The sequence below is a fragment of the Papio anubis genome, chromosome 19 (genome assembly GCF_008728515.1).
Source record: "Papio anubis isolate 15944 chromosome 19, Panubis1.0, whole genome shotgun sequence".
Taxonomy (NCBI): domain Eukaryota; kingdom Metazoa; phylum Chordata; class Mammalia; order Primates; family Cercopithecidae; genus Papio; species Papio anubis.
The window spans coordinates 12,680,668-13,108,587 of NC_044994.1; the positions used below are offsets into that span (position 1 = coordinate 12,680,668).

Below are 427,920 nucleotides of genomic sequence, written 5' to 3' on the forward strand. Positions count from 1 at the left end.
TGCCTTGTGGGAGCAGTAGCCTTCAAGGGGAACCCAAGAAACCAGCAGACTCAGACCTGGTGATGCCAACACAGGGTCAACTTCGCAAGGGCACAGAGCAAGACAGAGAAGTGAGAGCACGGGCAGACATAAACAGAGCACCCAGCACAGCCTCACTCTGCTTTGGTCTGGCACGCATCTGACGGTTCCGTGATGGTCACTAACGCTTTTTAGATGGAGGGACCGTAGTTCATCCTTCTGCACTGTGCAACTGATGACTGCTCAGATACATACACAATTTTGAGGACTATATATAACTGTTGGCTTTTTTTTTTCACCCAAGATCCTAATTAATTACTATAAAGAGGCAATTGGGTGAAGTGCACAAATGGCACAGAAGAAGTTTTAGAGCCAGGGGTGGTGGTGTGTGCCTGTAATGTCATCCCAGCTATTCAAGGAGGCTGAGGTGGGAGGATCACTTAACAGGAGGAGTGGAGACCAGCCTGGGCAATATAGCAAGACCCCAATCTCTTGAAAATTTTTTAAAAGACTGGGCACAGTAGTTCACTCCTATAATCCCAGCACTTTGGGATGCCAATGTGGGAGGATCACTGGAGCCCAGGAGTTTGAGACCAGCCTGGACACCAGGGTGAGACCCCGTCTCTACAAAAAATTTTTAAAAAATTAGCTGGGTGGTGGCATGCACCTGTAGTACCAGCTAATCAGGAGGCTAAGGTGGGAGGATCACTCCAACCCAGGAGATCAAGACTGCAGTGAGTTGTGATTGCACCACTACACTCCAGCCTGGGCAACAGAGCTAGACCTTGTGTAAAAAAAATTTTTAAATAAAATAGGCTGGGCGTGGTGGCTCATGCCTGTAATCCCAGCACTTTGGGAGGCCACAGTGGGTGGATCATTTGAGGTCAGGAGATCGAGTCCTGCCTGGTCAACATGGTGAAACTGCGTCTCTACTAAAAATACAAAAATTAGCTGGATATAGGTGGTGCAAGCCTGTAAGCCCAGCTAGTAGGGAGGCTGAGGCAGGAGAAGTGCTTGAATCCAGGAGGCAGAGGTTGCAGTGAGCTGAGATCATGTCACTGCACTCTGGCCTGGGTGACAGAGCTAGACTCTGTCTCAAAATAAATAAATAAATAAATAAATAAATAAATAAATAAAATATAGACAGGTATAGCGGTGCATGCCTGTAGTCCCAGATCCTCGTGGGACTGAGGTGGGAGGATCACTTGAACCCAGGAATTTGAGACTTCAGTGAGCTATGAACATGCCACTGAACTCCAGCCTGGCAATGGAGAGGGACGTGACTCTAAAGAAAAGAAAAGAAAGGAAAGGAAAGGAAAGGAAAGGAAAGGAAAGGAAAGGAAAGGAAAGGAAAGGAAAGGAAAGGAAAGGAAAAGAAGTCTTAGGAAGCCTACTAAAATTATTACAGATATTCTATGAACACTGCAAAGTAGTGAGCACTGAGGGTGATCTGGCCTTGCCCTGTGGCAAGGGGGAAGGCTAAAGAGAGATGCCCAAGAACATTCCTGCTCTAAACACTCTGGGAGAATCATATCTCACATTTATTTTTGTTTGTGTGTATGTGTTTGTTGTTTTATGTTTTATTATATAATCCTCTTTTGCTTTTATTCTCCAAGTCTTTGATAAAATCTCTTTCATTTGAGAAGACTCTAATAGCCTTTTGACTACATCAGAAGAAGCCGGTGGTTGATCTGGGGCGAGCCCTCGGTGAGAAAGCCACGCTTAATTCCTGGGACGCTGACTGATGTTTTGGCTTCTCCTGACCAGGGGTGAGGACAAGGAAGATGGGGTGGGAATGAGGGGTTGGAGGATGGCCAGAGTCTCAGAGCTGTGGGTCCTGGTACTTTGCAAAGAAATGTCATGAAGAAAGCATTCTGATTTGAGGGGAAGCTGGACTTCCATGTTGTGGATGATGGGCTGGTCCTAAGAGGGAGGTGGCCAGTAGGTTCCCTCAGAGAAAGGTTGGTGACAAGGAAAATTGTTTCCTGCCCTGTGCTGTTTTTCCCCTAGAGTCGGTGGTGGGGAGTTAGGAGTCAGGCTGTGCACACCCTGGGGACAGGGGATTGAGGGACTGTGGCTGTCCTTCTTCCTGCTGTGGGTCTGCACGGTGGTGGTAGCATCGTTCCAAGAGAGGACCCGGACCTAGGAGCATGAGGAAGCAATTCCCAGCCAAGGTGCTAGATACCATCTGGGGAAGGGGGTTCTTCCTGCCACCCACAGGGGAGGACTTGAATATTCTTATTTGGTATATTCTTTTTTTTTTTTTTTTTGAGACGGAGTCTCGCTGTGTCCCCCTGGCTGGAGTGCAGTGGCCGGATCTCAGCTCACTGCAAGCTCCGCCTCCCGGGTTCACGCCATTCTCCTGCCTCAGCCTCCGAGTAGCTGGGACTACAGGCGCCCGCCACCTCGTCCGGCTAGTTTTTTGTATTTTTAGTAGAGACGGGGTTTCACCGTGTTAGCCAGGATGGTCTCGATCTCCGGACCTCGTGATCCACCCGTCTCGGCCTCCCAAAGTGCTGGGATTACAGGCTTGAGCCACCGCGCCCGGCTGGTATATTCTTAAATATTCTTCCAGAATGATCTTGGAGGGCAGAAAAACTAAGGAACATTTGGGTAACGTGTAAATTCATTAAAACATAGAATAAAAAAGAAAAGAAAAAACTGCTATACTGGGGCCGGGTGTGGTGGCTCACGCCTGCAATCCCAGCACTTTGGGATACTGAGCGGGGTGGATTGCTTGAGGCTGGCATTCAGGCAACATGGCAAAATCCCATCTCTACAAAAAATACAAAAATTATCTGGGCGTGGTGGCGTGTGCTTGTAGTCCCAGCTACTCAGAGGCTGAGTCGGGAGGATGGCTTGAGCCTGGTAGGTGGAGGTTGTAGGGAACCAAGATCGTACCACTGCACTCTAGCCTGGGTGACAGCACAAGACCCTTTCTCAAAAATAAAATAAACAACAAAAACCCACTATACTGGAATTACTCTAAAGCAGATGATACAAAATACCATGCATGTTTTCCTGGTATGTATCCTTTATCATTTTCTTTTTTCTGCTTTTTTGAGACAGGGTCTCATTCTGTCACCTAGGATTTCCCACCTTAACTTCCTAAGTAGCTGGGACTACAGGCATGGGCCACCACACCTGGCTAATTTTTGTATTTTTTATAGACAGGGGGTTATACCATATTGCCCAGGCTGGTCTCAAACTCCTGGGCTCAAGCGATCCACCCACCTAGGCATCCCAAAGTGCTGGGATTACAGCGTGAGCCACCGCGCCCTGCCTCATTTTCATTCTTGACACTTTCCATGACTGTATAGAATGTTCTTTCTTCAAATTAAAAGTAATTTAAAAACTATTTGAGGAATGCCATGATACAATAATGTTTAATAGTAATAGCACATTGTAGAATAGGAGCCCAAACAACTAAAAAACCAGAATTTTTAGAACAGCAATATCTTTTAAAATGTCAAATCAAAACAAACACCATTTTAAGTTTACTTAAATATTTAAAACGATTGTACTGAGAACCATTGTCCGTATGTCTTTATTATTGTTGAAAGGAGTTAGCCAGCTTGCTTTAGGCGGAAAGCAAGGGAAGGGTCGCCAGAGAACCTCCAACCCATGTTTTGTGCAGATAAGGGAGCGTGCACAGGCGGCTTGCCTAAACATGTCCCTAGCGGATGAAGGGCCCACATATGCACTGGGGGAGTGCGGTGGAGCCACCAGGAATTCATGCCTTATATGAACAGGGAACTCAGCCCCATCAGCTTTTATATAGAAGCCCTTGTATTCAATTACGAAGGGGCAACCGGCAACCTGCTTTCAGGACCCCACTCTTTCCCGAGAGCTTTCCTTTTTGCTTAATAAATTCTACGCCACTCATTCTCTGATGTCCGGGTACCTATTTCTTCCTGGGCATAAGACAAGAACACAGACCCAACTGAGCTAAGGAGCAAAAAATCCTGCATCACTGTTGTCAAGTTTTACTTTAGATTTTAAGTTCATAGTTTATGTTAAATTATTGTTTTCATTTGGAAAGGATATTCTTTGGTTATTAATAAAACATGTGTATGTATATATAGAAATATATGTATGAAACAAAATAAACTCTTTTTTGTTAGTAGTAGTACTTGCTGGCTGCACATTGCATTGAGGGTTACTTTTTCCTACTTTTGCCACTCTTCATCCCACATAACTGATCACTAAATCCTATCCATTCCATTCCATTCATTCATACAAAAAGTATTCATTGTATATGAATGTTCATAGCAACTTTGTTCATAATAGCCCAAAACTGGAAACTTGGAAACCACCCAAATGTCCTTTAATGGGTTGAATGGGATGAATAAATTCTAGTACATCCAAGCCAAGGAATATTACTCAGTAATTAGAAGGAGTGAAATATTGATACACACAACTTAGATGAACTTCAAAGAAATTATGAAGGAATAAAAGCTCTTGGGAGTGGTGGCTCATGCCTGTACTCCCAGCATTTTGGGAGGCCAAGGCAGTTGGATCACTTGAGCCCAAGGGTTCTAGACTAGCCTGGGCAACATGGTGAAACCCTATCATTACAAAAATATAAAAAATTAGCTAGGCGAGGTGGCGCGTGTCTGTAGTCCCAGCTACTCAGGAGGCTGGGATGGGAGAATCACCTGAGCCCAGGAGGTGGAGGCTGCAATGAGCCAAGATCACGACACTGCACTCTAGCCTGGGTGCAGAGTGAGATCCTGTCTTGCTCTGTCACCAGTCTCAAAAAATACATACTGCACGTACCCATCTATAAAACATTTGTGAAACAGAATAATTATAGAGATGAACAAATTAGTTGTTCCCAGGGATTAATGATGGAGGGATGGGTGTGGCTATAAGGAGGTAACACCAGAAAGTCTTCTGCTAATGGCTTGAATATCTTGATTGTGGTAGCAAAGCTTCACATGTGATAAAATTACACAGAGCTCTATGCACACACACACACACACACACACACGAGTGCATCTAATAACTGGTGAAATCTGAATAAGCTCTATGGATTGTAGCAATGTCATTTGATTGTTTTTGATATTTTAATATAGTTGTATAAGATGTTAATGGTGGAGGAGGCTGGGTAAAAGGTGCATTGTTCTTTCCTATGCATTTCTTTACAACCTCCTGTGAATCTATAATTATTTCAAAAAAATTTTTTTAAGTATTTAGGAATTGTCTACATTGTGCTGTGCATTTTCTTCCTTTATATTTTTCCCCTCTTTTACCTCCCTACTGCTGCCCTGTTTTAGGCCCTTCCCACCTCTCTCTGACTTGTCTATTCTGTTTCAAATGTATCTTCCACGCTCCTATCAGATGGATCTTTTAAACTAATGCTTTTTTTTTTTTTTTTTTTTTTTTTTTTTGAGACAGAGTCTCGCTCTGTCACCCAGGCTGGAGTGCAGTGGCGCGATCTCGGCTCGCTGCAAGCTCCACCTCCCGGGTTCACGCCATTCTCCTGCCTCAGCCTCCCGAGTAGCTGGGACTACAGGCACCTGCTCCCACGCTTGGCTAATTTTTTGTATTTTCAGTAGAGACGGGGTTTCACCGTGTTAGTCAGGATGGTCTCGATCTCCTGACCTCATGATCCATCCGTCTCGGCCTCCCAAAGTGCTGGGATTACAGGCCTGAGGCACCGCGCCCCACCCTAAACTAATGCTTCTTAAACTCTACCATACAAATGGGCCACCTGGGATCTTGTTAAAGTGCAAGTTCTGATTCGGTTTGTCTCGGGGACTTGGGATTCTGCATTTCTAACAAGTTCCCAGCTGATGCCAGTGTGGCTGGTCCTGGATCATACTTTGAGTAGCAAGGATGTTAAGTAATTTTCTTTCATGGGATACCCATATTTAAATCCATCTAGTTGATTCTCATTGTTCACAGAATAAAGTTCAGTCAGAACATGTACCTCTTTGCTCAAAAGTCTCTAATGACACCCCAGTGACACTCAGAATAAAATCCAAATGCTTTACAATGACCTATAAGGTCCTGCAAGACCTTCCCACCCTGAAACTCTCTGACCCCAGCTCCTATCACTCTCTCCTTTTCCACTCCACCTCTAGCTTCACTGGCCTTATTGATGTCAGGATCATGTCCCAGGTACAGTCTTGCCATGGGGCTTTGCACTGGTGATCCCTCTGTCCGGAATGCTCTTCCTCCAGAAATCCACATTCTTAACTCCCTAAATTCCCTCAACTCTGTGCACAAATTTCCTTCTCAATGTGGCCTTTCCAATGAGGCCTATTCCCCTTTTTAATGGCAACCTACTACCCTCCCAACTCATTCCTGACCTTCCTTGCTCTCTCTACTTTTTCTTTTACCAAACACTTAGCACTTTCTAACATGCTTTGTAATTTATTTATATGTTGTATCTAGTGCTTATGTTTTTATTTTATTTTATTTTTTTGAGATTGAGTCTTACTCTTTTACCCGACTAGAGTGCAGTGGAGCGATCTTGGCTCACTGCAACCTCCCCTTCCTGGGTTCAAGCGATTCTCCTGCCTCAGCCTCCTGAGTAGCTGGGACTACAGGTGCCCACTACCGCACCCAGTTAATTTTTGTATTTTTAGTAGAGACAGGGTTTCACCATGTTGGCCAGGCTGGTTTCAAACTCCTGACCTCAGGTGATCTGCCCACCTCGGCCTTCCAAAGTGTTAGGATTACAGGCATGAGCCACCGAGCCTGGCCTTCTATTGCTTATTGTTCACGTTTTCCTAAGGATAGGAATCTTTGTTTTGTTGTTTAGTGAATCTCAAGTGGCTAGATGGTGTCTGGTACATGATGGGTGGGTGTGAATAATGATCAAAACTGCTTACCATACATACATGAGACAGATGGACCCTGGCCTGTCTCTCCACACTATCTCCCACTGCTTTCTCCCATATACTTTGTGTTCCAGATGTCCTAAACACTAACATTTGCATGAATGTACAATAGTTTATTTTCCCTCCTTGCTGTATATTGCCCCTTCTAGGTCTTTCTCCCATTTGTTTCTTATCCTTCAGTGTTCAACTCAAGATATATTTACTTATCTGTTATATGGGCACTCTTGATGGCGTGAAAATGCGCCATTTATTGCCCCATTCTACTTATGTATACCTCTATTATTACACTTCTCTTCCTCTATTTCAATAATTTGTTTTCCTATTGAATCAGGGTCTGCACAGGAAACAGAAGGCATACTCAGAGGAAATTATAAAAATAGTTTTATGAAGAAACTATTCTCAGAAGTGAGCATTTAAGGGAGTCTGTTATTGGATACAGGAACCCAGTGAGTGCGGGATCCTTGGAGGAGGGAACTGCAATTGCAGAGGAACCGCCAGAGCTGCCACACCAAAATGATCCCTCCCATTGGCTGAACTCAATCAGAAGCCACAGAGCAATGAACCACAGTGATCCAGCCCCCCTCCCTGGAGGCAGGGAGAGGGGAAGAAAAAGGTGGAGAATAGATCTGGAGGAGAGGGGGAGAACAGAGACCAACCAGCCCACACTAAATCTCTGTACTAAATGAAAGGTTCCTGAGGGCAGGACCAATTCTCTTTCATCCCTGTAGCCCCACACATAGCACAAGGTTTAACCTAGAGTAAGTATTCAGTAAGTCCTTGTGAAAGCAAACTACAATGTCAGAGCATGTATTGCATTTAACTTAGTATTTTAAGGAAGGGAGGCTGGAAGGCAAGCAAGTTGTTCATTACCTCTTAAAAATTTTTTTTTTCTTTCATAGAGATGAGGTCTCGCTTTGTTGCCCAAGCTGGTCTTGAGCGCCTGGCCTCAAGTGATCCTCCCACCTCAGCCTCCCAAAGTACTGGGATTCCACGCATGAACCACCATGCCTGACCCTGTCTGTTACCTATTTTGGCCAATTTTAATTTATGTTCACACAAGATTTTTTAATACTTTTCTAGGTATATCTAATTTATGTATTCATTTATTTATGTATTTATTTATTTTTTATTATTTTTATTTTTATTTTTATTTATTTATTTATTTTTTTTTGAGACGGAGTCTCGCTCTGTCGCCCAGGCTGGAGTGCAGTGGCCGGATCTCAGCTCACTGCAAGCTCCGCCTCCCGGGTTCACGCCATTCTCCGGCCTCAGCCTCCCGAGTAGCTGGGACTATAGGCGCCCGCCACCTCACCCGGCTAGTTTTTTGTATTTCTTAATAGAGACGGGGTTTCACCGTGTTAGCCAGGATGGTCTCGATCTCCTGACCTCGTGATCCGCCCGTCTCGGCCTCCCAAAGTGCTGGGATTACAGGCTTGAGCCACCGCGCCCGGCCCTATTATTTTTATTTTTTGAGATGGAGTCTCACTCTGACACCCAGGCTGTAGTGCAATGGCACGATCTCATCTCACTGCAACCTCCATCTCCTGGGTTCAAGAGATTCTCCTGCTCAGCCTTCTGAGTAACTGGGATTACACGCATGCGCCACCACATCCAGCTAATTTTTTTTGTTTTTGTTTTTGTTTTGAGATGGCATCTCACTCTGTTGCCAGGCTAGAGTGCAGTGGGGTGATCTGGGCTCACAGCAACCTCTGACTCCCTGGTTCAAGCGGTTCTCCTGCCTCAGCCTCCCGAGTACCTGGGATTACAGGCACACGCCACCACGCCCAACTAATTTTTGTATTTTTAGTAGAGACAGGGCTTCACTGTGTTGGCCACGCTGGTCTCGAACTCCTGATCTCAGGTGATCCACCTGCCTCGGCCTCCCAAAGTGCTGGGATTATAGGCGTGAGTCACCGTGCCCGGCCATTGTATCTAAGTTAGATGACAACAGCACAACAAGGACAGAATTCCCTGGAAAGGTTCATTTTGATCATCCTATTTTGCTGAGTTCAGGCTAATATCTCCAGAAGTGACACAAACCTGGAAACAGAAATATCCATGTGGGGCTGTCAGCACAAGACACAAAGCATGAGAACCACAAAATATTTCAACCAGTGATGCTCGTCCATCAGTTGAACAATATCACCTCCAGAAAATGGCACACAGTAGGCAATTAATAAAAGCTTCTTGGCCGGGCGCGGTGGCTCAAGCCTGTAATCCCAGCACTTTGGGAGGCCGAGACGGGCGGATCACGAGGTCAGGAGATCGAGACCATCCTGGCTAACCCGGTGAAACCCCGTCTCTACTAAAAATACCAAAAACATTACCCGGGTGTAGTGGCGGGCGCCTATAGTCCCAGCTATTCCGGAGGCTGAGGGGAGAGTGGTGTGAACCTGGGAGGCAGAACTTGCAGTGAGCCGAGATCCGGCCACTGCACTCCAGCCTGGGTGACAGAGTGAGACTCCGTCTCAAAAAAAAATAAATAAATAAGTCCTAAGACAAACTTCACTGCCGGTATTCTAGTAACCCCAAACCTTATAAAACTACTTAATCTATTAATTCCTCAGGTGTACAATCAAAACATACTCTAGCATATTTCTAGATATAATAAGCCTCTCTTGCCACTAATTTCCTCAGGTTTCTGAGTATTTCCAAACACCTTGCCAGCCTTCTCTGGAAACTGCCAATCCCTTGTTCTAATATTCTGCAAGAGAAATACGCAGACGCAACTACTGCACCACTGACCATTTCACATCTCTGCATATGCTAAGCGAGAAAATGGTTGAGAACAATAGAAGACTTTTTGCAGTAAGTCCTTATCCTCAAACTTTTGGCTGAACTGTAGAAACCTGATATGCAATAAATGTCCTGGTCTTGACCCAGATAAACTCCTTTACAGTGAGAAATATCATACAGAGACTGATTTATGTGTTCTTTATGTCTGTCCAGGAAATATTTAGCCAGTATTTATAATGTATGAGAGATTTTAGGCGAAAAAAAGGCAAATGGATTGTTCGAATCCTGGTAGGAAAGGCTAATGCTACTGAAGCAAATAAAAAATAAAATCCAACTGCTGAGTTCAGTCACAACATGCAAGTGATCATCCATCTAACAACAGTTTGCTTTTAGGAAGAATAGATAAACCAGTCACCAAAACTATCATCAGCCTATGTGATGTGCTATTAAAGGAAATAATTCAGCTCATACTTCGGGTTTAAATTATTATTAATTTTTTCTTTTCTTTTCATGAGATGGAGTCTGACTCTGTCGCCCGGGCTGGAGTGCAGTGGCGCCATCTCGGCTCACTGCAAGCTCCGCCTCCTGGGTTCACGCCATTTTCCTGCCTCAGCCTCCCGAGTAGCTGGGACTAGGAGCAGCCGGGACTACGAGTAGCTGGGACTACAGGTGCCTGCCAACACGCCTGGCTAATTTTTTGTATTTTTAGTAGAGACGGGTTTTGTTAGCCAGGATGGTCTCGATCTCCTGACCTCGTGATCCACCCGCCTCGGCCTCCCAAAGTGCTGGGATTACAGGCGTGAGCCACCCCGCCCGGCCAATTATTATTAATTTTTATCTTTATGACAGTCATTGACATTTTGGGTAATAAAAATAAATCTGGTGATAAATGATTAAAATAAGCAGTCTTAATCATTTGAAAATCAACTATTTCTAAAGTTTAAAAAATTACCTAAACATTTAAAATCACCATCACCTGAAAAAGTTAATAATAATAATGAAAGCTATCTTTATTAAGCATCTTCTACTGTCCCAGGCACCATATTAGAAGTTTTACATAGAGCCTCATTTAATCCTTTCAACCTGATGAGTATTACCAATCCTATTTCATAGATAAACAAGATAAGGATCAGAGAAGGTAAGTAATTTGCTCACTATCACAAACTGTTAAGGTAGACAACTAGCATTCTATCTAACCCAGGTCTCTGTTCTTTCCACAACATCACATAATTACCTTAAAAACAACAACAACAACAACAACAAAAATCACTTAAAGACATGTAAAAATACTATTCTGGTAACTATATTACTTTGCTTCTACGTAATTTCATTTTATTTTGAGAATTAAGAAGGCAGTTAAATAAGAAACCTTACATGGCATTATAAAATCTACCATAATCATACCTTTGATGTATTGTAGAGGTATTTGTTTCTTTAGTGCTTGTTGAATGGTACTAGCTAATAATTGTACTCATTTCTCTAATTTGCTCACATATTTCAATCTCTGAAAAAGTTGCCAAAAGCTGTTAACAGAGAACAATGGACATATTTTTAAAGTTTAGTAAATCAGAACAACATGGGCACATGCTAAAGATTAATTTGGAATCATTTACATATATACTTTCTTAAAAAAAAAAAGAGGAGGTACTTTTTATAAGTGCAGAAAAAGAAATGCAACCTATTTCTTGCAAGGGCATATGAGTGGATCTCCTATTCTCACACATGGCTTTGTTTTCAAATTCTTGAAAGCGCAGAAATTCTTTTAATTTAAAGGTGAGCCCATGGAAAATCTGGACCAGCTGTAGAAAACCATCCAAGAACTCAGTGCCACAGCCACTTTTTTTGGTTGTGACACCAACCCCCGGGTGATCTGACCCTCTGCTCACCAGTGTTCTAAATTATCCAAGAGAGGTACTTCTGTTTCCACTGCTGCAAGCGAGACGCCTCCATGGAATTCATTGTCTCATTCGCTGATACTGCCTAGAGGATGTTAGAGAGGAACTCAGGCAGCCTTTAGACTCAAGAGAGAGACTCGAAGCTGTCTAAAGAAGGAAGACTCACAAAGGGTCTAAATTCAGTGCACTGGAGAGGAAGAGTTGGGAAACAGCCACATCTCCCCGTGCTATTTGAGGAACCTGGAAAAACAGATCATCGTGACTTTCTTCAAGGTCATGCAAAGTTTAAGTGATTTTTACTGTCCCACATTCCAGCATGTCCTCTTCTATGGATTCATTTCCTATGGTAGTTCATCATTCTCTATTTATGGCATTTTTATTAGGTAACAGTATCTCATCTTTTCCCGATAATTGTGCTGCCGCATATTTTTAGAAACTTTCCCACCCGCCATTGTCAGGGACTGAGGGGTTGCATGAATGTTGAGTTTGAAAATTCTGTTCTTGCATCAGACAGGTAAAAGTGGCCTTATTAGTATTTCTGTTTTCAATGTCTGGAAAAAAGTCCCAGGGAGAGAAAAACAAGATAAAGCATCATGTTGTCCACTGGTAAAATCTGTACATGGAAAGTAGGCTAAGCTAGAGTAATCGGTTTAAGGTAGCAGTAAATAGTGTCTACAGCTCTTTACTTCGTTAACCTCAGTTAACCAGGACCTGGCAGAATGGGGATTGAAATCAGGGGGCTCATCCACAGTTTCCTCAAATACTGATTTTATCAGGTTGGGCTGATAATTCCATAAACTGCCTGAGCATTGATCCTTGAATGTGATCGTTTTCAAAGTGATTCTTTTTCTGCTCGGGTTTATTTATTTATTTATTTTGAGACAGAATCTCACTGTGTTGTCCAGGCTGGGGTGCAGTGGCGCAATCTCGGCTCACTGCAACCTCTGCCTCCCGGGTTCAAGCGATTCTCCTGTCTCAGCCTCCCAAGTAGCTGGGATTACAAGCATGTACCACCACAATCGGCTTATTTTTGTATTTCACAATGCTGGCCAGGCTGGCCTCCAACTCCTAACCTCAAGTGATCGGACCGCCTCAGCCTCCCAAAGTGTTGAGATTACCGGCGTGAGCCACCACACCCGGCTCCGCTTAGATTTTGCCAGTGGTTTTGCAGGGATGGTGTGTCTCCCCGCCTCTACCTCCTCCCTCTCCTGGCTGTTTTGAAAAAGAGAAGAAATGGATTGGAACAGCCCAGGAGATTGCCTGAGTTTTGCTGGCAGCCTCTGAAGGAGCCCACAGTATTTCTACCTTCCCCGGCAAGAACAGGGAGTGGCTTTGTTCTGCCCGCGCCGGAAGGGCCGGGCATCTGTGGAGCCCGGCCTTGGACTTGGGAGCGGCTTTCTCTGGCTCTCGGGAGAAATGGGCAAGAGAGGCGAGGAGAGAAGTTTGTGTCCTGAAGGATGTTGTTTCTCACCTGTCATTCATGAGACGCGCTCGAGTGCTGCCCCCTGGAGGCGTCTGTGCCACCGGCTGGAAGTCAGAGCCTGGGGCACAGGTGTCGGCAACCTCCAGGGTGGAAGCCAACCCCGCGGCCCGGGCCTGCAGGTGACACCGGTGGGCGGGGCCTGCAGAGGACCTGCGAGTCTGGGCCTGAAGCGAGCAGAGGCCTCTCGGCTCCCGCTGAACGGCTATGGTTGTCAGGAAGGAATGTGGGCTCACCGTGGAAAGAACATTCGGTTTTTCAAAAGAAGCCAGAAATATGGATGCTTATGTGAAATTCCTGATTTTTCAAACTTGGCAACCTAACTCAGTTTAAAAAAAAAAAAAAAAGAAAAGAAAAGAAAACACGCAAAAAAAACCCCACCAAAAAACAGCATTGCTATGGCAGGACCACGAGTCATAGGTACAATGCCTTGTACACATTAGAAAGAGAACATCGCTCTGGGCAGATAAAGCAGGAGAGGAAAAAAAGTAGTGGGTGCTTATGTGCCAAGTCAAAGGTGCCTATAAGCAGTTGCTCCCCTGCCCGACTGCTGGGCTTAATGCGAGGATCATGGCTGGATGTCAGCCTCCTTGTGGGGACACTGACACAGCTGCAGCAGCCCTGAGACAGCCACCTAGCAGGCCTGCCCATGCCAGATTCTGTCCTTGGGCCCCAGGTTCACAAATTCTGGATGCTGGAACAGGTAACCAGAGGGCAGGAAAGCCAGCGCAACTTGCAAGTCTGCCCTTGTTAAAGGGTCATACAATTGTAAAGTTTCACACTCCCCATATCCCAAACATCCTCTCCATATTCCTGGATGGTGAATGTTGGCTCTGTAGGCATGTTTACTCTAGGCAATATTTTTCTGAGGTTATTGTACTCTATGTGTGAGAAAGATGCATTTATGTATCCACTTTACCTTTTGGGAGTATGTTTCACCCGTTGTTAATTTTAACATCTTCCCTTGATTGACCTACTTGTGTTGGACCTCTTTAAATTATTTCTAATTCTGAAAACATCCTGACAAGGTAATATAATTCCCCTTATTTTACAGATAAAGACACTGAGGCTTGAAGAAGTAATTTTTCCCCAGACCAGCTAGGAAATGACTGTGCAGAGCTTCAAACCCAGGTCTGTCTTCCTAGGAGGCTGATGACTTTGTTACTTCTACCTGAGATGGCAAAGTCTATGTCTTTTCTCCCTGATGTCACCTAATGAAGATCTATGCTGTCTGAGCACTTAATGCCTAAGAATCTTCCATTTGGTGCCTTCTCCTTTCCTCTTTTTATGTCTTTATAAATGTAACAACAGTTCTTTTATATGGCAAAGGATGAATCTTTGTGGCACATAATTTTAAAAATAATAACATACCAGATGCACACATCCAAATGAGTGTGGGTTTCCTTGATGATTAGAGACTTATTCCAGTGATGCTGTTGCCAGTCACCATCTTTCTTGTGCTTTTTTAAAAAGAAGTACCTTCAAAGCCAGTTTACAAACCATTCAAAGAAAGTAGCCTCCTCATTTAGGTGGCATTTACTGTTTTAAACCACAAATGAAAACAGCCAGCTTCCCCAGCCGCTCTTTTCATCAGATTTGACTACAAACAACTTCAGGCTAATTCAAAAAATGAAGCCCAGTCTCCATGGAGAAAGGTTTGCCTCTGGAGAACGTTCAGAGGAATGTACTGGAAGCTTTTTTTGGTTGTCACCAAAATCGTAGTTCCAAAAATGTTCTGAGCCCAGCAGCACCATTGGTTATGTATGTGACCTTTGAAGGGGACACATTTATTGAACTGGGCAATTATCCCCTTAATTTACAGATAAATAAGGGTAAAATCATTTTTGAATCATTCCTAACAAGTTGGTTAAACTAAATGAAGAGTTAGGGTGGTGGATAGTATATTGGCTTTCAGCCTGGATTATGGAGCCAGAATGGGTTCCGATCTTTCCTTTACCGCTTACTAGGTATGTAACATCGCACAAATTACTTAATCTCTCCATGCCTTAGTTCCCTGTCTTGTAAAATAAAGATAATAACGGAATATGTAGACGCTCCTAGACAGTGCGTGGTACAGAATAAGTGCTATTTTAAGTGCTAATGTTAAAATCATATATGTCACTTTATAATACCATCCTGAATTATAGATATATTAGGCAAGATTCATAACGAAGCAGACACATTTCCTATAAGTAGCCATCATCAACTAGAGTAATAACATGTTCTTATGTAGGAAAAAGTAATTTTGTGTGGTCGCTAACATCAAAATGAAATCTGCAACTCTCTATCAAAACACATCCCATTTCATTTTACGTCGTAGAGACTCATATTGAAGTGGAGTTGCCTGGTATGACATTACAATGTCAATAGCCTGAAATATCTGTGGCATTTTGGTAAAATATTCATCTAACCCATACCTCCATACCCTTAATGTCAGAACACAATCCTTAGGCAGGGCAGTCCATCTTTGGGCAGGTTTGGTTGTTGAAAAGTCTTCCTGAGACTAAGCTGAAGTATCTCTCCCTTATCATTCTCTCATAAAAACCCCTTGGAGCCCCAAAGAAAAAGTCCTGTTTCTTTGGAGGTCAGATGTCTCCAACTATTTTCTTTTCAGGAGAAACAGCCTTAGTTCCTTTAAACCATTTCTCTTTGGACATGGTTTTGTATCCTTTCACCCTATTTATCTTGCTGGTCTCAACAGACTTTGATTTCCCCAATTTCTCTGCAGATGTACTATCCAGAGGTGAGCATGGGCCTCCAGATTATAGACATGGGTGTCCCTCCTCATTCAGTGAATTACACTTTCATGAATGTAGCCAAGGAGCACATTCATTTTTATTTTATTTTAATTTTTATTTTGACAGCAGACTGCACACTTACAAAGGTGCCAAAAGAAAAGAACCAGTAGCCAAGAATCCTATATCGAGTGAAAATGTCCTCCAGGAACAAAGAGGAGAATAAAGACATTCACAGAGGAAAGAAAGCTAAGAGAATTTGTCACTAGGAGATCTACCCCAATAGGATGGCTAGGAAGTTCTCTAAACAAAAAGAAAATGATAGAAGAAGGACCTATGGGGCATAAAGAGGGAAGAAACAACATGGTAAATAAAAATTTGGGTCAATACAGTAGGAGCTTTCCTTTTCTTGAGTTTTTGGAATTATTTGATAGCTAAAGCAAAAATAACACTCATCTGGTTTAAAATGTATGTACAAGAAATACCTAAGACAACTATATTATAAATGAGGTAAAGGAATGTAAAGAGAGGAACATTTCTATACTTTACTTGAACTGGTAAAATAATGATACCAATATACTATGATAAGTTATGAATAAATAATGAAATACTTAAAGTAACCCCTAAAAAAGCTATGCAAAGAGACACTAAAAAACACTATAAGTAAATCAAAATGGAATGACTCACAGTGTTCATTAGCCAATATGAAGCAGAAAAAAAGAAAACAGAGAAATTAAAAATTGAGATAACATAGAGAAAGCAAAAACATAACAGATTCAAGCTCTTACATATCAACATTTACATTAAATGCTTCTACACCAGTAGAAGACAAAGATTGAGTGGATTAAAAATATTAAGCCGGGCACAGTGGCTCACACCTGTAATGCCAGCACTTTGGGAGGCCGAGGTGGGTGGATCGCTTGAGGTCAGGAGTTCAAGACCAGCCTGGTCATCATGGTTAAACCCCGTTTCTACTAAAAATACAAAAATTAGCTGGGCATGGTGGCGTGCGCCTGTAATCCCAGCTACTGGGGAGGCTGCAGCACAAGAATCGCTTGAACCTGGGAGGCAGAGGTTGTAGTGAGCTAAGATAGTACCATTGCACTCCAGCCTGGGTGTCAGAGTGAAACTCCATCTCAAAAAAAAAAAAAATTATACATATGTATGTGTGTGTATATATATATGTATACACATGACCTACTACATGCTGTCTACAAGAAACTCACTTCAAATATAACAATACAAGTAAGTTGAAAGTAAAAGAATACAAAAAGATGTATCGTGTAAACATTAATCAAAAGAAAGCAGAGTTGCCTATTTATATTGAGAAAACAAAGACTTCAGAGCAACTACAATGACCAGGGACAGAAAAAGACATTATATAATGTAAAAGGGTCAATCCACCAGGAAGTTATAGTAATCCTAAATGTGTATGCACCAAACAACAGAATTGTAAAATATGTGAAGAAAAAACTAATACAACTGAAAGGAGAACTTGACAAATCCACAATTCAAATTGCAGAGTTCAATACCTCTCTCTCTGAATAACTGACAGACTAAGTAGACTTAACTCAGTAGGGCTATTGGAAAACTCAACAACATCATCAACCAACAGTATCTAATCATCACTTACAGAACACTCCAAACCTTCCACCAAACAGCAGATACACTTTCTTTTCAAATGCCACATATATGTGTGTGTGTGTGTGTGTGTATGTGTGTGTGTGTGTGTATATATATGTGTGTGTGTATATATATATGCCAAGATAAACTGTATCCAGATCCATTAAACAAAGCTCAATAAATTTGAAAGAACTGAAACTGTACAGAGCACGCACTCTGACTATGATGGAATCAATGCAGAAAGATAACAGGAAAATGTAAATACTTGGAAACTAAACAACACAATTCTAAATAACAAGTTAAAGAAGAGGCATAGAAGGAAATTTTAAAAATACATTGAACTGAGTAAAGATTTAAAAACAATATTTGTCGACATAGTTCAAATAGTATGCAGCACTAAGAAGTAAATTTAGAATACTAAATGCATACATCAAAAAAGAAGAAAAGTCCAAAATGAATAATGTAAGATTTCACATCGAATATATAGAAAAAGAAAAGCAAAACAAACCCACAACCAACAGAACGAGAGAAATAACAAACAGCAGAAATCAATGAAGCTGAAAACAGAAAAGCAGAAAATCCACGAAACAAAGAGCTGATTCTTTGAGGAGAAAAAGTCAACAAAATTGACAAACCTCTAGAAAGACTTACCAGAGAGAGAGAGAGAACAGAGTGAGATAGTTATTAATATTAGGAATTAAACCAGGACCATCACCATATAACATGTGAACATAAAAAAATAACAAGGGAATATTAGCAACAATACTACACAAATAAATTTTATACCTCAGATGAAATGGACCATATAAACTCATAAACCACAAACTATTGCAACTCACCCAATATAAAATAGATAACTTGAATAGCTTATACCTATTAAGCAAACTGATTGTATAATTTAAAACTCCCCAAAAAGAAATCTTCAGCCAGGTGTGGTGGCTCACGCCTGTAATCCCAGCACTTTGGGAGGCCAAGATGGGTGGATCACCTGAGGTCAGAAGTTCGAGACCAGCCTGGCCAATATGGTGAAACCCCATCTCTACTAAAAACACAAAAAATTAGCCGGGCGTAGTGGCAGGTGCCTGTAATCCCAACTCCTCCAGAGGCTGAGTGAGGCAGGGGAATCACTTGAATGTGGGAGGCAGAGGTTGTAGTGAGCAGAGGTCACACCACTGTACTCCAGCCTGGGGGACAAGAGGGAAACTCCAGCTCAAAAAAAAAAAAAAAAAAAGATAAAAAAAAAAAAAAAAACCCCAAATCTTCAAGCCCATACAGCTTCACTGAAGAATTCTAACGAAACTTTAAAGAAGAATTAACTCCAATAATTCTTCCATAAAATAAAAGAAGAGGGGCTGAGGTAGATGAATTGCTTGAGGTCCTCTGGGCAACAGAGTGAGACCCCTCTCTACAAAGGAAAAATTTAAAAATTGGCCAGATGTGGTAGCCTGCCCCTGTACTGGGAAGGCTGAGGCAGGAGGATCACTTGAACCCAGGAGTTTGAGGCTGCAGTGAGCCATGATTGTACCACTGTACTCCAGCCTGGGCAACAAAAAGACTGTCTCAGAAAAAATAAATAAATAAATAAGAAGAGGGCACACTTCCCAGTTCATTTTATGATGATAATATTACCTTAATACCAAATTAGCCAGGTGTAGTGGTGCGCACCTGTAATCCCAGCTACTGGGGAGCCTGAGGCAGGAGAATCACTTGAACCCGGGAGGTAGAGGTTGCAGTGAGCCAAGAGCGCACCACTGCCCTCCAGCCAGGGCGACAGAGCGAGACTCCATCTCAAAAAAAAAAAAAAATTACCTTAATATCAAAACCAGACAAAGACATTGCAGCGGGAAATGAAACCTACCAGCCCAGATCCCTCATGAACATAGATGCAAAAATTCTTAACAAAATATCAGCAAATAGAATTCAGCAATATGTAAAAAAAGGAAATTACACATCATGACCAAACGGGGTTTATTCCAGGAATGCAGGCTGGTTCAATAATAGAAATCAATCAATGTAACCCACTACAGTAACTAAAGAAGAAAATCACATAATCATATCAATCCATGCAAAAAAATTTGACAAAATTTATGATATAAACTCTCAGAAAAATTGGAATAAAGGGTAAATTCCTCAACTGGATAAAGATTAAAACACCTATAGCTAACATTATGCTCAGCAGCGAAAGACTGAATATCTTCCCCCCAAGATCAGCAACAAAGAAAGAATGCTCACTTTTACCACTCTTATTTTAATATAGTGCTGGAAGTTCTAGCCAGTGCAATAAGGCAAGAAAAGGGAATAAGAAATACAGACTAGAAAAAGAAACAAAACTGTCCTTATGTGCACATGACATGATTATGTATATAGAATATTCTAAGGGATGTATTTTAAAAACTCCTAGAACTAAGAAGTGAATTCAGTAACATAATAGGAAAAAAGATACACAGGCAAACATCAATTATATTTCTATAAATGCAGTGTACAGTTGCTATATGCAATTGCTAATTGAAAATAATATAGGTTTGGGTTCAACATATAAAGAGCTTGGAAGTCATCACTTCTGTCTTCAAAACAAGAATTAAGTTGGACAAATTGAAAATCAACAACTCTTCTTAGATTCATTAGAGAACTGAGGCTGTGGAACAAACTCCAGCGGACACTTTGTGTGTAGGCCCTCATACTTGCCTGAGTTTTACCTTCAGGAATCCCACCAGACTCTCAGGGTGAAGATCAAGAGAAATTCCCTTATGCTTCCAACAGGGAGAGAGGAAAAGTAGCAATTTTGAAATACCTCCAGAGCCCTCTGTTCTCCTTAACAAAGCCAGACCGCAGGGAAACTATTTTACCACAGCTTGATAGACTGTGGTTTTACCAAAGCCTACCAACCTGGGATAATGGATACTTCCAACTGCAGGCCACTCTAACATGGGGAAGGGGAAAGGGAAAGGGGAATACTTAGGCTTATTAAAAGATTGAGACCTGATCACAGGACTGCTGAATACTTACTCCCATCCTCCCACCTTACCACCACATCAGCAGGGCTCCTGTATAATAAGAGGGGTTACAGGTAAAGAACCTCAAGCCTCACACCATATTCACGGAGACTCTACAGAAACCCAAACATAACAGGAGAGACAAAAACAAGAGCACCAGAGGAAATTTTAGCCTCTGACACCAAAGCTATGTTAAACAGTAAATACAACCTAACTCCAAGCCAGATAAACATAAAACCTCATATTAAAGGTCTGTTTACCTCAATTACTTTTATCTGATATATCATGTCTGGTTTTCAACAAAAAAAGATAAGGGACATCCTAAAAGGAAAAAACAGAGTCTGAGGAGACGAACCAAACATAGAAACAGACTCAGATATGACCGAGATTTTGGAATTATCAGGTTAGAATTGAAAATAGCTATAATTAATATGCTGAAGGCTCTAATGGAAAAAGTAGACAATATGAGAGAACAAATGTGTATATAAGCAGAGAGATGGAAACTCTAGGAAAGAATCAAAAGAAAATGCTAGAAATAAAACCCACTGTAACAGAAATGAAGAATTGCTGGGTATGATAGAATGGTGCATTTGTGCCACCTACTTGGAAGGCTAAGCTGAGAGGATCACTTGAGCCCAGGGGTTCTAGGCTAGCCTGAGCAGCATAGTGAGAACTGGTTTTGAAAGAAAGAAAGGAAGAAAGGAAGAAAGGAAGAAAGAAAGAAGGAAAGAGAGAAAGAAAGAAAGAGAGGAAGGGAGGAAGGGGGAGAGAGAGAGAGAGAGAGAGAGAGAGAGAGAGAGAAAGAAAGAAAGAAAGAAAGAAAGAAAGAAAGAAAGAAAGAAAGAAAGAAAGAAAGAAAGAAAGAAAGAAAGAAAGAAAGAAAGGAAGGGAGAAAGAGGGAGGAAGGGAATGGGAGGGGAGGGGAGGGAGAAAGCCTTTGAAGGGCTTATTTATAGACTGAACAGAGTCAGAGGAAGAATCAGTGAGCTTGAATATCAATAGAAACTTCCAAAACTGAAACACAAAGAGAAGAAATAATGAAAAACAACAGAAAATGCAAGACTTGTGGGACAATTACAAAAGGTCTGACATATGTGTGAGGGGAATACCAGAGGGAGAAGGAAAAAAGAAAGGAGCACAAACAGTGGGCAAAGGACACAAGCAGACTTCATCCAAAGAAGACATACAAATGGCCAATGGGCATATGGAAAAATGCTTGACATCACTAATCATCAGAGAAATGCAAATCAAAACCACAATGAGATATCATCTTACCCCTGTTAGAAAGGCCATTGTTAAAAAGACAAAAATAACAGATGCTGGTGAGGATGCAGAAAAAAAAGGGAACTCATATACTGTTGATGGGAATGTAAATTAATACAGCCATGATGGAAGAGTATGGAGGTTTCTTAAAAAACTAAAAATACATCTACCACATGATCCAGCAATCCTACTACTGGGTATTTATCCAAAGGAAAAGAAATCAGTATATTAAAGAGATACCTGCACCCCCATGTTTATTGCAGCACTATTCACAATAGCCAAGATATGGATCAACCTCAGTGTTCATCAATGCACACATGGATAAAGAAAATGTGGTCTATATAAACAGCGGAACACTATTTGGCCATAAAAAGAAAAAACAATGAAATCTTGTTATTTGCAGTGACCTGGATGGAACAAAAGGTCATTATCTTAAATGAAATAATCCAGACAGAGCAAAACAAATACCACATGTTCTCACTCATGTGTGGGAGTTAAAAATGCGGATCTCATGGAGGTAGAGAGTAGAATGAGAGATACCCAAGGCTGGGAAAGGTGTGTGGGTAGAGGGGATGAAGAGAGGTTGCTTAATGGGTACAAACACCCAGTTAGATAGAAGGAATAAATCCTAGTGTTTGAGAGCAGAGCAGGGTGACTAGTTAACAACAAGGCATTGTATAATTCAAAATTATTATAACAGAGGACTTGAAAAGCTCCCAACACATACAAACGACACATACTCAAGGTAATAGCCCAAACACCTTGACTCGATCGTTACACATTCTGTGCAGGTAATGAAGTATCACATGTACCCCAAAAGTATGTAAAATATCATGTATCAATTAAAAAGTTGGTGCAAGTTAAAAAAATACAAAGGAACAGAAGAAATATTTGAAGTAATAATGACTCAGAATTTTTCCAAATCAATGACAAGATACCATACCACAGACCTAGGAAGCTCAGACTACATCAGACAGGATAAATAGCCCCAAATCTACACATAATTATATCATATTCAAACTGTAGGAAATCAAAAACAAAGAGAAATTCTTGAAAGAAGCCAGAGGTATGAAACCACCTTACCTGCGCAGAAACAAGAATAAGAATTACGTCATTCTCTTCAGAAACCACATAAGAAGAAAGTGGAGTGAAATATTTAAAGTATTAAAAGAAAAATACACTAACCTATAATTCTTCCCGGGAAATTATCCTTCAAAAGTTAAGAAGGTTCGAGACCATTCTGGCCAGCGTGGTAAAACCTCGTCTCTACTAAAAAATACAAAAATTAGCTGGGCATGGTAGCAGGTGCCTGTAGTCCCAGCTACTCGGGAGACTGAGGGAGGAGAATTGCTTGAACCTGGGAGGCGGAGGTTGCAGTGATTCGAGATCGTGCCACTACACTCCAGCCTGGGTAACAGAGTGAGACTCTGTCTCAAAAAAAAAAAAAACAAACAAACAGTGGAACTAACCAGTGATTGCCCTTGACTGAAGACGTCCACCTTGCTCGAAGTCATCCTCTCTTCCTGGGGACTGCTCATGCCCAGTGACTGACAGTCAATGAGAAGTTTTAAAGGCCCAAATTCCTCATCCCAATTTGGAATGCCTTGGGACCAGCCAATCTCTCTCTCTCTCTCTCTTTTTTTTTTTTTTTTTGAAAGAGTCTTGCTCTGTCAACCAGGCTGGAGTACAGTGGCATGATTTTGGCTCACTGCAACCTCTGATCACCAGGTTCAAGCCATTGTCCTGCCTCAGCCTCCCACGTAGCTGGGATTACAGGAGGGCACCACTACGCCCTGCTAATTTTTGTAATTTGAGTAGAAACAGGGTTTTGCGATGTTGCCCGGGCTGGTCTCCAACTCCTGATCTCAAGTGATCCACCTGCCTTGGCCTCCCACAGTGCTGGGATTACTGGCGTGAGCGACTGCACCTGGCCAGTTCTTCACAATCTTTATAGCCGTGTTTCCTCATCTGCAAATAGTTGTCTGCAGATTTCCATTGAATTTTTTTGTGTTCTACTTTTGTAAAGACTAAGAGACATGGCTGGCCCAGCCAATGTATGATTAACTTATCTTAAAATTTAAATGCCAGTTTAGGCGTGTTCCAGTAGACCCTCCTCCCCTTGTCCCCATATTCTCTAGAGTATGAGCCTATTGAGAGGCAGGAGAATGCACTCTTCAGTGAATTGAGAGGTTCTTCCCTGGCAGTGAGTGGGATTCAGAAATATTCTGGAGCCCCCTTTCCTTGTTTGGAATGGACCATGCCCTCAGGCCACCCCTGTAAGGCCTGAGGTGTGTGGCCAGCCCGACCGCTGGGCTTCAGCCTGGGTTCCTGGTTTTCTCTTCTATCATCTGCTGGGCCAGTAGCCAAGACTGAGCCCAGTCCAGTTGGCTGAGACTCTGCTTCTCCTAGTTTCTGCCAACTTTCTTTGTTTCTGGTATTTCTACTTTTAATTCATACGTTGATCCTTGGGCCAAGACTCTGGTCAACAGGATACCAGGAACTCATGCTTCCCAGAATACCCTCTCCTCCCCCCGCCCTCAGATCAGGCCCTTCATACTGATGTTGGCCCAAGTTGTACCTGTTCCCATCCTGACTGCACCTGAGTCCACACTAAGACCTTGAACCTGAACCATTAGCATCTTGCAGCCTGGGTGAGTTCCCCTGCCCTGTGCCAGGCACCTCAGCAAAATCCTCACAGTGAATACTACCATACCCATCACTTCAGCTAGTACTGCCGCTTTGACAAATTAGTCCCCGTTAATGAGAATTAAGTCCAGGGTAGTTTGTTCCCCTGATTAGATCCACACCCTCTGAAGGGTAAAATTGCTGGCAAAGCAAGTGAAATGTTCCCAGAATTTGAGCATTTATCTTAATGGGGCTTTGTATGAGGATTTAATTTAGGTTTAGTTGTGACCAAAATATCCTGCCTTTTTGTTTTGTTGCCTATTATTAAAACACTAGTCAAAGCCTCCATCTCAGCAGATCTATTTATTTTCCCACAATTACATTTAAAAAATTTTCTTTAACTTCAGATTTGTAGATATTCAAAACGATAGATATCTTACTCCAAAGCAAGAAAGAATTTATAACAGAAAACAAGCAGTATTAACACATAAACAAGCCACAGTGGAACAGTTTACTGGGATTTGTAAAATAGAGCACTACTTAAACGCCAGACACTCTAACATCAACTATATGTCAGAGGGGCTAAAAGTCAAGTACCAAGAACCAAGATGTTCTAAGGATTGGCGGGGAGAAAGTGTCTTATAATCAAGCAGTAATGAGATGACTAAGGTTTTAATAGTCTGATATCTAAGATATTTGTTGATATTTCCAAGGACTGTAAGTAGCTTAAAATGTTATATAAAGGTATTCCCTACAATTTCCTAAACTAAGATCCTACATTTGTAGATATTTACTCAAAATCATTTGTTAGCATAACCTCTTAAGCAAATTATACTTTGCTTGGGCCAGTATTAGATTTTATTTTTATTCTGTAGCCCAGGTATACATACTAGCCCTAGATAAACGCACGGTGGACAATTTACACACAAACGAAGAATCGGTGGACAATTTACACACAAACGAAGAATCATTTGCACGTATGAAGCCAGTGAATAGTCTACATTGCACAACGTACTACCACCCAAGCAAGCCTATTCTTTATAAGATTATCTGTCCTGAGCTCAGTAAGTTTGCAAGTGGCCACTCTGTTTTCCTTCAAACCAGTATTCAGCTAAGTGGACAGGCTAGGCAAATCTACTGGCAGATTCCATCTCATTATGCTGGAACAATGACTGGAATTTAAGGAATGATATATGAAGCAAGATAATTTAAGACCACCAAAGAAGTGACAAAGGGAATCACATTTTTGTGTGTCCCAGAAGTTGTCCTGCCTCCAGCTCAGCGAATGTCTCTGCAAGTTTAGCACAGGGCAAATGGAGGGCGCACTCAAACTTCAGGGCCCTTTGTTTAACCTTAAGTGCTCCAGGTAGGCTCTTGAGAATTAAAAACCAAAACTCACATTACAAGCATCTTTCAAATTCTATAATTGAACTAGAGATATGGAAATAGATCTAGACAAATTATGGGGGTGAGGGGGTGAAGAAGGGACAGGCAACCGCCGTCCTCTAAGGTTTCACAAAATGGAAGCGGGGAACCCAGAGAGTCACTTTAGCTTCTGAACCGACTTCAGTAAAGGTTGGTCTTCTTCATGATCCGAAGGAACTCCTCCTCATTCACTTCGCCGTCCCCGTCCCGATCAGCTTCGTCGATCATCTCCTGCAGCTCCTCATCGGTGAGGTTTTCCCCCAGCTCGTTGGCCACGCGCTTCAGGTTTTTGAACGAGATCTTCCCGGTCTCATCGTCATCAAAGAGCCTGAAGGCCTTCAGGATTTCTTCTTTGGTGTCCTTCTCGGACATCTTCTGAGTCATCACGGCCAGGAAGTCATTGAAGCTGATCTTCCCCGTGCCTTCCTTGTCCACCTCGGAGATCATCTTCTTCATCTCTTCCTTCCTGGGTTCGAAGCCCAGAGCTCTCATGGCCACCTTCAGCTCCTTCACGTCGATGGTCCCGCTTCCGTCCGCGTCAAAGAGGTCAAACGCTTCCCGAACTTCTTGCTTCTGATCTTCAGTGAGCTCGGGCTTAGGCGCCACCTTTCTCTTTTGGCTGGTGGGGGCGGCGCTGGGCTTCTTGAAGCTGGAAGCCATTCTCCCGCCTCGGCTGTGATCCCAACGGCGCCGCCCCGCGCTCGCGCTCGGGCGCCCCCAGCTGGCGCGGCGCGGGGCCACCCGTAGTTCACCGCCAACCCCTAAGTCCGTTGGGGGTTGGAGCGGGCCTGAGGAGACTCTTCCTACGCCCCCACATCGGCGAGATCCTGTTCACGCGAGAATCCGCAGTTCCCTCGGTATTACCCAGTTTCCACGAGTTGGCGCCTGAGCTGGAAAACAGCTTGTAGCCGCCGTGGTCTTCCGTAATTGACTGGAGCTGGCAGTTCTTTCCAAGATATTTGCTAGCATCCATAAGACCCCAGTTTTATAGTTTTATAGGTTTATTTAGAGCCTCTGTCTCTCTCTCTCTTTTGACAGGAGTGCACTGGTGCCACTCGGCTTACTGCAGCCTCCACCTTCCAGGATCAAGTGATCCTCCCACCTCAGCCTCCATAGTAGCTGAGACTACAGGGCATGCCACCACACCCTGCTAAATTAAAAAAATCTTTTTTTTTGTAGAGACAAAATCTCACTATGTTGCCCAGGCCAGTCTGAAACTCCTGGGCTCAAGGGATCTTCCTGCCCCAGCCTTCCAAAGTGCTGGAATTATAAGCATGAGCCACCAAGCCTGGCCTCTCCTTTTGATATTAATTTAAAAACCCTCTTGTTCTGGCTGCAACACACAATGGGGTGATAGAGCCTAAGGATAAATTTAGGATAATCAAGATTGAGTGTGATCACTTGACATTCAATGTGGGGAAGGAGAAGGAAGAGAGAATATTAAAAGTCACACCATGTGTTCAACTTGACATAAATGGGAAACAGAGAAAATGGAAAAATTTATGTATAAAATTTGTAGAAGTTTGTCTCCTGACATTACACTCAACAATAATAAAATGTTTCTGGAATGTTCTCAAATATGAAATGTAATATCCAAATGTATGATTTACTTTCAGTGTTTCCATTTTACATACTCAGTATAATTACACTTGAATAATGGTCATAATTTCATTCACAAGGCTTTTGATTTGGAGGGAGGAAATTTGAAATACTACATTCTGGTATTCTAGGTTTGTTTTTTTTTTTTCTCTAACCCCCTAGCAGCATATTACTCTCCTTGCTCATCATCCAATCAGAGCTGTGCTGAAACCCACGCTCTGGTAGCCTTCCTTTGGCAGTGGGCACGGGAGATGATGCAGGACATGTTGGGACTCAAAATTGCCTCCTGGGAATAAAGGGGTCCTCCTACAAACCAAAGAGCAAGAGAAAAATGGAAAAGAAAGAAAAAAATTACCAAATAAGCCCACCAAGGAATTACCTGTAGAATTACTTTGTATTTCTTTAAATGGTTACAGAAAAGAAAGCTGACTTATTTTTTAGCATTCTTTCCCCCAGCAAATCTCAATCTATTAATACCTTTTGTAACCTATGAAGGTTACAAAAGATGGCATTTTGAAGAGTTTGTGTTAAAAAGTTTTAATGGCCGGGCGCAGTGGGTCACACCTGTAATTCCAGTAATTTGGGAGGCCAAGGCGGGCAGATCACCTGAGGTCAGGAGTTCAAGACCAGCCTGGCCAACATGGTGAAACCCCGTCTCTACAAAAAAATACGAAAATTAGCCGAAAGTTGTGGCACACAACTGTAATCCCAGCTGCTTGGGAGTATGAGGCACAGGAATCACTTGAACCCAGGAGGCGGAGGTTGCAGTTAGCAGATATCGTGCCACTGCACTCCAGCCTAGGCAACAGAGTGAGATTCTGTCCCAAAACAACAAAACAAAACAGTGCTTGATACACAGTAAGTAGGTGAATAAATATTCGTTGAATGAATGCATGACAATGTTGGTCCTAAAATACCTTCTGAATACAACAAGTGAAAACCCCAAAAGATTAAATGATGCCAGGAGTGTTTTACAAACTGTTTTTTAAAATTAGTGGTCAGGAATTTTTTACACGGCACATTTAATTAGCCATATATCACTACCTGCCCCAGCTCGATATGTGACTTAGTTGACAGAGAGCCTGGACACAGGGTTTCTTCTAAAGGCCAAGGAAACTTACATAGGACCTCCCCTCTCCTGCCTTCCAGTGCTTGTTGTGGACAGTGTCAACTCAAGGCCCACTTTGGCAGGCAGATGCTACAGCCGCTGTTCTTCCAACACCGCAAATCCTTGTGACCTGCTTTCTTCCATGACAGAAGCCTGGGATCTTATCCCAAGTCCTTGCCTTATTATCTCTGTGACCTTGGAAAGTCATTTAAACCACCCAGAGTCATCAAAACACCTGCAAAGTAGGCATCATCATAAAGCTTCCTACTGCATTTTCAGTGGGAGAATGGACACGAAAGCTCCAGGAACAGCGCCCCAGTGGGGCCATACAGATCTGGGTAATTGTTAGTTGAATACGAATTTTTCCCAGACATTGTACATTTCCTTTGGCACCCATCCCTCTGCCCAAACTCAAGCCAAGCTATGATGTGTTGGGAAAAACTGAAGTATAGAAGCTGCCTTATATAGAGCCACATTTGGGCCAAGCTGAACTCAAAGCACAACGGTTGTCATGGTTTCCAGATGTGTGCAATCAACAGTTACAACAAAGGGCCACCAAGAGCTTCCTTCATAGAAACAGTGCCCATAGTCAGAGTCAACTCTTGGTGGGGAGTTACATTTTATGTTCAGAGTCCAAACTCTGACTTAAGAAGGGAAGGGAAACACATTTAATGTGTGCCTAGCTTTGGGCTTGCTTCTTGTAGTTGTCGTCTTATTTGATCCTTGCCATCACTTTCCATTTTGCAGATGAAAAAAATGAGGACCAGGAGAGGCCTGTAACACATATCTGATGGTACATGGCCAATAAATGGTGGCTCTGGGATTTAAATCCTGGCCTGTTGAAGCTTTGTTCACTACATCATGCTGCCTTCTCCACACGTTGATTCTATATTACCAAAATAAAGAATCACTGCGAAGACAAGATACTGATTTTGTTAGAGTAGGTAGGTAGTCAGGCATGAGTAGGGCAGAGAAGGGCTCCCCTCCCAGCCGGCCAGAAATGTCAGGTGACGATCAGGGGATGGTTTGGCAGTTCTCACACTGCCGCTCTAAAATGATCATTGATCATGGCCACAACAGGGAGAGGCAGTTTCCCAACAGATGAATACACTTGAAATTGGTAGTCGGCAGCTTCCAATTAAGATCTCAGGAACTGGGCCAGTGGGCTTGAGCATGCGCATTAAGAGACAAAATGGCAGAGTATGACCTTCTAGCGGCGTTCCACTGGAAAAGGGAAGAAAGCCTTCGGTGAGCACGCATACAACTTCTTAAACACACTGCACATGCTCACCTCCCAATCACAAGCAGGGCACTATGCACGTGGGAGGTTCACCCTAAGGGAAGAATGAGGGAAAGGGGCACAAAATGCCGGAAGTAGGCCAGCATATAAAATCCTAGGTTCAAGATCAAACGGGGCACTTGACCTCCAAGGTGTCCACTTGGCTCTCTTCCAGGTGTACTTGTGAAGCGGCCTTGTTGTCTGGGATGACACCCAAGGTTCTCGGTCTCACAGCCTTGGAGGTAAAGGATGCGGAAACACACAAAGGGTGGGGTTTAGAGCAGAATTTTAGTAGGTGAAAGAAAGAGAATAGCTCTCTGCCCCAGAGAGGGGTCCCGAAAAAATGAGTTGCCTATCCGTGGTTAAATGCAGGGGGTGTTATAGATGAGCTAGTGGGGAGGCGGTGTCGGATCTACATAGGGCGTGAAAAACTGGTTAGGACCGTGTGTGCCATTGGCATAGGGCACGAATCTCTGGCAGCCCCCACCCCAAGCTTTTATTATACAGGTGAGTAGCTACTCCATGTTGCTTATTTTTCTTTTTTCTTTTTTTTTTTTTTGAGAAGGAGTCTCACTCTGTCACCCAGGTTGGAGTGCAGTGGTGAGATCTTGGCTCACTGCAACCTCCGCCTCCCAGGTTCAAGCGATTCTCCTGCTTCAGCCCCCTAAGTAGCTGGGATTACAGGCAGGTGCCACCACACACGGCTAATTTTTGTGTTTTTAGTGGAGACGGGGTTTCACCTTGTTGGTCAGGCTGGTTTCGAACTCCTGACCTTGTGATCCACCTGCCTTGCCCTCCCAAAGTGCTGGGATTACAGGCGTGAGCCGCCGCGCCCGGCCACTTATTTCTTTCTTACTGTGCATGTGCTAAAAACAGAGGGGAGGTGGAGCCCCCGTGGTGGACATTCCTGGCCCCAGGCACCTCTTTCTAACTGTGCAGCTGCTGGCATCCCCTCGTGCAAGTTTCCAGCTTCCTTCTCTGTGTTTGCAGCCCGATCTCCCAGGCTGCTCTTTGTTGGAAAAGAAGTGATTTCTTGGGCTGTTCTTTGTTAGAAGCCATTCTGCCGAGGACTCTTTTGCCCTCATTATCTGCTTAAAATAATTTCTGTCTCCTGTATCACTTGCCTTATGTTCCTGCTCTCAGGCGTACATAAACTTCCACCCCTGCTCTGAAACTTGCCTCAGTCTCTTTTTCTGCCTATGACCCTGAGTTGAATTCTTTCTTCTGAGGACGTAAGAATAGAGGTTGCTGCAGACCTATACAGATTCTCTGACGATAACTTGGATATTCGCTACCAGTGATACATTTTGGTGCCATGTGACTCGGATACCTTCTGCCGATAACAATTTTCTTCCCTACACATAACAATAATTAAGCATCTTGCCTAGAAGGATTGAACAGGAATTTGTAGGATCTAAGACAGGCTCCCATTCTGGGGCAAGTCACTGAACCTGCAATATGCTTAGTATTTACATCTGTTCTTCTTCCATTCCACTTCACCCCATTCCCTGCTTTCAACTCTGTGTATAAGCTGGGGAAAGCAATCTGGGCAAAATGCCTTTGCTTGGCATTAGTGAACGTCTGTACAAGGCATGTGAAAATCAGCTTTATTACTTTAAAAGTAATTTTTAAGTTCTAGTGAGACTGACATAAAGTAAACAAGACATACTAGAAAATCAGTGGAGATGAGTGGGTTTCTGTTTGGTTTTGGGTTTTTGGGGGGCCTTCAATTTGTTTGTTGTACCACAATGTCCTAAGTATTATGCAAAATTGGTGGTTGATTCTCTGAGAAGGGGAGAGGAGATGGTTATTTAAGTCCGGTCATGGAGACTTAACAGCTGGAAGTGGGGAGAAAAGAAGCACTGGAATTGCACAACAGGGTCTGGAGTCAGTTGAGACCAAGAGAAAGGACCTACCAGCTTGCTTATGCTGATTATTTGGTTTTCCATTTGACTTGCATGGCATGAAAAAGGTGAGGCTCAGGAGCCTTTTAAACTTTAAGTTGCACTCAGCAAATTCAGCAAATTCCAGGTGCCACCCAAGGCAGAAAACATGCATAATACAGCTTCTTTACTGCTGCTTATTTACTTTCCAACCAATGCAGAACAGACAAAATGTGAATGCTGGATGCTGCTCCTACAAACCAGGATAACTGTGCTGGGGCTGTGGAGGGGGACCCCAAAACCAACACTAACAGAGCTGAATTATTTATTCTTAAATACATGGAGCCAGTTACAAGAAATGGACTCAGCAGCAAAAGGTTTTACAATCCCAGTGGTCTCCGAATGGGAATTTGAAGTCAGGTCCAGTGACTCAACCCAAGTCTTTTTGGCAAGTCCAGGAACATATTTAAGTGTCCAGCCAAGGGCTACATGATTCCTTATTCCATGAACCCCAGAAATAAGAAAATATTCCTCTCAGATACAAAAGCAGACTTTTCTAAAAAGATCTGCCAGAATTTCACACGGTTTCTCACACTTTCACCCAAATATTCCTAATCGCAAAAGAGAGTTGAAAGCTATCCCCTGAGATACAAGGAAACATTTGGAAGAAACCTGCAAAAAGCATCAAATGTCTTTATAATCCTGTGTTTTAGCTTTTTAAAAAGTGAATGTTGCTTTCTGTTTCATAGTGCATTTGCTGGTTCTATGATAGTTTTAAATGACTGACCATTCCAAAAAAGTACACATTGCTTATTTTATGACTTTAAATGGTCTCCAAGGACATGACCAGGGGTTACAGAACCTTATATGTTTTAGCAAACACGGATGTGGGATTTAATGTGGGGCTTGAGGTGAATAAAATAAAGATCTACAATGTTTCTCACCCCTACCCAACCCCTAGCTGCTCACTTATACCCCATTTGGGTTTGGGAGTCAAAGAAGGGAAAGGATGGAAAAGTGTGAGGAGGAAGGGAAGGAAGAATGAAAGTCTAGAGCATTTTGAACTTGTTAGGTAGAGTAAAATTAAATGCATCCAGTGAAAAATGACTGCCCTCTCCCCTTCCTTCCCGGAGCCCAGATCAGCCCCAATTAAGCATGACTTTGATGGAAACAGGCTGAGAAAAGACAAGATCTATGTTGACATAAACTCCAAGCAGAACCTCATGGGGTTTGCAATTCTGCAGTTGTCCCACCCTGTAAGTGGTCTTCAGAGTGCCCACCAGGTGCAGGCATCCAACAGAAAATGCAGAACCAGGAGGCCCAGGAGTGGCTTCATTGGATTTTTAAATCTCATTTAAATCTCAGTCTATGAGCGATTGGTTTACTCTTTGATCCACCTTTTATTCTCCAAGGGCCCTGGAACGTCAGGATCTAAAGCTGTTTCTGAGGCTGTTAACTGAGAATTTTTCGTTCACCAGAGGTTGAAAGGTCAGAAGCCCACAGTGGTGTTAGGTAACACAGAATGAGCCAAGTGGGCTGCCTGGGAAGGGTGGATTTAGGGATTAACAGTGACCTGGAGAGTTTGTGCCCTTTTTAAAGACACTGACATTCAAATTAAAAGAAAAAAGAAAAAAAGAAAACTGCGCAGGTCCAAGAAAACAGGTGAAGCAGAACTTGGCCTATAGGGTGCACATTATCCACCCAGCCCTTGCAGAGGCCACCTCTTCCGCCGAGGTTCAAGCAGTAAGGACACTTCTCAGAGAAAAGGACAGAGACAGAGGGAAGATGGAATTCTAGCCTAAAGTCCATCTGTGCCTAGTTCCTTTAGCATAACTATCTTTACTAAAGGTTAGGCCATACTACAGGACCAGCCCACAGGGGAAAGTCAACTAATGAAGATGTAGCAATTAACCTGTTTGATTTTTCTCCCCAAACCAGCTTGGAAGGAGAGAAGCCCACTCTGCCTGCCATGTCCCTGTGTCCTTTCCACGGGAACCTCCTTGGGCCTAGCAGTCCTCTAGGATTGGCAGCGAGGCTGATCTAGGTCCAGTCTTAGAGGCCATCCATGAGGTCCAGTACATGGCACAGTGAGGGAACAGAACAGCTGGGGGTTAGGACTCTCTCCCATGCACTCCACAACAGTCTTGTTTCCAGAAGTCTGCTCCGAGCTCAGAGGGAATTGGAGAAGCCAAATGAAAGTGATGAGATGGGAGAGGAAACTTATGCCTTTTGTGAAGAAAAGACTTGCATTTTAAAAAATTCTGAAAAGTGGATTTTAGATAAAAATCAGTTCTCTGACTGAAATATATGTTTAAAAACAAGCTTCTGAACTAAATTAGAGTTCTACTGCATTTCAAAGTCCAGGAGTTGTGTCAGCAAACAAAACATCAAAGGAAAGCAATAGGTCATTTCAGTCTCCTCTGAAGCAGCAACTAGAAATCCCTTTCTCAACAAGTAATCATATTACAGCCCCCTCCTGCTAAGCTCTAAGTAGGAAAGGGGGGGTGCAATTAGGCAAGACGATGATGTCTCCCTCATCCTTTTGAGTTGGCAACTGACCACGCCCAGGGAGATTTTTTCATTTAGATGCTGCTTAAACATCTTTTGAAGCTCAGTGGGTTCCCCACCCCGAACTGAGGCCCTCTTAGTTTTCTTCATGTTCTGCATTTGCTCCTTTGCGTCTATAAAGTCTTTCCCAAATTCCTTTGGTTTCTGGATCATTCTTATCTGAAATCCATGTTCTTTTCCTTTTTTTCACGTGGCACTGGTCAGGGCTTCTTTTGCCTTGAATGCTGCACAGGGGACAAAGCTTAGAATGGAAACTGGGTTATTTAGTTGTACTAGTGTTTTCAATTACACCTCATGCAAAGTGTTTGCCTGCCAGGGTGATCTCAGACCCCATTGCATTACTATTGAGTCCATAGTTAATCTTAAAGCTCCCACAGCCTGTAAGAACAGATTTCATACAGGCACATTGAAAAAGAATATTTTACAGATAACATATGAGAATGAGGCAAGTGGGGGAAAGAAGAGGCAAACTCACTCTCAAATATAAACTCACATCAAACTCATCTACCAAGCTGGACTAAAAAGGGGGGATACATATCTCACAACAGAAGTGTCTTCGTGAACTCAAAATCATGAGTATTTAGTGAATCCTAAGAAAGTGGTAGACATTCTTAGTCTCTCTTTCTGCTTTAAAGCTGTGAGCATCTTTTAAAAATATTTATATGTTTATATATTTTTAGAGACAGGGTCTCACTCTGTCACCCAGGCTAGAGTTCGGTGACACAGTCAGGGCTCACTGCAGCCTTGACCTCCTGGACTCAAATGATCCTCCCCCTTCAGCCTCCTGAGTAGCTGGGACTATAGGCACATGCCATCATGCCCAGCTAATCATTTTTACTTTTATTTTTATTTTGAGACAAAGTTTTGCTCTTGTTGCCCAGGCTGGAGTGCAATGGCATGATCATGGCTCACTGCAACCTCTGCCTCCGGGGTTCAAGTGGTTCTCCTGCCTCAGCCTCCGGAGTAGCTGGGATTACAGGCGCGCACCACCATGGCTGGCTAATTTGTGTATTTTTAGTAGAGACGGGGTTTCACCATGCTCATCAGGCTGGTCTTGAACTCCCGACCTCAACCGATTTGCCCTCAACCTCCCAAAGTGCTGGGATTACAGGCGTGGGCTACCTCGCCTGGCCTCAGATAGTTATTTAAAAAAAAATATTTATAGAGATGAGGTTTTGCTCCATTGCCCAGGCTGGTCTCAAACTCCTGGCCTCTAGTGACCCTCTCACCTCAGCCTCCCAAAGTGCTGAGATTTCAGACCTGAGCCACTGTACCTGGCTTAGACTGTAAACATCTTAATTTCCCAACACAGCCAAATTTTAGAGACTAAAACATAAGCTATATGTGTTATGCTTAGGTACTCTTTAAGATAAAGAGGTACCTTAGAATTCCTGATTCATTAAGGATGAATTATAATACACACAAAATAAATACATTTAAATTTAGCATGAGGGCACTCCAGAAATTTATCAGACTAGGACTAATGTCTAGATAAATGGGATAAAATTAAGAATGTGTTCGGAAATTGTATCCCAGGTCTTAGGAAAAAGCAGCTCCCAGAGAGATGTCTGTCCTCTGATTCTCATCATTCCACTTCTGCCAGAGCCTGTTAATACTGCACTGAGGACAAGGCAGGAATGTTGCAGCTGTAGAGTCCGTTTGAATCTGAAACGGGTTGTCCACATTACGTAGGTGGCATGTAAATGTGTAGGTAGTGGCCATATGACCACGTGTACAGGGCAGCAGTGTGGTGGGGGGCTTGAGTGTGGACCCGTAAGCCTTTGAACATCAGCCTCCTCCTTCTACTAGTTACTTGGCCACGGGCAAGCTGAACTTCAAATTCCTATACCACAAACAGAAGAATAATTAGCTCATAGGGTTGTAGTAGTGATTAAATGAGATTATCCATGTAAAGTGCTTTAATACTGCGCATGGCCCACAGTAAGTAAATGTAGTACTTTATGGTTTATAAAGCACTTCTATATACACATACACTCATTTAATATCTCCAAAAGCCTGTGAGGTAGGTTGTATTAATCCCATTTTATCAAGGAAGTGCCTGAGGTCAGACAGTCTCAGCTGTTTTCCCATTCACACAGAGAACAACACTGGTCTTCTGATCTTTTTATTTATTTATTTTTGAGACAGAATCTTCCTCTGTTTCCCAGGCTGGAGTGCAGTGGCACAATCATGGCTCACTGCAGCCTCGATCTCCTGGGCTCAAGTGATCCTCCCACTTAAGCCTTCCAAGTAGCTGGGACTATAGGTGTGCACTGTCACGCCCAGCCGACTTTATTTTTTGTAGAGATGGGGGTCTCACTATGTTGCCCAAGCTGGTCTCAACTCTTGGGCTCAAGTGATCCTCCTGCCTCAGCCTCCCAAAGTGCTGGGATGACAGGGTGAGCCACCGCACATGGCCGAGTCTTTTGATCCTGACATTGTGCTCTTCCTTTATGGCCCTCCGTTTAAGCACCAGGCGAGCAAGCTATTTATTTTAGGTGTTCTAGTGTCCAAGAGAATATCAGAGCTAAAACTTTCTTCAATCAGATTTAGCTCAATGAGTAAAGCAGAGACTTGAGTCAGACATGCCTGGGTTCAAATCCCAGCTCTGCCAGTTTCGAGTTGGGCCACTTTGGTCAAGTTATCCCTCACTCCCTGTACCTACTTCCTCCTTCATAATGTGGCACCGATTTTTCCTCAAGTCAGTATGTGCACTTTGAAGGAAAGCAGTTAACACAGTCCCTTTATATATCCTATTCAAGGCTCTGTCATATTTAGTCACTTACTAGCTAAAAGTTTATTCAGTGAGGGGTATATTTAGTGTGCTAAAGCTATATCAATTCTTAATAACTGGTATGATACAATGACATAAAATAATCATATTTGTAAAAAAAAATCATCATTACATTGCTTCAGCTTAAAATATAGTGTGCTAAGTCTAGAACGTGTATATTTTATTTTATTTATTTACTCATTTATTTTTTGGGGACGGAGTTTCACTTTTGTTGCCCAGGCTGGAGTGCAGTGGCACCATCTCAGCTCACTGCAACCTCCACCACCCAGGTTCAAGCAATTCTCCTGCCTCAGCCTCCTGAGTAGCTGGGATTACAGGTGCCCACCACTACGCCTGGCTAACTTTTGTATTTTTAGTAGAGACAGGGTTTCGCCATGTTGGCCAGGCTGGTCTTGAACTCATGACCTCAAGTGATCTGCCCGCCTTGGCCTCCCAAAATGCTGGGATTACAGGCATGAGAAACTGTGCCTGGCCTAAGAATGTGTGTATTTTATAAAGTAGTTGGAGGGGTTGTGTTTGGATGGCAACACCATCCAGCGAATTCAATAATTCAGTGCCAGTTGTCACAATTGTTCTTTGGTGTCGCGGACTGAGCCAAAGAGAGGTGAAATTTTCAATGTGCTCATCATACGGACCATGGCTTTGCTGCTTAGTTACACCTAAACTTTTTATTCGCTGGTCTAAACAAGTCTCTCCAGTTTGATGTTTGTAGCTCATGATTATCAGATGCACTTTTTATTAGTTTACACAATAAGGGTCACTTAAATGAAATAGATTTATTTCTCTCTTGTACAGCTCAAGTTCACATGGCTACTTAGATATTTCCAGGGTGCCAAGATCCTTCAGTATTATCGCCCCAGGCCTCCCAGGTGGTTTGCCCTTGTCTACATGGTCTGAGCTGGCTTACTACCACAGGCATCTTACCCAGCACGAAGGGAAACTACTTAAAGACGACTTCAAATCCTCTCAGCCCCACCTAACTACTCCTGTGATGATCAGATCTGTGCAGACTTTGCCAGTTTGCACAATTGCAACCTGTTAGTACCTCACTTTGGCCCGTGCCCCAAGCCTCTCAATTTCCATTCTGGGGCTTCTAGACATCACAGCAGTGTAGACTTAACACCTTGATCAATGGCAGACTAGCATCAGTGGATATTTCCCCCTTGTGTCTTCCCGTCAGAAGGTCCTGTGGGACTGAGCACCAGTCACCCATAAGAGTGTCCAACTTAGTACCTCTTTCTTGCATTGACCTCCGCTCTTTCTTGCCACCCTCTCTATCCCTCAGCCTTGCTCCCTGAGATCACTTCCCAAATAAACCTGCAGTTGAGTTTTAGGTTTAGATTCTAGTCTCAGGGGGACCTTGGCCAAGACAGGGGAGTGCACAAGCCTTTTATGTACCAAAAGTTGTCTTCATCCTTTCTGCTCACATTCCACCGGACACATGAAGCTGCAATGGGGGCTGAGCGATGGATTTTTTATTCTGGAAAGACTTGCTCTCAGTTTAAAAGTTCATTACTGTGGATGAAGTCTCTGTGCATGCTTCATAAAATTTGAATTTGCACAACTAAATGCATCATGGATAGGCTAGAGGTTATGACCACTGAACTAAGAGACCTGAGTTTTCATCCACACACTTCCACCCATTTTCCAGGTGAACTTAGGCAAGTTGCTAAGTCTTCTGAGCTGGTACTTCCTCATTTGTAATTGGTGATCATCATAACTTCTTTCTCTGAGTGACTGCGAGAAAAATTACATTGCACATGGGAAAATGCTTTGAAAGTTTTAAAATATGATGTATTAGGTTGGTGCAAAAGTAATTGCGGTTTTCTGCCATTACTTTTAATTTCTTTTGCACCAACTTAGTAAATATAGGTTAGATCTAGTATGAAAACAATAAACCAGTTGTAGAACATTTGATCCCATTGTGTTACTGTATTACTGGTTACACCTACAGAGCACGATCCAGTTTATCCATAGGTGGATGAGATTGCGCAACTCACCATCCCGAGAAGCAACCATCAAGCACCAGGTAAGCATTTTCCAACTTAAAAGATTTCATTGTGTGGGTCTCTGGCACATCATCTCTCATCATTTCATCATTGTTTTCCAAAAGGTTATCCACCTCTGGAATTTATCCTTTTAAAAATAATCATAAAGAGAAGAAAGGGAGAAAAAAGTTGCCCATGGTACTCATTATGTGAGCCCAAGGGACGAAACAGCATTCTCTCTCCCCATTAATAACCTAAACTTTCAAACATGTAGCCATGGTTAAGGATTCCTTCTGGACTATTTTAAGGAGCAAATTTATTAGTTCTATAGCATCTCGTAATCCTGAGGTATTTAGGAAAACTACATTCTTTGGATTCTGAAACCCTGGCTGTTTCCCCAAGCTACTTCAAACAATGCAGCTTTTGCTGACGGGGCATTCCATGGGCCAGCAGTGTTGTTGAATTGTAAGTAAATAATCTTGAAACAAATCCATGGTTGACACACTGTCATATTATGCTTACTGCTCCAGAGGAGGGATTTATTCTGAAGATATTGAAAAATTCCATTGCTGTTTGGGGGAAGCGACAATTGGGATCACCCATAAATTAGAGTAATTGCCCTCTGTTCTGTACCATAGATATGATCCAAAACATTGCGCATGTACTGTATCATATGTGAAATAGAACAGTGCTGGATAAAAATGTACAATATTACTAAATAAAAACAGATACCATGGATATGACAGAAGTTTAAATCGCCAAGTTTGGCTACAGCTAGCTTTGTTCTTCTTGAGCATGGGAGCTCAAAACTAGAGGAGAAAAATGAACCAGTCCAACCACATCCTCCTTTTTAGCATAGGTTTCTTGATGTAATTTTAAAAATGATTAATATTTAATTTTTTTTTTTGAGATGGAATCTCCCTCTCTTACACAGGCTGGAATGCAGTCGTGCAATCTCGGCTCACTGCAACCTCTGCCTCCCAGGTTCAAGCTATTCTCTTGCCTCAGCCTCTTGAGTAGCTAGGATTACAGGCATGTACCACCATACCTGGCTGATTTTTTGTGTTTTTTGTAGAGATGGCATTTCACCATGTTGGCCAGTTTGGTCTTGAACTCCTGACCTCAAGTAAGGAGTTCAGCCTCCCAAAGTGAACTCCTCAGCCTCCGTGCCTCAGCCTCCCAAAGTGCTGGGATTACAGGCATGAACCACCGTGCCCAACCTAATGTTTAATGAACCAGATCTCTTTTTCCCTGTAAGAAGGGGACTGGTATTACAGCTTTCTAAAACTCAGTACCTTCTCTCTTCTCTCCTTTTCCCTCCACCCTGGCTCACTTAGGGGTTGATGTGACTTTGCCTCTGGTGGAGGTTGGTGAAAGCGGTCATTTAATATGAAGGAGGAACCAATACACAGGGGAGGAGGGCATCAACTGCAGTCCTTTATTTCAGCAAAACTTGTCTAGGCTAACTTCATCTAAATCACAGCAACACATAATTATGGAAAATCGAAAAGAACAAAAACCAGGATCAAACTGCAACATCCCGTTGCAAACATAATCGCCTTCCTCTGATACTTTCTACAATCATTGAAATAGCAAACATATGCTTTTTGAGACCATTTTTCTCTGTATAATGGTGGCCACAGAGATAGGTGATTGTGATTGGAAGAGAACATTTTCCTTCATTTTCTGGCTCTAATGAGTACCTCCTAACATAGAGCTGAAAACTCATCTTCAGATTCCTCTACAAGAGGCTCCAATATTTAGCAGAGGAACAGTTCAGCAGGGTGGAAAGAGCCAGCCATGTTGCAAATACTTATAGCCCCGAGGACGATGCTGTGTAGCAGAGGACAAACAGCTCTGCTCGGCCTGCGGAGTCAGGGAGACGCCTCCCTGGAGGAGGAGGACACACTTGAGCCCATTCTGGTAAAATGACTATGAACTGCCCAAGAGAACAAGGGGTAGGGAGGAGCAGAAGGCTTTTATGCAGAGGGAAGAGCGCATAGAAAGCAGTAGAAACCAGAAGGGGAGCACGTTCAGAACTGCAGGGGTCTACTTGGTTAGGCATAGGAGGTGAGCCTGTGAACTTGGAGGGTGGAAGTTGGGGGTGGCCTGAGTCCTGTGAAGGGCTGATGGGTACTCAGGTATGGTGGGAATTGGGTTGGCAGCTGCAAGCCATGGAAGTCCAGAGTCAGAGGCTTCAAAGGGCAGTCAGAGTCTCAGAGTCTTGGAGTCGGTCTTAGAAGGGGAGAGTCTGGTGATGGGGCTTCCTCTGTCATAGACCACCCAAGTCAGGTGGCTGATAGCCAGTGTGGCACTACAGGATGGCCACAGCGTCCTGTTTGTGGGCTTCCTCTGGCCAGCCCAAGGGCTCAGGGCCACAGCACTGCTCTGAAGCTTTGCAGCAGCAGCAGCAGCAGCAGTGGGATGGACTCATACATAGCTCTAGAGCTGTCCATGCTGGCCTTCCAGATCCCACCTCCTCCCCCGCCTCCCATGCCAGCCTGGCTGGGTCTTTCGTGTTCTCATGCTTGCACATTTTATGTGTTCTGGCCAACTAGACTCTTTCCTGCATGTAAAAAGCTGGCGAGTCCCCCTTCATTTTGTTCCCCTTTCTTTTTTAATCTCCTCTGTTTTATGCTTTATAGCAGGGAATGCTTAGCATTCAGATAATCCATAAATATCTTCACTTGTTCCAGTTATCTTCTGGTGAGGGTTCTCAACCCTTGTCCCCTCTTACCCCTCCTCCTCACACATACACAATAGGAGGGAGAAGAGTACAAATGAACCCAGCTTCAGCAGTGACCAACTCGCGGTTGATACGTTGCATCATTATCTACCCCTGTCAGATTATTTGGAAGCAATTCCCAGATATTTCATCTCCAAGTATTTCAGTGTATGAGAACATGAAATGATTGAGTCACATGCCAATTTGAAGTCTTTCCCATGGTCATACATGAAAGTATCATTTTTCTGTTCATGTCATCAAGGTGTTTTGTTCTCAGCAATTTATTGGAAGATCCTTGCCACTTTAGAAATGCATTCTAGGCCAGACACAGTGGCTCACACCTGTAATCCCAGCACTTTGGGAGGCTGAAGTGGGTGGATCACTTGAGGTCAGGAGTTGGAGACCAGCCTGGCCAACATCTCTACTAAAAACTCCATCTCTACTAGAAATACAAAAATTAGCTGATGTGGTGGCACATGCCAGTAATCTCAGCTACTTGGAAGGCTGAGGCAGAAGAATCGCTTGAACCCGGGAGGCAGAGGCTGCAGTGAGCCAAGATCGTGCCACTATACTCCAGCCTGGGCAATAGAGTGAGACTCTGTTTTTTAAAAAATGCATTCTATGTGCAGAATGTGTATATAATCAATACTCTCAGAACTAAAAATATTTGAATAATATTTGAACAAACACCTATATAACTATGATTGAGCTCAAAGGAGAGAGAGTGAGAGAGAGAATATTACCAGTATCTTTGAAGTCCATGTTTGCCTCCTCCCTCTCCCCACTCCAGTTACCCTCTATTCTGAAATTTGGGCTAAGCATTTCCCTCATACGTGTGTGCACGCGCACGCAAGCACATTTATAAGTTTGGCGCTCTAAACCATATATTGTTCAGTTTTCCTGTTTGTGAGCTTTGTATATAAATAGAATTACACTGAAATCGCCTTCTGTGACTCTTTTCCACTTCAACATCATGTTTTCAAGCTTCATCCACATTGAGGCATATCTAGCTGTGGGTTATAGTATTCCATGATATGAATCCACTGCCGCTTATTTCTCCATTCAATCATTGATTGGCATTTAGGTTGTTTTTAGTATTTCCCCCCAACCTCCCAAATCCTCCTAAGAATATTATTTTACTTGTCTTCCGGACATATGTACAAGAATTTTCCCAAGAGTGGGACTGCTGTGTATACTCAGTCTTTATATGAGTGTATACTCATCTTTACTAGGCGATGCAAAATTGTTTTCTCAAGTAATGTGTAATTTTACACTCACATTAGCTGTATATAACAGTTCCCACCAATACTTGGTCTTATCTGACTTTCAAATTTTCACTCTTTGGTAGATTTAATATATTTTTCTTAAATAATGAGAGTAAACATCTTTCCATATGTTTACAGGCCATTCATGTTTCTCTTCTATGGATGTCTGTGTTTTTGCATTTTTCTATTTTTATCTTTTTCTTGATGATTCATGGCAATCCTTTACATATTTTGGATATTAAAACCTTAGTGCACCGAATGTCTGCAGAAAAGGCTGCCAACAATTCCTCTCATCCCTGCAGGTGTGCGCCACCTGCCACCTTTCATCATGAGGTGGGGTTATCGCACCTCCTCTTGGATTGGAGGTGGCCCTGTGTGTTGCTTTGATCAATAGAATATGGCAATGATGCTGCGTTAGCTCCAGGCCAAAGCCTTAGAGGCCTTATGGTTTCCATTTCACCATCTTGGAAGTTAGCGGCTGTGTGAAAAGCTTCAGCTATCCTGATGGAGAGAGAGGCCATGCAGAGAGACTCTCCACAGGATGAGACATGGTATACAGAGAAAGAGAGGCCCAGGCAGCCACTACTCATTCAACCACCTCAGCTGATGCTCTATCCATACAGATGAAACTGTCTTGGAAGCCTCAGCTAAGCTGCCAGCTGAATGCACCTGTGATCTCCACTAATGCCCCAGGAAAGAGAAGAACTGCTCATTGAGCTCAGCCCAAATTCCTGATTCAGAGACTCACAGGTAATAAAATAGTTATTGTTTCCAGCTAGAAAATTTGTAGTTATACAACAATACAGAATAGAAACAATTCATCAAATGTGCTCTAAAAATCTTGTTTCAAGGCATACCTTTTTTGCTGTCTTTATAATACAGAAGGCCGCCCTTATCCACTGTTTCACTTTCTGAGATTTGTTACCTGTGGTCAATCGAGGCCCAAAAATATTTCAGTATTTTGAGAAAGAAAGAGAGCTAGAGACCACATTCATATAACTTTTATTACAGTATAATTGTTATATTATTCTTGTTAATCTCTTACTGTGCCTCATTTATAAATTAAACTTTATTACAAGTTTGTAAGTATAGGAACAACTGTACATACTATATATAGGATTGGGGACTATCTGTGGTTTCAGACATCTACTGGGGGTCTTGGAGTGTCTCCCCAAGAGATAAGAGGGGACCACTATATCTTGACTATCACAAATTGTAACATATACAAGCGGTCCCCAACCTTTTTGGCACCAGGGATCGGTTTTGTGGAAGACAATTTTTTCCATTGACAGGCGGGGTGAGGTGGGGGGTGGTTTTGGCATGATTTAAGCACATTACATTTATTCCACACTTTTATTTGTATTATTATTACTTACTCGCCATAATGTAGAATCAGTGGGAACCCTGAGCTTATTTTCCTGCAACTAGACAGCCCCATCTGGGAGTGAAGGGAGACAGTGACAGATCATCAGGCATTAGATTCTCATAAGGTGCATGCAACCTAGATCCCTCGCATGCACGGTTCACATGGGGTTTGAGCTCCTATGAGAATCAAATGTCCGGGCTGATCTGACAGGAGGCAGAGTTCAGGTGGTCAAGCTCACTCGCCCACCACTCACCTCCTGATGTGCAGCTGGGTTCCTGACAGGCCACGGACAGGTACCGGTTTGTGGCCTGGGGGTTGGGAACCCCTGATTTATACTGTAGTTGAATTCTTCAATATTTTATAGTTAGTGATTTTTATATCTTATTTGAGAAATCTCTCCCTACTTTAAGGTACTGCATACTAAAAGTTTAAAAGTTTTGCCTTTCACGTTGAAGCTCCTTAATCTGTCTTGAATTGATAAATTCCTTAATTTACCTTGAATAGTGTAAGGTAGGGACACATTTTCATCTTTTTAAATATGGATCATTGCTTCAGCACCACAGATTGAACGGTCTCATCAGTTTTCCATGTATGCTGGGTCTGTGGCTGCTCCATTGATTCGGTTTGTCTGTCCCTACACGATGACTGCATCATTTAAATTAATACAGTAGCTATAGAATAATAAGTCTTGATACCTGGTAAGCACATCCTTCTCTTTTATTTTGCATGTCTTTGCTGTATTATTGACTTTTTGGTCTTCCTTATAAATTTTAGAATCATCTTGTCAAATTTCATGATAGACCCTTTTTGAGATTTTGATTGGATTTACATTGAATCCATAAATCACTGGGGTAGGGGCATTTGTGACTTTAATTATTGAGTCTTTATCTATAAACATGTCATCTTTCCAGTCTTAAAAAAGTTTTGGCTGGGTGTGGTGGCTCATATAATCCCAGCACTTTGGGAGGCCAAGGTGGGTGAATGACCTGAGGTCAGGAATTCGAGACCAGCCTGGCCAACATGGTGAAATCCCATCTCTACTAAAAATACAAAAATTAGCCGGGCGTGGTCGCTGGCGCCTGTAATCCCAGCTACTCAGGAGGCTGAGGCAGGAGAATCGCTTGAACCCGGAGACAAAGGTTGCAGTGAGCCAAGACCACGCCATTGCACTCCAGCCTGGGTGACAAGAGAGAAACTCTGTCTCAAAAAAAAAAAAAAAGTTTTCTTTAATGCCTTCTTTAAAAAGTTTTATAATTTTTACATATAAGTCTCGTACATCTTTTGTTGGACTTACTCCTAGGTATTTTATATTTTTATTGCTAGTATTAAATTATTAATAAAATGTTGTTATTAATTCAATATTCTAATTGACAGTAGCTGGTGAAGAGAAAGGCAATTAACCTGGTATATTGATTTAGTATTTGGAATTTTTACTAATCTTATTTTAATTCTAATAATGTGTAAGCTTCTTTGGGTCTTCCATGTGAACAAGTCTATCATCACTGAATGGTAGCTTCGTTTTACCCTTTCCAACCCTATTAATTTTCCAAAAACTTTAATGTGCTGGCTGGGACCAGTTTTAGCATTAAGGTTAAGCTGGTGTCATAATATGAATTAGGGATTTATAATTTGAAAATATTGTAAAGCTTGAAGTTATTTAACCCTTAGATGTCTGGTAATATTTAACAACAAAACAATGGGTCTCATATTTTCTTTAAGGAAAGATTTTGAATTATTTCAATTTCTTTTATGAATTCTATTTCTTTAATTTTTTTTTTTGATTCAGTTTCTTTAATGCATATGAACCATTATGATTTTCTGTTTCTTCTTGTATCAGTTTTTGTAATGTATAGTTTTCTAGGAAATTACATATTTCATTTATGATTTTGAAATTTATTGGCATAAAGTTGTATATAATATTTACTATTGTACATTTCTGCTATAATTACAGTTATGTCTTCTTTTCTATTTCTAATATAATTTATGGATACCTTATCTTGTTTTCTTGATCAGTCTTGCCAGAGATTTGACAATTTTATTAGTTTTTTGAGATAACCAATTTCTGGCTTTGTTGGTCTTCTTTATTAAAGCTTTTTCCCCCATTAATTTCTGATCTCTTTATTATTTTCCTCCTTTTGCTTTCTTTTTTATCCCCATTACTCTTTTTAACTTCTTAAGCAGCATGTTTAGTTCACAGAATTTCAGCCTTTATTCTTTACCACTATGAGCATTTATGGCTAGCAAATTTTCAAGTATTTGAATATGTAATAGTTAATAATAAGTATTAATATCTAATAATCTAAAACACTTATTAATATTAAACAACCTTTGTTCTCACTTTACTGAGACATTAAATACTTCTTCATATTTTAAAATCTTGGTTTAACAGTTTAACCCTCAAAGGGTTTGGTTCTCAGTTCAGTTTATTTCTATATACTTGATTTTAATGGCTATGATAACAGAAAAAGATACCTCACAAAAAAATACATACATACAAAACTGAAAGATGTGAGTTGTTGGGTACAGTTACAAATAATTGTGTGTGTGTGTATGTGTGTGTATATATATATACACATATATATATACTTTTTTTTTTTTTTTTTTTAGTGCCAAGCACCAACTATACAAAGGATTTTGCTAAAATTTGGTTAGAAAATTTTCACCTAGGGCCCGGGCGCGGTGGCTCATGCCTGTAATCCCAGCACCTTGGGAAGCTGAAGCGGGCGGATCACAAGGTCAGGAGATGGAGACCATCCTGGCTAACACGGTGAAACCCCGTCTCTGCTAAGAACACACAAAAAAATTAGCCGAGCGAGGTGGCGGGCGCCTGTAGTCCCAGCTACTCGGGAGGCTCAGGCAGGAGAATGGCGTGAACCTGGGAGGCGGAGCTTGCAGTGAGCTGAGATCGCGCCACTGCACTCCAGCCTGGGCGACAGACTCCGCCTCAAAAAAAAAAAAAGAAAAAGAAAAAAGAAAAAAAGAAAATTTTCAGATTCCCTCATCGGAGGATGCTGCTGTTTTATGTTTTTGACAAATGGTTCAAAGTACGCTGACATTCTCCATTTTGAAGAGTTGAAAAATAATCTTTTTTCAAGTCTAAGTAGGCAGATACAAGTGTTTTAATAGGTGAGGCACATCTTTCAGGCAAGAAAGTTACATAATAATGAAAAGATTTCTTAACATACTCTGCAGGGATCATCTAGTCTCCAGTTTCTTATCTTTGACATAAGTCGTTTTACTGAGTTTCAGTTTAGCTGATACCTCGTAGTGCCTGATGGGTATTTTATTCCATTTACTCTTAGTGAAAATTTTTTATGTCAAAGATTTAGACAATGGATCATTTGAACACATTTATTGTTATTTATTATTATTGTATATTTGAAATACACAGGCAGGAGGGAAAATTGATAACCTGAACATCTACTATCCCTTTATTTTTGACCCAGGTGGCATTAGCGTTCACTCACATCCCTAGGTAACTGAGTTTTTTATCGTGACCTCAATGTGCGGGACACACAGTACATAGTAGGTGCTCAATAGGTACTATTTGAATGAATGAATGAACAAATGAACGACCTAATTGTTTTGACTTCCATAAATGGTGATCTGACATGTGGGACCACTTCTTATTTATCTTTGTATCCCAAGTGTCTAGTATAATGTTTGTACATAGTAGGTATTAAATGTTTTTGGAAAAAAAGACTATAGGGGAGAAGAAAAGGAGAAAAGAGGAGAGGGAAGAATTCTGTGTGTTCTTATCTAGCTGTCTAAGTTAAAAAGAATACTTAGTGGGTTTCACTTTGACCTTATTTAAAGCCCTTTCAGTGCTCGTTTTGAACAAGAGCAGTCAGAAAAGATTCCAGAGATAGTAACTACCTCTCCATATGTGAAAATGTTTTCCCAAGGGATAGAGGAAATAGAGAATTCTATTTTCGTAAATTCTCAAGGCTACTTCTAATTGCCTATGGATTGGAAACAAATCCTTTGTCTTTGATTTTTGTTTTGTTTTGTTTTGTTTTGTTTTTCGACTGAGTCTCGCTGTTGTCGGCCTGGGCTGGAGTGCAATGGTGCGATCTCAGCTCACTGCAACCTCCGCCCTCCGGGTTCCAGCAATTCTCCTGCCTCAGCCTCCCGAGTAGCTGAGATTACAGGCACCCGCCACCATGCCCAGCTAATTTTTGCATTTTTAGTAGAAACAGGGTTTCACCATGTTGGCCAGGCTGGTCTCAAACTCCTGACCTCAGGTGATCCACCTGCCTCGGCCTCCCAAAGTGCCGGGATTACAGGCGTGAGCCACCGTGCCCTCCAGATGTTATTCTTTAACCATCTTTTAAAAGATAAAAAGCCATCAGAGGTCTGTGGCTGAATTGCATTCCTCCTACCTGAACCCCAGAAGTCTGTGGTGGGTTAGGATATAATAATACTTTAATTTACTCAGAGGTGAAAGTGAATAAAGCATAGCAAATATATGGCTGTTAATATTGCATGCTGCATTTTTAAAAATTTTTTAGAATTATTTTTTAAATGTTTATGGGTACATGGTGTATATATTTATGGGGTATGTGAGATGTTTTGATACAGGCGTGCAGTGTGAAACAAGCACATCGTGGAGAATGGGGCATCCATCCCCTCACGCATTTATCCTTTGAGTTACAAGCAATCCAGTGACATTCTTTAAGTTATTTAAAAATATACAATTAAGACTGCGCTGCATGTTTATATGTGGGATACACATCCTCATGCTGATACTTTGCCTCATGCCAGGTTGTTTAATCAATGGCTTTGACAGAGTTACACAGTTACCTGCAGTGAGACTCCAGTAATACTTTTAGAAACCAACCCACCATGAGCTCTTGCTGTGAAGGTATTTAAATAATTAAAAACATTCCTTTATCAAAGGAGTCTCCTTCTGACAGTGGAATCCATAACTTTTGCAGTTTTTCAAAACATTTAGATCAAAGAGATGGTTGTGTTTTGTGCAGCACCATCAATTTTTTTTTTAATGAGACCAAACTTTGTTCAAAACTTCATGGGTTCAGAATCTTAATAATTTTAGATTTGGGTACCCAGCTTCGCATGAGGATATGTAAAGTCTTCTTCCAAGAGAAATGAATGCTATATCTGTGCTACATAAGGAGATGTTCTTATTTATTTCTTTGGATCTTGACAGGCTGTTTTTGTTTACACAGGAAGTTGCAGCAGTTGGTTTCAGGCTGAAATCTCTGAAAATCAGTGAGGAGGGAAACAGAAGGGCCTGAATGCGCGTGTGCATGTGCGTGCACACACACACACACACACACACACACGATCATCAGGTCTTACTCATTGTAGAGGAAACACAAACAACCTCGAGAAAGGCCCTGAGATTTAAGATGGGACACATCTGGAGGGGAAGGTCAAGAGAGGACATGACGCCCAAGTTGGGGAAATATCAGTCTCTGAGCATCATTTTATTATTTAAAAGTTTTTTTAGTGACAGCCCTCTACAACAGCAATAGCTTCTGAGATTCAAGCTATTGAAATTCACCTAGACAGGTCCAGATGGTCCGAAGCGCTTTCAGAAGGAAAGGGCCTGCTGTGGGGTTTAGAGACGCTACTGATGAGATTAACATGTCTCCAGAGATATGAGAAGGAGCAGGCATCATCTTGTTAACGTCTTGTGGCTGGATTGTCACTCATGGTGAGAACTGGATGACATGGAGAATAAGGAGTGTTGTCACGGTAACAGAAAAGAGGAGGTCACCAGGGAACCCGGAGAAGGAAGCCTCTGTCCAGCACACCAAGGAACTCCAATTTGAGTGGTAAATTGTTCCTGCCCAGAGCAAAATATCCAACTGGACGAAGATCTCAACTCTTTGCATTCTAATCTTCCATTCTCCAACCAAAACTTATAAGGAAAGGCATGTCCTGGCCAGTGGGCCAAGTATTCCCCTCTCCACTGCAAGCACATCAGCGCGTAAGTCAATTTTCTCAAGTTTGGGCATTCCCCCAACTCCAGTACCTCTGAGTGAACTGATCAGAGCACATTTTGAACCCAAAGATATAACCTGAGGCCCAGCTTCTAGGCCTCAGTGACTCTATGACCTCAGCTGTTCATAAGGCCCCAGCTGACCCGAAGGGATGCTGGGTCTGACTCCTGTCACTTTGAATGCCCGGGGAGGGACTAAGGGCCCATAGTATAAAGCCCCCTAGGTTGCTTCAGTTAGCAATCAGTTGTCCACTTTGTGTGTTTGCTGACCTTGCATTTCAGCTTTCGGCCTTGGGACCATAGACGCCCCACCTTCGTTAGTCTGAATTCCTGCTCACCTTTATGGGGCACTGTACTGTCTGTGAAGTTTTTCACATTCATGATCTCATTTGACCAAAATAACAAGCTTGAGCAGTAGGTAGTATTACTGTCCCCATTTCACGGATGAGAAAAATGAGGCTCAGAGAAGCAAGGTGACTTATGCATGATCACTTACTTGTACCCAGACATTCTGGGTTGATTTCTATATGACATATTAGTCATATCCTTAAATCACTGATACACAAACAATTTTTAGCCTCATATTGCTGTGAAAATGTTTCCGTATTCCAAACATAGGTATATTTATTCATCTATGAATTGTAAAATCGATGACAATGTTAGTGTATTGAGTGCATTATAGAAGATACAATAAAACATGTTTTAAACAGATAAGAATGAAATAAATGATGTTTTAAAGATAACTCTATTAATTAAAAAATTATTTTTGCTTTTGCTTCAATTATAAGTAATGTTAATTTTTAGGGATGTGATAGTTAAAATGTCAGTGTTTATGAAAATCTTGGTTTAACACTTTGTGATGTAATGATTTTCAAGTTTTGTCCTCAATTTATTTTGATTTTTTTAACTTTTTTTTTTTTTTTTTTTTTTTGAGACAGAGTCTCACTCTGTCACCCAGGCTGGAGTGCAGGGGCACAATTTCATCTCACTGCAACCTCTGCCTCCCAGGTTCAAGCGATTCTCCTGCCTCAGCCTCCTGAGTAGCTGGGATTATAGCTGCCACCACGCTCTGCTAATTTTTGTATTTTTAGTAGAGATGTGGTTTCACCATATTGGCCAGGCTGGTCTCGAACTCCTGACCTCAAGTGACCTGCCTGCCTTGGCCTCCCAAACTGCTAGGTTTACATGCAAGAGTCACCACGCCCAGCCTAAAAATAATCTTTTTATTTTGGAATAATTTTAGATTTATAAAAAGTTATAGGCTGGGCACAGTGGCTCATGCCACTGGCCTGCCAGAGTGCTGTAATCCCAGCACTCTGGCAGGCCGAAGTAGGAGGATCACTTGAGTCTAAGAGTTCAAGACCAGCCTGGGCAACATGTCCAGACTCTGTCTCTACCAAAAAAAAAAAAAAAATTGCCAGGCATGGTGGCACATGCCTGTAGTCCCAACTATGTGGAAGGCTAAGGTGGGAGGATGGCTTCAGCCCAGGAGGTTGAGGCTGCAATGAGCCATGTTCATGCCACTGCACCCTAGCCTGGGTAACAGAGCAAGATCCTGTCTTAAAAAAACAAAGAACTTGCCGGGCGCGGTGGCTCAAGCCTGTAATCCTAGCACTTTGGGAGGCCGAGACGGGCGGATCACGAGGTCAGGAGATCGAGACCATCCTGGCTAACACGGTGAAACCCCGTCTCTACTAAAAAGTACAAAAAACTAGCCGGGCGAGGTGGCGAGCGCCTGTAGTCCCAGCTACTCAGGAGGCTGAGCCAGGAGAATGGCGTAAACCCGGGAGGCGGAGCTTGCAGTGAGCAGAGATCCGGCCACTGCACTCCAGCCTGGGTGACAGAGCGAGACTCCGTCTCAAAAAAAAAAAAAAAAAAAAAAAAAAAAAACAAAGAACTTGTAAAGATAGTACAGACTTGTGTATATACCACTCCCCTCGTTTCTCCATTGTTAACACCTTACATGGTACATTTGTCAAAACTTAAGAAACTGGCATTGCTGCATTATTTTCAGCTAAACTCCATACTTATTTGGATTTCATCACTTTGTCATTAATGTCCTCTTTCTGTTCCAGGAACCTACCAAGGGTCCTCAATTGCATTTAGCTGTCATCTCTCCTCAGTCTGCTCTGGTCTGTAAGTTTCTCAGTCTTTCCTTGTTATTTATGACTTTGGCAGTCTTGAGAAATATTAACCAAATATCCTGTAAAATGCCCTTCAATCTGTGTTTGTCTGATTTTTTCTCATGATTATGGTTATTTTTAATAATTTTTAAAGAACATTTAAAGAATTTCTATTTAAAGAATAGCACAGAGGTCAAGTGCCCCTCCCACTATGTCATATCGGGGGTACGTGATAGCCATATGCTGTCATAGAGGATGTTAGCTGTCACTTGGTTAAGATATTATTTGTCAGGCTTCTTCACTGAGGAGCTGCTGTTTTCCCCTTTTGCTACCCTATTGTTTGGAAGCAAGTCACTATGTGCAGCCCACTTTCATGGCAGGGGACAGGGAGTTGAGAATTAAGTTCTACCCCCTAGAAAAGGAGTATCTACATACATTGTTCGGAATTCTGTAAAGGTTTGTCTCTCCCTTTTTAAAATTTATTTATCCAATCATTGACTCATGAATATTTATTTTATAATTTGGGTTATAATCCTATACTACATTATTTATTTTTTTGCTCAAAAATTACTAGCTTTGGCCATTGTAAATTCTTTTATTTTTAAAATTTATTTATTTATTTGTTTATTTGCATTCATGAGATCCCTTCCCCTTGAATCTGAGTTGAGATTTTGTTTTTCTATAGGTTTTTGGGGAACAGGTGGTCTTTGGTTACATGAGTAAGTTCTTTAGTGGTGATTTGTGAGATTTTGGTGGACCCGTCAACTGAGCAGCATACACTGCACCCAATTTGTAGTCTTTTATCCCTCACTCATTTCCCACCCTTTCTCTCTGAATACACCTGCGTCCCTGGCCATTGTGAATTCTTTCAGATTGGCTCCTGTGTCCCTTTGACTTGCTACCATCCTTTTGTGGTTTTGGGGGACAGTTTCATGCTTTCAGGTATTACAAGATGCTCCTGGTTCATCTTATATTTTCTTTGCCCCAATCCTGGAATCAGCCATTTCTTCTAGGAGTCCTGGTTTCTTTAGTAAGAGAATGGTATTTAGAGACCAAGATCTAAGCACTGGGTATGTTTATTGCTATTAGGGTGTCATTGCTTCTAGCCTCATTCAGTGGACAGGATTAAGATAGGCATGTAATACTAACTTATGTATTCACATAACACTTGGTTTTTAATGGACTACATAGAAAAAGATTTCTTACAATGATAAATAGACACAAATAGAAGAATTGCATGATTGGCTAAACTTTCTGAAACATCATACTTACTTTTTAATTGGATCTAGCAGTTATGCAAAGCTTTTTTGTTCAAATTCAGCTATTCCCTAATGTTAGTCAGTTGGATCTTGCAAATTAATGAAAAAGTGTTGCATTTTTGTATTGTGGATTCAAAACCATTGAAATTTTTTAAAATAGAAGATTTTTTAAAGCTAGAAATTATCTTCCCAAGTTTTTAAAATATGCAGATATTAGAGACTTTATAGATGTCACACACTATTTTTGACAACAAAACTCTACGATTGTGGAAATATTTCCATTCATCCAGTTTCATACTGTATAGTATTAATTCCATTCAGATAATATTTACTTTCTCACTCATTGTGAACATATCACCTTTATTGGAAAGTGACAGAGTAGGAGTGTTTATTGTTATATGTTTATTTATTTTTTATTATCATAAAATATACATCACATAAAAATTACTGTTTTAATCATTTTTTAGTGTACAGTTAGGTGGCATTAATTGTATTCACGTTGTACAGCCACCACCATCAGCCATCTTCAGAATGTTTTCATCTTGTAAACCTGAAAACCTATAGTTAAAAAATAACTTCATGTTCCTCTCTCCCCACAGACCATGGTAACCACTATTCCACTTTCTGTTTCTATGAAGTTGACTACTCTAGGTACCTAATATAAGAAATAGAATATTAATATAATCAGAAATCTTTATTTTTTCTTCTTATATACCAATGGACCCCTGCTCTAAACAGCACAGGAAGTAGTGAGGGTTGGGGAGTCGGGGGCCTGAATCCTATCTTTTGTTTGCATGTCCTGCTCTCTCCACCCTTGACAGTTGTCTCTAACCACTCTGGGTGACAGAGTGAGTCCAGGCCCCTCTCTCCTGAGTGCTCTGCTGTCCCCCTGGTTGGCTGTGCCACTGACTCCCATTAATCACTGAAGTTAACCCCTTAATATTTCAAGCCCTCAGCCCAAGACACCTGGCTGAGAGTTCATCCATTTTCTTTATTTTCTCATAAGCAAATACAGCAGAAGGCTCCGAGGTCCTGGGGCACCTCTGTCAGGACTTAGAGTAAAAATTTGCTCAGTGAAATTGCTCTGGCCAGGAGCAGTGACTCACACCTGTAATGCCAGCACTTTGGGAGGCCAAGTGGGGTAGATTGCTTGAGACCAGGAGTTCAAGACCTGCCTGGGTAACATGGCCAAACCCCATTTTAAAATAATAATCATAATAAATTTTTAAAAAGAGAAAACAGTTGCTCCTGGGCTCAGGACCCCCTGTCATGTTGAGAAACATTCAAAAATTGCTAAAAGTTCTTGAGATTAATTGATGTAGATAGAAAAGTTCCTGCAGAGACCTAGATATCAGGACTTTGGCTGTCTATACATGTGACAAAATAATTACCAGCCATTCTCACTGCTTTCTTATGAAGCTCATTAGCCATAACATATATAGAAAACTGCATGGTCTGTGTGTGCAGCTATGTATATGTGTTCAACTAGGAGTTAGAATTGGAACAGACTTGGAATTATTCTGTTGTCATCCGTCTAGACCTTCTTTTACTTCATTCGAAAAGACAACCATAGTTAGATAGTTTAGTGCAAGTACATTTATTTAAACTGTCAGGCAACCCATTTATTCATGCTGGAGTTTCTTCAAGCACTCCTGGTGTTTTTTGTTTTGTTTTGTTTTGTTTTGTGATAGGGTCTGCCAGGACACGGATCAGCACCCATTTCCCCCCAGATCAACACTGACACTATTCTGGCTGAAAAAGATTTTTTTTTTATTTCAACTTACTCATTTGGCAGAAACACCATGCTTCCATGCCAATCAAAATAGAAAAGAGAGAAGGGGGCATATGAAAAGAAAGGAAGAACTGTTTTCTAATTAACCTAGATATACACATTAGCACTTCATTTTTTACCCCTGTAACGGCATTGTGCCCCACAAATGGATATATGGGGCTGCAACTGAAAAATGTAAACCTTTTGATATCATGAAAAAAACTGTTGAAGTGAAAGAAAGTATAAAAGAAGTTGGGATCTTCATCACTGCTCTGTCCTACAAATGTGCTCCAGTGGATTAAAGACTACATTGATGCACACAAATCTTTCTTATCAAGAACTTTTCTCAATAATAAAGCCGAATTTCCAAAACTGTTATTACCTATGTGCAAATGGTTTCCCCATGGTTTTTTCCAACAAAAGTAACCTCCAGCAATGCAAGGAATATGTCACAAGTATGGACCTGCCTGCTGTTCACACATTCAGCACTGGGCCCATGTCCATGATGCACATAAACAAAGAGCTAGGAGATGGCCAAGGCAGGACAGGTGGTTTCAGGCTGGGGAGGAGGGAGTGTGCAAGATGGGGCTTGAAAAAAGGATGGTGAAGGGAGGGCATTCAAGGCTGAAGAAATGATGCCTGTAATCCGAGTGCTTTGGGAGACCAAGGGAGGAGGATCACTTGAGCCCAGGAGTTCAAGAGCAACCTGGGCAACATAGCGACATCCCATCTCTACAAAAAATTTTTTTACATGGCCATGCATAGGGCCAGACACAGTGGCTCACTCCTATAATCCCAACACTTTTAGAGGCCGAGGCAGGTGGATCACTTGAGGTCAGGAGTTCCAGACCAGCCTGGCCAACATGGTGAAACCTCCTCTCTACTAAAAATACAAAAATTAGCCAGGCATGGTGGCTAATGCCTGTAATCCCAGCTACTTGGGAGGCTGAGGCAGGAGAATTGCTTAAACCCGGAGGTGGAGGTTGCAGTGAGCCGAGATCATACCACTGCACTCTAGCCTGGGCGACAGAGTGAGACTCCGTCTCAAAAAAATAAAAAGAAAGAAAGAAAAGAAAAGAAATCCACCATTCTTGGCCAAAGATTGTCATGTGACCCTATTTGAGGTAGTAGGAAGCAAGGGAAGGTTTACTGGAGTCTTCAGAGAGAGCTTCTGGAAAACTCGGCTGGTATCAGCGAAATGGGAAAGCCAGGAGGAAACAGAATTGGATGAGAAAAGGTCATTTTCGATATGATGACTTTTATTCTTCCTTTCGGTAAGTGTTGGGTGTCTATCATATGCTGGACACCATGTTCCTGCTCTCGGGGACACACAGACCAGTGGGGGAGACTGACATGTAAAGAGATAATAGCAATACAACAAGCAAGGAAAATGGACTGTGTTGTGTGCACAGGGTACTGTGAAAGGACCCATAAGTGACAGGGTCAGGGAAAGCTTCTGCATCAGTTACCCCCTAAGAGGAACCCCAAAGTGGGGTGAGGTGGGAAGGGAAGAATGGGAATTGCAGGCACATGGGACTGCCCGAGCCGATGCATATGGCACCCCCCACCAGAGCCACATAAGGAGCTGAGATGTTGAGGAGAGACTCTTACCCAAGCCTTCATCTGCAGGCACAAAGTGGAACGGGGTGAGTGGTCACCCTTGGCAATGTGACCAACATAAGTGTGTGTGCTAATACCGCTGACCCTTGAACAAGATAGGCTTGAACTGTGGAGGTCCACCTATATGTGGATTTTCTTCTGCCACTGCCACTCCTGAGACACCAAGACCAACTCCTTGTCCTCCTCCCCTTCCTCCTCAACCTACTCAATATGAAGATGACGAGAATGAGGACCTTTATGAGGGTCCACTTCCACTTAATGAATAGTAAGTGTATTCTCTCTTCCTTATGATTTTCTTAATCACATTTTCTTTTCTCTAGCTTACTTTATTGTACAAATACAGCATGTAATACATATACAAAATATGTGTTAATAGACTTTATGTTATTGGTAAGGCTTCCATCAACTGTAGGCTATGAGTACTTAAGTTTTGGGGAGTCAGAAGGTATACTCAAATTTTTTCCTGTGCCGGGGGTCGGCGCCCCAATACCTGAGTTGTTCAAGAGTCAACTGTAATTATCACCTCCCAAATCACATGCATCTCCTCTCAGGGAGAGGGAGGTGTAGGTGGAAGAATAGACATAGCTACTCTTTGTTGAGTTCCTACTACGTTTCAAGAACTGTCTTAGTGGCTGGGCACAGTGGCTCACGCCTGTAGTTCCAGCACTTCGGGAGGCTAAGGTGGGCAGATTGCTTGAAGTCAGGAGTTCGAGACCAGCCTGGGGAACATGGCAAAACCTCATCTCTACAAAAAATATAAAAATTAGCCAGGCATGGTGATGTGCACCTGTGGTCCCAGCTACGCGTGAGGCTGAGGCAGAAGGATTGCTTGAGCTCAGGAGGCCAAGGCTGCAGTGAGCCATGATTGGATCACTGCACTCCAACCTGAGTGACAGAGCAAAACTCTGTCTCAAAAAAAAAAAAAAAAAAAGAAAAAGAACTGTTAGATGTTGTCTCAATAATTATAACAATTCTCATGCTAAAGAAGATACATTTGAAATTCTGATAGGTTCTATGATTTTCCTAAGGGCATACAGCTAGCAAGTGGTAGGGCAGGGATTTTCAGATCATTCCGGCTCCAAAGCTCAAGTCTACACTTCATTTTGCTTATGTTGAATCAGCTTGAAACTTCAGTTTGAATGTAACCACTTGGTATTAATTAGAAAGAAGGAGAAATTGGCAAGTGCTATTTTAAATGCTTTGAACCACTCTCTGGAGAGCACATTAAATACCCAAAAGCGAAGCAAAAATGTATATTAAAAAGATCACAGTCATTCAAAAGGCAATTGTTTGCCATAAGTTCCAAAAAGAATAAAAGGGGGGGAGCTCAATTTCCCCAGTTTTTCATGCCAAGTGCTCAGGTTCCAAGTTTCCCTCACGGCTCTTTCTTCACCTCTTCTCCTAACACGTTCCCCGTCACAGCTTCACTCCATAAGATGTAAGTGGTATTTATAGGAAATGCTGATCACTGCCAACAAGAGAATACTCACATTAAACACAATTTAGAACAACCTTCTCTCCAGTTGTTTGTAATAACCTCTTGGAAGTTTGAAATTAAAATCTGTATCCCATCCAGCCTTTCTCCCCGCCTCTTCTATTACACTAAGCCAAGAGCTTGCCCTGAACATCCTTCAACTCCCTGGCCCACCACCCTGATGTGCTCTGTAGCTAATTATCTCAATCCCTAAATATTAGTCCTTTCTCTCGTCTCCTCTGGTTTCCTGGACATGATTCATCCTCCCTGGGTATTTCATTATTTATGTCAGTGAACAAACTCTTTGTCCCTTGAACACGCTCTTTCCCCTTTCCTTACCTTATCTTCTCTTAATATCTTTTCAACAAAATATGTGTAGAATTTCTCTTCCTTCACAGGAAAAGACCCCAATGTTGAGATAATCCAACCTTCTAATTCAAGAGACAAGGTCATTAAAATCCAGAGAGATTATGCAACTTATCTAAACTCACATAGCTAGAAAGAAACTAAGTCAAATCAAGAAAGAAGGACCCTTAGGTTCTAGCTCAATACTTGTTTCAAGACCCTGCACTACCACCGATTCACACCCACCCCAGCCACTTGGCAATTTGGTGTCAGATTGTGTCTGCCCAAGGCTGGGGTTATGTCCCATTTCATTTCTCAAGTGACATGTACCATAGTGGCACAGGTGCAGTTGTCCTAGTGGCTTGTCTTGTGGCCCAAATGCTGCATATGTACTCATTATTCTGCAATAAGGTTCTTTTTTTTTTTTTTTGAGACGGAGTCTCGCTCTGCCGCCCAGGCTGGAGTGCAGTGGCCCGACCTCAGCTCACTGCAAGCTCCGCCTCCCGGGTTTACGCCATTCTCCTGCCTCAGCCTCCCGAGTAGCTGGGACTACAGGCGCCCGCCACCTCGCCCGGCTAGTTTTTTGTATTTTTTAGTAGAGACGGGGTTTCACCGTGTTAGCCAGGATGGTCTCGATCTCCTGACCTCGTGATCCGCCCGTCTCGGCCTCCCAAAGTGCTGGGATTACAGGCTTGAGCCACCGCGCCCGGCCTGCAATAAGGTTCTTAAAAGAGGTATCTTCCAAAAGCCTTCCCTCCAAGGCCATTTGCTGGTGTGTGCTCTCCCTCCTCTAAGGAAGTTTTAAGGGGACAAGGCGAGAATCGTAAGTCAAAGTATGTGAGGCTGGGTGGGCTGGGTGGGGCTTCTCAGAGGCAGGGCCCAGAATTGCTAAGCTTTGCAATTGTGCTACAGAGAATCTGGGAGGGGTGTGACAAAGCCGTTTTGCTTTATTCCTATTGCCTTAAGGTTCTTTGGGACTATTGCTGTTCTAATGAACACAGCAAACTACCCAGAAAAAGCAGCCATCAAAGCCAGAGTTTTCACTGTGGCATGTGGGTCTACACAACAGCAGCCCTCGTGCCCCTTTGGGTCATTCATGTCTTGACATTTGCCAGTGTGGATATAATCATTCGTTGTTCTTGTAAAGCCCGAAATGTTTGTAAGTACCAGGACACAGAGGGTGAGCTTCTGGACATGAGAGGAAAAGCCCCGGCACCTGAATTTGGTGGGACAGGACAATGTTGGACCCGCTACCCAGGGCTGGCTTTGTGGGCATGCAACTTGTGCTTGTTGTGATGCTCCGCTAGTGTTATCTTGAAGTTTTTTTAATTTTTATTTAATTTTTAATTTAATTTTATTTTTATTTGAGACAGGGTCTCACTCCATCTTTTTTCTTTTCTTTTTTTCTTTTGAGATGGAGTCTCGCTCTGTCTCCCAGGCTGCAGTGCAGTGGCACAATCTCTGCTCACTGCAACCTCCGCCTCCTGGGTTCAAGCAATTCTCTTGCCTTAGGCTCCCTAGTAGCTGGGATTACAGGCTCCTGCCACCATTCCCGGCTAATTTTTGTATTTTTGGTACAGATTTTGCCATGTTGGCCAGGCTTGTCTCGAACTCCTGACCTCAAGTGATCCACCCACATTAGCCTCCCAAAGTGCTGGGATTACAGACGTGAGCCTCCGTGCCCAGTCAATTCTTAATTTTTGAAATGGTTCTCCCATCTCATTTTCCAACAAGGCCCACAAATCATGTAGCCAGTATCCTTGCCTTGCCTCATTAACTCCCACATAGAGTTCCTTCTCTAAGCTAGGCTGAAAGAGCTATGATCTTTTCATTGCTGTTTTCCATCTGTGCCTAGAAAATTGTATATTGATTATCACTGGACCCAAACTTTTTTCTCCCTTACCAATGCCCAACTTTATGATTTCTCAGAACTTAATTACAAACATCAATCTACATGGAGAACTTGAATTTTATTTCTTAGCTTTCCTAGCTCTAAGAGTCTATCATTCCAATTTTCTTCTGGCTTGGATGCTAATTAATTCTGTAACTAGGGTTTTTTTTGTTTTTTTTTTTTTTGAGACAGAGTCTTGCTTTATCACCCAGGCTGGAGTGCAGTGGCATGATCTCTGCTCACTGCAATCTCCGCCTCCCAGACAATTCTCCTGCCTCAGCCTCCCGAGTAGCTGGGATTACAGGCACGTGCCACCACGCCTGCCTAATTTTTGTATTCTTGGTAGGGACAGAGTTTCACTATGTCAGCCAGGCTGGTCTCAAACTCTTGACCTTGTGATCCACCCGCCTCGGCCTCCCAAAGTGCTGGGATTACAGGTGTGAGCCACTGCGCTCAGGCCTGTAACTAGGTTATTTATAGCAACTTCTCAAAATTACTTTTAGAAAGCTGAAAAGACAAGCTTTTTTCACTATAAATGAAAATTAAAATGTTTATGAGGTTGTTCCTAAGGAAGATGTTTACAACTTTTTTCTAAAACATGAATAAAACATCAGGGATTCTCAACCTGGGCAACAAAGTGAGACCCCATCTCTACAAAAACTAAAAATGAAAATAAAAATTAGCTGGGAGTGGTGGCACATGCCTGTAGTCCTAGCTACACAGGAGGCTGAGGTGGGAGGATTGCTTGAGCTTGGGAGGTCGAGGCTGCAATGAACCATGAAGGCACCACTGCACTCCAGCCTTGGAAACAGAGTGAGACTCTGTCTTTTAAAATAACAAAAAAACAGGCCAGGTATGGTGGCTCACGTCTGTAATCCCAGCACTTTGGGAGGCTGAGGCGGATGGATCACCTGAGGTCGGGAGTTGGAGACCAGCCTGGCCAACATGGCAAAACCCCATCTCTACTAAAAATTCAAAAATTAGCCAGGCTTGGTGGTGGGCACCTGTAATCCCAGCTACTCGGGATGCTGAGGCAGGAGAATCACTTGAACCTGGGAGGCAGAGGTTGCAGTGAGCCGAGATTGTGCCATTGCACTCCAGCCTGGGCAACAAGAGTGAAACTTCGTCTCAAATAAAAGAAAAAAAAAAACCAGGGAGTAACTTAAATTTCAGTTGGCCAATTATAAAATTTATCTTCTAATTATTTGCTTTTGGGCAATCTTTATGGATAAAAGAAAGTTATTAGGAATACTAAAGCTATTGGGACTAGTAATAGATAATATGCCTGGTGTATACATTAACAATCATTTAATGTTAATATTGTTAAGATTTTTATTAGTTATCTTTAAGTCTTTAGTAACAAGGAAATGAGTAGCCGATAACTAATCTCTTGACTCAACAGACCCAAAACAAATAAAATGTAAAATAAACAAGCCAACACAAGAGACGAAACGCTCTTGTATAATTCCCAGTAAGTCTCAATTTCAGGCTCTTCTAAAGCAGGAAAAAGTTGAGTTTCTTCCCTCTCACATAACCCTGTATTCTTTTCTCAGTTTTGAAAAGTAAGTGGCTTTAATCATTCACTTTAAGTTAAATGTGCTCATCCCTTCAGTAAATGGTTATCTTGGACTCCAAGGAACAGATTGCTGAAGCAGGTGCCAGGTGAGCAGAGAGGGGACCAGCTTCATCCTTGCCTTCAGGCTGCTCATTCTCCAGGCGGGAAGACTGAAACATACGCTAGCACCTCATCCACCAGATTGTGAGCTTTAACTGAGATATAAGTGCCTTTTTTTTTTTTTTTTTTGGACAAGGTCTGGCTTTGTTAACTAGCCTGGAGTGCAGTGGCATGATTACAACTCAGTGCAGCCTCAACCTCCCAAACTCAAACAATCCTCCCACTTCAGCCTCCTAAGTAGCTGGGACTACAGGCGTGTGCCACCATGCCCAGTTTGACTCTGTCTTAAGCCATCTTTGTCTAGCACATGACTAGCACAGTGGACATAACTCAGTGTGCAATAAACATTTCATAACTAACTAATTAAATAAATGCACGCTTATGAGTGGGGTACTAATCAGCTTCTCTTTTTCTCATAAACACTAGCTCCCTTTAGACAGCACAAATCAAAATATTGAACAAAGAGCTTTCAGGGATAAAGATGTTTTGGAGGAAACCATACAGGTCTATATGTCAGGCTACATCAATGTGATCTTCTATACTCCAATTTTTTCATATTGTCTTCAAATAGGAAAGGAGTCATAACAAATGATTCAGATGTTACTGAGGTTTTCAGTTAGTAACATAAAAAATCTGAGACAACCTTAATTCAACAACTCAGGACTGGCTACAGACAATACAGGGCATACGTACAGTGGAATTCTATGCACCTACTACACATCCCATTATGGAAATAGATTTGTTGGTATGGAAACATTTATGGTATGTATACACTAAGTGGAAAAAAACGCATGTTACAACCTAGGCCTCCTAACGGCTTTGAGTATCATTTGAATGTTATTACAATTGTGGATCTCAAGGAACCATGGACTCTGACAGATATTTCGTGTCTTTGTTGATGTTCCTGCCCTAGACTGCAACTGCTCGCTCTATCCTGAGTTTCAGGATGAGATTAATGATAAAACAGATGAAATACTTAGGCCCTAAAGACAGAGTACTAAATTTAAGAGAAGACCTTGGGTGAATGTATCCAGATTGGCCATGATGCTTCCAGGCTGAGCCAGGAAGCACCATCTGAGCAAATGGACTCTTCCAGAATCATTTTATAGCATTGACTTCACACTTAGGAGTTTATTGCTTGAACCAGATCATTTCTGTTGCCATGCATAAATTTGTGTGTGCACCTTTGACCCTAAAATACAAGTGTGAACATGCAATGGAAGACAGCAGTTGGCCCAAGACTCCAGAGTTCAAGGCCTCCTTCTACCACTTAATAGACAGGTGGCCCAATGGAAGACACTCACTTTCTTAGCCTTATTGTTTTTATAAATAATAATAGGATTCATACATAGCCAGCTGGCCAGATGCCTAGGCTGAGTCCCATATGGGAAAGTGTGCTTCTACAGTGCAGATTTTATACATGTCTAAGATGTTACTGTTATCAGATGGTGGTGGAGAATGTCTGGGTGCTGGGAGCCCCAGTTTTAATTCCTACTTTAGTTGTGTAACAACTGGAGACAATCACAAAAGCTCCTCAGGCCTGTTGACTCAATGGTCAGACGCAGAGATTTGCGTAGGGACTTGCTAGATATACTTCTGATATGAAAATTCTATTATATTGGAAAATAATCTCCAGTGTTTCACTCTTGTTTTTAGTTTTCTCTTATAATAAAAGATTGAGTGTTGGATTTGGCTTTATGGAACTATATGTGAGCGTGCTTATGCAGAGGAGTTACTGGGGAGAGGGAGAGAGAAGAAGGGGAAATGGTCAAGAGGAAGGGGAGAGGAAATTGGAAAGCGGAAGAGGGATAAGATGTTACAACAGGCGTTGTAGATTGGGAAAACAGACCACCCGGAACTGAAGGCCCCTGATTATGCTCTGAGGAAACAGGAACCCAGGGACAGGGCAGATATCAATGCTTTGACAAAGCCTGCTCTGGTCGTGACTGACTCATCAGATTCACCTCCCTCTGTCCCCAGCCCCACCACATGCTGCTTCTGCTGTGCCAAGTGTTCCTGATTTGGGTGTGGTCTTCTGCTTTCTCAACTTGCTTCTCTGAGAAAAATAAGTTACCTAATTTAAGCATGATGACTTTGATAAGTGAAGAATTCCTTGGGAGTAATTACAGACAAATCCACATTGAACTATGGACAATTTTCTATCAAAATGGATTTCTTTCTACTGTTCTCAATTAAAATTCTGACTTCTGGGACTCGGCTTCAAAGGTTGTATTTTTCTCCTTGTGGTTGCCAGAGACATTGTGTTACAATGACCATCTGAACACCAGAAGACCTGATTGCATCTAGCTCAGTCCTCCAGGCAAGACAGTAGGACATCAGAGATTGCATTATTTGGTCAAAGGAGGTCAGATAATTCAGGCAAGGCTAAAAATTTGACTTCTTAGCATTTTATTATTATTATTATTTTAATGGAGACAGAGTCTCGCTGTGTCACCCAAGCTAGAGTGCAGTGGTGCAGTCATCGCTCACAGCAACCTCAACCTCCTGGGGTCAAGTGATCCTCCCCCCTCATCCTCCTAAGTAGCTGGGACTACAGGTGTGCACCACCATGCCTGGCTAGTTTTTGTATTTTTCTTTTTGTAGAGTCAGGGTTTGCCATGTTGCCCATGCTGGTCGCAAAACCCTGGGGTCAAGCAATTCCCTTGCCTCGGCCTTCCAAAGTGCTGGGATTACAGGCGTGAGCCACTGCACCTGGCCTTATTAGCACTTCTTTTTGGTCTGAATCATTCTGGACAGTTAACTTAGTTCTCTGTTTCATCTTCTAAGACACATGTTCTGAGAAGGGAAATAAAGTGCCAAAATTAAATTTACAAAACGTATCACTCTAGGGAGGTCCTTTCTATTTTTAGAAGGGAGAAAGCTGGAGATCCTGGAGGAATAGCTCCCAGGATTAAGTGCTGGGGAGGACCTTACTTCTCAAGGGAGAATTTGGAAGTCCAGAGAGGTTGGGGGACTTGCCTGCAGCCTTCGGTTTGCTGAAGGCCAAGCCAGCAAGCAGCATAACTCCTAGTATATTCTTTTTATCTTAATCTTTTTTTTTTACTGTGAGAGACACATAAAATGTATTATCTTACTTTGTTTTTTTTGTTTTTTTTTTTTTTGAGACAGAGTCTTGCTCTGTCACCAGGATGGAGTGCAGTGGTGTGAATTTTTTTTTTTTTTTTTTTTCCAGACAATGTCTTGCTGTGTCACCCAGACTAAAGTGCAGTGGCACAATCATAGCTCACTGCAGCCTCAAACCTTTGGACTCAAGCAGTTCTCCTGCCTCAGCCTCCCGAGTAGCTGGAGCTACTGGCAAGCAGCACTACATTCAGCTTCAACCTTTTTAAAGTGTACTGTTCAGTGGTGTTAAATACACTCATGATGTGCAGCCGTCACCACAATCCATCGCCACAGCTCTTCATCTGTAAAACTGCAACTCTGTGCCCATTAAACACTAACTCCACATTCTCTCCCCTCCCCCCAGTCCCTGGCAACCATTCCACTTCCTGTCTCTATGAGTTTGGTGACTCTAGGTACCTTCTATAAATGGAACCATACAGTATTTGTCTTTCTGTGACTGGCTTTATTACTTAGAATAATGTTCTCCGAGTTCACCCATGTTGTAAAATATCTCAGAATTTTCTTCCTTTTTAAGGCTGAATAACATTCCCGGGTATGTATAGATCATGTTTTGCTTATCCATTCGTCAGATGAACACCTGAGTTGCTTTGGTGTTTTAGCTATGGTAGTAGCTCATTCTTTTTTCCTACTACATGGCAAAGCCTGTTGGGTTAAAAAGAATTTTGAGCCTGAAAACATAACACGTCACAGGTAGTGCTATGGAAAGACATCACCAAGTCAACCTGACTGCATCTAAACAAGCCTTTGTACTGAAGTCTGAAGAAATTAGCACGGAAAGAGATCATCTAAAAGATACCCATTTCAAGAGAACGCAACCTCTGAGAACAGATTATTACCCTACAAAAGGACGTCTTTTGAAGAAGCTCCAAAATTGAGTGGTAAGGCCAGGCATAGTGGCTCATGCCTGTAATCCCAGCACTTTAGGAGGCTGAGGCAGGCGGATCATCTGAGGTCAGAAGTTCGCGACCGGCCTGGCCAACATGGTGAAACCTCATCTCTACTAAAAATACAAAAATTAGCCAGGCATGGTGGTGTGCTCCTGTAGTCCCAGCTACTCAGGAGACTGGAGCAGAAGAATCGCTTTAACCTAGGAGGTGGAGGTTGCAGAGATTGCCCCACTGCACGCCAGTCCGGGTGACAGAGTGAGACTCTGTCTCAAAAAAAAATTTTTTTTTGAGTGGTAAAAAGTGTGAACTCCAATGGGATTTGAGTTCTGATCCTCTGTCATCCCATCAAATCCCTCAAGTCTCAGTGTCTACATCTCTAAAATGAGGGGAATAATAATATCTACCTCATTGGGCCCAAGACTAAATGACATTAAATACATGTAGAGTGTTTTGCTTAGTGCCTGGCACATTACACATGCTTAATAGACATTCGCTATTACTATAATTCTGGTTATTAATTTATAGGATAACCAAATTTCTTCATTGCATACATTTTTTTTTCTTTTTTCTTTTTTCTTGTTGCCCAGGCTGGAGTGCAATGGCACAATCTCAGCTCACTGCAACCTCCGCTTCCTGGGTTCCAGCAATTCTCCTGCCTCAGCCTCCCGAGTAGCTGGGATTACAGGCGTGCACCACCATGCCTGGCTAATTTTGCGTTTTTAGCAGAGATGGGGTTTAACCGTGTTGGTCAGGCTGGTCTTGAACTCCCGACCTCGGATGATCCACCCACCCTGGCCTCCTAAAGTGCTGGGATTACAGGCGTGAGCCACCATGCCCGGCCCTGCACAAATATTTTTTGAGCTTCTCTGTGCCAGGCACTGAAGATAAAACAGTGTGTATGATACAATGTTTGACTTTGAAAATAAAAACAGATTATTATAAGGCAGTGAAAGGGCTAAATTGGAGCCCCAAGGAGGGGTACTTGGCTTGGTTTTGTCAGGTCTGAGGATATCGTTTCTGGAGAAGAGCACGTCCAAGTAAGCAGCAGGTAGCAAGGGTTAAAGGGGATGAGAAAGGAGTGGGTGAGGGGAGCCCACAGTGGAGAATGCCAGGAAGGGGTCAGGGCTGAAGAGTGACAAGTAAATGGGGAAGGCAGTGGGCTGGAGGCAGGTCCTGAGTCCCATCTGTTTCCTCAATGGTGCTTTCCATATGCATTTTGAAAAATTAGTTTCAATAACTTCTGCTTAAGAGTTGTAGTAAATATGTAGATTAAAGGCAGTTGCCAGGCTAAAATGTGTCCTGGAAGTAATATGTTCCAATATACAGATTGACAAAGTGGTTCAAGAGCAAGAATCAAATTGTCATTTGATTCAACTGAAAAAAACCAAAGTTATTAATACAACAAGAAAAAATATTCACAAGGAAAGAAGGAAGAAAGATGGAGAGAAAGAGAAACAGAGAAAGGGAGGAAAGAAGGAATGAAGAAAGGATGGATGAGGAGGAGGAAGGGGGAGGGAGGAAGGGGGAGGGAGGAAGGGGGAGGGAGGAAGGAGGGAGGGAGGAAAAAAGGAAAGAAGGGAGGAAGAAAAGGAAGGCTGTTCCTTGGAAGTGAGAGTTTGTCACAGAAACTTTTCCTTTTCTGTGTTGTTTTGAACTTTGTGTGTGTGTGTGTGTGTTTAAGATTTAGTTTTATTTTATTTTTTATTTTTATTTTTCTTAGAGACAGGGTCTCTGTCTCCCAGGCTGGAGTGCAGTGGCATAATCATAGCTCACTGCAGCCTCAAACTCCCGGCTCAAGTGATCCTCTTGCCTCGGCCTTCTGAGTGGCTGGGACTACAGGTGCAAGCCAGCATGTCTAAGTTTTAGTTCATTTTGGTTTTGTAATGAACTTTTTAATAATTGGTACTCAGGCCTGGCGCGGTGGCTCACGCCTGTAATCCCAGCACTTTGGGAGGCTGAGGTGGGCGGATCACGAGGTCAGGAGATCAAGACCATCCTGGCTAACACGGTGAAACCCCGTCTCTACTGAAAATACAAAAAACAGGCCGGGCGCGGTGGCTCAAGCCTGTAATCCCAGCACTTTGGGAGGCCGAGACGGGCGGATCACGAGGTCAGGAGATCGAGACCATCCTGGCTAACCCCGTGAAACCCCGTCTCTACTAAAAAAATACAAAAAACTAGCCGGGCGAGGTGGCGGGCGCCTGTAGTCCCAGCTACTCGGGAGGCTGAGGCAGGAGAATGGCGTAAACCCGGGAGGCGGAGCTTGCAGTGAGCTGAGATCCGGCCACTGCACTCCAGCCTGGGCGACAGAGCGAGACTCCGTCTCAAAAAAAAAAAAAAAAAAAAAATACAAAAAACATTAGCCAGGCATGGTGGCGGGCGCCTGTAGTCCCAGCCACTCGGGAGGCTGAGGCAGGAGAATGGCGCGAACCCGGGAGGTGGAGCTTGCAGTGAGCCGAGATCATGCCGCTGCACTCCAGCCTGGGAGACAGAGCAAGACTTGCCTCAAAATAATAATAATAATAATCAGTACTCAAATTCCTACTAATGCTATAATTGTGAAAATGAGACTAATTTCATAGCCATTGATTCTCATGAGCTATCTTTCAAGCCCTTGAGGATTCTGGTGTAAAACAAACAGAATTAACAAAACTCCACCTGAGGGACTGACTTCAGATGTCTATCTTTGTTTTTCAGAGTCACTAAGGCAAAGTTCTGAAGCCTGGTGACCTTTCAGGTATGCTCAAATGATTTCAATCTTGCATTCATCAAGTGTACCTCACTAGAGGTGAGCTAGACATTTTTATTACTAATGGCTTTCTTCCACAGTGTCAACATTTTGATTTGAATGTCCGTAAAATTTAAAGATGTTAAAATTATGTAGAGTTCAAATGATTCTCCAAACTTGAGAATTTCCAGATGGCAAGGGGGAAGGATTCTGCATAGGGTTGGAACACAAAGTGAACTTACGTCTCACGTGTAGCACGTTGTCGCCTCTGTGGAGACCTGGACTCCCCTGGAAACTGTCTCCCTCCTTCCCCAACTTCTCAGGACTGCTTACAAATCTCCCTCACAGCATGAATGACCCTATGACTATCTGCTAACTTTCCAATCTCTGCCACTGAACAGTCACATCCCCCAGCGGCTTCTGAGCTACCTTCAGCGTCTAGAACACTGTCTGGCACCAAATGGATCATCAAGGAAAATGTGATCGTTTGTCAAATGACTGAGTGACTCCAGACAACGAGCGACGATTATCTGAGTAAACTCACTCCATTATGTGATTTGTCTAGCAGTCTGTCTTATCTCTAACTTAATCTGAGACCAATGAATAAAACGATGACATCATCTGAAGCTCCGCTTAGACATACCTTTGATCTGATAACCAAGATTTTCTCCTGTTGAACCATAGCCATCTTTCCCCTTTCTCCAGTGAAAATCGTTGCACCAAAACTTCTTCGATCCAAAAAGTCAGCATCAGAATTTCTAGTCTGGTATTAAAGGATTTTGTATAATATGAGTCATGTTTCTGTCTCTGTGGATTATGGTGACTCCAGCTGTGAAGACTGATACCACCATAGCTGCTCCAACTTTGACATTTTAGCAGGGAGGCTGGGTATGTGTCAGTGCCGGAATCATGAAGGTGGCAGAGGGATAGGACATCAGAGCACGGAATTTACCTGACAGTGTGAGGGTGTGATGAAATTTGGTTTGCATCTCTAAGCAGATTGGTGCAGAAGCAATTAAGAGCTGTTGTTCGGGAGAACAGTAGGTCATAAAACCGAGCAGGTCCAGCTTCTCAGCACCAAAAGAGATCACAGATTCCATTCACACACATATTCCCTCTGCAGCGTCCCCAGCTGGTGCCTGTGGTGATTGACCGTCAGCAAGAGTACAGACGCTAAGGCCTAAGACTAGCCTTGAAAGGGTAGATGCTCACCAGAAACCCCGGCCTCCAGATGGAGCCCTTGATTTTTTCTTTTCTTTTCTTTTCTTTTTTTTTTTTTGAGATGGAGTCTCGCTCTGTGGCCCAGGCTGGAGTGCAGTGGGGCGATCTCAGCTCACTGCAACCTCCGCCTCCCAAGTTCAAGAGATTCTCCTGCCTCAGCCTCCCGAGTAGCTGGGACTACAGGCGCATGCCACCACACCAGGCTAATTTTTTGTATTTTTTAGTAGAGATGGGGCTTCACCGTGTTAGCCAGGCTGCTCTCATCTCCTGACCTCGTGATCTGCCTGCCTTGGCCTCCCAAAGTGCTGAGATTACAGGCGTGAGACACCGCACTTGGCCAGAGCCCTTGATTTTGAAGCAAACTCCTGTCCCAACGGGAAGCTTCATAAAATTCTGCCTAGAGTAGAAACTGAATTTAGGGCTCAATCTGTCCTGGGCCTTCAGGAATCAGGAACGTGGTAATTAAGCAGCATTGCTGTCTGGGGTAAATACCCGAGATTCGTTGTCTCATGGCCATGGAAAACTAGGATGCGGACGCACAGAGTGAGGTTCAGAGCAGAAGTTTAATAGACGAAAGAAAGAGAAGAGCTCTCTGAACAGAGAGGGGTAGCGGAGAAAATGCGTTGCCACTGATGCAATGAAATGCAGAAGGTTTTATAAATGAACTTGAGGAGCCGGTGTCTGATTTACATAGGGCACAAAAGATTGGTTGGACTAGGTGTGCCATTTGCATAGCGCATGAAGAAGCTGGCCGTCCCACCCTAATCTCTTTTATTATGCAGATGAGTTCTCTACCTGGTTGTCGCCATGTTACCTGGTTCTTTACTATACACGTGGTGACAAAGAAAAGGGAAGATGGAGCCTCCATGTTGAATATACCTGGCCCTCGGGTAGCCCTTTTCTATTGGCACAGCTGCTGGCATTTTACCCATGCAAGCTTCGAGCTTGCGTATCTATGTCCGCAGCTCGATTTTTCAGGCTGTTCTTTGTTAGAAAATAAATGATCCAGCAGCTGCTTTTTTTTTTTTTAAAAGGGAAATTACACAGAGGGCTCTGTTGCCCTTACTATCTGCCTAAATAATTTCTTTCTAGCTCCTGTATCAGTAACCCCTGTCTAAGAAGTAAGGGAGGGTCGCAAAGAACAAACTCATCGGTCTAGATATTCATGGCGCTCATAGCCCTCAAGAGGCCAACACTATCAATAGTCATAACTAATTTGGGACTGCAGATTATTAGAGAGTGCACTGTCAGACAAGAATAGAAGGCGTTAGTGGAGAGATCGTTGAATAAGTCAATAGCATAGACATAGGCAGTTGAACCGATCACAAAGATGAGGCCCTTTAAAAAACATCTGAAAGACTGATTTTTGAAAACAGCTGACATTTATTGAGAGATCACTGTGTTTTAAGTACCTTCCATAAATCATTTATTTCATTTAATCATCACAACAGTTCTATAAGGGATGTATTATTGCCCTGATTCTTTGATGAATATGAAATCCAGAGAGGTTAAGCAAATTGTTCAGTGTCACTCAGCTAAACAAATGGCATAACAGGAAATCAAATTCAGTGTGCGTGACTGCAAAGCCTATTCTCTGCACCCCTGCACCAGAGGATCCACAGCTAGGGTCTCCAGCTGAGCATCCACAGTGTGATGGAATAACATGTCAATAGACTTATTCAAATAACAACTTGGTTGACAGCAGAATAGTGAGGTACTTGTACTTTAATCACTTCGAATGTGCCACCCCCAAATCTATATTCAGCAGTGTTCAGCAAACAAAAAATTGAGAACCACCTCTATATGCTATGAACAGCGAGAAAAAATCCGGTTACTATCATGGAAGATCCAGAAACTGCATAAAGAGTTGCCAAAGGGAATTTCAATTAAATGAATATCTGTTCTTTAAAGAGGTCAGGAAATAAGATTAAGAATATCTACACATTCTTGAGATAGTCCTTGCTTGGTATGTTTTCTTAAGAACCAGCGTAATTTTACTTTATCAGGAAGATTATGGCTCTGTTGAAATACTGTTAAAGTGGCAGAATAAATGTTTCAAATTTTTTTTAGCAACGGTAAGTTTACTAATGTATAAAAACATGACTCAGGAAAGGAAGGAGGAGAAATGACTGTTTTTATGCCCTAAAAAATTCAGAAAAATTTTCAAATTTACAAATATTTCAATGAGAAAACCATTTTCTTCTCTCTCTCTCTCTCTCACACACACACACACACACACAGGTACACACACACAAGATCTTTGAAAATTCTCACTTTTAAAATACGAGTTACAGTTGGGAATAATGTACATTTAATTGGTGAAACTTACATGACTCTCCTTTTTTTTTTAATTGGTGAAACTTACATGACTCTCCTTTTTTTTTTTTTTTTTTTTTGAGACAAGGTCTCACTCTGTGGCCCAGGCTGGAGTGCAGTGCTCTGATCGTAACTCACTGCAGCAGCCTAAGTAGCCTACAGTGTAAGCCACTGTGCCTGACTTCTCTATTAAGCTTGTAGTTTTGTAGCTAATATGGTTTAGATTTGTGTCCCCACCCAAATCTCATGTCGAATTGTAATCCCCAGTGCTGGAGGAGGGGCCTGGTTGGAGGTGATTGGCTCACGGGGGCGGATTTTCCCCTTGTTGTTCTCGTGATAGTGAGTGAGTTCTCCCGAGATGTGGTAGTTTGAAAGTGTGTAGCACCTCCCTCCTTGCTCTCTCTCCTTCCTTCTCTGGCCATGTAAGACACACCTGCTTCCCTCTCGCATTTTGTCATGATTGTAAGTTTCCTGAGGCCTCCCCAGTCATGCTTCCTATATAGCTTCCAGAACTGTGCATCAATTAAACCTCTTTTCTTTATAAATTGCCCAGTCTCAGGTAGTCCTTTATAGTGATGCGAGAACAGACTAATGCAGTGACTATCATAGAACTAAAATTGTATTTAAGGCTCAAGATAAAAGCAACCAGAATTTAAATTTTATGATTAGAAAAAACTCTGTGCATATATATGAAGATCAATAAAATACTTCTAACGAGCACTACAATATTCAATATTACTCTTTTGAAAGAAAATGAATATTCACCATGAAGAATCAAATGAGATCTCAACTATCTTTGAGAATAACAGAGAGAAAAGGGTCAAAACAATTCATTCTGGCAATACACACCAGCCAATCCCAGTTCTCACTTTCTCCTCATTTTCCCTGCCCTGCAAAGAAACTAGAGCACAGCTGTCCATAGACATGCTGTACCTACTTCCTACAAACCCCACAGTGAGTCTCTGCAACTCAGAAAGCACGGGCAGGGTTAAAAGCAAACCATCAGAGGTCAGATAGCCATGAGTCTGAATCCTGGTTCTGACCCTGATCACCTGTGGTGCTTGGAGCAAGTTACTTAACTTCTCAGAGCTTGAGTTTACTCATCTGTAAAATGCAGACAACCATAGTAACAATCCTGTTCACAAGGCAGTCAGTGGAGTATTAGCTCACAGAACATAATCAGTCAACGTTAGCTAGCTATCCTTACTACTCCCAAAGGGTGAGAGCCTGGAAAGGTGTGTGTTTGATACATTTTTTTTTAAATTTTCCCAAGTACCCAGAGAAGGGCCTCAGCCACAGAAGGGGCTAAGTAAAGGCTTACTGAATAAGTGCTGGCTGCCTTCTACAGCTTGCTGGTGGTAACCACAGACACAGTTTAGGTTGGATCTGAGCATGGGAAAAAAAGGGGTTTGCTTAAGGCTGGTTTGTCCTCCCTGACCTCTATTATAAGTGGGTTGGGGTTTGCTTTCCCTGGAAGATGCCTCATTTTCTTTCCATGGACTCACTTTGTAGTTGTTCACACTACTCTGACTCACAACTCATAAATCACAGACTCTACACACTGGGACACTGGTTGTTTTTTGTTTTGTTTTATTTTGTTTTGTTTGAAGAAATAGGGTCTTGCTCTGTTACCCAGGCAGAAGTGCAGTGGTGCAATCACAGCTGAGTGCAGTGGTGTGATCACAGAGCACTGCAGCCTTGAACTCGTGGGCTCAAGTGATCCTCCTACCTCAGCCTCCCAAAGTTCTAGGATTACATATGTGAGCCACTGCACCCAGCCCTGGGTCTTATGTGTCTTTGGGGCCAACCTCTTACTAGCTTCAATGACCGAGAAACAATTAACTGTGAAGCTCCCTCTCCCTCTTTAAAAAAAAAAAAAGTCTCTTGCTATAAATCTACCAAACATAGCTGGATAGATGCCCTCAAAATTCAAAGAGCTTGCTCACATACACAGACCTGTAAAAAAGAAAGCCAAATTCCAAAAATAATCTGCACAAACTGATTTTTATTTCCACTTTTTCTTTCCTTGAGCTCCAGTTTCACATTGCTGCCCTTCTTAGAAGCTACTTCTTACTGGTCATTACAGAAATTATATGTCTGGTAAAATCATTACACATTTCATTTAGAAAGTGAGATGGAAAATACTTCCTTCTGAGGTGGTACAAGTTCCATTTAGGGCCAAACATTGAGAGGCCCGCCTTGCTTCTCATAAAATCTAATCCTCTTTTTTCCTTAGATGACTTTTCCTCATCCTTTGGGATTTCATGTCAATGCCACTTCCTCCTGGAAGCCTTTTCTAATATATAAAAACTGCCAAGAGCGCTATGCATCGCCTTAGTCTCTTTACATGCATTATCTTATTTAATCCTGAAACTAACCTGAGGGGTAAGTTACTATCATTATCTCTATTTCATAGTTGAAGAGGCAGAGTACAGGGAAGGAAAGTAAGTTGGCAGAACTGGCATTCACACACAGGTGATATGACTTCAGAGCTCTTACTCCTAACTGCTACACTATCCTACTTTCCGAAGTACTACTTGCTCTCAAAGCACTCTTGTTTCTTCTATCATAGTACTTGTAGTAAACGTCAGTGGGGTTCTAGCCCACCCCCCGTCTCCTGCCCCTTTCCAAACACCTTTCTATTTCAATCTGGTTACACAGTGTCCATCCCTGGCCACAAGGGTGAAACACGTGATGTAGGCTAAGCCAATCAACGTATTTCCTCCCATTGTGCACAGTGATTGGTTGGGGTAGGGATATGCCCTAGGCTGACCCAATCAGAATTCATCTTGAGACTTTGGTCAGGATGCAGGGAATGGGATGCAGATTCCTCGCTGTATGTGAATCACATAGCTTTAGGAGTTGCTTGCAGCCATCTTGGGAAGAGAACTGTGATGACAAAAGAGCTTATCATGGAACCAGAGCTGAAAAATAAAGAGAAAAAAGTGCTTGGTCTTGTCACATGCTTTGAGCTGCCTGGAACAAATCTTCCTGAAGCCAGCCTACATCTGAACTTCACAGGTATATGTAAATTTCCTTTGTTGTTAACTTAGTTGGAGTTGGGTGTTCTGTTTCTTGCACTCAGAAGCTTCTTATCAGCATTTACACATGATATTTTTCTTGTTTTTTTTTTTTTTTTTTTAAGACAGAGAGTCTCACTCTGTTGCCCAGGCTGGAGTACAGTGGCACAATCTCAGCTCACTGCAACCTCCCCCTTCTGGGTTCAAGCCATTCTTCTGCCTCAGCCTCCCGAGTAGCTGGGATTACAGGTGCCTACCACCACACCCGGCTAATTTTTTGTATTTTAGTAGAGATGGAGTTTTACCATGTTGCCCAGGCTGGTCTCAAACTTCTGACCTCAAGTGATCCGCCTACCTCGGCTTCCAAAAGTGCTAGGATTACAGGCGTGAGTCACCGCACCAGCCTTTTCTTGGTTATTTAATTGCTTTTTTTCCCCCTGTCAACAGTTGTGCTCCCAGTGCTTGGTACCTGGTAAGGGTTGCGTGAATATATGTCAAATGAGTGAAATGAATGAATGGCAGATTTTCTTGGGCAGTGAGTGACCTGAACCACACATTCAGTTTGCTTAGATTTCATGTCATTTACAGGTGCTTGAAATCTCCAACTGGAACCTGAAAACTCTGGGGTAGCCAAACTAGGCAAAGAGATTGAAAGGAATTTTCCGATTTTAAAACTATTTCAATTGTTCTACATTAGCTAAGGTCTCCATTGAATGGATTTTTAAATCCTTAAAACAACAATACCACAAAATCCAAACAACTGCAAATTATCAAGACTCCCATTGGAATAAAACTATAATCAAATACTTTAAACAAAAATATAAATACTATATTAAAATGTCTGAAGTAATTACGTACAATATAAGCTTGCAGTAACATACCTTTTACCCGATGGTCTTCGTTTGTGTTTTATCTTTAGCTGAAAACAACAACAACAAAGAAAAACTCCCAAACCAGGATAAACTAGAAACGTTTATTAAAGCAACCATCAATTTTACTGCCATCATATTTTGAGGCCTGAAACATCAAAGATTTACTGAAGTTACCTATAAATAATTTTTACATGAGTTACAGTTAAACTATACATTCAAAGCGTAACAATGGCAGGAGGAGTCTGGAAGAATTCTTACAGATCATCTAGTCTAACTCCTTAATTTACCAAAGAGAAGACAGAAGACCTAGTGGAGGCCAGGCATGGTGGATCACCTCTGTAATCCCAGTATTTTGGGAGGCTGAGGTGGGTGGATCACTTGAGGTCAGAAGTTCGAGACCAACCTGGGCAACATGGTGAAACCCTGTCTCTAGAAAGAAAATGAAAAACAAACAAACAAACAAACAAAATTGCCAGACATGGTGGTGAGTGCCTGTAGTCCAAGCTACCGAGAAGCCTGAGGTACAAGGATTACCTGAGCCTGGGAGGTTGAGGCTGCAGTGAGGTACTCCAGCCTGGGCAACAGAGCAAGACCTTGTCTCTAAATAAATAAATAATTAACAAAACAAAACAAAAAAGCAAATGAAGGATGAACAATTGGAGGCAATTCATGGAAATTATTTTCTGAGTAGGTGGTTTTTGAGTCTTGAACATTTGCCAGATGAGCCATGGGCAGGGCAGGAATGGGGACTAAAGCCAGAAACAGGTTGACAGAGCTTGGCAATTGTCAACAGATTTGTTTTGTTAAAGCCAAGGGCAAAATAGCCAGAGCTGAAGCTGAGAGAGAATCAGGCCACAACCGTGCCTGTCCTTCCCTCTATGCTGCACTAAGGGCGTTGGACTTTTTCTGTAGCTGAGAAGTTTCAGGCTGTGGAGTCATAGAATAAGATGTCCATGAACTTACTTCACAGGTGCGTGGAGGGGAGTTGGTTGTCAGATGGGATGCAGATACATATGGAAGGTGAGAGGAAAGAATAAATGAGGATTCTGACTTCAGCAAATGAGAAGAGGATGGGAATATTAACCAGAATACGGAATCCAGAAAGCAGTGGTTTTATGGGAAAGACATGATTAGAATTTTAGTTTTGTTTTGAGTATATGAAATTCAAGTGTTTGGTGAACCTGCAAGTCGAAATTCCAGGGGAATTCTGGTCAGAATAGCATTGTGAGTTCATGAGTTCATGCAGTGCACCCCCCTTTTCTGCCTGAAACTCACAACATGATGGGGAAAATATATTCAGAAAAACTGAAAAGACATTTTCATCTCAGAAGCAAGGTGCCTCACACCTGTAATCCCAGCACTTTGGGAGGCTGAGGTGGGCGGATCACGAGGTCAGGAGGTTGAGACCATCCTGGCTAACATGGTGAAACCCTGTCTCTACTAAAAATACACCTGCCTGGTGGCAGGTGCCTGTATTCCCAGCTACTCAGGAGACTGAGTCAGGAGAATGGTGTGAACCCGGGAGGTAGAGCTTGCAGTGAGCCGAGATCATGCCACTGCACTCCAGCCTGGGCGAGAGTGAGACGCGGTCTCAAAAAAAAAAAAAAAGCAAGGTGAACAGAGCATTGGGCTACATAAAGAAGAAAAAGACAAGCAAGACTGAAGCTGTGGCCTGCTGGGCCCAGGTGTGGAACTAGGTAGACATGGTGTTGGTGTCCTGTGGGATGATGAGGACTAAAAGAACCCGAGGCAAGGCAGAAACTAAGTGAGCCAGGCTGACCCTTACTCCTGCATCAGTGGAAACTGACAAAAGCTTCAAGCTTCAACCACCTGCCACACGGGTCTCCACCTATGTGATCTTCATACCTAGAGAGAGGGAAAGATGCAAACACAGCTCACACCCAGTACCTGGGCCAACACATACTCTGACTGGAGGACTCTTCCCTCTATAACCAGGGATAGGACGTGAAGCATCCACGGAAGACTTAGCTCTGGACACAAGGCCCAGGAGGCCTGCAGGAAGGTTTCTGAACTGTACTAACAGGCAGTGATAAGCACAGAGAAGAAGAGGAAACAAACAAAAACTCTCACATTCAAAATAAACCTGTGAACCAAATATCTCAAAACATGAAGAAAACTAAATAAAGTATGAGGCATTAGTTGGCTACGGCCACAACAACACTGTGTAACAAAATTCAGAAGCGTCCACTGTTTTAACTGTTTACTCCCAGGAACATGGGCTGCTGGCAGGCTGTCACTTTGCTGGGTTTGGCTGGACTCCAGGCTCTAGCAGCCAGCCTCTGGGCTGCAGGCCCCAGGCCCCAGGCCGGCTTCCATTCTGACCCATGTGTATCTGTCTCATCCCTCTGGGACCAAATGCTACTAGGCCATGTGATCTGCTTCACATTTCTCATTCGGGGGCCCAGGCTCGGGGGACAGCAGTTGTTCATATTCCTCTCATGACAGATCATCAGAGAAGGGAGAACCCAACAGCAAGGCATATTCCACGTCGCTCCAAATATGCCCGTGAGACAGAAGAACACCAAGCTGTTTCCTCCTCTCTACTCTCACACAGTCACTCCACGCTTTTGACACCAGATATGTGGGGGATTTTCCAAAACATAGTATGGGGATTCAGATGGTAGACACGTAAAAGAAGCGAAGAGGGGTCTGCTTGCCCAGTGCAGTAAAACCAGATATTCACACCGAGGTTGTGCAGCGGTGGAAGGAAAGGCATTTATTTGCAGGGATCTAAGCATGGAGGACCAAGCAGCTAATGCTCAAATCCTGACATTCCTGATGGCTCAGAGGTCAGGGTTTTTAAAGGCAGGGGTAAATTTCAGGAAAACAGTAATTACAGACAAAATCATACATCAGTACATGAAGGCTACACATTGGTTTTGGCTTGAAAGGGCAGGATATCTTGAGGTGGGGCCTTAAGGTCAGAGATTCAAAGTGAGGAGACATTTTATGTAAAAATTTAGGGTCAGCAGAAAAGAATGTTAGCTCTTTCTAATGGGTGTGACTATCTCTAAGCCTCTCAGGAAAAATTTAGAACAAAGAACGGTGGTTAGAGTTCAGTCCTCAGTTTTCCCTTATCTGAGGTCTCTGTGCCAACAGATCCATTTGGGGGGGGGTGGTCTGGGTTTCTGTAAACAGCTCAGGGACATATGTTAAGATAAAATGTTATCTTTAGTTTCCATAGGGGAACCAACCATATCCTGACTCCAACTTCCTTGGCTATTGTTTTAGGCTACTATTACCTTCTTGCTTATCAAGTTGTTTACTTCTCAAGGCTAGCTAGGTGCCTGGAATTTCCCTTCAAGGAACTCAAGATTTGCCTTTATTTCCAGGCTTGGGGGCCAAAATCCCCTAAAAACGGGGATCCCTGCTCCATCTCATATACTCCAAAACAAAAACAAATATCTACCGATCCCTGCTCCATCTCATATACTCCAAAACAAAAACAAATATCTACCGCAATCCTTTGCTCCATCAACAAAAAAGTAAGAAAATTTACTCATCCGTATAAGTTAGCGTTCATCTAAGACAAAACCCTAGAGCAACACAGCAAAACCAAAGAAATAAGGAAGAAAATAATAAAGATCAGAGCAGAAATAGAGAAACAAAACAAAATAAAAATACTATAGAGGTGAGCAGGGCTGAAGGTGTTTCTTTGAAATGGCAAACCTCTAGCAGATGAGGTCAAATAATATAAGAAGTAAGAAATATAAATACAGACACAGATGAGGTTTTTAAAAAAATCGTTAAGTGGGTACGGTGAACTTCACGACAGTAAATTTGAAAAACTGGATGAAGGGGCATGGTTTTGAAATATCTAGTTAGCAATTGGATATTTGTGTCTGGAGCTCGGAAAAGTCCAGATGGGAAACAAAGGTGACCAGAAACGGACAGTTATTCATTCAGGTCTAGGAGGCAGAAGTGATGGCAGGGTACATGGGAGTGTCATTATTTTGAAAGTAGGCAGATAACGAAAAGCCAGAAATGAAAACCCAAAATAAATAATCACAGAGTTCGTGGAGAAATCAGAGAAACGCGATGACCCCTAACAGAGGAAGGGGAGAGAAGAAGTTGAGTGGTCCACAGAGAGACATTAAATAGAGCAAGGAAGGAGTGCAAAGTGCCTGCGGGACTGGGCGTTGCTACGGCCACGCATGTCCTTCGGTAGAGCAGGGTCAGCGCCACCGTGTGGCAGCAAACGCATGGCCGAGGTCTGAGGTGGGGTCAGGAGGTCTGGAAGTGCACGCTGCCAGTGTAGACTACTACAGGAGCTAGGCGCTGACGAACAGGAAAGAGGGTAGGCAGTAAGAGAAGAATCTCCAGGGAAAGAGAGGGGGACAATAATAGATGGCGAAGGCGTGTGAGCAGGGAGAGGCGGGGGTTGAGCAGAGAGCTGGAGGGGAGCCTTGAATGGCAGACAATTGCTTCTTCCTATGAAAATAAGGGGAACTGGTGAGGCCAGGAGCTGAGAGAGACCTTTGCAGAGAGAGTGGAGTAGAGGCACAGTGCAGGAACTTGCAGGGATTCCTGCTAGATAACTTCTGTTTTCTTCTTCGTGTGTGTGTGTGTGTGTGTGTGTGTGTGTGTGTGTGTGTGTGTGAGATGGAGTCTCGCGCTGTCTCCCAGTCTGGAGTGTAGTGGCGCGATCCTGGCTCACTGCAACCTCCGCCTCCTGAGTTCAAGCGATTCTCCTGCCTCAGCCTCCCGAGTTCAAGCGATTCTCCTGCCTCAGCCTCCCGAGTAGCTGGGATTACAGGCGCCCGTCACCACGCCCGGCTAATTTTTGTATTTTTAGTAGAGACGGGGTTTCACCATGTTGGCCAGGCTGTTCTCAAACTCCTGACCTCAGGTGATCCGCCGACCTCATCCTCCCAGAGTTCTGGGATTACAGGCGTGAGTCACCGCGCCCAGCAGATAACTTCTGCTTTCGCAGGGGAAGAAATGAGATCATTTGTGGAGAGTATGAGGGTGGGAGTCGAGCAGGGCCCTCCATAATTCTGGAACACACTCTGGGCTGCCCATTTCCCCTGCAACCACTCCTAGACCAGGATTATTGAAGTACTGTTAGACCCCAGCTGACTCTGGAGGCTGCAGAGCTGGCTATGATCTGTGCTGGACTAAAACCTGGTTTCTGACTTCTGGGTACATTCCTTACAGCTCCTTAAAATCTAGGAATCTGAAGTTTTAGAAATATTTCATTAGCAGAGTCGGGCACGGTGGCTCATGCCTATAATCCCAGCACTTTGGGAGGCAGAGGCGGGCGGATCGCTTGAGCCCAGGAGTTCGAGACCAACCTGGCCTGCATGGTGAAACCCGGTCTCTACTAAAAATACAAAAATTAGCCGGGTGTGGTGGCAGGAGCCTGTAATCCCAGCTACTTGGGGGGCTGAGGCAAGAGAATCACTTGAACCGGGGAGGCAAAAGTTGCAATGAGCAGAAATCACACCACTGCGCTCCAGCCTGGGCAACAGAGTGAGACTCTGTCTCGAAAAACAAAACAACAACAACAACAACAACAAATTCATTAGCCACACTTTCTCCATGAGAGATATTAAGTAGAATGTACGAATGATCTTTCAGCTATCCGTATTTTCCTGTTCCTGCAATTTATAAATCATAAGTTTAATTATAAAATTTACATTCATTCTTTTCAGTCTCAAGTTTTTCATTCTTCTGAATAGTGTATAAAAATGCAATTATTAGAAAATTACATTCAATTTAAAATGGACTTGTTCCGGACACAATAGTAATCTTAATGGAGCCTTATTCTTGGCTACTATGGCTTTAGAAAAGGTGTGGGAACCCATCTGGGCTGCAGCTTCCATTATATGGAATACTAAATATAGTCATCATCCTTTGCTATCCAGAGTGGATTGGTTCCAGGACACCACCTTATCATGGATACCAAAATCCATGATGCTCAAGTCTGTTATATAAAATGGTTTAGTAAAGTATCCTCCTGTATGCTTCATTTATATTTATTTATTTATTTTTATTTGAGACAGGGTCTCGTTCTGTTACCCTGGCTGGAGTGCAGTGGCGCAATGTTGGCTCACTGCAACGTCCACCTTCTGGGCTCAAGCAATCCTGCTACCTCAGCCTCATGAGTAATTGGACTACAGGTGCACACTGTATACTTTAAATCATCTCTAGATCACTTATAATTCCTTATACAATGTAAATGCTATATAAATAGTTGTTATACTGCCTTGTTTCGAGAACAATGACGAACAAAAAAGTCTGTACAAATTTAGTACATTCAAAACCTCTTTTAAAAAAAATTTTTGATCTGTGATTGGTTGAATCTATGAATGTGGAACCCATGGATATGGAGGTCAACTATATTTTTATTGTATGTGATTGCAAAACAACAACTTTTAAAGTTTATAAAGCAGGCCAGGGGTGGTGGCTCATGCCTGTAATCCCAGCACTTTGGGAGGCTGAGGCAGGCAGATCACGAGGTCAGGAGTTCGAGACCAGCCTGACCAACATGGTGAAACCCTGTCTCTACTAAAAACACAAAAATTAGCCGGGCATGGTGGTGCACGCCTGTAATCTCAGCTACTCAGGAGGCTGAGGCAGGAGAATCACTTGAACATAGGAGGCGGAGATTGCAGTGAGCCTAGATCACACCACTGCACTCCAGTCTGGGTGACAGAGCAAGACTCTGTCTTAAAAAGCAAATAAACTTAATAGATGATGTGAAAATTCACTATGGCATAGGAACAATCAGCAATGAACACCTTTGAAATTTAGCAAAAAGTCTACAAAACAAAAGATCATATTTAATAAATCATCTGCACTTCTAGTGCGCTTTATTTTTAATCTTTTAGAATATTGATATTCTTATGTGCTAAGAAAGCACACTCAAGATAAAGAAAAATTTAAACTCAAAGTATGTTGTATTGTCTCAATGAAAGATACAAATAACTAAAATGGAAAGAAGTATTGTCCCTTGACCTTGAATAAAAAATGTAGTGTAAGTTATTTATAGTCAAAAACTCTGGTGAAAACTGCTAGTTATTTACAAGAAATAAGGAGTAAAGTAAAATTCTGCCAGTCTTCAAAGACCATAATGTCAACAGATACTACCACATAGGAATGAAACCATACTGTGAAACCTCACCAATCTTGATATACTTATTTGGAATTTGTGACAATTTTGACAAAAGTTTAGCAAAAGTTTACCTTTTCACTGTTATTAATCAAATTATAGAATAAACAATATTCATAAAGTTAATGTTTAAATTACTTTAGAGTACAAATTATGTTCAAATATCTTGAGCATACCATACTTAGTAACAATTTACAAGTGAATTATAAATATTTTAATCTATCCCTTAAATTAGTTCTCTTTAGGACATGTACTATTTTTGTACTTGTTTGTTCTTAAAAATAAAACTGTTTCTTTAAAGATATCACATCATATAGAGTTTAATTTTACTAGGCTCTTCCCTACCTAACCAAACTGTTATTTCATATAAAAAAAAACTGGACAAAATTATTTTGCTTTTGTTCAGTTGTTCTCCCGTTTTACTTTAAAAAAACAAAATAGAAAAAGGGCCAGTCAAGGTGGCTTATGTCTGTAAGCCCAGCACTTTGGGAGACTGAGGAGGGAGGACCATTTGAGGCCAAGAGTTCAAGACCAGGGCAACAAAGTGAGACTCCTTCTCTACCAAAAAAGAAATTTTGAATTAGCTAGGCATGGTGGCAAATGCCTGTAGTCCTAACTACTGTAGAGGCTTAGGCAGGAGGATCCCTCGAACCCAGGAGTCTGAGGCTGCAGCGAGCTGTGATAGAATCACTGTACTCCAGCCTGGGTGATAGAGCAAGGCCCTGTGTCAAAAAATAAAACTAAAAAGTAAATTTTAAAAAATTAAAAATAGGCCGGAAGCAGTGGCTCATGCCTATAATCCCAGCACTCCTCCCAGGGAGGCTGAGGCAGGCAGATCACATGAGGTCTACCAAAAATATAAAAATTAGCTGGGCATGGTGGCAGGCGCCTGTAATTCTGGCTACTCGGGAGGCTGAGGCAGGAGAATTGCCTGAACCCGGGAGGCAGAGATTGCAGTGAGCCAAGATTGTGCCACTGCACTCTAGCCTGGGCAACAATAGTGAAACAAACAAAAAATTGAAAGTAGAAAAAAATAATAAATTATGAGAAAAATAGGTGCAATTAAGGCCAGGCACGTTGGCTCTTGCCTGTAATCCCAACACTTTGGGAGGCCAAGGCAGACAGATCACCTGTAGTCAGGAGTTTGAGACCACTCTGACCAACATAGAGAAACTCTGTCTCTACTAAAAATATGAAAGTAGCCAGGGATGGTGGTGCATGCCTGTAATCCCAGCTACTTGGGAGGCTGAGGCTGAAGAATCTCTTGAACCTGGGAGGCGGAGGTTGCAGTGAGCCGAGATCATGCCAGTGCACTCCAGTCTGGGCAACAAGAGCGAAACGCCACCTCGAAAAAAAAAAAAAAAGAAAAAAAGGTGCAATTTATTGAGCTTGTATTAAGTTAAAGGCAATGTGTGAGGCATTTTAAAATGTTATCTCTAATTCCCCATCCCAGTTATTGCAAAATAGATATTATTGTCCTCATTTCTCAGATGAGGAAATTGATACTTAAAGAAGTAATTGCCCTGAGGTCCCAAGTATTTTCTGAATGTGATAAATAAGATGATCCATATCAAGTGTCTAAAGCATAGAAAGCATTCAATAAATGTCTACTGTTATTACTATTAAAAAGAGGCTCTGGGCCAAGCACAGTGGCTCATGCCTGTAATCCCGGCACTTTGAGAGGCCAAGTTGGATAGATTACCTTACGTCAGGAGTTTGAGAATAGCTGGCCAATATGGTGAAGCCCCGTCTCTACTAATAATACAAAAATTAGCCTGGCATGGTGGCACACACCTGTAGTCCCAGCTACTCGGGAGGCTGAGGCAGGAGAATCGCTTGAATCCGGGAGGTGGGGGTTGCAGTGAGCCAAGATCGGGACATTGTACTCCAGCCTGGGTGACAAGAACAAAACTCTGTCTCCATAATAATAATAATAATAATAAAGCTCTTGTTAAAGGTAGGTGAGAATTCAAGGACATAAAAAATAGCTCCTCTGTCTTTTGGGTCTGTTTCAGTTGCATTTGAATATTCATTCATTTAACATTTACCGAAAGTTTCCTATGATCTGGGAATATCAGTACGAATATATGAACAAAGATGTACTACCTTTTAGCTAGTCCAATATTTTAAAAAGTGATCAGCCAAGTATCTCTCTCTCTCTCAAATATTTCTAAATTTCCAACTTTCAGGTTTTCTGTTTCTATTCTGTACTTAAATAGTGTTTATATGTTTTTCCTATTAGAAGTTTTGAGCTGTGAAAGACCTCGGAAATTAGCCCCCAAATCTTTCATTTTACAGGTGATAATTGTTAAGCCTAGAGCCGTGAGTGGCCTGTGCTCCGTGGGACAGGGAGCTAAGAGCAGAACAGTGCCCACCGTTGGATGCTACTGACCACCAGACGGTGGCCTTTATACACATCAACTTGCTTCATCTCCACTAATGCGAATGAATGACAAAACCAGATGAAAGACGAAGCCAAAGTAAATGCCTTCTCATCTCTGTCACTGCAAAATACATATAGTAACAACAAAAACAAGCTCTGAAAACCTTGCTTGTAAAATGCTTGGTAAAACTGTTTCTTTAAAGATATTCCATCATTTGAACTTTAATTTTAGTAGGCTCTTCCCTACCCCACCAAATTGTTATTTCATATAAAATAATCGGACAAGGCCGGGCGCAGTGGCTCATGCGTGTAATCCCAGCACTTTGGGAGGCTGAGGCGGGCGGATCACCTGAGGTCGGGAGTTTGAGACCAGCCTGACCAACATGGAGAAACCCCATCTCTACTAAAAATACAAAATTAACTGGGCATCGTGACGCGTGCCTGTCACACCAGCTACTCGGGAGGCTGAGGCAGGAGAATCGCTTGAACCTGGCAGGTGGAAGTTTTGGAGAGCCGAGATCACTCTATTGCACTCCAGCCTGGGTAACGAGCGAAACTCCTTCTCAGATAAATAAATAAATAAATAATTGGACAAAATTATCTCACCTTTGTTCAATTGGCTTTCTGTTTTACCTTAAAAATAGAAATTATTTAATTAACTGTGATAAAAATAGCCGCATATTATTGAGCCTTTTTTGTATTGGTCAATAGCCTGAAATGTCCATATGTGATACAGCTAAAGCCTAATAGGAAAACAATTACTAACATTTCGGAGTTGGAACAGACCTACAGGTCATGTCTCCAGTATTTATACATCGTGATGAGGAAATTGTGGCCAGAGATTTTAAAAGACTTGTCCAAGTCTCCAAACTGAGACTTGGGGGCCATATTCCATTTTCTTTGGCTCATGGCTTTCCACTGAACTTCAAAAGAGGCTCCAGTACCAGTCCTAAGAATCATCAGTGGCCTTAGAATAGTCTGGAGGAATTACTTCAGGCTGTTCCTCTAAACTGGGACACAGCAAATGGAATAAAATACTGGCTCTCAGAACAAACAGAGAAAGCAGCTCTCAATCACAGCCCTCTTTCAAAAACCTTAAGTTTAAAAACTAAAGAAATAGATATATGAAGTAGCCAAAGAACCGTATGCTTTTAAAAACCTAAAAGCCATTTCTTTATTTCAAAAAATTTTTCACACAGTTTTCAAGCATAATCACATTTTAGAGGTTGTAGACATTGCATCTGGTACCCATCTCAACATTAGTCTCTTTACTGGATATGTGTGTGTGTGTGTATATGTATATATATAACATTTTAGTGAATGTGATTAACAGCACCATGGCTACTGTGCCACACAAGGTTTATTCTTTTTCAACTATGGAAGAGAATATCAAGTGACTTATTACCAAGCTGTAGAAGCCAATATCCTTTTCAAAAAACAAGATCATTCTCTTGCCATACTCAAAGACTTGATTTTCAGAGAATTGGTGGTTAAAAATTGTGACAGAACCTCTCAGTGAGTCACAGCAAAATCTCCTAAGGGAAGTCCCATACGTTTTGCTACTGTTGCCCAGGCTGGAGTGCAGTGGCGCAATCACAGCTCACTGAAGCCTTGGACCATGTGGGCTCAGCTGATCCTTCCTCTTCAGCCCCCTGTGTAGCTGGGACTACAGGCAGGCGCACACCACCACGCCCAGCTAATTTTTTCTATTTTTTTTGTAGAGATGGGGTTTCACTGTGTCGCTCAGGCTAGTCTCAAACTCTTGAGCTCAAGGGATCTGCCTGTCTTGGCCGGAAGTCCTGCGATTAGAGATGTGTGCCACTAAGCTTTGCCACATTTTGCTACTCTTGCTCTGCATTTTTAAGGCACTTCCCTCCATTGTTAATTCATTTCCCTGTATTCAATCTTTGATTGAATGTTAATTGTTAGAAGCTGTTGTTACGAAGATAAAGAAGACATGGTCCTTCTCTTAAGAAGCTCCTAGTCTATTGTGATGATTCTCCAAATTTAGTGAGCATGAAAATCATCTGAAGAGTGATATAAAACAGATCTGCACTTCATAAAATCACCCCAGGTCATTCTGATACAGGTGGTTCCCAGGCTCCATTTCTAAACCCACTGGTGTGGAGGGAGAGAAAGCATTTTCCTTGTTCATTGGAATTCTAACCATCCTTCAGGGCCAGTCCCAGTGGAACTTTCCATGTTGACTTAGTCATCATCCACTTTCTTTCCTTCTCTAGCACTTAATCTGTGTCTTTCTCAGAACACTGACCACCCCTTCCCCAGTTTCTGTCTGGTACTGTAGGTCCTTTCTAGAATGCCCTGTCTAAGCTACGTGTCTTCTGGATAGGGAATCTAGACTGTGTCTGATCTGACTTTGCATTCTCTGCAGCATGTGGCACAGTGCCCATATATAGTTATTATGTAAGTCATGCTTGTTGAATGAAGGGATCTGTTTTTTTGGTTTTGTTTTTTTTTAAATTATAAAAGGGGTTTAACTGACTCCCAGTTCCACATGGCTGGGAAGGCCTCAGGAAACTTACAATCATGGCAGAAAGCACCTCTTCACAGAGCGGCAAGAGTGAGATTGAGAGCCAGTAGGGGAAATGCCAGACGCTTACGAAACCATCAGATCTCATGAAAACTCACTATCATGAGAACAGCATGGGGGAAACTACCCCCCATGATTCAATTACCTCCCACAACACCTGGGGATTATGAGGATTAAAATTCAAGATGCGACTTGGGTGGGGATACAGCCAAACCATCTCAATCCATATATGGCTGAAATTTAAATCAGACAATAGTAAATATCTATGTTCAAAGTCCATCAATGCTTTGAGATTCTGAGCTATTTTCTGGTATGGAAAACAGATTTAGCATCTCCATCTCCATTGGATGTATGCTGCCTCCTGTGATAATCAAGGAATGCAATGGTTCTCCCAAGTCCACAGTACACATTTGCTGTAAAGTGCCTGCTGCAATTTTCTGGTCGTCTGCTCCAACCCTGCCTGAGCCAACACAAAGTGTCTCCTTGGTGATTGCTGGTTCTTCTCGTATTCTTTGATTTTGAACAATCGAAGGGATCTGTTTCTTTTTTTTTTTTTTTTTTTTTGAGACGGAGTCTTGCTCTATCGCCCAGGCTGGAGTGCAGTGGCCGGATCTCAGCTCACTGCAAGCTCTGCCTCCCGGGTTTACGCCATTCTCCTGCCTCAGCCTCCCAAGTAGCTGGGACTACAGGCGCCCGCCACCTCGCCCGGCTAGTTTTTTGTGTTTTTAGTAGAGACGGGGTTTCACCATGTTAGCCAGGATGGTCTCGATCTCCTGACCTTGTGATCCGCCCGTCTCGGCCTCCCAAAGTGCTGGGATTACAGGCTTGAGCCACTGCGCCCGGCGAAGGGATCTGTTTCTAAATGGAGAGTTGTATTTTTAAAGTGGATATGTGATATATAAAAGTGGACATGTGATATACATGTTTTGTGATCCTAAATGTCTCAAAATGGAGTCACTTATGACAAGTAACTCAACCCACAGTAAAACTGCCGACCCCTCAAAGTGATATGCATACATATGATGGACCGTGATGATAAGATAATACCTGCTGTGGCCAGGCACCACCCCACCAAGACTCAAGCTAGTGCTCAGGCTGGTCTCAAACTCTTGAGCTCAAGGGATCTGCCTGTCTTGGCCCGAAGTCCTGAGATTACAGATGTGATACAGATTCACAAGAAAGTAAAGCCAAAAGGTGGCTGAGCTAATGACCATGGACTCTCCTGAGGAGGGCCATAAAACAGCAAAGAAACTAACCGTGGCCAAGAAGCTTGAAGAAGCTCTGTCCATGAGCACTCTGAAGCCTCCTTTAGTCTGGCAGTGGAAGCTCTGCTGGGTCCTCCCAGCAGAGTATGGGGAGCAGCAGCAACTCTGCCCTCCCCCACACTTTCCCCCACAGGTCAGCGTTTTGAAGATTCACGTGGTTTCGTCCTCCTCTTTCTTATGTGTGTTTCTTATGTGTGTTTCCTATGTGTGTTACATATATTTGCATAGTAATTGGTGTATGAAAGCCTTGCAATAAACCTTTGAAAGCATTTAAATAGGCATTATTGAGTCATTGTGAAAACTCCTATGCCGTTTAAGTAAGCACAACTCGGCTGACTGGAACCTGACATGATAACATGGATACATGTAGTGATACAGTGCAGGAAATAGGATGTTTTAAGAGGCACAAGACAAGGCACAAAGCATCATGGATGGAGGCACTAAATAGCCTGGCTGACAGGGAGCAAAAGATGCTGCATAAGGAGGGAAGAGATAGGAGTGGGAAGGAGGTAGTGGTAACCACGAACATTGCTGGAATGTTCTGGCGGCCAGCTGGAGAGGAAGCCTAGAGAGTGTGAGAGATCAAGGTATTGCAGTGATCCCAGCAGGCAGCACAAATGGACTGTGACTCTCTCTCCTCCAGTATTCTGCCTTGCCTTGATCTCCCTGGACTTTCAGCTTCTCTTCCACCCAAGGTGGCCATCAGGCTCTGCCCAGGTTCCTTTTATCACAGGCTGGAAACTCTCTCAAGGCAGAAAGCTGGAGAAACTGCAGCGTTTGACTTGTTTGTTTCCCATCTCCCATCTGTCCCTCGTGGCTGCTGTGGCTGCTGTGTGTTGGAGTCCGGAGTGGAGAAGTGCCAAGGTGGGCGTGAGGAGGCCCTTTGGAAGGTTAGTGCAGCGGCGCAGATGGGCTATGATGGTCTCTACATGGGGGATGCAGTGGAGACGGAGAGACAGAGAAGTTGGAGATGTATTTCTAAGGTAGAAGCAGGGCTTGGTGAGGATGTAGAGTTGAGGGAGAGGAAGGAGTCAAGGGTGATTGGGCTTTTTCCATCAGTATAAAGGTGATTGATACTAGCATGGGGCTAGGGTGAGGGGTAGATGAGATCATGCTTCCTCCAGGTTCTGGAACTGTAGTCTGAATGCAGGGCCTGGCTGCTGCTTCTGGGAGTGGGGAAGATTGCCTATGACCGGAGGACCTGCAGGCCATCTTTGAGGAGTTCAAAGCATCTTTAGCTCCATGGCTCAATCCTTTCCAGTCACATTCTTCTCTTCTTTCCCTTCTTCTCTCCCTGATCTCCAGCTCAATTCTCAATTCCTCTCAGAGCTCTTGACTGGAGAAATCCTGATGATCTGCATGTGACCGTGACCTTCAGTGCTTGTATTCTCCAGCGTGGGGCTCAGAGGAGGCTCCACACTGGGGACCTGTGGGGCCTAGTTCACTCTATGCTGAAGGTGACAGGGTGGGGAGAGGAAGGCACTCACAAGGATTCCTTCTTTTTTTAGAGATGGGTTTCACTCTGTTGCCCAGGCTGGGGTGCAGTGGCATGATCCTAGCTCACTGCAACCTTGAACTCTTGGGCCTATGCAATCCTCCTGCCTCAGCCTGATGAGTAGCTGGGACTACAGATGCATGCCACCATGCCCAGCTAATGTTTAAATTTTTTGTAGAGACAGGGTCTCACTATGTTGCCCAGGCTGGTCTTGAATTCACAGCCTCAACTGACCCTCCTTCCTTGGCTTCCCAAAGCTCTGGGATGACAGGCATGAGCCACCACACCTGGCCCCAGGACTGTTCCTTAAAATTATCCTTGGAAAAGTTGCTAAGCCTGTTTTCTCATCAGTAGATCTATGAATCTGGCTCGTTATCACAGCTGACATCATAGGCTTAGGGGTTTCTTGTTTCTTTTTTACCTTATCATTCTTCTGTTTGAATTTTTTTATTGTAGTCAAATATATATGTATTTATCATCTTAGCTATTTTTAAGTGTATAGTTCAGTGGCTTTAAGTATATTCACATTGTTGTGCAACCATCACCACCATCCATCTCCAGAATTCTTTTCATCCTGCCAAATGGAATCTTAGTGCCTGTGAAACAACTCCCCATCTCCCCCGTCCCCGGAGACCACCATTCTACTTTCTGTCCTATGCATTTTACTCTTTTTTTTTTTTTTTTTTTTTTTTTTGAGATGGAATCTCACTCTGTCGCTGAGGCTGGAGTGCAGTGGCACAATCTCGGCTTACCGCAACCTTTGCCTCCTGGGTTCAAGCGATTATTCTGCCTCAGCCTCCCAAGTAGCTGGGACTACAGGCGCCTGCCATCATGCCTGGCTAATTTTCGTATTTTTAGTAGAGACAGGGGTTTCACTATGTTGCCCAGGCTGGTCTCAAACTCCTGACCTCGTGATTGACCCACTTTGGCCTCCTGAAGTGCTGATATTACAGGCGTGAGCCACTGCGCCTGGCTGCATTTTACTGTCTTTTATAAGTAGAATCATATTGGTCCTTTTGTGACTGGCTTATTTCACAAAGCATAATGCCTCAAGTTTTATCCGTGTTGTAGCATGTGTTAGAATTTCCTCCCTTTTAAAGACTGAATCATATTCCACTGTATGACTGTACCATATTTTGCTTATCCATTCATTCAACAGTGAACACTAGGCTGTTCCATGTTTTGGCTATTGTGAGGAATGTTGCTATGAGCCTGGATGTACATCTATTTGTTACCCTGCTTTCAATTCTTTTGGGTCCCAGAAATAGAATTCCTGGATTATATGGTAATTCTGTGTTTAATATTTGGAGAAACCACCATACTGTTTTCCATAGTGGCTGTACCATTTTATATTCCCACCAGCAATGCACAGAAGTTCTGAATTTTTCGCACCCTCGCCAACACTTATTTTCTGTTTTGTTTTGTTTTTTTAAATAGCCATCCTACCGGGTATGAAGTGGTAGCTCATTGCCGTTGATTCGAATTTCCCTGACGATTAGTGATTGAGTATCCTTCATGTATTTATTGGCCATTATATGTCTTCTGTGGAGAAATGTCTATGTAAGTCCTTGGTTCATTTTCAAATTGGGTTGTCTGTTTTGCTGTTGTTGCTGAGGTGCAGGAATTCTTTATATATCCTGGATATTAATCCCTTGTCAGATATATGGTTTGCAAATATTTTCTCCTGTTCTGTGGGTTGGCTTTCCACTCTGTTTATACTGTCCTTTGAGGCACAAAAGAAATACAATTTATCTATATTTTTTCTTATGCTGCCTGTACTTTTGGTGTCATATTCATAATTCGGGTTTTAAAAATGATTTTTTTTTTTTTTTCCCCGGCAGGGCATGGTGGCTCACGCCTATAATCCCAGGTCGTTGGGAGGCTGATGCCTGCGGATCGCTTGAGGTCAGGTTTGAGACCAGCCTGGCCACCATGGTGAAACCCCGTCTCTACTAAAATTACAAAAATTAGCTGGGCGTGGTGGCCCACACCTGTAGTCCCAACTACTTGGGAGGCTGAGGTGGGAGGATTGCTTGAATTCAGGAGGTGGAGGTTGTGGTGAGCCGAGATTGTGTTACTGCTCTTCAGCCTGGGTGACAGAGTGAGATCCTGTCTCAAAAAAAAAAAAAAAAAAAAAAAAAAAAAAAAAAAAAAAAGCCGGGCGCGGTGGCTCATGCCTGTAATCCCAGCACTTTGGGAGGCAGAGGTGGGCAGATCATGAGGTCAGGAGTTCGAGACCAGCCTGGCCAACATAGTGAAACCCCGTCTCTACTAAAAATACAAAAAAATTAGCTGGGCGTGGTGGCACGCGCCTGTAATCCCAGCTACTCGGGAGGCTGAGGCAGGAGAATCGCTTGAACCCGGGAGGTGGAAGTTGCAGTGAGCCAAGATCACACCATTGGTTAGTAAACTCCGGGCTGAGAATTCATATCCTGAGCTCCCTTCAGGGATCCCCATTTGCCCTGAAAACCAAGGCTGGTGCCTCAGTGAGATCTAAAACATGCTGCAGGACGGGGGGCCCTGTAGTTTCATCAACCCCAGACAGTGGGGAACGAAAAAGCATTGTGGTCTTTTTATTTGTTCGTCATGTTCAAGGTTCCTCCTTATGTTAAAAAATTTAAAAAGAAAGAAAGAAAGAAAAAAAGACAAAAAGAAAACTTCTGGAATGGAGAATTTATTTAATGTTTTAGAATGTATTCACTTTGGGGCACTACCTTTTACTAGAGCGAAGAATCCCGTACTTAGAGGGAACCAATGGATTGGTTACACCGTGTTACCAAGTCCTCAGGAGGGCAAACTGAAAAGCTGCAGCCACTGCCCAGCCGGTGGTCGATTGCTTTTGGGGGACTAGTGCGTCTGAGTAGTCATCTGTAATTTCAACATGTGGCAGAAAGTTTCTCGGCACCTCCGTCGCCCCAGCTCCACTCACCACCTAGTGTATGTTTTAAAGCAATAAAGCAATGAGTCTGCTTAGAGGGGGTTCTAAAGGGAAAGATAAACACGAGCTTTATTAAGTATACAGCCGGGCAATGTGACGGGCGACCACGAAAGAAACTCAGGGAGCCTCTCAGCAGCCCGGCCTCCTTTCGCAACAAAACTGGAGTCAACCTGATCATTTCAGGGGCGCTGGGTGGAAGGGTGGCTTTTCCAGCCAAGGCAGGATGTGCTGGCTTTTTCTCTGGAGGTGTTCAAGAGCGCAGAGAGAGTGTCTAATGGTGACTTCGGATTCTGGCGACTCGGGCTCTACCTGGGTGACAGCGAGAGCGTTCCCTGCTGCTCGGTCTCCTTCGGGCATCAACCAGCGCACGCACTTGGAAACTCTGAACCCAGAGGACATTCTGTAACTCTCCATGCCCCCCAGCCATTTGGGGAAGGGCCCACCTTACCCCGCCACCCCCATGGCACAGCAGCTCCCCATCCTCTTGCCCCACACTTGCTAGGTAGTTTGGAGTGTAGAAACGACCCCAGCAGCAGCGGCCCCTTAGGTGCACACCGAAGGTGAACGCTGGACCGCCCCGAGAAAGGCTTTGCTCCCGACTTCATCCTGATGCTGGTGCAATGGGAAAAAGAGAGAGCCCGGGCGAGCAGCGCCAGGGCGCGCAGAAGAGGGCAGGCGAGAAAGTGCCCAGCGAGGGCAGGCGCGGGCCGAGGGCGGGGCGGGCGCGGGAGGGCGCGAGGGGGGCGTGGGCGCGGCCGCCCGCTAGGCCTGGTCGGGCCAGGGGGAGGGGCGCTGGCGGGAGCGGCGCCTCCCGCCCTGGGAGAGCGGCGCGCGCGGCAGCCCCGCGGCAGCAGAGCGCCAAGCCGGGAGCGCGGGGAGCGCGGGCCGGCGGCGGCGAGGGAGGACTGGGGCGCAGACGGCCGGCGCGCGGCGCGGCTACCATGGGCGTGCAGTGAGCGGCCGCTCAGGACGACTTCCTTGGCTGCGCGGCGCTCGCGCGTAGCTCCCTGGCTGGCGGTGCGTCCCCTCGGTCACCATGAAAGGTAGGGCGGCGGCAGCCCCGCGGGGTTCCGGGCAGGGGGAACGGGCTTTGGGGCGCGCGGGAGGCGGTGGAGGTGCCTCCGGCGCGAACTTTCCCTTGGGCTGCTGGCCGGGGGAGTCGGGGCTGCCAGGGTGTCGGGTTCGTGCGCGGACATTGGGGGCGCACCCGGCTCCCGGGTCAGGCACGGCTGGAGACCTCGAGGTTGGGATTTTGAAGCGCGCAAGTATTCCCCTCCCCAACGCGTCTTTGCAAGTAGTTTGAAGCCCTTAGCCCAAGTCGTTGTTTACGGATTCCAGTTTCCAACTTTTTAATTGAAAAAACATGCCGAGGAGAGTGGAGGCATCGCTATCCCTCCCGGTCGGTTTTCCACTTCGCAGCGCTCCCTACGCTCGCCCCGTCCTCTCTCCTCCCGCCTCTTGCCGTTTCCCGGCCGGAGCAGTCCCCGCGCTGGCGGCCGGGTGTTTTCTCCGGGACTGGGGATGTTCTTCGTGCGCCCTCGCCACATCTGGCAATGATTAGGTGCCCGAGGAGTTCAGCTGGCTCGGGAAGTGCATTTGGCATCTTTCTTCATCAGATTCACCGACTGGAAAATAATTGCTCTCGGTTCCGCGTTCCTTCCACGTGCCCGCCTGTGGGGTGGGTGTGCCCACGTGTGTTCAGGGGTGATACACATCAGCCGGTTCGTCGCCCCCTGCGCGGTGTCCTCTGCAGGCCGGTTTCTGGAAGTGTCAGATGTTGTCGTACTTTAAAAAGAAGCGCAACGAGAAGGACTTTGCTGGGCAGACTTCTGTTTAGTGGAAACACGGAGATTTGTCAGCGGAATCCTGATTTATGTATGAGATAAATAACTGCAGCGGAGGCATCAAAGAGTCGTTCAGGAATGGGCCCGCGTGGTGTTTACACAAGGCTTCGTGTGAGAGTTCCTGGTTCTATGCTAGGATAACACAGCCCTGCGCCGTGCCGGGCTGGGTGCGAAATGCCATCTGACCGCGGTGACCGAGCTTCCAGCCGCCAGAGACCTGGCGATGTAATCGCTTTGACTTGCCAGGGTTGCTGTCCGAGGGAGGCGCCCGGGAAGCCCCAAGGCGCTTGGAAAGTAACTTTTGGCTCTGGAAAGTTTTTTTCTGAAGGGCAGCTCGCGGTGAACTATCCGGAGTGATGATACCCTACCAATTCACTCCTTTTCCAAAGGTGTGAGGTCTCCACGTTGGGAGACCTCGGGAAGGGAGGTGACTGACAGCCAGGTGAAAAGTGATCTGTCCCAGGCAAAAAGAAACAAAAAACACAACTTTCTGCCTAGAGAATTTCAAAATGCAGTGGCGTGTTTTCCTTCTGTCTCCATCTCAGTTTCTCTTCTCTCATTTACATTCTAGGAAATACACACATTCCTTAGCTAGCTCTAATTGAGGAGACTCCCTAGAGGAAAGAATGTCACATGGCTAAAAGTTATCTGGGGCTCAGTTATCATTTTAGCCAGTCAGTCTTCTCTTTGCTGGTCATTAAGGCCACTGGTTTTTAAAGCTTGGGAAGATAAGCCACCTACTCACTCCATTAGCTTCCACGTGGGTTCTTAAACCCTGAAAGTTTTGTTATGCTTTTTACTGGGTCAAGTACCGCTGTGGCACTTGAAATACTTTTCCACTTTATATCTGCACTGGAAAACATACCCAAAAGTCCTAAACACATTTTTGGGGAGATTTATGCTGCATTCTGGACCTACCCGCTGTGGTCAAGCACTGCCCAAAAGCCCCATACACTTTCTGCCCCAGTCAGGGAGGTTGGTGGAGGGATGGACTGGTGAATCCCTGGGTAGACTAATCATTTTGAAGGCCTCTTTTAAAAATGAAAATATTCCGGCGGGGCGCGGTGGCTCACACCTGTAATCCCAACACTTTGGGAGGCCAAGGTGGGCAGGTCACCCGAGGTCAGGAGTTTGAGAACAGCCTGGCCAACATTGTGAAATCCTGTCTCTACTAAAAATACAAAAAATTAGCTGCGCATGGTGGCGGGCACCTGTAATCCCAGCTACTTGAGAGGCTGAGGGAGGAGAATAACTTGAACCCAGGAGCTGGAGGTTGCAGTGAGCCGAGATCGAGCCATTGCACTCCAGCCTGGGTGACAAGAGCGAGACTCCGTCTCAAAGAAAAAAAAAAAAAAGAAAATATATTTCATGAGAGGTTTGCGTGCCAATTAAATTATTACCACGTGATCTGTATTTATTATGTTTGTCTGAGTGGTGAGGTGGGAACAGGAGGGGCAGTAATAATTTTTTAGTACCTACTAAGTGCCAGCCACTGTACTATACACACTACAAACATATTGCAATTAATCCTCTCAACAGCCCTGGGAGTAGATATTTCAGTCCTAACAGTATAGGTATGAAAACTGAGTCTAGAAGAAATAGGAACTGACAACCAGGAGGATAGGGTAGGCAACTAAAGACAAGACTTGTCAGTTACCCCGTGTGACTTGAAAGGCCCTAAGACACCAGATAGATAACCTCTGGTGAAGATGACTAGAAAAAAAAGTGAATCTGAGACAACTAACTGGCCAAGTAACCCGCAATTGGTGCTGTATCCAGGAAGAGGTGGAGCCACCCAGTTGGACCTGAGGCTTTGGAAGCCTAGACAAAAAGGAAAGCTGCTTTTACCAAGTGGAATTGTTTTGATCATTTGCCATAGGGAACCAACTAAAGGTTTTCCCCAGGTTCCTGATTACATCAAATAGTTATTAACTCACCATGCTTCAGAAAGCCAACATGATAGAAAACAATGACAAGCCTTGTAAATTCTTAGAATAAACGTGTTAATCTAAAACATTCTTGGCCAGGTGCAGTGGCTCATGCCTGTAATCCCAGCACTTTGGGAGGCTGAGGCGGGCAGATCACCATATAGTGAAACCAGCCTGGCTGACATATAGTGAAACCCCATCTCTACTAAAAAATACAAAAATTAGCTGGGCATGGTGGCGCATACTGTAGTCCCAGCTACTGGGGAAGCGGAGGCAGGAGAATCGCTTGAACCCGGGAGGTGGAGGTTGCGGTGAGCCAAGATCGCACCACTGCACTTCAGCCCAGGTGACAGAAGCAAGAATCTGTCTCTCAAACACACACACACACACACACACACACACACACACACACACAGAGACACACAGACACAAACACACAAAAAACACATTCTTTAGCCAAATTGAAAATCAGTGGACACCATAGAAGTTACAGAAGTTTATTTGCAAAAGCAAATATTCCTGTGCAAGTCAGATGCCTTTTTAGGGTACCAACGTGACTTTCTAATTCTGATGTTTAAACCTGTATATGGCCTTTGTAATGACGGGGCTCTTGGACTGTAATCCTGCGTGTGCCGTCAGTCACAGCGCCACCTATCTGTTGCATTCAGCAAACATCCATTTCCTCCATCCCGGGAGTCACAAGTACCAAAATAATGACATCATTATATATTACCCAGAAGAAAATTACTTTCCCCGTTGCTGCAGTACTTGAAGTCTTCCAAACTGGTTAAAACATGAAGTTTGTTTTAATTTATTTCCAATTTCATTTTCAATTAGCAGTACTACACCATAAATCTCATGGCTTTTTGGATACATATTCACATTCTTGACGAAGTAATCTGACTCCTCTAGAGTTAGGTGTGTCGTTACTAAATCACATTCTTGGTTCTTAAAGTTGGGGATATTGGTTAGTTTCAGTGCAGCAGCACTTGTTGCCTAAGAGACAGCCAAAACCAGCCACCACCACCCGGGGACACAGAGGTCCAAGCCAGTGCTATAATTTAACACAGAGAGGAGGCCGATGCCATGAAAACACAGTGTTCAGCTGCTTATTTTTTTACTTTTGTGCGTAAATATTTCTGAAATACTGTTTGGCAATAATATATTTAAAATGCACTAGTAAGCAGTATACTTCTCCCAGAGTTTTTTGGGACTCACAGTCTTTTTGCTTTTCCAGTGTCTCTCTAAGATTTCTTGTTCTTAACTGGGATAAGCAAACAAGCCTATAAAGGCAATTGCATTTAACATTGAAAGAGTCATATTTTCTAAAGGAAAATGGAAACAAAATGAGGCCTTTCTCCCTTCACTGATTGGTAATAGGGGCTGCCCTTCTCTGGGAGGCAAATTTACAATCTAATTATACTTTTGACTTTTCATTAGTTTGGGAATGCTTGACATTCTTAATCTGAGGTTTAATTATTGCTAAGTATAGATCTTCTCTGTGGTCTCCTATGCAATTTCCCAGGGTTGTTCCAGTGGCTGCAACCCTTTGCCATGTGGCTCATCCACTGAAAATGCGGTGAATGGAAAAAACTAGCCGATGATGGCTTTCATGCTGTGTCATAACAGAGCATCTCATTTTCATACTAGATGCTTATTCTCACTGTAATATTATTTCAAAACAACTCTTGCAACCATTGCCAAATATACTTAAATGGACCTGAAGTATTAGCTTTCAAATGGGAAAATGGACATTTAAATTTTGTGATAGAAAATACATTTTGCCGTGGGTAAAACCATCATGTGAGTGATCTCTCAGGGAGGCCAGCCTAACACACACTTCCCTTTAATAATAGCTGACATTTATTGAGCACCTGCCATGCCAGGCATTATCATTTCCTCCATTTGATGGTAGGAAAACTTGGGTTCCGAGAGGCTGTGTTACTTGTCTAAGGGTACCCAGCCAGTTGGTGGGGGGTGATCAGTATTCATGCTCAGACTGTCTGATTCCAGAATCACACGTGTAATCTCTAGCCCAGGCTCCCTCCTAGCTATACCCTAATAATGCATTCAAGCCCTACATCTTTGTGAAGTCCTACTGTGTGCTGTCACACTCCACTAGATACTGGGTGAGCAAGGTAGACAAGGCTCTATCATCTGGCCTCGTAACTGTAATGACCTAGCATCAGAGGTCTGAAGGATTGATGTGTTCTTCAGTCAGCCACTGGAGGAGACGCTCTAAACTGGAGCTCTTGCAAAGATAAAGCAGATTCCAGGATTGCTGCCCTGTGTAGCTTATCTTCTGGGAGGTTTTGCTTACCGCTGATTGAATGAGTGTGGGTGTCCCACTGTAGCCACCAACTCTGAAAATGGCCCCTACACTCGTCTTGCTAACAGGTTTGCATTGAGAAAATGAAATATTGTCAGAAGTGCCATTTTCATGAACAGACTGTAACCACCGGTGAGTGGTCAGTAAAAATAATAATACTACTAAGTATTTTAAACCAGGAACAGGAAAGTATAGACATTTTTCATAGAAAGTTCATTCTTTACTGCTGACAACAGAGTTTCTAACCACACCAACCATCTAAACCTTAAGGGAAGTAACTTCTCAGTCAAGCAGTGATTTGATTTCTTTTTCAGTGCATGACATTTGAAGAACCAAAACCAGTATCATACCTCAAAAAGGTCCTGCTGATTGCTTAAGGGCGTTTTGTAATTATACAGCAGTGAAAGCCAATATAAACATAAATTAGTAATCCCAAGTTAAGATTCCAAAGAGATTCTAGGAGCTCTCTTAACTTCTGAATTTATCAGGAATATTCTATCGATACTCTTAAAAATAGAACAGAAACTCATTTTTCAGCATGGGAGATTTAAAATGAAATACATGTATTGGACCTGGATATATTAAACATGACTCCTTTATGCTTCTTGAATGACGTGATATTTTACCTCAGTATCATGTGAGGTATTATTCACTAGCCTGTGATATTGGATGTTTTACATTTGGCGTGAAAAACTCACTTGTCTCTGGCTCTGTGGAAGAAGCCACATTTCTTTTGCCCCAGTTATTTTCTTATGACATAGAAATGTTAGGAAACTAGCTGATGTTTATAAAACAATTTATTATGCAAAGGCAAAACAGTCCCACTTTAAAGTAGATAATACATGCTTTAAAATATAACTGTCTCATAAAATACAATTATGTTTAGCGATCCCAGGCGTTGAACCCAGAAATGAACTGGTGAGGAGTGTGGACTCAGAAACCAGAGAGCCTGGTGACCTCAGGCAAGTCACTTCACCCCCACTGAGTCCCCAGTTTCTTTATCAATGTAATGAGGGACAACAATGGCATCTACCTGATAGAGTTGTTTTAAGGATTAAATAGTTGTTCAGAATGGTGGCTAGTATGTAATAAGAACTCAATTTGTTTTAGTAATTGCGATATTGTGTTATAACCTCCTGCTTCCTCCCAGCAATAAGTTAATTGCCAATTATGAGCCATCTACGTTAATTTAATCAGTGATGTAATTTAGACCATGAAGGCAAATGTTCAGTTCTGAAATGAAAGTAATTTTCAAATTGCAAATGTGTTAAAACAGACCTCAGGGATAGAAGGAGTGAGTTGTGCTCCACGTGGGGAAGTATTAGTATTGGTTGCATTCCAGCTGCCATCACTGCTATCATCATAACAAATGCAGGGACTATTCTCCAAGTGAAGTTTGTAATTGTAGTAATGAAACAGTTTTTCTATTTGTTATAGTAGTGGTATAAAATTGATAAATATATGGAAGTATATTTAGATTACCTAGGAGCACTATTTTTTTTTTAGTACTATTGCTCATGTGCCTACGGATGACATGATATTTTTAAAGATCTGTGTTTCAAATCCAGTGTCCAGTTTTATCCAGTAAGGATATGACATCAAGGAATCACAACATTAAACAAATCTGTCTCTAAAGTATTCGGACAGATGTATGTATATGTATGTTTTTAAACTATATGATGTCATGTCTATTTCATCAGTAGTATTAATTTTCCATTAAGCTGTCATGTTTTTGTTTTATTATTTATAATTGGGCCACCAAGTTCTAACAAGCTTTCATTTATTTTTTAAACAAATATTTAGTATGAACTTTCTGTGTGCAAGGCCCTCTAGAAATGCCAAATAAAATGAATAAAATATAGCTTCTGTGCTCATGGAGCTTGCAGTCTGGTGGGCAAGACAAGACTTATGTGTAAACAACTGGAATCCAAAGTAGGGAGTAGAACATGCCCTATTTGAGGTTCAGATAATCTGGCTGAAGACAGGGACATTTTCTTTTCTTTCTTTTTTTTTTTTTTAAGACGAAGTCTCGCTCTTGTCCCCCAGGCTGGAGTGCGATGGCGTGATCTCGGCTCAATGCAGCCTCCGCCTCCTGGGTTCAAGTGATTCTCCTGCCTCAGCCCCCCAAGTAGCTGGGATTACAGGCACCCACCACCACACCCGGTTAATTTTTGTATTTTTGGTAGAGATGGGATTTCACCATGTTGGCCAGGCTGGTCTAGAGCTCTTGACCTCAGGTGATCCTCCCAAAGTGCTGGGATTACAGGTGTGAGCCACCGCACCTGGCCAAGACAGGGACATTTTCATTTGCAGGAGAGATTTGAATTATAGTTCGTGTTTCAGATTACATTATATTTCATATTATATTAATAGAGTAAGCAACATTAGAGGAAAATGTCTTAAAAGAGAGGAGGGCTGATGACTCATGCTTATAATTTCAGCACTTTGGGAGGCCAAGTTGGGAGGGTTGCTTGAGGTCAGGAGTTTGAGACCAGCAAGGGCAACATAGTAAGATCCTGTCTCCACAGAAAAGTTAATAGGTGCGGTGGTGAGTGGCTGTAGTCCCAGCTACTTGGGAGACTGAGGTGGGAGGATCCCTTGAGCAGTGGCACAGTCTCGGCTCACTGCAATCTCTATCTCTTGGGTTCAAGTAATTCTCCTGCCTCAGTCTCCCGAGTAGCTGGGATTGATTACAGGTGCGTGCCACCGTGGCCAACTAATTTTTGTATGTTTTGTAGAGACAGGGTTTTGCTGTTGCTCAGGCTTGTCTCGAATTCCTAGCCTCAAGTGATGCATCTGCCTCGGCCTCCCAAAGTGCTGGGATCACAGGCATGAGCCACTGTGCCTGACCTGAAATCTCTTAAGTGTGACGTTTGAGTGTGGGAGGTGAGAGGAGACCAAATTCAGAGTCTTCTTGAACTGTGTCTATTAAACTTGAAATGTTGGTCCAACATTTGTAGATAATTATAGTATACTGCTTTGGCGTAATTGTTTAGATAATCTAAACAACGTTAATGGATTTCCAAACAAAAAACTGTGTCAGTGTTATTTTTAAAACAAAGACCTTTTTTTTTTTTTTGTCTCCAGAGAAATGGACAGCATTAGTTTTTCTTGCCCAATCACCCATGTACTTTAGGCCCTGCCAAGGCCCTTATTCAATTTAAGGCAGAGATTCAAGGCCTCATCCTGACTCTCTTATTAACATGATTAAAATGATTGGATGAGAATTTTCCTCATAGAAGAAAGGGAGGCGCATCGCCTCCCCCATAATCATCTATAAATGATAGATGCAGATGTCAAGGTTTTGGATGGTGTATTTACTTACTTCTAAGTTCTTGCAGTTGGTGGCTGTGGGGAAATCTGATTTAGCCCCCACTGCCAACTTAGGGGTAAAAGTAACAAAAACACCCTTTCTCAGTTTTGTTAGACTGTAAAGGAAGGAATAGGGTACCCATGCCTCTTTATTCTAAAAGCAAGTATCTGCTGTCTTTACAAGCATCAGCATTGCAAGTTGTGCCAGAAATTGGAGTCATTTTATGTCTATAATTTTGACTTTTGACTTGAAGAAACTATATAATTGAATCAAAAGTGATGCCGTTGTTGCAAAACATAAATTCAGTAAGCAACTGAGTAATCAAAATGAATCTCCTGTGACACTTTAAAATAATCTACAAGTATTTAAACTGCTACAGATTCCTTCATCCATTTGGGATAAAACAGTTGAATAGAAGGCCGATCTAATTCCCGGCGCCCACCCCCCACCCCCCGCAAAACATCCTGAACCTCAGATACTTTGTTACGCTGCACTGAGTTCATCCACCAGAAGAATACATAATAACTATGTTCCAGAAATGCCAAGACTGGAAAACGGAAACCACACAGGGAGCCGGATAAAGGTTTACATTTGTAAAGCTATAAAACCAGGGCAAATATTACCCATACTGCTCTTCGGGACACATCAAGATTAAAGAACACCTTTCTTCAGGTTTTACAGCCCAAAATACATTAAGATAAATTTTCTTCAATATCAACCAGGTACTTCAGTGCCAATTTGCTGAAGCCCAAATAGAACCCGCAGCACGTATTACTCTTTTTCTTATCAAGCTTTGCTGTTGGTCCTTACCCCAAATAGTCACCTCAGAATGGAGTTTTGTGTCTTTTGAAGCCAAATGATTAAAGTCCTAAGATATTTATTTTGGACCTTAAGACACAGTAGCTCTTACCACTGCCTCTGTCCTCTTGCTTCAAAGAAAACTCATATTTATTAAGCAGACGGTTTGTGTTGGATGTTTTCCATGTGTCCGTTCACATTTCCCTCCCCAAAATGTGGGAGATAGGAATCATTGGTTCCAGCTTATAGGAGACTGAGAGGCAGACGTGAGCTTATTGCTATTACAAGGTGGAGCCAGTCTTCAAACCCAGGTCTTTGAATTTCAAAGCCCACACATTACCATTAATTCTATCAGCCTCTGGTGTTAGGAAAGAAGTCTTCCAGGATATCACAGCAACAGAAGGCGGCATTCCAAATATTCAGCAACTCAGGCAACACGCTGTGGAAGCCACCGTTCCCATATGAAAGCAACTCCGTGGAGCACTGGCCAGTGGAGAGTGACTGTAGACTCAGGGGTCCTGATGGCATCAGTCATCTGGCCCCAGGGATACAGGGGCAAGGGCCTGCTACAGTGGGTAGTGGGGACAGTAGAAACACACAGGGACAGCTTGCAGAAACGCTCAGAGCAGAGGCCATTGTTCTTCAACCAGGTGGTTTGGAGGCACTTAAATATTTTAACAACCAATGATACCATACCATTTTGTTCTAAGAGTAATGACAAATGTACAAGAGCTGGGAATGGATCCTGTTTTAAGCAGGAGAGAGCAACCGATGGATACTCATCGGTTGACAGCACCACTGGACCAGCATGGAAGAGAAGTCTAACTTCAGCCTAGTCCGTGTCCGCGGGCCTTCAGGCTGGCTCCTAAAAATGTCTGCGTTTGGCTGCGTGTGGTGGTTCACACCTGTAATCCCAGCACTTTGGGAGGCCAAGGCCGGCCGATCACAAGGTCAGGAGATCAAGACCATTCTGACTAACACGGTGAAATCCCGTCTCTACTAAAAATACAAAAAATTAGCCAGGCGTGGTGGCGGGTGCCTGTAGTCCCAGCTACTCGGGAGACTGAAGCAGGAGAATGGCATGAACCTGGGAGGCGGAGCTTTCAGTGAGCCGAGATCGTGCCACTGCACTGCAGCCTGGGCGACAGAGCAAGACTCCATCTCAAAATAAATAAATAAATAAATAAATAAAATGTCTGCATTTGCTATGATGTTCGGTTTGGCATTTGTTGGAAACCTGCTTTGTGCTAGATATTGAAGGCTCCAACTTCAAACTGCATCTTCTGTGGCTTCAGGTTAAACTCTATACTCTGGCTTTTTGGGTGCATTTTCTGGTAATCTGATTATCAGTGCTGGTTAACTGTTGGACCTGAATACTTTTGTTTTTGTCTGTCTGACTTTTCCATTCATATGATCTTATTTTGCTTGTTTTACATTATTTCTTATCAAAGTTAGAGATGTACATAGTTTAAAGAGTCAGATAATGTTATAGGTTTCCTGAAATTCTGAAAAACAGCACTTTCCTGCCCAGGCCACCTTCATTTCATTTTCCATTCCCCAGAGGTAACCTCTTGATAACTTTTTTACCATTTTATTTTGGCATTTACCCCTCTGTCAGTTACCTGCTAATGCCTAAAAAAAGCATCCCGAAACCCTGTAGCTTAGAACAGCAGCTGGTTTTTTGCTCATGATTCTGCAACTCAGCCTGGACTGGACACGTGGCTTCCCTCAGGAACCTGGAGAATCACTGGGGGTTGCCGGAATGGCTGAGGGCTCCCTGGCTGGTCTCACGTTTTCCCTGCTCTCATCCAGCGATTTTCTCTCTCCAGGTGGCCTCTAGTCCAGCAGGGGAGGCGAACTTTTCACAGGGCCACTGGCTGCCAAGAGTATAAAGACAGAAGCCACAAGGCCTTTAAGGCCGGGTCCCTGGAGCCACCCACTCCCACTTCTGCCACATTCCATGGGACAGAGCAGGTCATGGGGCCTGCCCAGATTCCAGGGAAGGAAGTGGATTTGCACATGGAGGGCTGGAAGGAATTGCTGGTAGTCCTTTATGACGATGGTCTGCCAGGACCCTTGTATCTCTCCATGACATGCTTATGGTGCTCTTGCTTCTTTCTTTTTTTTTTTTGTCTTAGGCATTATATGCAGACTTCCTTTTATAGCAGAGGAGGGTTTTGTTCTCTTTCACCTTTTACCTTCCCCTAACAACCCTCGCAGCTATCTCCTGTTCCCGTCTACCTTTCTAATACAGTTACGGCGTAATCTCAGATCCACATTCAGTGTTGTTATTATTGTGACAATGTCAGTGCAATTCACAGCTGAGTCATATTTCTTGCATACCTTTTTGTTTCCCCCCACCAAGTTAACAATCCTCTTGCTATTTTAGTTCCTCATACGTACTTGATTGTTCATCTCCAGAGTCCCTTCCACTTTCCCAAATCTCTCCTCTGTGTGTTCTAACATATTAGGAATTCTTTCATTTCTGTCTTCTCAAAGAAATCTTTTCTGGAGCATTCTGACCAACTGAGGGTTAGAGTTAGGTTAGGATGTACACACACAGACACCCTCAGACATGCACACACACAGTCACATGCACACACACTGGGTTTGTTCCTTATTTTAGTGCAATGCATTCTCCAATAGCTTCCTGAGACTAGTGTGTGTGGGATGTACATTTTTGGGGATTCTGCTGGTCTGCAAAGGTCTTTATGTCACCCACTCATTGAATTGAGAGCTTTCTATATTGGAAATAATTTATCCTTAGAATTTCAAAAGCACTGCTGTATTTACTTTAGCTTCCAACTTTGCTGCTAAATGTGAAACTGTCCTTTTTTTCTTTGTAAAGTTCTTATAAACGATCCATTTTTTTTCTCTGTCTGGAATCTTTTAGGATTTTATTTTTGTCTTCAGTGTTCTGAAATGTTATGATGGAATGACTTGGAATGACTCTCTTTCCTTTCTTTGTTCTGGGCAGTGATGGGCCCATTCATCCTGGAAACTCATGTCCTTCAATGCTGGGAAATGTGGTTCACTTACTCCTCCAGTGCTTCCCTCCCTCTTTTCTTTTTCTGGGAGACACCTGTTGTGTGAATATTAGACCCTTTAAATTGATTTTCTTTTTTTTTCGAAACAGAGTCTTGCTCTGTCCCCTAGGCTGGAGTGCAGTGATGCAGTCTCAGCTCATTGCAACCTCAGCCTCCCAAGTAGCTGGTATTACAGGCACACACTGGCACGCCCAGCGAATTTTTGTATTTTTAGTAAAGACGGGGTTTCACCATGTTGGCCAGACTGGTCTCGAACTCCTGAACTCAGGTGATCCACCTGCCTTGGCCTCCCAAAGTGCTGGGATTATGGGCTGCAAAGTGATCCCAGTGAGCCACTGCACCCAGCCTCTAAATTGATTTTCTAATTTTTCCTTATTTTTACTTTTTTTTCTATTTGTATGCCTTTATTCTACTTTCTGTAATATTTTGACTCCATCTTCCACTCCTTACCATTGAGATTTATTTCTGTGATCATATTTTTAATTTCCAAGAGTTCTTTCTTTTTCTCTTTTTTGAGATGGAGCCACACACTGTCACCCAGTCTGGAGAACAGTGGTGTGATTTCGGATCACTGCAACTTCCGCCTCCCGGGTTCAAGTGATTCTCCTGCCTCAGCCTCCCTAGTAGTTGGGATTACAGGCATGTATCACCATGCCCGGCTAATTTTTGTATTTTTAGTAGATACGGGGTTTCACCATGTTGGCCAAGCTGGTCTCAAATTTCTGACCTCAAGTGATCCACCTGCCTCAGGCTCCCAAAGTGCTGAGATTACAGGTGTCAGCCACCGTGCCCGGCCCTTTTTCTCTGATGGTTGGTTTTTTATAGCATCCTGTTTTCCAGTTATATTATCTTCTCTTATCTCTGTAAGTGTATTAATGGTATTTGTTTTTTTTTTCCTAAGGTATTAATTTTCCTGCATAATGTAGATTTCCTCTCAATTGCTTTATCTGGTTTCTTTATTTTTGTCTTTGTCTTTTCATGTTAGAGGTTGTGTCAGTTGTCTGATGACCCTCAACTGTCTTATTTAAGGGGCAGAACATTACACAGGTCAATCGGAAACTTTTATACTGGTGGGTTTTGTGAACTGTGACCATCACTCTAAGTTTATCTGGTTGGGCTGTCCGCTGGGGACCTCCTGGAATTAGAACCATTAGTTTATTTTTTTCTTAGCTGGTCAAATTCCCCAGAGAAGAACCTTCTAATCTTTACCATGGAGGGTACTTTCTGGCTAAGTGGGAGAAGATGACCCAGGATCTGAGTGTTCAGTTGGTAAACTTTCACCTTTCCCCTGATTTCATTACAGTTCTCATCTCCTGTTCCTGGTGTGCACTAGACAAGAGAACTTTTGTTTTAAGGTTTCCAAGTAATAAACCTTGAATCTTCTGCTGTGGTTAAGGAGGGGCAGTCACCCAGCTCTTTGGGTGGGCAGCTCCAACTCCTCCTCTTTTTTTCACATACTATACAAATCATCCACTTAACGTGTACAATTCAATGTTTTTTTGTTATATTCACATATTTTTTATTCATCATTATAATCAATTTCAGAAGTTTCACCACCCTGAAAAGAAACCCCTAAACAGTCACTCCTCAGTTCCCCTCAAAACCACCAGCCCTAGGCAAACATTAATTTGCTTTCTGACTCTAGACTTTCCTAATGTAAACATTTCATATAAATTGAATCACACAATGTGTGTGTGTGTGTGTGTGTGTGTGTGTGTGTTCTGACTGGCCTCTTTTACTTAGCATAATGTTTTTAAGGTTTATCTACATTGTAGTATGCATCAGTGCTTCATTTTTTATTGCTGAATAATATTCCACTGTATAGACATACCACAGTTTATCCATTTATCAGTCAGTGAACATTTGGCTTGTCTCCCCCTTTTTTTGCTATTATGAATAATGCTGCTACAAACATTCATGTGCAGATTTTTATATGGACATATGTTTTTATTTCTCGTAGGTATAAACCTAGGATTAGAATTGCTGAATTGTATAGTAACTTTATGTTTAACTTTTTGAGGAATAGCCAGACTGTTTTCCATGGTGGCTGCACCATTTTACATTCCCACCAACAGCGTGTGAGGGTTCTGATTTCCCCACCAACACTTATTATCTATCTTTTTGGTTATAGCCAACTGCTTCTTAAACTTATGTTCCACCAGTCCTCCTATTTTAGCCTCACCTTTATTCCCAAATTCCTAAGCCTGTTCAGGATTCTGCAATATCAGTCATTGCTTCTTAGCTTTCCCAGCTGCTAGCACAGGCTTCAGTTTCAGGAGTGTGCGGGTCAGTCACCATCATGGTGTGGAACTCCTGAGCCCCACAGACCTGTGTCTTCCTCTTGGTCTGGCCACTCACAAGCTGTGAGACCTTGGGTCAAATTAATGTAATTTCTCTGAGCCTTGGTTTTCTCATCTGTAAAACAGAAACATAGTAGAATGTGGCCAGGTGTGGTGGCTCACACCTGTAATCCCAGCACTATGGGAGGCTGAGGCACGCAGATCACTTGAGGCCAGGAGTTTGAGGCCAGCCTGACCAACATGGCAAAACTCCATCCCTACTAAACATACAGAAATCAGGCAGGCATGGTGGAACAGGCCTGTAATCCCAACTACTCCGAGGCTGAGGTGGGAGGATTGCTTGAACCTGGGAGGCAGAGGGTACAGTGAGCTGAGATGGTGCCACTGCACTCTAGCCTAGATGACAGACCAAGATTCTGTCTCAAAAAAAAAAAAAAAGAAACATAGCAAAATGTGAAATAGCTGGCATACAGCAGATACTGACTAAATATATTAGTCTCTTCTCTTCCCCAAACATGGTGAGTATGCAAAAAGAGAAAGACTTTATCTTTTCCCTTTAGGAATTCATGAACTAGTGGGAAAGAGAGAGACATGTATAACTCTCATTTCCTTAATTTTGAACAACTACTGTTGAGTGCCTATCAGGCATCATAAATGTGTTAGTTGTTGAGGGTACAATGTGACGAGTTTCCTGTCTTCAAATGGCTTTCCATCTGGAGGAGTCAGAACCAGAACTGGAATATGAGGCAGACAGAGTTAAGTGCCATCACACTGATACAAGGGAGCGTACAAGAATGAGAGGTAAATTCTGACTGTAGTGCTAGTGCCCTACTTGGTCCACAGATTGACTGGAACATGTTAATATGGATGACTCTCAGCTCTAAGCCAACAGAACCAAACTTCACTTGGAGTCATGGTACTCTGAAATAGCAAGGCACAAAGAATAAACCAGCAGCCAAATTCTGTTCAACATTCTCTGTCACAAAATCTCTGGCCAGTGTGGCTCTGTGCCAGTTACCGAGGAAAGTAGAAAAAGAGATAAAAATCACATTTTAAAATAGGTGAGCAAAATATAACATAGCCTGTAGGGTTAAAATGAAAATGCAAAAGTTCAGCTGTGGGAGCCAAGAAAATATGAGCTTATAGAATAAATCTTAAACACTTTCTGTCATTAAATATGTTAAGGTTGCTTCTTCCTCACAGACAAACTGCTGTCGGAAACAGGGATCAAGTTATGACCACTGCAGGACTTAGAGGTCTTAAATCTTAACCAAGTCCTTATTCACATCAGAGTGTGGTGGTTGTGTGGCTATGACTGTCAGAGATAGAAATTGGAAAGTGTAAGTTGCTAAAGAGACTGACCTCAGAAGAATCTCCTTATCTGAGTACATCACCTTTGCAGGTCCTGATACTGTAAGGACAATCTGGGATACAACACATTGAGCTTGGATCTATATGGTGTGAGGAAAAGGTTTTGAGAATAGAATATAGCATTGCACATCGTATCAGGCTATTTGTCTTCATGAAAACCTGCCTGTCAGCCCTTGTGGGCCCTAGTATAGCCTTCTACCCTCTAGCACGTTTTAGTCATTGGGAACACTGACTACTCATTCTCTCTCCTGTGGCTATTGTTGCTTGATGTAAATCATCTCCACAACCACAAGACCCACCAGCTTTACCCTCTTCCTCTTCCTCAAGTTCCTAAACACCCAACTGTTCCATTAGCCTGAATCAGCTGTTTGCTAACTGACCAGCTGGGAACATCTGGGAGTGGGTCTGGGGGAACACCTAAGCGAGTGAACTGTGCACCAAGCTTTTTCTGCCCTGAATGCACCCAACTCTTAAGGGTAGCAAAAGAGGATTCTAAAGTCAACTTTTGAAAATACTGACTAAAACAAAGTTAACCATTTTTTTCTTCTCTTAGCACATCTCACAGTCTCTGATAGTTCCAAAACCATTATGAATTTCCAAGAAAGGGATATAATATGTAGTGTTTTCCAATCTCTATCCTCCCCCCTGCCAAAACCTCAAAAAACAAAAACATTGAGAGAGACCGATTTAAGGCACTTCTGTATAATTGCAGTCAGAAGTCATGTGTGGTAACTTACTTGTACCCCTCATGTCTCTTGTGATTTTCTCTCTAATTTTAGAGTTGGATGAGATAGAGACTGTTTTATTCTTTTAGTGGCTGTTGTAAGAATCCCTAATCCTTTTCGGATGAGGGCTGAGATGAGAAGCAGGGAACCCACCCTGTGCTTTATGATGGGTGGCCTGTGAGGCCTTTGTTTTCTTGAACTCCTTATGGGTTTGGACATGTTAATTTGGAGGTAGAAGCAGGACACAGCTAAATTGCTTTAATAACAAAAATATGTGAAATTTGAAGTTCCCAGGGAAATTTCAGGAAGGAGAGAGAAGTCAGTCAGACTAAATGCTGCGTGGGAAAAAGATTAGAGAGGGAAAAGAAAACAAACAAACAAACAAGGTAATGGTAGCCCTGCTGAAATGAAGCTTTTGGGGTAGAATAGACATGTCTAATGGGAAATTTTAAGCTGTTTGCTATCAGGGATGCAGCATGAACCTCCCCTCTTGTTTCCACTGTGACATCTTCAGTGATGTTTCTGTGGCCCACAGTGCCTGAGTGTGAGTGGATTTGCTGCAGAGGTGGCACAGTGGTGGAAAGGATAGAGCTGGCCAAGGGCACGGATGTCTGGGTACCACTGATGCTGATATTCGTGTCTCATCAACTCCGCTAGGCTGTAAGCATGTGTTTATTGAATGAATGAAAAAACAAACGAATGGATATCTAAGCATACGCAGCAGGTCAGAGTTTGTCTTTAACGGAGAACAGACGAGACTGCAGCCGTTAATACAACAGATTACCACATCAAGCATTAATATGACCGATTAGTAAGTAAAGCAGGAACAGAGTATGGGCTTGATGTGTATTTGTGGAGGTAACCAATCACTGAATCAGAGAAAAAGGTGCTGTTCTCTTGGTTGTAAGCAAGTTCTTCCATGCAGAAATAACTAAAGCTTAAATCCCTGCCATGCGAACACTACTTTGATTATAAATACGTGGCCTTCTAGATTCCAAACCAAGGTCTCTTCCCTTTCTTCGGAATAAGGAGACAGTGGTGAAATACAAAGATATCACACCTCTCTGTTTTCCGTTAGACATGAACACTGTCTCACATGTGATTATTATTATTATTATTTTTGAAACGGAGTCTCGCTCTGTTGCCCAGGCTGGAGTGTAGTGACACAATCTTCGCTCACTGCAAACTCCACCTCCTGGATTCAAGCGATTCTCCTGCCTCAGCCTCCCGAGTAGCTGGGATTACAGGTGCCCACCACCACACCCAACTAATGTTTTGTATTTTTAGTAGAGATGATGTTTTGCCGTGTTGGCCAGGCTGACCTCAAACTCCTGACCTCAGGTAATCTGCCTGCCTCAGCCTCCCAAAGTGCTGGGATTACAGGCATGAGCCACCATGCTCCAGCATCACGTGTGATTTTATAAATACGTTGTAACAAACAAGTATTCTGAGCTTCACCACATTGTGTTTGTAGATAGCATACATCTTGGGTTCTCCATAACATTTCAAGGTTCAGATATAACTAGATCATGTCTCTTTTGGGGATTGAAAAAGACTATCACAGAGGCTTCATTTCCCCTATATGCCTCTCTTTCTTGAAAGCCAAGATTGTGCAGGCACGGTGGCTCATGCCTGTAGTCCCAGCACTTTGGGAGGCCGAGTCAGGCGGATCACCTGAGGTCAGGAGTTCGAGACTGGCCTGCCCAACATGGTGAAACCCCATCTCTACTAAAAATACAAAGAATTAGCTGGGCATGGTAGCAGGCGCATGTAATCCCAGTTACTTGGGAGGCTGAGGCAGGATAATCGCTTGAACCCAGGAGGCAGAGGTTGCAGTGAGCCAAGATTGCACCACTGCACTCCAGCCTGGGCGACAAGAGAAAAATTCTGTCTCAAAAAGAAAATCAAGATAAGGGACCATGACTTACTCACCTCTGAAGCCACAGCCTGGCAGTCTCTGCCATGGTGAGTGCTAAGAACATGCCTTTGAGCTGAGCTGCCTGTGAGAGAAAGCTGTGTGCTGGGGCAGTAATGGACCCAGTCAGACAGGGTACCCTGGAAAGGCCTGGCTTTGGCAGCTCTTACTTGTCATCAGAAAGTATTGACTGGGCCCAGTGGCTCACGCCTGTAATCCCAGCACTTTGGGAGGCTGAGGTGGGTGGGTCACCTAAGGTCAGGAGTTTGAGACCAGCCTGACTAATATGGTGAAACCTTGTCTCTACTGAAATTACAAAAATTAGCCAGGTGTAGTGGCAGGCGCCTGTAATCCCAGCTCCTCCGGAGGCTGAGGCAGGAGAATCGCTTGAACCCAGGAGGCAGAGGTTGCAGTGAACCAAGATCGCGCCACTGCACTCCAGCCTGAGCGACAGAGCAAGAGTCCATCTCAAAAATAAAGAAAAAAGTGTTCCTCCTGGACAGTAGACACTGGGGCCTACTTGAGGGTGGAGGTGAGAGGAGGATAGGGATTGAAAAACTGCCTGTTGGGTACTATGCTCACTACCCGGGTGATGAAATAATCTGTCCACCAAACCCTGCAACACACAATTTACCCATGTAACAGACATGCACGTGTACCCCCTGAAGCTAAAATAAAATTTGGAAAGAAAAAAAAGTGTCCTTTAGTTGTGCAATTAATAGGAAATTGTGTCTGCACAGTGCTTGCCCCTCCTAGACCTTTACCTGGCAGAACTGTAAGTGAGCAGTTCTTTATAGATGCAATAAGGAATCTCGTGTCTACTTTAGGAATGAGATTTTAGGTCTTTTGGTAGAAAGGTTGGGTGATAAAACATCTCTCTCTCTCTCTCTCTCTCTTTTTTTTTGGAGATGGGGTTTCATTCTTGTTGCCCAGGCTGGAGTTCAATGGCATGATCTTGGCTCACTGCAACCTCAGCCTCCCAGGTTCAAGCGATTCTCCTACCTCAGCCTTTCAAGTAGCTGGGATTATAGGCATGTGCCATATCTGGCTAATTTTGTATTTTTAGGAGAGATGGGGTTTCACCATGTTGGCCAGGCTGGTCTCGAACTCCTGACCTCAGGTGATCCGCCCACCTCAGCCTCCCAAAGTCCTGGGATTACAAGAATGAGCCACTGCACCCGGCCGACATCTCTCTTCTTTCCATGGTGGGTCTACATTTAGGGATTTCCACAGTAAGGCTGCCTTTTGAAATGCATTTACTGCGAAACCATCAGCTGGTCCCAGTTACCCAATGGAAGGAGGGTGGGAAGGGTTTGGTTGTCATTGCAGGAGTTATGTTGGCTCCTGAGGGGCAGCAGTTAGTGAAGGAGATGACCCTGGAGCCCAGACATTTAAAAACAGGGGCTTTAGCATCAGTTGCCTAAAGATAACCCCTTGGGCGGTCGATTATTTCTGTGAGCAGAGAAGGTTTCTGTTCACAGGAAGCACGATGACAATAGTAAATTCATGCACACGTGTGAGGAAGATATCAGAGAGAAACATTGAATTAATGTAGCGTGACGGGGGTGGCCAGGTGGTCCGGAAAGGCATCTCGCAGGGTCACACTTTAGCTAAGACCTGATTTCGAAGGAGTCACATTAAGAACAGAGGAAGTGCATCCCAAGCGGCGGGAGCAGACAGTGCGGAGACCCCTGCTCTCTTTTCCACAAAGCCTGGTGTGATCCCGCGAGCAGAAGGAAAGCTGCCGCGACAAGCAGGGGCGATGAAGCAGGTTGAATCCTGCCCCACCCTCTGCTTCTGTGCCCCTTGCCAGGGTTAACATTGTGTCTCTTCTTGTCTCACAGACGACTTCGCAGAGGAGGAGGAGGTGCAATCCTTCGGTTACAAGCGGTTTGGTGAGTCCTAACAAAGCTGTGTTCCTTCTCAGTGGTCAGCCTGGGATGCAGCCACAGGCGCTCAGAGGCCATTGGCAGGCCACTGGCAGGCCCTTCATGCACATGGGTGTTTGCGGCTCTGAGGTCCAATTTTGGTTGGAAAGTGAGTGTCTGTGTCCTGGGGGAGGGTTTCTCACGGTTCTGAGGGGCCATGGGACAGGAGCTGCACCCAGGCGTGGGGAAGTGATGGGATGTTTATGGGTCTGCTGAATGTAAAAGAGACCGCCTGCTAGACAAAGTGTGGTGGGAAAGGCAAATCTGTGACAAGACAGGGCCAAAATACCTGGAATTTTTCGATTTTGATATTCAGAAAACATCTTTGCTCAGGCCTTACACTCCTAACCTGGTGTTCATGGATGAGTGAGAGCGAGGCTTCTTCCAGGAATCCGCCTGGACACAGGTGCTCTGTGGCTGGGGAATAGCCCCCAAAGGTGACAGCACCCTGAATCCTGAAACCTGAATGTTACCTTATGTGGCACAAACGACTTTGCAGGTGTGATTAAGTTAAAGAGCTTGAGATGGGGAGACGATCCTGGGTTACCTGGGTGGGCCCTGAAAGCCATCGCAAGGGTCCTTATAAGAGAGAGGCAGGGGGAGATGTGACTGCAGAAAGAAGGTGGTATGAGGATGGAAGCAGAGATTTTTGTTATGTGCTCTGGTCAAGGAATATAGGTGGTCGTTAGAAGCTAAAAATGCAAGGGCATTAATGGATTCTTCCTTCAGAGCCTTGGGAGGGAGAGCTGTGCTTCCTATATTTCTGTTTCAGCTGGCTGAAGGTGATTTTAGGCTTCTGGCCCCCAGAACTATAAGAGGAGAAATCTGTATTGTTTAGACCAACATGTTCATGGTAATCTGTTACAGCAGCCGCAGGAAACTCATACACGCCCTCTGCCTCCCAGGCTGCTGCACCGGGTGCTCTTCTCTGCTTTCACCTTGCTTCTCTTTGACCTTGAAATGCCAGTGGTCATTGCAGAGTTTCAAAGGCAGCTGCAGGGATTGGAGGATTATCCCAACAGCTTGTTTCTGTGCTTGGCCAGAGGAAATGGAGAAGAATAGAGGAGAAAAGAGTGTGTGTGATTGGGAGTGTGTGTGTATGTGTGTGTGTATGCGTGTGTGTGTGTGTGTGTGTGAGAGAGAGAGAGAGAGAGAGAGAGACAGAGAGTGAATGAATCTACTTCCTGTTGCTTAAAAAAAATCCTGGCTGGACTTTGATTAAAATGAACAACCCCCAGCTGCTCTGGCTCCCGCGTTGCTCCAGCATTTTTCCTTCTGGACACACACATCTGCATTACTTTCTGGGAAAACATACGACTTTAAAATAGGAATGCAGAGGCACCAAGCTCATCTCTCCTGCATTGGTTCCCAGCAGAGTGGCCGCATGCAGCCCCGTCGCGCCTCCTCTGTGCTCCTGTTCCTCATCTACACGATTCCATGTTTCTGCGATGGGACCTTGGCCCTGTGTTCTCCTTTCCCAGGGGGGCACTCACTGAAGGCAGCAGTAGGAGTGAAGATGAAACCAAGAATTATAAAGGAGAACAAAACAAACAAAAAAAACACAGAAAGACAGGAATCAAGAGGAAAACCAAACTTGTCAAAATAAATGTGGAGATGCCTACACATTTTGGAACTCAGTAGAAATATGAAGAACCAAGAGAGAAAGTCTCTTTAGCAAGGGTGACCTTGAGAAAATTTTTTTTATAAATTTATCAGCCATCTTACCAGTTAGATGGGTGGGGATTAGATGAAAAACACACAAAAAAGCACATTGCTGACAGGTTTTAATTTATGGTGCTTAAGTTATGCATGGGAGTTGCAACAGATGACTCACAGGAGGCATGATAACCACTTACAAATATTAGCACAAACAGAGGCTGGAAGAGAATGATGCCATGCGGTACAAATAGAAGAGAGGGACGAAATTAAAGTGGGAAACCTTGGAATAGTCTATGAAAGAGACATTCCTGATGCTGAGAATTCTGGGATTCAGCCTCTAGGCAAGGTGATGGATATCCAGCATAGGGCCAGAGTAGATCTTTGCAGATGAGTCTTTGAGATGTTTGTTTTATTTTATTTTATTGTTTTAGTTTTGAGACAGGGTCTTGCTCTGTCACTCAGGCTAGAGCGCAGTGGTGCAATCATAGCTCACTGTAACCTTGAATTCCTGGGCTCAAGCAATCCTCCTGCCTCAGCCTCTATGTGCCACTATGTCCAGTTAATTTTTAAATTTTTTGTAGAGACAGTGTCTTACTATCTTGCCCCAGCTGGTCTTGAACTCCTGGGCTTAAGCAGTCCTCCAGTCTGAGCCTCCAAAAATGCTGAGATTATAGGTGTGAGCCACTACACCCAACTGAAATGATTTAACTCTGCCTTTATTTTCACCAATAAGGGAGCTGAGGCCCAGATAGATTAAGTCCTTGCTGAAGCAGATTAGTTGGAGTTGGGGTTAGAAGATTCTGGATCTTCTAACTCTCAGGAGAATGTCGTTTTGGGGAAGGGCTCAGCAGTGAAGTGAAGTGGAGGTGACCTTTCAACTTGTGTGTTGTGGAGGGGACCCTGCAGCTCTGCAACCCTAAAGTCGACTGGACACCCAATCTGGTTCCACTGGGGAGGCCTCATCATGGTTATAGGGCTAGGACTCTGATTCTTTAGAAGGTAAATGGGTTTTCAATTCCTAAGAAGTGGCCAATTGAATCCAGCAGAACCCAAGAGCCCATTTCTTCAGGCATGTTTAAACTTTAACCATTAAAGGAAGATCAAGTCCCTTCCATGCAGCAGGTTGATAGTACGATGGTAGGTGGAAGGTGTCCAGAGACATGTCAACGCTCTAGGCCCTGCCCCTAATCACTCCTGTGTCTTGAAACCAGCTACTTAAACGCGGTGGGTCTCAGATGCTGCCTTTGCCCAACCAGCAGAGTGACACCTGCCAAGGTAGGTGAATCTACCTTACAGGGCTTTGGTGAGGTTAAGAGAGACGTCAGATGGACAAGTGCTTTGAAATTACAACACTATAATAACACAAGACTGTATTATCACTTTCCTGAGATTTGGGGCTATTTGCACTCTCTCAACATTTTGGTACAGCCAATGCATAATATCAAAGTGTGACAGACCTGAAAACTTATTCCTGAAGAAATGTAAAGGTGTGATTTTCTTCTAAAGACAGTAACATTGTAGCCTTTTATAGTTGCAAAAATAGACTGGATAACATAGAGGGTTCAGTTATTGTTTAATTTTAGGTATATGTTGCTTATGCAAGTATGATAAACACAACCCGAAATTAAGACTACAGATGAGCCAGAGGTCAGTTATTCACAGGGCAAAGGGTCATTGTTTTAGCAAATCACTACTGAGTGGGCCTGTTTCCAAAGTGAATTCATATACAGTTATTATTCAGAGGTGTTTGCTACATAAATTCAAGGCTGTTTACATAATAATATTGTGCTTTTTCAAATTTAGCATATTATTACAGTAAAGAGCAAAATGCACGATCTTCTCCAGTGATCTGGCATGGTATTCTATTTGGTGCAGTCATCCCTTGTTTACTCAGGGATTCATTATTGCATTTTAGTCTCAGCCAGGTCTTCTGTTTTTCTTCAGTCTTTCCATATACCAAGCTTGTTCAGCCCCATTCCCAAAGTTCTGGGCAGGTGTCTAAAGAGGAGATGGAGTTTGGTCTGATGGTTTTGCCACTTCTTTGTTCCTCTAACAAAAGCGTCAATGAGGGGAGACTTTGAAGGGTTAATTAAGTGAGCATTTTCAAGCTTTACTCAGGCTTTGAGGGTCAGCATTTCTTGGCCTCAGTATGCAGAGCTAATTGGGACGTAACTATAGTTACAATTTGGCAGAATTCCTTTTTTGGGACATGAGGTACCAGTATATTAATTTTTATTTTCCATAGATATGATATATACTACCACGAAAGTGACATTTTTCTACTTATTTCCCAGTTACTGTTTTCATTCAAAGCCTCACACATGGCTCTAGAATCCTTTATTATTATGCTTAGCAGAAAGGGAAAGAGAGGCAGCACCACCCCCATGGCCTGAGCCCTCCCTCTGGAACCTGCATTCTCCATTTCTGCGCTGGGGGGCGCTAGACTTACTTTGTTTGATTGGTCGCAATGGGTTCTCTTCTGTTATTTTTGGAATCTGATCGGGTATGATAATAGACGTCCAAAGTTAGGATGATGGAGGAGCAAGAGATACATGGTTCAGCCTGTGAAAATCACGGGTGGAGTTAAGGGTTTCCAGTGAGCAACTGTGGGCAGCTGGGAACATTTGTTGTTTGTATTTGGCAAACAAAACTTTGAGAGAATTGCTTCTTTGGGGCTCAGGGATAGGAATTATTAATAGCTATGAGAGAAAAAGATCTGAAAAATGGCAAACTGTGAAACAGTAACAAAAAGTAAAAGGAAGCATTTTCTATGGAGTAGAATTCAAGTTTTTTTGTGAAAACTAAGTGGGAGAGTTCTAAGGGGATTGCTGAAAAATTATTTAGGGGTTACAGTCCAAAACAGGGTATCAGATGCCTTTTCCTTTGCGATCAGTGTGTTCTTTGAAGCAAGTCCTTGAATAGTTTTGTTTATCCACAACTTCACAGGCCTCTCTATAGCTGTAGCTTCAAACAAGCCAGGCTTTAACTTTCCCCTTTCTTTCCTCGAAAAATAGTTGCAGATTAGCAAGTGTATTTTTAACAGTTTGGCCCACACGCTGCCGGGCATGTTGAAGCAGCCTGATAAATCTGTGTTGAAGAGAACTCAGCCCTGCCCCTCAGTGCCCCTGCCTCATGCCTTACCGTCACCTTCCCCTCCTTCTAAACCCAGCCTCCAAAGAGATAAACATATGGAACTTCAAATTCATGACTCTAGTTAAATTATTGAGCTGTTTCTTGCCAAGAGGTTTAGAGAAACTAATGTCTAAAAGCATAGAGGACTACTGAAGCTTCTGAAAAATCACAGCATGGATATGCTTAACCATATAGCCAGAAAGGAAGGTTCTTTCTGAGGCGCATGGTGAGTGTATACTTTTAACGCCAAGAGATTGAAAGAGTTTACCAAGAGGATGCCAAACTCTCTTTGGGAGGCCGCTCAAGATAAACATTTGGATGCCTCTACTTCTTGTTGCTGGGCTTGTAGGGAGCAGGCTGCCTGTCTCGCCTCTCCTGGGACTCTTCCCGGAAGCCTGGTTCATCTTCTAATTTGGAGAAGGTGTCGATTTGAAGCCATCTATCTCCGACAAGGAGGGCTCCAGGCATCCCTCTCACCACAGCCCTGCAGAAGGCTGACCCATTCCCTGATGGGAATGCCAGGAATTTCCATCATTTCCTTTGGGGAACGACTGAATAAGCCCAGTGAGAGGCTGTCCTTCCAGAGGCACCTTTTCCAAACATTCCTAAGTGAGGCACAGGACTGACACTGGGAGGAAGTTGAAGGGCAAGGGAACAGTGGAACTTGGTACCCCCGGTGGGGTGTCTTTGAAATGTCCAAAACCATTTGCATCAAGTTAAGGGGAGAGTTTCATTTATGTGGTTTTACAAATCCTAATGGAGTTGGTATTTCTGATTTTATTTATTTACTTTTTCAAGACAGAGTTTTGTTCTTTTTTGCCCAGGCTGGAGTGCAGTGGTGTGATCTCGGCCTCCCGGGTTCAAGTGATTCTCTTGCCTCAGCCTCCTGAGTAGCTGGGACTACAGGCGCCCACCACCACGCTGGGCTAACTTTTTATTATTTTTGGTAGAGACGGGGTTTTATCATGTTGGCCAGGCTGGTCTTGAACTCCTGACCTCAGGTGATCCACCGCCTTGGCCTCCCAAAGTGCAGGGATTATAGGCGTGAGACACCACGCCTGGCCTCCGATTTAATAAGAATTCAGTGTCAAAATGGCATGTGGGGAACTCAGTGCAAAAGAGATTCTCAGGCTGACTCAGCTGGAAGGGAAGTCACAGAGTAGCTCTTTATCTGGCCCCGTATCTTCTGCTTCCAGGCAGACAGGTGCGGCTCCTAAATGCCGAGAAAGGGAGTTCGTTGGCTGTCACTTTTTTTTATATAACCTGAGGAGATTTCATACACTTTATCACTATACATGATAACCACAGGCTCCCTTGGCAACACCATGCACCTACGTTTCCCTTCTGCCTGCCAAGAGGACTTCTCACTGGTTAGGTCAGACCCTCCTTGCCTTGTCTTTCCTGCCCATCAGTAAAAAAAAGGTTCAACACCACATTCCACGTGATTATGAGTTTTTTTTTTTTTTTTGAGACGGCGTCTCGCTCTGTCACCCAGGCTGGAGTGCAGTGGCTTATTCCCAGCTCGCTCTGCAAAGCCCGGCCCCGGGTTCACGCCATTCTCCTGCCCTGCCTTCCCGGTAGCTGGGACTACAGGCTCACCAGGCCCAGCTCTAATTTTGTTTTGTATTTTTTCAGTAGAGATGGGGCTGGGCCAGTGTTAGCCAGGATGGCCTCACATCTCCTGACTGCGGATCCCCCACCTCGGCCTTCCAAAGTGCTGAGATTACAGGCGTGAGCCACCGTGCCCGGCCGATTATGATCTTTTTTAAACCTTGTGAAGAGAAAGTCATGTGAAAGAAACCATTAAATGCTCCTTTGTGGATATCTATTATGTGCCCGGTGGTTTCCCACCCATTAGTTCATTGAATTCCCCCAGAAACCCTTTGAGGTGGGAATTATATGTGGTTTACAGGTGAGAGCCAAAGCTCCCAAGGTTGGTGGCATGGCCAATGTTGGAGTTAAGCCTGATTTCAGGCCTCAGTGTTCTTTCTGCTCTATTCGTGGCTCGGAAGCTCACAGACACGGCCATACTCAAGCATCCCAAAATTTTCATGGAAAAGCAAGTCACCATAAATGATCCTGGACTAAATCAGCAGCTGTTGATATGGTCGCATATTTCACAATTTCATAGTATGTGTCGTATTGAACACTTGAACCCTGATTTTTCCACCATTTAAAGTACAACTCCTCCTCCCCACTTTCCCTGGTTTTCATTCACTTATGAATCCTGGTAGGGCTGTGGGAAGGAGAAGGGTGGAATAATTTGTTTATCCAACAATTGGGTTGAAACTGAATGTGGTTTGTTTTTATTTTTGGAAAAGTTAAAGAAAAAAAATTTACTCAGCTCTGTTTTGGTTAAGACAGCATGAAGACATTTCGGTTGTTTCCAGTGTTTGTTGTTAAGGGGTAGAGTGGGAAAGAGTTTCCCTTTTGCTGGCAACTGCAAGCAACTAAGACAGATGGACTCTGAAACTTTCCTTAAAGATTTGAGTTGAGGCCAGGCGCGGTGGCTCATGCCTGTAATCCCAGCACTTTAGGAGGCCGAGGCGGGTGGATCACCTGAGGTCAGGAGTTCGAGATTAGCCAGACCAACATGGAGAAACCCTGTCTCTACTAAAAATACAAAATTAGCTGGGTATGGTGGCAGGCGCCTGTAATCCCAGCTACTCAGAGAGGCTGAGGCAGGAGAATCGCTTGAACCTGGGAGGCGGAGGTTGCAGTGAGCCGAGATCGCACCACTGCACTCCAGCCTGGGCGACAGAGCGAAACTCCATTTCAAAAAAAAAGAGAGATTTGAGCTGGAGATTTGACCTGTTCATTTGGAGGCCCCTTGGGAAGAGGAAAGCGGTCTCCCTGGGCCATGGATTTTGAGAAAAAACTACGGTCCTCTGCAAAGTTGTAAACTAGAGTGTCTCTTTTTCTCTCTCACTTTTTCCCTGGTGCCCTTTGTGTTCAGTCTATACTATGGGGTTGTGGGGAAGGTGGTGCCCAGGAAGCAAGGCTTTAGAGTTAGACAGTCCTGATTCGCATAATGGTTTTGTCTTTCACCAGCTAAGCCTCATTTTGCGTATCTGTGAAATGGGTATGACAAGTATATGGTGTGTATTCTTTGCAGGATATATCGATTATAAAACTGTAATATATATGGGAGCCAAATATACAGTAGGTCTGCACTAAATTGTGGCTATTATTAAACTGCTGACTGCTCCCACCCCTCCCACTCTGCTCTTTCCTCTCTCCCAGGCCCTGACATTCTATCTTTGGTGTTGCCCCAGGTCTCCCCTTGTGAAGCCCAGCAGTCCTCATTCTCTCTGATCCTTCTCACCTTATTCCCTCCCTCCATCAAAATCTCACTACCCTCCCTCCATCAAAATCTCACTACCCTCCCTCCTATGTTCTGTCCCCTGCAGCAGCCTAGTAATTTGTTCAGGGAATTCCAAAGCAGTCTATTTTCTTTTCTTCTGTTATTTTTCTTTCTTCTTCTTCTTTTTTTTTGAGACAGGGCCTCACTCTGTCACCCAGGCTGGAGTGCAGTGGTGCCATCACTGCAGCCTTGACTTCTGGGCTTAGGCCATCCTCTCACCTCAGCCTCCCAAGTAGCTGGGGCCACAAGCACAGGCTACCACTCTAGGCTGATTTTTTAAAAATTATTTTTTGTAGAGATGGGGTCTCATTATGTTGCCTAAGCTGGTCTCAAACTCCTGGCTTCAAATGACCATCGTGGCCCCAGCCTCCTAAAGTGCTGGGATTGCAAATGTGAGCTACCACGCCTGGCCAGGAGTCCATTTTCTTGCAGGACATTTTATTTTATTTTATTTTATTTTATTTATTTTTTGAGACGGAGTCTTGCTCTGTCACCCAGGCTGGAGTGCAGTGGCCAGATCTCGGCTCACTGCAAGCTCCGCCTCCCGGGTTCACGCCATTCTCCTCCCTCAGCCTCCCGAGTAGCTGGGACTACAGGCACCCGCCACCTCGCCCGGCTAGTTTTTTTTTTTTATAATTTTTAGTAGAGACGGGGTTTCACCGTGTTAGCCAGGATGGTCTCGATCTCCTGACCTCGTGATCCGCCCGTCTCGGCCTCCCAAAGTGCTGGGATTACAGGCTTGAGCCACCGCGCCCGGCCTGCAGGACATTTTAAAAAGTGTAAAGGGTTAGTGGCCATCAGTAAAGAATAATACTCTGAAGGAAGGTAGCATACTGAGGGGTTGGAGCAGCTGCCATGGAGAGTTGGCCTGTCATCGTGGCTAAGAGAATGTATGCTGGAGCCAGACTGCCTAGGTTCAGTTTCCAGCTTTGCCAGTTATGAGTGAGTAGCCTTGGGCGAATTAACCTCTCAGTGCCTGAGTGTCCTCCTCTAGAATATAGGGATAACTATATTGTCTGCCTGTAGGGTTCTTGTGAGAACTGAACAAGTTAATACTCAGAGTAATGCCTTGTGCCTGGAATACATACATAATCCATTTGAGATGGATGTAATGTATGTATTATAAAAAGTGGCACAAATGGTCACAAGGTGGCTACAGTGGGTACAGGCTTTGTTTCAGTGCCTTTTTTTTAAGAGGCAAAGCAACTTTCCTAGGGGCCTTCTGTCTACTTTCCCTGTCATCTCATTGACCAACATTGAGTCACAAGTCCTTTTCGAAATTAGTTATGTACAAAGGGAATGGGCGGTCTCTGGTTGGCTTGGACTAATTATTTGGGGAGGAATGGTTGGTGAGGAATTAAGCACTCTGGCCACTATTATTACTTGTAACAATAATATCTATAATACATAATGTAATATCATTATATTTCAAATGTAATACTGTTATACAATAATTATTAAAAAGCAATATAATTTATATGGTTATATAATCAGATACATTATTATTTATAATTTGTTTCACTTATAAAATTATCTTATTTTATATAAAATTTAAAAATTCAGTTTATTCATAAAATAATTACAAGTTTACTTCCTAATTGTAACCTTGCTATAAATGAAGCTACAAGGTGCTGTTCTAGTTTTTGACAGTTTATAAAAGGAGAAGACATCAAAAACAAGACATCAGCATAATAGAGAAGTGAATGAATGAACAAAAGTCATTTTGTTTTCTGGCTCAGTATTCTCTAGAGTCTTAAGCAGATTTTGAAGAAAAAAATTTTTTTTTTCAGAAGAGGAACTAAAAAAAAAGAGAAAAAAATGAGAAAGTTCCAAATCTTAGTGAATATAGCTCTTGCCACATGAAACATTGTGAAATTGGTCTCCTGCTCTGAGTCATCACTATAAACACTTTCTGCTTCTTCCGATATTTTATTTTTATTCTTTTTATAGGTTTTTGGGGGAATACTGACATTTGGCCCTGATTGACACATGCTCCTCTTTTTATACACTCTGGTAGTTGTATTTTTTTTAATAAGTGTGAATATTTCCATGCACAGATCAATTTCTTTCACATGTTGCAGAAGGTGGAGGAATTGAGACTTGTCAGGAAAACAAGAGAATCAAACTCAGAAGTCTGCAAAGGTTCTGGCAGAAATCCACACTGCATTCTTATTCCCAAGGACTGCAGATGCCCTATAATCTCTAATATTTGAAACAACCTTTCTAACATATCATTCTCATTCTGTGAAACAGGAAAATGTAAAAGTAAAATTAGTGCTGACATGTAAGATCTCAAACCTTCAACCTAAGATCAAGATTTCTACAGCAGTTTCAATATGTAAGAAATAACTATGTTCTTCCTCTTGTTAAAAGCATTTGGATGTTTAGTTAGTTATTTTAGAGACAAGGTCTTAATCCATCACTCAAGCTAGAATTCAGTGGCACGATCATAGCTCACTGCAGCCTTGAACTCCTGGACTCAGTTGATTCTCCCACCTCAGCCTCCTGAGTAGCTAGGAATACAGGCATATATCACCATGCCTAGTTAATTAAAAAAAGTTTTTGGCCGGGCGTGTTGGCTCACGCCTGTAATCCCAGCACTTTGGGAGGCCGAGGCAGGCGGATCACGAGGTCAGGAGATCGAGACCATAGTGAAACACCATCTCTACTAAAAATACAAAAAATTAACTGGGCAGTGGTGGCCGCCCGTCCCAGCTACTCGGGAGGCTGGGGCAGGAGAATGGCGTGAACCCAGGAGGCGGAACTTGCAGTGAGCTGAGATCGCACCACTGCACTCTAGCCTGGGCGACAGAGTGAGACTCTGTCTCAAAAAAAAAAAAAAAAAGATAAAAAATTCCTGGCCTTAAGTGATCCTCCTACCTTGGCCTTCCAAAGTGTTGGGATTCCTGGGGTAAGCCATTGCACCTGCCTGATAAAATATATCAAGATATAATGATTGTCCCACCTCATGTTTTACGTAGAAGTCTTATGATTGAATTGCTTTTGGAAATCATTGAGGGGAAATATAAATACTTATAATTCTGATACACATTCTCCAAATGCCTTCCATATGCCATGAACCGTGGTACAAAGATGGATAAAACAAAATTCCCACTTATCATTTCATTTGCCAGCATCAACACTTATTCATTCATCTTGTTTCAATTTCTTGGAAAACAAAAGTTATAAAAATAAATGTTTATGGAAGCAAAAATTTTCTCCTAAAGATGTCCATGCTGGCAGTGAGGCCTCATCAAAGGCTTCCCAAACACAGTCATACAGTATATATAGAATCAGAAGCTCCCATTTTGTGCTGAAAATGATAGGAAGTAGGGTGTCAGGGATCCGGATATAAATTCTGCAGGTGTGAGTAAAAAATGAGTAAAACAGTTGGGGGCGGGGGAGTCCATTAGCCCAGGGAAGAAGAGAGTGCAACATTAATGGAAATATGGGGACGAGATGCAGGCCTTCAGCAGTTCCCTTTTCTTGGGAGATGTATGCACCTTGTGAGACTTCTTGAGAAATAGAAGCAAGCAGGACTCTTGGGAAAGTGTCATTCTTAGTCCTGCATATGAAAGTGATGTGACGTTTACTACCTATCCATAATGTGTTGGGCACCATGGACAGTAAAGAAGGGAGACATGGCCTTTTGGCTCTGGGAATTTCACATGTAATAAAAAATAGGTTTTTCAAACAGCAGTGTATTTGCATAAGAGAAAAATATCAGCCAATTTACAAATTGCCTCCTCTCACCCGCAGAATTTCCACAGGCACAATACAGGGCACTACATGCCAAATGGACCGTGAGCCCTCTCTTGCTTCTGTCTGGGGGTGTTCTAGGTTCTGTACTGGCAAAGCTTCAATGGTTTCCAAATAAGGTTGGGAACTCCTCTTTGCCCCCACCTCTCTCTCTCTGTGCAAGTGAAGAAAACTTGTATGAAGTCTCTTTCCTTTGTCCCTCAGAAAAGGTTGGGGACGAGGTGTGAGAATCTGTTTGATATAAACCTGTAAAAGAAGTTTGGAAGGCAATATCCTTCCATGTGCTGAGCACGCCATTGGCCACAGCTGTTACTAAACTGCTGCCATGTGAAGCCACTCTGCTGATTAATAGCAGCTACGTTCATTTAAAGCACAGTTCACAAAGAGTGTAATAAAATGATGTGGTTCAGAAGCCTTTGCTATTTGGTCCACTCTTGATAGACTAAAATGTACCTCCGATAAACAGTGAAGTCCGTGAATAAGATATCAGAAGGCCCAAATGACCTTAGGTAAATTTGCACTGCCAGTCTTTAAATGTTCTTGTTATGGAACGAGGGATACAAGACTACCTATGTTTCAGGGACATTGTGAGGATGAACTAATGCAAGTGAAGTGCTTAGCACAATGCCTGGCCCTTAAAAGGTACTCCTTAAATGCTCATTAGTTACTAAGAGAGAAAGACAAAGATGGGGAATTAAAGTTTACCAAAAAAAAAAAAAAAAAATGAGTTTATGAGTTCAGTATTTCATTTGTGTCTCTCATATGTGTATGTGAATATACACTCTGTGTGTTTGGCTATTTAAAGAGTTCTGAATTGGAAGCATGGAGATCAGAATTATAGCCTTTCTTTTGCTACACACTAACTAGCTACGTGAATTTTGCAAAATGATATAAACTCTCTGGGTCTCAAATAAGCTCTTCTGCAAAATAAAAGGGTTAGGGCAGATGATTTCAGAGGTTTCTTTAGGCTATACAGTGTTATGGGTTTGTGTCTATATAATGTGATTCAAGGTTCAAGAATCTATTCTGCCACTGCATTTGATTTTTTTTTTTTTTTTTTTTTTTTTTTTTTTTTGAGACGGAGTCTCACTCTGTCGCTCAGGCTGGAGTGCAGTGGCGCCATCTTGGCTCACTGCAACCTCCGCCTCCCAGGTTTAAGCGATTCTCCTGCCTCAGCCTCCTGAGCAGCTGGGACTACAGGCACGCACCACCACACTCAGCTAATTTTTGTATTTTTAGTAGAGATGGGGTTTCACCATATTGGCCAAGCTGGTCTTGAACTCCTGACCTTGTGATCCACCTGTCTCAACCTCCCAAAGTGCTGGGATTACAGGTGTGAGCCACTGCACCTGGCCTGATTTTTAAAATATATTACTTTTTACTCTTCCTTATTCCAACATTTCAAAATAAATATTTTGTATCTTCATCATGGATCTATCTTCCCAGGTATCTGATGTAAAATTTAGTTGGCAAAAATTGTCAGATGGAAAACTTGCATTAGTTTTTTTCACAAATCTTAGTAATCTCAAAACTATTGGTTTTCCATTTGGCTATAAGTTATTTTCATATAACTGTATGAGTATTGAAGCATTTTCTAGGCGTGTTTTGAACGAACTCTGTTCCAGATCTCTAGATTCAAACATGGAAGATTCTTTTATTTCCAAGCTTCATAAAAGCAGTTAATGATTCAAATGCAGGTGTCTGTAAATTTAATAGAAAGCGTAATGTTTCCATTAACAATCTGAAGACAGTTGGCAGTTTCAATTCATTAATCTGTTTATATTTATCATATGAAATTTTTCTTGGTACTTATCATGCTAATGAAAAACATATTGGACAAAAAACATAAATCCACCAGTTACCAACAGAGGAAAATCACTTTAGCTGTGGCCCTTCTTAAGAAGATGGCCCATTGGGAGCTGTGACTCCCTCATCTTTTCTGGTTAGTTTTCAAGTATTAGAATCCATATACACAGAAAGGTATCCAGTGGTGCAAGTGTCTTGGGGCTTTTTTCCTTCCTCCAAGAGTGTAGTTCTGTAAAGTGGGAACACGTATATTTAACAAGCTTGTAAGTGAGTTGTTTTCCCAGCTGGGAAATCGTTAGGTCAGTTCTCTCCTTCTCTGTCTTTTTGGAAATAGTTAACCTCACTTTGAAAATTGAAGTCAGCATTAGAATGAAGGAAGAAAGGCGGGAAAGAGGGCAGGAAGGAAGGAAAGAAGGAATAGAAAGTGTATTAGGGTTTTTTTTTTTCTTATTTATAATTGCAAACACCTAGAAAGGGTGTATTTTGATCAATTGAAAGCCTTTTTCTTTTCCTTGCTGAGTACCTGGGTGGATATAGGTACACCCACAGCTGAGGAGAGCTGAATATTTTGGAGTTTCTGAAGTAGTAAAGGAGGGAAGGGATAGGAGAGGGGAGGAAAACAGGGCTGGACATGGCAGGAAGTTCTGCAGGCTTTGGGGTTGGGGATAAGGCCATCTTGTTCAGTTCTCAAGGGCCAGTGACTTAGGAAGAACGGAGTGAGCAGCTCCTTGCATACTTATAATTCCTTACTTTGTGAAAAAGTATATTTTTTTCTTGTTATATTGTAAGTTGAATGAGGACAGAGATGGTGTCTGTTTTGTTCACCATTGTACCTGGTACAATTCCTCAGCTCAACATATATTTGAGAAAGGAAGCGTAACAGGTTTGAGTGCTTAGAATGTGCTTTGCACTCAAGGTGCTTTCTTAAATTCTACCAGAGCTCATGATCTAATAAGCCTGTCCCTGAAAGTGCCTGTGTGTGGGCTAAAAACATTTTCTATAGTCAGATTATGGGGAGACACAGCCTAGACCCCAAATCAAGCAGTAAGTCACAGCACACAGGCTCAAATCCAGGAAAAGCAGAAAATAGAGCACGGATAGTCTGAGAAGACAAACTGGAGCTGTTGGCAGGGGGCGGAGGTCCGGAGAACTTCTAGTGTCAGAAAAGACTGAAGGAAGCAAGTAAGTGCTCTGAAGGTCCTGTAAGTCTCTAAGTAGGGTTGGTCTATGTAACTATTTTTAAAAAATTATTTATTTATTTATTGTTTTTTTTGAGACAAGGTCTCACTCTGTCGCCCAGGCCTTACTCTGTCGCCCAGGCTGGAGTGCAATGGCACGATCTCGGCTCACTGCAACTTCCGCCTCCCGGGTGCAAGTGATTCTCCTTCCTCAGCCTCCTTAGTAGCTGGAATTACAGGCATCTGCCACGGTGCCCAGCTAAGTTTTTTTATTTTTTATTTTTTTTGAGACATGGTCTCATTCTGTCCCCCAGGCCAGGGTACAATGGTGCAATCTGTACTCGCTGCAACCTCCAACTCCTGGGTTCAAGCAATTCTCCTGCCTCCCAAGTAGCTGGGTCTACAGGTGTGTGCCCCCACGCCCTGCTAATTTTTATATTTTTGGTAGAGACTGGGTTTTGCCATGTTGCCCAGGCTGGTCTCAAATTCCTGACCACAAGTGATCTACTTGCCTCAGCCGCCCAAAGTGCTGGGATTACAGTCGTGAGCCGTGAGCCACTGTGCCCGGCCATAGGTAACTGTTTACTCCTTTAGAAAGACTGGGAAGGTCCTTTTGCTTCAAAATAGTAACCTTGCTTGAATTTATTTTATTCTTTGCTTAAAATTAATTAAGATAATAGGCCTCTTTTGAAGTACAAATACACTAGGAAATTTTAGAAATGATGATGATTCTTAATAGTCACCCATACTTTAAGGTGGATTATTTAATCAGATTGCTTTCTTCCTGTAAAATCAAACTGAAATCAGTGAATTGTTTTTAAGAGATTTGTATTTCAGAGTGATGAAAGGTTCAAGGAACTTTGGATCTTAGCACTTGGGATTGGGAAAGAAAAATTTCAAGTGGTGGGGCAGAAACTCAGAAAGGAGAATGTGAAGCAAACTTTTCATAATTAACAGTTTTGGCTGGGTGCAGTGGCTCACGCCTGTAATCCCAACACTTTGGGAGGTCAGGGTGGGCGGATCACTTGAGGTCAGGAGTTTGAGACCAGCCTGGCCAACATGGTGAAACCCTGTCTCTACTAAAAATACAAAAATTAACCAGGCACAGTGGCGCATGCCTGTAATCCCAGCTACTCGGGAGGCTGAGGCAGGAGAATTGCTTGAACCCGGGAGGCAGAGGTTGCAGTGAGCTGAGATCTGCCACTGTACTCCAGCCTGGGTGAGAGTGAGACCCTGTTTCAAAAACAAAACAAAACAAAACAAAACAAAACCTAATTAACAATTTTGTTTAAGTCTGTTCCCATCTCCCCTTTCTTCCCAGAAAGCAGGTAAGAAAGGGTCAACCTTAAAAAAGCTTGAGGGAGAATGTGATCCCAGGAGAAACTTCCTGTAAGTGGAGGTCCCCAGTGTGACAGGGGCGTTTAGAACCTGAGCTTTGGAGAGCCCAAGAGTGTGCCAGTCCCCGGCCTCGGTGCTGAGCACACCCTGCTGGGACTCCTCAACGAAGTTCTGTGAACATCTAACTCTCAATAGGAATAAGAAATGAGTTCTTTTCGTTTGCCTGAGTCTTAGGCCTTACAATGAGAGTTTGTTGGATGAGATTGAATGGTATATGTTGCGTACCTGTTGTATGCTGGCCCTGATGCTGGACCCTGGGATTGAATTGCTAAGACATGGCACCAGTATTGATGGTACTCCCAGTCTAGCAGGGGAGAAAAAAGATCAGTGTATCTCTACTGTAGTTTGAGAAATGCTTGAAAGGAAATAGAGGATAGAGGAGCCACATTCTGAAGTTATTAATTCTGCAGAAAGTGGGGGGAACCCGTGATTCAGAGAAAGAGTAAAGAGGGATGACTGTTTAAGGGAGAGGCATTAAAATGAGAAAGTCCCCAGACAGTCAGTGGGAGAAAGAGCCTCAAGGCTGAGGAAACAAAATGAAGATACACCAGTAGCAATGAGGAGCATTAGTGCCTGTCCCATGGGGACATGGGGCCCCATTCAAAGGAGGGAAACACATATACATACACCCAGCTCTGGGGTCCATCGTCAAGTGATAGACTGTCGCGAGATGCTGTGTTTATTAGGGACCTCGTACACGATAGATGCTGAGGAGGCTGCAGAATAGTGACTCATGACTCCTGCTCTCAAGTTTGCTGTAGCCAAATTAAGAGGACAAAAGTGACTCACGTGGAACAATAGCAGATAATACAAGTCCAGTGTATCCCTGGAGGTTTGTGGTAAAGATGAGTCCAGACAAGAGGAAATTGGGAAGGAAAGGAGAAGTGTAGCAGCAGTGCGGGCCTCTGGTGAGCACACGCGGAGAGGAAGGGATTAGCTCAGGGTGTGGGTGGGGATGGAGAGAAAGAACTGAGAAAGGGAAACAGTCAAAAAATCTTCCTTCCTGGAGCTGGGGCTGGGGCCGGGGCTGGGGCTGGAGCTGTAGGGCATAGGGTGCAGGTGCAGGGAATGGGCCAGGCTAGTGAGCTAGAAAACGAGGCAAAAAAATTTCAACTTGAGTTGATTAAAATGCCTGGTCTCTGGCCGGGCGCGGTGGCTCAAGCCTGTAATCCCAGCACTTTGGGAGGCCGAGACGGGCGGATCACGAGGTCAGGAGATCGAGACCATCCTGGCTAACACAGTGAAACCCCGTCTCTACTGAAAATACAAAAACTTAGCCGGGCGAGGTGGCAGGCGCCTGTAGTCCCAGCTGCTCGGCAGGCTGAGGTAGGAGAATGGCGTGAACCCGGGAGGCGGAGCTTGCAGTGAGCTGAGATCCGGCCACTGCACTCCAGCCTGGGTGACAGAGCCAGACTCCGTCTCAAAAAAAAAAAAAAAAAAATGCCTGGTCTCTGACAGCCTTTTCACAGAGCAGTCTAATTTACTACATGGCTTTATATGAAAGAAGAGAAAGTGGAAATTGAGGGCTAGGGGAAGGGAGCTGTAGCTGTCACCGGTGAATAAGCTGGTGATGGATGTGTGGCAACAGGAATGAAGTGAGAGAGAAGAAAGATACGACAGACAAGACACTTTTATCTGTGACTCTGAGATGTCGCTGGCTCTGTGTAACTGATAGCATCTGTCCACTGAGATCCGAAGGTCAGGCGGGGAGAGAACAGAGCCGAGACCCCGCTGTGCAGTCTCAGCCAACTCCCAGCCCCCAAAGGAATCCCGGCACACTCATGTTTACGACACATGCTGCCACCTTTCATTGCATTGAGATGATGAAGCAACTAATTATTTTTCTCTCTCTGTGTGTGTGGTTTATTACTTTCTTGATTTTAATTGATCTAGATCTTCTGAATTAGTTGGTTCTGGCCAAATGCAACAATTTATAGTTGGGTACAGGTGCTAAGCACTTATGACTAAGCAACTATGGCTTCACCTGTGTGCCAGTATAATATTGGAGACATTTATGATTGGGGAGAAAATGAAACAATAAACCAAGGCTAAAACAAAACATTATAAAGGTAGTGTGAAATGAAATGAAAATCAATGACTACTTTGCCAAGGGTAAGTAAATCACTTTCTAGAGGAGCTGATACTGAAAGCCTTCACTGAGATTGGAAGCTCTTTCTGGGTACGAAGCCTGAGGAGGAGGGCAGTGGGAATGGCAGGAGCAAGTGGACCCTCTCGGTTTGAGCCTGGGCTTCTTCAGAACCTGCCACCCTCTCCCTGACTCCCCGCTTCTCCTGAGAGAACAGCTCTCAGAAAACCTCGTTCTTCCATTGTTGCTGAGGAAGGCTTGAATCTGAGCTATTACACTTTATGTTTCTTAATAAACTCCAGCTGGGGAGAAATTAAACTGGGACTACCCTACTTTGCCTTTTTCAAGTAAAAGAAATGTATAGGCTTCACTATTTCAACAATTGTCTGTCATGGTAGAATGCTTATAAATCCATATCCATGTGGTCACATGCTCAACCTCATGATAAAATGGCAAGCCTGACCAAATGCATGCGGTGTGGGGTGACCTCACAGGCCAAGTGGGAGTCCTTCTCCGTTATTTTTAATAACAACTTTATAGAGATATAATTTACATATCATAAAATTTACCCATTTAAGGTGTACCAGTTCAGTAGTTTTTTGTAAATCCAGAGGTGTGCAACTACCACCATCAATTTAGAACATTTTCATCCATCCAGAAAGAATCCTTGTATCCATTAGCAGTCACTTTTCATTTCCTTCCAACTCCCTCTCACCCTTCCATCCTCAGGCACCACTAAGCTACTTTCTGATTCTATGGATTTGCCTGTGCTGAACGTTTCATATCATTGGAATCACATCATATATTGTCTTTTGTGTCTGGCTTATGTCTTCAAGTTTCATCCGTGTTGTGGCATGTAGCAGTACTTCATTTTTAAAAAATCTGGAATAATATTCCATGACATGGACAGACCACATTTTATTTATCCATTTTTATCAGTTGGTAGGCATTTGGGTAGTTTCTACTTTGTGGCTGTTATGAATAATGCTGCTGTGAACTTTTGTGTGGGCTTGTGTTTTTAATTCTCTTAGGTGTATACCTAGGAGCGGAATTGCTGAGGTACATGGTAACTCTGTATTTAATCTTTGGAGGAACCACCTGAGTGTATCCCCAAGTGGCTCCACCACTTCATTATTAAGTATCCTCATTCCCTTCACCAAAAAAGGGGGAAAGACCAGCCTGAATTATTTTGCTGTAGTACAGGGATGATGTGTATTAACTAAAAAGAGAGAGAATTGGAATGACCTAAGAGTGGTTTTAGATATGATGTTATTCGTTTCCATCTCATTATCTGTACGTCTCAATACACTTTGGTTTGCTACCATGTAGCCTGGTTAACATTCTTATTTTTCCCCTTTCCCCAAGTTCCTGTTGTATGGCAGTGCTGTACCTGAGCTTGCTAGAATGGTAGTCACAGGCTGCATGTGGCTACTGAGTACTCGAAAATGTGGCTACTTGAACTTGAGATATGCAGCAAGTCTCAACTCCACCTTGAAGTTGGAAGACAGATGAAAGAAAAAAAAATCTCTTAGCCGGATGCAGTGGCTCACATCTGTAATCCTAGTACTTTAGTAGGCCAAGGCAGGAGAATTGCTCAAGGTCAGGAATTCAAGACCAGTGTGGGGAACATAGCGAAATCCCGTCTCAATTAAAAAATTTAAAAATTAGCTGGACATGGTGGTGTATGCCTGTGGTCCTATCTACTCAGGAGGCTGAGGCAGGAGGACGGCTTGAGCCCAGGAGTTTGAGGCTGCAGTGAGCTATGATCATGCCACTGCCATCCAGCCTGAGTGACAGAGCAATACCCAGTCTCTAAAAGATAAAAATTAAAATTTTTAAATTAAAAAAAAAAATCTTTCGTAATAATTTTGTGTTGATTACATGTTGAGATGATAGTGTTTGGTGTCTATTGGGTTAAATAAAATTTATTATTAAAAATCATTTCACCTGTTTCCTTTTACCTTTTAATATTGCTACTAGAAAAATTGAAATTACACATGTGGCTTGCATTATGTTTCTATTGGGCAATGCTGTTATAGATGATTTTCAAGGCATGTTTTTTGAAGTACTGGAAAAATAAAATTAATTAGTCTAAATATCCTTTGGGTAAACTCAGCCAATTATTAGCAATTTTTTTCATCACTGCAGAAAGACCAGGAATCCGTTTGTTCCTTGAGTGAGAAGGTGAGTCAAAGAGATGCCAGTCAGCTTTAAGCAGTGAGTCTTGCCTGACTGACCAACAAACCTTCATTCAAAATCAGCTCATCACACAAATAGAAACGTGACCGTGAAGACATTAAAACAAAGTCCTGTGATAATTGGATACAGTGCTTCTCTGACCCTCCCAGTGATATGTGCATCTAATAAGGGCTGGCCTGAGACAATGCCTATCTCTACTGTATAACCCAGGAGAGTGAGCGGTGGACACTGCAGACCCAAAAAGGAAAGAAGAGAGGATGCACATAGCAGACTGCTTGGGAGATGCTGGGGGAGGTTGGTGACTGGGTCATCCTTCAGCTAATGTGTGAATACTACTTAATTCTGGAGAATTGGCCCTGGGCTTCTCACGTGCCTTTTTGTTGCGGGTCAATGTTCAGGTTGTCAGGAAAGCTATATTGAAGGCATAACATACTTGGCAACTGTCTTTTGTAAAACACACATAATGTACTGGTGTTTTTAATCTCAAATATCTGGACATGAGGTTACTACTAGTGATTTCATGATTCAAAACAGAGAACAGACCTGTATTTTGGCAGCATCTCCAGGTAACATAATTTAGCTTGACTAAAGACCTTAAGACAGATAAATTCCTGCATTCTACTCCCTGGGGAAGAAAACCTCTTCCCTTGCCTGAGGCTTTCACTGATGTGTAAAATGAAACTTGGGTGGGGGTGGGGGATTCAAAAGGTGACACAAAGTCCATAAAACCTTAGGCGTATAGTAAATGAATCCCGGTCTGTCTTGTGGCACATCCCGAGTGACCATGGAAGAAGAAGAATAAAATTTAGGTACGAGCTGGCCAATATTTTATTCTTGGCTGACAGCAGGGGGACTCCACGTGTGTTTAAATGAAGTCTCTTGTCAAAAACGTTCTTACTGTTTTACTATGCTGCTTACTTGAGCTCACAGCCCAATCAAAATATCTGAGTCTATTTCTTTTTTTTCTCTTTTTTTCCTTTTTTTCTCTGATGAGTTCTTATGTGAAGAATTCGGCAAGCTAATCAGTCATCACTCATCACTTGGCCATTTTAAAGGAGAAGCCTCAGGGCGGTCCCCCTGGGATGTCCTGAGAGGTCATGATGGTTTACTGGAAAAGAAGATAATTAAGAGACAACAATCTGATTAGCTAATATGTGTGTTGAACACATGTATTTTGTTGGATTCCCAAACTGGTTTCAGGGTTATCCGTATGAGCAATCATCTCCTTTGAGACGGTACTAAGCATCCATTTCTCTCCTGTACTCTCATAGCTGAGAGGCATGGCAGAGGCAGGAAATTCTGTCTTGGCCCTGGCTCTGCTTCCACCATTGAAGCTTCTGGAAGGTGCAGAAGGGTTAGACACAGGCATTCCGGGGTGCATAGGGCACCTGCTGCACTAGATATGCAAAGAAAGCTGCGCTGGGGCCTCTTGATATGGACCTGGCTTTAGTAGAGTTTTAGAGTAGACAGAAATGGTTATAAATGCCCCTCATATCTCCTCTCAGGTTTTACATACCTCCCAGTGAAGAAAGCCGTCTGATTTACAATGTCACTTATAAATCTGTTCCTTACACGTGTCCCAGACATTGTGCATGCTAACTCTTCCAAGTGGTCATTCATTCAAAAGTAGACTTTTCTGATGGGCACTGCTTAACTCCAAAGAAGACACAGCAAATAACTTTCCAGACTTATGGCAGATTGACATTAACCGGACAGCAAGTTTTGTTGGCGTCTTTCAAATCTTAAGGAGGTTTTCTCTGTCTGAACCTAAGAGCCATCTGTCCTGAATCAATCCAGACCCCTCATTAGAGTCTGAGTGATCCAGCTGTAGCCACCAGTGTTTCAGATAGCAAGTAAAAGTTATCTGAGTGCCAGGTCTGGTGGCTCATGCGTGTAATCCCGGCTGCTCAAGAGGCCAAGGAGGGAGGATAGCTTGAGTCCAGGAGTTCGAGACCAGCCTGGACAACACAGGGAGACCTCGCCACCCTGGCCCTTGTCTCTACAAAAAATAAAAAATTAGCCTGGAATGGTGGAGCATGCCCATGGACCCAGCTACTTGAAAGGCTGAGGTGGGAGGATCACTTGAGCCTGGGAGGTCAAGGCTGCAACGAACCATGATCGTGCCACTGCACTCAGCCTGGGTGACAGAACAAGACCCTGTCTCAAAACAAACAAACAAACAAAAAGTTATCTGAATACCTCGTGTGCAAAATGAGAAGTTCATGAGTGCAGTGGTGGACCAGAAATGAAACTGGGGCAAATGTCTTCATGTGGGAGAGAGAAGTCTTGAGGAGTGATCATATGGAGACAGAGTCTGTGATCCTAAGGTCTGGCAGACGACAGTTTAGATGAAGAGGTCCAAAATAACGAGGGGCTTTTGAACAGGTGGTCTGTCCAGTAGTGGGAGAAGCTACCCCATCAGGGAGTCCTCAGCTCCTAGGTCTTGAGCTGCCACCGATTCACAGAAGCGAAGGCTGCCTTCAGAAAATGGGGCTGGACAACCAGGAACAGCAGTTTGCTGATGCCTGTGGCTACAGGAGAGGGCCAACCCGTATCGTTCAGGTGCACTTCTCTCCCCTCCTCAGCCCACCCCCGTGTGTTCTCAGTTGTCTGGGTAAGTCAGCAAGCTCAGCTGGGGAAAGGAGAGTTGCTCTGAATTACCAGAAATCTGTGTGTGTTCAAACACGGGATTAAATTCAGTAGCAGTTAAAATGATCCTTGCTTTCTTAACATGAGAAACAAAAATATGTCCTTAGTGAGATGCTCCAAGGGTAAGTTAGGAAATTAGTGCTAGAGTTTCTGGTCCTGATGAGGTCCTCTGTGAGCTTCTTAAAAATACTTATGGAAAACAGTAAAACAACTGCAAATGGACAAAATCAGATCACAAGTGAGCTGAATGTTTTTCTCTTTTTCCAACTTTTGGACTTGAGGTTTATCTAACATGAGAGTCCCCCTTTTGCCTGAACTTTTCTGACAGGGTATGGCCAGTCCGTTTGCCACAAAGAAAATGCAGTGCTTCTGGCAAACCACATCTTTGTGCAGTCGTAGACATGTTTATGTAACTCAGTCAGAAGAACTTACATACATTTCCAATTCTGCAAACTTACTGTAACTGTTGGAAAACTACCTGTGTCCTGCCAGTAAGATATGCCGTCTCCTCAATCGTAAGCACTGAACAGTCAAGGATCAGCTGTCGTTGGCAGTCACGTTGAAAAATGTGCCACGGAGGAGGTTTGTTTTCATTCTGCCCCGCTTGGTATAGAGGGCTGCGAAGAGCAGAAAGTCGGAAACAGCTGAGACATTTTGCAACTCTTGGGACCAGGAAGCCCTTCATGGAAGAGTCTAGTTAGCTTCATTTACACCTCATTTTAAGTATATAAACACCAGGCTTTGTGGGCATCCATTTCGCAGCTGCTAATCAAACTCCACCAAAAGACCGTTTACAGATTTTAACAGTTGTGTCCTCTTTTCGCAGAGATGGGGGAGCTCTAATCAACGTGATTTGGGCCCACTTTTGGGATGTGTGTGCTTTGCTTAAATACTGTACTTGCCTTCATCAGCTCCGGCATATGACACGGACATTCTTCAAGGCAGGGTTAAAAACATCTGCAGCCTAGAAATCAGCAGAGCTCCCCAGGGAGGGTGTTAAATCCAGAGTGTGCTGATCTGTTTCCTGTCTTTGTTATGATTTCTTCACTGTAACTGAATATCCTTCGGTGCTGCAGTGCCTGGGTACTCAGTGCAGCTGTGTCAGCAGGCCGAGGACTGTTAGCTTAGGGGGCTCCGTTCCCATTTACGCAGCTCGCGTCCATAATCCCAGTCAAGCCTATTCGTTCACAGGGTAAGCTGCGCCTTAACTGCAGATCTGCAGGCCTCCCTGTGCAGCCATGCTGTTACATGTAATCTAATTAAGATTAATTAAGAGGAAGAGCAGTTACCTAGCTGCACTGATCCTTGCCAAGAGAAAACCCGCGGGAATGTGAACAAACCACCATCCTAACAAAATGCCATGAAAATGCTGCAGAAAAGCAGTAAAATACTGTATTTAAGCCGAGAAATGGGAGGGCTGAGCACTTCACCAGGAGAGAGAGTACGGGCTTAGGGTCATCAGGTATATGGGCATGCCTGCCTAGCTCTTCCTTTCTGGGTAGAGCTCTGATCTTGCCAAACAGCCTTTGCTCCTCATGAACAATCTCTCCAGACTCAAAATAGCGAGCAGCCAAGGGGCTGCCACTGCTCACGGTCCACAGCGCCGTCAGCGGGCTGCTCTTTGTTGGAGAAGAAAATAGCCTTCTGGAAATCTTACAGGTTACATCGTTTATTCTCAAAACACAACATCAGCTGCCAGTGGGTTTCCAGTAAGCTGCAAGAGCATTTAACCCAAATGGGTTTGTGACCTTCCTAAGCGGAGGTGTGGGAAGGCTCTGGTGAAGTGTGGGGAACAGATCGTCGGTAACGCAGAAGTCATCCTGCTGTTCCGACACTGGAGGCAGAGCCCGGCCAGCTGAGTATTTCTCCAGAGGATGTTTCTGGGCAGCCTTTCCCTCCTTGTGTAAAGCGTCTCATCTGTGTGGGCCTGGTTTATGAGCGCAAGTTGCTCGCGGCACATGATTGGCCCTAACTCCCCGGTGCTTTCTGGCACTCTTCAACCAGCGAGGGGTTTGTGTTTTGTACAAAGGTTGTGGAACTAGAGACGGCAGAACGCCAAGAACTGTTTTCGGTCTTCATTGAGAAGTCAGACTGGGCAGAGCTACAATGGGCCTGTTGGGTTTTAATGCTGTCGTGCCTACCTCTGTGAGACAGGACGAAGGTGGAAGTCAAATGTTTTTCTCCATTCTTTGCCCAAGTTCAATTCAGAAAAGTAGTAAAATGCTCCATAGCAGGTACTGCAAGACCCTCTTAAACCAGCCAGCCTCCCGCCACGTGCTTTGTCCTACCACCTGAGGGCTGACATGTGGTCTGATTTCATACCCTGCCTGGGTTGTGCCTGATACACTTAAGTATTGTGTCAGTTAAAGTATGCTGTGCTGAGCACTATTTACAATAGCAAAGACTTGGAACCAACCCAAATGCCCATTAATGGGCAAAGAAAATGTGACACATATACACCATGGAATACTATGCAGCCATAAAAAAGAATGAGATCATGTCTTTGCAGGGACATGGATGGAGCTGGAATCCATCATTCTCAGCAAACTAACACAGGAACAGAAAACCAAACACTGCATGTTCTCACTTGTAAGTGGGAGTTGAACAATGAGAACACATGGACACAGGGAGGGGAACGTCACATACCGGGGCTTGTTGGGGGGTGCAGAGCAAGGGGAGGGAGAGCATTAGGACAAATACCTAATGCATGCAGGGCCTGAAACCTAGATGACGGGTTGATGGGTGCAGTAAACCACCATGGCACATGTATACCTGTGTAACAAACCTGCACATTCTGCATATGTATCCTGGAACTTAAAATACTGGCGAACACAGTGAAACCCTGTCTCTACTAAAAAATACAAAAAATTAGCCAGACGTATTGGCATGTGCCTGTGGTCCCGGCTACTCGGGAGGCTGAGGCAGGAGAATGGCACGAACCTGGGAGGCGGAGCTTGCAGTGAGCCGAGATTGTGCCAGTGCACTCCAGCCTGGGTGACAGAGTGAGACTCTGTCTCAAAAAAAAAAAAAAAAAAGTAAAACAAAACAAAAATAAAGTATGCTGTGCTGTGTTTACCACATTGTAACATCACAGTGCCTTTCATTTCTATTTATCTCCCAGTGTAACTTTCCACTTTTGCAGCCACGGAATGGGATACAGTGATCTTCAGCCTTGTTTCTCTCTGGCCTTCTTGAAGGATGCTCTGGGTTTGTGCTAATAAAGGTGGCCCTACTGGTGAGGGGATGGGAATGTTTGTGGCAGGAGTAAAATCAGAAGCATCTGTGATTATCAAGTATGATTTTGTCAACATGTGTCTTTCATCTCTTTGAAAATAAAACTCAAAATTCTGAGTATAGGAAGCCCTTTCTAGCCAGTCCAAATGGCTCAACATTTATTTGTTCAGCTATTTATTGAGTATCTGTCATAGGTCAGACTCTGTTTTAGGCTCTGGGAATAGTTGTAGAATGAGACAGAAAAGACCTGACCTCATGGCTGATGGGAAGACAGGTAACTAATCGAAAACCGTCATTCAAATAGTGATAAATGCTGTGGAGAGGATGAGGACTAGGGAGCAATAGAGAGGAGTGGCTATTTTATTTTATTTTTTGGGGACAGAGTCTCACTTTTATCTCCCAGGCTGGAGTGCAATGGTGTGATCTTGGCTCACTGCAACCTCCACCACCCGGGTTCAAGTGATTCTCCTGCCTCAGCCTCCCAAGTAGTGGGGATTACAAGTGCCTGCCACCACGCCCAGCTACTTTTTGTATTTTTAGTAGAGATGGGGTTTTGCCATGTTGGCCAGGCTGGTCTTGATCTCCTGACCTCAGGTGATTCACCTGCCTTAGCCTCCCAAAGAGCTGGGATTACAGGTGTGAGCCACCGCGCCTGGCTGATGAGTGTCTATGTTAGATGGGGTGGTTAGAAAAGGCCTCTGGGAGGAGGTCATGTGGGAGTGGGGACAAGAACAGAGTGAGGGAGGCTGTGATTTGGGAAGTGCATTGTAGCCTCATGGTGTGTGGTAAGCAAAAAGTCCCTTAGGTGGAAACAGCATGGAATGTTCTAGGAATAGAACTAAGCCAGATGTAGCTACAATAGAGTGGAGGGGAGATGGAGGAGATGACATCAAGAAATAGGAGGGCTAGAATATATTAAGACCAGGGGGCCCATGGGGAGGGCTTTGGAGTCTGTGGAAAGCCTTTGGAGGGCTCAACTAGAGAACAGACATGTTTCATAACGTAACCCACACTGACTGCTGAAGCGAGGAAGCAGGGAGATCTGTCGGAGGTTGTGCCTCCAGACTAAATGAGAGGTGATGGTGTCTTTGATTAGGACACTGGTCCTGGAGATGCTGAGAAGTGATAAGATTTGGGATGTATTTTAGAGGCAGAGCTGACCAGGCTTGCTGATGTGGCTATCAGGGAAAGAGTGAGATTAAGGGTGACTTTTAGATGCTTGAGCTAAGCATCTTGCTGAACAGGGGTACATTTATTGAAGGGAGGAGCAGATTTTGAATTTTGTCTTAATTATGTCAAGTTTGCAATGCTTATTGTACATTCAGTGGAGTATAATTGCATGAGTCTGGAGCTGAGTCGAGAAGTTGTGGCTGCACATAAAAATTAGGAGTCTTCAGCATAGAGCCCAGGGTCTGGATGAGACCACAGAAGAAGAGAGTATAGACAGGGAAGGTGAGGGCTGAGGACTGAGCCCTGGGGCATTATTTAAGTTGAGAAGAGGAGGGAGAACTTAGCATTTAGCACTGACAAATCTAAATCCTGTATGTCTAGTTCCTTCACTCCCAACTGCACAGCTGTGTGTTCTATCTCCATCTTTGTCTCTGCCTCTCTCTTTCTCTGCATGTGGGTACCAGAGGTGGGGGGAGGTGGTGGTCAGGGGAAACTGGCTGATAATTTTCCTCTTCCTCCTCCTTCCTCCTTCCTCCTCCTTCTCATTTTCCACTTTCTCTTCTTTCTTCCTTCTCCCTCCTCCTTTCTTTCTTAATTCTTAAATTCTAGAAATCCCCAACCTGGCCAGGAGTGCCTGTTATCCTTGTGTCTTCTAGCATGTTCCTGTCTTTAGTGATCTCCAAAACAAGCCAGTGACACTGATCATATGATGCTAATTTAGAATTCTTGCTTGCTAAATTCACTGACACATCTTAGGAGGGGAAGTTGGACTGGGGTGGAGAAAGAAGCAAAATAAACCACCAAACCCCAGAGACCTCTCTTTGTTGTTCAGAAGTTCTCCTGTGTATCAGAAGATGGACTTGGCAGTGTGTAATAAAAGATGACTCTGGTTTCCTGCTGGTTTTTAGGATGATGTCTTTTGGTTACATTCTTTCAACTTGTAAAATATTAACTTCCAATTCCCATGGGGGAGGACCCCTGAGTGGTGCTATTCAGTGGGACAGAATCACAGCATTCTTTCCCACCTCCTCAGCCGCCCTCTGCTCCACTTGGAAGCACCTGTGGCCAAAGCTCATAGGCACTTATGTGGCAGGAAGAACAGATGTGAAGTTCAGTGGAAAAGAAATACAACACAAATTGGCAGAACACAGTAACTTAAAAAATAAATCTGAAAGTCAGTCCTGGAGAGCCCATCTTTGGGTCCTGGTGTGATTGGAAAGATTTTGGTTTTGTTGGGGTAATAGCAGCTGATCTTTTGTCCTCCCACAGAATCCTGCCAGAGCCAACACTTAGAAGCACACAGCTAATGAGAAGATTTCTTCCAAGGTTCTTAACCAAATGCTCTTTGATGGTGGTGGTTGTGAGGAGGAGGAAGATGCTTCTGCTGAAGAGGGGGTTCCTAGAAGCAGCAACCAAAGCCCTTAAAAGAATCTACAGTGATCATTATATAGCCACCATTTAGTGAGAGCTTACCATATGCCAGGCACTGTGCTCTACTCCCCGTTTCATTTCAGTTAATTCTTACTATGGCTCTATAAGGAAAGTATCCCATTTTATCAATGAGAAAGCTGAGGCTTAAGGAGGTTGTATAAATTGCCCAAAGTTATAGGCCAGTAGTTGGTGGAAGTTTGAAACCACATTTGCTTTCAGAACCCAAGCTCTTAATCTAAATCGTATATTGAGCACAAGGTGCACAATTCAAGTTTTTTTCCAACACAGTGTATGTGAGTGATCATTGATGCCAGTGAAATTTGTTCTCTCAACAGTATCTATTCCGCTTAACACTAGATCACGGATAGTTGGGCATTTAAAGATATGTGATGCTATTCTTTTTCTCGAGCAAGTTACCATCTAGGTATGAGAAAAGGCTTCATCTTTAAAAAATAGAGAAGAGGTTAAGGCTGTATGTGATGAAGTGCCACAAAGGTCTCTGAAATGCCTTCCAGGCCTTCTCCCCATTGTTTTGGATATTATTAATAGCACTTGGCTCCTCTTTACTTATGTGAATTTGTGTGGGCAGCTTGATTTCCTCCTCCTGGAAATGGGCTTTTCTTTTTTACCACATGGCCAGGCTGCAAATTTTCCAAACTTTTATACTCTGCTTCCCTTTTAAATATAAGTTCCAATTTCAGGTCATTTCTTTTCTCTCTCTCTTTTTTTTTTTTTTTTTTTTTTTTGAGGCAGAGTCTCACTCTTTCATCCAGGCTGGAGTGCAGTGGTGTGATCTTGGCTCACTGCAACCTCCGCCTCCCAGGTTCTAGCAATTCTCCTGCCTCAGCCTCCTAAGTATCTGGGACTACAGGCATGCGCCACCGCACCTAATTTTTGTGTTTTTTAGTAGAGACGGGATTTCACCATATTGGCCAGGTTGGTCTCAAACTCCTGACCTCATGATCCACCCACCTCGGCTTCCCAAAGTGCTGGGATTGCAGGTGTGAGCCACCGCACCCAGCCTCGGGTCATTTCTTTGCTCATGCATATGAATATAGGTTGTTAGAAGCAGCCAGGCCACATCGTGAATGCTTTGCTGCTTTGAAGTTTCTTCCACCAGATACCCCAAATTTTCCAAACGTTTACACTCCACTTCCCTTTTAAATATAAGCTCTAATTTCAGATCATTTAGGTGGAAATGTCCAGCAGTCAGTAAGATGTGACTCTGAAGTCCACAGTAGGGGAAATGGTCAGAACATATGTGAGAGTGAAAACCATGAGATGGATGTGATCACTGACAGGGAGCAGGCAGAAGACAGGAACAGGAGTCAAGGACAGAGCCCTGGGGTGTGCCTACTTGAAAGAGGTGTATGGAGGTGTATGTTCATTCATATGCTCATGCATATGAACACAGGCTGTTAGAAACAACCAAGCCACATCTTGAATGCTTTGCTGCTTAGTAGTTTCTTCCACCAGGTACCCTAAATCATCACTCTTAAGTTCAAAGTTCTACAGATCCCTAAAGCAGGGGCACAGTGTGGCCAGACTCTTTGCTAAAGCGTGGCAAAAGTGGCCTTTACTCCAGTTCCCAATAAATTTCTCTTTTCCATCTGAGACCTCCTCAGCCTGGCCTACACTGTCCACATCACTATCAGCATTTTGGTCACAACGATTTAACAAGTCTATAGGAAGTTCCAAATTGTCCTTCATCTTGCTGTCTTCTTCTGAGCCCTCCACACTCCTCCAACCTCTGCCCATTACCCAGTTCCAAAGTCACGTTGATATTTTCAAGTATCTTTGTAGCAATGCTCTACTCCTCAGTACCAATTTTCTGTATTAGTTCTTGCACTACTATAAAGAAATACCTGAGACTAGGTAATTTATAAAGAAAAGAGGTTTAATTGGCTCACATGCTGCAGGCTGTACAGGAAGCATAGCAGCTTCTTCTAAGGAGGCCTCAGGAAACTTAAAATCGTGGTAAAAGGTGAAGGGGAAGCAGGCACATCTTACATGGCCAGAGCAGGAGGAAGGTGGGGGAGATGCCACACACTTGTAAACAACCAGATCTCAGACACAGTGATACAGTGTATCACTCGTGATGCAGTGCCAAGGGGGTCTGGTGCTAAACCATTCATGAGAACTCTGCCCTTGTGATCCAATCACTAAACACTGGGGATTACAAATCGACATGAGATTTGATGGAGACACAGATCCCGAACCATATCAATGACCCAGTGAAATAGGCTGAAAAGACATTTTCCGAGAGCTAGAAGGAGAACCAAAAGAGTGTGGTGTCATGGAAGCCAAGAGAGTTTTAACAAAGAAAGTCCTTGTGTTTTCATCAGTAATTTTGTTCTGTATCAGTGTTTTCCCTTTATGTAACATAAATGTCCACTAATGCAAGTGAAGGCAATCTATGCCTAATTTCTTCATTAAATGTTCTACTAATAAATGATTTACTGACAAAATGAAATTACGTAACTGAAAAGGTTTAAAAATGATAAGAAATATCCCAGTGGAAGCTATTTTTTAGTAATGTTATTACTGTCAGTAACAACATTATTTTCAAAATGTTATGTAATTTTTGAGAATACACTTAAAAAAAAAAAAAAAGACCATTTCCTGGCTAGAGCTACACCAGAGGTTTTGTTTTTGTTTTTGTTTTTTTTAAATTATACTTTAAGTTCTAGGGTACATGTGTACAACCTGCAGGTTTGTTACATCTGTATACATGTGCCATGTTGGTGTGCTGCACCCATTAACTTGTCATTTACATTAGGTGTATCTCCTAATGCTATCCCTCCCCCCTCCCCCCACCCCATGACAGGCCCTGGTGTGTGATGTTCCCCACCCTGTGTCCAAGTGTTCTCGTTGTTCAGTTCCCACTTACGAGTGAGAACGTGCGGGAGCTACGCCAGGGTTAGTATCAAGGTACTGCCAGCCGCTTTGCAGCAGAAACGGGAAGCTGGGTCTGAGCAGGAGAGCACAAGTGTTTTGATAAAGTGGCTCAGACATTTTCATCTTGAGATCTGTCTGTGTGCCACAGGTATTCCAAGAGTAACCTAGCATCCTGCTTTTCTTACAAGAATGTAGGTTGCATTAATTTGAGTCCTCTAAACAGCAGTCCCCAACCTTTTGGCACCAGAGACTGGTTTCATGTGGAAGACAGTTTTTCCATGGATGGTGGCAGGTGGGGGTTGATTTCATTAGGCATTAGAGTCTCATAAGGAGTGTGCAGCGTGAGTTCCTCACATGTGCAGTTCACAGTAGGACTTGTGCTCCTGTGATAATTCAATGCTGCCGCTGATCTGACAGGAGATGGAGCTCAGGCGATGATGCTTGCTTGCCTGCCTCTCACCTTCTTATGTGTGGCCCAGTTCCTAACAGGTTGTGTACAGGTCTGCGGCACACGGGTTAGGGACCACTGCTCTAGAAAGCAGAAGCCAAGACAGAAGTATGAGAGGTTTGGTGGTGGAAACACCTGTGGACAATACTGGGATGAGACTGCCCGAATAACCAGGTCGAGCCTTCACATGATGACACAGGTCCAACACCTTTTAAAAGAGAGGAGGTAAAAAGGAGAGTTGGATATGAAGAATATCAGACTGCAGCACAGCTCTGCGAAAGTCTCAGCCACGTACATGGGTGCCCGGGAGCAGAGATTACCTGTTAGAAGGACCCCATGAGGGGCAGAAGTGATCTGGCTCTCGTGTCCCTGTCATGCTCCATCATTGGCTGTGAGCAGACCCCGCCCGGACTTTGTGGCCTCGGCAGGAATCACGTGGCAGATTGAGAGGGGCAGTGCTGGAGGCTGTCAGCTGGCTAGGTGTCCCTTACTGCCGAATAGCTTACTGAGGGTGTACCTCCGTGGCCACCTAGTGAGTCCCTTTCTCTAAAAGCAGTTCAGTATGGGAGTCCCTGAGAGAGAGTTTGCTGCTGAAGCTTCATTACGGTGACCCGTAAAGCAACTGACGGCTTTGCAGAGTTTGTTTCCATTGTGTTGCAGTCCTCTTCAAAACAAGTTTTGGCACTTTCAATGCCAACTAGAGTGTAAACTATAGTTTAGAGTGACTAGTTTAGAGTGTAAACAACAGTAAGTGGAGCAGATTTCCTCTCAACTTAGCCTCAAAGATAACCTCTCACACTAGAGTTATTTTTTTACCTAATACTTTTTTTTTTCTGGTTACTGAAATCATACACACTTACTATAACAATCTATAGAAATGTGTAACTTAGAGAATTAAAGTCTTCTGTAACACTCTATCCCAAAATATAATCATTGTTTTGAAAAGGTATGTATTCTACCTTAAAGTCCACTGTTATTATTATATTTTACTGTAACATTCTAATTATAATATTTTTTTATAATTTTTAGGTTTCAGTATGATTTCAATGAAAGATGAATTCTAGCAAACAGTATTTATTCTCCTTTCCCCCTCTGGGTGTCATTTCTTTAGGAATAGAAAAATGACCTTGTTTTGTGTATCTAACCAACAATTCTTTTTAATATTTGTGAATATACCAAATGTACAATATTCCTTCAACTGAAATAATTTTTTAAAAGAAGCAGAATTTATCCTCCATGTGCTGTAACAAAAGATATTGCTTTATTTTCATGAGGTTTGGGTACAGTATAGTAAATTTAAAAATCTTTTGAACTCATTAAAATGGTCTTTGTACCTATATAATAGAAAAGGATCTGTTAAAAAAAATTCTTGGCACAAATTCCTTTTGATCATTTTCATTTACTTAATTGCTCTAATTTATGCTTATTTTTGTCCCCTGACAACCTAATTAACCTCACAGACTTCTCATTTTATTCAAAGTCCACCAGCAGTTGGTTCTTTTGAATACTACCCCTCCTTTGGACTCCACAGGAATTTGGACAATAATTGTGATGGGTTTGGCAGGGGCATGGGGGTTGGGCTGCTCATATGTTATGAAAAGCCTTAGTAGAGAAAAATTACATTTCAAGTTAATTTGTTTTTACATAACAGAGTCTGGGCCTAAGCTTTCCTTCACCACATACCCATTGAGGGTTTTAGGAAGTCAACATGTTTACACTGTATCTTAAGTCAAGGGCCCTGTTTTTATACCGGGTTTGCCAAACCAAGTTCTACTACAGTGGTGTTCTGCCAGCACAAAGATTACAGGATCAGACCTTAGTGAACGCTCGTTTGCCAGAGTCATGTTTTATCTATTCAATCCCAACCGCCCTGATTCATTTTGGAAAGTCTACTCTGTTTATCCCACGATGATGACAAAGTGGTTAAAAAAGAAGATTACTACAAAAAGTGATATTTTCAAGAGAGACACAAAGGCACTGATACAGACAGGCTTCAGAGAAAGACAAGCTTTGTGGCACCACTTGGGTATTTGAAAGCAGCACAATTATTGTTTGGCAGTCACAGGAGTACAACATTTTCCTATTGAACTTTTTGGATACATATTTTCACACACACTGTTCCCAAAAGTCAGATTCTCTCCTCCATCCCACCCCCCAACCCAAATTACAATTTACTTTGACTGCTGGCTGTTTTTGAAAAGAATTCTGAAAGTGATTGACCGTTACCAAAGATGAAGGTTGTAGTTTTTCTCCTGATATGATAATATTATTGATACATTCTTGCTATAGGGGATGAAAAGTGATCAATAGCTTTATGCTTAGTAAAATGAGAGAGGACAGAACTTGCAATTTAATGGTTTTACCTTTATGTTTGCTACATATTAGCAAAATATCCAAGCTCTGGAAACTGTGTTTCCTTGTAATATTGTCAAGTATATGTGGAGAGGTGAATTTCACAAAAGGAGAAACTGGGATTATCCTATCCCACTTTTTACAGTGGCTCATAAAGAGCAATGTACTAGATTCTCAGCACACGCAGGTTATGGATTGCTGTTTTTCCTGGAGTGCCTGTATGGTGGATCTGTTTCATTTGGTCTGGCATAGGAGTCAGATTCTATTTGCAAAGCCAGACTGGGTGGCCTCTGCTCAGCACGCCAGGCAAGAGCTGTGGGTTAATTTCCAGAAGTGGCAGGCTGCTCCCGTTTCCCTCCACCTCCTTGAGAAACAGAGGAAGTTCATGCTGCCCCAGGGGAAGTTGAAGGGATGTCCGATGGCCTCTGATTAAGTCACATCCTGCTCAAGAAGCCCGATCTCTTCCCATGTAGGAAGGTGCCACTGACACAGTATCTCTTAGATGGCATAATCATAGATGACCCTGAATTATGTATAGAAAAGGGGCTTTACTGGAAGATACTATTTTTGTTGGTTAACAAAGGGCTGTAAGCCAAGTAAAGCCTGAATGTATGTGTCATCTGCATAGTGTGAAGAGGCTTTCATAGGGAGAGATTCCAAATGTGACTATCTGACCTAAAGGCCATGTAATTCCCATGGTGAAGTCCCTCCCTCCAAGCACAGGAGCCAGAGGAGCCCTTAAACAGTCGTCCTCTTGGACGTGGAAAGATAAACAATATAAATAATCAAGAATAACTGTTCAGGTGGTACTGAGCACTCTAGGTAAACTGTCAGGAGTTGAACATAGAATTTTTTCTAAAGCCTATTGATGTGTTTGTGTGCCTCAGGACCTTTAAATTCTGAAGATAAATGGATAGAATGATTCAGGATGATTTAGAGAGAAGGCAGATGGAAAATGGGAATGAAATACATGCCTTTTTGTTTGTTTTTAGGGGTGCTCAGTCATAAACATGAAAGGCTGAGAAAACGCTGCATTGTGTAAGATCAACTGGACTTGTTTTAATAAGACAATAATTTGCAATTAGTAAACCATTTTATACAAATAGTGCTAAAACTTTGGAAGGTCCTCAATCTTCTGGGCTCAAGCAATCTTCCCACCTCAGCCTCCCAAGTAACTGGGACCACAGGTGTGTGCTACCATGCCTGGCTACTTAAAACAATTTTTTTTTTTTTTTTACAGAGATAGGGTCTTGCTCTGTTCCCCAGGCTGGTCTTGAACTCCTGGGCTCAAGTAATCCTCCTGCTTCGGCCTCCCAAAGTGCTGGGATTACAGACGTGAGACACTGCGCTTGGCCCAAAAATGGTTTTTATAGTAAAAATATAAATATCATAACAATCTGGCAGTTCCTCAGAATCGAATATAAAGTTTTCATATGACCCAGCAGTTTCACTCTTAGGGGGGTGTGTGTGTGTGTATGTATACATATATGTGCACACACACATATATACACCAAGGAGAAATTAACACATACCCACATAAACACTTGTACATGAATGTTCATAACAGCATTATTCATAACAGTGAAAAAGCGAAAGCAACCCAAATGTCTACCAACCGGTAAATTACAAATAAATAAAATGCAGAATATACATACAGTGGAGTATTACTCATAAAAAAGGCAGTATTGGTACATGCTGCAACATGTGTGAACCTTAAAACTCTTATGCTGAGTGAAAGAAGCCAGGCACAAAAGGCCACATATTATAATTCTATTTATGTGAAATGTTCAGAACAAGCAAATCTATAGGGACAAAAAGTAGATTAGGCTGAGTGCAGTGGCTCACGCCTGTAATCCCTACACTTTGGGAGGCTGAGGCAGGCAGATCACTTGAGCTCAGGAGTTTGAGACCAGCCTGGGCAACATGGTGAAACCCTGTCTCAACAAAAAATAAAAAATTAGCTGGGTGTGGTTGTGCACACCTGTAATCCCAGCTGCTCAGGAGGCTGAGGCAAAGGAATCGCTTGAGCCCAGGAGGCGAAGGGAGGCAGTGAGCCAAAATTGCACCACTGCAATCCAGCCTGGGTGACAGGAGTAAAACTCTGTCTCAAAAAAAAAAAAAAACAAAAAACTGTAGATTAATGGTTTTCTGGGGGCTGGCAGAGGTATGGGATTTATTTTTGGTGTGATGAAAATATTATAAAATTGGTTATAGTGTTGGATGCACAACTCTTTGAATATACTAAAAACCATAGAATTGTATACTTTAGATGGGCACATTGTATGTTGTGGGGATTATATCTCAATAAACTGTTGTGTTTAAAAACATAACAGATAACTGTCAGGTCTGCCTCATTGGAATTTCATAATTTGGCATAATTGGGGCTCAAACAAATGAGGTCTTGTGTTGCAAATATAGGCAACATCTGCAAGTTACCAGGAGCAACGTTGAGAAATGGTAGCTGTAACCTAGGAGGGATGGGTAATGATTTTTCCAGGATGCTCTGAAATCCGCACTAAATGGAATCTGCTGGTGCATACTTGGTGCCACATTGAAAGAACAGTTGCATGTTATTGCACTCTCTGGCACACATTTCAGTGAGTTCTCCGTATGAAAATTACTGCCCTGGTCAGATTTGATTACTTTATGATATGGTCACCCCAGAGTGCCAAATTTCATGCAGGGAAACCGTTTTCAACAGGAAGAAATGAACTGTGACTATCCTAAGAAGAGGGCGACAAGTCATATTTGACCTTCATTTAAAAATAATACGTAAGGAAAAATATCTTAATCAATAGAAATAGCTTAAGCTGACAAACATGAAACATAAAAAACCAAGCATATAGTACTTTCCTAGATCTGGAACAGCATTGCACACTCAGTCATGCATACCCTTCAAAACTGCAGTTACTATTGGCTTGAGACCCCGTAGGATGATTGGAGGCTATTGTTTCTGACAACTTAAATTTCTTGCCTTAAGGCAATATGGAGATATCACATGTTGATCCCATTTGTTTGCAGATATATCTTTTTTAAAATAAAAGTTGTTTTCACATTGGAGATCGTTTTCTTGTTTTCGAGCCTATATTTTAACCTATTTTAACCTTTTTTCTCCCTTCTCTACCTCACCCCCACCTCCAAAAAATTAAACTCTTGCTCCATAAACAAAGCTGAGAGTGTGAGGATAGGAAGCCACTTCTGAGGATATCATTTCAAAATTATATTAATGTCATGAAAACTGCTTCTTTTATTTTACACTGAAATGTGAATATGGGCTTATATTTTCTATTGGCGTGGTTATTCTCGGTACTGATGGTGTAGAATTTTTAGGTTGAACTTCAATTATGTATTGTTTTTACCTGCCACAACATTTTCACTGGATCAGCCCCCAGATATAAATTCTAGACTCTATCCCAGTGATCTCCAAAGTATGGTATAAACATAAAATAAACAAAAATAAACATTTGTTTATTTTCTATCTGAAAAAGAGTTAATTTATAATACTATTGAATGTATCCATCATCGTAGTGTATGTATATAATTTATAAATAAATATGTGCATACTGAAGGATGCCTGCTCATACTTGTTTCTGATGAGGTTGTTTCATGAAAAAGTTTGGAGATCCCTTGTGTTAGTCCATTCTTGCATTGCTATAAAGAAATACCCGAGGCTGGGTAATTTATAAATAAAAGAGGTTTAACTGGCTCCCAGTTGTACCTGCTGTACAAGAAGCATGAGACATCACTCAGCTTCTGGGGAGGCCTCGGGGAGCTTGGCTGAAGGTGAAGGGAGAGCAGGCACGTCACATGGTGAAAGCAGGAGCAAGAGAGGGAGTGGGGAAGAGACTCCACACACTTTTAAATGACCAGATCTCATGAGAACTCACTATCAACAAGACCAAGAAGAACACACTACCAAGAAGATCAATGACACCAAGTCATTCAGGGATCCACCCCCATGATCCAGACACCTCCTACCAGGCCCTACCTCCACTACTGGGAACTACGTTTCAACATGAGATTTGGTTGGGGACAAATATCCCAACTGTGTCCGCACTCTCGTTTATTCTTTGCTTTCTCCTTCCCGTGGTAACAGAACCCTTCTCTTTAGGCTCCAGCCACATGGTAGATTTCCTCTGATTCTCACTCCCCTTACCCTACACCATTAGACGGAGGGGATACAGGCACATATCTACAGCCAAGAGTACCTTAAAGTTCATGGCCAAACACACGTTCCCACGAAAACCTGAACAGACAGCCACACTTCCAGAGCCAACTATTTTTAACCACCATTTAAATAGAAGGCCCAAGAGGATGTTTAAACAAAAAGTTAAAGTGGTTTCACTTTACTAACCAAAAGACATGAAAGTGAGACACAGGATAATTGAGTTTCCTTCAGATTTGACCTTTGGTTTTTTTCAGCCATGAGAAAATGGATGTATCAATTTTTCCAGATTTGGAGATTTTGAACAATAATTTAACTCCAATCTGAAAATACCAAAAGTCAGCTAAATATTCCTCAAGTACAGTACATAGTGTGTTTTACATGCTGTGGAGAAATCAGAAAAGTATGTGTTTTTAAGAGCTTACAAAGCAATTGGAAAGAGAATATATACATACAGAATATGTATTTTTTGTATACTGTGTGATTCCATATTAACTAATATATGTATAGAAAACTAATGAAAAGTTAGGATTCTATATCAGACAGTCTTGACACATTAGTGAAAAGAGATGACTCCTGCTAGCAGGTGGCTGGACCAGATGAACACTGCAGCGACTTGCAGCTTTTATTTTATTTATTTATATTTATTTATTTATTTATTTTGAGATGCAGTCTCGCTCTGTCACCCAGGCTGGAGTGCAGTGGCGCGATCTCGGCTCACTGTGAGCTCCGCCTCCCTGGTTCACGCCATTCTCCCGCCTCAGCCTCCCAAGTAGCTGAGACTACAGGCGCCCGCCACCATGCCCAGCTAATTTTTTGTATTTTTAATAGAGACGGGGTTTCACCATGTTAGCAGGATGGTCTCGATCTCCTGACCTTGTGATCCGCCTGCCTTGGCCTCCCAAAGTGCTGGGATTACAGGCGTGAGCCACCACGCCTGGCCAACTTGCAACTTTTAGACAGATGCCTGTAGGATTGTGCAGAAGAGCTGGTAGAAAGGTTCTAGGAGTTTGGAGAAAGAAGGGGTCACCCCGGGCTGGAATGCTGAGAGTTTCACAGGCAAGGGAAACTTGAACTCACATAGGAGCAGCAGTATGTGTAGAGAGCAAAGGGCAGAAATACACAGAATTCAACAGCTGAACCTTCCTTACTGAGGGGGCTAAGGCCGAGCGTGGTGCTAAGCATCGGCATGGGTTTTCTCACTTGGGCCTCCCAGCGGCTCCGTCAGGCCAGGCTTTGTTGTTTACCCAAAGTCATGGCAGTCAAGTCCCAGAGGCAGCTCAGGAGAGAAATCAGGGCTGAGGAGAAAGATTCAGATGCCCTCTACATAGACATCACAATCAAACTTGAATTTATAATCCATCTCTGAAGGAAATATTGTGGGGATGGAAAATCGGAGAGCCACAGTAGCCTGCATTTCACACCTCTGTAACTTCTTTCCTCTCCGTGTCATTTTCTGACTCTTACTCCTCAAACATCCCCAGCATTAAGGAATACAACATCGGATACAGGCTCAGGAATCCCACCCATTACCCTTCTCAGTCCCTGGTGACAGTCATCAGAAGCTCTGTGTGTGTGTGTGGAGAGAGAGAGAGAATGAGAGAGAGAGAGACAGACAGGGTCTCACTCTGTCACCCAGGCTGGAGTGTAGCAGCATGATCACGGCTCACTGCAGCCTCAAACTCCCAGGCTGAGGTGATTTTCCCACCTCAGCCTCCCAAGTAGCTGGGATTGCAGGCACGTGCCACCACACCTGGCTAATTTTTTGTATTTTTTTGTAGAGATGGGGTTTTGCCATGTAGCCCAAGCTGGCCTCAAACTCCTGAGCTCAAGCAATCTGCCCGTTTTGGCCTCCCAAAGAGCTGGGATTACAGGCGTGAATCCACACCGTGCCTGGTCAGTTTCCTGTTGAATTGTGAACAGCTACAACTATATAAAGGAAAACATTGTTAGTATTTGTCCTAATGTAAATTTTTATTGGGGCATATTCACTGGTAAAAGGAAAATATGAGCATGAGGTAGAATAGACACCATTGTTGTACAAGCATACGGACAGTGCCCTCGTCTGATCCATCACCGTGAATGCCCCAATCTAGAGTCTGTACGCCGCACAGGTCAAGGCTGTGTCTGTGTTGCTCACCGTTATATATTCAGCATCGCGTAGGATCATGAACAGTTTCAAAGAACACTGAATGATTAAGAGTTTTCTCAAAGTGTTTCTCAAAGTGTGTTCCTAGAACATAGTTTCCAAAGATGATCCTTGTAAAAGTGTCCCTTGATCACATAAACTGCAGAGCGTAGTTTTCTGTGGAGATGTACAGTCTGCATAGCACTTTAAAACGAAGTTGCACTGTAGGGAGCCTATTTATATCTCAGTGTAACATGACATTTCCCCAAATCATCTGTTATTGTGAGTAGTTGAAACTTTCCAAAACTCAGGTATCCTATAGGTGTGATGCAGCTGACAAAATCTATTTATGTAACTCGAATGTTGGAAGAATCCAATGCATTAACATGTGTGAAAATGCTTTTAAGTATAACTCTATACAAATGTAAGGTGTTAGTACTATTTCCTAATTGCAATTGGCCCTCTGAATCAGTGGACGAGGAACGCATGGATACAGAGGACCGATAAGGGACTTGAGCATCTGTGGACTTTGGCATCCCACGGCGTCCTGGAATCCATCCTGCACAGATACTGAGGGATGTCTGTATTGTTGCTGTATGTGCTATTCTCCAAACTCCTGAATTTTTTCAGCTTTGTTGAGGTATATTCACAAATGAAACTGTACATATTTAAAGTATACAATGTGATGATTTATGTATGCAATGTGAAATGGTTACCATAATTGTGAACACATTCATCCCTTCACATAGTTACTGTGTATGTGTGTGTATATGTGTGTGTGTTGAGAACGTTTAAGACCTACTTCTTTAGCAAATTTCAAGTGTATACTATAGTATTATTAGCTACAGTCACCATGCTAGATATTATTAGATCCTCCGAACTTATTCATCTCATCACTGAAAGTTTGTACACTTTGACCAGCATCTCCCCATTCCCCATCCCATCTCGCAACCGCTGTTCTACTTTCTGTTTGTGTGAGGTTTTTTTTTTTTTTTTTTTTTTTAAAAGATTCCACATATGGCGATACCATACAATATTCGTCTTCTCTGTCTGGCTTACTTCACTTAGTGTAATGCCCTCCAGTTTCATCCATGTTGTCACAAATAGCAGGATTTCCTTCTTTCTTATGGCCGAATAATATTCCTCTGTGTGTATGTATGTGTGTGTGTGCATTCATACACACAACATTTCATTTACCCACGAATCTGTCAATGGACATTTAGATTGTTTCTGTATCTTGGCTATTGTGAATAATGCTGCAATGAACATGGGAGTGCAGATACCTCTTTAGGATACTGATTTCGTTTCCTTTAGATATATACCCAGAAATGAAATGGCTGGATCATATGGTAGTTCTACTTTTACTTTTTTTTGCAGTGCTTCATATTATTTTCCATAATGGCTCCACCAAATTGCATTTCCTCCAACAATGTATAAGGTTTTTCTTTTCTCCACATCCTTGACAACATTTATTATCTCCTGTCATTTTTATAACAGCCATTCTAACATGTGTGAGGTAACATTTCATTGTGGTTTTGCTTCCAAATAGATGAATTTTATGATATGTAAATTATATTTCAATAAAGATTATTTTAAAAATATGTTGGAAAAGTGCAAAAAAGAAAAAAAAGAATCCCTGCTCCTTTGAGGTTTAGAAAATTTGGATTGTTGTGTGTTAGTTAGGGTATAATTCCCTCTGTGTGTGTTCCAGGTTTCTCTCTCTTGCTGGCCTAAATACCTCTTTGCATTCATTTGTTCATTGGTTTATTCTTTCATTCATCTGACAAGTACTGAGCGCCAAAGATTGTATGCCATTTTGGTTGGTACAGGCACGTGGACAGTGACTCTGCATAAAGCAAAGACTATTTTAAGGAGTTCATGGTTTTGAGAAAAGGCAGACCTGGAAACAAATCACTGTAAAACAGTGAAGAATATACCATTGTGATAGTTTGAACAAGGAACAACGGGATGAAGTTGATTTCTCAGAGCAAGGAAACTTGCCTCATCTGCCTGGGAAGATCTTGCCTCACCTTCTACTTTTAGAGGAAGGCAGAGAGAGAAGTTTGAATGGGATCTTGAAAGTTTCCCAGGTAGATGAGGCATGTTAAAGGCAGCCACTTCCTCTCCAAAATCATTATTTCTGCTTCCTTTATTTATTATTCCTTCTTTGTAGTTGCCCCTTTAACTCCTCACCATCATGGCCTCATCCCCTAACTTTAGCTCTGGTCTTCTTTCTTCTGTAGCCTTTGAGCATTTGTAAATGTCCAGGGTAATTGGGACTTTCCAAAATGAGTTTTTTGTTTGTTTGTTTGAGACAAGGTCTTATTCTGTCGCCCAGGCTGGAGTGCAGTGGTGTGATCACAGCTCACTGCAGCCTTGACCTCAAGTGATCCTCCCTTCTCATCTTCCCAAGTAACTGGGACTACAGGCATGTGCCACTACACCCGGTTAACTTTTAAATTTTTTGTAGTGATGGGTCCCACTGTGTTGTCCAGTCTGGTCTCGAAGTCCTGGCCTCAAGTGATCTCCTGCGTTGGCCTCCCAAAGTACTGGGATTACAGGTGTGAACCACAGCACCCAGCTGGAATGAGGATTTTTGATCTTCCATTGTATCTCTAATATGTCTTCTTTTTTTATTAAGTGCAGCTAAACTTGACTTATAAATCTTTAAAGTATTGAAATTAAAATGACAAATGCTCACTTCAGGTTTTAATATGTTTGAAATTGAGAAATATTAAGAGTTGGCAGAAATATAGAGTATATTAAGATTTGGAATGAGTTTTAGCTCCACGATATGGTTCTACTTTATATTTGAGGCTAAGCTATCAACTTCGAAGATAAGGGAAAAAGTGAATTATTCTTCTCTCAGGCTGGGTTGTAATAGCATGAGGTTTATGCTGGCACTTTGACTTTACAACATCTGAAATCACTCATGTCTACTTTTTAAAATCCAATAGTATCTCTATGACCAAATTAATTCCTTTTTTACATTTTATTCAAAAATATGGCTTTTACATTACAACCTAGCACATATGTCATCTTACTCCTTTTATAATTTTTTATAGGTTAAACTCAAAATATATTCAGGAGTTCAGAGCTGAATTATAATTGACTATATACACGTAACATATGTATGTAGCCTATAAATTTCTAAAAAGTCTATTTCTTCACAACTGTGTGTGCTATGAGATGACAGGTCAAAGCTTTAAATCCTGTTTTCCCGAGTCTATTTTATTAGTTGTCAGAGAAATGGTAGGAATTTTTTTTACACAATTTTTAGCTCAGTTTGTTAAATGAACTAATAGATGCGAAAAAGCTTCGAAGAAAAGTGTCTGGCACCTGGGAGAGGCTCACTTAACGCAACCTACTGTCATTAATATTCCTTCTCCATAGACTTCATTTAACTCAAATATTGTCACGTGAAGTATCACCATCTGGGTTGACTCAAGCCACTTATCCAAATCAGAATAAAACTTTTTATCCCTGGAGTCATTTCCTGTCCTTTCTAATCGTACTTAGGAATATCCTAAAGAGACATAACTCAGCCAGCCATCAGCTGAGCAGATGACTGCAAGTTCATCATTCTGTGTGTGCACATACCCCACCAGCTCAGCCAACACCAACCGACATTAGAGCTATGATAGAAAGGAGACTATGGAAACAGACTTGAAAAAAAAATCCATTTTAAGTGGAGAGTCATGGGACAGGTCACAGTGGGCAGGGGAAAGAATTTTAGAGAAATGAAAATGCTGTGCACGTGGTCACCCTGAAGCTACTTTAACTTGGGTCATCTATGATCTCTTCCAGCTATGAACATGTGCCTGGTGGCCCAGTGGCCCAGATGTTCTTCCTTGGTCTTTATGTTGTATAGCCCATGAAATTAAAATAGGATTGGAGTTCTAGGCCTTCACAGTCCTATCATCAGTATTCAGTGGAGCTATTTTCTGAAAATGTAGGGTCCAAGAGAGGCCTTGGTTTGGGCCAAGACAGCCTACTGTCCCCTGTAATTTTTCCCCAGTGACTTCTGCTTCCATCTCTCCACTACCTCCTTCATACCAGTCTCCAATTTTATTCCGCTCAGAGAATGGCTTCTCACCTTAGAAGCTCCCCATGTAATTGTGTGTTATGAACTAGACATTTCTGAAAAACACAAGTATTGTGCTACTCATCGTTTTATGGCAAAATCAATTAATAAACAGATTTTTTTGAGCAAGTGTTAAGTATTTCAATATTGCTAACTCTACCAGCCATGTGAGGGATACAAAGAAAATATAAAACCTGGACCTTGGCCTCATGAAACTTGGCAGCTGGTTGTAGAGGAAAGGAGAACACACAGAAGACCATCGGAGAGCAGCCCCTAACCCTTCCACCACTGCCGGGGAAAGCCACGCACCCCCTTGTGATGTCTCCTTCTGCTTGTGACTTTTGGTTCAGGTGACTCCCAGATAGATTGGAAGTAAGGCCTGCAAATCTTAATTAAACACAGAGGAGATGTGTGTAATATCTAGATCAAATCTACCTTTATAGCATAGAAGTCCAAATCTAAATTCCAGAAAGCCACCCTCATTTTCCCCATTTTTCTCTTTTTTTTTTTTCTCTTTGAGATGGAGTCTCGCTGTTGTCGCCTGGGCTAGAGTGCAATGGCATGATCTCGGCTCACTGCAACCTCCGCCTCCCAGGTTCCAGTAATTCTCCTGCCTCAGCCTCCTGACCAGCTGGGATTACATGCACCCGTCACCACACCCGGCTAATTTTTGTATTTTTATTAGAGACAGGGTTTCACCATGTTGGCCAGACTGGCCTCAAATGCCAGAGCTCAAGTGATCCACCCACCTTGGCCTTCCAAAGTGTTGGGATTACAGGCGTGAGCCACTGCACCTGGCCCCGCTTTGCCCTTTATTGCTTGCAAAATAAAAAGACCTCTTTCTCTAGCTAGTTCCCTGGCAGAGCAGAGCCTATGTGAGCAGAATTTTAATCACTAACTAGAGCTCTTTCACTTGACCAAGAAGCAAGAAGCAAAGAGTTGATGGCTAACTGGAGGTTACTTGTTTTGTAGCAATAATGTGGCTGACATACTGTGCCCATTAGTCACGGATTCTGACTTAAATTCTCTCCAGAGACAACTTGCATACACATGGAAGATGAAAGGGGAAAGGTGAACAGTTATTAAGAATATCTGACTGCCAGAAATGCCATCCGAGTCTTTTGCCATCCAAATTTCTGTTTTGTGTTATCAGAAACAAGAGTGTAAAGTTCCAGGAAATTCTTCAGGCTGACCCATCAATATAATAGTTATTATCTTTCAACACTTTTTGCATTTTGAAAACAAATGAACTTCTTCAACTGATGTGTAGAAGGCTACTCAATATAATGTTAATATTAAGATTTGGAATATCCAAGATTTTTTAAAAGTAGGCAGAGTTCTGAATGCTTTGTCCACCTCTGGATAGTCAGAAAAAGCCAATGTATAAAAAGAGACTTCAAATGTGTATTAGCCAGATAGAGAGAGAGAGAGAGAGAGAGAGATTTGGATTTAACTTCTGATACGGTTTGGCTCTGTGTCCCCAGCCAGATCTCATCTTGAGTTATAATCCCCATAATCCCCACATGTCAAGGGTGGGTCCAGGTGGAGGTAATTGAGTCATGGGGGCGATTTCCCCATGCTATTCTCGTGATAATGAGTGCATCTCACGAGATCTGATGGTTTTAGAAGCCTCTGGCAAATATTTCCTCTGCTTGAACTCACTCCGTCCTGCCACCTGTGAAGAAGGTGTCTGCCTCTCCCTTGCCTTCTGCCATGATTGTAAGTTTCCTGAGGCCTCCCCAGCAATGTGGAACTGTGAGTCAATTAAACCTCTTTCCTTTGTAAATTTCCCAGTCTTGGATATTTCTTCATAGCAGTGTGATGGACTAATACAACTGCCTATCCTTCTTCAAATTGGAAGTTCAAGTCAGTTACATTTTTGTGAATATTAATAATGTGCAAGAGAGTGTGCTGGGAGCCAGAATCTTTAAGAACCTCAGAGTCCAGCTAGGGAAGTATAAATGAAAAGAATTAAAATATCAGAGTAGTTACTAAATAAACACCAGAAAGCTGCTAGTCAGAATCAGGAAAGTTGTTGCCGTAACAGGCAAGGCTGAGAGGATTCACATTCCAAGCTGAGCAAATGTTATGAACATGGCCTCGAGGTGGGGCACTTCTGGGAATGGCAAGTGGTTTGGTTCAATAGAAGGATATGTGGATAGAAACAGAGCAGGAAAAAGTGGTTTAGGCTAAACTGGGATGAGAGAACAGAGCAGGAAACAGAGCAGGAAAAAGTGGTTTAGGCTAAATTGGGGAGGGGGGGTGCGTTGGAGATAATGTTTTCATTAAAAGCTATTTAAAGGAGTCTGTAAGGAAAAAAAAAGAGCCACTGTGTGTTCAGCTGGGGAGAGTGAGCTTCAAATATGTGCTTTTGGGAAGATGATTTTGATGGCAGTATGACCAGAGAAGTGATTGGAGAGAGAAGGTATCTCAGGCAGGAATTTGAGTTTCATAGTGCATTGCATCACTCCAGGCAGGCGTTACTGGCAACCTGAGCTGATGAGGACAGTGACAAAGAACTGTCATAAGGAAGAGTGGCCAAGAGAGGTTTTGCAGAGGAAGAATGGGCCAGATGTGACTGCTCTTGCAATACAGTAATGGAAACAGGGACTCTGAGCCAGATCTAGTTCATAGCTGATTATGGAAGCAAACGTTAGTCCCAATGATAGAGAGTTGTCATGAAAATACTGTGTGCTGCATTTATCTTTCTGGATTGTTATCAGTCATTATTACTTTGTATTTTTGAAAATACCTGCAATTTTAAACATTGTGTATATTCTTTTGTTTCTAGCAATTTCAAATGATGCTTTGAACCACTTTTTAATTGTTGGCATATGCACTTACTGTATTTTATTTTAAGTATAAAGCATATATCCTAATAATTCTCCTTCCTTTTTCTCAGGCAATGAGAGTGACTTAATGGTTTGTGGATAATGTTTCAATAGTGTTACATTTTTAGGAATAGTAGCAATGACCTCATATAAGTGTAATGACTCACCTAGGGTATGAGTATGATTTTTATAGTAGACTTTGCAGGGTATTTGGCTCTTCTCTTTTCTTTCTCTTAATTATGTTTGGAAGATTATAAGCTGCTACAAGCAAGTCTCTTCTTAGCAGTTTTTTTTTTTTGAGACAGGGTCTCACTTTGTTGCCCAGGCTGGAGTGCAGTGGTGCATTCTTGGCTCACTGCAGCCTCAACCTACTGGGCTCATGTGATCCTCCTGCCTTAGCCCCCCAAGTAGCTGGGATTACAGGCACACACCACCACATGAGGCTAATTTCTGTACTTTTTGTAGAGACAGGGTTTTGCCATGTTGCCCAGGCTGGTCTCGAACTCCTGAGCTCAAGTGATCCACTCAGCTTGGTCTTCCAAATTGCTGGGATTACAGGTGTGAGCCACTGTGCTGGACCTCTTCTTAGCCTTTTAATAAGCAGGGCAGACTCGGGATACAGGATGTGATGATCAGCTCTGGCTTATGAAGCCTTTTTTGTCTTCTGTGAGAGACAACCCCTGGAGCTGATTGGCTTTTGGGCTGAGTGACAGCTTGACGTCAGGGCCTCCTGGGGAATGCAACATCTTCTAAGAAACTAATGGTCTAGTTGCCACAGGAGTCTCAGAGAAGAAACTGGCAGTAGTACTCAAATAGCCTTCAGACTATCTGAGGTTTCTTGGGACTTACCAGTCCTGCCTCACATGAAGCCCCAGGCATCCTTGGTTTGGGGGTAGAAAACTAAAGGGCAGCCTTTCTAAAGTACCAACTTTCCAAGCGCAAGGAAGTAGGTACTTTCCCCTAGGGTGGAGCGAAATCGATAGCAAGTGCGCAACCATTTTAATGATATGACTTGATCCTTTTTTCCCTCATAGGAAAAAAATGTAAGCTCAGACTGAAATAAGTGCTGCTGCTTATTTTCAGCCTCCAAGTGGTGTGGTTCAGCATGTTAACTTGTTTGAAGGACTACCATGGGGAAACAATCCACGAACATAGAGAAGTTAGGCAGAACTGAATGTTAAATATGGAAATGATCTCAAGAGAGTCAGTTCTGCTGTAATCCAATGTATTGCCTTCCTAACAATCATCACACTGTGCGAAATTATGCCATGAAAGCCACAGGCTTACAGGAAAGGTGGAGTAAGGGACACAGTATTCCAAAACTTCATCAATGACACATGTGAAAAAAGAGATAAGAACCTAATAAAACTGTCAGCACAGTTTTATGCATGTTAACTGGTTAAGAAATACATAAATACTAAAATAAATATGGTACTTTGCCTTGAAAGGTTTGCTTGGGGAGGTGGGCACCGGAAGGGTTGCAGCTTGTGAGATTTCGTGAAGAGGTGCAAGGAAGATTGTCCAAAATCAGATAGTTATAATATCAGATGTAGATGGGTGTGGCTCACAGCACATGGCGAACCGAGGGAGCTGGTAGATTATTGAGGTGTGTGCATGTGTATTTTGTGGATTAGTCCAGCTGGTAGAAGTTTTCTGCATTCACTTAGTGTTTTTCACAAAAGAAATCATGTACAAGCAAAAATGCAAAGTTCATGATGCACCGAAATTTTTCCCTAATGTATCAATTGGGTTGGAATGAATTTGGATTTTCCCCAAATAAGCAGTACAGCAGAACTGATTGCAGTCTTACCCCTTAGTTTTTATATAAAGAAATTGAGACCCAGTCGGACTAAATGAAGTTTTGTAGCCAGGTTAATGGCTGAGCTGAGTATGGATTCCTAGACATAAGTTTCTAGTGGGAGTGTCCATCATGCTCTGTTTCCTCTTTGCTGTATTTTATAAATTCGTGCTATTTGCTGATGATAATATTGTTTTCGTACTTAACTATCTTAATGTAGGTCTCAGAGCTAGCTCTTTAATGTAGATACCGGAACTTAATAACTGGAATCCAGTAAATGTTAGTGAATGAATGAATGAATGAAGGTAGTGAATGGACATAATCAAGTCCAGGTTCACTGTGAATCCAGTTCCAGACCTAAGAGTATAGATGAAAAGATGGAGAAGATGTGATGACATTCTTAAAGTTAAGGACAGCAGTGATCTTTCCATGTTCTATTCAAGCCTTCTTGGGTTGGTTTGGATTTTAGTAAAATGATTTAGAGTGTGGGGGGCTTTGTGACAGACCACGGGCAAGTTATTTAACCTCTCTAGATAATATGGGATCTACCTCTTTGGGTTTTTGTGAGAGTTAGGGGAGATATATATATCTTTGGGTTTTGTAAGAGTTAGGGGAGGTTATATATACCTTTGGGTTATATATATATATATAATCTTTATCTATCTATATATATATATATATAATCTGCCCTCTTACAAAACCCAAAGATATATATATCTTGTATATGTATTTTATATATATATGTATGTGTGTGTATGTTTGTGTGTGTGTGTGTATATATATATGTGTATGTGTATATATATATAAAATCTCCTTAGCACAGTGCCTGGCACATGGCAAGAGTTCAACAAGTGGCGACACTTATTATTACTACTGCTACTGCTACTACCACTGCTACTACTGCTGCTGCTTTCCCAACATACTGTGTGTTGAAGGGAACCAAGGACTAGTAAATGTGGGAGAAGGAGCCCTGGCACTTCTCCTAGGCACTGGACCAGTTTGCTTAACTGCTTACTGGACCTCTCCACCCAGCTGTGTAATAGGACTTCAAACTCAACATGTCACACTCATTACCTTGCTTCCAATGTGCTCCTCCTCATGCATTCCCACCACATTAATGCCATCCCTATTTACCCAGGCTAAACACCTCATCATCCTTGACTTGGCTGTCTTCTTCCACCTCCACAGTCCATAGGTTATTCATTCATTCAGGTCTGGTTTTATTGATAACCAGTTGGGTCTCAGGTATCTGCCAACTTGATTCAGGAAATAAACATGAATGAGCCATAATCCTTGTCCTGAAGAGTCTTTCAATATGAGGCAGAGATGTAAACTATGAAGACTCTGATCCAAACCCCACATCAGTAGGCCAATCATTATAAAATGTGTATAGGTTGGGCGTGGCAGCTCACACGTGAAATCCTAGTACTTTGGGAGGCCAGGGTGCAAGGATTGCTTGAGCCCAGGAGTTCAAGACCAGCCTGGGCAATGTAACAAGACCTCGTGTCTACCAAAAAAAAAAAAAGAAAAAGAAAAAAAAAAAAATTTAGCTGGGTGTGGTGGCACGTACCTGTAGTCCCAGCTACTTGGGAGGCTGAGGTGGGAGGATCACTTGAGCCCAGGAGGTCAAGGCTGCAGTGAGCCTTGATCATACCACGGCACTCCAGCCTGGGCAACAGAGCAAGACCCTGTCTCTAAGAAAAAAATAAAATAAATAAAATAAAATGTGTAGACCAGTGCAAGAGGCTGCAACCATAGTTCCTATGTGTTGCCACCCACTTAAATGCAAAGTGGACATTGATTTTACAAGTAAAATTGACAAGTATAATCATGGAGTCATTCTATATTTTTAAAATTTTGGCCCCATGGGTTAACAAAATATATTTGTTTAGGACATTAGTTTTATTACTATATTTATTTTGTGTCCTAAAAATGTTCTTTCGTATGACCATGGCTTTACATTAAATGGTTTCCCTCTTCATTGGGATATTCAGTATTTCAGGTAGATGTCTGTATGATGATTGTGGTGAAAGAAAAGTAGGTTGAAAATAAATTAAAATTGACTTTTCAGTTTAAAAAAAGTGACTACTTTTTAGATAGTAGGCTGGGTTTATAAATTTAGCTTAGCCTATTTATACTCAAATTCTTAGCAGTTTTGTCCTATACCAATAAATTCTTAGAGATTTTTATTCACTGGAAGTTTAAATTTACCATATAAGTGAAAAGAAAAGATTATTTTTCAAAATGTACTACTAATAATTAGGAAAGAACTCTGGAAAAATATAATTTTCCAAAATAGAGGTAATTAATATGCAAAGTTATCTAGATATGGAGCATGCAGTTCTCCAAAGGATTTATTTGTTCTTTCTTCTGCTTTTTTTTTGTTTGTTTATTTGAAACAGAATCTCTGTCTGTTGCCCAGGCTGGAGTACAGTGGCGTGATCTCAGCTCACCGCGACCTCTGTCTCCCGGGTTCAAGTGATTCTTGTGCCTCAGCCTCCCTAGTAGCTGGGATTACAGGTGCGCCACCAAGCCTGGCTAATTTTTGTATTCAGTAGGGATAGGGTTTCACCGTGATGGCCAGACTGGTCTCGAACTCCTGGCCTCAAGCTATCTGCCTGCCTCAGCTTCCCAAAGTGCTGGGATTACAGGCGTGAGCCACCATGCCCGGCTGGGTTTATTTATTCTTTCAACAAACATTTATTGAGCAAATTCCATAGGCCAGGCCCTGTCCTGGGAGCTGGTGATGCAGAAGTGAGCAGAACAGAATCCCTACCCTGAGCCAGCTTACATTCTATTTGGAGAGACGGAAGTTAACAATAGACCTGTGATGCCAGGCAGTAATTAAAATAAGGGCGATAAAGATTAGAAAGCAAAGGGGGTGCCAGTTTGGGTAGATAGGTGGATGAGGAATCGTAACTATCATAGGGCCGCATTTACGCTTACCTGGGTCTGGAATCAGCCATTCGTATCCGCATCGATCATCGTGCGGCTAGCTCTATGTTGTCTTTCTCTACAGGGCCTGTTCTTTGCTAGCTTGTGTGGGTAAAGAATTACATGAGGCTAGGTGCAGTGGCTCACACCTGTAATGCCAGAACTTTGGGAGGCTGACGGGGGTGGATCACTTGAGGTTAGGAGTTTGATAGCAGCCTGGCCAATATGGCAAAACCCTGTCTCTACTAAAAATACAAAAATTAGCCAGGCATGGTGGCAGGCACCTGTAATCCCAGTTACTCAGGAGGCTGAGGCAGGAGAATTGCTTGAACCCGGGAAGCAGAGGTTGCAGTGAGCCGAGATTGTACCATTGCACTCCAGCCTGGGCGACAGAGTGAGACACTGTGTTAAAAAAAAGAAAGAAAGAAAAAAAAGAATTACATGAAAAAAATAGCTTGTGTTATTTACAATCAAATCAGCCAACTGTAGAGATTGTCTAGCATTGTACACATTGTTCTGATAATAGTTTAAATGCTTTGAAATTTGCATCATTACCATGGGGGAGACAACATGTTCTTGTTAGAAAAACAAAAAACAAAAAAACACGAAAACACACACAGAGCAGATGATTAACTTACAGCATCTCAATATGAGCAAATTTTTAGTTTCAGGTTTTGTGACTTCATAATCTCTGGGGAATTTTCCTTCTTAATGTTTAGGAAAAAATCACTCCCTACTGCTTTTTAAAGAATTAAAAGTCTCACTTGTGTGTTAAGAACATGCACTTAGGCCTGTTAAAAAATTACGATTACCCCCAAAACGGTGGGCCTGTATGACCTTTTACATTTTCAAAGTAAAAAGCCTTCCATCTGGTTAAAAAATACCTTTTATAAAAGCCCCTTTACTGAGTTTGTGTTCCTTGGTAAATGCTACATTTGTTCCTTAGAAAATTTACTCTTGAACAAGTCTATTTTGACCTGATGTAATTTAATCCAAAGGGAGAAAAACATTAAATTAATGAAATGTTACTGAAAAGACATCATATTTATATATAATAGTTTGGTGTCTTAATTATTATTCTCCCATGTTATATTAACTTGTAATTTTTAATTTAATTTTCAAATAAAGATAGCTTTCAGTCACCTAATTAAATGCAATGAGGCTTCGTTTCAGAAATAATACCTTATTTAAAGTAATTCTTTTTTAATGAACTCCCAAAGACATGTGCCTAAACATAGCGACTGAATATAATTTCTAATTAATGACTTTTTTTAAGCCATAATAGCAGATGGTTGAGCCATCGATGGGGTGTGTTGTGGTCCATTTGTTTAGTCACCCAATGAGTTACTCGAAATAATCACTTAGCACTAGTTTTAACAAAAGGATCTGATTTTTCTGTTCTCATCTCACACCAAATGTAAATAAACTCTATAGGAACAAGGACTTTTCTGTTTTAATCACTGCCATATTCCCAGTGCCTAGAGCAAGGCAAGGCCTGTGGTAAACATTGAATTAATATTGGGTAGAAAAAGCTCTTCTTTTTTTTTGAGATAGAGTTTCGCTCTTTTTGCCCAGGCTGGAGTGCAATGACACGATCTCAGCTCACGCAACCTCTGCCTCTTGGGTTCAAGTGATTCTCCTGCCTCAGCCTGGCAAGTAGCTGGGATTATAGGCACACACTACCACGCCCGGCTAATTTTATATTTTTAGTAGAGACAGGGTTTCACCATGTTGTCCAGGCTGGTCTCCAGCTCCCGACCTCAGGTGATCCGCCTGCCTCATCCTCCCAAAGTGCTGGGATTACAGGCGCGAGCCACCGCGCCTGGCCAGGAAAAGCTCTTTAGGTAGGACCTCTGGGGACAAATAACAGAGTGTGTAGAATTGCATGTTTTCAAAAGATGATAAACACCAAAGGCAATGTTCTTTTCAAACATTGAAAGAGAAAAAGAATGCCCCCCAGACAGCCAGAGAAGAGAATATGGAATCTGGGGAGCACCCTGAGGTGGACTCAGGGTCTCCTTCATCCTGGGATAGTGCTGGGTGTGTGGTAGGCCTCAAATAAATGTAGTCAATATGTGCGCATTCGATTCAATTCAATGCACATTTGAGGACCAGTTATGAATTGTGCAAGTCACTAGAGAGGATACAAGAATGAAGAAGACAAGGTCTTTTTCCTCTAAGGATTAAAGCCTCAGATTTTTCAGTCCCAGTAACAGAGTTTTACTTTTCTTTCAAGAGGGCTGCATCCCTGAACCACTGTCCAGGGACTCCAATGAAGAAGCTCTAAAGAGCTAGGCCTGAGAAATCACCCAGGTCAGCTCTGTCCATCAAGCACAAGACAGAGAGCACACCTATCAACGTGGACTTGATGACCTCAAATTCTAAATGCTTCTTTACCCGTGTTAAAACGAGGATTTCTCTCCCCAAGACCCACATAGGATGCTCACCTGGCTTGCTGGGAGTCACCTTTGTTGGCATCGCTGGTGTAGCTGAATTTGGCTATGCTTTTGCTAAGCGTATTGTCCACTGACTCATCTTTACTATACAGATGAGAACGAGAAAGGTTAAGCGGCTTGCCTCAGATCATGCTGCCTGTCAGTAGCTGAGCCAGTCCCAGTGTGCAGGTCTTCCAACTCAGAGGCCAGTGCTTTTTCCATGACACCCTCTTCCCTCAAGTCACTCTGTGTGTAGGAGACAGAAAATATTGAGTACACCCAAATTGCCTGTCAGTGGAATGTAGTCAGCATTGGAAATGAGACTGTTTACAACTGCAGCCTGCCACGTACAACCATCCTGGAGGGACACATGTGTCTACCTTCTTCAGGGGTCTTGTAGCCCTAGAAAGTTATTTAGTTCCACATATTGCAGACCCTAAGGAAAAATAAATAGTGATGGCCTCAGACAGAAGGGAGAGAAAATGATCCCTTCCCTTCCTGACTGTGGGATCTTGAGCAAGTTATCGAATCCTTCCGAACCTCTCTCTTTTCATCTCTAAAATGGCTACAAGAGTGCTTGCCTTATGATTGTTGTAAGAATTAAATGCATGTAAAGCCCTTAGTAAGGGCTTATACTGAGTGCTTAATAAATGTTAGATGTTATTAAACAGTTATTATTATTATTATTATTATTATTTTTTTTTTTTTTTTTTTGAGACGGAGTCTCGCTCTGTCACCCAGGCTGGAGTGCAGTGGCCGGATCTCAGCTCACTGCAAGCTCCGCCTCCCGGGTTCACGCCATTCTCCTGCCTCAGCCTCCCGAGTAGCTGGGACTACAGGCGCCCGCCACCTCGGGAGGCTGAGTTTTTGTATTTTTGGTAGAGACGGGGTTTCACTGTGTTAGCCAGGATGGTCTCGATCTCCTGACCTCGTGATCCGCCCGTCTCGGCCTCCCAAAGTGCTGGGATTACAGGCTTGAGCCACCGCGCCCGGCCTAAACAGTTATTATTTTTAAAGATAAAATCATGACTCATACATACAGCAAATGAACATGTGTCAAAGATTTCTTTTTTTTTTTTTTTTTTTTTTTGAGACGGAGTCTGGCTCTGTCGCCTGGGCTGGAGTGCAGTGGCCGGATCTCAGCTCACTGCAAGCTCCGCCTCCCGGGTTTACGCCATTCTCCTGCCTCAGCCTCCCGAGTAGCTGGGACTACAGGCGCCCGCCACCTCGCCCGGCTAGTTTTTTGTATTTTTTAGTAGAGACGGGGTTTCACCGTGTTAGCCAGGATGGTCTCGATCTTCTGACCTCGTGATCCGCCCGTCTCGGCCTCCCAAAGTGCTAGGATTACAGGCTTGAGCCACCGCGCCCGGCCTAAAGATTTCTTTAACTGATTAATTAGTGAGGGAATCAATAAGGTGTTACAACCAATTCACAGGAGAATTCAAAGAGCAGGTCCATACAGAGGCGGTCAGGAATGCTGAAGTGAATTTACCTAGTAGATGCAAAACTGGCTTCTTCCATAGAAAGGGAGGGAAAGCAACTGTGCTTCCACTGCACAAAATTTGCTCATGTCTGAGTAAAAATCGCTTACATCGCTCTTCATTACCTACGACTTACACAGTAGTAAAATTGCTCACAGACCCCAAAACACACAGAGACCTCATAGAATCATATAACCCGGAAGGGTCTCTCCTTGGCAATGCCTAGTTTTCCATTGACAACATCCATTAATCATTCTGGTTCATTTCAACAATTTTCGCAATTATATCCTATACAGTGTATATTATTGCTCGTTCCTTAATTACATCCTAGGAATGTTTTGAGAGCCAATAAAATATGTGAAAAGTGCCATAGAAGCCCTGATGCATTTTACAAATAGTAGTGGTCATCTAAAACAGAGGAGTGAGGCTGACCTGTCTGAATCCGACCTCTGATACTTTCCATGTGATCTTGGATAAGTCACTTAACATCCTGTGCCTCTGTTTTCTTAGCTTAAGTAAGTATATTTAAGATTGACTGCACAGGGTTGCTGTGAGGATTAGATGAGGTGACATATGGGAAAATATTTGGGAAAATGAAAAACACTATACCAAGATGAGATGTGATTATATTATGGCTCTCAGCTTAGCTTGGGGTTCATTTTTCTTTAAGAAGAGGAGCCTGTGGAACAAGAGATGGGTGGTGAGTTCTTAAACTCACCAGGTCATTATTACTGCAAGTTGTAAATCACATGGAGATGTCTTTAACTCAGTAACAGTAATTTATGATATTACTGTTAGTCCAAAAGCACTGCTCCAATATTCACCCACAAGCCCTCATGGCTCCAGAGAGGTTAGTGGTGCCAGGAATGGTGATGTTGATGACCGTGGGGGCTGTGTGTCCTTAATTAAACCTGTAAGGACTGTATTTTATTCTCCCCCACCTCTTCCCTCGTGCTGTCATCCCAGAGTCTCTCCTGGTGATCATGTACAAAGAGACTCATTTTACCAGCCTGGGGGGACTCTCAGGAATTTGCAGAAATTGGGAAGGAAAAGCTCTGGCCCAGTACACTCCCCTCCTGGTCCAGTCTGCATTTTGTAATTGAGAAGGGATAGGAGGGTTTGGAGTGAGTCCAGGATGTGACACTGAAATCATGGAAAGGAGATGAAGAATGAGCCCTGGGTGGGAGGGGCAGTTGCCCAGCCTGGAAAAGAGGAAGGGTGGGGGGCGTGACCCCATGTGTAGGAAGATGCTTCCAGGAGGCTGGCTCGCCAACAAGGCTGGTGCAAGGGAAAGTAACTTCAACTGCAACTCACGGGTTCGCGTTATGGAGGCTGAAGAGCTTTCTGTGTACATTGGTGAATACCGTGGATGCTCTCAGAAGGTTGCACTAAGTTCTTCTCTGGAGATTTTGAAGAATAAGAACAGATCTCTCTCAATCTGAGAGGTTACAGATCATGCCTCCCTAGAGGCAATAGCCCGATTTGGATTTGAAGAAGGAAAAAAACCAAGTACAGGAAACCACACCTCGATTGTCCTGCCTTGTTTTATTGTAAGGGAAGGCCGGCCTGCTCGCCTCCTCTCCCCGGCACCCATGAGGTGACCCAGCACACCCCACTCAGCTGTGACATGGCATTCACTCCCCTGCCTCCTGGTTCTTGGCAGACTTACTGCCTCTCCTTAGACTGAGCTCTCCCAGGCAGGCCTTGGTTTCTGCCTCTGTGTCCCCAGATCCTGTTGCAGGCCTGACACAGAGTAGGTCCAACATACTTGTTGAACCAGTACATTGATGAGTGACTTATTGACCGGCTGAGGTCAGGTCAGCAGAAACCTGAGTGCCTGAGATGATAACGTCAGAAATTCTCTTGCAAAGCCAGTTTAGTAAGCCAACCTTTGGGCTTGAGCTCTGGTGAGCTGTTCACCAGAAAATAGTAAGGGAAGCCTACGTCTGAATTTCAGTGTTCATAGTAAGAGTATTTTCAGCTTTCTCAGAGACAGCATCTGTAAATAATCAGGCAGAAGCCTTTTATAAAACAACATAGGAAAAACCTCAAAGACTATTCTAAGGCTGCAACATTTAAACAAGATTTTTAACCCATGGGGACGCCAAGATCAACATGGAGCTTCCTGCACATAAAAGTCTGGAATTTCATGGCAATGTGGGGGCAAAAGCTATGATCGCATTTCCCCCTTTCTAAATTATATACTGCTTAGTGTTAATGTGAGCAGAGGGCTGGATGGCGACGGGCTCGCCGCTGACGTAAGTCCCACTGCGATCTTCATTCCTTCTGTAACGCAGGATCCACGGTGATGGAGGATGGGGGAGTCACCAGGCTGGCTGCACTGATGTAAGGCAAGAGGGTCACTTGTAGGTCATGCCAGGATTTAAGTCTTTGGTGTAATTTATAACAGGGCTTTCATTCCACATAGAAAAATGATCAGGGATGTTGGTTCTATAATTGTTTTCTCTCTCTAAAAGATGCTGTTCTGAAAACTCGGTTTAGTGGCAGCTATACATGCTCATCTGTAGCACCTCGCAAAGCCATTTTCTTTTCCCTACCGTTTGGAAGAAGGAGCGAGAGACTATCTTCTAGGATGAGAGAGACGAGAGAAATGGCATTAAAGCTTGACATCAGATGAACCCTTCAGCTCTCTCAACCTGCATCATTCTCTTCTGGGGAGGAGAGACTGGTCTCCAAGCACTTCTTACACCTCTTCTGAACCAGGAACCATATCAGCACATTCTGACTGAGCTAACCTCAATTGTGAAAGAGTGGGGAAAAAAAAAACCAGAATGCCCTAAAGTCGTTCTTACTATCAGACCAGCCCTGGGTGTGTGTGGTCAGTATGACAGGAAAGCTACTCAAAGTTCATTCTGCTTCCCTTAAAATCTCATTTACTGGTTTCTCAAGTTACCTGAAATTTCTACTAGAAAGAGTAATTTCTTAAGATTTTTCTGGGAAGGCATTTACTGATACTGGGAAGGCTAATATGTAAACAACTATCATCATGGCACCTGATAGTTTATGCAGTGTGAAGAAGAAAAAAATGATTCATAACCAAAAGGATTTTTGAGGTTATTTTGTTAAAAAGAAGGAGAAGAATTTTATTTAGAGAAAATAATACTTATTTTAATTTTAATCCTGTGTATTCTAGACTTGAGGGAAATGTCACATCTTCATTTTCGTATTCCTGGTTAACACGATGCCCTACACATGTTCTAGGCCAATGAATAATGGTTTTGTTTTGTTTTGAGATAGGATCTCACTCTTCACTCTCTTGTCCAGGCTGGAGTGCAGTGGCATGATCATGGCTCACTGCAGCCTTGACCTCCTGGGCTCAAGCAGTCCTCCCACCTCATCTTCCCAAGGAGCTAGGATTACAGGCATCAACACCACACCCAACTAAATTTTTTTTTTTTTTAGAGATGGGGTCTCACTATGTTGTCCAGGCCAGTCTTGAACCCTTGACCTCAAATGATCCTCCAACCTTGGAGTCCTGAAGTATTAGGATTACAGGCATAAGCCACTGTACCCAGCTCCAGTAAATATCATTTTGAACAAATGAGTGAGAAGCATATTTACAAGGTAAAAGCTTCTGGGGCTAGCTGGCTGTGGGTCCAGTTGTGTCTTATTTCTAAAAACTAAGAAATTTATATAAATGAAAAATCCGAGTAGGAATTTAAAGAGAGCATTAGTATAATTTTTAATAACTTGTACTTTTATCTCATGGGTTTCAGAATGTGCATGAGCAGATAACCGGACTCGCCCAATACTTGCGTATGTGTATGCTTAGAATGTGATGCCTAGACTCTGTGTGCATGTATACTTATATGTATATGTATTTTGTAAATAATCTACAATAATCTATAAAATATATTTATGAAATCTATAAAAATATAGATTATTAACAATAGTTACCTCTGGGGGGTAAAATTGGAAAAGGTAAAGGAAACTCTCATGTTTTTACCTTATATATTGCTCATTGTTTGAATTTTTCTTTTAATGAGGACGCATTTGTGTATCTTGAGTTCTTAACATATGGCCTGGCACTTAATAAACATTTATTCAATGTTTTACAAATAGGGGAATCAGTCAATTGGGTGGCACAAAAATTATACTCAAACATTTGATTTTGAGAGGTTTAGGAGAGGGTTGATGATAAAGAAATTGAACTGAGGGCTTAGGAAAGAGAGCATGGTCTGGATCTATTGCTGAAAGAGGCCATCAGAAATAAAAGAATAATTTGGGGTTGCCATTGCTAAACTGCATGTTTTCTACCCTTAAAGATGCTCCAAGTTAGATACCTATCTGGTATTGGCAAATTACATAGTCCTAATCATCGGTGTTCTTAAGGGTCTATGTCTTGACTGAACAAGGAACAAATCACCTGGCAAGGAGGCCGCTAACTAACCCTGATGACTCTTACCTTATAGGGCTGGACAGGCATGACAGTGTGAAAGGCCTTTGTACTTACAGCCATGTGGCTTGCTGGACCATCTGAAGGCCTGAGGAGACTGTCCTGGGAAGGGGACGGCAATCCAGTGACTCACCCAGCAGTAAATTGCCTGGGTTGACTGGATAGGCCTGTCCTGTAGATTGGTGTCCAAAGATTAATATGATGGGTGAGAAATTTAGCTCCTATCCAGCTGGTGTGACTGAAATGCATAAAACTCACTCTTGGCTTCTCGTCGAGGAACTAAGTTGGAGATATTTTAAAATGCTTGAATGGCAGTTTGGAATCTATTTGCAAACGCTGGCAGGAATGTCTAGATAAGACTACCATCAGTGGTCAATTCCTGGAAGCACTGAAGTATTTCAACTGAGGGAAGGAAGTGCCACTCAGCTTCAGTCTGGGTGGCAGAGTCCTTTCAAATGTGGCTTCAGCGCAGACTTTCTGTGCATTACTCATGCTGTGAAGTAGGTGATTTAAGCCACTGACTTTCTAAATTAAAGGCACAAAAAGGCAGACATGTAATTCTTTTAATTACACATTCATATTTCTCCTACATTCCTCTGAGTCGTTCATGTCTGCCTCCTGCCTCGTCAGCCTACCAGCAGAAAACAAGCCGCGGGGAGCGTGGAAGATCTGTAAAGGGATGAAAGACCCAACTCACTCGTTTGTACTGCAGCTTTTCTCAAAGAGAAGTAAAAGCACCGTGTCTGGAAACAGACAATGGGAGATCGGACTTCTACTGAACATAGGGATAGTGAAGTATTTCAAGATAGGAATGAGTCATACCTTGATACATTTTTTGCCATCTGTTCTCTATTAACATGAGCTATTAATAAAATATATTTGGTTTATATCACCAGGCAAAGAGATTGCATTCATCTTGTTTTTCTGTCAACGTATATGCTTATAACCTTCATAGAGAGTTTTCACAACTTAGCAATAGAGACAGGTTTTGTTTTCAGATGTGTAGCCCTGTACAAGTTAAAGCTGTGTGGCTTTGTTCACTGCCTTTATTAGGGTTTCCATGGGAAAGGCCAGGCAGGGCAGGGTAAACAGGTTAGGAACGGCTAGTTTGAATAATTTCTGGTAGGTGTAAACTATAGATGTGGTCCCTAGTTGCTTGGTACCTGGCCCTGGGAGGATTAGGACGGAGGAGCATTGCTTCCTGGGTTCTATGGGCCAGGTAGAGGAGGTATGGCTCTAGGCTGGTTAGTTTGCATATCAGAGGCATGCTCCTTTCTGGGCCCTTGGCTGTCTTTAAGAATTAGCTAGCCCGGGAGGGAGCAGTGGTCTCTCCCCAGCCTGAAAGGTGTTTTTTTTTTTTAAGGATGTTAAAACATCATCATAATATACAAAAGATAAGAAATATATACAAACAAATGAGTTTAACATTCGAATCTTTCTCAGTCACCTCTCTTGGAGTTGCAAAATCATTTGCCAAATATGTTCTCATTTACACAGTCTTTAAGTCACTGTCCAGTCAGGCATTTAACCTCTACCTTGAGGGAAAGATAATCCAGAACCCCCTTTGCTTTACCTAAAAAATTTGTGTGGCTTTTTGGAATTTTAGACTCTTTATGTTTCTGCTATATTTATACAGAAGACATTTAATCTACATATATTTTGTTGATTTATAAAACCCAATGAGGCTTTTTTCCTTTTTGGTGTCCTTGGAAATACTGAGGCATCACTGCAGTTTGCCGTGATTTGTCACTGCAGCTGGGCAGAGGAAGATCTTTCCTGTTCTAAGACTGGAGCAACGTTGGGGCTGAAATTTCATTTTAGTGATACACGTGTTAAATTGCCATTAAACATTTTATCATCTCATGTTTGGATGATTTTCCAGGTATCTATCGCATGAAACAAACCATTTTAAAACTGAGTGTTTTAAAGCAATTTATTATTATTATTATTATTATAGCTCTGATCCTGTGGGTCAGGAATTTAGACTGTACAGCAGACACAACTGTCCTCTGCGCCACAATCCAGGGTCTCAGCTGGCATGCCAGGCAGGGATGAGAGCTGGAATTGCTGGGGGCAGCCCGGCACTCTCTCCTCCTAGGCTCTCTCCGAGTAACCAGCTTGGGCTCCCTCCAGCATGGCAGCCTCAGGGCAGTCAAACAACTTGCAAGGGCTCTAAGAACAAACTTCCAAGAGTCAGAAAGTGGAAGCTGCCGGTCTCTTAAGGCTTAGCTTGGAAATTGGCACGACATTCTTTCTGCTGTATTCTGTTGGTTAAGTTTTCACAGAGATCCCCGCCACCAACTCACTGTGCAGGTTCAAGGGGAGAGGACATAGATAGCACCTCTTAATGGGGGGGAATAGCAAAGAATGTGTGGTCATTGTTAATCTCCCACAGATGACATATCAACAATCCCAGACATTCAGCACATCTACGAAAATTATTTTTATCTCGCTCTGCATCTGCTTAAGAAGGTAAATATTCAACTGCAGTTCATTTCAGAGTTCTTCCTGTATAAAGATTGTTGACAGCAAACATTTTGATGGAAACATTTTGACTTCAAACTCAGTGACTGTGTATCATTTAAAATATACACAAGGCTGGGCGCGATGGCTCTCACCTGTAAACCCAGCACTTTGGGAGGCCAAGGTGGGCAGATCACCTGAGGTCAGGAGTTTGAGACCAGCCTGACCAATATGGTGAAACCCCATCTCTACTAAAATTGCAAAAATTAGCCAGTTGTGGTGGCATGTGCCTGTAGTCCCAGCTACTCAGGAGGCTGAGGCAGGAGAATTGCTTGAACCCAGGAAGCATAGGTTGCAGTGAGACAAGATTATGCCACTGCACTCCAGCCTGGGCAACAAAGCAAGACTCCATCTCAAATATAAGAATAGAATAGAATAGAATAGAATAGAATAGAATAGAATAGAATAGGAGTATGATGCCTTATATTGATTGGATATTTTCCAGACAGTTTTAAGATATATTAGCCAATCCTTACATCAGCTCTTTTCATTTTGTGGATGAGGAACCTGAGGATCTAAACGGTTGAGTGACTTGTCCCAGATCCTGCGACTGGCGTGACTGACTACCAATGGGGGCAGAGGTGTTACAGGAAAGGGGTCCAGATCCAGACCCCAAGAGAGTTCTTGGATCTTGCACAAGAAAGAATTCAGGATGAGTCCTCAGTGCAAAGTGAAAGCAAGTTTATTAAGAAAGTAAAGGAATAAAAGAATGGCTACTCCCTAGATAGAGTAGCCCTGAGGGCTGCTGGTTGCCCATTTTTATGGTTATTTCTTGATAATATGCTCAACAAGGGGTGGATTATTCATGTCTCCCCTTTTTAGGCCATATAGGGTAACTTCCTGATGTTGCCATGGCATCTGTAAACTGTCATGGCGCTGGTGGGAGTGTCGCAGTCAGGACAACCAGAGGTCACTCTCGTCGCCATCTTGTTTTTGGTGGGTTTTGGCTGGCTCCTTCCCTGCAACCTGTTTTGCCACCTGTTTTATCAGCAAGGTCTTTATGACTTGTATTTTGTGCTGACCTCCTATCTCATCCTGTGATTTCGAACGCCTTAATCATCTGGGAATGCAGCCCAGTAGGTTTCAGCCTCGTTTTACCCAGCTCCTATTTAAGATGGAGTTGTTCTGGTTCACACGCCTCTGACAGAGGCAGACCCAGGGTTGAGTTAGTTTGTACTTTCACTGATAGTTTCCTTGAATTCCTTAATATAGGTAGAAGTAAGCTGAAGACCGTGGTAAGGACTTTCTAAAGAAATATCATCATTTGGGATATTTTATCTACTAGAATGAAGAAAAGATCCTTTATTTCAGGCAAATCTTGGTATTTATGTGGCTCTTAAACTTACAAAGTATCTCCATACCCATTATCTACTTTGCTTCATATGCCGATCCGATGAGAGAGGTATTAATAACACCATTTTCAAATAGAGAAGCAGAGGTACAGCGAGGTTAAGCAAATCACTTAAGGGTCACACAGCTAATCATAGAACTGGTGCCCAATCCCAGAACTTTGAACTCTGAATTCTGCCATTTCTCATTGTGTTCTTCACCCCTCCCTCACCCTGGTTTCTTGGGCCTTAGAACAGCATACACATGGCTTAGCTGTGCAGCGCAGGACCATCCTCCTCAGGGACAAAAATGGGAGGCCTCCAAGGACTGAATCGCCCGAAGTGGTTAGAGGAAGGCAGAAGTTTCAAGCCGCCAGCAGCAACATTAGAAGAAATGGGGAACTCTCTCTAATTGTGGACAGTTCCAATTTTGTCTGTCTCCAGGGAGAACGAATCCTGTTATGATTTCTCCTGATGCATGTGAAATCAGTTGCTACAGCAATGACCAGTGTTTCTTGGAACTTGCTGACAGCAACAGGCCTCAGAAATGAAATTTCTCTTCTGTGAATCATGTTTCTAACGCTGAGTCCACTATTTCAGCACCTCTACCATGTCCACTTCCTGTGATGATCTCTTCCTGCCCAGCAGGTAGGGCGAGATGAGTCTCTGCCCAGTCACTAGATAGACAGGTTGATGATGGCCTTGGGAACTGTGGCTTGGCAGTGGTCCTAAGGGGAAGGGAACTTGTCTGTGTTGGTCACCACTACAACCTTTAGAACAATGCCTGGCTCAAGTGCTAAAAAAAAAATACACACAGTCATGCACTGCATAATGATGTTTTGGTCAATGACAGACTGCGTACACAATGGTGGTCCTGTAAGATTATGATGGTGTTGCCTTATACAGGTGTATCATTGCTTATCTTTTATATCATACTTTTATTGTACCTTTTCTATGTTTAGATATACTCAGATACACAAATACTTAACATTGTGTTACAGTTGCCTACAGTATTCAGCACAGTAGCATGCTGTATAGGTTTGTAACCTAGGAGCAGTAGCCTAGCTGTGTAGTAGGCTATACATCTAGGTTTGTGTGAGTACACTCTGTGATGTTTGCATAATGATGAAATCACTTAGCGATGCATTTCTCAGAACGTGTCCCTATCATTAATTGATGAGTGTGTGTCTGTGTGCACATGTGTGTATATATGTAAAGTTAATGAATGATTGCTAATTACTGCAGTTCTTTAAACCTGCATACTTTCCCATACATCCATGCCCTTGCCCATGCTAGACCCTCTGCCTGGAATGCCCCTCCCTTCCTTCTTCCCTTTCTACCAACCCTCTGCCCCCAGCCCCCCAGCTGCCCCTACCTATTAGCTTGCCAAGTTTCATCTCATGCTCTCCAGAGTGTAGGGCAAGATAGGTCTTCTAACTTTAATTATTATATTATTTTTTAAAACTTTTAAGTACAGAGACCTGAAGGACCTTAATCTTCCATAGAGCTGGTGCCTTCCCCATGAACCCCAAAGAGAAGGACCTGAGCAGTGTTTGTGTCATGGCAGGTGGCCCAGCAGGACCGTGGAGGAGTCCCAAAGCCTTGTAATGTGAATGGAAACTTGGAGTTACCGCTTGCTCATAATGAAAGAGATTCCCTACAAGAGAGGAGGCACAGAAGCCATTTTCAGTGAGTCATGGAATTCCTCTAGGATGTAATAACAAGCCATTTAACCAAAATGTTGAGGGAGCAGTTAAAGAGACCCATAAGTCATAGAGAGCCTTGCATTGACTCCCGTTAGATCTCTCGTCAGCCTCTGCCCTGATTCATCCTGTTTTCCATCCTTCTCTCTGTATCAGATCATCTCATAATCCCCAGCTCTGTTGAGTGTTTCAGTCACCTCCAGCAGCCAGTGTGGGATCAGTTCTTCACTAGATTCCTGGCTGGTCTTTACTGTTTTCAGCTTGCTTTTTCTTTTTGATAAAACAATCCCCAAAATGAATTTTTTCTGGGGGTCAACACATGTAAAATGTCAGGTTTGCATTGTTATCTGTTAGATTTTTTGGTTTCTTTAATACGACAGGAACTGGAGAATCTAGACAAAGAGGTTTAAAAGTTGAGTCATCTCCCCACAAATATTTCACCCACATCTACTAGCATGATGATAACTCAGTTAAATGTTGTGAAAATCAATAGTCTGACCAGGAACTAGTACTATTGATTATCATTTCTCATTATTTTTCTCCAGTCCAAACTTATTTTAATCCTAACATATTCAACACCAGAGTATTGAGTAGTTGAAGAAAGGCAGATGTGAATTACAGTGTAATTAGGTTCATAAGTCACTATGACAGGCAATTGAATAAACCTCAGTGTTACTGCACGTTTTGCCAGAAAAGTTGTGAAGCTATTTATTGTTCCATTTCTCTTAGTTCCTGAAGAGCCACACCTTTTCTCTGGTGACACATACCTGCTTGCCCCAGTGCCTTGGAGGAACTTCCAAAGGTCTAAATGCAAAGCCTTTTAAATTTCATAGAAGTCATGAAGTCATGACTTCATGCATACAACCCAATGTATGTAGATGACAAGAGAGGCAGCTTTTACAAATGTAAGTCAATTTTGTAGCCATCTATTGTAGGGGATACAAATATTAGTCTATGACAGGTAAACACATAATTATAGTTCAGTCAGCCACAATAACAGCATCTTGTGCAAAAAGATGTGATAGTGCAGAGAAGCTCTTGAGGAGGGTGGTGAGGAGTTAGGCCTAACTTGCATCTGGAGACTGGAATTATATCTGGGATGGTGTGAGCTCTGTGAGGATTTAGGTACTACCTCATTCCTAGGCCTGGGAGAAGAGAATATCACAATGATACAAGGAAAAGGCAGCAGTAACCGAAGATAGAAAATCTAGGTAGGAGCTCTCGTTCTGCAGTTTGCTAGTTTCCTGACTTTGAGTTGTCTGTTCACTTCAGTGAGGGGTAGTTGCCTCATCTATAAAATGGAAATGGCATTAATTCCCACATCACACAGAACTGTTGCTGCAATCAAATGAAATAATGTTAGTAAACTGCAAAGCTTCCTGCAAATGTTTGCCATCGCCTTGGCTCTCCAATGTATGTAATGCTGGTGACGTAAATAATAGCTTCGTTCCATGTTTGCACGGATGCACTTTGAATGCAACCTTTGCAAATCAGGATCCTCTCTTGTCTTTGGGACAGTAGTTTTATTAGGTGCAGAGAAGCGTTTGAATATTCCAAGTGTAATATTAGGCAATAACTCCTACAGTCCTTCCTGGCTTTGCAGGTGATTGCACAGTTTTAAAAGGTGCTTGGAATCTCTTGGTGACCCTCACAAATATATCCCTGGACTTTAATCAGCAGTTCTAGAGAAGCGGCACCTGTTTGCTGTGGTCTGCAGGCTGGGTGTCTGAGAACAAGCCTGTTTGGGGATCGGAGGCCCAGTTCTATTCTTGGGCAAGTCACTTCATCTCTGGGCCGCCCTTTCCTAACTTCAGATTCAGAGGTCAAACACATTGATAATTAAGGGCTCTTCTATCCTTAAAGATCTGTGTTTGCATAAGAGTTCGGTTTTGTCTTTTGTTTGTTTTTTGAGACACAGTTTCGCTCTTGTTGCCTAGGCTGGAGTGCGATGGCAGGATCTCGGCTCACTGCAACCTCCGCCTCCCGGGTTCAAGCGGTTCTCCTGCCTCAGCCTCCCAAGTAGCTGGGATTACAGGCATGTGCCACCATGCCTGGCTAATTTTGTAGTTTTAGTAGAGACAGGGTTTCACCGTGTTAGTCAGGCTGATCTCAAACTCCTGACCTCAGGTACCTCAGTTGATCTACCTGCCTCGGCCTCCCAAAGTGCTGGGATTAGAGGTGTGAGCCACCGCACCCAACCCGAGTTTGGTTTTTGTTCATTTATTTTGTTGTGCTTTTGCTTACACTGTTTATCAATTTGCAAGTCACCCCTAGAGCATCCCATTTTAAAATTAAATTTTATTTTGGAAATCTTATAAATTCACATGCAGTTGTAAGAAATAATATAGAGAGTTCCTGTGTACCCCTTACCCAGTTCCTCCCAATGGTAACATCTTACAAAACTATGGTACAGTATCACAACCAGAATATTGATACTGACAAAGTCAAGATACAAAAAATGCCTGTTATCACAAAGATCCCACGTGTTTTCTTCCCCTTTCCTCCACCTACTCCTTAATCCCTGGCAACCACTAATATGTTCTCCATTTCTGTAGTTTTGTCATTTCAGAATGTTGTATCAATGGAATCGTACAGTATATAACCTTCCATGATTGGTGTTCCCCAACCCCACTGAGCATAATTGTCTAGAGATTCATTGCGACTGTTGCATGTATCAGTACTTCATTGCTTTTTATTGGTGAGTAGTATTCCATCAGGTTTTGTGTACTGTATCATAGTTTATTTAGCTATTCACCATCTAAGGACATCTGAATTATTTCCAGGTTGGGGACATTATGAATAATGCTGCTATAAACATTCATGAACAGATTCTTTTTTAAATTTTTTGTAGAGATGGGGTCTCATTATGTTGCCTAGGCTGGTCTTGAGCTCCTGGCCTCAAACAATTCTCCTGCCTTGGCCTCCCAAAGTGCTGGGATTGTAGCACTGTGCCTGACCAGTATGTACATATTTTTGTGTAAACGTAAATCATCCTTTCTCCAGAATAAGTGCCTAGAAGTGAAATTGATGAGTCATATAGCTATCGTATGTTCCATTGTTTAGGAAACTGCCAGACTATTTTCCAGAGTGGCTGTTCCATTTTACATTCTCACCAGCAGCGTATGAGTGATCTAGCTTTCCAATATCCTCTCCAGCATTTGTGGCCACCGTCAGCCATTCTGATAGATGTCTAGTGGTATATCATTATGGCTTTGATTTACATTACCCTAACGGCTAGTGATGTTGAATGTCTTTCTATGTGTTTATTTGGCATCTCCTGTCTTCTTCAGTCAAATGTTTCTTCATGTCTTCTGCCCATATTCAAATAAGATCATTTGTATTTTTGCCATTCAGTTAATTCCTTTGATTAGTGTTTGTGTGGTATACCTTCTGCTATCCTCTTACTTTCAACCTTCCTGTATGTTATATTTGAAATGAGTCTCTTGGAGACGATATATAATTGAGTCATATGTTTTTAATCCACTATGCTGTTCTCCATCTTTAAATTGTAATACTTTAAATGTAATTATTGATATGTTAGGGCTTAGGTCTGCTGTTTTATTTTCTGTCATTGTTACCTGTTTTTTATAGCTCTGTTTTCATTTTCTTGCTTGCCAGTGGGTTATCTGAACAATTTTTAGAATTTCGTTTTGACTTATCCATAGTGGTTTCCAGTGAGTCCCTTTGCATGACTTTTTCAGTGGTTGCTTTAGGTGCTGGATTATATATCTACATAACTTATCAAAGCCTACCTCTATTGTCATTTCACTGGTTCTAGTCAAGTGCGGAAACTTTGCTTCCCTTTATCCTTTCCATTTATGTTTGTCTTTAAATTTGCCTACATACATTAAGAACCAAACCAAACAGTTTTATAATTTTTGCCTTATCATCAAGCATAATTTAGAAAAGTCAAGAGGAAGAGAAAAGGCTATTGCATTTACCTGTATTTTTGCTTGCTTTGTTTTTCCTTCCTAATATTAAAGGTTTCATTTTCTTTTCTTTTCTTTCTTTTTTTTTTCCTATTTAGAGCACTTTCTCTAGCTAATATTTCAGATTAGGACTGTTGAAGACATCACTTCATTTTCCTTCCTCTGAGAATGTCTTCGTTTCCCCTTTCATTTCTGAAGAATATTTTTGCTGGATATGGGATTCTGGGTTATCAGTTCTTTTCTTTCAGCGCTTGAAAACTCTCTCTCCTCTTCCTTCTGGCTTCCGTATTTTCTGATGATAAACTCACCATCATTCAAATGGTCTTTCCACTATAAGTAAGGGTTTTTGTTTTGCTTTGTTTTTTAATCTTGCTGCTTTTAAAATGTTTTCTTTGTCCTTTGTTTTCAGAAGTTTAATTACGATGTGTCTTGATGTGTATTTTTTTGACTTTATCCTGTTTGGGGTTCACTCATCTTCTGATAGGTAGGTTTATTTCTCTTGCCAAATTTGGGAAGTTTACAGCCATTTTTTCTTCTAGTACTTTTCTATCTGCTCCTCCTTTCTCCTCTCCTTCTAGGACACTGATGACATAAATGTTAGATTTTTTGTTATAGTCCACAGATCCCTGAGGCTCTGTTATTTGCTTTTCAATCTATATTCTGTCTGTTATTCAGATTGGTCATTTTTACTATTCTGTCTTCCAGTTCACTGATTCTCTCCCCCATTTTCTCTGTTCTTTATTTTTGTTTTTTGTTTGTTTCTGGTTTTTGAGACAGGATCTCACTTTTTTGCCCAGGAACTACAGGTGCATGCCACTACGCCTGGCTAATTTTTTGTATTTTTTTTGTAGAGACGAGGTTTCACCATGTTTCCCAGGCATGTCTCAGACTTCTGGGTTCAAGCGATCCACCCATCTTGGTTTCCCAAAGTGCTGGATTTACAGGTGTGAGCCACTGTGGTCAGCCTGCTCTGTTCCAATGAGCTTTTTACTTTGGTTATTTTTTAGTTCTAAATTTCCATCTGGTTCTTCTTTAGGTCATCTATTTCTTCTCTGAGATAGTTTCTTTTCCAAGGCTTTTTTTCCTCTTTGTTTGAAGCATATGAATAATTGCTCATTGAAGTTATATATCATGGCTGCTTTATAATCTTTGTCAGGTAATCCTAAAATCTGTATCATCTCAGTGTTGGCATCAATTGATTGACATTTTTCATTGCATTTAAGGTCTTCCTGTCTCTTGATATGACAAGTGATTTCAGTTGAAACCAGGATATTTTAGTATTATGTTATGAGACTCTGAATCACATCAAAACCTTTTGTTTTAAGCTGGCTTCCTCTGGCAGGACTTCAGCAAGGGACGGGTAGGCATCACCTCATTACTGCTTAGGCGGATGCAGAAGTTCAGGTTTCTACTGGATCTCCATTGGTACCTGAGTGGTATCATCATTATTAGTGCTAATTATTAAGCATTACTGGTGGGAAGGGATAGAAATTCCAGCTCTCCATGTGGTTCTTTTGATAGCGCACTAGGGGTGGCCCCATTATGGGTAGGCAGTAGTAAACATCCAGTCACTCTACTAGGCATTCTCTTACTCCACCCCAGTGGGGGTGTTGGGTACCTCCGTACAGCCCAACAGGTGAGGATGGTCTAGGTTCCCCACCCAGGCTTTGCTGGCATGGGTGGAAGTGGGGCCACCATTTATTTTGTGGTGTTTGGCTGGTGTTGAGCATTTATTATTGAAAAGTTTTCTATCTTGCTAGGCTGCTTCATTCCTAAAGAGATGGGCTTCTTTCGGATTTTTTTTTTTTTTTTTTTTTTGTCTGTGCTCTTTGGCATTTCCAGGTTGTTGTCTTCTTCACTAGAAGTCTAGGATAGAAATAATTGCCTGGTGTGGTGGCTCATGCCTGCAATCCCAGCACTTTGGGAGGCCAAGGCGGGCAGATCACCTGAGGTCAGGAGTTCCAGACCAACCTGGCCAACATGGTGAAACGCTGTCTCTACTAAAAATACAAAAATTAGCCAGGCGTGGTGGCGCATGCCTGTAGTCCCAGCTACTCAGGTGGCTGAGGCAGGAGAATCACTTGAACCCAGGAGGTGGTGGTTGCAGTGAGCTGAGATCACGCCACTGCACTTCAGCCTGGGCGACAAGAGCTGGACTCCATCTCAAAAAAAAAAAAAAAAAAAAAAAAGAACAACAACTCAGCCATGTGTTGTTCTGTGAGTTCTGAGATCTCTAGCCAGGCTGCCTTTACTTCACCTTTCGGAGTCTTCTTATGTTTGTTTCCTATCTGATGTCGGGGTTTTAGTTACACTTGGCAGGAGAAGTGGGGAAAAGTGTGTCCACTTCATCTTCTACAAGCGGAAGTCCTGGAACTTTCATTTTTAGTTGACTTGGTTTTTCAAGCTCAATATTTTATGAACATGCTGCACCACTTAACAAAGCAGAAGGATACCAAACCACCTGCAGGAAACATTTGTTTCTACGGTTTGTGAAAGGAAAAGTGTCTACCATGTGCTTGGCACTTTATGCTTAATTTCACTTAATCCTCAGAAGAATGCTACAGGGAGGGTATTATTCACCCTGATTTACAGAGGTGAGAACTGAAGTTCAGAGAAATTAAGTAACTGGTTCCAGATCACACAGCTAGTAATTGGAAGATGTAGGTCTTGAAGCCAGTTTTGCCCACATTTTTCTCCCCGCCACATGCCTCAGTCAGCCCATTAGCGCAACGAGGACAGAAATGATCTTTTCTCCTCCTTGTGCTTATCTGTGCCTAGGAAATCCATGCAACTCCATGTCAGTTTTCAGGTAGGCGAAACACGCTCATATATGCATGGTTATAAGTGTCGGTATAACTGCCTAATAGCAAAGGAGCTCTATACTTACAGTGGGTAATTAATATCTATGGTATCAAATTAGTGAACGATTTCACAATGTTAACATGTTCTAGTATTATTGCTATATAACGTGCATTCATGATATAAGAGACTGATTTTCATGAGTGAATAAACACCTACAAAATCATAAATAAAACAACTCATTGGTACTCTTTATAGGAATGCTTGCTTTTTTGGGAAAGTAGACATTTTTATTTTTTGAGACAGAGTTTTGCTCTTGTCACCCAGGCTGGAGTGCAGTGATGTGATCTTGGCTCACTGCAACCTCTACTTCCTGGGTTCAAGCGATTCTCCTGCCTCAGCCTCCCAAGTGGCTGGGATTACAGGCGTGCGCCACCAAGTCCAGCTAATTTTTGTGTTATTAGTAGAGGCGAGGTTTCACCACAGTTTGGTCTCAAACTCCTGACCTCAGGTGATCCACCCGCCTCGGCCTCCCAAAGTGGTGGGATTATAGGTGTGAGCCACTGCGCCTGGCCTAGGAGACATTTATTTTACAGCCTAAACCATTTGCATGCAGAATATCCAGATAATTTTCTTTTAGTTGTGAAAACTCATTGGTTCTGTTTAAGAGGGATAAGCTCATAATAAGTGTGGTACATGGCCCGGTGCAGTGGCTCACACTTGTAATCCCAGCACTTTGGGAGGCTGAGGCGGGCAGATCACTTGAGGTCAGGAGTTTGAGACCAGCTTGACCAACATGGTGAAATCCTGTCTCTCCAAAAAAAATACAAAATTTAGCTAGGCGTGGTGGCATGTGCCTGTAATACCAGCTACTCAGGAGTCTGAGGCATGAGAATCACTTGAACCCTGGAGGTGGAAGTTGCAGTGAGCCAAGATCACACCACTGCCCTCCAGCCTGGTCAACAGAGCGAGACTGTCTCAAAAAAAAAAAAAATTAAAAATTAAAATAAAAAAAATAAGTGTGGTACACAATCATTTCTGAGTTAGGCAGTTCAATCCTATTTTAGTGTGAAATACATTATTATGGCTAAATTATTTCCTAAGGAGCTCTATCTGTACACATTAATGAATTTAGACCTATTTCCTCTGTCTGAAATTTGACTTAAAGAAATAATCTTAAATCTCTTTTCCTCTCATGCTTTTATTTTCCCTGTCTCTTTTTTTCTTTTTCTCAATATTTGGTAATACTTGAATTCCCTGAAGGATTTCAACTTTGAGACAATTATGAATAATTCAAGCTTAATCTTCCCTTCATTCCTTTCCAAGTTCAAAATCTGACTTTTTTTTTTCTGTTTATGAACCACAGGGATTTTTGTTGTAATGATTGAAAAGAAAGACCACTAAAGGAGATGCAGTATGTGATGTATTATTTATTGAAAACATAGATGGGATTACATGTATGATGAGAATGTTTCTGATTCTTAAATTTAAGAATCTGATTCCTGCTGAGTTAGGAAAAAGAGACTGACATTTGCAGGTATCAGGGGCCAGGTACTGTGCTGACCTTTTAATAATGTTTTCTCAGGTATCGTTGTACCTAGTTTCCCAATTAGGAACCTGGGGTTTAGGGTTAAATAACTTGTGATAAGGCTGGGATTGAACCTAAAGCCCATGGTCTTCCCAGGACACTGTCCCCACACCATGCTGAAAACCAAAGAAATTGACTTAACCTCTTGCATTCTAAACTGGAGTTATTAAAAATTCATTTCCTAAGTTAGTGCCAACTGGATTCCTTCTCTGCATGAGTCATATTCATCATTCATCCAGCCATTTATTATATTCCTTCTAGCCCAGAGTTTTGCAATTCTGACTATATATCAGGATCACCTGGGGAGCTTTTTAAAAATATAAATGTCAGGCCCCACTCCTCAGAGATTCTGATCATTGGCCTGGGGTGGGCTCCAAGCAGCTATTTTTAAAGTCCCTGAGTGATTCTGATGTACAGCCAGGATTGATACATTGCCGTCTCATTGCGTCCTCTCGTCTCTGACATCACTCCCTGTGGTGTCCATTTTATGTGTTGACTTGACTGGTTGTGGGGTACCCAGGCATTCGGTCATACATTATTGTGTGTCTGTGAGGATGTTTCTGGACAAGATTAACATTCGAATTGGTAGTGTGAGTAATGTTGGTTACCTTCCCTAATGCGGGTGGGCTTCATTCCGTCAGTTGACGACCTGAATAAAACAAAAAGGCTGATTCTTCTCTGAATAAAAGGGAACTGTTCCTGCCTGACTGCCTTCGAAGCTGGGACTTTCTTTCTTTTCTTTCTTTCTTTCTTTCTTTCTTTCTTTCTCTCTCTCTCTCTTTCTTTCTCTCTTTCTTTCTCTCTCTCTCTCTCTGCCTCCCTCCCCCCCCTTCCCTCCCTTCCTCTCTCTCTTTCTTTCTTTCCTTCTTTCTTTTTTCCTGCCTTCAGACTCAAATGGAAACATTGGCTCTTCATGGGTTTTGAGCCTTGGCTTTCAGACTGAAACTAGCCCCATCAACTCTCCTGGGCCTCCAGCTTGCCGACTGGAGATCTTGGTACTTACCAGACTTCGTAATTGCATGAGCCAATCCCTTGCAATAAATCCCTTTCTGTATATACACTACCTATTGGTTCTGTTCCTCTGGGAGATCACTGACTAATACACTTCCTTTTTAACTAAGACCTCTAGGCACCTTTGCTGTTTCTGAGGTTTTTCATACTTTATATCCATAGAGACGAAATCAAAGAAAGTTTCTTTAAAATGGGGTTTAGATGGACATCTCTCTGAGGTCCACCTCAACACTGACATAGGGCAGATGTGGCTCAGCCTCAGGAAGCTCAAATTCTTACCCCTATGTTTCCCTCAGCCAGCTGAGACTTTTCAACTGCGCCCATCTAGCAGAAGCAGCTGTGAGATCAAGGAACACATGACCCTTGCTAACAGGCCCCAGCCTTGCTAAGTGGTCCAGCTGCAGGAAGAGCAGCCTAGGGAGCGAAGCTGCCCACTACAAACTCACCTTGTCCAGTCATCACTCTCGGGGGCTGTGGTCAGTCCTCTCAGGGTGCTGACCAGATGTCAAAGCTGAGCTTAGGGCCTGGAGCCCAACACCAAGCAAGGAGATAATTACCCGAAGACACGAGAGAAAGACACACCAAAGTGGGGAGCAGACCAGTCCTGGAGAGCACTGAGGACCAGGCCAGTGCCTGACTCCAGTCCAGTCGTCACAGGAAAGGGGTCCCCATCCAGACCCTGAGAGAAGGTTCTTGGATCTCACACAAGAAAGAATTCAGAGTGAGTCCGTAGAGTAAAGTGAAAGCATGTTTATTAGGAAAGTAAAGGAATAAAATAATGGCTACTTTATAGACAGGGCAGCCCCGGGAGCTGCTGGTTGCCCATTTTTATGGTTATTTCTTGATGATATGCTAAACAAGGGGTGGATTATTCATGTCTCCCCTTTTTAGACCATATAGGGTGACTTCCTGATGTTGCCATGGCATCTGTAAACTGCTGGTGGGAGTGTAGCAGTGAGGATGACCAGAGGTCACTCTCATTGCCATCTGGTTTTGGTGGGATTTAGCTGGCTACTTTACTGCAACCTGTATTATCAGCAAGGTCTTTATGACCTATATCTTGTGCTGCCCTCTTATCTCATCCTGTGGCTTAGAATGCCTTAACCATCTGGGAATGCAGCCCAGTAGGTCTCAGCCTCATTTTACCCAGCCCTGTTCAAGAGGGAATTGCTCTGGTTCATATGCCTCTGACACAATGGGCAAGCAGATGAATGGCAGGCCAAGTGAAAGGGCCAGAAGCCCTACGGGTATGACCAGAAGAGAAAATGTTGGGATGGGGTGAGAGGTAGTTGGGAAGGTAAGTCAGAAGTCTCCACTGTTGCATACCTGAAACTCATTTGTGTTGACCACCAGCCATATGGCCATGAATGGATCAGCGTGATTGAAATACCTGTGTTGGGGCAGCTGATTTTTCATTCAGCGTATACAGCCCCACCCTGTTGGGGGAACCTGCCCCCAATATTTCAACATAGGTTCTTTCTATTTTCCATAAGTGTCAGCCGGCTGAGAAATAAAGAGACAGTACAAAGAGAGGAATTTTATAGCTGGGCCACCGGGGGTGACATCACATATCAGTAGGACCGTGATGCCCACCTGAGTCTCAGACCAAGTTTTTATTAAGAGTTTCAAAAGGGGAGGGGGTGTAAGAACTGGGAGTAGGTACAAAGATCACATGCTTCAAAGGGCAAAAAGCAGAACTACTAATAAGGGTCTAACAAAGATCACAGGGAACAGGACAAAGGGCAAAAGCAGAACTACTGATAAGGGTCCAACAAAGATCACAGGGCAAAGGGCAAAAGCAGAACTACTAATAAGGTAGTGGTGCACGTATTGTCTTGATAAACATCTTAAATAACAGAAAACAGAGTTCAGAAGCAGAGAACCAGTCTGATCACAAATTTACCAGGGCGGAGTTTCCCAACCCTAGTAAGCCTGAGGGTACTGCAGGAGACTAGGGCGTATCTCAGTCCTTATCTCGATGGCATCAGACAGACATTCCCAGAGTGGCTGTTTATAGACCTCCCTGCAGGGATGCATTCCTTTCCCAGGGTATTAATATTAATATTCCTCGCTAGGAAAAGAATTTAGTGCTATCTCTCCTACTTGCACGTCTGTTTATAGGCTCTCTGCAAGAAGAAAAACATGGCTCTTTTTGCCCGACCCCGCAGGCAGTCAGACCTTGTGGTTGTCTTCCCTTGTTCCCTAAAAATCGCTGTTATTCTGTTATTTTTCAAGGTGTACTGATTTCATATTGTTCGAACACACATGTTTTACAATCAATTTGTACAGTTAACACAATTATCACAGTGGTCTTGAGGTGACGTACATCCTCAGCTTACGAAGACGACAGGATTAAGAGATTAAAGACAGGCATAAGAAATTATAAAGGTATTATCTGGGAACTGATAAATGTCCATATTAAAATGAAATCTTCACAATTTATGTTCCTCTGCTGCGGCTCCAGCTGGTCCCTCCGTTGGGGGTCCCTGACTTCCCACAACACCACCCATCATCCCACTTTAAATTCATGTGTGACTCCATCCTGTCTTTTGAATATTTTGCTTTATTCAGTAACACAAATTCATGACTTGGTAAAAAAAAAAAAAAAAAAAAAAAAAAGCCTCGGCTTACAACATCATAAGCTGGTTCCCCATAAATTGCTGCCACACAGATAATACCTTTAAACATAGGAAAGAGCATTTTGGAATTCTGTGTTGTTCAAGTAAATTTTAGTTCATTTTAGTGTCTTGCAAATAGCAAGGAATGATACTTTTAGCATTTGCTTTTTTTTAAACCACATTTTCCCAAACTTTGAAAAACAATTGCTAATAAACAAACCAAGCCACAGGAATTATTTCAGTTCAAGAGAATAAACAGATTTTAAGAAATCAAAAGAAGTCACTGAAGTTCATCTAGCAATGCTTTCATTCCTATATTATACTCGCACATCAGCGGCGTGATGTGTGAAGATAACGGCATCAGAATTTCCGTTTCATGCTGAATTTTCTGATGGTTTTTGCTATCTTCATTTTACCTTAAAGAAGATAAATAAATAACCCAAACAAGATTACATTTGGGGAAAAAGGAAGATGCCCGGGGTTATATATTGGAGTTCTTCCAATACCAGAGCAGCAGAAGAAAGCCTCTTCTAATCCCTTGTTTGTGCCATAGGTATGAGAACAAATGGCAAGACATTCCTCTTACACGTTGACTTGCCTTCACTTGAATCCGAGGCTGCCCAGTGACCTGGCAAAATTGGCTATGGAGATACTGTAGACATTTTAGATTTGAAAAGATGACTTTTCTCTTACTTTTGCCTAATTAGGACCGTTTCCTCAACTCTGCACTTAGGTTACCTAATAGACCTACAGCTTTAATAACCAATTCCATTTATCTTATAGAAATTCCCAAAAGAAATGAGATGGATGTGTTTTCAGTTAAAGCTGTCTTTCAAAAAGGTAGACTCTACAGTCATGGGTCACTGAAAGGAAAACAAGTCACAAGCAAAACACACTTTACCTCACACACTCTTCTGTCGTGAATAACAGTGTGTAGTGTTAGTGTGAGCACACCCAGGCTGTCTGTATTCTGTGGGGTGAAGAGAAGCAAATGGGTGCTGCTGCCCTAGATTTTCCCACTCTAGGCATTAGAATCTTGTCTTTCCTAATCACCTACTGTTTACCCAGTTCATATATTTATAATGACACCTGCAAGGAGTTTTCTTTTTTTCCAAACCCAGAGACTTTGAAGACAACAAAAGGATAACTTGGGTGATTGAAAACACATCCAGTGGCGAGAACTCTGTACAATTTGTGTTCATGTGTATATGTAACAAACCATGAAGAAGATCATGTAGGTCCTGAAATATGTTGCCAGTCGTGTCTCACTGAGGACTCAGCCGTAGCCAGAGGCTAAGTCCTTTGTATCATGATCCCGTCCCACTTGAGCCAGTTTGCACTTTTTACTTCGGGATCCTTAATACACTGGCCATACATAGCTCTTAGTCTTTGGTTCTGAAGTCTAGTCCTTAAGAACTGAGTATTGAAAAGTCCTCTTGGTGGGATTAGCATTCTTCTGAGGCTAAGACTGTAGCCGGGAAGTTGAAAACCCCTTTTGAAGGGCAGAGTGACTTAACCCTTGAAGGAGAAATGGCTGTGGATGGCTTATTGTCAGGAACAGGGACACTGACTCTTCCTGAGAGACGCTTCAGACCCTTTCCCAAAGTGGTAACTCAGGCCATGGGCTTCTAATCACTTCATGCCCAATTTTATGTACTTCCTGCTTGCGTGCACACTCCTGCTGACCCACCAAGACTCACACACGTCTGAAAGCAAGGCACAGACTTTCCCGGCAGTAGCGATAACCCTCATTCAGCTACTGCAAAGACCTTTTGTTAGGTGAAGGTCAAACACTTCACAAGGGAAGACTTCTGGATCTTTAGATCTCTGCTAGATTTCCCAGGTGCAGCAGAGGAGCCAAGAGATGTTCCCCCCCTCCCCACACTCTGGTTAGCCTTTGTGTCGTCCAGTCAAAAGTACCCTCTTTCATACTGTTGTGTTGCCTTTTTAGTCTACCACCTTCTGCTAGGGCCGTGGTAGTGAGGCAGGAGAATAGGGTCTGGTGGCAGGAAACCTAAGTTGCCCAGGCAACTTCCTTTTCAACCTCTCCTTTTTCTGTGGGGCAGTTGCTACCTGGCAGTTGGAAAATGAAAGTGCCTCTGATTGGTCCCCTCCCACAAGCAGACTGGTCACGGGCCTACTCTTGAGCCAATCAGACTGGGTGTGAGCCAATAGAGTGAACCAATGGGAAACCTCTAGAGGTTATATAAACCCCAGAACATTCTGTAACCAGTGCTCCTGAGTCTCTTGCTTGGGCCAGGTCCCACCTTGTGGAGTATACTTTCATTTAACATAAATCTCTGCTTTGGCCGCTCTACTTGTATGTTTTGTCCAATTCTTTGTTCAAAACACCAAGAACCTGCACAACTACCCTCAACTGGTAACAATGCTGAGTAGAATAAAATTGTGGAATCACACAAATTAAACCCGGAAGGGGTTCTGAAGGTTAGTGGCTATTTCCACACCCTCATTTACAGGTGAATGTAAACCATGGGAGGGTCACAGATTAAGAACTTATTTATCGTGCCTTAAAGTATATCACTTTTTCTGCTGTCTTAAAGTGGAGGCCCTTGTTGGACCCACATGTTAACTCCTTCAGAAGCCCTGTGTCCCTTTCAGGCCCTCTCAGGTCCTCCAAGTTTCAGATCATCATGCAACATGGCCAGTGTGTTCAGCCTTTCTGTCCTTGAAGCCTGAAGAGAGAGGGCTTGAAGCCTGCTGTGAAGCCTCAATACATTGTACCCAATACCATGTCCCCAAGAACTATATTAAAGTAAATTTTTGATTATACTCCCTTTGAGGTATTGAAGTATCTCCAAGGGATGATAACTCAACTTTGTAAGCAAAAACATTGAGATGCCAGGAAGATGCATTGTGAGTCGAAGACCAGAACACTGACCCTCCACGTTACAGCTCAACACTTCTAGTCTGAGGCAGTCACTGAGAACTAAGGACAATTAGAAGGATCTTTTCTGATGATAATAATTATACTTTCATGAGCAACTAAGGAGCCTTGGCTGTAGCAGCCTTGCAATTGGCCTTTTGAAATCCTGGTCTGTTTCCCTTGGAATAAGGGTTGAATCCCTGTCAGGAAGCCAACGGTAACTGCATTGCTTTGAGTGGCAGTTACTGGAGATTTTACAGAGGAATTATTTAAAAGACCAGCCAGGATGAGTGGTAACAGATCTGAAGAACTATAATGCAAATAAACATATTTGACTTCACTCATGAATAACTGATTTATATTTCTAAATACTAAGAAGGTTGTACAAGCCTCTGAATGTAGGTAGTACCGAAAAGAACATAGGAGGCTTACTGGTGAGAACAGCCAGATTTTGATCAGAACACATTTGCATGGAAGACAAAGTCTACCTTCCACTCCACCATTGCCTTCTCATGCTGTAATGAGATTGGTATTTCCATGTGGATAAGTCACAAGGAAGAAAAAAGTTCCTTCTTTGATTTAGTCTTAGTTTCACTAGGGATGCGTCTTCACAAAATGAAGAAGGAAAATTTACTTTTCAGGAAGCTGGGCAATATGTTCCCAGATGCTGCTTTGCTCCACAGTTCACAGAAAGAAGGTTTAGGCTACTTCTTAAAACACACAGACACACAGACACACACACACAAATTTTTATTTCTTGAAACAGAACAACACACCCTCCAAAATAGTAAATGTTACCAGAACAATAATAAATAATGGCACACATGCGCATCTTTAAAACACAGCCAGTCACGTCTTCTGTTGCATAACTGACAGCCATGTGCTCAGGCATTTCTGCGATGATTGAAGACACATTCCGATGGTCATAAACATCCATCACAGATTCAAGTATGAGTCGCAGGATTCCAGAACCACAGCCTGCCAGTTGTTGGCCATCAGTGACATACCAAGTGTTACTGAGATCTCTGCACGACCTCTGGGTTTGCACAATATGGCTGAAATGCTATTCAGAAAGTACTAGGGGTGAAATTACCCTTCAGGAAGCCTAATAAAGAAGAAAGGAAACGTGCCATTTAGAGCTAAAATTGCTTTACTGAAGCACAGTCAAGTCATATATGAAATACAATGGCCTTTCCATGCTCAGTTCCCCTGCATGCCTTGGGCCCTCTTTTCCCTTAAGCTTTGTCATATGTTTAAGTGTACATTACTGGTCATTCCGAGAGCTTGAACTATGACAGCCTGAAAGGATCTACTTATCCTATAAACTGTTGAACACAATTGGCATGAGTTGGACCAAATTTTGCTCCATTTTTTTTAGAGCACACCCAGACTTCATCGTCCAGTATCCAGAGATTGATTATCCAGATTAGAATTTTTCAGGGCCCTTTCCATCTCTTAGATACCCTTGGCCACTGTCTTCTTGCAATCTCATTCCTCTCTAGTGATACCAGCAGACCTGCACTGGGGATACAAATGGAGGTGAAAGGGTTAACCATTTATACTAAGAGAAAGCTGGAAGTCCTTGCAAAAACTATGTTGTGGGATTTCTGTACACTCCCAATAAACAGAGCCTCTTCAGTCACTACCCCCCACCCCTCACCACCCTTTAACAAGCGTTGTCTGAGGATTGAGCCAAAAACTGGGGGCTGTTAGAGGCTGGGCTATTCCCAAGCAAACTGTGAAGCAGATGAAAATAAATTTGCCAAATGCGCCAGCATAGTCCTCACCACATATCTGCCTTCAGCCTCCTTCCTTTGGTGGTAGTCATGGAGACGGGGGAATGAGGGCATATTCCTTCCCAGAGCTCGGCATCCACCCCAAATTCCGCATCCCCGTTGAACTAACAACGGGTAACAGCACAAAGTAGGGTTCTTCCCCAAAGCGGCTGCATTTTAACTCAGATTCAAACTCAAGCAAACAACCTGCCAGGGAAAATTAGACAAAAGCTTCAGATGAGGGTAGAGACCATGTGTGCTCCATTCCCCAGCATATCCCCAGGGCCTGACACTTAGGAGGAGGTCAGTAAATATTTGCTAAATGAACATTAGTGAATGACACAGTAGGAAACAGCAGAGTGTGGCCTGCTCTTGGGGCTGGTTTGACAAGGAAGGATTCCAGCCAGGCAGGGAGTGGCCGGGCAGGGGCACAGAGCTTCGTGCTGCACAGTGATGAGACCCCCTTCCAAACAGCCTGGCCCTTGCTGCACACACAAGGTCTGTGGTGCTGGTGGTGCCCATTTCAGTCGTCTGAAGTAAGATCGACAGCATCTTATGCTTAGCCTGAGACCCACGTAGTAGAAAAATCTTCTCAACCTCAGACACCGCTGTGCATTTTTTGGATAGTGTTTCAAATTGGGGTTTTTTTTGTGTTGTTTTTGGTTGGTTTTGCTTTTTAAACAGTTCCTTGAGCTGCTGACAGAGTAGCCCAGTGTACATGGGTGGCCCCTAAATGCTTTGCACTATTTGGACCTACTCTGTTGTATTACATGGGTAACAAGATCAGAGGAATTTGGATGTGTTTAGGTTAGGATTTAGATCTGGATACTACATAGAGACCTGCTTTTAATTCCCTCTTTCCTTCTTGTATTATTTAAGTCCATGGACACTTAGAATCAGTATGTAAACATCTCCAAGAAGCACAAAAAGAAGCAGCATGTGGGACGTGAGGTCAAAGCTGTCAGCTCACGTTTCCCCTCCCCAGAAAAGCCTGGAGATTTTGGAGTTCTCAGTGCATGTCTTCAGTTGGCTTCAATGTCAGTTTGCTTCTTGTTCTTTATATAATTGTTGACTTCTTTGAAGTTCATTATGGACATCACTGAGCCAAATAGTCACACATTATAAGCAGACTCTTCTAATTCTTCCACGGTGTGAATTTGCTTTTCCCATCCATGAGATTTCCATGTGACTGACCCGGTGACAGTCAGTTGCCTGCATCAGGGACCGCCGAGTGTACAGAGCTGCTTCTTGCCTTCAGAGGGAGGCTCGGACCTGGAGAGGGGACTACATTCAAAAGAGCCGACTGTTTTCAAGCATTAGAGAAGCAGCCCCAGAAAATCCTTGCCTGGCAACATTGGAGAAATGCGCTGATCTTGTGTTTTTACCATAGAAGTGGTTGGAAAGGGGAATTTGCTGCTAGTTCCTTTCATCTTGATGGTGGTTGCTTTTCTTGGATAAAGTCACAAAATTCTTCTGAAATTAGAAATTGTGACCCTTGATATTCAAAAGGTATATAAGGGCTCTAATTTTTTCAAACCTACTATGGGGTGACAAAATCCATTTACTGAAGGTGTTAAGACTGCAGATATTATTTCTGCTGAATAAGAAACAGTGTGGACTAATGGGAAGAGACACAACATATTCTTCTCCTGTTTCTTGTAGCTTCGACGCTTTCTTGAAAGTGCCTGTGAGGCAAAGATGCATGAAGACATGTTCTGCTTTTTGCTGTTGTTTGTTTTTTTGTAACATAGAAAGTTAGGTCATAGACCTAGGCCATAGACCTGTGTAAGTATTTAAGACATTTGGACATATTTTGTATCTGTAACTTCCCTTCCCTTTTAAAAAAGTTCTCTAAACTAGAAATGATGTAGATATGGAATCAGCTGTGAAACTATCCTTCTCTGGCAGCTCCAAAATCCTTTACATTTTTTCCTGGCTGGGTGACACGGTTTTAACCCTAACTGAATGGGCCAATCTTTGGCCTTTTCTACAAGTTCTCAAATTCAAGGGCAGAGAGTCTAGTGGACCTGGATACTTGTACCTGGTTGAATGGATTTACCAGTGAGGTATTATCTAGCTTTAACCTTTACAAGATGGACACATGGCTTAAAAAGCCTCCTCTGAAGAAACCATGGGTTAAAGACAGACTAATGACACAGGCCCCCCCAAAAAACCAAACTGACAAAAACAGCAAAGGTAGCACTTCTGCTCCCCTTCCCGAAAACTCTTTGCCAAACACCATTGCAAGAAAGAAAGACCAATGATCTGATGTGCCAAGCAGCTGGCCAAAACAAAGACACAGAATACCCTTCAAAATTATAAAAATCTAACTAGGAAATAGGAATGAAAAATGTACATCTATAATTGTTATCATGTATCTTACATTCAAAGTATATTTTGCGCCTGGGACTATTAAGTAATGGCCAATGATAATGGCTTGTGTAGATAATTTATAAGGTCACAAATAATGGATGAAATAGAGCATGGCGGGGGGGTGGCGTATGTTCAAAATGCTTGGAACCTACTGCTTAGGGAGTGTCATTGACTAGGGTTGATGTTCAAAAGTAGGGGTAGTGGCCTCAGAGGACAAACCTGCCTGCAAACAAAGTCTGAATGGGTGATAGAAGCCACAGATAAGAGGGAAAGAACGTGGAGGACGTACTGTACAAATCAGAAGGACAGGAAATCTCCTTGTGTTTCTATAGATGCACAGAACTAGGGAAGGACCCAGGGAAAGTAGACACAGACTCAACAAAGCAACAAGGTCCATCCACGAGCTGGTTCCAGAGCTGACTGGGCATTCCAGGTCCCTTGACAGATGGTGGTGGGAGATGCATTCACGGAACCTGGGTGGTGTACATCAGCCAGGCCGGCCTCTCCAACCTACCCTCAGTGTGGTCCAACACTGAGAACACAGGCAAAGGTGGAGAGTAGGTTTTGACTTAGGCTTTTGGCCTCTTGCATTTAATCATCCAAGTGTGGCCTTTCCCAGTTAAGGCAAACAAACTTTAGAGTTCTCGTCACTGTTCAAGGTTTCTGGAAAGGAAAGGCCTATGAGCTCTTGCCAAGGCGGCTGCATTCAGTTGTCAGTTGTGCAGGTTTTGCTTTGCAGAAAGGCTTCCAGGAGGGCTGGTCCGTCTGGAGGGGACACCTTTTTCTAACTCACACAAAGACATCTATGTTGACTGGCCTTGGCCAGGGCCTTGCAATAAATTTTGGCAAAATAGAGCCAAAACCAGAAAAAGAGATCCAGTGGACAAAACCCTAAATTGGATGAATTTTCACTTTTCAACCCATAATATGGCTTCTGTAGGCCCTGCTGAAATCAGTACATGTTATTGGAGAAGCCACTGAGTAGGTTAGTAGGTTGTGTAAGTCCTGGTTAATAGATTCGGAGTTGTTAGAGAAGCCACTTGGAGTCAGATTGGATGGTGGAGAGGAACTGATGTGAAAAGGTCTTGCAATTACCGGGTCCTGAGACTGCCGGGATTTGGAGAAAGAAAAAGCACATCAGTTTTGTTTTGTGAACAAAACTTTTTGAGTGGTTGCACAAATGCTGTTTGTGTCCAGAAACTCAGGAGCCCTGTGCTTCTTACTCATTACCTGCTGCCACTCTTTCCCAAACACACCGGTGTTGGGATCCTCCCTTCCCCAACTGGCAAAGAAGGAACGGGTTCTTTGTGACTCAGGCTAGGAAGTGACAGGAGAGCTCACTGGAGGCTGAGGGGTGCCATCTCCACTTACAAAGCTGATAGCAAAGTAATCAAACCTAGCAGCACCAAGAGCCCAGGGCAGCTCCTTGGCAGCGCTCTCCGCCACATCGTGTGCTCTGGGTCGCACAGGGCCTGTAAATTGCACAGTAATGGCTGGGTTCGCGGCAGGAATAAACATGTGCTTTGAATTTTCCAAATGAGTCAGACGCACGCTGCGAGATAAATGCTGATAGCAAGCAGATGTGACATGTGCTTTTCAAGTGGACGGACAGGGGGGAATTGAGGATTGGCATCTTCCACACTCTTCGAGTCGACGGACTGACACCTAATGGGACCTGGTCTTTTAACAAGAAACACTGGGTGATGGGTGACATTTTCCCCACTTCTTTCTTTCCATAAGAGGAATCTACATTTTAAGTCTCAAATGTAAACGTGCTCTGGCTCCAATTTGTCGGCTGACTCTAATCGCCTCAGAACTTATATAAACTCTAGGTGAGTAATTTCCCCAAGTACAGTACCCTCTTGGAATGCATGTCCTGTGAACTCAGATTAAACTTTTAACCTCACATTTTTCTGGGAGGGATTATTATCCCTGTTTTTATCGTTTGAAAAGGCAATCAGAAATTCCAGAAGGTCCAGTGCTCGCAGGGGTTGAGCTGGTACACTCTCTCAAGAGCCCGTCCCCTGTGTTGAGTATGCCTGGCCCCCTAAAAATGGGATGAGAGGGTCTGTTGTGCCAGAACTAAAACTACGAGGCACCAACTCTCTCGCCTTCCTCATAACACTCCCAACTAAACTGTGCACTGTTTGGAGGGCCCTGCGCTCTCCCAGCTCAACTGCAAAAGCCCCTGAGTGTTTTTGCTGATGCACGCCATGTGCCAGTTGCCAAGCGACATACATAACACATTCATCAGCAGAGCGTGAGGTCTGAGTCCTAAATTTCTGCTGCATTCTTCCACACTTGGCTTTCATTCACCTTGTCTCCTTCTTCCAGCAACTGGATCAACAGATGTTAGACTTTCCCAGAGTGTTTGGCACAATCAGTCCAAGATGCCAAGCTTGAAGATATAACATCTCTTTGCAACCTCTAATTCCTGTCACTGTACTCATTAATCACTTGCACAAACCTTTAACCGAGTCCATTAGGACTTCAATACCAGGTGGTTTTTGTTTGTTTGTTTTTGTTTGTTTGTTTGTTTTAACTGAGTTGGCATCAACATGGAAACAAGTGGACTGGCGTATTCTCCCAGAAGCTTCTCATTATTTGTACTTAGTTTTTGTTTGATGACTACCAAGAGGCAGCTGGCATGGTGTCAGGGGAAGAACAGTAGGCTGGGAGTCAAGTGGCGGTTCTGCGACCAACTCATGGTGGAGCCTTGGGCAAGTCAGTATATTCGAAAGGGCCTCAGCTTTTTCTTTTGTAAAATGAAGATGTTGGACTCAGTGGTCCTCCTGTTGAAACAGTAATAATCCCATTAGTTTTACTGTGCAATTTCAAAGAAAAGCAGACACCAAAGCAAGGAGCAAAAATGGGAAAGCTTCAAGGTCAGAAGTTTCAGTTCACTGTATTGAACGTTGCTCTGCAGTATCTTTCAAATATGTTTTGATACAACATTCTGCTGTAAACACCTTGATGTCATTTTCATGTGCTGTTACATCACCCAATGGATATTTTTGGATTCTTAAACGAGAAACACACTGTTCTAGCACTAGAAGAACAAGGGAGGCTGTGATAGCATCATTCCCACGCCCAGCCCCCTCTGGGGTTGGAAAATGGATCGAGTAATTGGTTGCTAGTCTTAAATTTCCTCAGCGCTCATGTGTGTTTACACTCACCCTGACTCCAGTGCCAGGTTGCCTCCCACCCTCCTTTCTGGGCTCCTCTCCTCTGTCCTGTGGAACCACAAAACAGAATCAGGCACAATTTCTTTATTTCTGACTTCACTCGATTGCTATTCTGGTGTTGATCTCATCAATGGACAAGCTGCTGGAAGTCGACTGCGTATAAAATGCTATAAGGGAAATGTTGTAGGAAAAAAAGCATGTCATTATTCCTGTCTCCAAAAGAAACATTGAAGATTGGGGTCTTCGCTAAGCCAGATGCTACCACCTGCACCCTGGACCTCCAGCAACCACCGCCACAAAGCCTGTGTGAACACTGTGATGTGTTTTGTTATCAACCTTGAAAACAAACATCTTAAGGTTCCCTCATGTTGGTGCTGGAACAGGGGTGTTCAATTACTCACTAATTTTGTAGACATTTGTTGAACATCTATTAGGCATCTGGAACTGAGGATACAAAGATAAAATGTACATGGCATTGCCTGAAAGGAATTTATGACCTAGCAAAGGGCACAGATGTGTACACAGTCTGCTGGAATATATTATGATAAGTGCTACACTGGTGGTGTGGATGAAAGGCCGCAGGGGAACAGACTGGAGCTATGAGTTCTGCCAGGGTTTCACTTAGCTAAGAGACAGGCAAAGGGCATTCCAGGCAGAGGAATATGCATTGGGAGATGCAGAACAACAAGAAAGTGCATGGCAGATTCAAGGAATGTTGCGGGTCGGTGTGATGGCATCACAGATTCATGGTAGAGAGTGCCTTGTTTATATACAGTTAGTTTATGTACAGTTGTTAGAAATGGGAAGAAAATTTGACTCCAAGCTTCCTAGATACCAAAGCAAAAAGGGAAATATGAAATTTGCTGTGCCTACATGAAAAAAGCCAATTGCTCAAGAGAAACAGGCTTCTTCTGGAATTAAGAGCCAAGGGAAACTTCTCTATTGATTCTCTTCAAAGGCTCAGGATGGGATACGGTGGAAATATCTTCAACAATATCCCCACACTAGCAATTTTTATAGGATTGTTTCTTGTAATGTCCCTCAGTGCGAGCCAATGGCACCCCGCCAAAGTGTAATTCAGTAAAAGCAGCTCTACATGGGACCAGAACAATTCAGCCTAAGCCTGCTGTTTTTTGATGGTTTGGCTTGATGTGTGAATACAACTTAGGGTATCTAGAGGAATGGATGTTCTTCATATCTTTCAGGCAATCATCCATGAATATTATTTCTTACAACAGGGCTCTTAAAAAGCATTAGGTAGCAGGCAGTGAACTTGAGCTTCTATTCATTGGTGAAGACCTCAGGAACAAAGGAGTCTGAACATTGGGTTATGTAACAAAGAAAAGAATCTTTTCCAAAGATGTTTAATCATGGAAGAGAAGTAACCAGTCATTCTGGACTAAGCGCAGTCCAATGGCTCAGCTCAAACTGGCCTGCGTTAGGGCTAGGTTGTTAAGTAAAATTTCCTGCCCTGACAGCACATGTCTTGCTGTGAACTCTAGGCTGAAAGTGGGCCCATAAAACACCCTCACATTTTAGAAGTAAAACTGTGGGCTAAGCATCTTTTGAGATTTGACCCTTTTTCCTTAGTAGCTGAAGTGATTGTGTGATGCACAAACTTGGGTCCAGAAAGTTGGGGCAGGGATGTGGCATTTCACCAAATAGCATCTGAAATGGGGGTTAAAAGAGAGTGTAAGTTTTGCCAAATACCAAATCCTACATATTTATATAACAGGGTACAATTTATAAACTATATTCCCATCCAGTATCTAATTTAAATTGCGTAAAAACCTTGTACAGGACTCGTGTGATTATCGCATTATAAATGGGAAAATTAAGGCTTGATCAAGTTAGCATGGATGTTGGGTGACAAAACCAGAATTGTAACCCAGGTCTTTTGATTTTAGTGCAGTTATTTCTTACCTTTCAAGGTTCAGCCGAGTTATCCAAAGGAGTAGCAAATTGTAGGTCATGATAACCATGTCCAGCAGGTACCAAGCTACAGTAGCACATGTTGAAAAATTACAAACACTGTAGGTAGGGAAGGCTTCCTGCAGTTAACTTAGAAAAAAGCATCCATTTGATTGGCAAGAATGCTCCAAGGATGCTCTTTGTTCATGGAGAGACAGGCACAGTCTGGTTCCTGGATCCCATGAATGGCCCCAGGTATACACTGGCTGGAAACAGTCCAAAGATTTGTTCTTTCCACCCTTTATTTACCAAACATGCAAAGTATGGCACCACATGTGAATTGTGGATAAGGATATTCTCAGCAGAATGCAAGATTATTTTCACAATCATTGTAGAAACTTTACATAATCTTGCCTGTTGAGATTCAATAGCCAGATCTTCCCAAAAGTACTTATTCATTGTAAATACAAGGATAAACTTGAACTCTATGTTGTAATGATTGCCTTTCTGAGTGCTATAATTAAGTTTTTTAAACTATTGCCACCTCCTGCCAACGTTTTCATTAAACATCTAAAAAAGAACTTGGTGTGTGGTGGAGAATGAGTGGATAGAGACTGTTTTCTCTGATTCCCCCTGAAAATACCAAGATGGGAGATAAATTCAGACATTGATATCTCTGCTGCCACCGTGCACTAAATTATAAACTGGTGTCCCAAAAGACAGGATTCTCCTCCCAATCAACAAGAGCACTTATAACCAGAGAGCCAGAGGTGCTCAATATAGCACCAAAACAACAACAACAACAACAACCCCAATTTATGATCAGTACAGTAGGTACAGACCTCAGTACAGTAGGTGGACCTGGCACCACAACACACGTGTATTCGCTGAAGAACTGAGACACTTTGATCCAATTATTTGCCAAAGGTTTCCAAAAGCAATCCATCCCCAAATTGTGCAGGGTGAAGTGTTTCAGAATGTCCTTTCCTGTTCTCTTCTCTGGGCGCACACAGTACCACTCACCGCATTCCTGTTGGCACCTGCACACACTCCTAAAATAAGAGAAAGTGTAATCTCCTAAGTCTTTTTTGGCTCAAAGCATTGAGAGTTTACAGAGAGTGGATCTACAAGATGCGGGAAGCTACACACCAATAGCTCTCCTCATGTTAAGTCAACAGGAATAAGACCACCTGACAACCAAACCTGAGACTTTGGTTTGGAAAACCCATCATTTAGAAATGGCTTTGTAATAAAACCAGAAAATCAGTTTGTTTTTTTTTTTTTTTTTTTTTTTTTAAGTAAAAAAAAAAAGAGTGAACCGGTTCCTCATGGACACACAGCCACCCACAGCTGCTGCATGGTTACTTCCTGACAGACACGGGTTTGCTGCTATGGGAACTATGTCTGTCCCACAGGCAAGGAGTGTCCCTGTGCCCGTGTGCCCGCTGCTAAACAGTCACAAGGACATTAGGAAAACAGGGTCTTCTTAACTCTTGAGGATGACAGTGCATACACCAAAGAAACCAAAGGAGTCATTGCCTCTGCTATCATTTTTCTTCTTTCTTTTTTTTTTTCGGAGACAGAGTCTCACTTTGTGGCCCCGGCTGGAGTACAGTGGCACGATCTCAGCTCACTGCAACCTCCCCATCCCAGTTCAAGCAGTTCTCCTGCCTCAGCCTCCCAAGTAGCTGGGACTAGAGGCATGCACCAGCATGCCCGATTTCCTGTTTTTAGTAGAGATGGGATTTTACCGTGCTGGCCAGTCTGGTCTCAAACTCCCGACCTCAGGTGATCTGCCCACCTTGCCTCTCAAAGTGTTGGGATTACAGGCATGAGCCACCGCGCCTGACCTTCTGTTATCTTTTTAATCTTTTAACACAAAGAATTATTTGCTGAATGATCTTTAGCCCATTGAAATGGTTTAATGGAACATACAGCAACAACAGAAATCTAAGTCCCAGAGAGCAGTTTCTGCTTTGGAAGAGTGTAACTCAAGTTTGTCATCCTGCCTCTTTTTCAGAAATAGCTCGAGGGAAGAGAGGTATGGCCCATCTTTCTGCTTTTATAAGAAACCAACATTTGGGCAGCAGGATGGCCTCCCTTCCCAGGTTTTAGGAACACCTGAGGCCTGTTCTTGGGAAGTGCAGCTGTGATTGGTGGGGACCTAGCCCCCTGCTGGGCAAAGCACTTCTGGGTCCTGGGAACTGCCTCGGTTGAGATGGCACTGTGAAATAAGTCTTAGTGTGTTTGCTCAATGCTTTCTGTTTTATTTATTTATCCTTTAATATTAAAGAAAAAATTCCATCAGAATCTTATCTTTAGCCTTAGATTAGAACAAAAATTAGAACAAAAGTCACTCATCAGAAAGCTACAGATGTGGTCTGTAAATCCCTCGCTGGAAAGTGAATTTGCCTTTGTGGCCAGATCTGTGAGTGTGATTTGACCGCGAAAAAGATTCTCATGTTTGTTGGTTGGGCTCAGAGACTACTAGCAACTTTTCAGAAGTACTCTGCTGAGTGCTGCAGGCTTGAGTCTGTGGGTGGTACTGAGTAAGCCTGATTCTCTCAGGGAGTAGAGGAAGGAGAGGGATTATTGTGAATTAGTGGAGGAAGTTCAGGGATGACCTTATTTGTGAGTTTGTGGCTGGATTTAAGAAGTCCAAAAGGGGCTTGTTGTTACAATATCCTGGAGAGTTTTCATTTCAGTATATATAGTGCTATATCTCTTTTCTAAAAAAATTGCTGCACAGTGAGCTGGGCGCGGTAGCTCATGCATATAATCCCAGCACTTTGGGAGGCTAAGGTGGGTGGATCATGAGGTCAGGAGATAAAGACCATCCTGGCTAACACGGTGAAACCCCGTCTCTACTAAAAATACAAATAATTGGCTGGACGTGGTGGTGGGCGCCTGTAGTCCCAGCTACTTGGGAGGCTGAGGCAGGAGAATGGTGTGAACCCGGGAGGTGGAGCTTGCAGTGAGCTGAGATCATGCCACTGCACTCTAGCCTGGGTGACAGAGCAAGACTCCATCTCCAAAAAAAAAAAAAAAAAAAATTGCTGCACAGTATTATATATCATGGCCCTGTGTGTGTGTGTGTGTAATGGACATATATATTTATATATATCCCCTACTCTTCAAAAATTATTTTCTAATTCTGCCTGAAATAACTTCCTTTGCAAAATTACTTTAGCTGAAATGCTATCAATTATAAATCCAATTGTATCAATAAGCTCATCTTTTCCATTAATAATATGATTCACTGAATTGTGAGTAATGTAACTGGGCTGCTTTCCTTCCCACACCTGATGTAGACACGCCACAGGAGAGGGAGTGTTGTTACAGGAGGAAGTACTTGGAGAGAACTGGAGGAGGGCACCATGTGAGCACACTTGGACACAGGAAGAGAGGGTTCCAGAGAAGGAAGAGCAGGAGTCGGAGGCAGGAAGACCCCAAGAATCCACCTCTTCATTGCCAGGAATACCTTCAGTTGTTTCTCCAATCTCATCTCTGTTTAGTCCATTTCTGTGACATCCCAGCTCTGGGACCTGGGTGGCCACAGGTAGCTCATGAAATGACTTCAGCATTATTAAAACTGGGAGCATTACCTGAGCCCAGGAGGCCGAAGTTGCAGTGAGTAGAGTTCATGCCACACACTCCTGCCTGGGCAACAGAGCAAGACCCTGTCTCAAAAAACAAAACGAAACAAAAAAACCTGGAGTTTACAAACATCACTGATGTGTGGTTGGCATTTGGAGAGACCCATGCACATACAGAAACTTGACAAGTGAATCGTTTCATAAAGAGGCTGATGGACGATCAGGTTAGCTGCTACTTTAAAGCCAGTGAGCATGCGCAGTAACCATGGCGCCTCGTTAATTAAGACTAATGGCCCAAGGAGCCATTGCAGATGATCCAATTAGGCGGATTTAGTTAGAGATTATACAGATAACTCTGATTGAAACATCAATCTAGGCCTCTGTTTCAAATGAGGTGGTATTTGACTATAATAAAATAGTATACTAAGTAGCTGACTGTGTCTTGCAATTGTGGAAGCTGAGGGCTACTAACAGCCTTAAAAATTAATATTTAAGCTTGATTTTTTTTCAAGAACCAATTATGTAGATTGTTTATTACCAAGTTCTTTTTGTTCCTTACGCCTCCTGCTGTCTAGTTGGGGCTGTTTTACAGTTCATTAGCCCCTTGACTAGAAGGTAGAAATGAAAGAAGGTGCAACTTACATCTGTCTGCCTACTAGCCAATTCTGTAAACTATTTTGCGGGGAAGATACTGAAACTATTGGCCAAAACAGACCTTTGTGTTCCCTTCCCCATGCATTAAATTTTCCTAGATACCAAGTATGGGAGAGAGCTAGCAATTGGCTGAACTCACTATTTCTTGGTTGCATAAAACGTAATCAGTAGAATTTTACTTAATGTGGTCCCAGTTTTGTCATACATAAGGAAAAATATTCTGATAATCCCCACAAGCTAGTGAAGCATCTTAAAATTACACACTAGGTTATACAGTGATTAACACTCATCAAAATGTTTTTTGCCTAACTTTGATTCTTTCAACAAAGATCCCAAATTTTCCTAGAGCACGTATTTATTTTTAAGAGTTATGAAAATACACAGCTGTATATGGTGGTATCTGAATTCATGGTGCTGTGAGAGACTGAGCAATTCTCAAGTATTAAGTGAGAAATCATCACTGAAGAATTGCACTGTGGCACTGACGCCTTCAAACATGCCCACCATATTTTACTGGTGGAAATTTCATCATTAGGCTTAAATTAGAAGCCACTGATTCTCTGCCATTAAAAAAAAAATGGAGTTCTAGCCATTAAGTATGATTTTTTAAAAAATTGTTTTTGATGGGGAGATGAGAAAGAAGGAATGAAAGGGTAAAGAAAAGGAAAAAGGCTAGTAGAGGGTGCTGTCGTCTGCTAATTTTTTGCTTTTACTAAAGCACTTCTTCTGCTCACTGCCATATGATAAATTCCTCAGTGAATTAATTATTCAGGGTCTTGTCCTGATGCAAATGACACTTAAAAAAAAAAAGCAGAACATTCTTTATCCCTCTAGGAAAAAGAAATAACAAATAATTAAGGCCACAGCGCTCAGGGACCCAAGTTTATTGGCAATAAAAGGTAGCTGTGCTGACAACACTGCCAATTAATCTGCCAAAAGTGAGCATGTTGCTGTGTTAGAAAACAGGACTGGAGACATCCAGGGATCTATATAAAGCATAGACAACAGTCTTAGCGATCATGGGGCAGCAATGTGGGCACCCTACCTTCAGCAGATATGGTACCGGTCTGCATTCTTTCCGTAACAAAACTCCTCACCACGTGGAGAACCCCTCAGTCCCAAGTCAGCTGTACACCTGGCCTCTTCAGAAGCTGTGTGTGTCCAGAAGGTGCTGGTGGGAACAGAAAAAAAATTGGAAACTAAATTTTATTTTTTGAGACCTCTGGAAACTAGGTTGCTTAGACTTGAGAAAGTACTTGAGGAATATTTGAGGAAGTATAAGCAGCCTAGTTTCCATAGATGAGGAAACTGAGGCTTTCAGCTTCCAAATGCAGGTCTGCCTGCCTCCCATATCCATTCTTTTCTTGTAATACGTGTTTCCAGATGAAGCATCAAGAAATGTTTGTTCTAAACCTGGCTGCTATGAATGTATGGTGTGACCTTGAGCAAGTCACCTAACTTCTTTGAGCCTTGGGTTTGTATCTGAAAGGTGAGAGGTTAGAGACTCTGAGGTCTCCAGTGGCAGTGCTTCTCCAAGGTTAATAGACATAGGAATCACCTGGGGAATCTTGTTAAAATGCAGATTCTGATTCAGTAGCTCTCGGGACAGGCTTGAGGTTGTGCATCTAAGAATATTCCAGATAATGCTGATGCCACTAGTCCCCAGACAGTACTTTGAGTAGTAAGGTCTTGTAGCATTATCACTCTAGGGTTCCAAGATGGCAGCGACCACATTTTAGTCTTCCAGTCACCCCTGCATGCCCATGTATGGTTACAACATGCATTGTACAGTTGGTGCTCAACAATGTTCAGTACTTTGGATTTAGGTAGAAAAGCATAAGTAGTTCAAAGGAACATAATCTAAGGGAAATTTGTAGCTCTGGAAGCTCAATAATTCTGTAATTTCCTGAAGGCACCATCCCTCAAGGGTCAAACTGAAGCCTAGCCTCCTCCCCCACCCACAAAAGGTACCCTGGTAATCCTAACTTCTCCCACAGTGGGTTTAGCCACACCTACTCTATCCCTAGCTCACTCTGACTGACTTGATCTGAAATGAGATCAACCTTAAAGAACATCTGGTAAATGCCATTAGGAAGCACTCTACTCTCCCAAAGATTTTATTTTGTAGATTAAATCACATCTCCCCTAGATACATTCTGACATATAAAGTTTCTTCCTCCATTCTGACACCCCTCTTTGTTCTGGTAACCAATATCAGCATTTTGCTAATTTTCTGTGGTGTTTCCATCCTTTCTCCCATGTGCAGTAGTACTTTGCTGTTCTTAGAATGGTTGCAGAGGCCAGAAGCCAGATTTTCATTATCTTTATGGGGAAACATTCCATAAACTCAAGAGAAAAATATACCATGAATTGAAGAAACGGAAATAATTAGCCACTAAAATCTCTTTTCTTTCTGTCTTTAAAAAAATTCCCATTTTTGGCCAGGCACAGTGGCTCATGCCTGTAATCTCAGCACTTTGGGAGGCCAAGGTAGGTGGATCACGAGGTCAGGAGTTCGAGACCAGCCTAACCAACATGGTGAAACTCCATTTCTACTAAAAATACAAAAATTAGCCAGGTGTGGTGGTGCATGCCTGTAATCCCAGCTACTCAGGAGGCTGAGGCAGGAGAATTGCTTGAACCTAGGAGGTGGAAGTTGCGGTGAGCCGAGATCACACCATTGCACTCCAGCCTGGGCAACAGAGCAAGACTCCATCTCCAAAAAAAAAAAAAATCCCATTTTAAACCACTTGTTTAGAGTTGGGTCTAATTAGAGTACTTTAGAAATAAAGGCTATGTTGTGCCTATAAAGAAGTGGATGCTATTTTTTTAACCTGATCTTTGTTATAATGCCCAAAAGGACAACACTACGTATTTTCATATGACTGTCAAGGGACAGAGTAGGTTCCAACTATTTGACCTAGATAAACAGATTACCATTCACTTCATCTGAAAGTACAGGGATAATTAACTTGGACAACCATATAAACAGCAGGGGTCTCCTCCAGAGTGTCTGCCTTCTTAAATCAGCAGATATCCTTCTAGAGAGCTGCCACAGCAAGGCCATTTATTGTGATTGCCTTTTATTGCTATATTTTAAGTTGTTCTCATGAACTGTATGGTGCTGTGGAAAGAACTTCTAGGCATTTCAGGCTTCTTAGGCTTATTCCTATGTCCCAGCCCATTTGTGCTTATGCATTTGGTAAGGTTTATGATGGATTTGTTCTCCTGAGTTCAACAAAATGTTTTTATTCATTCTGCAAAGTTGCTAATTAGTCCATGACAAGCCATTGAGCCCCTAGAATCAAAGACACCTGGAATCACAGTTACACAGGACCTTAAAGGTCATGGAGTTCAATTCCCTGTGTCTTGTGCCGACCTCTTTCTACAGAATCTCTGACCAATGGGGTTTCACTCTAGCTTATGTGCACAGCATTCAGCAATAGGTTACACATTCTTTGAACTGTGCCTCCTACTCCCTGCTCAAAGAGTTCTCTTTTTAGGTTGAACTGAAATTCAATTCTCTCTAGTTCCCACCTTTAATAGCAATGCAGGGAAAACAAAATAACTTCCTCTTACACGTGGCAGTCCTTCATATATTTGCAGGTAACAACCACACTTCCCTGAGCCTCCTGTTCTTCATGTCCTTTTCCAGCTGTCTTTATGTCAAACATTAGACTTCTCTCTATCCTGGTCACACTCCAGCCTTCCTCAAGTTAGTGGCCCAGAATGGGTACCATCCTCCAGGTGTGAGTTGGACTAGCATTCGGAAGCAGTTGTTCTCAACTTTGGCTGCACGCTGTAATCCACCGGATGCATGCCTGGGACCCACAAGCAGAGACCCTGATTTAACAGACCTGGAATGTGGTCTAAGCATCAAGATTTATAAAAGCTTCTTGGGTATATTAATTGTAGCCAAGATTGAGAACCACTGATGTGGTTTGGCTGTGTCCGCACCCAAATCTCGTCTTGAATTGTAGCTCCCATAATTCCCACATGTTGTAGGAGGGACCCAGTGGGAGATAATTGGATCATGGGGGCGGTTTCCCCAATGCTGTTCTCGTGGTAGTGAGTTAAGTCTCATGAAATCTAATGGTTTTATAAGGGGAAACCGCTTTTTGCTTGGTTGTCATTCTCTCTTGCCTGCCACCATGTAAGATGTAACTTTGCTCCTCCTTCACCTTCTGCCATGATTGTGAGGTCTCCCCAGCCATGTGGAACTGTGGGTCAATTAAACCTCTTTCCTTGTTAAATTACCCAGTCTCAGGTATGTCTGTATTAGCAGCCTGAGAATAGACTAATACAACCACTGTGCTGGATTCTTTCTTTACTAATCAGAGGCATTGTTGGATGCCCAGGTAGAGTGTGGAGAAGGAGTGGGTAGAGGGGCAGTTAGGGGAGATGGGAAGTTACAGCCTATTGTTGAATGAATTGATCTCTCCATAAGCTAAAACTCGTAGTTGTTTCTTGGTTTTTAGATTTTATCTTGATTTTTCTTTTACATTAATACAAAACCAACATAAGTTCCACAGCTAGGGTAGCTACACTCATCTTTTATCATGTTTCTGGCAGGTATTATTGTATTTGTCCTCTGGAACTTTATGGTGAGACATACAGGGAGTTGGGCACATACATCTCCCTCCTGAGACCTCACTTCCTCCTCACCTCCATCTCATTGCATATTAACAGCACCACATCACTAACTCATACTAAATATGCTACTCACTCAAACTCCTAAGTCTTTCTTACTCATGCTACTGCTAAGCCGTTACTCTCGTCTTATGTTCTGGTAATTGCTTTTTTAATTAAAAAAAATTTACCTTTAATTCTGATAAAGGCCCAAGTGAGAGGATATGTGTTGGGTGTGCCACAAGAATGAACTTCCCGATCCTGGACTCCAGATTAGACAGACTTGCCCACGCAGTACAGGCAGTCCTGGAAAACCAGAGTCCCGTTGGGGGAATTGCCTTGTAAAATGGGCAGCATGGAGGTGCAGGCCAGAATGCATGTTCTTTGTCTGCAGTTGACACCCCCAAAAATATTGCATTTTTAAAGGATTCTGAATGATCACAACACACAAAAAAGAACTGATAAATGTCTGAGGTGATGCTCAATGCTATGATTTGATCATTACACGATGTATACATGTATAGAAACATCACATTGTGCCCATGCATATGTATAATTATTGTGTGTCACTTCAAACAAAATTTTTAAAATAACATTTGCTTGAATCAGCAAAAAGGAGAAAAGAAGCAGGCATTTACTATACACTGGCCCACTTTGTGCCACATATACTGTATTCACTGCAAATGCATAATTTCATTTAATCTATACAATGATTCTATAATGTGACTGTAATGATGTCCATACTACACATTAAGAAACTGGGGTTCAGAGGGGCTTAGTGCTAATAAGTGGAGTGTCAAGATAGAAACTTAAGCCTAAGGTAAGAAAGGACTTCATTCCTGTTGAATTTCATGATACTGGGTTTGCTCCAGAGTTCCAGCCTTTCAAAATCTTTTTGAATCCTGTTTTTTCAGGTCATGTATTTGCGAGGTTGGGAAAACCTACTCTGTTGTGATGAGATGCAGAACACTTAGAAGACACTCTTCTTGCCTATGAGTAAATTTGCTATATAAAGTAGTAAGACCACATATCTGTGAAGCTAATTATATTCTTGATTCTGGGCATGAAAAGCAGAAAGAAAAGGGGATTTTTTTTTTCCATCTGTATCTGATTTATACAGGTACTTCCTAACCTAACACAGGAAGGGTGAATTATTAGACAGATTTTGATAATTTAAAGACACATTTTGGCCTGGAAATCATGTTTTTCGTTGGTAATCAGATCATCTGGCCATCCGCAATGCCTGTTTGACCCACAGTATACCTGGTATGTGCTGGTAAAAATACTGTTCCAGCTCCATCGCGGGTGTGTTGCAGATTATGTAGCAGTGTAGGTCCTAGTGATGCTTCTGTCTCTTCCGTGGCAGCTGTAACTCTTTTTTTTAAGTCTCTAAGATATCACAGATCTGTTTACTTGTCTAACAGGCCCGAATAATAAGTTCTTGGCATTTGTAAATCCAGTCATTATTTTCCTGATGAGAGGTGAGCTTTTTCAAAAAAAATTCCTTCAGCAACTTGCTTTATTTTACTTGAAACTATGTATGTCATGAGGATGTATCTCCACGCTACTGCCTATGAATTTATTGTTTTATCTGCTGCACAGAATTTCAGACCATGATGCCCCGTGATTTATACAATGATTTCCCTTTGGATGGACATTAGAAGTTTCCATTTTTTCCTTCATGACAAGTAATGTTTTAGTGCATATTCTCATTCATGCACCTGTGTATTGTTGGAATATTTCAGTAGAAATTATTTCTATAAGTGAAATTGACATATCAAAGAATATATACACTTAAAATTTTGGTTGCCCTCCAAAAAGGTTATAACAACTTACTTTCCCACCAAAATGTGTGGCAAAAAGGGATTATCATTTTGTTTTAATTGGCATTTCATTTATTATTATGATTTTAATTAACACATAATACTTTTACTTATTGATGGGGTACAGTGAGATATTTTGATACATGTATGCAATGTATAATGATCAAATCATGGTAATTAGTATATTCATTACCTCAAATATTTATCATTTCTTTATATTGAGGTGAACAGAAACTACATCAAATTTCAGAACTGCAGAACCCTTGAGATTTCAATATCCCTCTTCTCTCCTGCCAGTTTCATGCCAGACATTGAAAACTGGGGTTTTAGAGCAGAAGTATGTCTCAATACAATTGACTCTTGCAGAAACTCCTTCCTACATAAATAGCCATTTCTGCACTTTTCTTCACCTGCCTTGCAGTGCAAGGAGTTCCTTCCAGTACTTACCTTGCTTTCTCTGAGCCTGGTTCTGTTTGCTTTGACATTTATAAAAGGCTCAACTTCTTCTCTCAGCACTTTTGACGTTCAGTGGCTCTTTGGGAAAGGGCTCATTAAAAATGGAATGAACATCTATGGAAATAATATATGGCTCTCCAGATAGAACTACTCATCAGGGGCCGGTTGCCTAGGGAACTGGAAGGGAACCATGTGGGAGGCTCCACACAAGACCCTGTACCTCTTTCTTTCTGCCCTCTCTCACTTTTATCTACTCTATGTTCTCATGCAGCCATGCGTACTCTGCCTGAGTTGAAAGCTGAGGACTGTGTGGATGAGGTCTCTAAGAACTTAAAGACATTCCCAAATTTCAAACTTGATTTCTGATACACAGCTCACTTCGTTCCATCACATCCATATTATATCACTGGGGCATGATCAGAAACTTCATGGCAGGGTCTCACCTGGAACCCACAACCCTAGAGATGCAGGAGAGGACATATTGCAAGTGTGCGTGCATGAGTGTATGTGTGTGTGTGTGTGTAATTAAATGTGCATCCGTGTGGAATTCAAATGAATGCTGCATTAATTATCGACACAAATTTGGGGTACTTCCTGGGTTAGGCACTGTTGATAAAAAGAAAAGATAACATTCTTGTCCCTATGACAATGACAGATGATTAGCACGATGGGATGGCATTCAAGTGCAGTAGGTGTTTAGAAGAGGGAACCCCGGAGAACTCACACTTTACAGAGGAGTGTGAGTTTTGAGATGGTTATAGAGGAAGAGTACAATTTAGCCAGGCAGGGGAAGGTGTACCAGGCAGAGGGAAAAGCATATTACACAAGGGAGGGAAGAGCCAGCATAATGTGCTCTGCAAGGGGCCAGTACTCTGAAGCTGCACTGAGGAATGCAGAAAGATGATGGTGAAGAGTGAGCTAGGGATTCCATCACGAAGGCCTCCTATGCCATGCTATGAATTTTGTTTTACACTCTAGGCAATGGGAAACTACTCAAAAATTTCAGGCTGTCGAAAAGACACTGCCGGACGTGTTGGGCACCAATGCTGAGGCATATGTGCTAAAAATAATGCAAATCAGAGGGAAGTAGGATTCTTTCTTCATCATTGGAAAAAAAAAAAAAATAAAGCTCTTACTTCGGCTTTGGGTAGAACTCTTTGCTTTCCTCCGGAAATACAGCTTCATCTTCTCCTTTGTGGTTTTTGTTCTGGTGCTTTCTTAATCTGGTCTTGCAAGCAAAGCTACCAGATGGCTCTTGTTCTGCGCACTGTCCCAGCCATGCTCACATGTCGGGTTGATGAATGAACTCCTCCCTTATTCATCTGACCTTTGCATCACCACCTTCCTGACTGGGCAACTCTGGCTTTCTTGACCAAATCATTATGCATGAATATTTGCAAGCCCCTTTGGGAGCAGACCACTTTACTCTAAATCACTTGTCAGAAGCACCGAGAGGCCACTACTTAGTGGAACATTAGAAACAGTCTTAATATTTTGGGCTTTGACTGGAATAAACTGTGATCACGCTGAAGTTAGGTCTTTCTCTTTGCTCTTTGTTCCTTTTATTTCTTCCTTTTTCCCTTTGTTGTCGTCCTCTATTTTCTTCACTTTTCCAAAACTTTTAGTTGCACAGACCTGCTTTGGAGTAAACGGACCTTTCTGCTTGTTAAAACTTTTCTCCAGGCTGGACGCAGTGGGTCACATTTGTAATCCTGGAATTTTGGGAGACTGAGATGGGAGGATCTCTTGAGTCTAGGAGTTTGAGACCAGCCTGGGTAATATAGTGAGACCCCATCTGTACAAAAAATAAAAAATAAATTAGCTGGGTATGGTGGCATGTGCCTGTGGTCCCAGCTACTTGGGAGGCTGAAGTGGGAGGACCACTTGAGCCTGGGAGGTCAAGGCTCCAGTGAGCTGTGGTCACTCCTCCATACTCCAACCTAGGGGACAGAGCAAGACCCTGTCTCAAAGAAAAAAAGCAAAAACAAAACCTTCTTCTTCTAATAAAAGGAGATAAAAAGATGGCACCATCCCTCCAGCCTTAGTCGACCAGAGTGAACCCTGCGTTGGGGAGGGCATGGTTGCCAGAAACCACCGGCGTGGCTCAATCTTCACCCAAGGCCATTCAAGGTTATGGCTGGCAGTTTGGGTGTGAAGTTCTTGAGGGTACTGGTGGAAAGAAAGAACTGGGAAGAAGAAAAACTGCTGAGGATGGCAGAGGAAAGCAGATACTTGGGGAAAAGAAGGAAGGAGATGTAAGAATGGAGGGGAGAACAATCTCGGAATAGAAAGGAAAAGGGGAAATAAATTGGGGAGGAGTACACCATGTCGAGAAGAAGGGTCTTGAAAGGACAAGACAAAACATGGTTCTCCTAGTAGACCCTTTGACACTAATGGAGACCTCATGGAGAGCACAATAGGCTATGGGTAAGGAGCTAGGTATCCACCTACAACTTGTAATAGTAATCGCCAAGAAATGGATTGCAAAGACCTCCTGATAAGGTCCTGGAGGGCAAGAATTGGGTGCTGTTTGCTTCATTCTTTCTCCCTCAGTGGCCACACCCTGCAGGCCTCTGTGTTGGCTGAAAAACCAGTGCCAATTGCATCGGACGTTTCAGTTCACCAAAACACACAAGAATGGAAGAATATTCTCCACGCCCTGGCCGCTGTTCCTTGCAGCTACTTTCCCTAAACGGTGGAGCAACTTAAAATAGCCATCCGTCTACTTTTATTTATGACAGTTTTTGTTTTTAATTCACAGCTTCTTCTGATGTGCCCTCAGCTCTGTGCAGCCTGGCCAGCGCTGTGCAGGGTGCCCTCCAGGAAGAGTGCCAGGCAGTTGAAAACTTCTGCCAACACTGGAAAATGTGTTGGCTGCCCGGGAGATTCCACCGACAAGTAACTGCAGTGGTAGTTTTTTAAATGTCTCTGCTGGGCCACAGGCAGGGCTGATACTCAGCTGGGCAGCAGCAGCGGGTATCCCTTCTCATTGATCAGTGGCAGAGCGTTTGTTAAATTTTTGGATTATCACCCGTGGATAGTGGGTTAGGGCTGAAGATGTGTACAATTCTATATTCTCTTTTTGGTTGAGTTGGTATTTGGGATGTGGGATGTTTCAACGTCCAGATGAAACCACAGCTCTCTCAGTGGGGAAGGAGTTCAAGCCCCAGCCTGCCCCGCCGCCCTATTTCCCCCAGCCCCGCCGCCCTATTTCCCCCAGCCCCACTCCTCACCAGGCTCCAGCCCAGGAGTGAGTGCTTCTAAGTGCCCAGCTGGTGGCGTCCTTTTGATCCAGGCCCTGTCTTTCTTGGGCTGCTCACCAGGTTTTGTCTCTTTGGATGGCAAATGCTCCAAGCTCAGGCTCTGAATAGACAAAGGATTAAAAGCTTTGGAAATCAAAAATAGGTCTTCAAAGCTGCCAGCAAAGGCCAAGGATTCCCTCCACCACAGCAGGGTCCAAAAATCCAGTCCAGCGCATTTCTCCCAAATGTTTTGGGAGGCCCCTTTCCTTGGAGCAACAAGGCCTGTGTTGTCTGTGGGTCTCAGACTTGGATGCTGAAGAATAAACATTGCTGGAAGGGGTAAGAAAAGTGGCTTCTATGCTGCCCAAGACACCGCAGATTGCAGGGGATATGCCAGTTACAGGCATATCCCAGCGCACACTGTTAGATCTAGCCAGGGAATGCAAGCTTGCTGGGGGTTCCAGTCCTGATTCATATGGGTTCTTTATGAGTTTCAGGCGGCAGCCTGACCAATGGGCATCAGACCCCTCGGGCTCACACGTGCCACGAGCATCATGCTGCTGGTTGCTCTTCTGCCATCTGGAAGCCATTAGCATTGAAATGGTTTCAGCCGCTTGCTGAGCACTGGGTTTTACAGGAGTCACAGCCCAGGGCAGCCCAGGTCCCAGGAGCCAAGAGCCTTCACTTCCTGTAGGATTTCCAGTTTAAAACCCACTGAAGCTCTGCCCTCCAGGGCACCACCAGGTCCCCCATCCCCTCTTCCCTTTCCTCCCCTTTTGGACCCCAAGAGCGATGACACGTGCAGGGGAACCCTGACATCTATTCTTTTTCTATTTCTTAACAACTTTGTAGGTTGAAAGGGAAGGGGGTGCAGAAAAGTCCTGTTTTAAAAAACGCTTCAGGCAAGAGATTGTACTTTATACATTATCTGCTGCATGCATTTTGTAAAATGCAGTATCTCAGGAGAGCCCTGAGGACTCAGACTCAAGCCTCTAACCATCTAATTTCATGATAATCATAGCTGCCTGTTACCTGCCTGACACTGTGCTCTAGTCTCTATTTGCCTTACTCTAATCCTTAGAATAATCCTGCAGAGAAAGACAAGAGTCTTGGAGAGTTAAGCAGCTAACAAAGGAAATGTAGGATTCTCATCAAGGACTTTGCCATTCCAAAGCTCTTTCTGCTCTACAAACTTGTGTCCCCATTTAGGCCTAAGCAGGGTGGGAGCCCCCCAAGGACAGAGAAGCAAAGGAAGAACAAACATCTGCAGTTCACACTAGATAGTCCAGTCATGGGTTTTTTAAGGAAGCAAAATGATCTTTTGAAAGGAAACTCATGCAGTCTGTCCACTTCTTGCCAACTCTGCTACAGTGCAACCTGCCAAAAACAGCCAAACCTTGTTTGAGGTATGAAAGCAGCTGTTATAATAAACTTCTCTGCTCTACCTCTTTTCCTGTTATGGTGGAATGGCTGTTTAAAGTAAATGTCTCCAATCCACGGATTTTCTGGGGTCATGAAAACATTGTTTAATTGGCAAAGTCTATTCGATTTTTTGGTGAAGTTAGGAAGTAAACAGAATGCCCCACGCCATGTCAGGTCCATGCAGTGTAAAGTCTGAAAGGAAACGGTCCCTGGGTTCTGGAGCCGTTATTCCCCACTTCCCACCCCCCAGGGTGGACCAGCCTTCTCAGGTTTTGAGCTTGTTCCAGAAAGAATGGATTTCTGCCTCTCTTCTATCCCAGGACTTCCAAAGCAGAGCAAGGGGAGATTAGTGCACAGAATGGAGTCGATCTGGGTTTGAATCCTCGCTCTGCCAGTCACTAATGTAGAACTTCAGGTAAATTACTCTGAGCCTCCATCTTGGAATCTGTAAGATGGATATGGTAATAACTACCCAATTACCTTCATCACAAAATTTAAAACAAAGTCAAAATTATAACATATATTGCCGTAGTTCTTAGTATAGGCCCTGTGCTGTTCAGGTGTTTTACAGGCATTAATTCATTTAATCTCTTCAACAACTTTGTGAGGCAGATACTGTTCTAACCATCTTCTAGCCTCTGGGGAGACGATGGGCAGTTTAACCAACAAAGATCTCTGCCTGCATGGAACTCACATTGTTGGGAAGGCCAAAAGATAAGTAAAATGGATAAGTAAATTAAATGGTGGCAAGTGCTGTGAAGAAAAATAAACAGAGCTAAGTGTGGTCGTGCGTGCCTGTAGGCCTACCTACTCAGGAGGCTGAGGTGGGAGGCTCGCTTGAGCCCAGGAGTTTGAGGCTGTGGTGAGCTATGAGTGCACCTAGGAATAGCCACTGCACTCCAGCCTGGGCAACATAATGAGACTCCATGTCTAAATAAATATCTAAAATAAAACAAGAAAGGGAGGTAGAGGCGAGGGGAAGGGGGATTGCATCTTTCAAAAGAATGGTCAGGGAAGGCCTCTCTGAGAAGATGATGTTTAAGTAAAAACCTGAAAAAAGGGAGAAAGCCATGAGGGTACCCGCAGGAGAGAGTCCTACGCAGAGGAAACAGCCCGTGCAAAGGCCTTGTGGTGGCAGGCCTGGTGTATTCGAGACCTGGTGACGAGGCCAGCATGGCTGGAGTAGAACGAGCAAGGTGGGCAGCTTTGGGGGACAGACAGCTTAGGGCCTCGTGAACCTCAGCTCTTTCTCTCAGTGAGAGGAGAGGCACCCGGAAGAGCTTGAGCAGAGGAGGGACATGACCCAGATGGAGCTGGGTGTGAGGAAAGACACTTCTGATTCGTGCACTGCAGCGGCTGCTCCTGCTGCTGGTTCCCACGAGAACAGTTGCCAACTTTTCCAGACTAAGTAGGACATTTCTTAATGGGACATCTGGGCCTCCACCGTCGACATTGTACTTGTTGATTTTAACAACAGATGAACTTTCCCCAACTTCCCACATATCTGCGTCCAGCCTCCTCCCTTCTTTTGGGTGGTTCTGTCCTTTGCCACTGCTCCGCACTGGATCGTCTTGACGATGCTACTTAACTGGCTACACAGACATCTGCGGTCTGAACTCACCATCCATAACGTGTTGCTGTGTTGAGTTAGTTATTGGGGCCAGCGACTCACAGATAAGTATTGCTTGGGCCGGGAAACCACAAGAATGAATGGGGAAGAAGGGTGAGGGAAATGTTTATAAACAGAATTGCCCCCTCAGTGGAGACTAGGAAGCCTATCAGTATAACAAGCTGCCTAAAAACTTGCTAGTCTATACAAATTCTGGTGGGAAAAATTAGGACATCCTTGTACTTCCTATGGGAGGCCAGGTATCACAAGTTCCGAGCCTTAGGACTACAGGTGGTTTCTAGAGCCCATGGATCTCCTGAAATCATGTCCAAACAAATGTCTGTGGGTGATTTTCAGGGGCGAGGTCATAGTTTCCATGTGGCTGGTTCTTTGAATGGTTTGAATGGCTTGATTGCAATTTCAGATCATACTTTCAACACTTGATATGCTGGTGTGTTACTGTATGTGCAAACATGAAAAAATGTATGTATTTCAAAACAGAGTTTAAAAGGCTATTTTAATTCCCTAATATTAAAAGTCCATAATATCTGTATTTGACAAATATGGTGTTAGCAATATAGAAAGATAAATTATGGTCTCTTAGAAATTAAGGGATGTGTTTTTGAGGACATCAAGGTGTACTGTGTCCCAAGCTCTGTTTGCCCCTTTTCTCAATGGCTTTAAATCACCAGGAATTCACTCTCTGTATTAGATCATTTATTCTCCTATGCCCCTCACTGTCTTTGAAACACCTCCAATTCTAGCAATGCTTTACAGACATGCACATGAGCCAAGTGGCTTAAAACAACACTCTAGGACTTAGGTGTTTGGAAGCCCCTTATCCCCTGGAGTCATTTGTGGAACAGGGCCTACGTGCAAGAGGAGGCCCAAGCTCAGAAATGAACAAAGAGCACGACTTAGCAGGGCGCTGTAGCAGCTTCACAGCAGTTCAGTGAACAGAATTACATGTTCCTCAAGTCCCATTGGCTCATATTGGCACCATTCGGTACTGGACACAGGGTGTGCCCCAAGTATACCTCTTAGTCGGTGCTCACCTGCAGATGTACCACGAAGCACACCAGGCCGAATTCTAGACGTGGGGGCTGCTGCTTCCCCCAGGCCCTGGGTTCTATCACAATATTTGATTCTACCCAGTTCAGATAATCTCTTAAGGGGATTCTTAGCTGGGACTTAACAGAAATCAACAACGAGATTTGTTGGGAATGACGGATCCCATGCCCTGGCATGTAAGCCATGCACAGTTTATGGTACATAATTATATACAATAAACTGTAAAGGACATACAGTGGGTTTTGATATCGGGTTCCAGTTCCTCCTCACTCAGGAACTAGTAAAAACCCTTCATCTGTGTGGCTAAGGAAATAGTTCTGGTCCTGCCCGAATCCATTTCCATGTGTCCGCACGGCCCTTTTCCCCCACTGAATAGTCTCACGGGAGAGGTCTGCTCCTCACATTAGGATCGAAAGCTTTGTGGGAGAAGCCGCAAGGTGTTCCCTTTCCAGCGATCACTGTGGAGGAAAAAAGGATAACCGTATGACTATCAGAGATGTGATCAAATAGGATGAGCTTACATTGGATAAGTAAATAAAATCAGCAGTAAGATTATGACACAGAAATCTGTGTATTTGTTCATCAATTGCATACAAATTTCCCATTTTTCATCAAGATGGAAATTGAATAAGAGGAAAACTAAGAGACTCTTACCACTGATGAGCGTGTGTTCCAGTTCACCACGGCCACCATCACAGTTTTGTCCTGGTCACAGGCAGCTGTTAGTCTGTGTTCCTGCCTAACTAGAATACACTCATCCCTCAGAGGGATTCATTGTCTCTTGCCACAGAGCTGTAGTCTCTGTTTCCTTTGAAGATGGGAGGAAGCTTTAACATATTTGGCCAGAAGCATTGTTCTGCTGGAATATGGAACTACACCTGGATCCCCTCTTCCTGAGTCATCATGACACTTCCTGTGTCACAGCGTTAAATGTCCCCTTGGCAGAATGTTCTGGGTACATCCTTGAATCACTAAATGCTCTATTTTGTGTGAATCGTATTATCCAGTGTCAGTAAACAACACTCTTTTGGCCGGGCGTGGTGGCTCATGTTGTAGTCAGAGTACTTTGGGAGGGTGAGGCAGGTGGATCGCTTGAGCTCAAGAGTTTGAGATCAACCTGGGCAGTATGGTGAAACCCTATTTCTACAAAAAAAAACCCACAAAAATTAGCTGGGCATGGTGGCACATGCATGTAGTCCCAGCTACTGAGGAGGCTAATGTGGGAGAATTGCTTGAGCCCAGGAGTTTGAGGCTGCAGTGAGCCAAGATCACGCCTCTGCACTCCAGCCTCAATGACAGAGCAAGACCCTGTCTCAAAAAACAAACAAACAAACAAACAAAAAACACTCTTTCAGTTACATCCTCCAAAATGATATGGGAAATTATTTTGCCCCTACTTCTGCACTAACTTCAAAGATTTGGATTGGCCGCTCCCAGCTTTGGCTCGGTGACTTCAGGACTCTGGTACTTGATTTAATAGAAATGAGACAGTACAATAAAAATTAATGGATCTGGTTTGGTCTTTTTGATCTGTTACCTATTTTGTGTTTTGAGAGCGGGATTGAGACTGGAAGAGAACTGTGGAATGCATTTACCAAAGAACGCTTTCACTGTCTAAACCTAGCGTCTCTGAGTAGGGAGAGGTGGGATGGGTGGGTGGGGTCACAGTGTTTGGTTCACAGAGTTGGTGCTGCACGAAGGCACCTGAGGGAAGAATGAGAGCAGAAGTCCAGCTGCACTCTGCAAACCAAGTGTGCAGATATAAAACCTTCGCAGGAATCACCACAGTGCCTATGTCGGAACTCACATACTTGATTGATTCTGCCCTGGATATCCAAGTAATGTGACTGCTGTGCCGCTGGCTGCTGTGCAGATGTTAGTTTCATGCCTCGGTGTGTTTCCCCTCACTCTCTTGAACCTGTTCTTTATTAGGAACAGAAAGAGTTTGTGTCCTCTCTAGGTCCCAGTGAGCAAAGCACAGATCCTTTGCCGCAGGCTCTCCCAGCTTGTCAGGACACAAGTTACCCACCGGCAGGGACATTCTTACAGTCAACTGTCACAGGCCTGTTATTGCTTATTTTCATTTTCCTGTTGCCGCAGCTCCCCTTTCTCTTGTTCTGTCCAGATAATCAGAAGATTTTCTTCTCTTTCTTTAAAAAAGCATTGTTTCTATCCCCTACTCTGTGATCCTTTCCATCTTACCCTAGGCCCATGCAGCAGAAACCTGTGAAAGAAGGGGTCCTCCCTGCACCCCAGGGCCCTCCTGGGGTCCTGGCTTTTCCAGCTCCACTTGGATAAACATTTCGTTTCCATGATTTGTGCCCAGTTGCGGTGTGTGTCTGGGAAGTGAGCAGGAGTAGAAACAGATGGATCTTCCACGAGCTCAAAGGCAAGAAGATTGACTTCTATGCAGTAGTCCTCCGGATAAAGTTTAGTAAACATATAATCACAGCATCATCTGGGGCTCTGTGTACCCTAATAAATTAGTGCTTCTAATTTTATAAGCACTGTCATTACCACAGTTGTACATGAGATTTTCCTTTGACTGTAGTATATGTTCTTTTGCTTTACTAGGTGTTGTTTATTAGGTGTTGTTTCCCCTAAGTCCTGTAGAAAGTGACAGATTGTTTCAGGGCAACCAGTAGGTTGTATTTACAGGTGGTTGGTTGTCTTGACCAGCTTTTCTGCAATAACACAACTGCTTTCCAGCAGGAAGGAACATTGCATAGTAGTGAGAGCTGTCCAGACTTCATTGTATTCTTCATTTAGGAACAAACATTTTCTGAATCACTGAATCCTTCTTTTTCAGTTCCTCTTCAGGGCTATGCATAATGGGAAGGTGATGAATGAGCCCTGTCTTTGTGCATGACAGAGATGCAAAAATGATATTCCTAGTCCATCAGCAGCAGGACCTCAGCTTCTAGTTGCTTTTCCAGAGTAGGGTTGAGAGGCCTGGCTGCCCCAAGCTGGAAGAGCTCTGGCCAAGCACCATTTAGAAGGAGTGTGCTTCCTGGGTCCGTCAAGCTGAGACCATCCCTAGGATCCCGTTGTGTGGTGAACCTCTCAAGACAAGTACCTCTTCTTAATTGGAAGGGTCTCTCTTACCACAGGATATTGTAGAGAATAATAAGCAATGAACTCACATTATGTTCTAAACCACATGCAATGTACTGGAAGTTAATGTAAATAAATAAATGCTGCAAATTAAAAATAAAATGTATGAGTGAATCCGTATTGGGTGATTCCGGTACTAATTCCAAATTCTACGTTCACTGGGGAGGTGGGGAACACCTCAGCGAAGTGCAGACTGGACAGTGTTGTTAAGTCCTCACCCAAAGCCGCTCTTCGTTAAGCCCGTTTAACCAGTTTACAACTGTAATTAGGAGCTGTTTGGCCATCGGGGAAATAAAATTCATTTATTTGGGCATGAAATACAATGAAGTGATTATACCATAAAAATTTCATACCATATGAAATTGTATGTGTATTTTCTGCGTCTCTGATCTCCATTATTCACTTGTTTCCAGAGCTGATGTGCTCCTGGTCACATTTTCTGATTCTCTGCTGTAAGAGCTGAAGTTCAAAAGGCCTTCTGCCTGCAGAATGGCTCAGCTGGCAGAATCTGATTTTTTCCATTTTGATTTCTAAGTCTGCTGCTGTTACAGTCATTTATGCATCTCATGAATGTAATGAAGTGTTGCTTTCCTCTGAACTCTTATTTTTTTTCTGCCTGGTAGGTGGGGTTTTAATCCCTGCATGATTTTGAGAGGTAAACAGAGTGTCTTCCAGATGGGGGTTGTTCTTCAAAGTCCTTTCCTCGGTGGTGATTCCTCCATCTGAATCCAAATGTGTCCTCCACAGCTGCCTGTCCTAGGTTGATCCACCAGGGCTCTACTTCTTGACTTTGCCATGCTAATGTCAGGTGGGTGACAGCTCAGGCCAGTCCCTCTGTACCTCATTTCCACGTGAGAAGGAAGTGCACGTTCAGGGTAGTTGGTCAGAGTTAAGTCAACCTGTATCCATGGTGTGAAATTAACAGACATGTGGGAATTGAACCTTAAACATGCTCAGTTTCACTAGGAACCTAAAATTATAATCACCCCACAGAGATTGTAAATTTGAAATTTACCTTGTTTCCATGGAAATTTTGAATTCAAAACATTTAATGTGTAAAATATCACTAGTAAGAGGGCATATAAGATCTGTATCACCTCTGGGGAAGGAAAGGAATGATGCTTCATGTCCAAACTTGGTGGTGCCAGTGATCCTGAGCTTCTCAAGTAATTACTCTATATGGACAGATAAGTTCTTTACTTGTTTAAATGCAATGGATCAGTTGCACTAGTTTGAGTGGTGTGCTGGCAAATGTTTAACAGCCAGCTCTCCAGATGGCAAAAGCCCTGATTGGGAGCTTTTTGCTGATTTCAATGGTGTAAATACTTCCAGCATGACCAATTTCATGCTACCAATATAAAGTCACTGAATATAGAGTTGTGAAGAGATAACAATAATTGGGGGTCATCAGTCAGTATAAACTGGCTCCAGTCACACCCATGATAAACCCATGGGAAATTGTGATTTTTGATTTTTGTTTTGTTTTGTTTTGTTTTTGACAGTCTCTGTCTGTCACCCAGGCTGGAGAGTAGTGGTGGGATTTCGGCTCACTGCAACCTCTGCCTCCCAGGATCAAGCAATTCTCCTGCCTCAGCCACCCAAGTAGCTGGGACTACAGGCATGTGCCACTATGCTCAGCTAATTTTTTGTATTTTTAGTAGAGATAAGGTTTCACCGTATTGGCCAGGCTGGTCTCAAACTCCTGACCTCAAGTGATCCACCCACCTTGGCCTCCCAAAGTGTTAGGATTACAGACATGAGCCACTGTGCCTGGTGGTTTTGAATTTTGCTTTAGAAATCCTTTTCTACAAACATCCCTACTGTCTGAAGAAGGTCACTTTATGTGTGTGCATACAAACGTGTTCCCATCTAGTCATTTCAGTTTTAAACAATTTTCTAAATTTAACTGTCATTTCTAAACTCCGTATAAAGGCATGGAAAATTAGATAAGCCTACATGTTCCCATTTATTTTATATTCCATAATTCATTGCATGCCTTCTGACTTTTTGTTTAATGTTTTTTTCATTTTTATTTCCAGTTTCATTGCTTTGACCTCCAAAACTATAGCTGTCTGCCCCATGAAAATATTTCTGTCCCCACCCTCCTTTGTCTAGTTTTGTTTTGTTTTGGTAGAGACAGTATCTCACTATGTTGCCCTGGCCAGTCTTGAACTCCTGGCCTCAGGGATCCTCTTGCCTCACCCTCCCAAAGTGCTGGGATTACAGGCATGAGCCATGACACCAGGCCTTTGTCTAGTTTTAATAACAAGTATGTGGCTAGTGACAGGGGTGGTCGTCATTCAACCTGGAGCCACACTCCCCCGCAGCCTTCGTGGGCCAATAGTCTATTAAAATAGGTCCCTCCCAGTTCCCTCCTTTTTTTTTTTTTTTTGTGCCAACTTTTCCTCAATTGGATCATTTCAAGTCGATTGACTCATTTCTCATTAAGTTCAAGACTGAGGCCACATTCAACGCGGAACAGAATGATTGCTTTAAAACACCGATGGTGAAATCTCTTGCTCTGTCTTGGCTTCCTTCCCTTAATTTTAAGTGTCTTCGACTATCATCTTCACTTGAAGAAAGTGAAAAACACATATTCTTGAGGAATGAGGAATGTCTGTCAGGCTGATTGATGTTTTCATTTACATTGAAGTCCACGTTTTTTCCCCATCAAAACACTAGTTTTGGTGGTTAAAAAGAATCGAACCGGTATGTGAGGGAAAGTGGATGTAGGCACGTCTTTGCCAGCACCTGCTCGGCAGCATAATTTTCACAGGCCCCAACACTGTGTCACTGACAAACAGCAAATACCTTGTCATTAACTGAGATTTGTCCTGTTCAGTGCTGTTCCCCCTCGTCATTATATTAGTCCTTCAGCTGCCCCCAAATGACACTTCGTAAAGCAGCCACACTCAAGGCAAGTGTTGGATTGCAGGTTTACAGTTCTCATCTTGGCCCTATCAGATGGAGTTTTGTAAGTGCCGAGACCCACAAGATGGAGAAACGCTGTAGGATCTTGGGACTCACTTTGGTCTGGGCAGGGGTCTGAAGGCATGTTTTGCATTCCTTTCATCAATAACCTCCATTCCACCCTCCACTGTTGAGGCCGCGGCTCCCTGTGGCATCAGCCTTGGATGTGTGGGAGGAAGGGGCTCTCATCAGTGTCAGTGTTTTGACTGTCAGACCCCTGAGCTGTGCCCCTCTCCCAGGACATCCATACCCCAGCCCACAGGACAGTGAGATCAGCAAATCACCTAGAAGGCTGGGGACAAAGTTGGGAGAGGAGATTGTGAAATCCCTTGCCACCTGCCAGCAGGTTCCAATTTGGGGACAGGGAGATTGCTCGTGGAAGCGAAGGCCTCTTCCCACTGCTGGGATCTGTACTCCAGTCATGTCTTTGTTAAGCCGCAGGATGTGCCGAGTACTAGCGGGTGCTGCTTTGCTTAGGGAAATGCAAACGCAACACCGCAGAGAAACAAAACCCTCATGCCTGTGCAAGGAGGTAGCTATGAAGATGATCATGGGGAGTGTGGATGTGTGCAGTATCAACCACACAGGTGCTTAGGGATTTAAGGCAAATTTGGAAAGGGTGCATTGAGGAAGAAATCTGTGAGTAAGCACAAAGGAAGTTAGTTGGTAGAGGGGAAGAGCATTTCAGGAAGGAGAAGGGCAAATCTCACAGCCCAGAGTGGAAACGAAATGAGCAGAGCCCTGTCAGAGACCACAGCCATGCAGGTGCCCGGGGTCCTTCCTACGCACGCTCAAACTCTTGCTCAAATGTTACTCTGCGGAGAGGGCTCCAGACACCATACTTAAAATTGACGTCTACGTCCCCCGCTACGTGCCCTTCGCCCAGTGCTTGCCTTGTTTTTACCATAGCATTCATCACCTTCTGTCATATGAAGACATCCTCCCATTGGAATACAAGTTCCAGAAGGGCAGAGATAGATTTTTGTCTGTTATGTTTACCATTATAACTACTGCCTGCTACTTACACCTTGAATAAATGAATAAACAGGATGTAGCAAGAACGGAATGTGGTGATGTGGGCAGAATTCTGGGGTTGAGGGAACTCCAGCTGGGAGGTAGAAAACCTGAGCCCTAAAGCCAGGCTGGCAGTGTATGAACGTGGGGCAGGAGGAGTAGGAGAGAGGAGTGGAGTTCCTTGGGTCTCAGTTTCTTCACAATGAGATAGATATTAGCCAAGGTGACAACCAGCGCCCCTCCTGGCCTCAAGATTCTGAGTGCCAACATGGTCAGAAGGTGCGGGAGCAGCTGGAGAATCACTGTGGATTCCTGAACCACGGGGTCAAAGAGGTATTGGTAAAGAAAAAAATATTATTTTTTGCCAGTGTATTCCAGATAATTTTTCTTTTAGAGGGAGGCTGAGAGGCTAGAGGTAAGTAGATTTTTTAATCACCATCTGATCAACGCTCCTTTCACCTTCTTCCTTGCCTCTGTCTAACCTTGCCCAGCTCGTGCAAGCTTGAGCCAAAAGCAGTTTTTTGGCTCTGTAGATGAAGGAGCCATTGAAGACCAGCTTTTGGGGTTCCCATTTCAAGCATACTAGAACTTCAAAAGAAAACCATGAGGCACCCAGTTTTTTGGTTTCAAGCTTAAGCTCATCAAGGCCCCTGCATATCCCATAGTTTGCTTTGAAATTTTAAAGGTACCTTCTTCCCCTGGCCCACCTCACTCCAAAAACTCCCTCCGCATTGGGGGATATTCCCCTGAGGGGCTAACATTGCCTTACCAGCCAAAACCCCAAGACACTCTTGACCTCTCCTAGAGAGAATGAGCATGTATTTAGGGCAGAATTAGCTTGCTGCTTAAGTGTGTCACCACAGAATAATAAAGGAAAAATTATAGCTGACAGAAGCATCAGGCCTGTAATAGTTAACCCACTGGAGACTACATTTTATTGCTCATTTCAAAGAAAGGCTTATCTATCAACATGTGAAGGGATGTTTCTGCACCCCTTTATTTTGACAGAATACTTCGTCAAGTCTAACTGGTCCATTTTCTAGAATATCTTGTTGGACATCCTTTATCTTGCTTTGTTTTGTTTTTCACTTCTGGAGATGAATAAACTTGGAGAAGCAACACGCAAAAGATTTAGGTTCAACTCCCAGCTCAGCTACTCAGTGGCTTGAGTACTCACCTTCTTTGAACTCCCCACTTTCCTAAAATCTATAAAATTACGGTCAGAATTCCTACTCTGCAGGGTTGTTAAGGACATCGTAAGTAACAAGGAGAGGGTTCCTGGCCCATATCAGGTCCTCAGTAATAGCCATCATCCTCAGCAGTTCCTCTTCACATTCACAGCAATAGCAAACTCTCACCCACTCAAGAAATGTCTCATGGCCTTCCTCAATTACCTGTCAGAGTCAGTGTCAGGCTCAACTCTACAGCAGACTGACGACCCAGGCTAGAGCTGCATTTTCATGAGTCCTTTTAATGAAAAGATTCAGCACTTAATCCCAGAAGGACATTGTCTGGTAGTGCCAGATAATGAAGTAGTCAGGCTGCTGAAATGTTGACAGTTCACTCTGTGCCCATAGCATAAAATGAATAGGAATAGAGCCAAGAGGAAGGGGCCAGCTAGGAGAGATGACTGCAAGAGATGTGATGGTTGAGCTCCCCAGTGAGCAAGGATTCCTCTCCTTGGAATTGAAAGCATTTGTGGACAGTTCATCTAATAAAAGATTTCTTATAAAAACCACAAAGAGAAAATAATGGCGTCCTTTTGAGCCACTATATATTCTGGCAGACACTGTATACTCTGAGTGGGACCCTTACATCTGGTTTTTGCCTACAACAATTCTTTTTTAGTAGGCAGGGTATAAATTATAAATTTTAAATAAATAATGCATAATCTTAAAGAAAAAACAATAAAACCAAACCAGAACTGACTGCCTTTTCTTTTTATACACATGAAAAAATTTCAGTGAAAACAAACTATACCCTTGGTAAATGCACAGAATTTGAATGTAAGTTCAGAATGAATGCCGAAGAGTTCATGCTGTCATAAAACTCTCTTCTAAGTAACTTTTCTGGTTTGAACACATCTTTATGAATACAGAGCTGCTGTGAGGCTTCACTTATTTTGCACAGAAAGTGATTTCATTTCCAATTCTTGTCCTGCTTCCGTTTTCATGGCTATCCACATCGTTAGGAAACTTGGCATAGTAAGGTGTCCAGGGCTGGGATTTGTATTTGGGGAACTAAATTACTCACTAATAAAAAAAATTTCTTTACTAACTAATTCCATATTTCATCATTTAGTAAGTAGCCTTTATTGTAAGGAAAAGCTAGTTATTTCAGTGGATAAAATGTTTTATGTATTTAACTTTTGTTCCAGTGATATTGCGTAACAACTAACCAGGTTGTTAACTCTTACTGTTTTGTTGCTTTTGAGGGCATTTTAATTATAGGAATTTATTTGAATCATCCGTTTTACTGTTAGAGCCAAATCATTCTTATGGGTTTATGGGAATCTATACCACCAGGCAGTAGATTAATAACTGTAAAAAAACCACATGAAAAGGTAACTGCAAATCTCAGATCAAAACTCGTGGTTTTCTGGATTTTGCAATTGACCCTTTTTAAAGCTTCTCTTTGGTAACATGATCTTTATGGCAACACCACTGAGCTATAAGACACTTGTGATCATGAAAAGAGCCCAGAAGTGCCCGCACACTCACCCACAATGCCAGCCTCCGCCTACCAAGGAAGGGGATGGATCTGCAATGTATCCATTTTAACACACAAGCCCACCTTCAGTGATACACATGGCAAAAAAATATGAGAGTGAAGGAGACTCTTTTTTTTTCCTACAAAAAGATCGGAAAAACAGACTGGATTGAGACTGGACCACAGCACTTGGGAGGGCTCTTTATGGAGAACCACAGCAGAAAGGAATTCTCTTTGCTGGTGAATTCTTCTGGCCCTTTGCACTGTCATTCCTGGAGTGTTTCAATTATTCCCCAACCAGCAAACGGCTCACTGATCCGCAGCCCCCATTCCCCCACTGCCAGCTTCCTACTTGAAATGTGTTGTTGGAACCAGGGCAGCCCAGGGGACTCTGAGTTTGGGCACTGGGGACCAAACTGTCAGCCTATTCTGAACTTCCATGGGATACTCAAGGAGTTAACCAGCGCGATTTTGGCTTCACTGGGCCCCCACACTTTTTTGTATAACAAAGACTCGGACACTGGAAAATACATTCAAAACATGAGCCAAGAGTGGAGTTCAGCAGGAGATAGTTCAAGAGGGAGAAGCAGCGGAAAGGCATGCACCCTTCAGGTCCTTGCTGCCTGTAGGCCACTGAATTTCAAATGTGCTCTTGGGGCCAGGTTCTTTGGGACGCTGGATCTCTTAATGCTGAGGGGCAGCACTGCTTCACTTCCTGAGCTGGAATCTCTCATCTGCAGCACTCTGTATACCAGTCCCCAGCCCTTCCTTCCCTGCCCACCCCCACCTCCCATGGGAACCAAGTCCCCAGGCTCTGGAAAGTAATGCTAAGAAAACAAACACTACAAAGGCTGGTAACAGGGGGATATCTCTCTTGAATGTTATTTTGTAACCATCTAGGTTCAAGGAGGAGGGGGTGCCCCAGCTACGGAGCCAGCAGGGTCCCTTTGTAGTAGGCATCCGTGTGTTTGGCCAGATGTCCTCCCAGCGGAGGGCAGAGAGGAAGATAAAACAGAACTCTTATTAAAAAGAAGTCAGGGGAGGGGCAAAACAAGACAGAGAAAGTGTGTCAAGTGGAAAGGGAGGCCAGGCAGTGCCATCTGATATTGATTAAATGCTGATAGAGTCAGCAGTGAGAAATACACACAGTGAGGAAGTGCCCCAGCTCTTCGGAATGTGAACCAGTGACAGCTGTCTGGGAGTGGATCTGCACGAATACCACATGCACAAGATGCCTGGCGGCCACAGGGCTAGCTCACAGGGAAGGATGGGAGGGAAAGATGAGTGTGCTGGAGTCAGGACATGTGGCTTCTGATCCTGCTTCCTCTCTCTGGGCCTCTCTTTTTCCCATCAATGACACAATGACGCTTGATCTGCACAACCTTCTAGCTCCCAGATTGTGTCATCTACCATAATCTCTGCTCTAACCAAATCCTCTGCGGCTCCACTAAGGTGGAAGCTAAGAAATCATCCTGAAGAGGCGTAAGAAGCTCACCCAGCATGGTCCAAAAATCCCAAAGGAATAACCGCCGCCCATCAGCCGTGGGAGTGCCACCCAGTCCTTCAGCGGGAGGTCAGGCCAGCACCCTGTGTCAGTCGCCCTTCTGTGCTTCACAGTTGCCACCAAAGCAAGTTCATGGTTTCTCAGCATGGAATGTGGCACGTCTGTGGGTCTACCTTTCTCTAAATTTCAAAAGTATTTTTACTCTTATTGGTTGTAAAGAGTCTTTTTTCATTTTATACCGTCAGATTACAGAGAGCTTACGCACTGGTGTGTATGTGTGGCGGGGTGGGGGGAGTGTGGGTGGGTGTGTGCATGCGCACATCCTTTAGTTAAGAGTGCCTTCTTGAAAGTTTGTTGCTTTGGTTTTTTCCTTTTTAGCAAATGTCATGAGGACAGTGGTATTTTAATATAAAGAGTGAGGCTAGATTCCAGTGGGAATGGAAGAGGAAGCTTCCACTGAGATGAAAAGATCTCACACTAGGGTGGTGGCAGGGGAAATGGAGAGGAAAGGATGGCTATAGAGAGGGACCATGGCCTAGTGGAGAGATCGTGGCATCTGGAGTCTGACACAGGTTGGAGTCCTGGTCAGTTCAGCTCTCACTACGATGCCCCCTTGCAGTCCTTTTATGGATTAGAGATGCTGTGTGTAAGGGACCTAGCTCAGAACCTGGCACACTGTAGGCAGTAACTGAACATCAGTAAACTGTAGATGATGATGATCATGTTGAAAAATAGCCCACTGGAGGATTAACAAGACCTGGTGACTGAACTGGAGAATAAGTACAAGAGAAGAAATGATGGTGTCTTTGAGTTTAACCACCTGAGGAATTGGGGTAGTAATAGTAGTTAAGTTGAGTACAATAAGAAAAGTTGAGTGGAAGTTGGAGATCTGGTTTGGCAGGGCTAGAAATGAAGTCAGTTTTAGACATAAGAGATAGTGCTGAGATACACAGGTGGCTATAAGGAAGTAAGGCAGAAAGGAAAGAGAGGGGGAAAATGGAAAAATTATAATAAAGAAGTTGAATTACTCTAGGTTTGTTTGATCAGTGAGTCTAATTTTACAGCTTCACCTTCAAGAGATTGGTTAACCAAAGGTCAATTCATCATGACCAGCTTCTAAACTAAACCCTTGCTCCTTGAAGTGTGGTCCTCAGACCAGTTGTCACCTAGACCTTACAGAAATGCAGAATCTTAGCTCCTCCCTCAGACCCACTGAATTGGAACCTGCATTTCAACAATGTGATGTGTAAGCACTTTAAAGTTTGAGAAACATTGTTCTGAAGTGTGGTCCCCAGACCACAGCATCATCAGCATCAGCATCACCTGGGAACTTCTTAGAAATCCAAATTCTTGGCCAGGCATGGTGGCTCATGCCTGTAATCCCAGCACTTTGGGAGGCCGAGGCAGCGAGGCAGGTGGATCACTTGAGGTCAGGAGTTTGTGACCAGCCTGGCCAACATGGTGAAACCCCGTTTCTACTAAAAATACAAAAAGTAGCCAGGCGTGGTGGCGGGCACCTGTAATCCCAGCTACTCGGGAGGCTGAGGCAGGAGAATCACTTGAACCCTGGAGGCAGAGGTTGCAGCGAGCCAAGATCGTGCCACTGCACTCCAGCAGAGCAAAACTCCATCTCAAAAAAAAAAAAAAAAAGGAAATCCACATTCTCAGTTCCCTTCTCAGACCTCCTGAATTAGAAACAATGTGTTTTAATGAGTGCTTCAAGTGACTCTGAGGCACCCCAAAGTTTGAGAAGCATGGCTCTAAGTCATGAAATTGACAGATACACCTCCTCCCTTTGTGTCTACAGCCAGAGAGATGTGCTGAACACCAGAGGGATTGGTTGAACCCTGAAAGCTAAATTTAAGTCATTGTTATATGCTGTTTCTCTCATCATTTTGCATTAAACACAGCTGAAGAGCTCTTTTCACTGAAGAAGGGCACTATGCGTAAAATTACAAACCAAAGGAGAGAAACTTCGACTGTGGCTTAATCCTCATGACTTACCCATCAAAAGTTATTGAGCACAGTTATAGGAGATCAGTCCTCTTTATGTGCTGTTGCTCCTGGGGGACGCTATTAGTAAGACACACATAGGGAAACAGGTCGGGGAAACAGGGAATCTCCTGATATTCCTTACAATGTGATTTTTACATTAAAACATCCACAGTCTTTGTCTTGTGTGTCTTTCTAATCTATCAGATGGAAATTCTCGTTTTAAAGGTTAGTTTCTGGAGTCACTTGCAGCAGTGATGCTGGTTTACCGCTCAGACAAGAATGTTTTTCCAAAACTTGAACTTTTAGCAGTAAAAATTTACCTCCTCTCATCAAAAGTGTCTGGTTTTTCTATTTGTTCTACAGTCATTATTCAAATCACTATGATAACATATATAAGTGTCAGTGTCTGTTTCTTGTATACATGTAATATGCAAACTTTGTTATATATTGGGCAGTTAATTATAAGATTACTTGTATTTTCTGCCATAGGTTATAATACATTACAACTGGTGGCATGCTGGTAAACTAGTTGTTTGCGGCCAGCGAATGGGGGTCATCCTAATTTGTAGTGTTTGCCAATTTCTATGGTGTAAATGGTCCCTGCAAGGAGGATTTCAAGCTACCAACAGTTTCACAACCAGCTCTCAAAATTCTTACAAATTTAACAATTGGCTCTTACAAGCCAGTAGAACCAACTTCAGCACGCCACTGCAACAAACATCAAGGGACCAATCAATAGGATTTTTTTGTTGTATTTGAATTGCTGTAGGTGTAATAATGTCTGAAATCAGTAAATTTGAATGTTTAAATATTTTGTCATATAGAGATTTTTACTGAACTTATCATTGTAATTATCATAATGGAATTTGATTTGAAACTACAGTCATGTGCCACATAGCATTTCAGTCAACAATGGACTGCATAGATGATGGCAGTCCCATAGGATTATAAAACTGTATTTTTATTGTACCTTTTCTATATTTAGATACACAAATACTTACCATTGTGTTAAAGTTGCCAAAAATAAAGTTGCCTGTCAGTAGAGTAACATGCTGTACAGGTTTGAGCCTGGGTGCAACAGGCCATACCATGTAGCCTAGGTGTGTAGTAGTCTATATCAGAGGTCCCCAACCCCCAGGGCCATGGACTGGTTACCTGTTAGGAACTGGGCTGCATAGCAGGAGGTGAGCAGCGGGCGAGTGAGTGAAGCATCATCTGTATTTACATCCATTTCCCATCACTTGCATGACCACCCGAGCTCCGCCTCCTGTCAGATCAGCGGCGGCATTAGATTCTCATAGAAGCGCGAATCGTGTTGTGAACTGTGCATGCGAGGGATCTAGGTTGTGCCCTCCTTATAAGAATCTGATGCCTGTGATCTGTCAGTGTCTCCCATTACACCCATACGGGACCATCTGTTGACAGGAAAACAAGCTCAGGGCTCCCACTGTTTCTACATTATGGTGAGTTGTATAATTTTTTCATTATATATTACAATGTAATAATAATAGAAATAAAGTACACAATAAATGGAATGCATTTGAATCATCCCGAAACCATCCCTACCCCTACTCTGGTCCATGGAAAAATTGGGGAAGAAGATGGGGACCGCTGGTCTATACCATCTAGGTTTGTGTAAGTACACTCTAGGACAGTGGTCCCCAACCTTTTCGGAACCAGGGACCAGTTTCATGGAAGATAATTTTTCCATGGATGGACAGGGGGCGGGAGATGGTTTCAGGATGAAATTGTTCCACCTCAGATCATCAGGCATTAGTCAGATTCTCATAAGGAGCACGCACCCTAGATCCCTCGCATGTGCAGTTCACAATAGGGTTTGCGCTCTTAAGAGAATCTAATGCTGCCGCAGATCTGACAGGAGGCAGAGCTCAGGTGGTCATGCTGGCTCACCTGCCACTCAACTCCTGCTGTGCAGCCAGTTCCTAATAGGCCACCAGACTGGTACCAGTCTATGGCCTGGGAATTAGGGACCCCTGCTCTAGGATGTTCACACAGTGATGAAATTGCCTAATGATGCCATTCTCAGACTGTATTCCCATTAAATGATGCATGACTGTATTCTATGAAACAAACTTATGTGCAATTATTTTAAAGTCATATTACATACAGCTATAACAATAGAATGGTAATATTAATAACAATAGAATGGTAATATTAAAGTACTTATGTTGCCCAAGCAGTGTGTTTACTGTCACAATAGTTCTCATAGCGTAGTAAGGCATATGTAAAAATTATTCTTAGTCCCAGTATTTGAACCAAAATGCAAAAAGATATATTTTTAAATGACATCTTTGCTTACTGTTATTAAAATTTGACTTCTCTTACAGGTATTCAGGAAGGAACACAATGTACCAAATGTAAAAATAACTGGGCGCTGAAGTTTTCTATCATATTATTATACATTTTGTGTGCCTTGCTAACAATCACAGTAGCCATTTTGGGATATAAAGGTAAGTATGCTTTCTTTTTTTTCTTCCAAATAACAAGTGTTCCTTCATTAAGTTAAGCATGAGAAAATTCATATTTGCAAGTATGAAGTATTTCATTCATACAACTCAGATGCAAAATAGCAACATGATAAACTTCATCTCTGTATCTTGAACTTACAGCTATGAGATCTGAAAGGGGAGACATAATAATTCCTTTTGACTCATTTCAGCAATAATCAGGGTCCTCTCTGACAGTTATAATGTTTTTTTTTCCCTTGTTGCTTTTTCCTACCTATTTCTAGCTACTCCTTCTTCCTCTATTTTTTTCATCTTATCTCTTGGAGGCTTTATGGAAACCCTGGTGTCAGCACACAGGAAAACTATATTGACAGAGAATAAGCAAAACACAAGATCTCCAGAGATACAACATGCTTCACCCAGGGATTGGCCAACTAATTCCCTTTTTTCTCTTCAGCACATTCACTGTGGTCACTGTTGTTTATATAGCTCTATAAAAATACTGCACTGTAGAAATTAAGCACAGAGGCAGCACTCCCACCTCAACCCACTTTATAGGATGTTGGACCTAAACATATCTGGTTTAGGGTAAGGGCAGGATTTTTGCCCGAATCCTCCAGACTTGTAGACACAGTAAGTTCCCCACGCACCTTTCAGAGACCATAGGTAGAAGGTGTCGTGATTCAGAATCGCAAAACTACATAAGCCCTTTTCTAGAAAACAGCCAGGCGAACCTTCCTGTCAAAAACACGAGAGGCAAACACGGCCCTGTGGTTTCAGAACAGAGGCTGACGTAGAGTCTGTGGATCATCAGGTCTTCCTTCTGCTCTGTGGCCCGCAGACTGACCTAGGAAAAGAAAGATTCCAAGTGAATTCCCTCCAACTGGTCATTCCTCCCACCTCTCTCCCAGCATGCAGCAGTTTCCTGAGAAAGCACAGTGTGTATTGGAATGAGATGGGTGTCAGGGCCAGACAGTCCAGGTTCAAGCCTTGATCCTACCATTTGTCATACAATTGTGAATGTTCAGTAAGTGCTTGCTAGTGTGCCAGGGGCCATGCTGAGTCTTCCACATGGCTCCATACCCAGGTATAAATCATACCCTCTTAGAGTTCCTGATTTCTTATCTGTAAGATGGCAATAATAATGCTACCTGTCAAAGTGATTGGGATGAGCAAAGATGATGTAATTGAAGTATCTGTCCTGTGCCTGGTCCCAGGAAATCATATCTGTGTCTCTGTTCCTTGCTTCTTCCTAACCACATTACACAGATCTAGCCATTAGAATGGCAAAACCTGTTAAAAATCCTCAGTATAGTCGAGGCTTTTAGTCCCATCTCTAAGGCCATATACGTGGAAAATAATGTGCATCATTGGGTGTGTTGACTGATTAGTCTGGGCAATGGAAATCTGGAAAATTACCAGGTCATTCTATCCATTTGTGATGAGTTAGACCGTGATCTAACCCGGAGCATCTTAAGTTTTTAGATGAAGCAGCAAACAGAGTAAGTGATTAAGGAAGGCTATTAAATCATGATTAGCCCTGGGCAGAGAGGTGGAGTGGGAACCTGGTGAGAGAAAGGAGGGTTTTCCATGTCCCAGGTAATCTGGACTATTTCTCTTCCTGTCGTTTAGATTATTTAGGTCATTACTCACTTCTCCATGACTTTTCCTAGTGAGCCAAGATAAAGGAGAAGCTTGAAATCAAACAGCCATTTAATAAGTACCTTTAAGTCTCAGTACTATGTAATCACATTTACTGCTAAAAGAGAGACGAGAGTGGTTTGGCAAATATATTAACATTTTGTAATTTTTACCTCTGCTAGGAGATAAAGTCTAGGACATTTATGCATTCAGAATTTTACAAAAAGAGTCAAAGAGGAGGCTTCCCCCCCACCTTTTTTTTCTGTTTGTTTGTTAAGGTACAGATATTTCCTCCCTTTTTATCCATGGAAAGCCCGTCCTGGCTCTGGCATGTTTAGCGTGTGCTGGTCCATTTGCCCACAGCACCTTTTCTCTGCTCTCCAGCTAAAGTGCCTCCCTCCTACCCTTCATGTCTCATGTAGACACATGGCAGCTCCCGAAAGCTGAATTAGGCCTCTTCCTGTTTGTTCCCATAGCACCCGGTATTTACTCTTAGCTCCTGTCACACTGTGTCATTAGAGTCAATGGACTTGAGTGTGTCACCACCCAAACTATAAGTTTCCATGAAGACAAGAGACTACCTTTTATTTATTGTATCTCCCACCAGCCCCTAGTCTCATGATATTTAACCAGTGCCTAGGAAAGTTCACTGGATGAATTAATGGGAGGATGGATGGATGGATGGATGGATGGATGGATGGATGGATGGATTGTGCATTAGGGCTGCCTTCCATGAAGGCAAACAATAGATGCTCAGGGACCTCTAGGCCAATCTGCAGGTAGGGGATAGCTGCCCTAAAAGCCCTCCCTGGAAACCTAATGTTTTGGAGATTGGCTTGGCCTGCTCTGTGGGGGCAGTCTCACCAAGATGAAGGAAGAAGAGATAATGGGGAGCAAGTACAAGGGGAGACGAGATGATGTCTTGCCCCTCTTTTCTTTCCTTCGGTGCCTCCCTCCTTCAGGCCTCTGCTGACAAAAAAATAAATAAATAAAATATACAACATGCACTTTTGCTTTCCAAACACAGCATTAATGAACTAAAATGTTGATATTTTCCAGATGTGCTTTCTCTTTACTCACACAGTGACTCCTCTTTCTTGCTGGTAAGATTCTAGTGACCCAATGTTGTAAGAGGCAGAAAGATAAGACCCAGTTCTCCCTTCACACATTCCCCCTTTGAAGTCTAGAGAAACTCTCTCTGTTAAAAAAGAAAGAAAGAAAGAAAAGAATATTCAATGAAAGGAAGCGCAATAAGGCATTCCTCTGGAGGAGAAATTGAAAGGAAAGGAGTAAAAACTTTCATTTATCAGAGTTGGCAAAGGCAACTTCACACTGTTTTGCTCAAAATTGTTCTTTACTTCTTTCATGTTACTTCCATAGCCACAAGTTAGAATACAATGAGCTTCCTTCAAGAGAATTTGCTGAAGAAGCCAGAGAATCACTTAGTCACCCAGACAGGGTCTGTGCAGTGTCGTGACTGTGAGGCACATCAGCCACTTTGCAGAAAACATGTTCTTGGACAGTTAAGCTTGGTACATCCTCTGCCCTGGGCTTTTTATCATTAGTCAACAGAGCTTCCATAGCAGGAGTCATCTCTTAAGTTCAACGGGTCGTGTTTCTTCCAGAATATTTCCTGAACAGGAAAATCCTACTCCATTATCCTTTCCAAGAGGCAGCCTTCTAAAAGTAATTAGGATAAAGAAAAAAGACAGAAATCTGAATCCTTCTCAATAAGGATCTCCTGTAATTCAACATTCCTAGTCATTGGTAGTCTACTTTGCTGCTAAGCTGGGTCAGTGTAGAAATGTACAATTGGATTACTATTTAGGCTTTCAAAGTACACATCAAATCACACTGGAGAGCGCTTTAGGATCCAGGATAACACCCTATAATCAGATTTTCTGTATTTCCGTAAGGAAACCTAAAATGGTGTTCAAGGTAGAAATGCCTTCATTAAATTCCAGGGGAGTGTAACTGATGTTACTGGGAAACCCCAGGTCCCGGAGAGAAGTATTTATCCCACAGTGCCATGATCAGTCTGGTACAAACACGTGTGGGCACCAGCTAGGAGCTCTGTGCTCTGTCCTCAGGGCCAAGAGCATGGCCCGTGTCTCTTGAATCCTCAGTATCTAGCACTATGCCACCTACATGGCAGATGCTTCGTAAATGTCTGGTGATGTTAACTGTAAAGAGAATATAAAGAGAAATAATTCTTCCCCTTAAGGGATTCTTTATTGGAGGAAACCAGATTTAGGAAAAAGAAATACCAAAAGAGAGGTGATATGGATTTATAGAAAGAGCATGGATTGTGGAGTTAAACCTTCCAGCCTGGTATCCCACATAGTCACTGACAAGCTGTGTGATTTTTAGCAAGTTACTGAACATCTCTGAGCCTCAGGGTCTTCATCTGCAAAACAGCAGTTGGAAGGATTAGCTGCAGTGATGGTGCAGTGCATCCGGCAGAGAGCAGGCACTTGATAGATAGAGGCTGTTATGATTATCATTCAAATAGAGATCGAGTTGGTGTGCAGTGGAATCAAGTTGTAGGTGTGGCTGAGTACAATGGGGTAGTGAGATGTGGAGTGGACCTTCAAGGAGAAGTGGAGTCAAGAGAAGGGAAGAAGAAGTTAGTGGCCCAGGCCAAGGGATGATACCGAAGTGCTTTTATAAAAAAGGTTTTATTGTCAGAGTGTCCTAGAGAATTATACTTTGGATACTTGAAGAGGGACAGATCTTCAGGTATAATACCTGAAACACCAATATTCTATAGAAAAATTCTACCTTAAGAAACAGTTCCCAATACAGGAGAGCACATAAGAAATCAGACTGATGGTCACCCTTCTGTGTGTCCTGCTCATTTTTCTCATATGAGAATGGTCTACAAACTGAGGTCTATGCCTGCAGGCTGGGAATTTCCAGGGTAATATAGGATGGCTCTGCGACTATATTCCTGATTGAGAATTGGTGCTAATAAATTCAGAATAAAAGCCAATAAAAGTGCTATGTGCTGTTACAGCAAGGGTAAGTTCTGGATCTCCACCAGCCTGGTATTTTTATGCAGTAGCAGGTTCCAGCATTGCAATCCTAACATTTCCAGCTTTATACCAGGTCCTATTTTTAAACAAAGACACACACCCCCCAACGCATGTAAGCTGTTTATTAGCACTTGTGGGCGGGGAAAATAGTTTCCTTGCTGCACAGAAGAAAAAGTCAACAGATTGTTTTGTTCTTTTTTTAACAAATGTATTTATCCCTTTTGTATTTATTCTACACAAACCTGAATTATCTGCCCGTGACAGTTCTCTGTTTTTCAAAACTAAAATGGAAGAAAAAGTAGAAAAGGTAGAAAATAACTGACTGTCGGCCGGGCGCAGTTGCTCCCCCCCCCTGTAATCCCAGCACTTTGGGAGGCCGAGACGGGTGGATCACGAGGTCAGGAGATCGAGACCATCCTGGCTAACACGGTGAAACCCCATCTCTACTAAAAAATACGAAAAAACTAGCCGGGCGAGGTGGCGGCGCCTGTAGTCCCAGCTACTCGGGAGGCTGAGGCAGGAGAATGGCGAGAACCCGGGAGGCGGAGCTTGTAGTGAGCCGAGATCCGGCCACTGCACCCCAGCCTGGGCGACAGAGCGAGACTCCGTCTCAAAAAAAAAAAAAAGAAAAAAGAAAATAACTGACTGTCAGCATATTTGGAGGTTTCTTTGGCTTCCAGGAAAGAAGGGCAGGACTTGAGATCCTGCATGTGGTTTGAGGACAGACCGAGGCATATGTTTTGATTTGAGGATCAAAACTGAAAGTAAACTTGTAAACATTCTGTATTTTAGTTCTTAAAAATTAGCTTTGCTAAAAACACATACGAAACATTTTATTCTTCAGAGTTTCCAGGGATTTAGGAGTATGTGTACCTATGAAACAACCCTAAGATTATTGTAACTGCACCTCTGTGTCTATGTAGTAATTTTAAAAATAATAATTATTCAACGAAATGTCCTACTCATTGCCAGTGCTCAGGCTTCCCTGGGTTGGTTGGGAAACACATGTGTTTGCATGCCCTGTAGCTCAGCAGGCAGATTGCTACGTATTTAAATAAATCCCTCATGCCTGTAATCCCAGCACTTTGGGAGGCCGAGGTGGGCGGATCGTCTGAGGTCAGGAGTTTGAGACCAGCCTGGCCAACATGGAGAAACCCCATCTCTACTAAAAATACAAAAATTAGCTGGGTGTGGTGGCGGGCGCCTGTAATCCCAGCTACTCAGGAGACTGAGGCAGGAGAATCACTTGAACCTGGGAGGCGGAAGTTGCAGTGAGCTAAGATCGTTCCATTGCACTTCAACATGGGCAACAAGAGTGAACTCCGTCTAAGAAAAAAATTAAATAAATAAATGGCATAATAAATATATATTCATTGACTACCTACTAGTGCCACACACTGAGCTAAGAGGGAGAGACGGAACTGAATGTAAATTTTCCTGCCCTAAAGGATATAACAGTAGATAAGTCATGACAGCACAGTGCAGTGAGTCCCATAATAGAGAAAGGACTGCTTGCCAGGGGAATTCTGCGAGGTGCACCTCAGGAAAGGGTTCCCACAGGACGTGACAAGCAGAGTCTTGAAGAGCAAATAGGACTTACCTCAGTAAAAAAAAAAAAAAAAACCGGGAAGAACATTCTAGGTAGAGAGAACACATGGAAAGGCTCGTGTGAGACAGCGTTCGTTGCAGTGCACACATTTCATTATGACCAGACGGTAGAAGCTTGAGGGAAAACATAGTGAGCTTCTCCAGGGACAATTCCAGGATCCAAGGAGCCAGTTCACTTTGGGTCACACAAACACATGGGAACTTACTACTTCTTCCTGAGAGGAGCCAGAAGAATCTCACACAGTCATGCGTGGGTAGAACATGTGATAAATACAATAAATTGCATCTGTTGGCTCATAATTGGTATATAAAGCATGTTCTCATTTTTTGAAGTCCGTTTTTTTTTTTTTTTTTGAAGACAGAGTCTCACTCTTGCTCAGGCTGGAGTGCAATGGCACGATCTTGGCTCACTGCAATCTCCGCCTCCCAGGTTCAAGCAATTCTCCTGCCTCAGCCTCCTAAGTAGCTGGGATTACAGGCGTGTACCACCGCAACCGGCTAATTTTTGTATTTTTAGTAGAGATGGGGTTTCACCATGTTGGCCAGGCTGGTCTTGAACTCGTGACCTCAAATGATCCACCCACGTTGGCCTCCCAAAGGGCTGGTATTATAGGTGTGAGCCACTGCACCCGGCCTGAAGTCTTTTTTTTTAAGCTATTGATACCAAGAAGGACAATCAGACTTGATCCCAAGCTGCTAGAAGCTGGATCTCACATAAGTCACTTTCGGAGAAATGTCCTCTTAACATTTTAGAAATGTGTACTTGAATTCATAACTGTAGAGAATTACTGCCTTCTGAAAATGAATAAGAACTGAAGTTTTATTTAGTGTGGCTCTATTAGTCCGTTTTCATGCTGCTGATAAAGACATACCCAAGACTGGGAAGAACAAGAAGTTTAATTGGAATTACAGTTCCACATGGCTAGGGAGGCCTCAGAATCACGGTGGCAGGCAAAAGGCACTTCTTACACGGCAGCGGCAAGAGACAATGAGAAAGATGAAAAAGTGGAAACCCTGGATAAAACCATCAGACCTTGTGAGACTTATTCACTACCACGAGAACAGTATGGAGGAAACTGCCCCCACGATTCAAATCGTCTCCCACTGGGTCCCTCCCGCAACACGTGGGAATTCTGGGAGATATAATTCAAGACGAGATTTGGGCAAAGACACAACCAAAGTGTATCATTCCACCCCTGGCCCTTGCCAAATCTCATGTCCTCACATTTCAAAACAAAACGTGCCTTCCCAACAGTCCCACAAAGTTTTAACTCATTTCAGCATTAATCCTGAAGTCCACAGTCCAAAATCCCATCTGAGACAAGGCAAGTCCCTTCCGTCTATGAGCCTGTAAAATTGAAAGCAAGCTAGTTACTTCCTAGATACAATGAGGATACAGGTATTGGGTAAATACAGGCTTTCCGAATGGGGGAAATTGGCCAAAACAAAGGGGTACAGGCCCCATGCAAGTTCAAAATCAGCAGGGCAGTCAAATTTTAAAGCTCCAAAATTATCTTCTTTGACTCCAGGTCTCACATCCCGGTCATGCTGATGCTAGAGGTGGATTCCCATGGTCTTGGGCATCTCCGCCCCTGTGGCTTTGGAGGGTACAACCTCTCTCCCTGCTGCTTTCATGGCTGGTGCTGAGCGTCTGTTGGTTTTCCAGGTGAACAGTGCAAACTGTCAGTAGATCTACCATTCTGGGGTCTGGAGAACGGTGGCCCTCTTCTCACAGCTCTACTAGGCAGTGCCCCAGTAGGGACTGTGCGGGGGCTCCAACCCCACATTTCCCTTCCACACTGCCCTAGCAGAGGTTCTCCATGCACACCCTGCCCCTGCAGCAAACTTCTGCCTGGGTATCCAGGAGTTTCCATACATCCTCAGAAATCTAGGCGGAGGTTCCCAAACCTCAATTATTGACTTATGTGCACTTGCAGGCTCAACACCACGTGAAAGCTACCAAGGCTTGAGGCTTGCACCCTCTGAAGCCACAGCCCCAGCTCTACATTGGCCCCTTTCAGCCACGGCTGGAGCATCTGGGACACAGGGCACCGAGTCCCTAGGCTGCACACAGCATGGGGACCCTGGGCCCGGCCCACAAAACCATTTTCTCCTTGGCCTCCAGGCCAGGGATGGGAGGGGCTGCCGTGAAGGCTCTGACTTGCCCTGAAGACATTTTCCCAGTTGTCTTGGGGATTAACATTTCAGGCAGCAAGAGAAAATAAGATGCGAAAGTGGAAACCCCTGATAAAACCATCAGATCTTGTGAGACTTATTCATTACCACGAGAACAGTATAGGGGAAACCACCCCCATTATTCAAATTATCTCCCACCAAGTCCCTCCCACAACACATGGGAATTAGGGGGGTATAATTTAAGATGAGATTTGGGTGAGGACACAGCCAAACCCTATCAATGGTTTTACTTTCCCTATCATATACAATCAAGAAAATGCTATCAAAAAATACTTCTTGGCAAATCATTGTTTGGAAACACCACTCAGGTATCTACTTGAGGATTGATAAACTACAGAATCAGTTGTCACTAACAAAAAGCAGATTTCCAGGGCGTTGTGGTGGAACTCATAACAGAAAGTGGCAGACACTCTTGACTTTGTGTCCTTTCTATGACGATTTTATGTATAGACTTGAGCTGGGTTTGCCAATGGAATCCTCTTCTTGGTAAATGAGTCCCACCTGCCAAGAATGTTAGGGAAGCTGATGAGTGACAACATTTTGTAAATTACCACAGTGTGCTGTGCCTTCGTCTGTGGAAATTAATATAGGAAATAACAGATTAGGGACTTCTAAAATGCATGAAAATTTTAAAATTAGTTCCAAATGATTTCTGAAACATCCAAGGCATTATAGAATCATAAGAATCGTTAAGAACATACAATTCTCAACTGAGTAAATTGTACCCCTGGGTTTTGTGACAAGTAAGTTATTTTTCCAAAAAGATGGCTTTTCTTTCCTATATTTGATTTCAGTTACACTTTTTTTGTTCAATCTGTTTCCTTTGTTCCATAATGAAATGATCTCTTGTTTTGAAACTGAAAAATAAAATATGAGCAGGTGTGTGTACTAATGCATCATTTTCCAAATCTTAGTTGTAGAGAAAATGGACAATGTCACAGGCGGCATGGAGACATCTCGCCAAACCTATGATGACAAGCTCACAGCAGTGGAAAGTGACCTGAAAAAATTAGGTAATCTGTGACAAGACTGAACCATTCAGTGAAATCCCCTGACTCTACACAAATGACCACAGCCTCTTAGAATGATGTTGCTATAAACTCCCCATGCACCCAGAAGGACATTCCATTTTTGTGTTGCATGTTGAGTCTTCCCTCATGATTTAATTCAAATGCTTAAATTTTAAAGTTAAGGGTCCATTTTGGAATTATGTCCTGCCGAAAATACTATTATGCGCCAAATAATATCTGAAGATCAATCCTGACTAAAAAAACCCACAAATACCCTTTATTAAAAACTGTCAGATAAATAGGAATTTACTGAGCATTTTTGAAATACTTTGAACTACATAGAAGAATTGTAGAAATTAAGTTATAAAGTAAAAGATCCTAGCATATTCTATTCCTTGATTTTTGCTTTCATTAAAAAAATTGGGAAATTTAAAAGGTTATTTTCTTCTTGACATCCTGCCCACTGCCCTAAAATCTAGTAAATTCCCCCTCCCTCTTTGAGAAAAATGTTCAGCCAAGTTTGTCATTCCTAGTTCTGGGCATCCTTTCTGATTCCCCAGGACCCGGTTTTAATAGATATGTACATTTTACTAATGCAGAGCTGTCTGCTTATACTGCCAATTTTGCATCTAAAATACAGTGCATACCAGTTAAGTGTGTTTGGGATCTTTGGCCTTGACTGAACACTTCTCCATACCACCAATGTAAGTCACAGATATTTCTTATTCCAGGTGACCAAACTGGGAAGAAAGCTATCAGCACCAACTCAGAACTCTCCACCTTCAGATCAGACATTCTAGATCTCCGTCAGCAACTTCGTGAGATTACAGAAAAAACCAGCAAGAACAAGGATACGCTGGAGAAGTTACAGGCGAGCGGGGATGCACTGGTGGACAGGCAGAGTCAACTGAAAGAAACTTTGGAGAATAATTCTTTCCTCATCACCACTGTGAACAAAACCCTCCAGGCGTATAATGGCTATGTCACGAATCTGCAGCAAGATACCAGCGTGCTCCAGGGCAACCTGCAGAGCCAAATGTATTCTCATAACGTGGTCATCATGAACCTCAACAACCTGAACCTGACCCAGGTACAGCAGAGGAACCTCATCACGAATCTGCAGCGGTCTGTGGATGACACAAGCCAGGCTATCCAGCGAATCAAGAACGACTTTCAAAATCTGCAGCAGGTTTTTCTTCAAGCCAAGAAGGACACGGATTGGCTGAAGGAGAAAGTGCAGAGCTTGCAGACGCTGGCTGCCAACAACTCTGCTTTGGCCAAAGCCAACAATGACACCCTGGAGGATATGAACAGCCAGCTCAACTCATTCACAGGTCAGATGGAGAACATCACCACTATCTCTCAAGCCAATGAGCAGAACCTGAAAGACCTGCAGGACTTACACAAGGATGCAGAGAATAGAACAGCCATCAAGTTCAACCAACTGGAGGAACGCTTCCAGCTCTTTGAGACAGATATTGTGAACATCATTAGCAATATCAGTTACACAGCCCACCACCTGCGGACGCTGACCAGCAATCTAAATGAAGTCAGGACCACTTGCACAGATACCCTAACCAAACACACGGATGATCTGACCTCCCTGAATAATACCCTGGCCAACATCCGTTTGGATTCTGTTTCTCTCAGGATGCAACAAGATTTGATGAGGTCGAGGTTAGACACTGAAGTAGCCAACTTATCAGTGATTATGGAAGAAATGAAGCTAGTAGACTCTAAGCATGGTCAGCTCATCAAGAATTTTACAATACTGCAAGGTAAGTCGAAATTCTGAATTTGTATTTGTATTAGTTGTCTATTGCTGCATAACAAGTTACTGTAAAACTTGGCAATTTAAAACAATAGATATTAATCATCTCATATGTTTCTGTGGTTTCTGTGGACCAGGAATTCAAGAGCAGCTTAGTTAGGTGGTCCTGACTCACTGTTGTTCATGAGGTTGTGTCAAGATCTCAGCCAGGGCTGCAGTCATCTGAAGGCTTAACTGTGGCTAGAGGGTCTGCTACTAAAGTGGCCTGTTCACATAGCTCTTGGCAGGAGGCCTCAGTTCCTTGCTGTGTGAAATTGCTTGTGTGTCCTCACAACATGGCAGCTGGCTGCTGCCAGAACAAGGAATTCAAGAGAGAGAACAAGAAGGAAGCTACCATGACATACTAGCCTCAGAAGCCACACACCATCACATCCACTGTATTCTGTTTCTTAGAAATAAGTCACTAAGTCCGGTCCACACTCAATGCAAGGGGAATTAAGTTCCACATCTTGAAAAGAAGTGTAACTAAGAATCTGTGAACAGTACTTAAAGGGGCTCCATTAATTATTTGTTGAGTGAAAGGTTGGTTAATTTGAATTTTCTTCGTCCTTGAGCCATTTCAATGCAACATAAATTGGGCTCCTCTGAAAGCAAGATCAAGTTTTTCGGGTCACAAAGCTACCATTAAGGGAGTTACATGTCATGAGTAGATGAATGGTTGGCCATCACAGTAACCATAAGGCCACAGAGGAGTTCTGGTAGGTGTGGTGGCTCATGCCTATAATCTTAACACTTTGGGAGGCTGAGGTGTGAGGATCGCTTGAGACCAGGAGTTTGAGACCAGCCTGGGCAACATAGCAGTATCCCATCTCCTAAATAAATAAATGAATGAATACACACATATAATCTGAATTTTACTGTTATCCAGATCATCCATGTAAATTAAAAGTCCTTGACTCAGATTAAGTCTACAGTTGAAGATTTGCAGCATCATATATTAACAGTATTTTCCAGTCACAAACTATTTTCACAGTTTTCACGTTGAAAGTACTATGTGGAAGATGCTGTGCTCAGCAGTCTGGGTAATACAGAGGAAAGCAAATGGTCCTCACCCTTAGGTAGTTTAACATAAAGAGAATTTCAGGGCATGAGAAGATGGACTGTAAGCAAACATTCAAGGGGAAGGGATTACACAAGGGCATGAGTCACTAGGGGCCACCTTGGGATATGTCCCCCACACTGGTCAAATGATCAAGGATAACAAGTGGTAGTTAATAAGTCCCTGTGAGGCTGAAAGTAGATCCAGATAGCAGATAGCAGAACTCTGTTCAATAGCTTTGTCAGTGACTAGCATGGATGACCTGCTGAAGCAATGCTTGTGTGACTTGAAACTGTATATGCCAGCCAGTGGCTGATATAATCATAATCTGCAATGATCTAGAGAGGCCAGAAGAGTATCAAGATGTCAATCAAATGAAGTAGATAGGAATACATGTAAAATCCTGCTCATAAATGGATGAGACAAAACAGATAAATGTTGATGGGAAGTCGTGGCTGGAAGGAAGTGTGCATGAAGCATGGGGATTTTAGTTGACTGGAAGCAGTTAAATGTGTCTTCCAGGGAAGGTAATGTGATCTTTGACTGTGTTAATAAGAAGGGAAGTAATATCTGACTCTGTTCAGTATGCCAAGACCACCTCTGGAACATAATGTTTACTTTGAGGAGCCCCTTTCAAAAGAGACATTCCCAGATCAGCATGCTCAGAAAAGCAGCACCAGAATGATAGCAGCTAGAAACCATGTGCTGTGAGGAAGGGTTGAGGACCTGGGAGCTTTCACCCCTAGGAGAGACTGCTCAGTGGAGAACAAGACAGCCATCTGTACTTATTTAAAGTTGCTCTGTCTCAGGAATGAACAGAGGCCGGCTGTCTGGTGCCAAACCCCATGCCGTTAACTCCCAGGATAGTCACCGAAAGTGTGTGCCCCTCCCCACTGTACCTGGTCACCCCAGAGGGAGCCTAGAAGGTCAGGGAGTTGGGATTTTATTCTAAGTGTGAGGGGGAGGTTTTAAGCAAGGTGTTGAGATGATAGAGAGCAGGGAGGGGTCAGTAAGAGCATGGACCAGCTGTTGGCCTAGAATGCTGGCAGTGGAGAAGGGAGAAGTGGGTACCCTCATTCAGGAGGAGAGTTGGAGATAGAATCAAGGGCTTCCCTTTCCTTGCCCTGACAACAGGGACCCCAGCTTTGGGAGGTCCCGGCCGGCCTTCCCCAGCCAAGCCTCTGCTGAGGTGAGGAGTCTATGGCCTCAAGGTGCTGTGAGTATTCAGAGCCCACACCAACTCCTGCTTGTCCATGTTTGTGCCCAGGACCCACCTGTGTGTCGTAGGGATTGGGGGTGATGTGGACAGAAATTGAACACACAGTAGGGGGTTGGTGTGAGTGTCTGGACGAGACTGGCGGGCAGGACCTGCTGATGGATTGGCTGTGGGGAGTGAGTGAAAGAGAGGAACAGGATGTTTCCTAAGTCTTTAGCATGAGCAATGAGGTGGATGGTGATCCAGACTGGGGAGCTGCAGAAAAGGAGAGGCCCATGTAGACATGTCAAGAGGAGGATGTCTATTATAATAGAATGAGGTTTCTGACTCATGGAAAAGCATATGTGATTAAAAAAAAAGTCTCAATTCTGAAACCAGGCTCCAGGGTGCTTCAGAGACACTATCACATTTATCCCTGGTCTTGTTGTTCACTGCACTTTCTGTGAGTTGATCTGAGAAGCTTCCCAGGCCAACCAAGCTGGTCCCTTTCTATTCACTCTCTTCCACTGCCTCCAGACCAGCAATACCCAGCAGGTATTCCAAGGGAACGAGAGACTGAGGGGAAGAACGAACTCCATTTCTGAATGCAAGTGTTTTCTTCCACACCTTTTCTCTCTAGCACCTTTCCCTTTCTGTACATGCAGATCTCATCCCTGAGGATGAGGGGTAGATGGATAAAGCAGGATGGATTAACATTGGCTTATGTGAGGCTGGCGTCTGCAAGATTCAAAATAGTCTGATGCTTTCCAGAAAATTCCTATTGACTCGCACTTAATGAACCCCAGTGCTCACTGTCCAGTTCAGCCACATAGACATTTGCCGCATTAAGAAGTGGGAGCTGAAGCTGACTGACTGTGCTGAAGGCAGATGATAGTGTAGAGATAGATGTTCACGTTATCTCTACATCCATCAGCCGAGAAGCCTTGTTAAGAAAACCTTATTTTTGGGGAGTTCACAACCAGCCTGACCAACATGGAGAAACCCCGTCTCTATTAAAAAGACAAAATTAGCCGGGTGTGGTAGCACATGCCTGTAATCCCAGCTACACAGGACCCTGAGGCAGCAGAATCGCTTGAACCCGGGAGGCAGAGGTTGTAGTGAGCTGAGATCGCACCATTGCACTCTATCCTGGGCAAAAAGAGCGAAACTCCATCTCAAAAAAAAAAAAAAAAGCCTTATTTTTTGATACAAATAATATAAAGATTTTTATTCTAATTATGTACATAGAGGACTTCTCACACATGCTTCTAGGTGCAAAGATCACTCCACCTCCTGGGCTGTTTCTCTGCAAACTAAGGAAAGGTCAGTTGCATCCTTCCCGTACAACCAGACATTTTCCCTCTCTGCTCTTTCGAGAGGCATCAGATTTAATGAGTGAGAACAAGAGCTCTGGAATCAGACAGGGCTGGATTCATGTAGCAAGCTCCTCATCCTCTCAGTGCCTCTGTGTGCTCATCTGTGTGTACCTTTTAGAGTTATGAGGACCCAAAGAAGTAATATAAAGAAAGTACTTAGTGCAGGGTCTAGAGTGGGGTCAGCATAACATCCAAATGTAAATAAGGTCACTTCCTTCAAAGCTTTCCCTTCTGCTGCACCTGTAGCCAGTACATCAGTGGAAAACAAAACAGCTTCATATGCACAAAGAGTAAAATCACACATGCAGGGTTAAGGATGATTTGAGTCTAAAAGTACTTACTGCTGGGTTTCTAGTGCCCAGCCCTAGAGATGAATCAGACCCCAGGGATGCTGACATCTAGCTAGCTTTCATTCATTTTCTCAGGCCACATTTCTGGGGTGTCTGTGCTATGCCAATCACGCTGCTAAGCCCTTGGATAAATTATCAGCTTTCATTGTTACAACTCTTTAAGGGGGGAGTTATTGACATTCCCCATTTGCAGGGGAGGGAACTGAGACTCAGAGAGCCTGGGTAACTTATCCAAGGCCAAACAGCTAGTAAATGGCAGACAGCGCCAAACTCAGGTCTGTCTAGTTGCAAACTCATGCTTCCACCATGAATAGATAACATGTTTGGAGAGGTGGAAATGACAGAGAGTTTATTGACAGCAGAGCAGTTGGTTAGAGTTTCAATAGGGATTGACATTTGAGCTGAACCTTGAAAGGTGCACATGAAGGCTGACGGGACAGGGGACAGCACAGTGTGGGTCAGGCAGGGGCCTCGGTTCCTCCCATTACCAACCACTCCCTTGTGCTGCACTTCCCCAAACAAGACGGCGTGGCTGGAGATCCCGGAGACAGTTGGCAAGAAACAGTGGTTAAATACACCCTCCTCTGTGGACAAGGCACTTCCAAGGCTTTCCAGAAGCCCAGTTGTATTTGTTTTTAATCTGTACATTCCATTTCACCTCAGTGAAGCACAATGATTTTTTCCTATGGTAGGCATTTAATAAATATTTGATTCATTTAAGTGCATTCAAAGTAGATTTTTAAATGAGAAGAAAAACATCGGATCGTATTGCTGTTTTTCCTCTACCTTGCCTATCTTCCAATCTTACCACCAGTGGGTCTTAACACTGAGTCTCTAAGATTTTGGATGGCAATAAGAATTAAAGCAGTTTCTCTTCCTTTTGTTAAGCACCAGCAGTTTTGTTGGAAAACACATTTGAAACTTCTCTTGTGTAGGAAACTGGACTGGGCACTTCTCAGGCCTATAGTTTGATTTGTCAGAGCACAAACAGCACAATGATTTAAAGTCTTCCATCCTCTTTGAACTGCTTGTTTAGAAAATACAGATTTTCAAGGCTCCCAAAACCGTGGGGCCTGGGGACGGTGGGGTAGAGGTGTCACTGACAGCACAGACGCCGGGCTGCTTGGAGCTCTGGTATTGGTCATATTCAGGCATCTCTGGAGCTTGTGACGGCTTTACCAGCCACATGGGCATCCTGGCATTTCAGAAACCTGAGCCAGTGAGCCACCCGTACTTGGCCTTGACATTGAGTTAAAATTTCACTCAGTTTGAAAGCAAACCTCAAATGTCCTTCCACGTAGGACATCACGTGTTTCCACGCAGCGTTGTGGTTTTCTCAACCCTGAATTCAAGCTGTTGCTGCACAAGCTCATAAATACTCTGTTCTTTCTTTCTTTCTTTCTTTTTTTTTTTTTTTTTTGCTTTCAGGCACTAAGGGCAGCTTCTATTTTATTTCACTATTTCATTTTATTTTCACCTTGACAGCTGCCCAATAAAAGATTCAAGTGAGACCTCAAAGCCTGAGATCATCCAGATGCTAATCAGCAGTGCCAGCATCCCGGGTCCTAGAGGAAAACAAGCCCTGGCATGAATAATCTACTTTTTATGAGGATCCAGTGTTGACTTTTTAAATGGCTTTAGCTCTTTTTCTCAATGATTTTTTTAAAAGAAAAAAAAAATCCAGGAAATTTCTAACCTGTCTTAATGAACCAAAGTAGATTATGTGAATCTCCTGATCTGTAAGACATATAAAATATGTTTTGACCTAACCCAGCATCTGAGGGCAGAGAGTGCCAGCTCCTTTGTGGCTTTTGGAAGGCTGGGGCAACTGTAGTGGATGACACCAATCACAGTGTGCTTGCCAGTTTAGCCACAGTCAGGAATATTAAGCCTTATCTGATTAAGAGAAAGACAGGTAACCTATTTAAGATGGATGTAGTACTTCAGATGGGGAAATTTGGGTTTTATACTAATCCAGCTGGGAAATCAATCACAAGTAGAACTGTAGATCTTCATTAACGGCAAAAATGTGCATTTCCCCCCAGTGTTTATTCCCTTCCTTCACAAGATCTGGAGATTAGCACCTGCTGGAATCTTGTGCTACCTGTGGGATCCACATTTGATGTTGTTCTTCACATAAGCCACAACTTACACATTGAGTGGGTGGGGAGATTCAACAGCCACTTCCAGTCCAGAGGAAAATAGCGGAACACCATAAACTACCCTACCCCAGAAAGAAATAGGATGAATGAAAAGCTTCACCCCAGGTGAGGGAGGCCTCAGATTCATGTCAGGAGAGGGAGGGAGCGTTGTATCTTTGGAACTCTGTCAGAAGCTAGAAGAAGGCGTTCTGAAGAAATACAGCTCCCCCCACCAGCAGACACGAGCCTGTGATCAGTTCCTCTTTCATGGTCACAGGTAAACTCGTTTCTTGTAACTTGCAAGGATAGCACTAGCCCCAGATGTAAGTGATGGAGAAACACAAATTATCAGCCAAAAAAAAAAAAAATTAAGAGAATAAAGCTAAAGATTATTTCTTAAAACACTTGAATTTCCCAATATGCCATCTTCATTATTTGGATTTCCTAAAGTTAAACACAGAACATAAGTAAAACAGAAATAGTTGAGAAAAAAGTTTAATTTTGCAGTTACTCCACATATACTAGAATTTTTTGTTTTGTTTTGGCCTAAATTGTCAGTATGTTTTCCCTAGAACTATCCATAATGCTACGTCCGTTGTGGGGGAACATACGTGGCACTTTCACCACTATTCATCTCTGAGATGCTATTTCCCAGCTACACAGAGGCTTTAAGTTACTTTTTTAAAGGAGATAGATCTGGCAGCAAAAAGTCTGCCTTCCCTATCTTTACTAAATGGGATAGGCTATGTAGGTGAGCCTGACCAGGTTAGGCAGAACAAAAGTCCAACTGTGGATGTGGAGACCCACTGGATTAATTCATGAGGGTCAGTAGCAAGGAAAGATGGATCTCCTTATGATTATTTCATAGTGGCAGCCACAGCCCACCTGATACAGAGATTATTATAAGATGCGGGGCACCAGGCAGGTCACCCTTCCCCAAAAACCTATCCCTTCTGATCTCACCTGGGGCACAAAATGTGAGCATTAGAGTGCTGGACTTTTTAACCATGATGTGCATGTATTTGATAAACACTTGCTTAATAGTGACTGTGGGCCAGACCCTACAAGGGGCTAGACGTGGAGAAGGGTCTTGAGTAGAACAAATAAGAACTATAAGATTAGAGAAGAGAAAACTTCCATCTGAAGTGGCCTGGGAGGATGCCAGGAATATTACCGAAGGACATGGGCAGAGGAAATTGTCAGAGAAGAGATGTGCAGAAAGTACAGGGGAGGATAGAATAAACACAGGCGAGACTAGGCAGGGAGGAGCCTTCATGCCAGACTGATCAGGTGGGGCCGCATATTCTTGAGCAAGTGAAGATCAGAGTAGGGCTTAAGGAAGACCAGAGGCAGAGTGGAATGAATGGAGAGGAATCACAGGTAGGAAGATCAATTAAGAAGTTACCGTGAACACCTTCCAAAAAAGACAGAGAGAGGTGGGAAGAAGAGAGCCTACACCAGGGTCATGACCAGGGTCAGGGCGAGGAAAAGAGGGTTGTGGCAATGTGGTGGGAGAAGGGATGATGGAAGGAGAACATGCACAGCAAAGAGACAAGAAGTTCAGCTGTGGACACGCAGGTTAGAGGTGCTGGCAGAACCAGAGAAAATGGACCCTTCAACTAGCAGGTGCATATAAAGGCCCAGAGCCCAGGGTTGCTGAAGACAAGTAGGAGTCAACAGGAGCTGTGGGCAGAGGTCAGTGACATGGGTCTAGGTAGAAGTGACTTCATCCCTAAGTCTTCTAAAGTCTCCCATTTATGGAGCAGATAACGCTAGAAAGAATGCATTGAGGCCAGTCCTTGCCATTAGCATAAACTCTCTTACCACTGGAAGAGGGTCCTGCTAATAAATCTGTGAGCGACATATGGGTAGCCTTCCATAAGCAAACTAAGTCCAGAGCCTAAGCTTCTGCTAAGAGAGAACACAGATGGATTGGCTTGACTGGGAGCCGTGGATGTTAGGGTACAGTAGACATCCATCAAGACCTAGGGTGGGGAAGGAGACAGGGAGATCCCCCTAGAGAGGTGGGAAGGATTGCTTCATGATTCTGTCCTCAGACCAATGGGAGAGGGAGGACAAGGAGCAGGAGGGATAAAGGAACTTAGGGTAGATCTGCCACCCATCCTCCATTGCTCCAGCACTTCTATCCTTCTAACTTTACAGGCTTTCTGCTTCTGTAGAAAAAGTAAGGCCAGGCATAGTGTCTCACACCTGTAATCCCAGCACTTTGAGAGTCCGATGGGGGAGGATCGCTTGAGGCCAGGAATTTGAGGTCAGCCTGGGCAACACAGTGAGACCCCCATCTCTACAAAAAAATTAAAAATTTTTTAAAAAGCAGGCAATGTGGTACAAGCCTGTAGTCTCAGCTACATGGGAGGAAGCTGAGGTTGGAGGATTGCTTCAGCCCAAGAGTGCAAAGTTGCAGTGAGCTATGATCATGCCACTGTGCTCCAGCCTGGGTGACAGAGTGAGACTGTCTCTAAAAAAATAGAGTGAGACTCTGTCACTAAAAAAAAGAGAGAGAATAAGTGTGGCCTTTTATTATTCATGCAGAATTGTGAGATTTCAGAAACTCTCAGATTCATTCGTTTCAACATCAGAAGACCTGAGTTCATGCCCCAGCTCCACTATTAGACTGTGATTGACCATGTCTTACTCTCCTTGGTATCTGTTCCTAGTAGCTAAGTATCCTCGAACAAATAGTTTGGCATCTCTGGCCCTACATGTCCTCGTCTGTGCAGTGAGAATTCCACATCACAGGCAAGATCAGGTGGCATAATGTATGTGAAAGTACCTTGAAAATTGTCTCACTATACAGTTCCTGGTAGGGGATTATTTGTGTGAAATTTCCTGTTACCTCGGAGAAATTAAAGAAAGAAAAACAATCCTGTGTTATGTGGGCCTGTTTATGGGATGATGGGGATAGCAGTATTTGCTTTTCTTCCCAATTTGATGGTCCACATAATTTTTTCTCTAGCCTACCTTCCTTATATATATTATTAGACTTACAAAGCAACCCAGAGAGTTTGGACACCTGTCCACAATGAGCAGCAAAGCCCCACCAGGCTTTCCCACAGAGACCTCCCGTCCCTCTGAGTTGGCCCACGGGTGAGTGAGGCTCAGCCCTAAGGACACCAGCATCCCCACAGCTTTGGTGGACAGCACAGGCATGCCAGCTGGGGTGCAACAGAGAGGAAGGTTATAGGGAACTTACAGGCTTGGTTATAGGGAGAGAATTAATACATCAATGCCTGTCAACACCTGATGGCATGTTTTGGTCTCCTTCAGTTCTTTATCCCACAATACCTTAACACGGTGCTTGTCATATAATAGGTCTTTAATAAATATTTATCAAATTAAGGAAAACAGGAAATAAGTAAGAGCAAATCCTGATCCTGGTCTGCACAACTTTCCTGCTGATGATAGCATAGGCCCAGGTGACTAAGAGAACCCAGTTTAATCGTGTGAGTCACTGTGAAGAATAAGCCCCTGGCTGTCAGTGTCACCATGAAGGACATCAGTGGGGCACTAAAAAGCTGTGCACCGTTACAATACATTCTCAAAGCTTGAAGAGGAAGGGTGAGCTTACTGAAGAACACACAGTACACTGGCTTGCTCAGGCTGCCGTACCAAAGTTCACAGACTGGGAGGCTTGAACAGCAGACATTTCTTTCCTTACGGTTCCAGAGGCCGCGAGTCCGAGATCAAAGCGTCAGCCGTGTTGTTTCCTCCGAGGCCTCCCTCCTTGGTTTGCAGGTGTCCGTCTTCTCCCTGTGTCCGTCTTCTCCCTGTGTCCTCAGGCGATCTTTCCTCTGTGGGTCTGTGACCTAATCCCCTCTTCTTTGAGGACACCAGTCCTATTGGGTTAGGGTCACCCATGTCACCTCGTTTTAACTCGATGACCTCTGTGAAGGCCGTGCCTCTAAGTAAGTCGCATCCTGAGGTGCTGGGGGTTAGGACTTCAACATAAGAATTTGGAGGAGGACATAATTTAGCCCGTAACAGTCAACAGTCGTATGATAAACAAATAATCTTTCCCTAATGTGTATATTTTGTATGCTAGGTTTTTTTAGTTTGGAGATTTTATAAGAAGAAAAATCATTCATAACTGTCATTCACAGTGGATTTCATGTTGACACTTTTTTTTTTTTTATGTTTTAGGTCCACCGGGCCCCAGGGGTCCAAAAGGTGACAGAGGATCCCAGGGACCCCCTGGTCCAACTGGCAACAAGGGACAGAAAGGAGAGAAGGGGGAGCCTGGACCGCCTGGCCCTGCGGGTGAGAGAGGCCCAGTTGGACCCGCAGGTCCCCCCGGAGAGCGTGGCGGCAAAGGATCTAAGGGCTCCCAGGGCCCCAAAGGTTCCCGTGGTTCCCCCGGGAAGCCCGGCCCTCAGGGCCCCAGTGGGGACCCAGGCCCCCCAGGCCCTCCAGGCAAAGAAGGACTCCCTGGCCCCCAGGGCCCTCCTGGCTTCCAGGGACTGCAGGGCACTGTGGGGGAGCCTGGGGTTCCTGGACCTCGGGGACTGCCAGGCTTGCCTGGGGTACCAGGCATGCCAGGCCCCAAGGGCCCCCCCGGCCCTCCCGGCCCATCAGGAGCAGTGGTGCCCCTGGCCCTGCAGAATGAACCAACCCCGGCACCAGAGGACAATGGTAAGTCCGAGTCCTCCCTCCAGCCAGGGGGACAGGGCAGTGCATGTGCTTGAGACTGAGCCAGCCCCTAGTGTGTGGCCCCACCCATGTTATTTGTTTTTGTTTTTGTTTGAGACAGGGTCTCACTCTGTCACCCAGGCTGGAGTGCCATGGCGTGATCTCGGCTCACTGCAACCTCCACCTCCCAGGTTCAAGCAATTCTCCTGCCTCAGCCTCCCAAGTAGCTGGGACTACAAGCGTGTGCCACCACGGCCAGCTAATTTTTGTATTTTTAGTAGAGAGGGGGTTTCGCCATGTTGGCCAGGCTGGTCTCAAACTCCTGGCCTCAAGCCATCCGCCTGCCTTAGTCTCCCAAAGTGCTGGGATTACAGGTGTGAGTCACCACGTCTTGTCCCCCGCTCCATATTATTTAACAGCAAAGGCATCTTAGGGGCTGGCACAGGAGCCCTGCTGCCAAAACAGGTCTCCACACCAGTCATGTGTTTCTCTGTAAACACCATCAGATTCTCTAGCACAAATTGTTTTATGTAGTATGTATGTATGTATGAATGGAACAGGGCGTCGCTCTGTCACCCAGGCCGGAATGACGGAGTGAAGTGATGCAAACATAGCTCACTGCAGCTTTGACCTGGGCTTAGGCGATCTTCCCACTCAGACTCCTGCATAGCTGGGACCACAGGGGTGTGCCACCACACCTGGCTAATTTTTTATTTTCATTTTTTGTAGAGACAGGGTCTTGTTATATTGCCCGGGCTGGTCTTGAACTCCTGGTCTCTGGCAACCCTCCTGCCTCAGTCTTGCAACGTGCTGGGATTCCAGGTGTGAGCCATGGCACCGGCTCTTGCACTTGTTTATTTATAGGGGGCAGCCCTCAGAAGACAAACACAAAGCAAAACATTTCCTTCAGGGAAGCCTGCGGCTGGCCACCCTGACCACTCTTGCCTCGTTTTACATCCTCACTCTGGGGATAGATGGGCCCCCTCAGTTAGCTCCATCAACATGCGGATGGAACCCTCAGCTATTGATGACTACAGTTAATTTCTTTTTGAGGTGTTAGATGTTATGGTGCCTTCTAGTCTTTTGATAATTAAACATTTGACAAAACTCAAATGTTTGGTTAGCAACCAAGCCTATTTTTCTCTCCTTCAACCCAACCCCTATTCTACTTGATTTTGGTTGGTGAGGCCTGGGTTATCTTTGTTGATCCATGAGCCCAGTTTTGGTGCTGGGTTCTCACATCCAACTGTTCATAGGTTCCATATGATTCCAGACTGACGCTGAACATCTGTGCCTGCCCTGCTTCTTGTTGTTGCTTCTGTTATTTCTGTCATTGTGAAGACGGATCCAGACACAGAAGAACAAAGACCCAGTCAAAGATCTTTTCCAGATCATGTGGTTTTGGCTTGTGCTCTGCAGTCCACTCTGGGCTCATGCTTGCTGCGAGCACGTCCGTGAACATCAGCTGTGGGCCTCGTGCAGGGACGCTCAGGCTGCTCCCAGCAGGACCACAGTTTTGGCCTCTGAAACACAACTGAAGAAAAGCAGAGTGCTTTCTGTGATTTTTTAATCAATGTTTTCCACTTTTGCATTCCTAGGCTGCCCGCCTCACTGGAAGAACTTCACAGACAAATGCTACTATTTTTCGATTGAGAAAGAAATTTTTGAGGAAGCAAAGCTTTTCTGTGAAGACAAGTCTTCCCATCTCGTTTTCATAAACACTAGGGAGGAACAGGTATGCCTGCCACATACTTGGTCGGGGAAACTATAATTTAAGGATAGTTTACATCTGGAAATTGCAGGCTAGTTGGGGATTTGGAGATATCACGAATTCCTAGTCACGTAAACATGGGAGGCAACATTACAGAGATTTGGATTTCATCCAGTGGCTAGAAGCATTCATGGCATTGGAATTGTATCTTCATGATTCTTCCTGGAAGTTATTACTTATCAAGCCTGGAGATGTGTGGCTCCTTCTGGTGGCTGTTGAAATAATTATAATGCAGAGAAGCTTGAGGGCTGCCACCAGGCACCTGTGGGGGCAGAGACAGAGGCATGAACACTGTAGGGATGGAGTGGGGTGCAAGGGACCACGCATGGCCCCAGAGGAGTCAGGAAGAGCAAAGAAGGCTGAGGAGGCAGGGCCCACACATGGTGATGCTAGTGTCCACTCATTAGACCCCTTCTGTATGCCAGGCACTGTGCGAGGCATCTTCTCCCTTAAACCTCACAACAACCCTGGAACGTAGGTATTATTATTGTCCTCATTTGACAGATAGGAAAACTGAGGCCCAGCAAGGGTTATGCAGACTGAGACCAAAACTGCGGCCCATCTAGCAACAATGCAGCGCTTTCTTTGATACCACACCATTCCAGCAGCCTCCTCCCTTTTCCCTAAGTTATCTCCAGCAGACACAATCCTGTAAACAGATGTTTCCTGTAGTAACTGACTGGAATGAGCACACGGCAGACAGTGACCAAGCACCTGGGCTTTAGAATACACAGACCGGGCCCAAGCCCAGCTCAGCTGCTTCTCATGCTTGTTCAAGGGGTGGTTATAAAAGCTTGAAGACACACTGCGTGCAACACACTGCACATGGGGCCCAGCCCAGAGGAAGTGCCCAATAATATCATGACTATTCCTATGATTAGGACATGGGAGAAAGGGGTGGGTGGTAGGAGGAGGTGGAACCAATGGACATTCACTGAGTTGTCTGCATGATTTAGAGGAAGAGCCTCACTTTAACATCAGTTGTAGACTTGTAAGAAGAAAAAGTCAAAGCCCCCCAAACAGTGCAAAACAGAGCAACTAGCAAGAAAAAAGCAGAAAGCAAAAGCAGGCTACACGTTCTAACAAATATCCTCTTTTAAATTGTCCTTTTTTCTAAATGTTAAATAAAAGCAGAAGGCCTGAGACATTGTTCTGAAAAATAGTCACGCACCATCCCTGGTTTGTTTTTCAGCAATGGATAAAAAAACAGATGGTAGGGAGAGCGAGCCACTGGATCGGCCTCACAGACGCAGAGCATGAAAATGAATGGAAGTGGCTGGATGGGACATCTCCAGACTACAAGTAAGTACTCAGAAGCTTCCAGATTGGTGGTCAGGCTCTCACTGTTCCATTGTCGCTTCTTGCCTGACTCCCAACAGTTTCTTCCTTAATGACCTCATGTCCTAGACGCTCCTCCCAAACTGGGGCTCCTGGTACTAGTTGCGTATTTCCCCTGGAGAAATCGTGGTTGACAGTTGATACGCTGTCAAATAAGGCTTTCCTTTCTTCTTTTCATGGAGTGAATTTTTTTTCATTTCTAAGGAAAAAATCATGAAGCTCATAAAACCACACAGCGTAATACTTCTGGTCGAGGCATTTTCTTTAAACGCTATGGGAAAGCATGATGAAGCCCAGGCAACCTCAAGCATGATCAGCGTTCGCCCCAGGCGTGTTTCCAAGAACTGGGGAGCTCCCTTCAGGATCACACTGTGGATGCCCCTGACAACCTAGTTGGGCTTCTAGGCAGAGTGTGATTAGAAACTACAGATGTGTAATTTTCCTGGCTCATGCTTGTAATCCCAGCACTTTGGGAGGCTGAGATGGGCAGATCACTTGAGGTCTGGAGTTCAAGACCAGTCTGGTCAACATGGCGAAACCTCGTCTTTACTAAAAAAAAAAATACAAAAATTAGCCAGATATGGTGGCGCATGCGTGTAATCCCAGCTATTCAGGAGGCTGAGGCAGAAGAATTGCTTAAATCCAGGAGGCGGAGGTTGTTGGGAGCCGAGATTGTGCCACCGCACTCCAGCCTGGGCCACAGAGCAAGACTCCATCTCAAAAAAGAAAAAAAAAAAAAAAAAGAAACTATAAATGTGTGATTTTCCTACACATAGGAAGTTAAAATACACCATAAACAAAGTTGCATTTGTGGGATAACCATCCCCTAGAGGTTTGAAGATTCCCTATAAGTCCCATGTGACCTAAGTTCTATGAAAGGAGCAACAAAGAACAGAATCACTTTGAGGTACCTTCTCAGCTAACCCAGAAGTCTCCAGGATCTCATCTTACCCCAGGGGATGTTAACCCCTTCCCTAATTCTAACAATGACTGTATTGCATCAGTTTGATTTTCACGTCTCCGTACTCTGACTTTGCCTCTAACAGGTGTGAAAATTGCAAGGAACTGTAACAAATGAAGCAGAATTTATTTAAAAAAAAAAAAAACCCCTCTGAGTAACCTTTAGTTTGCTGGAGACAGAGAGGCCAGACCCTGCAGAGGCTCCACCAGGCACAAGAGCATCACCGCATTGGAAGCACTTTCTGAGCACTGGGCAAAGGTCATGGTGTGGCCTCTGGGGCTGTCCCAGGAGAGGAGAAAACAAGGGTGTTTCAGGCCTAAGACAGTCTCATGGCCATGGAGGCCTAGGGTTGTATCAGCCGAGCAGCAAGGAGGAGGGTCAGAGGTGATGGAGAAGCCAGATCGAGTTTTTAAAATGTCCCTGTGTGCGTGTGCATGTGCATTTGGATAAAGAGGCTCTTTCGTACTTTCAAATTCTCCATATGAGTAAGATCAGAGGATAAAGGAGGAAATCAGAATAAGGCCATCTCTCTTTTATTTTTGTTTGTTTTTAAGAGACAAGGTCTCACTCTGTTGCCCAGGCTGAAGGGCAGTGGCACGATCATGGCTCACTGCAGCCTCTTATCTCCCCAGCTCAAGCGATCCTCCCACCTCAGACTCCCAAGTCCCTGGGACCACAGGTGCACATCACCACACCCGGCTAATGGTTTCAGCTTTTGTTTAGACGTGGTCCACTATGTTGCTCTGGTTGGTCTCAAACTCCTAGCCTCAAGTGATCCTCCTACCTTGGCCTCCCAAAGCACTGGGATCACAGGTATGAGCCACTGCAACTAGCCAGGCCATCTCTTTATAAAAAATAAACACGTGGCCAAATATTGATTTGAAACATTAGAAGATTTTAGGTCTGCTCTGAAGATTTAGACTTCCCTTAAGGGCAAGTGGATGTCTGCTGCAGGCCTGTCAGAGACCCGTCTGCTTCTCTGCGCCTGTCCTGGGGAGAGGAAGGGATGCCCCCTGGCATCCTCTGGCACTTGAGAATTTGCCTGATGAGCCAAGGAAAGTGCCCAACATATCAGGGACACACTTTAGGAGACCCAAAACGGTTGCAGGAATCACCATCTGAAACGGTAGCTGTAGAAGGTTGGAGCTGGGGATGGGAGACAGAGACTATTTTCTTAGAAAGACAAATTCTGCTTTTTTGACAGCCAAGAGTGCCAGGGCCTTTTTTTTTTTTTTTTTTTTTTTTTTTTTTTAAGAGAGTTGGGAGAAGCTGGAAACAAAATCATCTTCTCCACTTTTTTCACTGCCATAAATGCACAAAGGTCTGGGTTAGACTCACTAAGAAATTCAATCTTAAGCTTTTCCTCAAGAAAAAAACTGGATTGGCCCATATGGAATGGATTGGGCTGGAACATGACTGTCTGTGCCAGCTCTCCCAATGTGACATTTTTCTCCTCTTCCCTGGGGTCCAGCAAGAATGATATGATTTGGATGGAGCGCACCGGCTTGGTACCCAGGACCTGAGAAGAATGACGTCACCAGACACCTCACTGGGCACCCAGTCCCCAACCACAGCCGTTTTGGAGCCTCCCGAATCCTCAGCTCTGCACCCCAGCCACCACACAGGCTGTGCTTCTCGTTTTCCACCCAAAGGAATACATAGGCACATAAAAATCCCCAGGATCAAATTTTAAAAGCAAGAATAAGTTAGGCAGGCATGTTATGAGGTCTCAATAACCAAAGGCTAATTTAATTTGACATATAGTAATAAACATTGCACACACTAGAAAGCAAGCCAGTGCAGTCAAGGGAGGGAGTGCATGCTCCAGCGTCAGCAAGATCGGGGTTCTGGGCCTTGAACCAGCAACTCTCAAAACTGCAGGGCCTCATGCGAGTTCCTCAACCCCGCAGAATCTCCATGTCCCCATTTAGAAGATGAATTTTACAAAAGTACCTATGTCAGTATTGTGAAAATCAAATGTGATATCTGTATGTAAAGCCTTTAGTACAGGGCTTGGCACGTAGGAAGTGCTCGAGAAATAGTACCTCCTGGTATTGGTCTATTATTACTATTATCATCATAATTATTATCATATTAGTTAGCAGTTGCTGATAAATACTACATAGCACATATATATTTTACAGTATCCTGATTGGGATGTCCACACAGTGTCTTACTCAAGTCCCACAACAGGTTTGTGAAGAACACAAGAAAAACGTTCTCTGCATGGCCTGGGAATGGGGACTGGGCTTTAGGCTCTCAGGGGTCTCCCACGAGTATAAACTGCCCCAAATACGTCTCCTCCCAGTCAGACCCACTTTTTTTTTGGAGCTGGAGTCTTGCTCTGTCGCCAGGCTGGAGGGCAGTGGTGAGATCTCGGCTCACTGCAACCTCCGCCTCCTAGGTTCAAGTGATTCTCCTATCTCAGCCTCTCAGTAACTGGGATTACACGCACCCCCCACCATGCTCGGCTAACTTTTTTGTATTTTTAGTAGAGATGGGGTTTCACCATGTTGGTCAGGCTGGTCTTGAACTCCTGACCTCAGGTGATCCCCCCCCGCCTCAGCCTCCCAAAGCGCTGGGATTACAGGCGCGAGCCACCACACCCAGCCATCAGACTGACTTTTACTCGCCTCGTCTTTCCATCTGTGGCCTCTAAGCGTTGGCCCATCCACCTCCCTTACCCCTGCCACCAGCAGTGATTTCTGGAACAGATCATCGCAAGAGACTATTATGAACAATTATTCACCAAAAAATTGGATAACCTAGAAGAATGGATAAATTCCTAGAAACCTATAGCCTACCAAGACCGGATCCAGAAGAAATAGAAAGCACAGGCTGAGGTGGGAGTATCATTTGAGGCCAGGAGTTCAAGACCAGCCTGAGCAACAGAGCAAGACCCCCATCTCTTAAAGAAAAACAAGGAAAAAAAAGGAAGAAATAGCCTGGCCAGCCTAATAACAAATAAGGAGATTGAAGTAGCAATCAGAAACCTCCCAAAAAAAATAAGCCCAGGACCAGATGGCTTCACAGCCAAATTCTACCAAACATTCAAAAAGCATCAGTCCTTCTTAAACTCTTCCAAAAAATAGAAGTCGATGGGCCTGGCACCATTCCATCCCTTGCCCAGGCTAAGAAGAATTAAGTACCACTGCTTTCCCCTTACTCTTTTCTCCCAGCACACATACCATCCTTTTAAAACGGTTTGTGGGTTTCGTGGTTACTGTTAAAGAGAAAATAGACGAGGGGTAAAAGGCTCTATCCTCTGCGTCTCGGCCTCACCTCGTTTTTTCATGCTGAGACCTGGTTGTGAAAGAGAGTGCTGGAATGGACAGCAACAGTGACATGGAACAGAAGCCAGAGGCTTAGGGGACACACAGATTGAGCTCAGGCCTATTTCCTATGAAACACTCAAGCTGACTTGCTGAATCTTATGGCTCCTTCTGCACTGCAGCAGGACAGGACCAGCTGAGGGGAAAGGGTGGCGTGAGATGCCAGCTGCAATGGCCCAAGACAGTTCCAAGGATGGGTCCCCAGGGGCTTTGGATCCACACACCAATACAATTTCAAAAGAAAGATTGGCAGGTCTGACACAGATCAGCAGGATTTTATTTGCCGATTAAGGACAAGGCTTTGAAAAAGTACCAATCGGCAAATCTCAACATTAAAGAAAACAGTAAACCTGTAATTATTTCCAGGAAGAGACGGCTGGCCATCTTACATTCACACACACACACCACACCGTCCTTATTCTTCTCCTTTCACCAGGTCCTGTGAAAACTTCATTCTTGGTCAACACCCAGTCCGTGACTGGAGATTAGAGTCCATTGGCCCATAGTCTCATGATAACATTTGATTAATTACCTTGAAGCGTCTGCCATGAGCCAGCCTCTGTGCCGGGCTGCAGGATCTTTTCTGGAGTGTGGGGGCAGCAGTGTGAGTGAGCAGTCGTCATTGGGATCATGTTTTAAAAAGGCAGGTTTCCGGGGCCATGTCACAGTCAATAGAACATAGCAACCCTAACTGTGGATACAGCAAAGAACAGGCCTTCAAAGGAGATTTCAACATTCCCCTCTCAGTTACTGATGGACAAATTGATAGGGATATAATAGACACAATCAACTAACTTGACTTATTTGATATTTGTGGGACATTTCACCCAACATCTGCAAATACATATTCTTTTCAGGTGCGTGTGGTACATTCACCAAGATGAACTATATTCTGGGCCATAAAATAAGTCTCAATAAATTTAAAAGAACCAGAACTATAAGGCCAGGCACGGTGGCGCACGCCTGTAATTCCAGTACTTTGGGAAGCCGAGGCAGGTGGATCACCTGAGGCCAAGAGTTCCAGACCAGTGAGGCCAACATGGTGAAATCCCATCTCTACTAAAAGTACAAAACATTAGCCAGGTGTGGTGGCAGGTACGTGTAATCCCAGCTACTCAGGAGGCTGAGGCAGGAGAATTGCTTGAACCCGGAGGTAGAGGTTGCAGTGAGCTGAGATCACACCACTGCACTCCAGCCTGGGTGAGACAGCGAGACTCCATCTCAAAAAAAAAAAAAAAAAAAACAACTAGAACTATATAGAGTATGTTTTCTGACCAAAATAATTAAGTTAGACATAGATAGAAAAATATCTGTGAAATCCCAATTATTTTAAATCACACATTTCTTAATAACCCATGGGTCAAAGAAAAAAAAATCACAAAGGAAATCTGAAAATGTTTCAAAGAAGATGAAAACATATCAAAATATGTGGAGTGCAGCTAAAATAGTATTTAGAAAGGTATAGTTATAGCTTTAAAATACATATATTAGAAGCATTGTTTAAAGGTTGAAAATCAATTATCTAAGCTTCCACTTTACCAGGGTAGAGAAAGAAGAACAAATTAATCCCTAAGTAAGTCAAAGGAAGGAAATAATAAAGAGTGGAAAGCAGTGAAATAGAAAGACCAACAGTAGAAAGGATCTATAAAACAGGAACATGTCAAAGTTGATCTTTTCCTTTGGGAGGCCAAGGCAGGAGGATTGCTTGAGCCCAGGAGTTCGAGACCAGCCTGAGCAACATAGCAAGACCCCATCTCTACAAAAAACTTAAAAATTAGCTGGGTGTGCTGGTGTACATCTGTGGTCCCAGGTATTCAGGAGGCTGAGGTGAGAGGATCACTTGAGCTTGGAAGGTTGAGGCTGCAGTGAGCTGTGATCACACCTCTGCATTCTGGCCTTGGCTTTTTTTCTTTTTTCTTTCTTTTTTTTTTCCAAGACAGAACAAGACTCTGTCTCAAAAGAAAAAAAAAAAAAAAGGGCTGATCCTTTTACTCTTGGTGTAATGAATGTAGGTATAAGCATGTCACTGTGCAGACTGTCATTGTTAATGGAGGCTGCCTGCTATACCTGTGGGAGCCGAACACATATGGGACCTGGGTACTGCCCACCTGCTCAGCAGAATGCTAAGGGAGCTTTTTTGCCTACCCTGCTTGCAGTTGCCTACCTTGGATCACCAGAGATGTGACAGTCTTCCTGAGAATCTCCCAAACACACTAGAAGCTCTTCAGTTCCTCTGTCCACAGGACATCATTTGGTGGGAGTGTGCTATCACAATGACAAGTCACAGCTTTCATCTTCACATCACAAAGATAAAATGTGCTGCCTTTCTGTCTATGCAGACTGCTTCATATAATATCATACATTGTGCTTTTAGTTTTTTGTGTTTTATTTTTTATTTTTTAAGATGGTCTAGTTCTGTTGCCTAGGCTGGAGTGCGGTGGCACAATCATGGCTCACTGCAGCCTCAACCTCCCAGGCTCAAGTGATCCTCCTATTTTAGTCTCCTGAGTAGCTGGGACTTCTGGCATCAGCTGCCATACCTGGCTAATTTATTTTAAATGTTTTATAGAGATGGGGGTTTCTCACTGTGTTACCCAGGCTAGTCTTGAACTCCCGGCCTCAAGCGATCCTCCTGCCTCAGCCTCCTGAAGTGCTGGGATTACAGTGTGAGCCACTGCACTAGGCTGAATTAGAGGATGCTAAAGGTTCTCTTCCAGGCTCTTTCATTCTACGGTCCTATATTCTAAATCCTTTTTTTTTTTTTTTTTTTTTTTTTGAGATGGAGACTCGCTCTGTCGCCTAGGCTGGAGGGCAGTGGTGTGATCTTGGCTCACTACAACCTCCACCTCCTGGGTTCAAGCAATTCTCATGCCTCAGCCTCCCCAGTAGCTGGGACTCCAGGCGCCTGCCACCAGGCCTGGCTAATGTTTGTATTTTTTTAGTAGAGATGGGGTTTTGCCATGTTGGCCAGGCTGGTCTTGAACTCCTGACTTTAGGTGATCCACCCACCTCAGCCTCCCAAAGTGCTGGGATTACAGGTGTAAGCCACCGTGTCCAGCCTCTAAATCCTATTCTAAATATCTTATATTTAGATATATATACTTGATGTGTGTGTGTGTGTGTGTTTCCAGCTCACTAGAGCAGTCAGTCCAAGCATTTCCAAGATTCCTGGTGTACTCAGAGTATGATGTCCAAGTACATGTATGTGCTGCTACCACTCACTTCTGTGACATGTGTATGATAATGTAGAATTCGGGGCTTTGAGCCCCAGACTTCAGCCATTCATCTTGCCAGAATCTACCTGTGAATGAGGTTAAGGCACTGTTTAAGCTGACATTCTTCTCCAAAATATATACATTATGCTTATTTGACATGTTATGTGCTATTTTATTATAAACACGCAGACTGAGGGGTTTTCCCGCAAATCTCTCCATGTGATTTTAGCTTTGCTGAAGAGATGCTTTGAGACTCTGGGTGGTCAGTCCACAGAATAAATTGTCCCTGCAGCCTGCCTTCAGGCTACCCACTTTCCACCCATTCTGGCCTACTGCAGTCACCTCTGCTCATAGAACTGCATTCTGCTTTTAGTCCTAAGGAAAGCCTTGAGCACTGTATGTAAAGAATTCCAGTGACCTGGAAAATCAAATGGAGAAAGGTGATAAAGATTATCTCCTTTCTTATCACTCAGTTATTTCTCTGCCTGGTTGTTACATCCTTTTTATTTATTTAACTTAAAACGACTTAAAAGGAAACGCAAAGGGAAAATATTAAGCAGGACTTCTAAGCCCAAAGAAGTCGTAGTTATACAATTTCCCAATTAACTGAGAAATCAAGAATATCAAATATCCTATCATTATACATTCAGGAGTCATAGATCTCAAATTTTATAAACAAAAGTAGAATCAAACCCCCTCATATTACTGGCAGAAATGAATAAAATGTACATCCACAAGATCAAACTGCTCAGGCATTGCTGACATCTCCAGAAGAATCTCACAAGGTGCGGCCGGGCGCGGTGGCTCAAGCCTGTAATCCCAGCACTTTGGGAGGCCGAGACGGGCGGATCACGAGGTCAGGAGATCGAGACCATCCTGGCTGACACGGTGAAACCCCGTCTCTACTAAAAAAATACAAAAAAAAAACTAGCCGGGCGAGGTGGCGGGCGCCTGTAGTCCCAGCTACTCGGGAGGCTGAGGCAGGAGAATGGCATGAACCCGGGAGGCGGAGCTTGCAGTGAGCCAAGATCACGCCACTGCACTCCAGCCTGGGCGGCAGAGCGAGACTCTGTCTCAAAAAAAAAAAAAAAAAAAAAGAATCTCACAAGGTGGAAAGAGTTACACAAAAAAAGCAAATGTGAAAGTAAACTACTTTTCCTTCCAACTTCATCTCTATCTGGTGTCGGGCTGAGATTGTCACAGGCTGAAATGTTGAACTCATTGTGACTCGTCTGTTATGTAAGCTCTAAGAGTTGGGACTTTGTCTCTTCTCTGCACTGCTATGTTGCCATCACCCAGATGATACCTGGCTCATAGCAGGAGGGCTATGGATGCCTGGTGTGAGTGAGTGAGTGAGTGAGTGAGACTATTTTCTAACTCTCCCTTCTAAGTAGCATCCCATTTTTACTCTCACCAATCGATGGTTTCCTCTGAATTCTCTTTCATCACTAGGTTTATTTGATTGAGGCCACTCGATTAATATCTATATTTTTTTGAGATGGAGCCTCCCTCTGTCACCCAGGCTGGAGTGCAGTGGCATGATCTTGGCTCACTGCAAACCTCCACCTCCTGGATTCAAGCGATTCTCCTGCCTCAGCCTCCCAAGTAGCTGGGCCTACAGGTGCCCACCACCATGCCCAGCTGACTTTTGTATTTTTAGTAGAGATGCAGTTTCATCATGTTGGCCAGGCTGGTCTCGAACTCCTGACCTCAGGAGATCCACCTGCCTCAGCCTCCCAAAGTGCTGCGATTACAGGCATGAGCCACCACGCCCAGCCTTCATATTCATTTTTTTAAAATCCCAAAATGTGACACATTTGGTGTGGGGGAGTCAGTTCTACCCTGTCCCCATCCTTTGACCATGGACTTCAACCGTCCTTTCACGCTGCCCTCTGGTTTTGCGGGTCTTATTGTCCAGACATGCAGGGCCATACAGGCTGTCTTCTCGGGTGACCTGAGGACACTCTGTGGCCAGTGCGGTAATGAGTCATTGTTTATGGGAAGCACCCTCTGCTGCAGATGTTCTTCCAGACCCTCCACGTGAGGCTGGCTTGTCCTCTCAGGCAGCAGCTACAAGCTTCTGTGAATGAATCTGCTTCTTAGACAAGATTGAGCCTTCAAAGGGTAAGTCTGGAAGCACACCTGATTTATTCATGGAAACAGAATCAAGAACTGTTATCTGTGGCAAAGTGCTGTTCCCAGCCACAGCATCCAAGTTAAAAGCCCCATGTGAACTCATCCTAAAGAAACTTGTTTTTAAGAATCTCTCTCTCAAAAAAGGCAGTGAAATGTAGGAGTCATTTTCAGTAAGATTAAATTACTATTTATTTCTAAAGCGATCAACCTTCTACAACTCAGCCAGATAATCATAACCAGTTATTTGTAATTGTAGGTTCTTGTAAATGTATTTCAAAAGTCTTTCACTTTCTCTTCCTGGCTCTTGGACTTGTTCGAGGCAAGATATTGAAATGTACAAGGTCCCTCTGGGTTTTCACAAGACCGTGTGTGTGTGTGTGTGTGTGTGTGTGTGTGTGTGTGTGTGTGTATCATGTCCTCATAATGAATAGATATTCACACACATATATGCACTCATGCCCAGAAGTGAGCATTCCAGCACACATTAGAAAATCATTCATCTAACTGTCCCAAAGCAAGATCCACTCCCTCCGCATTGTGATGAACCAGCGTAGTGAGTTTGGTTCATGGTAGCAAAGATCACAGGCCTGCAGGGAGATGCTGCATTACACATTACTCTGCAAAACAGCTCCTCCTTACTCTGAATAAGAACACGTACTGCTTCTTAAACTGCATTTTCATTCCAGCATAAATGACATGCTTCAGTTTTGTTTTTTTATATTTCTCTGCTGCTCTTGAGTAAAGAAAAGCTGTGCATTACTGTGCAAATAACATTCAATTTCTGTTTTGCTAAAAGAAATTGGAAAGCTGGACAGCCGGATAACTGGGGTCATGGCCACGGGCCAGGAGAAGACTGTGCTGGCTTGATTTATGCTGGGCAGTGGAACGATTTCCAATGTGAAGACGTCAATAACTTCATTTGCGAAAAAGACAGAGAGACAGGTGAGCCGTAGATGGGATTTAAGAGGGAGCTGCCAGCTTATGTCCTATGAAAGGGTGAGGGGTGGTGAGTACAAGGGCCCTGAATGCAGGCTCTGCAATTAGGTTTCAGTCCTGGTTCTGCTATTTATTAACTGGGCAGGTGATTAACCTCAGGGGAATAGTAATAGCATCTTCTTCACAAGGTTGTTGTGAAGATTTAAATAATAAGTGTGCCTCACATGTAGGAAGTACTCAACGAATGCTAAACTAACTGACCCAGATAAGTATCTTATATTGTGAGTTAATTGTTCTTTAAGATATAGCACCAGCCGGGCACAGTGGCTCATGCCTGTAATCCCAGCACTTTGGGAGGCCGAGGCAGGCGGATCTCCTGAGGTGGGGAGTTTGAGACCAGCCTGACCAACATGGAGAAACCCCATCTCTACTAAAAATACAAAATTAGCCGGGCGTGGTGGCATGTGCCTGTAATCCCAGCTACTCAGGAGGCTGAGGCAGGAGAATTGCTTTAGCCCAAGAGGCAGAGGTTGCAGTGAGCCGAGATCACACCATTGCACTCCAGCCTGGGTAACAAGAGTGAAACTCTGTCTCAAAAAAAAAAAAAAAAAAAGAAAGAAAGAAAGAAGATATAGCACCAATATTAGTCCTTTTTCATAGACATTCATACACAGCTAATCCAGGTGGCCACACATTCAGTTCCACGAGTATCTACTGAGCATCTACTATAGGCCGGATCCTGTGATCCATAATAGAGAGAGATCGTCTGTGCTGCTTATAAGCTCATAAGCCAAAGCAGCTTGTGGAGATTTTCTTGACTTCAAAGGCTGTGTACCTACAGCTTCATTTAACACACGACCCTCTTTGGCATGCGGCATCTTCGTTTTCTTCACCAGAATGAGATTAAAAGTTTGTGATGGGGATGGGGGAAAGGGGGAATGAAGGCAAATGGGTATGGGGTTTCTTTTTGGGGTGATGGAAATGTTCTAAAATTAGACTAGATTGGTTCTAAATTGCATAACTTTGTGAATATACCAAAGACCACTGAATTATATACTTTAAATGGGTGAATTATACAATTTGTGAATTGTATTTCAATAAAGCTGTTCATTTAAAAAGTTGGCAGTAAACAAAAACCTCAAATATATTTTGGTCAAACTATTTTTGGAAGTAACTGGGGCATAAATTATCCATATTGCCATTCAGCAGACAATTATTGAGCACCTTTGATGTGTCAGGCATTGGTCCAAGTGCTAGGGACCTTAAGACACATAGGAACTCACAGCTGGGTCAGTTGAGGGGGAAAAACACAGATATCTAAACAAGAGATTATAATTGATGGTGACAAGTAACTCAGATTTGTCTTTTGTATGCTTTGTTTGGCCATTTGGGATTTGAGTAGGGACCAGGCTTCCCCAGAATAGGCTCTTTCAAAATGGAACTTAGCTTTTCATCTGAATAAGATCTTCTAGATGTTTCTTTGAAAATATAAGCATTGTTGAATGATGTATTTTAGACACTGTTCTATAAAAATACACGTTTCTTTTTTTTGAATTGCACTTTAACTTTATTATTTAAGAAAAACTAATGCCCATTCTTATTTCTCTCTTTTAGTACTGTCATCTGCATTATAATGGACTGTGATGGAATCACATGAGCAAATTTTCAGCTGTCAAAGGCAAAGGACACTCCTTTCTAATTGCATCACCTTCTCATCAGATTGAAAAAAAAAAAGCACTGAAAACCAATTACTGAAAAAAAATTGACAGCTAGTGTTTTACCATCCATCATTACCCAAAGACTTGGGAACTAAAATGTTCCCCAGGGTGATATGCTGAAATTCATTGTGCACATGGACTGAATCACATAGATTTTCCTCCGTCAGTAACCATGCAATTATTCAAATTATATCTTCCGAAGTATGGAACACTACAATCAGAAAAAGGCTATCATTGATTGTTGAGTTATAGGAAGAACTTAAGCATATACTGTGTAAACAGTACCATACGTTTCTAAAAATCCCAAGTGTAGGAAAAATATGCAGACATACAGATATATAGGCCAACTCTTAGTAATAATATGAAATATACTTAAAGAGCTTTTAAAACTTTGTATTTTTGTACAAAATATTTGCCTTTTACAATTTTTTTCCTTTTTTTTTTTTTTTTTGTCATTTTACCAACATAATACATGGAGCCAAAGAAAACAATAATGGTACTAATAAAAACTCCTAGGGTTTCCTGTCAGATTTAATTCTACCCAGTGGCAAAGAATTTTTTCAATTGTGGTTTTAAAAAAATAATTAAATATACATGTATATATATATATATTTTTTTAATGTTTCATTTCCTCAGAGGAGTCAATCACTTGGAATGTCTAGAAATATCCTTACAGATTTTGCCAGTGTCAATCAAGCCTGCATGCATGCACGACTCAGTGAAGTGGGCTGTGCCTTGAGCCCATCACCAGCCAACATTCTTGACATGTGCCTGATCAGACGCAGAAGAAGTGGGCAACTCAAGACATGCTTCCACTTCATTTTGGTGGAGTCAGGAGGTGTGGGGGATGGAGAGGCATCTGTTGGGAAGGGCACTGAATCTGGCCTATCTAGAAGGCCCTATTTCATGGCTGAGCTATGACTGTACTTGGTATTAGACCACTACCAGAGCCGACGTTAACTGTCAGGAATGTATGGCGTCACATCAGTCAAAGACAGAGATGCTAGAAAGATGGGAACCAGCTGCATATTACCTGGAAAGTTTGTTTTCTTAAGTCGTTTCCAAAAACATAACTCCAAGGCATATGCATGATGAAATGCAAGAACAAACTTTTGGCCACTTTGTGGAACTCTTAAAAGAACCTTTCCAGCCTGGTGCGGTAGCTCACACCTGTAATCCCAGGACTTTGGGAGGCCGAGGCAGGCGAATCACTTGAGGTCAGGAGTTCGAGACCAGCCTGACTTCATGGCATGTCTGGCCAACATGGCAAAACCCCGTCTCTACTAAAAATATGAAAATTAGCCAGGCATAGTGGCACATGCCTGTAATCCCAGCCACTTGGGAGGCTGAGGCAGGAGAATCACTTGACCCCAGGAGGCAGAGATTGCAGTGAGTCAAGATCGCGCCACTGCACTCCAGCCTGGGTGACAGAGCGAGAATCCATCTCCAAAAAAAAAAGAACCTTTCCTCTGAGCCCATCTTCCTTCCAGTCCTTGACTTTCCTTGACTTGCTGTTGGAAAGTCTAATATGAAAAGGGCTTAAACTAGGCATTAAATGTAACTGATGCTCAAAGGTAAGATTTCCATCCAACAGATTCCTTCTCCTCCTTCCCAAGGGTCTTCCCAGGTGGTGCTGCTACCTATCCCAAATAAAATGGTAAAAGAATAAAGACAGAGTTTGACTTTCCCACCTGTAAACACGTGGACTGTATTGCTTTGCCCACAATCCCCATTCCCCATTCATGCTGTTTTCACAGCCCAGTAATGGCCAACTGCTCAGCACCTGTGTGCCCTGCTGTCAGGCAGGTGGGACCCACGGTCATCTGGGCCTAAACTGCTGAAGCCTGCAACACAAGGCAGGCACCGCATTCCAGTACCTCTTCAGGCTCAACAGCCCTTAGAGACTACACTGAGTCCTCTTTTTCATGCTCTTCCTGTTTTTCAAGTATCAATTAAAATTTGTCTTCAGAAGAAACTTGAAAATAAGTATCTAATGCCATCATCAGGGTAGACTAGTGTTACCTTTCCCAGCTGAAGTTATTCCTCTCCCAGCCCTAATAATAACTTACCGAATGCGTGTTATTTATCAGGCACTGGTCGAAGTGCTTCAATCAGATTGTCTCGCCTGATCCTCCCAACAGCCCTGGGAAGTAGGTCTTACTACACTCCCCATTTCACAGGGACTGGGGCTTGGGGAGGTGATGTGGTTTCCTGAGTCAGTCCATCACTGAGTAGACAGGATTCACATGCAAGCTTTGAAAATGTTCTAATTTTCTTTAGAAGCAAGGGTCCTTCTTAATAGCACACTGAATAAAATCAGATGAATAATCACACATTATAAGATGCCTCCTGTATGTCTCTATATTTGGCTATTTACATACCAGGTTTGTTTTTTGTTTGTTTTTGTTTTTAAGACAGAGTCTCGCTCCGTCACCCAGGCTGGAGTGCAGTGGCGCGATCTCGGCTCACTGCAATCTCTACCTCCCAGGTTCAAGGGACTCTCCCACCTCAGCCTCTGGAGTAGCTGGGACTACAGGTGCGTGCCACCATGCCCAGCTAATTTTTGTATTTTTAGTAGAGACAGGGTTTCGCCATTTTGACCAGACTGGTCTCGAACTCCTGACCTCAGGTGATCCACCTGCCTCGGCCTCCCAAAGTGCTGGGATTACAGGCGTGAGTCACCGTGCCCAGCCTACACACCAGATTTCTATTCACCTACACAGAACTGATGCTCTTTTGGAGTGGAGAGTTTTAGTAAAATATGATGGGGTCTTCAGGCACCTGACTTGCTACTTACTATGAGAAGATAGAAAATGTTTCTTACTCTAAATGGCTTTTGAAAGAATGAATGCACAACAAGGCAAAAAATAAAAACTTTCTTTTCCTTTTCTACAATCCATGTTCAACAACTCGGTTAGGCCGGGCGCGGTGGCTCAAGCCTGTAATCCCAGCACTTTGGGAGGCCGAGACGGGCGGATCACAAGGTCAGGAGATCGAGACCATCCTGGCTAACCCAGTGAAACCCCGTCTCTACTAAAAAATACAAAAAACTAGCCGGGCGAGGTGGCGGGCGCCTGTAGTCCCAGCTACTTGGGAGGCTGAGGCAGGAGAAGCGTGAACCACGGGAGGCCGGGCTGCAGTGAGCTGAGATCCGGCCACTGCACTCCAGCCTGGGTGACTGCTTGAGACTCCGTCTCAAAAAACAAAAAAAAAAAACAAAAAAACAAAAAACCTTCCAGTCCTTCAATTTGTAACAGAGTTTAAGCTGAAACAGACAAAAAGTAGTATGCTTCTCCATTAAAAGTTTAAAAAGGGAAACAGACTTGGCTGCTTATGGAAATCAAGAAACAATACCAAGCGTAACACTTTGAATGACAAAACTGATCTCTTCTTGAGACAGTAAGCATGTTACCCGATTCATGACTCAAAGTCATATAATAGTTGACATATACCACTTTTCACATACATCATCTCTTCCAGTCTTCATGCACATCTATTGCTCCTTCTTGGGAAATGAGGAAACTGAGGCTCAGGTTGAAGACTTACCCATGGCTCACGTTTCTGTCACAGTCACTTTCCAAAAAGCAAATCTGATCAGGTTCCCCACTGAGGTCCCCAAATCTGAGTCCATCCTACCCCTAACCCTCGGCTTAAAATCTTCCAAACGATCCTGGTTGGCTGCAGGACATACCTGCAGGGGCCATAGGGCACTTGGTACCTGGTTCCCAGCTCCAAGTCTAGCCTTCCTTCCAGCTGGGAACCATCACCCATGCCCTGGTACTAGCACAGCCAGATTATGCACCTGGACCTTCCACTAGCCTCTTTCTCACCTCCATACTCCCCCTGGGTTTTCTTTCCCTGCCTTCTTTACCTGGAAAACACCTCCTTTAAGACTCAGCTCAAGCATCACTTCTCATCTGAATCCTTTCCCAACAAACCCCGCCTGGAGGTAGAGCTGCCTCCTGCACCAAGTGCTCTGGGTAATAAAAGACAAAACTCCTTCACTGCGTTAGATAATCTACAGGTTGGCTGAAAAGCCTAAAACTTACTGGATTAAGAGAGAGGCCAGCATGGTGGTTTATGCCTATAATCCCAGCACTTTGGGAGGCCAAGGCAGGAGGATGTCTCAGGCCCAAGAATTCAAGGCCAGCCTGGCCGTCATGGTGAAACCCCATCTCTACAAAAACTACAAAAATTAGCTGGGCGTGGTGGTGCTTGCCTGTAGTCCCACCTACTGGGGAGGCTGAGGTGGGAGAATCACTTGAGCCTGGGAGGTCAAGGCTGCAGTGAGCTGAGATTGTGCCACTGCACTCCAGTCTGGGTGACAGAGTGAGACCTTTTCAAAAAAAAAGTTAAAAGCCAGGCGTGGTGGCTCACATTGATAATCCCAGCACTTTGGGAAGCCGAGGCAGGTGGATCACCTGAAGCCAGGAGTTCGAGACCAGCCCGGCCAACATGGTGAAACCCTGTCTCTACTGAAAAAAAAAAAAAAAATTAGCTGGGCATGATGACAGGCACCTGTAATCCCAGCTCCTTGGAAGGCTGAGGAACAAAACTGCTTGAACCCAGGAGGCGGAGGTTGCAGTGAGCCAAGATCACACCACTGCACTCCAGCCTGGGTGACAAAGTGATACTCCATCTCAAAAATAAGAAAGAAAGGACGGACGGAAAGAAGGGAGGGAGGGAGGGACAGAGGGAGGAAGGGAGGGAGGGAAGGAGGGAAGGGAGGGAGGGAGGGAGGAAGGAAGGAAGGAAGGAAGGAAGAAAGGAAGGAAGGAAGGAAGGAAGGAGGAAGGAACTAAGCAGGAGAAGTGAAGGAATTCATGATGTTGCTAATAGTTGGGGTGTGTGTGTGTGTGAATGGAAGATTGAGTAAAAGAATCACATGGTAAACCAGACTCATTCTCTTCATTCTCTTTACCAAAATGTGGCCCTGAGTCAGGGAAACATTTTAGAACCTGTCCTGAATGGCAATGTGATGGCGCATCTCATTTCTTCATCATACTCAGCAGTTTTAGAAGTGCAAGCAAATTTTTCAGTCTTTCTAAGAATCTGTTTCTTTGTGCAATAACTTCATTTTTCTCAGAAGAATCCCTTAATGGCATGGCATCATATTTATTTTGTAAGTCACAAGGCAGATGTCGACAACATTTTATTCCACTCTTTCATCCTTCCTCTCCTACATACCGCTGTTCAAATAAGTATGTAGCATGCACAGGTTATACCAGATGAGCAGAAGGCCAGGGGGAAGCAGCCTTACGAAAACCAACTTTAATTTCTCAGAGGTTTTGAGTGGTTTTCACATTTTTTTCAGTGAATGAGTATATGAATAACCATCTCCAGCCAGCCCTGCCTTCATAGATGGGATTGTACTCCAGCCTCCTCCAAGGACTTATTAGCCTTGAGTTTGCAAAGCAAGGATCACTGTGCAACTTGGGGAAGGGGTCAGCTGCCAGGGCTTGGGCTCCTTCTGACAGTTCATCCAGACAGGTAATTAAATGGGCTTAACTAAGGGGTCTCCATTTAGTCCTCTGGGCCAGGGATGGAGAATTGTCCATTGGCTGGTCTTTTAACATTTTGTGCCAGAGTTTGCTATATTCTTTAATCATCACTCAGTGCCTGTACCCCACTAAATCATGCCTGGAAGCTGCAGGGAGTTGTAAGATTCTTAAAATCACTTCCTATGCCATGGAGCAAAGGAGCTGGATCAGGCATGACATAAATGAGTATGAAGTGCTGGCTCTGGAATAGCTATAACACCTACTGTGGTTAGGAACTTGACCTGTATTATCTCCAGCTCCTATCCAGGGAAACTGAAGATCAGGCTGGTTAAACAGTTTTCCCACAAGCTAGGATTTGAACCCATGGTCTCCTGGTTTCCTCTCTGTCATGTTGTCTTCTGTGTTTTAACGCTGATCTTATTGACTGCCTGGGCTTTGTGCATTGTATTCTGTTCTTCTTGGCCACAGGAAACAAATGAGCCACCAAGAACACCCTCTCTTTGTAAAAGAACCAAGGAGGTGTAGGAATCCTGATTTGTACACTTTAGATAAATGCACTAGACCAATCCCTTCCTTGTCAATGAGCAAAGAGTGATTTTGGCCTCCAACGCTATGGATGTCAAAGAGATCTAATTTGGAGAAAACACCCTGGATTCTAGAGTCACTGAGCCTCTCAGAGTCCTCTGCTTTAATTAGTGTTGAATGAATGGAGCATGGGCTTTGAAGCCAAACAGGCCCAGGTTTCAATCCTGCTTTCTTTCTCTTTCTTTCTTTCTTTCTTTCTTTCTTCCTTCCTTCCTTCCTTTCTTCCTTTCTTCCTTTCTTTTTCTTCTTTCTTTCTCTTTCTTTCTTTCTTCTTTCTTTCTCTTTCTTTTCTGGGAAAATGGAGAAGAGTTGGCCTTGGGAATGTGAAAGGAAATTACAGGTGGTCTGGGGTCTGTAGAGGGCCAAGAAGTTTGGAATTTCTATATTCCTGATTGGCTTCCCCAGGTGGAATACCCCTCATCCACACCTCCACCCAATGAAATCTGGCCCTCCTTACAAATTCTGCCTGAATGCTACATCCTCCATGAAGACACCAACCAGAACAACTTTTTAAACCCTCTCATGCATCCTTTGTTCCTCTCTGAAGGCACTGACCCTCTTGCGGGGATTTTTGAGTTCCCAGAGTATCTGTCTACCCCGTCCCTCACTAGGCAATAGACACCTCTTGAGGCCGTAGCTAGGTCTTTATTTTCTTAGTTTTTTCCCTTCTCATCCCACATCTGCAGAAAAGAACTATTTTACATTTTTATTGCCACCTGGCACAATGTCTTACACATGAAATGCACCCAATAAATAGGAATCAGATTGAATTAAGAAACAAACAGAATCCTAAACTGATCTATAGTTAATCTGATCTCAAGCTTGTCATATTTGTTTCTAGAAGAAATGAAACAAACAACCAAGGGTTTGTCACCACAGGAGAAGGTGACAGGCTATCTGTCCCAGCCAGGGATGCACCATTCTTGGCAGAGATGCTGTTTGAGAGTATGCGTGACATTGTCGTCATTGGTAGGACACACGGGTTCCAATCACATAACTGATGGCAGCCACTCTGCCCTCTCCCCATCCCTGTCTCAGCTCCTTACGTGGTTAGTATGAGACCATAAAGCTGTGTAAAACTCAGGAGAGCCTAGAGGTGGCATAAGTCACATCACTTGAGTGGACAGAGCTCTGTATGGCCATTTTCCTTGGAAACTTGGCTATCACAGGGCATTTAGGAGGCAGTTCCAGAAAGAAAAAAAAAATCTGTCATCCAAGACAAAGACAGCAGCTAGCCCTCCTGGGGTAAGATAACAAAGACTGCATGCCCAAAACCATTTACACAGCTGGGGAGGGTTTGCAAACTGATGCCACTTATTCAGAAAATAAGAGAGAAACCCCAGATATCCTTAGACCCTCTCCAGGGCCAGAGAGACCTTAGATATCTTTAGACTGTCTCCACGGCTGCAGACACCATTGCCTGGCTCCCCACGGAGCAGCTCAGGAGAATTAAAGTCTTATGGAGAAGCCTCACATCCCAGGTGGCTGCAGAGTGGTAGCCTAGTGCCCTGGTCTAAATGCTCATGTCCCCCCACAATTCATATGGGGAAATCCTGGCCCCTAGGGTGATGGTATTAGGAGATGGGACTTTTGGGAGGTGGTTAGGTATGGAGTGGAGCTCTTATGAATGGGATTAGCACCCTTACAAGAAAAGACATGAGCAGAGCTAACTTTCTCTCTCTCCCGTTGTTTCTCTCTCTCTTTCTCTCTCTGTGTCCTGTGAGGACACAGCAAGCATGTGCCATCTATGAACTAGGAAGCAGGCCCTCACCAGATACTAAATCTGCCAGCATCTTGATCTTCACTTCCCAGACTCCAGAAATGTGAGAAATAAATGTCTTGTTTACAGGCCACCCAGTTTATAGAATTTTGTTATAGCAGCACCCCGAATGGACTGACACCTAGCAATGGCTGAGGGAACGCCCTGGTCAGATGAATTTCAGGACAGTCTCACAGAACCATAAGCAAAAGGTGCCTGTGAGCCCCTCAAGGAACAGGAAAGTGACCGAGTACAAGCCACAATACCAAAGAAGCCAGGGCTAGAGACAAGAAGAGTGTGATCTTCACAAACATGAGAGGAAACCCAACAGGACCATGAGGGCCAGAAAAGACAGCTCTCAACAGAACTCAGCAAAGGCAGAGGCCGGTGTGCAGCTGAACCCCTGTCATCGCAGGATGATACACATGCCAACCCCCCAGAAACCTAGAACATCCTATGGGAGGGGAAAGGAGGGGGAGAAGGAAGATCTTGCATTAACTGAGTTTGAAACTGCAGGAACCATTTTTAAATCCAGAAGTGACTGAGTTGCTTTGAATTGACAAAATTAAATTTTCTGCTCCCTGTGGAAATTGGGATGTTAGGATTCAAGAAATTGACATATATGAGAAGCTGAATGTGCTAACTGTAAAATTAAACACATGTACTAAATACAAAATGGGTGTACTAATACCTATCTCACAGAATTCTTGCAAATTTCATTTCATTAATGTAGGAAAAGCACCTAGCACAGCATCTGGCTCCTAAAATGCAAGCTGCAGCCTTGATTCCCTTCCCTTCCTTGTCATTCTGTCTTTCAAGTCCCCAGTGCAGCTTAGGAAATAACAGCTTTTAGTCAGCCCAGACACCTAATAATATGGCCCAGTTGAGTGGCTTAGCAGTTTTATGGATAGACAAAAGAGCTGCTGCTCCTTAAAGAGTAGGTTAGCTCCACCCATAGGAAAGATGAGACCCTGAGAAGAGTGCAAGGAAGTAGCTGTGTTTTTTAAAGAGTTGGGGTGAGGAGTTTGAGACCAGCCTGGGCAACAAGGTGAGACTCCATTCCTACAAAAAATTAAACTTAAAAAAATTAGCCAGTTGTGGTGGTGCCCATCTATGGGCTCAGCTACATAGGAGGCTAAGGCATGAAGATTGCTTGAGCCCAGGAGGTTGAGGCTGCAATGAGCAGTGTTCTCACCACTGCACTCCAGCCAGGGTGACACAGCAAGATTTTGTCAAAAAAAATAAAATAAAGTTGGGCTCACCAGCAACTCCTTAATCCCACCCAGGAACTTTTTAGTCTGTGAATCAATACAGTGGCTAAATTATTAAATGTCCTCCCTAGCACTGTATTTGGAAGAAATCTCAAGAGAAAGGTTATTTCCTTCCATGCTCTTACTAGACCAGGGATCATCATCCTACAGTCCACTGGCCAAATACAGCTCACTGTCTGTTTTTGTAAATAAAGTTTTATTGGAACACAGCTGTGCTCATTGTGTACTGTCTATGGCTGCTTTTGAACTACAATGGCAGAGTTGAATCATTGCAACAGAAACCATAATGGCTTGCAAAGCTGAAAATATTCACTATCTGTCCCTTTGCAGAAAAAGTTTGCCAATACTTATAGTAGACATATAATTTATTCTTCTATAGTGCTTAGAAATTTTTTCACACAGCCGGGCATGGTGGCTTATGCTTGTAATCCCAGCACTTTGGGAGGCCAAGGTGGGTGGATCACCTGAGGTCAGGAGTTCAAGACCAGCCTGGCCAACATGGTGAAAGCCTGTCTCTGTCTCTACTAACAATGCAAAATTAGCTGGGTATACTGGCACGTGCCTGTAATCCCAGCTACTCGGGAGGCTGAGGCAGGGGAATTGCTTGAACCTGGGGGGCAGAGGTTGCAGTGAGCCGAGATCACACCACTGCACTCCAGCCTGAGTGAAAAGATTGAAACTCCGTCTCAAGGAAAAAAAAAGAAAGAAAGAGATTATTTCACACATATAATTTTATCTATTTAGGACCAAATACCTCTATGGATTAAGATATTTTATCAGTCATATTATTCTTATGTTGCTATTATGCTTCTACTTTACAAAATGAGGACCCTGGGGGCTCAGAGTGTTAATGGACTTGCTGCTGGGTAGCAGAGCCCTAAGCCTAGTCTTATTTCCATTCCACTATTTTCCCACTCTCCTTACAATATAATAATAATATAATTGGGAGTCATAATGTGACCTACCATTTCAGGGCACACAGGATGATCCTAATTAGCTTTAAAAGCAAAGTAGTACTTTCAAAACCACTCTTGTAAGAGGGCACCAACAATAGCACCACTGGTCAGAAATGTTCCCTTGGCTCAGCCTTAGAAGTTCCCACCCAGCCCAAGGCCACATCAAAGTTCCTGCCTATGGAAATGAGGTTAGTGGCAAGTCTTGAAGTCAGGTCATGTGGCATGTACCCTATGTCACAAAAGCAATATTTACATCATCCTAGAGGCAGAGGCATTTTATGAAAGTAGCACATCAAGTCATGATTGTCAAAAAGTTAAAAACATAATTTTTGTGCCAGGCATGGTGGCTTGCACCTGTAATCCCAGCTCTCAGGAGGTTGAGGCAGGAAGATGGCTTGAGGCCAAGAGTTCAAGACCAGCCTGAGCAATTAGTGAGACACCATTTCTAAAAATAATTTTTTTAAAAAACATATTTTCCTACAAATATACAATGGGTACATGTTATTAATGATGGAGCTAGCAGGATGGAAAAACTAGCTTAAAGTAATCAGGACATGGACATCCACGTCTTATGGAGTCAGGATATAGATAGTGAAAAAAGGTTTATAGGCATGAATGTTTGTAGCACCTTTATTCATAATGCCAAAAACTGGAAACAACAAATATGTTTTTCAGTAGATGAATGGATAAACTAACTGTGGTATACCTGTCAATGGAATGTAATTTGGCAACAAAAAGAAATGAGATATCAAGCCACAAAAAGCTAGGACATAACCTTAAATGCACATTGCTAACAGAAAGAAGCCAGTCTGAAAAGGCTACATACTGTATAATTCCAATTATGTAACATTCTGGAAAAGACAAGACTATGGAGACCGTAAGATGATCAGGACCAGGTATGGTGGCTCATGCCTATAATCCCAGCACTGTGGGAAGCTGAGGTGGGAGAATTGCCTATTTTAAAATACTGTTCAAATAAATGATTGAATACTTTATTAAGGGGAGGAGAAGAGACAACTCTCCCATGAAGAAGAATCCCAAATGATTTATGTAGCTACTCAATTCTCAAGGAAGGGGAGTCCAACTCCTCACTCCTTAGGTGTGGGCTGCAGATAACTGCCTTCCAAAGAGCACATCATGGAAAGGAAGAGGAAAACTGAGTCTGCAGTGGAGAGACCTGACAAACGCTACCTTAGCCTGGTGATGAAGGTCAAACTCAACCGTCATAAATCCTGTTGATAACATGTACCCTTGCTATAACGTAATGAAAATGGCAGTTTACCTGTTGGTCTTTTCCTCCAAACCCAGAAAATGGGTCTAATCATGAGGAAAACATCAGAGAAATTCCAATAGAGGGACATCCTACAAAATACCTAACCAGTACTCCACAAAACTGTCAAAGTCATTGAAAACAAAGAAGGTTGAGAAACTGCCACACCAACAAGAGCCTAAGGAGACTTGACAACTAAATGTAGTGTGGGATCCTGGATGGGCTCCTGACACAGAAAAAGATAGTAGGTCAAAACTAAGGGGCCAGGTGCGGTGGCTCACACCTGTAATCTCAGCACTTTGGGAAGCCGAGGTCGGTGGATCACCTGAGGTCGGGAGTTCGAGACCAGCCTGACCAACATGGAGAAACCCCCTTGCTACTAAAAATACAAAATTAGCTGGGCATGGTGGTGCATGCCTGTAATCCCAGCTACTCAGGAGGCTGAGGCAGGAGAATCGCTTGAACCTGGGAGGCAGAGGTTGCGGTGAGCCAAGACTGTGCCATTGCACCCCAGCCTGGGCAGCAAGAGCAAAACTCTGTCTCAAAACAAAACAAAACAAAAACAAAAACAAAAACAAAACAACAACAATTAAAAAAACTAAGGAAAACTTTGGTTAATAATGATGTATCAATATCGGTTCACTCATTATAACATGTATCATGCTAATGTAAGATATTCATAATAGGGAAGACCAAGTGCAGGGTATAAGGAAACCCTCAGTACTATCTTCTCAATTTTTCTGTACTTCTAAAACTGTTCTAGAAAAATAAAGTATATATTTTTTTAAAAACGATTGTTAGAATAAGACCACTAAATTAGATACAAAACTGTCCCACAGGGCAATGGAGTCATAACGTTTGGAATTATATTTTAGCCAAACAGAAGTTAACTGCCCCTCTGCCAGACAAAAAACATTTGCAGCTTACCAATTATCTTCACTAATGTCTAACTTTATAGTGTTTGAGCCACAATCGACATAGTCGTCAAAGTTACATTTCCCTGGAGGTTCAGATGGCCCTTGGATGGGCTTGGGGGTCAACACTGCAGGGTGACATTTGCATGCATCTATAGTCATCCTTTTACCTAATTTTTGGATAACTTTATCTAAACAAACATAACTCATCACCCTTGTGCTTCTTTCTTCACAGAAGCCATCACGACTAGCCAGACCCATGGTTCTTAACTGATAGGTTACATGTAGCACTGTGGCATCCCACAAACCCATTGCTAACATGCAGCCAAATTTTGATCACGGTATAAATTTCCTTTTTTGGTACAACTGGAATACTAGCTGTTGCAGACATGTTCAAAAGATGAAACACAGAGGTGAGAAGGCTGTGAAAAGGAATATAGAGCTATGTGCAGCTCTCTGTAATTATAGGAGCAAAATGTATTTTTTATTTTTATTTTTATAGATTTAAGGGGTATGACTGCAGTTTTGTTACATAGATGTATCATGTAGTGGTGACGTCTGGGCTTTTAGTGGACCCATCACCTGCATAGTGTACATTGTCCTCAGTAGGTACTGTTTTCAACCCCTAACCCCCTCCCACCTTTTGGAGTCTATTATTCCACTCTCTATGTCCATGCATACTAATTATTTAGCTCTCACTTATGAGTGAGAAGATGTGATATTTGACTTTATGCTTCTGAGTGATTTCACTTAGGATATCGGCCTCCAGCTCCATCCATGTTGCTGCAAAAGATGTAATTGTATTCTTTTTTATGGCTGAGCAGTATTGCATGGTGTATATGTGCCACACAAAATGTATATTTTTATGGGGCCAGTACCAAAGTTGAATTTTATACTTATTTAAGCATGTCATTGAAAGGTCAAGGCAGTGAAAAGCTCTTCTCAAACACCATCGGGTTGAAAAACTGCCAGGTGAATGAGGCAATAACTGTGGATGCTTGTATAGACACCAGGACAAGTGTTAAACCCTAATAGTGATGGCATGGTAATTACTGCTTACTCGTTTACTGTGGTTTTGGGTATTTCATTCTCTTCAGGATGCCACCAAAAATTTTAGCACTCGAGAATGGGCTGGAGACCTATGAGTTGAGAATCATTGAGCCAAATCATTAGTATGTCAAGACTAAGAGGAAGCAATATTATGGGAATTGAGTGAAAGCCTGATAGATTTTATGACCCTATCTGCAAGGTTTCTGCTTTCACGATCAGGAGCTAGGCAAAAACACTTCTGGGCCCATCCAGGCCATTTCAAGAAATAGCTCATAAGTTGAGAATTCATCTCCAGCCAACTGATCTCAGAAGAGAGAAATGAAGGGGTGGAGGGAAAGCAATTTTTCATCTCACTGAGCCTTAGACCACTGTCAACACTGTAATTACATTACACGCACTGGCTATTTTGGTCATTTATCGAAATAAGGTACATGGCATAATTTAAAAACTAAATTCAGTCAGTCACTTACAAAAATATCCAACTGGTTTGTGTGTGCAGCAATAAAGTATGCAAGTGACACTGCATTCAAATTGTAGCCATGTGTGACTTGGCTTTTTTATTTGAGAGAAAGAAAATGGTTAGGCCCTAAGGCTTGTATTTCTCTGTGTCGCTCTGACTTGCAGGAATAATGAATTCCCGCTGGTGACACAGTGTCTTGGGGAGGCAAGCAGAGAGGTGGTTTGGCGCACTTCCAAAGTTGTGTGTGAGCCTTCAACACAAGAACCCTGGTTCTGTGGGAGGGACACGCAGAGGACCTTGCTGAAGCAGGAGCTGGGAGTGCTATGCATTCACATGCAGACTCCCCTGAGATCCCCAAGCACTTCTCAAGCATGAATTAACTTGAGCACTTTCACTGCAGGACACTGCGCACAGTTACTCATTCACGTATTCATCGAGATTCATACAGTCAACACACGGCCCCTCCATTATGTTCCAGATGTTGTGCCAGGTGAGGGGGCCATTCTTGAGTTCCCTGGAAAGCAGATCCCAAGATAGATAAAGGCTTCACTTCCCTCCCTCAGCCCCGTTCTTGATTTCACTCACCATTGGCCAGCACTCTGGGGAGTCAAGGCTGCCTGATGGGCAGACCCAGAACTTCAGCACTGAGTCCTTGTCTGCCTTGGCCTCAAAGCTATTGCACTTGCCCATTTCCTGTTATCCCCTGAGCATGGAAGAACCAAGAGATGCCCCACTGAGTCCCCCGGGTTCCAGTCACACTCCATGATGTCAGAGCAGCCCTAGCTCCTCTTGGTAATTAGGGTCAATTTCACCTGTCAATGTAGTAATTCTTTTCTTTGCCAATTTGTTCACTGACATTGAATAGCCTCAAAGGACCCGGCAGTAGTCACAGCTTCAAGTTCAGTGACTGCCTGGTTTCCCTTGTGAGTACCAGAACCATGAATATGGCAGAACCTAAAGCCATAAGCTTGAGAAACAGTGATTGTAAAAGAATCCAAAGCTACTTCTACTCCCCAGCTCCTGTACCTGCGAGTTCTAGTTATCGGGAAGATAGTACTGTAGCCACTGTTTTCATGCATATATTACATACTGGGGAACAGCACCCTAATCCTATAGGCTATTGCCCCAAAGCTAGCACCCTACCTGAGCCTTCAAATAATCTTTCCACTCTTCTGTTAGACTAGCTACTTCCAGTTGATCCAACAGCTGATGAGAGCAGTGGATCTCAAGGCCATGTGCCATGAGTACTACAATCGGGTATTCTGTGAGCACCGGGATGGTGGTGCTAACAGAGACACGTGGGCAGCATAAGGACAAAGTGAATTTGGAATCAATCTGCTGCCAAGTGGCTGGTCTGGTCTCCTTAAGAAATGGTGTCATGGTGAGGGCTCAGCATTAGCTGTTCATATCTATGAAAGGAGACATCTTGTTCACCTTATTGTTGAGAGCTTCCTCTATAGTGGGAGCTCCCTGGTGGGCATTAATTTAATCTAAGGCACAAAGATACACATACTTTGTATCTGCAACCATAGGTCCATCCTCATGCCTCTCCCTTTTTTCTGTCATGGACCTTCCTGTCTGATTCCTTCTGGGCCCTGACCACTTAAGCAGCCAAGCCATTCATCCTTGCCCCAGAGTCCATGCCAATCTGTTCTCAGGCCATTTTTCCCTGTTTATAAAGTGAACCACCAAGTGTACTGCTTCTATTTCTGCCCATGTTCCTTAGGGCCACCCCGAGCGGGACTATATTGCAGCAGCAGTCCATTTTCAGCAAGCACCAAGACCCTGTGATCTTTCTTTATCACTCTGCTGGTAAGTGGTAGGTAGCTGTTAATTTTCCTGCCGTGGTAAGTTCAGGGCAGATATGTGATGTGAGACTCTTTGGCACTTAAGTTTGTGCATTTCCTTGGCAACTTACCCTGGGAGTAATGCGAGGCTGGGGAATGCGTAGTTTCTCCCATAAGCTCCTTGCCCAGTGGGTGGTCACTCCTACTCAGTGACTGGCCAGAACATGACACCCTCTATGGAGCAGATCAGAAAAAATGCCTGTAGTGCCAAATCCCACTCTGCCTAGTTTTCAGGTGCACACTTTAGGCTGTGGCTGTGATTGCCCATTTGGAAGCCACTGCTATAGAAGAATGAAAAGCCACAATTTGGATTGGGCCAATCCTGGCTCACAAATTGTGTTCCAGCCAGCTGAGAGACTGGCATCTCCTAGGAGAAGAGAAAAGTTAAGAAATCTGCAAGAGGCTTGCTTTGTGTTGATTTTTCCAGGGATTTAGAAGTTGCTGGATGCTTCAAAGTATTGAGTGACGAATTTCCCTTCCTTTTTTCTAAAATCTCACATGGTGAGCATTTGTTTCCTGAAAACCTGCCAAAACAATAATTTTTTTTCAGAGGTGGCATATTATTTTAAAATGTAAAATGAAGTCCTGATAGCAAATATTATCAATATGGGTACTTGAATCTGCATATAGCAACTTAAGAAGTATTGTCTTCTTTTGGTTTAGGGGCTTGGGGCAGAGAGACAGAAAGAGAGAAAGAGAACTTGCAGTGTTTCTGAAGTGCTTATATTTCTGAGATTCAGGCTTGCTTATTAGATGAGAGTAGTCAATCCAGGACAGTTGGCAACTCCAGGTAAAAATGAGCCTATGATTTGTTTTCAGTTGTGTTATTACACCTCTTAAGCCAAGGTTGCAGTGCCCTGGAGAAAGTAGAGAACTGGACACCACCCACATCTTCCTTTAGGGAGGCCTCCAGACAGCCTGGAGCAGGGTCATGCTGGAACTGACCATGCCGGGCCTCCCTGAGCTGTCCTGAATTGCAGCAGTACCCTCCAAACCAATGTTGACATAAGTCTACTCTGCACAGGCCTGTCTAAGTGCAGATGCAGGTTTGCTGCATGGGTGTTTGTCCATGTCATAAGAAGTTAGGCAGGAGGATGGTGATAAAACAGTATGGGAACCACTACCTGTTCTTGCCATTTAGTAAAGGTGTAGACCCTATATTCCAGAAAAGTGCTTATTGAAAGTAAGATATTTTGTCTCAAGAAGCAGATGTGCTTGTGTACACACAGACATACAGATGGGAACAACAGATACTGTGGACTCCAAAAAGGGAGATGGAGGGAGTGGGGAAGGACTTAAAATTCTGCTATTGGGTACTATGGTATGTTCACTAGCTGGGTGATGGGATCAACAGAAGCCAAAACCTCAGCATCATGCAATATACCCTTGTAACAAACCTGCACATGTGCTCCCTGAATCTAAAATAAAAATAAAAGATATGAAAATTAAAAAAAGAAGTAAATGTGCAATTAATCTAGAATTTTAAAATGTTTTCCAAAAATAATAACAAACCTTATTTTAAAAGAAACAGTGAAAATGCCTTGTGTATTATGAAATTTCTTTGATTAATAAGTCATGTTATTTATGAACTGTTGCAGGATCAACATTTCAACCTACTGTACAAATTGCCAATTGATCATTTGGGAAAGGAACCAAAGGAAGTCCTTTTCATCACACTAATGCAAAAAGACACACAAAGCATGACCCAGATATTAAAAAGGGGTCAGCACTTTTAGTGGATGCCATTCATGGTTGACCTATGGAGGCTGCCTTCTGCGAGCAGCCTTAAAAACAAAGAAAATGATAAAGGAAAGGTTGGGGAAAATACTGGCCAGGGTAAGACACAATGGTGAGATCAGGAGGATCTGAAAGGGGTCTGGCTTCAATAAAAAGACAGGATGTAAAAGGATCCCATTTTTCTAGCTTCTTCCCCACTCTCCTAAAAATTTGAATCCAAATAGACAGCATCCTTGATTGCAATGCATGTACCCTTTCCATCATGGTTCCATCAATTAGAAGAAGAATGCATTAATTAGGATAATACCAGTTGCTATAACAAACAGACCTTTGTAATAGTATATAAGGTTCAAAGACAAATATAAGTTTACTTCTTGCCTTAATTCAGTGTGAGGTAGATATTCCTAGTTGCTTGACGGCTCTCTTCCACATAGTGATTCAGGAACCCAGGTTCTGTCATTTCTCAGGGCTTTGTCATCTTCTGCATCAAGAATCTAGAATGCGAATGAGGATAAAGAGGGCACATGTGCCTCTTTAAAACCCTGGCTGAAAAGTGACATATAAAAAACTTCTACTGACAAACCATTGGCTAGAACTCATTGATGTGCCATGCCTACCTGCAAGAGTGCTAGAAATGTAGTCTAGCCACAGGCCCAAGTAAAAGAAGGAATGGATTTTTTGGTGAGCAGCTAGCCAGCTGCTCAGAAGCAGATGAATGCTTTATTCACGTCTGCATGAATACCTCCTGCTGCACGTTGCAGGGTTTGTGGTAAGTAAACATTAGTGAAATAAAGGAACACCTGAATGACTACTGAGATCATAGTAATAATAATAATAATAATAATAACACTTATTGGGAGCAGATCATATGCACCCTTCTAAGTCATTTTCACATATTGTCTTATTTAATCCTCAAAATTTTGTGTTATTTAAAAGTGAAGAAACATGCACAGAGAGATTAAGTAACTTACTGAAAATCATATCACTGGTAAGTGGCAAAGCTGGATTTTGAGTCCAGGTTTCTTATTCTTATCCACTATGTTTTGCTGCCTCCCAGAGTGTAACTTTTAATCACAACTTTTATTCATGCTCACAAGAAACCAGCTTTTAGAATGCTATAACCCAAAGTTGAGCATAATATAGTGTAGTGTTTCTCAGATTGGATTCATGGGTGGAGCCCATTGAGATCACTATGACAATTCTTAAGCTTTGGATTTCCATTGCAATGATAACCTTTAAAGCAAAACCATGGAAGGAATGAATCCCAGTGTGCAAATCTATATATGTAAATACATTACTTAATTTTCTATCATTAAACTTAATTTCTAATTTTGAGTCTACCATTCCACCAGGAGGACAGGCAACTTAACCTCAGGTCTCTTTCTTCTCCTCACCCCATATCTCCAGGGTTTTGTCACAATTTCATGGCCTTTCACAGAGCCCAACACCAAAGGACGTGGGGGATGTGGTGTGGGAGGAATGACATCTGTCTAAACAAGTGGCCACTGAGATGTGGCCCTCCAACCTCACCCTAGTGCCTCCCACTGACCAAATCTAAGCAGAAGCCAAAAGGCAAGAGGGCCCAATTTTGCAATTCATAAAGGTCAACCCTCAGGGGCACAGATAAGGGTGGAGATGGAGAGTAGATGTGGAGGCAGGAATGGAAGATAACCAGCACACTGAGGAAGGGTGTACTCTGAAATGCCTCTATCCTCTGGAAATTTAGGGAACACAAACCAAGAAGCTTGCAAGCAATAGTTGCTTTTCTTTCTTTCTTTTTTTTTTTTTTTAACTTTTATTTATTTATTTTTTGAGATGGAGTCTCCCTCTGTTGCCCAGGCTAGAGTTCAGTGTCGTGATCTCGGTTCACTGCAACCTCCACCTCTGGGCTTAAGCCATCCTCCTGCCTCAGCCCTGCCAAGTAGCTGGGACTTCAGCGGCATGCTACCATGCCTGGCTAATTTTTGTGTTTTTCTGTAGAGATGGGGTTTTGCCATGTTGCCGAAGCTGGTCTTGAACTCCTGGGCTCAAGCAATCTGTCTGCCTTGGCCTCCCAAAGTGCTGGATTACAGGCATGAGTCACCATGCCCAGTCCAGTTGCTGCTTTTCTGACCAATCAGATCTCTCCCATGAGGTCATCGGCATAGAACCCAAGCACCTGCTTGAATGGCTGGGGTAAGAAGAAAGGGAAGGGCTGTAGGAGAAAAACACAGAGAAAAATCAATCAATAATTAATTTCTCAGAACACTGTATCAGCAATGTTAACACATTGTTTAAGCCTCTGGATGACCATCTGACAATGTTACTGCCCCCGAGAGTCCAGGGTCTGCATTTGCATATAATAATGTACTAGAGCCAAATATTTCTTCATTCATCAACTCCTACAGTCAGGAAATATTTACTGAACACCTTCCATGCACCACACACTATTCTAGATAGTAAGAAAACTACAGTGAAAAAGGTAGACAAACGACCCACCCTCAAGGAGTAGACATTCCAATAACATAATTCTGTTTTTATTACCATGGGCTAATGAAACGAGACCAGAGGTGGTGTCAAAAGAAAAACTTCAGCCGAATTAAATTTAAAGGAGTTTCATTGAACAATGAATGATTCGCCAATCAGGCAGCCCCAGAATCACAACAGACTCAGACCAGGGGTGCCTCGTGGTCAGAAGAGATTTATAGACACAAAAAAGTAAAGTGACATACAGGAATCGGCAGTGAGGTACAGAAACAGCTGGATTGGTTACAGGTTGGCGTTTACCTTATTGAACACAGTTTGAACACTCAGCAGCATATGACTGGTTGAAGTACAGCCGCTGGGATTGGCTGAGACTCATCTGTTGTTACAGGCACATACTCCTAAATTAGGTTTTTAATCTTGTCTACTAATTTTGTTAGGTTGCAGTTTATCCACAAGGACTCAAATATAGAAGTATGGAGTCCTTCTCAGGCCATATTTAGTTTGCTTTAACAATGGATTTCATAATAAAATAATCATCTGAGTCAAGCAGAGGCTAAATTTTATCACTATGTGCTATAAAAATCTTGGATTTTTCACAGTAGTTCAAAGAGAAAATAATAATGTCAAAATGGAATCACCCCACAGCAGATAGAAATGCCAAGCTGTAGAGAACAGTTTTAAACTTTGAACATTAAAAGTAATGGCGAAAACCGCAATTACTTTTGCATCAATTTAATATATTGCAAGCCTCCATTTCATTTCAACAAAATGATATTCATTGCCCATTAGTAATGTTAGTTTGAATTTTATTGATGTTTTGTTCCCATTTAATTTGTATATGTACATTTAGTTCTGTGGTTTTATAAAGGCCATAGGCATGAGATGCTTACATCTAGTTTTATGCTTGTTAGGCACGGGTGATTTATAAACAGATTTGAACACAGAGTTAATTAGGTCTTGAAAGCCATTTGGAACCACTGAAGGATTTTCAGTTGGGGAATGGATTGATCAGGTTTATTTTCATTAGGGAAGACATTAAACTAAAATGCAGTGAGCTAAACACTGTGGGAAAGATATTTGAATCAAAATGCTTTTTTTTTTTTTGAGACAGAGTCTCGCTCTGTCACCCAGGTGGAATGCAGTGGCACGATCTCGGCTCACTGGAACCTCTGCCTCCCAGGTTCAAGAGACTCTCCTGCCTCAGCCTCCCGAGTAGCTGGGACTACAGGTGCGTGCCACTATGCCCGGCTAGTTTTTGTGTTTTTAGTAGAGTAGGGGTTTTGCCATGTTGGCCAGGCTGGTCTCGAACTCCTGACCTAGGGTGATCCATCCACCTTGGCCTCCCAAAGTGCTGGGTTTACAGGCATGAGCCATCGCACCCGGCCTCAAAATGCTATCTTAAACTCCCAGTGTATAATTTGTTGCCATCAATGCTGAAAATCTAGTGTAGGTCTGGTGCTAACTTCAAAACAGGAAACTATTCATTTCTTTCCACTTTTTCACCAAGTGGGTGGAATCTGGTGTTGGGTCAAAAAACAGTGTCGTGGAAAGTCTAACCAGAACCAAGTGGCAGATCTCTCTTCCAACCCTGAGGGCAAAGTGCTTCATTTTCCTCTTGGACGTATTAATAAAATAATACATGCTAAAGGTCACAAAATCTTGTGAAATGATCACAGTTTAGTAATTCCCCCTGATGCAGATCTGTACCACTTATTTTCTAAACAGCTGTTAGAAAAGAAACAGGTTGAAAGAAAAACATCACCAAAGTCCAGATGAGCCTTCCTGACATCTGCAGCAGAGAGATGCTGAGTGACTCGAAACTAATGAAAATAAGTATGGTATTCTAACACAACAGTGGCCGTGACAGTAACTTACTTAAAATTTCCATTGACTAAGATAGTTGAAGGTCAGTGTCAGAATCCGCTTCAGACAGTAATACATCTAAATACAAAAAGTTTGTGTGTGTCTCTGTTTTCCCACCATACTACTTTGAAGGAGATATTTCCATGCAAATACTGTCCTCGTGTGGTCGGAACCAGTTACTTCAAAGAAAATATTCCAGTGGAATTTAAAATAATTTGTGTTACTGTGGAAAGAGACAAAGTAAGTTAAATTATCATATTGTAATGGGATAAAAAAAAAGGGGGTTCATCTCCAAAATGATTTTTCCTTGGCAATCCCCAAAATTTTCTTTCTTTTGTGGCTTTCTCATTAAAATCAATTTTGCTGATTTCATTCCTGTAGAAAATTATGAAAGTATAAAACATAATCACTGCAACCAGTGAAAGAGACTTGTTCGTTCTTTCATTTTCACTGCTGGACACACTTATCAAATGAGTATTTTAAAATTTATTCATCGATTCATTGATTGACACTTGGCATTTCCAATTCTGTGGCATTGTCAATGATACTGCAATAAACATTTTTCTGTGTCTCTGTGTATACACAGTTGTACATGCGTAAGAAATCCTCTTGTGTTCAGACCTAGAAAATTCAGGGTGGAAGGGTATTACATCTTCAGCCCTTACTAGAATGTGAGATTCTTCCCCAAAATGGTTGTACCAAATTACATTTCCATCAGCTGGGTACACTCGCCCAACTTCCTCACTCACATTCATCATGTTTTTTAACTTGTGTCGATCTGCGAGATGAGAAAACGATGTTTCAGTGTTGTTTTATGCATTTCCCTGATTACTTGTGAGGGGTTAAGCAGTTTTTCATGTTTCCTCTTTATCAATTTCCTGTTTATGTCTTTTGCCATTTTCTTACCGATTTGTAAAAGTTTTAATATATTGTAGACACTAATTACTAGTTATATAAGCTGCAAATATCTTCTACCACTCTAAGTCTCATCTTTCACTTTTATTATGTCTTTTGATAGGCTAATGTTAATTTCAATGTAGCCAAAATCATCAGTCTTTTCCTTTTTGGTTGATGTTTTTTGTATTTTGTGAAATCTCTCCCTACTCAAGATAATTAAGATATATTCTAAACAATTTAGTTTTGCATTTCATACTTCGTCTTTAATCCACTTGGAATTTTTTTGTATGATACAAGGGATCCAATTTTATTTTATTTTATTTGTTTCGAGATGGAGTTTCACTCTTGTCAGCTGGGCTGGAGTGCAGTGGCGCAATCTTAGCTCTCTGCAACCTCTGCCTCCTGGGTTCAAGCGATTCTCCTGTCTCCGCCTCTGGAGTAGCTGGGATTATAGGTACCCGCCACCACGCCCAGCTAATTTTTGTATTTCTAGTAGAGATGGGGTTTCTCCATGTTGGCCAGGCTGGTCTCGAACTCCTGACCTCAGGTGATCCACCTGGCTCAGCCTCCCAAAGTACTGCGATTACAGGTGTGAGCCACTGCGCTGGGCCTGTTTTGTTATTAATGACACTACAGTCCTCGCCCTTATCCAATTGTAAGGAAATAATTTCTGAAACATTGAACAGGCCCATGGTAAAGAGTCAAGAGTTAAGACTTGAGAAAAATACAGGCTTTGGGATAACAGCTAGGCTCAAATCCCAAACTTAGCTTTCTCTAGCCACATGACCTAGGGCCAATGAGGCTGTATCCTCATTAATATGTAACTAAGTAAAAAATTGTTGTAAGGACTAGAAGTAATATAAGAAAAGTGCCAGGCCAGGCACAGTGGCTCATGCCTGTAATCCCAGCACTTTGGGAGGCCGAGGCAGGACCACTTGAGCCCAGGAGTTTAAGACCAGCCTAGGCAACACAGCAAAACCCTGTCTTACAAAAATTAAAAAATTAGCCGAGCATGGTGGCACACCCCTCTAGTCCCACTATGTGGGAAATGGAGGCAGGAGGATCATTTGAGCCCGGGATTTTGAGGATACAGTTAGCTATGATCAAACCACTACACTCCAGTCTGGATGACAGAATGAGACTCTGTCTCTTAAGAAAAAAATGTACTTGCCTCTGAGGTCTTAGTTGTGTTCCAGATGGTTAATAGTCATCTGTAATATGATAATACTATTACAACAATTACTATCAGATAAACACAGTATAGTTCTGAATTAAATCATTTTTATTTTGCCAATTTGTAAATTTAATGTATACAACCAAACCTGAATGATCTTGCTGATTCTTAAAAAGCCTGCAATGTTTCAGGTAGTCCTCATTGTTCACCATTCCCACTTAGGAGTAAGATTCTGCAGTTATCTTTTGCTTAGCTTCCTGTATTCTTATTGCATATGTTAACTCAAAAATCATAAGATCTATAGATTTAGAAAAGGAGAGAGTTTGTTTCTTATAAGGAGTTACAGCCTGCAAGGTGGCCATTCTGCCGGCTGGGAAGCATGCCTCCAGCCAAGACCAGATACAGACACTTCAGAGGAGGAGCTAGAGTAGGAACTTTATGCTGAACAGGTTGGCTAAACATACATATTCAACAAGTTAGAGGAGCGGCTATGAATATTCATGAAGGTGGTCTTGACACGTGCATATTAAACAAATATGCATGTTTAACAGACAACCCATGTTCACTTTGGGGTGGAGACTTAACATTTAAATGTATTACAATTAGGTCCTATATCGCAAAACATCTTTTCACGACAGAAAGGTACGTAAGCATGCAATCACTGTACACTGGCCAGAACTAGTCCATGGTCAGCGACCTTATCAGGAGAGTTACTGAAATCGATGAAAGCTGTATTTATGGCTGGTGGGACAGGGTTGTTAGTGTCTGGTGGTCGATGAGTTGCAAATTGTTTTAATATTGTGAGGCCAGTGCTTGTTCAGCTGCTAAAGAAAAAGAAAAACCTTGAAGCATAGTGAGAACATAGTTTATTTTATAAGTGTAGGGATGCATGACTTTTAACCCTTGCCTGGCATGGGCTTACGTCCTGTTTATACTTTGGTATCTTACTGCCATGGAGTCAGTTCCATCAGTCTTATCATCTCCGTGTTTTTAAATTAATTAATTTATTTTTGAGACACAGTTTGACTCTTGTCGCCCAGGCTGGAGAGCAATGGCACGATCTCCACTCACTGCAACCTCCGCCTCCCGGGTTCAAACGATTCTCCTGCCTCAGCCTCCGAAGTAGCTGGGATTACAGGTGCGTGCCACCACGCCCGGCTAATTTTTGTAATTTTTTAGTAGAGAAAGGGTTTCACCATGTTTGCCAGACCTCAGGTGATCCACCTGCTTCGGCCTCCCAAGTGCTGGGATTACTTACAGGTGTCAGCCACCGCTCCCGGCCTCTATTTTGTGTGGCCAGTCAGCTGTCTCCTCTAAATCACAAAAGGGGGAGGGTATAACCAGCTCCATCTGACCTCCCATCCCGTTATGTCTGGCCACTCGGTTGCTAAGATTTTTCTGGTGTCTCCTTGGCGAAAAGGGGGTCTGTTCAGTTGTTGGAGGGCTTAAGATTTTAAATTTACAGACTTCGAAGAAGGGAACAAGATACACGTGTAAGGGAATAAGAGGAAGTTACCCCGAGTCTGAGTCAGTGCTTCCTTCTCCACCGTGTAACTCCAAATTAAGAGTTACTGCCACTCGGCTTTTATTGGCCACGTCTCTCCTGGGAAGGGAGGCAAGGGACGAAATGGTGAGGGAGACATGGTTTTTGCTAGGGAAGCCTCGGCCCAGGACGCAGCGCCACCCGTTTTCCAATCAGCGCCGCGAACTGCATTCCTCCTAGGTCTCTTTCAGTAGAGACCTTTTAATAATAAATACTATTACTTTTCTTTACAATTCACACCTGCGGTCATTATTTCAGTCGAGCTTTTCAACAGCTCTGTGAGATAGGTATTATTTCTATTTCGGAGAAGAGAGAGCAGTGCCCTTGAGCCACAGGGCTCATACATCGGAGCCTATCACCACTCCGAATCTTAATCTCCCGGGATGACCGCAGACCGGCGGCCCAGGACCACTGCTCCAGCCGTTTCCCCAGGTAATCCACCTGCCTTGGGTTACCTTTTCGCGCGGCCCAGTTAGCCGCAACCAGCCGCCATTTACCCGCTTTCCCCAAACCAGGAAAACCACAGAAACGCAGGTGCGCGGCCAGTCTCTTCCACGCCTGGGAGCGCAGAGCTTACAGACCTAGGCCGCCCAAGTCCCCTCACCCCAAGGGCTACCCAAGAACCCCGACTAGGCTATTTGGCTGACTCAGGCGCCCAACGCCCACCCGAACTCAGTCTCCACGGAAATTCCCCACTACCAGCTCGCCCGCCCGGTGTTCACAGGCCGCTCTAGCCGGGCTCAGAGAGACGGCAGTCTCGTTGCTCCCGGCTTGACGTCATCGGCAAGCGCCGCAGCGCAGTGGCGGGCACGCGCAGCCGAGAAGATGTCTCCGACGCCGCCGCTCTTCAGTTTGCCCGAAGCGCGGACGCGGTTTACGGTGAGCTGTAGGCGGGAGGGTGCAGGCCTGACCCGGCGCTATGCTTTGCCCTCTTCTCCCTGAAATTACTCGAATTTTGCCCTGGGGTAAAGCGAGACAGAGGTGTGTCCGCCTCAGCGTCCGCTCCGGGCCCCGTCGTGGGTTGAGGGGTAGGGAAAGACGCGCTACCCGCCTCTTCTTTGCGGGCTGGGCTGTCAGCCTCCGCCCACCCGCCAGCGGGTCCCCGGACTCCGCGTGCTGGGGGCGTCGGCTCCCCGCTTGGAGTGCCCACCTGCAGACTACTTCTGGTCGGGTCTATCCCCTCAGCTCGTTTAGTGGGGCAGGTGTCTCGAGAAGGGGAAGGGGAGCTGCTGGAGGGGGAGGGTGGGAGTGGTTTCAGTCCAAAGACCTGGCTCCCGCCCCAGCCTTCCGAGCTGCCAAGTGCTTGTTCCCGCCGTCTCTTCACCACCCCTTAACCCACCGTGTCTCCTCCTAAGAGATCAATGAGGAGATCCTAAGCGGGAAAACGCAGATAGAGCACCTTGGGAAGGGTAACTAGATGCTATTTTATTCTTGCTCAATGTGGAAGGGTGGTTTTGAGCATTTGGTAAACCCTTGACAGCGCACTTTCTCATTTAACTATCGGAGTAACACTGTGAAGCAGGCTAAGTTGATTATTCCTGGTACATGAGATAGAAGCTGACATCCCCAAAAAACTTGTGACTTCACTCGTTTTTCTGACTTTAGACACTCTATTCTTTTTATGTTGCTCGTCACGGCAACGTAAGTATGAAGAACACTTTTAAGTTACCTGACTCTATTAGTCTCTAGCATTTGCACCAACATTTCAAGGCATTCAACTACTCAGGTATTCAGCTGTGGTTAGGTAGTTATAGGGATGCCAGGATGAAAATTCTGTGAAAGAAAAATTCATCCTTTGTAGTAAGTAGTTTTCTTGTTTATGTATGTGTGTATATATATGTATATACACACACACTTTTTTTAATGGGTTATGTTTTGTGTATGTCATCATAATCGTTTTCCTTGTGTGCATTTTGCTGCAATCTCTGGTGCTTTGAAAGCCTGCTAAGAGTAACTGTTAGGACTATCCAAGATCATATTAGCGGCTGGGCGCAGTGGCTCACGCCTGTAAATCCAGTACTTTGGGAGGCGGAGGCGGGCAGATCACCTGAGGTCAGGAGTTCAAGGTCAGCCTGGCCAACATGGCGAAACCCTGTCTCTACTAAAAGTACAAAAATTAGCCAGGCGTGGTGGTGGGCGCCTGTAATCCCATCTACTTGGGAGGCTGAGGCAGGAGAATCGCTTGAACCCAGACAGCGGAGGTTGCAGTGAGCCAAGATCATGCCAGTGCACAATACCTGGGCAACAGAGGGAGACTCCATCTCAAAAAAACAAACAAAAAAATTCGTACTAGCCCTGAAAAGGACCATTAAATTGGAGATCATCTAGTTCAGTGTTTCTCAAGCTTCTTGTGAAATGCAGATTCTGGCTCAGTAAGTCTGGAAGGGGGCCTGAGATTCTGCATTTCTACCAGCTTCCTAGATGATGCCGCTACAGCTGCTGCTGGTAGTAAAAATCTACAACAACCCTCTTATTTAACTGGTGATGAAAATGAAGCACAAAGAGATAAAGGGACAGGCCCCAAATTACTCAGCCTGTTAGTGGCAGAGCAAGGAATGGACACGTTTTGGATAAATGTAATTCCTGTGAGGTAATGACTTTCTAAGTGTATGTGAGTGTTCATAGAATGAATGCCTTTTGCAGTATTTTTGTCTAAGTTATGATTCCTTTAAGACAATCTGCAGATTGTCAGCATGATTTTATTGAGTGCTGCATATCGGGGACTGAACAAGATTCCTAGAGGAGGCAAGACTTGACCTGGGTGTGGAAGAATGGGTAGAATTTGGATGAGCAGGTAGGAAGAGCAACATGAATGTGTGAATACACTAGAATGAGTTTGATAGAAAATGATGAAAAATGACTAGATTTTAGTGCAAAGTATGTGTTAGGGAGTATTGGGAATTAAGGTTGGGTAAATTGAGTGGGATAACATTATCAAGGACCTTGAGGAAGCTATGAAGCTTCAAAACTAAAACGTGCAAATAAGGAGCCATTTAGAGATTTTTTTTTTTAACACAATACTGTCATGAATATGATATTTAAAGAGATAGTAGGAGGGAAAACCTAGAATGAAAAAGCCCAGCAAGGAAGCTCTTGCCAAATTTAAAGTGATGAGTATCCATATCATTAAGTAGCGTTGGAATAAGGATTACTGAGAGAATGACTGATAGGTAATTTTTCCCAGGTATAAGCTTTTTTTAGTTAGAAAGATACACTATCAATGAATGATATATTTTTCAGCAAATAAGAAGCAGAATCTTTACAAGTATTTGCCATTTTAATTTTTTTTAGAAGTCTACCAGAGAGGCCTTGAACAACAAAAACATCAAGCCATTGTTAAGTACCTTCAGCCAGGTACCTGGCAGGTAAGGCATTGATATCTATGAAAACTACTTGCCTGAATCTTTATACATACCCTGAGCTGTTTGAAAAATGAGGATGTCTTTTGTTTTTAATAGTGAAAATGAAAAAAAATGTACCCTTGACCAAGCTTTCAGAGGTGTTCTAGAAGAAGAAATTGTAAGTATGTTTTTCCATTGTTAAAATTTTGCTGACAAATTAATAAACGATGTTATTTAAAAATTGCTTTTTTTCTTAGAATGGATATTTAAACATCTTTTTTTAGAGTAAGCTTTCTGCTTTGTAAAAGTTGACTTGACAGTATACGAGTTCTGTAAGGATTTTGATAGCACAGGTACATTCTCAGGGTTTGGTTTAATAAATGACAAGAGCCCTGTCCAAGTGAGATAAGAAAAATTGACATGAGGTCTTAGGAAGAACTAGAGGTGAAGGTGGGCTCTCTCACTTTCCCATGTAAACAGTGACACATCCTGTAGTGGCATGAAAGGTCTAGTCCAAGAATATTTAGCTTAGGAGCTGGGATTCCATTCCCTCATTTTCCTCTGGCATCCTCCTCATCAGTAAACTTACGTAAATAAGGGCTCTCCAACTTCACTAGAGAAGTCTAACCATGAAAAATCTGAATTTATTTACCAATAATGGGGCACCTTATGAAAGGAAAAGTTTCAACAGTTTATTCTTGATCAAGCAAAGGTTGAGTCCCCAAAAGCTATATTCCCTTCTATTGGCCATAATACAGTGTCCCTTTCTCTCAGACAATTCTGATTCAAAAATGATTCTTTCCTTTTCTTCCATTGAAAGGCATTGGGCAAGTTATTTTCCTTTTCTGTGCTTCAGTTTCTTTTGAAAGGGGAAATACCGTTCTTTCAGTGTTATTGTATATGAAACAGCACTTAATGAACGCTCAGTAAATGCTGGTTATTATAATTTTATAAAACCTAAGCACTGCCTTCCTTCTATTAAAACCACCCCTCAGACACATGGGTGTATTAGTAGTTAATTCCCCTAGCCCTGCCTTTGCCCTGTGCTACTGGCTGAGTTATGGCGTCAGCACTTCTGTCCTTGATTAGCTTATAGCCTTCATCTTACTAATATAACCATTTTCCTGAGACCATTGGATTTTGAGTGAGTCACCTACCTGTTACTTGACATACTTCTACAACTACTGATTCTATATGTTACTGTTAAATTTTTGTAACTTCATATTAGAAAATATTTTCTATAAGAAATGTAGTATTCCGTATTTGTGATAGTCAATATAATATCAGAGTACATGTGTTTACTGTTACCTAGTTTAGTCTGAACTCTTGCCCCTAAATTAAATTGTTTCTCCTCTGTTGGTAGATAAATCATTCATCATGTGAAAACGTTTTAGCTATTATTTCTCTTGCTATTGGGGGAGTAACTGAAGGTAAGTATGGTTCTGTTTTGTTTTGTTGAAAGTAGTCTTGGACATGACATGCTTTATTTAAAACGTCTTCTCCCCATACTTCTCCACATCTGATTTTGTTTATTCTTCAAGTTCTACCTGACTCCCAGCTTTGCCAAGAAGTCCCAATTGAATTAGTTCACTCTTATTTCTCATCTCTATTATGCAGTGCACATTTTGGCACTTTCTTTGTTCTCCAGTTGTTTTGTTCATTCAGTAAATCTTTATTGAGCATCTACTATGTGCCTGGTACTGAGCTAGGACCTGGAGATTCAATGGTGAATAAAACATATTCCCCTGCTTATGTGGAGCTAATGGAAGAAACAGATGTATGCATGCCTTACTTTGGTGTAAGTACTATGGTCGAAGTGGGAATGAAGTGTAGTTAGAGGGAATAGAGCCAACATGTCTCTCTAAACTTCAGTCTAAAGGAATCAGGAGAGATTTTAGAAAAGAACATGAGAACTAGAATGTGAAGTATGAAGAATTTGTCAGACATACTAAGAAGGGAGTAGCTAGAGAATTGTGTAGAGCAGGAGGAGGAGAGGACAATGAGAATGATGAGGAAAGAAGCTGGTTAGGTCCATTTATAAAGGGCATTAGGTGCCATACTAAAGAGCAGCTGCAGATGAATGATTCCATTTGAAGTGACTGCTGGCAGGAAAACTGGGCAGGGGCCTGTTAAAATGGCTGTATGCGATAGCTTTAGAAGACTGGGTAAACAATGCACATAGTACACAGTGCCTAACACATAATGGGAGCTCATTAAATACTTGCAGAAAGAAGAAATAAAAAATTAATTTATTAGCATTCTTCTTTAACCATTTGGTTAAAATACTCATTTGATTAATTCAAATAATGTATATGAAAACTCCTTTTTAATCTGTAAAGCATTATTCACATTATGTGTTATTGTGATGCTTCTATTAAAAACTGGCACACACCTCCCAGTATAGGGGCAAACTATTTTGTGAACTTAAGTTCATAAATTCACGTTGTTAAACTTTTATACAAGCTGCCTAATCATTCATTCATTCATTAGGCATTGTTAGGTAAGTTCCACAATGTAATGTTCCTGTCTAGTTTCTGTCAATTTTCAGTGTGCCCTTAGTTCATTGATTAACTTTATACATTACTCTTGTACAGCTGGTGATGTTTTTAATGAAGAAGTTGTACAAAGTCTAGTCTATACTTGGAACTTTTGAGAAGGATAAGGACTTAAGAGCTTAAACTGTAAAGGCATAAATGCATTTTTATTTTAGGGAGAATTTTTCTTTTTGAGACAGATTATAATTGTTTGCTTATGTGACATGTTTTTAAATTATCCATAAATATATTTTGTTAAATTCAATTTGGCCGATATTTATTGAGCTTCTGTTTGGTGTGAGACACTACTGGTTAAAGCGTATGAAAATGCCTAACCTTAAAAAGCTCATAGTCTACATTCAAAGGTCACTGGTTAGGATGTGCCAAATGCTACAGTGTATTTATGTAGAGTGTGCTTCAAAAGCATAGATGAAGTAGCTTGCTTCAAGATACCAGAGTTATTTAGATGAGCAGACATTCACTCTGTGCTTAGAAAGATGGAGTTGAAATTTACCATGTGGTAAAGAGGAGGAAGAGTATTTACAGAGAAAACACATTGTAAACAAAACCATGGAAGGATGAACATGTCATGGTGTTTGGGAGCTGCGGAGTGGGAACTAGGGAGGGATGTCTGTGGCCCAGGTAAGGGTAGAGAGAGATTGGTGTGGAAGCTGGGACACAGGTTGTGAAAGCTCTTGGGGGAATCACACTGTAACCCAGTGGTTCCCAGACTTGCTGGCTCATCAGAACCACCAGTGAATCTATTTTTAGATGAGATTCCCAAACCTTGCTTAGTTCTACTGACTCAGAATTTTGGTAGTAGAATCTAGAAAAAGTTCTCTAATTATTAAATGTGAGTTAACTTATTCCAGGCTGTACTGCAGCTAAGGGCAGAGAGTATGCTTCTCAAATCTCTTGGATGTGCAGGGTATATAATATTGAATCTAAGTATTGTTCGGGACTTTCGAGGTCACCTAGTCCCGTCTCATCTCTGGCCTAGACCGCTTCCCTGCTGTAACATCCCTGATGGGTGGTCATTCAGCCTCTGCTGAATCATGCTCATTAGTGGAGCTCACTGTTTGAGTCCTGTTAGACAAGTGTGGTTATTGGTGTGTTCCCTTGTATTGAGTTGAAATCTGCTGTTTTATTCCACCACTGCTTTTCGGCAATATCCTTCACATCACGTTCCAGATATGATCTTACTAGTGCAGAGTACAGCTGGAAAGATTTCTTCCTTTTTCTAGATATAGTGTATTAATGCACTGTTTTGGACTTAGATCACCCTAGATATTTTTCCCCATATGCCATGCTAAGTAACTACTTTTCTTAAACACTTATGAGTGTTAGTAAGTACCCATTGCCTTAAAATAGAAGGAAGGATGAGTAGGGATATAAAAGTATTTCTGGGTAGTCTGAATAGACTAAATAGACCTTTTCTTAAGAAAATCTTAATTTTGTTCTTTAAACAGTAACTTTCTACTTTTCCATTCTTTCCCCTGAAACAATACTGTTATTTTAAATGTTAAATCATAGTTAATATCAAATCTTGTTATTTTTTGAAGATAATCTTTTCAAATCACAAAGACAATTTAGCAACACTACAAAACATTTGGAAATGAGAAAAAGGGAAAACAGTACTCATAATTCCTCTACTTTTAAAAACCATTCATCTGGTATAATGGTTTTAGTTTCTATAGTCTTTTAAGAATTTTTTTATTGTCATAATCGTATGTACATACAATTTTGAATCCTGCCTTTTTCACTTAGCATTATATCCTAAGCATTTTTCCAAGTTATTATAGTCGTTATAACCATCGTTTTTAATTGGCTGCATTATATTCTTTTGAATAGCTTAGTGGTGAAGAAAACAGACTGTGGAGCCAGACTGCCTGGGTTCGTATCCCAGCTCTACCACTTACTGGCTCTGTGATCTTGGGCAAGTTATTTAACCTCTCTGTGTCTCAGTTTTCCCATTCTATAAAATGCAAATAATGATATGCTCTACTTCATAGGGTTATAAGGATTAAATGTGTTAGTATATGTAAAGTACTTAGTGTGCCTGACATATAGTAAATGCTCTAGATCTTGTCAAGAATTATTGTCATCATTACTGAGTGCACATATCAAAAATTACTTAAATATGTCCTGTTTGGGGACTTGTAGGCTGCTTCCACTTCTTGTCCTTTTAAAACTTTGTTATGAGTAACAAAGTGTACCTTTTAAGATATTCTTCAGTATTATTTTTCATAGGCTGTTTTACTCTAATGTTTTTTTAAACTTTTAAACTGGCTTGTGCTCCACTTGAAGGTATTTGTACCGCATCTACACCTTTTGTATTGTTGGGAGATGTTTTGGATTGTCTTCCTTTGGATCAGTGTGACACAATATTCACTTTTGTGGAAAAAAATGTTGCTACTTGGAAATCAGTAAGTGCCTTAGTTTCTTTTCCTGCTAACTTTGTATTTCTGTAGATTCAGAGTTCTGAGGGTAGATTTAAAAAAAGAAATTATTTGTAGTATTGCTGATCGCCAACAAGTTTGTGCCTATGAAAAAATTATTTACTGCTGTCTTGGGAGAGCCAAGTAAAAACCATGTGTGGAGAAAAACTTGAAATACAAAATTTGATTTAATTTGAGTAATAAAAACTAACTTGAAAATTCACACTTTCACATGTTAAAAACAGTATCATGTTTTCTTATCTTATATCTGAAAATATTTTCATTTCATTGAAAATGTTATTTGCTTTAAAAAAGTGAAAGTGGCATAGTAGATTCTCAGTGCATGTTAGTGTTCTTTAATATTTTACTTCCTGCAACTTATTGAAGAATGTGTAACAAGTTCAGAAGAAGAGTGATAATTTCCATCTTAATTTCAGAATACATTCTATTCTGCTGGGAAAAATTACTTACTACGTATGTGCAATGGTAAGTAATTGAGTGATTAAATGATAGCTTTTTAAAATGTAAATATGCCCACAAAAACACATGGTTGAATTAAATACCAGTGATAACATTTTAAAAATAGATTAGGTATCTGTATTTTTAACTAACAATCTGATTTATTAGAACTCATTCACTTTAAGCTGTTTTTGTTCTGGGCATAAACTTAATGAAAGTCAGAAACATGTAGTAAAGTTTGTCTTTTTCATGTCATGTTGAACTTGTTCCTAATTTCTAGTACTTTTTTGTGGCAGTGGTTTCTGCCCCCATTTTAAGAACTACTGCTTTAGGAAAATACTCTTGACAAACTGGTTTAGAAACTTTTAGGTATGGTTGTAATAAACATAGAATTATCTTTTCTGTGTAACGTTCATTTTCATATATCGTTAGATCTCCTAAGAAGATTGTCTAAATCCCAGAATACAGTCTTCTGTGGACGGATTCAGCTCTTTTTGGCCAGGCTTTTCCCACTGTCTGAGAAATCAGGTAAGCTTTTATGCATTAAATGAGTTTTCTGCAGGAAAATCTTTTCCAGTTTTTAATAGATTAAAATCTGTCATGATAATGAGAAAAATGGTTCTAAAAAGTTGAAAGACATCATAGAAATTGTCACTTTATTTTCTTTTACTTATAAATAGTTATAGCAGTCCTAGTATATAATACAGGTAATCTTGAAACAAAGTCATGGATTCTTTTAAGTTCAAAGCTTATTAATCTTGAAACAAAGTCATGGATTCTTTTAAGTTCAAAGCTTATTAATGTACAATTGAATCACACTGAAACATGTAGATATAAACCGTCACATCCATATTTCATAATGTATGCCTATTTTTGTGTTTCCATTTTCTCTCTCAGTCACGACTACTTAGCTATATAGACTTCCTTTCATTTCTCTTTTTTAACAGATTTTTATTGTGAAATATAACGCTTATATAGAAAAGTACATAAAGCAAATAATAATGAAACAAATACTGTATAACCACTCTCTAGCTCCTGAAATGGGACATTGCTTATTCTCCAGAGCCTTCCCCCTCCCCAGTCGGTTCAGATATGCGAGATTTTAATATCTCATTGCTTCAGTTCTCTTTTTCTTAATGCTGGGCTAATATACCACCTATTTTATATGTTGTGAGGATTAAATGAATTAAAACACGTGAAGAGCTTACAGTAGTGCCTGAGTATGGTTAGTATACACATATGTCTTTCCTAGCTCTGGTCTCTGAGAGGGCCGCAGAAGTAGTGATACTCCAGTAGCAATGAGCACATCTTCTCAAATGTAGATCATGAGGTCAGGAGATCGAGACCATCCTGGCTAACCTGGTGAAACCCCGTCTCTACTAAAAAATACAAAAAACTAGCCGGGCGAGGTGGCGGGCGCCTGTAGTCCCAGCTACTTGGGAGGCTGAGGCAGGAGAATGGCGTAAACCCGGGAGGCGGAGCTTGCAGTGAGCTGAGATCCGGCCACTGCACTCCAGCCTGGGCAACAGAGCGAGACTCCGTCTCAGGAAAAAAAAAAAAAAAAAAAAATCACTATGGTAGCTATAGCCTCATGAAATGTATTTCTTAGATAACAGGACTTGAAAGTTGAAATAACCCTTTGATTCATTGGCTGCAAAATGGATGATGTATTAGCAGGCATGAAAACAACATTAATTTCCTTGTGCATCTCCACCAAAGCTCTTGGGTGACCAGGTGCATTGTGAATAAGCAATAACATTGTGAAAGGAGATCTTTTTTTTTTTCTGAGCAGTAAGTCTCAACAGTGGCCTTAAAATGTTCAGTAAACCATGCTATAAACAGATGTGCTGTCATCAGGGTTTGTCTTTTTATGGATGGAGCCCAAGGCAGAGTAGATTTAGCATAATTCTCAGGAGCCCCAGGATTTTCAGAATGGTAAATGAACATTGGCTTCAACTTAAAGTCACCAGCTGCGTTAGCCCTTAACAAGAGAGTCAGCCTGTTCCTTGAAGGCAGGCAGTGACTTCTCTCTAGCTATGAAAGTCCTAGACGGCATCTTCCAATATCAGAATGTTTCATCTGCATTGAAAAATCTGTTAAGTGTAGACGCCTTCATCAATGTTCTTAGCTAGATCTTCTGATAACTTACTGCAGCTTCTCCATTGGTAGTTGCTGCTTCACCTTGTACTGTTATGTTACAGAGAGGGCTTTTTTCTTTAAACCTCTTAAACCAACTTCTGCTAGCTTCATACTTTTCTTCTGTGGTGTCCTCACCTCTCAGCCTTCACAGAATTGAAGAGAGTTAAAGCTTTTCTCTGGCTAGTTTGCTTGTCTATCCAGACCACTTAGCCTTTCTCTGTATCAGCAGTAAGGCTGTTTTGCTTTCTTATCATTCATATGTTGACTGGAGTAGCACTTTTAACTTCCCTCAATAACTTTATCTTTGCATTCACAACTTGGCTGTTAAGCACAAGAGAAGTTTCAGCCTGTCTTGGCTTTTGATATGCTTTAATTACTAAGCTTAATCATTTCTAGGTTTTTATTTAAAGTGAGAGATGTGAGACTCTTCCCTTTACTTGACACTTAGAGTCCATTGTAGGGTTATTAGTTGGCCTAAATTCAATATTGTCTTGTCTCAGGGAATAAGGAGACCCAAGGAGAGAGAGAGAGTCATGGGAACGGTTGATCAGTGAAGCAGTCAGAACACACACAGCATTTATTGATTAAATTTGCTGTCTTACCAGCTTGGGCAACATGGCGAAAACCCATCTCTACTAAAAATACAAAAAAATTTAGCCAAGCCTGGTGGTGCTTGCCTGTAGTCCCAGCTACTCTGGAGGCTGAAGTGGGAGGATCATCTGAGCTTGGGAAGCTGAGCCTGCAGTGAGCCATGATCATGCCACTGCACTGCAGCCTGGGTGACAGGAGTGAGTCGCTGTCCAAAAAAGAAAAAAAAAGTTTACTGTCTTAGATGGGTGCAGTTTGTGGCAAAAAACAAATCTGTGGCAAAAAACAATGACAATGCTAACCTCAAAGATCACTGATCACAGATCCTCGTAACAGATATGATAATAATGAAAAAGTTTGAAATATTGTGAGAATTACCAAAATGTGACAGAGGAAGTGAGCATATGCTGTTGGAAAAATGGTGCTGATAGACTTGCATGGTACAGGGTTGCCATTCAATTTATTTAAAAAGCAAGAAACTATGAAGAGCAACAAAACAAGGTATGCCCATACTCCAAAGGTACTTTTAAGAAATGAAGTTTTGAAAGGATTTGAAAATCAAATGTGTTCATTTTGACTGCTCTTTAATTATGGATTTAGCATTTTGTAGTTTTGATTATGACACAAGTTACATTTGTACGTAAGTTTAGGTGTCACTGGACTTGCTTTGAATCTCCTTTGGTTTTTTTTTACTAGGTCTTAACTTACAGAGTCAGTTTAATCTGGAAAATGTCACTGTTTTCAATACCAATGAGCAGGAAAGCACCCTGGGTCAGAAGGTAAGGCTGATTCGAAACCTTCTCAGATAACGTATTTGCAGGTTTGTTATTAAGATAACTTATGTGGGGCCAGGCACAGTGGCTCACACTTGTAATCCCAGCACTTTGGGAGGCTGAGATGGGCAGATCACTTGAGCATAAGAGTTCAAGACCAGCCTGGGCAACATGGCAAATCCCCATTTCTACAAAAAAAGTACAATTAGCAGAGCATACCTGAGAGGCTGAGGTGAGAGAATCACCTGAGCCCAGGGAGGTCAAGCTGCAGTGAGCCTTGATCATGCCACTATACTCCAGCCTGGGTGACAGAGGGAGGCCCTGCCTCAAAAAAAAAAAAAAAAAAAAAAAAAAAATCATATAAACGAGCCTATAAGTCATCAAAAATTTAAAAACTTTTGACTTTATTTCCAACTTACAGAAATAATGTATGTAAAAAATTCAAGCAGTGTTTAAAATAGACTGTACAGTTATTCTGTAATCCAAGGTAGACCATGGTAGATTATGGCATAGCTTTCTATTAAAGTGGATTAACGAAGTAGCTGTACTTTCTGTTTTGATAGTGTTAATCATAAGGTAGATTATAGAATAGATGTACTTTCTGTTTTAAACGTTGGGTTATTTTTTGCAGAATATGTATTTTTTCTATAAATTTTTATTATTTCTATAACCACTCATAGCATTCTGTGTCTCACCATACCAGGACTTTTTGGGTATATGTACAAACATGTTGTTTTTCTCCAAAATGAGGTCATTCATACTATTCTGAAATTCACTTTCTTCCTTTAAGATTTAGATTTATCTTCATTTTTAAATGGCCCTTGGTAAATGGATATATCAGAGTGGATATATCACATTTCTCTGTCTGTGGGCATTTAGATTATGTCTGATAGTGAAAAAAAAAGTTAGTGTCCAGGTAGTATATAATATTGCATCAGTCTGCATCATCTACATCAATTATGCAGATGTCTTTTTAGGATAAATTCCAGTAAGTAAAATTACTGGGTTAAAATATATGCATATTTCATATTTCAATAGCTATTTCCTGGTTACTTCTCAAAGAGGTTATACCAATTTATACAGCCACCAGTGGCACATGGAGAATGCCTTCCCTTTTTCCCCACAGCCTCACCCCAACAGTGTGAATTATCTATTTTTTAAAAATATTGGCTTAATTGATGTATATATTTGAAAAATAAGTCTTCTTAGTTTTAATTACATTTTCTTGATCATTATTGGTGTTAAGGAACTTCTTATATGTTGATTGGGATTTATTTTTCTTCTGTGAGTTACCTATTAATGCTATTTGCTCATTTTATTGTTGAACTGTCTTAGTGCATTTCCAAAACATTTAGGCCTTTATTCCCAGAGGGAATCTATTGATTATGTTTAGAAATGCAAATTTGAAACTTTCTACTGTCTTCATGATTGTGTTATATCATTGTCATACTGCTCTTGAGTTCTTCTGTCCGTCAGGTAAAATTCTGATTGCCTTACAGATTAACTATAGGTCTAGATAGTTAGTGACTAGACTTCTGTAACTGGGGGTTGCCTAGGAATGTGTAGCTGACCTATTATTCTAGTATTTATCTCCTGTCTGATGACTGCTTCATGACAGGCTATACATTTTTTTTTCAATGTAGCACACTGAAGATAGAGAAGAAGGAATGGATGTAGAAGAAGGTGAAATGGGAGATGAGGAAGCTCCAACAACGTGGTGAGTTTTCAGAGCTTAAGCTTTTTGACTTACAGAGGTAATCTCTTAATTTATTGAGTATCCTCTCTGGGGTGAGGATATAGGCAAGGAGGAAAGAAATTATAAGAAATTTCTTTCATTTGTAATTTTCATGCATATTACTTAAAATAATAAATCCTAAATCACTAACCGGCTTTATCTGCTGCTTTCTATATTAAGTACAGACAGTTCATTGTTTATATAGCCTACCCTATGCATCATCCCAGCATTTGAAAAGCCAACCACAGGCAGCCGTGGGAGCTCCTCCCCTTAATCCCTTCTATTAAACTTGTGGACCCAGTGCCTGTGTGTATTGGGCCAACTTTTAATGAAATAGGCAGGTTAAGAAGCCTTTCCGCCTTCTCTCCCCTTGCTCTTAAAACTGTTTCTTATCTCCTCCTCTATAGCCCTGTGCTTTCTTTCCAGAAGCAATCCTCAGTGGCATAGATAGGTTCTAGAAACTGCAACATTAAGTGAAACGATGTATAATGAAACCAATTTTCCCATAGGCTAATAAACAAAAGTTAGGTTCCTATGGCCTATTTCTAGTCACAAAAACAATCACCAATCTCCTAGATAAAGATGAAAATGCTTCTGTTATTAAACATTGAATAAATGTGAGCTATACATGCATTTGAGAAAGATTAATAAAAACAAGTAAGATAATTATTTGCCTAGTTATTCCAGTTTAAGGTTGCGGGTGGCCAGAGCCTGTCACAGCAACTCAGAGCGCAGGGCGGGAACCAACCCTGTACAGGACGCCATCCTCTCATGGTGTGTATACCCACACACCCACACTCACTCATCCTGGAACCATTTAGACGTGCCAGTTATTTTCATGTACACCTCTTTGGAATGGAGGAGGGAATCTGACTACCTAGAGAAAACCCACAGAGACATAGGGAGAATATACAAACTTCACATAGACCATGGCCCCAGCCAGGAATCCATTTTTTTTCCCCTCATCAACGTTACAGTAAAACAATATTGAAGGAAACATCATTATTTGAAGACCTGCCATAATTTCTTCCTAGCACTGGCTTAGAAGCAATAAGCAAGAGAAAAGAGAAGGTATTAAGGGAAATTTCCCTTCACTGGCACTCTTCCAGGTGTCTGAGATGATGAGAGTCATTAGTTATAATTGAAAGAATTTCCATTATTGTTTAGAAGATCAAGATGGGATTCCTGTATCTGCCCTGTGTTTCTGGCATCCCAGATTCCAAATTCAAACACATCTCCAGAAGAAACATTAGAAGTGGTGTGGCTCCAAGCTTAACTCCAATACTTCCTAGTCATGTTTCAACATCTTTAAAATGTAGTAATGCCACCTACACTCTACAGTTAAGAGGATTAAATAAGATGATGATCAGAAATAGTCTATTAAGGCACTAATTGTTTATATGTAGTGGTAAGTGTAAAGCACTTAGAATATTGTCTATTCAGTGTCTAGTAGCTATTATTTGTTATCGTTATTTTTTTTTAGAGACATATTTATTCATTATGCATGGATGGAATAGGCTTTAGGGTCTGGCCTGAGCAACATCAGGGCTCTGGGGCAAGTAAGTAGGCTACAAGATAATGAGTCACCTGAAGTGTAAATGGCCCCAAAGACACCGACCAATGCAGTTTTGTCTAATTAGATTTTGACTAAGACTGTATAGACAGTTCATCCCTATTGGTTATGTTTGTAAATCCCTTAAATAAGACTTAACACTCAGCTGCCTCTCTCTGTCACAGTCACTAATGTTGAATAGAGGGAGAAAATATATGAGGAATTACTTTGTAAACAGCAGATGGTCTTAGGCACTGTAATTTACAAAGCGGAACACATTACCCATGTACCTACAATATGAAGTCCATTCAGATTTGGCTGAAATACACCAGTAAACATTTTGTTAAGAAATTTCAATGTGTAACATCCTATAAAATAGCTCAACATTTTAAAAACTGTATCAAATTTTCCAGAGTATTTTGGTTAAAATAGTTACAAGACATTCTATTTTACATAGTAACTGGGTCTCTGATTTGTTATTATTTGCAAATACAATAAATGGTTACATTTGCTTTGTATGGATAAACAGAAAATTCAGAAGTTTCTGTAGAGTGGTGAAGGTGGAAGGCAAATTGCAAGTGGGTTGAAGAGTGAATGGGAAGGTAATGAAGTGGTGACATGGAGTATAGACAACTCTTTGAAGAATTTTATTCAGCTGTGAAGGAAAAGAGCAAGGGACAGCATCTAGGAGAGGGGACTTTAAGTTTTAAAAAATATATTAATGTCTCAACTATAAAAACTGCCTAACAGTAATATTTAACACAACTTCAAAATTTATTCTGTGAGACGCCTCAGATACCCACCAAGCCAATTAAAGATAAAAGGGAAGAGATCAAAAGCCTTTACAGGTAGGAGATGGTAATTAGCAACTTGGAATAACATTGTTATTGGTATCAAGCATTAAATTAGATGTGAAGTTCTTATCAATTGAGACAAAAGGGACATATAATGGTTGCGTGATTCTCATTCTCTGTTAGAACTAGCCCCATTTTTAAGAGACAAACTTTCCTGGTACTACATTTCAAGAGGTATTATATTCAATCTTACATGTTGTAACTGAGTAACATTTTGTTAGTGTGTGTGTGTGCACAGGCACTTCAAAAACATTCTTTATCAAATGTGGAACTATACAAATATTGGTTCTTGTTCTTTCATGGATGTAAATAATTTATATAGTGCTGTTTCTTTTCTCTATTTAACGTTTTAGGTAATGTTCTTTTTGTGGCTTTTTGTTTTGTTTTGTTTTGTTTTTGGTTTGTTTGGTTTTTGAGACGGAGTCTCGCTCTGTCACCCAGGCTGGAGTGCAGTGCCGCAGTCTCAGCTCACTGCAAGCTCTACCTCCTGGGTTCAAGTGATTCTTCTGCCTCAGCCTCCTGAGAAGCTGGGATTACAGGCACGCACCACCACGCCTGGGTAGTTTTTGTATTTTTAGTAGAGATGGGGTTTCATCATATTGATCAGGCTGGTCTCAAACTCCTGACCTCGTGATCCGCCCACCTCAGCCTCCCAAAGTGCTGGGATTACAGGCATGAACCACCACGCCCAGGCTGTGGCTTTTTTTTAAAAACCCAATTCATAGAAAACCCAGAGGTATAATCTTACTGTTGTAAATCAGTTAAGCTGCTTTAATTATAGAGAGAGGTTAATGTGCAGATCATTGTTTTCCTACTTTCCCAGTTGTTACTAGGGAAAAGTTTAGGAAGAGTGAAAGTAAACCTGCCCATTAGATTCTTTCAGATACTGCTAATTCTTGATGAAAGCTTTGGCAAGAACTAGATTTAGATTTTGGTTAGTTAAAAGTTGTCAGTGTTCTTCACTGTTGATTTTCACGTGCCTCACATACTAGCCATTTATCAGATATTAGCTGTTTTAAAAATTAAAAGAATAGGCCGCACAGTGGCTCACGCCTGTAATCCTAGCACTTTGGGAGGCTGAGGTGGGCGGATCACGAAGTCAGGAGCTTGAGGCCATCCTGGCTAACACGATGAAACCCTGTCTCTACTAAAAATACAAAAAATCAGCTGGGCGTGGTGGTGGGCACCTGTAGTCCCAGCTACTCAGGAGGCTGAGGCAGGAGAATCGCTTGAACCCGGGAGGCAGAGCTTGCAGTGAGCCAAGATCACACCACTGCCCTCTACTCCAGCCTGGGCAACAGAGCGAGACTCCTTTAAAAACAAAAAAAAAATTAAAAGAATATGTATTGACACTGTAGATTTGTGACATATCAAGATTAGAAGTTGAATTAGTAGTGCCATAATAAAGTCACTAGAGAAAGGGCTTATTTTTGTGATGCTAACTTGATATGTACCATATATGTTTATCTCATACTAATGCTTCTTAGGATATGTTATTAGTTAGTGACTTTTAACATAGATTCAGATTAACATCGGTTTAAACAACATAAAAGTTGATTTTTTCCCACTCATATCGAAGTCTAGAAGCAGGCAGTCCAAGGCTGGTAAGGGAGCGCTGCTCAGTGAGATTGCCTAGACCCTGGTTTCTTCTGCCTTCTTCTTCCATCATCTCTTGGTGTTTGCCGTTTTTCCTGTAGTGCAGGGTGGCTCACTCTCACATCTACATTCTAGCCAGCAGGAAGAGGAAAAGGCCAGTGATAAAATATGGCCCAAAAGTTGCACATATGACTTCTGCTCCCTACTGATTGGCCAGAATTTAATCACATGATCATACTAGCAGCAAGATTGGTTGGGAAACATAATCTTTAATTCTGAATAACCATGTGTCCTACCAAAATTCAGGGGCTCCACCAGTGTAGATAAAGAGAGTCTGTTGGGGTCTGTGAGTTCCCTAAAATGATTTGTAAAAGTTTATATAAGTATTTGTGAATGTGTACTTTTCTGATAACTTTCATTAGCTTCTGAAAATGGTTTGTGACCAAAGCTAAGAATATTTAGATATTTGTAAAAGAATTTAAATGATTTATGTAATGTAACATTTATTTTATTAGCTCTATTCCAATTGATTACAACCTGTATCGAAAATTCTGGTCACTTCAGGATTACTTCAGGAACCCCGTGCAATGCTATGAGAAGATTTCATGGAAAACTTTTCTCAAGGTGAGTTGCCAGTGACAGACTGTCAGAAGCCTAGTATTTTATAGCCAGTGATAGAGCTAAAACTTACCCTTGTCTAACATACTTTTCACTATTTTATTCTACCTCTTACATTTTTATACCAATTTCATAACAAGCTAAATTACAAATTAATATTTAAACCACTATTATTGTGAAGTAGTGTGTAAGAATCGGATATTTAAAAGTCATTACAGCCTTGCTTTTTTGGAATATAATGAGTGTTATCAACATAAATTGATGATATTTTGCAGAATATATTCTGTCTTTGTACAAAATTATTTTAGCTGTCTTGTTGAAACAGAAGTCCTCAAGTCATGGCCCTGGGCCAGATCTGACCTACTGCTTGTAAACAAAGGTTTATTGGAATACTACCATGACCTCCACTTACCTGTGGCTGTTTTTGCACTATAATGGCACAGCTGAGTAGTTGCAACTGAGACTATAAAGGCCACAAAGCCTGAAATAATTACTCTCTGGTCCTTTATGGAAGAAGTTTGCCAATCCTGTTTTAGAAGAATTTTTTATATTTTTCTTGGCTACTTAAAGATCAGTTATCCTTTTTTGTTGTAATCAAAATATAAGATAAGTAGGTAGTTCTCAAAGTAGCGTGGTGTGTGTTATGTTATTTTTAATAGTTTTTGTTTTGTATGCAATTTTTTGTGGGGGCAGCACCATCCAAATTCAGATTAAGTGGTTAGTGAGAAATAATCTGAAATTGTCTTCTAACGGAACAGAATTTGATGGAATTTATTTGCTCAGTCTTTAGCACAAGAAATACATAAGAGTTTCTACAGGTAGTTAAACAATTTCACTGGTAAATTCCTATACACTCTTAAAAGTGTTCCCTTCTCTGTTTGTCCCTTATACAAACTTCTTAAATCATATTTCTTTTTTTTTGGAGACGGAGCCTCCCAGGTTCAAGGGATCCTTTAGCCTCAGTCTCCCGAGTAGCTGGGACTACAGGTGCCCGGCTAATTTTTGTATTTTAAGTTGAGACAGGGTTTCACCATGTTGGCCAGGCTTGTCTCAAACTCCTGATCTCAAGTTACCCGCCCACCTCAGCCTCCCAAAGTGCTGGGATTACAGGCATGAGCCACCGCGACTGGCCAAGAAATCGCATTTCTTTAGGAGTAGGGAACTTGTTCCTACTTTTACAACAAGTGAAATATCCACAATAGTTTTTACTCCCATAATTTTTATTGTTAATGTGCCTTACAATATACAATATACATACATGATTGAGAGTAAATTCTAGACATTTTGATGCAGAAAAGCACTAAACAAATTTGGGTAACAATGTCGAATAAAACTAATATTTTTATTTTGCAGTATTCTGAAGAAGTTTTAGCTGTTTTTAAGAGTTATAAATTAGATGATACTCAGGCCTCAAGAAAAAAGATGGAAGAATTGAAAACAGGAGGAGAGCATGTATATTTTGCAAAATTTTTAACAAGTGAAAAGGTATAAGTTTTTCTTTCTCACTAAGCATAATAAGAAATGGTCTTGTTTTATTTCTGTTTAGCTGACAGCCTTTCTAACTTAAATTGAATAGAAATGTTTCCTATTTTTACTTTGGGTTAAAGCTGATTAATGTTACTTTGAAAGTCCCATTTCTTCCTTTCACAAGTAGGACTAATTTGATTTCAAAGGTGAAAGTAATTCTACATTAAGTCTGTTTTGTAGACTAATTTTGGAATAAATGCAGTTTAATTACTTTCATGTCTATATTTTAAACGTCAAGTTAGGATTTAATTTGTATATGAAAATAATATTTCATAATTATTTAGGTACAAGTAAGGGGTTTAAAAGTTCCTTGTTAATCTTATTTATACATTTTAAAAAGTAAATTTTGTTCAAATATAATGCTACAAGATGATGTAAAGTTTCTAGTCAAGATGGCACATTGAGTTTATGTTTCGACTCACTCCCTTTGCTCCAAACACATAGCAGTGACGGGTAAAATATAAACGAGAAAACAAAAGAGACAAGGCTGGGCTTCCACAAACAAGATAAATATCTTCATGGACCAGAAATGCCAAGTAGTGAGCAAAACTGCAGCCTGGGCCTGCTGGACTCTCTATCCAAGGCAGGTGGTGGTGTCCAGGAATTTGGCTACAAGTAACAGAGACTAAATGTGCACCATGTGGGACAAGGGGCCAAAGCCAGTTTCGCTTCTTGAAGCCAAGGACTAGGGTGGAACTTTTATCCACTTTTGGAAAGAAACTAAGAAAAAAGATTGCCAGTCTTCTGCCAAGGGCTATGGTTTTATAGGAAGTTGTGAGCCTAGGGATAACAAAGACAGCTTTGTGTCCATCTGCTTGCTCAGTGACCAGATATGTGATATGCTAAGTATACTTATGAAGCAGCTGCTCTAAGAAGTCATCATAAGACTTATTCTAGACTTTTGGACTCGGGGGCCCTGGTAGAAGCAGATGCAGAACTGCTAGAAAGGGAAGGATGTACACAGAGAGGGAGGGGAAAGGAAGTAAACAAACATCCCAAAAGAAAAGGCTCCTGTTCAAAACTCTGATAAATTAAAATTCCAAAATCCATAAATCTAATGCTAAGAAGGATCACCAGCAAAATCAACTCTTGGGATAGATGTATATTTATTCCAGATGAAATATATAGCCTGACCAAGACTTCATATATGTTTTGGATACTCAAAAAGATAATTGATGAGATAACTTAATCCATTGAAAAGGAACAAGAAATCATGAAACAGAAGCAGGCTGAAATGAAGTAGGACAGTCAACGCAACTAATCAGGAGTCTTGGAAATGAAAAATATAATCATTGAAACCAAAACTCAGCACACAGAATTAAACTATACACTGGACATAGATGAACAAAGAACTAGTGAACTGAAGAAGGTGATGAGAACTTCATCCAGCAAACAGCACAGTTGTTTTTTTTTTTTTTTTTTTTTAAGTGAAGGAGCAGTTAAAAGCCATGGTGAATAGATTGGGAACTTCCAACATCTGTCTAGTAGGATTTCCAAAGAAGAAAATGGAGGGAATGGTAGAGAAACTGGATTGCAAAGAATTGAAGGAAATCTCAAATCCTCAGCTTAAAAGTATGCCACAACTGCCAAGCAGGATAAAGAAAGATAAATCTACACTTCAGTACCTCATGCCATAACTGTGGGCATTCAGAGAAACCCTAAAAACCACTAAGGGATAAGAAAGACAGATGTACTGGGAAGGCACAGCGGTTTGACTGTTAGCAGATTTCTAACAGATATTAACCATTAATACCAGAAGACGGTAGAGAAATACTAAAGTGCTGAAAGAAAAATGGCATTGAATCTAGAATTTTATACCAAGTTAAATATACCCAAGACTGCCGATGAAAGAAAGACATTTTTATTTAAAGACCAGGATAACTTACCACTCAGTGACCCTCATTTTGAAAAAAACTACTCAAAGATGTTCTTCAGGAGGAAGGAAATTGAACCCATAAGAATGGAGTGGGATACAGAAGGCAACGGTGAGCACAAAAATTAAAAAATATGACAGTAAATTTACTATTGACTATAAACACAAAAAAGTCATGAATGATTTAAAATTTTTTTGATTAAAAAGTTTTATTAATGTGGAACTTAACTAGATGACAGTAATAATATGGAAGGGGAAAGCAGAGATGTTTAGTGAGTAATTTAAAATTATGGCAGTCCTTGTAATCTTCAGGCGTAGGAAAGGAATACTGAATATTCCTTTTCATGTATATTAAAAGGGTAACCACCAAAAGAAAACCAACTTGTTGCTCTCAAAGAGCAGAGATCAAAGGGAGGCAGGGAGGAACCTAGACTACTTTATAAATCCGGCAAATGGCAGAAAGGGAAGGAAAAAGGAAGAGAAAGGAGGGGAGAAATATGTCAGTAATAACAAGTATAAACTGATTTAATTTACCTAATAAGACTTTATCAGATTGGATTTTTAAAACTCCAGCTATATTTGTTAATTTAAATGAAACAAATATAGAAACCTTTTGGTTGACTAAAGAATTCAAAGGTTTTATTCTACCTTATGTGGAAGAGGAGAGGAAAATCCCAAAGCTCTTCTTGCTTAACAGAGAAACTTCCCAAGGTTATCTACTTTTTAGAATGCAGAGGTGTCAGTTTAATATTATCAGGGCAAAAAAGTTACAAAATAAAACAACCAGTAAGACCTGTATACTTTTAAGACTTACAGGTCCACATTTCTCAGGACATGACAGCTATTTCAAAAATCTGGATGTCTTAATAGATTTTTTTTTTTTTGAGATGGAGTTTCACTCTGTCGCCCAGGCTGGAGTGCAATGGCGCGGTCTTGGCTCACTGCAACCTCTGCCACCTGGGTTCAAGCGATTCTCCTGCCTCCGCCTCCCAAACAAATAGCATTTCTAAAGACATTTTAATAATGAAAAACAGCAGGATTAAACATTTTCAGAGAAATCTCCACATTGGAATATGGGATTGATGCTTTTATATCATTCTCCATTCACTTTATCACACTTGGCTTTCTAATAGTATCTCTCCTTTTATGAATCTTTGTAAACTTGCTTTCACCAGCAGTTAGAACATGAACTTTCAGGATTAAGCTCTGAAATTTCATTAATTAATACCACGAGGAAGGTAAAAGCAGCTTTGAGAAGCTTAAAACTTACCATAGGAATAAGAAAAAGGCACAAAATAGTACCAAAGAGAATGTGAGACATATAATGTTTTGCATCTTCATTTCCCTTTGTTGCCCCTTGAGCAACAACTTTATCTTAAATTTACAGTCCTCCTTGTACATTCTTCATATTTTTTGGTGTATTTTTAGTGTTTACTACTTAATATACAAGTGAAAATATTTGTAATGCGTTACCTATATCATGAAAAATATGTAACATTTTGTAAGCTTTACTGCTGCACTGAAAGAAGCCTTCCAGCATCTCTATACCTTATGTGGTATACTAGGATTCCCAAAAAGGCCTTCACACCTAAATATACGCTAGTTTTGGGCCTGATGTTACTTTCAACTTCTGATATAGATTTGGTAAGTCATGGGAAAGGTCTGGATTTTTCAGGGATACAGGTGCTGTATTCCTTGCCAGTAAGAGCTAGCTAAAGTGAAATCTAAAGCTGTGATTATTTGGAGCATAATTCTATAGCCTATCATTTCACTGGTGAATAGGTTTAGAAAAGTGCTTATCGGTGGCTCAAGCTTGTAATCCCAGCACTTTGGGAGGCCGAGACGGGCGGATCACGAGGTCAGGCGATCGAGACCATCCTGGCTAACACGATGAAACCCCGTCTCTACTAAAAGATACAAAAAACTAGCCGGGCGTGGTGGCGGGCGCCTGTAGTCCCAGCTACTCCGGAGGCTGAGGCAGGAGAATGGCGTGAACCCGGGAGGCGGAGCTTGCAGTGAGCCGAGATCGGGCCACTGCAATCCAGCCTGGGCGACAGAGCGAGACTCCGTCTCAAAAAAAAAAAAAAAGAAAAGTGCTTATCATTACAAGGTTAGATATTTCATCTCTGTAATAGAGCCTGTGACCCCATCCAATGGTAATATTATTATCCAGAAGCATTGTGTTTTGTTACATGAATCTGGTCAGACTTTTCCTTAGGGATAGTCCGGAAATAATACTTGGCAAGTTTGATACAAAGTTTTTTTTTTTGAGACACTTTTTTTTTTGGCCCACTGCAACTTCTACATCCTGGGTTCAAGCGATTATTGTGCCTCAGCTCCTAAGTAGCTGGGATTACAGGCACCCAACACCACGCCTGGCCAATTTTTGTATTTTTTAATAGAGACAAGTTTTTTTGCCATGTTGGCCAGGCTGGTCTCGAACTCCCAACCTCAGGTGATCTGCCTGCCTCAGCCTTCGAAAGTGCAGGGATTACAGGCGTGAGCCACTACGCCCAGCCAGATGATATAAACTTTATAGTTGGAGATAGGCCAGTTATGTGGCAACTACAGGTAGGCAGAGGTTCTACAAATAAAATGGGTGTCTTTGTAAATTATTGTATCTTTCTTCCTTAAAGACAGAAGTTTCCCCTAGAAACAAAGTGCCACATTTTTGTGCTACCTAGAGTGTGATTGTAAATACTAATGCCCAACAGTATAGTTCCCTTGTTAGCAGAGCAAAATAATCCAGGGATACTACTTGCTAAATGTAGTGCTGAGATACCTGGGTTGTTTATTTTTTAATGGAGTGGAAAAGTATCTGTTCTTTAAGGTTAGTTCAAGGTCATACTCAGAAATTTTAAGGGAGGATTTTACCTCTAATTGTTCAACTTATACCAAACTTATAAAAGGCACTGGTATTATAGGGATTCCTCCCTCCGTACTATGTAGCATGTAAAAGTAGAACAACATTTCAAAACATTTAAGTACCATGAGTATTACCATGATGGTTAAAGGAATATATTTTTGGATCTTTTAAGTTCTCACAGAAAAGAGTATAACAACACTAACTAGATATAGGCTTTAGGGTTACCCAGTCCTTTAGAATAATACGCCTCTCGCTTTCCATCTGAGACTCAATGACCAGAATGATCAGATGGAATACTCAGTGGCTAGCAGTTACCAGGGTGAGGTTACCCACAGTCATGTACTGTTGACCTTAGTGTGGTCATTAGGCCATTCTTTTTCATGGAGAAAAGAAAATTCACAATTTTGCTTGGTCTTTGCATTGCGTGAAGAGGCCTCTAGTTAGGACTTTTGGTCATTTTTTAAAAAAAAAGTTCCTGGCAGTAAGAAACTATCCATACAGTCATTCTGCCTTAAATGTTTTGTAGTTTTTATGTCCATTTGAGAGGTTGAATCTTTATGTAGTAAAGGCTAAGATAGGTCTCCTATAAGATATACTATAGCTTAGCTAGGAGCAAATGAAGGCAGAAGCAAGACCCTGCTGTTAACAAGTGGGCAGGCTAACCACTATCCTACAATTTTTTTTTAATCTCATTAGTTGTTTTTGGTATGGGAGGCTTTTAGATAGCTCTGGAACAGGGCTGCACAGCAGGAGGTGAGTGGTGGGCAAGCAAGTGAAGCTTCATCTGTATTTACAACTGCTCTCCATCACTCATATTACCACCTGAGCTCCGCTTCCTATCAGATGAGCAGCAGCAATAGATTCCCATAGTAACATGAACCCTATTGTAAACTGATCATGAGAGATCTAGGTTGTGTGCTCCTTATGAGAATCTAATGCCCGATGATCTGTCACTGTCTCTCATCACCCCCAGATGGGACCTTCTAGTTGCAGGAAAGCAAGCTCAGGGCTCCCACTGATTCTACATTATGGTGAGCTGTATATGTATCTCATTGTATATTACAATATAATAATAATAGAAATGAAGTGCACAATAAATGTAATGCACTTGAATCATCCTGAAACCATTCCCTCTACCCCATAACCCCTGGTCTGTGGAAAAATTGACATGGAACCAGTCCCTGGTGCCAAAAAGGTTGGGGATCACTGCTTTAGAAGTCTTTTGCTGACAGTCGTGTCAGTCTTAGCATATGCTTTCACTCATCCTGTAAAGATAAATACTATAGATAAAACCTTTTCATATGATTGACATTTTTTAATATAAATAAAATTGACTTGTAATGGTCCTCAGGGCGGAAGGCATGAACTACCCTCTGTTCTGACATTTTTGAACTCTGGTCCTGACAAATAGAACAGCTCTTTAAATATCATTGAGCATATTAGAAAACTTAGAGTATACTCGGCCATTGTTATTTTTAGAATAACCTCTGTGTGTGAGTCAAGCCATGGTTATACAAGCAAGATAAGAAAGTAAAGTGATTGATGCTACCAAGTAGCAGCCCTCTAGGAAAGACTAAAGGCAGTTAGGGTGCAGAAGGTGTACTGCCAAAGTAGGCTCTGAATTTGGAGCCTAATCTTGAAGAGAGGCAAAGGCTGAAAGACTTAGCAGAGGAGACTAGTTATTTGATAAGACAAAGAGCAGAGAGAGAGTGAGAAGCCGCCCAACCTTCTTATTAGCCAAAGTAATAGAAATTAATACTGACTATAACAGAAAGACCATTACAAATTTTAGGTCCTCTAGAAATGAGAACTCTTATTATGTTTACAACAGTGTATAGTCATGATTACACAAAAGCATAACGAAGTCATATTTACAAATGTTAATAGACCTTTGAAGAAAATGTTCTCTGATGCGGACAATAATTTTGGACTCCTGGACAGACTCTATAGAGGGCAAAAAAAAATTACCTGGTTATAAATGGACTTCATACCCAGAGGAAAAAAATTTTTTTCTGTGAGTTAATCAGGCTCCCTCCTCTATTATATACAAGTATTTATTAGTTTTCAATATACTTTTATATGCATGTTGTAATAGATCAGTGTTTAATAACAGTATTATTTAAAACTTTAAAATTAGTTTTTAAAACAATTCTATCAAGCATGTTTAATATGTAAACATTAACTGATTTATTTCATCCTGAGTGTTACGAAGAGCAAACATGTTAAGGTATGGTCAGAGATACATAGGTTTAAAAATACATGAATCAGGCCAGGCACAATGGCTCACGCCTGTGTCCCAGCACTTTGGGAGGCCAAGGCAGGCAGATCACTTAAGGTCAGGTGTTTGAGACCCGCCTGGCCAACATAGCGAAACTCTGTCTCTACTAAAAATACAAAAAATTAGCCGGGTGTGGTGGCAGGTGCCTATAATCCCAGCTACTTGGGAGGCTGAGGTAGGAGAATCGCTTAAACCCAGGAGGCAGAGGTTGCAGTGAGCTGAGATCACACCATTGCACTCCAGCCTGGGCAACAGAGTGAGACTCTGTCTCAAAAAAAAATAATAAAATAAATAAAAGAATCATATGTTAGGGATTTTTTATGTTTTCTGTGTTTGAATTTTAATTTTTTGTAGAAATGTTTTCAATACTCTCTAATCCTATAGAGTATTAAACCTTTACCAGATAGCGTAAGAATATTCTGTAAATTCATATAATTTTCAGTATTGTCTGAGATTTATGAAAACCAATGTATAGACACTGGCTGTTTAATCACAGCTTGATTTAGTTGTTCACCCATGTTTATGTGTAAATAATCCTAAGTATTAATAATACAAGTAACAACAAAATAACCTATATTAGAAAGTTTCATTTTAGCCTTTTAAAGGCAGAAAAATCTTATGTTTATTAGAATTCTATATTTGTATCTTTTTTCTACCTTGTGGTTTAACCAAAGAAAAGTCATAAAGTCATCTTTTAGACTGAAAACTTTCAAACAGCACTAATGTAAAACATTAGTTTGTTTTACATTGACTATGAGTATTAAGGAAAATGAAATTTAAATCTTTGGTATTTATTTTATTGAGGAATACTATAGCCTTCTAAGTCTACCTCACAGTACAGTCATGCACCCCATAATGGCACCACATAATGACCACATAATTGGTCAACAGTGAACCCCATGTACAACAGTGGTTCTGTAAGATTATATATTAAAATACTGTATTTTTACTTTGCCTTTTCTATGTTTAGATACACAAATCCTTAACCATTGTGTTACAGTTGCCTACAGTATTCAGTGCAGTAACATGCTCTACAGGTTCGTAGCCTAGGAGCCATAGGCTGTACCATATAACCTAGGTGTATAGTAGGCAATACTATTGTTAAGTACAGTCTATGATGTTCACACAGTGGGGAAATTGCCTAATGACACCTTTCTTAGACTGTATCCCTGTAGGTAAGTGACACATTACTGTATTAGTACAGAAAGTTGCTTAAAACTTGGAGACTGTGTCTTCAGGTTACTTTTTTACTAAATAAAAGGATTGAGACTTGATAGGTCCTGCCTTCAATGGGCGTCTCCTTTTATCTTACAACTCAGCAGGGACACTGAGAGGTCTTTAAACTAAAATTAGATTTTCATTTTTTTAAGAACTTTTTTTTGAAAGACACTTTGAAAAGAATTATTACAAAGTAGAGCTGGGTGCAGTGGCTCACGCCTGCAATCCCAGCACTTTGGGAGGCCAAGGCGGGGAAATCACTTGAGGTCAGGAGTTCAAGACCAGCCAGGCCAACATGGTGAAACCCCATCTCCACAAAATACAAAACTTAGCCGGGTGTGGTGGCAGGTGCCTGTAATCCCGGCTACCCTAGAGGCTGAGGCAGGGGAATCCATTGAACCTGGGAGGCAGAGGTTGTGGTGAGCTGAGATCCCACCACTGCACTCCAGCCTGGGCAACAGAGTGAGACTCCATCTCAAAAAAAAAAAAGAAGGAATGCTATTTAAATTTATAATGTAGTTGTTTTTATACAATTGTTTATACATTCTTTTCTAAGAAACCAATGTTTTCTATTTCAATTGAATAAGCTATATGGAAGGTACTATTCCAGGTAGAAAACTGTTTTACAATTTAATCCTCTAGACCCTAATTTAATATCTGACACATTTGTGAAAAGCAAAAGTTTAAATTGTTTAAAAGTTTAAAAAGTTTAAATTTAAAGTTTAAAGTTAAATATTTGTAAACATACTAACTGTGGAACCTATATTTTTTTTTTCCTAGTCTGGGGAGAAAATGGGTATATTCAAAACATGTAGAGTTTAGCCTTGATTTCTTAATTGTCTGGGCAGATTTTAACACCTCGTCCAGGATTATGTAAGCACTTAGTGGTGCCCTTCAGCAATTTAAAAAGGAAATCCAGTATGTGAAGCCGGGTGTGGTGGCTCATGCCTATAATCCCAGTGCTTTGAGAGGTCGAGGTGAGTGGATCACTTGAGGCCAGGAGTTTGAGATCAGCCTGGACGACATAGTGAAACCCCATCTCTACTAAAAATACAAAATTTAGCTGGGCGTGGTGGTGCGCACCTATAGTCCCACCTACTAAGAAGGCTGAGGCAGGAGAATTGCTTGAATCCGGGAAGCAGAGGTTGTAGTGAGCCACGATTGTGCCACTGCACGCCAGCCTGGGTGACAGAGCAAGACTCTGTCTCAAAAAAAAAAAAAATCCAGTACATGAGAGATTTAGTACTTTTCCAGAAATCTCTCAAGACACACCATCTGATCAGAGTTATATACTGTAGAAACTGTATAGCTGTGTTCCTTTCATAGACTCAATACTTTTTCGAGAAATATGCAATGCCTGTAGTCATGCTACAGAAAGACTACCCTGTTACCCACTCTCTGACACACAATTCATATGGGTTTTCACGTAAAAGAAAAAAAAGAGCCTAACACTCAGTCAACAGGAAAAAGTATTAAATTAGGCCAACTAGAGGTCATACAAAAGCACTTTTAAGGAGTGAAAACATTCTGAACTAACTCAAGGTTAGTAGTAGCGATCCTTTTGTGTACTCTTCCTCACTGGGGGCTCAAGAGCAAAACATAAATTCACATTTACACAGATGTTCTGAGCTTCCCATGCACCAAATTGCCATTGGTACATTTGTCTTCTGGGGGCACCAGTTTCCTTTTAATGAGATTTGCGTCTCAGAATCTTATCCTTTCCTAGTTATGCAAAGCCAAGTTCGTAATTCCATGATTTTCACTAAGAAGGAAGAAAGCAGACCTAAGAGCTTAAAACTTAGGTGGAAAAGAAAAGAACACAAGAAAAATTTAATAAATGGAAGATGGAGCAGTTTGTATCCACAAGGGATATATACCTAAAACAAAACTCATGATTGAAATATTAGGATGGAAAGAAACATACCAGGCTAATACCAACAAAAAGAAAGCTACATAAATAACAAATAAAATAGAATTTAAGGGAAAAAGTATAAATAGGACAAGGAACACTACATAATAAAGGAATGAACCACCAAGAAGGTGTCATGAACTTATATGTATTTCACAATATACCCTCAAAATATATTAAGCAAAAACTTACAAAGTTATGAGAAGTTGGCTCACAATAACAGTATGTATTTTTAACTGCTTCTGATGGATCAGGTTGACTAAAGATTAGTTAAGTATATGGAAAATTTGAACAATGACAGTAATAAGCTTGATGTAGTACAGAATAAATAGAAGCAATATATTTATTTTTGTGTATACGTGGAACATTCACAAAATTTGACCATGTACTAGATCACAAAGAAATTCTCAGCAAATTTCAAAGGTTATATATGAAGAACACATTCTCTGGCCACATTTCTCTGTCATCAAATTAGAATTCTAAAATTAAAGCTGCAAAAAGGACAGCTTAAAAAGAGGCAAATATATGAAAACATAAAAATGCATTTCCCAGGAATTAAAGAAGAAATCATAATGGAAATTCCAAATTTGTAATAAATGTATATCAAAATTGTAATTACAGGAAGAATGATATGTCAGAAGTGTGGGTTACAAATAAAGGGAGATGTAAAGGGACCGTTAAAGCTTCATATGCATTAATGGAAAAAATGTCAAGAAGGAGTGACAAATTGAGCATTCAACTCAAGAAGTTAGAAAAAGTACAAAGTAAACCTCAAGAAAATGGAAGTAATAATAATAGCACAACTTAATGAAATAAGAGAAACTATAAAATATATCAGCAAAACTGAAAGTTGTTTCTTTGAAAAGAAAATGTTATAAAAAGAAATCCAGAGCCTGTGCAAGGAAAATGAAAAGATACCAGCAAACAGTATTAACAGTAAAAATTGACATAATTAGAGATATTTGAAATGATTAAGAGGATATTATGAACAACTTCTACAAATAAATTTTGAAGCCTAATAAAATGGGAATTCTTTAGAAAAATGTAATGACCAAAATAGACTCTCAAAAAAAAAAAAAAAAAAAAAAAACAACTAAATAGATGAACAACCATTAAAGAAATACCAGCCAGAATGACACTTTTTGAATGACATCAGGCCCAGAGGTTTTTCAGGCACATCTTATCAACACTTCAAAGAATAAATAATTTCTACCATAAATGAAAATTTTCAGAAGTTAGAAAAAGAGAAGCCCCCCAGTTCATTATATAAGATTATAACTTAAAATCCCAATAAGGACAGAACAAGGAAAAACGTGTATATATATTCGTCTCACATATAAATAGAATGTTTTCTATTTATAGAAGTGTTTCATAAACTCACAAATGAAGTAGTTATTTTTTTTTTAAATAGAGACATATGGTTTATCCTAGGAATGTAAGTATGGTTCATCAGAAAGATGAATATAATGCCAGATGAACAACAGATTGGCTGGGCATATTGGCTTACGCCTGTAATCCCAGCACTTTGGGAGGCCAAGGCCGGAGGATTGCTTGAGCCCAGGAGTTCAAGACCAGCCTGGGCAACACAGCAAGACCATGTCTGGAAAAAAAAAAAAAAAAGATTAAAGATTTTTAAGATCTGTATGATCAGCTCAGAAGTCAAGAAAATTCAATAAAATCTAATATTCAATACAAAAAGTAGAAAGGAATGTTCTCTGAGTTGATAAAAGGACTGATTTTAAAAACCCTATTGCAAACATCATACACAATTATGAAACTTTAAAAAGTATTCCCATTAAATCCAAAAAGAAGACATGGATGGACACTAACCATATTTCTGTTCAACACCGTACTGGAGGATCTAACCATTTCAATAAGAGAAAAAAACAAGGAATAAGAATTGTAAGTATTGGAAAGAAAAGAGTAAACTATCCCCATTTGAAGACAATATAATTGTCTGCAGAGAAAAATCCAAGAGAACCAAGAAACTGTTAGAACTAATGAAACTTCAGCAAGATTGCAAGAGAAACATCAATAGTGTTCTTATAAACTAGTAATCAATTACATGTTATTCAGAATAGCAGTGAAAAGTCTCCAATACCTAGGCGTAGTCTTCATAGAGAAACATTACAAAAATGGAGCAGCGTTACTACATTTATAGATACAGACCCAGTGCCCCTTCTCCCCAGATTTATTGATTCAGCATGTTTTGAATCAGTATCCAAATGGATTTTTAAATTTAAGTTATACCCAAAGGAATATGAATTGTTTTATTATAAAGACCAAATGGGTTTTTTCATGGGAACTCAAAAAGTTAGCATTAATGTTTCTATGGAAAAGCAGAGAGCCAAGAGTAAGAAAAATATGAAGAAAGCAGGAACACTTGCCCTGTCAGATATTAAGACCTGTACAGCAATAGTAGTTAGGACAGGTAATTATTAGTACCAGTATACAGAAGAAGAAAACTAAAACAATAGAAAGTCTGAATTGTAGAAAAGGTTAATATACAAAAAGATTCCATTATAAACTAGCGAGGAAAGGATGAATTATTTGTGGGTTTTTTTTTTTTTTTTTTTTTGAGACAGTTTCGCTCTTGTTGCCCAAGTGAGTGCAATGGCGCAATCTCAGCTCATTGAAACCTCCACCTCCTTGGTTTAAGCGATTCTCTTGCCTCAGCTTCCCGAGTAACTGGGATTACAGGCATGTGCCACCATGCCTGGGTAATTTTATATTTTTATAGAGATGAGGTTTCTCCATGTTGGCCAGGCCGGTCTCAAACTCCCAATCTCAGGTGATCTGCCCGGCTCAGCCTCCCAAAGTGCTGGGGTTACAGGCATGAGCCACCAGGCCCAGCCTATTCTTAATAAATTATCCATATGGAAAAATTAAAATTCAGTCTGTACCTCAGTACAGTCAATTCCAGGTTAATTGACAGTATGAATGAGAAAGGCAAGACTTTAAAACATTTAGAAGAAAATATGAAATATGTAAATTTGGAGTAGGGAGAGATTTCTTGAGCTACAAAAAGCACAAATTGTGAGGGGAAAAATATCAATTTAATATTTAAGATTTAATATTAAGATGTAAAAGTCTTGAATAGTAAAAGATACCGTAAGCAAAGTAAAAAGACAAGGCACAGACTAGGAGAAGATTATTTGCCACCTATATAACCAGGAAAGATTAGTATTCAGAATATTCCATTGATAAAAGACAACCAAATGGAAAACTGAAAAGATGATAAGAACAAGTCATTTAAAGATGTAGAAAACTGAATAGTGAATGAGCTTGCAAAAGTTGCTAAGCCTCTCTAGTGCAAATAAAATGATGAGATAACCATTTCACACTTAGCAACCTGGCCAAAATTGAAAAGCCTAACAATAATAGTATTGGCAGAGATGTGGGAAAATGAGAACTTTTATACACTGTTGAAATATAAATTGAATCAACCACTTTGCAGAATACTTTTGTAAAAACTAGTGAAGTTAAAATTTGTTCCTAAATATGGCCCCCTACATAGGACCCATGTACACAAGGAAATCTCTAAGAAGATTCACTGTACCATTGTCTGTAAATGATGTATTTGTAAATGAAAGTTTAGAAACAGTGTCAGTGTTCACAAGCAGAAGACTGGGTGATAAGATAATTTTATGTGATAGTTCTATAAAGCACTGAAAATGGATTAATTATAGCAGGGGTTGGCAAATCTGGCATATCATCTGTTTTTGTAATTTTTATTGGGCCAGGTGCAGTGACTGTAATCCTAGCACTTTGGGAGGCCAAGGCAGGAGAATTGCTTGAAACCAGGAGTTTGAGACCAGCCTGAGCAACAAAGTGATACCCCCATCTCTACAAAAAAATATTACAATGAGCTGACTGTGGTGGCTTATGCCTGTAGTCCTAGCTACAGGGGAGGGTAAGGCAGGAGAATCGCTTGAGCCCAGGAGGTCAAGGCTGCAGTGAGCCATATTCGTGCTCCTGCATTCCAACCTGGGTGACAGAGTCAGACCCTATCTCAGAAAACAATAAAAAAGAATAATAATTTTTATTGGAACACAGCCACCCTCATTCATTTAGATTGTCTCTGACTGCTTTTGCTCTGTAACAGCAGAGATAAATAGTTGTGACAGATATATATATAGTCCATAGAGCCTAAAATAGTTTCTGGCTGGTCCTTAAAAGATTTGCCAATCCCTGAACTAGAGCAACATGTATTAAGATGGGTAAATTTCAAACATAGTGTTGTATGAAAATAGCAAATTGCACAATAGCACATATTGTATAGAGGTTGAAACAATGCAAAGTACATCCATATATTATAGATGTTTACATATGTAGTAATATAAAATGTGTATAAAAATCCTAACCGTGAAATACATGGTAGTGGTTACCATAGTAGAGGGAGGGAGGGAAATAGGAGTAGGGAGGTTATAGAGGGAGCTTCAACAGTGTCTATGATATTCTGTTTCTTTAACAGATGTGTAACAAGTAAAAATGTTAGGATTTTATATGTGACTGGGTAGTGGGTACATGAACATTGTATTATTTAACTATACCTTTTTGAACATTTAAAATATTTCATAATTTAAAAATTGGATAATTTGATCTCACCTGATGTGTTATGACAGTTGGTAAGATTTTAATGAGAATGTTCTGAATATTTTGTTTTCTAACACACATTTTTTTAAGTATTTTGTGTTAAATTGATAGAAATGGAAGATTTCATACACTTTAATTTTACCCAGGAATATTATTTATATGTAAAATTGATTGACAGAAAGGCATGTAAGGATGACTAAAATGAAAAGCATGAGACTTTTTAGGTTTAGAATATCAGGAAAACTGAGGCCTGAGCTAAGATGTGCCATAAAAACTAAGGACAGTAGCCTTGTCCAGTGATGTATGCCTGTAGTTCAGCTATTTAGGAGACCAGGGTGGGAGGATCACTTGGGCCCAGGAGTTCAAGTTCAGCCTGGGCAACATAGCAAGACCCTTCTGTACTAAATACATACATACATACATACAGCTAAGGATAATAAAAGCCCTTTGCTCAAGATACACAGACATTTACAAAGAAACATTTGGGCCAGGCATGATGGCCTACACCCATAATCCCAGCACTTTGTAAAGCTGAGTCTGAAGGATTGTTTGAAGCCAGAAGTTCAAAACAGCCTGGGCAACAAAGTATGACTCTGTCTCTACAAAAAATTTAAAAGAAAAAAATTAGCTGGGCATTGTGGCATATGCCTGTTGTCCTAGCTACTCAGGAGGCTGAGGCGAGAGAATTGCTTGAGCTCCCGAGTTCAAGGCTGCAGTGAGCTGTGATGGTGCCATTGCACTCCAGCCTGAGAAACAGAGTGAGACCCTGTTTCTAAAACTAATAATAATGAAATGTTTGACCCATGACATAGTGTAAATGGTATAATTTTTTAAATAAGCAAAGAAAAATGGAACTAGATATATATTATGAAGGAAAGGGTACAATTGAGTGCATTAGTTTCACTGTCAGCTCTGTCACTAACTAGCTGTGTAATCTTGCCTAGGTAGTTTTAACTTTTCTGGACCTAGTTTCCTTAAGTATAATGTGAAACAGTTAGCTTGAATCTCATTAGACCTTTTCACCCCGATTCAGTGGTTTGTTGACTCCTATTTTCAATCCATTGTTTCTATCAAGAAAAATCTTTCAACATAAAAAAATAAAATGAACAGCTAGTAAGCATCACCTAGCCACTTTGGTTCGTCTCTTTAAGCCAGGGGTTCACATCTCTACTCCAGATGTATTGAACTCTGTACTTTGGTCCTTCAAATAGACCAGTCTCTTATTTGGCTCCCCCCTTTTCTCCCCCGTCCCCCAACCCCCACTCTCCATCTTTAGGTTTGTTCCTTGTTGAGAGTTTAGATGCTGCTTTCTCCAGGAAGCCTTCCCAGAGTTGCTTGGGCAAATGGGTGGATGTTGGAGCCTCTCATTGAATTAGTCAACACTGGAGAACAGCTTTTGTGGAGAAAACTGATGTTTTACTTTGTAAAATCCAATCAAGTGTCAGTTGAACATTCAAGTAGAGATGTGTAATAGGTTGTTGAGTATACAAATCTGGAGATTAGGAACAAGATCTAGGTTGAGAGTATAGTTGAGTATATAGTTGAGAGTATAGTTGAGATCTAGGTTGAGAGTATAGTATAGAGAGAAAAGCAGGGCACTCATGGAAGCCAAGCATATCAAGTAGGATGAGGACAATAAAGAGTGTTCACAGGATTTAACAACAAATAAGTCATTGGTGATCTTGACAAAACACTTCTCCTGCCCTGAGACCAAGTTTCGCTCTGTTGCCCAGGCTGGAGTGCAGTGGCATGGTCTCGGCTCACTGCAACCTCTGCCTCTCAGGTTTAAGCTATTCTGCCTCAGCCTCTGGAGCAGCTGGAATTACAGGGTGTGTACCACCACGCCCAACTTTTTTTTTTTTTTTTTAATAGAGACGGGTTTCACCATGTTGGCCAGGCTAGTCTCGAACTTCTGACCTCGTGATCCGCCCGCCTCAGCCTCCCAAAGTGCTGGGGTTACAGGCATGGGCCCCCACGCCCAACCAACAAAAACACTTTCAATGGATTAGTGGATGAGGCTGTCAGATGATAGCAGGTTGAGGGGCTGATTGGCAACAGTGCCTGTAGTCAGTTAAAGAAGCTTTGCTATTAAAGGGTGAGGTGAGAATGTGGGAGATCTTTGAGGGAGGTTATGTAATGCTTATGGAAAGGAGCTTGGAAAGAAGAGGTTGTAGATACAGAAACCAGGGCAGTTAGTTGATGGAACTCAGTTATTAGGGATATTGGGATTCCAGATGGAAGGTAATCCAGATGGAATACCTTTAGTCATGAAGGAGTTGTGATAGAAGGAAATGAAGTAAACAAAGGTGGGGGTGCAGCTGACTTGTCATTTTGGGGCCAAGAAATGAAATGCTTTCCAATTTAATGAATTTTTCTCCTCATTGAAGGCAAAAGTAGTTATCTACTGAAAGTGAAGAGGAGTGGTAAAGTAGTATTTTTGCTAAGTGAAAAGGGTTTGAAATCATTACTGTGAAGAATAGGAGAGAGAATGACCTTGAAGAATAAAGAGAGATTGCTGACTAAAAACAGATGTTTAAGGTGGAGACCACATACCAGTGGTGCCTTCTGCATAGCTGTGTAATTTGGTATATTCACTCAGGCACCTCACTTTCAGCCGAGATTGGAAGCCTGAGAGTTGGTATAGAGAAGGTGACAGTTGGTTTATTCAAGGTTGCTGTGTGCTCACTAGATGTGACAGAAGAAATATGGGACAAGTGTGTTGAGGAAGTTGGCAAGAAAACGGCCAAAGAGATTAACCATGAAGTCTAGACCAGGAGTTGGCAGATTATAGCCTACAGGCCAAATCTGGCCCACCACCCGTGTTGGTTGTTTTTGGTGGTTTTGGTTTTTTTTTTTTTATCTCTTATATTTTAGATGTTTAAATACCTACATAATATCCATACTATGCCTCTTAGCCCACATAACCTATTAATAAAAATATTTACTATTTCACACTTCAGGAAAAGGTTTGCTGACCCCTTATCTAGACTAAAATAGGATTGGACTAACAGGTAGAGAATAGAAAGGGCCTTAAAGTCTCAGTAAGATCCAAATATTAGGTATATTGGAAGCACCTGAGTGAGAGACCTGGGAAGGATAGAGGTGGTGAGATAGGATTGTGAGTTAAAGACTTCAGATCTGGGGAAGCTGTAACCCCAGGTCTAGCTGTGGCCACAGTAGTGGGTAGCTGGAGCAGAGGTGGGCCTGTCCGTGGAGTTGATGGCAAGGAACTAACAGCCTGAGTGGAGACAGTCAAGTTGCCCAGGGGCTGGAGGAAGGGAAGGCTGATGGCCAGCCATTCACATTTCCAATTTGGGATAGGAGAGTTAATATAAATAACAATCAAATATATTCAGTCCTTAAAAGTGTGGGAAACCTGACGGGAAGGCTGATCATTAATTTTTTTTTTTTTTAAGACCTGGAGCCGCGGTGTGGAAGGGGTTGCTAGTGAATAAGGAGGCTTGTGTGTGTTAGGTGGCCTTAGTAAATGGTACCAAACCATGTAAAGCAGAGCCACCAGAACTTGGGACATTGAACCAAAACCAATTTCTGATGCTTCCAGCTGCCTTACTGGTGATTCATTTAGGAGAACGTGGCTTTCCTTTGTTACTGTAGTTTTTGAAAGCAGTACTAGCGTGAGTTTGTGGTTACAGACTTCACCTTTCCTTCAGTGCTCCATGCACATAATCAGAATGACTTTCCTTCGTCACCCGCAAGTTATTCTTACAGCTGGATGGCAGGGTCGTTGAAGAAGAACTTCCTCATAAATCACCTTCAAGTCCTTTCTAATCCAGATTCTGTGATAATACAAGTATGATGCAGTTTTCACTAAAAGCTAAAAAAAAACAAAGCCCATCTAATCAGAGATGATTTTCACCTCTAATTTCTTAATACCTCTGTTGCAGGCACTTATAGGGCTGCAAAAATGAGTGGTACCCGTTGATATTGTGCTGTTATCCATATCTTCTTTAGCCAGTATTTCTTCATATGTGGGAAAGTAGTAGCCTCAGTTTTACTTTTTACTTTTTTTTTTTTTTTTTTTTTTTTAATTTAGAGTCTTGCTATGTTGCTCAGGCTGATCTCGAACTCCTGGGTTCAAGTGATCCTCCTTCTCAGCTTCCTGAGTAGCTGGGACTATAGGCTTCTGCCACCATGCCCAGTTTACTTTTTTATATTTCTGCCTTATTTTATCCTCATGTCAGGACCACAGATAGAGCATTGTTATCCACCAACATGAATCTGTCATGGCATAAAACAGTCAAGAAGTCTAAGTGAAACCTTGACTGGACCGTCTTTGGGCTTGTGCGGTAATGCCTCACGTGCAATGAATTCTCAACAAATGTTTTTTAAATTGAATTGGAATCTTCCATTTCTATAGTAGCACATTTTGTACCTTTAGGCAAAACTTGATTTTAATGTGTTGTTTTCGTATGTGTTTGCTTGTTTCTTGAGTAGCTGATGGATTTACAACTGAGTGACAGTAACTTTCGTCGACACATCCTGTTGCAGTATCTCATTTTATTCCAGTATCTCAAGGGGCAGGTCAAATTCAAAAGGTAAGGTAATATGGGTAGTAAATAATTTGTAAACAGTAGCCAAGAAAAAAAAGGACTTGCTTATGATTTTTCTTTTGTATTGTGTCCATTTCATGTTAAGGTTGTATCCCTAAAACACATGTATTGCAGCTGATATATTGAAGGCTTTTAGATATTAGGATTAAGGAAAAGATGTTAAATATATCTGTCAGTGTGAGTTTTTCCTGCCCCAATTCCAGGGCTTACCAGGAGTTGTCGTCTTTATTGGCAGGTGGAGGTCTCTGCTCCAAACTTTCATCATTCCCTTCTCACCTCCCTCAGACCTCCTCCAAAGCGGATTTGTAGACTAAGCCAGTAATACATATCTTACAAGGTGTGGAGCTGGGTAGGACATTCAAGCTAAAAGATGCAAATAAAATATTTAAGCAAAAAGGAGTTCATTTCTTTGGGGTTTCACAAAACCTTATTAGGCTCTCTACTGTCTATCTAAATCCCTCCATCCATTTCCTCCTGTCCTGTCCATAACTGAAGGTGGAGCCCACTGCTACTTAACGGTATTTGTGTTAAGGACACTGAGCAATGCAGCATTAGTTGTATAATGACTTTACTACCTGCTGGGTTTGAATCCCAGGCTCATCATTTGCTGGCTGCAGTGCAGCTCTTTCAGACTTGTCATTTTAAGGTAGTAGCACATGGTAAACACTAAAAAAATGTAATTTCTTATCCTTCTATCTATTTTTGAGGTTTGGTATAGCATTGTAGGAAGATCAGGGACTTTGGAGTGAGACGTAGGTTTGAATTAAAGCTTTATGGCCTTGGGCAAATCATTGAGCCACTGTAGTCTGTGTTTAATATGTACATGTACTTGTTCCAAGAATTCAGTAAATAATGTATGTAAAGTGTTCAGATCCTAGCCATCAATATTTATTGGATGTCTTTAAATCACCTAGTGCATTGTGAGAGTTCAGTTAGTGGCGGCTATTAACAATTTGGGTTTGCCTGTTGCCTTTTCTAGGGTTTGGGTGTTTTTATTCGTTGTGTTTTGAATGAACCTTAAAGGAATGTAGCATGCCATACTGAATGTGCATCATGTATACAAATATCTTAATATCAAATCAGAGGTTTTCATTTCACACTCAGCTTATTTTAGGAAACATTTATTGCTCTGTTCATAGTGAATCCGATTGATTAATTGAATGTTTTATTCCCTGCATATGTTTTTATGTCTTTAGTACCAACCCTCTTGAGGAAGAAGTGCAAGAATTTTCTCTTATAATCCTTTCATTTGTGACTATTCTTATCTTGGTAATTTTTGACACTATCCACAGTATAGTTACATGTTACATGCCTTGTGTTTTTTAAAGCTTAAAATTGGATATGCATTGCTGTAACTCAAGCATGCTTTCATTGCTTTGTTCCCTAGTTCAAACTATGTTTTAACTGATGAACAATCACTTTGGATTGAAGATACTACAAAATCAGTTTATCAAGTAAGTTCAACACGCAACAAACCCATGATTGAAAAAATGGAAATTTAGGATTTTCTTTGTTTCAGCCCCAAATAGGAAAATAAGGATAAAGTTAAGCTCAGGTACAAGACCACAAACACTCCTTGGTTCTCTGCCTACAAACCACTCCTATGATGCAGAAAGTTGTTGAAAGCTTAGTATATTCTTTCTAATCACAGCTACTATCTGAAAACCCCCCCGATGGAGAAAGATTTTCAAAGATGGTAGAGGTATGTGTTTTTTATGTTTACATCCTCTTCTTAGCACGAAACAGAATTTCAGAGGATTCCATTAACCAAAATGTAATCTCGGTTTTTCCCAGCATATATTAAACACTGAAGAAAACTGGAACTCATGGAAAAATGAAGGTTGCCCAAGTTTTGTGAAAGAAAGGTAAATACATACTCATCACAAGAACAATGAGAAAAGCTTTTGAAAATATGCTCCGATACGACTATAGCATGTAAAGATACATGTATATATTTCATATAAAAAATGTAAGTCGAACTCTGTAAGAGTACAACCACTTTGATTTACCTCTGTATTTTTTTTACCTCATAAATTTCTTGTCATTAAATTCCTGGAACAAACATCTATATTATTGAGAAGAATACTGTATATCTACTCCATGTGATTTGCCCTGTAATGTGGCATTTTTGTCTTATATCTGATAATTGTTCTATCATAATATGAAGTTTTCATCTTTTTTTTTTTTTTTTTTTTGAGATGGAGTCTCTATCACTCAGGCTGGAATGCAGTGGCGCGATCTCAGCTCACTGTAGCCTCCGCCTCTTGGGTTCAAGCGATTCTCATGTGTCAGCCTCCCGAGTTGCTGGGATTGCAGGCACCTACCACCATGTCTGGCTAATTTTTGTATTTTTGTAGAGACAAGGTTTCGCCATGTCGGCCAGGCTGGTCTCGAACTTCTGATGTCAGGTGATCCACCTACCTCAGCCCATCAAAGTGCTGGGATTACAGGCATGAACCACCATGCCCAGCCAGTTTTCATCTTTCTTAAGAGGAAAACAATAAATTTTATTTTACATTAAACATTCTTCTATTTCTGCTATCCATTTGTAATTCAAAAAATAGTGTATGTTTTTTTTTCACCACAGAACATCAGATACCAAACCTACGAGAATAATTCGGAAGAGAACAGCACCCGAGGACTTCCTAGGGAAAGGACCCAGCAAAAAAATTCTGATGGGAAAGTAGGTGAACTTGTCTTCATGTGGAATGTTCTTATTTTTATATTTTGAAGATGTTACTATAAGAACTCTCCATCCAAAATATAATATGAATTTGTGTTTGGTACACACATAGATAGCCAGAGCAAACCGCACTCTCTATACTGCCCATTATGTAGGTTCATGCACCAGATAAAACCTTCATTTTGTCTCCAGCTTCCAAAATCTGTGTCTCTCGGCTGTGCCGTTTTTTCCGTTTCAGACAGTAGGATTGTTTAGATTGATGAAGCTCACTTCTAGTTGTTGCAAGGTACCATAATCCTTGAGTTCTCTTACTTTCTACTTAACTAATCATTGCTTTAGATTGTGCTTGAATATTTTTAGAAAAAACTAAAGATTATTCAATTATTATTAGTCATAATTAATGATTATATGTTCATATAGAGAATAATTTTAGGTATTTTAAATACCAAAAATTTTTGAGAAAAGTAAAACTCATACTATCAACATCCCCAAATCCACTATGTACATTGTATTGTTTTTCTGTTCAGTTTCAAAGCACATAAGGATGGTGTCCATAAAAAACGTATTTATTTCTGTGTCTGTTTTGTAGTGAGGAGTTAACAAGGCTTTGGAATCTTTGTCCTGATAATATGGAAGCCTGTAAATCAGAGACAAGGCAAGTTGAACATTTTTCAAATGAAGTGTTGCTTTTACCAAGTTGAGTAGAATGGAGCTTTTTCTCAGCTATGATCAGAGCTCAAACGAAATTTAAAAGTTTATTGTGGTTGACTCTTGGCACAGCAGAGTATAACTTCCCACCATAAAACTCCTCGAAGTGCTGATAAAATAATTTTAGAAATCACAAAAAAATAAAGATTCACAAAAGGAATCAAAACTACAAACAGAAGAGTAAGCCTATGAACAGAATATGGTTCTAGGGCAGCAGTACTAATGATTCCCAGCTTTGGGAACCAGGGAACTTGGGTTTTGTGTTTTGTTTTTTTTTTTTGAGACGGAGTCTCACTCTGTCACCCAGGCTCGAGTGCAGTGGCGCGATCTCGGCTCACGTCAAGCTCCTCCTCCTGGGTTCACGCCATTCTCCTGCCTCAGCCTCCCGAGTAGCTGGGACTACAGGCTCCTGCCACCACGCCCGACTAATTTTTTGTATTTTTAGTAGAGATGGGGTTTCACCGTGTTATCCAGGATGGTCTCAATCTCCTGACCTTGTGATCTGCCTGCCTCAGCCTCCCAGAGTGCTTGGATTCCAGGCGTGAGCCACCGCACCCAGCCGAACTTGGGTTTTAATAGTCACAAAAGGACAGAAAGGCCTTAGGCCTGCATGAATTTGTGAGCGAGTTTCCCCTGAACAAAGCTGAAATTGTTGAAGCACTACGCATCTGTAAAAGAAGGGCAGGGCGGGGATATGCTCCCTGGCACAGGAAACAAGCTTATCAGTTTTTACCAACACATAGGTTACAGGAAAAAGTATTCCCTGAGAAATTGTCCCATAAGTCTGCTCTCTTGCAGTCTTACAGTTTAAATTTTTCCTACCAGCAATGTAAAGGAACCCTCAAGCTACGACAGTGAACTAGAAAGTCCCATGCTGGCAATAAAAATCTTCCTGAAGGTCACCCCTTCAACCCAAACTAAACAAGAGTCCCACAGATAAAAATCTAAAGATTATATTCACAAGGTTGTTAAAAAAAATAAAACCCAAAGATAAGTTCACCATCCAAACTTACAAAACTTTCAGGGAAATAGTCCACCATGAGCAAGATTGGCAAACAGAACAAGCAACAGAAGTTGGCCACTTTAGATAATAAAACCATAAGATAAAGGCTGTAAAAAAAAGTATATTTCAGAAAATTAAGACAAAATAAGAAGGAATTGAAAACACAGGAACATGGCACTATCAAAAAGGACTAGGCAGACTTGAAAAACAAGTAATACTTCTAGAAACGAAAAAATATAGTCACTGAACTTGCAAAATGGCCAGGTTTAATAGCAGTCTAGACATAGGTAAAGTAAGAATTAATGGGTTAATTAATGATTGAGAAATCACCCAGAAAGCAATACAGAAGGAGCAGAGTTAGAAACGATGACTTAATGATAGTTGAGGAAGTCCAGCAAACATCTAATGGCAGAAAGAAATAATAGCGAATGGGAAAGAGGCAATAATTGAGTTAATTATTAAGAATAGGCATTAATTCATAGGTTCAAGAAGTATAATACTTAAGGAGGATAAACCAAATAAATCCATATCTCTGTACATGATAATAAAGTCACCAGAGAGAAAAAACAACCTACAGAGGAGCACAGTTAAACTAAAGTTGACTTCAAGAATAACCAAAGAAATCAGAAGACAGTGGGATGAGTGTTTGAAAATGTCTTTCGCATTCTCTGTTATTTCTTCTGCCATTAGATGTTTGCTGGACCTCCTCAACTATCATTAACTCATTGTTTCCAACTCTTGCTCCTTCTGTATTGCTTTCTGGGTGATTTCTTAATCATTAATCCATTAATTCTTGCTTTTCCTATGTCTAGTCTGCTATTAAACCTGCCCATTTTGTAAATTCAGTGAGTATATTTTCTCATTTCTAGAAGTATTACTTTTTCAACATTCAACTCAGAAATTCTGTAACAAGTTAAACAGTTGTGGTTAATTGAGTGATTGACTAAAACTATGAGAAACTATCAACAGTCCCTAGTGAAAAAGCTGTCTTAAGGAAACTGAACCCAGAAAGAAGTAAACTGCAGAAAGGATTACTGTGTAGACACTTTGGTAAACATGAAGAAATCTGAATAAATCTTATCAAGAATTCATTGTATAAAATAGTAATAATTATTATTTAGAGTTATTTTAAAAGGTAAACTTGCTAAAAGTGACAGGTAAGACAAGAAGGGGTGGTCAGAATTAAAGAATGTTATGGTTAAGTCAAACATGCTTGTAAAGTATGTGAAAGAAATGGAATATGTAATTTTTAAATAAATTGAGGGGTAAAAAAGGTAAATACAGAAAATTTAAGCAAGTAAATAGAAAGTAGGAGAGGAGAAAAAAAGCTCAGAAAACACAACACAAAGTACAAAACAGTATGGTTAAATTCAAATATAAATGGAAATGGACTTTCTGGCTCAAAGACAGAAATTGGTGTTATATTTTAAAGATCCATCGGCCAGGCGCGGTGGCTCACACCTATAATCCCAGCACTTTGAGAGGCCTAGGCAGGCGGATCATGAGGTTAGGAGATCGAGACCATCCTGGCTAACACGGTGAAACCCTGTCTCTACTAAAAATACAAAAAATTAGCCGGGCGTGGTGGTGGGCGCCTGTAGTCCCAGCACCTTGGGAGGCTGAGGCAGAAGAATGGTGTGAACCCAGAAGGCGGAGCTTGCAGTGAGCCGAGATTGCGCCCACTGCACTCCAGCCTGGGCAACAGAATGAGACTCCGTCTCAAAAAAAAAAAAAAAAAAAAGATCCATCTAATCCATCTATATGTTTATAAGAAATATTAAGAAATATACCTTAAAAATAAAGATATGGAAGGGTTGAAACTGAAAGAACTTTTAAAAGATGTAAATTTTAAAAGGCATAGTTATATTCGGATCAGGCAGAAAAGACTTAAAAGCAGAAAGCATTATTAAAAATAAAGGCAATCATTGCATAAAGATAAAAGGAAAAAATAGAAATACACACATTTTAAACTTTTATTTTCTAAGAATGTGTTCTCAAAAATTTGACAAAATTAGAATGAGAAGTTGACCCAGGTCAGTTTTCACCATCCACCACCCAGAAAACCCACCATCTAGTAGGATTTTGACAGACCTTTCTCAGAATTTAATAAATTTTGGTGGAAAAAACTTAGTGTAATACATTTAGAATTTAACAAAATAATTAACAGGCTTGGTCTTACAGAAACCACAAGTTTTTGTAAATTATATGTGAATAACAAAAGCAAAAATACTTAAAACTGCTTTAAACACACTTCTAAATAATCCTTGAATCAAAGAATAATCATAATGGAAATTAGAAAATGTAGGGCCAAATGACAGTGAAAACACTACATGTTCAGACTTTGAGATCTAACTTAGTAGAATACAGAAGAGAAATGTATAGCCTTAAGTGTTTACACTTTCAAAAAGAATGAAATCTAAAAACCAAGCTAAGTAAGAGTCTAACACTGAGAGTCATTCAGAAGAAAAGTAAACGTATAGAAGTAGAAAGTAAAAGAAGATTAGAAATCAGTAAAAATAGCCAACAAACAATGGAGAAGATCAACAAAATCAAAAGATTTTTTTTAAGACCAAGAAAAATAGATAAAATTCTAGCACAATTGATAAATAAAATTAAATTCCTACCAAATCTATGAGAGTAAATCAATCCAGTAGAAAAACGGACAAAGGAAGAGCCAGATTCAGAAGTAGAAACCTTAATAAACCTCTGAGAAGATGCTGAACTTCACTAGTAACTGGAAGTACAGTTAAAAACTACAGCGGGCAGTTTCACAGCTAAGAGATTCAGTAATTTAAAAATACCCAGATTCTATAAGAATTATGGATAAAAATAATTTGCCAGTGCTGCTGGTGGGAGTCTGATGGCACAACCACTCTTATCTGAATGTTAAAGATGTCTGTGCCCCGCTAGTAGGTGTGTTGATCAGAATAGTGTTTTTAAAAACTAAGTTTGAGGCTGGGCGCGGTGGCTCAAGCCTGTAATCCCAGCACTTTGGGAGGCCGAGACTATCCTGGCTAACACGGTGAAACCCCGTCTCTACTAAAAAATACAAAAAACTAGCCGGGCGAGGTGGCGGGCGCCTGTAGTCCCAGGCAGGAGCATGGCGTGAACCTGGGAGGCAGAGCTTGCAGTGAGCTGAGATCCGGCCACTGCACTCCAGCCTGGGTGACAGAGCGAGACTCCGTCTCAAAAAAAAAAAAAAAAAACAACTAAGTTTGAGAATCATTGGTGGTTTGTAAAGTCAGTTTAGTAATTTAAACTAGCATTTTTTAAATGAAATAGGAGATGTACTTTTGTGAAACATTAGCTTTACTTATATCTATGGTACATATACTTGCATATATGTGTGTACTGGGTTGCAATGTAAAATGAGTTTCTTACTGTGGGTTGCAGTGGAAGTTTGAAGGCCCAGTGCCTAAAGAAATCTGTTCATCTACAAGGAGACAGGTGCAAGAATGTCCCTTTAACATTGTCAGAGCAAAGAGTGGGAAGACAACTTAAATATCTCTGGATGGGACATGGATAACTTGTGGCATGTTCGTAAAATGGAATATAGTATCTATAGCATTAGGAAACGAATGGATATTGGGATAATTTTTTTTAGAGAGCCCATTTTCCTAGTTTTATTCTAGAAGATGTCTTCTGATCCTGAGATCTCATTTCTTTGCTTGTCCCTGTATAAAAATTTTATTTCTAAAAACAAATTCAAGAAAGATGCATTTTAAAAATCAACAATGCTACCATGGTAACAATTTAAATAAGAGCTAAAGGTTAAACCCTTGAAATCATATTATGGTCTGATTATTAGCTTTGGTCTAATTCTGGTTTAAAGAAAAAATAATTCATGGATGGGGACGCTGGTAAAATTCAAATGCTATAAAATCCCCTGGCTGCCCTCTTTGAATAGCAACATATTCATATATTATGGTGTGTAATTAAAGTATACAATATATGTAGTAAATACTATATAATATTGTTTAGTATTAGACTATCCCCTCTTTATTGTCCTTTCTGAATTTAGTTTTGAGGATTTTAGTTCCTTAAAAGTCTGAGTTCCCAAGTAATCAAAACTGTAACTAAAAGTATGGGGCCATTAGAATCTTGTCTTGCCACCACTTTGAGTATTTATTATTAAGAATATATGTGATCCTCACTAGTTATTTTATACTGCTCAGGGAATACATGCCCACTTTGGAGGAATTCTTTGAAGAAGCCATTGAACAGGCAGACCCTGAAAATATGGTTGAAAATGAATATAAGTAAGTAATGTTTCTCATTAGCTCATTTTAATTTTATTCGATTTGTTTTTTCCTTAGGAATTATGTGTATACTAGAAAACTTATTAAGAGAGGCAGTGGAAAGAGTAGTGCTTTTTCTCTTGGAGTTCCTGTTAGGACACATCCTGATTTCAAGGAGTATTCCTGTTAACTAAGCATGACTTGGAATCACCCTTGTTTCAAAATATAAGAAAAAAAAAAACTCCCCCGGCTCCCATTACTCTCCAACTATTAGTTCTTTTCTCTCTACCCTTCAAAGCACAGTATCTCACAGCAGCTCTTAACCTATCCTGTTCCCCTTAGATAATGTTTTCTTCTCTTGGCGTCCATGAGAATCCAAATCCATGGTTCTTCTGTTTGCCCTTTGCCCTAGCCGCCCACTCCACCTCACATTCCATTTTAGCCTCCTCATCCTCTGCCTAACTCAAATGTTGGAGTAACATCAGGACTCAGTCTTAGCCTCTTTATCTAGAACCTTCTGGGTGACACCACAGTCTCATGGCTTTCAATAGGAATTGAAGAGTAGTGGTTTAAAGGCAAGAGGCCTCTTGTCAGAATGCATGGGTTCCAGTCCCCTCTACCACTTACTTATTAGACGACTAAGGCTAATTTAATAATTGAATCGCCATCCTCCCTTTCCTCATCTGTTAAATAGTAACAGTACCCATTTCACAGGGTTATTCTGAGGATTAAATAAGACAGTTCACTTTCAACCATACAGGGCATGTAGTTAGCACTCAATATTCGTTACTAGTGTGACCCTGTGCCCAGAGTTGTTAATTACTGTGACCTCTGTGACCTCTTCACTGTTTTCTCTAGCAGTGGTCAGTGCTCCATGTATCAGCCAGTGATCTTTAAAATAACTGTCCAAGTCTGATCTGCTTAAAATCTTCCAGTGAGTGCCTGTTCCAAAGTCCCTCCCAGGGTCTAAAAACCTCCTTGGTCTGGCTTATACTGTCCTGTGTAGCTATGCCTTCCCTCTGCTCTAACCACAGCAGGCCTGGTGCTCTTCACTTCAAACGTCTTTCCCTTTCCCGTCAGGACCTTCGCACTTTACTATCTCACTTGCTTGAACCACTTTTCCCCCAAGGTTCCCATGGCTTTAAGTCCCCCTGGAAGCTCTTCCCCTCCCTGGTCTCCTCTTTTGCATTCTCGTGGTTTTTATTTCATGGCACTTACCACTATCCAAATGAGAAGGTGGCACTCACCACCTTCTCATTTCTCGTTTTCCTCATCCTTATGAAATTATCTTATACCTTGTGTGTTTATCACTAGCGATGCCTGCCAACACATTCTGCATTACTGTGCCTCAGGTACTCTCCACAGCTACTGAGTGCCTGGCTCAAGTGTTTGTCAATTGAAAGAATATTTATCACTGTTACATAAGACTAGGTGGACTCATTCCTAAAGTGATAGTTCAAATTATTATCTTGAAAGAGGGTTTTGTGGAGAATAAGAAAAATGATATATATAATTGACAGTGAATTTTGAACATGCCTAAAATAATCACATCGTTTAAACAGAGATATGTCAGAAAGAAGGCTCTTAAGTGTTCAGGCAAAGCCTCACAGCAGGTGTTGACTTGGGAAGAGTCCTCAATGTCTAGGGGTAGTTTTTGTTAAGTCTTCAGTGGTACCTGCACATCCTAAAGGTAACACACGCTCATTTATAAGAGATGACCAAATAAACCAAATTGCTGTTCTTAGGGGAGGGAGAGACTTCCAATCCAAAACTCTTAAATGGAATAAATTGGTGGTTTGGTTTCTTCTGCAGCATTGCGTATTTCTGGAGCATTATCTTTAGAATTTCTCTGCAGTTTCTGTTTCTCACCTGATTGTATACCACCTTGATCATTGTTATACTTCATTAGGGAACAGTTCATGGATTCCGAATAGCCAGATGGATGATTCCTGTTGTATACATACTGCATCTAGCCAGTACTGCACACACTTGTTGACTTGTTAAAATTAAACAAAATGTACGAACTTTGAAAATGTGTTTGCTGCATATGAGCCTGCCTCTTCAGACATTGTTGGTTCCTGTTATTAGTTATGTGTGTATCTGTTGATTTGTTATTATCAGTGGACAACATCCCGAAAAGTTCTTTAGGAATAAGATTCGAATGAAAAGAATGGTACTTTGAGCTATTTACCTTAAATATAGACTTGCACGTGGCAGAACTAAGCAGAAGGGAATACAGAAATACAAAACTATAAATTACAAGCCTGACATCTCTTTTTATAGGGCTGTGAACAATTCAAATTATGGTTGGAGAGCCCTGAGACTATTAGCACGGAGAAGCCCTCACTTCTTCCAGCCAACCAACCAGCAGTTTAAAAGTTTACCAGAATATCTTGAAAACATGGTAATAAAGCTAGCCAAGGAATTACCGGTAAGTACCATAGATCAACTTTTCATGCCCTTTAGTTGACATCATCTTTAAAACTGCTATCACTATGTGAGCAAAAAACTGACTTAATCATGTGAAAAACCAGTGGTCCACAAGCTCCCATGTTTTAGAATGAGGGAAAAACACACTGGAATATACATTTACAGGAAATACATGAGTTGATAAAGAAGTAACTGATAATTTTCTGTACAGCATGTAATTTAACTGAGGTTCAACAGGGCTGGGCGCGGTGGTTCACGCCTGTAATCCCGGCACTTTGGGAGGCCTAGGCAGGCAGATCATGAGGTCAGGAGATTGAGACCATCCTGGCCAACATGGTGAAACCCCGTCTCTACTAAAATATAAAAAATTAGCCAGGCGTGGTGGCAGGTGCCTGTAGTCCCAGCTGCTGAAGAGGCTGAGGCAAGGGAATTGCTTGAACCCAGGAGGCAGAGGTTGCAGTGAGCCAAGATTGTGCCACTGCCCTCCAGCCTGGCGACAGAGCAAGACTCCATCTCAAAAAAGTATATAAAATTCATGGTACTTTAGGTAAACTGCTATGCACCTATACACACAGACAGGAATTTTTTCCTGTTTGCCAATGCAGTATATTGTCTTTTATCAAAGGTAAAAGATAAGAATCAGAAACTTTTAAGGACACTGTTGCTACTGGCTTCCTTGAGGCCGTCTTTACTAAACCCTGGGTATTTGCAAATCCTGGAACTGTGCTTTTCACGGCCTTCCTGCTTCCCAGATTGGGGGTGGGGAGTCTTTCCAACTCTGGGGTCTTACCAAGTTCACTCCTTCTGCATGGGAAGACAGTCCCAGTTAGGATCCTTACCTGACACTGTCTAACGCTCTCAGGGGTGAGGTTCTGGCACCCTGTACTTGGAATCTCACAATCATCCTTATCTAAACAAAGTACTTGTTACCGTACTTCAGAGGCTGGCATTCTTTCAAACATTCTTCTTTCTCATTTTTAGCCTCCTTCTGAAGAAATAAAAACAGGTGAGGATGAAGATGAGGAAGATAATGATGCTTTACTGAAGGAAAATGAAAGTAAGAATTTAATTTTCTTGGTTATTTAACAAAATTGAAGAAGATTGGGGTTCTTTGTTGATAGGTACATTATTTAATCGGCTTCTCAACTTCTCCCATTTTATCTCAACTGTTTCTGACTTACAGTGAGGAATTTAAAACATTGCTTAATAATAACTAAAAATACTACATTTTATGCAATAAAATTGGGGAGTAATGATACTTTAAAAGGGAAGGAAAATACATTTGAAGGTGACCCATACCTTTGTTAATTATTGGTTATTGGAAGGGGAACAGTTCATTTCAGGGAAAGCCTACATAATTTTAACAGAGGTAACTTTAACTTTGATTGTTGACCATGCTTATTAAGAGTGGTATTCAGCTTATGGAGAATATAAAAAATAATTGTTTGCTTTTAAAATAAAGTCTACTAAAGGTGGTTAATAAAACTCATTGGCCCCATAGCTTTCCATTTCTGTTGTATACTTAGAATTGCACATAATTTATATTCTCTTCGTTTTCTAGGTCCTGATGTTCGGCGAGACAAACCTGTAACAGGAGAACAAATAGAGGTATTTGCCAACAAGCTGGGTGAACAATGGAAGATTCTGGCTCCCTACTTGGAAATGAAAGACTCAGAAATTAGGCAGATTGAGTGTGACAGTGAAGACATGAAGATGAGAGCTAAGCAGCTCCTGGTTGCCTGGCAAGATCAAGAGGGAGTTCATGCAACACCTGAGAATCTGATTAATGCACTGAATAAGTCTGGATTAAGTGACCTTGCAGAAAGTCTAACTAATGACAATGAGACAAATAGTTAGCTTCTTTTTTTTCTTTTTATTAAAACTGTGATAGATTTTGTTACCAAGCAGCATTTGATAAGAGGTCCACTGGTTTTGGTAAACAATAAACATTTTTATAACAATTGTTGTACAGTCGGCTGGTGCTCTAAGAACAATAGAACACATATTGGCTCAAACCAGAGTTTGGGGAGGTTGGGAGGAGGGTGGGTTGAGATAATGACCTAAACGAAGTGACCCTCACAAAATCTATTTTTGTTAAGTAGATGTATTTATAATGAAGTTAAATAAGCATTATTTAGGGATATGTTGTTTCCTATACCAAATTAGTTTCCTGTGTGCTGTTAGTAGTTACAAAATTTAGCTATCCTGGAATCCCAGAATAACACTTTCTGAAACCATATGACTGCTCTGTTCTTATTCGTGCTTTCAAGCAGAGGATCAACAAATGATGGTTTGTTCTGCCTGCCACGAGTCTTGATCGTTAAAATTGTACTGGCACCCAGCTGTGCTCACTCCTAACTGTCTATGGCTCCAGCTACACTATAACAGCAAAGGTAAGGAGCTGCAACACTTCATAGCCTGCAAAGCCTGAAATAATTTACTATCTATCTTGTCCTTTACAGAAAATGTTTGCCAACTTTAAAAGAAATGAAGTCTGAAACCTCACTTTTCCAAAAATTGCCTGACCTCTCAAGACTTTTAATCACTTCAGGGATTCTTGTGACATTCAAATGAGATGTATGTGAAAGCACCCTATACACAGCAAAGCACTAAGTAGTAGTAGCAGAAGACAGTACCACCGCCTTTTCCTGTTCCCATTTCCCTTTAGGGCTCTAAGATGAGGTCATCATTGTTTTTAATCCTGAAGAAGGGCTACTGAGTGCAGATTATTCTGTAAATGCGCTTACTTGGGCCTAACTTCTAGCTAGTGAAGCAGTGATCTAGCACAGCTCTAATGCTGAGATGGCCTTGGTGTGAGTGGCACAGCATATAAGGCACATTCAGGAATCAAGACTTTTTTTTTTTTTTTTTGCTGCCTATTCTCCCTTCTCAAAGACCTTACAGGCAAGGCTGAATTCTAAAATAGCCTTATTAGTTTAAAACGACACTGGTATAACTCCCATTTCTACTTGAAAAAATTCTTTGGAATAATGCTTTTGTAGATCAAATAAAATGAAATCAAACTTTTTATAATAAGGAATTACAATTTTTAAAATTCTAATATATTCCATACAAGGCTTATATACTTTGCTCTAAACCTAGCTCACCTGGTCTAGTAGCTACAGCATCTAGTAGCTACAGTCAGAAAATCTAAATTCTAATTGTTAAATTCATGTCCTCAATAAAATTGTTCTGACTGAATGAGATAATGAATAAAAAAGACTGCAAAGTTACAAGCATCATACAAATATACATGAATCATTATAATTCTTATGGTCTCCTCCTCCCCATTGTATTCTTAATCCCCTCCACGAAGTAGAAAGTATTGATTGCCAAGTCAAAGTTTAGGTGAGGAAGCTATTTACAAATAAGTTTCCCTGCAATGCTTATTTTATCCCCCCTAGTGTTCACAGATTACATCACATCAGATTTGAAAGTAAAATGGCTGTTTTCTATTTTTAATAGTTATCAGTGTTGTGCTCTGCAGAGCATTCAAACAACATACACAAAGAAAGATATGAGATGTTATGATAATCCCCAAACTTTATTATAAATAACTCAAAATTAGAGCCAAACTGGCTGGTATTCTATGCTTTATCCTTTCCCTAGCAATCAGCCAAGGGTCCTGGAACAAAGATGAGTAACTAATGTATTAAAATGTAAGAAGCCTATCATATTGAAATACCTCATATGCTTGGTATTTTCTACTATCACCTTAAAATCACTAAAATTCTGAAATAGACATTAAGATTTGGGGATTTTTTTTTTTTTTTTGAGAGAGAGTCTCTCTGTCACCCAGGCTACAGCGCAGTGGTGTGATCTCAGCTCACTGCAACTTCCGCCTTCCGGGTTCAAGCAATTCTCCGACCTCAGCCTCCCAAGTAGCTGGGATTACAGGTGTGCACCACCACGCCCGGCTAATTTTTGTATTATTAGTAGAGACAGGGTTTCACCATGTGGCCAGGCTGGTCTCAATCTCAGCCTCGAGTGATCCACCTGCCTTGGCCTCCCAAAGTGCTGGGATTATAGGCGTGAGCCACCACGCCCAGCCAAAGTTTGGGGAATTAGGAAATACAAACACCAACTGAGCCAAGGAACAAATCTGACTGATAACATCACTGCATTTGGCATCCAAAGAAATCCATTACTTTTACAACTTTGTATTATTTCTTTGTAAAATACAGGCAGGCAAAGAAGATAACAAATATTTTCAAATGGATGCTTGACAGCACAGTGTTAATAACCATCTTCAGAAACTGTACAGCATTAAATATATCTGAATCTTCAGCCAAGCTCCAACACTCAGAAGACAAAAGACTTGAGGTCAAAAGCTATTAATCCCCCCTTTTTTATTATTAAATGTCCTCATTTTCTAAAAGTAAGCAACCAGAGCTTGTCAACATTTTCTTAAGATTGATTATTACAAAGCCATTCCAAAGTTAAATGTACAATCCACAGTACATCAGAGAGAGACACAATAATAAATGTATAACCAAATGTACTATTACTGATCACAATTTATTTTAAAGTCATGAAAAGCCTGCAACAGGCTGGACAAATACTTGATTGTGCCCATGTTTCCATGGGATGGACAGCAGCACTGAGTTACACAATGAGAGCAAAACTTCCTTTTCCACCTTCCTGGAAAAATGTTTGTTAGATAAGGCAAAGGATGGGTGGCTATAGAATGGTGGTTTGAACCATGCAAGAACAACAAATAATAGGTAATAGGTGTGCAATAAACATCTGATTGCTGAATCTTGGGTGAAAAAGGCAGCAAGAAAAATGACCACAGAAAGAAATGGTTGAAAGGCATTTCAACTCAGAATTTTTAAAAATAATGCAAGAAATAATAAGCTTTTAAAAAAATGTCTTTCTGCCACCCTTATATAGGGCAGCACAATCCAAAGATAATTTTCTCTTTTCTGTAATTTTTTAGGTTGATGCACAGAGTGGTCTGCTTCTGTCCTCTTTTGTTTCAAACGAGGGGAAACAGATAAAACCACCTATGTGTCTTCCTCTAAAGCTCTGGATTATAGAAATGATCAACAAATAACATTTATTTTCACACCTAAGCATAAATAGCTAAAATGAAGACTACTATTCACTTTCCTCTTCCATTATTTCAACTCTGCGAGGCCCATAGAGTAGAACGTAAGCAATATGCCAGTCTCCACCACCAGAAAGCCGTAAGATATCTTCTGGTGTTACGATGCTGACTTTGTCATCATCAAACTTAATCCATTCATCTAAATAACAGGGAGAAGATGAATTAATGTTATGCAGGATTCTTCTCTGAGTTCCACTGCAAAAAAGGTATAGCGTCATCGGAGGCACAGCAGTGCTCCACTGGCCACACCAACAGTCCTCCAAATGCGGCCCGGTGACCACACAGGCTTAAGGGCACTGCAGGGGTTCCACCAGGTTACAACTACTTCAGTGACACCACTACAGCACTGCTTGCCTTTTCCACCTGCATTCTCTCAAGTGTGCTCTGGAATTTTCCAGAGGCTACATAATGTATGATAATGCAACAGACTGAATGCAAACACTAACAGGAGAACCCAGCTGCCTCCTATTTAAGCCAGACAACAGAAAGACATAAAAATGTAAATCAGTACCATTTCTCACTCACTTTGTTTTTACATTAATACGTAATGGGCTTATTACTATCATTTTTAAAACTAATTTTTTTAATTTCTCACTTTTAATTTTTAATACAGTAAATATTAAGAGGCAAACCTCATAAACCAAAGCTCTTTGGGGCTTCAAGAATGTGAAGTGGTTCTGAAACCCAAAGTTTGAAAACCACTGCTATAAAATAAATGAACTGTTAAAATAATACTGAACAGTTGAAAAAAGAATACTCATTACCTTGTTTCCTTTTCACCCATGATACATAATGACCTGAAGAACTAGACCTTCCCTGGTGTGTTAGTACTGCTTGTAAGTCATAGTATCCACAATTATTGGAGCCAATATCTAAAAAAAAGATGTAAATCCATTAATATTAGACAATGAATAGATATGTGCCTCCTCAAGCTAAGTAACAATCAGTCACTCTAAAGTTCACATTAGGAAAGTATTATATTATCAGAATCCAATAAGATACTACTGTCCAAATCCCAGCACTTTAGGAGGCCAAGGCGGGCAGATCACAAGGTGAGGAGATCGAGACCATCCTGGCTAACACGGTAAAACTCCGTCTCTACTAAAAATACAAAAAACTAGCCGGGCGTGGTGGCGGGCGCCTGTAGTCCCAGCTACTCGGGAGGCTGAGACAGGAGAATGGCATGAACCCGGGAGGCGGAGCTTACAGTGAGCCGAGATCACTAGACTGCACTCCAGCCTGGGCAACAGAGTGAGACTCCATCTCAAAAAAAAAAAAAAAACCCAAAAAGATACTATTGTGCAATCATAGTTAGGGCTTCATAATTGATGTTTTAAGAAGTAACTTACTCATAAAACTGTATGCCAACAAGAGTAAATTTACTATATGTCATATTAAGGTAAATTGTTCAAGAAACCTGACATTTTGTTTGAAAAGGACATCAGAATAAGTAAATATGGGGTAAGACATAAATTTTACCTTAAAAAGACACATAGACAATAATTCAAAATGAAAATGTTACTTACCATCAGCAAAAGAAAAGGGTTCATACTTAACTTCTTTCTGGGGACTACTCTTTTTGTCACTCTGAGGAGAAAAAAATGTTTAAATGATGATTTTGGAAATAAAATTTGAATTCTCTGTAAGTGTTCAATTTCATAAATATTTACTGTCTACAGTGCAAAGCAGAGACAAAATAGTCTACCTTTCAAATTACTAAAACGATATAACTACAGTTAAAACTGTAAACCCAGCAGTCCTACACTTTAACAATATAAAATCTTGTTACAGTACAGTAGCAGACACCCTGAACATGATGACCAATTTTAAACCACTAAAGTGAGAGCATACCAGGGAATACACAGTACAGTTCAACAGTGCTCTAGGGCAGAAAAGGAAAACCCAATTTCCCAATGTTACCAAAATCCTATCAAACCACAGCGGTGGGGGGAAAAAACTGCCTCTGTAACAAGAGAAGTTAAATTCCTGTAGTTTGCATTAAACCACCCGAGCCCTGCCCACTCGCCACGCCAGCACAAATAAACTGAAATATTTTTCAGCAAAGCCTTACCTATATTAAAGAGGCATGATTTAAATTAGACAAGGACTCTTAGTAGGAACTCACTGCTTCAAGTCATTTTAGCATGGAACATGAGAAAAATTTATCTAGGTATACAGCACAAAGTTCTTTAAAACTATAATGGTAATGAAGACAATGCCAGTAGCTTACAGGTAGCTGTGATGGCAAGAAGTCAAAGGATTCCACAACAAAAAATGGCAACTAGGTTAATCACATCTTTTTTATATAGAGAATGAAAACACCTACAGCCATTGAAAAAACTATACAAAGCAGCACATTTAAAATCATTGTACAGGATACTAAAACACAGTATAAGTAACCCACAAGAAGACAAAAAAAAAAAAAGCAAAACATCAAAAAAGCAGAATTAAACCCTAACGTCAATGATTGCACTAAATGTAAATAGTCTATACCTAAATCACATTTAAATTTAATATAATTTAGGCCAGGTACAGTGGCTCACGCCGAGGCGGGCAGATCACTTGAGGTCAGGAGCTCAAGACCAGCCTGGCCAACATGATGAAACCCTGTGTCTAATAAAAATACAAAAATTAGCCAGGCATGGTGGCAGTCGCCTGTAATCTCAGCTACTCGGGAGGCTGAGGCACAAGAATTGCTTGAACCCAGGAGGCAGAGGTTGCAGTGAGCCGAGATCATACCTATGCACTCCAGCCTGGGCAACAGAGCAAGACTGTCTCAAATAAATAAATACATGTGATAGAATTTAAATCAAGTAAGTGTGCCCTCTCTCCACAATGGCATCAAACTAGAATCAACAGAAACATAACAGGAAAATTACTTAGGCCCTTCTAAATAATCCATGGTCAAAGAGCAAGTCTCGAGAAATTTTTAAAAATACAAAGAACAGAATGAAAATAATATATGTCAAAATTCATAGGATATAGTGAAACCACTGCTGAAAGGGAAATTTATATCACAAGGCAAGCAGAATAAAGGAAATAAGAGCAGAAATCAATACAATTAAAAACAGAAAATAGAGAAATATCCATGAAACAAAGCCAATTCTTTGACGAGATCAATAAAATTAATAATCCTCAAGCAAGGGGGACAAACACAAATTACAAATATCAGCAATGAAATGGGATGGATCTCACTCACTAAACATCCTACAGACATCAAAAGGGTAATAAATACTAGAAACAACTCTACATACAAATTTGATAAGCTTATGAAATGGATCAATTCTGGGAAAACAAATTACAGAAATAAATACAATATGAAATAGATCATTTGAACAGCCCTGTATCTATGAAGGAAATTAAATTTGAAATGTAAAAACTCCTGAAAATATGCTTGCCTATGTTTAGGCAATAGAAAAAAAATAAATAAAAATAAAATAAACAAATAAAAGCTCCTGAAAGTAAAATATCTAAGCATAGATTGTTCCACCAATTCTATGAAATGATCACCAATTCTATCAAATGTTTAAAAAAAATTAACACCAAATCTACATACTCTCTTCAAAACACTAACGGATAAAAACAGCTAATAAATTCAGCAAAGTCAAGGATTTAAGATCTATGTACAAAAATTCATTTTATTTCTATACGCTAGCTTTACTAGCCACTCTAGACAATGAAATTAAGAAAGGAATGCCATTTACAAGAGCATCAAAAAGAATAAACTATTTAGGAATAAAATTAACCAAAAAAGTCCAAGGCTTGTACACTGAAAACTAAAAAACATTATGAAAAAAAATTACAGACCTAAATGAATAGAAAGACACATGAAGTTTACGGATTGTAAGACTTAATACTTTTTATTTTTTGAGACAGAGTCTTACTCGGTCACCCAGACTGGAGTGCAGTGGCGCCATTTTGGCTCACTACGACCTCCGTTTCCCATGCTCAAGTGATCCTCCCACCTTAGCCTTCTGAACAGCTGGGACTACAGGCACACGCCACCAAGCCTGGCTAATTTTTGTATTTTTTGTAGAGACAGGGTTCCGCCATGTTGCCCAGGCTGGTCTCAAACTCCTGGGCTCAAGGAATCTGCCCACCTTGGCCTCCTAAAGTATCTTAATACTATTAAGATGGTAATACTTTTTAATTGATCCACAGATTCAATGTAATCCCCATCAATCTTTTTTTAAGAAATGGACAAGCTGATCCTAAAATATACATGGAAATGCAAGGGACTCAGAATAGCTAAAATAACTTTCAAAAAGAAGAACAAAAGTGAAGGTTGATACTTCACAATTTCAAGCCTTATTAGAAGACTACAGTAATCAAGACAGTCTGGTATGAGCATTAGAACAGACATATAGACCAATGGAATAAAATTAATAGTCTAGAAATACAGTCATACATACAGATGGTCAAATTAATCTCTACAAAGGTTTCGAGACCATCTGATAGGCAAACAACAGTCTTCTTAAAAAATGGTGCTGAGACAACCAGATATTCACATGCGAAAGAATAAATCTGAACCCACACCTCACACTATATAAAAAGTTAACCCTCAGTGGAACAAAGACCTACATGGAAGAACTAAAACCACAGAACTCTGAGAAAAAAACACACATATAAATCTCTGAGGCCTTGAACTAGGAAACTTTTTTTTTTTTTGAGATGGAGTCTCGCTTTGTCACCCAGATTGGAGTGCAGTGGCGTGATCTCAGCTCACAACCTCTGCCTCCCAGGTTCAAGCGATTCTCCTGCCTCAGCCTCCCAAGTAGCTGGGATTATAGGTCCGCACCACCACACCCGGCTAATTTTTTGTATTTTTAGTAGAGACAGGGTTTCGCCATGTTTGCAAGGCTGGTCTCAAACCCCTGACCTCAAGTGATCTGCCTGCCTTGGCCTCTCAAAGTGCTGGGATTACAGGTGAGAGCCACCGCGCCGAGCCCGGCAATGCTTTCTCAGATATGACACCAATAGCACAGGCAACCAAATAAAAAAATAGACTGGATTTCATAAAAATTTACAAAACCTTTCCTCTGCAAAAGACCCTACGTTAAGAGGATGAAAACATAAGCTACAGGCTAGGAGAAAATATTCACAAACCACATATCCAACAAAGGTCTAGAATATGGAGAACTCTCAAAATTCAAGAGTAAAAAAAACAAACAGTCCAATTAGAAAATAGGGAAAAGACAAGAAGAAGCATTTCACAAAAGAGGATATACAGATAGCAAACACATGAAGACATGCTCAACTTCATCAGTCACTAGGGAAGTGCAAAGGAAAACACAGTATCACTATAAACCTATCCAATGGCTGAAATGAAAAACAGTGACACCACCAAATGCTGGTGAGAATGCAGAGAAAGTGAATCGGTCACACCTTGCTGGTGGAAATGTGAAATGGTACAGCCACTCTAGAAAATATTTGGCAGTTTCTTGAAAAACTAAACATGCAACTACCACGCAATCTAACAATTGCATTCCTAGGCATTCATTCCAGAGAAATGGAACTTACGTTTACATTAAAACCTGTACACAAATGTTTACAGCAGGTTTATTCATCACAGACAAAAACTAGAAACAATCCAGGTGTTCTTCAACAGGTGAATGGTGAAGCCGATTGTGGTAAACTCAAACCAGGGAATACTGATCAGCAATGAAATGGAGGAGCGACCAATATGCGTAACACCCTGGAAGAATCTCCAGAGAATTATGCTGAGTGAGAAAGGTTATATTAAAGAGTGGAAGAGTTTTTACTTCGTTTGTGTTTTTTTTTAGAAACAGGGTCTTGCTTTGTTATGCAGGTTGGAGTACTGTGGCACAATCATGGTTCATTACAGCATTTAACTCTTGGCCTAAAGCAATCCTCTCATCTCAGCCTCCCAAGTAGCTGGGACTACCTGTGTATGCCACCACATCCAGCTGATTTTTTTAAATTTTCATATTTTGTAGAGACAGGGTTTCACTATGTTGCCCAGGACAGTCTCGAACTCCTGGCCTAAAGTGATCCTCCTGCCTCAGATTCTCAAAGTCCTGCGATTACTAGCGCTAGCCACCATGCCTGGCCAACTTTCTTGAAATGACAAAATTATAAAAATGAACAGGTTGGTAGTTGTCAGGAATTAAGGGTAGAGCAGAAGAAAAGTGGCCCTGTGGCAATTACGCAAGATCTTTGTGGTGATGGAAATGTACTGTATTTTGATTGTATGAAGGTCAACACTAGGTAAGGTCTTATGCGAAGTACTTTGAGGAGATAAGTATAAACGGAATATGAGCTACAGATTATGGGGGGAAAGAAAATATTAAGCTTATTCTACCACAAAGGACTCATTTACTCTAAGTAGAGTTCCTGTTTCTCATGCTAAAATACACCTAAAGGCCACTCTGGGAGGCCTAGGCAGGCAGATCACCTGAGCTCAGGAGTTCAAGACCAGTCTGAGCAACATGGCAAAACCCTGTCTCTATCAAAAATACAAAAAATTAGCTGGGCATGGTGGTGCATGCCTTGGTCCCAGTTACTTGGGAGGATCATTTGAGCCTGGGAGGTTGAGACTGCAGTGAACCTGGGTGACAAAAGGAGACACTGTCTCAAAAATAAAAAAAAAAAAGGAAAATAAAACAAAACACATGCAAAACTTTAAAGACCTGCACCGATATATGGAGGATGTGTATACCTGCTAATTGTAATACAGATTCATCCATTTTTATTAATACTATACAAAGTATAGTTCTGAAGGAAAAATGAAGCAGGAAAAAAAAGAGAGTAATTGCTGAGCACTGATGGAAGATTAAGATACTAAGATTAGAAAGTCAGCAGTAAGAACCTACTGTATTTGGCTGCTGATTCACTTTTTTATCTTCTAGATCCTTGAATTTGGATCGAAAAGACATCATTTTCTCCTGAAGTTCTGGTGTACACAGTTCATACATATCCAACATAAGAGGAAATTTAACATCCTATATACAAACAAAAAACATGTGTAAACACATTTATAAAGATACTTAACGTATCACACATCTGAAGTAATGCTTTCATAATTCAAATACAGTTGAAAATAAAAATCTGTGAAAATCACTTGGAAATCTGCAGTTGAAAACCTCTTAAGAATGCCTATTTTCAAGAATGATCTGGTTCTAACTTTTTTAAGGTGAGAAATTTTCAAAACATGTTTTTCCATTAAATACTCTAACCCACAAAACTAACCACAGAGGAAGCACCAAAATTTACCTGAAAGAAGAAACATCTCAGAAATATTAGACAAGCTGCTGTGAAAATAATGGATCTCCCAAACTGGAATAAACTTATTTTTTTTTTTTTTAGTTTGAAATACAACTTTACATAGAAATAATAGTGATATAGTTCAATAGCTTATAGTAGTATATATTTAAAGTATACAACACTAGATACTTAAAGTACATTTAACCTTCTCTTCTCATACAATGCTAAGTATATTGGAAAATATACTAAGAATTTAAGCTCAAAAGGCTAAAATGATAGGCCCCTCCTGGAACTCTATGGAGATGTAGCAGAACTACAACTCAACAAAAACAGTTGGATTCTGAGGCTGGATCCTAAATCAAGGGATTACAATTTAAGTACTCTTTGGGCACCAATGATTTTCTCCTTTCACCTGAAAGAAAGGAACCACCTAGAATATAGTGCAGAGTGTTATCACTCCCTACCTCAGGCCATTCTCCAAGCTACTGAATCAGTATCCCTGAAGCTGAGGATGTGGTCTAGGGCACTATTTCTGCGTAGTGCAGGAGAGTCATCAGAATTATAAGTGAATCTTTTGAAAAATATAATATCCTAGGCCCCACCAAAGACCCAGATGTTTGGGGGTGAGGGAGAAGCCAGGCGTGTGTACAATTAAATATATAAAAAAAAAAATAGATCATTCTAATATACGTTCACAGTTAAGAATCACCTGTCTAATATTAATATCTCCCCTAAATATTTCAAAGAACCTAACTATTCCTAAAGGAATAATGAAAGCAATTGTAAGTTAGCAATTACCTTCAAAGAATTACATTTCTTATACAAAGTAAAGTTCATTACTAACCTTAAGAACTTTGGCATTCACAGATTCCTTCTCTTTATAAAAAAATCGAACCATCTGAATGGTCAAGTAAGCAGGTAGCCGGCTGATCTTGGACTAAGGAGAGAAAATGGAAAGAAATCCCATTACATCAAAATACCGTACAAGTTTTAATTCTTCAGTGGTAAAAATTAAGACTGGATAAAATTAATTAACTGGAAATATTTCAATGAAGTGGAATTTGGCTTCGAAAGGAATGCATAACTTACAGATTTGATATACAAGGCATTTCTTTGCAATGTTGGAGACTGTTTGGTGATTTCTTCCTGAAGTCGCTAAAAAAGAACATAACAGAAGACCAAACATTAGTTTAAAAAATTTCTGCAATATAGAATCACACCACTAAGCCTTTTAAAAACTAGCACTACTTAATAGGCAATATACAGTATATCAATGGGTTTATACCACTGAAACACAATATGATGACAATATGGGAAGACTTCCAGATACTGTTCAATTCTTATAAGGCATCAAATAATTTACGCTGTTGTGGACTCCTCCCGAGTGTAAATACTGTTTGATGTTTTTTAGTTATGCCCCAAATGATGCTTAGATTCAGAGAATTTTATATTGTATTTTATATAACAAAGCTCTGTCATTCCTGTTTATTAGCAGAATATTCACCCTAGAGGAAAATTAAGAGAACCCAGGAAACTCTTGTTCTTTACATTTTATGCATAAAAGCCAATAAGCACCGATCAATTATTGTTAAATTTGAAAAAAGTCATAACACAGAAACCCTCTGTTAACCTAACAGATGTGGGAAAGCCTTTAGCTACTGCACATATCTTAACCAGCATGATCACCTTTCCACTTCTTACAGCCTGTGTACAATGAAAACGGTATTTATCCCTCTGGGCATCATTTGGAAAAGGTGGTAGTGGTAATCTATGTTATAGTGCTATTGTTAGAATTACAGTCAGCACATGTAGAAAACCTGGTAAAATATTTGGCATATACTCTACATTTAACAGTCACTACTATTTCTAATGTTATAGAAAAAATTAGCACTATTTACGTGCTCTGCTTTAAGAAAATAAAGAAAAAAGAAATTAGAATTAAAATAACCTACTGGTAATGTTTAAGCATGTTACACTTGTATAATAATTTTTTAACATCTGATTTTTTAAAATTACTAATCATTACAAAAGGAATCACTGTGGAGTAGCTTTTTAAGTTTATTCAGCAGCAAAGCAGTAGAGAAACGAAGCCAAATTACTCAAGAATTATCAGAACAAAAGATAAAACATCTTAAAAGTTATAAAGGAAGTAAATACATTTTAGGAATACATGTTTTTCAAGAAAGTATATGTGGTGAAATCTTAATATTATCACCAATACACTATCATCGAGACCTTCTGGGTATGTTCTGTTTTCCTATACTTTTACAAAATTGTGAAGAAAATACCATTCCGGAGAGTCCCTCCCAAAGCACTCCACTCCACACTCTCCGATGAACACTGAGACTTCATTTGCTGGTAAATCCTGAAACTTGCACATCGTGCCTTACATGGTTTGACTCCTGGGGGTTAAGTACTTTTGTGTTTTTAAATGAATTTCTCTTAGCAGTCACCATGTTCTTATCCATACTGCCTCAAAACTCTCCCCTCAGTATCATAAGACAGAACATGACTCACTCTCTCTTCTTATGTCCATTTACCAACCCTTCCCCTGCCAAACTTACCCCAAACTGTAGATGACAGCCCCCAGACAACAAATCATCTTGTTTATCAACATAATCCAGGTCCCGCTTCAGTGTTTATCAACCCAACCCCTCTGCCCAAACTAGGCCTCTGCACAGAGGACCTATTCCAATGCCTCATCATTTTTCACTGACTTTTCTTCCTTCAAGACTTCTGGTTAGAGGAGACAGAAAAGAGGATCAACCAAAATTTTTAAATATTCTGCCCTCCAGGCCCTTCTTCAAATATCTAGATGCTGCAACAGCTCTTTTATTCATGATTTACTTTTCATACAACTGTGTTTAGGAAGAAGCTAACTTAAATTAAAATAAACAATCCTGGCTGGGCAGTGGCTCATGCCTGTAATCCCAGCACTTTGGGAGGCCCAGGCGGGCGGATCATGAGGTCAGGAGATTGAGACCATCCAGGCTAACATGGTGAAACCGTATCTCTACTAAAAATACCAAAAATTAGCCAGGCGTGGTGGCTATACTTGGTATTTTTGTATACCAAATATAGTCCCAGCTACTTGGGAGGCTAAAGCAGGAGAATCGCTTGAACCTGGGAGTCAGAGGTTGCAGTGAGCGAGATTGCGCCACTGTACTCCAGCCTGGGTGACAGAGAGAGACTCCATCTCAAAAAAAAAAAGAAAAAAAAGAAAAAAAAAAAAGAAATAAAATAAAATAATCCTAATTATCAGAGATTTTGAAAGTGAAATCACATGAACTGCAATTTGAAAACTATTAAAAGATAGCACTTCAAATGGGGAGATCCTTCAAGAGATATACATATCCCCAAAGCATACCAAATTAGTAAGTCAGCAAGCAAAACCATATGTTTTATCCATGGGCTTATCAGCAGAGTGGAAGCCAACATTTTATGTGAGTCTGCATTCTTTAGTATGGCACTGGAAAAGCAGCACTAACTGAATAACGAAAGAAGCGAGTTCTAGTTCTGGCTCTGCCAAAAGCCAATTAGGTTATTTAAATTCCAGGGCCTCAACTACAAGACAGTGCAATGGCAGAACAACTACATCCCCTGATTTGCACAAAAAAAATCCCAGTTTACACTGCATAATTACTAACATACCCTCATTCACTCTCCACCAAAGTGTCCTAGTTTAGACAATACATTATATGATCACCCTTAATGGTTAAGAGCACAAATCCACAAACAACCCTATAGTTACTCTCATTTTCATGTAAGAAAACAGAAGCTTAGATTAAGTAATTTTCCTTAAAGTTAATAGTTCAACTAAGTTATTGGGCCCATGAAAACAACTAACTCTAAGGAAAAATTAAATCTTAACATGTATATTATTCAACAAACATTTCTTGAGTGCTTTAAAATAAAGCAAGGTGCCGCCTGCACCCAGGTGAAATAAACAGCCTTGTTGCTCACACAAAGTCTGTTGATGGTCTCTTCTCATGGACACATATGACATTTGGTGCCGAAGACCCGGGACAGGAGGACTCCTTCGGGAGGACCGGTCCCCTGTCCTCACCATCACTCCGTGAGGAGCTCCACCTACGACCTCGGGTCCTCAGACCAACCAGCCCAAGGAACATCTCACCAATTTCAAATCAGGAAACCCCAGCCACATCTCCAGCACACAAGAACTTCAAAACTCCTGAACCACAGCAGCCAGGTGTTACTCCAGGACTGCCTGCCCCAGGATCTTGCTGCAAGTGCCAGAAATCTGGCCACTGGGCCAAGGAATGCCTGCAGCCTGGGATTCCTTCTAAGCTGTGTCCCATCTGTATGAGACCCCACTGGAAATCGGACTGTTCAACTCGCTTGGTAGCCACTCCCAGAGCCCCTGGAGCTCTGGCTCAAGGCTCTCTGACTGACTCCTTCCCAGATCTTCTCGGCTTAGCGGCTGAAGACTGACACTGCCCGATCGCCTCAGAAGCCTACAGGACCATCACAGATGCTTTGGGTAACTCTTACAGTGGAGGAAGACAGGAATGTCAGGTCTCTGAGCCCAAGCTAAGCTGTCATATCCCCTGTGACCTGCACATATACATCCAGATGGCCTGAAGCAACTGAAGATCCACAAAAGAAGTGAAAATAGTCTTTTTTATTTTATTTTTTTTTATTTTTTATTTTTTTGAGACGGAGTCTCGCTCTGTCGCCCAGGCTGGAGTGCAGTGGCCGGATCTCAGCTCACTGCAAGCTCCGCCTCCCGGGTTTACGCCATTCTCCTGCCTCAGCCTCCCGAGTAGCTGGGACTATAGGCGCCCACCACCTCGCCCGGCTACTTTTTTGTATTTTTTTTTTAGTAGAGATGGGGGTTTCGCCGTGTTAGCCAGGATGGTCTCGATCTCCTGACCTCGTGATCCGCCCGTCTCGGCCTCCCAAAGTGCTGGGATTACAGGCTTGAGCCACCGCGCCCGGCCGTGAAAATAGTCTTAACTGATGACATTCCTCCATTGTGATTTGTTCCTGCCCCACCCTAACTGATACGATATAGTCTTCCCCACCCTTAAGAAGTTACTTTGTAATATTCTCCCCCACCTTAAGAAGGTACTTTGTAATATTCCTCCCCCCCCCAATTTAAGAATGTATGTATGCCAATCCCAAACCTAGAACTGATGATAATCCCACCACCCTTTGCTGACTCCTTTTTTGGACTCAGCCCGCTTGTACCCAGGTGAAATAAATAGCCTTGTTGCTCACAAAAATAAAAAAATAAAATAAAAAAATAAAGCAAGGTACAGTACAAAGCACTAGGTGCTTCTTCAGTGTGAAGCAGGAACATCCAGTGATTAAAAAGTGAGATGTCCCAATATTTGTTAGCATATGCAACCATGTCAATAATGCTTTTGTTTATGAAATGAAAAGCTAGTTGAAGTTTGTTTGATTTCTGACTACACAGTTGATTTTGGTAGTGACAGTAATTATGTTCTACAAAGTCACCACAAGCACTGAATCAGTGAATACTGAACCACTGCTCCTAGGGGAAATACAGGATTAGATTCCGCCAACCTTTGATCACAAGATTTTCATCAACCAATCAATATATAACCTTGTTTTATGTGTGTTTCTGTTTAAAGACACCTTATTTCACATACTGTGTTGATTAAATAACATTGAACTCAGAGCCAACAGCACAACTCAGGCCCAACTGAAGCTTCTCTAACATGTGTATTTTCTCAGTAAGGCACATCACAGCCTTCCCACACTTAGAAACACTAGACAGCACTCAGTCCTATGCTTGGCGGGTCATCTTAAACAGTGAAATAACCAATAAAAAGCAGAAATTTTAAAAAAAAACCGGTGCTAACATTCCTGCTAAAATGGTATTTGTTTACCAAGCTGAAACAAGACGGCCAAGTACTTGTTTGACCTCAGATGAGACTGTGTGTATTGGGCAACTCAAAATGCATGTTGCTCTGCACATGTCTACAAATGACCATTAAAGCCCAGCGAATAATGACTTTGGCTTACTTGCGAATGTGGAATTCACAAACAACAAGGATGGACTGTGATTGTCCTTACCAATTTAAGTCCTGTAAAAAGATATTTGACTTCCTGATTGATAAAACAGCTAAGCTGAAGTTGATTTTCCTTTCCTTTGGTGACTTCTTCTTCTTCAGATTCTGTACATTTCATGCTTTGTAAACTAAGATAAGGAATATGCCAACGGGTATTCAATTTGTTATATACTCTTGAATATAATACATTATCCTAATTCCATTAAAATTAATAGTATCATTCATTGGCATTTAAAACATTTTAGTCTCCCAATAAAGATTCATTTCAACATACTTAAGAATGTTCATTTGGCTACCAACAATTCTATAAACAACAATGAGTAATAAATGTGTATTAAAAGATAAACTGCAATAAACTCTGAACTATAAACTGGTATTTAGTGTGGTCTTATAATGGTCTTAGAAGCCCAAAGGTACATAAACATAATTTTTTTCTAAGATTTTCTAACCATGACCTACAAAACAGTACTTTCCTGATTCATGTTTTATTAACTGGTTCAATCTCATGTATATAGTTGATACACACCATTTTATACAATTAAAAAATTCTTTATTTTAAAAGTTATTATTAACAGTCACCTTGACATATAAGAAATTAATTCTTTATAAGGTGAATGAAAATGAGGTAGACTCTGCTAAAGATGTTCTTAGGAAAAAATAATAAATATCCTTCAAGAAATAAATTAGAATAATTATATTAATCAAAACATAATGAATAATCCCATTATCCTTCAAGGTCACTCCAATAGGTATACTTTTCCAAATTCCTCATTTCCATTACTGTATTTTTTTAGGCATAAAAACCTCTGGGCTGGGCACAGTGGCTCACACCAGGAGGGCAAGGCGGGTAGATCACCTGAAGTCAGGAGTTCCATACTAGCCTGGCCAAGAGGGTAAAACCCCCCTCTACTAAAAATACAAAAAATTAACTAGGCGTGGTGGCATGCGCCTGTAATCCCAGCTACTTGGGAGGCTGAGGCAGAATTGTTTGAACCCGGGAGGCAGAGGTTGCAGTGAGCCAAGATCGCACCATAGCACTCCAGCCTGGGCGACAAGAGCGAAACTCTGTCTCAAAAACGAACAAACAAAAAAAAAAAAAAAAAAAAAAACCTCTGAAGAATTTTTCTTCTACCCACCACCAATCAATCAGCCAATGATGCTATTTATGTCAATTCTAATAAGGTAGATAGTCTATACAAATCTTGGCTCATAAGGATACGTAGTTTCAAACTCAACACCGAAGAACTGATCAATTAAACTTTTCTTTTTAGAAGGTGTCGCTGCCGATGCAGATGAAGAGTCTGTCTGCAAAAAATTAAAATAAAAATTCCAACTTTATATAAATATTAATGTATATTTTCTTCCACACAATTCAGTTTAGTAATACATATTTAAGTTTTTAAAATATAGTCCCTTAATGTAAAATCCTTCAAAAAACATTACAAAAAATCACCAATGAATTAAGTTTAATAAATAATACATTAAATGTAAATGTCGTATGCAAGCTTCCAAATTCTGACTACAGATTGAGCATCTAAAGTATTTAAATACACATCTACCCATTAAGATGAACTTATTTTAAGCCTTTGCGGGGAAAAAAATTAAAAAAAGAATCAAGATATAATGAAAGTCTATAATCACAAATATATTTCAATTACCTCTTTAACAGAATCATCCTCTATGGCTTCCAATTTCTGTTGCAATACTCGCATCATTTGTATCCAACATTCATTAGCATCCTGTAATGTAAAAAAAGACAAGGTAAGTAATCCTGGCAGTGAATGATCTACAAAATTCTTCCAAAATAATCGCTGTCTCCTAGGCAAGAGAGTAGTTTCCTTCTTTAAAAATATTAAGCCAAATAAGAGATATGATCTTCCAAAAAATAATTCTAGAATAGCTTATTCATTCAACAGACATCTGCTGAGCTCCAATTTGTGCTAAACACTGTACTAAATACTCAGCATAACAGCAGTGAAAATATAAAATTCAAGTAGAGATAAGGGTTATGAAGCGAAAAAAAAGCAGGATGGAAACAGTAAGTGATCAGGGGAAGGGAAGTGTCCTATTTCCACAAGGTCATCAGGGAAAGCCTGAGGCTCTGGTCTTGGAGCCATGAGATCTGAAGGAGGTGAGAGCTGGTCTTGCACTTGTCTGACAGCCAAAGGAACAAGAGCAAAGGCCCTGCAGGAAGAGGGCACTTGAAGGGTTTAAGGAAGCCTGTGCAGCTGGAAAGAGGCAAGCAACTGGCAGAGTGGTAGTGATGAACTCAGAGAAAAAGCCAGGGGCTAGAGGATTTAGGACTGCGGTAGAAATCACTAGGGAGTACTGAACAAGGGGCCAACATAATCCTATCTTCATTTTAAAAAGGACACCATGGGCTGTGTAGAGAAACTGCAAAGGGGCAAAGGCAGAAGCCAGATGATCAGTTAAGACTACTGTTGAGGTTCCAGGCAAGAGACAGCTCTGGCATGAACTAGAGAAGACTGATGTTTATATTTCGAACTATGTTCCAATAAGTATGGTAAATGTAGGAAACCTAAGTGTTACATTTACAGAATGTAAAATACCTTGCCCTAATTACCTGTTGAAGATACTGTCCTTGTTCACCCTTCTCGGCAAACTGTGGGAAGGCCATGTGCAAAAACTGCAGTAGAATAATAGGTGGAATACTGGAAGAAGTTTTATCCATGGAATCAAACAAATCTCTAAGGGCTTAAAGACAAAGCAAACATTGCCTTAGTAAAATAGTCACATACTTAATACATGCGACTGTAAATTAATTTTAATTAATACAAACAAAAACCTACTTAATTTTTTTTTTTTTTGAGACGGAGTCTAGCTCTATTCCCCAGGCTGGAGTGCAGCGGCACGATCTCGGCTCACTGCAACCTCCACCTTCTGGGTTCAAGCAATTCTCCTGCCTCAGCCTCCCGAGTGGCTGGGATTACAGGAGCATGCCACCATGCCTGGCTAATTTTTGCATTTTTTTAAGTAGAGACAGGGTTTCTCCATGTTGGCCAGGCTGGTCTCAAACTCCTGACCTTGTGATCTCCCCACTTCAGCCTGGGATTACAGGTGTGAGCCACCACACCCAGCCGCTTAAATATTTTTAAGTGTATCTACTCTGACAATTGTTGGACTCTCAACAAGAAAAAAAGAAATCATTTTTAAATCTTAAAGAATTCACCAGAAGACCTTACAAAGCAATCACTAGTTGTAAACAACTTCAGAGCCCTGCCTCTCTCTTTCTTCTTGCCAGCCTTTGTCTTCCCAAACAAAGCAGGGTGTTTTAATTCAGTACAAAGAACACATAACCTCTGTGTAGGGACCAAACAGGCATAATGTAATCGTTCTGCTACTCTGCCAAGATCAGAATAGCAGGTCACCACCTCTCCCCACTTACCTCCCTTTAAATCTATAATTGGTTCTCATCTACTCAACTCCTGGAGATTTAAATCTGGGTCCTTAAACAGCTGACTCTACTGGACAGCTAAGAACCAAAACTACTAATAATTTACCTTCTTCAGAAAACCTTCTTTCCACTTAACCCCTCTCAGCAGCATGAATCTCACAGTCATGGACTAGTCTGTTCTCTTGGAGTTCGAACCATTTCTCCTCTGCTGACTTCCTAGTGATCAGACCTTGCTCTGCTTCATGTACAGCAAAACTCTTCCTCTAGCTTACCTCAACTTGTATGTTTTATTAATACCCAAGATGTGAAATGTCACCTATCATTATTATACAGACTGAACCCACCAAATACCACAGCATCTTAGCACAAAGCAGGGGCTCAAAAAAATGTTACTGAATAACAAAACTGAACACAATGTTTAAAAAATATTTTTGGAGGGAAGGCTGAAATTTAGGCATCACTACTAAGCTAATTATTTTTTTAAATAAAAGCCTACATTTTAATAATACTTTATATACTACTCAAAAACAAACAGATGATTTAAGATCTAGTATATACCATCAACAGAGCATCTCAAAAGTATTTCATCAGTTTAAAAGAAAAAGGTCAAGAAGAAATGTAGATTAAAAGATACTAGTAAGACATAACAACTAAATGCAATGTGGGATCTTAAATTGAATCCTGAAGCAGGAAAAAAAATTTTTAATGGACAATACTAGGACAGCTGGCAAAATCTGAATAAAGACTGTATTTTAGAGTACTGTGTGAAACTCCCAAATTCTAAAAAAAAAGTTTGTTTTTTGAGACAGTGTCGCAGTCTGTTGCCCAGGCTGAAGTGCAGTAGCACAATCTCAGCTAACTGTAACCTCCGCCTCCCAGGTTCAAGTTATTCTTGTGCCTCAGCCTCCTGAGTAGCTGGGATTACAGACATGTACCAACACAGCCGGCTAATTTTTGTATTTTTAGTAGAGACGGGGTTTCACCATGTTGGCCAGCCTGGTCTCAAATCCCTGGCCTTAAGTCATCTGCCCGCCTCAGCCTCCCAAAGTGCTGGGATTACAGGCATGAGCCACAGCACCCAGCCCAGATTCTGAAAATTAAGAATTATCTTGTGGTTATGAATGTCCTTATTGTTAGGAAATACATACTGAAGTATTCAGGAATAAAACACCTGATGTCTGGCACCTTATTCTAAAATGGTTCAGAAAAAAATTACATGAATAACGGAAAAACGAGAAACCAAATGCAATTAAAAGTTAGTAACTGGTGAATTCTTACAACTTTTCTGTAAATTTAGATGTATTTCAAAACAAGAAGTTAAAAAGTCAAGAAGCAAAAATGTAAAGAACAGTATTTTTCATCGCACCAATACTATTAGCCGCATATATGATGCTGGAGAAGCTGCTGAAATTCTAAATTATTCTAAGATACATAAGCTGTCAAATGAAGTAGATATAAACGATCACACTTTCTCATTAAAAACTTCAACAAGTAAGTCTACTTTAGGAAAAAAGGTTAGAGTAAAATCTCTCTAACTGCAAATGACACAAAAGAAACCTGTTTATAATATCAAAAATCAATGGTTGACAACAGTGAGATAACACTTCATACTTCTTGGATGGCTACAATCAAAAAGACATATAATACTAAGTGTTGGTAAGGACACGGAGAAATCCGAACCCTTATACCCTTCTGGGGGAAATGTAAAATGGTGCAGCTCCTTTGGAAAATTCTGGCAGTTCCTCAAAAGGTTAAATACAGTAACCATATAACCCAGCAATTAATTCCACTCCTAGATACATACCAAAGAGAAATGAAAGCATTTGTCCACACCAAGACTTGTACACGAATGTCAGGAGTATTTGTAATAGTCAAAAAGTAGAAACAACCCAAATATCCATCAATGATGAATGGATAAATGATATGTGGCATGTCCATACAAGGCACTCTTATTTAGCAATAAAAAAGAATGAAGTACTGATACATGCCACAATATGGATGAATTCTGAAAACATTATACTAAGTGAAAGACACCAGTCACAAGAGACTACACATTATCTAATTCCATTTAGTACAAAAGTCCAGAGTAGGCAAATCTAGAGAGAAGGAACACACAGACAAATGTTTGGGTAGGGCTAGAAACAGGAAAGGAGGTGACTGCTAGATGTTATGAAGTTGCTTTTTGGGATGATAATGTTCTAAAGTTAACATTTTAGTAAAATTTGCACAACTCTGTGGATAAACTAAAAAACAATGAATTATACACTTTAAATGGGCAGAATTTATGATATGTACACTATATCAATAAAGCTATTAGAGAGAGAGTTAAAAAAAAAAAAAAAAGGCATGGCTGTAAAACCCTATTGACCTAACCCAAAGACTTAACAGTATTAAAATGTCCAAAATTACGTGAGGGGTATATTCTCTTATGCAATGAAGAAACCAGTTATTTCTATCCTTTAAGATTACTATTTCTCCTCATACACATCACTTCTTTACACCAATACTCACTAAGACCCTCTTTTATAATGATGCATCGATTGTGATAAAACCCGTCGCTGGCTCTCCCCAGTCAACCCCAAAGATATATTACATAAATCAAACCTGAAGCCAAAATCATAATGTAACCAAAAAAATCCAAAGATTATTTTTCACAAAGGACAGACATCACTGATTTATAATCTGGATGATAAAATAAGTACCAAGTTGCTTAACTTAAGTATAACGTACACTCCAAGCTTAATGAGGTGACGTTTTACAAAAGACATTCTGGAAACTGCAAAGGATTTTGAGTGAAAAATAAAATGTCTTACTCCTATTAAAAAGTAGTATATTTAGAATACAAACCTGCAGTAATATACTGCGCTGAAGCCATTTCCCCTGAAGCTCTTAAGGCACCTGCATACCTAGGAACATTAAAGCAGAGTTAAATAATAGAATTCAATTCATTCTAACACTCAAATGGGAAGCAGCCAGTTAAAAGGAGTTATTACGACACCCTCAACTGCAAGTCCCGCGGAGTTGTTCCCACCTTTCCTTTTCTTCTCTCCTGGTCTTGCATTATATGGAGAAAAAAAGGAATGCTGAAAAGGGAATTTAGATGGAGCCTACTTTAAGCTCTTTCCCTTTGTCAAACGCATATAAAACAAACATTTTATTTTATTTTTTATTTTTTGAGACAGAGTTTTGCTCTTGTTGCCCAGGTTGGAGTGCAATGGCAAGATCTCGACTCACTGCAACCTCTACCTCTTGGGTTCAAGCAATTCTCCTGCCTCAGCCTCCCGAGTAGCTGGGATTACAGGCGCCCGCCACCATGCCCAGCTAATTTTTTTATTTCTAGTAGAGACAGGGTTTCACCATGTTGGCCAGGTAGTCTCGAACTCCTGACCTCAGGTGATCCACCCACCTCAGCCTCCCAAAGTGCTGGGATTACAGGCATGAGCCACTGCACTCGGCTAAAACAAGCATTTTCTCAAAGTACTGTGAAACAAAACTATCCATTAATTACAAAGAAAATAAAATAACACAATCTCTGAAATAACTTGGAAGAAATAAGCATTAGATCAAAAACATTCAGCATTGGCTTGCTGTGTATCGTTAAATAGGTCGCTTAAGGTTTTAGGTCAGTTTGCTCATCTGTAAACTGAGGAGCTTCTATTAAGTGATTTCTAAATTCACTTTCAGCTTTATGATCCTCACTTAATTTACAAACTGGCCATGCAAAGGAAATATTCAAACCGCAGTCGTTACTCACACAAAGTCTGACAAAAGCTCAGAAATTATCACTCAGTTAATATCAAACATTGAAGTAGGAGGGAGACTGCATATGCACTATGATTAAACTATGTGTACACACTATACACCCATTAGAGTGATTAAAATTAAAATTAAAAAAAAACTAGTATCACCCAATATTGGCAAGAATGTGGAGCAATCAGAATTACTGATCTAGTCAATAGTAATATGAATGGATCTCCAAGCTAGATACTGAGTGAAACAAGCCAGAACAAAAGAAAAGCACAACCTGTAGGATTCCATTTATTTTACGTTTCAGAATGTGCAAACTAATACGAAATCAGTAGTTGCTGGAAGTGGGTGGAGAGGATAAGGATTAACTGAGAAAAGGCACACACAAGAATTTTCTGAGATGATAGAAATGTTCTATACTTTGACAGGCAAATGGATTACAGAGAATTTGCATTTGTCAAAACTGATCAAACCAAACACTTAAGATATATGCATTTCACTAGATGGGAATTATATCTCAATTTAAAAAGCAAAACCTCTATGCTTAGGTAGTATGAAAGAAGTCACAGAAAGTATTGTGTTAAATTGTATTCAACTGAAGGGTTTTGTTTTTCCCTTTTTCATTTGTTTGCATCTTTCAGAAACTGCTGTGACTAAACAAACTTTCTTAATTTTTCAATAAACAATAATTCACAATAATGCCTGAATTATGTGTGTTAATTTTTAAAAACCTGAAAATCATTAAATTTCCCTGTTAAGACATTTTAGCAACTTCTTGAAAGGCATTTTTGAAATTAAAATGAAGTACTAATATAGCAGACATATCCCAGAACATCACTTGGGAATGTAATTAGCTATATAATTGCTGCTGTTACTGAATTTTACTTCTTGTTATAGGGTAACATGAATATGTAACTATTTCTACATTTACGGCAAAGATAACTAATGAATTATCAACCATTTTTGTAACTAAGAAAAGTCGTATGTAATTTAATATCCAAAAAACACTTCCCATATTAGAGCAATAAAATGTAATTCCTAATTAATGTAAAACCATCTATTAAGCCAAATAACATTAACACTGAAGTTTATAAAGAAAAACTTAGAAAAAGAGAAACTGACAGAAATACTGAGAGGTTTTACAGTCAAAAGTACTGAGAATCTTTCCTTATCTCTGTCAAGTCGATATATAAAAAGTACTGATATAAAAAATCTGAACATAATAAAATTAACCTAATGTCTATTATACTTTGACACCTACAAAGAGAGGACATTTTGACTTTTCTAGTCCCCATAAAATATTCAATCATACATCAGATCAAAAAGACAAACTCAAATTTCCAAAATAGGCCAAATCCTTACCCATGGTGAAATAAAATACATTTATAACATATGCTTTCATATATGCATTTCTAAATCCACTGGCTAAGTAACTTGGCTTAAACTCTTGGGGGTGGATGTGGAACAGATGAAAAGCACATATAATGCTAATGAAAATACAAATTGGTATCTCCATTTATGAAACTGGTTGGCAAAACATATCAAAACTGAATATATACATCCCTTTATGACCCAGCAGTTTCACTCATATATATTTTGTGCATATGCATACATACTCATATACACCCAACAGAAACAAATGCATGTGCCCAAAAATGTACTAGAATATTCAGAGCATATTTTTTCATAATCACCAAAAACTGAACATAAACCAAATATTTATTGACAGAAGAATGGATGACAAATTGGTAGCACAGCACACAATGGAATACTATACAGCATGAATAGAAATGAACCACCAATACACAGAACGTGGATACACTAAACATCACGAGCCAGACCCATTAGCCAGTCATCAGTCAGACAAATGGGCCCAGTTTGTACACTTCTGTTCACAAAGAGTTCAAAATTGGTAAACTGATCTATGAGATTAGAAGTCAGGATAGTATTTCCAATTTGGAAAACATAAACAGTGGTAGTGATTAAGATCTGTGAGGGGATTTTTAGAGTGCTGGAAGAGTTCTGCCTTTATTTTGGGTACATGGATGTGTTCACCCTGGGACAATTCATTGAGCTGTACACTTACAATTTGTATACTTTCTGCATGTTATAATTCAATAATCAAAAATAAATGGGCCAGGTGTGGTGGCTCATGCCTGTAATTCCAGCACTTGGGAGGCTGAGGCAGATGGATCACGAGGTCAAGAGATCGAGACCATCCTGGCCAACATGATGACACACTGTCTCTAATAAAAATACAAAAACCAGCTGGGCGTTGTGACACGTGCCTGTAGTAGTCCCAGCTACTCATGAGGCTGAGGCAGGAGAATCACCTGAACCCAGGAGGCGGAGGTTGCAGTGAGCCGAGATCGTGCTACTGCACTCTGGCCTGGAGGTAGAGTGAGACTGTCTCAAAAAAACAAAAAACAAAAAACAAAAACTGGGCTAAAAGGAAAAGATAACAGACTTTCTAGTGGTTTTTGTTAACATTTGAACAGCCTCATCTAACAAATAGAGAACAAGCAAAATCTCAGAACTAAATGTTTTCATTACTACACAAGAGTAAGTAAACAATCCAAATATGAAACTTTAAGTTAGAAAATAGACAATAAAACAAGCCTAAGGTAAACAGAAATAAGAAAAAGATAATACAAAAAGTAGGATGAATCAGACAAATCAAAAAATTGAATGAACAAATCTAATAGCCAATTCTTTGAAAGCTAAAATGCAAATCTCTAGCAAGATAACACAAACAAAGGGAGGAAAACACAAATAAAACAAATAAAAAAAAAATACAAAAAAAAAAAAAAATACAGGTCCAATGGTAGAATAACTCTTAAGCTGAAATAATTTAAAGACAGGACAATTTTGTAGGAAAATATAAATTCTCAAAACTAACTTTAGAAGAGAATAAGTACATTTAAAATACCCCAAAGGCCGAGCACGGTGACTCGCGCCTGTAATCTCAGCCCTTTGGGAGGCCAAGGCCGGGGGATCACCTGAGGTCAGGGGTTTGAGACCATCCTGGCCAACATGGTGAAACCACATCTCTACTAAAACTACAAAAAATTAGCTGGGCGTAGTGGCGGATGCCTGTAATCCTAGCTGCTTGGGAGGCTGAGGCAGGAGAACCGCTTGAACCCAGGAGGCGGAGGTTGCAGTGAGCCGAGATCACGCCACTGCACTCCAGCCTAGGCGACAGAGCGAGACTGTCTCAAAATAAAATAAAATAAAATAAAATAAAATACCCCAAAAAAGCTGAGTGCAGCCAATTTCATGGGCAAGTCTTTCAGCAGCAGATCAGTCCTATAAAAATATGAAAGAAAACAAAAGTTCCAGGAAAAGACGGACATAGAACTAGCATAACTCTAACACCAAACCCTCACAAATCAAAAAAAAAAAACAGCCAGAGGGAGACAGAATGCTATACATCAGTCTTAGTAACAAATGACCCCAAACATCCTTTTAAAATGTTCCAGCAAATTAAATTCAGCACTATATATTGAAAGAATATGAATGCATCAGGAATATAGTCTATTAGGCTAACTATTAACCTAATGTATCACAAATAGATCCAGTAAGAAAAATCTTAGAACTAGGTCAACAAACAACATTTGACAATTTTAACATATATTTCTTATTTTTAAAACATCTCCAGTAAACAAATGATGGAGGAATACTTTCTTAACATTCTTAAGAATATTTCCACCAAACCTGAGGGGAGGACAAGAAGGAAAAAAAAAAGAAAAAAAGAATATTTCCACCACATGCAAGGTCAATATTTAACCCTAAAACACAACAATCTTATTAAAACCAAAAACAGGAGAATTCCACAACCATCTACTATTTAACACTATGTTAAAAGTTCTAGCCAGTGAAACACAAAAGAAACACGAAGTAAACTGCCTGAAATAGACAATACTAACCTGAGTAATGGATTTGATTACCTATTTAGAAAATCCAAATATTAATAGAAAATAGGTCTTATTTCCTCATAAATATAAATATCATAAATAAATCATAATCATAAGTATCATCATAAATAAAATGTGTTTTCAGGGTAAATAAATATGTTTTCAAGGTAAATAAAAAGTATATTAAAATTTTCAAAGAATATAAGGACTATTTCAGTATTAGGGGAAAGTACACCTTGGAACCATGGAAATCTGATATTTGAAATTAGTATGCCTGATTTCTTCCCATCAGCTAGCAGGGACAATAACAAAATGATCAAGGGAAAATTCATCTAACAGTACAAAATACAAAAATTCAAAACAGCTGGAAATAAAATACGTGAAAAAAATCCATCTTACTGGAAGTCAAATAAGATCTGGAACAATGGGGAGACAGCCTATATTCCTGATGGGAAGGCTAAATATTGCAAAAATGTCAATTTATCTGAAACTTATGGTTTCGGATAAACATTATGGTCAAAATCCCAAAGGCTGACATTCTCACTATATATCCATTTAGAGGGAGAAAGGTGTATTGAACAACATGACCATGAAGTTCAAAGAGATACAAAATATGGATCAAACTATCCAGTAATACACTGAAAGAAAGAAGGATGCATTACTATACACCAGATGGTTAAAATGGCATAATACAAACACATATAAAAAATCAGATCTCAATAAATAAACCCAATTAGAAAATCTAGGACCAGGTCTCAAAAATATGTAATAATAATACATATGATAAAAGATCAATGTGGGGCCGGGCGCGGTGGCTCAAGCCTGTAATCCCAGCACTTTGGGAGGCCGAGACGGGCGGATCACGAGGTCAGGAGATCGAGACCATCCTGGCTAACCCGGTGAAACCCCGTCTCTATTAAGAAATACAAAAAACTAGCCGGGCGAGGTGGCGGGCGCCTGTAGTCCCAGCTATTAGGGAGGCTGAGGCAGGAGAATGGCGTGAACCCGGGAGGCGGAGCTTGCAGTGAGCTGAGATCCGGCCACTGCACTCCAGCCTGGGCGACAGAGCGAGACTCCGTCTCAAAAAAAAAACAAAGATCAATGTGTATCAATATACTATGAATGGTAATTGGAGAAAGAAAGAGAAACCTAGATTTTTACCTTGTAAGAGAAATGTAAGTCACCAACAAACTCACCAGTAAAAAGTAGTTCAACCTTACCAGTAATCAAAAAATATTTATCATTATAATATTTTACTTTGATGAATATGTACAGAATGTAGCATTCATATTTTTCTACCTTTTGGGATAACAATTGCCAATATCTAAAAGGTCAAACTATCCACTCTAATTTATTAACCCACCAATTCCATTTCCAGAAATTGATCCAAAGAATCCTATGCATCAAGATGTACTGCAGAACTGTTCATATGTAAGCATAAAAACAAAGACGTGAGCACAAATTTAAGACTGTTCGAATTGGTTATAAAAAACACATATACTGCTACACATATGTTTAAAGAAAAAACCCAAGTATAACACAAATCTTCATCCCTTTCTCTTTTGAGACTGAAGTCTCACTCTGTCGCCCAGGCTGGAGTGCAGTGGTGTGATCTCGGCTCACTGCAGCCTCCGCCTCCCGGGTTCAAGCAACTCTCCTGCCTCAGCCTCCCCCTCCCAAGCAGCTGGGATTATAGGCCCCCACCACCAAACCTGGCTAATTTTTGTATTTTTAATAGAGATTGGGTTTCACCATGTTAGCCAAGCTGGTCTTGAACTCCTGACCTTCAATGATCTGCCCGCCTCAGCCTCCCAAAGTGCTAGGATTACAAGCATGAGCCACTGCTCCCAGCCTATCTCTTTCTTTTTTTAAGAGACAGGGTCTCATTGCATTGCCCAGGCTGGAGCGCAGTGGCATCATCATAGCTCACTGTAGTTGCAAACTCCTGGGCTCAAGCATTCCTCCCAGCTCAGCCTCACGAGTAGCTGGAACTACAGGTACACACCACCACACTCAGCTATTCCTTTTTTATTGCAGAGATGCGGGTCTCACTATGTTGCCCAGGCTGGTCTTAAACTTCTGGCCTCAAGCTATAGATTCAGCCTCCCAAAGCACTGGGATCACAGGCATGAGCCATCACATCCAGCCCAGGGCACATCTTCAATCTGTATGAATTAAATGTATGATGCATTTTCATCATATCCAGACATAAGGGCTGAGAAGATGGCTAAGAAAAAGTGAGTATCAACTATGTAGACTTTTCTGTTATTTAAAATTTTTTTGTCAAGATCAAGTGGAAATCAATTACTTAGAATGAAGATTTGTGTGCCAGATGTGGTGGCTCACACCTATAATCCCAATATTTTGGCAGACCAAGCTGGGAGGATTGATTGAGGCCAGGAGCTTGAAAACAGCCTGAACAACATAGCCATCTCTTGTCTCTACTTTAAAAAAAAAAAAAAATCAGCTGGACATAGTGGTGCACGCCTGAGGTCCCAGCTACTCAGGAAACCAAGTCAGGAGGATCCTTGAACCCAAGAGGTCAAGGCTGCAGTGATTGTGCCACTCCAGAGCCTGGGCAACAGATCAAGGGCCTGCCTCAAAAAATAAAAAATAATTTAAAATGTTTAAAATTTTTAAATGAAGATATGCCCTCAACAAGCTAAAAAGAATAAATAATTTTAAGTAGTATAAGCAATTTCACACAATGAACATATCCCCTAGACAGCTGTGAGATGAAATATGGGGCTTTTCTGTTCCCTCCGAGTGTCTCAGTTCTTGCATGCCTCTCATATGAGCATCTCACTGAACTGAATGAGACTCTAGTGTTTAAAGATAAATATTTTCAGCCAGGCACAGTGGCTCACGCCTGTAAACCCAGCACTTTGGGAGGCTGAGGCAGGCAGATGACTTGTGAGGAGTTTGAAACCAGCCTGGACAATATAGTGAAACCCGTCTCTACTAAAAATACAAAAATTAGACATGGTGGCACACACCTGTAATTCCAGCTACTTGGGAGGCTGAGACAGAAGAATTGCTCAAGCCTGGGAGGCGGAGGCTGCAGTGAGCTGAGATCACACTACTGCACCGCAGCCTGGGTGAGGGAGTGCGACTCTGTCTCAAAAATAAATAAATAAAAAATAAGGGAGAAAAAAAAAAGATGAAACTGGGTACGCTTTGAGAGGTGGGGCTTGCTAGTCTCCAATACAACAGATACGGCAATGTGATACTGTCTTTTGAGGAGTAATTTATAGAATTTTGGGATGATTTTTTGTAACATAATAGTTTTCACTCTAGGTTCTAAATTGAGAACCTAACTCCAGAAGTATGATGAGATTCTACTGTTGGGCGGCATTAAGCAAGCCATTTCAAACCTTGTTTTTACCTGTGGCTATAGTTCTTGGTCCTTCCTGCCTCTTAAGCTAATCCAGTCTGTTTCTCTTGAATACACTTTCCTTCTACTCTCCATCATTAAACATCCCACTTATTTATTTTCTTTTACTTTATTTTATTTTATTTATTTTATTTTTTGAGACAGGGCCTCACTCTATTGCCCAGCCTGGAGTGCAGTGGCAAGCTGATGGCTCACTGCAGCCTCGACCTCCCGGGCTCAAGCAATCTCCCACCTCAGCCTCCAAGTAGCTAGGACTATAGGCACACACCACCTCGCCTGGCTAATTTTTGTTTTGGTTGTTTGTTTGTTTTGTAGAGATGGGGTTTTGCCATGTTGCCCAGGCTAGTCTCAAACTCCTAAGCTCAAGTGAGACACCTGCCTCGGCCTCCCAAAGTACTGGGATTACAGGCACGAGTCATCGCACTCGGAACCCATACCTCCCACTCTATAGAACCTGCCAAAGACAAGTTCTGCTAAGTATTTGTGAGGATGATCTTCCTCATCTCCAGCTGTAAAACACCTTTCGTGGAATGTTTTTCTGTTCTTTCATTCTTGTTGTTATCAGTTAGTGCCATTTTTCCAAAGACATACTACCATCCATGACATCTTGTATCAATTAGGTTACTAAGTGCACTCTCTTGAGAAAATTTAGAATTCAAAAACTACTTCTTTTGTTTGGCATCAGAGGTTGCTGTACCAAAAAAAAAAAAAAAAAACAAAAAAAAAAAACTAAAAATAAAAACCAAAAAGCAAAAACAGTAACTTTCACTTTTTATTTTTTTAAAAATAAGGAAAAACAAAAAATGCTTCTTTTGGTTTCAGGAAAATGGAACCACACAGGATGAAACCTCCCCTGCTTACAAAGAACTCTTTCCAAAACATAAAAGAGCACTCTCCCAGGAGGAGCCTAAAAGGCATCCAAGAAGAAAACAGTGAAGAGGAAATCTTGGAAGCGAGCCAAGGCCATCTCCACTAGCCACTCCCACGGGTGCTAGCCAGAAAGCTACCCCAGCAAACTACCTATTCAGATAATTTGCAACTGAGACTTAAGGAAGAGAATATGAGTGCATGATATGAGTGCACAACCTTCAAACAAATGAGGGAAGAACAACCCTTACATCCAAAAAGAACAGTTAAAAGGCCAAACAAGGAAAAAAACCAAAACCTTTAAACAAAAATATTTCAGAGCCTCAGAAAAATAAAAGCAGGATTTAGATCCAAAAATTAAGAATAAGGAGTTACAAAAAGAACAGAAGGTCATGATAAATAAGCAATGAAACAAAGCAGACGTATGAATCAGTAAAATGTAAGACAGAACTGAGGCATTTTCCTGGAGCACATCACATAAAATTATAAAAATTTAAAACATGGAGACAAGTTAGAAGACTAAAAAACAGATCTAGAAATTTTAATATGTATAAGAAACCAGGCAGAGGAGAAGCAGTATCTAAAGAAATAATGACCAAGAAATGTCCTAGAGTTTGGGACAAGAGTCCTCACACTAAAAGTGCTTACTGAGTACTAAGTAAGATAAATAAAACCCACACTCTCACATTCTTGGAGCACTGGGGGAAAGAAAAAAAAAAAAAGAGAAAACCCTAAAAGCTACTAACAGAAAAGAATAAAAATCAAGACTGATGTCAGATCTCTCATCAGTAAGCACGGACACACAAAAATAGTGGAGAAATAACTTCCAGTCACTGAGGAAAAATGGCTTTGACCTAGACTCTTGCCCCAAGCAGTATTATCATCCAAGGATAAGAGGAAAGGGTAAAATAAATCAATATTTTGGGATATATATATAAAGGACACAGTAAGATTCACGAGGCAATTTTTAAAGCAAAATTAAAATAAAAACTGTATTAAAGAACAAAATAATAATCTTAGCTACCTAGAATTCAGAGGATAATTTGAATGTCAGTACTCTGCTTAAAATTTTCCAACGGCTTCTCTTCGTCCACAACACAAAGTCCACACTTCTTAAAAATGACTTCAAGATTTCTGGCTGGCCCCTGCTAATCTCCCATCTAGCACCTTTTCTATATCCATTCTTCTCCAGGCAGTTGCACTGAGTATTTAAGCAAGCTCCTGCCTCCAGACGCTTGCTTAAATACTATTTCCTCCAGTCCACTCTTACACTTCCCTAACCTCTCATCCAGGCTGGCACAATACCTAACTGTTTAAATACCAGTTACTCTAAGAGTCTTCCCAAACTATCCTTAGATACCCCTTATGAACCTCCTTAGATGTTCTCATAGCAGCCTACATTTCCCATCAAAGCAGTTCTGAAACAGTACCTGTTTACTTGATAGTCTTTCTGTATTAGACTGTAGGTGCCCTGAAGACAGATACTGTGTCTTGCTCACTGATAATACATCAGCTGTAATCTATGCAGTTTCTCATAAATACCTGACAACTATTCACTTCAGAGAAATGCAGAAAACCTTTAAAGTCACTCTTTCAGATTTCTGCACAGTCCTTCTCTCCCTTCTCTTCTGCTCAGTTCTATCACAACATTTCACAAGAGACTGAGGGAAAAAACAAAAATCAATATTCATAAAGCTGTCTAGAATCCAAGTAGTGGTTCAGAATTCTGTCATAAAGAACTGACAATTTATGTATCAAGACAGTTGTATAAATTTAGTCAGAATTAAGTTACATATTTTTTAAGTTACATTTATACTCACTGGAAGAAAGGACCCTGATTTGTAGACTATTTCACAGGTTCTCGAAACATTTGTAATTAATTCTTTACTCTTTTCCTTTCATACGATGGTATAAAAACAAAATGTTCTTTCTTTTTTGAAACCAGTACTGACTGACATAAGGATAGACATATATATAAATGGAAAAGAATCCAGGGTCCAGAAATGAACCTATACATTATGATCAACTGACTTTCAAAAAAGGGGCTAAGACAATTCAGTGGGGAAAACAACAGCCTTCAACAAATGATGCTGGAAGAACTGGATATACACATGCAAAAGAATAGGCAAATACCTCCCTCCCTCCCACCATACATAAAAATTAACCACAGGCCTCAATAGAAGAGCTAAAAGTATATCAACTCTTGAAAAACAACAAAGAAGTAAGTTTTTGTAACCTAGAATTAGACAGTAGCTTCTTACATATGAAACCAAAAGCATATGTGACAAAAGAAAAAATTAAAATTAAGATTAAACTACATCAAAATTAAAAAACATTTGCACTACAAACGTATCATGAAGAAAAGTAAAAGGACACTGCATACAACAGACTTAGGAAAAAAGATAAATTTTTTAAAAAGAAAGTAAAATGACAGCTTATAGTATAGAAGAAAAGATTTGCAAATTATCCATTGGGTAAAGAACTTGCATATATGTAAAAACACAATTGAATTTTTAAAAAGACAACCCACTTAAAACACAGGCAAAAGATTTAAACAGACATTTCTCCAAAGAAGATATACAAATGGCCAATAAGCACATGAAAAGATGCCCAACATCATTAGTCACTAAAACAAAATGTGCATGACAACCACAATGAGATACCACACTTCACACCGCTAGATGGCTTAATCAAAGACAGAAAATATTGGCAATCTTCTCACATAGCTGGTGAGAATGTAAAACAGTACTGTCGCTTTGGAAAATCATTGTGGCAGTTCCTCAAAACGTCAAACGTAGTTACTATCATGAAAACATTCATCTACACAAAAAACAGGAACGTTCACAGCAGTATTACTTATAACAGCCAAAAAGGAGAAACAATCCAAATTTCCATCAACAAAATGAATGGATAAATAAAATGTGATATATACATAAAATGAAGTATTATTCAGCCATAAAATAGGAATGAGGTATTATATATGCTATAACATGAATGAACCACGGAAACATGCTAAATGAAAGAAGTCAGTCACAAAAAGATCACATATTCTGATTCAATTTATATGAAATGCCCAGAATAAGCAAATCTATGACAGAAAGTAGATTAATGTTTGGCTAAGGCTAGAGGTGGGTGAAAGGGTATAACGAGTGACTGCCAGTGAGTATGACACTTCTTTTGGGGGAGGTGGAAAATGTCCTAAAATTGATTGTGGTGATGGTTGCACAAACTTGTGAATACTGCAAAAATCATTAAACATTTTAAAATGGTGAATTGTATAATAAATTAATTATATCTCATTAAGATGCTAAAGAAAACAAAACAAAACAATACTACTCACCCAAATGTGAACATCCCTTACCCAAAAAAGACTGCAGCCTTACCTTTTAAGGGCATCTTTGAGTTCAGGCACAGAACGAATACACTGAACTGTGGCATTCATGTAACAAGTGTTACCAAGGTTTGTCAATCCACATGGTAGCTCCATCTAGTTTAAAAAAAAAAAAAAAAAAGGATTAAATCATTAAACCATTTTTGCAAAATGACATGACATATATAAATCACTAAAATTCTCATTTTGAATCAAGTACCATTTACTAGCTTCTACCAATTTATATTCTGCCTTCACTCTAAAGAAACAGTTTTATTTCTCCCCCCCAAAAAATGTTTACTTGGATCATGCTGGCCATCATATTATGTTTTAGTTTCCTTCTTAAAAATAAGAGAATAATCATACTAGTCTTGCCTTCTTGGCAGGTTTATCAGGAGAAGAGAAGAGGCAAAACATGCATAGAAACACTTCAAAACAAAAAGCAAAATAAAAGGTTGGGTACAGTGGCTCACGCCTGTAATCCTAGCACTTTGGAAGGCTGAGGTGGAAGGATAGCTTGAGGTCAGAAGTTCAAGGTCATCCTAGGCAACACAGCAAGACCCTGTCTCTACCAAAAAAAAAAAAAAAATTTTTTTTTTAATTTGCTGGGCATGGTGGTGCACGCCTACAATTTTCGCTACTCAGGAGGCTGAGGTGGGAGGATCACTTAAGCCCAGGAAGTTGAGGTTACAGTGAGCTACGATCATACCACTGCACAACAGCCAGGGTGACAGAGCAAGACCCCATCTCAAGGGAAAAAAAAAAAAAACAACAAGAAAATGAATGAATGGCACTCAATAAATGCAAGGTGTTAAAAAAAATTTGACACATGTGTTGGCCAGTTTCTAAACTGATGTTGCATTTAAATTCAGGATAAAATGTATCTATTTTCCACATGAAGGATTTAAAAAATTTAAATATCCCAGCATTTAAACTACTCTTTGACCCTGTTTTCTCATAAATAATAGTAAACACTTATATAGTACTATCTGTCAGAAACATATTTATTACAGATATTAGCTAAATATATATAAGTTAAGCCTAAATAAATTCACTTGGAAGTCTGAAAACCAGTAGTAAGGTGTACAATACCAAAAACAACCCTAACTGTGCATTATTTAACCACAGAAGGACTCCCTTAATCTAATTAAAAATAATAAAACTCTTATTTACAGATAAAAACATCTATCTTGGTATTAATGATTAAGTCTTCAAGACATTTAGATACTACTTTCTGAAAGACACTGTAATAATGGTCCTTCAAAAAGTAGTATCAAACATATAAAATCTGGCGTGTCTTACAGCAGATGCTAACTGTTCTTCTGTCATGTCTTCTACGAAGACAGTTTTGGCTGAGGGTTCTTCTGGAAGAGCATCTGCTGACCCCATCATTAGTAGAGTCATTCCCTGTTTTTAAAAAAAGTTATTTCATGAAAATCCTTAAAAGTTGGTAATGTTTATGTCAAACAAAAGAAGCCAGGCACAAAAGAACACATATTACATAATTCTATTTGCCAAAAAAAGTAAATCTACAGAAAGTAGATTAGTTGCTGCCTAGGACTGGAGGTGGGAAGAGGGAGTGGCTTTAAATTGGTACAAGTTTCTTTCTGGGGTAATAGAAATGTTCTAAAATTAGATTGTGGTGAAGGCTGCACAACTCTGTAAATACATTACTAAAAAAATCACTGTATTGTTTAAAACAAGTAAAAAAGCCCTGGGGTGGCTGTTTGAGGCCAAGGCAAAGGTGTAAAGAAACTTTTTAGTGATGAAACTTCTAAATCGTGATTGTGGTGGTGGTTACGTGACAATACAGAATTGCCCAAAGTCATCAAACTGTACATCAAACACAGATGAATTTTACTCTATATAAATTGTACGTAAATAAAGCTGAAGGAAAAAACAAATATTGCCATAAAAACACCTAATAATGTTTAGAATATTGTAGCAGAGGGAATTTCTCAAATGATTATTAACATTTAGTGGCATCACCTCTCTCCATAACAAACTAACAACTAATAAAATTCAGACCAGGCATAGTGGCTCATGCCTGTAATCCTAACACTTTGGGAGGCCGAGGCTGGTGGATGGTTTGAGTCCCATTCAAGACTAGCCTGGGCAACATGGCGAAACCCCGTCTCTACAAAAAATACCAGTATTAGCTGGGTATAGGGGTGCGTGCCTGTAATCCCAGCTACTTGGGGGCTAAGGTGGGAGGATCACTGGAGCCTGGGAGGTTGAGGCTGCGGTGAGCTGTGATCTCACCACTTGCATTCCAGCCTGGGTGACAGAGTGAGACCCTGTCTCAAAAAACAAAACAAACAAACAAACAAACACTAATAAAATTCTTTCTGTGTCTGTTGTGTAACTGTAGTGATTGTTTACATTTAAAAACAAATATTTTTAGAGCATTAAATTCTCCATTACTGAAAAATATCAAACCAAATACAGAGTAAATTTGTTCAAAATATCCAATTATATAATTCTACACATTAACCTAAGTAAGTACTTTTATTGAATACATATGCAAACACTCCATACAATCAATAGAAGGACAAGGAAGACACTGTCATTGTAAAGCTCATAATCTTAAAATATGAACAACACCTTACTCTCTTACTCAATATCTTAATTGGAAGGCATGAACACACGAGACAAAGAAAAAGGTAGGACCAGAAGTGGAGGTTTAAAAAAAAAACAAAAACAAAAACAAAAAAACAGGGAGGGAAAATGATAGCCAGAAGACTAAAAATATCCAGATGATGATTAAAATTAGGAAATTAGTAAGGCCAACAAATTCAGTTAAGAATACCTACAATTATATCTAAAGACCTTTATTCTATCACCTTTTATTTCTACATAGACATCTTATAATATCATTACAAAGCAGTAAAGCAGTACTAAGCCATCACTACAGAATTTTTTTTTTTTTTTTTTTTTAGAGACAGGGACTCACTCTGTCACCCAGGCAGGAGTGCAGTGGCACAATTACAGGTCACTGTAGCCTCAAACTTCTGGCCTCAAGTGATCCCCCCATCTCCCAAAGTGCTGGGATTGCAGGTATAAGCCACCCTACCAGGCTAAGAATCTTTTTCCAAAGACAACTGTCTCAGGAGCCAACTATTTAAAGAATATACTAGCAATAACCAGTTGGAAAACACAGTAGAAGAAATGCCAACATATATCTAAGAATAAACATAACAAGAAAAATGTAATACTTTAATAAGAGAATAAAGCTTTACTTAAGGATAGAAAAAAAGCACCTAAGTAAATTGAAAGACATGACAAGTTCTGTACTTGAAAAATTACTATAAAGATGCAATTACAGTTATATAAACTTAATGAAATTCCTTTACAAAACCTTGCAAAATGATTCATTCATGTAGCAAATTTATACCCATGATAATAGCTAAGAAATTTCTGAAAAAGAATAGAGACTAAAACAATGCCCTTAAAAATTATTGGGAAAAGGGATTATATAATGAAAAACATTGAGATAAACTGTATAATTTAGAAAAAACATACTATCAGCTCTCCACTTCATACCATACCACAACCATAATGAATTAAAGGTAAAGATTTAAATGTAAAAAAATTAATATTCATAAAAGAATGCAAGTGAATCCAAAAACTCATGCATTGTTGGAAGATTTTCTAAAAGTGACATAAATATTAAAAAGACTGATGTAACTAGCTACACAAATCTTAAAAATGTATAAAACATTTGAAAACAATAAACTAGGGGAAAAACTACACCATATACACTAAGCACTCAAAAAAGCAAATCTATAAGAAAAAGCAAATACATATGACAAAAATGGGCAAAAGAGATTTAAAAAAAAAAAAGGCTTAAAATTAAAGAACTAGGTAAGCTTCTACCTTAAGCTAGAAAAAGTAAAAATAGGCTGGGCGTGGTGGCTCACACCTGTAATCCCAGCACTTTGGGAGGCCGAGACGGGCGGATCACGAGGTCAGGAGATCGAGACCATCTGGCTAACATGGTGAAACCCCATCTCTACTAAAAATACAAAAAATTAGCCGGGCATGGTGGCGGGGGCCTGTAGTCCCAGCTACTTGGGAGGCTGAGGCAGGAGAATCGCGTAAACCCAGGAGGTGGAGCTTGTGTTGAGCCAAGATCGAGCCACTGCACTCCAGCCTGGGCGACAGAGCGAGACCCTGTCTCAAAAAAAGAAAAGGTAAAAATTAAAACCAAGCCACGTGTGGTGGCGCACACCTGCAGTCCAAGGTAATCGGAAGGCTAAGATGGGAAGACTGCTTAGCAGCTCAAGGCCAGCCTAAGCAACATAGCAAGATCCCATTTCTAAAACAAACAAAAAAAGTCACTATCATTTGCCTGGGTTTCAGCATTTCATTCAACAAAATATGATTATATAAAAATTCAAAATTAAAATTAAAATTTCAAAATTAAAAAAAACTAAAACCAAAGTAGAAAGAAAGCAAAGAGAAAAAATTAGCAAAGAGAAAAAATTAACAAAGTAATAAATGAACAGGCTAAAGATTTTTTTTTGGTGGGGAAACCATCAATGAAAGTGATAAAACTCTGGCTTGATGATAAAGGAAACAGACAAATCATAATTTGCCCATACTAGAGAGGAAAACGGCACTACACATTCTAGAATTAAAGGATAATAACATTAGAGTACGACAATCAATTCAACAACTTAAATTAAATGAACCAATTCCTTCAAAAATACTGATTATCAAGCTGATATGAAAGAAAACATAATAAAAATAGTCCTACATTTATCAAAGACGCTAAATTCTTAAAGTCTTCCTACAAAGAAAACTCCAAACCCAGACGAAGTCTAGTGAACTAGGCTTCACAAGAGAATTTTAGTGAATCTGGGCTTCACTAGAGAATTTCAGGCAACATTTAAAGAAAAAATACCCCAGTGGAGTGGCAGCAGAAATAAAAAAGAAAAAATACAAACTCAGAAAAGAAGGGACACTTCCTAACTCATTGTATAAGACCAACATTACATTGATAGCAAAACCAGATAAAAAAAGAACACAAGAAAACTATAAACCATTACCTCTTATGAAGAGAGACACTAAAAACCTTAACAAAAGATAAGTAAATAGAATCTAGCAATATATAATGTACAAGTGGGATTTATCCCAAGAATATAAGTTCTGTTTAATACTCAGAAGTCGGTGTAGTTTACATTAATGGATTAAATGAGAGGAAGAAATGATATAGAAAAGGCATTTAACAAAATGACAAAATTCGACTTCCATTCATGACGAAACCTCTCAGCAAACTAGAAGCAGAGTTCCTGAACCTGATGATGAGCTTCTATAAACTACCTCCAGCCACGATGGAGGCTTTTCCCCTAAGGTCAGGAAAAAGGCAATGATGTCCACTATCAACCACTTCTACTCAGCACTGTTTAAAGTCTTAAGCATTGCAATAAAGAAAAAAAGAGAAAAAAAATGCACAAAGATTAAAAAGGAAGAAATAAAATTGTCCTTATTTGAAGACGACATGTATACCTACAATATCCTAAGAAAGTAATACATGAGGCCGGGCGCGGTGGCTCAAGCCTGTAATCCCAGCACTTTGGGAGGCCGAGGCGGGCGGATCACGAGGTAAGGAGTTCGACACCATCCTAGCTAACACAGTGAAACCCCATCTCTACTAAAACTACAAAAAATTAGCCGGGTGTGGTGGCGGGCGCCTGTAGTCCCAGCTACTTGGGAGGCTGAGGCAGGAGAATGGCATGAACCAGGAGGCGGAGCTTGCAGTGAGCCGAGATCATGCCACTGCACTCCAGCCTGGGCAACAGAGCGAGACTCCATCTCAAAAAAAAAAAAAAGATATCTAAATGTAACAGCTAAAACTTATTAAGTTTTAAAATAAAACAGGAAAAAAAAATCTTGTAAACTTGACACAGGCGAAGATTTCTTACAACATAGTTCAAATCAGTAAAAAATGTGATAAACTGACTTTGATAAAATTACTTTTTATCCAACAAAACAGTATTACATAGATTAAAACACAGGGATACCTTGAAGATATTGCAGTTTGGGTTCTAGAGCATGAGAAAGCAAATCTCACAATAAAGCAAGTCGCACAAAAATTTTTCCCCAGTGCATACAAACATCATGTTTATATCAGTCTGTAAAGTATGCAAAAGCATTATGTCTAAAAAAGAATGCACACATCTTAATTTTAAAATAATTTATTGCTTAAAAAAAAAAGCTGACAATCATCTGAGCCTTCAGTTAATCATCTTCTTGCAGGGCGGGGGGTCTTGTTTCCAAGTTGATGGCTACTGACTGATGACAGCACTGGTTCCTGAATCCTGGGTAATTGCCTAAAATGAGACAATAAAACCTGCCGCACTGACTGACTTCCTTCATGAAAGAGTTCTCTGTAGCTTGCGGTGCTGTTTAACAGCATTTTATTCACAGTAGGACTTCTTTCAAAACTGGAGTCAATCCTCTCAATTCCTGCTGCTGCTTTATCAAGTAAGCCTGTGTAATACTTTAAATCCTTTGTTGTCGTTTCAACAACATTCACAGCTTCTTCAGGAGGAGTGGAGTCTGTCTCAATAAATTACTTTCTTTGCACATCCATAAGTTACCTCCTCAACTGTTCAAGTTGTATCATGAGATTGTGGCAATTCAGTCACAATTTCAAGCTCCATTTTTTTATTCTTTTTTGTTTTTTAGACACAGGGTCTCGCTCTGTCACTCAGATTGAAGTGTAGTGTCACAATCATAGATCACTGTAACCTCAAACTCCTAAGCTTAAGCGATCCTACTGCCTCAGTCTCCAGAGTAGTTAGGACTACAGGTATATACTATATACCATCATGCCCAACTAATTTTATTTTTTGTAAAGACAGGGTCTCACTGTGTTGCCCAGGCTTGTCTCGAACTCCCAGCCTGAAGCTCTCCTCCTATCCCAGACTCCCAAAGTGCTGGGATTATAGTAGTAAGCCACCGTGCCTGGCCACTTGTAATTCTAGTTTTCTTCCTATTTCCACCACATGGGCAGTTATATCCTCAACTCAAGTTTTGAACTCCTCAAAGTCATCCACAAGGGTTAGAATCAGCTTCTTTCAAACTCCTGGTAATACTGACATTTTAACTTCCTTCCATGAATGTTCCTAATGGCATCAAGAATGGTGAATCCTTTCCAGAAAGTTTTTGATTTTGCCCAGATTCATGGAGAAATAACTTTATAGGGGAACTTTAGCCTTACAAAATGTATCTCTTAAATAATAAGATTTGAAAGTAGAAATTACTCCCTGATCCACGGGCTGCAGAATAGTTGTTGTGTTAGCAGACATGAAAACAACATTCATCTCGTTTATCTCTCTCAAAGCTCTTGAGTGACTAGATGCATTGTCAATGAGCAGTAATATTTTGAAAGGAATCTTTCTGAGCAGTAAGTCTCAATGGTGGCCTTAAAATATTCACTACTCCATACTGTAAACAGATGTACTGGCATCTGGGCTTTGTTGTTCCATATACAGAGCACAAGCAGAGTAGATTTAGCATCATTCTTAAGAGATCCACGGTTTGTGGAATGGTAAGTGAGCATTGGCTTCAACTTAAAGTCACCAGCTGCTTAAGACTCTAACAAGACAGTCAGGCTGGCCTTTGAACCCAGGCACTGACTTCTCCTCTCTAGCTATGAAAGGCTTAGACAGCATCTTTTTCCAATATCAGGCTGTTCCATCCACATTGAAAATCTGCTGTATAGTGTAGCCACCTTCATCAGCAATCTTAGCTAGATCTTCTGGATAACTTACTGCAGCTTCTCCATCACCACTTACTGCTTCACTTTGCATTTTTATGTTACAGAGATTGCTTCTTTCTTTAAACCTTGTGAACCAACTTCTGCTAGCTTCAAATTATGTATCATATATATATATATATATATTTTTTTTTTTTTTTTAAGTGTCTGGGTACATGTCCAGGATGTGCAGGTTTGTTACATAGGTAAACATGTGTCATAGCGGTTTGTTGTACCTATCAACCCATCACCTAGGTATTAAGCCCAGCATGCATTAGCTATTTATCCTGATGCTCTCCCCACATCCCACTGCCTGACAGGCCCCAGTGTGTGCTGTTCTCCTCCCTGTGTCCATGTATTCTCATTGTTCAGCTCCCACTTATAAGTGACAACATACAGTGTTCGGTTTTCTGTTCCTGTGTTAGTCTGATGAGGATAACGTAGCTTCCTCACCTCTCTCAGCCTTCACAGAGTTAAAGAGAATTAGGGTCTTCCTCTGGTTAGGCTTTGACTTAAGGAAATGTGGCTAGTTTGATCTTCTATCCACACCACTTAAACTTTCTTCACATCAGCAATAAGGCTGCTTTGCTTTATCACTTGTGTGTTCATTGCAGTAACACTTCAAGAACTTTATCTTTTAAATTATAAATTTCCTTTGAAAACTGGACCTTTGTATTCACAACTTGGTTAACTGGTGCAAAATGCCTAGTTTTTGGCCTATCTTGGCTTTATACAGGCCTTCCTCTCTAAGCTTAGTCATTTCTAGCTTTCTGTGGAAAGTAAGAAACATGAAACTCTTCCTTTCTCTTGAACACTTAGAGGCCATTATAGGGTTATTAACTGGCCTAATTTCAATACTGCCTTGTCTCAGGGAATAGGGAAGCCTGAGGAGAGGGAAGAGGGAATTGCGGGTCAGTGAGGCTGTCAGAACACACATTTACCGATTAAGTTTGCCATCTTACAGGTGTGATTCATGACACCCCAAAACAATTACAAAAGTAACATCAAAGATCAACATACTTGACGTGAGAGTAATGAAAATGTTTCAAATATTGCAAGAATCACCAAAATGTGACAAAGAGACATGAAGTGAACATAGGCTGCTGGAAAAATGATGCCTACAAACTTGCTCGACGCAAGGTGGCCACAAACCTTCAATTTATAAAAATCACAATTATCTGTGAAGCATAAAGAATAAGGTGTGCCTTTATATGAAACTCTGGGGTCAATCATAATATTTAAGAGAGCAAAAGGGTAACAATACCAAGAAATTTGAGAACTGCATATCCCAAGGTTTAAGTTAAAAATCAATGAGAATAACCACAATACCAAAAGAAAAAAAATCACACAATCATTTTAACAGAAAAAGCACTTAACAAAATTTAATAGTCTTTCATAATTTTAAGTTGTAGTGAACTAGAATAAGACAAGATGTCTACTCATTTTGTTCCTTTTTTTTTTTTTAATTTTGAGGTGGAGTCTCGCTCTGTTGCCCAGGCTGGAGTGTAGTGGTGTGATCTCAGCTGACTGCAACCTCCGCCTCCTGAGGCCAAGCAATTCTCCTACCTCAGCCTCCTGACTAGCTGAGACTACAGGCGCGCACCATGACGCTTGGCTAATTTTTGTATTTTTAGTAGAGACAGGGTTTCACCATGTTGGCCAGGCTGGTCTCGAACTCCTGACCTTAAGTGATCCACCCTCCTTGGCCTCCCAAAGTGCTGGGATTACAGGCTTGAGCTACCACACCCAGACAAGATGTCCACTCATCACTTTTTTTTTTTTTTTTGGGATGGAGTCTTGCTCTGTTGCCCAGGCTGGAGTGCAGTGGCATGATCTCGGCTCACTGCAAGCTCCGCCTCCTGGTTCACGCCATTCTCCTGCCTCAGCCTCCTGAGTAGCTGGAACTACAGGTGCCCGCCACCGCGCCTGGCTAATTGTTTTTTTTTTTCAGTAGAGAGAGGTTTTCACCGTGTTAGCCAGGATGGTCTCGATCTCCTGACCTCGTGATCCACCCGCCTCGGCCTCCCAAAGTGCTGCGATTACAGGCGTGAGCCACCGCCCTCAGCCACTCTTCTCACTTTCTATTAACACTGTATTAGAAATCCTATCAAAAAGTAGGACAAAGCCTGGCACGGAGATCAAGGCATGTGGATCACTTGAGGTCAGAAGTTCGAGACCAGCCTGGCCAACATGGTGAAACCAAAATACAAAAATTAGCCGGGCATGGTGGTAGGCATCTGTAATCCCAGCAATTCGGGAGGCTGAGGCAGGAGAATCACATGAACCGAGGGAGGCAGATAATGCAGTGAGCCAAGATCATACCACTGCACCCCAGCCTGGGTGACAAAGCAAGACTTTGTCTCAAAAAAAATAAATAAAAGAAGTCATCTGTTTATCAATTATATGTCAATAAAGTTTAAGAAAACTGAAAGTCATGAATATTGAAAAGGGAGAAGTAAAACTGTCATTATTTGCAGATAACATGTTTATGTACACAGAAAACTCAATGGAATCTGCCCAAAACACAACTGGAATTAGTAAGTGAATTGCTTACAAGAACCCAGAATGAAAATAAACTTAGAAAAATCAATTGTATTTTGGCCGGGCGCAGTGGCTCACGCCTGTAATCCTAGCACTTTGGGAGGCTAAGATGGGCGGATCACCTGAGGTCAGGAGTTTGAGACCAGCCTGGCCAATGTGGTGAAACTCCATCTCTACTAAAAATACAAAAATTAGCCGGGCATGGTGGTGGGTGCCTGTAATCCCAGCTGAGGCAGGAGAACTGCTTTAACCCGGGAGGCAGAGGTTGCAGTGAGCCGAGATCGCGCCATTGCACTCTAGCCTGGGCAACAAGGGTGAGACTCTGTCTCAAAAAAAAACAAAAAAGAAAAATCAATTGTATTTTTACATTCTAGCCATGAACGCTGGAAACAATTTTTTAATATCATTTTAAGCAGTGAACAAACGTTAAGTTCCAATAATTTAAGAGAAGTCATGCAAGGGCTGGGCACAGTGACTCACACCTGTTAATCCCAGCACTCTGGGAGGCCAAGGCAGGAAGATTACTTGACCCTGGAGTTTAAGACCAGCCTGAGAAACACAGTGACACCCCCATCTCTACAAAAAACAATTAAAATTAATTAATTAACTGGGCATGGTAACACATGCCTGTGGTCCCAGCTACTCAGAAGGTTGAGATGGAAGGACTGCTTGAGCCTGGGAGTTTGAAGCTGCAGCAAGCTGTGACCACGCCACTGTGCTCCAGCATACATGACAGTGAGGCCCTGTCCCCCCCAAAAAAAAAACACTCATGCAAAATCTCTATATTTAAAAACTACAACACTGCTAAGAGAAAACAGAGACCCAAACAAATAAGGAAGTACATCATATTCAAGGATTTTAATACGCAATATTGTTAAGATGTTTATTCTCCCCAAATTGAGCTACAGATTCAATGTAATCTCAAACAAAATCTCAAAGAGGAGAAAGCTGCAGAGCGTAAGAATGTATACTACCTTACTCCAAGACTCTTTTTTTTTTGGAGACAGTCTCGCTCCGTTGCCAGGCTGGAGTGCAGTGGTGTGATCTCGGCTCACTGCAATCTCCGCCTCCCAGGTTCAAGCGATTCTCCTGCCTCCTGCCTCAGCCTCCCGAGTAGCTAGGATTACAGGTGTGCACCACCATACCCAGCTAATTTTTTTTTCAAGACTTTTATTATAAAGCTTTAGTAATCAAAACCATTTGGTACTAGTGTAACTCTAATCTACTAGATCAATGAAACAAAAACCAAAAATAAACCTGTAACTAGTTTTCAAGAAAGAGCCCAACACAAGTCAATGGGAAAAGGCAAGTATTTTCAACAGATAGTGCTGGAACAACTGGATATACATGTGAAAAAAAGTCATCTGGAATTTATTTTGGTATCATAATGAGGTTACCGCATTATAATAAACATCCATAAGATAATACTTACATTTTTTATTTTGATGTTTCCCCAATCATCATCCTGTTTCAAAGACAAACAAAAGACATTTAACCACTTCTGTACAAGCAGAACATAATCTAATAATCAATTTATTTTAACCTACTTCAAAACAGAATAAAATTTATCCTGTATGCAGATTTTATTTAAAATTACAGCAATAAAAAATTTTTTTTGGCCAGGCACGGTGGCTCACGCCTATAATCCCAGCACTTTGGGAGGCCAAGGCAGGCGGATCACCTGTGGTCAGGAGTTCGAAACCAGCCTGACCAATATAGAGAAACTCCGTCTCTACTAAAAATACAAAAAGTAGCTGGGCATGGTGGTGCACACCTGTAATTCCAGCTACTCGGGAGGCTGAGGCAAGATAACTGCTTGAACCCAGGAGGCAGAGCTTACAGTGAGCCGAGATCTCACCACTGCACTCCAGTCTGGGCAACAGAGCAAGGCTCCATCTCAAAAAAAAAAAAAAAAAAAAAAATTTCTTTAAACACAAGCGGTCCTAAAGCCAGGGTTTCAAATAATTTGCTTCAACTGCATAAGGTAACACAATATAAAAGGCAGTAACCTTTACAGCATCAAATACTAAAAAACACATAAGTATAAAAAAAATACTTTTAGCAAGTACTAAAATACACTTGACTAATGACAGATGATAGATCCTATTTTTGGGGCGTTTGGAACCAGCAGCGCTAATAAATAACTAGCTTACATGGCAAGAATGAAGAGTTAATGTAATTAAGGTGACTCTATAATTTACCATCAAAACCAGGAGACTCAGAATACAAATGCTAGAATAAACCAGACTACCCAAGGCAAACCAAATCTTACTAGTACTTGCATAACCACAAATGTTTCTCAAGTGCTAAATTTCACATCTATAAAGCAATTACTTTCCCTTCAATATGTTAAATAAAGATCAATATATTTTTTTAAATGCATGATTAGTCCAGAGTAATATTTTAACTTACTGCAGCTAGGCCTTTCCCCTCATAGGATAAAGTCGATTCCATATTACTCCCTTTTATAGAAGGTATTGGGTATTCAATATGCTTGTCTACCCTTCATTGGTGCCACTAATTATATCCTCTATCTGCTTTAAAATGGAACAGTAACTTCCTATAGGCCCTTCTCAATTTAAGGACTATGACTGCTAAAGATAACGAATGATAACTATAAATGCCCTCTAAGATCACTCACCCAAGGTCACACAAAGCTGGGAATGGAACACAGATCTGCTTGATTTATAAATCATAAGCTCATTTGGTGCCTTACTATGTTACTTAAACCTCTTTGACACTCATTTATAAAATTTCCTCATTTATAAGATATAGACAACATATAGTTAAGAATTAAAGAAAATATAATAAAAGCCTGACACAGAGTAAGTACTCAATAAATGGTAACTATTAGCAGTCACAGTTTCATTTAATTTGCATACTTCTATAACTCCTGACAGCATACCACTAGTACAGTGTTCAGCACGAATTAGGCTATGAAGTTCACTAAAGGCCAAAGGTTCATACTGTACTTTCAGAGGTAAACAAAGTTATTTTCCTCCAACATGTGTTTTACTGCCCTGAGGGGGTAGCCAGTCTTTGTCTTTAAAGTTAACTATAGATCTTTAGCATTTTATCTAACCCTTGAAGAAAGTATTTTTTAAAACTATACTTATATTATTAAAAACAACAGAGGCCGGGTGTGGTGGCTCACGCCTGTAATCCCAGCACTTTGGGAGGCCCGAGGCAGGCAGATCACTTGAGGTCAGGAGACCATCGCCAACATGGTGAAACACTGTCTCTACCAAAAATACAAACATTAGCCAGGGGTGGTGGCGGTGACCTGTAATCCCAGCTATTCAGGAGACTGAGGCAAGACAATCACTTGAGCCCAGGAGGCGGTGGTTGTAATGAGTTGAGATGGCGCCACTGCACTCCAGCACCTGAGTGACAGAGGGAGACTCAATCCCAAAAATAATAATAATAATAGATATCTTCTTGTCTTTTCTTCAGTCCTTCATCAGTGATGCTGGCAAGGATGGATTCTTAACTGTGGTCACTGTGATCATTCCAAAGGAAGTAAAGAAAAAAATTAGGTTTATTCTCTTTTTAAACAGAATTTTTTTCCTCCCATCTCCAGGTAGGAGTTAGGTAATAATTACTGTTATGGAAAAAGGGGACCAGGTGCGGTGGCTCACGCCTGTAATCCCAGCACTCTGGGAGGCCGAGGTGGGCAGATCACTTGAGGTCAGGAGTTCAAGACCAGACTGGCCAACGTGGTGAAACCCCATCTCTACTAAAAATACAAAAATTAGCCGGGCATGGTGGTGGACACCTGTAATTCCAGCTACTCAGGAGGCTGAGGCATGAGAATCGTTTGAACCCAGGAGGCAGAGGTTGCAATGAGCCACGACAGCGCCACTGCACTCCAGCGTGGGCAACAGAGCAAGACTCGTCTCAAAAAAAAAGAAAAAGAAAAAAAAAAACGGCTCTTCATTAATGGGTAGGATGCAATAAAGGCCAAAAAAAAAAAAAAACCAACAGTTTTCCAGAACCAGGGCTTTGGTAAAAATGCTGAAGTGCTTTGAATTTCAACATACAAATGCATGTACAAAATTACATTCTGTAATAGTTTTTTAAGAAAACAAACCTATCTGTATTGTTCCATATGTTTAAGCTGAGATAAAATTTTCCAACCTCATCACAGAAAATTACTAAGGAAATATTAATTGATTTCATTTTAGTCTAAACAAAATAAAACTAATACTTTTAATACATCCTCATAGGAAAAAAAATTCACACAATACAGATAACTGTAAAGTATTCCACTCTTCTGACCCACAGAGGTATCTGGTAATACAATACATTTTAAAATAAAATTTAAATGATGCTTTTAGAACAAAGTCATGTCTTTTGCAGCAACATGGATGGAGCTGGAGATCATTACCTGTTAGTTCCTTAGTAAACTAATGCAGGAACAGAAAAGCAAACCGCATGTTCTAATTTTAAGTGGGAGCTAAATAATGAGAACACATAGACACATAGAGAGGAACAACAGACACTGGAGCTTACTTGAGGGTGGAGAGTGGGAGGAGGAAGAGGATCTTAAAAAGAAAAAAAAAACCAACTACCTGTCAGGTACATGCTTAGTACCCGGGTGATGAAATCTGTACATCAAAACCCTGCAACACAGGTTTACCTATATAACAAACCTGCACATGTACCTCAGAACCTAAAAGTTAAAAATAAATAAAAGTAGGCCGGGCGCGGTGGCTGAAGCCTGTAATCCCAGCACTTTGGGAGGCCGAGGCGGGTGGATCACGAGGTCAGGAGATCGAGACCATCCCTGGCTAACATGGTGAAACCCCATCTCTACTAAAAATACAAAAAACTAGCCGGGCGTGGTGGCGGGCGCCTGTAGTCCCAGCTACTTGGAGGCTGAGGCAGGAGAATGGCGTGAACCCAGGAGGCAGAGCTTGCAGTGAGCCGAGATCGCGCCACTGCACCCCAGCCTGGGCAACACAGCGAGACTCCGTCTCAAAAAAATAAATAAATAAATAAATAAATAAAAGTAAAAAGAGTTTTAAAAGGATGTTTTTATAATACAGTATAGTGTTGTGAAACAGCTACAATGTTTCTCCCTTACTCTAACATGCATAAGACAGTTTAAACCCCATAGATGACATATTCTCATCATATAAAAAAGTACTTCAAATGCTACATTAAAATTAAATACATTTTCCAGTGTTATTTTTCAAAAAGTATACAATAATAGTAACGTGATGAAAATTTGGACTACATTTTACCTTTAGAGTTCCTCCTTTCACCATAACTTTCTGTCTGGCAGGCTGGACTCCAGTCAACGCAAACAGCTGAGCCTTGAATACCATTGGAGGTTCATCAGTATTCAATTCTACACCTTCAAATTTCTCCTTTCCCCATTTTACAGTAACTGCAAACAAAATCACAATTTTTTAAATTAAAAAATAACAAGAAAAGAATTACAGACCCTTAGAAGATCACCAATTAGGCAGTTATCAAGAGTCAAAGTATGTCATTCATCTTTCTATGCCCATAATGCCTACCTAATCAAGAGCAGCATGCATGCAGTAGGTGCTGAATAAAATTTCACTAGATCAAACCTAACTTCTCATTTCATAGTTAAAGAAACTGAGACTTCAGCGGGCTGGGAGTGGTGGCTCACGCCTGTAATCCCAGTACTTTGGGAGGCTGAGGCAGGCAGATCACAAGGTCAGGAGTTCGAGACCAGCCTGTCTCTAATAAAAATACAAAAATTAGCCGGGTGTGGTGGCAGGCGCCTGTAATCCCAGCTACTCGGGAGGCTGAGGCAGGAGAATCGCTTGAACCCGGTAGGCGGAGGTTGCAGTGAGCCAAGATCGTGCCACTGCACTCCAGCCTGGGCGACAGAGCAAGACTCCAGTCTCAAAAACAAAAAAAAGAAACTGAGACTTCAGAGAAGTAGACTGATTTGCTAATGTCAAAAAAAATTGGTTAATAAACTCCCAAGTCTTCTAAATCCTACTCCAACAATATGATTGTATTGAAACATTTCCCAAAATGATAAGTTTTGCAGCCCCCACAATGTGTTTAATTGAAGAATCATTCATATCAGCACACAGCATTGGAAAAGAAGAGAGAGAAAAAGGTTAGATAGTTTAAGAGAAGAAAAAAAATTCCTGGGAGAATAAAGCACATCTAGAACAACTTAAGGAATACAGAATCTGAGTCATAAGAAATGTGGGAGAATTGAAAAGTGTCACTTCTGAACAAGAGGTGCTCGATTAAGAAAAAATCCAGAGACATATCTGAAGCATTTAAAAATATATAGAAATCCCACTTCACAGCCATTAGAATGGCTATTCTTTTCAAATTTTAACAGAAAGTAACAAGTGTTAGCAAAGATGTGGAGAAACTGGAACACTTGTATACCTCTGGTGGGAATAAAAGTAAACATAGAATTACCATATGATCCAGCAATTTCATTTCTGGGTATACCCTGAAGATTGGGAAGCAAGGACTCAAACAGATACTTGTACACCCATGTCTACAGCAGCATTATTCACAACAGCCAAAAAAAGTGGGAGCAACTCAAGTGTCCGTCAACAGATTAATGGACAAAGAAAATGTGGTATATACATACAATGCAATATTATTCAACCTTAAAAAGGAAAGAAACTCTTACACATGCTACAACATGGATGATTCCGGTTATATGAGATACCTAAAGTGGTCAAATGCATACACACAAAAAGAGAAAGGTGTTTGCCAGAGGATGTGGACGAAGGTAATAGTTGTAAAAAAGTGTGAATATACTTAATGCTATAGAACTGCACACGTAAAAACCATTAAAATGGTAAACTTTATTACATACATTTTACCAAAATAAAAAATTTCAATCAGCCTCATAACATAGCTAACTTTTGAAATATATTTTTTAAAACCCAAAGATATATATTGGTTCCACTGAAAACTTTATAACTTTTCAGAAATAAGAATCTCACAACTGTTAACTGCTTTCTAACTCCTGAAATCAGAATTTGAAAACCTCATCCAGACACCAAATCCCAATTCTATCATCAGTTCAATGAATATGTTGAGCATTCATTTAATGACAAGCCCGGTACAAAACATTGGGAAGACTCTCCACAAATTTACAGCCTAATAACGGCGGGGTGGGGGGGAGTAATTAACAATATAAGTATTATAAAGGCTACAGCAACAAAGTGGAATGCTTCATAAATGAGGAAAGATTTCCTGGATGAAGTATTAACTTCTGAGTTATCACTATCAATTTTGAATCTCAAAGAAAAGATTAGGTGTTAGAGACTAGGAGAGAACAGAAGTATTCCCAGAAAAGAAGGAAAATATTCCACAGCATAAAGCAGCATGGTATGTTCTAAGATGTAAGTAATTAATTACCAGAGAAAAGGGAAAGCAGCAGTAGATGAAACTGGAAGCTGGCTAAGGATCAAGTTATGGAAGATAAGTCATCCTAAAACATATATAAAGAGGCCAGGCACGGTGGTTCATGCCTGTAATCCCAGCACTTTGGGAGGCTGAGGCGAGTGGATCACCTGAGGTAAGGGGTTCGAGACCAGCCTGGCCAATACGGTGAAACCTTGTTTCTACTAAAAATACAAAAATTAGCTAGGCAAGGTGGCAGACACCTGTAATTCCAGCTACTCGCGAGGCTGAGGCAGGAGAATCGCTTGAAACCAGGAGGTGGAGGTTGCAGTGAGCCAAGATTGCACCATTGCACCCCACACTGGGCAACAAGAGCAAAACTCAGTCTCAAAAAATAAAAAAATAAAATAAAATAAAACACATAAAGGCTTTATATTGTAGGCAATGTGTAATTCCTGAAAGGCTGTCATAAGCAGAGAAATCGGGCTTGAAGAGGGCACACTGTAATCACTGAAATAAACTAGAAGCATATTACAATAGTACAAGCTAAAGATGCTACACGATTAAACCAAAACAGTACTAGAAGTAAAGGAGAGGAAACTACCTGAAATTTATTGCGCTATTGCCATGAGCAAGTTACTTAAAACGTTTTGCTTATGCTTACAAGAGGAATTATACCAGTATCACAGGATTATGTTGAAAATTAAAACAAAGCAATATGTACAAAACCCTAACTCTGTAAGAGGCACAGGTGTGTGTTTATTTTTAGAGACGGGGGTCTTGCTCTGTCACCCAGGCTGGAGTGCAGTGGCGTGATCACAGACCACAGCACCCTCTAACTTCTTGGCTCAAGTGATCCTCCCAACTCAGCTTCCCGAGTAGCTGGGATTAAAGGCACACACGACGGCCCCTGGCTTTAATTTTTAATTGCACTTATCCTTAACCATTTAGTAATCTAGATACGTAATTTTTTTCTTTTCTCGAGATGCAGTTTCGCTTTTTTTCACCCAGGCTGAAGTGCAATGGTGCGATCTTGGCTCACTACAACCTCTGCCTCACGGTTTCAAGCGATTCTCCTGCCTCAGCCTCCCAAGTAGCTGGGATTACAGGCGCCCGCCACCACTCCCGGCTGATTTTTGTATTTTTAGTAGAGACGGGGTTTCAACATGTTGGCCAGGCTGGTCTCGAACTCCTGACCTCAAGTGATCCGCCCACCTCGGGCCTCCCAAAGAGCTGGGATTACAGGCGTGAGCCACTGCGCCAAGCCTACATACTTAATTTTCTACTAAATCTTATGAAATAGTACTTAAAATGTTCTCTTCATTTTAATATAGAGCTTTTTGCTGACCCTCAAAATACAGATTAGCGATATGGAAAGGTCAAAGGAAGAGACCTTAGAAATCTACTGGAGTTCCCTCAATTGAGGGATGAGGAAAAGATCTGATTAAAATATTTAAGATAAAGTTCAAATTTTAAAGAAGAAACTTTGGTCAGCGCTGGCATTTTTTGAGGAAACATATAGGGGTTTTAAGTGTGTGAACCTACTGGTGTATTTAGGTATTAGAATATTTCAAGAGTCATTCTACTGTTGTTATGGCTTTAGAAAGGGGTTGGGCAATCATTAAGAAGTCGATTAAAGATTCTAGACCATCAAGAATCCACCTTGAGATCAAACGATACTCTTATTCGTATCATGCTTTGAAAATGCTGAATCTTCAATAAAGGAACTGTGACAGAATAAATAGGGATGGTCAATGAATCACACATCTACAGCCAATTGGAGACACCACACATATTTTAGGTGCCATTTTGAATAAGGCTAGGGAGCAGCAAGGTCCATTCTCTAAGTAAAAGTGATCCCTGGCCAGTACCTTGGACTGTCAGCAAGCAAACAACACAAGCCCTTGTCAAACGCCAATCAAGAAATGACACCCCGGGGATATGTGTATTCATCTACTTCCGAAAGCTCACACCATGTTTCGGATAGAGAAATGCAATGCAACGTCTGATGAAACGAAAACGAAGCAAAAAGGTTTACAATCTGCCTCGGGACAAAACTAAAACTGGTACCAAAGGGGCGGTCGAACAAAGGCAAGGGGCAAGAGAAGGGCGAAGGGCGGCGAACGCCGCTTGGCAACCCCAAGAAGGATGAAGGCTCACCTTCCGTCCCGGGTCCCTCCATCCCTCCCCTTCTTCCCCGCTCCCTTCCACGGCGACCACTGAGAAGCCCAAAGGAATCGCCCTGCACCTCCAGCCTGGTGCCCAGCGCCTCAGGACACACCCTCACTTTCACTGCACACCAGGGCAGCGTCAGAAACTATTCTGCAGAGTCACGACTTTGAGAGTCTTCCCCATCTCCACTCCCCCCATCCATCCGGGGACCGCGCTCCCCCGCCACGCAGGGCTCCAACCCAGCCGGGAGAGGGGTAGGTGCCAGGGTTGTCTCCGCACCGCCGGCCCCGCGCACCCCACCCCGACCCCTCCCGGCCCATGCCCGGCGCCCACCAGTGCAGGCCAGGCCTACGCGGAGGCCTAGCGCCGGCCCGGTGTGCTGCGCGCGAGGCCAGGACGGGGCTCACCGGAGTAGAGCGGCATGGCGGGGCGCGGCTGGAGGCGGCGGCGCAGGAGGGCTGGGCCTGACAAGGGCGGCGAAGAGACAGAGACCAGAAGCAGCTGCGGCGGCGGCCGAGGCGGAGGCGCGGTGGTGGCGGCGGCTTCGGTGCGACGAGAGCCTCATTCAAACCGGCCACTGGCGATGACGCAGCAACACGCAGAACACCCGTGCAGCTCCGGAGCGACTGCAGGGAGGAGACAGGGCGGCAGGGCCGGGGCGGGGCCTGGAGGTGGCGAGAGGAGGGAGGAGGGGGAAGGCGGTGGAGGGGTGGCGGGAAGCAAGGAGGGAGCGAGGGAGGGACGGGCTCTGGGCCCCAGCCACAGCAGCAGGTGCGCGCCTGCGCACTGCCGCCCACCGCCCTGCGCCCACTGGCCACGTGGTCTTGGCGCGGCCCAGCCCTGCGGCAGATGAAGTGGGGACTTGGTATCCCACTTGCTGTCTGAGGCTGAGGCGGGAGAATCGCTTGAGCCCAGGAGGTCGAGGCTGCAGTGAGCTGTGATCGTGCCACTGCACTCCAGCCTGGGCGACAGAGCGATACCCTGCCTCAAAATAAAATAAATAAAATTAGTGGTTGTAAAGTCAGAGGTGTTTTGAATCCCAGCTGTTACTAGCTAGCTGTATGATGTCTGCAAACCTCAGTTTTCTTGTTATTCACCCACACCTCATTTTACTGCGGTTTTGTTTTTGTTTTTGTTTTTAATAAATTGAAGGCTCGTGGCAACCCTGGGTTAGCAAGTCTGTCAGTTCTGTTTTTCTAACAGCATGTACTCACTTTGTGTCTCTGTGTCACATTTTGATAATTCTCACAATACTTTAATACTATTATATCTGTTCCAGTGGTCTATGATTAGGGATCTTTGATGTTACATAGTAACATCAGATTGTTTTGGGGTGCTACTAACCACCCCCATGTAAAACAGCAAACTCCAATGTTTTGTGTATTCTGACTGCTCTGGCAACAAGTCTTTTCCCACAAGGGTTCAAGGCTTGAGTTGAGGACACAACTGCAGATGTGGTGGAAATAGCAAGAGAACTAGAATTAGAAGTGGAGCCCGCAGATGTGACTGAATTGCTGCAATCTCAAGACAAAGCTTTAATAGGCAAGGAGTTGCTTCTTATGGATCAGCAAAGAAAGTGGTTTCTTGAGATGGAAACTACTCCTGGTGAAGATGCTGTGAACACCGTTGATTGACAACAAAGGATTTAGAATATTCCATAAACTATGGAACTGTTGATAAAACAGAAGCAGGTTTTGACAGGATTGACTCTAATTTTGAAAGAAATTCAAATCTGAAAGTTATTTTGTGGGTAAAATGCTAAACAGCACTGCATGTCACAGGGAAAACTCTCATGAAAGGAAGAGTCAATCCATGTGGCAGATTTCATTGTTGTCTTATTTTAAGAAATTGCCACAGCTACCCCAAACTTTAGCATCCACCACTCTGATCAGTCAGCAACCACTAACATTAAGGCAAGACCCTCTGCCAGCAAAAAGATGACGATTCACTGACAGCTCAGATGACCCTTAGCATTTTTTAGCAGTAAAGTTTTGTTTGTTTGTTTTGAGACAGGGTCTCACTCTGTCACCCAGGCTGGAGGGCAGTGGCGCAGTTACGGCTCACTGCAGCCTCAACCTCCCAGCTCAAGCTATCCTCTCACCTCAACCTCCTGAGTAGCTGGGACTACAGGCGTGCGCCACCACACATGGCTAATATTTTTTGTATGTTTTTTAAAGACGGGATTTCGCCATGTTGCCCTGGCTGGTGTTGAACTCCTGGTCTCAAGCAATCTGCCCACCTAGGCCTCCCAAAGTGCTGGGATTTCAGGCATGAGCAACTGTACCCAGCCTTGACACTAAATAGACTGCAGTATAGTAGAAACATAACTTTTATATGCACTGGGAAACCAAAAACTTTGTGTAACTCACTTTATTACAATATTAGCAATATTGCAGTGGTCTGGAACTAAACTAGCAATATCTTCAAGTTGTGCATGTAAAATGGAGAAAACGGTATAATATCTACATCACAGAATTGTTACAAGGACTAAATAAAATTATGTATAGAATTCTTAGCACAGTGCATTGCACATGGTTGCAATAAATGATACCTATTTTATATTACACAGTAAAACTTCAAAGGGATTTTGCAGGGTATGCTAGAATAGTAGCCTATGGATAGCTTTATTTTCTATTTTTTTAATGTTCAGTAATATATTTCTATAACATATATATTTAAAAATGTATTGCATAGATTGGCCAGGCACCATGGCTTACGCCTGTCATCCCAGCACTTTGGGAGGCCGAGGCAGGTGGATTGTTTGAGCTCAGGAGTTCCAGACCAGCCTGGGCAATGACGTGAGACCCCCATTTCTACAAAAAATTTAAAACTTAGCCAGGCATGGTGGTGCATGCCTGCAGTCCCAGCTATTCGGGAGGCTGTGATGAGATGGGAGGGAGGCAGAGGTTCCAGTAGCCAAGATGCATCACTACACTCCAGCCTGGGTGACAGAGCAAGACTCTATCTCAAAAAAAATAAAAATAAAAATAAAATAAATAAAAATGTATAGATCGCCGGGCGCGGTGGCTCACGCCTGTAATCCCAGCACTTTGGGAGGCCGAGGCGGGCGGATCACAAGGTCAGGAGATCGAGACCACAGTGAAACCCCGTCTCTACTAAAAATACAAAAAAAAAATTAGGCGGTGGCTGAGCCTGTAGTCAGCTACTCAGGGAGGCTGAGGCAGGAGAATGGTGAACCCAGGGCCGGAGCTGCAGTGGCCGAATGCGCCACTGCACTCAACCTGAGCTGGCGTGAGACTCCGTCTAAAAAAAAAAAAAATGTATAGATCATCTGTGGAAAAATCTGTGCTGCCCTTTGTTGAAGTTGACAGTAAAGGAGGCCTAAAGATTGAAAGATTCAGAGGCAAATCATCATCCTCGCTACTACCACATTGCATCTTGTGCTTTTTTTTTGCTTTTTTTTTTTCTTTTTCTTTTTCTTTTTCTTTTCCTTTTTCTTTTTGAGACAGAGTGTTGCTGTGTCGCCCAAGCTGGAGAGTAGTGAGCAATCATGGCTCACTGCAACCTCCACCTCCCAGGCTCAAGTGATCCTCATGCCTCAGTCTCCCAAGGAGCAGGATTATAGGCGTGTACCACCATGCCTGACTAATTTTTGTGTTTTCTGTAGAGATGGGGTTTCTGCCACGTGGACCAGGCTGGTCTCAAACTCCTGGCCTCAAGCGATCTGCTCACCTTGGCCTCCCAAACTGCTGGGATTACAGGCATGAGCCACCATGTCCGGCCAGCTTTTTCTTTAGTAATTCATCACACTTCTATTTTTTAAATGTCTGTATTCCCCCCAAGTACACTATAAACAGGAATTGTGGCTATCTGGTAGGCACTCAGGAATTACCTGATGCTGTGAGAACTGGATGTGAAAGTTACCTATCTGAAGTTTATTCATTCTGTAGATGACCAGGGAATCTTGTAGACCAAGTTTTGGTCCCGTTGGTACCATTAGCTTCTTCCAGCCTCTTTGAAAATCTGCAGACCTAAACTTAAGACAGATGGGGGCAGAGTGAGGAGGTGGAACCATGCTAGCAACTGAAAGGAAGCATAAAAAAAAATTTGCACAGCTGGCCTTCCTAGACGTCAGAGAGAGTTGTAGATGACAGCAACCTCGTCGCCATGACACACATTGCTAAGCCCTGCCCTCCATGTGTTTAATGGATGGGTAAGTTCTATAAAAAAAGACCAAATATCAGAAATGTTTTCACTTGGTGAATGACCTACAATTTATTGCTTAGAATGCACCCTCCCTCCTCATCTGGCCATGGGAAATCCTGTCCAACTTTAAAGTTTCCATTTAATGCTTTTTTACATAAACTGAAAGCCTTCTTGTACAATCACCCCTTCGTGTCAAATAGTATTATGTGTTCTTATGGCTGTTTTAGTTTCCCATGAGTGCTGTAATTAATTATTACAAACCTAGTGGCTTAAAACAACATAAGTTTATTGTAAGTTTACGATCTTACAGTTCGGGTGGTCAGAAGTCTGAGACTGGTCTTAACATTAAGGTGTTGGCAGGATTGCATTCCTCCTAGAGGCCCTGAGGGTGAATTCTTTTTTTTTTTTTTCCAGACGGAGTCTCACTTTTTCACCCAGACTGGAGTGCAGTGGCACCATCTCAGCTTACTGCAGTCTCCGCCTCCTGGGTTCAAGCGATTCTCATGCCTCAGCCTCCCAACTAGCTGGGATTACGGGCACGGACCACCACGCTGGCTAATTTTTGTATTTTAGTAGAGACAGGGTTTTGCCATGTTGGCCAGGCTGCTCTCGAACTCCTGACCTCAGGTGATCCACCGGCCTCGGCGTCCCAAAGTGCTGGGATTACAGGATTGAGCCACTGCACCCAGCCTCTGAGGGTAGATCTGTTCCTTACTCTTCCCAGATTCTATACACTGTCCACATTCCTTGGCTCCTGGCTCCATTCCAGCCACAGCATCACTCCAGCCCCTGCTTGAGTCGTCACAGTGCCTGCTCTGACTCTGACCTCTGCCTTCCTTTTAGAAGGCCCCTTGTGATTACATTAGCCCCAACTGAATAATTCCAGATACTATTTTCATTTTAAGATCCTTAATCACATCATCCAGTCCCTTCTGGAAGGCAACCAACATATTCATAGGTTCAGGAGATTAACACATGGACATATTTGTAGAAGTATCATTCTGTCTACCAAGGACTGCCAATAAATAATAAAACAAAAAACAACGAATATCACTACACTTTCTTAGAGCACCTATAGTTTAATATTCCTATGTTTCCCTCTTCTCTCTCTACTAAATTATAAATTATAAGCCCTACTGGACGCGGTGGCTCACACCTATAATCCCAGCTCTTTGGGAGGCCGACGGGGGGGCAGATCACCTAAGGTCAGGAGTTCAAGACTAGCCTGGCCAACATGGTGAAATTCTGGCTCTACTAAAAATACAAAAAATTAGCCTGGCATGGTGGCATGCGCCTGTAATCCCAGCTACTTGGGAGGCAGGGGCAGAAGAATCACTTGAACCCGGGAGGCAGAGGTTGCAGTGAGCCAAGATTGTGCCATTGCACTCCAGCCTGGGTGACAGAGCGAGACTTTCTCAAAAAAAAAAATAATAATGAACTATAAGCCCTGCTTTAAATAATTTGGGATCCTGCCGGGCATGGTGGCTCATGCCTGTAATCTTGGCACTTTGGGAGGTCGAGGCTGGCAGATTGCTTGAGGTCAGGAGTTTAAGACCAGCTTGGCCGGCGTGTTGTAATCCCCTCTCTAAAAATACGAAACTTAGCTTGACTTCATGCCAGGTGCCTGTAGTCCCAGCTACTCGGGAGGCTGACGCAAGAGAATCACTTGAACCTGGGAGGCAAAGGATAACCTGGGAGGCAGAGGATGATCTCAGTGAGCTGAGATCGTGCCATTGCACTCCAGCCTAGGCGACAGAGCAAGACTCTGTCTCAAAAAAATATATATTATAATAATAATAATAATTTTGGATCCTACACACACACACACACACACACACACACACACATTCTATAACCTAGAACGGTAGTTTGCCTAAAAAGATTTTCAGTAAGTATTTCCTGGCCAAGTGTGGTGGCTCGTGCCTGTAATCCCAGTGCTTTGGGAGGCCAAGGCAGGAGAATGGCTTGAAGCCAGGAGTTTGAGACCAGTCTAAGTAACAGAGACTTTGTCTCTACGAAACAAAATTAAAAACAGTAGCTAGGCAGGGTGGCTTGTGCCTGTAGTCTTAACTATTTGGGAGGCTGACGCAGGAGGATCACTTGAGCCCAGAAGTTCAAGGCTGCAGTGAGCCATGATTGCACCACTGCTCTCCAGCCTGGGCAACAGACTGAGACCCAGTCTCCTAAAATATTTTTTTTAAAGTATTTCCTAAATGAATTCGTAACCTAGTTTTGGATCAACAGATGATGCAAATTATATTAGGTGAATGCTAGGCTGCTATGGCAAAGGGGCCACAAGATTAAGTTGCTTATTTATTTATTTGTTTATTTATTTTTGAGACAGAGTTTTCGCTCTTGTTGCCTAGGCTGGAGTGCAATGACGTGATCTTGACTCGCCGCAACCTCTGTCTCCCAGGTTCAAGCAATTCTCCTGCCTCAGCCTCTAGAGTAGCTACAATTACAAGCATGTGACACCACTCCCGCCTAATTTTGTATTTTCAGTAGAGATGGGGTTTCTCCATGTTGGTCAGGCTGGTCTCGAACTCTACACCTCAAGTGATCCACCCGCCTCAGCCTCCCAAGATGCCGGGATCACGCATGAGCCACCGTGCCCAGCCATATTCTGTTGCTTATTGAAGATAGGAAGTTATGCAGGAGCCACAGAAGAGCAAGTACTTGCATTATGAGGTTGTTTACGGACCAACATTCCATCTGTAAAGCTCCTCTGCTAGCCGCTAGAGCAGTGCTTCTTGAAGGTGAATGTGAACGTGTATCACCTGGGATCTTGTTAAAATGCAGATTCTGATTTCCTAGGTCTTGAGTGGAGTGTAAGATACTAACAAGCTCTCAGGAAACAATAATACTCAGTCTGAAAATTACCCTTTTGAGTAGTAAGCTGTGAAGGGGCTTATCTTTTACTTGGTTGAAGATGCGTTTCAGGTACATCCAAGTTTCAGGCCCTAAGAAGAAGAAATAGAAGACAAAAAGAGTACAAGGCAGCAATTTCCTTTTAAGCAAGAGGAATGGGAGGAATGTGCCCAAATCACTCCCGTTCACATTTCACTGGTGAAAACAGTTATGTGACTATGCCTGGCTGCGTGCAAATCTGGGAAATATAGTCTCTAACCTGTCACAGATATACACGTCCTAATCCTATTGTGATGCAAGAAGGAGAGAATGGATTTTGATGGAAAACCAGCAGTCTCTGCCATGCAGATGGTGGTTTCTTTTGTCAATAATCTTCAAGCTTATAAAGTTTTCCTAAAACAAGTGATCAAACTCCTGGTGGTTTAGTTTTCTCAACTGTAATATGAAAATGATCATATCTGTCCCTGGACCCTCCTAGAGTTGTAAGGTATAAATAGCTAGTTGAGAGCATATATGTCAGGAATAATTATCAGATAGAGCTAAACCACAACAGAACAAATAGCAGATGCACTCATCTGTTTATATATCTGCATATGATTAGGCTAAGTTCTAGGCTAAGTTCAATTCCCAAAGTTTTCATTATTAAAGCCAAAACAGAAATATATGATTTGCAATCCTCACTCTCAAAACGTTTCTTTTAGAAACAAAAATCTCTACAACTGGACATGAATAAACTGTCTGGCCTTATCCCTAACATTTCTTTACCTATATTACCTCAAATTCAATGATGCTTGGCCAGGCACAGTGGCTCACGCCTGCAATCCCAGCATTTTGGGAGGCCGAGGTGGAAGGATCACTTGAGGCAAGGGGTTCAAGACCAGCCTGGGCAACATAGCAAGACCTTTATCCCCTACGCAAAAAACGAGCAGGCCAAAGGTGGTCGGCCACTGTAATCCCAGATTTGGGGAGGCTTGAGGCTGCTGGATCACGAGGGGTCAGGAGATCGACCATCCTGGCTTACACACGGTGAAACCCCTGGCCTCTACTAAAATTTTAAAAAAATTAGCTAAGGAGGGCGCCATGCCTCTGTATCCTCCCAGCCATCTGGAGGCTGAGGCAGGAGAATGTATGGAACCCGGGAGGTTGACCTTTGCAGCAGTTTCTAGATCATGCACTGCACTCCTAGCCCCATGACTTGGCTTGGGACTGGTCTCTAAAAAAAAATGACAATACAATAAATAAATTCAGAAAAAAACTAAGGTGATGCATGCTTCAGTAGTCCCAGCCACTCCGAGGCTATAGGGAGGATCATCACTTAAGCCAGGAGGTTGAGGACTGTAGATATTCTTGATTGTACCCCTACTGTGCCCAAGTAACAGAGTAAGTCCTTTATTCCCAAAAACAAAAAATAAAATGATGCTTGAAGATACTGTGCTTCTTTTACTCTCCATTTTGTTTTCTCTCGTGGCGCAATACTCTTTGGAAATGTTCTTCCTAATTCCTCTCTACTTATTTCTCACCTCCATGATACAAACCGTGAACTTTTCTCTGCTTATTTAAGCAATTGCTTTTTGTATCACTCAACATTTTATTACCATCTTTAAATATATACTATCTTTTAACATTTAATATTTACTATATTTGACATTAAACATTTAATATTTACTGTCTTTTATGTGTATAGAGCAGTTATTATCTTTCTTATCTTGTTTTTGTTTTGTTTTGTTTTTATTTGAGACAAGGTCTCACTCTGTCACTCAGACTGGAGTGAAGTGTCATGATCTCGGTTCACTGAAACCTCTGCCTCCCAGGTTCAAGAGATTCTCCCACCTCAGCCTCCTGAGTAGCTGGGATTGCAGGCGCCCATCACCACACCTGGCACCACCACACCTGGCTAACTTTTTGTATTTTTAGTAGAGACAAGGTTTCACCATGTTGGCCAGGCTGGTCTCGAACTCCCGTTCTCAAGTGATCTGCTCGCCTCAGCCTCCCAAAGCACTGGGATTACAGGTGTGAGCCACTGCCCTGGCAGTTATATTATCTTTCCATCTAGACTATGAATACTTCTTTGCAGCTCCTTCAATAATATTTGAGGATTATTTCAATTAGAGAATACAAGGTCATATCATACTCTGAAGCACTTTAATAATTATCATTAGATTGCTATCTGCGTATTATCTGCTTTGTGTCTAGACAGTGCCTGCATCTATGCTGTTCATCTTTGTGTCTCCTAGGCCTGGTACAGACTCGGCGTGAAGTAGGTATTCTATATATTTGGTGAATGAATGGGTTGAGGGTGTTGGTAATAGGAATTCAGAGAATAAAGAAATTGAAGGGAGTGGGAAGCAGTTGGGGGCAGGACGGTTCTAGAGAAATATAGAAACAGCAAAACCTGGCTGGGCACAGTGGTTCATGCCTATAATCTCAGCACTTTGGGAGGCCAAGGCAGGTGAATTGCTTGAGCTCAGGAGTTGGAGACCAGCCTGGGCAACATGACAAAACTCTATCTCTACAAAAATGCAAAAAATTAGCTGAGTGTAGTGGTGGGTTTCTGTAGTCTCAGCTACTCAGGAGGCTGTCGTGGGAGAATTGCTTGAGCCCAGGAGGCAGAGGTTGCAGTGAGACAAGATCGCACCACTGCACTCCAGCCTGGCAACAAAGCAAGACTCTCAAAACAATAAATAAATAAATAAAATAAAAGAAGAAGGAGGAGGAGGAGGAGGAGGAGGAGGAGAAAGTGGCTCACACCTGTAATCCTAGCACTTTGAGAGGCTGAGGTGGAAGGATCAGTTGAGCCCAGAAGCATGATACAAGCCTGGCCAACATAGCAAAGCCCCGTCTTTAGAAAAAATAAAAAATTAACTGTGCTTGATGGTGCACACCTGTAGTTGCAGCTACTCTGGAGGCTGAAGTGGGAGGACTAATGAAGCCCAGGAGGTTGAAGCTGTAGTGGGTCGTGATTGCACCACTGCACTCCAGCCTGGGTGACAGAGTAAGGCGCTGTCTCAAAAAAAAAGCAAAATCCCAAAGCAATCAAATTCATCAATTCAACAATTATTTATTGACTGTCTACTTAGGGACCCTGCATTCCAGGAGTTCACAGTCTATCAGAAAATGTAGAAAACAATTGCTGAGTGCGGTGGCTCACACCTGTAATCCCAGCACTTTTGGAGGCTGAGGCAGGAGGATCACTGGAGCCCAGGACTTCAAAACCAGCCTGGGCAACATGGCGAAACCACGTCTGTACAAAAAATACAAAAATTAGCTGGGCATGGTGGCACACGCCTATGGTCCCAGCTAGCTGGGGGCTGAGGTGGGAGAATTGCCTGAGCCCGGGAGGCAGAGGTTGCAGTGAGCCAAGATCGTGCCACTGCCCACCAGCCTGGGTGACAGAGCAAGACCCTGTCTCAAAAAAAAAAAAGAAAAAAAGTAGAAAAGTAGAAAAAAATTATTAAAATATATAACAACTATGCATGTGGTGGTAGGAGGGAGACTAGAGCAGAATGGAGGACCTCTATGTGGGGCTGTGGCAATAGATAAGGTGGCTGGCAATATGGGACGAGATTACAGACAGCCTGAGTGCCAGGGTTAAAATACTAGTCTCAATTAGGTGGGGTTTTCTATCTTCTTAAAATTACTATTCATCACAAAGAAGAAAAATAATGTTGAAATGTCTATGTAGGCCAGGTGAGGTGGCTCGTGCTTGCAATCCCAGTACTTTGGGAGGCCAAGGCAGGTGGATCACTTGAGGTCAGGAGTTCCAGACCAGCCTGGCCAACTTGGTGAAACCCATCTCTACTAAAAATACAAAAATTAGCCAGCATCGTGGCGCACGCCTGTAGTCCCAGCTACTCGGGAGGCTGAGGCAGGAGAATCGCTTGAACCCGGGAGGCGGAGGTTGCAGTGAACTGAGACTCTGCTACTGCACTCCAGCCTAGGTGACAAAGCAATACTCTTTCTCAAAAAAAAAAAAAAAAAAAAAAAGTCCGTGTACTCGACTGTTGCAGATGATCTCTTATTCCAAAGCAAAGCCCTAACCTGGGTCAAAAAGCCTTACATAGGGCTCCCCATGAGTTAAGGCATTATGCCTCCCTTATGTTATCTACTTTTTAAAAATTAGTAAAGTAATGCCCATACAATTTTACAATTCAAACAGTAACAGGAAAACATTTAAAGAAAAACAAAGCTCTCCTGTCTCATTCCACCTACAATCTCACTGCTCACCGGCAACTGACTTTAACTCCTTCTCATTTTAGGTCTCCTGATGATCACCTCTATAATTCTAAATAATATGCTTGGGCCAGGCGCGGTGGCTCACACCTGTAATCCCAGCACTTTGGGAGGCCGAGACAGGTGGATCACAAGGTCAGGAGATCGAGACCATCCTGGTTAACACGGAGAAACCCCGTCTCTACTAAAAATACAAAAAATTAGCCGGGTGTGGTGGCGGGCGCCTATAGTCCCAGCTACTCGGGAGACTGAGGCAGGAGAATGGCGTGAATCTGGGCGGGGGAGCTTGCAGGGAGCCGAGATGGCGCCACTGCAGTCCAGCCTGGGTGACAGAACAAGACTCCATCTCAAAAAAAAAAAAAAAAAAATCAATAGTAATATGCTTATAACTCAATTTATCAAGTGTAAGCAATATCTGTTGAACCCCAGTGTACACAATAAGGATGTGGGTCAGTTATGCTATATTTCGCCTCCCCTTCTTCCTCCCTCTTCTCAATTTTATTTTATTTGTTAGAGACAGGGTCTCACTCTGTCACCTAGGCTGGAGTGCAGTGGCTGGATCATGGATCACCACAGCCTTAACTCCTGGGCTTGTGATCCTCCTACCTCAGCCTCCCAAGTAGCTGGGACCTCAGGTACGTGTCATCATGCCCAGCTAATTTTTTAATTTTCACTTTTTATTGGGGGGGGGTCTCAATATGTTGCCCAGGCTGGTCTTGAACTCCTAATCCAAATGATCTGCCTGTCTCAACCTTCCGAAGTGCTAGGATTATAGGTATGAGCAACCATGCCTGGCTCCCACTTTTCAATAATTAGGTTTTAGTTATTTTATTGGTTACTTTTACTTTTTTGTTTTCTTTTTCTTTTTTTTTTTTTTTTTTTTTTTTTTTTGAGACAGGGTCTCATTTTCTCACCCAGTGTGATCACAGTTCACTGCAGCCTTGAGCTTCTGGGCTCGGGTGATCCTTTCACTTCAGCCTCCTGAGAACCTGGGACTATAGGAGTGCACCACCACACCCAGCTAATTTTTTTTTGTTTTTTTCAGTAGAGAAGGGGTTTCACCGTGTTAGCCAGGATGGTCTCTATCTCCTGACCTCGTGGTCCGTGCGCCTCGGCCTCCTACAATGCTGTGATTACAGGAGTGAGCCACCGTGCCCGGCCTCAGTGCACATTTTTTAACTATCCATTTCTTGTTCCATTGATCTTAGAGTGTTTCCTGACTGCTATTAGGTAAGATAAGAAAATTAGAATTTTTAGCCTTCCCTTCCCTTTTTATCTCCTTCACTTCCAATGTCTTTCAGCTATACCATTACTTACATAGTGAAATATTTTCAACAACGGAAACTAAGAATATTATAGAATTAAGAAGAGGCCGGGCACGGTGGCTCACGCCTGTAATCCTAGCACTTTAGGAGGCCAAGGCAGGCGGATCACGAGGTCAGGAGATCGAGACCATGGTGAAATTGAAACCCCATCTCTACTAAAAATACAAAAAATTAGCCGGGCGCAGTGGCAGGCGCCTGTAGTCCCAGCTACTCGGGAGGCTGAGGCAGGAAAATGGCGCGAACCCGGGAGGCGGAGCTTGCAGTGACCCGAGATCGCGCCACTGCACTCTGGCCTGGGCGACAGAGCGAGACTGCGTCTCAAAACAAACAAACAAACAAACAAACAAGCAAACAAAAGAATTAAGAAGAAACGGACAAAAATGATGGAAGCCCCAGAGGGTTGGGGAACAGTAGTGATTTCTGGCAATGAGTCCTGCTGAAGATGTTGCTGCTGAGAGGAACGAATTCTTTCACAGTATTAACATTATTTCACATTATTTCACATTGTTCACATTATTTCACATTATTAACATTAGCTATATTAACAGTACTTTCAGTCAGGACAGGTAGGTGATGCGGTCTCTTGCATAAGTACTAGATAGCCTCACTTATTCTATGTATGTCTACAAATATATTTTAATCTTGTTCTTGATGATCGGTTAACTGAGTAGAGATTAATAGATTGGCAGTAATTTTCCCGAGCACTTTGAAGATATTTCATTGTCTTCTGTCATTTACTATTGCTGATGAAACTTTTTTGTTAAGTTTAATTTGTTGTTACCTTGTAGATAAGGTCTTCTTTCTCTAACAACTCTTAGAATTTTCTCTTTGTTCTTTGTTCTTAATATTATGCAGTTTCATGTAGTGTGTTCAGCTGTGTATTTAATTTATCCATCTCAGTACTAGGAGTAAACTTTTGAGCTGAGACTTAGGTTTTTGGATGTTGCTTATTCTCTGTTTTGGAACTACCATTTTTTTTTAATAAAATTTTTTTTATTATTTATTTATTTAGTAGAGACAGGGTTCCACCATGTTGTCCAGACTGGTCTGGAACTCCTGAGCTCAAGCAGTCCTCCTGCCTCAGCCTCCCAAAGTGCTGGGATTATAGGCATGAGCCACCATACCCCGCCAAAATTTTCTCTTGTAATTCATATTTTTAAAAATTAACAAAATTTTGTATTCTTGCTGTCATCTTACAATTGGGCTTTTATTGAAGCTTCTCTTTTCTTTCTTCTTTTTTTTTTTGTTTTTTGTTTTTTTTGAGACAGGGTCTCATTGTGTCACCCAGGCTGGAGTGCAGTGATGCAATTCTCTGCTCACTGCAGCCTCAACCTCCCAGACTCAGGTGATCCTCCCACTTCAGCCTCCCAAGTAGTTGGGATTATAGATATGCGCCACCATGCCTGGCTAATTTTTTGTATTTTTTATAGAGGCGGGATTTCACCATGTTGCCCAGGCTGGTCTCAAACTCCTGGACTCAACAATCTGCCCGCCTTGGCCTCCCAAAGCGCTGGGATTATAGGCATGAGCCACCTCGCCTGGCCTGTTGAAGATTCTACATCCTTCATTTGTCTTACCTGGTCTCTCATACTCTTTTATCTCTTTATCTCTATGGTAAATTATGTTTGAATTCTCAGTACTCTCTTCCAAATCATTAATTCTGTCTCTGTCCAGTCAACCGGTTTTCCCATCTATTGTTTTATATTTTAATGATTATTTTACACTTCCAAGATTGCTTATTGGTTCTTTTTCATAATTGTCCTGTCATGTGTAATATTTTTGTTTTCTTTTCATAATTTATTGGTGTTTTGAAGAGACTATGATCCCTTCAAACTAATATTTTTGTCATTACTATTTTTTAACTTATTATTTGAAGTAATTTCAAAATTACAGTAAGTTTGCAAGAGTAATACAAGGAACTCTTGTTTACCCTTCACTAACATTTCACCATAGTTGATATATATATAGTTACAGATGTATATAGATATAAATCTGTATATAGACACTCATGATATTTTTCTTAATTGTTTGAGAGTAAGTTGCAGATATGATGTATATTTAGCTCTAAATAAATCACTGTTATTCCTTAAGATCAAGAACATTCACTTGTATAACCATAGGACAACTACCAAAATCAGGACATTCACCATTAATACAATAATACTATTACCTAATCTATAGACTTTACTCAAGGGACATTTTGCAAAAATGTCCTTTATAGCAATTTTTTTTCTAGTCCAGGATTCAGTCCAAGATCATGCCTTGCATTTAGAGTTAGGTTTTTAATTTTTGTAAATTTTAAACAATAATTCCCCAGCCTAATTTTCATCTTTTACAGACTTTTACATAAAAGAAAATTCACCTAGAATAAAATCATTATGACAGTTGCATAATGAATAGTACAATGAACCTCTGTATTCCCATATCAATATTTAACAAAATTCAAGTTTTGCCTATTTGTCTCATCTATTCTTTCCCTCTTTTTCTTTGCTTAAGAACCTCAATTAACCATCCCTAAAAGTGTATGAATTATTTTCTTAGATAGCTATAATATTATCTTACCTAACAAAGTTAACAATATTTTCTTGGTATTATCTATTTTGTAGACCATAGTCAACTTCCCCTGTTGTTTTTAAAATGGTGGGGTTTTTGCTGGTTTTCTTGTTTGTTTTTATTTATTGATTATAGTTTCTTTGTTAGAGTTAGGATCCAAATGAGATCCATAGATTACATTTGTTATGCCTCTTAAGTTCCTTTTGAAATAAAGCTGCTGCCTCTCTTTTTTTTTGGACAGACTCGTGCTCTGTTACCCAAGCTGGAGTGCAATGGAGTGATCTTGGTTCACTGCAACCTTCACCTCCCAGGTTCAAGCGATTCTCCTGCCTCAGCTTCTGGAGTAGCTGGGATTATAGGCTCACACCACCACGCCCAGCTAATTTTTAAAAAATTTTTATTTTTAGTAGAGATAGGGTTTTGCCATGTTGGGCAGGCTGGTCTCGAACTCCTGGCCTCAAGTGATCGGCCCACCTCGGCCTCCCAAAGTGCCAGGATTACAGGCATGAGCCATCGCACCCAGCTGCTGCCGCCTTTCTTTCACCCCACTACGTTATTTTCATGCCATTGACTTTTAGAAAAGCCAGGTAAGCCATTCCATAATTTGAAATGTCCCATATTCTGGAGTTGTTGCTTTGCTGCTTTGTGGCACCATTTACCTTGCTTTCCCCTACATTTCTTGTAAGAGAAATTAGCTGTAGCGACTTGATTACATTCTAGCTAAGCTTTTTTTTACAGAAATACTCCAAGAATGATGCTGTGTGCTTCACATTTCATTGGATCAGGAGGTGCACAGCATCTGATGGTCCCAGACTTAGTAATGATCAGGAAAGCTTAATGGCAGGGCAGAGTTCAGGTGAGACTGTATGATGATCTCCCCATTGTTAGGCTCCCTGTTGTGAACCAAAGGTATCTGAGACAGGTCCCAATCAATTTAGAAAGTTTATTTTGCTAAGGGTAAGGACACTCCCAAGACACAGCCTCAGGAAGTCCTGATGACATGTGCCCAAGGTGGTCGGGGTACAGCTTGCTTTTATACATTTTAGGGAGACATAATACATCAGTTAATACATGTAGGATGTACACTGGTTAGATCTGGAAGGGAGGAAGGGCAGGGCAACTCGGAGTGGCGGGGAGAGCCTTCCAGATCATAGGTAGATTTTAAAATTCTGATTGCCAATTGGTCGAAAGAGTTATCAATAGCCGGCATGGTGGCTCATGCCTGTAATCCCAGCATTTTAGGGGGCCGAGGCTGGTGGATCACCTGAGGTTGGGAGTTTGAGACCCGCCTGACCAATGTGGAGAAACCCCGTCTCTACTAAAAATACAAAATTAGTCTGGAGTGGTGGCACATGCCTGTAATCCCAGCTACTCAGGAGGCTGAGGCAGGAGAATTTCTTGAACCTGGGAGGCAGAGGTTGTAGTGAGATCATACCACTGCACTCCAGCCTGGGCAATAGAGCAAGACTCCGTCTCAAAAAAAAAAAATTATATATATATATGTGTATATATATATATAATTTCATTTTATTTTCTTAAATAAATAATGAGATAAACAATAATTTGTATATCATGTGCTTTGGAGCAAGACTTAAAACACTGAAGCAGAAAATTAAAGTGGACAACTAGGTGGCAGCAATGGAAATATTGGTTTAAAATCTGCTCCTGTGCAGTCAAGTCGTTTCTTAGCATCACAACATGCTCTGTCAAAAATAACAGTGTTCTTGTTTTCCTACTAGCAACTCACCTGGGAACCATAGCAACAAGATGAGAATTGCTCTTCTAGAAATCTACACACATT

The 427,920-nt window shown here is 41.8% G+C and overlaps 4 protein-coding genes and 1 long non-coding RNA gene across 6 annotated transcripts; 2 read left to right on the plus strand and 3 right to left on the minus strand.

Annotated features, from left to right (window-relative positions):
* Positions 1–24,563: 24,563 nt before the first annotated feature.
* On the minus strand, positions 24,564–26,361 carry CETN1 (centrin 1). Its single transcript, XM_003914215.5, has one exon. The coding sequence runs from the start codon at positions 26,302–26,304 to the stop codon at positions 25,786–25,788; it is 519 nt and encodes a 172-aa protein (XP_003914264.1). The 5' UTR covers positions 26,305–26,361; the 3' UTR covers positions 24,564–25,785.
* Positions 26,362–95,119: 68,758 nt separating this feature from the next.
* COLEC12 (collectin subfamily member 12) lies at positions 95,120–278,822 on the plus strand. The gene is made up of 10 exons (XM_009192494.4): positions 95,120–95,343; positions 115,715–115,765; positions 240,618–240,740; positions 250,132–250,230; positions 250,959–252,005; positions 262,321–262,809; positions 264,405–264,541; positions 265,770–265,879; positions 276,356–276,501; positions 278,110–278,822. Exons 1-10 carry the CDS (start codon positions 95,337–95,339, stop codon positions 278,127–278,129), a joined length of 2,229 nt encoding a protein of 742 aa, XP_009190758.2. The 5' UTR covers positions 95,120–95,336; the 3' UTR covers positions 278,130–278,822.
* An 18,744-nt stretch (positions 278,823–297,566) lies between these two features.
* LOC103879605 lies at positions 297,567–304,282 on the minus strand. Its single transcript, XR_002518638.2, has 3 exons — positions 304,206–304,282; positions 299,905–300,115; positions 297,567–297,757 (listed from the first exon to the last, which is right to left on the minus strand). It is a non-coding gene; the product is annotated as an uncharacterized LOC103879605 (long non-coding RNA).
* On the plus strand, positions 304,256–355,996 carry THOC1 (THO complex 1). The gene is made up of 21 exons (XM_003914217.4): positions 304,256–304,385; positions 306,798–306,871; positions 306,965–307,025; positions 308,211–308,277; positions 311,689–311,807; positions 312,257–312,305; positions 312,711–312,806; positions 315,702–315,784; positions 317,422–317,495; positions 322,031–322,139; positions 323,487–323,618; positions 342,856–342,956; positions 344,359–344,425; positions 344,623–344,673; positions 344,766–344,836; positions 345,559–345,654; positions 346,244–346,309; positions 351,541–351,624; positions 353,887–354,034; positions 355,015–355,090; positions 355,595–355,996. Exons 1-21 carry the CDS (start codon positions 304,332–304,334, stop codon positions 355,888–355,890), a joined length of 1,974 nt encoding a protein of 657 aa, XP_003914266.1. The 5' UTR covers positions 304,256–304,331; the 3' UTR covers positions 355,891–355,996.
* On the minus strand, positions 355,887–411,712 carry USP14 (ubiquitin specific peptidase 14). 2 transcript variants are annotated; one of them, XM_003914218.3, is made up of 16 exons: positions 411,384–411,712; positions 406,686–406,831; positions 402,872–402,904; positions 392,436–392,540; positions 391,147–391,250; positions 378,689–378,747; positions 375,011–375,141; positions 374,085–374,165; positions 373,646–373,731; positions 372,431–372,545; positions 367,457–367,522; positions 367,212–367,304; positions 365,977–366,105; positions 360,670–360,730; positions 359,908–360,015; positions 355,887–359,282 (listed from the first exon to the last, which is right to left on the minus strand). In XM_003914218.3, exons 1-16 carry the CDS (start codon positions 411,397–411,399, stop codon positions 359,134–359,136), a joined length of 1,482 nt encoding a protein of 493 aa, XP_003914267.1. In that variant the 5' UTR covers positions 411,400–411,712; the 3' UTR covers positions 355,887–359,133. The 2 variants fall into 2 exon arrangements, with proteins under 2 accessions (XP_003914267.1, XP_003914268.1); XM_003914219.4 differs by lacking the exon at positions 392,436–392,540 and having other exon boundaries at positions 358,605–359,282; positions 411,384–411,631.
* Positions 411,713–427,920: the final 16,208 nt, after the last annotated feature.

What these genes read in the sequence shown, in the direction of transcription:
- COLEC12 (XM_009192494.4), top strand. An exon ending in GAATTTTACAATACTGCAAG is followed by an intron (nt 252,006 to 262,320) that starts GTAAGTCGAAAT and finishes TTTATGTTTTAG; the next exon opens with GTCCACCGGGCCCCAGGGGT. An exon ending in TAAACACTAGGGAGGAACAG is followed by an intron (nt 264,542 to 265,769) that starts GTATGCCTGCCA and finishes TTTGTTTTTCAG; the next exon opens with CAATGGATAAAAAAACAGAT.
- CETN1 (XM_003914215.5), bottom strand. Translation starts at nt 26,304, where the DNA reads ATGGCTTCCAGCTTCAAGAAGCCCAGCGCCGCCCCCACCAGCCAAAAG.
- USP14 (XM_003914218.3), bottom strand. An exon ending in TTTTTACAGGACTTAAATTG is followed by an intron (nt 367,523 to 372,430) that starts GTAAGGACAATC and finishes GTTCTTTTTTAG; the next exon opens with CGACTTCAGGAAGAAATCAC. An exon ending in ACCCTTTTCTTTTGCTGATG is followed by an intron (nt 360,016 to 360,669) that starts GTAAGTAACATT and finishes TCTTTTTTTTAG; the next exon opens with ATATTGGCTCCAATAATTGT.
- THOC1 (XM_003914217.4), top strand. Translation starts at nt 304,332, where the DNA reads ATGTCTCCGACGCCGCCGCTCTTCAGTTTGCCCGAAGCGCGGACGCGG. An exon ending in AAAAAAATTCTGATGGGAAA is followed by an intron (nt 345,655 to 346,243) that starts GTAGGTGAACTT and finishes TCTGTTTTGTAG; the next exon opens with TGAGGAGTTAACAAGGCTTT. An exon ending in AGCTAGCCAAGGAATTACCG is followed by an intron (nt 354,035 to 355,014) that starts GTAAGTACCATA and finishes TCTCATTTTTAG; the next exon opens with CCTCCTTCTGAAGAAATAAA.